This window comes from Chionomys nivalis, chromosome 1 (genome assembly GCF_950005125.1).
Source record: "Chionomys nivalis chromosome 1, mChiNiv1.1, whole genome shotgun sequence".
NCBI lineage: Eukaryota > Metazoa > Chordata > Mammalia > Rodentia > Cricetidae > Chionomys > Chionomys nivalis.
The window spans coordinates 120,645,761-121,222,476 of NC_080086.1; the positions used below are offsets into that span (position 1 = coordinate 120,645,761).

General features: G+C 42.1%; 4 protein-coding genes across 13 annotated transcripts; 1 reads left to right on the plus strand and 3 right to left on the minus strand.

Annotated features, from left to right (window-relative positions):
- Positions 1–8,904: 8,904 nt before the first annotated feature.
- Positions 8,905–408,666, minus strand: Camkmt (calmodulin-lysine N-methyltransferase). The gene is made up of 11 exons (XM_057791968.1): positions 408,419–408,666; positions 399,045–399,217; positions 384,947–385,011; positions 73,723–73,783; positions 71,847–71,901; positions 70,717–70,780; positions 62,181–62,247; positions 33,333–33,407; positions 26,109–26,172; positions 15,069–15,200; positions 8,905–9,425 (listed from the first exon to the last, which is right to left on the minus strand). Exons 1-11 carry the CDS (start codon positions 408,554–408,556, stop codon positions 9,348–9,350), a joined length of 972 nt encoding a protein of 323 aa, XP_057647951.1. The 5' UTR covers positions 408,557–408,666; the 3' UTR covers positions 8,905–9,347.
- A 381-nt stretch (positions 408,667–409,047) lies between these two features.
- Positions 409,048–440,673, plus strand: Prepl (prolyl endopeptidase like). Of its 5 annotated transcripts, none has more exons than XM_057766842.1 (15): positions 409,048–409,205; positions 410,380–410,884; positions 419,031–419,153; positions 420,478–420,544; positions 421,153–421,359; positions 423,376–423,511; positions 425,224–425,440; positions 425,951–426,136; positions 429,829–430,026; positions 431,197–431,372; positions 432,624–432,840; positions 435,506–435,655; positions 436,056–436,179; positions 437,817–437,890; positions 438,218–440,673. In XM_057766842.1, the coding sequence occupies exons 2-15, from the start codon at positions 410,684–410,686 to the stop codon at positions 438,305–438,307; spliced, it is 2,166 nt and encodes a 721-aa protein (XP_057622825.1). In that variant the 5' UTR covers positions 409,048–409,205; positions 410,380–410,683; the 3' UTR covers positions 438,308–440,673. The 5 variants fall into 5 exon arrangements, with proteins under 5 accessions (XP_057622825.1, XP_057622833.1, XP_057622837.1 ...); XM_057766850.1 differs by having other exon boundaries at positions 421,156–421,359; XM_057766854.1 differs by lacking the exon at positions 410,380–410,884.
- On the minus strand, positions 438,898–474,199 carry Slc3a1 (solute carrier family 3 member 1). Its single transcript, XM_057766877.1, has 10 exons — positions 473,773–474,199; positions 470,600–470,779; positions 470,018–470,172; positions 466,041–466,166; positions 456,397–456,516; positions 452,887–453,011; positions 449,108–449,303; positions 443,240–443,407; positions 442,000–442,116; positions 438,898–439,363 (listed from the first exon to the last, which is right to left on the minus strand). The coding sequence occupies exons 1-10, from the start codon at positions 474,197–474,199 to the stop codon at positions 438,920–438,922; spliced, it is 2,058 nt and encodes a 685-aa protein (XP_057622860.1). The 3' UTR covers positions 438,898–438,919.
- Positions 474,200–480,383: 6,184 nt separating this feature from the next.
- On the minus strand, positions 480,384–535,150 carry Ppm1b (protein phosphatase, Mg2+/Mn2+ dependent 1B). 6 transcript variants are annotated; one of them, XM_057786886.1, is made up of 6 exons: positions 534,780–535,149; positions 511,514–512,373; positions 503,733–503,850; positions 500,553–500,664; positions 499,935–499,992; positions 480,384–480,659 (listed from the first exon to the last, which is right to left on the minus strand). In XM_057786886.1, exons 2-6 carry the CDS (start codon positions 512,357–512,359, stop codon positions 480,621–480,623), a joined length of 1,173 nt encoding a protein of 390 aa, XP_057642869.1. In that variant the 5' UTR covers positions 512,360–512,373; positions 534,780–535,149; the 3' UTR covers positions 480,384–480,620. The 6 variants fall into 6 exon arrangements, with proteins under 6 accessions (XP_057642869.1, XP_057642862.1, XP_057642870.1 ...); XM_057786879.1 differs by lacking the exon at positions 480,384–480,659 and adding an exon at positions 481,260–481,322; XM_057786887.1 differs by lacking the exon at positions 480,384–480,659 and adding an exon at positions 487,125–488,842 and having other exon boundaries at positions 534,780–535,148.
- Positions 535,151–576,716: the final 41,566 nt, after the last annotated feature.

Sequence of the window (576,716 nt, forward strand, 5' to 3'; positions counted from 1 at the left end):
GGCAAGCTAACGCCTGGCAGCATCTTGACGGCACCAGAGACTAATTCCCCAAGGAGCCCCAAATCTCTGGCACTAGCAGGAGGTTTTATTATTTTTTTTTATCTTGACTATTTCAGAAGTCAGCCTGAAATGAGACTTCAAAGTATTTCATTCATTGCCCTTCCGTTCCAGAAGAGAAAACAGATGCTCCAGAAAGCTTGCCTAGAATGAACAGTTTGCTACCGACCTTAGTGTGTCCCTTTCTTTTTCTCATCTTCTCTTGAGTCTTTTTCTTCCAACAGCTTCAGAGCCATTTGCTTCTTTAATTTAGGCTTGTTTCTAAAGGTGAGGACTGTGGTATCTACTTCCTTTTGGGGGGTTTTCTGAATGCAATTCAACCCATTTAGGCTAAGCGTAGCAAAATCTACAGTTACAGCTGCTGGAACATCTCTTGGAGAGACTAGAGTAACTGATTGTGATAGTTATCTATGGCTGTGTAACAAACTAGCCCTCCCAGCCGAGTTGCTGGAAAATACCACTCTAAGTTCCAGATGTTGTGAGGAGGCAGATTTGATTGATCCCAGTTGCTCTGCTTGCTCCCTTTGCTCTCCCACTCATCTTGTCAACAGCTAGGTCCTGCCAGGCCTGTGTGCTCATGGACATCATTGCTTGTTGGCGGATAGTGTGTCAACTGGGCCACAAATCTTCAGAGAGTGACAAGACACTGTAAGCATTCTCACATGGTAATATAACAGGTCCCCAGATCTTAGCACAAGTGACGCCATTTTGGAAGTACCATTCAGGTCATAAAACTCAGCACGTAGAGAGTGCCACCTGCCAAAATGGAAAAACAAAAAAAGACCTAATCCATCAAATTCTACGGTTCTTGGAAAGTCTCTAAATGTATGAACCTTGCTTTTTTGGCTTCTGTAGTTTCACTGTTGGCTAACTGAAGTATGGTCAACCCAGGGTATGGTTTTTGTGCTTAAAAGCTCGCCCTGAGAAAGGCTCAGGGCTACACTGAGATCCCAACCACCTAGAGTAGTCACCAGCTGGCTAATAATGACTTTCTATTGGCTTACACGCATAGTCTTCTCTGGTAGACGGCCCACAACAGTAGCTGGGTTCCAGAAGCATGAAGAGATGGCAAACCCATGTGCAAGCGATTTTCAAGCCCTGATTGTTCTAATATTCACTAATGCCTCCTTGGCCCAAGCAAGCAAGATTCTGAATGGAGGGACAAAATGAACATCATTTTCTTGGTTGGATGAGTTAGACATTATTGGTGCCTTTTCCCTGCCAGGCTACCACAAATCCAGGGCTGGACAGATCCCTTCAGAGCCCTACTTCTGTATGCTGTGAAGAACACTGCAACTGTCCTTTGATACAGCTCATCTACTGGGGTGCTAAGCAGGCCAGAGAAGCGAGTACCTTGCCGTGAGATGGGGTCCAAGAAGCTGCAAGCTAGAGACCCTGAAATTCCTCACCCCATCAGTCCCAGTACTGGTTTGAAGGGGAAATCGGCTGGACAGAGAAGCAAGACCTGCAAAGAGCCGGAAGTGCAAGCTGCTTCATTTCTCTCCCTCTGCATCAGGGTGTGCTGCTGGAGAGAGAGCGAGGAGAGATGGGTCAAAGCAGGACTGGTCAGGGCTGCAGCCTCTGCTCCTAAAAATAAAGCCTGTGGAGGAAGTGAAGGCTAATGCACCTGGAGGTGGAGCCACAGGTCAGGTGGGCAAAGCTTTTAAGTGCACTCTTCTGTGGTCCTCAGTGGGGGATGGCCTGGTGACATTCCCCAAAGCTCAAGGAGAGCGCCACCTCGAGCAGGCCGGTTGCAATCAAGACAGCGGTGGCCCGAACAGCCTTTTCTCAGGTCAAGCCTCTAAATTCTCATTTTGAGAGATTTGGAGCAACAAAACAGAGGCTTGAACGAAGCAGAGTCCTTGTTCTGGAAGGCAGAGGTGACTTTGCACACAGTGACCCAGTATTTTTCAGACTCCCTCAGCCCAGTTATCACCATAAACCCGGCCTAGGTTCGCGAGGTGACGGTGCCCACAGAGAAGGCAAAGGGGCTCTGAGCCCTACACGGAGGCGTTGCCAAGAGGCTTGGGGGTGGGGGACGCAGCCCGAAGGGCTTTTCCTTGTGGCTCCAGACAAATTAAAAACCTCCTTACCAGCCATTCACTCGGAGGAGGCCTCTTCCTTGCTCCGCAGGGGGCCACTGTGTTGCAGGGGATCTGGTGGTGGTGGGGGCGGCTGGGCCTCCCGGGGTTGGCGAGGAGGGGGAGCCTCAAGAATGGAAAGGGGCCCTACCAAAGGAGATTGGCAGGCAGGGAGTGGGGGCAAAGTGCAGCCAGGTCACTGGGGAAAAAAATCGCCAAGTAAGGGAGTGAGGGAAAGTTCCACTTCCAGCCTCTTTATGGAAGAGGCCTGAGCAGAGAGAGGCGGGAGAACCCCAAGGAAACAGAAAAGGAAGTGGTACGATGCAGAGCTCAGAACGAGGATTTTTAGGGTGCGTAGACAGGCCAAGGCGGCGCCTCCTCCATCGGGATCCCCATTCCAAGACCTGGAAGCACATCTGCCCAGCGACTCCCGAAGAGGGGGAGCAAAATGCCCTATTAAGGGTGGGACGAATTGATTTTCCAAAGAAGCACGGCACCATTTCCTCCCAATGCCCTCTCTAGGCCTCCTTAATCTGCCCCGGAGGCAGCAGGTGACCTCTGCGCAGGCCCCCGAGGAGCCTTTGTTCCCAGCCTTCTGCGCCCGCCCGCCGCCGCCTGCACCTGCGCAGCCGGGACTCGGGTCCACCGTCGGCCGCAGGCTCGTGGGGTGCACCGGGCATACCTTCATACCCCGAAAGCCACTGCTTCTCCGCCTTTTTGCTCAGGGCTCGACAGTCACTAATGGTTCCACTCTGACAGCGGTGGAAACCTACTCCCAAGAGGGATGTGGATAGTGTACCCCGCAAACTTCATCTGGAAAGACCATTTTGGGAGGGAGACTAGAGGCTCTGTCCTTTTGGGCCCTTGGTCCCCAGATGCGCCCTGCTGACTTTTAATCCAATCCCTCTGAGGTTTGCTAATTTAATTGTGTAATGGGCACACCTGAGACATTCCCTTCCCTCTCATTAGGACATTTCTTAGCTAAAACGGAAGACAAATGAGAATGTTAACACTGGGGATTCACTGAAAGCCTTTTGCCATCGTTAGAACATCTGAGCAGGCAGAAAAAAACAGAACGGAGGGGGTGGCGGGCCCTCTAAGTTGGGAGACAGGCAAGGAGATCTCAAGTTCTTGCTAAGTGAGCCCGAGGTAGGCATTTAGCCTTCGTACATTAAATACCTCGTTTTTTAAGGAGTGGGTCTCCAAACATTTATTATTCATTGTAGCAGGACAGCCGGTAAGCCACGGTGTGGAAACTAAAAGACTTCCCGTGCTAAGGGTTAATGAAAGTGTAATTTGAATCATGAAATCTTTATGTGTCCGCTCAATTTACACCGAAGGCTTATTAAAGATGCGGTTGGTACCAGGCGCTGCTGGTGACGTCACAACGGACATTTAAATGGGCGGGGCCAGGCCTCTCTGCATGTAATCCTTTAAAAATATAAAAGCCTTCCTCTTCCCTGCTCTGTCCCTCCAGCTGTAACAACTTCACCAACTGTCTAGGTTCCACCCCGAGGATTTCACAGAGAGAACCCGTTAGAGGGAATCAGGAAGCAGAGAAAAGGTCACAAATAAGCCTCAGGAACAATGAAAGCTTTTCTCTATGCAGCAGTAGGAGAGTTGCTAGAAAAACGGGAAAGGTATTAATCAGAAGTGGCTATAAATCCTCTGGAGTTTTGCTCTTATAAAACTCCTCAGAAAAAGTCTTGAAGGAAATGCAGGTCAAAGCCCAAAAAAGCTCTTGATCAGAGAGATTGCTGGAGGAAAATCTTCCCAGACGGCGTTTAATAGGCAGCAATCACCCCAGGAGTGGGGAAGCCAAGTACGCTTGAAACATGGTTGCAATTCCTAATAGGTCTTGTCACACTTAAGGCGCTGCAAGCTCCATCCAACGACCAGCTGAAGCTAGCTGGCGATTCATAAAGCCAACAGTTTAAAGTTTATTATGATGAAAGCCCTTAATGACAGCCATCGCTAGGGGCCCATCATTTATGAAGCTGGGTTGAGTATTAGACATGTAGCATGACCACCAATTTTATGTCACAATTGCTACCATAAAATGACCTTTGGTGATTTTTGCTGCATGTGGTGGACAGCTCTTCCTTCACATTAGTGCTCTGTGGCTTTCTTTGCAGACTATTATGCTGTCTAAAGCTTATTTGGCACTGTCGTGAGCCTCAACCCTGGTTATTACCCCGAAGGCCTGTCTTAAAAAAAAAAAAAAAAAAAAAAAAAGCACGCAACTCATGCTCTATTACGCCACTCCAATAATTTGCAGTTCTTACCAGTCTTGGGTCGTGTAATATTTTAATGCAAATATGCTTTACCATTACATTTTATTTATCTTCCAAGTTTCCCATGTGTGCTGCTGGCTAGTGAAACATTCTCTTGTAGTTCCCTGAAATCAGTCTCATTCCCTGGTCAAGTCTGCTACTGACTGGGTCCTGTTTATTCTGACCGATTAAAACAGTGCCAGAAGGAAAACAAAAGGTTAATTAAACTCGAAGGGTTTTTTTTTTTAATCCCACGTGTGACGAGCCCACCCCAAGCAAAACCACCAGTTCTTATTTCCCTGCATCCAAGCCCAATGCAAATTTACATCTGAGTAACATTATTTAATTAGGCTTCCATTTGTCACCCTGCTTTGTATAGTTAGAGAGTGTTTGAATACATGGCCACTTTACCGCTCCTATGTAAACTGCTGTGGAGAAAGTGGCCTGTCCATGCTACCTTTAAATTGTGTATATAATTTTATAAATGATATAAAATCTGCTTCTAGTCTCTGGGGGTAAAAAAAAAAGAGCTACAAGCATGGCACACTGCAATTTTGGAAGGATTTAAAATATGTGATTTCTGCTGGTACCTACTGTATTGGGTTTTATATAAAGCTTTTTCAATAAGGTAAATTGTTACATGACAAACTCATCTTCCACCATTATCATCCGCTGTTTGTGTTTAACAACAGGAGTCCCGCTCTAACAAAACTGTTGTAATGGCTGCACAAATTACTCAGCTGAAAGCTTTCCGCCAAACAAAACAGTATTAATCAGCAGTTCTTAGGAAGGTGCTAATTAAAAACAATTTTCTTTCTCAGTTTGCAACACTAAAACCATCTTCACTTGCACACTTTCCACTCTGCAGCTACTGTATTTGCTCACACTTCAGGCCCTCCATTAACTATTGAATCTCCTATTAGCCGTTTTATTACATTTCTGTTTACAAGCTTGTTGACATTTGGAAAGTCACATTATAATCTGTTTTATCTATTAAAAAATGTATTAATTGAAAAGTCAGGGAGACAAAAAAAATATAGACAAATACAGGTTCCAAATGCACAGACTTCCTCAGCAGGATACACAGCCTTCAGCCACAGCCAGGGCAGCAGGCAGTCTGGATAAAACGGAATCTGAGAATTCAAAGTGGCCTCTCAGGCCTGATGCTTGGTCAGATATCTGTGGGCTGGGCTCCTTACTAATTTGGAAATAGTCCTCTCAGGAAAACAGGTTTGTTCTGACTAAAGTCAGTCTGCCTTTCAAACCACGCTTTTTCTGCAAGACATAGTCAATGTGATTATGATATTTCTGCAGTCCAAAGACAGGACAATTAGGTCCATGGAGGAGAATGTTAGATCCAGGACCTGGCCCAGCCGGCCTGGTCATCCCAGCAAGTGTGTGGTACCTATGCATGTGTTCTGTGGGACTCTATTGACCATGTGGGCATCTTGCCCCTCCCCCAAAGTCCAATGAAAGGCATTGCCAGACAGTGTTTCCCAATTGTCTGGCATTGATCAGAACCAAATCAAGTGCTGACTAAGCACAAAGCCAAAATTCTATAAAAGCTGAGTTGAAGGAAGGAGACAACCCATTCTTATCAAAACAAAAACAACAGTATACATTCCTGAGGAAAAGGTGCCATTTACTTTGGTAGTGGGGAGAAGGAAAAAAAAAAAAAACAGCTCCCACATCTCACCAATTGCATTAACCAAGTTTTTCAACTGGCAGGGCACTTAACTAGTTAGGACAGACACCTGGCTGCTGGAACCAGCCTCCAGAAAGGTCACTAATCCCTCCTTTCGCTCAGTTAACTGCTGGAGCCCCCAAACTGATTCAACAGGTATGCAGTGGTAAATTCAGCCTAGACGAAAGCCAAAGGGAAAATCAGCAAGGGGCGGGCAGCTCTTCTCTGAAAACACCCGAGGAACCAGCCAGAAAAGCTTTTATGGCCCCGACAAGTTTTCTGCTGAATACTGAGCACCTAAATTACTCTTCCCTAATGGAAGTTACATTTTCATGCTCAGTCAAAAAGCCAACAAAATACACAATTTATACAAAATAGCAGCAACCTCGAAGGTAGTCTTTCTGAGCACTTTTATCCCAATTCACTGCATATGTCTTGCTGTAAAATAAAATATATTTCTCATAACCAACTTGGACGTGGCTGTTCATAGCACTGTGTCACAGCTGCCCGTGGACAGCATTAGGTGCGTTCTTACACCCGTATCTACAAAAGAAAGTCAGGAGTTTTATCAGAAAAAAAATTTAAAAATCTATAAAAAAAAGAATATAAAAGTCTTAACATTGGTTTTCAACATCTTTTATTGTAGTACGTGTGTGTTGTCACAATGTGCATGTGTATGTCAGAGGACAGCTTTTAGAAGACTTTTTTTTCTTCCATCTGGGTCTTGGAGATTGGATTTAGGTAGTCTGGCTTGGCTGTAAGCACCTGCTAAGCCATGTCACTGGCCCAGAATATCCTAATTCTTATGATATCCCAGGAAGGTGGCTTCTTTTGGAAACAAACACATACATAAATTATGAAGACAGTTGTAGAATGGGCCACTTCTGTTGCAACTACATAATCTAATGCTCATGCATAGAAATAATCATACATTCACGAGGAAATAGAAATGGATAAACTTTTTAGAGTTGTCTTATTTCCCTTCTCAATATCTGCATTCTATTAAAATGGGAAGTTGATTAAAAACACTTTTCATGTAGTCAGTTACAGAACATCAGTTTCTTATAAACTTCGAGAGAGCCCAGCGCAAGGCTACTGTCAGGTAAGGATTCCATAAAGAATGTATCTATGAAATCTCGAGCATGTGGAGGAAGACCTAGAGGTTATAAGCACACTGTGATTATACATTCTTCTCTGAGTATCTCTTAGTAGGAATAGCTCAGTTTTTATACACTGTTCTCAGATATTTCTAGAAAACACACCACTAGTTTGATTTAAACAAGTAGAAAAAAGTACAGCTTCTCCCAAGGAACTGAGTACTGCATTTGTATATCTGCCACACACAAATGCAAATTGAATTTCTGCCAGTTTTTGTAGTTTTCTGATTGAAAAGAAAAGAAATATTTTCATGATCCTGCTGTTCTATACTTAAAAAAAAAACGGGGGGGGGGGTGTTAGATCGTCATAGGTGCCACTGGAGAGAGGCCCTTTGTCTGGCAGATTTAGTACGGGCTTTACCTAAGAAATAATGCTCCCTGAATTTTCATCAGTATGAGTGGAATGACTCATGTTGCTTTTTAAAACCATCCCAAATTCTAATTTTTTAAACAAGAAAATATGAAGCCAGTGTGCAACCCATACAGTCAGCAAAGGAGAGCTGCCGCCAGCTGAACTACTCAGCTAAATGGTTGGTTTGCATTGCCCTGGTCTTTATCTAGCATTGAGAATAGACTGCTGTTTTATCCAAAGAGGAATAAATTGCTGTTATTGTGATGTTAGCCCATCACTTGGCATTGCAATTCAAGTTTTTGTGAGAAAGAAATGTATGATCTAACTGCAACTTGACCTGTGCCTTCCGAGATCCGTCTAGGTGCTCTAATGGAGCAGAAAGAAAGGCGAATCCAGGGACATGCAAACTGACAGTAAGATTTTTGTTTGATGATAGAAATGGGTAGAGAAGACATTTGAGAGTCGCTATTTTTATAACATCTAAATTTGCTTAACATGCAAAAAGATGAGCCTCCCAAGAACCCCCTACCCCACCTATCACTGTAATTGTATCACACCGAATATACACTTTCCTTCTGCTAAAGATACGAGGACACACAGCTAACCCACCTAATGACATTCCTGCCAAAGTGGGCACAGATGACTCCTTGCAGATAAATATCTGAATTTCCACAAAAGGCATTACAGCACCTCCATGTGAGCACCAAGCAGGCCAGGCTGGGGTCCCTTCAGAAAGACATCATCCTGGGTAGCGTCCACTAAATGTTTACTACACTCTCCAGGCTCAGAAACTAACAATATATACTTATTTTAAATAAGATAATTATGTGATTGAGTTTTGCTTTTTTTCCCCCTTCAAACCACCCCCTCCCCCGGTTGCAATCTAGTTTATCCACCATTAATTCAAAATTTCTCTGAAAGAGACCTATTTTGAAAGAGGCCCGGAGAACAGCAGCAGTTAAGATTTAAGCCAGGATAAAGGCTCACTTTTCATTCATAGTCAAAGCCTAAATGTGCTCTTCTTGTACCTAAACAGATAATAAGCACTCCGCACACTCCCCCTCCTTGACACGGCACACTGAGACTAATCACACATAATTGGGGAGGAGGAGCAGAGGGCTGGCCACGCTATTGTGTCCAGAGGACAAACGGTCAGTTTATGAGGCTTTGGGCTGATGTAGTCATTTCTTATACATCTATAGGGGAAAAAACCCATCTTGTTTGAAAAGAAAAAATAATGAGAGACAGAGAGAGAGAGAGCAAAAGATGACAGATTGAAACGATTAACTGGGACATCAGAAAGAGATGGAGTTTATTTATTTATTTAACCAGAAAAGAAAGGTGATGTTTTCTGTATTTACAGATAGACTACCATTACCAAACAGAACAAAGACAATAAAAAAATAATGGGGGTGGGGAGAGGGAGATGGGAATCATCAAAAGAAATTCTGCTTTAGAGAGAAAAATATTTAGACTGCTCACAAGATCTCAGACAGGCTGCTGACATAGAAAAACACTCAAAGGTTGGGGGTGAAAAGCAACAAGCTGACCGCAGGCAGGGAAGGTGAGAGAGCTGGGGAGGGCCACCTAAGAGTGATGTGTGCCAGGATGTGTGGAGTAACAGAACCAAGATGTGGAATGTGGAAAGGTGGGTGCGGTCCTGAGTCTCGGGGGACCCGTGGTAGACTTCTCTTCTTGTGAAAATCATTTCCCCGTGCATCTGATTTTTTTTTCCTCTGTCTTCTATGCCATTTTGGTTAAAATAAGCAGAAGGGGGTAATGGAGGTTTTCTTCATATAAGTCCGAGTTTTCTTTTTTCAACTGAAAGTAATAGAAACACAAAGTAAAAAGAGTCAAGCGTGAAATTTTTATGAATTGATATCAATATTAATTTTAACCTAAATACATAATTCTGGAAAAATTAATCATATAAGAGCAACTCAACATAGATGTCGGTAGTACCGACACGGTGATGATATTAAAACAGGGATCTGAGGGTTTGTTTTGTTTTAGGCAAGGATTAAGTGGTGTTTTTATAAGTACCAAACTGCACCATGCCTGAGGGAAAGCTGAGCTACCTTCATCTTTCCCAGAACAGCATTGAGCATGTCTCTCAGTCAGCCTGGTTCTTGCTGCCCTAATCAGTGCTGCACCAACCACTCAAGGCAGGCAGGAATGTTGGATGAGTTGAGACCATGACAACATCCGGGCATTTCAAAGGCTGTCTAGGTCCTCCTTGCGGGTGATAGCTGCAATGAGGAACTCCGGACACCACCCCCACTTCCAGGAACATATTCCAACAGAACACCAGTGCTTGGTGGTGCTAAGATGACTTTCTGAAGACTTGTGATATGATTTTAAATTCCAACCAGTCTTCATAGCTAAGCTCACATTCTGGAAGATGTCGGGGAGGAGACTTTATCCCCCTCATTTGGCCACAATGAATTTGGTCACATTTATATTTGTTCTAGCAAATAGTAGTTTTTTTTTTCTTTCTTTCTTTCTTTCTTTCTTTCTTTCTTTCTTATCATTTGTTTGTTTGTTTGTTTTTGTTTTTTGAGACAGGGTTTCTCTGTGTAGCCCTGGCTGTCCTGGAACTTGCTCTGTAGATCAGGCTGGCCTTGACTCAGAGATCCACCTGCCTCTGTCTCCCGAGTCCCAGGATCAAAGGTGTGTGTTGTGTCACACATCTGGCTAGTCTGTTACACAATAGATTATGAATTGGTATTTCTTTAATTTCTGAAGATCAGTCTTTCTTTTCACTCTACTGGACAGCAATTCTTTCACTGCCTCAATGAGTCAGCACTACCTACCTACTCTAGAACGTCTCATGAATGGTTCCACTATTGTATCTGCTGGATTGGCCTGTTAGGGATGTGCTCACCTGCATCTCTCTTCTAAATCCTATTCCAAAATGGTGACAAGTCTTCACCATTAAGAACAAGAGCCTCCCTTCTCCGCGGGGACCTAAAGCCAGTTTCACCCCCTCCCTAAGCTGCTTTGCTAAGAACAGGTGGGGCGTGGCTACTGATGGCTCACAAACGACTAGCTGTCTACTTGGAATGGAACTTGAAGAATCCGTTATTCCCCAAGTATCAACAGGGTTCATCACTCTCTGGACTGGTCATCACTATCATTATCAGAGTGCATGAAACTGGCTTCACTGACTCCCCTGTCCATGTCCGCTCACTGTACACACCTCAGCCATGCATCGCCCTAGCAACAGAAACAGCGCATTGAAACATTTCATGGAGTGGAGAGGGGGCCATGATAGCTAAGTCTTTCCTCAGGGACCGGGGATAAGGGAAAGCTGAGTACTCTGAGCAAGTTAGCTGACCTACTCACTGACAAGGTTCTAATACACACAGCCTCAAACGATCTCTTTACAAAATCCCTGAGGTAACATATGGGATAAATAATTCTTCTGTAAATATGGTCTAAGAATCACTTTTAACTTGAATTCTGTGCTGACCTCTGGAGGCCAAAGCAGAGGTTTGGCTGCAGGAAGGGGCCAGCCTGGTCCTTCTTCTGAGCCTTTCTGAAAATTGAGGGTGGCGGGGGGGGGGGGGGACTCTCCACTTCACAAACAGTACTGTGACACCCACCTAGTTATCTCGGGACCAAGCAAATCTGTGACAGGAGAGTCCTTGAACACACACAAAGCTGTTGGGAAATACTGGCTTGGATGGGGGCAGTATTGCAAGGCTTAAGAATAATTCCATTTACCTAAGCTGCACTTCTTTGCTCAATTAATAATTATAATTTTAAAGAGTAAGAAAGCACCTTGAAAAAGAAAAGAACAAAAAACAAATTGTAATGAAAACAATTTTTCAATTTCATAGGTTAAAGCAGGGTCTTTGAGGACTGCACTGAATTATAGAGCTGGTATTAGCAGCATTGTGCTATACTTCATAATTGGATGTAACACACTCAGCTTTACTACAGCGGGAACAGCAGCGGGAGTGGAGTTCAAACTGTTTACCCTTTACCGTATCCACAATTATCAACAGCACACCACACAGATTACAAGCACCAGCCACTTGTGAATAGATAAACAGAAGTGCAATATGGCCGTGCATTTCACACAATGTACTGACTTCCCGGCTCAAGCCCATTCTCTCCTCTCTCTCTCTCTCTCTCTCTCTCTCTCTCTCTCTCTCTCTCTCTCTCTCTCTCTCTCTCTCTCTCTCTCTCTCTCTCCTCCCCCAGCCCCACCCGGGCTAAGTACAAAAATGTAGAGAAGAAAATCTCCAGTGGATTTTGCCAAAGTCCAAAAACAAAACCCAAACTCGTGGTTTATAATATTCTATGTGGAAAGAATATTCAAGCGGTTTCTTCAGTTAATTTCAGGCGAGCGCTCAGTCTAACCCGAGGCTCTCCCTGGCTAAGCCGCTGGCTACCTTAACAAGCTTGTATCTTAGAGGTTTGCACCACACCATGAGGTAGTATGTTAGAGTCTCAGACTGGAGGGACCAGGAAGGGACTGGGGAAGAGAGGGAAGGGTTTTATTTTATTTTATTTTCTCCTTCCTGTTGCCCGGACAAACAGAAAGGCACTATTGTAAAGCCTTACGCCACCTTTGGCTGCCTGGGTCCTGAGCGTGCCGGCTGCACGGTGTGGGCACGGTTTAACAAAAGCACGGGCAGAAAGTGCAGAATGGCACCGTTTTGATTACAGGCTTGCTTTTTAACGGAAATAAAATTTCACAGTTAACAATGAGAGGTGAAAAGTTTAAGAGGCAAAAGCTGTTCCTCCTGATCGCTGACTGTTAATCAGCTTCATGGGTGGTTGCCTAAATCTGTAGATTTTTTTTTTTTACCTTGCACTACTGCCAAGATTGTAACTAATTTTTTCCCCTGTTGAAATAGGAGGGGTGAAAAACTCGGCATAGAAGGCAGCTGTGTATGAGTGACGTGAGGCACTAATGCAGAGGGCAAAATTAAAATTCATGAATCTCTTCACAACCATTTGTGTAACAAGATTAAGACGGGACAGCGGAAAAGAGCGGCATTATCAGGCGTCTTACAGTCGTCCAGCTGCTTACGCTCTATTCCAACACAGTAGGGCTAAGAGGATAACAGGCAGCCCGAAGGGAAACGCTGCTCCTCCGATGGGGAGCAGGCGCGGCCCAGGGACGGTGGACTTTGGCCAGAGATGCAGAGGAAGAAAGCTGATTGTCGCTCAAGATGGAAAACTTTTAAGCCTTGGCTATTAGCGGGGCGGCCAACAAAAGCGGTCAGGGAGGAGGTTCCCGCAGCCGAGCCGGTCCTCAGCTTCCTGGAGCTGCGTGGAGGTGGCAGGGACAGGGTACTGCCATTGGCCTCAAGCCTGGGGCTGAAACTCCTGGGCTCGGTGAGCAGGACAGGGGCATCCCCCTACTCACTCCACCTGGCTCCTGGTGTGTGTGTGTGTGTGTGTGTGTGTGTGTGTGTGTGTGTGTGTGTTAGGGGTGTGTGAATCTGCTGAAAAGGGGGACACGGGATGTCAAACTGATAGAAACAGTTCTCATTAAACATACCCATACCCACACATACACACTTTGACGTAGGACTACATAGTATGTCCCCTGAGTTCCTCCTGAGTTCTATTTCCTGCGAACATCATTCATGCAGGTTCACCCACAGCCACAAGGAAGGCAGCACTATTTCTGAGCCCACTGTCAGCAAGGGGAGGGATTTGACTTGTAAGCAAACCTAAGGTCATTTAATTATTTAAAGAGATGTATTTATGTTTGGAACTGTTAGTCAGTCCGTGGTGACCTACCGAGTACTTCCTGGGTAGAGTACACAATACAGATGCCAGAAATGTGTTCTCAGGCTTTCTGAAGGAGCTGCGCTTAGCAGGGTAGGGTACAGTGCTGGAAATCAAAGGAAGAGGCTGCCAGCCCCTGGAGCCTGACACTCAAGTTCTAGACAAAGGAGAGGTGGCACTGAGGACCCAGTGCCTTGCTTGTCCCACCCTACTTCAGATGTTTCAGAGAGCAGACGAGGGGTCTCAGGGGACAATGGCAAACATCTCTGCTGGTGCAAAGACCCACACCTTCGATCTCCTGAACTGTCACTGAGAAACTAAAAGCGTCTGTTGTTCTAGGGAGCAAGCAGACATGACACCAGAGCAGCGTCAGCTGATCCCTGTCGTCCCAGCCTGACCCTGGAGAGAAGGCCATCTCAGTCCTTTGGTTGAAGGCACTCAAGAGGCTAGGAGAGACACTTTCCCCATCAGGTAACCCCTGAGAGCCATTCCTTTTGTTCTGGGGACAGGATGGGAGGGGCTCAGGAAGGCATCACTCTGGAGAAGCAGGTAAGGCATGAATAACTTGCCACTGGGTTCCAGTTTCCTGATTCTAAGCTGTGGGTCCCACTCCACCAGTGAGAGGAGATACCATTTAACTTTCAGTTCTCAAAGCACCATGCACTCCCACACCCCCGCCCATAGGCTAAATGGAGCCCTAGAGACACAAAGACTGGTAACCTATTTCAAGGAAGTGAGAATGAGGGTCCTTTCGCTTGTTGGGAAGATCCAATCTGTTTTGCACGTAAGTTTTCAGGAGCCAACACATTTTGACATTGTATCACTAGTCCTGGAGCAATAAAGAATGCTGTGCGCATTGTCCCTGGAGAAGATGAAGGTCAAGTTTCACTTTTCTGCAGTAGAGGCTTGTGAAAGCCTGGTGGGCCAGAGTCTTCCTCCCACCATGGGCAGATGAGCTCAGCAAAAAGACATGCCTGTAAAGCCCAGAATCACAGGAGAGACCCACCTCAGACTAGTCCCTGTGACAGGCACCAGCAAACGTGAGACTCCCAAAAACTTTTCCATGAAATACTTATCTCTTGGTGTCCTATATTGCCCTATGCCCATAAATAATAAAAAGGCTGATAACATTGCTTTATGTAAGCAGGCTTAGAAATCACTCTCAGATAAGTGCTTTTGACCTAAATCTTGTAGCGCCTCGTTCTGACATATAACCTTGCAACTGTGAAATTCTGTATGAGATTTAACAGTCTCAAACTGTCAACTGACCCAGCCACAAAGCAAGCCGAGATAAAGATTTACAGTCCAACATGATACAATTAGACATTCACCTTCTATTTATTTCAGTGCGGCTAAGCATTTAACCTACTTAAAAGCCGAAGGGTTTTTCATTAGAACACAAATGCATGTTTGTCATTCATGCGAAGCTGCTGCCTCCTCTTGCATCTTGCAAATTAGTCCATTATGAATGAAAAAGATTAGTTTGTTTCAGAGAAAGGGGTAAACAGGAATGGTTTCTGTAAAATCCTCCTAGACACGCAAAGATAAAAGACGGCTTTACCACACGAAATAATCAGATACAAGTAGCTGGTCGGAAGCGACACACCTAAGGAGTACTTTAATCAAATATTTGGGTTACCTGCCAAAAAGACCATGATCTCTTCAAAACGCAATGCGGATTAAAGTGTTATCTAGCACAAGCAGAAAACTAACCTTGGAGTGGAAGTTTGAAATGTGTTCATCATAATTTTCATGTCTTTGGAGCGAGAAACCAGCTTTTTCAGCTAGGCTGCAAAACTGGTTGAGTGTATTCCCTCGCCGTGGGGCGAATACCATTGCTTTTCCCTAGAACATCAAGAAAAGAAATTCACACAGTTTAAAACTGGAAGGCAACCAAACACAACAGACGTGAAGTCGAAGCAGTCCTCTCCTCTCAGGTACGGAAGCTTGACTGTTCTGGAGACATTTAAGAGGGATGGACACACAGGGAGAAGCATTTCAAGGGCAGATAAAGAAAAGAATATTCCACACTCAAATAGCCACGTTATATTGTATTATTTCCAAATAATATATATGTAACAAATGACATGTGACCAGGAGCTGCTGTTCTGGACAGTGTACCCTGTACAAGGTCTAAGGGTTTAAGTCATGGATATTAGAGTCGGGGTGGCTGCCATCATCTGTGCCCCCTTCATGCCTACCAACACAGCTCCACGCACATGGTAACAATGCCTATACACAGATCAGAGGTCATATAGATCAGTGGCCACCAAATGTTCTCACATTTCGGTCTTGTCCCTGGTCTTCTCTGTGACTTTCCTGGTCTGGAACAAGGTTCCAAAATGTAGGTTTCCATCTTGAGTGAAACCCCTAGAAGAGACCCTACTGGAACAGGACGACTCTACAGCCATCAGATGACAGTGGTGCCATGCGGGTAGGTGGCCATTTCCAAATGGTCGCATAATCTGAAGAAGACTATGGCCCTGGGGAGAACCCAAATAAAATGTCCACTGGACTTCAGAAGGCCAAGGTGACAAGACACTTCACAATGACCCTGTACTAATAACTGGATGCCCTGCGGGCTCTCCCTTCCCCTGAGCTGTACACACAATGACCAGGTTTCCAACTCTTATTTTCTCCCCATTAAACAAAAACAGATACCTACATGCTTCTATTAATCCCATGCTTAGAGCTCTCCTCCAAACGCCATGGCAGGCTCTGAGGGAATTATGAGATAGAGTCCAGTTCTGTTTTTTGGGCTGTTGTTTGTTTGTTTGAGGCAGAGTCATAGCAGTCCAGGCAAGCCCTGCTTTTGCGTTCCTCCTGCCTACACTTGCTGAGGGCTGTAGTTGCAGGCACAAGTGACCATGCCTGACTTATTCCAGGTTCTTATGACAGAAAGCCATCATCCATACCCACTGACATCTGTTGGTATGGGAGTGTGTGAGACAATGGGCTCGGCATTAACACACACGTCATCCCCTCTAGTCTCCAACCTATGAAAGGATCCTCAAGCACGTTTCACAGGGATGCTCAGAAAGTTGGAGAGTTGGCCAAGGGGACACCACCCAAATTTGACTAGAAGTTCACCATCCTGACTCCAACACGAACACCCTTTCTCTCTATTTCTTTGTCTCTTCATTAGCCACAGTGATGACAATGACAACGGCAGCTACCACTGTGTTAGCTGCTTCTCAATTCCCCCTAATCCCTTCGGCACTCTTTCCCACCACCCTGTAGATTAGACATTGCACCTTACAGATGAGTAAACCAGCAGTGGAGGGGTTGAAAACCAGGAGGAACCATGGGACGGAAAGAATCCTGGACTCAAACATGGATCCCCACTATCCAACAGCTGCGGCCTCATAGGACAGTCAGAACCACAGCATCCAGCTGAGAGCTGGAAGGCTGCTGGAGACAGTGTGGTCTGATCCCTGGATCCTGCACACAAGAACCTGTGGTCCACCCCCCACCCGCGGTCGACCTGCTGAGTTTGCTCATCCATCTAATACAACCGAGCTGCATGGCCTTTTTTTTTTTTTTTGTTGTTGTTGTTGTTGTTTTTCCTTCCAGCAAGCTGTGAGTCTCAAATGAAGAGAATGTAAAAATAATTTGAAAAGCAAGGCGATTCAGACATAAGATGGGGGGAAAAATCCATATTATTCAACCGTGCTATAAGAATCCTTACCCCACCCCGTCTACCTGCAAGAGAATGAATACATTGATACACTGCTCTGGACAGCAAGTGTGTGCTCACATTGTGTTTACACCGACATTTACACACAGGCACGTAATTACAGCGGCACCAGTCATGCCACTATACTCGGGGTTCTGTCAGCTTTTCCAATATTAATTGCTATTTTTAGGCAGTTTTCAAACTTAGCAGCAAAAATTCATTTTTATGTGAAACTAGATATAATACACGGTCTCAGCAGGAGAGCACGAGTCAGTCTATTTTTTAAGGAGAAAAAAAGGAGGGATTATGAGTCGGTCATTTCAGTCATTGCAAAGGGCTGGTTGCCAGTCTAGCGTTTTGGATAGTGGAAGTTGTTTGCCCTGCAAAGACTGTCATACAGTTAAAATCGAGGAGTTGATTTTTACAGCTATGATCTAAGCTACATATCATAGCGTTTCAGGGTGACAGGATTCTTGGCTGGGTTGATGCTTGCACTCACAAGGTGCGTGCTTCCCACATCACACTCACTAGTGGGTTGGGAGTGGGTGGGTAGGCTAAGGAGTGTTTTCTGACTAAACATCCTCCCTGGGCTTATGGCTCAGCTCACCATCCACTGCTAACAAACACATCCAGAACAGAAGCAAGCAGCCCCCCTTCCCCTTGCCAGCCTCTCCTCCATGCTGCAGCTGGAGTTCTCTTCTTAGCACTTATCATCACAGACACACGCTGCATCCTTGTTTGCCATTGCCTGTCTCCTCTGGATGGACCGTGTGCTCCATGACAACAGGGTCTTCTAAAGCTCTATGCACCGCACTTCCTCGGTGCCTAGTAGACAGTAGGAACTCGGTCAATATTTGTTGAGAGAATAAACTAAATCTAGATGCTAAATAATCTGCCCCCCCCAAAAGAAAACACTGGTCATGGAGAATTTGAAGGCCTCATTCTATTGCTTATTCTTTTGAAAAGATTTTCTCCAAGGTGTTTTTACGCAAACCAGCTCTTGGAAGTGATTGCAGAGGACACGCATCTGCCCAATCCAGCACCCGCAGAAAGAGCAAGAGGGAAAGTCATGTTGGTACAGAATTAGTTATGAGTTTTAAAGTGTCTTTAATTTTATTGAATATCAATACTTTGAGATGTGAATTAATGTTTTGGAGGGTGATAATATGCCACCCGTACATTCAAAGACATCTACAGAGCCCTATCAGGTTGGTCTCTGCACCTTGCCTCAGTGTCCCCAGGAGAGCAGGGCATGTTTGTACAACCAGACAGATATACCTTATAATTTAGCCTGCAAGGAAATCAAAACAAGAAACAATATAGATTTTTAAATTAGCAAATTACCTTAGAAAAATTATTTTCAATTTACCAAAGTGCAACTTTCTAAGCAATCAGTCTCAGAATCATTTTTAGAACTCAGAATGAACACTCAATTGAATGTAAAATTTGACTGATGGACAGAAATTCACAGGACTTCAGTTATGCCTGGAGAGATGAGTGAGACGTTCCAGTCCCCAACAAAGACACTGTTTACAGCATGAACTCCACTGCTGTTGCTTTGTGAGGCTGCTCCATGCTCAGGTGTTAAAGGGCACACATTTGCGGGAAAATAAGCGTGCTTCGGAGTAATTTAAGAAAGGAATGTGCCATACCATTGAAATGCCTTCACCTCCTCCCTCTTCCAGGTAACCAATTATTAAACACCAATGACATATTTAAGCTTGTGCTTATTTTTGGTTTGTTTACCTGGTTTCTGAGGTGTAGCCTTCGTCCACTTCTCCTGCCTCTCTCTGTCTCTGTCTCTGTCTCTGTCTCTCTCACTCACTCTCTCCTCCTCCTTTCCTGGCTTCTCTTCTCCTACTAGTTCTTTGTCAGTGGCTCCCTGGCTTCTGTCTACATATTCTTCATGTTCTGTATAATCCCAGGCATTTGTACTGAAGTCCTCAGCTTCAACTGTCATTTACCTGTCAATAATTTCCAAGTATATAATGGTCACATTCACCTTTGCGAAGGGGCCACACCCATCTTTCCAGGTGCCTCCTCATGTCTGCATGTGAGTATTCTGAAAATATCTTTAACCCGTGAAGTGGGGGGGGGGGGTAGCCCTTGGCTCCAAACCTTACCACACTCAGAGCACTAACCATCAAAGCCACTGCTCCGCCCCTCTCACATCTGTGCCCAGGGATGCAGAGTTGAGGACCTGTGTGTTGTACATTGCCACAACCATTCCCCGCTGGACACCTGCAATCAGAGCATCGTCCTTGTGTTCTTTACTTTTTTCCTTTCCTTACATGTTCCCTCTCCTCTCTTCTCCCCTTTCTTCGCAGAGTCTCACATAGCTGAAGTTCCCTTGTATTCACGTTCCAAAGTTCTGGGGTTACAGACATGTGCCAGTACACCTGGTAAGGTACTATCTTTCAAAGCCTCAACACCATGTCCCCCCCCACCACTTTCAAGTGTGTTCTGAACTGCCTGTGGGGGACCTGAAAGGTTAAGGGGAGACCAGGGCTGGGAGCACAGGGTTTTCATATCCTATTTAATGCTTTGTGGTTTCATTTCAGTGCTGGCTCTTGAACCCAGGGCTTTGTGAGTGGCGCGTGCTCCAGCAGTGAGGTACATACACCTTGACACCCTGACTTACGTTCATCGCTTTAACTGGGATGCCAGCCAGACACTTTGACCAAAGAGTCTTTCCAATTCAACAGGGTTTGGAGACTCCTAAGATGGGTCCTGACTTCTTGGGATGGCAGACAAAGCGCCATGTGACCCGACTCACACCCATATCTACAACTGTCTCTGGCCCTCTCGCGCTTGCCCACCTCGCCCTCTCGCCAAACTGAACTAATTACAGCTGATGTGTTCTTTCAAGCATCCCCTGCCAACAACTTTGCAAACAATCCTCTGGGCTACAGTGTTTCCCCTCCCTCACCTTTTCTGTCTGCCTGGTAAACCCTTTCTCATCCCTCAGCACCCAGGTCAGACACCCCACTTTTTTGATGCCTTTTCTGACTTCCTCTGGCCTCCACACGATGCCCCTCCCCAGGCAGTCACTTCCACTCCCTGCCTCCACGGGTCGCCACAGCTCTCCTCTCCCTTCACATACCATTGCGGCTGCTGGTTTCCTTGGGGTGGGGTTATATTGTTTCTTACTCTCCTTTCAGTACCCAGCTCTGTCTTGAGCATCCAAGAGGCACGGAGAAAGGGAAGTCCATGCCATACTTTCTTCTTTGGTGTCAGTAGCTCTTAAATACATGTAGAACTTGGTCCATGCTGGGACCCTGAGGAACTCGGCTTTTCTCAAACACTCCTTTCCTGCAACCGTTCCCTCTGCAGATTCTGGGTGGCCCACGTACTGTGCAGAAACACTCTGTGGCTCTCTAGCACCTGATCCAGCCCTATTTCCTCCATCACAGTATAGTCACCTTCACAAAATGGTACCCCAAAGCAACTTTTTAGCTTCCTTTTTCGGCCTCTGCTCGAGCCTCGAAGTAGACACACCCACGACAGAGCACAATGCAGGCAAATGGCGTGCTCTTCCATACTCCCCATGTGAGCATTCTTACCCCCTCCACTAGACGTTACTTTTCTCCCCTTCCTTTGAGGTACAGCACGTCCTTCTGATGCCTCTTAGGCAAACTTTCCGAGGGCTCCAGTCACCTGTGCTTTCTCCTGGCCATGCTGTGTTATAACGGCCAGTGGCTCGTGTGTGATTCTGCTCACTTATGGTGCCTTAGAGTGCTCCTCATTCTCCATTCACATCTCCATGCTCTGGAGCTCAGGGCCAGGCCAACTATGGTTATGTAGCAAGGATCTGATGAAACAAAACTATCCTCCTGTCCAACCTATGGTTCATGGTCCACATATGGCAGCTTGAGGCCCAGGACAGCTTTGAATGCAGCCCAACATAAAACCTCATTAACTTAAATAAAATATTATGAGTGTTTTTTGAGGAGAAGGACTTGATGGTGCAGCTCATGAGTGTAAATTTTGTAGAAGACAGCTTCACGTTGCAATGTCAAAAGAGCCCAAGCAAGCATTTGGAGGAAGAACAACAAAAAAGCCAACAGCATTATGGAGTACTTCCTGTATACTGAGTACTGCCTGTATACTGTTGTATAGTCTAGGTAGGCCTTGAACTTGCCAACTGTCTGGGCTACCTGGACAAACCTATATCTTAGAGCAGCTCACATTCTATTGAAGACAAGAATTCAAAAGCTTCACGTAACTGATATGAAAGGCACCAGGTTGTATTTTGCACTGACCTCTATGTGTATAACCCATTTCTACAAACAGGTCTTCAATTCTTGGGTACCCAGAGTCTATCTGCCTTGTATCTTGGGTACCCAGAGTCTATCTGCCTTGTATCTTGGGTACCCAGAGTCCATCTGCCTTGTATCTTGGTTCTCCAAGAGGAACGCACAGTACACCATATGTACTTGCACTGAAACAGTACCCAAGGCCCTTAGGAAAGAACTCCCCAGGACTGGGCCTGTGTTCTGAGGGCCTTAAAACCTTCTAGAATCTCTCTATTGTTATCCCCATTTCTACCAGCAGGTCAGCAAGGGATGGCTGAACAGCTTTGCACCAAGAGCTGCTGGGTCTTGGACCTGGCCAGCAGGCCAGAACCCAAGTGGCTTTCAGCACAGTTTCTGTCACCACATGAAGCCACACACATGGCAATTTCCCTGAGATTAAAAAAAAAAAAAAAAGATGTTTGCACTGATGTAAACAGTGGTGTTAGATTTAACAAAAAGATGAGGAAGTCAGTCAGTAAGAAGAGACTGCTTTCCTAACATGGGGGCTGACGGCTCTAACTGCAGGGCTCCCTGGATATAGGCAGGGCTCCCATGATCGTGTGACTGCTAGGGCCTGGCTTTAAAGAAGGTTACATTAATTCCACAGTGACACATAAAGGATTATCTATTAATTATTGTTATATTATTATTATTGTGTGTGCACACTCCAGCACATGTACGCTGGTGCCCATGTTGGGGTCAGAGACAGAAGACAACTTTCTGGTTTTCTCTTTCCGTGGTGGTTTTAGGGGATTGAACTCAGGTCAGCAGGCTTGCGTGACAGGCCCTTTTACCTGCCGAACCATCTCTGTGGCCACAGTGACATTTCTGAGCTGTGGACAGATGGAAGAAGGTGACAACTGGCTGGGGCACTGTCTGCACTGCAGTCCTGCCTGCATCCTTGGCTCCCCTCTGGGACACACAGTCACTTTAGAGGACTATTAGCAGATGTCATTTGCTGGTTGTCATTGCTGTTCAACTTGTAGGCTGCTATGGCCAGATTTTAAATTGCTTTCGGGTCTTCTGATATAGGACATTGCTGTTGTCACCGACTTTGGGAAACATAGCCATGAGCGGTCACCCTATCAATCATTAGCAACAAGAAACCACTTATCAGCAGGGGAAAGAGAAGTGGGGGGTGCTGCTTCTTGGGATGAGTAAAATTTACTGATTTCAGGGTTTTTTGGGGGGGGGGTTCAAGATAAGGTTTTTTTTTTTAATATCTCTTTTTTTCTAGAGAGTTCCTCATAGTGCTCTGACAGAAGCCAGCTGTGTACACTAGCAGTTTTCCTAGAGTTGAAGAAAATGTCCCTTTCAGAATGGTGGCCTTTTTTTTTAATTTATTGGTGGAATCTGGGACCTGGTGTGGTGACTCTCCAGGCTCTTAAGTCAGCCTTAGGATCCCACATGAGAGACCAGGCTCTCTCTTCCTGCTTCCCATCATTTATAACTCCCCCATTATAAAAAGAGAAAAGCAGGGAAAGGATGTGGCCCTCGCTATCTTCCTGCTCAGCTTGACTGTACAAAAAGTGTCCTATTCACTCAGTAGGTGCTCCCCCTGGGACCCATCAGCATTGGTGCAGACAGAAATCCCTGAAGTCCATATCAGGAAAACAGTCTTCCTTCCTGCCAGCATTTTTCAATGGGTTTGAAAGGTGCCTTCTGTACCTAGTCCCTGCTGTAGTCAGAAAGTCTTCTGCAAGGAGACCGGCACGCGCATGCGCCACACAGCACCGCACCGAAACAGTTTCTCTCATTTTGTAGAGAAGAGACTGGGGAGAAATTTAGGTTTCTGGAGAATGAAACCACCAATGACAGAGGCCAGATGTGAGCCTCTGCTGTCCCTTTCCAAAGCCTAACTGTGCCTACCCTGGGATATAGGTCCCGGAGCTGCTATATGAGTGTGGGTGAACTGGAACCTACTCCTCCACACACACACACACACACACACACACACACCCGTTGGAGGCAAGGGGGCCATGACAGGAGGCTTCAGAGCCGTTAGTGAGGAACTGACCCCGCAACTTGGCCTACCATCAGCCAGCCTGCCATTTCTTCTTAGGACCACGGTCTCCTATAGCAACCTCAACGAGTTAATAGAGCAATAGCGAAAGCCAGCTGTCATTACAGAGACGTACTGTCTTGTTGTGTAGTCTAGGCAGGCTTTGAACTTGCCATAGAGTCCAGGCTGCCCTCAAACTCATAATCCTGTGACCTCCCGAATGCTGGGATTACAGGCATGTGCCACCACATCCCATAGCTGCCTTTTAGAGGTGAAGATCATCAGTCGTGTGGCTAGTGAGCTCCAACTTGTTTGTTTGTTTGTTTTTAATGCCTTCTCTTCTAGATCTTTTTGGGAACTTGAAACATATGATGACCCTTGCTCAGACCCTGAGAACTTCCAGTATCCTACAAAAGCCACCAAACACTAAGGATCCACCAGTGCAGCACCTATGTTACTTCCTTCTAAACACTTGTGGTATCTTCATTTTCAGACCCTGGGCCACAGAACCATGGAAGAATTGTCTCGGCTTAAAAGAAGTCAATGCCTAGTTTTAATTGTAATGTAGTCATTGCATGTGATCTTAGCCTTGAACTCCAACTGTCCACTCAGTGGAGGAAGTCCTTTTGAAGTATAATAACCAACCAGAGGGTTCCCACTACTGTATGGGAACGAACCCTCAAGTCTGCCAACACAAGTTCTGACCGGGATTCTTGATTGCCTAGTCCACGTGACCCTGCTAGGATCTAAGGGAGAGAAGTCCAGGGTGCTCCCCTACCCACACAGATCTGAGATTCTGAGTGGCAGTTTCAATAAGTCCATATGCTATTCATTAGTCAGACTTCCTCTCTGATAGTTCTAGAACACTCAGTGGCCTTGAGTGTCAGCAATCCTATGAGGAGCCTAGGTATGCGCCCTACACCCACTTCTAATGCTGCAGACCGGGTTTGGCCTCCGCCTCAGCATGTAGCCTATGGAAGTGTCACCTGCTCCAGGGCTTGGCCCCGTCCTTCTCTGCTGTAAAGTTAAGGACTGGCTGTCAGTCAGTGGGCTGCTGTCCTGGCTCAGAGGGGGCTGCTGTGCAGAGCCCCACTTCAGACAGGGATGAGCATGGTTCAGGGTTTAACAGCCGGTACAGAGAGCCTGAGAAATTCCAGTCCAATCTGCATTTAGGTCTATTCATAGCTTGTACAGTTTCCTATTGTAAATCATGCAAATCTGCTGCGAAATGGAGTATTTACCACCAATAGGCTTTGAAGGGGTGTTGGTGAGGAGTGAAGTACTGTTTGTGCAGTGTGAGATCCAGGAGTCCTTGAAAGTATTGTGTTTATGTATGAGACATTTTCATAGAGCCTTTGCAGCCGAGCATCTCCGTGCCCTCCCTGAGAATCCTGGTCTTGCAAATGCTGGCAGGCATCCTCCAAGGCTATCAGGGGAGATGAAGAGGCCCAGGAGAGGCTCGGTTTTCCTTCTGCTGCCCTCAACTTGGGCGGCCTCTTCCATGTGGCAGCAGCCAGCAGCAGCTTGGCACATGCCCTTCCTTGCCTCCAGACCTACTCCCCACTTCACGAGCAGAATCGAGAAGGCCAATTTAATAGAATTGATTGTCACTTACAACGCTGCCGTTACTCCTCCGAGAGGCCTATTTAAAGTTTCAGAACTACAGAGAGATAACAAAATAAAAAGCAATAGTGTAAGGCAATGGACGATTATCAAATTGCTCCGGGAACCTTCAGTGTAAGAAAGATATAAAAGGAAGATTGAAAGGTGTTAGTCTCTGAGTCTCACCGAGGTCACAAGCTGAGACCTTTCACAAAAGACTTAAGAAACAAAACTTTAGAAAACACACACGCACACACACACACACACATGTGCACGCACGTGCGCGCACACATACACATACACACACACGCACACACACACAGAGCAGTCATATCAGATTACTGCGAGTTCTTATCGTCAATTACACTAAGGCCATTAGCCTATTTTAAATTCCTGTGGCACAGCAAAGAGTCTTACATACTTACAAGATTTTTTTTTTTAAATGCATGAGCTTTAAACTCGTTTTCTTACTTTAAATAGATGTCTATTAACTCTCCGTTTAGTCTCCAGGACCTCCTAGCCTAGTATAACAGCTCTAGCAAAATAAGAGTGGATACAAACTCTGTAATTTACTCACAGGCATAAATGGGTATATAAATGTAAAAATGTGCACAATATTTTATGCCATGCTTGGCTTCATTGTGACCTAATATTTATAATATGTAAATAATGGCTTCCTTTTAAAGCAAAGAACTTTTAATATACAGATTCATCTGGAAGTCCTTTTTTCCTTTGATATAAACAGAAATAAAAAGAAAAAAGTATTCTTACGCAGCAAATAAATACTCAATGACAAAGGTTACCACTGAAGGGATTTAAAATGACAGAAGTCAACAGAAAAATTTCAATATCATAATTCTACTTTATTATGAAGATATTGTTATCAAAGGGAAAGACTCCAGAAATTCTTTGATGAAAAATAATCTCACACTATCTTTGAAGCGGTTTCATTTATTTTCCTACCCACAGTGTTCCTTATCAGAAGGCCAAGGGTAAGAAGTTTCCTACTTATGATTAGGAAAGAACCTGATAGATCAGAAGACCCAATTGAAGTTGGACATAATAAGTATTAAAGTATTACATGACATTAATCCTGCCATTCCATTACTCTCCCCATCTTTGTGTGCAGACTAATTATTCTGTAGCCAGTATTCAGGAGAAAATAGAAACATACTTACTGTGGGCTGGAGTAATCTCTTTATTGCATCAACAAGGCTGACTCTGTACTGGTCCAGAAACAGGCTGACATTGAGAAAAGAACAGAATCCAGATTAAACTGGGCCCCCAAGCCTGATGATCCCAATGGTGATAAACACAAGGCCAATTACACATTTATACAACACTAGAGAAAGATTGCTCCCTTCCATTCAAGGATCTTGCTGGGGGGAGTTTTAAAAAGAGATACTGGGAATAGAGTTATCCAGTGACTACCAGGTAGTCAACGTCAAGGTTCATACCCGACTCTGCTGTGTTAATGTCGCAGGGACAGGTCCAAAGATGCATTTTTCATGAGTGTCATCTGGTGGCGATGGAACACTTGGTTCTTTCTCTTGTTAGAGCCCCATCTCTACTGGACCTGGACCTTCTGCTCACAGGACCACTGTGAGGCTGCGAGTAAACTGTGTACCCAAACCATTGCAGCAATGTCGGGGAGAAGCAGGGTGGACCTTAATGATTTCCAACAGTTTGAAGGTAAGGACCCAAAAAACGCCCCAGGAGCCAACAACCTCCAAAACAAAAGTTCAGGCAATGTGAGAGGTCATGGGAACTCAAGGACTTTCTTCCCTTGGCCTCCATGTTGATTCTTTTCCAATCACTGGGTTTTCTCATTTTGCTCCTTGGGTTTTTAGAGTATTTCTATGTGGGTTCTTTGTTTTATTTTGTTTGCCACCTGTATGGTTATTATTCTGACCCTATTTGCACCACATCTTCTCAGCAAATTTGTAACATAGCTTCTTCAACTAAACAGATGTATCCAAGACTCAAGTTTGGGTCACCTAGAAGTTGGTGGCAAGTTAACTTACACCATTCGATGTTTGACTGCAACCCTCTACATTCATAGATTGAAGATCTGAGCTATGATGCCACTAGGTGGGCGCTACTTTGTTCTTCTGCCATAGAAGATGCAGGGTCCCTCCCTGCTAGAAGACTCAATGTTCAAGGCACTAGAAGAAAAGATTAGACTCTTATCTGACCCCAAATTTACCAGCACTTTAATCCTGGATTTCCTAGAGTCTAAAGTTATGAGCCATATTTCTGTTCTTTATAAATTGTTCGGTCTGTGCATTCCCTTGTAACAGCATAGACTGCACTGAGATACCCGAGTCTTACGGAAAGCAAACAAAGGTTTCCCTTGGGTTGTGGGATGGAGGTGTGGAAACACCCCGTGCTAGAGGCCTGGAGTAGAGTTCCCTGGCACACACTGTGTGACCCTCGTAGCACAACTAAAGTACTCCACCCAGACAAAGCCTCTGGGCTGTGTCACCACTACCCACGGGTATGGGCCACTTCTTTCTGGACTCCATATGAGGATCTCAGAAATGTGTAGGTACCAATGAGTACTGCCTGCTGGGAGGAGGGCTGCTGTCCTCCCTCAGATAACAGGAAGTGAGTGTGTGGTTCCGGGTTGATAAAATTCTGCTCTGACCTTTCTATGTGACCTTGGGTAACTCACTTCACATAAAACCTCAGTTTTCTTGTCAAAAAAGTCCACCTATGTGGCTGTGTTGGGCATCAAATTAACATGTTAATTCACAATTATATATTTAAGACCTATGAGGGGTGAGAGGCAATTGGGGCTAAGCTTTAAATAGACCAAGGTCCATTCTTCATTGCCGGAGGTAGCTCATCATGGTTCTCGGAATGGAGGAAGTTTGCATCCTGTTTGCATCTCAGTGACTCTAAACAGCTCCCTCACAGTCTTGCTGGGCTGTATTGACACTGAGGTAGGATGTTTGCCCACACAGGCACTCTCCAACTTGATTTATGAGTCTTATTTTGAGAAAGGGGAGCATGAGTTGGACACAGTGGTACATTCCTACCATCTTCTTAGCACTTGGGAGGCTGAGGTCAAAGGCTGGTTTGATTCTGAAGTAGTCAACGCTGAGGATTGGACCCAGGGCCTCACACATGCTAAGCAAGCGCTAAGCAAGCTTTAAGCCGTATCTCCTCGTCGAGAAAGGTGAATAATGGAAACAGGTTCTCTTCTGGGGAGCTACTATGTATACCCCTCCTTTCCACCTCTAAACCAGGATAACCTAGGAAAGCATTGTCTTTCACAAAGTTGCATCCTTAAACCCTAGCGCAAAGAATATGTTTAATTTAAATGCTACAAAGATGTCCCAGTAAGTCAAGTTAAGAATCAAAATCATTAAGGACTGATGAGGCAGACTTCAGGTTGGAGCTACGTCTTTTACAAATCGTGCTTTTTAGGACACTCCATCTTATTCCTTAGGGAGGCTGGGTAGTGGCTGCAGTTTGATATTGCTGATGTATTGACTGTGGTGCTCATGTGTCTACAAGAGACCTCTGGCTGGTTGGCTATGCAGCAGCTAAGTCAAGGACTCTTCTTGGTTTATTTCTGCATTTTCTGAGAGCTGGTGGGACTCTTAGCAAAAGATGAACAGCACGTTGCCGGCTGCGCCTCCCTCATGCCCTTTCAAAGCGCTCTTTCCACTGTGCCTTGGCAATGGTGACAAAGAGGTTAAGATCACAGCCACTGCAAAGTGCAGCTTAACACCCGGAACACATTCCAAACACAGTCATTTCAAAGGTAATAGCATCTACCCCATCGTTCTAAATCAAATTTCCCAAAAGTAATTCTTGTAGTCCTCTAAAAAGATCTTTATTCCAAGCAAGCTCACTTTTCTACTTAGCTCCGATGCAGAATTCATAACGCTTTGTAGGGTACGTCATATGAGCAATTTCAATGTGCTTTAGTGGGAGTGATATGTAATCTCCTGAAAATTCACCCCTTAAATAAGTCCTAATGGCTCAGAGAACAGCAGTAGCTTAAGTGGATCTATTTAAAAAGGCAGAGTGGGTCAGTGATGGGGATGGAGATACCTTTCAACTCTCCCTCTGCTTACAGATCAAAATACCTTGACAGTCCAGTTTGGCCATTAAACATACACTCTCCAACACGCGTACCCCTCTAGGCCATTGCCTGTGGCAGCAACAATTGCTTTGTTCCGTAGATCTGAGTCAGATTTTCCGACAAAGGAAAGGTGTTGAATCCTCATGACCTCCTTAAGAACCCACTGTCCACAGAGCTGGGAGCATCTATCATTCTTGTCCTAGAGAAATTCATTCATTCATACAGCGTATTCGGAGATGTTTCTGTCTTGTCAGTACGCACAGAGAGGAAGACCCCTATGCAGTCTTCATGGTGACTCGCTGTTTTAGACTTCACTTTCAACAGGGGGACAGTCTCTGCTGTCCTAGTCACGAGCCTATTTTGGAGGCAGTGCCCAGTGATGCCCCATTGTAACCTCACTTGGCTTTTGCCCCTCCAGTTGTGAAATTCTGGGCTCTTCAGGGATTTCACCAAGTCTGAGTCTTCCCAGGTGAAGTTGAAAGGGCTGATCACACTGGAGCTAAAGACCTTTTCAGCTCAGGGGTCAGGGACTGTAGGCTGTGCCTGAGCTGGCCATCATCACCGTAGATGGGAGACAAGGACCTTTCAGAGCCCATGGTATTTCTATTTTGAGGGAGGAGAAAACTTTTTCACAAAATCAACTTAAAAGCCAAACATTTCTTTCATCATTTAGAAGAAAGTAAAAAAAAGAATTGGGTAAAGGGAATGGCCAATCGTATGCAGTCAGTGGAAAGACGCTAGGAAACAAGCCAGGTGGCCTGGAAGGTGGGGTGACAGGCCTGTGTACTCGCTACTGTTTCTCCCCATGCCCTCAGCTTTGGACTCCTAGATGCGCTGATTGTCCTATGCATCCAGGTTCATGGGCCAGGCAGTGGGTGTCTTTCAGACATGTTTTCTAAGCCTGTGAGAATTCAAGTGCCCGAATTCATTTCTATGTTCCAGAACTGCAGTAAACTGGAGAGCCACGGCATGGTGCTCATTGCGTCGGAAAAAGAAAGTCTTACTTCCAGACTCTCGGATTACGAGTGGGATTGAACCAGAGTCGGGAAAGGTGGGCTAAGCATCAGCAAAGCTTGCTCTTCAGGACGCAGTGAGGACGGGCTGTACTGCATTCCAGCAGAAAGGAACGCTTTTATTACACTCAACACTGAATAAGTCCACGGAGGAACTTAATAGGCAGGTTTTTTCCTATCCCTGTGGTAAATATTCTAATATTTTGATGTTTGTCAACAGCCCTTTCCTTTTTTTATAGGTGTGACTGTACCTCCATGCTCCTTTCTGTTTATTTCAAAGTTGACATTTTACAAGTTATTTAGGAACTGTTGAACCATGAAACTATTTTTCATTGTCAATAACGCTGAGCGGTAAAATGATGAGCTTTCACAGTTCGCCTCTTTAGTTTATAATCTAGTTGAGCGAATAAATTTGGATCTGGGGTAAGGGACTGTCTCTTCTGGGGAAACGAGTTACTTCCCACCACTACCCACAGGTTTATGAACATTTGAATGTAAATATAGGAATATAAGAATGGCTTAAGGACATAAACATATCACCACTCGCCACAATCGTGCGCATTTCACTTGAACCACAATGTGGGTTTGGGAGAGGTGAGTGAGCAGAGCTTGTTTCCATGTAAATGGGATCAAGGAGGACGATGGGTTAGCTATTCAGTGCATCAGACAATGCCACCCTTGCTGGAAATGCTGCAGTAAGAATTTAATCCATGCACCTCGCATTCAAACTTCCACCCATGCGTCCTCCGGCGCACTCCAGATCTCATTGACTGGCAGTGATAAAGGTGGCGTGAGACCTAACGTGACCTAGTTAAGTGTGGTGTTTCTGGCATAGGAGATTTTGGGTTTCATCATGGAAGCAGCATCTCCAGGCAGCTCTCGTTCGCTCCTCTGTGACATTCTAAATAATTCAGCGTGGCCTGCCGCCCCGGGAGCAACGTTCATGCAGTAACTCCGTGGAGTAACAGCAAACCAGCTGGAAGTGAGGGATATGTGGAATCCCGGGCTTCACTGCCAGATGTACAGCGTGGCTATGACCCATCCCTGTGCTCTGCAAGTTTCTAAGCAGCTTAGCCATCTCCATGCCTGCGAAGGGAGACCATTACCAAAGCATTTCTTTTGGAAATAATATCAGCATCACCATAAAGAGTAGCTTAATGTTTTACATTTACAAATGGGAAATTACAGACAGGCTGACATTCGGGCACTTATAACACCAGGGGGAAAAAAACCTTAACCATCGATTCATGCATAGAAAAGCCATTTATAAAATGAAGTCTCGGGTATTTAGTTCATTTGAATCCATAAATAATTCTTACATAGCCACCAGATGCGTGTGTATAAGATTGCATTGTGTTATAGATCTGTAATGAAAGCCTTAAACTGAATATGCACCGTGTTTGTCAATTCTATAAGACCCTATTGTCGGTCACGGAGAAGAAAAAAAAGCCTATTTTTTAAACATGTTGTGCAGCTATTTTTAACCTAACTGAGAACATTAATCAGAAACAGCTTAACTCTTATTTCCTCTGCTAGTTCCTCTGGTACAGATAGGATGACATGGTATGAGTGGCCATGACATAGACATGACAAAGCTGGCCGTTCTGATATTTGTGTGAAGGACAATTTAAGTGCAAATCCCTTGGCCATTCCTGCCTTTCCCACATCATCAGAGCGCACTGGGTGTGACCCTCATCTGAACCTTCAAGGAGACACAGCCCGGCCCCATCTTGCTGCTGCTCTCTGATCTGACTCTTACACTTAATCTCATCTAATCCCGCCCGCATTATCTTCATCTGTACCACGAAACCTGGAGGGTCCTTTTTCATACTCTGTGAGGAAAGGCATTTACTAAATTACGTGGTAAACCACCTGGGTTGGTTTGAGCTCCTTTTGGATTAGATGGGGAAGCATAGGACGGAGGCACATTGCCACTGATCAGCCAGAAAGCTAGGCTTCGCCTGTGAGACCAAAATGGTCCTGGAAAACCGGGAATTCTTAGCTAAAGGTAGAGCAGATATTTACTGTTTACTGCAAAGACAAAGAAATGAATAGGAGCAGGGAGAATTAAAAAAATTAAATTAAATTAAATTAAATAGCCAGGCGGTGGTGGTGCATGCCTTTAATTCCAGCACTTGGGAGGCAGAAGTAGGCAGAACTCTGTGAGTTTGAGGACAGCCTGGTCTACACAGAGAAACTCTTTCCCCAAAATAAGGAAGGAAGAAAGGAAAAAAGAGAGACAGAAAGAAAAAGAAAACCAAACCTAATCCAGTTGACTTGGTGTGAAAGTAGGAAAGTGGAATTTGCATTTGAATAGTGGTAAGTCACTTCCTGAAAAATGTATCTGCTTTCCTCTGACTGAAATCTACCGTGGGTTCTGGGTCTTAGGACCAGGCTCATCAGTGTAACAGAAGGTGGGACTCTGAACTTGCCGTTTTCAAATCTAATGTGATTGTTGGGGAGCTCCAAGTAAGGTGTTACCCTGAACAGAGAGAACGCCTGTCTATGGCCCATGTTTTCCATACACTGAAATAACGACTCAGACTGAATGAGGAAAGACACAAAATTAGTTGAAATAATCACAAAGATCTATGCATATGTATCCTGCAACTTGGGCTCAGGCTCCCATTAACAAATAAGTAGATTAGGCTAAGGTAGAAGACAGAATGTCTAGGGTAAATTTATTTAAAAGGATCAGACACCTAACAGATTTGGGTGTTATTTGCATAAGAATAAAATGTGATTGTGTAATCTTGGTGTTCTGTATAACTACATATCAGATCTGAGCTGAAAACATTAGATATCAAAATCAGGTTTTAAAAAAAGGCTATTTCCCACACGATATCTCACAGATATATTTATTTGCCAAGGAGTATACACATGTGTACACATGCGTATCCCTTGTATCAGATCTCTCCCAAGAAGTAAGCTAATTGAGCTGTTTGTGTTGATAAACTCCTTTTTCTCCAGACTTCTCCTCTCTGAGCCATAATTATTTGCAATTTGCCTAAGTCGTCCATTTACTGATACGTCAAGCATGAAACAGAGGCAATTCCAGAGAATGGAAATGCTCCTGCAAATCAATCTTTGGGAAATAATGCGGTAGAAGTTCCTGTGTGACAGAGGCTGCCTCCTAACTGTCACGTGGAGAGGAATATTAATTCGCTGAGGTTAAGGTGGCTTTGTGCTTCATTTGTTGACTTTGCTTAGCCGTCAGCAAAGCAGCGCGGCCCAATTACTCCAGCAAAGCTTTTTTCCCCCTAACAGGAGTTTTATGATTTTTATGTACTTACCAGTCAGCGCACATAACAATGTCAAAATGTCCTTCCAGTTGAGAGACATCTGTCTCATTATCCCATCGTAAAACGCTAGAAGAGAAAAAGATTTCAAAAATTATACTTAGGGTATTTTTTTTTTAAACTTTTGATTTTGTACTATTAACATTTTTGTGGCACATGGAATTATTTTTAAAAGTATATACAAATTGTTTCAAAAGATATAATAAAAGAAGCCTAGGATGCAACTGTCTTCTGTATTTTATTTTGTCTTTAAATGTAGAGAGGACGAATTCTTTAGGAAAATGCGAGAGTGGAGTTTGTGCTAAGTTTTACAGGATTTTGTAGAAGTAGACCTTACCTCAGTCCTTAGGATGATTCCTGACCCTTCCCAACAATGAGGGAAAAACTGAAATCGAAACATTCTCCGTCCAACCGGAACACGGATTTATATAAACAAGCCATGTGAAGTTTACGGTGTATCCCTCTTGCCTGCCATGTCAGCCATATTTCTGACTGACACAGTGAATGGTGTGGCAAGATGGAAGGGAAGAAGGGCCCACTTCTGAGAGGACGTTCTCGGGGCTCTAAGCACGCTTTAGAATTCGTCCCCATGGAGTTCTAGATGCCACTCCCACAGAAAGAGGCTTAGTGTTAAAGTGCACATTAGTAACAAAGGTTAATAGCACACATTGGAAACCTGTAGCAACACTGAGGAAGTCAACCAGCGACTCTACGCTCCCCTCACATGATAGCAGTGATGATTAACGTTTTATTATAAGAAATAATTTTAAGGACATTTCTCCCCCCTCCCACACCCCCAAAACTGTGGTTTGCAGTACTATTTCTTAGAAGTAAAATTCTGTGGCAATTTTTTTGCTTGGATTCTTTGGAGAGGAACCGAGTGCTCAGACCTTACGTGGCCAAATGTATTTGATTATTTGGGTGGGGTTTCCATTTCTTCTGTCTTCTCAGAGGCAAAGTCAAGTTTGAGTACAAAAATGAGACTTAACCCTGACCAGTCCAAAAATCCTTTTCATCCTTTTTTTTTTTTTTTCGAGACAGGGTTTCTCTGTAGCTTTGGAGCCTGTCCTGGCACTAGCTCTTGTAGACCAGGCTGGCCTCGAACTCACAGAGATCCGCCTGCCTCTGCCTCCCGAGTGCTGGGATTAAAGGCGTGCGCCACCACCGCCCGGCTTCATACATTTTGATAGACATAAATGGTTGTGACATTCTTAAGGCAGAGAAGATTACACACATCCCCTCATCATCAAGGAGGCCGAGGGCCAGTAGGTCACTCTTCGTTTTTTTTTTTACTCACACTTACTGAGCACCTACTGTATACTGTGTGTCAGACTCTATGTTGAGTTCCAGTCTTACTATCACAGAGGCAGCCTGGCGAGCCATCCACACACACCAGAGAAGGCTTTCGAGGAAAAGGTTACCTCGTGTGACACAGGGAAAAGCTTTACAAATTAGCTCTTGTGTTCTTTACTTCTTAGGTCCATGGGAGAGCCAAGTGACAAAGGAGACCAGCAAGTCCCTAAAGATAAAGGCTTACTTTGTTTTTGGTACCTGGCAATGCCAGCTTTTCCTGGACTTGGACTTGGAGGAGGGTGCCCTTCCTCAGCCTGCATCAGAAACTTGAGATTTCCCAAGAGTTTATGAGTTTATATACAAACAAGATAGTTTAAAACCCAGTAGCTGGAGATAGTGACATGGGCCTGTAATCCCAGCATTTAGTAGGCAGAGGAAGGAGGATTGTGAGCTTGAGGCTAACCTGAGTGAGCTACATAGCAAGACCTTGCAAAAAAAAAAAAAGAAAAAGAAAAAAAAAAAAAGAAAGAAAACAAAACAAAAAACCAGCAAATGAAAAGCGTAGCTCTCTAACAGACCTTTGCAGATCATAAATGTAATACAGTCATCGTATATGTTTTGACAGAAAGTACTAAAATCACATGTGAGTCACCCTTTTGCCAATAATTATTAGATGCTTCTAATTCATATGTGACTGCTAAGGCAAAAGAAGACAAATGGCAGGGAACCCTGTGGTGATATTGGATATTGGCTTCCTGAGGCGCTCCAGTCTCCTGGTTCAACAAAGGCTAACTGGACTGATGAAGTCTGAGCAGCAATTGGCTATGGATCAACACAGAAGCTGTAATGAATCACGGCTCTAAAGGAAACCAAAACACCCTACGTGGCCACTTAGCTCACAAAGATTTCCAAGAGGCACTTTCCTTGGTTTTCAAGAAATTTAGCCGAGGCTGTCCCTCCTGATGGAGGAAGGTCACTGGCTAATAAAGAAACTGCCTTGGCTCATTTGATAGGTCAGCCTTTAGGTGGGTGGAGTAAACAGGACAGGATGCTGGGTAGAAGGAAGTGAGGTTAGACGCGATAGCTCTGCTCTCTGAGGCAGACGCAATGAAGCAAGCCGCCAGGTCAGACATGCTGAATCTTTCCAGGTAAGACTGGTGCTACACAGATTATTAGAGATGAGTTAATCAAAATATGAGAATTAGTCAGTTAGAGGCTAGAGCTAGTGGGGCAAGCAGTGTGTAAATGAATACAGTTTGTGTGTTGTTATTTCGGGGCATAAGCTAGTCAGGCAGCCGGGAGCTGGGTGGCAGGAACGCAGCCCGCAGCTCATTCAACACCCTCCAACTGTAACCACGAGGTAGAGAGTGTAGCGGTGTTGTTAGAATTTCACTTTGGTGCAAGAGCCATGTGTAGGTTCAAACCTTGGTTCTGACCTTTGGTGGCTGTGTGAGTCTGCACAACTACTCCCCCACTCTGAGTCTGTTCTCTGTAAAATGGGGATGAGAATGACCACTTCCCTGAACTCTCAGATGCCCACACCCCTGAACACTTGGAGAGCACATGAAGTTGTAAAGCTTGCACGGCACGTCTTGAGATGGCGTCCCTACATCTGCCTAGTCAGCTTTCTCTCTTGGAAAAACAGATAACTTTGTTATTTAAAGATCTGGTCCTTCCAATTCTTTGCTAACACCCCTTTTCTCCATGTAGAGACTACTGCACACAACCACACACACACACACACACCCACATGCACGCGTACATACATAAACATACACACTACATGCAGGGATACACACACACATACACACACAACCACACACACACACCACATGCATGCGTACACACACAAACACGTGCACGCACCCCCCACATACACACATACATACATAAACATACACACTACATGCAGGCATACACACACACACACAAACACACACACACATACACACACACACACACACAAGCTATGCTTCCACTATGGGAGAAGGATCAGATTTTTATAATGTTTGTGTTCAATTTGTTGCAGACCCATGAGATTTCAAACAAACAAAACAAAACTCAAGCAGTTCACTGTAGGAAATGTGGTGAGAACCCTTGATCTTAGCTACCTGGAGGGTGAGGCATGAAGATCACAAGTTCAGGTCAAGTCTGGGCAAATTCTTAAGTGTCTATCTATCTCAAGTTTATAGGGGTGAAGGCGAGCAGATGTTTCCTCTGTGGTTGAGTCCTTGCCATGCACCTGACCTGGGTTCAGTCCTCAGTACCAAAGGCATTCCAAGTCTGTTACATTCATGGTTCTAAATGTTTCCTTTCAAGTCCTGTCATGTCCCCCCGCCACCAACCATTCCCCTCCCTGACAGGGTTTCTCTGTGTAGTCCTGGCTGTCCTGTAAACCAGACTGGCTTCGAGCCCACAGAGATTCTCCTGCCTCTGCCTCCTATGCGCCACCATCGCTGGGTTCCTGGCTCAATTCTTAAAGCCTTTGCATATGAATTTTCAACCTAGTTCCATCCTTGCACTACTCACACAATAGCCCTGCTCTGGACCTTATCTTTATCAATAACCCCCACTCACTCTCAGACCAGCCCTTCCTATCTGTCCCAGCTTACTTCTAGAAGGTTTTCTGACCCAAGTACTCCTCAGTCTCACTGTCTACAGTGTCCCAATCTTGTCCCTTCCCTGATGTTTACCTTTCTTTCTTGTGCAGCTTACATGGCATTTCAGAAAGTCCCTTGAGTACTTTCTCAACTCCCTTGTCTCTACCTTCCTCATAGATGCTGAACCCAGTTCCCTGACTGGTCCAGTCAGTGCCCATGACCTGAAGGTGGGTGCTTCTGCTTTAAATTCATTACCGTGAAACCCGACTGAACTCAATGGTATCGGGCTCTTGTTCAATTTGCGCGTCCATTCTCTTGTGCTGTTGCTTTATACCTGTGTTCCTTCTCAGTATTCCAGAACTTCCTCCTTCATTTTTAGTCTCAGCTAATGACCTGCTTGTTACTTCACCCTCAAGATTGCGAGTCAGACAAGAATGTTCTTATCTCACACCACGTGACATAATGCTCCTAGCAGAAACTGCACCTCCCTAGTCTGTCTTCTGCCTATTAGCTCACTCCTGTCTCTCCAGCCAGAACCTTCTTATAGAGATCTAGCCCTGCTCACTGAGATCCACCCTGCTCACTGAGATCCACCCCTACTCACCGAGATCCACCCCTGCTCACCGAGATCCAGCCCTGCTCACCGAGATCCAGCCCTGCTCACCTTCTCTAGAAGGCTCCAGCAGTTTCCTCCTCTTTCCTACCAGCAGTTTATTCTCTGGCTTCTTCCCACCGGTCTTGAGCTGTGAAGTTCCTGCCTTCTTCATGAACTACTATTTTTGTAGCTCTTTGTCTACTTCCTGGTCCAGCTAATGCTGTTTACTCCTCCAAAATGTTGTAACTTGGTTCCCAATTCTTTTCCTCTCCTTCTCTACCAACTCCGCTCTAATCAGATCACTCTCCGCCATACAGTCTCATCAAACTCACCCAAGATCTCCACATTGCTAAATCCAAGCCAGTTCTGTCTTCATCCTGCCAACCAGCCTGAACTTCTTCACTCATGAGCTTCAGAGACTCACCCCCACCTCCACCGCCATTTCAATACCTGCTCTTGGGTTTCTCCTAGACAGCCAAACTTCACATGTCCAAATCTGAACTCCTGACCCTCTGTCCCCACACACTTCATTTGTGGTCTTTCTCTACTCACAAGAGTGGCAGTTCTACCTTTTAATTCAGGCCAAAAGTCTTGACCACGCCCCTGACTCTTACATCTCACACTGACTAGGTGAGAAAAGCAGTTAGTCGTGTCTTTGAAATACATCAAAATCCAACTAACTTACTCCGCTTCCATGGGTGATACCTGTTCTAAACGGTCACCATCTCTCATCTGAATTACTCCAGGTTTCTAACTTGTCTCCCTGTTTCTGCCTGCGGCCCTAACATCTCTGCCCAGGACAGCATCCAGAGTGTTCCTGCTAAAACTTATCAGGCCAGGTGTGGTGGTGTATACTTTTAATCCCAGCACTCAGGAGGCACAGGCGGGCAGACGTCTGTGTGAGTTCAAGGCCAGATTGATGATCTTCATGAGCTGTATAGCGAGTTCTAGGACAGTCAGGGCTACATAGAGAGACCTTGTCTCAACACGCACGCACACACACACACACACACCATATATTAGCTCAGAAACCTTGTGTACCCCCTAAGACAGTGGAACAGACCCTATTCCGTTGTTTGATTTCATCTCCTGTTCCTGACTCCCCTTTCTCCTCTGCTCTAGTGGTTCCCATGGTTCCCATGGAAGCAGCCACGCTCTGTTGAGACTGTCTGTGCTGGGCTTCTCTGCCCTAAGTACCTCTCTTCCAGATACCCACGTGCCTCATATCCTCCCTCCCTTCAATCTTTGTGTAACTGTCTTGTCTTTATAGGGCAGGCTTCCCTGACCATCTTCTTTAAAGCCATTGTCATATCTTTACAGCATTAGCTTTCTGTCCATCTTTATCTTACTTTGCGTTTTTTTTTTTCCTAGAAGCAACTAACTTTGTTTATTCTCCCCCACCACCACCATACAATCATCATAAGGATCTTAGCCACTGTTCTATCGCTGTGAAGAGTCACCATGACCAAGACAACTCTTACAAAAGGAAGCATGTCAATGGGGACCGACTTGCTTACAGAGGTTTGGTCCATTATCACCATGGCCGGAGAATGATGGCAGTAGGCAGGTGCCGGAGCAGCAACTGAGAGCTACATCCTGGTTCAAAGGCTGAGAGAGCATGACACTGGCTTTGGGTTTTTGAAACCTTCATCCCACCCCCGCTGACATACTTACTCCAACAAGGTCACACCTCCTAACCTTTCTAACTCTTTCGAAGGGTTCTACTCCCTGGTGAGGAAGCATTCAAATAGATGAGCCTATGGAGCCATTCTTAGTGCCGCCACCACAGATGTTGGTCCTTAGACTCTGGGGCAGTGATGTATTCCCAGTGCCTAGAACAGCGTCCGACAGCTGCTCCGTTAACAACACATCTGAATGGGTGCCATGCCTAGCCCACGAAGGCGTTCAATAACCAGAGGATCCTGGTATTAAGCCGCTCTCTGAATTGATGTGAAAGCTACTGAAAATGCTCCCTAAAGACTTCCGCTTCCAGCAAAGATGGGATGACAGGGGCCTCTTTTACATCTTAACCTAAAATGACAGACAACTAAGACAATTTCGAAAGGACACACACACACTTCCAAGATATTGGCCAGCAGCAACAGTGAGCAGTCATGATTCCTTGAAAGAGGATGAACAAATAAGCCCCATAGTTACCCCAGTGGGATGCCTTGGGTTGCAGCAGAGAGGAAAGAAATGAGAAAGGACCGAATAGTTTTGGAGCTAAACAGATGGACTCCAGAGACTGGAGAAACCAAGGTGGCCAGAACAGAGAACCATAAAGAAGAGAGTTGTACAGAGAGAACTCAGATGACTCTCATAGATCATTCAGCAAGGAACCAACCTCTCTCTCTCTGTCTCTCTGTCTCTCTCTCTCTCTCTCTCTCTGTCTGTCTCTCTCTCTCTCTCTCTCTGTCTCTCTCTCTCTCTCTGTGTGTGTGTGTGTGTGTGTACTACATGAGGTTGGGAAAGAACCGTATGAGAGTATTGGGGGGCTAGACCCAAGGTCATAGGGCAGGACTAGTGCCTGCTCTTAGCACAAAACCTCAGAATTTGTTTTGCCTCAGAAGTGGAAAATAATTAGTCCTAGAGAAAAAGCTTATCTGCTGGTATGAGGCAAATTTTAAGAGCAAGAACCTAAAGCAAGGAATGATTACAACATGACACAACTGTATCCCAGAACAAAATTCGAAAACATTATCAGATATAAAAATACTCAGATCCCAACAAGTTAAAGCTCAAAATGCTCAATATATTATCAAAGACTGCCAAAGAGACAAAGAACATTGGGATTCAATCTAAAACTGACACAGATGTCAGACTTTTAAGAAGGGAATTAATATCTGTATCATAATAGCACATAATGTATTTCAAATGTGGTATAGAGACACAGTAGATTTTTTAAACAATTCTAAAATTTTCTGAGATGAAAATACAGTATGTGAGGAAACCCAGACTAGACTCAATTAGCAGGAGATTAGGAATTTCAGAGGAAAAGATGAGAGGATTTGAAGACATAGTAATAAAAACTACCCAGAATGGAGTTGACAAGATGATCTGGCAGGAAAGGCGCTTGCTACCGAGGCTGACAATCTGAGCTCGATTCCCAGAGCCAGGTGGCAGTGGCGGAAGGCGAGGACCAGCTTCCCCAAGGTGTCATCCGGTCTCTGAGCCAGCAAGTGCACACAGAAGATCACATTAAATAAATAACTGTAAAACATTTAAAATATATCCAAAATAAAAAATAGAGAAAAAGTTATTTTTTTAAAAATGCAGTGTAAGTAAGGTGGGGGACAAATTTGAGTGATCCAATATTTGAGTTCTTAAAGGGCAGGAAAAGGCAAGAGGCTGAAAAAAATAGAAGAAATAATAACTAAGACTTTATTAATTTAGTGAAAACTTCTAACATAAAGATGAAGCCAGTTTAACAAAGCTCACACATCTGAAACATGAAGAAAAATACAAGCCACATAATAACCAAGCTGACTGAAGGAAGAGAGGATAAGGTTAGATGTCATAGCACCGGTGCCCTGGAAGGGCTGAGAGAGCCACCCATCCACCTAGAATCGTGCAACCAACGGAAATATATCTCCATATATTTTTTGACATTTAAAACACATAGATAAACAAAAGAACTGATTGCCACCAGACCTGCACTACCCCCAAAAATGTCAAAGTCCTTCAGGCAGAAGAAAAATAGTTACATGGAGATCTTTAGCTACACAAAGGAATGGTAAGAATCAAGAATAACAATTCCATAGGTAAATATATGTGTCTTAAAATTAATTAAACATAAGATAGGTATTGTGAGGTTCACAATGCGCATGCAAGTACAACGTAAAATGAGAGCATCAAGATGGAGGAGGAGAATGACGACATAGTCCTATGAGGTAAACATAGTCTGAGGGTAAACTCTGATGAGTTAAAGATGTATACTACAGGGCTGGAGAGATGGCTCAGCAGTTAAGAGCATTGCCCGCTCTTCCAAAGGTCCTGAGTTCAATTCCCAGCAACCACATGGTGGCTCACAACTATCTGTAATGAGGTCTGGTGCCCTCTTCTGGCCTGCAGGCATACACACATACAGAACATTGTATACATAATAAATAAAAAATAAAAATAAAAAAAGATGTATACTACAGGGGCTGGGAAGATGGCTCAGTGGATACAGTGATTACTGTGCAAATATGAAGACCTGAGTTCGAATCCCAGCACCTACAAGAGTTGAAAGTGGTGGCAGCATGTGCCTGTAACCTCAGCACTGTGGGTAGGGTGGAGACAGGGATCTCGGAGGCTCACCAGCTGGCCCATGGAGCCAAACGATGAGTTCCAGGTTCAGTGAGACCCTGTCTCAAAACATCAAGTGGGAGAAAAATGGGAGACAATATGTTGTTGTCAACCTCTGGCCTCCACGTACAGCTTCACGGGCAAGTACCTTCTTCCCTGAAATCTAGACTATAAAATCTAAAGCAAGAATAAGAGTAATGAAGTTATGGTTAATAAGAAAACAGCATGATAAAAATAGAACTACAAAACACACTAATCCAAAAGCAGGCAGCAAAAGATGAAAAGAGACAGAGAAAAGATGAGACAAACAGCAAAAAGCAAGACCACAAACTCAAACCTAGCCAAACCAGCAATTGTATTAAATGAAAATAGCCTGGACACTTTGGTTAAAAAGTGGAGTATCAGACTAAATATAAAATCTGGTCCTGCGTGACAGTGCATGCCTATCATCCTACTCAGGAAGCTGAGGCAGGAAGATCACAAGTTTGAGGCCAGCCTGGGCAACTGAGAAAGGCCCTATCTTAAAAACCAAAGTGAGGAAGGGCTGGTGGGGGTATAGCTCAGTTGCAGAGCCCTGGGCTATGGATCAAGCACCAGTACCACAAAAAAAAAAGATAAAAAGCAAACCAATCTAGGCCCAAGTATATGCGACTTCTATCAAAAGCATTCTATACATAAGAAAACAAAACAGTTGCAGATGAAAATATGGAAAAAGACACATGAACGCGAGTCAGAAGGCAGGAAAGGGGTTTAACCTCAGAGATCAGATTTCGCAGTGAAAATAATACTACTGTTTCGTCACACAGAGGTTAAGGAGACTAGCAGGGGCCTCTCAAGCTTATGCTCTGAGTAACAAGAAGCCCATTGGATAGCGCTGAAGGAAACCGACAAAACCCAGCTACATTCAGAGATTCTAACATCCCTCTCTTTAATGGGGGAGTGGATGGAAAATTAACAAAGGAATAAGCAGATAGCTTTAAACGCTATCAATCAGATAGCTTAATTGATATTTATAGAATACACCATTAGTATAGGGTTCTTATTCTTTTCAAATACATCTATTCTGAATCACAACATAAATTTTGATAAGTTTAGCAGAATCAAGGGCACAAAAAACATGATTCTTGCTCACAATGGAATTAAAGTGGCTACCAATAAGAAATTAGAAATTAATATGCTATAAATATACTAAGAAAATAAATGTTATATTTATAAATATCCTAGAACCTAAATAAGAAATCAAAACAGAAATTGAAAAGTATTCTGAATGGAATAAAACTGAAAACACTGCAGATAAAAATTTACAGGATGCCACAAAGTACATAGAATAGCAATAAAATACCTACATTAGAAAAAATATTCTCAAATTAGTGAACTTAGTTTCTAGCTAAATAAGTTTTTTTTTTTTAAAAAAAGAGTAAATTAAACTCAACATAATCAAAGAGAAGAATGAATAAAGATTAAAAGAGAAATGAATAAAACAAAAACACAAAAATAATAGGGAAAAAATCAATGAAACCAAACAGGTTCTTTGAGATCAATAAAACTGATAACCCTCTAGTCAGACTTGTCAGAGAAGCAAGAAGAGGAAACGCATATTACTCATGGATGATGGGAGTGGCATTGCTCCAGATTCTGGAGATAAGGGCAGCACCTATTTCTGTGTATATATTTCTATGTGTATACTGACATAGTGGGGATTATCTAGGGATGTAAGAAAGTTGTTTGGATATTTAAAAATTGATAAATACAATACACAGTGCTAACGAACTGAAAAGTAAAAACACAAGAACATCTTGAACAGTGTATTTGATGTAGTCTAACATCCACTTCTCATTAAAAAAAAAAACTCAAAAAGAATAAATGATTTCCTCACAGGCCAGCAAGATAGCTCCATGAATAAAGAAATAAATACTTTTCTCAGCCTGAAAAGCATGACCCATGGGCCATCTGAAGCCAACATCACACTTACTGGTGACCGGAGTAAGAAAGGGACCTGCCTCTCAGCTTTCCTTAGTGCACTGAATCCATTCCCGTAAGACAAGAAATTAAAACACCTCCGGAAGGAAATAGTCAAAATGTACTTCTTAGGAGACAGTACAATAATCTATATAGAATATGCTGTGGGAGAGTCAACAAAGCTTCTGGTATGGGTGTTGCAGGCTTGTGGGATACAAGATCAATACAAGAATCAATTGTATTTCTTTATACAAGCAGCAAATAACTGGAAATTGGAATTTCCAATTCTATACCATTTATAATAGCATAAAATTTCATAATAGCTTAAACATATAAAAGAGAAGTAATTCTGACAAAAGATGAGAGAAATTAAATAAGACCTAAATAAATGGAGGCAATTCAAATGGGAAAAGAATAAAATGTGTTTTGACAATTGGTTATTCATATTTTCAAAAAAATAATTTAAATCTATATCTCACACCACATGCAGAAATTAACTCAAAATAGATAATAAATCCAAATGTAAAACCTATCATTATAAAACCTGTCAATAAAAATATAGGAGAAAAATCTTTGTAACCTTGCATTAAACAAGGATTCCTTAGATACACACAAGATACATCAAGGAACAAATTGGTAAATTAGATAAAAATTAAAATTAAAAACTTCTGCTCTCTCAAACACAGCGTAAGGAGAATGAAAAGACAAGCCACAGGCTGAGAGAAAATGTTTTGAATCATATCTGATAAAGAGTTTATATCCAGAACACACTGAGGACTCTCAGAATTTGTCAATAATAAGAAAACAAGCAACCTGCTTTAAAAAAAAAGTCAGCAAAGCCCTTAGACATACACTTCAACAAAGATAAAGGCATGAAAATCTATTCAGTATTTCTAGTCATTAGGAAAATTCAAAGACCCCAGTGAATTCCGTTAGACTCTTAGGATGGTTGCAGACAGGATTCTGAGGGAATGTGAACCCTCCAGCACTGCCTATGGAAACTCAAACCAGTCCTGACTTCGGAAAACAGCTTGGCACATTCCTTAAGAAGTCAAATAGTCTAATCTACAGTAAATTGGGAGTGTGGCGATCATGGGAGGGGGCAGAAGAGGAGAGAGGAGGATGAGAGGGTGGCGAATAAAACATATAGTTCAATAAAACCAATAAAAAAGTAAAATTTTTAAAAAAAGAAGTCAAGGATGCCTCTATATGGTTTATTTGTTTCTCTGATAGGTGTGTACTCCGGAGAGAGCTCCTATCCAAGCTTGTACACAAAACCCTGTCAGAAACTTTATCTGTCTTATGCCAGCAACAAATCCGGGGGTCCGTCAAAGGATGAAGGATACATAAGTCCCACACACAATGGGGTTCAAATGAGGAGTAGAGAGGAAAGAAGAAATTGACAGAGGTGGTTACTGGGGTTCATGTAAGGGATAGCCAGATGCTTGATCATTGGTTTTCTGGTCTAAAGTAAACATGCATTTGTACAAACGGCTTGCTTGGACCAAGCCTCTGAGTTATGGCCACACTCTTCCAGTGATTCTCTTGAAACTAAATTTTTGTTGTCTCTATTTTCCTGTGTCACAATGTCAAAATCTTTCATTCGTTTGAATTTTGCTACAGTTTTACAGCTGGACACATTTGAAAATCCACCTTTATAGAACTTCCTGTGCGTTAGAAAACCCACAAAAGTCAAAGCTGTGGAAGCCTGGTTGGTCTCACCAGGATAAGAGCAGAAAGAGTGTGTGGGGTTCATCGTTAGAGAGCTCTGAGTGTAAGTGCCAGCATCCTCCTACACACCAGAGAGGCCAAGGATGCTCTGAGGTCACTGCCTTTGTCGGTGAAACTGACACAGTGGTTTCAATGCCGTAGGACTGAGCTTTGAAGGAGGAATGGGGAAGTAGCTGAACGGTAGAGAACTTGCCTAATGTTTACCAGGAGGCTCTGAGTCCAACCTCATAGTCTCGAAGCAAAAGAACCCAGCCTCTTAGCAAAAAGCACACGATGAGACAATAGATGATTAGCACACACAAAAGCAACACTTATGAAAAACTTACCATTGAAATGCTCAAAAACATTAATTTTTCTTCCCTTACTCTTGCATTGTCCCTCTTATTCTGTTTGAGTTTAAGGCTGAAACACAAAATGTAGTCAACTTCTAGAAAGAGTACTGCCTTGGGATTCAAAACTCACAGTGAAAGAATTCCACAGAAAGGCTTGCTTGCTTGCTTGCTTGCTTGCTTGCTTGCTTGCTTGCTTGCTTGCTTGCTTGCTTGCTTGCAAGAAACTTCGTGTGGACTGGGCTCACTCTGATTTACATAGCATGGCCATGGGAGAACGTTTTCTTGCTTCCATGATTAATATATTTTTTGTTGTTGTTTTTGTTTGCCTTTGTAGTGAGTGAGTTATGGCCTGATATTTTTGATGCTATAAACAAGGAAGTTCTTGTGGGATGTGGTGGGCATGTGCATTTAACCCCCTTATTAAGGAGGCAGAACCAAGAGGACAACTGCAAATCTGATGCCAGCCTGGGTTGCAGAGTGAGCTGAGGCTAGTCTGGGCTACACACAAGACCTTGTCTTAAATTGAAAAAAACAGTTCCTTGTATATTTGCAAAAGCAGTGCTCTAGCACATTCTTTTCCTAAAAACATGTAAAAAAAACTCTATAATTATGTGCATGTGGGCATATGCACATGAGTGCAGGTGCCTGTGGAGACCAGAGGCATCAGATCCTTAGGAACTAGAGTCACAGATGTTTGTGAGCTGCCTGATGTGAGGTGCTGGGAACTGAACTCAGGTCCTCTGGCAGAGCATATCACAGTTCTTGGTAGTGTCTGCTAATGCAGCATCCTCTGAGCTCCTTCCCAGCAGCGGCAAAGGCAGCAGCATTTTCTTCATGGGCATGATTGACAATCGTCTTCAGAGGACTCTGCAGACCCTTCCTACAGTTTCATCTGCCTCACCTCCCTGCATCTGTGTGGCCACAGCTCGCCCATAGAGAGGACCTGTTCAAGTCATTTGCATGTTCACCTAAACTGCTGAGTTGCCACTATTGTTCTAAGCAATGCCCTATTTACCACTTGCCCCTCCATTCCCCTCCCCTTCTTTATGGACTTTAAGCTGCCATACGGTAAAAGGTCTATAGCAACATCTTTTAGACACTCAGGGAAAACAACATGATCTGAATCTAGAACATGTAAGCAGTCCCAGAACTTTGGTAGAGGCGCTCTGATTGTCGAGAACAGGAGCAAAAATGAGGAACTGTTTTAGAACAACGACCCGACCGCACACAGGGTCTATTTGGAAGATAAGACATTTGAAAGAAGCTGGCTGCAGACAGCTAGAGGATCTGAACTGTGACAACCCCGAGTACTTGGGTGTGTAAGGGGCAGTAACCAGAGGGGAGAACTTGCAGTTAGGACTTGGACAGGGAGAGAGAAGGAGGGAGGACCCATTAGACATTCCAAGGATTGAGAAGCTATAACGGTAGCCATGCCTGGACCTCTCAGGGTGTTCCAGGTGTTATCTTCAGCAGACAGGCTTGCTGAATGCCTGACAGCCAAACCCATCTTTCCCCTCTTCTTCACCTGCCTCTCCTTCGCTACTGTCCTGTGGCCTGGACACTAATCCCTCTCCTTCCCTCTACACCAGCGGTTTCCCAATGGACCAGGTATGAGAATCTTCGCTAACATAGTTTGCCAGATTTCATACCCGGACATTCTAATTGTGTTTCTTTGGGTAGGGTCTATAACTGCGTCTATGACATGTTTCCTGGGGATGCAGATGACCTGGGGAACATGCTTGGAGAAGCTCAAGTGAGGTCATTGCCCCAATGAATGTCCCCTCTCTCTTACGTATATTCAGCCATTCCTTGGCTGAACTGGCTGGCCACACACACTCTTAGCTTCTTCCCTCGACCCAGCTTCCTTCTTCACACAATCTCTGCCTTTCCTTTCGTCACCATCATTTTTGGGAGGACAGACCCCCACTGTTTCACTGCTTGTGATGTTCACCTTACTCACAATAACCATAGAGGCTGCTTTGTGACTGACTCCCCTTATGCACCTACCATAGAAAACCCTCTCCAAAGAAGCCCTTCCTAGCTTTGCTCTCCTTGAATGGAACAACACTCACACCTGGAGCCATGCTTCCTGCTCTCCACTCCCTTTCAGGACCCCCTTACTAGACCCCTAACCACTCCAGAACAGACATTCCCCAAGACTCTGCCTTGGCCACCTTGTTTTAACATTTCAACTCTCAGGCAAGCTCCTACCTCTTGATTTTGATTTCCAAATCTCCCGTGTGACATTTTCCTGTGGTTTGAACTTCTGTCCCTAACCTCTAGCTCTCATCACAAATGAGTTTTACCACCACAGGGGAACTGTTCTCACTCTCCTTACTATCCACACACAGCCGTGTCTCTCTCTGGAAAGGCCCCAGATTTGCTTGTTCAGGCCTGGACTACCCCTTTCTCTCCCCCTGGAATCACTGCAATAGCCTCTAAAACAAAGACAAAAAGGGGAGACTTTTTATTCCGAAATAAAACAGACACACACAGGAAGTAAAGGTATGTCTTTGTTCATTCTGATGAGGCAAACACCCTGTGACCACCACCCAGACCAGCACAACTGCCTGAGGTCTGTCACCTCCCACCATGTGCTTTGTACCCACCCTTCTTTTAGTGGCTGCTCTTATATTTTTGGTTGTAAGCCTAGACTTTAACAATTGAGCCATCTTCCCAGTCCTCTAGTGTCTTCTCTTCCTTCCTTCGTTCCTTCCATCCTGTTGTTTTAATTTTCGAGAAAAAGTCCTGATAACATAACCCAGGCTGGACTCCAACTCACTTTGTAGCCAAAATTGACCTTGAACTTATGATGCCTTATCCACCCAAATGCTTGGATTATATGTAGTCATCTCTTCTGGCTGCATAACGACATTTTACTCCTGTGTATGACTGCCTGCATTGTATGTCCGTGTACCATGTGCATACCCCATGCATGGGGAAGCCAGAAGAGGGCACCGGATTCCCTGAAACTGGTTGTGAGCTGCCCTGTGGGTGTAGGGAATGAAACCTGGTTCTTCTGCAAGAGCGTCAAGTACTCCTAACTGCTGGGTCATCTCTCTGCCCCATATAATGAATTTTCAGCTGATTTGTCTGGTTTTGTTGTTAGCTTTTCTAATTCACCACACTTTTTCTTTTCTATTCCTACCTCTTCAATTATTTTCTTATTGATTTTATACCTTTTATTCAGATTTCAACTGCTTTTCTTCCCTTGCCTTTTACCTGCAAAAGCATAGCTCAGTGGCTGCCTCCTCCATAAAGCACCCCTCCCCCCACACAATGTGATCTCTTTATACTCAGACTTCCATCTTGAGAGCTGGTCTGTTATAGGTCCAAGTATCTCGAGTTTTACAAAGATAGAAACTTAGCCTTACTCATCTTCATATCCCATAGGAGGCCAAAGGGACGATGGAAGGCACTCACTTGTATTTCTTTGCATTGAACTGAATAAACAAGTCGGTCTGAAAATGTTATTCTTTATCAAAATTGCTTCCATATTGTGGTAGTTTGAATGAGAATGGTCCCCAAGACCTCTCTCGCTCTGCTTGCTGCCTGCAGATCAGAAGTTCTCAACTACTACTCCAATGCCAAACCTGTCTGCTTCCAGCCATGATGACCACGGACCAACCCTCTAAAACTGTAAGAAATTGCCCAAGTAAATGCTTTCTTTTGTAAGAGTTGCCTTGCTCATGATGTCTCTTCACAACAATAGAACAATAACTAAGACATATACCAATATTTAAAGAATGTTTGTGAAACAGCACTCTTTCTCCCTCCTCCTCTTTATACACACACACACACACACACACACACATACACACACACAGCAAGCCAATGCTATAAAAGAAAGATAAGCAATATTTTTGGATTTCCATTTTCTCTCTTAGTATATTCCATTAGTATTTCTTTACCACAATAGTGTTAGCAGTTGAGACAATAAGGCAGGAGACAGTAATTCGCTCTTGTAGACTGTCATTTGTAACAAGGGATGTTTGTCATCCCCATTCCCTCAGTACTAATAATATAACCTTTAGTCACTATGACAACAAAACAAAAATGTCTCATAAACAGGGTACAGAGGTAGACATCTGGTAGACCTACCAGATGTTTGGGAACATCTGCTGGGTTATTCGATGTCCTTTTATGCCTCTGATGTGTACTTTTTATTAAATTATACCAACTTAGGTGTTTTCCTGTGTTCACTGTGGGGAGCATGAGCCTCAAGCCAAACGTCCTAGGGACAAGCAGAGGACAGCCACAGATTTGCCTTTGTGTTTTCAGTTTACTAATCTGAGCAATAATTAGGGATAAAAATGGGCTTGTCCAAGTATGACCTGTGCTCCAGATACATGAGCATCAACTGAGCACCTTGTTTAGATGTCAGATTCATGAGTCTGGACTCTATGGAATTGTTCAGAGAAGTTTATATGAGGCCTGGGAATCTGCACTTTAAAAAATAAATGCCCTGAAGAAATTCCAAGAGCATGGGTCATGGACCACTTTGGAAAGCACTGTCCCAGAAGGCCTCTAGCTGTACAACTTTAGATTTAGAGTGCTCTTTAGCTATAAGTCTTGGCTTTAGTTCCAAGCATCGGCTTTATTTCCAAAGGGGAATTTTAAAGAACATATCACTTCATGGAAGTAAAAGCGGAGCAAAAGACAGAGCTGACTTTTGAGTTCTAGGGATCAAACCCAGGACCACACATACACTACTCACTCCGCGATCAAGGGGCACCGCCCAGCTTCCAGACTTTATTGAGAAACAATTCCCTTAGCCAAAGAGAAGAAGCAGTATCATAGAATATTAAAGCAGGGTGTCATGTAAACAAATTCCTTGAGAGATAACCAGTTTGTTATTTTTTCTCATGATATGAAATTAACGTTTATTTGTAGACAAGGAATAAGGCTTGGGGAAAGGGGAAAGGAAAGTAAATTAGGTCTTGATGAGATTTCTACTATCTAAAGAGACAAAATCACAGACAACAGAGACCTGCCTGTAAATCAGGTCTCAATTCTAAAGATATATTCACAAAGTATCTGACATCTATGACTTTCAGGAGAATCCAGCAGATGGTGTGCACGCATGTATGTGTATATGTGATTGATGAGTAGCGCATGCTCATGTGTGTAGAAGCCAGAGGACAACTTCAGGGTTGTTTGTTTGTCTGTTTGGTTGGTTGGTTTGATTTGGTTTTTGAGACAGGGTCTTTCACTATCCTGGAACGAGGTAGCCTAGGCTGGCTAGCCAGTGAGTCCCAGAGATCTGCCTGTCTCTGCCTCTAAAGTGTTGGGATTATGAGTGTTTATGTGAGTTCTGGAGACCAAATCCATGTCCTGGTGTTCAGAAGGTCAACGGTTTTGAAATGAGCCACTCCCCCTGCCTGAAACTAGCTTTAATAAAGGAAAGCCTTCAAAGCAGCGGAGCCCTGCAGAATGTAACAAGCTCAGAGAGAACCTTCGAAGACTCCTCAGTTCCCAGGAGAGTTTCCAGAGCAGCAGCAGGGCTGTCTGTAGCTCAGGGTGTGTAGCCCAGGAACTGCTATGGATGACCCTGGTTCCAAAGTTTGGGATCTTGTTCCATCTCAATGTTTTAGTAACTCTAGACTGATTTCAGACCCCATCCCAGCTGTGTTTGCCTGGAATTTAACTGAAAAAAAAACCCACCTCATTTCAGTACAAAAGAGAGACCGCCTCGACTTTTCTACCTTTCAAACCCCAGTGTTGGTGACCAGTACATTCTACGGTAACTAAAGAAGCCAGATCGTGGGATAGAAGGTATTAATGAGTTAGTTATATTTTCTATCTCAAACATCTACAATTCCATGCATATGACAACTAGTAAGCAAGTGACAACAAAATGCTCCAAGTAATGAATTGGAAATTACAAGCATTGCCATTTGCTAGAGCAAATGATTGGAATTTGATGTTTTAATTTTTTTCATATTTATAATGTTCATTGACATAGTTTTATTGTTATAGGAATTTTGTTATTTCCTGACACCGTAACTCACACTATCAACTACAAAGTGATAGATTAAAGGGTGTTCTGATCTAGAACTGTGGAAACGCAGTGGGTAAATAATACCCCAATTCAAAGGTTGGAGCATGCTCAGTGGTGAACTGTTGGAGACTTTCCATTACACTCAGTGGTCATCACGGAGGCTGTCTTCACCAAATTAAATTATACAAGAGAAAAAGAGCCAGAAAACTGAACGGGTCCATTACTAGACGATGATGCCTGTGCCAATCTGGAAGACGACAAAAGAGGTGCTGAAAACTGATTAGAAGTAACAAGAACTCCTCAACACTGAACAGGCACCACACGGAACCCTATAACTACTATGTCTATATATGAAAATGAGTATAACTAGTTAGGAAATACAATGCTGAGTGAAACAAAGCTCTACATAAGCTGGGTGTAGTGACGCACACTTAGCCTCCCAGCACCTGGGAGATGCAGGCAAAGCATTGGAAGTTAAAGGGCATCACTGGCTATGTAGTGAATTCAAGAGCTATACGAGGATCTGTCTTAAATGAATAAATAAAAAAGAAGGAAGAAAGGAAGGAAGGAAGGAAGGGAGGGAGGGAGGGAGGGAGAAAAGAAATGAGGAAGGAAAATACAATACCATACAATGAAGCAGAGATTCTATTTAAAAACCCAACAAAAGTTTCCAGAAATAAATGAGCATGCAAAATGAACATGCCAGTAAAACATCTTAGAAGAAAGCACCTCATTCTTGAACAGGAAGACTCAGAGTTTTATAAAATGTCAAGGCTTAGGGAATTGGTTTATAAATTTTTCCAATCACAATAAAAATGCCAATATCATAAAATTGCCCACAAAATTTCTGAAAATTCTGAAAAGGAAGAATAAAATCAAGGGACTTGTCTTACTAGATAAGGAAATACACGACTAGATTACAGTAAGTCAGGCAGAATTCACTCCTGAAAATGTGGCTCACAGATACACACGTAGTGGTTGCAGCTGTGCCCCACAGATACACATGTGGGGGATGCAGCTGTGCCCCACAGATACACACATGGTAAATGCAGCTGTGTCCCACAGATACACATGTGGGGGATGCAGCTGTGCCCCACAGATACCACGTGGTGAATGCAGCTGTGTCCCACAGATACACATGTGGGGGATGCAGCTGTGTCCCACAGATACACATCTGGGGATGCAGCTGTGCCCCACTCCAGCATCATTTGTAAGGAGCAAAACTCTGTGCACTGATGTCCATTGTTTTTTTTTTTTTTAAAGATTTATTTATTTATTATGTATACAACATTCTGCCTTGATGTATGCCCGCACACCAGAAGGGGGCGCCAGATCTCATTACAGATGGTTGTGAGCCACCATGTGGTTGCTGGGAATTGAACTCAGGACCTCTGGAAGAGCAGCCAGTGCTCTTAACCTCTGAGCCATCTCTCCAGCCCCCTGATGTCCATTGTTAATGGTGAGATTTAGGTTCATGTTTCACAACAGACTAATAAAGTCATTTTCAAGTGTCTTGAAGGTGGTTTATTATTTATTTTTATTTTATCTGCACTGGTGTTTTGTCATGATTGTAGGATCCCATGGAACTGGAATTACAAACAGTTATGAGCTGCCATGTAGGTGCTGGGAATTGAACCCAGGTCCTCTGGAAGAGCAGTCTTAACCACTGAGCCATCTCTCCAGTCCCGGTTTCTTTCCTTTTAAAGTGAACTCCTTTGAAAATGAAGACATTCAGTCGGGTGATGGTGGCACACGCCTTTAATCCCAGCACTCGGGAGGCAGAGGCAGGCGGATCTCTGTGAGGTCGAGACCAGCCTGGTCTACAGAGCTAGTTCCAGGACAGGCTCCAAAGTCACAGAGAAACCCTGTCTCGAAAAACCAAAAAAAAAAAAAAAAAAAAAAAAAAGAAAGAAAAAGAAAATGAAGACATTTTCACTGACATGTGTTTATCCCGTGTGACTAGAAAGGTGTGTGTACATGAGGAAGCCACAGGACAACCTGGTTGTCATTCCTCAAGTGCTCTTTGCCTTGTGTCGTGAGACAAAGTCACTCACATGGAGCGCACAGATGTGATTAGGGCTGGTTGGCTGGTGAGTCTCAGAGACCTTCCTGCCTCTGCTTCCCCGGTGCTGGGATTATAAGAACACATCTTCATGCCCAGCCCTTTCCACATGGGTTCCGGGGATCAAATTCAGCCCCCCATGCTTATTAGCCAAATACTTTATCAATTGAACTATGGTCACAGGGCTTGACATATTATTTCTATAATACTGAATTTTGGAAATGAAGAAAGGTTGTCTCTTCAAACCAGAAGACACTTCCTCAGGGAACGGAAGAGTTCTTGGTATGAGACTTTGACCTTAGTGAAAGGCAGTGCACAGAAAGCTCAAAGAATCACGGCAATATTATCCCGGAAGAAAAGGCCCGGCCTTCTAATTTTCTGCAGTTTAGGAGTGCCCCTAAAAAACACTGTCTCCAAATGTTAAAGTCTGGCTCCTTTTCATTAAAAAAAAGTACTGCATTAAAATACACTGGCTAACATTCTTGGGGGATGCTTTTGCCAAGGTAAAACTGAAGAGGAAGGACCAGGGCTCTTTTGCAAACTTGGCAAACCGATCAACGTGCTAACTGAGCAGAAGCAACTGCACACAGTAATTTCCTTTTCTTGTATGCCGGGCCGCAAAGGAAGGGACAGGAGCATAACATTTCTAGAATTCTCTGCACCTCTCAAGATTCTGTCGCCCTAGTTTTAGCCAAACCCCATAACAGGTATATTTTATCAGAAAATTTCCTAAAGAGCCCTCAGCTGTTTTATCTCAGTTACCTTCTCCTAACCTTCCTCTTCAACCTGACAGAGAGCAGATAAATGCCTACTCACGTTGTCAGTTTGTCTACAGACACAGTGGACGCCCGCCTGAGAAGCCATCCTGAAATGGAAGTCACTATCTGATGTAGAAGCTGCCATCTGGCTCTCTGGAGCTTGACTTTTCTTCCGCTAAAAACTGTTCGGATCCACGTCTTTCAAATACAAACTCTACACACTCGCACACTCTGGGGACCACAGACACTAATTGCTTCATGGAATGAAAAGAAAACCACACTAAACAGAGTCCTTGTCTTCAAGAAAAATCAGCTGCCTCCCTCCCTAGAATGTCAACTCCAAGAAGGCACGGGCTTCCTGGGTTCTGTTCCCCACTGTGTCGCTAGCACTTAGACCATCATTTGAAAAACAGAAAGTGATCAAAATCCCTGTCAGCAAAGGAACAGACCGATAAGCATGGAACTAGCTAGCCAGCACACCAGCGCTAACAGTCTGGGCTTCATTCCACTGAGGTATGAGTTTGAGACCAACAGCAGCTAAAAGAAGGAATAAGTGGGATGAAGCAGAAGGAACTGAGCCACTAAGGAAACTTGATTTTGAAGGACAAGTAGGGGATGAGATTGACAAAGACCTGAGATTAGAACGACAAAGCCAGCTAAGAACGAAAAAATGCTATGGCCAGGGTGGTGTCCTCTCAAGTCTGTGTGCTAAGGTTTGGTCCCCACCATGGTAAAGATGGTGGGGACTGTAGAAGTAGGTCCAGCGGGAGGCCTTAGGTCATTGGGGGCACACCTTTGAAGCAGAGTGTGGAATCCTAGATCTCCCTCTTTTTCTTCTTCCTGACCACGAGGTGAGCAGCATGTGCCACCATATGCTTCCCGCCATTGTCATCTGTCTCAGTTCTCAAGGACCCAAAGCAAAGTAATAGCTTAGTATTGGACGGACCCGCCAGAAAGGTAAACCGAGGAAAAACCCTTTTCTCTGTCTAAGTTAAATATCTTAGGTCTTCTGACAGAATGCAAACCCAGGCGGGGTCAGTGAGTGAAGGAGAAGGCAGAGGCTGGGAAGAGTGTGGGGGATGAGGAGAGTCAAGGGCAGAGGCTTGGAAAAGCTAACAACTGGATCCTAATTTAACCTCTAACAGAAACAGACTAAAAGGTAGCCACGCATCTTGGACAGTAACAGCAATGGGACCACTGATTGGCCCTGGTGTCCCCCACCCCTGCACAGGTTAAAACAAACAAACAAACAAACAAACAAACAAACAAAAAGAGAACTTCCAAAACTCCTAAAAACAAGTTGGAGAGTTTACAAGTACATGTGGTTTCACGAAGAATAACAAAAGCCACCACTTAAATTCAGTGACAACTTCCAAACAAGTACAAATGGCTGCTTTCCTTAAGTGAAATTTACACCATGGCAGGGCTAGGTTAATATTTTGAAAGCATCGCTGTTACCTGATGCTGACCGGAGAATGGTGCTATTCACCGGTTCTGGAAGACCCAGAAGCACACAGACGTCAAAAGCTCCAAGTGGTTCTTTGTTCGAGTCACGGTTTTGAAGACAGCTCCAGATAAACCCAACAATTGAGCTGCTGTAAATAGCCTTGCTCTTTCATAAATTCCTCACTATACTTAGACGGCAGTTCCTTTGTTCACACACTACTCCCCGACTGCTCCGTATTTAGATCCCCAAAGGCACGCCTTGGACTCACTGGATAAATGAATGAACGCCGCATGGATGGATGAAGAGGAGAGCTATCAGATGGTTGTGGATCCTGGAGATGAGACGGAGAGAATGTTTCGTGTCTGTGGATCCCTGATGGCCAGCATTAATGGTTCGCACCTTCGCAAGCATGCCTTTCGTATTGAACACAGTGTGGCTGGATTGAAATGTATCAGAGGAAGCGAGATGGTTCTCCACTCCCACCCCCTCCCAGACAGGGTCTCACTATGGAGCCCTGGCTGTCCTGACATTCACTCTGTAGACCAGGCTGACTTCACACTCAGAGATCCGCCTGCCTCTGTCTTCCGAGTGTTGGGATTAAAGGTGTGCACCACCATCGCCAGATTTAACAGTGTTCTTAAAAAAAAGGGGGGGGGGTGACGGGCATGGTGGTGTACACCTTTGATCCCAGCACTTGGGAGGTAGAGGTAGGCAGATCTTTATGAGTTTAAGCCCAGCCTGGTCTACAACGTGAGTTCCAGGATAGCCAGGACTACATAGTGAGACCCTGTTTCAAAAACAAACAAAAGTTCCAGTAGGCAAGAAAGGAGGTGTCATGACAGCAGGCCCGATTCACTAGGAGCTTAGATGAAACACTTGTCCCAGCCCTCATTTGCAAAAGGTCCCTGCCAATAGACACCAATAATGTGTTTATATGATCATTATGAGTCTGTTAAGCAGTGGTTCTCAACCTGTGGGTCGCGACCCCTTTGTGAGAATGGAATGACCTTTTTCACAAGGGTCGCTTATCAGATATCCTGCATATCAGATATTTACATTACAACTCATTTTTATTTTGCTTCATTTTTTTTTGGAGACAGGCTTTCTCTGTGTTCTGCAGGCTGGTCTTGATTTCAGAGAGATCCAACTGCCTCTGCCTCCCAAGTGCTGGGATCAAAGGCATGCACCACCACCACCAGGCTATATTACAATTCATAACAGTTGCAAAATTACAGCTATGAAGATGTAACAAAATAATTTTCTGGTTGGGGGTCAGCACAACATGAGGAACTGTATTAAAGGGTTGCAGCATTAGGAAGGTTGAGAACCACTGCGCTAGAGTAAGATATAATGAATTCATCCCCCTAAGGAGGGGCCTCAGAATCCATATGGCCCCCGTCTGCCCTGTGTAAGAGGCAAGAGGAGGTCAGGGGCAGGAGGATGACTGACAGTCACTGTGCTGGTCATCTCTCTGAGACTACTGTAAAGAAGAAGGAAGGTTGATAGTTTGGTCGGCTTCAGTCCATGGTCTGTTGGCCACTGCTTTTTGAAGCTACGGTGAGGCGTTCATTCTATAGATGCTGGAGTGAGGGGCAGAGGAAGGAACTCATCAGGAAGTGAGAGGGGTAGGGCAGATCGGAATCCTAATATCCCCTCTAAGAGCATAGCTCCAAAGACTGAATTTCTTGGCACACCTCTTGAAGGTTCCAACGGCCTCCAAGTCGCACCCCAGACTGGAGCCCAAGCCTTTATCAGACATGCTGCTGAGGGACACTTATTCAAACGACAGCCTTTGCTAAGGACACTGAGTGGGGGAATCGAAGCATGGGGCTCCAGTCATATTTCTGGGCAGCATCTCATTCCTTTCGAAAAGCCCCGTAGGCTCACAGCTCTCAGCTCACGACTTCCCTTTCTGCTTTTACATCTTCTGTGCAAATGAAGTCACAGGAGACGTTCGGCTGTTACAAACTTCACGTCAAGCTTTGAAGTGCTCTTTAATAGCAGAAATATTTGGCTCACGTGTGAGCTTTGCAGCTACGGTAAATACCTCTTAGCTATCTGTCGCTACTGTTATTCCACACCTCCAATTTGAAGGAGAAATCCTGCATATGCATCGAGGCACTAGAAAAGAATACTGAACTGTATCTGAGCTCTTTTGTGAATGGCTCCCTTTAATTTCTTCTCTCATGGAACTAATACTGTCACCGCATTGTACTGGTTATGGGTGGGGAAGCAGTGGGCAGAGAGAGGAATGCTCATAGCTGTGTTACTAGCTGGTGACTTGGCTTCCTTAGCTGCCGGAGGGCAAGTGACCGGTCAAGCAGCTCCTTACTATAAGATCACATTTATTGAGTCGTTCACCTGACCTCCCTAAACCTCCCCCCACCCCGTGTGTGTGTGTGTGTGTGTGTTGGGATGTGTATATGAATTATGTGTGTTGGGGGTGTGTATGAGGTGTGTGTGTTGGGTGCATTTGTATGAGTGTGTATTAGCTGTGTGTGTATATGAGTGTATGTGTTGGGGGAGTGTGTATGAGTGTGTGTGTGCTGGGGGTGTATAAGTATGTGTGTGTTGGGGTGTGTGTATGACTGTGTGTGTGTGTTGGGGGATGTATAAGTGTGTGTGTATTGGGGGTGTGTACGAGTGTTTGTGTGTGTTGAGGGTATAAGTATGAGTGTATGTGTATTGGGGGTGTGTTTGAATGTGTCTGTGTGTTGGGGTGTGTATGAGTGTGTGTGTGGGTGTGTGTTTGTGGATGTGTATGAGCGTATGCACCTAAAGGCTACAGGTCAATGTTGGGTATCTTTCTCAATCAATTATCGATCTTATTTTATGAGCTAGAATCACCTACTGAATCCGGAGCTCACCTGATTGGCTAGACTGGCTAGCCATCAAGACCCAAGGGCATTCCTGTCTTCACTTCCCCAGTGCTAGGATTACAGGCACACACCACAGAACCATTTTTGATTGTTTTAACATGGGTGCTGGGGATTTGAACTCAGGTCCTAAAGCTTGGACGACAAGCCGTTGACCAACTAACTGAGCCATCTCCCAGCCCTGCCCTGCTTCTAAAGTATCTTTACTTTAGAAGACTTCGGATAAAAATGCTGGAGTGAGACGGAGAACAAGGAAAGATATATTCTGATTGAGGGAGCCGTTATGGGGCTATTAAGAAATCTGTCACTAGAGAAATTCCCAGGAATCCATGAGGCTGACCCCAGCTAAGACCCTAAGCAATAGAGGAGAGGGTGCCTGAACTGGCCTTGCCCTGTGGTCAGATTGATGACTATCTTAAATATTATCATAGACCCTCCATCCAGCAACTGATGCAAGCAGAGGCAGAGAACCACAGCAGAGTATTGGGCTGAGCTCCCAGAGTCCAGTGGTAGAGAGGAAGGAATGAAAATACAAGCAAAGAGGTCAAGACCATGATGGGGACACCCACTGAAACAGCTTGCCTGAGCTAATGGGAGCCTTCCAACTCTGGTCTGACAGCGAGGGAACCAGCGTAGGACCGAACTAGGCCCCCTGAATGTGGGTGACAGTTGTATGGCTGGGGCAGACTGTAGGGCCACTGGCAGTGAGACCAGGATTTATCCCTACTGTTTATTCTGGCTTTTTGGAACCCCTTCCCTCTGGAGGGACACCTTGTTCAGCCTAGATATAGAGAGGGAGGGCCTTGGTCCTGCCTCAAAGCAATGTGCTAGACTTTGTTGACTCCCCATGGGAAGCCTTACCCTCTTTGAGGAGAGGATAGGGATGGGGTGGGGGTTGGAGGGAAGGTAGAGGGAGCAGGAGGAGGGGAGGGGGTGTGAAATGGATTTGGCAATTAAAATGAGAAAAGATAGGTTTCTTTAAAAATAAATTTTAAAAAATTCTCTAAGTTTTTACAGAAGGGGAAACTAACCACAATTAGTCCATGATAAAAGCAGAAGAGGAAAACAAAACACAACAAACACCTCTCCCCTCCTCCCCAAAAACCAAAGAGCAAACACGCTTCTCATTAGGGAATCCTGTTTGATTATTGAAAAGCAATCTCTATGTCTTCGTGTCCTGCCATGTATCAGAAGATTACATTTAGAAATGGCATTTTTTTTGAGGGCAGGCACATTTGACTAAAGGCCAGGCACTAAGCATTTGGGAGCTGCCCTGTGCCAAACAGCAACATTTTACTTCTGTACGTAACTTAATAATTTTATGAAGAGAAAACAGAAAATTCTATTGCACGTCCCAAGTTAAACACTTGACATTTCATTCTTTAAAATGAAACATTTTAGAAGTCTAGATATGTTTATTAATTAGTGATTATTAACACTCAGTAAACAACATTATGTCTTGTAAAAACACAATCTCACAGCACAGCGTGAAGCTGAAGTCTATTATTCCCTGATTCCATATGCTGAAATACACTCAAATGGTCACAAATGACCTTAAGCATTAAATAAATGTAAATGAGAACAACATAGAAAATGCACTTTTGATTGATAACTAAAAGACCAGGTTGAGAAGCATGTCCCCAAATGAAGTCTTTTCCAGAAGGAGATGGCTGTGTGAACCATAGAAGCAGGGCTTGGCTAAGTCTCCCTCCCGAGTGCTCAGATCACATACATATGCCATCGTGCCCAGAGGCACTTTGGTTTTTATCCATTGTGTCTGTTCATTCAACTGTTTTTCTCAAACTACACAGTCAGGGTATGCAAGTGTCCTCGATATAGAGAAAACCTAAAACACTAAGGGATGCCAAAGTAATAGTGAAAGATGAAATAATTCCAGACGGAACTGTTACTGTAACGAGATCTGTAGTTAAATACACAAAGGGATACAGATACAGCCATTTCATGCATACTAATGGATGGCATTCTCCTTCTAGGTCAGCTGGCCACAGGGTGGGGCATCACACAACATGCAGTGGTTCTGCCTGGGGAAGCAGTTCTCCTACTCTGGAGAAGAATGGACAGAATCAAAGGGACAGGACCCCTGGACTGGTAAAACCATCAATAGATCAAGGTGTCTTAGGTGCCGCACTATTGATGGCCTAGGCCAGAAGCTTCTGTGCTTTGAAAGCTGACTATGAGTGATCTCCACCATGAAACATCAGGACCAGCAGAAACCAGTAGCAACATTGTCCACTCTGACCCCAAGTCATGACAAAAATAATTATTTAAAACAAAAATTCCCAGGGACTGCCAGAATCCTCTAGGGGTGCAAGACTGTCCATACAGAGGGTCACTGGAATAAAGGCACTGAAGAAGGCCTCAAGCTGGGCTTTTCTCAACCTCACTCTGCATAATCTTAGCCAGAAAGTGGGCCGGAGAGGTGGCTCAGTGGTTAGGAGCACTGGCTGCTCTTCCAGAGGACCCAGGTTCTGTTCCCAGTACCCACATGGCAGCTCACTCCTGTTTGAAACTCCAGTTCCAGGGGATCTGATACCCTCACACAGACATTCATTCAGGTAAAACACCAATGCACATAAAAAATAAGATGAAAACAAAACAGAACAAACCTCTCCCGAGCCACAAAGTGACCCTAACTCAGCGAATAATACATTATTTGAGTGTTCTCTACTATATGTAGTTTTGGTATTCAGCTACTGAATGGAGTGTCTGCCTGCCTGAGGGGAGTGTCACAGGACACACGTGCAGTGCTCAGAACGGTGCCTGACACACAGTAAGTGCTCAGCTAACATTATCTGTTATTACTGTATTAATCCATAGCATCAAGAAAGCAGTTTCAGCTGAGATGTTTCAAATCAGACAGGAGGCAGAAGGATATCTTACCGGCTTGACACTTTCTGAGCCTTAAACACGCCCGTCTTCCGATTGCTTGTGATGATGCTGTCCACATCTACAGGGCACAGTTAAGGAAACTTTTGCAGTGGCTATCAACTGACTGAGAAAGAACCTGAAATACACTGGCTTCTTACCACAATGGGATCAACGCAGAAAAAAGAAGGGAGCGGTCGACGCTGTAGCGTGAAATGCCAACTTACCACTGGCAAGATCTTTTCATACACCAGCTTGCAATTTTACTGCCCATGGAAGGAGCATCTAGGTAGCATCATGGCAGGACCCAGAGGGTATAAGCTGGAGGGCACAGCTGTGGAACGTGAGCTGCTACATCACTTCCCCAGGGCAATCAGGCATCCAAAGACAGATGTCCTTCAGTCAGTGAGGAGAGCAATGGCTTTCCGAATTGAAGTGGTTCCAATCTCCTAACCACCTGTAGGGGAGGGGAGATGAGCAGCAGGGGCAGTGTTGGAAGGAGGAAAAGAGAGGTGGAGAAAACCTTGGAGCATCTTTGGGAGAAGATGCAGCACCGGTGAAGAAAGGGATCCTAGTGAAGCGTCCCTTGAAGAACTACTTTGGCCTCTGGCCATGTGCTGGCGAAGAAGACTCATGCAGAAGAGCCACGTTTATATTAGAGAAACTTTGCATGACATCCAAAGACCCTTGGGAAAATCACATCTGGTTCAACATCAGGAAAAGCTGGACTTCAGATCTACAATGGGCACATGTGTATTTGTGAGCACTGCTATTTCTCTCTTTGCTCTGGCCTGACAAAGCCTTCTGAATATACTAACTCTGACACCCAGACACTCCCGCGGACTTATTTTCTGTGCTGACCTCTGTCCCTGGCTTCCCCTGGTTTCCTAACTTCTGAATACCCCCACCTTCTCATGTATTTGACCTGACACATTTCCTCTAAGACGCCTCGCAATCCCTCTTCTGGAGGAAGGCAAGTTTAAATAAACAAGAACTCAAAGAATTCTAGTGAAGGCTGCAAGCTGAACAAAATTGGGCCCATGGGGAGGACACCAGGCAGACAGCGATGTTCCCCTATTGCTCGGAAAAACAGATTTCCTGAATGTTCAAAGCAAACGCTGGCCAAGATCTCCCTGCCAGAACAGAACCGCAGGATTCTTAAACCCAAAGCTCTGCTTGAACCACCAGGCACACCCATTCTTCTCAGAGTGAATAAGCAGGTACTGTGTGATAGGGAGGAAAAATCAATTAGGTCCCCTAATGACGGGCTTTGTGGAGATTTACAAAAGTGCCATAATGCAGACTTTTTTTTCCCCTGGGTGAACTTTCCTGTATGCAAATTAAATACCGTTAAATTACATTCATTAAAAAATAAAGGAGACTAATTTGCCTACTTGTTTTGATGAACTAAAATGACACATCGGCCTACAGCTTCTGTCTATTTCAGGAGCGTTCTAGATGGAATAGCTTGCAGGAAAGGATGCCTGACATCTTCCTTCTGAGGAGCACAAAATTAGTAGAGTCAACTGACAACTGTTTTTTATTAAGTCTCCTCCCCTAGCCACACCCTATTCTGCGTTTCCATGGCACCCAACTGCCTGCCATTCTGTGCAGGCACACCTGTAGTGTCCCATGAGTGCATGACTAATCTGTCAAGCAAAACATATTATTTTGTTAGTGGAGGTAATACTTTTTTATAAAATAGTCTCAGGGAAGCTAAATTATATAACTCGGAAAACCTATTAATAATTTTTAGTAAACATCTTAACACTATATACTTTATACAATTGAGAAACCTGTGACCCTGGGTGGTCAGGCTGGAGCGAGCGTGGTTATTTAAGTTCCAAGAAGTTATTTTACTTAAAGGAAAATTTCACAGTGGTATTTAGGCTGCTTTATTTTTAGAACAGGGCAGAAAATATATTTTGAGGTTTAGAAGGGCTTTTAAAAATATATCAAGAGAATCACAAGAGAAAAGACGGCAGTGCTGTGTTAAAACATTACCTTAAGAGATAAACTCTGATATTCTCCCTTCCTCCCCCCATAGGTCAGATTTTGATGGTCTTTCTGGATGGCACTGTGTCCAATAATAGATTTTATCAACTCCCTGTGTCACCTCGGGGTAATAAAGGAAATCCAATCAAACTGAGTCAATATGACCAGGATAATGTTCAACACAACAGACCCGGTCGTGCTCTGTGATCTGCATCCACTTTCCAGAAGGTCTCAGTGGAAGGGGCTGGCTGCCAGGGAAGCCTTCCTGTGGTTTCTGGATGAGATGGGACAGGGGGAGCTGTCTCAGTCCCCTTGTCAAGGCAACTTGCTTGTGGCTCAACAGGAGCCAGATTTCTACATCTAGTTTCCTTCTTGAATGCTCCTGAAATGCCAGGAGTGATGCTTCATTTCAATTATCAGTTTATTTTTATTCTTAAAATATATACTCATATAAAATACCAACAAAAGCCTTTTAAGTCAATTGTATATATTATAGGTATATAAAATACGAGTGTCACTGTGTAACCGGTAATTGTATGTATCAATTGTATATACATTGGGAATCAGCTTATTATTTTTTAAATTATTTATTTTATGTGTATGGGTGTTTTGTTTACATGTATGTATATGTACCATGTGTGTGCCTAATGTCTTTGGAGACCAAAAGAGGGCATCAGGTCTCCTGAGATGGGAGTTACAGACAGCGGGGAGCCATCATGTGGGTGCCGGGAATTGATTTCAGATCCTCTGAAGATCACCCATGAGCTATGTGTCCAGCCCCAGTATTGTTCTGTAGAAAAAGATTTCATTTTAAATTATGTATCATGTGTGTCTCTGTGTGGGCATGTGGATGTGTATGTGTGTCCTGCAGAGACCAGAGGTGTCGAATCACCCAGGAGCTAGGAACCAATCTGGAGTCCCCTGGAAAAGCAGTAGACACCCCTAACTACTGAGACATCTCTGTGGCCCAGTATTGTTCTTTGAACCAAAAAATATTTAAAAAGTAACACTGTGATTCACGAGGCTTTGTCTTTTGGTTTATATTATCTTTGATTTCATTGGGGAATTAAAAGGGAGGGAAGAACACTAAGATTATAACATAAATCCTATTTTTTAGCTATTTTTCTTTCTTTAAGATTTTATTTTTATGTGCATTGGTATACACATTGTCAGTGAGAAGGTGCCAGATTCACTGGAACTGAAGTTACAGACAGTTGCGAGCTGCCATGTGGGTGCTGGGAACTGCTCGTCCTCTGGAAGAGCAGCCAGTGCTCTTAGCCTCTCCGCCATCTCTCCAGCCTGACGAAAATTCCATTCATTTTGATCTAAATGACTTTTTGAATGTTCAAAAGCAGCAATTTTTTTTTTCTGATTTACAGCTACATACTACTCTTTTTTTGTTCTGTTTTGTTTTTTGAGACAGGGTTATTCTCTGTAGCCCTAGCTGTCCTAGAACTTGCTCCATAGACTAGGCTGATCAAACTCAAAGATCTGCCTGCCTCTGTCTTCTGAGTGCTGGGATTAAAGGCGTGCGCCACCACAGCCTGGCTCTGCACTACTCTTTTCTTTTTTTTTTTTTTTTTTTTTTTGGTTTTTTTTCGAGACAGGGTTTCTCTGTGGTTTTTTGGAGCCTGTCCTGGAACTAGCTCTTGTAGACCAGGCTGGTCTCGAACTCACAGAGATCCGCCTGCCTCTGCCTCCCAAGTGCTGGGATTTAAATCTGTTCCTTACTCCAACAAATCGAAAGCAGACACCAAGTCTGCTAGCAATGACACCTTGCCGCTTATTACATTTATGCATGACAGACCTCCCCCCTCCCACATCATCAGGTGCTGAGAAAATACAAGACAACACTCATCCAAGTATTCTTACCTGTGGTGAACCAGAGTCATTTAGAGGGCTGGCAACAGGTCGTGCAATAAGAACAAAGCTGGTTTCTTCTTGAAACTTACTGCTGTGTGACTATGGGTCTAATGTCTCTGAGCTCCAAAACTAAATAGGAACAGTGCTATCTATTTTATAGATATCATAAATGGTATCTAGATATATAAAATATATCTCTATATAAATGGTATATACAGATATATATCTATATAAACTATATATAAATGATACATAGATAGAAGATATATCTATTTTATAGATAAATTTTAGTAAGTCTATCTTATAGGCTTATGGGGTCTCCCATAGGATAGGTTCAAGACATAGTGGGTGTATAACTCATGCCAAGTTTATCATTTTTTGAATAATCCAACCCAAAACATTTGGTGGAATAAAAAGGCTAGTGGTTGCACCCATTTTAGCTTCACATTGAGTCTCTCCTCCGGAGGCTCAGAGTTAATTATGTGACTATTTACCTTAGATCTGAAAGAAGTGGAGGCATCAACCAACTTTTGCCCTGCACCCTTTCTATGTGGCACCATGTTCTCAACATGGCAAAAGCTGTGTCCCTAGTGTGTGGGGACTTACTGTCTTACTCACCATTCGAAAGGCTAGGCTGTGGCTTAAGGCTGGAGTGATTGCCTCCTGTGCTGGAGGCCCCAGCAGGCAGCCTGGGGAGGAGAAGGGAGATGCCATCTGACCACAGCACAGTGAGGCTCACAGGGCTCACGTGTGCCACACAGAAGATGGAAGGTTGGCGTCACAGGACGATGGCCTGGGATTTGCAAGTTCTCTGCCAGCCCCAGCACAGGCTGCACCACACCCACGATGCTCTCTACTCATTCATTAAACAAGTCAGGGATTCTATTTTAAAAATGACAAACCTAGGCATTAAAGAGTCATGGGACTTACCTGGCTTTGGAGATTCCTAAGCCCTAAGTTGAGTTTATGCACACAAACCACTGGGCTAAGAACACAGAACACTGCTCCAAGCACAGGAAGATTCTGAAGATAACACTATAGATGTTGACAAGAGATGGGCCAAGGTTGGGTGTTTGAGGCAGGTCAGTTAGTGATCGTGGTCAACCAGGTTGTTTTAGTTTTCTTTTCCTCTTATCTTCCTTCCATTCTCTTTTGCTTTGAGTCAGGGCTGCACATAACCCAGGCTGGCCTTGAACTTCTCATCCTCTTGCCTCCAGCTCCCAAGGGCTAAGATTATAGACAAGTACTCTATACCCCAGTTCTACTTCTACTCGACATGGCTTGCAGAGGGCTTTGCAGCAGCCAGAATTTAGCCTGCCATCTTCCTTCCCTTTTCTTCTCCCATTGTCTTCACCAGCTATACACAGAGTAGTTACTATATATGAATATTTAGGGGTTTCTTCCCTTACTGCACTAAAAGGGCAATGCCAAAGGGCATTTTTGTATACATTTTAAAATAAATTTGAGGGCTTGGAGACATGGCTCAGTGGTTAAGAGCACTGGCTGCTTACCTTGATCGCCAGCACCCCAGAGTGGCTTATAACCATCTGGGACTCCAGTTCCAGGGGATCTGGTGCCCTCTTCTGGCCTCTGTGGGCACCAGCTATTCACACGGGGCACAGACATGCATGCAGGTCAAACACCCATTTACAAAATTAAAATAGTAACAATAATAATTAAAACAAAATTGAGAACTGGGTAGACCAGATGATCCCATTTTCTTCTTATCCTTAATATTCTTGTGGGGCACAGAAGAAATGGTATCTTTAGGGAAAGATGGTTTTCAGGATGGGGATTCCTGGATTAAAGTCAGTACCTTAAGGACTAAGAAAAACTTCGAGGAAACCTACTCATGAGTCTGAGAAAATATTCAAGATATAAAGTTCATTTTAGTTCAAGTCTTATTTTCTTTTTAGATAAACCTCTTTGCAGTGAATCTCAGATCCACGGCTGGCTTCCCAGGGTCACGGCAGAAAGATAAACGCCCACACAATTGGCTAACATGCTTTTGTGATCTATAGGTCCAGGCCTAATCTCTCTGTTGCCTTACATATTAAAAATAAAACAAGCTGAAATAAAATAACAAGACATTCTATTTTTCCTAAAAAATAAAAATCAGAATGGCAGAAGCTTAAAGAGACTAGGTTGGATTCATTCCGTTCAGAAGCTAAGAACAACAGAACAATTTTAAAATGATGAGACTAATACACAGACGAATACCCAGGCGACGAGTGACTGCCAGGTCGATTTTTATCATTTCTCTGGTGTGTTCATTTGTTTCTTAATGTGCTCATCTTGCCCATTAAGAATAATTAGCAGCTTTGCTTAGAGATTTGTTGGCTTCTGGCAATGTTTCCCCACACACACTTTTTTTGTTGTTGTTGTTGCTACTGGCATCCACCTTTCCTTTTTAGAAAGTAATTTTTGGGTAACTGCTGTATAATTTGGGCTTCCTAAAAATTTAAGGGAAAGACATAAACAGTGATTTCTAAATGAGTTGTTTGATCTATACGCATCGGCAGTATGCGATTTGGTGAATGAGTTGTTCTTACAGAGGGGGCACACGAACGGGGAGGGGATTCACTCATATTAACCTCACTCAGCAAAACAGATTCAAGGCATGCCAATTGTGAGCTGTTTGCAAATCAAGAACAACATTAGTATTAAAAGCAGGAAGCCACATTGCCAATTTTAAGGCTTTTGCATGCTTTTTTCTCTTAATTAAAATAAATTAGATCTACTTACAACAGAAAAAGGCACACAAACATGGAACAAGCCATCATAAAAACCCAACCCTATCAGGAAGGTCCTAAGAGATGAAATAAAATGCAGGGCCAGTTTGGGCTGCATCCTGAAAGGACCTACTTCATCTGCATTGTAAGGTTCTCCCTCCTGCCCTTTGGCACCCCGCTATATTAAACCCATTGTAAAACCCAGCACAATAAAGCACTCACGGGCGAGCCTCTGAGGACCAAATGTTAAAAATCCATTTTCTTGGGAGGGGGCTGTACCAATCATTTCTTTGAAAGGCCGGCAGAGTGAATGGCAGAATCTGAGATTTCCTCTCTGATTTCAAGAGCTGGCATGACATCTCTGCTGCTTAAAGCAAAGGTGCGATAATAATTAATGACATTAGCCTCGCTTCCCTTCTCTGGACACTCTGTAGTATGTAGCTCAATCATAATTTTAGTACAATTAAATTTACATACTGATTCTGGATGCTCCCCACAGTTGGATGATAAAAAGTTCTAATTGATTTCTGGTGCCTTTAAATAAAGTCACTTGGTGACTTCAGGGGGGAAAGATCCGAGGGTACTGGGCCCAGTCTGAAAGTTTCTGTAGCCAAAACATCTCTCTCTTGTTCAATATCCTTGTCTTTCTAAACTCAGAAAAACACCGTGTGGGCTGAGCTGGTATACCTGAGAGCTCCCCTCGCCCTGTGTTCCCTGACAAGGAGGAGCACAGAGAAATGATACGGGCACAGAAGAAACCAGAAGAAAGAAGCGTGACTGGAGCGGCAGTCGCCTTCAGGAATATTTAGAAAAACTTGCCAGTCTCAAGATCATGATTAGAACCCTACGTTTAAAAAAAGGAAGCGCCTTTTGTGATCTCTTTCCCTGGTGTGAAAGGCAAAGATTGTGATTGGCTGTTTTCCCTTCCTGAATTTTTTTTTTTTTTAAAGAGCTGTCAGGCAATTAGCTGGGTGGGGCTCTGCAGAGCTGCAGAACAATATTAGCGAGCAAGCTTCTCAGTCCTCCTTCCTCCATGTGAGCAGCTGATGGAGCTGCTGGGAATTTTATTTTCGAAAAAAAAAAATTACAGAGCAGAGGAAGGAGGAAAGGAAATCAAAAATAGGCTTTATGTAAAATGCCACAAAATTCAAAGCTACTTCAAGTCTTTGAAGGGCCTGAAAATTCAAATAAGGGTCCTGTCTTCCTCACCATGTCAAAAAAAAAAAAATCCAAAGCAAACAGATCTTCCACCACTTTTCCTCTCAATTTCTAACGGCTGTTAACGACGCTGAGCACATCAGTGAGGCGGCTAGAGTAGCCATAAATTGTGCTCGCTTCCTTAGTTAAAGTACAGTTCAATTTCCTGAACTCTGTGTACATATTAGGAAAGCATAATCTAATATAATGGGGTTTGAACTGTAATAGCATAGCAGGAAAAAAAAGAGATAGCATTTTAATCCTAAATAAAAGGAGATCATGAAGGAACGATAGCTGTTTCCAGGGGGGGAACACAGGCAACTCCTTAGCAATTAGCATAGGTGCAGTACGGCTGGCGTGTGCAATATTACAGGCTTGGAAGCTAGACATGAATATTTCCGGGCAACACCAAATAAAGTAAATAGCAATTTTAATCTGTATTGGGCTGGAAGACCTTTCTGAAAAATAAAGATCGAGAATGCTTCAAAATTATGAAATAAGATTTTGAATTGCCTCGAGAGGCGCACAAAACATCGGCTCCTTCAGTGAGAAGTGTCTGTAAGCCCTAAAAAAAAAGGAACATATGCAGTCAACCGCAGTGAGTCCATATATTTCTGGTTTTTCTTAATTACTGATCATGTGTATGGGGAGCTCTCTTTTAATGCCCCGTGCTGTCTTTCTTTCTATCAATTGTTACTCAGCCTGGGGGGGTGGGGGGTTGGGAATGAGCACAACAAACCGGCTTTCTATCTGAATAAGGATACTTCTGATGGCCTTTTCATTCCCATCAGTTAACAGAACTTCTTTGACATCTGCAGAAATAGCAACCTGGAAAAAAAAAAAAAAAGAAGGAGTAGAGCAAACAATGAGCAAATACGCTTGTCTATGCGGAAGTGAAGACAGGAGTGACAAGCCTTCAGTATCATGCTACCTCACCTATTCCTCTGTAACAATCTTCAATCTTTTTTCATTTTATGTCTGCATTATTTTAATCATTCAATCAAATCAGTCAATACTTTTATCATTCCATTTGCGGGAGCCTCTATCTTGCTATCATTCTGTTGGGTAATTGCATTGTGACAGCGGATGATGGCATTCTGAGAGGCTTTCATTTGTGGGCTCCTGTTTATCTAGTAGAGCCATCATACAAGGCTGTCACTCTGCCTTTCAGCCTGCTGCTGTCTGGCTGCCTGATGCCCTTCATATAACTTTGCATTGCAGGCAGATGGCTTTGTGAGGCTAATTTTTTTGTGAGCTTTGACATGCTCGCACATTGGGCTGTAACCTCGACACATTGTATAAGAGCGACAGGTTTGTCAAATGCCAATCAGGGTAACAATATGCTTTTATTTGTAGAGACATAAAAACTTGTCTAATGCACTGTGCTGCTACATAATATCTCCCGAATACATGACTCAGAACCCAGAGAATGGGGAACGACGTTCCTGAATGGCCAATCTAATTCAAAAGAATCTAATTACGGAGCGCTCTGGATCATGTTTGTTGGTGTAATAACGCAGGCAAAACATTAGCAGCTATCTCATGTGCTCCAACTGTGATTCGCCAGGCTATTCCTGTATCTTAGCAAATGGGACTATAATCTGAAAAAAAAAAAAAAAATGCTTTCGCTATGGCAAAGAAAGACTGTGTGCGAGGCCTGGAATGTCACAACAAGCGATATTGGCTACACTGAGATAAAATGTCTCTGCTCATCGAGGCAACCATAAAATCAATATGATCCGAAAGTAAGTCAATCTAGAAGGTCTCTCAAGACCCGGCAGCTTGACCGCAGCTGATGCTGTTGACGGTTCTCTGACCCAGCAGTTGGAGGCCCTGGAACATTTTTTCTTTTGTTCCTCCCTCTGAATGGGATTGGAATTGAGAAAAGACCTACCATGAGCCCAGCCAAGCATGTCATGCCACCCCCGAGCTCACACACAGCAAGGTCCCTGAAAGAGAGAAAGAAACGGTAGAACCCATACAAATGAGATGAAATGGTCAGAGCCACATATATGTTACAGGAACAAATCGCCATCTGCGGTAAGGACGACACTACCGGGGAGTTGTGGAGACGCGACTGGGCTACCTCATGTCGTTTTGCGTTTTAAAAATAATTATGAAATAGAGAAGTCACAAAGCAGGCAAACCAGTGGGGGTCCCTTCATTAGTGTTCACGGCAACGTTGCCACCGCTGAGCTGAAAAATCCGAGAAGGTTCCCTTTCTCCCCTTGTCAATGGTGCTGTCTTTTAGAACTAAACTAGCTAGAGTAGCGAAAGATAATTGTCAGGAAAGGATAACATTGTTAATCCACATTCATGCCTTCAAAACCAGTTAGACAAGTAAACGAAGAATATATTTGAATGTGTGTGAACGTACGTTAGAGTCACACACAACACACAAATAAATGCAATCCTGGTTTGCTTTTTTGTTTTTTGGTTTTTTTTTTTTTAATTCTTTAAAGAAAGCTGAAACAGTTTGGAAGCTGAGCCACCCCCATAAAGCACAATTACACAAAGAGCATTTAGCAATTAACCCTTAGATCACAACTGACCCCGCACAACTGCAACAAATAAGCAAGGCAGGGAAGGCACAGGTTAAGCCTGGCTGGGCTCAGAGGGAAGGCTGGGTGCGCCATTCTACACCTACCTTCCCCCTTTGGGCCGAAATATCAGCCCTCAACGTGTGACATTCTTGCCCTGGCCCACTGCTTGCTGGCTGGAGTTTAAGCATAGCGAGATTAGGAAATGCCAGCCTTCAGGGCAGCCATGTAGCCCTGATCCAAAGCTGCCCTCTTTAGATGTTATATGCTTAGGGTCTTAACACTGTTTCTTCCTCCCAGTTTGAGAAGTTGATTATCCCGAGAGGGGGGGAAAAAGCAAAATGAAAGGGGGTGGTGGTGAAAGAGGACATTCATATTAGGAAATATTTGAATGTATATTTAGTTTTTCAAAGCAACCACAGACTGCTTGGTAAGTATGGACCCACAGAGCTTCAAAAATTACATGGTATCAACCCAAGCCGTGTAAGGACATATGGTTAAAACACACCATGACCACCAATGGTGTGTTATGAAATATGATGGACTATTAGAGAAGTGTATATAGGATGCTCATAAGAGGACAATTAAAATGGAAAAAAAACTTGTACTTTCTGGTTGTACCAAAGAAATTACCAGAATTGTACCAGAATTTTTAAGTAAAGAATCTTTTCCCCTCTTTCCTAAGTCCCAGGAAATCATGGTTTGATACATAACACATATTAACAGCTGAGATTATTGATTTCTTTAGTATAGTAATTTATATTATACATATTGTCGAGAACACAAGAAATACCTTTAAAACTAGAACATCTTCAAGTTATAGCCATGAGGCATTTGTCAAATGCACCAGTGACTTCCCCAGCAGAAGTTAAAGAATGTGTTTGTCGTGGGGACCCTTTTTTTTTTTTGACCTTCACAATCAGCAAGGATTGATTGCACCTTCCCTTTGTTTCCCCCAAATCAAAGCGAAATAAAATGCCTCGAGTGAAAATCAAAAGCCTTTGACACACAGCAAAAGCTTGCTGTGCAGTGCTGTGCAGAGCTCACACCCCACGGCAATGCAGATCGGCCTCAGAAGCAACACGTGTTCACAGCAACTTTCCCTTTTCTCTTCCTTCCTTTCAATAATTTACAGCTTGAAGGCTGTAGAGTGAACCCCCCCTTTTTTTTAATTCACAGATTCAATAACCATGATGGGCTAAACAAATATCTTTTAAGTGTGGCTCTTACCTGAATATATTTCTGTGCTTGAGGCAGTAGTAAGCCAAAACCTCCTCAGCTGGCCAGATGCCTGGAAACACAAGAGCGAAGATATTAGGATAACACAGTCTTTTTCTTCCAGACTAGCTTTTAAAAATGAAGACTCAGGACAGGCCATTGCAACTCAAACCAAGCTTAATATGGTGGCTCTGTGCCTTGCACCAGATCATAAATTTCCTTGGCTGTTATTTTCGTAACAGCCAATGTTTATGACCTCTCCCCAGAGTGACAGCAAAATGGCCTCCAGAAACTTTGCTAAACTTCAGTCACAATAAAACAGAAAAACTATGAACAACCAACATTACAGATATCAAAAGTTAAATGTTGATGGTAGTTCAAGTGGATCTTAATCTTATTTATGCAAAATTAAGACACATAAGTTGAAGACTTGCTATATATGTAGTTCCTGTAGTGGGAGAAGAATGGGAAAAAACTCACTTTAAGGGGCAAATAAAATTGCTGAGGTCATTCTATATTGGGGGGTATTTGAGACAGGGTTTCTCTTTGTAACCCTGGCTCTCCTAGAACTTGCTCTGTAGACCAGGTTGGCCTCGAACTCAGAGATCTATCTGCCTGTCTCTGCCTCTCGAGTGCCAAGATTAAAGCCTTGTACTACCATCACCCAGCTTTCTACACCTTTTCATATTAATGCCTTAAAAATATCCATAATTCCTTCATTTCTTTAATTAAAACATCAAACTGCAGTATAAAATTGAGACATTAATTTCACCAATTTTGGCATACCTTTAAATCCAACAGTAATTTTATACACTAAACTGCATGGAAGGCATTTCCAGAGATCATCACTTATACATTTATTGAGGAGACAAAGTTCAAGAATGAATATGAATTGCTTCCCAGGTAAATTTGTTGGAAGTCATAGTTACTGGTGGTTGTCATAGGATGGTCAGATTATGTGGGCTCTTAATATTTTCTCTATACTTTTTTGTGTTTCCAAAATTTTTACAATGAGCTTACATTACCTTAGACATGATTAGAATAAATTATAGCCTCATAAAAGTTATGGCTTCCTCTAAGGAATCAGCCTTACCCATCAACTGGGGACTCCCCCACTGGGTTTCCTTCCTGGGAGGTTAAGGATGCCCCATGGCCCTGGGAAAGAGTGGCCATATCTCAGCACTCAGCACAAAGTTAAAGACATTGAAAACAATTGATTTTTCTCCTGAGATGAGCCTCAACATAAGAAATGTAAACATTTCAGAGAAGAGGATGTGAAGAAATGAAAGCAACCAAAGACAGTGGATGGATGAGTTAATGACAAGGAAGAAGAGGTTGCTCCAGCAGGCACCTTACAGGAAAGCCCCACAGGGTGAATGTCACTACTCCAGTCCCCCAGCATTTTCAGTAGAGAGGAAACCATGGGAAAGAACAAAGAAAAGCAGCAAAAGGTGTTTGGAAACACATTTGGAGGAAAGGCACACAAGTGGAAGAGTATAGCAGTTAAGACTACAGGTACCTGAAACCAGACCATTTGGGCTCCGGTCCCAGCTCCATGGTGCTTGATAGGTTGGATAGGTTACCTAATCTCTGTGCCTTGGGCTTTTCATCCGGAAAGCATGCAATTGCAACAGCAACTTCACAAAATGGCTCTGAGATCAAATGAGTGAAACATGCAGTGTGCTTAGAACAGTTTCTAGCTCATAATAAGCACAAAGGAAAAGCAGGTTGTCGCTGTTGGCCTCTTGCAAAGGAGGGTGTAACAGTAGATAAAAGAGAGAATGTGTGTAGACACAGAGAGAACAGTAGATATAAGAGAGAATGTGTGCAGACACAGAGGGTGGAACAGTAGATAGAAGGGAGAATGTGTGTGGACACAGAGAGAACAGTAGATAGAAGGGAGAATGTGTGTAGACACAGAGAGAACAGTAGATAGAAGGGAGAATGTGTGTGGACACAGAGAGAACAGTAGAAGGGAGAATGTGTGTAGACACAGAGAGAACAGTAGATAGAAGGGAGAATGTGTGTGGACACAGAGAGAACAGTAGATAGAAGGGAGAATGTGTGTGGACACAGAGAGAACAGTAGATAGAAGGGAGAATGTGTGTGGACACAGAGAGAACAGTAGATAGAAGGGAGAATGTGTGTGGACACAGAGAGAACAGTAGATAGAAGAGAGAATGTGTGTGGAACACAGCAATTATCCTAGGAGTTGGCAAAGATGGAGAACCATTTTTACCACTACTTTGTCTGGATCCCAAAGTCATAAGACCTTGTACACCTCCACACAAAAAGACCTTCATTAAAAAAAACAACAACAAAGTACAGCCAGGTGGTGGTGGTACATGACTTTAATCCCAGCACTCGTGAGGCAGAGGCAGGAGAATCTCTGTGACTTTAACGCCAGCCTGGTCTACAAGAGCTAGTTCCAGGACAGACTCCAAAGCTACATGGTGCAGGAGAATTGTCTGTATTCTGTCAATCATGTTCTAAATAAATGCTGATTGGCCAGGCAGGAAGTATAGGTGGGAAAACCAGACAGGAAGTAGAGGTGGAGCAAAGAGAACAGGAGTATTCTGGGAAGCAGGAAGCTCCCTCTGCACTCCTGCCCAGATGACCAAAGAAGCAGGATGTGACCTGCCCTGCTGAGAAATGTACCAAGCCATGCGGCTAACATAGATAAGAATAATGGGTTAATATAACTTATAAGAGTTAGCAAGAAGCCTGAGCTAATGGGCCAATCAGTTTATAATCTTATGGAGACCTCTGTGTGATTTTCTTTGGGACTTGCCAGCTGTGGGAACCGGGCAGGATAGAAAACCCCAATGAGCAAGCCCTCATATTACAGCTACAGAGAAATCCTGTCTTGAAAAACCAAAAACAAAACCAAAAACAAAAAGCCTAAAGTACATCATAAAATTCTCTGAAGGTAGAGTCAAGACAGTGTTCTCACTAAGTGGGTGTAATCACTCTGAGTACATGACTGTGAGGGTTTTTTTTTTTAAAGTAATGATAGGGGAAAGGTATTTAACTAAAACTTAAGCCCCAGTGAAGAATGAACATAACTTCTAAAATGCATAGCCTTTTCAACTCATTTATATTTTTTCAAGAAATTACAGAGTGATTTTTTTTAAACCAAGTTAAATACAAAGATCAAAAGGCTAAATTTCTACCATTAGCAATACAATCACTGTTAATGTTTTAGACATCACTCCAAAAACCTTTCTAATCATAAAGGTATCTCACCCAGTTGGGATCTTCTCATGCAGGGATTCAGTAACTTGATTTTACCCACATTCAATAAGGCGTAGGAGGAGTCCATAACACTGAGCTCACACTCCAGTTGTGTCATTTGTATCAACAGCTTCTCATGTACATCAACGTTCAATTAACCCATTTTCTCTTATTAGATAACTAAGTGGGGTTCAAAGTTGTGATAGTATAAATAGCAAGAGAAGGATATACCTTCTCCTAACATATTTTCCCCATACTTAGAGATGGGATATCTGGTCAAAAACCAAGTACAGGTTCTGGATAGATGGCTCAGTAGTCAAGAGCACTTGCTGCTCTTGCAGAGTATTGGGGTTCAACTCTTAGAACCCACATAATGGCTTACAAATCATCACTAACTCCAGTTCCAGTGTATGCAACATCTTCTGGCCTCCAAGAATACCAGGCACATATACTGCACATACATACATGTAGATAAAATACTCATACATGGAAAATAAAAATAAGCAAATCCTTAAAAACTTGAGTATGGTCCATATTCTGATTAAACAGTTAATAAGAAAGCCTGTGCTAATAGATCAACCAGTTTATAATTAATGTAGAACTCTGTGTGTTTCTTTGGGACTGAATGGCTGTGGGACTGGGCAGGACAGAAATTTCTATCAACAAATGGTGCCAACATGGACAACTAAACCCACTTAAAACCTGAGAAAGTTTGGGAAGGAATTCTAGGCACAAAAAGAACAGAGTTAAGCATGGCTTCTTGGTGGCAGCATTTTCTCAGGTGGGCTCTGTTTGCTAGAAGCAAGCACATCTTATTCAAGAGAGGCTTCCTGATTCAGTTTTATTTGCAAAATCCTTGTAACTCTTTTAAGAGGACCCACCACCAAATGCTTAAATGGTATTTATGGATAGCTGACAACATGCTTCTTGGTAGAGGCAGGGACTTTGAAACTCTATAGAGTTGTAGCAATAAACATGGCTCCCGCCAGTACCTCTGTCATGATGCTAGACTCTTAGAAAGCTAAAGAATGGGGTGGATCCAGTCGTCAAAGCCACAGCTTTAATCCTAGCCATATGGCTTAGCAAATTAAAGACTCATAAGGTAAAAAAGAGAGAAATGTACAGTAAAGATAAATTCAGATTTTTAAAAAAAGCCTCTAAATGATTTACACTGTGTTTAAAATATATGTTGGCTTGAGAGAGAAAAGAAAAAGTTTATACTTACAAAAAGAAAGAAAAAGAAAGAGAGTAGTTGGGTGTAGTTGCATACATTTTTAATCCCAGCACTTGGGAGGTAGAGGCAAGCAGATCTCTTTGAGTTCAAGCACAGCCTGGTCTACAGAGTGAGTCTAGGACAGCCAAAGATACACAGAGAAACCCTGTCTCAAAAAAAAAATACAGAAATTCAAAATAAAAATAAAATAAATAGAATTTAAAACAAAGCCACATAAAGATGGAAAATACACAGAGAATCTGGATACTACATGCTATTATGTTGTCTTTGAATTGTTTGACAGCTGAGGAAGGAGCAACAGCTGCTAAAAGACATTTGATTATAAATGCTGCTGGATTAATCAAACATATATTTTGAAAATGTCTTGACTTCAAAATTTAAGTCAAATGATATGTTACTTTGGAGAAGAGGTTTTGCTTTTGTTACCCAGGAAATGAGAGGTTGTGGATTCACTCTGGGTTAAAAAATCATGTTTGATCAAGGAAGACCCCCTGAAGAATCTCCAATAGGGGCAGATGGCCCAGAAGATCGAATATTTCGGAGGACCTCTGTTGGAGTTTCCTCTGAGTTCTACATCCAGAACAGCCTCAAAATTGCTGGCTGAGATTATCAAGCCTCACAGAATATTCCAGTCAGGACTTGACCATAATCCTAAATTTTCTTTAGGTCCCCATAAGATTATCAGGGCCCCCAATAAGCAGGAAGTGGCCTGAAAAACTACGCTCACATTCCCCAAAAATGGATTTTGGATGTTTGTCTTTGTTTAGAGTGTTAGTTACAAGTTGTTATGGATAATGGTCAGGAGAAAAGCTAAACAAAGGAGATTCGATTCAAAGCTCTTGTTTTGGAAAAAAAGAGAGGAGAAGTGCTGTGGGACAATGGACTTGTATGCTGTAAGGATTTGTCACTTGTACTGGTTTAATAAAATGCTGATTGCCCAGTAGTCAGGCAGGAAGTATAGGTGGGGCGACCAGAACAGGAGAATTCTGGGAAGAAGAAAGAGTCAATCTGCAGTCATTGCTCAGACACAGAGGAAGCAAGATGAGAATGCCTCACTGACAAAAGGTACCAAGCTACATGGCTAACACAGACAAGAATTATGGGTTAATGTAAGATGTAAGATTTAATTAATAAGAAAGCCCGAGCTAATAGGCCAACCAGTTTATAATTTAACAACAACAACAAAAAAGTAAGTTCCAGGCTGGTTCTCATGACCTAAGTCCTGAATCATATGTAAAAGTGGGGATTGGAAATAAACAACTTTTAAAGAATATTTGTTTCTTCAAAGCCTTACCAAGTCAAGGTTTTAACAATCTATTTTAAATCACAAATAGCTTAGCACTTGTTGATTATATACATAATGGGTTTCATGAGAGCATTTTCATATATACATACAAGTTTTTATTTTTCATAACAACCCTCTATTCCTTTCTAATCCCTTTCCTACTCTCATTTGGTTTCAGCACTTGGTGACTCAGTGAGTTCCAATAGAGGTCTCTTACAGGATCTTAGGTGAGGGATTGTTCCTAGGAATATGGGCTCCCCACCAGTGGTTACAGCACTGAAGAAAACACTCCTCTCTCCCTCAGCACTGTAAGTCCCCAGAGACACTCAGGGGTCAGGGTAAACACCTCCCCACTACTGCTATTACCCTCCTATAGGTTCTTGCAGGCCTCTTTGGTCCTTCTTCTCCATACAGAGGGATGCCCATGGGCCCAGCCTTGCATGGCCCTGCCACTAATCACACCTGCTGTGAGATCAAGGGTGTAATATCAAGTCCTGAAGAGAAGACACCTCACCACACCTTCCTCCATCCCTTATACTCTTCCTGCCCCGGCTTCTGCAGTGCCCTGATCTCACAGTCATAGCTTCCCCAGTAGGATCTATGACCTCCACAGCCATGAGCTTTTGACCAGTGTAGTATAGGATGTGGATTCCCTCCTGAGCAGTAAAGCTCAGATCTCCCTCTTGTCGCCAATTTGCTTCCGTTGCCCCAGTGGGCACTTGTTGCTCTGTTGGTCAGTAGTGGAGCTGCAGAATCCACAGCCGAGTAAGATGTTGATGATACCAATGACACTGAGATCCGCCCCCACTCCAGCCTGCGCAACACCAGCTGGCACTATAAGAGCTAGTTAGCAGGGCCTGGATTCCATCCTGCTTCTAGCTTGATTTCTGTATATCCTGCAATCAAGGTGTGTGGAAGATGTGTTTAGCAATTAGGTTCTTTTCTTGTTTGTTTGTTTTGTTTTCGAGACAGGGTTTTTCTGTGTAACAGCCCTAACTGTCCTGGAACTAGTTCGTGTAGACCAGGCTGGCCTGGAATTCTCCCAAGTGTGTGCCACCACCACCCGGCAGCAATTAGGTTCTTATCTATTTCTGGTAGGCAAGCAACAATAGGGCAAATTCCTGTTATTTTATTGTAAACAACATTAAAATTTTTAAAGCATCATTATAAATCAAGACTAAGAGAAGACATTTCAACCCCACTAGGGTGGCTATCATAAAAATGTCAGACAATAATAGTGTGGGTGAGGTTATGGCAGGAATATAAAATGATGTGATTTTGCAAAACTGTTTTTGCAGTTGCTCAAAACATTAAGCAGTTAAATTTAGATGACGGTATGATCCCAAAATTCTACTTCTTTTTGGGGGGTTGGCGGGGGAGTTTAGACAGGGTTTCTCTGTGTAACAGCCCTGGCTGTTCTGGAACTCTCTTTGTAGATCAGGATGGCTTCATACTCACAGAGATCCTCCTGCTTCTGCCTCCCAAATGCTGGGATTAAACGTGTGTGCCATCATGCCCAGCCAACATTGCACTTCTAAGAAAAAACATATGTAAAGCATTTATGGCAGCATTACCAATGGGTGTGCACTGTCACATGCTACAAGATATACGAACTCAAAAGCACATTAAGGGAAGGAAGCCATTTACAAAGGACCACATGCTGGATGTTTGCATTTTTTCCTTTTTTAAAAAAAATTTTTTAAAGAAAGAAAACAAACTATCCTTTTTCATTTTACATACCAATCCCCGCTCCCACTCCCTCCCCTCCTCTTATTCCCTCCAGCTCCCACCCCCCAATGCTCCCCACATCCACTCTTTTAGAGAGGGTAAGGCACATTGCTTTGGGGAAGAGCCAAGGTCCTCCCTACTATATCTAGGCTGAGCAAGGTATCCCTCCAAAGAGAATAGGTTCCCAAAAAGTCTGTACAAGCAGTAGGGTAAATCCTGGTGCCACTGCCCGTGGCCCCACAGTCTGCCCCAGCCATCCAAGTGACACCCACATTCAGAGGGTCTAGTTTGGTCCTATGCTGGTTCCTTCCCTGTCTGGCTGGAGTTGGTGAGCTCCCATTAGCTCAGGTAGACTGTTTCCGTATGTGTCCCCATCATGGCCTTGACCTCTTTGCTCATATTCTCACTCCTCCCACTCTTCAACTGAACTACTTTGGAGCTCAATTTGCATGAAAATGGATGGAACTAGAGAAAAGCCATCCTGAGTGATGTAACACAGACCCAGAAAGACGAACGTGGTATGTACTCACTCATAAGTGGATACTAGTTGTAAAGCAAAGAATAAAGAGCCTACAGTCCATGACCCTAGAGAAGCAAAGTAACAAGGTGAACCCTAAGAGAAACATATATAAATCTACTTAGAAAGGGAAATAGACAAGGTCACCTGACAAAATTGGGAGCATGGGGGTGGGGGGAGAAGGAAGGGCAGAGGGGGAAGAGGAGGGGAGAAGGAGAGGGGGGAAGAGAACTTGAGAGAACTGGATAGTCAAGAAGGAGGAAGGACAGAGGTGAGAGCAAGGAAAGAGATATGTTGATTGAGGGAGCCATTATGGGGTTAGCAAGAAACCTGGCTCAAGAGAAATTCCCAGGAATCCACAAGAGTGACACCAAGGTAAGACCCTAAGCAATAGAGGAGAGAATGCCCGAACTGGCCTTGTCCGGTAGTCAGATTGATAAATACCTTAAATCACACCATAGAAACTTCATCCAGCAACTGATGGAAACAGAGGCAGAGACCTGCAGTGGATGCTCACATTTTAAACAAGGTATTTACCAAAGATAGGATGGAGAGATGAAGAGAATTTATACAGATGGAATGCTGAGCCCTTCCCCCACCAGCTCACCCCCACACTCGGCTTCCTTCGCCTTCAATCAGCATTTTCTATTCCTACATTACATTTAATTAGAAACGAATTACCAGACACCTGAGGAAATGTGACAGTTATCAAAACCTTTTCCATTTGTTAACATAATGACTTCTCAACCATTTACCTTCCAGTTTCAAACCAGTACTGTTGCTATGCGCTCCCAAATTCTATTGCCTTGTGAATTTGTGCCTAAAAATAGAACGTTATAGTGTTCTTAAGTGGTTTTTTTCAAGACTTTTTGAAGACTTATCTTCACTCTTTGTTCATATGTATGGGCATGTGTCTATGTGCAATCATACCATGTGTATGCAGATGAGGGGAGTGATCCTCAGGGCCTGAAGCAGCAAGTGGGTGTGAGCTGCCTCACTTGGGTGCTGAGAATGGAACCCGGGTCCTCTGGAAGAGGAGGGAGTGCTCTCAACTGCCCTGCCATCTCTCAGAGGAATTCATTCGAATAAATGCGTAGCTGAACTGCTGAAAGCCCCTCCTTTGCATATAGCTGTAGGACTGGGCTACAGTCCGAGACACAGCAGCTGCTCTTCTCCCCTCTGTATAGACTTTAGCAGGGATACTTTCGGTGGGCATTTCGGAAGAGCAGTGAATAGCAAGGTTTCACGGAACATAGTCAAGCTCCTCAGGGCAGCGGTGAAGCACTTTAGAGTACACGCAAGCCAAGCACAGCAAAATGATAATGTCCCACGATTTTAGCATTTCATTGATATTGCAGGGATTTATGAACCGATGATAGACATTTCTGCTATACTCTTGACATCTGCTCCCAAGGGAGAGCAGACCCATAGCGATATTTAAGTAGCTAAATTATTGATCTAAAAAATGCATCACAAAGTTCTAATTTACAGTTTATTCTAGAAAGACATGTGTCTTCTCCAAAACCCATCTCACAGGAGAAGACAGATCCTTAAACCATCAATTCTCAACCCGTGGGTCATGACCCCTTCGAGAGTAGCATATCAAATATCCTGCATATTAGATATTTACATCATGATACATTATTCATAATAGTAGAAAAATTACAGTTATGAAGTAGCAATGAAATAATTCTAAGGTTGGGGGTCACCACAACATGAGGAATTGAATTAAAGGTCGCCGTGTTATTCCGGCTGAGAACCAGTACCATAAATATTACTCAGGAACAAGAAGTATCTTATTTCTCATAGTCTCAGCTTAAGCCAGATGAGTCTTCTTTACAAAAGAAGAGGCCTCCTTTATCTCCTTTACCCGCTGGGGTTCTAAAAGCACTGGCTAAACAAGAGTGACATTTTAAAAATATTCGTTCATTTATTTGAGACCAGGATCTCACTCTGTAGCCCAAGCCCATGTGGAAGTCACTACATAGTCCAGGCTGACCTCAGATCCAAAGCAACCCTCTGGCTTCAGCATTCCACTGGGATTACAAGCAGGAGTCACTGCTGCCCAGCTGCAAGGACACTGTCTGGAGAGGAAGTCTCAGAATCCCATACTGTCTGTGCTTAGATGTCTATGGTCATTTGGGTTCATCCCACCTCACTTTCCTTCTCGTAAAGGCTTGGCTTCCTATAGATGTGTCTATCAGAATTGGACCTAGTGAACTTGACAGACTGCAGACAGCCTACAGCCAGATAACACCACACACACACACAGGCACGTACGTACACACACAGGCATGCACGCACTCAAGCACACATGCACAGATGTCTCGGTAGTAACAATGATAGGGAAGGTTGACAATAAGATGGATTTAAAGTACGCAACTACTTTTGTTGTTACTGTTAGTGAAGCTAGTTTAGAAGTGTTTTAAATGCCAACTGTTGTGGTTAACCTAGAGTCAAACATCCATCATTGAGTTGATGGTTGAACATATCCTAAAGTTATGTTTCATAGGCCATTTTCAGTGTTTTTACTGTTTCTTCTTTTCCTTTAATTACACTCACATTTTTCTTCTGTCATTGATAGGTCAGCCTACAATAGCAATCAAGAAGAGGACTACAAAAATGCTTGCAAAATATTTATTAGCTAAGCACTGTATTTCCGATCTTGGGGATAAGTGGGGGAAGAGACAGGATGGTACTGAGGCCTCCTACTGGTCAGAGAAGGAGCCCCAATGTGCCAGTTATAGCTGTGACACATGCCGTGCAGAAAAAGCAGAGATGTCGCAGGGGACCCAGCTGAGTTGGGAAGAGGTTGGTCAGAAAGAGCCCCTCCAAAAAAGGATGCTTCTCCATGCAATTAACCATGGAAGCTGAGATTGCAGAGGACACGGAGCAAAACAAAGAAGGAAGAAGAGGGGAACAAGGATGGACGGAAAGGTCCTTCAAAGGAGAGTATCATGAAAGGAAGCTTTGAAGAGGGGAGGTCTTGATATTCCAGGAGTAGGGCTCTGTCAAGGACAGAAAGGCAGAAAGGGGGATAAGATGAGGCTGGAGGGGTGGGTGGTTAGGGGCCAGATCACAGAGACTCCAATGGCAGTGCCAACATACTAAAGCATCCTTAAAATCCATACAATGGTCTAGGCAACAGAGTGTTGGATCTGACTTACATTTTAGAAGATAATCCTGGGTACTCCATTTCTGGGTACTCCAATTCTGGGTAATTCATTTCTGATGAAAATGGATTGACAAGGGGCAAGGGGAGGCAGCAGGAAGCAAGGCAGAAAGCTACCACACGTATCCAGGTAAGAACTGACAGCTGGGTCATGGGGACTGGTGATGCCTTGAGACATATTTTAAAAGCCTGCTCACAAGACCTACTGGATGGCTAGATGTAAGGAGCATTATGGGAAGCATACACTGGGAATCTGATGTGGATTGTGAACAGGAGGGTAGATGATGGAAGACGCCTATAGGATTTTCTTCTCATTTTTCATGAACTGAGGTGGCTGATTTCATGATGGGAGGCCTGGGCCGGGACATCAACAAACTGGGAGATACTGGGACTTAGAGTGTCACCTTTTTGAGATTCTGAATTTTCATCTGCAAATGATAGGCTTCAGTCAAATTATATTCAGGGGGGCTTCACCCTATAAAATCTACAATAGAAAAAGAGACCTCTTGCTCTGGAGTTACACGGAGTTCTGCTTGAATACACGCTCTTATGGATCTGTGACCTTGGCAAGGTGCTTAACCTTTTTAAGCCTCTTCATTCATTCATGGAACATACAGTTATTAACAGCCATGTCTGCTCTAGAAGCCAGGCTATCGTGGTAATTAAAACGCAGCCCTTCCATAAATAGCTTTAATAGAGGCAGTAGACAATAAATATAATTCCAGGTATTGACTGAGGCTGCAAGGAAAAGAAAACACAGCAATGAAACAGAAAACAACTATCGGGTAGGGGTGCCGCTTCCTCAGCTGGCATTGTTGGGCAAAGCCTCAGATTTCTCATGTGTAAAATAAATGCAAGCAATAAATGCCACTTCCAGGACGCCGAGAAGACTGAGTATGTACATAAGGCACTCAGAATAAGGTCAGACACACACCAGATTCATTACAGATGGTAGAAGCCCTGGCCACTGGCTGTGTGCTATTACTAATATGAAATGTTTCTATACAATCTTGAGGGCATCTATATGGAACTTTCATGGAGAGTCTCATCCTTAATTAGTAATGCATGAAGTCAAGCCGGAACTGAATTTGGAAAAAAAATTGTCTTGATTCTGGGACTCCGAAACTTGTCTGGAATAGGAATTCCAAATGTGCATGTATCTACAGATATGTGTGTATAATGTTACATACAAGCACATATATACATATCTATGCACATATGTACCCATGTGTGTATGTATATATGTATATGATGTGTTTCTATATATCTATGCATCTCTGTGTGTATGCACATGATGTGTGTGTATATTACTCTACAGTTATTATCCTGCTCTGTGACATTGACAGGCTCACTCTGTACCATAAAGGGTTAAACAGAAGCCATCCTAAATTTGTGCATACTGATCGCAGAGAACACAGTAGATCTAAGTGGGAGGGTGTGTATGTGTGGTCCAGAACAACAGGCAGGGGGAAGCATGCCTGGTGACATGTAGCATTTATTTAATGCCAGTACTATACAGAACTATCATGTCTGGGGAACATCAAGGTCACAGAGTTGGAATGTGGCCTCATGTAACTCTAGAAACATTATTCTTAGCATCTAGACCCTACCACCTTCCACTGGGCGATGAGCCAAGGGCTGGCGATGCATACTGGGCTGCGATTTTGCTGCTTGTGCTCCTGGAGGAGCCATCAGGACGCTATTGGTCTTATGGAAGGGCTCATAGTGAGCACATGGAAGGAGACATCAAGAGGATTTCTATTGCGCTTCTCAGATGGCCGGTATCTACAGGCATGGTCTAAGTTTAAGAAGCAGGAAGACTTGAACCATACATTTTGATTAGATTCCCAATGAGGTGCAGATTACGAGGGAAAGAAGCCCGAAGGAAGAGGGCATGAAGGCAGAGAGGAAAGACGGTCTTCTGAGAACATCCTCAGGGGCTCTGACCTTTGGGTCTGATGATCAAGCTGGGGACAGGTGCCAGGAACTGATGATGAGACCCACTTCTAAGAGACAGGAACACAGGGCAGCCACAGTTGCGCTGCTCAGTCTGTAAGGATGTGAACTTGAAAGACGTTCCTGATATGTTACCTTTGTGACCTCAGCAGGCGACTTACATCTCATTGCCTTGATTCCTCATCTGAAAATAAGAATACTGCCCTCTGCATAATCCAGATTGGGGATGAAATACGTACGGTGAGTATGCAGTAGGCACTCACTCACTCACGCTTTCTATATTGTCAGCCGATGAGTACTCAGTAGGCATTCACTCACGCTTCCTATGCTGCCAGCTGTGATACTTAGCAGGCACTCACTCCATTTGTGCCTTCTATGTTGCTAGTTGCTCGAATGTTTACCACTAGAGAGCAGAGGCAGCGTTCACTGAGCACTTGCTATTTGCCCAAGTCACGTGACATCATTGTGACAAGTGAAAGAGCCCAGTGAAGCTTGTCCATGAACAGGGAGCCCATGCAGTCTGGCTGGGATTTGGGACCACACTCCCCAGCTCTGAGAGCAAATACTAGCTGGTCCAGAAAGGAAAGGATCAGTCTCTAATTCTCATAGATGCCAATGACTAATTTTAGGACTTTGGATAATCATAGTTGGGTTCTAGTTTCAGGAATAAAATGGATGGGTTGAACTCATTTCTAAGGCTCTTCCAAGTCTGGGCCCCAGGATGAAGTTACTATATTTGTGCATATTCTCAGATGAAAGTTTCAAACGTTGTCAATAGGCTCTAGCTTGTAACATCATAGAAAAATAAGATTGGTTAAAATATTTTACTTCTACCAGCACTCAAATGCAAACCTCTATTGGGAAATCTTTTAGGTGGATTTAAATGGTCCTGTAAGTCAATCTTGAATACATGTCCATTTTAACTGAGCCAGAAGTGGTTTGGTTAATTAAAGTCCCCAGTTTCAGAGAACTCATCTACAGCCATATACACTTGTTGTGAAAGTTTTTGTTTTTTTTTTTTTGTCAATTTTTAATTGACAAATGACGACAGTGGTATCTTTATGGGCTACAAAAAGTGATATTTTAGTTTAGAGAATGAAACATGTTAAAAAATAGAACCCTTCTTAAAGCAAAAAGTCCTTTCTCCCAAACTGAACCAAGTCCTCTGACGGATATTTGTCTCAAGATTTCCTCTTTGGTGGTGTAATAAGAATCCCCTTTGGGTAGGAAAGACAAGCAGAGGAGAGATCTCCCTCCAATGTGAGCTGTCTGGGCCCCCAGGAGAACAGCTCCCTTGCTCTTGGTCAGAGGGTATCAGAGGAATCCTTTCTAGGAGAAAATGGACCCTAGAAAATGAGACCCACGAGCTCCCAGCAGGAGGGAAGACGGGAGGCCGGCCTGGACTCCCTCAGAAGCAGTGCATCCCTCCTGCTGGAAATAACATCATCCTCCAAGGCCCTGCTGGGCCGAGTGTCCTGAGGACAGAACGTGCAGGGGCTCTTTTGGGTAGCATCACCCTGTTCCCCTTGAAAAGCCGTGAGAGCAACTAGTCAAGCAGAGAGAAACAAAGAAAAAAGTGTTGGCCATAATTATTGTTGTTTTTTATTTGGGCTTCCTGGTCACTTAGCCACACAGACACACCACGGCAAACCAAAATACCAGGAGTGGGCTTCCTTTCTGGGGTCACCAGTGGTCTATGTCTGGCTAGTAAAGCAGATTCCTATTGTGGTGTTTAGCTTCATCTTACTTCCAGGCAAACACCATGACTCCATTCCAAACACAGAAGAAGCTGCATGTTTCAGTGAGGAAGGGGCGCTCTACACTTAAGCCTTCCTGGAAAGGAAACATGGTATGGGTGGAAACTCCTGGACACTTAATTGAGCAGCCCTGAGGTCAGACCTGCTATGCCCCAGAACTTTCTCTTTAGCATGTTGTGCAGAAGTTGAGTATCTTAGCATATTAACATTACCTTACTCCCAAGTTCCCCCTCTTAATGGCCTTGGGAAAGAATAATTTCTTCGTGGGAAAGGGGGAAGAGGGATGAATGTATTCTCACTCTCTCTTTTTGCCATAGGGTCTCAGGTAGCCCAGGCTGGCCTTGAACGTGTGTAGCCAGGGATGATCTTGAATTTCTGATTCTCCCGCCTCTACATGCCAAGTGCATCTACCTATTTACATGATGCTGGGCACTGGACCCAGGATTGGACCCATGCATGCTAAGCAAGCCCTCTGTCAACCGACCTATATCCCTGACCCGTGTCCCCAATACTCAATGAAGAAATTGTCCTTAGCGACTTCTGAAAACCTGACACCACTTGGCAAACTGATTTGGTAAATAAGTCCACATCTTACTGAGGTTCAGGATAACCCCACTTTAAACAAAGCCTAAAATGCTATTTCATTTGAAAAAGTACATTTGTAATGTTCAGATTGAAAAAGGAGGGCAGGAAGGAAGAAGGGAGGGAGGGAGGAAGAGAGGGAGGAAGGGAGGAAGAGAGGGAGGGAGGGAGGGAAGGAAGGAGAAAGGGAGGAAGAGAGGGAGGGAGGGAGAGAGGGGGAAGAGCAGAGGCAGAGGGGGAGAGGAAAGAGTGGTAAACAGTATATGTATGTAAGAGCTAGCTGAGACTATCAGCTGTGCAAAATGGCCAGGGCTCTGTCGCTCCTCCGTCTGCATTTGTCATTATTCATTGATATGAAGGAAACAGGATGATCTGCTCCCTGGAAATCTCTGCTGCTGACCAAACTTGGGCTTCTCACCACAAACTAATGTGGCAATGTTTTGCTGAGCACGTCCTGGCTGTAAACACAGCAGTGCCGCTCAGTCAGGGACTTCACAAACGTCTCCAACCAACTTGAGTGATTGTCTTCAACAATTTTTTTTTAAAAAAATGAATTTGATTTCATTTTCCTTCCCTAGTTTTCAAATAGTCATTAAAAATTAAACAACACCAAGAAAACCCTTTTGTGATTATAGCCTTCGTCCTCCCGCAACAAACTAGATCTATAAATTTACGTACCATTGTAGATGTAAATTACAAAATTTATATTCAACTATATTAAAACATCTATTCCAAAAATGATTACCAGTTGTGAAAAGCAGACAGGCTTATCACTTGCTGTCAGTTGTTCATGTCTAGTTAAGCAATAATGTGCTAAAACTGCTCTTTTGTTTTGTGTAAGAATTTTGGCAATAGAAGAAATGAACACTCGGTTAATAAAAACTCAGGCTGCCTTTTTGCTTTGATGGAGGAAGCAGCTGCCTGTTTTCATTTGCGGCAGAGCAGCAAAACCCATCAATATAATAAGCAGCTTAGATGCATCCATCCACAGCGCCTGTAAGGATATAGGGCTATTCGCTCAAAACCAATCCCTGGTTTAATTTTAACAAAGATGTGTCTGACATATTTGAAAATGCATTATAATAGGTTTTGAAACACAAACAATTTCTCTTTCTTTTAAATACTTTTCACAGATTTGAAAGGTGTGTGTAGCTGGATGATAGCAATGATAAGAACCAGAGCAAACTGGGAGGACGTCCTAAAACAAGGGTCATGAAGAGAGCAGGCCAAGAGGCAGTTATTTGGTTATTTCTTGTCAAAGTGGAAGTAATTCATTCAAATGTGAGTTCATTCACTTATTTCAGCAAATGAATACTTACTTCATGTGTATATAGGTACACACATATACACATACAACACACACACACACACACTATCATTGGGCTAGATAGGTACTGGGTACACAGCTCCCTCTCAAGACAGACACAAAACCTCTAGGGAAAACAAGGTCGCAAGCACAGTTCCACAGATGCCTGTTTTATCATTCGCCTTTCATTTGAGAAAATTCAAATGGGCACGCAACGCAGTGGAAGCTATTTAACATAAAAATTAAAAATCAAACGCTGTCTCCGCTATTATACAGTCGCACACTTCATTAGACATTCCTTTAAGAAAAGATGAATCTGATTGAAAAAAATTGAATCATGTTGAAACACATGTCAAATTGTTTACCAGGCTAGCCAAGAATTACCACACTTTGGAGAGAAAGTTTTAGGATTTTAACTTTTGTTTGGACAGCCTCTAATTTTACAATAACCATTAGATACTCTTGTGGAACAAGAACACACCATGTAGCAAGTATAACTAACACAAAATACAAACTTTGAAGCAACTTGTGCCGTAGTACAGTGAGTCTTGGCAAGAAAACCCACTAGGGGATGATTTTATTTTTAGTATTGGGTGGCATTCCAAGAAGTTAGCTCATTCTCAATCCTCCCTTTTCTGATCCAGTACTGGATAAGAGAGCTGTCTGATGATAACATCACCGTTAGGTTAGCAAGCAGCGTCTCGGGATATTAACTTAGACAAGTGTGCATCTGCACAAGCGTTCATAAAATCCGCCCATAAGTGGGGACCAGAAAGCTGATTCCCGTGTTAGTTGTGACACAGATCCACGTGCTGGGTTTTCCCCTTATATGTTTGTTTTATTTTTTAATATGTTTTAGCTTTACAGAAATGCTGCAAGACAGTAGAGAGCACCTCGGTTTCTCTTTGTTTCTGCCACTGCTAACATCTTACTTCTCAAATCCCCAGAACAGTCTAAACTCAAGTGTTTGCTTTGAAGAGGGCTTACGATGCTGCTGAGAATTGAAGGTTACCAGCCAGAAAGTCACCAGATTCAAACTAAAGGACAATAATACCACCAACCAACCTGCATGTTCCTTAATTGTTTTTAAGTTAGCTGAAGAAATCACATCAGATTTAAGAGCTAAAACAGGATCCAAAACTAGGGCTAAATTCTAATCTCATAAAGGACAATTTGGAGCCAGGTGAAGCCTTCGTGTCCCCTTCTATTGTTGAACCGGGACTTATTACTTAAGGCATTATTCAGGTAGAAATTTGAGTTGCTCTATTCAATTAATACTTTCATATCACAGTGGGATATGGACCCTATTACCAATCTTATGGCAGCATGATAAGATTCACAAAGAAGTCAGAGGTCGGTGTTTCTCACCCGTTTAGAGTGTTTGTAAAGCATTCACCCTGAACCTTCTCTTCCAGCTCCTGTTTCTGTCCCTCCTCTGCCCACTGCTTAATGGTTGAACACATTGCTTCCAGAATCCCGCAGAGATTCATAGGCTAGCTACAGCTGCATGTGTTGCCTCCAACAGGAAAAAAAAAAAAGACGTTGCAGAGAGAGATTCTTATTGGCTATGCTAGTGGCCAAGCTTGGTGCCTGATATTTGGGCACACACTTCATCTCTTTACCTAAAACACAGGCAAGACCCCGGGAGCAGAGAGCACAACCCCAGGACCGATGGAACCCCCACTTTCTCTACCCCTTCCCCCTTTCTTTCCCACTCTCCCCTCTTTGTGGCATCGTCCCTCCTTCTCACTATAATCATCATCCCAACTCTAAAGTAACCTTGCCTTCAAAAAGGCAAAAGCTGCTCATATTTTGCTGAAGTAATGTTGTCATGTCACCGCCGTGTTTTACAAACTAAGTAACTTGGACCTATGTCTGTGGTCTGCATTGCATGTGAAGGCAAACAAACGTCTTGCCGGGAGAGAGTCCAGTGCTTCCTTCTCAGAGCCAGTTTACACGATCAGCGGAAAGACATGTATTTATGTAGAACGACAGCAAACAGCTCTGACCCCTGTAACTCACAACAATGAAAACCGAATTCCTCTCCTACTGCAAGAACAAGCTGCTGAGTTTTATATGCTGTATTTACTCAGGAGCCGATGCTCCCTGTGAATGCAGTCACAGGTCAGGTCCTGTATAGCTCTGCCTCATCGCGCTCGAACCTTGTTTACTGGCGTTTGAACCCAGACACACAACTGTGGACCTGGAAGGACAATTATGACAAGATGACAGGAGAGATGCTCTGGGGAGCAAGGACGCCCTGGGCAGAAAGGTACATGCTAGTACATCCCCAAGTCAGCAACAGATTCTGCATTCAATAGACCATCTTTCTAAGCCCATCCCTTTCCTTTGTTCCACAGAGCCTATGCCATAGGCTCTCAGATCTGGGCATATCTGTATTATCTATAAGCAAGCAGGATTCTAATCACAGGAGCCTGGAATGAGTCTCAGAGGGAGCCCTGTGAGTGTCTTGAGAGAGTGTATGACTCTCTGACTATTTTTCTCGTCCTCTTCTCTTTGCTGTGACAAAAACCTGTAACTTTAGCCCATACAGCTATCTTTGAGAATCATAACTCTTTGAGAAGCGCCTTCAAAATACACTATTTAAACCAAAAGCTTGTTTTGAACTGATACCACATTATCTTTCTGTTGGGAAAAAATACAAAACTTCTAGAGTTTTTTTTATATTGTCACTGGTCTTTTCACACCAGGACACACGAGTGTTTGTAAGTGGAGGTCAGAGTGCGTGGGCTGAGTTGTTGAGAGCAGAGAAGCCATCAGGGTTCCCACGGGCTCACATCAGACATCTCAGGACACAAAACAAATTTCCTTCTCCCTCCAGCCGCCAAGTTCATGTTATCGTGAACTCCATCACTTCTCGCCCTTGCCGGATGATTGAAACAATGGTGCCTGTGAGCCCAGAGCTTGCATGGCAGCTAGAATGCGTTTCTCATCGACTTCTGCTACCCAGTAGCACCAAGGTGATTTTTGCTGAGCAAATATACCATGGTAGTAATCTAAATGTTTACCATTACCAACAAGAAAAAACTACCTTGTGGAAGAATATAAGATGTTGTTTGCATGCCATACCTGCTTCCTACTTCTCATGGGCACTTCAGAGAAAGCCCCAGTTACGAAGGCAAGCCTTGAAAAATTAAGGGTTTTGCTCACACACAGTACAGATGATTAGTAGTTGAGTTGGTGCTGGGACCTCAGTACCCAAATAGTTCACCTTAATTTTCTTTCAGGAGTAAGAGACTTGAGCAACTGGATTCGGTGGAAGAATTATGCTGTGATTTGAGCTTGCATCCTGAAGAGAGAATTATTTTTTTAACCTTGGAGGTGAAGATCAGAGTTTAAAGGAAAGGATACGGCATTCCTCTTTCTAGTTTCTGCACGGTCACAGATACTTAGCTATTCACCGAGGTGATTTTTTGGCTTCTGCTTCTATTTCCATGCCTGGGTACGCAGTTGGAGGAAGTGGCTATAGATAAACTCAGCTGCCGCTCACGCAATACCAGGATCTCTGAATTGAGGCCAGGAAACAACATACAATCTTCAAAAATAGAGACACGCACTCCCATCGCACACATCCCGGCTCTGGAATTACCATGATTGTGTGCCTCGCTTTCTGTAATTGAGCCTCTGTTTGTTTTCAGGAAATATATCTCCTAAACGGTCATTAGTCTTATTTATTCAAATATCTCCATATCATTTGTCTTGCAATTAAGAGTTCCTAACAGCTCCCAACAATTCTTTTGATTACCGGCATTCCGAACATAATAAAAAGAGTAATTCTCTTTTACATTGTTGTGTCTGGGGAGGGAGAATCATGTAATATATACAATTTTCACCCACACCACAGTGTTGAGAAATGTAATTTTCTGTGTATTCTCTTCTAAGAATATTTTCAATATTTCTGGATTGTCTCTGCTCTCAGGAACAGGATTGAAATCTCCACTTTGGTATTTATCTGGGACTGTGATAGCTCAGTCGTCTGCCGCCAAATGCCAAGATAGGGGAATCTCATCATCCCGAGACCAGCGGCGTGATGGGCAGTTAATAGATATATCAAACCTTGGGATATATGCTAAGCTGAAGGGATGATTGGCTGGTGATACACTGATTGATTAGCATGGGGAGAATGGGTTTCTTCTTGACAACCTAAGATTATGCTCAGCTAAGCTCAAATTGCTTACACCTCTTCTATTGGGTTTAAAATTACAGTCCTGTCATCTAAAATCTCTCTTCAATGAAATTTTTACCATATATAAAAATTAAAGGGAAAAAGAAAGTAGGTGCAATGGATAAGAGTAAATGGAGTAGATACATTTCATGCTTCTGTTGTTGATTCCACTGCGAAGAGTTGATATGTAAATCCCCCCGAGAAATGTTACACATTCCGCAAATGACTCCTGAATATTACACAATACTGCCAGAGAAAAAAAAGTTCTATATGTTTATATGTTTAAGTCAGCGAACACTGTATTTTCGAATACATTAAGGTTCTGCCTCACCTAGGGAAGACTGAGAATTCGAGGGCGCCCTCTGTTAATAAGCTTTACTTTCTAAGACACGTAGGCCCTTCCCCCATCTCTGGACTTTAGTATTTTTTTAACTGCTGGCTTTCTTTGCAGGGGCGGGGCCATAAAGGTCAGATTTATGGAGACTGTGGATTATTAGCTTTGTATCTGACGCAGCTCAACCAGAGTAGTGGTTCCTTTAATTAGCAGGAACAATGCTAAAGGCAGTCACATGTGCACACTGAAATATTGTAATGTTGTACCTGCTTCCCATGCACGTGGGACTCTCTTATGCTTTAAAACACAACAGAAGCAGAGGAACAGAGGGACGCTCATCTTGTTCTATCAAACAGACACACACACATACCATCAAGATTTGCACAAAAGGGTGACAGGCACAGCTTTACCAAAACCTTAGTTTCCAATAAATTCATTAAGCATAAGCTTAATTTACATTTATAAACATATTTCCCATTTAAATATTCCATCTGATTGTACTCTGAATTATCAGACTGCCTAAAACGAAGAAAAAAAGGACCTTGTTCTTGACCCTTCCTTCCCAACCCCCTTATCCCCCCCCCCACACACACACACAAAAAAAAAAAAAAAAAAAGAGGAGGAAGAGGAGGAAGAAACTGGTAAGCTCTAACTCGCATGTCGAGGTGCACCCCCTCCTCTGTCTGGGCAAATAAGGATTCGGTTGCTGAATCACACCGGATAAGTGGGTTCATTGAGAATGTTAAAATCTGCATTAATAAATAGGACTGGGCTTCTCAGATTTTCCCCCTTCCTATCAGCCATCAGCGGTAGGGGATCAGCTGTGACAAAAATCCCCAGCTGAACAACCCACATACAACTCAGTGAGCAGACTTAAAACAAGACCATTTATTGGCGACTGTTATGCAAACAAAGCGTCCACATCTTAGAAACAGATGTCAACTGAAGCAGACGCTCACTGTAAACTGGAATTTGATTCTCTTTATAAAAATAGACATAAATGGGCCTTCGGAAAGTAGACTGCCTCTTGTTGTCTACCACTGCCTAACTTGATTCAGCCTAAAGCTTTGAAAGAGATGAATTGACTGATGTGCCAGGGCAAAAGAATAAAAGTTAAAAAAATTAAATTGGAAATAAATGATAACATGTTGGAGCAGTTCCCAGAAGCAATTTTACGGATTTTTCTCTAAAAACACAAGACAGGAAGTTAAAAGCTTACTGCAGGTCACCCGTGGCATGTCGAGTTATCATTTCCTACCACTTAGGGTGGAAAGAAACTGCGCATTCCGGTGGTAAGTTTGGGAGCGCCTGCTTTCCCCTCTTCTCCCCGCCTCTCCCTCTCCCTTGCCTCTTCTCACATCTTGATGTCTTTTAAATGTCACTTATTTTACATGAGGCAGTTGGTAGAGACATGAGTCAACAGCAATCAGACCCATTATCCCCCGCAGCGAGTCCTGGTCTTAATGCATTGTGACACCTTTGCTGGCTGGCCACCGATTTACCTTTCTGCTTCTTAGGGAATGAAGTGGCGTCACGTGAAAATGGCTATGATGGGAACAGCGTGCGCATAACTGCTATTAAATTTACCTCTCAGCCTAAGTGAATTTTCCTCACATGTGACTAATCAAAACGAAAGCTCATGGACCCAGGCTGAGCTGGCCAGCTCTTCCCCACCCCTGGGACCAGGGCTATTTGGTTTTATCTCTTTGTACAAGCTGGCAGAACTTTAAAGTGAAGGGGATGATCCAGGACTGGTGTCTTTATGAAATAACATCCTTACATGAAGAGGCTTTTAACTGTCTGTCGCTGTCCTCAGGAAAGGAAAAAAAAAAAAAACTGTGACAATCTCATTTTGTTGAGCACCCTCCCATGAAAAGGGAAAATAATAGCCGTGGCTGCCATGGCTACTAGTGACCTTACACAATCCATTATCCACTAAACACTATAAAAGTCAGTTTTACATACACCGTGGGGGGAAATGAAGGCACTATCACAATCTTTTTCACTTTAGTGAATTTGCCATCCATTTGAAGTCAGTCACTTGATATCCCAACACATCCAGCCAGTGTCGCGGTGCATGCAAAAGAAAAGGCGAATGATGAAAAGATGTCCGGGACAGATCCAATGGCACCCTACGATTTCAGACATTATCTAGGGCTAAGGTCAGTGGTGCGGTGGCTTTGTGGGAACTTTCCCCAACTTGAACATGAGAAAAAGAACAATCGAAAACTGAGTCCTTCAAATTTTTAGAAGGGCTTGACATGCCTTCAAAAGTATGTTTTCCTAAGCACTTAGCGGAGATCAGTAGGTGCTAAAGGAGGTGCAGGCAGAGCAATTATCGTCCTGCACAGTCAGCCTGATGCGTATTCACAGACAAGAGAGGCCTGCATTCTGCATGAACCAACTGTGCATGGTGCTGATAATAGCGCAGGCACATTGCTAAATAGGTCCTGAAATAGCACACCCGTTTACTCCCAGCAACTTATTTGTGGAAGGCAATGAAGGCTGGAATATTTTCTCATCACTACAAGAAGAGCCAACTCATTGTTAACATTAAAATTAGTTTTCTGACATGGTACATGCTATGCATTTACTTTTCCTTAAATAGGAACTTTCGTGCCTGGAGAAGAACACTAATGGTGTTTCTTTCCCCTTAAGCATCATGCATCCCCCCCACACACACTAATAAACCATCTAACAGTAACTGAGAATCAAAAAGTTCATCACTTTATGGTTCTTCTTTCAAAGCTGCAAAGACCACTGCCCTTGGTTTGGGCAGTGCGTTATTTGTGAACTGTCTGCTCTGGGCCAAACACTAGAAGTGAGATCCAGGCAGAGGTGGCTGAGAATGTGGCAGTGGGTCACACTGTCACTGTCTTGTGATGAATGCCAAAACCTTGAGTCACCTTAATAAAACTTAACCTTCCTAAGTCCAGTTTTGGGGGCTGAGCAAGAAGAGGGTTATAATATTCTTTTTAAAAGAAAGATTTATTTATTTATTTTAAAAATTATGTTTCTGCTTGCGCCTGCGTGAGTATATATGTGCCCCCTGTCACCTCAGGTATCCACAGGGGTCTGAGGGTATCTGATCCCCTGGATCTGGAATTACAGGTGACTATGAGCCACCTAATGTGGTTGCTGGGAACCAAACCCAGGTGCTCTGCATGGCAGTACATGCTTTAACTGTTGGGCCATCTCTCCAGCGCCAGGTACAACAGTCTTTGAGAATTTATTTACCCACGTTCCCCCAAACCCCTGAGTTCAACTTTCAGAGTCCATGCGTTCATCTTGAGCTCCTGGCTCCCCCTCCAATAGTCAGTCAAACTAGCTTGGGGCATCAGAATCCTACAGGAATGGGGGGGGGTCTGTTAAGGTTCTGGAGCCAACTCATCCACAGCTCTGCCTCTGCATTTGTGGGGACTTTCTACCAAATACAGAGACCAGAGATCCAAGACTACCAAGTAGAGGGACACAGTGAAGAGGTAGGTGGTGGCGTTGAGGCCAAGACAGCTAATTAGAGGGAAAGCAAAGTGAACAGAAGGATCCACCATCTTTAAAACCTTTTGCAAGAACACCAGAGACTGCCACTTTCAGGGTCAGTGAGAGACCAAGAAGGGATGGGAAGGAAGAAAACACCCGGAGGACATTACGAATGCAACCAAACAGGCACAAAACATCAGCTAAGTTAGCTATTGAGTGGTATCATCCACTTTTACTAAGTGAGCCCTGGCCTGCTGTGGGAAAGAAAGTTAGGTTGAAACAGCAGGTCTTCAGGTGATTAATCCAGCTCAAGGATGAGTCAAGATAACGAATCTGACTCAAGTGTTTGGGCAGACTGGCCACTCGGTAGCCATGCCTGAACTGGCTTGAAATTGGTGTGTAGTGACAAGGGTGGTCTTGCGAGCCACCGCTGAGAGAGCAGTCACATCATCTCAGGCAGGCTGTGCAGCCAGCGCAGGGAAAGCCCAGTAATGATGAAGGCATCGTGTGCACAGCTGTGCCTGGATGTCTACTATAAAATGAGCATCCAATGCTGTTCCAATTTTCCAAACGTTACAGGTAAGAAGACACGGGAAAAGCATCGCCACAAGGCAACCTCATATCTGGTTGTCATGGAGGTCCTTCTCCAAGCCACTTAAATACTGTTTGGGTTTTGTGGTTGCCGATGGGTTTTCTGAGTCCCAGAAAACCAGCTAGGTAAGAAAAACAGCTAGCTCAGAATCTGTACAGGGCATTTCTAGCTTTTATGCCACTGGAAGTGGCCTGGCTACTCTGGACAGCTCCCTAGCATGCAGGCTGCTGCAGAGACCCTGCCCTCATCACAAGAACTGAAGACAATTCCTACCAGCTGTCTGTCTCTGCGGCTGAAATCACACAGCTTTGCCTGCCTTCCATCCATTTTTCCTTCCTTCCTTCCTTCCTTCCTTCCTTCCTTCCTTCCTTCCTTCCTTCCTTCCTTCCTTCCTTCCTTCCTTCTCCTTCACAGAACAGTAGTTTGGAAAGAGGTGAAGTAGTGGTACTCCCCTCCCGGATCATTTTGGGAACTCTAAGTCAAATCAGATCCCAAATTCAAATATGAAGTGTCAACAATTGGTCTCCTTTGATTAGCATCCTACAATCAAGAACATTGTAAAATAAAATAACTTTCAAATACAGTAGTTTGTTTCATAAAGATGAAAAATCTCTGGGAGCATATGAATCCTTATAAGGGGAAAAGATTGATGGACTAGAAGCAGGAAGACAGAAATTACGGAGAGAAAAGAGTTACCAGTGACTTAGTGTCTTCTAAAAGGATCAGAGTACCCTGTAAATTAGGCTCTCTACTACAGATGAGGAAGCTAAGCCCAGTGAGATTGGAAAACTAGCCCAACACCTTCCTTCCTTCCTTCCTTCCTTCCTTCCTTCCTTCCTTCCTTCCTTCCTTCCTTCCCAGGCCAGTGAGTGGGCAGGAAGGACTTTGAACTCTAAGATCTTTGATCTACCTAACCTCAGGGTCACTTACACTGGAACATCGAAGATGGGGGATCTAAGAGACAAAGCAGTGAGCCACAACTGACAGGCCTCAGGACTTGTTGAATTTGGGGTGTATGGAGAAGGAATGGAGCACATCTCAGAGAGAAGGGTCCAAGTGATGTGTCAGAGTAATGAGCCTGTTTTCATGCTCAAAGCTATTTTAGGTGGATGCTCTGATTAGTTCTGCTGGAAATATGAAACTCTGGTTAGTTCTAAGGTTCTGCATAGGATATAAATTTAAGAAACACCTATATGAATAATACTTAAAAATATGAAAGCAGCTAAGCATGGATATGGGAGGATATAGTAAAACTAAAAACATAATTTAAAAAACTCTTTTCCCACAGGAAAAAGCTGTGTAATTTCAGAGAATTCCTTCATTACTTGGATCCACAATGAGCATATTTGATAGATAAATGGGTATATAAGATAGTGTATATATGCAATTGCTGTGAGATAATGTGCTTGTACACTGTAAAGATTTGTCACTCGTATTAGTTTAATAAAACACTAATTGGCCAGTAGCCAGGCAGGAAGTATAGGCAGAGAAACCAGACTAGGAGAATTCTGGGAAAAGGAAAGACAGAGACACAGTCATCAGTCAGATGCAGAGGAAGCAAGATGAGAATGCCTTACTGAGAAAAGGTACCAAGCCATGTGACTAAACACAGACAAGAAATATGGGTTAATTTAAATTGTAAGAGTTATTTAATAATAAGCCTGAGCTGAACAGTTTATAATTAATATAAGCATCTGTGTGTTTCTTTGGGACTGAATGGCTATGATACTGGATAGAACAGAAACTTCTATCGATATGCAATACCATATTATTCAGTGTTAAAAGATGCAAAGTATTTTGATGCACATATAACATGGATGAACCTTGAGGACATTATGCTAAGTGAAATAAGCTAGTCACAGAAAGATATCCTATAGGATTCAACTTGTATGGCATACCTAGATAGTCAAATCCATACAGACAGAAAGAATGATGGCTGCCAAGGGCTGGGGTGAGATTAATAAAGGATTGCTGCTTAATGGGTATAAACTTTCAGGCTATGGAGGAGAATGGTGCTGAAGGTTGTACAATGATATGAATATACTTAAGACATTAATATGTGTAGATGGAAATTTTTGCTTAATGTTATACCACAATTAAAATAAATGCAATTTTAAATGGCAGCAATGATATTTATATCCTAGGATTAATAAGAGATGAAAATATGCCAATGTTTGAAAACTCAGTATAATACCCGAATAAGAATGGCCCCCATATACTCATATATTTAATTGCTTGGTAACCATGGAGTGGAACAAATTGAAAGAATTATAAGGGTTAGGAGGTGTGGAGAAGTTGGAGAAGTTATGACCTTGATGAAGGAAGTATGTCACTGGGAGTGGGCTTTGAGGTTTTAAAAGTTCATGCCAGGCCCAGTCTCTCTCTGCTTACTGTCTACAGATTAGGATATAGAACACTCAGCTACATTTACAGCACCATGTCTGCCTGTGTGTTATCATACTCTTCCCATGGTGCTATGAATTAACCTCTGAAACTTCAAGCAAACTCCCAACTAAAGTCTAAGAGCTTCCTTGGTCATGGGGTCTCTTCATAGCAATAGAACAGTGAGTGATTAACACACCTGGTATACTTAGTCAAGAAAATGTCAATAAAATTGATTTCCTCCTCTTATTGAAAAGAAAGAAAAGAAGGGCAATGGGGGGGAGTAATAAGAGAAGAAAACCAGAAATATAAAATACTGTTGAAGTCATGAAAGACATGTTTCTAGCAAAAGGCAAATCAGGAGTGTGAAATACTGACAAGGTTGTGGGAAATGAGGCTTATGAATCTTATCATTAAGGGTATGTGCATACTCAGAAGACAACAGGATATACATATACACAGTGGAGAAAAGGATATATATATATACACAGAGGACAAAAGGATATATGTATGCACAGAAGAGAAAAGGATATATGTATACACAGAAGAGAAAAGAATAGGATATATGTATACACAGAGGAGAAAAGGATATATGTATTCACAGAGGAGAAAAGGATATATGTATGCACAGAAGAGAAAAGGATATATGTATTCACAGAGGAGAAAAGGATATATGTATTCAGAGAAGACAAAAGGATATATGTATACACAGTGGAGAAAAGACAGTATCTTTAGGGGATGATGTCAGAAAAGTGGGTCTCTTCAGTAGATTATGAAACTTGATTCTTCTGTCTCACATTGCATACAAATCACTTCCAAGTGAATCAAAAATATCAAGGTTAGACTTGAACCTCTGAAGCTCCCAGAAGAATGAGTAGGGAATGTACATGAGGCTATGGTCTCAGGCAACAAGTGGGACTTCATGAAGCTGAAAAACTTCTCTATTACAAAGGAAACCGTTAGTCAACTGAAGAGGCAGCCCACTGAATTGGGGGGAGAAGTCTTTGCTAGCTAGCTATCTGAGAGGGATTTACAAGTAGTGCCTAGAATACATACAAACACACACACCACACACACACACACCACACATACACTATAAACATACATACACCACACACACACCACACATACACTATAAACATACATACACCACACACACACCACACATACACTACAAACATACACCACACACATACAAATACAATACACACATACACACACCACACATACACTATAAACATACATACATCACACACACAAGCACACATCACACACACAAACATAATACACAGATGTACACCACACCATACACATACCACACACACACAAATGCATACCACCCACACACCACACATACACTACACACATACACAAACACACCACACACACCAACCAATTAAACACCAAGAAAACAAACAACCCAAATAAAAAGTGGGCTCTGGAACTGCACAGAGAATTCTCAAAGGAGGCAGTACAAACGACTAAGCAGTATTGTTAGAGATGTCCACCATTCTTATCTATGGGGAGATGCAAATTTCAACTGCTTTGGTATGTCACTGTATCTCTGTCAGAGTGGATAGTATTAAGAAAACCAAAGACAGCAAGTGTTGGCGAGAATGTAGGGGATGGAGAACCCTCCTGCACTGATGGAGGGAGTGCAAACTGTCTCAGCCATTATGGAAATCAGTATGGCCGTTCCTCGGAACACTAGAACTTCCGTATGACCCAGCTACACTGCTCCTAGGCACATACATACCCCCCCCCCCGATCTCTGGTCTCTGCGTCAGAGACACAGGCTCTTCCACATCTATGGCTGCTCCAGTCACAGTATCTTGGACACAGACAGCCTGGGTGTCTGACAACTGACAAAGGAATAATAAAGTGTGGTGCCTACACACAGTGGGATTTTATCCACCTGTAAAGAACACTGAAATTCGCAGGTGAATGAGTGGAGTCAAGTGAAGTAACCCAGACCCAGAAAGACAAATGTCAAATGTTCTCACTCATCACAGATCTTAGTTTTGATATTTATATTTGCAGATTTAACTTGGATTACCAGTAGAATCCAGGAAGCTGGAAAGAGATCATATTACCTCATACTGCCAATACAAAACATCACGACCAAAGGCAACTTGGGGAGGACAGGGTTTATCACAACTCACAGCTTAGCCTCCCATGCAGGGAAGACAGGACTGGATTCAAGGCACAGACTGAAATACAGAAGTCTTAAGAACAAGCTCACTGGCTTGCTCTCTGGGCTCATGTTCTCCTTCCTTCCTTCCTTCCTTCCTTCCTTCCTTCCTTCCTTCCTTCCTTCCTTCCTTCCATCCTTTCTCCCTCCCTTTTCCCTCCCTCCCTTTTTTCCTTTCTTCCTTCCTTCTTCCCCTTTTCCTCCCTTCTTCTTTCCCTCCCTCCTACTTTCCCTCCCTCCCTCCCTCCCTCCCTCCCTCCCTCCCTCCCTTCTTCCCCCATCTAGCTTTTTATAACAGGCCTCTTTATGTAGCCTTGCTGTCTTGGACCTTCCTATGTAGACAGGCTGGCCTTGAACTCAAAGAGATCCTCCGGCCTCTGCTTTCAGAGTGTTGGGGCTAAAGGTATGTGACACTACATCCCACTCAGCTATGTTTTTTATATCTCCCATGAACACCTTTCCAGGGGTGGCACTGTCCACAGCGGGCTGAACTGCACCAACAGACTACAGACATATTTGACGGAGGCAGTTTTCTCAATGAACTTTCCTCTTCCTACATGACCCTAGTTTGTATCCCAATTAACAAAAAACTAACTGGTAGAGGCCACCAGTGGGAGAAGGAATAAAACACTCGAGGCAGTGAGTGACAGTGGAACATGGGTGGTTTGAAAGGGAGAGTAGGAGAAAGGTGAGGAAGGGTTAAATAGAAAGAGGGATGAGGAAGTCCGGTGAAACGGAGGGTGGGAGAGGATAACTAACACTGAGGATTTGAAAAGACCATATGGAAACCTGCTGCTTTATAACACACACACACACATACACACACATACACACACATACACACACACATACACACACATACACACATACACACACATACACACATACACACACATACACACACATACACACACATACACACATACACACACATACACACATACACACACATATACACACATACACACATATACACACATACACATACACACATACATACATACACACACATACACACACATACACACACACAGGTGATTCACTCCCAGAAGCCCTATGATGTCAAATAAAAAGCCTGGTACTGACTTGAACGCATTGGCACAGGGAACCACTTCCTAAGTATAACCCCAGCAGCACAGACACTGAGAGAAACAATTAATAAATGGGACCTCCTGAAACTGAAAAGCTTCTGTAAAGCAAAGGACATGGTCAACAAGTCAAAATGACAGCCTACAGAATGGGAAAAGATCTTCATCAACCCCATATCAGACAGAGGTCTGATCTCCAAATTATACAAAGAACTCAAGAAATTGATCATCAAAAGAACAAATAATTCAATTAAAAAAATGGAGTAAGTCTATAAACAGAGAACTCTCCACAGAGGAATCTAAAATGGCTGAAAGACAACACTTAAGGAAATGCTCAGCATCCTTAGTCATCAGAGAAATGCAAATCAAAACAACTCTGAGATTCCATCTTACACCTGTAAGAATGGCAAAGATCAAAAACACTGATGACAACTTATGCTGGAGAGGTTGTGGAGTAAAGGGAACACTCTTGTATTGTTGGTGGGAGTACAAGCTGGTATAGCCCCTTTGGATATTAGTATGGTGATTTCTCAGAAAATTAGGAAACAACCTTCCCCAAGACCCAGCAATACCACTTTTGGGTATATACCCAAAGGATGTTCAATCATACCACAAGGACATGTGCTCAACTATGTTCATAGCAGCATTGTTTGTCATAGCCAGAACCTAGAAACAATCTAAATGCCACTCAATCAAAGAATGGATAAGGAAAATGTGATACATTTACACAATGGAGTACTATACAGCAGGAAAAAATAAAGACATCTTGAAATTTGCATACATATGGATGGATCTAGAAAACATAATATTGAGTGAGTAACTCAGACCCAGAAAGACAAATATCATATGTATTCACTCATAAGTAGTTTTTAGACATAAAGCAAAGAAAACCAGCCTATATTTCAAGACAACAATGAGGACCCTAAGAGAGACATACATGGATCTAAGCTACATGGGAAGTAGAAAAAGACAAGATCTTCTGAGTAAATTGGGAGCATAGGGACCATGGCAGAGGGTTGAAGGGGAAGGGAGAGGAAGGGAAGGGAGCAGAGAAAAATGTATAGCTCAATAAAATCAATTGAAAAAAAAGTTCAGTACCAGATGAGGGATATTTCCATTTGAGTTTTTGGCCAGAAGTGTCCTGGAGCTCAACCCCGCCCCCAACAATATAGGCTTTTGACCTTGCTCTTGGATACACATCAAAACTTGGTGGTAAGACACTACGGCAGAAGACACACACTTTGGGCACAGGGCATGAAGAATCAAGTTGGTGCTGACTGGAAAGTTTTGCCTGTGCTGGCTAGCTCTCGTAGTATTGGAAGGAATTCTATAGGTTGCTGGGGGAAAGGTCATCAATGCTCTTAACCAGTTGTGTGCCTTGAGAACTACAATAATGGCCAGCATGGCAACATATGCCCATGGGTATGATAGCGGCAATGTTACGGGAGATCACCAGCCTCTTTCTGATTGGATTTAAGGCTTGCTCCATGGGGGATCAAATACCCAATACTATAAATCTGGTCTTGACCCATGGTCGGGAAGTTCACAGGTTCTGAAGCTGAGCTACTACTGTCATGTTGTGAGCTGGACAGAATCAACTGCTGTCTAAATTAGTATCTCTAGCCTAGAGACAATGCAACTTTTAGGTTTCTTCATTTCATGGCCAGAGGTTAATGCAGAAACTCACATCTGGCCAAAAATGAGGAACTATCTGTGGTGTGCTCTGCACAGATGGGACATGCATATCACACTCCTTCCCTCCAATGCTCAGGGACCACTGAAGACAAGGGGAAGTATGATAAGAGCCAGAGGTCAGAGAGCACAGAACTGAAATAGTGTCTTCTGGACCTTGCAGGACTATGGCAATCACGGACTCACAACTATGGCTGTCTGCAGAGATCTGCTCATGATCAAACCAGACAAGTCAAGCTATTGGCAGTTCATGGCTTCTGAGAGAAGGAGAGCTGGTTTTCCTTAAAGGTATGACCCCCCCTAGTAAGTGGGCCATGCCTGTAAGTATATGAACAGTGTAAACTGGATTGTATATGTATATATATGAATAAGTATATTAGATGTTATATATTATACACACACATGCATCAAAGACATAAAGTTGGGGAAGAAGGGAGTTAGAGGGAAGACTGGGAGTGAATATGAAAAAACACATTGTATGACTCTCAAGGTGTAACTAGAGGCTGCTCGTTCATTCCTGGCCGCTCACACCGGAAATAATCACACAGAAACTATATTATTTGCAATACTGTTTGGTCGATAGCTTAAGCGTATTTCTAGCTAGTTCTTATATCCTAAACTAACCCATCTCCATTAATCTGTGCATCACCACGAGGTCGTGGTCTACCAGCAAAATTCCTGCAAGCTCTGGTGGGGGCATCTGTCTCCTGCAACTGCGGCTACATGACTTCTCATTGACTCTGCCTTTTTTCTCACAGCATTCAGTTTAGTTTTCCCACCTAGCTCTATTCTGCTAAGCTACTGGCCAAAACAGTTTTATTCATTAACCAATAAAAGCAACACATATACAGAAGGACTTTCCACACCATCAAAGAATTAAGAAAATATCATATTTACTAAGAATGTATGTATAGGATTTGGAGAGGTAGTTCAGCAGTTAAGACCATCTGCTGCTCTTAGAGAACCTAAGTTCAGTTCTTAATACTCACAGCAGGTGGCTCACAACCATCTATTAGTCCAGCTCCAGAGGACTCTGATACCCTCCTCTGGCCTCTGAGGACACTGTGCACACATGACATACAGTTAGATACACACACACACACACACACACACACACTTAGATAAAGATAAAATTAAATCTTTTAAAGGAGACTATATGTATGTGTGTTGTATAATGCACATATATTCGATAATTTTTAAATGACCAGAATCATGCATTTATCTACATCTATCTATCTATCATCTGTCTGTCTATCATCTGTCTGTCTATCATGTATCTATCTATCATCTGTCTATCATCTGTCTGTCTATCATGTATCTATCTATCATCTTTCTGTCTATCACCTGTCTGTCTGTCATCTGTCTGTCTATCATCTGTCATCTATGTAATTACTAGAAACACGACAGAGTTTGGTTAGAGTGATGAACCCAATGAGTTCAAGGCAATGGTTCTCAACCTGTGGGTCAAGACCCCTTTGACAAACTGCTACCTCCAAAAGTATTTACATTATGATTCGTAACACTAGCAAAATTACAGTTATGGAGTAGCAATGAAATAATTTTAATGGTTGGAGTCACCACAACATGAGGAACTGTATTAAAGGGTCACAGTTGAGGTTGAGACCATCGGTTTAAGGGACTAAGTGAGCTAACAAGCAGAAAAGGCAAGACAGCTGATACATTTTTTAAGAGTTTAGGAAACACAGAAGAGGAAGAGTGGGGATTAAGGATATGGAGGGTGGGAGGGCCTCACACTAGCATGTGCTGGCTTTTCTGAAGAGAGAGATTGGTGGAGTGGGAGTCTAAGAGGTCCCACAGACAGAGCAGAGTGGATTTAATGTCGGGAGAGGGTAGGGACGAAGAAAGAGCTCACTCCCAGTCTTCCCTCCGACTCCCTGCTTCCACACCTGAGCATGGGAGAGCAGCGAAGAAGCCTGACATTGAGTTTTTCTTCTTCCTCCCCTCCCCCAGTCCCCTCATGGGGAAGAAATCATTACATGCCAAGAATGAGAGGCTATTAGCAGGGCAGAGAAACAACAAAGCTCCACAATCAACTCTTAATTATCAGCAGTTTGGTTTATCAGCTTCACATCTTGCTTTCAAGCAAGTTAGCCCTCACTCAGCTTAATTACTTGCTTTGTTAGCATCTCAAACTCTACGTAGTGACCTGCAGTCCAGCGGGGTGGCATCCTGACACCTGAACACTTGACCGCTTCTATGGTTAGGGAAAGACTTACAGTAAGTCTCCGTTTGAGCGCGGGGGCTGCACAGCAGCTTGAGACACAAGCAGTTGAACCCTCCACGTGTTGCTGAGTGACTTTCTTATTGGATGGCACAGGTACTGTGGTCACAGTGAGTCCTCACATCAGGTATATATGTTCTTTAGTCTCGCATTTATTATTTAACTAGCAGTTATTGAACCCCAGCTACATGCCGGAGACTGCATCAGTATCTGAATGCTAAGATGGTCCTAGAAGTCAAGACAGTATATTGGAGGAGACAGGAAGGAGATTTTGGTCCTAAAAGAAGGCAGATTGCAATGTTCAAATACAGTTCAAATACAGTAATCAACTTTTCCTTCTTCGATAGCAGAAGCGATAATTCCTTGTAATCTGGCTAATTTACATACAGTAGAACGGAGCGAGGAGATAAGTATCTCTCCAGACCCCAGGGAGCCCTCCAGACAAGGCAGGTTCTGCACATGTCTCCATTTCTGAGATGAGGCCATGCTTTCTTTTACATATCAGGATTGCTGGAAGCCTTGGTGCATGAGAAACTGCACACAAGACTCAAACTTTTTGCCCGACATGGTGGTACAGGCATTCAATCCAAGCACTTGGGAGGTAGAGGTATGAGCATCTTTGCATTCAAGGCCAGCCTGGGCTACAGTGCAAGCTCCAGGACAGCCAGCGCTACATAGAGAAGCCTGTCTCGAAAAACAGTATTATAAGGGACTTGGTGTGGAGGGCAGTTGTACTCCTGACCTGGTATAATGGGAAGAGCCTGGAGCCAAGCAGGCCCTGACTGGAGTCTTAGCACCTCCGGGGCCGTGGGTCCTAAAAAGCTGCTCAGTGAGACAAGGCCCTGGAAGGCAGCTTCACCATCTTCTCTTCCAGTGTAACCCACAATAGCAGTTCAGTTTGGGCTGTTTTTCTAATAACTTTCCTCCTTCATCTTCTGGGCTCTGTAGTTTTGCTTCTTCCTCGTTTCTTCTCCCCTCATTTTGTCTCCTTCATTTATCTGTTCTTCTAGAGATAGTGTTTCTAGGTTTTGCAGCCAATGTCTTGCTTTACATGGTTCAATTACCAAATCAGGACACATCTTTCTCCTATTGAGCAGCAAAGCGGCCAGTCACATTGACCGGGGCTGGACTGGGGATTTTACATATATAACTGAACTATATACATTTTATTTATTTTTTTTGAATATGCATGTAGTGGTATGTGTGTGGACATGTAGGGGAAGGGGGCACACATGCATACACACACATACCCAGCATATGTGTATGTGTGTGTGTTTGTATGGGGCCAAAGGTTGATATCTGAGGTTTCCTCAATTCCTCTACGCTCTGGTTTTTGAGACAGGGTCTCTGAGCTTACTGATCTGCTAGACTGGAGGGGGAATCCCTGTCTCTGCTCCTCAGTGCTGGGGTTACAGCTGTGAGCAACCACACCTGGCTTGAAAAATCAGCATAAAAAGTATGGTGTGTGTGTACATCTGTCCTCTGAAACCTGTCAAGTATGTGGTTGATTGAGATCATTACTTTTTGCTTCAGAACTATTCTAAGGTCTAAAGTTGCTCTAGGAGAAAATTACAGATAACCAAAGCATTGATTTATTTTGATTAGTGGTTATAAAATATCTATTTACAAGAACTGTTACTAAAAGAAGGCGAGGGGAGGCCACAAATAGAACTCACCTTGCTCTCAAACTATACAAGAACACCAGTGCTGTTGAGTTGTGCTAGCCCTTGCCATGTTCCTGGCTTGCTCTTCTTACCTCAGTCCGACAAACCTGCAAATGCACAGACGTGTCTGCTGCTAGAACCTGGCTCAGAGTGGAGCTCTGCTGTCTAGAGTGGGGTGACAGACACACCCCTTCTCCAGCCCGAAGCCTACTTTCCCACCGTGTCATGGTGGTCCCTTTGAATGATGGATGCTCTGCTCATACTGAAAGACACTAAATTTAAGAAAGTCTGCAAAAAAAGACACAAGAGGAGCCTGGTGAATGTTGAACCAAGGGCAAATAAGAGGAGGAAAAAATCTTAACTCTATAAAAATTGACCGTGTTAGCCATAGAAACTGCAAACGTGGCATTTCAAAGCCAAAATGGTGAAACGCTCTCCCCACTCCACTCGGGAGTGGCACTGGGGCAGGCGGGCTGTTCCGAGAGTGGACTGTGTCTTCCCAGCGAGTCTGTATTTGCTGCCAGTCAGCAGACCTCCTTGCTAGCCTGCAAGCAGCTATCTCGCCATTATACATCCAAAGAGTAATCAGGGTGAAAAGGACAGTCAGTGCGAGAGGAAATAATTGCAGCTCAAACTGTTCCTACTCATTAAGAAGCAAGACTGTGTGAGGAGCGTGGGGGTGGGGAGGGTCAGGGAGAACGGTATTGAGTTTTCATCATCCTGTCAAGGCGGGTCAAGTTTTAGCTCTAGCAATTTTGGCATGATTTTCTATAATCACATTATGGTATATTAATCACAGTGACCACCACCATCCTATGGTGAGGGCAACACTTGCAGCAGGGCAGGGACAGAAGCTGAAGTCTGTCCCCAGTGGCTCTGCCTCTGTGAGTTTGCTGGCAACTGACTTTTTTCATGGTAAAAGTGATTGAGATCCCTTCCTTTAGTGGAAAACAAAAGCAACTCTGACAGGGAAGAAAGCGGGAAGATTAAAATGGTTGGGCCTTCAGATGTACAAAGGTCAAACCAGCTGGCAGTGTTTGACACAACTCAGACGTATCAGTCAAGCATGAGGGGAAGTCACTGCTTCTTAAAGTTTTGCCTTTAGGGGACACTGGGCATTGTCTCGGGACGTCCTGGTTGACCACACTGGGCAGGGAGCAGAGTGCTGCTGGCAAGGTGAGCAGAAGCCACCTAAAGGTCACAGTGTCATCACTGGGAAGCTTAGTTTTCAATAACTGAGGGGTGTGGTTTAAATATGTTAATTTAATTTTCCACTGTATCCCTATTGCTCTCCTAAGTCTTTATTATTAAGATGTCTGATTATTATTTTTATTGCTATGCACGTACCAGAAGAACACATGATTATGCACAAACAGGGCCAGAGATGTAGGGAGCTCATTGATGTCAGAAAATGGTCCTAATTTTAAGGGAAAATTTGAAAGGATTAAAAATGGTAGGAATTTTCTTGTGTGTGTACTGGAGGAGAATAAGATGATGAATTTGGTTTGTGATTTAAAATTGTGTCAAAATAAATTCATCACACAATATACTATAAAGGAGACTACAAAGTCAGTTGATCAATACCACTGGGCGTTTGAAGAGCTCAGTGGTAACCATGAACAGAAAGCAGTATTTATTAATACTGCAAGCGTTTTCTAGACAGGTGACTGCAACTGGCCTGCGGAGGGTGGTGAAGACTGGGTTCAGGTGACCCAGACCTGGCAGAGATGAGCTGGGGAGCCAGGCTATGTTTTAGGCATTGGCATATAATCCCTGAAATGCCATACAGAGAGGCTGGTGCCAAGAAACTGAAGAGCTGGGGTAACTTCCTGAGGACCTACTGGAATTCTGACTGACAAGGATCGACCCCAGACCCAGGAAACCTGAAGTTCTGGAGTGAAACAATAGCAATCAGCGTTTTAATGAACATTCTAGATGTATACGGGGCTAATTTTTGTAAGTCAAAACCTCAGCTTAGTAGCTAAACATGAGATGCATCACAACCCTGCATTAAGTCATGGGAATGTTGGTAAAGCAAAGCTGAGAGGTCGGTCAGCTGTGGCACACCACTGACCAAGGATTAGTGTCCCAAACAGTGAGGGATGCAGAAGTCAGTAAGAGAAGGACAATTAAGCCATGAAAGAAACGGGCCAAAAATATGAGTATGCAGGCATTTCACAGAAGAGACAATGAAAGTCTATAATTATTGAAAAGTGGCTGATTAGCAAATGGAGAAATACAGATTAAAACCACAAGATGCCATTACCTAAGTACAATACTAGCAAAAAAAATTAAAAGTCAGAGTCAAGTTTCGGCAGACATGGTGGAATAGAAACCTTCACCAGGTGTCTGTATCAGTGTAATTTCATAGCATTCTAGAAAACTGTATCTAGGAAAATTAACCCAATAATTCCACACTGCCTATATAACCGACAGGAAGACTTGCACACGCACATAAGGCGTCAGGTATAAAAATATCCATAAGCACTCCATTAGAAGTAGCAGAATGTTCAGAAGTAACCTGTGGCCATCAACAGTAAAATGGGAAAAAGAAATCATGGTGCAATTACATATCACAGCACTACAGCATAGCGAAAGTGGGTGGGTCACACACAACATGGGGTTTTTATTCATCTGAAGATGGGCGACAAAAGCAGTCGTACAGAAGTAGATAATAACCTTCCAGGGCCAGAGGAGATAGCTTAGTGGGTAAGAGTGCTTGCTGGGCAAGCAAAAGGATATGAGTTCAAATCCTCAGAAGCCATGTAAAAGCCTGGTATGGCCATGTGCACGTTAGCCCAGCATTGGATGAAGCAGGCATGTCTCAAATTGACGTTCAGATCCTTGATTAATTCATTCGCTCATCTAACAAACCCGTGTGTGTGTGTGAATGTGTGTGTATGTGTGTGTGTGAGAGAGAGAGAAGGGGGGAAGGGAGAGAGGTATGTGTGTGTGTGTGTGTGTGAGGGGGTGGTGAGGGAGAGGGAGAGAGAGAGAGGGAGAGAGAGAGAGAGAGGGAGAAGGGGGAAGGGAGAGAGAGGTGGGGGGGTGAGGGAGAGAGAGAGTGTGTGTGTGAGAGAGAAGGAGAGAGAGAGAGAGGGAGAAGGGGAGAAGGGAGAGAGAGGTGGGGGGGGTGAGGGAGAGAGAGAGGGAGAGAGAGAGAGAGTGAGAGAGAGAGAGAGAGAGAGAGAGGGAGGGAGTGAGAGAGAGAGAGTGTGTGTGTGAGGGGGGGGATATATTGGATACTAAGAAGGTCAAAAGGACGCTGTATCTTTCACCTTCAAGGTGATTTATGGTGCATATAAGAAATGGAACTAAATCACAAGGATCCAATGAAGACAGAGGCAGTAAAGGACATTTGCCTCAAAAGGTCTAAGCCAGCAAGAAGGCCCAGAAGTAAGCAGTCTATCATTGTCTGTCGATAACTTGCTAAATTAAAAGTGAACTCCTTAATTGGAAATGTAGGCTCCACAGTACAGCCTTAACACACTGTTGTTCCTTGGCCTTAAAACTCCCTCCTGGATTCACTCTGGTTTAGCAGCTCTCAGCCATGACTGCACATTAAAACCATCATCAGTGGTTAGGTCCCATGCTAGAACCATTAATCCGGAATCCCTGGAAATCAATCTGGAGGTCAGTATTTCCTAGACGGTACCTGGTAATTCTACTCTATAGATGTGGCTTGGAATCTCTCTCTTAAATTCCAAGGGCCATTCTTTATCAAAGTTTCTGCATATTTGCTGCTTCTCCCCTTGACATGTCCACTAGTAATTAAGGGCACATCCCCACATTGTGAGCTTCCCTTCCTCTGAGAGGACAGTCTTGTTTGAATGACAATAACACTCTATGTTCCTTTTCTTTGTCTAGTTTAGTTGATAGATATATCTTTATCTCTTTGGGGTGAATTATCAATATCAATAGAGTCATAATGATATTCACAGTACTTTATGTACAATATGTATTTAGTAAATACTTATGAATAAATTAAAGAAATGAAAAATAAGTCAATAAAAACAGCGATTAATCCACATGTTTATTACATATTCATTCTATGCCTGGCACCGAGTTAACATCCGCAGGTTGAGACCAAAGTGCTGTCCATTCGGGAGGATCACTGCATTTGTGACTCACCGATATGCACAGCAGAGTAAGGTCTTCTCGTTCATTATTTCACTGAATCCTTTCAATGCTGAAGTATTATGAGCCTCATGGTGCACAACAGAGAATTTTAGTCTTAAAGAACTTACATAATCTATCCAAATTAACTATGCAACTAAACCTATATTCAAACTTCCATGCAATTTCCAAAAGACTTCTCATTTTAATGATCAGATTATCATGAAATAAGTAAAATTTAGTTTTTAATCAAACCATATGTGCTGAAGGGGCTTGAAAAAGTAGAATACAAAAGCTGTGATGTAATAACGATCCACCATGGGGTTTGCTTGTCAGTCTCCTTAAACGGTACCTCCCTCATCACTCCCTATCTCTCTTGTTTATTTTCTCCCTTGGAGTTGTCACCATATAACTCTCTCTAAATTTTGTCTTCTTTATTGACTGTCTTCTTTTACTGGAATGTAAGTTTGTCTGTCTGCTCAGTACCTGTAGCACCTAAAAACAATGTTTGTCACATAGGTGATCAATAGGCATTTCTTATACCAGTATACAGAAAAAACATGAACAAGATGCCATCTTGAAGAATTGACTCTAGATGGCTGAGATGTTGGAATGGCCAATCATCAACTGGATTTAGAATCACCGGTGCGTCTGTGCTGGTGTTTCTAAAGAGGCTTAACCAAGGAGAGAAGTCTCCAGAATGTGCCAGTCCCTGGACTGGGTCCTTGTACTGAATAAAACAGAAACCTTGAAAGTGAGCTGAGCATGAGTGTTATCATTTACAAAGACGTGCGAGTGACCCAAGGCCGGTCCCACGAGGGGTGGTGGCAGGTCACTGGAGGCCTCAGTGGATCCCTTGGTGGGTGGCCTGAGGCCTTGGTGGGAGACAGACAGATACGCCATGCAGAGAGAGACCGCACTGATCTCAGCACAGCCGAGTAGAACACTAAGCTCCAAGGCTCTCATCCCAGCACTGTTGTTATTACCTAAAGAAAAGCAGAGAAAAATAAAATGTGTTCTTTCTGCGTGTTAACTCCTTCTCAACCTAACACCACTCTGTAGAAGACACAGGCATTACCTGCCCCTCACTGCAGAAAAGACCGAGAGGAATTTGCTCTCCTTCCACTGTTGAATGGCAGATGACACAACAAGCAACAATACAGATAAAAATAATGGCTCAATAAAATCAGCTTTTCCATTATAGATTGGGAGACTTTATAAAAGCTGTATGACACGTAAAATGATCATCGTTTTTAAACACACAAACACATGCCAAAAACATAGCAGTGATTCTATACATTCCCAGTAGCTTTAAAAATGCATTGGCCAAGTCATAAAAAAAAAAAATCTAAACATTCCTGCTTACCGTGATTTGATTTTAACTGGCAGAAAAATTGGGAAGAATAATTTTAGAAAACAGTAGCGCATTGAAGCATTGAAGTCACTAAACATTGTTTGGTTGGAAGCTTCACCCCACCCACTGACATCCTTATATCCAGAGTCTGGAATGTTAGGGTGGGGCTTCACCCCAGCCCCTGGCATCCATTTTGGAATGTTGGGTGGAAAGTTCCATTTCAAGCTCCCCCTCCCCTGGGAGTTGCCTCAGTCCAGACTCCACCTCTGAGAAAGCCCGATGAATAGTGACCCCTCCCCAGGGAGGGTCAAGCCCACTCTCACAGACTGTTTAAACTGCCCCCAGAGAATGAACTCGGTCTTCCCAGTTCTCCTTTCCCCTCTCACGTTTTCCCGGAGGGCTACCTGGGGACGCCAGCATCCATTAAACCTGGGCTTTTTCTAATTTGGTTTGATTTGGTCTGATTTGGGTTAATGCATCGGAAAAGTTTATTGGGCCATAAAAATTTTACAAACATTTCAATGTGGGTAAAATAGTGTTTCTGTTCCTTATGTTGCTATTTTCATTGACAGTAATTTTCAAAATAAGGTCCCTGAACAACCCTAGGGCCCTTTTGTGAGGTCCGTGGAAGCTGACACAATTTAATAAATAACAATAATGATAATGATATACACATCTCAGTGTCATTGTCTCCTAAGACTACACTTTTGATGATATAGTGACAGACTGGATGCAGGAACAGGTATGAGACTAGTTATCTTCCTTTAATGACATTAAGTTACCTTACAAAAAAACAGCACCATCTCTTCTCACTGAAGTGTGTTATTGCCACTGTTTGGGAATCAGTGCATACTCAAGGAACTACCACAGGAATCCTCGCACTTCCATGTTGACTGCTACAATCAATCATTAAAATGTGGAACTAGCCTCAGTGCCTATCATTATCAACGAATGATAAGGAAAATGTGGTACTCCGTTGGACAAAGCGCAGTGAGAAATTTTGGAACACTCAGTCTTAAATGGGACATCTTCATCAAACCCCTCCTCTCAGGACCCAGAGAGAAAGAGCCAGAGGGGATGACTGACACCAAGGACACAGTGTCTTCCAGACACAGCTGGACCTAGGAACCTAGAGATGGTGGTAGCACACACAGGGCCTGCACAGGTTTAAATCACACTGAGTCCCAATTGAAAAGGGAAAGTGGCCATAAGCTCTAACCCCTAACCAAGAAGCAATTTACAATGGACAATATCTTGCAAAAGAAAAAATAATTTTCTCCAATGGAGTCTCTGGGCAGATGAATCCCACTTAAGGCCTCATGCCCAGAAGTAGATGGACAACACAAAATGAACTCAATGGTATTTTTTGTAGACTTTTTGTCTCATATTGCTTTGTTTGGACTTTTTTTTTTGTCTTACTGTTCTTTATCTTGTATATTATGTATTCCAGTTTTGTGTGAGGGAGGGAGAAGAAGGGGGGAGGGAAAGAGGAAAGAAGGAAGAAAGGAAGGAAAACAAAGAAAATGTAGCATAAATACAAACAGTTGATTTTCTATAGCCACAGAGAGAAGAGAGAGAATGACATGTACAGAAAATCACCTAAGTGAGGCACACTCAGGAAGACAAACATGGCATGTCTTCTTTCACAGATGTGTGTGTGAGCGAGAGTGTGTGTGTGTATGAGTGTGTGTACGTAAATGTCTGTGTGCATGTGTGCATGCGTTGATATGTGCAAAAGTGGTATGTGTATGTATGTGTGAGTTAGTGTGTGTATGAGTGAGTGTGTGAGTGTGTGTGTATGAGTGAGTATTAGTGTGTGTATGAGTGTGTGTGTATGTATGTGTTAGTGTATGAGTGAGTATGTGAGTGTGTGTGTATAACTGTGTGTGTGTATGAGTGTGTGTATGTATGTGTTAGTGTGTGTATGAGTGAGTATGTGTGTGTATATGAGTGAGTGTTAGTGTGTGTGTGTGTGAGTGTGTGTGCGTGTGTTAGTGCATGCATGGGTGAATGTTGGTGTGTGCATGAGTGTGTATGAGTGAGCGTTAGTGTGTGTATGAGTGTGAGTGTGTGTGTGTGAGTGTGCACCAAAAAAACTAGAAAGGAAATCACGACAAGGACATAACAGGGAAGAAGGGCTCTTGTGAGGTGGAAGGGACAGGAAGGAATGAAACACACGTGACATGGGGACAGAAAGGGAGTTTCTGGGAGAGGGTGAAGGGGCCCAGTGGGAGGGGACATGTCATAATGAAATCCATCACGGTATGTGTTAAAAAAATTCAGGTTCGTTTCTAATCAATCATTTATTTATTTATTTATTTATTGGATTTTTGAGACAAGGTTTCTCTGTATAGCACTGACTGTCCTGGCTGGCCTCGAACTCACAGAGATCCTCCTGCCTCAGCCTCCCGGGTGCTAGGATTAAAGGCGTGTGCTACCACACCCAGTCATATATGCTTAGTTTTAAAGTGAATTTAAATAAAAAACCTAATACTACTCTTCTCACTGAAATATTTGATTCTTAATGTCTAGAAGGTATTATTTTTAATAAATATTTGTTATTTATATTAATATGTAAGTGTTTAATAATATTTTAAACAGTTTTTAAGTAAATATTTAAAACTTTTTTACTGATTTTTAAAAAAATGATATTGAGGCAATTATAACTCATAAAACAAAAGCTTGATCTTTAATAATAAAAGTACAGAGGTATCCTGAAACAATCTCAAGAATCTCTATTTAATAATAATAATTATAATGTAATAATATCTCCAGATTTTTTTTTTTTGCTAGAAAATAGAACTCATTTATATTGCACTAACATTCTAAGTGGGTAGTTTGGGCAAAATGTCATCTTGTTATGTTCCCATTTTCCCAAGAAAGAGGTGACACAGGAAAGATCCAATAGTTCTGTGACTACTGAGAAGCTGAGGAGGAGACAGGAGCGTTGACACACAGAAATGAATACTCAGAAGGACATTAAGGAAGTCTCACTGTTTCCTTCTTCTCTAGTTCCCACCAAGGCTCACAATGATTTGAAACAACGTAGCATCAAGCCAAGGGAACAGAGAGGCCTATACCTACACCACAGGATAAACGCCCAAAACTTAGCAGCTGGGAAAGTGGGCAGGGGAGTGGGCGTGAAGCCCCATCTGAGGCAAGCCACAGTGGTGAAGCACCAGGACTTAGCTCCACTTCGCTAGCAGTCAGACTGAAGAAGAAAGCGGCCTGAGTCAACTGGCTCCCATGGTCTGGAAGGAAGCGGACTCGCGTGGTCCTTCTGGGGAATGAGCCCTGACAATGATCAGCCATGGGACTCCTCAGTGAGAGGGATGAGGAGAAGAAAAGCCCACGGTAACCTTGTGGAAGGAGTTTCCCAAGTTATTTTCTTTCATAATTGAGAAAAGAGTCTCACGGAGGGCAAATGGATCGCTCAAGGTCAAACGGTTAGCTCTGAGTATCAAAGCCATGATGGGAATTAAAGTCTGTCTGATTCAGAAGCGTGTGTCTCAACCACTTTGCTAATACTGTCAAGGTCTTCACGTGAAATGACATTAAAAAAAAAGTCTCTGGAAGGTCAGCAAGCAACTGTGCAGGGGGCAGCTCTGCTAACAAGGCAGCCATACCGCTGAAGGTCACAGTTATGTGTTCTGTCATACCCAATGCCCTCTCTTTAATGAGGCTTTAAAATAGGAGAAGAGTTCATAATAAATAATATGTACAATATGAATGTGTAAAAATCCAAAGGTGACAATCTCAAAAGACATGAAAACAACCAGACAGAATCACCCAGGAAATAGTGGTGATGACTACAGGATGATGTCATAGTGGTGATGACTACAAGATGTTATTGTTTTCATTCTAAAGGCTCAAATGGCATTACCGTCAATGAATACAGTTTTCTGAAATAGCAAAGTTCAAGACAAAATACAGTCTTCCTTTGATTTAAAAGCAGTTATGTTGCAGAGCTGAAGTGACGGCTCAGAAGTTAGGAGCACTGTCTGCTCTTCCAGGACCAGGGTTCAATTCCCAGCACCCACACTGGGACTTAGAACTATTTGTTAACACCAGTTTCAAGGACCTAGTGCCCTCTTCTGGCATCCGTGGGCACTGCAAATGAAGTTAAAATATTCAGACACAAAATAAAAATAAATCTTTAAAAGCATTTTTAATGTAGCTATGTTTCTGGAAAAGTCTGGAGAGTAAACCTCTGAAAACTAATCAGAGAAGAGAGATAGTGAAACAGTCTGGAGGAAGGATGCAAGGTTTATATGAGTAAAACTAGAGCCTGAGATCTTACAAAGGTACAGAGTATGTTGTGCTATTTGGGGCTCGGGGTTTTAAGGAGTCCGGTTCATTTTCTATCGTCAATTATTCTATGCTATCGATATGTCTGTAGAAAACTACAAAGCAGAAAGCATATTTTATAATGGAACTGCCTTGCTTCCCTCTTTTCAGAAGTCATCTCTTGGCACCTGGAGTCAAGTACATGATTTGCTCAAAGAAAAGTTCCATGAGTGTCTATCTATTCATGAATTTAGGGTCAGTTTAGGTTCCAAATGCATGTACCCAAACCACAAGAGGCATGACCTTGGCTAGAAATATCTTCATGATACATGTAGACAAAATTCTGATCTACCACATCCTTTTATAGAAGAATCATTTCGCCCTCAGCATCAAGATTATGATATTCTTGAGTGGTCTCAATTTTTTTTTAATGTATACAACATTCTGCCTCCATATATGCCTGCACACCAGAAGAGGGCACTAGATCTCATTATAGATGGCTGTGAGCCATCACGTGGTTGCTGGGAATTGGACTAAGGACTTCTGGAAGAGCAACCAGTGCACTTAATCTCTGACCCATCTCTCTAAATGACTCAGGTTAGACCTAATGGCCATTGTATTTGGTGTGCGTAAATGGCAATCATCCATTTGTCATATAATAAATATATATGTAAATATATAAAGCAAATCATATATAACTCTGTTCTTAGTTCCTTCACTGCCAGAAACCTCAAAACATATCTTTTTGAATTTTTTCTGAACTTTCATTTTCGGGATTTAACATGCCCCTCACAAGCTGGATGGAGGGGAGGTGTTTGTACTCTGGTCAGAACACTAGAACACATATCAGAAACATACCTCCAAGTGTTAACGAGTTAGGCATATGATGGGACCCATCCGTTGTGTCGTATGTCCCCATCAGAAATCATTTTAACGTCACAATTCTTTGTGAAAACAGCCAGGCAAAGGGCCTCATGTGTTTCTCAAGAAGGCACAGGTCTGGTGCATAAGAGGATGCTCGTCATCTTGCTGGCTGGGACAGAAAAGAATTTATTCACTGTCCATGCAACCCAGCCAGTCATATGAATGCAAGTGTGCTAGATCAATTAAAATAGGTGTTTCTGTCAGAAGTTCATCTCTACCTACTTTAACTTTTAATGCATTTTTTCTTAAAATGGAGTAAAATGAGTGACTTATTTTACTTTAAATGTGAGTGTTTCGCCTGCAGGTATGTATGCATGCGTACCACGTCTGTGCTGGGTGCCCACAGAGGTCAGAAGAGGGCATCAGAGCCCCTGGAACTGGAGCTATGGATGACCATGAACCACCAATGTGAGCGCTGGAAATTGAACCCAGGTCCTTTGCACAAGCAGCAAGTACTCTTAACCAATGAGCCATCTCTCTGGTCCCTATTTTTTTCTTCTTATTTTGAGTGTAAGAGTGGTAAGGGGTATATTATACACATGCATACACACACAAACACATACCATACACACATACACCAAATAACAACAAAAAGAGGACTTACTAGACTTGTTCTTCCATACAATAACTAGAGAGCATCCCGGCATCCCTAGGTGTCAAGGTTCTCAGTGGCACTCAGGAGACCGCCACAGCAGAAAGGAGGTGGAGAGATTTGCAAACATCTGACAGTGATTGTGTCCCTGTCATTTGCTTCGGTCCTGCAGCCATGGTCTTAGCCTGGTCTGGGCTAACTTTAACACAACACTAGAGGCAGGGACCTCACAAATGAAAGAGGTTTGTTTAAATACAATCCTGGAAGTCTAAGAGCAAGGCGGCACTGACATCTACTTGGCTCCAGGGAGGTGGTTGGGTTAAATGGGGAGATAGAAATCAAGATAAAGGGAAGTTTTCTTTTTAGTTCATGCTGATAAGACCAGCCTTAGGTTCTTTCTGAGGGCAGGACCCCTTCACCTCACCAGCTTCTGCTAGGAAGCTTTCGGCCATTTTGAGGCCTGTACTGAAACCGCCTCCAAACCACAGCAGGTGGGCAACAATGTCCCAAGGTCCCCATTACTGACCATTCCTGTAGCCAAGCACAAGCCTTGAAGAGAAGCTGTTGTTTCTGTTTAGCTACCCGACCGCAGAAAATAAATTCTTTTTTTCTTTTTTGAGAAAAGTTCCAACTTCTCCAGCTATCCATTCTTATCCACTCTAACCCGTCAGCTCGGGCCTTCCAAACATAAAGTTTGGAAGAATACCATTCACTTTTGTTCATCTGTTTTGTTTTTTAAAGAAAAAATTCATTAAAGAACAAATTCTCCCAGGTCTTAAATTGTTGTCTTAGGAATGGCAATACACACTCATCTTTTCTACAATGGCTTAATATAAAGACATAAAAAGTATCTAAATAAACAGCATTCTCCTATTCCAAGAAAAACCCACTTGTACATAACTTGAAATAATTTGGCTAATTTAATTCTCCTCTGATGCTTTAGAAGGCACTCGAGGGGGACTCAGTCTCCTTGTGGCTTTCGAGTCTGTCTCTCTCTGTTGTTCACTGACCAAGTCTCCAAATACCACAGAGGAACTGTTTTGCCTGTCCTCCATCCCAGCAGGAGCGGGAGGGGATGGAAAGCTTTCCGATCTGTTTCTATTTTGTCTCTTTCAGTTAGTGTAAACATTGTATCGTATCAGAAGAAACCGGGGTTTGCTATCAGAAGAGACCCGGGTTTGCTACCAAACAAATGAGCTTATGTTTGTCTCATGAGTTCAATACAAAAGATAAAGGTTGCTGGAGACTTTACTGCGAGAACCATGATGTCATCGTGGTGGGCCAGCAGGCTTCTCTCCCTTTCCCAGCCTCCCTTTTTCTCAGCTGGACAGAACTTCTCTTACTCTTATGTCCTGTCACAAGCAAGACTTGAGGGGACTCTGGACTCCTTGCTTTAAATATTCTTCTAGAAAGTCCTCGCAGGAATAACCCTGTTCTCACTTGGGTACAGATAGTGTGAGAGCTATTTGGGAGATGAGTTCAGAGGATGGGAAAGTACCTGTAATGAGTCCCTCCCATTTAATTGAAGAGACAATACCTTATTGTTTTTATAATCAGCCTAGAAATGGACAAACCAGGGGTTGGGGGAAGATTAGTACAAGGTCCAGTGACCTTTTGCCTCCACACGTATAAAGCAGCCTTGCTTAAAGAGTAGGAGGGACACTGGTCAGCATAATTCACTATTATCATCATTGGATAACACCATCATTGAACAGATTTAAATAGCCGAAGACCATCTAAAACAATGCATTTTGGAGTTTATCAATTGTCAAATGTAACTGTATTAGTAGAAAATACGAAAGTGTTTATTTCTGCCACAAAGAACCCAAAGCAAGTACCAGGTCTCTTACAGCTAGCTAGCAGCACAAACTCCCCAAGAAAGTAATATCTGTGCCTGAAATGTTCACGTGCCAGAGCCCTGCATTATCTGTATTTTTAGTGCAGTGCTGGCACACTTCAGAAATCATTTTAAGAATACCCCTAGATAATGTCTATTATAAAGACAGTGTGGGAAAAAAATTCCAGACAGGGGGTAAGGGGAGTTATGATACATCTGCATACACTACTGCCATCGCTGAAAAGGGTTTCCAGAAACGTCTGTGACATATGTAGAAAGCTGTGCTAAGGAGTGTGCCATAGGAACAGTGAGTTCTGCACAAACAAGGTCGCGTCAGAGACACAACTAAATGCTCACAGCTTTGCCTCCCAGGACTCGGCCGTTTTGTTCTTCTTAATGATTGTCTTTTTTCCCCCAATTTTCCTGTAATGAGCATGCATTATTTGGGTAGTCTAAAAAAAAGTTTAAAGAAAGCAATATAATAAAAATTTTGTTTTCATGCAAGGTCTGTAAATAAGAGAATTTTAAACTGAAATTCTACGTAAAGCTACATAAGCAACCCCACCCCCTATATGGACATTTGGTCAATGGACATTTTACTTGTAACAGAGTGCTAACTTTCTTCTTCGTAACTTCCAACACTCCCAAACAGGAAATTAATGCATTCATTATTTGTCTAGAGCCAATTAAAAGCCACAGAGCAAGTTGTTTTAAAAGTGGGTTTAACTGGCCGGTGGTGGCGCCCGCCTTTAATAACCTTAATACACGCATGCAGGGGCAGGCGGATCTCTGAGTTCAAGGCCAGCCTGGTCTATAGAGTGAGTTCCAGGCCAGCCAAGGCTGCACAGAAAGACCCTGTCTTGAAAACAAAACAAAAAGTGGATTTGATAGCACCAGGACTAGAGAGTCCTCCCAGCCCCTAGAAAGGAGAAAAGACCCGCATTCACTCCTTCATCCAATGAGCATTGACTGGCAGTTGTGTTCTAGACACTGGGTGAAATATTTTCAGTTCTTGTTTTAGATCAATCTTTAAAACAAATAAAGATAGTTCTAAATCATTGCTATGAAATCTATAACCCTAAAATGTAACAGAAATGGCTGGAGAGATGTGAATTCTAGGCCTGATTTAGCAACATATCCCAGGGTAGCCAAAGACAAGAAACTTTTCAGTGAACAGATGAAATTTTTCTATCTCATCTTCTTTATCAATACCATAAAATTTTATTCCAACCTTCCTTCTAACTCTAAAAGTCTGGCATTCGCTTTCTTTTTTTTTTTAATAGCAAGTGCCATTTCAGCTTGTTGCTCCTTACGGCTAGGACTTCATCATAAAATATGTACCTGAAATAAGGATGAATGGTACTTAGCCTACGATACTTGTCCCACCCTGGGCTTATGAAGAAGAGCTCTCTGGGCCAGCTGAAGAGGGTATCAAAGGCAGAGGAGATGCCCATTGCCTTCAAGAAGCTCGCTAGCTAGTTGAAGAGATAGATAATAAACACAAGAGATAGAAAAGGACTCTCACCAAGCTAAGTTCAACAAGCAGAGGCATGTGTATTCTAGACTCACCTATGTGTCCCGTAAGAGATCCGCAGAGGCCAAGTGACCCGGCTTGGCCAGAAGGTGCACCGGGGAAGCTTAAAAGGGAAGAGAAGAAGGTAACAGAAATGGCTAGGCAGACATGAACTGGGGTCTGAGGAGTTTTTCCCTGTTAGCAGGAGAAGAAGCAGGCAGCCAGGCAGATGGCGAAGGAAGAGAAGCATATGGCCTGGATAATGTACACCCTGGATGATCCAGTCTCCGAGTAACGAAGGGCGGGCTGCGTTTCACTAGGGAGTCAGGGGAAGTCAATTGTCCACTGCTGCTTTGCCTGGATCCCCAGTGTCTAGTCTTTATTGTGGAGACCTGGATTAACTTTCCGCCATCAACCCCCACGTCCACCCCATCAGACCCCTCTTTTCTCTTAAAAGGCATATGCTGCTTTAGCCACAGTAAGCCTGTGTGAGGAGTCTTGAGCGTACGTGTGCCTAAGTGCATGACTTTGGGAGCTGGAGGGCGGTGAGACGCAGGGCTGCCCAGGTTTGCTCTTCAGGTAGGCGATCCAGACTAGCGAACTGAATGCCGAGGTGACTGCAGCGGCATAATCTAATCAAGCCTTGGAGCCTAGAGGGACTGTCATTCCTGGTTACCTCACACACCCGAAAAGCACCTGTGTTCCCTCAGGGACGGTGAGCTGCCCAGCCATCCCAGGGAGCCCTTGCCAGGAATAAGCAGCAGGGCAGGGTGGAGGGACGTGGTTCTGAGTTCCTACACTCTGACTGAGAAGGTGGGGGTCAGGGGGTCGCAAGTCTTCTTCATAACAATGCAAATGAAGCGACTGCTATGATACTCAGCGACACCGATTGTCTGGCGTCAATGTCAGAAGAGATCGTTGGCCATGGCGCAAGATAGCCCCTTTCTCTCTAGCCTATGGATAAGTTATTTTCTTTAAAAAACAGCTTTTGGGTCCAAGCCGCAAACCCAAACTGAAGCGAATGATAAGACAGGATTAAAATAATTACTCTGCCGGTCAAAGACATCACCATCAATTATATAATGCACATATACGCTTTCATCAAACATCACTTTTTCAGATCAGGATAATCCAACCACTTGGTACAAAGACTTATTTATGAAAGGAAGAGCCTGGTGGGATTTAACTGGAAACAAAGAGTTTTTTCCTAAAAGTTCACGGGACCGCCCGGGAAGTGTCGCTAATGTGTGAGGAGCGCAGGAGAATTTTAAGGCCATAGAAAGCTGAGTATGTTGAGATTTTTTAAATTATGAGAAACTTTCAAAAGTGATGGGAATATGATTCATAATCATATCACCTTAAAACAATTTCATGTACCCGACGACTTTCACCTGCTCCACCTCTCTGCTGCTGAGACTTTCCATAGGGCTCTTTAGAAGCCTACGCAACGGCAAACATACTCACAACCTCTCAAGTCATTCCGCCTTACGGCTGAGATGACTCCACCAGGAAAATGCTCATCACGCAAGGATGAGCCCCGAGTTTGGAGCCTTGGCATGCACGTGAAAACCCAGGCATGGCTATAGTGCATGGAATCCTAGTGTTGGGGAGAAGGAGACGGGCAGAACCCTGGTCAGCCAGCCGAGCCAAATAGGAGACCAGTTCAATGAGAGATTCAGGGAAAAAAAAGTAAGAGGAGAGCAATTGAGGACACCCAGTGATGACCTCTGGCCTCCGTACAGACACTCACACATGCCCATGTGCACCCACAGACACTTGTGAGCATTTACACCCACATACATGACAGACATGTGTGCACACACTAACCACGCAAGCTCAGAGAGTATTTCTTCATGTTATCACAGGTCTTCATAATTACACCTTTTGATGGCCGCATAGCCTAACAAAAGCATGAGGCATAATCCTGCCAACTATTCCTTGAACCATTAGCCTAGACTACTCACAAGTTCTCATTACTACAAACCATTCTGCGATTTGCAGTTTCAGGGACCACTTCTAGTCTTCTTAGCCTTTCTTTTCTTCAGGACAAAAATTTCTAGATATAATAATTGCACTTTTTTCTTTATTTTTTTTAATTCTTGAAATTATAGCATAATTATAATTTCACACACACCCCCTTCCTAACCTTCCTTCAAATCCTCCCACATATCCCTCCTTTTTCTCCTTCAAATTCACGGCCTCTTTTTATTGTTGTACACACATATATGTATATGTGCACACGCACGTATTCCTATATGCGTACTGTTACTTGTGTATATCCATTTTCAAGGAGAACCATCAGGTATTAGGCGAGCAATCTGGAGGCTCTTCCCTGGGGAAGACTATTTCTCTCATTCTAAGCTTTTCTAAGTGGCCTGTAGTTTTGTGTAGGGTTGAGGCCTTGTGGGTTTTCCCCTGTCCGCTTTGGCATGTCTATTGCTGTTCTTGTTCAGTGCCTGTTTACGCCGCCATGGTGGTGAGACTTCAAGGGTGTAGCTTCTGACATTCCTGGGAGACATGACCTCACAGCAAATTCCCTGTTCCTCTGGCTCTTTCAACCTCTCAGTCTTATGACTCCAGATAGATTTGTCAAGTGCTTTTCCAGAGCACTGATCAATTTATATCACCATAAACGAGGTCATAATCTGTCATTTACTTCACAACTTGTGTTTTTAATGATTGCTGGGTGTTTTCCCCATAAGCCCACTGAACAGAGCGCTCTGGCTGGCTACTGGAGGGTCTAATGACTGCCTGAATTGTTTGTGTTTCTTTTATAAGCTTTATGATTTGTAATTACTCAAAACACACTCACAAGAGCAGGTTCTTTCCAGAAGTTCTATGAAATCTTCAGCCTTTCAGAGTTATACTTTTTTCTTTTGAATTTTCTTTTTTTATTTGTTTTTTTAAACTTTTTTATTTTTATTGTTTTTATTGAGCTATATATTTTTCTCCACTCCCCTCCCTTCCTCCCTCTCTCCCCGCACTCCCAATTTACTTAAGAGATCTTGTCTTTTTCTACTTCCCATGTAGGTTAGATCCATGTATGTCTCTCTTAGGGTCCTCATTGTTGTCTTGGTTCTCTGGGGTTGTGAACTGTAGGCTGTTTTTTCTATGCTTCATGTCTAAAAGGCACTTATGAGTGAGCATATATTATATTTGTCTTTCTGGGTCTGGGTTACTTTACTCAATACGATGTTTTCTAGATTCATCCGTTTGCCTGAAAATTTCAAGATATTTTTTCCACTGTGTAATACTCCACTGTGCAAATGTAACCACATTTTCTTTATCCATTCTTCAGTCAAGGGGCATTTAGGTTATTTTCAGGTTCTGGCTATGACAAACAAAGCTGCTATGAACATAGTTGAGCACATGTCCTTGTGATATGATTGAGCATCCTTTGGGTATATACCCAAAAGTGGTATTGCTGGGTCTTGAGGTAGGTTGTTTCCTAATTTTTTTGAGAAATCACCATATTGATATCCAAAGCAGTTGTACCAGTTTGCACTCCCACCAGCAATGTAGGAGTGTTCCCTTTACCCCACATCCTCTCCAGCATAAGTTATCATAAGTGTTTTTGATCTTGGCCATTCTGACAGGTATAAAGTGGAATCTCAGAGTTGTTTTGATTTGCATTTCTCTGATGGCTAAGGATGTTGAGCACTTCCTTAAGTGTCTTTCAGTATTCAAAACCTAACAGAGAAAGGCATGGTAGGAGCAGGCCACTCCTGATTTAAACACTAAGTGTGAAGAAGAGACGCTATGGACTAGATGCTAGCTGTTCCCTTCCCCAACAACTGAGTGCTGGAGATATAATTAGGACACAATGAGGTTACACTGGGTCAGGCCCCAAACCAGAAGGACTTGCCAGCATGTGAAGGCAGACACAGGGGAAGGCACGGTGCGGACAGGAGAGGGCCTGTATCCTACAGGAGCAATAGAAGAGCACGCAGCATGCAGAACACTTACTCTCTGAGCTTGCGTGGTTAGTGTGTGCACACGTTTGTCATGTATGTGGGTGTAAATGCTCACAAGTGTCTATGGGTGCACATTGGCATGTGTGAGTGTCTGTATGGAGGCCAGAGGTCATCACTGGGTGTCCTCAATTGCTCTCCACTTTTTTTTTTTTCTGAAGCAGTGTCTCTCACTGCATTGGTCTCCAATTTGGCTGGGCTGGCTGACAGTGAGCTCCAGGGTTCTGCCTGTCTCCTTCTCCCCAACACTAGGATTCCATGTGGTATAGCTATGCCTGGGTTTTCACGTGTGTGCCAAGGCTCCAAACGCAGGGCTCATCCTTGTGTGATGAGCATTTTCCTAATGGAGCCATCCCAGCCATAAAGGTAAATGACTTTAAAAATAGTATATATTTCTATCATTTTTAAATCCCTCAGTTTGTGGTACTTTATTACAACAACTCCAAGAAACGAATCCGAATGGTTACAAAGCAGAATAAGTATGGTTCCCACAACGGCAGTTGCTAGAGCTTGCATGAATGCCATCCACAGCCATCTGGTCTTTACCTTCTCCGCAGGGAATGTCTCACCTCCCTCACCATTCAGGAGGACGGTATGACAGCATTCTGTCTGATAAGATGTGTTCTATTTTGAGGAAGGGTTACTCCTTCCTGATAAAATCACAAAAGCTTACCAGAGGAGGCCTTGGCTGAAGGCGAGGTGGTTCATTTGATCCTGAGAAAGAAAGTCCGGCAGAGGTGAAGGGGGCGGGCACACAGTACGCCACCGCCATGTCATGTACCTCTAACTTGGAGCATCGCTTTTTTTATTTTCTGTCACTATAGGCAAATGTGGTGGACCGAAAATTAAGAAAGAACCCAAATGTATTACCCTCTAAGTCTGGTAAAGAGTCCTGGGAAATTTCATACCAAATAAGAAAACAGCATCACCTGCTTATGTCCCGTGACGGGATTTCTACGTAGCAGGGTCCGACTGAGATATTTCATCCGTCACAAAGCTTCCGCTGGCTCTGTCTCCCTCCCAGACTTCCGTACAATTTTCCGCTTGCTCTATTTGTATCATTTAGACACTATTGTTTTTAACCCGAATCACATCATATAGCAATTACCTGAACCCCTTTATCTTCCTGATTTGAAAGACCTGAGCGCAGAGCCCTTGTCCTGACCCCACCCTGAGTACACCCAGCACCTTAGCACTCAACCCGGAACTCAGTAGGGGTTCCATAGATGATTGTGGAATGAACAATGTGATGAGAAAAGCCATTGAACCTGAAACCTGAAAGGAAATAGAGTCCAGGAACACAAGGGTGTGGGATGCGTTTATTTTACCACGCCATTCTATACGTACACCCTCACTGAATGGAAAGCTTGACTAATATTAGCACTTTAAATAAAATTATGATTCCTGGCCTTAAGTGCACGTACAGTTTTTATTTACTAAGTGCTAGGCATTGTGGTATAAGTCCTTCAGTGATTGTTTCATTTAATCTCAATGACATTCTGCCATCAAACTCACCGTGGAGCCTGGGCTAGCCTGAACTCAACCTCCAAGGGCTGCCTTCCAGGCGTGTGCCACACCCCTGGCTCTGCCTGATGATTCCAAAGGAAGGATTTGCAGTAGTAACTTGGTCAGAAGCAGACAACTGAAATGCTTCTCTGAAACTGCTGGTCTAGCTGGTCCGACATGTTCAAACCTAGATTTCTGTGTCTGTTTGGGGTGCCTAGAAGAACAGCGTTATGGAAGCTACGTAGGGAGATGATGTGAGGCCAGTCACGCAGTCCCCAAGGTGCCACTGTTCTCTATTTATTAGACTGATTACTCCATTTTATAGATACAGAAGCTGAGGGCTAGGAAGTATTTGCCAGTATATTTTACATACTAGTCAGGTAGGGTATAGGCGAGACTGACTCAGAATCTTGCTTTTAAATCCTAGACAGACAGGAAGCAGAGGACTCCCAACTCTTACAAGTGAGGTTAAACCATCCATTCTCCATAGAGGGGTGGAGTCATTGGCATCCATATCATATTATATCAATCATATCATATCACATCATATCACACCATATCATATCCTTCCTCTCTCTCTCTCTCTCTCTTACTCACTCACACACACACACAGTTAAGAATCTTTCGAACTAAGTGTCCCCTAAAGTGACCCCAAGCCTGCTGCATCTAATCTTTATAACAATTTTAAGCTTTTTCAATCTCATCATTATACCCATTCCTATTCCTGCAGTCCAATGCCTTTCGGGACAAATGTAACTACCTTTCCCACGGCAGTCCTGCAAATGCTGAAGGCAGTGCACGCTACTGCTCATTGCACATCTGTTAGTTTGTGCATAGACAGCAAAGTATAATTGTGCTGTCTCTGTCTCTGTTAAAACCCACGCAACACTTGACAACAATTAAATATAACAAAGAAACAAAAAGCCATAATAGTAGAAGCGAAATTGAAATTGAATGCCCAGGGGGTTATCAAGAAGCATCTGATGGTGGGAACATGAGCAATTGCTGCCATAAGAGAAGCCCTGAGTGGGAATGTGGCTAGGAGAATCTGGTACAGGCATATTGACGTAAATGAGGAAGGGGGTATCAGAAAGAATGAAGATGCCCCAGAGGAAGTAACGTCTGCCAAAAACTTCACATTAGAAGAATTTTCGAAGATATTTTACAACATTGAAAGTGCAAAGAACAAAATGTTGGAAGCTTATCCAAACTTAGAAATGAATATGACAATTTGTCAGGTGTAAGGAAGGTGCTCACTTCAGCTGGGAAGTTACCTGATGAGACTATGAAAGTTCGGATCAAATTACTCTTGATAAGCTATTTGCAAAGAAATAAAACTTAATTTTGAATGTTTCTCATGTTTCAAGTTACAGTGAACATTAATTTTACAGCTCTCACCTCCTTCTTATATATTTGAAGCCAGTAGAAAAAGTTTTAAACGTTTTGACAATTTTTTTGAAGATCAAGAGATAATCATATTTTCCCATTGATTAGTAACATTATTTTATAGTATAGTTTTTACTGGCACACTCCACTGTGGAAAATTAAGTATGGATATCCATTCATCCATAACTTGAATAGTTCAGTTGTACAGATTCATAAAGGGGGAAGGTTGGGTCAAAGAGCTCATACATTATTATCATTTTGATAAACACGGGGAGATTTAAAAAGTCATAATCTTATCCAAATAACCACATCATTAAGAACTAAAGCTGGACACTTCTGTAAACCCTGCAAGGGGAGGCTGAGGCAGGAAGATTCTAAGGCTAGGGTCAATAAGAGCCGTGTTGCAAGATTCTGTGTCTTAAAACAAACAAAAACACCCTAAAAACTATAGCTCAAAAACTACAGGTAGCTAGGAAAATGTGTTGTGGTGTTGTTACATAGAACAGTTGGCTCTGAAGTGACGTATTTGCTCTAACAGATGGGGGCTCATGACACTCAGGAAACAAAACTCTTCACAAGTCTGGGATAGGTGAAATTTACTGGGTTCAAAAGGCCCCTCTCCAAGGTTACAGTAAAAAACGCTGAGGGAGGAGACAATGACTCATCCCACTTGCTGACAAGCAACAATGACTCGCCCACTTGCTCTTCTCCATTCTTCTGCCTTGGAGCTCCAAGGTGCAAGGTTGATTTTCTTGACTGAGTGTTGACTGGGCTTTTTGGTGATGTGCTCTGCTTTGGAGTCTTCCCCGCTCCTATAAGTGACCCTGTACCCACACTCTTGTTGTTCGTAACTCCAATAAAAACTCGTTCATCATCAAGCTGGACTCTGATGCAATCTCTATTTTGGATTGTTAGGTTCCCTTCTGTGGTGAGTAGCCATGTGGGCCGTGTCTTTCCAGGAAAACTCTGTGTCTTTCCAAAAACAACTGTGACTAGAGCCAAAAACACCTGCATGGCTCAAAACACATTTGAATGTTTCCAAAACAAACATGATAAATGTTTGGTGTGATGAATACACCATTAATCTCATCATACTTCATGTCTCAAACACGCAATATACCACAATTAGTATGTGTTGACTGAAAATAAATCTAAATGACAAATACTGCCAACAAAATAATTGTTTTTGTTTTGTTTTCTGTTGTTGCTGTTGTTTTGTTTTTACCAAACAAAATCTGCATGGAATTGAGTCAATTTCCTGCCATGGTCAAGCAATTTTGAAAGTAGTCCTCTATCTCCCTTATGGCACGGTCCTTCGAGGGAAGGAAGACTATGCCCAGCTGGCCAGGACAAGCAGCAAAGGAGAACCTCTTTTCCTTTTCCTCTTTCCTTCCCCTTCTCTACTTTTTCCCTCTTCTTGTTTCAATGCTGAGGTTTCAATGCAGGTCCTCACAGGTCAGATGAATTTCTTCCTCGGAGCCACAATATCAGCAGCAAAGGAGGGCCTTGATAGACTTCTATTCTGACAGGAAGAACAGTATTGTTTTCTGTCTTGCTAGGCCCAGCCTCTCATTTTTTCCCATAAGAATGCATGTAGTATGCATGCATATATATATATATATATATATATATATATACACACACACACACACACACACATTCTCACACTGGTGTGCCACACATGTGGAGGCGTGACATCGACACTCACTGTCTTCCTAATTCCAGCATTTTTTTTTCTATGCAACCATCCTAAGACCTCCCCTAAGCTGCCTAGAATCTAAGGGAAATAGCTTTTCCCTTTCACAGTGCCCCCTTATCAAACCCTTGTCCTTGTGGCCTGAATTCCTGCAGGCTGAGCTTTGACACAGGAAGGGTCAAGAAAACCACAACTTAGAGCTTTTTTTTGTGGTGCCTGAGGCCATGAAGACAGGACAGGGAGGCAGCTCAGGTCTCCACTTTTCCTGCTTCTTCTGCTTTTAGTCCTGGTTTCCTGCTCGCCACCACCTACCATCCTGCACTCCCAGCCTTCGAGCCTCTCCCCAGCTCTATCTAAATGGGCTTTGGCTCTCTGCTTAGACTCCTACTAAGACAGTTCACAAGCCGCAAACATACCATTAACAGTCAGACTCGATCCACTCCTGTCGATGGGGCAGAAATGCAGGGAAAGGCAAGCTTTTCGTATCTTTCAATACAAGTGTTTGCAAGAACGACAGAACTCTTGCTTCTCCACCTCAAGTTTGAGTTGGTAATTATATATTTCAGAAGAATACTGCATACAGTCTAAAATATAATTTAAAAAACCCCACCAGCATAAAAATATGACATGGCATGAAGCGCCATATAAAGTTGTTGAATGCACATACAGTAATTGCACCAATTACATTTAAAATATTTATTTGCTTATCCCAAACCCCAAGATATAAAAGGCTAATTATCAAAAATGACACCAGCGAACAGTTTTTACCCAAGCTAACCGAAAACAGAACAATATTAATAATGCAAAGACATGAAAAGAAACTTCAGTTTACTACTCGAATTAAAATGTCAACTAAATAAAATGGCAAATTCATCAGCCTTGTTGTTCGCGTACATGGCTGTATCATTTAAAGAAAACACAAAAAGCCCTTTCAGCCTTTTTGAGTCTTTGGAGCTGACTGAGAGATGAACTATATAAAAAAAAGTTGTATGTGTTGAGCCCCATTCAACTAAACGCATAATTTGAAAATCCGATGCTTTTCTTTCGAAGAGTCCACAGGCCTAGTTAACGGTTACTAACCCACCCAAATATGTTGATAAAATCGCCTTCCAGGTGGACGTGCTGTGGGCTCTGTTTTTATTTCTCTGCATGACAGAAAACGTACCGAAACAGGGCAGTTCTTTGGGGGACATTGCACACAGTATTTCTTACGTTGGTTTCCTGGCCTAAAATTAAAGAACTGTACAAGATGACACTACAGGAGGCAATTTGGTAAGATGACTGACATTCTGCGCTGACAGCTCCATCAGATCCGGATTCCTCTGCTCTGGTACAGTTTGATCTCTGCGAACAATTAAATCAAAGCAGAGACTATCATAGTCATGTTAGCTAAAAACATCTCTGCCTATTTTTATGCTTTGACTTAAAATGAAAAAAAAAAATGAAGACAGCGTCTTCTGTCACAAAAGGGTAATCGGAACATGAGAGGACTGCCGTGCCTCTCCTGCAGGGGGCAGAGATAACAGCGCATGGATACCTCCCTCTCAACACTCCATCGCTATCTCCCGGTAGTCTATTTTATCGTAATGCATTACCATCAATCATGTCTGTACGTTATGGAAGTGCTGAGGGATCTCAGTGATGGCCCTGGCATCTCATCTTCCCAGGCTCATGGGGGTGGGGAGGTGTAGGGTACTCCAGAGACACCGTGATAGCCCTAGTGATGCTCAGTACAGAAGCATGTCCGAATAACCCTGTGATGCTCCATACAGAAGCATGTCCGAATAACCCTGGGGATGCTGAATACAGAAGCATGTCTGAATAACCTGGGGATGCTCCATACAGAAGCATGTCTGAATAACCCTGTGATGCTCCATACAGAAGCATGTCTGAATAACCCTGGGGATGCTGAATACAGAAGCATATCTGAATAACCTGGAAATGCTGAATACAGAAGCATGTCCGAATAACCTGGGGATGCTCGGTATAGAAGCATGTCTGAATCATAAGGAAGAGTAAAAGGTTAATTTCAGTTCTTTTCATCTTCCTTTCTCAGTCCTGGGGACTGAACTTACAGAGAGCCTCACACATGAGAAGCAAGTGACCTAGCATTCAGCTAGAACTTGCTTTTTAGACCAGGTTGGCCTCAAGCTCACAGAGATCTGTTTGCCTCTGCCTCCTAAGAGCTAGGATTCAAGGTGTGCACCACCACACCCGACTCCAATGGCTACTTTTAATAAATGAATTTCTTTTTTTTTTTTTTTTTTGGTTTTTCGAGACAGGGTTTCTCTGTGGCTTTGGAGCCTGTCCTGGAACTAGCTCTTGTAGACCAGGCTGGTCTCGAACTCACAGAGATCCGCCTGCCTCTGCCTCCCGAGTGCTGGGATTAAAGGCGTGCGCCACCACCGCCCGGCCAATAAATGGATTTCTTTTCTGAAAAAAATATAGAACATTTCTGTGATTTAAAAATTGGTAAATTCTTTTGGAAATATTTTCCCCCTTCCCACCAGGCAAAATTAAGAGAATGCTTCTTATTTATATTTTAAAGATTTATTTATTTATTTTGAACATATGACTGGTTTTGCCTGCTTATATGTACCACATACGTGCCTGGTGTCTGAGGAAGTCAGGAGAGGGTGCTGGAACTAAAGTTATAGACAGTTATGAGCCAGCATGTGGTGCAGAAATCAGTGCTCTTCAAAAGCGGCAAGTGCACTTAACCAGTATTCATTTCTCCAGCCTCGGTTTGGGTTTTGTTTTTAAGCCTTCCCACAAGCCTCTCTCTGCCCCCCCCCCCCCGTGTGTGTGTGTGTCCACGCGCGTGTGCACGCTTGGGTCTACTAAAGCTCATATGGAGGTTGCAGGACAACCACTGGAACTTGTTTTTCTCCCTCCAGTAAGTGTGTTCTAAAATCAAACTCGGGTTGATGGGCTCGCTGTAAGAGCTTTTACCCACTGAGTTATATTCCTAACCCACAATCTCTCTCTCTCTCTCTCTCTCTCTCTCTCTCTCTCTCTCTCTCTCTCTCTCTCTCTGTTCTTTGGTTTATTTTTGAGACAGGGTTTCTTTGTATAGTCCTTGCAGTCCTGGAACTAGCTCTGTAGACCAGGCTGATCTTGAACTCACAGATCCGCCTGCCTCTGCGTCCTGAGCACTGGGATTAAAGGCATGCGCCACCATCACCACCACTGACAACACCTCCCTATGTATGGCTTGCTTTGTTTTGTTGTTTTTATATCTCAATCAAAGTTCCCCCTCCCTCCTCTCTACCCAGTCCCTCCTGCCCCACCCCACCCCAATCCACTCCTGTTTCTCTTCAGATACCTCCCATGGACATCGGTCAGCTATGGTATATCAAGTTGCCGTGAGGCCAGGCATCTCTTCTTAAGGCGAATGAAGCAATCCCATAGGAGGAATGGGTTCCAACAGGAGGCAACAAAGTCAGAGGCAGCCTCCACTTTCGTAACAACTATTGTTCTTAACCACTAACTTTTCAATAATTTTGCAACTTAGTCATTGTTTCCTTCAGTCAGGCAATCTCCAGTCTCTCTTTTTTTAAATCTCTTGATTTTCTAAAAAAGATTTATTTATTTATTTATTTATTTATTTATTTATTTATTATGTGTACAGTGTTCTGTCTGCATGTATGCATGCAGGCCAGAAGAGGGCACAAGATCTCATTACAAATGAGATGTAGTTGCTGGGAATTGAACTTGGGTTCTCTAGAAGAGCAGACAGTGATCTCAACCACTGAACCATCTCTCCTTTCATTATCTGCCTTTCAAGACTTAGCTCACCCTTCCCTTCATCCTGCCTTTCTTCATCTCCCCAAGCCATGATCATACTCCTCTCCTTCAAATAACTCCAGCATGGTCCATTCATACTGATAACTGTATATCTCCTCACACTCCCTAGCTGAGCTACAGTGTGCCAGACAACTGTATACCTTCCCACACTCCCTAGCTGAGCTACAGTGTGCCAGACAACTGTATACCTTCTCACACTCCCTAGCTGAGCTACAATGCGCAAGACAACTGTATACCTTCTCACACTCCCTAGATGATCTACACTGTGCCAGACAACTGTATACCTTCCCACACTCCCTAGCTGATCTATACTGTGCCAGAAAACTGTATACCTTCCCACACTCCCTAGATGATCTACACTGTGCCAGACAACTGTATACCTTCCCACATTTCCTAGCTGATCTGTAATGTGCCATTGTCATTATGGTGCCAAGTCTACTTGTCTGATCGAAATATCTTATATTCACTAGTAATCTTTAAGGAATATAAAATAGCATCAGTTTTGCAAATGAAATTGAATATACTCGAGGGAAATAAATGAATTGGAAGTCTTTTGGAAAGTATTCTGGGTACTGAACAAAGGAAGTAAGACATGTTACTGACATGAATACTCCTTTATAGGGTTTGCTGTGTGTGTTTTCTGCCTGTCCATCTCCCCACCCATTTTACCATGATTGCCCCTAGAGTAAAGATCAGGCAGCCTGTCTTAGGACCCATTATACCTACAACCATGCCACAGCAGACATTCAACTTGAGTCTTTTGCTGGAGAGCCATCTACGGGTAATTGTGTGCACTCTGTTTACTCTGACAGACAAAGATGAACTGTTGCATGCAGTGGGCAAAGTCCCTCAAGAAGCCTCCCAGAGCCAAATACAGCTGGGTCCCTCTGCATGTCATTTCCTTTTGTGCTTTGGAAAGACGGGGCCCAAGGGCACCCCCCACCCCCACAGTTCCCCCCAGAAGTCCTGCAGACACGTTCGTCAGGCTTGCCAACACCCTAGCTAGGTGGCAATTTAGCCGATGCAGTAAAGGTCACCTGAGAAAAGGTCAGAGACTGTCACCTCACAAAGTCACACGTAGTCACCTACACAGTGCAGGGGAGTGGGAGGAATATTTCAGACCCTGTCCTCAGACACAGCATTCCCCAAGTCAGAATAAGTGAGCATGAAGGGCCGGCAGCAACCCTTTCAGCTTCAGGAAGCAGCGGAGCTCAGGAGATGCTCGCAGAGCCCCACACAGCTGCCTGATGGCACCAGTGCAATGAGGAGGCACTTGAGACACTTTCTCCGGGCACTTTAATCCCTTCCACCAGATGCGCCTCCATTTCCTTTACCCTCTTATTTTCTCTTTGCCCATTCTTCGCTCATCCTTCAGGCTTGTTCGGTCTCATCCCGAGGCCCTCCCACACCAACTGCGGCTTTATTCAGATGGCAATGAAAGGGAGTTTTAGCCAGTCAAGGTAAAAGTATCTTCCCCACCAACATTTTCCATTAATATTGTTGAAGGCAGGCAGCAAAGGCACAAGAGCACGTCATGACTGTGACATGGGTCTTTGTGAGAGAACACAAAGTATTCCAGTCAGCAGTGTAGAAGGAACACAGCCTTCCAGAGAATAATGTCAGGGGAAACTTCTCATCGTGTTTCAGGAGTCCAGGCTGCAAGAAAGGTGAGGAGAAGCTCAGAGGATTCTGGGAAAGGCGACTGTCAACATTAGTGCAAGGATAGTGTGCCTCTTCTGAATTTCTGGCTCATGTTTGAAATCAGAAACAAACACACTGGTCCAGCGACTCCCAGCAATAGGGCCTGACCCTCTGCCTGCAGCAAGAAATGATCAGCTGGCACGTGAGTCTGCTGGCTTAGGTCTGGGGTTGTTTGGCTACTCCCTCATCTCAGCTAGGAAATCGCTACCCCTCAGACAGAGAAAGGTGCGTTTGCCCAAGTCAGGGACCAGACTGGATGAGCGCCTAGGATCGTCCTCTGTGACTGTCTGGAAGGAGCTGGGAAGAGAAACATTAGGCAAAGAACGGGCACCAGGAGTTGCCTGCAAAGTTGGAGATGATCACAAGAACTCCCCCCCTCACCCCCCCCCCCCCGCACTCTCGAACGCGGCTCACCAGGAGCAACGCTGGCATTTCATTGGGGGGGGGGGCTCGAGACAGGGTTTCTCTGTAGCTACGGAGCCTGCCCTGGAACTAGCTCTGTAGACCAGGCTGGCCTCGAACTCACAGAGATCCACCTGCCTCTGCCTCCCGAGTGCTGGGATTAAAGGCGTGCGCCACCACCACCAGGCGACATTTCATTTTTATACAACAACATAGCATGTGAGATAAGTGGTTACGATTCATTTCCTAAAAAAGAAAACTGTGTGAGGTCAACAGTGATGTATTTACAAATCTATAACATAAAAAAAAAAGAGCAGGAGGAGGTCCCTCTCGGGAATTAGAACAGGAGGCCCCAGTCACTCGGGTTCACATAGAACAGGATGACTATATGGAATGCATTGTCTGTCACGTGACACTGGCTGGACATGCTCAGAGGTTCAAAGAGGCTTTGGGGAAATTCATAGCTGGCGATGAACAAAAGGATTTTAAGGAAAATTTGGGAACACCTCAAGCTTTCCAGTATTAGCATATCTCAGGACCAGCGACTCTGTGAGAAACCAAACCTCGGGTTGAGAAAGGCATTAGCAATAGTGATACCAGGAGTACTGGTGGCCGTAGCAGCAGCAGCAACAGCCAACTTCTGCTCAGACGAAGACAGTGTGTGGTGCGCTGTATTTATGATATTGGCTTTCTCCCCCATGACATCTGTATGAGGTAAACGTCCTTGTTTTATGTATAAGGAAGCCAAGGCCTACAGGGGTTAGATGGCTCACCCAAATCATAGAGCTTGTGATGGGTAAAAGCCAGGATATGAAGCCAGTAGCATAATGCTATTTGTCTGTTTAAGTATCCAGTGGTCTGCCTGAATGCATACCTGCAGCCAGAAGAGGGCACTAGACCTCATTACAGATGGTTGTGAGCCACCATGTGGTTGCAGGGAATTAAACGCAGGACCTTTGGAAGAGCAGGGAGTGCTCTTAACTGCAGAGCCATCTCTCCAGCCCCAAGTGGCACAATTCTAGAGCCTCCACACTCACGTGTGCACAGGCGCTGACATGCACTCACGTGTGCACAGGCACTGACATGCACTCACGTGTGCACAGTTGCTGCGCACTCACGTGGGCACAGGCGCTGACATACACTCACGTGTGCACAGGCACTGACATGCACTCACGTGTGCACAGGCGCTGACATGCACTCACGTGTGCACAGGCATTCCACACTCAAGTGTGCACAGGCGCTGACATGTACTCACGTATGCACAGGCACTGACATGCACTCACATGTGCACAGGCGCTGCTGACATGCACTCACATGTGCACAGGTACTGCACACTCACATGTGCATAGGTGCTGACATGCACTCACGTGTGCACAGGCACTGACATCCCTGGGCTTGGCAGCTGAAAGCAAATGTGTGGAGGTCCAAAAAATGTGAGCCTATTTCACCTTGTCTGAAGGTCAGAGAGTCTGAGGTTGCGCAGACTTGTTACAAGGGTGGCTACACACCCTGACCTAGAGTGTGGTTACTTGGTGCCTTGAATATTAAGATGCCCATACAGGTAGATCCACTCCACCCTGACCAAAGGTCAGAGAATGTAAGCAAACTTGTGCTCTTTCTCTTGAATGAGGAGGTTTGACCTTGGGAGTGGCTGTCCTCAGGATATTTGGTCTAGGATGCGATGCGTTCACTGCCTAAACAGCAGAATGCTTTTCTCAAGAAATAATGACTTGATGTCAACTGTTCTAGCTGTTGTTGGTATCATATTAAAGCAGTCTTTTGCCTTCTTCCCCCTTTTGTGTTGGGGTATAAAAGTGAATGGAAAAGTAAACATGGGTGAACTCGGAACTGCATAGGCAGGAGGCACTGAGTAGTCCTCCCAATGTCTCTAAATCTCTGTGATTCTTTCTTTGCTCTGTTCCTCCTACCTAACATTTCTAACCCTCATGCCCTTACCCTGGAATGTGCAAACCTGCTGTGGCTAGGATCGCAGCAGAAGTCACCCCAAAAAGGTGGCTCCCGACAAACAGGCTGAAAACTTCAAGCTTCCAGACTAGCAAATGTTATCCTGACAAAGGTCCCCACAGAAGGGAAACAAAAATCATGGGTAATGTTCCTTTTACTGTGCTGTTAAAACTGGTGTTTTTAAACTATTAAGGACCACTGTTCACTTAAGATGTTTCTACTTAAAATACTCTATTCCGTTTTTCCCAAAAGGCATAGTATTGTTGGTCATGTTCCTGCTTGAAGACACATCTGTAGTAAGATGACTTAAACGGTCTGTTGTTCAGTGTGAATACTCAGGACTCAAGCACTAAGCAGAGGGTGCCCACTGCACAAGGAGAGCTTGGTTTTCAGACAGGAGGGAAAGGGATGAGTAGGGGATTGCTTATAAGATGCCTGCGACAGGGCAAAAGAAGGAAGGGAGGACAATAAACTCCCTTTCACCTCCCGAGTCAACACACTGAGAAGGCTATCCAGACAACCTGAAATACGAGTCAATCCTAGATATTACAAATGGAGCATGTCATATTCAAGGTATCCTGGCAGCCTTCCATAATTCATAAAATTATCCTTTATTTTCTAAGCATAGAAGCAACTTATATCGAATGAGGTACACTGGGAAACAGACTAAACAGAACAAAATATCCCATGATTGGCATGCCTTCAAAATGTGCTCAAAATGTGTATTAGCAAACATCCAACCGCAGGAGCAGGGGCTGCTGCTGAACGCTGACCTGCTGCTGTGCACACAGAGCACACACGATTCCACCACTCCAGGTGCCTATGTGTGGGACTTAGCAGGGACTATCCTACCACTTTCACATCTGTCGAGTCATTTATGGAAGCAGTATCACCACACAAAGTGAGTACCATGATTGCCTGCATTTACAAACAAGGAAGCTGGAACATGGATTAAGTAATTTCTCAAGTTTATTAGAAAAAGGCAAAATTGCCATTTACCTTATGCAACATGTCTCTAGCATCACTTCTTCTAACCACTGCACTAACCTGTCCAAGAGCAGCATACAACCTGAAAAGTTTGAAACGGGAGACTTGGCACTGGCGCAGCAGACAAACCATGCTGGAACTGTATCCATTACCTTGCCACGAGCCGGCTAATGTTCAGAGAGACAGTACGCTAATAGCTTTTGCACCAATTCATTATTCCAACGTCATATCCCCTTCGTGAATTACAAGTGGCCTTTCTTAATATACCTAGGCTATCTTGATTTGAATATTTCTTTTTTTTATTTTTTATTCTTTTTTAATTAAAATTTCCACCTGCTTCCCGTTTCCCATTTCCCTCCCCTCCTCCCAAATATTGCCCCCTCCCCCCAGTCCTCTCCCCCTATCCCCACTCTCTTCTCCTCCCCCCACACCATTCCCCCTCCCTCTCGATACTGGAGACCAGTCCAAATTCTCTGCCCTGCGGGAAGACGAAGGTCTTCTATCTATGTCCAGGAAGGTGAGCGTCTAAACAGGCTAAGCACCCACAAAGCCAGTTCATGTATTAGGATCGAAACCTAGTGCCATTGTCCTTGGCTTCTCATCAGCCTTCATTGTCCGCCATGCTCAGAGAGTCCAGTTTCAACCCATGCTTATTCAGTCCCAGACCAGCTGGCCTTGGTGGGCTGGAGTACATCTTCATTTTCTTATGCACAGACGCCCGCCAACTTACAAAGTTTGGACTTCTGATCTCTCGATTACATGCTGGTGTGAAGTGAACTACAATCATCAGAAACTGTACTTCAAAGTTTGAGTGTTAACATATACATTAATATATATTATATATACACACATATATATGTACATGTCATATGTGACATACACTGATACATATTTTTCCCTCGGGCTTTTGAAACACAGTTCAGGACCCTCTTAAGATTCTGGGTGGTGGCAGCAAGCAGCGACTTCCCGTCAGCCACACAATCATGACAAGAAACCACAGACAACTCTTGTCCTTAGTACACCGCGCTGCTGAGTTAAGATGTTTGGAAGTATTACTTATCTTTTCAGAAGGAGGACTGGAGATAAGTAATACTTAACTCAGAAGTTAAGAGCACTTGCTGCTCTTGCAGAGGACCCGGGTTCGGTTCCCAGCTCCCACACATACATGTATACAGACAAACACTCATAACCATAAAATAAAAATTAAAATCTTTAGGGCTGGAGAGATGACTCGGCATTTAACAGCACTGGCTGCTCTTCTAGAGAACCTGAGTTCAAATTCCCAGCACCCACATAACAGTTCCTAAGCTTATAAAACTGTAGTCCTATAGGATCTGATTCCCTCTTCTAGTGGACAGATGTACGTATATGTAGACAGAACACCCACATACATAAACAAAATAAAATGAAAATTACTTAAAAAAATTTGAAACTGGAAATGTACTCCCACAAGGCTTTATAAATATCTTTTTTAAATGCCCCCAATCCCATTGGACTAGTGATCCAACCCAGGGTCTTGCACACGCTAGGCTGGTACTCTGGGAATAAGCTACATCCTCAGCCCTTTAAATAAATTTTTGTGTTACACAATTTTCTACTTAACACTGGGTTAGCAAGGCACAACTCCGTAGCAAGTCAAGGGGCATCTGTGTTGTTTTCCCCATGTCAAAGAGTCAAAGGAGAGCAACGTGATGTGGAATGCACTCGAGATCAACGCTGCCGAGAAGAAAACATGGGCGCTAAGCTGCTAATTCAGACAACCCAGGGAGAATTCTCCCAGTCCGTGAGGGCTTGCTCTCGCCAGTGGCTATGAATATGTCTGTCTGACCTCTGAAAATCAGAGCTAGCAGTCCATGGCCTCTGTCACTCACCACGTGCGCCCGGACAGGCAAAGGTCAGACACTGTTCGAGGCAATCCGTCAGATGAAATCTTACCTATTTGTCTGTTTTCTGTATGGACCAAAGAACAGCCCGCATGGAGGGAACTGCACGCTTGGTGGACAGGCAGACTAGGGGCTGTGTGATTTCTTCGTAAGAGAACACAGATCGCAAATCTGATTGTGCCCTATGATTTTTCCTCAGAGGGTACTTCCTTCTCTCTGAAAAGACTTGGTTCCATGTGACAGGTGACATGGGTTTGCGAGGTTTGGGGAGAGACACCCAGTTTGGGTGCCCCTGGGATATTTTCTGAGGATCCCAGTTCTCAGTCCTTTCTCTGAATCAGAAGTAACTTCCATTTCTTCTGTTTTTAACCTGCCTTGGGGCTGCCACTAGGAAAAGATGGCTTTCAGATTTTGTGTGTGTGTGGGGGGGGGTTACTCTGCACCTTTCCCTCAGACCTTGGGGTAAACACCCCTAATTCCAATAAAACAGAGTATCATTGAGTTTCGCGACACCATGTTCTAGACTTAAAAGCAACAAAAGAGAGACAGCCAGGTGTCACTGACATGGTTTCTCTCTTGTTAGGGATAAAATCGTAGTTGGAAAGAAAGTATTGATAGCATCGTGAGCAAAGTATAGACATGGAACTCACTGGAAGAATACATTGGACTGGCATCTTTTCAAACGCAGGAGATGCCACGAGTGCAGAGGAGACATTATTTTAGATAACCATAGTCACCTTGGGTGTTCCAGTTTGTTTTCTGTTACACCATGACCGAAAGCACATGAGGGGAGGATGGGCTTTATTTGGCTTACAGTGGCAGTCTATTTTAACGACAGGCTATCATAAAGGGGAGCGAGGGCAAGAGCTTATAGCAGGAGCTGCAGGAGCTTGTGGAGGGGTGCTTGCTGCTACTGGCTGGTTTGGCTACCTCTCATAGGCAGCCCAGGCACATTTGTCCACGGGCAGCACCCCCACACACACAGTGTGCTGGTCTCTCTTACATCAATTAACAGTCAAGAAAATGTCCTGACAGACATGCCTACAGGCCAGTCTCGTAGAGGCAGCTCTTCAGTTAAGATTCCCTCTTCCAAGACGTGTCTAGGTTCCCGTCATGTTGACAAAGAACTATGACACTGCATTTAGTATTACTAAGGCTTCTTAATACTACACTCAAATTGAAAAGGGATTTGCCTTTTCTAACGCAGGCATTTGGATCGCTCAGGAGGAAAAATGAAAGCAATACATATTTTTAAAAATTAAAAGGAAAATTTGCTATTTTGGGTTGAGGTAATGGGATGTGAACAATTTCTCAAAACTAAAGTAACACTGGGAAACGTTCTGATCTTTTTCGTTTTCTTTAAAAATAAGAATAACAAAGTAAAAAGCATTCAGTACCAAAAAAAAAGTGCACAACATTCTTCTGACAGACTAATAAGGACTTTAAATTAATATGATAATCTGGTGTTTATCTGAGCTTTGCGTGAGCAGTTCTGGCTTTCTCGGCTATTATTCAAGAGCCGCAAAATGAAGACTACCTAATTGCCTCCTGGGAAAAAGTAGACCTACCCAAACGACTTAAGCAAACATATTCTGAACTGACAAAGTATTTTACAATAATTCGAACTTTAGAATGAGTGACAGCGAAATGACTGCCATTAGCTGCTCTCCAGGTGCCCCTGGCCATGGCCCATTCTGATCTTCCAGAACACCTACCAACCTCCGGACAGCTTCCAGCAGCCCCATGTCAGATGCCTCGGGAACAACTTCATCCAATTGCCACAATACCTGTCAGCTTAGAGTATGCTCCAGCTACTGCTTGGTGAACTCAGAGTGGAGAATATTCTAGGCCTTCCATGGGATGCTATCTCAGCTGTTTCAGATTGGTTAAGTACGAAGTAGCTAGAAGGGGTGTGTTCTTTAAAAATAACTGTTTAGGCAGAGGACAAAAAGCTGGAAAAAATCAGCTGATCCCTATCCCATCTGAGAGAAACCCCATTGGCAAGCTACACATAAAGATACAATTACTACATCCTCATATACTTTGGGAAGGAATCGCCAATTTACTCATTTGGAAAAATATTTTAAAAACTGTAAGTAGACCTGGTGAGATTTGAGAAATATGTGATAGCGGTGTTTCCCCCAGAGGCTAAATTGTGAGCATACTGACTACTTGTAAACCATCTTTCTCTCAGCCTTTTTCTACCCCATTTCAGTCAGGTTCTTGGCTGCACCCAAGTTGCCCTGGTAAGTTCTCCGCTGCACCTAAGTTACCCTGGTAACAGCTTCAGTGTTTGCAGAGACTGCCGAGCTGAAGCAAGCCGCCTCTTCAATCTCCGAGTTTTTCCTCCGAGATACTTCTTTAGATCCACTCCCCAGGCATCTGCACATTTGGATCCTAACTCTTCTCATTGCTAGCCTTCCACACAACTGGCTTTGTATCTGTCTGGGATCGTCAGCTGGCCCACCGTGGCTTGTCTGCTCATTGGTACCACTAATTCCTGGGGCTTTCAACACTGTGACATTCTACTTCCTTAGTCCATTTCCGTGTACAGCAAGCTCAGTCTTTACTTTTCCACCTCTGGACATAACACATGCAATGAAATAAATGCAATCAGTCCAGGTTTACTCAGGAAAAGACAGTACCAGGTTCTACTCACCACTTCTATTTGGGAAGTGCTGACATCATCTCTCGGTGTCTGTGTGTCTGTCTGTGCGTCTCGATCTTTCTGTCTCTACACCACCCCAGTGCCCAGTTATGAAAACAGAAATATCCCGCCCAAATACCTGCATAACTTCAGTTAGTTTGCTGTGTGTGCTGTACCTCTTGCCTAGGAATGACGGTTTGCACGTAACAAAGCCAGTTTCAGTGCAGGGGATGCTGAGTTGGCACTGGCTGACCACTTCTTTAAGCCACATGGCCAGTCTAATGTATTGTATTCTGCGACAGTCACGATGCTAGGTTAGATTTCGAAGCACTTCTGAGGAGCAGCCCCTGCTATTTAGCCTGGAGCTGGAGGGAAGCTTGTCAGTGTAGCTCACCCTCTACTTTTAAATGCGTTAGTCAGCCAGATTAGGATGAAAGTCATGTTCGGAATCTGAAACAGAATCCTCATCAGTTGCATTTCCTATGCACAACCCTTTCGACTGAGATGCATCAGAGAAAGTGTGGAATGCAAGAAGAAACTTATTAGAATTAGATTTCCCAATTTGGCGGAAAAGACATTTTAGAGTATATATCACCCTAGCAGTCTAAATACATACTTTAATAATAAAATGTATGTACATCAGAAGTATGGAATAAAAGTCCAGGTAGGATCGCAGTCAGATTAGTTTGTAAACCAGTGGCTTTTGACATAATCAATAACCCCTTAAACACATAGTGTGTAAGGCGACTCATCCCTGCCACCTTGCTCACAACTCAGCCTTGTCCAGGCATCCTATTTTCCATTCATACCACAGCGAACCACTAGACCATATGCTGTCTAGAAGCAGGAAACCTTGACTCTTAACCTTTGCACATAGAATATTCAGTGTATTGCATAGCATGCAGCAGATACTAAATACGTATTATTAAATAAATGGCTACTAATGAAGCTAGTTTTATAAAGATGCTACTTCATATCTCTGTAGAAGTTCACTTACTAATCTCTCTGAGTGGAATTCCCTTTATGCCACGCCCAAGCTCAGAGATACCTGTTGATCTAGGTTAATGTCTTCCTCTATACCTTCATGATACACCATGGAGTTATCCATATATTCCCCTAGGTTCTATTTTTTTAATTAATTAATTTATTTATTTATTATTTTATATATGAATGTTTTACCTGCTTGTATTTATGTGCCCCATGTTCATGTTTGGTACCCACAGAGGTCAGAAGAGGGTATCAGATCTCCTGAAATTATGGATGGTTGTGAACTACCATGTATGTGCTGGGAATTGAACCCAGGTCTTTTGCAAAAATAACACGGTCTCATAACCACTGAGTCAGCTCTCTAGCCCCTCTCCTGGGTTATCTCACATCCAGTATTTTATATTACATGCTTGTCTTCTTCAATAGACTGGATTGCTTAAAGACAGGAAGCATGACGCCACAATGAGACCGTACGCAAGCGAGCTTGTAGATAATGAATTATTAATCCGAAGACATTAGAATGCTTCTGATTCTACCAACAATACCAACCCTAAACCACAAACTAGAAAAGTGCACAAAATAATATGAGGTCATTGACTTCTGTTCCTGGACAACAGGCGGCACAAGGTTGAGCTCTATGAGCAAAGGAACCACAGGAAGTGAGCTGTAAGCACCCCAAGCAGAGATGGATGAAGACATGGGGAAGGACTCAGGGGAAGTTGGCGTGTTGGAGACTGTGGGCAGACTATCAGAGAGGAGGTAATTTAGACTAAATATTGAAGCAGAGCCTCAGAACTTTGAATAATATTTCCCCCAAGCCTTCGTGTGCATACTACGTTCTACGTCCGTGTGCTTAGTCGCTAGCAGGCTTGAGGCTAGCCAGAGTCACACGGGGAGACCCTTCCCATCTCAAAAGGAAACAGAGCTCTTTCTTAGAGCTCTTGCCTATTAAAGAGGAGGACTCAAATCCATAGCCTTCCCCACAAACAACAACACAAGGCCAGACTATAAATAATCCCAGATCAATGATAATTAAAACACAGCATATCAAAATCTGTTGAGTCTGTACTGCCATGGAAGGAAACTGTTGCCTTTGAATGAGCATATTAGAAAAGCAAAAGGGTTGACTTCAACTTTGAAAAAAGAAGAGCATGCTAAATCAAACAAAGTAGAAAAAAGGTAGAGAAGGCATTGAAATATAAAACAAGCACTGGGAAAAAACAATGAAATCAAAAGTCAGTTCTTCAAAAAGATCAATGAAATCAGTAAAACGAGTTCACTGCTTAAGAAAAACAAGGAGTTGAAATCATTATCACCAGGGTTCTGAGTGGAACAGAGGATAGTACTCTAAATCTTACAGATGCGGAAGGCTGATGAGAACTGTTAGAAATAAATGCACGCTATGAGTCTGGGAAAGTACAAGAAATAGGTTCTTTGAAAGCCATGACTTTCTAAATGGACACAGCATAAATAAAAGTTTGAAACACCTTATTTGTATTTTATTAAACCGATAAATAGAGATTTTTTTTTCCACAAGAAAACTGCAGGTTCGGATGACCTTAGTGGTCACCTGAAAAGACACTTGCCAACTTACTCTATAAATCCAACAATACCCAAACCAGACAAAGACCCTATCACAAGACTTCAAGAAAAACACACATGGTTATGATTAAATATTAACATAAATAATAATAATCATAGTAAATCACACATAGCAACAACCAAATTTAGAAGTCATATTTGATTCTTACTTGAACTGTTCTGTTTTTAATCTGTTACTATTGATAGTGAACTCTCCAAAAGGGACTTAAGCACTGTGGGTCACCCAAGAGCTGGTCACAAAATGTTGAGTACAGGTCAGCAAAATAAACTCTCTAAAGTATATTCTTTCTGGGTGGATTATTTTACTTTTGTAAAAAATTGGCTTTGAGGTGTTGGAAATTGTCAAGTAATAGCACCAGATAGTAGCTATAAAAACATAGAACTTGGTGACCAAACATGTCGATTTATCTCTCCACTCCCTAGACATATACATCAATGTATGTTTACATATGCCTATCTCTGCACCTGCACACGTCATTCTCACTTACAAAAGCTGAAAGGAGTTCAGAGAAGCAAATTACAAGTCATATTAAATGAGTTACATGCCAGGTAGTCTGCTAAAGATTGGAAACTAGAGTTGGGGATGTAGTTCAGGGGTGGAGCTCTCGCCTGGCACGAGAAACCCGGGGGTTCAATTCCGTGCACTATAAAAAAGTGAATGATTATGAAAAAACTTTAAATTGAACCGTTAAAAAAAAACTGTATTATTTCCAGGTGTGGTAATAGTCCAAGCACTCAGAGACAGAGGCAGGAGAATCTCTGTGAGTTGGAGACCAGCCTGTTCTACAGAGAAAGTTCCCTCCCAGCCAGCCAGGGCTACAAAGTGAGATGCAAATACAACATACACACACACACAAATTAACAATAACACATCTTCTATTATTCATATAAAGTAAAGTACACTTGTAGTAATTTTCTGAGGCTATTGGATATGAAGAGTTTTAAGTATGAAGATAGACTTAGCAATATTTTTCAGTGTATTTTATATTTACTCATGCACATGTGTTAGTGAGAGCACATGTGTAGGTGGCTATGTGTGCAGATGCCCAAGGAGTCCAGAAGCAGATCTCAGATTCCCTAGCTAGAGTTATAGGCAGTTGTCAGCTGCCTGGTGTGGGTGCTGGGAACTGAGCGCTGGTCCTCTGAAGGGGTAGCCAGCACACTTAGCCGCTGAGCTGTCTCTCCAGGCCCAGCAATAATATTTCCAGCACCTTGAATAAGTATCCTATATAAGTTTTCTAAAGTAAAAAATAAAATTTCTTAAAGACACCCTTTTTTGCATTATTTAATCTTAATGATATTAATATACCATCCATGTTTCTACCTCTTCCCTTAAACGTGGCCTCGGTGCTTTAGGATCGCAGGATGTAAACAGAACCCTCCCTTCTCAAGCCCCAATGGGTCCCAAATTATTATGAGAAAAAGACCTGGCATTACAGTAGCCAGGAAGGGGAAGCATGATGTCAAAAGATCCCAACTTTATCACAAATGTAGCTACCAAGAATTATGTGAAACATTGTCATCAATTAAACATGAAATAGAATAAAAGGTAGTTGTACAAAATAACTGCTCGGAGAAGCAAAAAAAAAAAAATGAAAGAAAGAAAAAGAAATAGAAAGCAGGTAGAAACACCGGGAACCTTACTGCTGAACTCTGCAGAAGGCGCCTTCAAATAAATATTTCAAACCTCCATATGAATATTTTAAGCATGACAACTACACATAAACACACAGCCAAAGTGCTCAAATCCACTCAAGAAAGACTATTAAGTCATCAGCTTGCTCCTGACAGGATCCACTGAATATGGCAACAGTGAGAAGTCAGGAGACGGTTGGAATCATTTCAAGACTGCTAATTTAACTTGTCTTAAAACCAACCAATGCTCAACGTGTCATCGTCAATGTCATCTCATCGCAGTCTGAAAAGCCTTCGACCTAAAGCAAAAAGGTCCCCAAGTGCCACCCTTCTTGTCTACTGGTTGAAAATCTAATTGGTTCTGCTGACAGGCTTGGGAATTGGTAGGAAGGCTGTTCAGTTAATCTCCGAGGGCCAGCAAAGAGCTCAGTATCCATCTCTGAGCTTTGCTCCCTGGCTGTCGTAAAATGACGCTGACGGCAGTGCGGGCGCTCATGCTTCAGCTGTCTCTTGACTTCTGTTAAGTCAGATTCAATAAAGTTTGTCACTCAATAATCTGAGAGCTACCCAACAAAACATCTTTGATCAATAACAGCTTGCTGCTTGCACGGGGGGAAGGTGACCTAGTAAAGATTAAAAACACACCTGCTGCTCGATCAGGCAACACCGTTTCTTCATTTTTAAATGAAAATTTATCCATTAAAAATCAGGCTCGCTATGAGAAATGTACGCAGAACATTGCATAGGGGAGGTGGGGACGAGACCAGAGCATCGCCTCAGATGAGCTGCTCTCTTGATGCCTCAGTAGAGTTTGGCGGCTGTGTGCTTCCACTGGGTCTAGCTCTTACGTACGCCATATTTACTCCATGCCTGCATTTCCGTATCGCACACTTGTGCACTTGTTGCCTGTGTGTACAGTCAAAGCCTTGGTATTGCCACAGTAATTCAACTCTCAATCAAAACAAAGCAATCTGCTGTCTTCTGTCATTTACCTTCCTGCGGAAAATTGGTAGTGCTTATCAGCAGAGAAAGGCTGTCTTGTTTAAAGCCGCTGACTCTTTATGTAAGTGGTTTTCCTGACCTAACTGCTTACATCAGGTAAGGTGACAAACAGGTGGGACACCAGCTAACTTCAAACTCACTAACCAAAGCTCAGCAAACCCAGGGAATGCTGGAAACACTTAGGCAAAATTAGAGAATCCATTCTTGAATACTATAATCCTATAGTAATGAAGAATTCAAAAATAATTTCAGATTGAATCAATATAATGAGAGTCCTGGAATTTTTTTTTTCTTTAAGAAAAAAAAAAGTTGGATTGAGCAGAAGTCCCTTTACCTTTTGCCCAGGGCAGAGGTTAACATATCTTTAGGGTCCTTCCCTCGCCTATCAAGGATGTGTGCAGGGAAGAATTTTGTTGAAATTAAACTTACAAAGTGTACTATCATGTGACAAAGGACATTTCATAAGTAGAATGAGAGAGAACCTTCTAGAGGGCAACATTTATGGATTGGCGTTAGAGCAATGCTGACGGTGCTTCGTGTGATGGCCTTCCTGACCGCTCTCCCCGCCATGACGACAAACATGTTCACCTCAGAATGCACGTGTCTCTGCCCCATGTGGGGGCCTCCTCCATACATGTTTAAGCATGTTTCTTTTCTAAGGCACTATTTTCCTCCCATGATATCCCCGGCACTATCACACAGGACACACGTGACAAGGAGATATGGACTACAGGGCAACAGCCCCTAATAATTTCATCATTGTCTCTTTGAACTCTGGTGCTTTTCCTGATCTGAATTAATTGCGTCTCCCCTTCGTTGGCTATTATCTCCTTAGTTTCGTGGCTTCTGGTTTCTGTTGGAGCTGCTTTCATCAAAGCAGCTGCATACGGAAGCATAAGCTCACGTCTGCTTCCATTCATCTTCTCTTGATTGGTGTGATACACACAGATCAAGGTTTTTAACTCCTGGATGTAGCAACACATGAAGTTCAGAAAGGCCAACCTAATGTAATTAAGGTTTTCTGACAAAAAAAATATAATAATAATTCTTCATGTTGGCTGAGCGCTGGGACGAGGTGACTCATTGCAGAGGCTATCCGAGTGTGCTCAAATGTGCAGTTATAATGGGGCTGAGCTGAGGATAAGAGACACGGCTGCTGTGACCATGAAATGATCACCTTTTCTGTGAATTAAAAAAATACATTCTTGAAAGTTGTTCAATTAGTATATATATATGACTTATAATAAACAAGTTTTTAAATCATCTAAAGCAAACACTGGTTAAAAAAAATGTGTCATGAAATATCAGAATTAGAATCAACCAAGAGAGCAGAGATGTCACTAGAGCCCATCTTCCACGAGGGACAATTAGCTAGCAGATAAATGCAAAAACCCTAAAGGTCTAAAATAGGTTGGTATGTAACAAAGTATCTTAGAGCATCTTTATAAAAATACACTGGGTGGGGGACTTGCATTTTTCCAAGGTCACTTAGTTGGATACAGAGATTGGCTTGGAAGGATACAAAGATGCAAGCACCGGGCCAGGGGCTTGCTACTGCATGCTTCATGGCCAACAAGGCAAGATGGCAGTGCAGTGGTAGCTACACTGCCCTGACATCCTCAGGACTGGAGACGGAAGGTCAGAGGACAAAGGGTGTGCTGACCCAAAGTTATAGTGGCATTTCATTTGTATTTTAATAAATAAAGCTTACCTGGAGATCAGAGAGTAAAAGAGCCCCACAGGTCAGACCAGGCAGTGGTAACACACACCTTTAATCCCAGTAGCCACACTCATTGCTATAAAAACTAGGTAGTGCCTGCCTTTAATTCCAGCATTGGAGAGGAATAAAAAACGGGAGGAGACAGCTCTCAACTCAGTTTTACTCTAAGATTCTTGGAGGCAGGATCACCATTTTCCGACTGAGGTCAAGGTAAGAGCCAGTGGCTGGCGGCTTTGCTTTTCGGATCTTTCAGGGCAAACCCCAATTTTTGTCTCTGAGGTTTTATTAATCGTGCTACACAAAGTGGCTAGGAGATGGCTCCTTCGTTGGTCTCGTGTCCTTTAGGGAGTGTCAGGGCAGAGCCAGCTTTAAACTCAGACGTGAGCAATGGACTCTTTGGAGCTAAGCGTGAGTGAGTGGTCTCCTATCTGCAGTCCCCGGCCTGAAGTCTTTTCTAACCGCACAGTGGGGGCCTCTCCTCCTCAGCAGCGGCTGTTTTTAAGACTTTCTGCTAAGTTTATCAATGTCAGGGTTTCTTGCTCCCTCAGCTAAAACCCATGTTCAGATGCAAATCCTCTCCTTCCTTGATAGCTGCTCTTCCACCATTCCAAACTGTCTGTCCAACTGTGGGCCACCATTTTTCCAGCAGCCGCTTTATCTGGTGCCAGATCTATTAAGTTTTTCACTGGTTCCCCAGTGCTCTCAAGATGACAGGTAAGGTCCTTAGAATGGTTTACACGATCCTTAGAGACCTGGTCTCCATATCCTCAGAGAGCTGCTTCAGAATGCCTCTCAGAGCATCAGTTGCTCCCCTTCCCTTCACACCCCAGTCTGCACCAGTGACCCAACTCACTCTACCTGCCCTCTGTCTCCTTCCTCTTATTATAATATGCCAGGTAACTTTCAGAAATTTGCACTCAGTGCTCTTTCTGCTCTGAACATTAGGGTTGGATCTCTGTGTGGTTTTCCACACTTCTTGTCTCTTCATTGAGGCCTTTCTTCACTACACACGGAAAACTGCAGCCCTCCCCTCCCAGCTCTCACATCTCACCCCCGTGCTCGCAGCTCTCACATCTCATCCCTGCCCTTCCAGCTCCATCACACCTCATCCCTACCCTCCCAGCTCTCACATTTCACCCCCATCCTCCCAGCTCTCACATCTCACCCCCATCCTCCCAGCTCTCACATCTCATCCCTGCCCTCCCAGCTCCATCACACCTCATCCCTGCCCTCCCAGCTCTCACCCCTCATCCCTACCCTCCCAGCTCCATCACATCTCATCCCTGCCCTCCCAACTCCATCACATCTCATCCCTGCCCTCCCGGCTCTCACATCTCATCCCTGCCCTCCCGGCTCTCACCCCTCATCCCTGCCCTCCCAGCTCTCACCCCTCATCCCTGCCCTCATTTCTTTGTCTCCAATGCACGCATTGCCATCTGTCATTTTCCATAATTTATTTATTTATTTTCCACTTCTCTTACTCATAGGACTACAGCCTTTGTGAAGGCACAGAGACAGGCATCTCTAGCCTCTCCCATGTGCTGGCAAATAGGCAGGCTCAGTAACTATGTGCCTCCCTAGATACGGAGGCTGCAACGGCCCTTCCCCCAGACACAATGTCGCTACTGATAACTGATTTTTCTGTTTTCCTCTTTAGACAGGACGTGAATTTCGGCAGCTTTACTTCCCTTAGCACTAACATACCCCGGACACAGAGGAGACGCACAAATCCCATGACCCACCTCACCTTTTCATGACACACTCCCTGATTCATTTGGTCCCTTGACTCCATGAGAGTACTTTTCTCCATTTTTACACCTTCAAATGCCACCTTTGAGAAGAAGATGCGGCATTCCTTCTCTTTGGGAATTGTTTTGGTTGAACAGGAGGTGTGGGAGAAAGAAGAGCATAGCAGGTTTTCTGAAATAAACTGCGTATAACCCCTACTGTCCTTATATTTACCGGTTTTACAAGGTTTTCAATAGTCTACCTTGAACTGTGATTATTATGTTTGTCTTAATCCTTCTATGGAACCGCAGATTTTCCAGACCATTCAACAGCTGTAACCTATTCTCTTGTTCCACAGATGATGGGCCTAAAAGTGCCAGGCATTGTCCACAGGTGCCCAGTTAGAGTACGGCATGCTCCTGCAACACCCTTCACTGAGTCTGTTTGCTTAGTACATGTCGTGGCCATTCCAGTCATTCTATAAATGACCTTAGAGACAGGACTGAATCTCCACACCTCAGCTTCATCATCTATGAAAGAGAAAAGGCAACTGCTCAGGCTCTCCTGGGAGTTAGCGAAATGACGCAGGACAAGAACTGAGAACAAACCTTTAATACCAGCACTCAGGAGCCAGAGGCAGGTGGACCTGAGTTTGAGGCTAGCCTGGTCTACAGAGTGAGTTCCAGGACAGCCAAGGCTACAAAGAGAAATCCTCTCTAGAAAAATCAAAAAAGAGCTGACAATGGGGGCTGACTGAGAAGCCATTGATAATGGCCCTGGGATTTGACTTTACTGCATGTACTGGCTTTTTGGGATCCTAGTCTGTTTGGATGCACACCTTCCTAGGCCTGGATAGGGGGGGGGGCTTAGACTTCCCACAGGGCAGGGAACCCTGCCCTCTCTTAGGACTGGAGGGGGAGGGAGAAGGGTGAGTGGGGGAGCAGGAGGGAAATGAGAGAAGGGGAGAAAGTGGAAATTTTGAATGGTATTATTTTAAAGCAATAAAAAATGAAAAATCAAAAAAAGAAAACTAATAAACAAACAAAAAAACAAAAGGAGCTGAGAATAATGTCAACTTCTAGTAGGTGCCTAACGACGTTGGCTACTACTGATTCATCTGTGAGCTCCTTAAGAGGAAGAACTTGATTTAGAATTTCTGAATCCCCGTTGAAGTAAGCAGCACTTTGCACACGGCCAAAGGCAATGCAAAAATTAGATAATTTAAGCAAGGAGTACAGTATAGAGTCATTGACGAATGAGCAGATGCCACCATGGTGCTAGGTTAGGGCCCGGAAACCTCTCTGCTGTGCTGCCCATTTCCCTCACATTTGCTAGATCACAGGGAGACCCAGCGATCTGGAGAAGGATCTGGACCCAGAGGAGGACAGCTAGAGCAGAGCAGACAGGAGATGGCATCTGGAGGAGCGCTCCTGCCCAGACACTAAAGTCCATTTCACAATTTAAAGCCCAGCTATGCTGGTTGTGTTTTCTGTTATGAGCCAGCTGGCAATATTAACAGTAGACACTTGGAGGTCAACTGATAATAAAAACCAATTGCAAGAGTTAAAATTTCATGTTACTCATACCTCCCCATTACCAAAATAATGTCAAAGATAGAAATCATACATGGTTCCCCAAAAGAAGTCATCAAGAGCCGGAGAGACAGTTAAGAACACTGGCTGCTCTTACGGGGCACCTGGGACCAAGTCCCCAAACCCACATGGCAGCTTATGACCAGCTGTTAAATCCAATTCAAGGGATCCAGTACCATCTTCTGGTCTCCAAGGCACCTGGCATGCAAGTGGTGCACAGACATACTTGTAGGCAAAACATTCATACACATAAAAATATAAAGAGATTACAAAAGAGAAATTTTGAAGTGCTATGTAAATATAAAAGGAGAAGCATGGGTTTTAAAATATTCATATATCCACCCGTCCTTCCCTTTTCACCATTATTGTATCTGCCATACATGTGTCTGGGAGAACTTTATACGCAGATGTCAGACATAAGCAGCTTGGCAAAGACCTAAACATACAGAAAGTCTTGATTTGGGTTTTAAAATTCAGTGACATGAATGGGGGATAGGGGATGAAAAGCGAGTTAAACAGTAAGCATTCTTGCTCGTTATCAGTTAACTGGACTTGCGCATCACTGTTGAATCTAGGTAAGATTTTGGTAAGCAAGTTCTAGTAATTCTTTTGAACTGTAATGTGCCCTTCATTGGCACTTGGCCTGTGTTGTTCTTGATGCTGTGCGTGTCTGGCTGCAAGCTCCTTCTGAGGAGCCTTACTCTAACAAGAACTAGGAAAGTATCATGCTACTCTTCCAAAGCTGAGGACAGACAGACACGTTTAGCTGAGAGTGGGAATGTGTTCACAGCCAGAATGCTACTCGGTGAAAAGAAAAATGCTACAAATAAAATTTCGTAATCAATACTTTCTCAAAGGTAGCACGCCTTTTTACTTTTCGAAGTACAGAACTTAGTGCCTGGAAATGTGGTTCAGTGGATAAAGCACTGATCACTCCTCATGAGGCCAGAATTCAAATCCCCAGAATCCACATCAAAGTTTGGGTGGACATAGAGACATCTGTAATCCCAGTTTTCAGCAGGAAGGAACAGCATCTGTGGGACAAGCTAGCTGGCTAGACTGTCTGGAATCATTGAATTGTGAGTTCAGCAAAAGAACCTGTCTCAACAGAAGAACTGAGAAAGAACACACACCTACACACAGGTGAACATACATACATGTACTTTACCCTACACACACCACAGCATACAAGTAAAAAAAAAAAAGCCCACGTACTAAATTTCACCAATAATATACCATTTTTAATAACTAAAGCTACAGTGATGGATATGATGCTATTTTTATTACTTAGCAAAGGTACACCAGAAATTCATTAGATAATGCTATGGGTAACGCACACCTCTTTATGGCCATTCCCCTTCAAGACAACATGATGGTTACACACGATGGTTATTCTGTTTCCTGAATACATTTCTATGAAAATCTACCCCCCTTTTTTGTAATAATAGCATGGAGTTTTGATCATTTTAATGACAACAGCCTCTTTTGGTTTAAAGCATAACTCCAGGTCACAAAAGTTGAGTCCAGGGCTTTAAAAATGATGTATGATGTTATTAAAACACCACATCACAATCTATTTGAATGTCACCCAGGCACTGTGGACCGAAGAAGAGAATTGCTTAAAACTTTCTTTCTGTGAGTTCTTCAGGGCACAGTATGCTGGGACACAGCTGCTAGGACCACCGTTCCATACTTTGCAGTCCCTTATTAAAGCAGAAACATGCCATGATCTCCCTAAAGTACCCGAATATATTCTCTTTATGTGTCTAACCCAACACAGACGTGCCTTCAAAAACTTTTCCTTAACTTGTTATTTTGTCTTCTGTGTGTGGGACTTGGCCTGCCTGTATGCCTGTGAACCACATGCAAGCCTGCTGCCCACTGAGAGGCCAGAAGAGGGCATCAGATCCCCTGGAATTGGAGTTATAGGCAGTTGTGAGCTGCCATGTGGGTGCTGGGAATCAACATGGCTCCTCTGGAAGAGCAGCCTGCGCTCTTGACCATGGAGCCATCTCTCCAGATGCCTCAAGAACTTCTGAACTCTCCCTCCCTTTTGCTCTGCTAAACTTGTCCACGCCTAACTTACTGTTGTCTTCCCACTGGCACAGTTTTTTTGGACTCAGTGTACAGTGGTGAGCCTAATCCTACCATTACTCGCAACCTTGGTTCTGTTTTGTTCTTTTATCCAAAAAGATTCAAAAACACTCTCAGTGTTCCTTATGGAAATAACAGCATTTTTCTAGGGTGGTGCTCGATGGCACTCATCAGTCCTCCCGACACAAAAACGTTCAGAATATTAAGTGCCTCTTCCACCCTCACGCAGGTAGCAGAACACAATTGAAGCTAACAAGGCACACCCCATTTTTACTTTGAGATATTTCATTTTCACTTATTTTTAGCAAATACATTGCAAATGTAGTTTGTCAGTTTAATTGAAAGAGTTACATTATTTTGGTTGTACTGACAGTTTTTGTTCATTGGAACTGTAGATTTTAGTAATTTGGGTAATTTTCTAGCGTGAATCACAAATATGGAGGAAACTTAGAAGCTGGGAATTATCAGTCTCACTTCATGTGATAAAGTTACCATTTCCCAATAACAAAGACCCTGAATCATCTCAGAGATCTTCTGGCTCTCACTTCCACCCTAACCGTTACCGTCCCAAGTACTAATGCTTAATCATCTATTGTCTTTCATTTTAGGTTCATTGTTCTATTTTTATGCCTTTCTTTCCTACGGAACTATAAGCCTCTGGGGATCGAGTATTTCTTTCCTTTGATTCTCAGATACATGCACAATTTCCTAGCAAGTAGATGCTCAATAAACCCCCACTTATGGAAATAACACGCTTCTCTAGGCAGGAATGTCTCGATACTTCTAATGTACAAGCATAAAATAAGTTTGTTTTATTGCGGGGAGGGGCATTTCTGTTTTCCTGATAACTAAAGTCTCAGTATAGGATGCTCTGCAGAGTATCCCAGCTCATCTGCAGCTCTACTGGGTTGTTTTCCCGGAAGACGGAAACAAGCCCACTGCTGACTGCTGACAGTGGTTTTCACGGCTTCCACCTCCCCAGCACATGAGAAGGATGTGAATACTCTATCACTGGCTATGGGTCCTACATCAGTACCTCTCAGTTCAACAGAGAGCATCAGGGTGGGATATAGTGACGACTGAGGAGGCATTTTCAGGCCTGTAGATGATTGGACAGGACAATTCAGCTTTAGCATCTTTCACTTGCCCCTTGCTTCTCCTTCCCACACCTAGCAGCACCACAACTTATATTTACTGCCATCCCAGGGACAAAATCATATCCTAAATTAATAAAGCTCAGATGCTACCTTACCCAAAGGAAATGGAAAAACTTCCCCATTTCTCTTTAAAAACCATTCCTCTATCTCTGTGGTTCTCAAGACTCTATTTGCTTTTGTTTTCTTAATCAAATATCTGCCTCATCTGTTCATTCTGTAAAATGTAAATTCACCAAAAGAATTAAATCTATTTGCTTTTGCTTTCTATGAAGCTTATCATGTTTTTTTTTTCCATAGTAAATACTCAGCAATTTTTTTCTTAGATACTAAATTATATCCTTGTTTAGATTCCTCATTGGGTCTATATTAGTACAAAAGTTTTCAGATTTAAAATAGGTTTAATAAAATATAGAATATATGCAAAATTTGTTTAACTTCTATGTTGTGGAATTTGCTTTCTTGACATGTCTATGTATAATTTCATGAGATTAATTAATGTGGGAGTGTCATCTATCTATCTGTTGCTTTCATTGGTTAATTAATAAAGAAAACTGCTTGGCCTGATAGGGCAGAATTTAGATAGGCGGAGTAGACAGAACAGAATGCTGGGAGAAAGAAGCCGAGTCAGGCAGTCGCCATGATTCTCCCACTCCAGACAGACGTAGGTTAAGATCTTTCCTGGTAAGCCAGCTCGTGGTGCTACACAGATATTAGAAATGGGTTAGATCAATATGTAAGAGCTAGCCAATAAGAGGTTATAACTAATGGGCCAAGCAGTGTTTAAAATAATACAGTTTCCATGTAGTTATTTCGGATAAAGCTAGCCATGCAGGTGGGCCGGGTACCAGGAACGCAGCCCACCGCCACTCCTACTACAATTAATGATGGAGGGGGGAGGACCTTGGACTTCCAACAGGGCAGGGAACCTTAACTGCTCTTCGGGCTGGAGAGGGAGGGGGAGGGGAGCAGGGGAGGGGGAGGGAAATCGAGGCAGAGGCGAGGAGGAGGCAGAAATTTTTAATAAAAAATTAAAAAATTAAAAAATAAAAAAAGAATACCAACACACACATACGTGTCCAACTTACTGGATCAATGTAATGTTGCTCATAAACATGTGTGTAAGGATAATATGATCATAGAGTCTATAGGAGACTCTACTATTTCCATTTTCTGAAATTAATGTAATTTCTATTTATTTTAAATGATTATCAGTATACTGACAGTTGGATGTCCCTCTCACCCCTCCTCAAAGACACTTCTTTTTGCAGCAGATGGAGGTTATCACTGACATCCACAGTGAGACAAAATGCAGAGATTTCATGATGTAGGGTTCTGAGCTCAAGTTGGTACATCTGTAACACAATCCCTACATCTAAAGCTTAGGTAATACCAAGGAAGAGAAGATGAGAAAATCATAAATGCCAGAGTGCCAGGAAGCATGCTTCTAGATAATGTCTTCTATCTATGGCAGGGAAGCTGTACCCATGAAATCTCAAAAATATGGTTTCCCAAACAAGGACCGCCTGATGACAAAGCCAATTAACATGCCAATGTAGTTAGGAGAAATTTCCCAGGGTACTTATATATCAGCATATATATATCATATTTCAGGAAGTATCAGCATTAACTCTCATGAAATTATACATAGATTTGCCTCTACTCTTATAAGAGAAGTTAACTAACCCATCAGGACAGATTTATAGCTTCAGAAACTGAACCCTACAGAAAAAACAATGGCCACCCAACAATCGTAGCTGTAGGAATTTGCCACCTCATTTGGAAGACACTCACCCAATGATTTAAAATGGCTCATGTGTGTGTGTATGTATGTATGTATGTAGGTATGTATGTATGTATGCTTGTGCTTTTCATTGACTAATCTCATTTTGAGGTTAGGGCCAAGTGGGAAAATATTTTTTTTACATATGATTTTCTCTTCTAAATATGTGCATATGTGACGGCTACAGATTCAAACAAATTGTAAAACTCATCATCATCATCATCATCATCTATGCCCCGGCAATGCTTAAGCATGCATGGGCAGCCCATCCATGGCGGTTCTCCAGTTGTCCCTGTCCTAAGAAGTCCTAGATGCTCGTGTCATTGTCACACCCAAGGTCCCACAGTCTTCCTCTATGCTGTCTATCCAGCGTTTTCTGGGCCTTCCTCTTCACCTTATCCCGTGCACTCCTCCAAGCAGTGCTGTCTTCGGGTATCTGCTGTTGTTGATTCTCATAACATGGCCGAAGTTTCTCAAGCACCCTTGCCATATCACAAAGTTTACTTCTTTCTGTAGATGGAGATGTTTCCTTTTTTAAAAAATATTTATTTATTTATTATGTATACAACATTCCTTCCATGTATGCTTGCAGGCCAGAAGAGGGCACCAGATGTCATTATAGATGGCTGTGAGCCACCATGTGGTTGCTGGGAATTGAACTCAGGACCTCTGGAAGAGCCGTCAGTGCTCTTAACCTCTGAGCCTTCTCTCCAGCCCGAGATGTTTCTTAATGTCATCGATGTGCAGCCTATCTCTTCATGTGACACCTAGAATCCTCCCGAGACATGCCATCTTGAGCACATTCAGCTGCTGTCCTGAGGGGCATTTCCTTGTCCAGGTTTCGGAGTTGAAAAGACAAGAGTCTAATATATTTGCAATCTTGTTGTTGTTGTCGTTTTGTCTCTTGCTGACCAAACCTCTCCTAGTGCCCAGAATGTAGCCCTCGCTATCCCTATCTGCCTGACGTCTGAAACAGTTCCCTCCTTTGAACTGAGGTTTCCTCCCAGATGGACAAAGCTGACTGTTTGCTTGAGGTTCTGATTCTTTATTACAATGTTAAAATCCTTGTGCGCCTTCCCATGTGTTGCATCTCAGTCTTCTCGACGTTTACTTTCATACCAAGGTTTTCACTGACTTCCACCATTCTATTTACTATGGCCTGCAGCTCATTTGGACGTTCAGCAAGTAGTGCTGCATCGCCGGTGAAACACAAGCTATTGATTCGCTCACCACCTAATGCACGCCTACCTCCTCATCCTGCAGGGCTGCTGCTATTAGTAATTCCAGGAACATATTAAAGAGCAGTGGTGAGAGGACGCATCCCTGCAACACTCCTAGGATTGTCTTAAACTGACCACTTAGTTCTCCACAGACTTTGACTGAAGCAAAGGTCTCTTTATAGGCATTTTCTAGTGTTCTTATGATTTTCTTTGAGTATTTATAGAACCTCATTGTTTCCCAAAGTCCTTTCCTCTAAATGCTATCGAATGCCTGCCTTCCTGAAGTTGATGTAACAGACATGTAAAATTGATATTGTGAGATAATCAAAAGACAGAGAAACTTGAATTTTGTGTATTTGATGTAAGAAAATACATATACAATTTATGAATGTAGGTGTTCAAGACTGAACTATCTGGCATTTGACTTTTAAAAAAAATAAACTAATGATGGAATAAGGGGGACTATACGGAAATATAAAATAAGAATAACTATGCTTTGATTTATTGAGGGGGTTAATGAATATCTTGTTTTCATTACTTTATTGACTTTGAAATTTTATGATAAAAAGTTTAAAATCTCATTTCTATAATTCATTTGGAAAATGAATTTGGAAAAATGATTAAAAAACAGAATATTTTCAAAATATAATTATATACGCACAAATAGGGATCCTTTAAAATGCCAGTGAGATACATACGTGCATTGTCATCCATCTCCTCACATAGTCGTGACGGCCAAGAGTTTGCCCGTGTTGATTCTCTTTTTTCTTTTTAATATTTATTTATTATGTATACAATATTTTGTCTGTGTGTATGCCTGAAGACCAGAAGAGGGCGCCAGACCTCTCTACAGATGGTTGTGAGCTACCATGTGGTTGCTGGGAATTGAACTCAGGACCTTTGGAAAAGCAGGCAATGCTCTTAACCATTCAGCCATCTCTCCAGCCCCCATTGATTCTCATAAAATGCTAGCTTTCAGTAAAAGTACATCAATAATTTATAACATTTTTCTATTCTTTTAACTCATTATTGGTCAGATTTAAAAGAAATCCAACCCTTGTTTGTCTGCCATGTAAATCACGGGTGGCTTCGAATGCTCGCTCATACATAGGGCCTACAGTGTATGCAAATATGTACATGCAAGTGCAGCTGAGTGTTCAGTTAAGAGGTAAACATAGACACCGCTAATTGTAAAAGAAAATTAAAAGATTCATATATAAGCCTTCATTCCCCAAATTAGCTTCCCAGTGAGAAAAGGAAGAGAACCCTCTGCCATTTCCACTGCGAGTTAAGCCTTTATATGTTATTGGAAATGATGGAAACACCAGCAAAAATATTTTTAAAACTTAGAATGATCTCATCAGCATTACTGGGACATTCTGAATATAATCAAAGAGGTAAATGAGAATCAAAACGTTCTTTCACAGATGAGCCTGCCCTGCCATGGGAATTTACAGGCTGTGTATGCAGAATGAATTTCCTACCCAGGCAAAATGTTGTGATCATAAAGGAGCTACCGGCAGAATGCTGCTTGAGCCCACAGAACTATACTCCAAGAGCACTGCACGACACAGCAATTCAGTACGAGCCAGTAATGCTGCCAGACAATCGAGTCTCCAGAAGCAGCCCGAGTTCGAAAGGGCTCAGGATACTCACAGAAGAAATGGAAAGAGGGGAAAGCACTGCTTGGAGACAGCTGCTGGTAAACTGTTAAAGATAAACTTTAGAAGACCAGGCTCTCAGAGTCATCCTGGGAGCTCATAACGAAACAACTTCAAAAGTTTATCCCACTTCAGTAGACCCGTTTAAATGCTCCAGTGAGTTCTTTGTATCCAAAAAGGATAGAGCGTTGAACTGGGTGGCTTTTCAAGTCTGGGAACCAAACTTTGCTACGTAAGAAACTTTCAAAACAACAGTGAAGATCTACTATCACTACTTTAAGGACAGCACTTCCTATGGGTGAAGAGATGGCTCTATGGTGAACAGAACACACTGCTCTCGAGGGGACACAGTTTGGTTTCCAGCACCCATGTCAGGCAGCTCACAACCACCTTTAACTTTGAGTCCAGGAAGCCTGACATCCCTGGCCTCCAAGGGCACCTGCATTTACACACACACACACACACACAAAATTCAAAACAAAATAAAACGGCACTTCAGTAACAAAGGCTGGATATCCTGAGCTTTATAATACACTCAGTTCACCACCTCTGTTCTCTCAGTTAAAATATGGCAATCGGCTGCCTGTCCCGGACTGGTATAGTGTGGGGACTGCATTTGGGTACCATTACTCCATCATCCCAACACTGAATAAAAACCAATTGTAGACATTTTACTCTGTTGGATCTTCGAGGTTATTTAAATGGAAAAAGACATTTGCAATTTTGAGAGCCTCCCCGCCACCCCATTCAGTCTGGCTCTCCAAATGATTATTATTTAATTTCCTCACCTGTGGTTTTTCTTTCCCACATATTTTATAGGTATGGCATTTATGATAGCAAATGGGTTCGCTTATTTATCACGCTTTAGTAACGTCTTTGAAGTTCAGATTTGGAGATGTAGTGGACAGGTGATTTTGCAAAAGGAATGTGCTAGAAAGATCGATACAAGCAGGAAGGATGAGCCCACTTGCCTGGTGCTCCCGTGGTCCCTCATTCTGGACAGTATTCTCATGACTATTAAGAATAGCCACAGTTGTCCAAATGGCTCCAAAGGTATGTCAACTTTTTACTTCTTAATGTACTTCTGATTAGAAGAAAAATTAACCTACAGATATAATTCACCAATAGAATTTGGAGCTAATCAAAGATTTAAGAAGCGCTATGTATGAAAAGTCTTTCTCTATGACTGTCATAATAATTTCTTAAGAACCCATCCATACAAGGCTGTGACCTCTACCATCAGAGTTCACTCATGTGGATTAGGACAAGGAAGCATGATCACAGAGAAAGAGAAGCGCTTCTCAGGACCTCCTGACTCGCTCTCAACCACTGATTCTGGATGCTCAGATGAGTTATTTCATCTTCCTGTGTTTTAACTTCGCCGGGGAATTGAAATACATAACTTCCAAGCTTTTGCCATAAAAGGTCCAAGGCTTTCTTTTCAGCTTCTTCAGTTTCTTCCAACAAAGTAAAATATTGCTCCTCCAGACACTTAAGGAATATACATTTGTTCAGTGTGTGCGTGTGTGTGTGTGTGTGTGTGTGTGTGTAACAAGGGATTGGACTCAGGGTTACTCACATTCTAGGCAAGTGCTCTACCACTGAATTTCATGTCCATTCCCCAAACAAAATTATTGTCAATATATATGTGCGAACTCACACCCATGACTGGGTGAGCATGCATATTAAGGTACGTTGACTGGCATCATTTTATTCACAGAAATCATCAAAATCAGTTGCAAAGAACCTAAATCTTTTCCCAAAATAAAACCTACAACTAAGAAAGGTGCACTGCCATCCAGTGAAATCAGGACAAAGTACCACTACAGTCTGAAAAGACCACAGCAAAAACTGCCGTGGCTGTAACAACAGCGCGGTGCTGATATTAATAGTGAGGACAGCACAGGAGTCAGTTGTGAGGATAAGTGTTCTTAGAGAATATGACAGCCATGCTCTAACCTGGAGCACGGCAGAGGCAGAATGGTCGCCACGGGGCAGAGGCAGAATGGTCGCCGCGGGTTTTCTTGGGAGCGGGACACAGAGGTGAGAAAAGGTCTGAGGGCCCTGGAATTGCATTTCCTCAACACTCAGCTGAGTCTGTTAGTGGCTGAAGAACTCACACTGGGACTCGAGCAATATAACACTCAGACTGAACTGAGAGGAAAGAAATACTTGTCCAGGTTGCTTAAATAGGATAAGCTACAAATACACTCTTTGTTCGGCTTTCTCAAAGACCGTGATGGATCAGATCATGAAAGTTAATAACTCTATCATGAAACCTACTGGAGAACTAACATTATACTTAGGAGAAGGATAAAAACCCAACAGTACAAGTACAAGGAAAAACCCTCAGCCACACAGCACATTCAATTTATAAGACTATGTGGAAATCAAGTGTGTGGTAATCAAAAGATACCAAATGAATAGTAATTCCTCTGACTGTCTTTATCAATATTATAATACATACCAAATTAATTGTATTATTTACTACTCAAACGTAAATTTGGGATACGACAGAATCCCAATAACAGAAAAGAGAATATTACAGAAGGATTGTACTAAGAACTCTAATCTGCATCAGCTAACTCGTTAGCAGAAACTTCTAGAAAAAAAATTGAGAATAACTTTGATGTCTCCTACCCAAAGAAGAAATCCCATTTCCATCCAACCAGTTTGCACACACTGACTGCTTCTCTCCACCCTCCGTGTATGTGCATATGTCTGTGTGCGTGCCCGTCTGTCTGTCTGTCTGTCTGTCTGTCTGTCTGTCTCTCTCTCTCTCTCTCTCTCTCTCTCTCTCTCTCTCTCTCTCTGTGTGTGGTATGTTATTGAGCAGCAAGGAGGAAAACATGCTCAAGTTGAAATTTCTGAACACAAAAGGTCACTCATTTAGGGGAAGAACGCTTCTGTGGAAACCTTGGTCTCACGATGGTGGTTGCGGAAGCTGGGGACCGGCGAAGAGTTTTAAACTGTGAGTTTAAAAGGATCAATACTCTTTGACATTTTAATCTGACAATAAGTGTAGATTTCACAGTACGGAAACAACATCAGGCTCCCTTACAACATTCCTCAACCTCAGTGGGCTTATCGCGAAGGAACAGAGGTTAGAATGAGAACATGACTACTTCAGAACTGCAAAGTGAAACATTTAAGGCCCCTAGTTCATAAATTACCAATTTCTTAAAAAGAAAATTAACAAAACTCCCACTTCAGGACAAATCCCATCCTTGCTTCTCAAATCAAAAACCAAGGGCAACCCTGAGATGTTCTCGTGGGCCTTGTTGAAGTACCAACAGTAGAATCAGCATGAATCCTTCCTCGGGGCTGTGGCAGCCCAGCCAGGCTTGGACATGCACCATTTCAGAACCCGGACTGGAAAAGATTTCCTAAAAGATATGTGAAACTTAAGTACCAAATTCCCACTTTTGAGATTCTTAATGAGTATTCTTGAAATTATATTTTTAAAAAAGGTATGGTTACTTTTACTTAAAAAAAAATTTACATGGGTTCAACTTGAGATTTTAAGCAATGATTCTGACAAATTACCTTCCATCCCCACAGAAGATAATTCCCTAGTAAATGAAACAATAACAGGCCATGGATTAGACGGGCTCTAAAAGAACACGATAATGATGTATCGCCGTTTCCTGCTCACCCACTGAAAGAATTAGCTGTAACCAGCAGTAGCTATAAAACTTGTAGAGACTGGCAGCTAGGAACCGACAGGTGGTCAGGAGAGAGCGCCTTATTACCACAGCGCCATAAAGCTCTCCAGACAAGGACAGATATAATCTACTCTTGAAATCTGCCAGGCAATATGAAGTGTTGCTTTCCATGTATAAACAAGCTGTGGGTCACTGTCACAATCTCCTAATCAAGTCCCAAAGCCCCATCCCCACGCTTCCGCAAGGTCTTTCGCTAGGACCTCGGAAGTATTCCCCGCTCTACTCCAAGGACTAAGGTGGACTTTCGATAAACAATGACGGAGAAACCACATGTGTCAGGATCCCCAGGAAATACAGCGTTTCATGCTCCAAGATGCTAATAGATTTATAATTGATCAAAATTTAAAAGACATACTAAATGGAGGAGCCCTACACAGCTAAAATGCATACATTTTTTCTTGGGTAATTATGGCTTTTTACCGACATGTGCAATTACTCAATCTAATCATGCATTCCCGTTAGCAACTCCCAGATATGAGGTTTGGCATACGTTCTGAGCACCTGGGATGGGTATAGCTCTTTTAAGCCCTGTGTTTTAAGAACCTAACTTTATTCCTTATTCTCATTTTCTTATATCTTTCCATCACCCACAGCCTTTGACAAGTTTTTAAGATAACTCAAAGGCGAACTTGCCGCCGACTAGCTCCTTCTGAACCGGGATCTCATCATGGTGTAGAACTTTCTCCTTACGTTGCTGTGTTTCTGCCATGGTTGCTGTTGCTAGCATTGGAAATGGGTTTCATGAGTTCAGAGTCGTGTGATCAAACCATGCTCGTCTTCTTTATTAATGACTCCTTGAAGGGGACAGCAAGAGCTCAGCAGAGAGGAATACAGCATAAAGGACGGGTACTATAATGCTTAGCAAAGCCTCTCACCTGGTGCCGGGAGGAAACAGGACCTTCATTTTTTCCTCTCAGATTCCTCTAAGTTTTATTTTTGCCTAGATTATTCTTTTGTGATTTGGAACTAAGCTCTCACTGAAAGTCACAAAGTTGGAAATGTTCTTAAAAGTCATGGAGACCCTAAGCTTTATTTTTTATTATTATTAAAACTTTACTATAAAGGTCAAAATTAATTTAGTGGCTTATTCAAGATAAAAAATATAATAGTTATCAGAGCTTATTAGACCTTCTTGGTTTATCAAATTAATAAGGAAGCATCTATATTATGATATCACAACTGGATTTTAAGCATATGTATTTTGACATGCATATATTCCTAGGTATATGAGTGCATTTTTATGTGTGGCTGCATGTGAGTCCATGTGCATGTGTGTGCCTGTGTGTATGTCCTGTGTGTTTACGTGTGTGTGCAAGTGTAGGCCAGAGGCTGATGTTGGGTGTCTTCCTGGATACCTCTCTATTTTTTATTATCTGTCTATTTTATGTGCATTGCTGTTTTTCCTGAATATATGTCTGTGTGAGGGTGTCGGGTCCCCTGGAAATGGAGTTACAGAGGTTGTGAGCTGCCATGTAAGTGCTGGGAATTGAACTCAGGACTCTGGAAGAGCAGTTAGAGCTCTTAACCCCTAAGCAATCTCTCCAGCCCCTCTATTTTATTTTTTGAGGCAGGGTCTTTGACAGAAAGTTCACAACTCACAGAGGCTGGCCGGCCAAGGAGCAGTAGGGGCCTCATGCCCTACCTTCCAGCACTGGGGGGTTACAGGCACATGCTAGTGTGCCCAACCTTTAGATCAGCTCTGGGACTCTACCTCAGGCCCTCAGGTCTATTAGGCAAGCACTTCGCTTACTGAACCATCTCCTCGGCCCATTTTTAACAATTTTTTATGAGTATATTTCAACGCAATTTTTGGTACTATTGCCAAAGTGAAACATTATTCTGAGAAAAAGAAATTCCATAAGCAGTAGCATCAAATACAGAAAGGGTTCATGGCCCCTTAACAACAAGGGGATGTGAACATCAGAACCACGTGGATTCTTTCTCTGTCCTCTTTGTCTCTCGCTTTCTCTCTCACACACACAGACACACACACTCGCACCTCAGCACTTACCACCTAAGATGTATTACATTCTCATTTTTATTAGAAGGTAAATTCTGACCCACGAAAAACCCAGAAAGTGTCATTCTTTCTAGGTAAGGTGGTGTTCTCACTAGTCAGTGAGCTATTGATAATAGAAACATTGCAAATAATTATTAGATAACAGATTTAAAATTATTTCATCTTAGCTAACCAAAATAGATGTATGCGGTCGCTAAGGGAAACCGACTTCTCGCAGTTTAGTACCGCCTTTCTAAGAGCAGAACTTAGCTACACGCTTCATCAGTCCGCGGGAACTTGAACCCCTGTGAACAGTCACACCACAGCTCATCAGAGCAGCGTAGATAAATTATCCAGTCAATGTGCCCTCGGGGGACTGCCACACTGACAGCCCCAAACAGAGACGTCTGCATAATAAACTCTCAGAAGTCATTTTCTGAGGAGATATGTGGGATTTGAAAGAGCTGTGTCGCCCGTAGTTTTGAGTATTTGAACACTTGGTCCCTGATTGATGGGGAGTTCATGGAGCTTTAAGTGGTGAGGAAGTAAAACACTGGGGGCAGGCTCTGAGATCAAGGAGCTTTGCCTACTTCCGGTTTGCTCTCTCCGTTTCATGCTTGCAGTCAAAGATGTAAGCTTTCATTTCCTCCTCTGACTCACAAACCTGCCTGCTGCCACGCCTCCTGTCTGTGAGGGCAATAGATTCCTATCCCTCTGGAACCATAATCTCTTCTTTTAATAAGTTCCCTTGGTTATTAGTGTTTCACTACGGCAACAGAGACTAAACTAATATAGGGTATTGCGTAACTATGGGAAAGAATTTTAATTACTCTAAACTTTACCAGGTAAGATCTGATGAATAAGAGACTCATGTTCTTCATAAAAATCACTCATAACTGGTTTCTAGCCATAAATAAAGGACATTGAGCCTAGAATTCGTGACCCTAGAGAAGCTAAATAAGAAGGTAAACCCAAAGAAAAACATATAGTCATCCTCCTGGATATTAACCTTCATCAGGCGATGAAAGGAGACAGAGACAGAGACCCACATTGGAGCACCTGACTGAAATGCCAAGGTCCAAATCAGAAGCAGAAGGAGAGAGAGCATGAGCAAGGAACTCAGGACCGCGAGGGGTGCACCCACACACTGAGACAATGGGGATGTTCTATCGGGAACTCACCAAGGCCAGGTGGCCTGGGTCTGAAAAAGCATGGGATAAAACCGGACTCTCTGAACATAGTGGACAATGAGGGCTGCTGAGAAGTCAAGAACAATGGCACGGGGTTTTGATTCCACTGCACGTACTGGCTTTGTGGGAGCCTAGGCAGTTTGGATGCTCACCTTTCTAGACCTGGAAGGAGGTGGGAGGTCCTCGGGGGAACCCTGACTGCTCTTCGGGCTGATGAGGGAGAGGGACTTGATTGGGGGAGGGGGAGGGAAATGGAAGGCAGTGGCGGGGAGGAGGCAGAAATCTTTAATAAATAAATTTTAAAAAATTGATGTTTTTGGATAAAGATTTGTTTTGTGGCCGGTTAAAGAAAATGTTCAATTTTCTAGTGGTTATAAAAACTAGAATGGGCTCAATATGCATGACTTGAATTACAATGTCGACATTAGGATTTCAGAAACATGGCTCAGCTGGTAAAGTGCTTACCATGCAAGCATGAAGACCTGAGTTCAGGACCCCAGCACCCTTGTGAAAGCTGGGTGTAAGAACACTTGTCTGTAACCTCAGCACTGGGAGGGGACAGAGACGGGAGGATCCTTGCGGATTATTGCAGGCTTTTTTTTAAAAAAGAAAAACACAAAAAAACAAAAAACTCTAGCACTTGTGAGTTAGAGTCCAATCTAGTCTACATAATAGGTTTCAGACCAGTCAGAGCTACATAGTTGGGGGGGAGGGAGGAAAACAGAGACAGAGCAACTGAAGAAGACATTTGAAAGCACTTCTGGCCACAACCCTCATGAGCAGGCACACACGTGTGTACCTTCATGCTCATGTGTAGACACACACAGGCTTCCTGCCAGTGTGCCTGGCACGAGATGTCCTGGAGAGGGCGTCATGTGACAATGAGAGCAAAGCTAAAACAGAGCCTCCCAAGCTGATAATGACTTCCCTGGCTCTTGAGAAACGTTGTGGCCCTGGCTTCTCAATGACCAGGCTGAACTGTAAGAGATCGTATTTTGCAAAGGTAGTCCTAAAGACTGGATGGACTACAGAATCAGACGGGGAGCGCATTGAAACAGATTTCTGTTGAATTTTATGAAGAGCAGACACAGAACCAAGAACTATTTGTTTCTGCTGGCTGTGTAGATAGATCTTCACAGTTCAGTGATTGTGGCCTATACACAAGGCTTTGTCAGGAGTTTGAAAAACTTAGCTTTGTACAAACACTTCCCTGATCCCACCGAACAAATCTAAAAGCACTGTCTAAGTAACACATCTACTGCTGAAACTAAAAAGCAATATCCATCATCAATTCGTTAGGGATTTTGACTTATAATTGATGTAAGAAGTAGATGGAAACCAGTAAGGGCATTTTATTTATCAATTTGATGCTACTATATCAAATACTAGGCTGAGTACTTGTAAACACCAACAAAAAAGTTTTTTTTATCTCAGGAGTCTGGAAGATTTATGAGCTCAGAGCTGCTGAGGACCCCAAGCCAGATAGCACTGCAATGGCAGGAGAGCAGGTGGGAGAGAAAGACCATGTCACAAGCCAGGATACAAGGCGGAGGCCTGCTTAGCTGGAATCCCTTGAGGATTAAGTCAGTCTTTGCGGTAGGGAAACCCCCAGTGACTTAAGCATCTCTCACCTCACTAATCCCTTTAAGAGCCAGCACCTGTTACTATCATTACTCTAGGGACCAGTCTTCTAATAAGGAACACACTAGACATAGCCAAACTAATGCAAATACACGGGCTGAACAACCCTGCCATACAATTTTAACTGATATTTATCAAAGATAACACGTCACCAGAGATAAATTATATACAGTCTTTTGAAATGACAATAGAAGCCTTACCATCCTGGACCATATTCTGGAATAGAAAGCAAATCTCGTCACTATTAAAAATATCCAAGTCACACAAAGTATTTTCTCTGACCACAAAGGAATTAAGTTGAAAATCAATACCAGAAAAGATATATATAAAGCCCAACAAATATTTAAGAGACTAGATCATACTTTTCAAAATATCCCATGGGTCAAAGAAGAAACAAAAATAAAATTCAAATATGAAACATAAATATATTAAAATACAACATATAAAATATGTATATATAAAATTTATGGCATTAAGTTCTAATAACAACAATAAAAGTCAAGTGAGGTAGTGGACATTTAGTAATCTGAGCACTTGGAAGACTGAAGCTGGATGTGGGTTTGTATCCTAAACAATATAATAAGACCCTGCCCACTTTCTTTCCCAGAAGGAGATGGGTCTTGGCTTCATTAAAAAAAAAAAAAAAAAAAAAAACAAAAAACAAAAAGAACAAAGAAAACTCAAAGAGAGGGGAAAAAATAAAGATTACAGCAGAAATAAAGTTCTTAATGGAGGAATTTTATTTTATTTTATTTATTTATTTATTTATTTATTTATTGGTTTTTTCGAGGCAGGGTTTCTCTGTGGTTTTGGAGCCTGTCCTGGAACTAGCTCTTGTAGATCAGGCTGGTCTCGAACTCATAGAGATCCGCCTGCCTCTGCCTCTCAAGTGCTGGGATTAAAGGCATGTGCCACCACCGCCTGACGATTAATGGAGGAATTTAAAAAAAAATGAAACTAAAAGCTGATTGTTTGAGAAAATAAATAAGAGTAATAATATCTAGCCAGGTTAATCGTGGAGAAAAAAAAGAGAAAATCAAAATGACCAATTGTAAGAATAAGAAAGGAGACATCACTACAGACTCTACATATATATATATACATACATATATATATCCTAATTAAGAGAAATTACATGTAGCTTAAAGTTAGTAAATTTACAACTTAGATGACTTAGATACATCCCTTAACAGACACAAATACCAAAAGTTGCTTAAAAAAAGAAATAGATTAACTAAGTCTCCCAATATCTGTTAAAGAAAGAACCTATGTGACTAAAGACTTCTGTACAGAGAAAATTCTGGATTGAGCCAGCATACTGGTAACTTCTACCAGAGAAGGAGAATAATCCAATTCTTCTCGGACTTTTATAGAAAACTAAACAGGAAGAATTTTACCCAACTTCATAAGGATGATATTAGATTGATTAAAAACTCCATGGAAAAATATAAGAAAAGTATAGATCACTGTCTGTCAAGGTCAGATTCAGTTGTCACCTCTAACAGACATTCTACTAGAGGTGTTAGCCATACTGCAGTACAGGAAGAAAAAGAAATAAATGGCATCTAGATGGGAAATAAAATTGTCATAGAAGCTAAACAAACAAAGAGTAAAAACACTACTAGAAAAGAACTAAGCAAAATTAGTTAAGGTTTCAGAATAAAAAAAAAACTCAGTCATATTTCTAAATACTAGAAATAAACCAATGGAAAATAAAATATATAGCAGCATAACCTTTTTGGTCACTAAATTGACAAGAGGTAGGTACAATGTTGTAAAACTATTATTGCGAAATATTGGCCAGACAAATTTAGAAGTAAAACTAATGGAGAAGTAAGTTCTTTCCAGTCCTAGGGAAATGCAAATTAAACCCGCTTTGAGATTTCATTTCACCCCTGCCAATCCCAGGAACTGAACTTGGGCTGTCAGGCGTGGAGGCAGCCCGATTTACTTGATGAGTTACCTCTCTGGTCCCTCACTGGGGTTTTGACCGAACTCTCACACACTACTAGTAAGAATGTAAAACGGAGCCAGTGCTTTGGAAAACCACTCAGCAACTCTTAAAAAAAAAAAAAAAAGTTAAGCATATATTCACTGTATTACTCAGGCATTCTACACCTAAACATTTACTCTAGAGAAATGAGAGCACATTTGACTATATATACATATTACTACAGCTTTGTGATGAATGGGACCTGGAAAAACAGTGAAGATTTAAATGGAGAAACACACATACACACCTCCAAACAATAGAACACTACTTGACAAAAAAGAGCAAGCAAGACAGACAGACAGACAGACACAGAGGGGGGAGGGAGAGAGAGAAGGAGAGACAAAGTGAAGAGAAAATAAACAAACCACTGAAACACACAACATGAAGTCAGGCGAAGTATGATAGGTCACTGAGTGGTCTACTTAGAGAAAGTTCTAGAAATACATATAAATGTATACTGATAAAAAGCAGAGAATATTTGCCTAGAGAATGATGAAAGGAAGATGATAAAGGCATGAAATATTTGGGGGGGGTGACAAAGATACTTCATTGTGCTGATAATCTCACGGGTGTACACACAGGAAGACAGCACTCTGTCCTTTGAAGTGTGTCATTACAGTTTAACCGAGTCAGATTTAGGATCCTCCAGACTAAGTCAAAAGCTTCAGCATGTACGGCACTTTGGGCAGAAGGTGCCATTCCGTTTTCAAACAGCTTCTGAGAAGATGTTCCAGAAACCCTTGATGACAGGTTTCATGTTTCATGACTTTAGGAGTAAGAGTTCTGCCTTTATTTGACTAAATGTTTCTTATTCCTTTAATATTCTTCAGAATTTAAACAAAACAGTTGCTCTCTAAGCTTTTTATGGTGCAGTGACACACGAGCTTTCCATGGTGAGGTGACACATGAGCTTTCCACGGTGAGGTGACACATGAGCTTTCCATGGTGAGGTGACACACGAGCTCTCTATGCTGAGGTGACACACAAACTTTCCATGATGAGGTGACACACGAGCTTTCCATGGTGAAGTGACACACGAGCTTTCCATGCTGAGGTGACACATGAGCTTTCCATGGTGAGGTGGTATTCTCCTGTCTGGCCAATAAATTACTATAAAATCCAACGTCCCCATTTAAAGAGTGAGATTCTTCTCAAGGCTCAACGTTAAAGATCTCTTCCCTGTCTCATGCACTTAGGCCATTTCCTGAGGACCCTCTAACTCCCCCGAAGTGGGAAAACTGAAGAGTCTGTTGTGATTGACTAAATATTGCTTCCTGTGCTCATGAATCCGATTCCTCTTCACACGTCCTGCGACTGTGTGTTGCTCTTCACTAACAACAGGTTTGCTTTGTGACAGTGGCTCTCAGACTCCCTCTGTCAAACGGATAGCCCAGTTTCTCCCATTTTGCATCCCTCCTTGCTATTGCTTATAACTGCAGCATGTGGACTGTGGGCCTCTTGCCCTTCAAAAAGTACACAATGGTTTATTTTCACAGTTTAAAGCTCACTCGATCTAACGACTGAACAGTCTCCCAACATCAGGAGTCCTCAATTGCTCTCCAGCTTATCTCTCGAGACAGGTGTCTCAGTACATCTAGAGAGCAGCCCTTCCGCTGCAATGGCTGACCGACGAGGTTCCATCCCTCTGCACTATCGTGCCTGGCCTTTACATGGGTGCTGAGGCTAGAACTCAAGTGCTCATGCCTGCATGCACAGTCAGCACTTTACTGAAGTCTGCCCAGGTCCACATGAGTTTATTTTCAATTATTTATCTGTGACACACATAGAGACTGCAGAGTCGGGACATAAGCTGACAAAACAAGGGCCATTGTAGACACTGCTAACACGTTAAAAATGGGCCTGGCTGGTGAAGAGGGTCTCTCGGTGCAGGATGACCTAGACAACAGCACACCACTTGAGCACCTGGTAAAATGTCATGCGTCGCTGAGGCAAAAATCTTTTCTGAAGTTCAGATAAATTACATATCCTGCTTCCTAAATGTCTGTATAAACTGTCAATCTCTTGAAGAGGAAATTAAATCGATCTGGTACAATTTGCTCTTTGCAAAGCCAAGATAGCGAGTACTCAATGCTGCGTGCTGTCCTATGTGGTGGCTAACTGACTGCTCAATGATTTCATCTTTAAAAGTATCCAGATTAACCCGACTAGCTTATAGGAGGGAAAATTTGTTTGCTTTAGAAGGCTGGACACTAACACTGCTCTGGCTTAGTCACCAGGCCTTTTTACGGTTTTTCATCCTTTCATGCAGAGGCGGGATTTCCTAAACCACAGCATCTCCAAGGAAGGGATTCTGCCTTGCTTACCTTTAGTGAACAGAACAGAAGACTGTGCTCCATGTGTAACAAAGGTATTTTTCCTTGACTTCGAATCTGACACACTGTTGCTATAGTTCCTAACGAGCCCACAACATAGGGTCACAATAACAATCCTAGCATTGGTATTTTTTATGGATAACTTAAAGAGCATTTAATGCTCTCCATAAACTATCAATAAAGCAGTTTCTCTAGGGGAGGCATGTCTTTCTAACAGACATCGATTTGAGGAAAAGAATGATTTTAATGTGAGCCAACACTATTCATATATGGTCAATGTAAGGCGATGTCCCTGATACTTGGTGCATTTGCACAGTCTAAAGAAAGACGCAGTGCTCCGTCCATCTTACCTCATCAACAAAAGGCTGAGGAAATGAATAAAAAGCTCGTGCTCTATCCATAAAAGAGGATGTGAATCAGTAGCCATAAGGAAAACAGTGCCAACACACACACACACACACACACACACACACACAGTGCAGAGGAACCTCAAAAATAGCAGGCTGGGCTGAAGGAGGAGACACAAAGAGTGAATGTCACGCAACTTCATCGGGAACTCGAGGTGAGGCAAGTCTAGGAGCCTGGAAAAGCTCAGAGTTGCACTCCGGGAAAGGGCACAAAGGAGTCTTTGTCTTTACTGAGGTGATGATGACCATGTACACAGTATCTACGTAGATGCACATATATTCATAAACTCTTAGCTACACTAATATGTGGATGATGTATTTTATATACTTGTCTGAACTCCCTGAAACCTGTACTTAGGTAACGTGTGCATTTTTTTTCGGAGGTGATAAATTCAGTCCTACAAACTAATTTTCAAAGATTTTTGTCTTGAAGAAGCATTAAGAAGTTTCTTATCAGCCGGGCGGTGGTGGCGCACGCCTTTAATCCCAGCACTCGGGAGGCAGAGGCAGGCGGATCTCTGTGAGTTCGAGGCCAGCCTGGTCTACAAGAGCTAGTTTCAGGACAGGAACCAAAAAGCTACGGAGAAACCCTGCCTCGAAAAATAAAAAAAAAAATAAAATAAAATAAAAAATAAAAATAAAAAGTTTCTTATCATCCTAGGTGTATGTGTGCAAGTGTGTGTGCATATTGGTGTGTGTGCTGGTAATAAAACCTGGGGACTAATGCAAGCAAGCATCCATATCCCTTGATCTGATTTTTTTTAATTGGAAAAACTTTGAATGTCCTTTAAGAATACAACATTATAATAAAAACTGCATTAAAATTAATTGTGCAATTAATCACTTAATGTCTGTCTGATTCTTTTCCCATTGTAAGAACTTGAGAGCAGGGGCTTACTAACTGGTTTCACATATAGCAGGCACCCAAAACTTATTAAATGAATGCCCAGCCCACTGTAATTAATATTCAAGTTCCTTCTGTACACAAAGAATAATATTAAGCAAAGCCGAAAATGCTAAAATAGGTCCGACACAAAAAGCTAACAGTACACTAGGAGTAGCCCACAAATAATTGACTATATAACTGTTGATTTAGAGAGAAGACACCAGAATAGTTAGAACTCCTGAAGCAGATAACCATTCTCTTTAAAACAAACAAACAAAAAAACCCACTGAGGCTGGAGAGATGGCTCAGCAGTTAAGAGCACTGGCTGCTCTCCCAGAGGATCCAGGTTCAAATCCCAGCGCCCATGTGGCAGCTCACAACTGTCTGTAACTCCAGTTCCAGAGGATCCAATGTCCTCGCACAGACATATATGCAGAAAAAACACCAAAGTAAATAAATTTTTTTAAACTACTGATAATATCTCACCAGTATTAAGATAAAGGGAATGAATGCGCACATATATTTCGGATTCGTTTAGAAGCCTCTGACAAAAATAATCTTATGATTTAGGTAAAATTCAATTTTTTTAAAGATGTGATCACTGTGTCGCAGAAATTTCCACACTGCAGAAGAGAATGAGAGCTCTCTCACTAGGCAATAGCAGAACAGTGGATTTTTAAAATTTAATTTATTTTTATTTTATGCACATAAGTATTTTGCCTGAAAGCATATCTGAGCACCATGTGTGTGTCTGGTGCCAGCAGAGGCTGGAAGAGGGCATCAGATACCCTAGAACTGGAGTTACAGACAGTTATGAGCTGCCACGTGGGTGCCGGGAACTGAACCCGGGTCCTGTGGAAGAGCAGCCAGTGCTCGTAACCACTGAGCCATCTCCCCAGCCCAAGTCAGTAGAATTTTAAAGGTGAAAACAAGAGAGCAGAGAAAAGGGGAGGAGGAAGAGAAGAAAAGAAAGAGGGAGGAAGGAGGGAGGGAAAAAGGGAAGGAAGGAGGGATGAGGGAGGAGGGAGGAGGGAGAAAGGGAAGGAAGGAGGGAGAAGGGAGAAAGAGAAGGAAGAAAGGAAGGGAGGGAGGGAGGGAGGAGAAAGGAGGAAAGAGAGAGAAAAACACCAAAGCTCTGACTGAAACATTTGTTTTTTCTGGTTATTAATGTTTTTAAGTTAAAACATTATTTTATTGGTTCAGATATCTAGAATCTCCCATCTATAAAGAAAAACTATCCTAATCCAGATAGATTATCTGCTTTCCTAAAGTCTCTGTTTGATTAGGTAACACTCAGCATAAGAGACCGACTCCATTTTGGTTTGGTCTAGTCAGCCAGAGCCTGCTGCAAGAGCTCACTTCAAAACAATGGCAAGAAATCAGGAAGTTTCTAGCTTTTTTTTTTAAATTTATTTATCTGTCAGGTATATGTATGCAGTATGTCGAAGAAGAACTCAAACACCATTTTCTCTGGTGCACACAGAGATGAAGCATTAAATACGCCAGCGCCCAGTCAGCGTGGCATGCCCCTTCCGCCTTCTTCGTCCATCTTTTCTGCACTATTTGGGATCAGAATTTGGGTATTTGCTTTTAAAACACAAGAATATAAAATGCTTTTCAAGGAATAAAAAATAAATCATTGCCCAATCACAATTCAATGGCTGCAAATTTGAAGCTCAGAGAGGAATGCAGTGCCTCTGGCCTTGCTTGTAAGACCCTCACTGTGCGTGCCTTTAAAATACAATGAGCAGGTAGCCACTGACCTTTATGAAACAATGGGCAAGGGGTAGGCAGGAAGAATGAGGCCGTTTCCCAGGCACAACCAAGTGCGCGTAGAAACACGGGACTCTGTGTAAATGTCCCTTCATCTTTATTGCTATGTAGAAAGCCAAATGATCATTTTCAAAACACTGAGTTCCATGGCATGGCACCATTGGTGAGGTATGCCCTTTTCTTTTCACAAGGTAAGGGTGACGAGCTATTGCAAACAATGTCAGGTTTAAAAATCGTATTGGTGGAGTGATTTGAATATCAAAAATAGGCTACCGATTTCATGTCTCTGCGTGATGTCTGAAGAGTGAGCCCTCAGAAACCTCTGGATAGAATGACCCTATGTGTGAGAAAAGATAACACCAGGAAGATAGAACACGGCTAAGGGGAGAAAATCCACACTGGCCTTTATATAAAATGTAATCCAAGCTGTAAATGAAATTTGCATTGCTTGCCAAGGTGGTGGACGCGCACGCCTTTAATCCTAGCACTAGGGAGGCAGAGGCAGGTGGATCTCTGTGAGTTCAAGGATAATCTGGTCTACAGATCAAGTTCCAGGACAGGCTCCAAAGATACACAGAGAAACCCTGTCTTGAAAAAAAATTGCCTTGTTCTCTCTATAAAACTATTTGGTTTATACATATATAGTCCAATGCTAGACCTTGGCCTTTGGAATATTACATTTAATAACTCAAATAGTCTCAAAATTATCCTAAATAGTTATTTAAATAACATTGGGGTCTTTTTTGAATCAAATAATAAAATCTTAGATCTTTTGGACATTCATATTTAATGGTTTGGCTAGATAACCCAGTAAGGCAAAACAATAGAGAATAAAGAAAACTCATAGACTCCACAGACTTGAAATAATTCCTAGCCCGAGCGCTAAATCACCATAACCTTAGTCCACTTCCCTCCTTAATCTACATCTTGGTGGTATTTTTATTGGTAAAACAAAACTCTCAGTTGCTATCTTGTCAGGACCCTTCCTTAGCACACAACACGGCGTTATATCCAGGAGACCTCCTTGTTGTCAGGGAGAGACAAAAACAGAAGTTTTCTCACTAAATTAATATGCAGGACAAATCTGGGAAAGGGGAAGTGATTAGAAGCACTGCTTTCGGATCTCTGCAGAGACATATTTGCAGTCTGAGTTTTCAGGCCAGCCGTCTTCTGACATTTGTGTGGACAGCCACAAGCAGGATGGCATTTATAATAATACGAAGTGTTCTGTCATAAAGTCGGGTCACTGAAATGAGTGATAATCCCAGCAGCCTCCAAGGTATAACCAGCAGGGTCCAGGTCAACAGGCAAGCAGCCAATAATTTGCCCAACAACACTGAATTTCATCTGCCCACAGCCTCTATCTACTGATTATACAATCAATACACCTCAGATGAGAAGAGCTAACAACTGACCGGGGCAGATCAATGCCGGCAAATAAGCGCTTCATGACAAAAAGTTTGATAATTACCATTCTGAAGCCGTGTAAATGTTGTCTCCATTGTAACAACATTCATGATGATACTGCTATGATTGCGCTGTTATTATAGGTTTAATGTTAGGCAATCAAGCTACAGTGGTCTAGATATCAACAAACAGCATCAAAAGAAAACATCAAATTGTCCCTATTCTTTTGACACTGCAGCTGAGAAATTTCTCTATGTTAGTGGCCCTAAATGAACAATAATAAGTGACAATTTACTGAAAAACACTATTTTCACATCTTACAAAAGTCATGCAATATAGATTGATACAAGTATGATTATTTCTAGGGCCACTTGAACCAGGGGATTAAAATAAATTCAGTCCTGTGGCCATGGTTCCCCCCCCCCCACATACATCATTTAAAGAGGATTTATGTAAATTTTCTACATACTCATAATTTTTCGGCATTAGTGCAGCCGTAAGCACAGAGCACCTTGGCTTGATTTAATTATCACCGCGTCTAACACAGCGCACTTGGTTTCGTTTTGTTTTATTTTTGAGCTTTGATTGCTAGTTCATTCTCAATCATCAGCATTTAGAAGAACTAGTCATTACTGGTTTTCAATAGCTGCTTGGGTTCCTATAAGCACTTTGAGTCTTGAAACACAAAAATGGAAAACAGACATTTTCAAAGGTAGAACAAATCACGACTCTAAGAGGTAGGAACAAGAACTCAGATGCGTGGGCACTGAAGCACATAAATTCTCAACTTTCCTGCTTGCTCTTTAGAAACCACAAGGAATTGGTCAAACAAAAAGAAGAGAAAAAAAAAGACAGCTCATTTCTATAAGATGCTGGCTCATATAGAAGAGTGGAAAGCTATTCCAAATGAAAGGCTCTCCCAAAGAATGGCAGTCACTTTGGGGCCGGCCATGGCAATCATTCCCAGAAGAGCATGTCTGACTTTTGTGTGGCACCCACTTTTAATAGTCACCTCCATAAACAATGTCCCTCAGCTGCACCCTGACAGGAACAAAGTTTCCTGTCAAAAACTCGGTCTTCACATGCCCAAGTGGACAAATCTCTCACTGTCTGGGACAAACCATCACCTTCACATAGAGATAAGAGATACAGACGGAGCAAGGCAGCAATGCTCAAGTTTGTCAATAGCTCGGGGGAGAAAGAGCAAACCAAAAACCTTTTGTGGGCATCAGTGCGAGCAAGATTTTGAGCACGCTCAGGGGCTGCTGTTAAATGTCTTTTTCAGCAGCATTCTCTTTCCTTCCGTGCTGCTTCTCCCCGCAATAGAGTCAAAGATTGTGATGTATATTAAAATGCTCTGCCTCTCAGACGGGGTTCATTCTTATTCAGGGACAATTCTGCTGACTGACAGGTAAGCGTCCAGTGCTGAAATTGGACCTGTACAAGAGCTTTGCGTTTCATTTGCCCCATTACACCGGCGCATGAATTACTGAGCTTCCACACTGCCACCGTTCCATTACTTTCAAATATCTGACATGAGCAAAATGACTCATCTGACATGACATGTAACAAATTTGTTCCAAAAAGAACAGAACATTATTATACTATTTTACAGACGTAGGTACCACAACCTTCCGCCCTAATCTGACCAGAAACTGTGAGTGTATCAATAGTCCTGGGTATCAGTTGAGGAAAACACACTGCGGGTGACGGCTGGAAAATATTGTGGCAAGATATACGTCTGCTTTTCCGTCTTAGCCACTATCACTTCTACTCACTTCTGAAATGTTAGCAAACGCCAGTCAAAGATGAATCTTTACATCTGGCTTCATTTCTATCCATTAGGAAACTTTGAGCCATTATTTATTCCAATATACAGTAAATCAACTCATGTTTCCCCCTCCTTTTTCAGAACTGTGGATTGAACCCAGGGCAGCCCAGGAGCTAGGGAAGTGCTTTGCCCCAGCCCTAACCTTTTTACTTTTAATCAGTTCCTTTAATGTGAGATCATGTTTCGCTTATGGAAACGTAGTTCTTAAAGCAGTACAGGAAACTAATAGAACCAAGAAGCTAAGAGGTGTGTGTGCCAACGGGTCCCACAGCCCCAACACCAACTACTGTTTGCTGAGTAGAACAGAAGTCAATCTTCTCTTCCTTTGAACACTTAGTTGTTCAAGTGACAACTACAAAGCTCACGCCTCTCAGTCACCTTCTCCTTCCAGGTCCAATGCCCCGACCTAAGGACTCTTCTCAGTAGGGAAACTCGGGTGTCTTCTCCTTCTCTGCAAGGCCAGTGTGAGCCTAGAGAGCCTTGCCCCGGCAGATCAAAAAGAAAGAATTCTCAGCTCATGACTCAGCCAGGAGTGTCTCCCACCTCTTCACTTAAAAATACCTCAGGAGCGCGTTACAACCTGCCACCGAAGCTAAAGATCACGGATCTTCACTCAAAGAAGGGTTTTTGTAGGTGACAGTGTAACATTTCACCAAGTAGCAGCGTAATTATGTGACAGCCAAATTTTAAATATCATGTTCACTGTTAGTATGAATACATCAAATTAATACAGTATTATTTCCATAAGAAATTATGAGCCTCATTATTACATAATGGTATTTTCTTTAATAAATGGTCTCTTGCATTATAAATGTTAAATTACTTTATATTATGGTATATCCTTTCTTTGCGATGTTAATTTACCTTCAAGCATTATTCATATGCTGAATTATATCAAACTATAACAAAAATGAGGCATTCCAAAAGTGTCATTACTTTGTCACTATAGCTCATCTGTATTTAAAAAGCATTTGAGAGTCCACGGCATTTCCCTGGGACGACCAGAGTCAAGATGATCCCACCACCACCACCACCACCACCACCACCACACACACACACACACACACATCCAGAATCACATGATTAGGACACTCATGGAAATACTGCAAGCTTGAATAGCATACGTTGAGGGAGAAACGACCTAGGAAAGCGCGTGTTTGTGGAACAGACTCCTTGAAATCAGGCTTATCATTGAACGTGGGTGTACTTCCACAGAAACTGAGTTGCGGGGCCTTCTTTGCAGGAGTTTTGATTGGAGTTGCAGCTGGGGGGCCATTTCAGCATTGGCGACACTCTTGAGCCACATCACTGCAGAGCACTCTCTAGCCACAGTAGTGCACTTCAGACTGTTTTTGAGCCCCCTCTCTCATGAATTCTACTCTTGAGGTTTGGGTAATGCCATCAGCCACATTCTCTTTACTGCAGTTGCTAAGTGCTGTCAGAGGAAGCCACAGAAGCAACACTGACTGACTGACTGCTGATCAAACTCATGCTGGACTCTCAGGTGATCCAATAAGCTTCCTATTTTTTTAAACACTATTTTTTAAAATATTTATTTATTTATTATGTATACAATATTCTGTCTGTGTGTATGCCTGAAGGCCAGAAGAGGGCACCAGACCTCATTACAGATGGTTGTAAGCCACCATGTGGTTGCTGGGAATTGAACTCAGGACCTTTGGAAGAGCAGGCAATGCTCTTAACCTCTGAGCCATCTCTCCAGCCCCCTAAACACTATTTTTTAAAGATTTGCTATTATTGTGTGTGTGTGCGGGGGGGATGTGAATGCATGGGCATATGTGTGATAATGTCAGCAGAGACCAGCAGAGGGTACAAATCCCTGAAGCTGGACTTACAAGTGGTTGCCTGTGGGTGCTGGAAATTAAATTCCGATTCTCTGTAAGAATAACAAGCACTGACTGCTGAGCCGTCTCTCCAGCCTGGAGCTTTCTATTTGGATTTTAATGAATGTTCCTTCTCCATCATTCATTCAAACACGCTAACCCCTACCCCTTACTTTTAAGCAGACGGCTGCATATCAAACTACTGAAATATACTGAAGTCAGCCTCAAAACTTCTGTCTTCTTCGGACCATGAATTCCTCTGCTGTTACTGTCCTTTCTCCTATCTCTGTTCCCCTTTTTATACTGTACTTTACCTTAAGGAGTCTTAAAGGGATTTACATTTAATGGATACAAGAAAGTATAAGGCTACACATATTAATGGGGTACCATGTGATATTCTGGTATACATATACATCGCATAATCTTTAAATCATATTACACATCTACGCTTTCAAACATTTATTTCTTTATTCTGTGGTGGGATGTTTGCACACTGTGAAGGTGTATTGCTGTGATTGGTGTAATAAAAAGCTGGACGGCCAATAGCTAGGCAGGAGGTAGAGGTGGAATTTCTGGGGAGAGGAAGGAAGAGGAAGAGGAATCTAGCTGCTCTGGAGACATCAAAAGAATCGGGGAAGGAACAGGAGCTACACAATGGAAGAGAGGTAACACCACATGATAGATAAATAGAAATGGGTTAATTTAAGCTCTAAGACATAGTTAGGAATAAGCCTAAGCTATAGGCTGAGGTTTTATAATTAATAAGTCTCCATGCTGTTATTTGTGAGCTGGTGGCCCAAAGAAAAATCCATGTACAACATTCAATTTTTTGAAGCAGAGAGCACATAGTTGTTACTACCAATCACCCTACTGTATAACAGCCACCAGAAATTCTTCTCTAGATTCAACTTTCATGCCCATTGACCGGCTTTTCCCATTCTCCCTGCCCCTAACTCCTGGCCTCTGGTAACTACCATCCTACTCTCCGCTTCCATTAGACCAACTTTTTATATTCCACGTGTCACTGACATCAGGTAGTGCCTATTTCTTCTATGCCTGGGCCACTTTATTTGACATACTCATCTCTAGTTCCATCCTTGTTGTCATGACTGATGGGAATTGGTTCCTTTTCATGTGTGAACAGCTTAAGTTACTGACACATCTTGGCAATCATGAACACTTCCACAATGAACATGGCAGTGTACACTCCATACTGATTTCATTCTCTTTTGGATATATACTATATGGCCAAAAATACTGAGGCTATAATGATTTAAAAATAGTAAAGATGAACTATTTAATGCATTTTATTTGTGTAAATGAATAACAGTACAGAAAAATAATTTGGGATTAATTAACTTGGAATTAGTTAATTAATTAATAAAATAACAGGATTAATCACTCCATATGCCATGTGCATATGAGCACACATGCGTGTGGAGGTCAGAGGTCAACTCTGAATGTCATTCCTCAGCAGCCATCCGTCTTAATTTTTGACGTAGGGACTTTTACTGGCCTATGTGGTGGTCTGAAAGAAAATGGACCCCAGAGAGCGTGGCACTACTGGGAGGTGTGGCCTTGTCGGAGGAAGTGTGCCACTGTGGGGGTGGCTTTGAGGTCTCTTTGCTCAAGCTTCACGCAGTGTGACAGTTTGTTGATGTCCTGTTGCCTGAGTCAAGATGGAGGACTCCCAGCTGCAGCACCACATCTGCCTGCACAGTGCCGTGCTCACCTTCATGATCATAACAGACTGAACCTCTGAAACTGTAGGCAAGCCATCCTCAATTAAATGTTTTCTTTGAAAGAGTTGCTGTGGTCATCATGGTTTCTCTTCACAGCAATAAAACAGCCTGGAACTCAGTAATGAGGCTTGGCAGCAAGCCCCAGCGATCCTCCCATCTTCCTCTCACCATTGGAATAACAAATATAGCCACTGCACACTTCTCTGAGGATTAAAACAGGGCCTCACACCTGTACTGCAAGGACTTCCCTAGCTAAGCCATCTCCCAGTCATCACAAATATATATATATATATATATATTTATATTTATATATAATTTTTATTTTATACATATGTGTATTGCTTGCATATGTATCTATGCACCACATGTGTGCCTGCTGCCTGCAGAAGTCAGAGGGAGAGAGCCATCAGATCTGGAACTGGAGATGTAAACCATCACAAGGATGCTGGGAACTGAACCTGGGTCCTCTGCCAGAGAAAGAAGTTCTCTTAACTGTTAAGCAATCTCTCTGGCCCCCAGAAAAAAAAAGTTTTTAAATGGCCCAGTGATATGTTAGAATAATGTCCTAATCAATTACTTCATCTATTACTCAAAATGATAAGCTCTAGAGTTTATAACTTTTCTTTCTTTTGGTTTATGCTCCAAACTCCACATGAAAGAAGTACCCAGAACAATGCTGGACATATGAATATATAAGGTACTCATCTCTTATTTGGTCTTAGAAGCAAGACAGTATATAATCACACACACACACACACACATCAGCTTGACACCCAGCTAATCAGAGTGAAAAGAACAGATAAGACTTAAGCTAAAATAAATTTTAGGTTTTACATTTATTTGCATAGTTCATACTGGAACATATTAAAACTTGAATTCAAATTATTTTTTTCAAAGTGTGTGTGTATGTTTGATGGAGGAGAGTCATCTGTCTATGTGTTACTTTTATTAGTTAATAAAGAAACTGCCTTGGCCCTTTAATAGGACAGAAAATTAGGTAGGCGGAGTAAACAGAACAGAATGCTGGGCGGAAGCAGGCAGTGGAAGCAGTTGCTATAGCTCTCCTCTCTAAGATGGATGCAGGTTAAGATTCTTTCCAGTAAGCCACCACCTTGTGGTACTACACAGATTATTAGAAATGGGTTAATCAAGATGTGAGAATTAGCCAGTAAGAGGCTAGAGCTAATGGTCCAAGCAGTGTTTAAAAGAATACAATTTGTGTGTTGTTATTTCAGGGCATAAGCTAGCCAGCTGTGCGGGAGCTGGGTGGGAACGCAGCCTGCCGCTCCTACTACATCTGTTTAAGGAGACTCCTAGTTATCCTTATGTAGTACTATAAATTATTTCTTGTAGTATCTGGAAAAGAACAAACCAAATAAAATCCTCTACTGAAGATCACATTTTTCTAATCACTATGTGCATTGACCTTTTTATTCTGATCTTAATTTTTAAGTCCCTTAACATTGGTTTAAAAGAGAAAGGGTCTGGCTTTAAAATATCAGCTCTAGTTCCCTCAAAATGAAAGAAAAAGATGCATCAGCCATGGCTTTGTCGTTTGATCTGAAGTCCCTGGTAGCCCCACCGTGTCTTGATCTAAGCATTCATAACCTTCAGATGATCCAACTCTCAGCTCAAAACATGTGGAATTTAAGGGAGGGATATTTTCAAATCAGTAAATACATACCTGCCTGGATGTACAACATGAAACGCAAGCAAGCTATCTTCTGAGACTACAGCAAAAGCTGCAGAAGTGTGGGTGCTGCTAGTCCTCAATGTCACTAAGGCATGGCCCCAGTGCATGTGGGTGCATGTTCAAAACCGAAGTGGGGGCCACGTTGTATAGCAGTTCAAACTGTCTTCAAAGCAGTACTGAGTGCATCTTCGTGGTTTGCTTTCCATCTTTCTTAAAAAGTGGAATTATTCTACAACGGTCTAAGAAAAATAGGCAGCGTGGACGGAATGCAAAGGGACGGATGCAGGTCTAAACGCTATCCAAACCACTCAGGCTGTGGTCCACATCAGTAACAATAAACATTTAGGTCTGACTGCACAGAAGTGAATGAATAGATAGATATCTCTCTGTGTTGTGATGAGATTCAGATAATGGTATTTTTGTTAAGTTCCTAGAGCGCAATCATTTGAAAGATGATAAATCTATTCTAACAGATTTAATATTCACAGGGATTCCATCATAATTCAGTCATAGATTAATTGTGTAGTAGATTTGTTCATCTATCATTCGGCCATAACAAGTCTGATCATGATTGCTTTGGATGCCTCCATTTGGCACACCAGGCTTTATTCATATAACAGGATTATTTATTAATCAGGCATTTATTAAATAGGGTTTAAAGGAACTCAATGGGTCCGATACAAAGTGCATTAGAACTGTCATGGGGATTATTTTTATTTCATGTATTCATTTAAATGGACCTCATTATAATTTGAAGAAACTATTACTTATAAGATGGATATTTTCTCTTAAATACATTTATCCTGGCTTTATGAAATACCTGATATGGGGATAATCAAGTTAAAAAGGAAAAAAATTAACCATGTAGCATCTCCATGACTTTGATATGCAGAGGAAAAATACTTTCAAATTAATATCCGATTAAGAAATAATTCTAGTTAAAAAATAAAATCCCTCTTGATCCAAATGGGAACAAAAAAAAAAAAAAAGGAACCAACCACTGGAAAAATTCCCCCACACAAATAAATCTGCCAATGCCATAAAATCCACACCAGTCCGAAATGCTGTTTTGCTTTATCCTAGAGAAAGAAATGTCACTGTAACAAAGAGCATTTTATTCGAGGACTAAATGAGTAATGGCTGCACCTGAAGCGAACACATGAAGAAGCTGTGAAATGAGGATGGCCGTGCCAGAAACCCGGCTCCCCTTGACAGCTACGCCCCTAAACATGCTCATTCCCATCCATCAAGGCAGCCTCCACGGAAAGAGAGGAAGCTGGAACCCCAAAGAAGACATGGGATTACAGGTGGGAAGGGGAGTGTCAAATAAAGGGAAGTAGTGGAATTTTGAAAGGGCAAGAAGTGGCACACACTCCCTCAGAAGCTTGACCTGCCGAGGCAGGGAGCGAAGGCTAACGGTACACAGACGGGAGCGCCAGGTCTTTAAACAAAACTCATTACTCAAGGAGGAAAAGGAGTGAAAATCACTCTCGGAGTCATTTGAAATGAATATATTCTAGTGGATTACATATGCAAATGTATCAAAATAATTCCAAGAAAATAACCATTCCTATAATCAGCCATAAGAAGCCTAAGATATTTGCATCTTGATTTTCTAGGCCTTTACCGTGTAAGCAGAAATATTGCAAGTAACTGCGCTTAGAACTTTTGAAAATGAAAAGCGTTTATTTTGAAGCAGTGAGATGATATTATCACCAGTTATTAATAGTTTTCCTATTGAGTTGTCTCTAGGTACAATTGTTCCATGAATAAAAAATCACAGAAGAGTGATTTTTATTCATGAAGCGGATTCTCTCTGAGTGCACCCTTAGTTTGGGGCTCCATCTGTCTAGCATTAACTCAGATAAACCAGAAATGGAGACAAGGTGGTCAAGGTGAAATGCCGAACAGGCTTAGAAATAGGCATTTCAACCACCACCCAACCACCACCGCTGCGGCTGCACCAGGCTGACCATGGAACCTTCTCAACAAGCCTTGCAGGCCTCGCTCTTTCCAGCTCTCTCTTCAGTCCAGACCTCTGGCCTGACCTCGTCCGAGGAATTTTCACCTGGCCCATCTGAATCCACACCTCACCCTGGTCTGTTGTGATTTTGTTTCTTTTGCTATCATAAAATACCTTGACAAGACAAACAAACAAACAAAATCTCTGGGTTTATTTGGCTTACAATTCCTAGCTACAGTCCATCACTTTGGGGACATTTGGGCAAGAGCTCAAGCAGTTAGTCACAGCACAGTCACAATCAAGAGCTGAGAGGACCAAAGCACCCGTGCTATCTGGCTGTTTCTGCTCAGCTAGCTTGCTTCATTCACGTACAGCACAGGGTCCAACCCATGAAACGGTGCACACATTCTTATGATGGTCATTCCCATCAGTGAGAGTAGTCAAGACAATCCCCTACAGACATGCCTACATTGACCCAATCTGTACAATTCTTCATGAAGAACTGTCTTTCTCGATGATGCTAGGCTGTGTCAAATTGACACCTAAACACGGCTCCACTCTTACTGCATGATCTGTAGTGACTGGATTCTTCAAAACTATTATCAGGCTACATGTATCATTTCCCTAGCTTTGCCTCTTCAGTGGTTTTTCGTGTTTTTAGGATAGAGGCCCAAACCTCAGCCACGGCCCATGAGGCCCTGCAGTTTGGCTTCTTCTCTTTCTCTACTGTTCTGCTGACCACCCTCCCCCCACCAGGCAGAGCAGCCTCTTAAACAGTTCCTTGACGGCCAGCCTCCTTGTTGTCTTAAACACATTCGCACATGCTCGTTCGTGGTCTTGGGTACCTTCGTCCACCCCTTTGCCCCTCTCTCCACTGAATCCTTTAATGTTTAACTCCTTGGGGATGCACGCTGATCACCCCAGCCCCAGCCCAGCAAAGTGAGATCTCTTCATTATAAGATCCACATGCACCTTTATCAAACTGCAGAAACTGACAGCATCCTGCTGGAAACTATACAGTTCTCTGCCTCAACAGTGTCCCTAGTGCTGAGTAAACACGATAAATCCCAGCAGAAGAGAGGAGCCTACAGCTGCTGAGAGGGGGAAGTGTCAGCTGTGAAGTCAGCCTCTGCGGCCACGTCACCCCCCACCGCCATTATGCTGCCCGTCTGTTAAGATGGCAGGCGGTATTAACTGCTTTTTCATGGCTCGGACCAAACACCATGACTAAGGCAACTTACAAAAGAAAGCATTTAATTATTTAAAATAAGTATTAATTATTAAATTAAGCATTTAATTAACTTAATAAGAAAGCTTATGATTTCAGAAGGCCAGACAGAGTCCATGATAGCCGAGCAAAGATAAGGTGACAGGAACAGCTGAGAGCTCACATCTTGATCCCTAAGCAGGAGGGATCAAGAGAATGTGTATAGGGGATGTCGGAGGCTTTTGAAATCATAAGCTCACGTCCAGTAACACACCTTCTCCAACAAGGGCACCCCTCCCAGTCTCTCCCAAACAGCCACCAACTGGGACCAAGTATCCAAATGCCCAAGACTTATGGGGAACACCTATTTCAAACCACCACACAGAAATAACTGAAGAAAAAGGCTATTGTTTAAGAAAAATCCTCTTTTTCTTTTCTTCCCGTGTCTGTCTTGGACAGCAACTGTTTGCTTCCAGAACAACAAACTGTATTCTAAATTCGGCTTTCTCTGACACGTGGAAATTGCCACTCAAAAATGTAGGTGGGCTCCCATCATCACCCTGGTTTATACAGGCCAGGAGGAAGAGGGGCAACACTCTCCCCGATGAACACAGTGTCTCCATCTTGTGGGTGGCAGCATCTGCTGTAGACACATGGCAGAAGTGAGTACCCCAACTTGGCAAACATCACTGTCTGTGTAGCGGTCACCCAATGCTCTATGGTCCTCTGGAGAGAATTTTAATATGCCACTGTGTGACAGTCCAAAGGTACACACCACATAAGCTCACAGAGGACGGAGTTGCTGTTAACGAGGACAATCTGAGGGCTCTATGGGAACAGCACTACTAAAATAGCAGGAAAATGTCTGCTCTTGCGTGTCATTTTGGGGATTCCTCGTAGAGAACTAGGCTTGACACTTTACTAACTTGAGCGGGTCCCTGTAGGTCAACCAATCAATCTCTTAAACACAACCTGCCCTGGAATACGGGTTCCTAAGGATGGTGCCTTTCTTCAGGCATGTGGCTCTGCTTCTTCCTTGGGTGGTTGGCACACTGGTCCATGAGGGTAGAAACAGAAATGGGAATAGGGTTCAGATGCTGTGTGCACTATGGAGAAAGCCCCCCAGGAGATGAATCAGCTCCGTTGTATCCCAGGTACAGTAAATACATAGGATGGGGAGCCCGAGGACAAACCCTAATTTGCATTAAGGGACATTCTCCTACCTAAGGCTTCGTTTGTGGCAGCAGGGTCCTAGAGCAGAGCGTCTAGCACAAGTCTTAGCTGCCGTATGTGCAGCAGGGGAAAGGCTTCCATCAGGAAAACGTGCCAAGGGTCACCCTGGAGATAAATCAGGCATCTAGGCTTAGAGACAGCTTTTACATAAGGTCAGCCCTCCAGGCCAGGGCCATTCTCCAGATAAGGACAGGTAGAAAGCAGAAAGTCTTGTCGGGGGGGGGGTCCCCATATCGTCGGACTTTGTAAAAAGCTGCTAGGCCATGATAGACAGCAACCTCTGACCAGCAAGGCTTTTCAACACGGGCAGACACGGAACAGTGAATCCCCAGTTCTGCTTTCTGAAGCCATGAGGTATTTTGCCCTCGAATCTTGTTTCTCTGAGCAATACTCGCAGACCAGAGTCCAAGTCCTAAAGCACATTTGCATTAATCCTTGTTGCAGGCATAAGACAATGTCAACTGTGATGTTTCACATGTATATTTTCAGTTTATCTTTTTAAAAGCATCCTGAATGAATTATCTAACGCCGTTTTTCAAACCACACCGGCTCATAAATGTCACGTGGAGTTCTCAGATCATGAGTTCAAAGGCCTTGATTGTCTCAAGCTTACCACAACTTCTAGGCCGCCCGTTCCATGGCTGCCTTTATCTGCTTGTTTGTTTGCTTGTCTTAGTGATGTTAAATGGCACGCCTTGCTGAAATACCGAAGAAGGTTTTTGATGCCCCTAGCATCAGCTAGAAGCCCCTATGGTGGTCTTGTGGCTCACTGGCCTTTACAGCTATCCCTACCTATGGCAAACACTAGCTCACATTGGACCCAATGACAAGACAGAAAAGAAATTCCAAATTCTGCCCAAAGGACTAACTGAATGTAACATTTTGTTCTCTTTAATAAAAATAAAAATACTTGGAGTACCTTTTGTCACAACAATAAGCTGCTGTGTGGATTTCTGCAGAACTCTGGAACACAGCCCAAGCAGCAATAGCTCCTTTTCTTTAAGAATAAGACCCACATGTCAAAATGTATCTAGAAGCTCAGTTTGGCTTGCTGCTTCATCGAGCTAGGAGAATAACGACAAAATTATATGACTGTTCATTATGTCCACAGGGATCCCAATTCACCGTGGTTCATGCCATGGTAGTCCAGCAGGCCGAGCGATGGCCACTGCCTTTTGGGCATGTGCCAGTTTTTTAACAGTTATGAGTGCATCAGAATACTATACTTGGCTTTTACAAATGCGTACTCAATACAAAATATTCAACAGCCAGGCGAGACAATTTTTAATCTTCAGCTGTCCTATAGCACCATTTAATCTTTGCAACAGGTTTAACGGCCACACCTACACACACCCACAAGCACACACAAGAAAAACACGGCTTGTGGATGTTTGAGTGTAATTGGCCCCCATAATCTCATAGGGAGTGTGACTATTAGGAGTTGTGGTTTTGTTGGTGTGGGTATGGCCTTGCTGGAGGAAGTGTGTCACTGTGGGGGTGGGCTCTGAGGTTTCCCATGCTCAGGATACTGCTGAATGTGTCAGTCTTCTTCCTGTTGCCCGCAAGATGTAGCACTCTAAGCTGTTCCTCCAGCACCACATCTGCCTGCACGCCACCATGCTCCCTGCCATGATGAGAAGGTACTGAACCTCTGAAATTTTCAGGGAGACCCCCTCAGTTAAATGTTTTACCTACAAAAGTCAAGTGGTCATGATGTCTGTTCACAGCAACATAAACCCTAACTAAGACACAGATTGGTCACTTGACACAGCACGTATGTACAACAGCCAGAACCAAAATGGCGTCACCAACTTCAGAGAACTCAGTCTTCTCAGTTATTTTTAGGGCCAGAATGATATCTCCTGGACAATACCAGGAATAGATCACTTACAAGTCAGTAAGAAACACCTGTAAACAGTGTTTTGGGCTGTACTCAGAGTAATTGGGGGGTTAAAATATAAACTTCCAGGCATGGGTCACATGCTAGCTCACTTAGCTCAAATCCCTTGGTGTGAGACCTTAACATCCGTTTTGTTTATTGTCAAAGCTTTCCAGAGGAGTTCCTAGTGTGGTCAGATTCTGGAAGACCTGCTTTAGAATGGGGTCTTAAAAAGAGACAGAAGACAAGTTCAAGCCATATAAAACTAGAGAGTTCCCACAGGGCCCTTTACGGAGGGATCTAGGAGTCATCTTATGGGAACTTCTGTGTGTTAGGAGAGATGAAAACCAGTCAAATGCCTGGTCTCTTTAGGTTGGTCCTAAAGCTATGCAGACACACCCTCGTAGCCAGCTCGCTTCTTTCCAAGATAACACACAGACTCAACACTGCCCTAGTCTCCTTTCCTGACACAGAGGTAAAACACTCTGACAAACGCCGTGTAGGAGAGAAAGGGCTCGTTCTGGGTCACGGGTCGAGAATACAGTCCATCATGGAGGAAAGGGAGAGGGCTGAGAGCGTGAGACCGCTGGTCACACAGCTTCCACAATCAACAGGCACAAAGGACTGATGCAGGCCACTTTACACAGCCTAGGACCCCAGCCAGGGACTGGTGCCACACAGAGCAGGCTGGTCTTTATGCTTCAATTAATGCAGTCAAGGTAATTTCTTCCAGGCATGCCCAGAAGCCCATTTCCCAAGCGACTCCGGAATCTTTCAGGCTGACAATGAACACTAACTGCCACAAATATCTTCATGTTTCTTGTGTTTGTGCACATTCGCGCGGGCATGTGCACACGCGGGTGCGTGTGCATGTGTGTGTGGAGGCCAGAGGCAGATGCTGGTGTCATCTACAATTGCTCTCCACATTACTTATGTAGATAGGGTTTCTCACTGAACCTGCAGCTGGCCAATTCGGCTAGGCAGGCTGGCCAGTGAGTCGCAGGAATCCTCCTGTCTCCTCTGCTCCAGTGCTGGGATTACAAGTGCGCTGGGAGGAGTGGATGAGTGATGGAGGTGGGTCTTGTATTAATCTGTTGCTTTCATTGGTTAATTAATAAACTGCTTAGGCCCATTTGATAGGCCAACCCTTAGGTGGGTGGAGTAAACAGAACAAAATGCTGGGAGAAAGAAGCCATGTCAGGAGTCGCCATGATTCTCGCACTCCAGACAGACGCAGGTTAAGATCTTTCCTGGTAAGTCAGCTCGTGGTGCTACACAGAATATTAGAAATGGGTTAGATCAATATGTAAGAGCTAGCCAATAAGAGGCTGGAACTAATGGGCCAGGCAGTGCTTAAAAGAATACAGTTTCTGTGTAATTATTTTGGGGCATAAGCCATGCGGGCGGCCGGGTGCTGGGGACGCAGCCCCGCCGCTCATATTACAACAGATGAGGGCTGGGCTAGAGGGGAGGTGAGGGGGATAGTGGGGGTAGGGGTGGAAGGGAGAACTGTGGTTGGAATTTAAGTGGGGAAAGGGAGCTACAGTATGAGGCTGGAAGGATGGCTTAATGGTTAAGAGTACTTCTTACTCTTCCAGAGAACCTGTGTCTGGTTCCCAGAACCTACATGGGGCAGTTCACAACCACCTGTAACTCCAGTTCCAGGGATCTGATGCCTTCTCATACATGTGCTGTGGGCACATACACACACACACACACGAATAAAAAGAGCTAAATCTTCAACAAATACGTTACATTATAGAATTAATAAACTTATACATTTCTTCAGGGTAGAATTATAGAAATCATCTCATATAATACCTTCATAGCCTGAAATAGTTTATACAATGTACTATTTATTTTAAATACATATTTTATACATATCTATGGGAAGTATGTCCCCAAGTGTAGGAATGGATACCTCTTAAGAGCAGGATTATAGGATTATTTTTATTGACACATAATGACTATACATATTTATAGAGTACAGGTGGATTTTTCATACATGCATACATTGTGCAATAATCAAATAAGGGTAATTAGCATATCCATCACCTCGTGCAGTTAACGTTTCTTTGTATTGAGATAAAAAAAAAAAACCTCTCTTCTGGTGATTTAGAACTATATAATACATTATTGTTAATTATAGTCACACTGCTGGGCAGTAAGACACCAAAGGGTTATTTTTATAAGAAAAAATGTAATTCAATAGCAGTGGGGTTTAATTTAATTTTCCAGTTCTATTTTTTCTTCTGTAAAATAGGAATAACACTAGTTGCGAAGCTTGTATTTAGATCAAATGATGCTCAAAAAAAAAAAAACTGTATATTTTACAATGTATTCATCTTGTTCCTATTGCCAACATAACATCTTACCATCACTACTGGCCCAACCAGTACAGTATCGCTTGGTTCAGATTCTCGTACATGGAGTTGGCGTGATGGCAATTACAGTATTTATAGCATAGGTTTGGATACAGATGAAATACCTGGCTTACTAGCTATGTGCCCTTGAGCAAATTACTCAGTCTTTCTATGCCTCAGTTTCCTCATCTGTCAAATAGAGAAAACAATACTTAGCTGACAGCCACTGTGAGGTTCAATGAGCTAATATATTTGGCAGCTGCAGAGATACACGGTACCTGCTGAATATCAAATGTGTGATGGCGGTTTCTAAGATGCTGGTTACTGTTACTGTCGACAGTTGTGCTACCATGGCAATATAAATTTGCATCACTAAGCAACAAGGTTAGAGAAGAAAGCAAACTGAATACTGCAGAGCAGCAAACAAACAGAATTGGTCCATTGTAAAAACTATCTGACTCGGGGCTGGAGAGATGGCTCCATGGTTAAGAGGACTGGCTGTTCTTCCAGAGGACCGGGGTTCAATTCCCAGCACCCACATGGCTGCTCACAACTGTCTGAAGATCCAGTTGCAGGGGATCTGACACCTTCACACCAATGCACATAAAATAAAGTTAAATAAACCATGAAAGATATTTTTAAAAAATTATCTGACTCTAAAACTATGAATTAGCACGAAGCAGAAAGGGAGCGAAGGGGACTTACCCTGTCACTATATCAGCTCAGCATGTTGGGGATATCTACCCAGGGGTAAAGTAAGTGACAAGCTAGAAAGCCCTTGACAAAACACCCCCAAGAAGCCTCCTACCCAGGCTCCAAGCATCAGAGTGACCTAGCATATAGCAAACAATTTCTAACATGACCACCATGAGTCTCCAACCCTGGCCAGGGTTCACTCCCCTGCTTGTCCACTATCTCTTGATTTACCAGATTTTCTTCACCAATTCATGCTCTCAGCCCCTCTCACAGATATGTCTACTTCCTTATTTGTTTAACGGCATCAACTTTAGTTTCTCTGCCACAAATGTACAAAGAAACCCAAAGTTATAGTACACCATCAGGGTCTTAGTTGTCACTCAGCATGGCTTTCTGCATGTAACTTAAGTTTGCAGATCATGAGAACTCCTGATGAGTCATCTCACAGACCTCCTTCTGGGAGAACCATGTTTAATAAAAAAACGGCTCAAGCATGGTGGTACACACCTTTAATCCCAGCACTTGGGAGGCAGAGGCAGGTGGATCTCTGTGAGTTCGAGGTCAGCCTGATCTATAGAGTGAGTTCCAGAACAGGCTCCAAAGCTACAGAGAAACCCTGTCTCAAAAATCCAAAAAACAAACAAACAAAAAAAGGCTAAAAAAATGGCTCAAATGAGATTACTGATAAATAGGAATGTTAGTGGAAATGATATAAATATGAATAATTTGCATTGGTGTGGATTTTAAGGTCAATTTTGTTATATGTATAAGTGTTTCTGCTCTTGATTGAGGTATTGTGATTGTGTACTTCATTTTAAAATGTAATGTTTAATTAGGAAATATAGGTTGCTAATGGATAATCATCGATAATAGTAAAGCTTGTAGTCATGTTAGTTAGATTTTCTAGATATGTAGAGATATATTTCAGTTAGATAGGCGTTCTTCATATCTTTCAAAGACTGCAGAATATGGCATTTAAAATATTTTAATAACTTAGGACTTTGCATGACAATGAGACAATCTGCTCCTGACAGCACCAATCTACTTCAGGAAGAAGATGGGCATCGAAGAGGATCCTTATGGAGTTGGTTAGCCATTTGGGCAAGAAACTGTTCTTGCCTGGACTGTTGCATAAACTGGACACAAAGAACCCACAGAAAGAGGACTGCTGAACTTGCCTAAAGGTGAGATGATCTTTCGGGGTTCCTGATTCATGAAAGAGTCTGCGAGACATTCTGCAGGACATAGCAGATAGTGACTGAACTGCCTTTGAAATTTCCTGCTTCATAAAAATGTCTCTGGATACTATGGGCCTGAAGGCTGAAGATGGATGCCCCAATGGTACAGAGGAACTTTGGGTGACCGTCCAGGCAGCGAGATGTCTCTGTCATTTCTAGAGTTTTGGATTTCTTGTTTGCTTAGGTAATATTATATCCTTCTGGAGTCTTTGATGGAGTTGAAGAATGGATACACAGTTGTAGTTTTCCTTAGTTATGATAAAAGATAAAATAGATATAAATATTGTAAATGTAATTCTTGCTTGATAACTGTTTTGCTATATGTAATTTTACTATGTTAAAATGAAAACCTTTTTTGTTTAAACAGAAAAAGGGAAAATGATGTGGGAGTGATTTCTTTCTAATCTGTTGCTTTCATTGGTTAATTAATAAAGAAACTGCCTAGGCCCATTTGATAGGCCAACCCTTAGGTGGGTGGAGTAAACAGAACAGAATACTGGGAGAAAGAAGCCGTGTCAGGCAGTCGCCATGATTCTCCTGTTGGACAAAGACGCAGGTTAAGATCCTCCCTGGTAAGCCACCAGCTCGTGGAGCTACACAGAATAGTAGAAATGGGTTAGATCAATATGTAAGAGCTAGCCCATAAGAGGTTAAAACTAATGGGCCAAGCAGTGTTTAAAAGAATACAGTTTCTGCGTAATTATTTTGGGTAAAGCTAGCCTGGTGGCGGGAAGCAGCCCTGTCGCTCCTACAACTACATGGAAAGATCTATATAGCCAACTTAGAAGAATTCTGTTGGGCAAGGTAACCAGCTCATCCCAGAAGGGATCAAGCAAAAGTAAGTCAAACTCTTATATTCCACTTGACAGGGAGGAATAAGCAAGTTTTTGTTTAAAATGTACACATCCACACGAGTTTAATGCAAAGGAGGAAGTGGGGGTTAAGAAGGAAAAACAGGGCTGGAGCAATGGCTCAGTGGTTAAAGCATTTACCACACAACCCAAAGGACCAGAGCGTGGACCCACGTCCATAATGGAAGGCTGTGTAGCAGCCCATCTGTAATTTCAGTCTTGAACAGGGAAGATGTTCACCGCCCCCAGAAGGCTGACTAGTGACTAGTTCTGCTGTGTTCTGGATTGATTCAGAGACCCTGCCTCAATGAGGAAGGTAGGCAGTAATTGAGGGTAATTCTTGACATTAAACTCCAGTCTCCATGGGGACGCCGGCGTGTGCACATGTGTGCAGGTGGGCGGGCACACACACACACACACACACACGAAAATGGACGGAGAATAGAAAGTGCTAGCGGTCTCAGGAAGTGTGTGCTCTATGGCCTACTGGAGAATCGAGATATCTATTTTTCTTTCTTTCTCTTATACAGATCAGGGTGGCTTAGAAATTGCTATGTAACTGAGAATGATACCTTGAACTTCTTTTTCAAAAAATATTTTTCACATTTATTTTGTGTATTGAGGTGTGTGTGTGTGTGTGTTTGCGTATGCGCATGGACCTGTAGAAGTCAAAGGACAACTTTGCAGGAACTGGTCCTCTGCCTTTACAACAGGGGTTAGAGTCAGCTTAGATCCTTAGGCTTGGTGGCAAGTGACTTTACCCACCGAGCCATCTCATTGGACCTGACATTGAACTTCTGTTTCTTCTGCCTCTACCTTCTGAGTGCTGGGGATTTCGGGCACGTGTTACCACACCCAGTGGTACTGGGGCTTAACTCAAAGTTCTGTCCGTGTTAAGCAGGCACTCCACCCAAATGAGCTATATGCTCAGTCCCAGAATGTTCCCTTTCTAAATCTATACACAAAATTGACATTCTGGTGAGATGGAAGAGGCTGGGGCTGCAAAGCTGGAAGGAGCACACAGAAGGATGTCAGGAAGGACAGATTCCAGAACGCTGAGCACTGCATAGAAGAAATAAAGCAATGCCTATCATAAGTAGGCTGTTTGGACAAGCAGATAACGGTGCCGCAGAGTCTGTGGTGTAATAGCGGAGAGTGGCAGGAAGAAGGTCGCTCTCATCAAGTCCTTTTTCTGCTCTGATTTAATTCTCTCTCAGGAAAGGGTAGAACAAGAATCAGAGAGGGCTCAAAGACCCATCCACGATATAAGATGATAAGAAAACAGCAAGAAGTCTCTTCAAGTGAATTCAAGTTTGCAAGCTTAGACAAATTACATCCGAGGATGCTGAAAGAACTTGAGAGCGATGGCAGAATCAATATCCATAACCTTGAGACATCCAGAAGAGCGGGGCACTTGCCAGGAGAATGGAGGTGAGCATAGGCTTTGCTCAGACTTTTTTTTTAAAAGGTAAAGCAGCCAGGTGTGTGGCATACACCTGTAGTCCCAGCTACCAGCGATGCATAGGCAGGAGGATGACTTGAGACTGGGAACTGGAACTTAGGCTAAGACAGTCAGCTAAACTCCAACTCAAGCAAAACTCTCACTAAAAGTGAATTAGATGTAACTTCGTCCCCCAAAGCTTCATTGTCCCCCGCATCCAAGCTACAGCTACTAATGCACAAAGATATATCAACTTGCTACATTTTTACACTAATTTATGTGTGTAAGCATACACTTGCGTGTCATAGTGTGTGCAGGGAGGCCAGAGGGCAGTCTGTGTAAGCCAGCTGTTGTCTTCTAGTATGTGAGTTGCAGGGCTAGAACTCGGGTTGGTGGCGAGCACCTTTACCCACTTATCAACATTCAAATGCACTGCCGTTTTCTATGAAGACAGATCAAATAGGGTATCACTAGAAAAATATTTCCGATTATCTACTCATTTCAAAAAGGTATTTTGCTAAAGCTCAGGAAAACCATTAAGGACAAGATCAGAAACAGCAGCCAGGATAGCAGGTAGTTGTCTCCTTGTCTTAGAAAATTTCCGCACATTTAAATTTCACCCAACAGCCGGGTGGTGGTGGCGCACGCCTTTAATCCCAGCACCCGGGAGGCAGGGGCAGGCAGATCTCTGTGAGTTCTACAAGAGCTAGTTCCAGGACAGCCAGGACTGTTATACAGAGAAACCCTGTCCCAAAAAACAAACAAACAAATTTTTAAAAAATTATCCAAAACTTGGAAAGGGACTTTAAAGGCAAATATCACATTTTCCCATGGTCAAAGCAAACAGGCTATTTAATAATCTGGATGCAACTTACAGGGTTTTGGCTAGCACAAAAATGAGTTTAAAACTAGGATTATTCAAACTCTAATGGAATTTAGCAGGCAAAATATAGAGCTTATTTCCTGTTGCTATGACAAAAGCAACTTAGAGGGGCAAGGATTCATTTTAGGTCACAATTCCAAGGAGTTGCTGTCCCTGACAGCAAGGAAATCAAGACAGCAGAAACTTGAAGTATCAAGTCATATCCACGGTCAAAAGCAGAGAAAGAATGGGTTCATGTACGATGCTCATACTCGGCTTGCTTGATCCCAGTGTAGGGAATGCGCTGCCCACAGTGGGTGGGTCTTCAGATCTCAATTACTATAATCAACATAATCCCCCTACAGAATGCCCACAGAGCAGCCTAAGGTAGACAGGCTTCACTGAGAGTCTTCCCGGGTGACTCAAGATCACGTCAAATTGACAATTAAAATGGACCATCACAATTAAATCCCTCATCAAACTGACACAAAATTGTTGATTTTAAATCATAACCTCCTACCCCATGTCAACCAAATTTCATGTTTATCTCATAATATAAAATACAGTCTAACTTTTTAAAAGTCTTCAAAGTTCTTAAAAATTCCAACAATTGATGAGTTCACTTTATGAGCTCTCTTAACTCCTACAAATTCAAAAACATGTTACATACTTCCAATATGTAACACAAGTCAACATCCTTTTTCCAAAGCAGAAGAACAGGGACATAGCAGATGAATGACCACAAATCCTGCAGCCATGTCCAGCATGTGGAACTTTAATGTAATCAGCTGGGCCCCAAAGGGCTTGGCCGGTACCCACTCCAGCTCTAGCTGCTGCGGCACTTAGAGCTTCTCACTTAGGCTTAGAGTGCCCCTCTTCTTGGCAGGTGTCCCACATCCTGGCATCTCCGATATTCTAGGGTTTCCATTGCAACTGAACTGTCTCTGTCAGTCTCAGCAGTGACCTACCATAGCCTCTTTGCAGGGACTCCACCGCGACCACACAGCATCTGGCCTCAGTTTCTCTCCATGACTCCCTTGATCTTGCAACTTCATCTTCAAAACTAATACCATTTGAACAACACTACCAAATTCCAGTGCCAGCTTGTGATGTAGCCCGGCCTCCTTGTACCACAGCTGCATCAGTTTCTCTGTGCTTCAGAAGATACTTTCCTGGGCATCCGCACTGGAGGAGCCAGGAACCCCTTTAGCGTAAGCTGTTTTCCTTTAAGTCAATTTGGATCCTCACAAGATGGAGTCACCTCCAAGAGTAGAGTTTTGCCATCAGGATACCTCTTCACAGTGCAGTGCCAGAGCTTTCTCTATAATGGAACTGATTTCTTTATTAGTTACAGTTGCTTCTTTGCACAAATACCATCCTGTCATGAAATTTGCTTCACCAAACGAATCAGTCCACCCCTTTCAAACCAAACCCACCCAAACTCTCAGGACACAGGTAGAATGCATGGGTAGTCTTAGCCAAAATGTCACACAATGCCCATCTTCTAGCTCCCAATAGAGTCCTTGTAACCCTCTGACACCTCATGAGTGTCAAAAGTTAAATTAAATAATAAAAAAAATTCTAGTCTGAAGAAATGGAGATTTTAGAAAGTCACAGTATTATCACCAAATTCTCAAAGAACTCTCAAGAAAATAGGGAACGCACTCTATACCTCAGAACAAAGGGCAGCTTTTACTCACACCTTAACATTTAACTGAATTATCTCAAAAATAATGCACTTCCTGTGGGTGAAGATGCTCACAGTGCTACCAGAGAAGTGACCAGAGAGGTCCAGCCACTGCAAGGGGGCTAGGTTAAATGAGTGTACATTCCAACATTACAGTTTCTGCTTCTGGGAACACATATGCCAATTAAAACAATGTCACCGTTAGGCCACGCCTCTAAACCAACAGCGCTCAAGTTGATGGCTTTAGTGCCTCTAAATCTTTGAAGACTCATCTGTGGTAGATACGGAGAATTAATTAATGAATCTCTCTGAACCCTGTCTATTGAAGTGGGACATCTGCTTTAGCAAGCATCCTTTGAGGCTAGCAGAAGATAAAAGCGCTCGCTGTATCCTCCCATATATGTAAATTGGCCCATCCCAAGATCTAAACTTAGCAAGCACCAAGGAAGCAGTGATCGTGCAACGGAGCTCTTTAAAGAACTGACAGAAGTACTGCGGTTGATCACCCCAAGGGAAATGCATTACCTAAGTTTTCCTTTAATGCTCGCCGACATTTCTAATTGACTGACATGTGGGGTGGCAAGGGGGAGCAACCTAAATTAATAGAGAGCTTCCGTCTCTATATCATTTTTCTCCAGCAACGGCTAATCTAATTCTTAAAGTTCTTCCTCTGTCTATCTCTTATATCCTAAAAATAGCACCATGAAGTGGAAGAATCTAGAAAACTGTTTGAAAAATGATCCCAGGTTGGTAACAAGCAAACAGATGATGACCCCGATCTATGGTACTGCAGGATACTAGCCCTTGGTTGATATGCAGGGGACTCCTAGTGTTGGGCCCGGCATTCCTCCCCCGCCCCAAAGGAAGACAGTAATATCACCACTAATTTTTAGAAGCCTTTCCTGTCATTTTTCTCCTAAAAGAGATCACCACTGTTGTTATTAATTCTCTGTAACATATGGAAAGAAGAGGAGGGAGGGAAGAGAGAGAAGGAAGGAGAGAAAGAGGAGGAAAGATAAAAAAGTAGTTGATTTCCACATATATTCTTACAGTTCAGGAAGGAGAAAGGGAGAGAGGGAGGGATAGAGGGAAGGAGGGAGGGAGAGAGAAAGGGAGGGAGGCAGGAAGGAAGGAAAGAAGAGAAGAGGAAGGAAAAGAAAAGAGAGAGCTATAAATCGCAGGCAATGCTCCCAGTGCCTACCTTTCAATGCTAGCCTCCCACAGACCCGAGGACAAGATTAAAATTGTGTCAGAAAGAGAACAAATTATAAATTACAACTCTCATTTATTCTAGGCCTTTCTGTGGCAGATAATGCTTGCAAAACAGACTCTTGTTATTTCTGAGTGAATCTTCATCTACATATACGGGTAAACAGTCAGTGGAAAGAGCTGATGGTAAACACAGAAGGAAGAGTCAAAACTTCAAGCCGTTACACTCGCTGTGAAAAGGGACATTTGCTGCAGGATTCCTCACTGAAAACCTCAGCCCCTGCCAATTCGCATGTGTTTTCTGGGGACCTTTCCCAACAAAGATGCCACCAAGGACACAGGCAGGTACCACCCCCGCAGCCCCATTCCGCAGAGAAGCCACACTTGGCCCCTCCCACTCACTCCCTTCAGCTTCCACCAAACTGCCGCCACTCATTCGGCTGGAAGCCTCTCTGACCAAAATCAATGAATGACCTCATTGTTGCTAAATTCAATGGACACTTTTCTGTCCTCATCACACCCGGCGGCTCTGCAGGATTTGACATGGTTGACCACTCTTCTGCTCTTGAAAGTTTTTCCTCCCTCAGTTTCTATGACAACACCTTCTGGTTTTCCTCCTCCCTGGGCACTGCTTTTCAGTCTATTGGTGATAGCTGTCCCCGCCCAGCCCCTGCCACCACTACTATGCACCTTACAATTTCCTGATCACTAGGAATCCACCCTAATGTCTATTTCTTTCGCTATTCCTTCCTCTTAGGGTCTTATCTACTTTCTCAGCTTTCCTTTGCATTCAGCAGGAGAGAATCAAATGCGGCCAAGAACTCTGTCCTCATGACTGAGGGCTTCCCAGAGCCTAGAAGGGCAGCTGGATTACCTCACACTCAAAATATCCAAAGCCAACCTCCCCCTTTGCCACCTCCGTCCTAATTTTTTGTTTGTTTGTTTTTGTTTTGTTTTGTTTTTCAAGACAGGGTTTCTCAGTAGCGTTGGAGTCTGTCCTGGAACTCGCTTTTATGGACCAGGCTGGCCTCGAACACACAGAGATCCTCTGCCTCTGCCTCCTGAGAGCTGGGATGAAAGGCGAGCGTAACCACCACCCAGCGGGTCCTAATTTTTTAAGCTTCCTTTCCTCATGGTCTGTGAAAGAACCAGAGATCCACAAATCACACCCGATTTCTGTTAGTCCCTTAGCCTGTACCAAACCCTAGCAACTCTACTCAGGAACAGCCTCCTAATTCAGTGGTTCTCAACCTGTGGGTCGCTACCTAGTTGGCTCAACTGATTCTTCAGCAAGGGTTGCCAAAGACCATCTGCATATCAAATGTTTACAGTATGATTCATAACAGTAGCACAATTACAGTTATGAAGTAACAATAAAAATTATTTTATAGTTGGGGTCACCACAACGTGAGGAACTGTATTAAAGGGTTGCAGTGTTAGGAGGGTTGAGAACCACTGCTCTAATAAATTTCCTTCTTCTTTAGTCCTACTGTGCATACCTCCATCTTTTTTTTTATCTGAACGGCACCAACAGCCTCTCACTTACCTTCCTCCCCATCTCCTCAATATCAATGCCAAAATAAGAGTCTTTCCCATTCTTTTCTGTATCTCCAAGGTCCTTCTGTATCTGCCTCCTTTCTTTGGGACAGTCCTACCTTCCTTCCTCCCACCTCTAACTGCTGCTGTTTGTTCATCTGGCTGACACCCACCCCTCCACTCTGTTTAATGGCCATATTTAATAGACCTCAAGGCAGCATTTACTTGTGTCTACTTATTACTATTCTAAGGGCTCTATAAATATTTACTCATTGATTCACATAACAACTACCAGGTAGGTATTATTTCCTTTACTTTGTAGGTTGAAAAAAAACAGTGAACCAAAAAAAAAAACAAAACAAAAACAAAAACAAAAAAACCATATGACTTGTCCAAGGCCATACAGCAGAGAAGCAAGGCACAAAGACTAGACAGGAACTTAGGTGATGTGGTCCAGAGGAATCAGACATTTTCATGTATCCAATGCACACTTCTAGCCTAACCCTGAATTTTTCCTCCCATCTTCCCCATGAAACTCTCAGCTTCTTGAAGGCAGAAAATATATTTTATTAAATGCCCAATACTTACTCCAGTCACGGCTCCTGAGAAAATGAACATTACAGAAGGAATTAATGAGGCAACAAAAAAGGTCAAGAGGAACAACAGTTCTAAAATTGTGCTATTGGAAGAAATAAACAAGCATTCAATCCCTGAGAGTCTCTATAATTACTCGCAAACAACTTAATATTAACGGTGGGTGCTTTAAAAAGAATGGGTTTTTAGAACCAGAATACTCAATCAAACGCCAAAGGTAACCTATATGCACCTAAATCAAGAAGCTTCATGAAAGTGGCATGCTAAATTTTAATCTCATTAATACACACGTTTGGCAAATTATTCTTCATATTTTAGTACAAAACACAGCTAGAAATTCTGCATTAGCCATGATAAAACTGTAACGTTTAGTAGGACAATGAAGGGGTCTGACTGCTGGGTAGCAGCATGGGCACTGGGAGGTCACAGAGAGCAACCTTCGTGCTCAAAGCGCATGTCTAACTTTAAAGGGGGGGCGCATCATATCTCCTCTGAACAAAGGGACGTGAGTTCTTTTCAGTGGAAAGAACCACACATCACAGAGGCTAAAACTTCCCTTTCCTTAGCTCTCTTTATGGGTAGTGTGGAGGTCAGAATGAGAATGGTCCCCACAGGCTCCTACATGTGAAAGTCTGTGTCGTGGCTGGAGAACTGCTGGGGAAGGATTAGGAAGTTGCCACTGGGGGCGGGCTTTGAGGTCCCAAAGCCCACACTATTTCGTTAGCTCTCTCTCTGCCTCACGACTGTCTCACATGTAAACTTAGCCACTGCTCCAGGGCCACGCCCACCTGTCTACTGCCATGCTCCCTGCCATGACGATAATGACTAGCCCTCTAAAACTGCAGGCATGCCCCCAATTAAATGCTTTCTTTCATGAGTTGCCTTGTTTACAGTGTCTCTTCACAGCAATAGGAAAGTAACGAAGACAGGGGTTGTCCCCAAGCCACAGCATAGGAAATGAAAATTATCTCCATCCTATCTGCACACGTGGTCTTCTGGATACATTGTCAACAGACTGCCTGCTGTATATATAATATCATACCCGACGACAGCAGGTATTTCAGCAGTGTGCACTACTTGCTAGAGACATCACAGATTTGTCCCCAAAAGTCTTGGATGTGCTATGAAACTTAGTTGGTAGCATCTGTCTGGTATTCCATTTCTAGGTCAAGGGAACACTCATACTTTGAACTTGTTGGTGAAGCTATCACTTCCCCTTGTGCACATGAATGCACTGACTAACAAATGTGTGTCAAAATGACTCAATGAACTTTAATGATTCCCTAAGAGAGCTTTAATGTTTAGGCTCTAGAAATTTCTGCCCTATCAGCTACAGTAAAGATTAAAACCTACTCATAAAAGTTCAGGGCCAGCTGTACCTGGAAAAGCCATGCTCTAAGGCTGTTGTACTAGCACAGTTATTAATCGGTCCCTCTTATTTTCTTTACAATTCTCCTATTCCTTTCCTTCAAAACGTTTGTCACTTTATTCTAAAATCATTGCTAATTCATCTGATGACTGTCAGGAAAAATATTCTCCCTAATAACATACACACACACACACACACACACACACACACACACACGTCCCTATACAGCTAAATAATAAAAGACGAAAGTTTAGGGGTTAAAGATTTGCATTGTAGCCACGCAAACCATTTTCATATGTCAGTTCTAATATCACCTACCGGGTAAACTAAGACAAGTTACTTAACCTTCTGTGCCTCAGTTTCCTCTCTGTAAAACTTGGATAATGTTAGGAGGACCTGTTGTAAAAATTAAATGTGGCGGTGTATATAAATCATTTGGCATGGTTCCTGAAACATGAAAGGTTGTCACTACTTAGAAAAACTGAGACTGAGGAGTTGTTTCAGACGCCAGATTCTGAGCACTGCTAGAGCGCACCCCGTGGGTTCTACAGGGACTCAACTAGACCCAGATCAAAACTATTCATGGAAAAAAAACCTGCGCCTATACTCAACACATGCACATTTTCCCTTGTCATTGTCCCCTAAACAACACAGTCAACAGCTATTCACAGAGCACTTAGACACACTGTGTTAGGTCTCGTGAGCAACGCACAGATAATTTAAAGTATCCAGGAAGAGCCAGGCGTGATGGCACATACCTCAAATCTCAGCACTTGGGAGGCAGAGGCAAGAGGATGGAGACCATCCATGGAGAACTGGGGGTGTGGCTCAGCTGACAAAGTGCTTGCCTAGCACAGCATGCACACAGTCCTCCACTCCATCCTCAGCACCACATAAAACTGAGAGTGATGGTGCACACCTGACACCAGTCATCCCAGAGTCTGGTAAAGATAGGAAAGAGAATCAGGAGTTCAAGATCATCCATGGCTACATAGAAAGTTGGAGGCCAGCCTGGGCTACATGAGCGCCTGCCTCAAAGAAACAACAACAAAAAGCATATAGAAAGATGTGCATAAGTTATAAACAAACATCATGCAACTGTGCATAAGAGACTGGAACACCTATAGATTTTGATGTGTCTATAGATCCTAGAACCAATTCTGCACAATTAACAAAAAATCTGTTTGTGTGAAAGGAAAAAGTCCTGAATTTTGGAGTTGTTATGAACAGTAAATGCTTTCAAGTAGAAATTTCTAGAGGGGGAAGAAAATCAAACCCTAAATAGGAAAATGATTTGGATCAATTTACATGGTTTATTTACAAAGCAGTCAGAGTAAAAGGGGATTTTCCCTTCTCTTGTGAATTTTATTGACAAGATCCAGAAGTAGCAATGACTCTAAACAAAATATCATCACTTCTCATTATGAATCTATCTCCAAACACTGTGTTGGGAGCCCACAATCACACTTAGCCCTGAGGAAACAAAGCTGGTTCTTAGACATTAGGGAAAGTTCTTCCTGGATACATTGTGCAGAGGTGGGTCATCTTAGGCCTCAGTTTTTTCTAGTGTAAAATGAAATACAATGTGATTCCCAGGGCTGGTGTAAAGATTCAATGAAGGAATGTGCATAAAAACCCTCAGCCAGAGCCTCACTGGGATGCCCCAAAGCTACTGGACTGATAATGATCTCTATTCTTCCATGTAAATTCGTGTATAGTGACATGCATTTTCCACTAATCTTTCCATTGCTCTCCTTTAAAGAGCATTCTTTGGTTTTGAGCCCAGCCAGGATATTCTGAAGAAAGCATGGTCTCGATGCTAATGGACTGGCTGGGTTCCAGAACCTTTTTGTTGGAAACTCTTTCTCGCAACTGAATGCTAAATACAGATCTCAGGTGACCCTGATAAAACTACCCAAGAAGGCAAATTTGACATCTGTCTTTCTTATGCATGAAGCTCCAGAGAGCTTCAAGGCCCACTGGTAATGCCCAACAGAAAACAAAGGGCAACACCCACAATTCCCTTCAGGACTCCCAACCTTCCCAATACTATGCACAAGCCGTCTGCTGAGAATCATCTGGACAATGAAAATTTAAGTTCTTCAGGTTCAGGTTTCTGGAGTAAATTTGTGAATTTGGTGAATGTGATCTACAAGGCATGCCCACCCATTGCGTGGAAACTGGCTAAGCCCTGCTTCCAGGCCTTCGTCTCAGCCATGCAAGAGAGAGAATAAAGCTCTAAAAATGTGGGTTTCGGCCGCAATTTAAAAAGATTACATAATCTTGTGGTTAGATTATTGCCACCTGGAATTGTGTAAGTAAATAAAATGGGTGTGGAATTTCTTAACTAAACTATAAAAAAAATGTTTTATAAGTTGTTGGTTCTCAGGTCTTTGAGGTTGTCAGACATAATGCATAAGAATCTAAGTAGACAGACGTCTGAGGATGCAGAGGTTAAAATTTTCACCTCCAGCCACGCCCTTGGCTGCCTCTGTTAGCGTGCAGAGATGATACACAGAAGACCTGCATTTCCTCTGATAACTTCTAACAGTCCTCATTTTAATCGAGGCTGGGTGTCCCTCAATCAAGGCAAAACATCATTTGCTTAATCAAAAATTACACAAAAACTGGAAAAGAGGGAACAATAAAATTTGATTCACCCAGATAATCACATGCCCTCAAGAATTCCTTAGGTTCAAAAGCATTGGGTGGATTAGCGACAGACATTTGGTATAAGATATATAGGCTTATATCTAACAGAGTAAACAATGAGTCTATAAATTCCCAAGGTCAGTGTCTCCCCAAGAACTTAGTATTAGCTTTATAGGAGGCATCCCATAATGAAGTCCTCACCTCACATAGGCACTTTACATGTAAACTTTACATGTATAACTTTATAAGGTTCTTGGTGCTGGTACTGGAGCCGGGTGTTTCTGTGACTATAACCCCTGACCTTCCCACCCACCCCCATACTCCTTTTCTTTCTTCCCCTACCAGTTTTCGTCCTCTTTCCTGCCCACTGTCTAAAGTCACTTCTAATTCCTATCACAATGAATCACTTGTATTTTATAAGTTCTAAAGATAATGAGAGCATTGTGCTAAGTGGCAGAGAATAGAATAAACTTGTTTTTCATAAATATCATGACTTTTAACATGATGGAACAGGCCTGAGATTAAAAATATAAGCCAGAGTTCAAGCATTGTCTGTATTAATCACCATCTAGAGCAAAAAGAAGGTTCTCTAGTGAGGGAAATGTCAGGTCTGAAGAGGACTCCAATTCCTAACCTGGAGGATTCTTGAAGTTTGTTCTCCTCTACCAAATGTTTCTCTTGTCACTGGTTGGCAGAAGGGACAAATAGCTACCTGTGGTGCCTATCAGCATACCAAAGATCATCCTGGTCCCCAGGCTCCTTCAGTATCACCTGTACTTATTACACACTTCAGAATCAATGCTAGCATCCCAGCTCTTCTCACTCCTTTCCTACCTTAAACTCCAACCAACTTCCAGGCTTCCCTCCCCTAGCCGCTCACTCTCCTTATAACCCTGCTGTTTTCTAGCATGTTTGTGCTCTCTCTCTGTTCCACCCCTCTGCTCTGCTTCTCTCATGGCCATGTCCAGTCTACTTTTTCTCTCTTTGTTCTGGACTCTTCCGTATGCCTCTGGCTGTTCTCTCTTTCATATCTATGATAAAAACCCTTCCCCTTACTCATACTAAGGAGTGGTTATGTCAGTTTATAAATCAGTTTATAAAGAATGAAACATGCACTAATCTAGGGGTATGAAGATAGGAATTTAAGGACCAGTTTAATATGATGTCTATTTAGCAGAATAATGGTATTATGTTCTCCCCCTCAGGCCTATAACATAGCTAGTCTCAGGATTTTGGATCAGGTAACAGTACCAGGCATGAGTTCTGCCATGTAAACTAGTTTAAAATCCAATTTTTAAAGAAATCTGTTGGTTATTCCCTTAACATCTGCACCACTATTGCGATTATATCTTGCTAGTCCAGTCATTGTTGTAGTTTTCAGAGTTCACAGCTAGATAAGATTACTGAATACTTTTCTGACCCAGTAGCATGTATAGTGTATCCTAGCCTAGTGAAAGCTAGCCAGTAGAGATAAAACTTCTAGGCCAGCAACACTTAGATTTCTCCATGTCCTGTGATTCAAATATATAGCACCCGTAGTTAATAGTGTCTTATCATCAAGTTCTGGAGAGAAATCAAGAGTAATGGCAATAGCCTGTAATGTTTGTGGAGGGTCTGTAGAATTCTACTTATCAACATCTCAAAAAAAGGTAACCCATAGCCAGCACTGGGCTTTTAATTTAATAGCATTGTGCACACACACACACACACACACACACACACACAGAGAGAGAGAGAGAGAGAGAGAGAGAGAGAGAGAGAGAGAGAGAGAGAGAGAGAGGATAATTCCAACTGGTCAATGTGCAGAGAATAAAACACTTGGGAGTACTCAGCACTAAACATGACATCTATAGCACACCTCCTCTCTTCAAGGTTCAAGGATCATCATGGGAAAAGTGGCAGAAAGATTATAAGAGACAGAGGCAGTGGATGCCAGCAGTGACACAGTATTTGCTGGACATGACAGAGATGTAGCTCACATCAGCTCACAGTGGTTGAGTACACGTGAAAGTCCTGTGTAAGATCAAGCCATACAAATCCCAACATGAATGAGGAGGGGGCTCCTGAATCCCACTCCTAGTTGAGAAGCTTCTGGCAATTGATGGCTTTTGTGGAGAGCAGATTTTTGTTCAGGGATGTGGCCCCTGGTGGAGGAAACACTTTCAAATCACACTCAGTACAATAGAAAAAGGGAGGAAGAGAGCATGGGAGCCTAGGCAGTTTGGATGCTCACCTTACTAGACCTGGAAGGAGGTGGGAGGTCCTTGGACTTCCCAAAGGGCAGGGAACCCTGATTGCTCTTCGGGCCTATGAGGGAGGGGGACTTGATTGGGGGAGGGGGAGGGAAATGGGAGGCGGTGGCGGGAAGGAGGCAGAAATCTTTAATAAATAAATAAAATTTAAAAAAAGTTAGGAGGCGAAAGAGACGGGGATGATCTATATGTCCTTCAGAGGTTGGAGAAGGTGGCAGGACAGGAAAAATTGGGCCTTCCTGCTGTGAGAGAAAGGCTTTTCTCTTTCCCTGGGGTAAATTATATGCACCACTCAATGTACATTATCAGACAGTTAGAGTTAATAAGCCATAATCATAGCACCTTGGGAAAGAATCCCCCCAGGACGGGGGACTTGGATGCTTGAGTAATTAGTTACCAAAGAGAACCCAAAAAAGTAAGCAGATCTGTTTAAGTAGAGAAAAAGCCACTTCCATCTGAAGATGGCAATCATGTCTCACACAAATGAACTGAAAATAATTTCCTATAATAGGAAGAAAACCCTAGAGGATCCAGAGGAGGACATAAAAGTGAAAACAGAAAGAGACCACAGTGGGTTTTTGTTTGCTTGCTTGCTTTCTCTAATAAGGTAAGGAACAGGTATGATCCAAATGGAAGATATGAACTGTGTCTGTTGACAGATAACAGATTACCACAATCTCAGCAGCATAAACTAGTGCCCACTTACAAGTTCACAGTTCAGGAAGACCAAAGTCCGGCCTGGCGAGGGCTCCATTCATGGAGTCATAAGGCCGGTACTGAGATGGTAACCAATCTGAGTTTCATCTGGAGACTGCAGAGACAAACCTACAACCTACTCCCACAAGCACTCTTGCTGGCTGAATCCAGCTCCTTGCAGTTGTGGGATAGGCCTGCATTGCCGTGCAGTCATTCAGGAGTCACCTCCTTTGCTTACCATGACGCTCCCTCTGTCTTTAAAACAGCAAGCCCTTCACCTGTTTCTAAACTCTGATACCTTCCATATCTGATCCCTTACCAGGTTTAAGGAGTTCACAGTGTTAGGTCAGGTCCACCAAGGGTCATTTCTATCTCAAGCCAACTGATGTGGACCCTTAGCTGTATCTGAAAAATCCTTCCACAGAACATAGGTAGCATTTGGCTGAATACCAGGGAGAAATATGTATTCAGAAGTCTGGGCTGCCATCTTGGATTTCTATCTACCATGTGGAGAACCTGTAACCAGGGTTTGTGGTCTCATGCACAGCCATTGTAATGGCATAAACGAATGCAGACAGATTGTAAAAATATATACAGCTTTAATGGGGAAATAGACTTACAGAACCACCGTTCCCGTGGAGACCAGGAAAGCAGAAGCAAGCTCTGCTAGCACGCTCGCCAGATTTATAGGTAAACATTAGCCCGAGGCGAACATGCCCCTTAAGGGGCGGGACTTATCCCTACATCTCCCCCTTTTTTCTAAATAAGACAGAACTAAACCAAATACAACTATATACAATAATAACAAATAATAAATATAACAAACAATATTGAGAACAAAAGTTTTGCTAAACATTCTATCTCAAGGAGTCTAAATAATGTAGAGAGTAACTACAATTATATAATCTTCAGCTCCGTCAAAGATCTGAGAAGGGAATAAATATTACTTAACAAACGAGATATATCCAAAATGTGCAACAATTGACAGAGACAACTGACTACCTGGGCAATCACCCAAAGTCTCATTTGCAATGTTGAGTCAACCAACTTTGGCTAAGACCTAACATAACTGACATACCATTATTAAAGGCAAGGAACTTTTCAAAACTATCTTACCCTGTCTTGGCAGGATATGACAGTCCTGTTTTATCCATTGATGCACGCTCTGTATCTCTGTCAGTGGTTGAGGTATGCGCATTTCTTTGCCCAAAGGCTAGTTCTGCCAAAAAGAAAGGCTCCAGGTGGTGTGTCTTTGGTGCTCAACATTCTCTCGGGAATAGAGCGGTGTTGCCAGGAGCAATTGTGTCTCACGAAACTCTGAGTTAGATTAAAGGCCATTTTCTACAGCTCTTTGAAGAGGTTGAAGATTATCTATCTATACTGAGTATAATCTCTATATATCTAAAGAACCTGATTAGTCTAATTATAAATGACAAACTGAGATGACTATTAATCTATATAATTCTCAATATCTAACTTAATGACTAAGACAATAAACAACTGTGTAACAAATGATGATAATGACCTCCAAATATAAACACTGTACAAATATACATTGCAATATGGTAAATATATATTAATACACAAACATTATATAAGTATCTTAATCAGAGGTAGAAATGTACACTGCAATATGGTAAATATATACAATATATATATATCAATACAATATATGTCAATACATAAAAAATGTTTTAAACAGAGGTAGAAACATGCATGCATACAATAGTCAATATAATTTAACTTTGTATCAATATACAAGAATCGATACCAATATATTTGTCTAAAAACAGTAACTCACAATTATAAATCTATTATCCCATCATTCCCTCTTCTTATTTTTTTTTCCAAATGATCCCTGAGCTTATAAAATTCCTCCCCAATCTCCCAACCCCTAAATGATGTCCCTAAACCCAGGGGCAAACTTTACTGGGAGAGGGAACGTCATCCTCTAGAATTACTTCCAGCTGTCATGGGGGCGACGTTCTTTCTGGGGGATCCTGTGAAAGTAAAATGATGGTTAAATTTCAAGATCAATGTCTTTTAAAATTGCAAATAGTCTCTGAGTATTTTGTGGAGGTCTGGCCAGAATGTTGTACAAGATGTGCACCATTTTGGCTAACCAAGTTGGGATCGTCTTGTGCAGCTGGTACCCAAAACAGGTCTTGTAGTAGCGCTATCAGTATCATGACGTCATATCAACCAGGTAGAGTTGTTGTTGTGGGGCCCCATCTTCTTCCTGGAAACTTCAAATGTCACTTCAGAAAAACTCATTGTTCATTGTGAAAAACTTAAACATTAATCATATAGACATATATAGACATGCATATATATATTCAATGAAAGGCATGATAGATATATTCAATGAAAAGTATGATAGATATGAAGAAAAGCAAAGATGTTTTCTAAACTCATATTTCTTTCTGTCCCATATCATGGCTCTTGACATGAGACAGAAACTCCAGAAACTCTGGGTTTTTCTCTTACTAACAGGCTTGGAATTGGGGAGGGACTGAGCCAAAGTCCAACTTCAAAACCAGCTCTACATATTTATAAAGAAATGTTTAATAAGACATATATATAAAAAATTAATACTTACAAAATGTGTCCATGCATCAGTAATTAAATATTCAGGGTCCCTTAATTTCTTTGAAGATGAGTATTTTCCTGTGGAGATAAGAAAAGAACCCTGCCCCCAACCTATCTGTATTTCTTACCATCAGTATGCTCGCCATCCTTGTGAATGAATTGTTATTTATAATTTCCAAGTGGCTTCTCTTCTTCAAACCGAACCTTTATTAATTTTGACGGTATCCACAATTTTTCCTCACCTTTGGAGATAAGAGCAAAACCCCTTCCCCAACACAGCACATCTCCTGGTTCCATTGTGAGGTCAGCATATCCTTGAAATAAACTGGTTGATTTAGTTCAGTAGACTTTTCCATTATCCAATGTCTTTCTGCAGCCGTTGTTCCCTTCTCATTAGCGTTGAGAAAATTCAAGGTTAACAAAGCATTATGTAACCTATTTCTGGGGGTGTTTTCCACCCCTTTCTATTTGTTCAACATACCCTTTATAGTTCGATTTGATCTTTCTATGACTGCTTGATCTGTAGGATTGTATGGTAAACCTGTAACATGCTTGATATTGTAATAATCAAAAAACCGTTTCATTTTCCTAGAGACATAAGCAGGACCATTATCCATCTTTATTTGTGTAGGTATACCCATGATAGCCATGACTTCTAATAAATGAGTGATTACTGAATCAGCTTTTTCTGAACTTAAAGCAGCTGCCCACTGAAAGCCTGAATAAGTGTCAATGGTGTGATGAATATATTTTAATTTGCCAAATTCTGCAAAGTGGAACACATCCATCTGCCAGATTTCATTCCTTTCAGTGCCCTTTGGATTAGCACCTGCAGGCAGTGGCGTTTGGTTATAGAAAGAGCAAGTAGGGCATTTCTTTACAATCTCCTTAGCTTGTTGCCATATAATAGAAAACTCTTTCTTCAAACCTTTGCTATTAACATGATGTTTTTTATGAAATTCAGAGGCTTGTAGCACACTAACAATCAATAATTGATCAATTTCTGCATTCCCTTGTGCTAGAGGACCTGGCAGACCCGTATGGGATCAGATGTGTGTTATGTATATAGGGCAAAGCCTGTTTCTGATCAAATCTTGAACCTGGAGAAACAATGAGGTTAGTTCTGTATCATCAGGTATAAATTCAGCAGTTTCAATATGTAAAATAACTCTTTCTGCGTATTGTGAATCAGTAAGTATATTAATAGGTTCTTTAAAATCCCTAGGCAGCATAAGAATGGCATATAATTCCGCCTTCTGGACAGAATCATAAGGACTTTGTTCCACCTTACCCAAGTCTTCTGATTTGTAACCTGCCTTCCCTGATTTATTGGCATCAGTATAGAATGTATGGGCTCCAGTTATTGGAGCATCATGGATGATTCGAGGAAGAATCCAAGAAGTTCTCTTTATGAAGTTAAGCCTCTTGCTTTTTGGATAGTTGTTATTAATGTCTCCAAAAAAATTAGCACAAGCTCTTTGCCATGGTTCATTATCTTCCCATAATTTCTTCAGTTCATCAGCAGTGAAAGGCACTATAATTTCTGCTGGGTCTATGCCTGCTAGTTGACGAAGTCTCAGCTTGCCTTTTATAATTAATTCAGAGACTTTTTCCACATAAGTTTTCAGTTTCTTACTTGGTTTATGTGGTAAAAAGATCCATTCCAAGATAATATCATCTCTCTGCATTAAAATTCCTGTAGGAGAAATTTTTGATGGTAGTATGATGAGAATACAATCGAGCTCTGGATTCACCCTGTCCACATGTGCCTGTTGCAATTTTTCCTCAATCATTGTCAGTTCCTTTTCTGCTTCAGCTGTTAATTCTCTGGGACTGTTTAAATCTTTATCACCATCCAAGGTTTTGTTCAAATGAATTATTAGATCAGGTGTTATCCCAATAGCTGGTCGTAGACTGGAAATGTCTCCTAACAGTCTTTGAAAGTCATTGAGAGTCCATAGGCGATCTCTCCTAATTTGTGCCTTTTGTGTTTTAATTTTTTGCAAACCTATTTTATAACCTAAATAATTAACAGAATCTCCCTTCTGAATCTTTTCAGGAGCAATTTGCAATCCCCATTTAGGTAAAAGTATCTTTATTTCTTCAAACAATCTGTTCAAGGTATCCATGTTTGAATCGGATAACAAAATGTCATCCACGTAATGGTATACTATAGATTTGGGAAATTTCGTACGTATTATTTGCAGTGGTTGGTTCACAAAATATTGGCACAGGGAGGGGCTATTTAACATACCCTGGGGGAGGACGGCCCAGTGGTACCTCCTCAAAGGTTGAGAATTGTTATAAGTAGGCACTGTGAAGGCAAATTTTTCTCTATCTTCTTTTTGTAAAGGTATAGTGAAAAAACAGTCCTTTAAATCAATAACTATGAGAGGCCATCCTTTTGGTAATAAAGAGGACAAAGGAATTCCAGATTGCAGAGGGCCCATAGGTTGAATAACCTTGTTGATGGCCCTGAGATCTGTCACCATTCTCCATTTACCTGATTTTTTCTTAACTACAAATACAGGAGAATTCCAAGGGCTGGTAGATTCTTCTATATGTCCAGCATCTAATTGTTCTTGTACCAGCTGTTCTAAAGCCTGTAACTTTTCCTCAGCTAAAGGCCATTGCTTTGTCCATATTGGTTTCTCAATCAACCATTTTAGAGGCAAGGCTGTTGGTATCTCTGAAGGGACATCAATTACTTGTTCTTGTACAGCCCGAATGGCCGGTTTTCTCCGTTTGTAATATCTTTTAATATTATTCTCAGAAATATAGGCTCTAGAAGTAGCAGGAATGTTAATTTGGGTATTCCATTGTTGTAATAGGTCACGACCCCATAAATTCATTGCAATATTGGCTACATAAGGCCTTAATTTTCCTATTTGTCCCCCTGGCCCTATACATTCAACCCATCTCGTGCACTGCCTTACTCGAGATAGGGTTCCAATTCCCAGGAGCTGAACATTTACATTCTGAAGAGGCCAATACGGATGCCAAGATTCTGGGGTAATGATATTTACATCAGCACCTGTGTCCAGCAGGCCAGTAATAAAAATGCCATTTACACACACTCTCAGTTTAGGTCTTTGATCATTTATAGAAGTTTGCCAAAACACACGTAACTTATCTTTCTGATCATTATTGCTTGTAACAGTAGGCATGGGGTTTCCTAATTGTCCTGACAAGGCACGTTCTCTGCAGAAACTGGAAATGACTGAACCATGTTTGCCATGGGGGCCTGTGAGGGACCCCCCTCTCACATTTCCCATCTGTATCAGGTTGCCTTGTCTATCTCTTGTAGACCTGCATTCATTCGTCCAATGTCTGCCTTTTCCACATATTCTACATCAACCTGAAGGCTGAGTCCTCCTATTTCTGTTATTTCTGGAAGATTCATTATTATTATTTCTGAAAATCCGTTGTCTACAATTCCTTTTCATATGACCCATTTTGCCACAATTAAAACATTTGGTATTCTGGTGTCTCCTTTTACCATTGGAAATTGCTTCTTCTACCCATGCTTCAGTGCCATAATCAAATGTATCAACATTCAGTGTATGCAAGACCCATTCTTCCAATGGTGCTGATCTGAGCTTTAAAGGTCCCAAAATCCTTTTGCATTCCACATTTGCATTTTCATAAGCCAAAGACTCAATCATTATACGTCTTGCTTCTGGGTCAGATATCCTTATTTGTACAGCCTTAGTTAGTCTTTGTAAAAAGTCACTACAGGGTTCTCTCTGACCCTGTTTAACTCTGACAAATGATTCCATTCTCTGTCCTGGGTCTTGTACCCTGTCCCAAGCCCTTAAGGCTGCTGTAGTACACATGGAGAGTGTGTTTTCATCCAAATTAGCTTGTTCCTGGGGGTCGGAAAAGAAAGGGACTGAAGCTTATGATCCAAATCAGCTGTTTCCTCTTCCATAGTAATGAATTTCTCCTTAACGTCAGCCTGTACCTTTTATAAGTTTTGCTCGGTTGATCGAGTCATGTTAAACAAAGATCTGTTCTCTTCCTGGAGAACTTCAAACTGATTCTTGAGAAGATTGTTGTCATTCTCAATTGTTTTTAAGCGTTCAATCTCTGCCTTAAGAATCCTGGATTCATCTCGTAAAGACTTTATCATATTTCTGTTATCAAACCATTTAGTGCCAATGAAAACTACGAATCCCAGAAGGATCCATAGATGTGGGGTGATAGAGACCTCTTGTAAAATCTTCCACATGGTACAATTAAAAAAACTGTTAAATTCTTGAATGGTAACGTGTTCAGACATTTTATTTATAAAAGAAAATCTTTTACCTGCAATGACCAGTTCCTGCCAGTGGTGGTCTCTGTGGTTTTGGAGCCTGTCCTGGAACTAGCTCTTGAAGATCAGGCTGGTCTCAAACTCACAGAGATCCGCCTGTCTCTGCCTCCCGAGTGCTGGGATTAAAGGTGTGCGCCACCATCGCCTGGCCAGCCTCGAACTCACAGAGATCTGCCTGCCTCTGCCTCTCAAGTGCTGGGATTAAAGGCGTGCGCCACCACCGCCTGGCTGGCCTCGAACTCACAGAGATCCACCTGCCTCTGCCTCCCAAGTGCTGGGATTAAAGGCGTGCACCACCACCGCCTGGCCAAGTCACTTTGTATCAGACCAAATCTGCCGCTGTGGCGGCTTTTGTTGCAAAACCGCAGGTACTTGAGCTTCCGCTAATTCAGGCAGCGGGGTTCCGCTGCAAATGTAGCCAAGGCAGGCAGGGAGGGGTTAATTGCTCTGGCGAGCAGGCGGGGCAGATGGGCCTGTGTGGTTGAGTGTATCATGTATCTCGGACTTGGCACTGGGGCCCGAGTCACAAACTAAAAAACTGCACCCGGGAGCTTGCTGTGTTAGCTAGCGGGCTACGCACTTGAGTCGGGGGCAAAATAGCCTGACGTTGGACGCCAAAATGTAATGGCATAAATGAATGCAGACAGATTGTAAAAATATATACAGCTTTAATGGGGAAATAGACTTACAGAACCACCTTTCTGCGGAGACCAGGAACGCTTTAAGCGTTTTGGCCAGATTTATAGGTAAACATTAGCCCGAGGTGAACACGCCCCCTAAGGGGCGGGACTTATCCCTACAAGCCATGGTTTGTTACCTCAGAAGCACAGGTGTAAAGGACCAAAGCACTTAGTGAAAAACGGGTCTTGGGCAAAGGTGGAATTCTGACGCTCTAGATTCATAGGGAAAGGAAAGAGGGGAAATATCTTGTCTTCCACTCTACCATACTCAAGAAACCAAGGGGGAGTTAATTGTCCCTATAAACTATGCCAATTTACAGAAAGCATATAGTAAAGATGCCCCCCTCAGTCTCAGGAATTTGAATACTTGGTCCCCAGTTCATGGCCCTCTTTGGGGAGGCTAAGGAGGTCTGGCCTTGTTGGAGGAGGTATATCGCTGGAGGCAGGCTTTGGGAATGAGAGGACTCACACAGTTTGAGTTCATTCTCTCTGTTCTGTGTTTCTGGTTAAAGACATGAGTCTTTCACTTCCGGTTCCTGTTACCAAACCTCCATCCTCCGGGCTCTAATGATCTGGAACTAGTAAGTTCAAATAAACTCTTTCTTCCTTAAATTTCTTTGGTCATGGTGTTTTATCACAGCAATAGAAAAGTACCCAATACAGACGTTAAGTAGGTAACTGTTGAATAAAAGGCTTTGTTAAGTAAATACTAGTTAAGTAAAAGAACTAAGGTCATTTCAAGGCAAACATTAATAAGTGTTAGAATCGCAAATCTCTAATCAGCATATCCTATGTGACTGTCTTTCTTCTGCTTTCCTAAACATTCAGGAAAATGTTATCCTCGAAGGCTTCTTTGAAAGAGGCTGTTTCCCATCACGGCACACAGTTCCCATCAGCGTTTCAGGGATCAGCTTGCAGCCTGTAGCAGGGATGGCAACACGGAATATAAAGGGCGGCTGCTGGAATGATCACCTTCTGCCTGAACTTCAGTTCAGGATCTCCTTCCCTCCTGCATTATAATCAACCGTGATGAGGCTCTCGAAGATAAGGAGAGAGACATCATACCATGTGAGCATCACCCACGCGCCAGATCTGACATCAAAGCTCTTATTTAATTCTCATAATAAGCCTAGGAAATGAGGATTGTGTCAAAGGAGATCACTTGAGAACAAGGATGGGATTTGACCCTGAATATTTCTGATTGTGAACCCTAGACTTTAAATGAATCACTTTCCATCTATTGCTAATTGTTAACCTGTAATGATTCCACTCACAGCCTTTAATCTTTCATGTGCTGTTTCTTAACGGGCTCTGTCTGAATCCCGAGTTTACAGCTTCACGGGTCCCTGCTCCGACACTGTGACTCCAGCCACAGCCCAGAGCAGTTCTAGTCTCACTGCTGTCCACTGAATTTCCATGCGTAGAATAAAGACCCAGTGAGACTATGGACGGTGTTCTTGGGAGGCTTTTGTACCCGCATGATGCCAGCTGGATTCCAAGGTATTCTCTTTGAGATAGCCTGGGCTCGGGCCTCTCCTCTACAGTTAGAGCCTTCTCTACCCCAGACTCATCAGAGCCAGGTAGGCCAAACCGGGAATTCATCCTCACTTATCCTCGGGTGTTTACAACCCACTGTCTAAAGGCGGAAAATCCATAAAGAAGACAACTTTGCTGAGGGAGAAATAACACCAACATAAGTCATGTGTCACTTTGTCGTACGGTCTGTCTTCAACGCGCACTACACTATGCGGACATTAGGGAAAATTAAGTGCGAAAAACATTACAACAGCCCAGGGACACTTCTACCTAAATTTTGTGATTACATTTTAAGTGCTCTCTGTCACAGATATCATAAACTGATTAAATCATTTCGTGCCTGACCCCTACTGACTATGCTAAGTGAAGAGAGAGGGCTATTACTAACTCCCCGTTTCTGACAGCTGCCCAGGGGCAATGCAGCCTTTTGCAGCGGTGGAAGGACTCCCTAGCTCACTTACTGAATGCTGAATATTGATTCCTATTATGAGTGTTGTCAAACATAGAGAGCAGTGCTGTAGATCCGGAGTGGCGGGTCGTCCGGAATAGCATTAGCGAATGTCAGGTCAGGAATCAGAGGCCTGCTGGACTCTTTAGGGATGAGATTTATCGATTCTATAAAATGCGAAAGGGATCAAGTACGAGCGAAGATGGAAATGGTCGTGGCAGAATGAGGCTGAGCCTGCCCTGGTGTGGACCTCTGGAGAGATGCCTCACACGGGTGACCACTGAAGAAAATGCTAAACAAGGGGAAGCCTAGGACAAGGACAGCGGCAGCGTTGGGCCGGGATGGAGTTTAGCACTGAATGTCAGATCTTAGCTGTGAAGGTGGTCAGCCAGGTGAGAGGATGCACGTGTGGGCTGGTGGCCTACAGCTTCTCACAAAACCTAGTGCAAAGGGCGTGGCCAGTGCTGACGACTGTCACAGACGAAGATGACCTCAGAAAAGATGCAGTTGGTCATCTTACTGACACCTTCCACCGGAAGGATATCTTGCTTCTGGATTTTCGTTATTTGAATTAATTTTAGAATCAAATACAATCACTCCATTCTTATTACCTGAAAGGTGTCCGTTAAAAGTGTGCCTTCATAAGCTCCTCTGCCTCTGCCACCTTCACCTTGATCCAGTTAACAAAAGATGGCGCTAGTCTAGGAGTGGGGCTCTGGTTCCTTCTAGACTCTGTGATCCTTAGACAAGTCACAGTCTCCCTAGACTATGTTTTTACACTAGCCCAGCAGACAGGCTTCACACAGAGGATCAGTAAGAGGAGACAAGTTCCAAGGGGTGTATTTATCATGACTCATTTTGATGGCTGTAATATTTAATAAAGCTCGGTCTAGCCACTGACTTTTTAATTTGACTGAAGAAGAGATGAAATACACTTCGAGGGTGTAAAATGATTACAAACTGGACACCGCTTTGTAGAAATCGGTGGTGTTTGCAAAGCTCCCCAGTACCTGGTTCCGCACTGCTGGGCATGTTTTGGGACAATGCCCACCCACCCCCCCTTGCGCGCGCGCATGCGCGCGCGCTCATGGAAGCAGCAGCGGCAGTTCCTCCCCTCTTCCTGTCTTCAGAGCTGGCCACGATGCCTTCTTTAATTCTGCCATACTGTGATGGAACCTTGCCTACTCCGCAAGGGAAAGCCAGTAGCCACCAAGACCTAATTCTGTTTGCTGTGTGCCTGGGTAACTGTAAGCTGTTTGTTATTGAACCCTTGAGGTTTCACTCTATAGAAAATTCGCTCTTTGCCCCCTGCAGCCTGTCCCCCTTGATTTGCCTTCCCTTCACAAAGCGACTCGCAGAAAATGAAACAAAACTATCCTTTAAAACAAAAACTAAACCACAGGTCGTATTACATAGTTCAGGCAGGTTTAGAACTTCCTATATAGACAGGCCGATCTGGTACTCACAGAGATCTCCCTGCCTCTGCCTCTCAAGACGTGAACCACCGCACCCAGCACACAACTATCCTTTAAAAAGTCATGCATAGCCTGGTCAATCTTGAATCGCTTCAGATCCTCTTACCCTTTACATAAAATGTTAAAGGAAATACACTTTTCCCCCCTTTCTTCAATCTTCCTCACGTCTCCCTTTGTGGAGCAGGGAACAGGTACTAGGGTCTTGCAGCACGCCCATCAAAGGGTCTCTGCAGCCTTGCTCTAAGTGGGCTGATGAGAGAAAATAAACAGGTGCCACAGGTTACTCAGCTGTTCTAAAATTAAAGATTGATATTTTTCCTCTGGTTCTATTAGCAGACCTTTAGGGACACGTTAGCACTGGATAATGGTTGCGGCAGTAGAAGCTTCATGCTGGGATTTTTAACAGCAAGCCTGGCTGCGGCAGCAAACAATGGCATCTGCCCGTAGCCGGTAACCTAATAAGGAAGCAGCGGCAGCCTGAGGCAGTTTGACTAAACAGCAAGAGAAATCTGACTTCCAATGTACTGACTCCACTTTACTGACAATGGCCTGCCTTAATTAACACTGTATTCATTTGTAACTCAATCAATTTAGAATTTCGGCCTTTAAGCTTTGGCTCTAACCAGTTTAAAAAGAAAAGGAGAAAGGAGGCTTGAGCAGCTGGAGATCCCCTTTGGTTTGTATAAACAGGCACCTGGGAGCCAGCAACGGAACAAATAACCCTTGACATTAATGGCCGAGTTGCCCAAACATTCAGGTAACCGTTAAAACCAGCCGATGAGATCATTTCTTCAACCATTTTTAAGCATGGGATGTATTTCACATAAAATCAAAATTAATTTTTTTCTCCTATCCCTCATTTTTGGAGAGAGCATTAAACTAAAAACATTAGCATTGTCACAAGCTTGTCTATTCCAAACAATTACTTTGTCTCAGAAACTCATGGGATACCATAAACTTCATTTGCTGCTCTTGTTCCCCCTCAATCTTTGCTCGACATATATCATCTTCTGAACAGAAATGACAATATTGTAAATTCTAACTCAATTCCATGTGGATTTTCATTTTTAAATATCAGTCAACAAGTAATAAAAATTAAGCTGGGTGGTGATGGCACATGCTTTAATCCCAGCACTCGGGAGGCAGAGGCAGGCAGATCTCTGTGGGTTCGAGCCCAGCCTGATCTACAGAGTGAGTTCCAGGACAGTCAGGGCTACATAGAGAAACCTTGTCTCAAAACAACAAACAAAAACAAATAATGAAAATGAATGTGATAAGCCACCACACAAGAGCAGGACCCTGAGTTCTCAACTATGTTGTTTTTAATCATATGAAACAGCTAACTTCAAAGTCTGCCCTGAAATTGTTCTGTATTCTGAAATTTGATGCACCAAAAATAACAGGTCTTATAAGAAAAGTAAGATTGGGTCAGACCATCCAAAAGTTTTTCACCACTGAGACTAGAGAGGACACTTGTTAGTCTTGCAGAGGCCCCAGGTTCTAGGCCAGCACCCACATGGGGCCTCACAACCATCTGTAAATCCAATTCATCCTTTTCTGGACTCCGCAGGCACTGTACACGCATGCCGCACAGATATTCATGCAGGCAAAATCACCCATACACATAAAACAATAATAATAAATAAATAAAAATAAAGATTTTTAAAAAAAAGTTTTTCAACAGAACACAATGAAAACAATTCTATTGAAAATACTAACATAAGCATCTCTGCTTGGTACCTACCCTGGGCCTCGCATCTCTACTAGTACCTACACCAGGCCTCGCATCTCTGCTGGTACCTACCCTGGGCCTCGCATCTCTACTGGTACCTATGCTAAGCCTCGCATCTCTGCTGGTACCTACCCTGGGCCTCGCATCTCTGCTGGTACCTACCCTGGGCCTCGCATCTCTGCTGGTGCTGGTACCTAAACTGAGCATCACATCTCCACTAGCACTTACACCTCAGCCTCAGTTCTGCCAGCCTTGGACCCTGAGCTCATCCTTCCTCCTAGATGTGTGCAGGTCCTGAAAGGCCTCTGGTTGTTTACTAAAGCTAAAAGCCTAACTCATTAGAGCACGGCCTTCATTAATTCATTGCTTTCATTCTGAAGAATGTCTCTGCAGCCCCTCCACCTGCACTCTCACTTACACAAGAGAGCTTATTATACTAGAAGGAACAGAGACTCTCAAAGCCATTAAATAAGCCACTGCTTCCAGTAAAAGGATATACTTGAACAAACGTTCACCTTTTCTCTTAGAGTCTTCATAAATTTTAAGGTTTAACTGGGAAACATTTGCCCCAGTTGGTTCTGAGTGTTCCTCACAAAATCACCTGGAAGCAAACAGAATTTATACATGTTAAGACAGACACAGTAGCGTGCACCTATAGTCCCAGTTACCCAGAGGCCAAGCAGGAGGATTACTTGAGCCCGAGAGTTCTAGAACATCCTGGACAACAGTGAGATATCCATCTTACATACATACATATATACATCCATGAATATATACATGGATATATACATTCGTCACGTATATACATGTATGTATATGTATGTATATGAAAATATGTATAAGCCATACATGCCATTCTTATTTACTCCCCAATAATTTACCAACTAAAAATAACAAGGTTTCTCTGTTGCAGATAGAAACCTTGGTTTTGAAGTACCAAATGAGGTTGGGGAGTACAGGAGGCAGGTCCCTAGTCTCAGCAACTAATGGTTTTCTGACTCATACCTGCTCACCAGATGCAGTGATGCTGGGATTCCTTCTGCTTGGTCCTTACCTGATGTCTCTGTTAATGGTTCCCTAGAGACTACAGTCTCTCTGATCTATCTGAAGACCAACCCCATGTGCAGGTCTCAGGACTGGCCCTCTCTCTTTCGGAGACTTCTTCCTGCTTTCTTGCTCTCTCCTCTGACCTTGACATATAACAAATATATTTAGTTTTTATGAAAAGTTTTCATTGCTAGTCTAGATTTTGAGTGCTTGTGTCCAAGTGTGTGGGGGTAGAGGTGGTCTCTGTAGTCATTTTATTTTCTTATTTTACTCTATAGCCTACAAATACCTGGTAGTATTTATGCATTGCAATAATACAATAAGTATCAGTTTAAGATTTTTGTAGTTGCTTTTTGAAACTAAATGTAGTTTCTTAACTACTACCTAAAACGTAAAGTTGTACATAATCATAAGGCATCATATGATGCTTTGATACACATATAATATTTTTCTTTTTTAAGATTAAAGGTCTACGTACATGTCTGTCTTTAATTATGTACACGGGCATGTCTGTCTGTGGTATAACGTGTGAGTGCTGGTGTCTGTAGATCAGATGTGTCAATCTCCCTGGACCTGGAGTTACAGGTGGTTATGAGTTGCCTGACTCAGACCCTAGCAGAGCAGTATATGCTCCTAACCACTGAGCCATCCCTCCAGCTCTGCCTCCTGTCTGCCTCCCTTCCTTCTTTCTTTCTTTGTTCACTTTTGGTTTTGGTGATATTAGGGATTGAACCTGGGGCCTTGTGCCTGGTAGGCAAGCACTCTACCACTGAGCTAAATCCTTGGCCTTTGTATAATATTTAAATCAGGTTGAATGTACCTGTTTCCTCATCACATCTTTATGGTGAAAACATTTAAACTCTATTCTTATAGCTTTTGAATGGCATAATACATTACCAAAATGTATAATTATTCTATTATCCAACAGAACTTTTTATTCTGTTCAAGCTATAACTTAGCTATAATATAGCATTGGTTAACCTCTCCTCACTCTTCCCTAGCCACAAATATTTTAGATTAGATTTTCTAGTTGATTTTAAGAGACTTAATATGAAAAACTAACATTCATAATGATCACACTTGATGGGAGAGTGACTACAAAGATCTCTACGCTCAGAAGTGACCGCTCTGAACTGGTTTTATGTATATGCCTGCTTTGTGTAGCTTTTTTAAAGCAATAGTCGTGGTTTAAAAATACAGATTTGAAATCTACTGTACATTATCATTAGAGCACATTATGGTTAAACAGTAGAAATTTAGTTGTGCAGCAAGATATTAAATTACATGCAGAGGTCGGCAGTGTTCAAATGGCCAGTTCAAGTATATAATGATAGAGAAAAACCTTTTTATAGTAACAAAGGAGAAAGAATATAGATAAACTTTACAACAAATGTGCAAAACCTAGCAACCTCCATAGTGGAGCAGGACAAATGGAAAGACCTTCCTATCTGCGGTAAAATGGCTCCCTGTCATAGTGAAGTCTATTCTTCCCAACTAATTTACAAATCCAGTACAATCACTATAAGTATAATAACAGCTTCATTTAAAAAATACAGCTTTTTGAGATTGTAATGACATCATTTGCCCCTTCTCTTTCCTTGATCCAACTCTCCCATGTGCATCCCTGCCCCTTGTTCTCTTTCAAATTCGTGGTTATCATGCTATGTTGGTCATTGTTGTGGTTCATATGCGCCTTAGCTGGGTAGGACTACTGGTTGCCCCCTTCCTTTGGAAACTTGCATGGTGCCTCTGGTACCATGAAAGCTAGTCCTCAGCAAAGATGCAGCTTGGGTTCTCTGAGCCCCATGCGTAAAGTGCCATCATCAAGTTGACCATAGTCACCGTCACCAATAACAAAGCAAACTAGTATTATAAATCTCCTGATATAATGTACTGATGAAGACATCACTTCTGCTAAATATAAGACAAAACCAGACTAAAGGTCATTCAAAAAATATCAAGGTCAAGTTCAACATAAGGCTAGAGAGATGCCCAGATGGTAATGTGCTTACTATGCGAACACGAGGACCTGAGCTTGGAGTACCAACACCATAGAAATAAAAAGTTGGGCACTGCAGTGTGCATCTCCAACCCCAGTGCTGGGAAGGTGGAGACAAGAGGACCGCTGCTGGGTTTGCTGGCCGCCTGTCCTGTCATTTGGTGAAAGATCTATGTCAATGATGATGATGATCAGGAGGAGGAGGAGGGAGGAGGAGGAAGGTGAAGAGCAATAGATGAGGACACCCAATGTCAGTTGATCTGATCTTATTCATATTCATCTAATTGCACACACACATATTTTAAGAAATTTCAACAGAGCCAGGGGCTGGGCAAAATGGCTAAAAGGCTGAAGAACTATTCTAGAGGAATGTAGTCTAAACAAAAGTGGTTAATGAAATTCACATCTGTGAGGTGTGTGTGTGTGTGTGTGCGCGCATGTATGTAAAAATGGCTGGCTATTACTTCCCAGAAGGATGATACCACAGAAAATGTTCATCTTTCAATGAAAAGATGCAGGATTAACTGGCAGGTAACTCCAACTCTGGACCAATCTAACCCCATGGAAAGAAAAGCTACCAGAATATACTGAGGATATTGGTGATGGTCATGTTAGTGCAGAAACAAGAAGCAAAGAAGGGAGGGAGGGGGAAAAGGAGGGAGGAAAGGAAAAGGGGGGAGAGGAGGGAAGGGAATGGAAAGGAAGGAGAGGGGAGAGGAAAGGAGGGAAGGAGGGAGAGAGAGAGGGAGGGAGAAAGGGAGGGAGGAAGGAAGGAAGGAAGGAAAGGAGGGAGGGAGGGAGGGAGGGAGGAAGGAAGACTCAAGAGACCAAATGACTGGACAGAGAATCAACTGTCCAGTGTAGAATAAACAGGGTCATCAGTAAGACATTAAACAAATCCCAAGCACCCGACAGCAATATAATGAGCCACTTGGGTTCACTTTCCCCAGGAACTTCTGACTCTCACTGTAATCTTAGCTTGTTAGCAGATGAATTAGACTGTGTCCAGTTTGGGCCGCTAATGTGGTCCTGCCTTATCTGACGTCGAGAGAGATGGGCTAGTATTCATTTTTGTACTGGTTTGGATTTTATTTCTTCTGATTTTTCCGTCTCATGCTTCATTTCTTTCACCGGAATCATCACAACTTCCGTGATTTTTAATTTTTTTAAAATTAACTGATTCCACTTTAAATTATTTATTATTTGTTTATTTATTTATTAATTATTTATTGTGCTGCCGAGAATGCAGCTCAGCATCCCTCCAAGCCAGACGAAGCTCTGTGGGGTCTTTAGCATCCGCTGTATGCACAAGAGGGTGTTGGATCCCCTGGAACTAGAGTTGTAAGCCATTTGATGTATGCTGGGAACTAAATCCAGGTCCTCTGCAAGAGCAGCAAGTGGCCTTCACTGCTGAGCCATTTCTCTAACCATCTCTACATTATTTTCAATTAATATTTTATTAAGTGTACAAAATAATGGTTTTAATGACTTCCATATAGGCACATCATTGTATCTTGTACATCTATCACCTACCCTGCCACCTCTTTCCCCAATAGTTACCCTATGATTGCATGCTTTGCACACACACACACACACACACCTAGATTTAATTATTCTCATTTGTTTTCCACCCCTTCTTTAGGCCCCTTCTCACATTAGCCTATTACTTTCATATTACATATATGTACATAAATATAAATCTGTTTTAAATCTAGGTTTCACATAAGCTGAGAAGCTGAGAAATCATTCATCACCAACAACAAAACCAACAAATATTACGCAGATGTTCATTATTCTGCATTTGGCTTCTTTCACTTAACACAGTAATCTCCAGTCCTATTGAGTTTCCTGCAAACGACATGACCGTATTTTTACAGTGGAATAAAACTCCATCATGTGTATCCACCAAACTTTCATTGCCCATTCACCTGTTAATGAACATCTAAGTTTGCTCCAGTCCTTGGCTTTCACGAAAAAACAATATTCAATATTGTTTATATTTCAATAAACAGAGATGTCCAAACATTTCTGAGGTATGCTAGCGTAGATTCTTTGGGGCATATACTTGGAGTGTGTTTGGTTCTATTTTGCTTGTCTGAGGGATATCTATCCTGATTTTTATAGTGACTAAACAGGTTTACATTCCCATCTGCACTGCGTATGTAAACAGCTTTGCCAACAGTTCATCAAAACATCCTATTATCCCAGGATGTTGACACTTAAAAATCAAATAGTCTTGTCTCCACACTCCAAGTAGTATTTTGAAATGATAATTAATCAAAATGTTGTTAAAATGACTTTAGATCAGCAGAGCGCTGTCGTCAGAAGATGGGTGAACATAGACCCTGTCCACAGGCCTGTGAGACAGCTGTTTAAGGAATATAAATATTTCTGATCTACATACAGGACATTAAACTTGGTTGGATAGTTCCTAAAAATGCCTTTTTCTCCTGTTTTGGTTTCCTTTCCGGTTGCTTGGCAAAATCCCTTGACAAAAGCCACCTTGGGGAGAAAGGGTTTCTTTGGCTGACAGTTCCCGATCATAGTCCATCATGGCAGGGAAGTCACAGCTGGTCACATGACACACACAATGAGGAGCAGCGGGCACAGAGTGCATGCATGCCAGCTCAGCTCAGTTCACTTTCTCCTCTGCATTCAGGCCAGGGCCGAACCCGTGAAATGATGCCACCGCGTCCAGGATGGGTCTTCCCAGCTCACGAGCAGCCCGCAGCCAACCTAATCTAGTCAATGCCTCGTTGAACCCCTTCCCAGGTGAGTCCAAACTGTTCCAGGTATTTCAAATGTTTAAATTCCTCTAGAAGACAACTTAGAACTATTCCATGGCATTATACACAGTGACAAGGCAAATCAACGCAGGTGTTATGGTTTTTGCATGTACTCGTTTTCCTAAAAAGAACCTACATGTAACGTAGGAATATAAGGGCAGATAGCACCATGAAACTCAAAGGTTTCTCAAAACTGCTACAACATAAAATACCTGAAATAAGAGATTTGGGCTTTTGCTAAAGGGTTTCGCAATGTTACTATTTTATTTTCCATAGATTCATGATAAGGAAAGAGGAACGGAGCACTAGAATCAACATATCGGCTCCTGTGGGCAGCAAGGCTGTAGGCCGAGAAAGCTCAAACACAGCGTCAGCTGTCCTTCCCAAGTCAACATCAGAGAAGCAGTGGTAGCCATGGGCTGCCAGCCAGGACATTTAAAGAGCCAGAGAACAGCTGGATTTTTACAAAGAACCCCTTTATAGCTGAGTGTGAAGTCTCAAATTAGTCCATGGCACATTAAGTGGAGCAATTTAAAAAAAGGAAAACCACATAGAACATTGTGTAAGTAAAGCTATCCCTCTCTATGTCTATGGTTCATTTCTGTTCAAATCTCTCCATGACCCGATTGTTCTGACCAAACATCTAAAGGAGGTGTTAAGAACTGGACTTAATTCTAACTGTCTTGACAGAGTGAGATAAAAATTGTTAAAACTCCTTGAAATAATTTTCAGAAGAACAGGTCTGTTCTAAGAGTATCCTCCAGAGAAAAAATAATTCTCATCTGAAATTCTTGTGATGAGAAAATGAGATTTTCATAGGATGTATACTTTTTTAAAAAATCAGTCTCTCTTCTTCATACTAACACAGAAAGATGCCCTTGGTTCCCAGCAAGTTCATATGTATGGGGAAGAGCCTTTGTCATCATTCCCTGTTCTGATGCTGCCACACTAATAATTTACATTCTATTCAATTATCATACGTGTGTGTCAAATGCACACACGTGTGTATGGCCACAACTACTGAGTCAGGTCTTTCATTCCACCAAATGGAGCAAGGCACCAAACTCCAGTTCTCAGCCTTGCCAGCAAGTGCCCTCCACATCCAATCCTTCTCACCAACCTAAAGGTAATTATTAAAAAGAACTATGGGGCCAGGCAGTGATGGTAGAGGCAGGCGGATCTCTGTGAGTTCAAAGCCAGCCTGGTCTACAGAGTGCACTCTAGGACAGTCAAGGCTACACTGAGAAACCATGTTTCAAAAACACACACACACACAAACCATCTTGGAGACATGGAACATTATAGGTTATTAATTAATGGACGTATCCAAGGCTTTCTGTAATATTAAGTTAGGGGCCTCATCCTAGCCTCCGAACTCATTAAAATTGAAAACTAATTTAAAAAACAGAATTTAAGACATTTCTTAAAATGTACCAGGTAACTTTTTTCCTTCCCTTTGTCCTAATATCTAAGACAGGAGCCTGGAAGAGACATGCCCACCATGCCCATAAAAAACATTAAACCTTTTGTCAAGTGCTCTACTTTAGCAATAGTGGAACTGTATGTGCTTGGTCCCTTTAAGACCCTTAGAATCTGTACGGAGCTGAAGAAACCGTGTGACTGAAGGCTGACAAGGTACAGTGCAGTAGGAATCGCTCACATCACCACATCATCTGTGGTTTTTCAGATAAGATGCCAACAATGTAGCGGTTAATCTTTGCGGTTAAACAATGCTTTTAGATGTGCTTCAGGAGCTAAAAGGAGTATCTAAACATTATTTCAAATGCTGAGGCCATTAGTAGACTAACACATTTGTCAACAATATTATTAAATATTTCTAAGTCATCTCAAAGTCACATAGTGGTAGATTTGTCTTGTTTTGCTTTGTTTCCAAAGCATCACGCTTGCTACTGATATGCTATCTAACAGATAATACATTCTGGAGTTTTCTTTGTTTATTAACAAGCCCTTGTAATTAACTTGCTTTTAAATCATAAGTATGATACTATTTTAATTTCCCTCACACTCTCTACCCTATCATTTGAAATCACATTAAGCTGACTCGGAGAAGGCCACCTGGTGTAATACTGTGACATTGAAGAGAGCCGTTCTGGTGTGCAGCAAATACTGACAGTCCTCTATGCTAAAATCCATTTCTCCAACTGATGACAGAACTAAGGGAAATTAATTTTTGCTATTCATAAATAGCTGACAGGTTTAATGTAAATGTTTTGAAAAAGGCCTCAGCCTATGCGGCACATACATTACGCATGCCGTAGTGCACCGGGATCTCGGGTGGGAAGCCCACTCGCCTTTCTAGATCGCTGCAGCTCAAACTGTTGAAGTTTCTCCAATTTCTCACAGATTGCGATTTCCATACACATGTAAATAACATCAGGCATTTCCATAAAAGCTTTCAGTCACTGGGGGGAGAATCAGCAATTTGACACTTAGGTAAATTTCCTGGATAAGAATACAATGAGAATTCTGGCGAGCCTGACAAGTCACTTGCCGGTTGCCTCCCATGGACAGAGCTGGAGAGTTTATCCCAAGGAGGCCGTGCTGTATGTAACAGCCAGGAGGCTGCCGCAGAATGGCCGCCACCTTGGTCCCGTACAAAGAACTGGGGTTCTTTTCGAAGGTGAGCATAGATTCATCCTCGGCGTCCTAGCAACACGCACTGCCTTGGAACTGCATGTGAGCGCATTCACTCAGGTGAATATGGATAAATAAACCCCTGCCAGGTTCAACCCACTTTATGCAATAGATACATTAATAAAACACAGGAAAGTTTCCATTTAAATCAATTCTATAAGCAAACCATTTGTTAGAGTCACCATAAACTGATTCAACTTTTAAATTTGTATTCATTTTTCAAGTATAAGCGTTAACAAGATAATTAGTATAATGGATTGAAACACTGAATATAGATTGAAAATTCTTTAAGTTTGTAATAATACTAAAATATACAAATCAAGTGAAACCTGGGTCATCTCTGAAGCGTTGATCATATTACTCTATTTTTTTTAAAAAAAAGTGTTTATATATTTGCTACACACACACACACACACACACAGAGTGTTCTGCCTGCACACCAGAAGGAGGTACCAGATCTCATTATAGATGGTTGTGAATCAACATATGAGTGCTAGGAATTGAACTCAGGACCTCTGGAAGAGCAGCCAGTGCTCTTCACCTCTGAACCATCTGTCAAAAGACACCTTTTTGGGGTGACTTCTGTCACCATCCTGGCTGCAATGGGTTCATATGTTCCAGGGTAGGAGCTTGAGGATTAGAAAATGTTAAGTAGGAGGAACAGAGAAAATTACAGAGACACAGGATAGTAACGGGAGGGCAACTCAGCAATACTGAATGCTGAATTCACCCATGTTTATTTTCCATAGACTTTTATACCCAACACAAAAGGGGGAAAGAAGGCAGAGGACTGTTCTAACATGGTACAAAGGACAACCAGAGCAATTATTGGCCCCAATACATGAGACATCAAGCCATTAATTATTGAGAAAAGTATTTGATGCTTGAGGCAGTGAAAACACCCTAGACCAAGTATCCCTAGGTCAAACGTCGTCATGTTTCAAAAGAAAGAGCAGAAGTCTGCTTGAACTCTCTGACCTTTGGTCAGGGTGGAGCAGATCTACCTCTACGGGCCACCCTGACGCCCAAAACACCGAGTAACCACAACCCTAGACAAGCCACACTTGTCAACAGCCTCAAGAAAGCAAAATAAGCTCAAATTCTCTGACTTCAGACAAGGTGGGAAAGGCTCACATTTTTGGGCTCCACAGCCATCTCCCCAGTCCCTATCTAATTATACTTTATCAATAAAAACTCAGGAGTCAGTTACTGGGGTAGGCTGAGCAAACTTCCTACTTAGCTCATTAGCTAAGGTGCATTAGAAGTGGGAGTCAATTCCCTATTCCACAGTCAGAAGTGATGACTCCCACTTGAAATTTCAGCTCTGGGGAGGGAGGTAGAGGCACGTAGATCCCTGAGGCTCTTTGGTCAGCCAGTCTAGCCTAACCAGGGTGCCCCAGGGCCCAGGGAGAGACTTCGTCTCAAACAATAAAGTGAACAGCTCCTGGGGAACAACCCCCGAGGCTGACGTCTGGGGAACAACCCCCGAGACTGACGTCTGGGGAACAACCCCCGAGGCTGACGTCTGGGGAACAACCCCCGAGGCTGACGTCTGGGGAACAACCCCCAGACTGACGTCTGGGGAACAACCCCCGAGACTGACGTCTGGGGAACAACCCCCGAGGCTGACGTCTGGGGAACAACCCCCGAGGCTGACGTCTGGGGAACAACCCCCAGACTGACGTCTGGGGAACAACCCCCGAGACTGACGTCTGGGGAACAACCCCCGAGGCTGACGTCTGGGGAACAACCCCCGAGGCTGACGTCTGGGGAACAACCCCCGAGGCTGACGTCTGGGGAACAACCCCCGAGACTGACGTCTGGGGAACAACCCCCGAGGCTGACGTCTGGGGAACAACCCCCGAGGCTGACGTCTGGGGAACAACCCCCGAGGCTGACGTCTGGGGAACAACCCCCGAGGCTGACGTCTGGGGAACAACCCCCGAGACTGACGTCTGGGGAACAACCCCCGAGGCTGACGTCTGGCCTCCACAAACATGTATCTACATATATGTAAATGCACCCTCATGTAAACATAAACACACAAAGGTTAAAAAGAGAAGTAGAAAACAAGACAGAGACGCCATTGGTTTAAAAGAAAGGCAACTAGACACTGGAGAGACAGCTCAGAGGAAAAAGCACTTGCAAGGGTGCAGATCCCCAGATCCCACATAAAAGGATGAGTAGGTGGGACAGCTGCCTGTAATCCCAGCAGTGGGAGGCAGAGAAAGGATCCTGATACAAGCCTGCTAGCTTGTTCAGCAAAAGACCCTTTCATTATAAACAAAGTGGAGACCAACTGAGAAAACACCCAATTATATCAATATGCATGCATGGACACCCACATGCACATACATGCACCCCTACACGTGTGAACACACATACATGCACAAACAACACTCACATACACATCAAACACCCTCACAAAACATGGAAGTGCACAGTACATTTTCTTGTATCTCTCTTCGTAAACTGCAAGTTTTACTGCAACATAAATTCCTTCTTTATGATCTGTCTTCCTAAAAAGGGTACATATGTACAAGAAAAAGATATGTGGACATGGATCAGACATGATCCAAACAAACTGACAATTCTTTTTTAAAAAAGAAAAGAACTAGAAGACACTGGAGAATTTGAATAGGGAGTAGATACTTAATAGTATTAAGGAATTATTGGCAACTTTTTAGGCATGATAACGGTGTTATTTTAATAAGGCTTTGTCTTTTAAGGCATGTCTTTCAAAATACTGATATTGCTAACAGATGAAAAGATAGGTTGGCTACAACTCATTTTAAAATAATTCAGTCAGTGAGAGACTAGGAACGGAGTGGGGTGATGGAGTTTGGTTAACTGTTAATAAATGCGGAAGGAGCTCAATTTCATATACATTACATTCTCTATTATGTGTATGTTTTTCAAATCTTTGTAAAATACAAACAGCTAACCATAAAATAAAGACTGCAGAAATACTACTTTCTTGTTAAATTAGAAAATCATTACTTAGCTCATGACAAATTGGGAAACAACCATTTGTGGTGAGAGAGGAAAAACACTAGGTGCTTACATGTAGAACATTCAACAAGAAGGTAGGGGTTGAGGTTGGTGGAGAGACCACTAGTTAGCAGCAGACCTTCCCAGGTAGCTATTAGCTCAAGCCGCCTGCAAATCACTTTCATAATTCTACAGATTTGGAAGGAATCAGAAAGAAAGAACAAACAATACACAATTTTCAGGACAGGATGACATAGTAACGATGTACACACATCCTTTATACATATGCTAAAGCTCACGGAATGGACAGCACCAAAGGCGATCCTGAGGTAAGCTACAGACTTGGGATGATAATGTGCCAACATGGGTTTATGAATTTAATAAATGAAACAAGCACTTAAGCATGGGGGTGATGGGAGGAGGGTGAGCACCAATGGGATGGCCAACTTTGCTGGGAACCTAAACCAGTCTAAAAAATGTCACTAAGAAAACCTCTGGGCATTCTGCTGACTTCTGACTCTAAGATGCCCCAAATTTCTGCTTCTTAACACTCTGGTCATCTCTGAGTATAATCTTTAAATATTTTAGGACACCAAGATTTGGAGCTGATGGCCCTGGGACTGAGGCCTGGAGGGAAAGGGGCCAGGTATAACACATATGGTGCTGTTCCTGAGCAGTAAAATGTTCCAAAATTGCTTCTAAAATTGTTCTGAAATGGGTTGTGCCACCCTATAAACATATTCAGATGGACTGAGTTATATGCTCTAAAGAGATGAATTGTATGACTTATGAATTATACCTTAACAGCATTTTATTTTTCAAAAGATGTGGAAGCTTTCACAATGATCAATTTTTGGCATCAGTGTCATTGGGTTAAGGGATACCCAGACAGCTTGTAAGATTTTATTTCTGGGTATGTCTGTGATGTTGAGCTGGGGGATTGAGGAAGAAGGCCATCCTCACATGTGTGGGTGGGCACCATCCCATCCCACTGAACAAGAAAAAAAAAGATGGAGAAAGGGAACAGTTGTTCATACTTTGAGCTGGGACAGCCATCTTCTCTTTATCCCCTCCCTCTATCAGAGCTCCTAGTTTTCAGACCTTCATACTCACCCGGGACTTCAAGATTTCACCCCAGATCTGGGGCCTGAGAGGTGAGGCTGAAACTAAACTACTTACTGGATTTCCTGAGCCTCGGCTCCTAGACAGCTGATCCGAACTGCATTAACCAATCCTTCATAACAAACGTTTCCATCCATACATCTACATCCATATTATATACCATATAGAGATAGATAGATAGATAGATAGATAGATAGATAGATAGATAGATAGATATGAAGGTAGATGGAAGGAAGGAAGGAAGGAAGGAAGGAAGGAAGGAAGGAAGGAAGGAAGGAAAAAGGCAGATAGACAGATGATAGATAGATAGATAGATAGATAGATAGATAGATAGATAGATAGACACATACATACATACATACATACATACATACATACACAGATATCCCATTAATTCTGGTTCTCTGGAGAACCCTAATTAATATCTTTTCTATCTATACATATTAAAAAATAGAACACTACCTGTGAGTGGACTTGGCATTATACATTATACATTTTCAAAATCAGTAGTTATTAAAATGATAAGACCATTTGCATTTATATTTAATATACTGAGACAAAATTTCCCAGTATATTTGAAATGTTAGCATAAGCCAACTCCTTTCCAACAATAGACATGGAGGTCTGAAACAGCCGGGCTTGAACTTAAACTTTGCTCACCTCAGAGAAGTGAATTATCCTTTCTCTACGTTAGTTTCTCTTCTACAAAAATAAATAAAATTATTCTCACCTGATAAGATGACAATGATTGCATGACACAGGATGGACAAAAGCACCCTGTTCTCAAAAAAAAAAAAAAATGGGAACATTTAGAATTTCTTCCATGAAAGCATGTAGCAATCTTTCCAGAAGTAGAGAATTATTCTTTTTATTTGGGAGACTTATCTAATGGCTGCAATTGGATTTCCATCATCAGCAAGCTGAATATGGACATCTTTTAAAATAACCTTTTTGGGTCATCTAACCTGAACATTTATATAAATGTCTGAAATTACTCCCAACATTGCTAGTATGTCTATATTAAAGTATGCTAAATATCTTAATCTCACTTATACTCACATAAAGTAAAAGGGTTTAAATGAATATTTAATGGAAATAATACAAAGGGATTCTTAATAAGCTAAATTGGTTATTTTATTATGATACTTTGTACTCATGCAGAGGCTCCTGAACTTCTTAAATTAAAAATATCTCGGGAGACATAATGTCTATTGTTTAAAAGACAGGTGTGAAAAAAATCATTCACTAACTGAATCATTTCAGATAGTCTGGATTCCAAGCATTGTGCTGACCCGAGGAACTGATGATGCCTAGGGCACGGTCTCTGCCCATCAGGAGGCCCAGTTTGCTGCCCCACCCAGGTAAGGGGCAAACAATGCCAGTAAGACAAGAAAAGACCTAATGGGGATAGGCATGGCATTCTTGGAGTATAAAGTAAAACAGGACTAACTACAAAATAAGAATCCTTTGGAAAGTCAATGACAGAGGAGCAGAATTCTCAAGCCCTGGTGTCTAGCTCATTTCTTTTACCACACACACACACATACACACGTATATGTGTATGCGCTTTCTATGTAGTGGTAAATAAGGTAGGAGAAGTCCTTTTGAGTTTCCAGTATAACAAGGCACATAGTAGAAGTTCATGAGAGTACATACCAGTAAAACCCAAGACATCAAGCTTGCATTAATATTTTAAACTACTGTATACATCTGAGTATAAATTTGAAACCAGCTATTGAGTAGATAAGAAGTTCCATCCTAAAGTTCCTGTTACATTTTATTAAGGCAATCTGCTTTGTGTAGTGCACTTCCCCAGTCCTCTGACTTTTTTGCCAAAGTGCTGCCCCATCTCATGGATGAACAGTTTCAGGCTTCCAGTATAAGCACAGAACACATTACTTTCCTGGTATATAAGACCCTAGTTCATGCCATGCGCTGCATACCACTATAGGCTCCAACAACCCAGAACGGGAAGAGCTACACTTTTACTTTATTCGTTGCAAAGCTGTCGGGTAGCCCCCAGCAACCACCTGATGACCTTTATAAGTTTCCTAGCAATCCTTTGAAGGTTGTGATGCACACTCTCCCAAGATCCTGTCTATAACTATTAAGTCTCAAATCCTGGTTTGTCCTGAGCCATGGTCCCTGTCTTAGCTTTCTATTGTTGTGACAAAACACCATGATCATGGCAACTTATAAAAGAAAACATTTAATTCTGGGCTCACAGTTGCAGACCCTCATGGTAGGGGGCCTGGCAGCAGGCGGGATAATGCTAGAACAGTAGTTCAGAGCTCACATCTTGATCCACAAGCATGAGGCAGAGAGAGAGAGAGAGAGAGAGAGAGACTGGGAATGGTGTAGGCTTTTAAAATCTCAAAGTCGATCCCCCAGTGTCACACTTCCTACAACAAAGCCATACTTCCTAGTGGTTCCCAAACCAATTCACCAACTGGGAACCAAGTATTCAAACACCTAAGCCCATGGGGGCCAGTCTCATTCAAAACACGTGTCTAAAAATCTAGACTGAGCTTTCAGATTACTGAGAGTGCCAGTGAGAGATCTGTGCCTCCTTCCTCTGCCCCTAAAAACACTGTCAAGTCCACATACAGACACTCTACTCTGTAGTCCCAAGTAAGCTTCCTTTAAGCCATCTCAGCTTCGGCATTGGAGATGTGAACAAGAAATCCACCCTGGACCTAGGTCTGCCAGCCTCGGTTATTTGTTTTTTATTACCAGGGGTCCCAGTAATCGATCATTTGGCAATGAAGAGTCATCTATGCAGGGCTTGTCTCAAATTCTATAGAATCGATGAGCCAAACTGAGTCCATCTTAGTGTTTTTACACTTTTCTACCTTGATATGGTTTGTTTTCACTACAGCAGACTTAACAAGAACAGATTTCATTACCAAAAGCGTGGTGCCATTCTAACCAAACCTAAAGCACTGGCATTGGCATAAGAAAGGGACATTGAGAGCTTACATCAAGGTAGGACTGTGGATACAGCTGCTACTGACATGCCAGCATGCATGAGGCCCTGAGTTCAATCCCACTACTGAAAGGTGACATGCAGATGCTACTGGGACTGAGAAAGAAGGTTCTCCTGTGGTGGCTGAAAATGCGACAGTACAGAGAACAAGAAATGCGCTTATCAGATTTTTGATCGACCTAAGGAAATCCCCAGGCAGAACACGGCAAGTGTTCATTAGCATCTTGATGCACACATATGCTGAAGGGTAAAGTGAGGGCTGGGAAGAGAGTTCCATCACTAAAGTGTTTGCCAATGCAACCATGAGACCTGAGTTTGATCCCTAGAACCCATGTGAAAAGGCTAGCATTGCAGAACAAGCTTGTAATGCCAGCACCGGGGAGGCAGAGACAGGGGAATCTGTGTAGCTCTGACCAGTTAGGCTAAGTACTGGGCAAGCTCCACACCTTTTCTCAAAATACAATGCAGATGGGCCCTAACAAACCATACCCGAGGTTGACCTCTGGCCTACACAGACTTATGCACACAGCATACGGTTTCCTGCAGACACACACACACAAAGGTAAGAGAGAGAAAACTGAAGAGCAAACTGTTAGGTTTCCAGGTAAAATGCCGAGGAATTATAAAGACTCTAGAACTTGTTGGGTTGAAAAGCTCCTTCTTATTCTCGGAACCTCTTGACAGGAAATACTTTTCAAATTAAGACATGCCTTCACAGTAAAGATTAAATCTAAGGTTGTCAAGAAGGCATCTCATAACAAAGTCATCTCCTCTGAATGTGAATGAAAACCCTTTAAGAATTCAGAATGACTTAATGATCATAAACCCTCTCAGGCAGACAAAAACTTCTAAAGGTTTAAGACCATGCCTAGAATACCTTCTCCACTAAACAGCTTCCAGTTACTTGAAACATCTCGTCCTGCTGTAGCATCACAAGGAGCCAGATGGATTAACCCTCCAAGGTTTCCCTTTCTCTTTTTAGGAATTGCATCAGTTCAGTGTAAAAGAGACCAAGAATATAAGATGAGAGAGGTTTTCAACAAGGTGGACCCTGACTACTGCAGAACAGGAGAGTAGTTAAGAAGACTTGTTTTGGTGCTGTATTTTACCACACATATTCTTTTAAAATGAAAACATTTTTGGACCCCTAAATTTTTCGGAGTCAAAGGCAGGAAAACAAAGTTACTCAGCTGTGAACACAAGCCCTCCTTAGAGGAAAGTAAGAAATACCTTTGAGAGTCCAAGTACCGAACAGCCACAAGAGGCAGCTCCAACTGAGTAGAACCAAGCACTTGCATGTAATGGTAAAAATGGTGCTGTTCCCTGAGTAGCAGCAGTGGGCAGTGAGTCCCAGAAGGAACCACTGGGGGTGAGAGACCCAAGATGATGCCACAACCAAGCAGGAAGCAATCTTGAGAACCTGCAGTTTTAATTCCTTTAACCTGTTGTGCCTAACCTCCCACCTTTTAGTACAATAAAAAAGAGATGGAAATGTAATGGTCTATCTGTCCTTTTAAAGAGACAAGCCCCACCCACTCCCTCTCCTCCCCCACCCCATCTCCCCACTCCAGTCTGCCAAGGCAAGTGGATCTTCCTTCGCTTCCAGCCTGAACTCCCCTCTCTCTCTCTCTCTCTCTCTCTCTCTCTCTCTCTCTCTCTCTCTCTCTCTCTCTCTCAGAGGTAGCTTCTCCTCCTCTTCTCTCCCCCCTCTGTTTCTCTTTCTCTCTCTCTGCCTCTCTCTCCTCATCTCCCTTCTCCTTCCCTTCCCCCTTCCCTTCAATAACCCACTAAATAAATATCCAACTTCACTTTGCATGGTGTCCCTATCTGTCTCTGTCTCTCACCTGTCATGCCTCCTCCTGGGAATGGCTGACCTGCCGAGGTCTTTCACCTGTCATGCGGCTCCCTCCCTCTGCTCACTGCTGCCACTTGGGGAACCACTCTGCTTTAGTTTTATCTTTACACTCCAAAGGTACCGAACAGCCACAAGAGGCAGTTCCAAGTGAGAGGAATCCGGTCTTTATCTTGAATCCATCAATACCAGGTGGACTACCTACACGGATCCAGGACCAATCATACAGCTTCTCGCTGATGTCATGGTGTGAATAGGACCATCATTAGAGATTATCCAGTGCTTATCCCACCATTACATGTGTGTGCGTGCGTGTGCAAGTTCCATCAATGGTTTGCAAGTTTTCACATTGGGAGAACCCACACTCAAGGAACCTATGCTTAAGGAGTCACATCTGCATTTGGAGCTGACATGGATGATGAGCTCCTGGACTTGGCAGTATTACAGTAGAGTTTCTGCTAAGCCCAGAAGAGCAGCATGAAAGCCCTTTGCTTGAGGGGAGCTTTATACCTCTCTTCAGCTGGGGTCCCTGCAGAGATTCATATCAAGGCTCTTCAGAATGTGGGAAAAACTAGGAATTCAAACACATCTTTAGGCCCTTCTAGTTCTCCTACTCCACCTCCAGACTCACTAAGGGCCATTGGTCTCTCCCACCTAGGGAGAATCCTACCGCAGAATCATTGAGCTGGCTTTTCCTCACTTTCCCTTTCCCCCTGATGCTCGCTCCTTTCATCAGGAGACGCAGTCCTACATTCCTTCATAAATTCCCATAAACACGAGCAATCTTCTTAGACAACGCGTCTTTGCAGAAAGGTGATAGTATCAGTTCTGGAAGCAGATCTACTGCATTCGAATTAAGTAGCTCAGCCATTTATTATGTAATCCTAGGCAAGTTGTCCAACTGCCCTATGCCTTAGTATTCCCATCTACAAGGTTGGAATAACAACAGTACCTACGACATAACGACACTGTGGAAAACACAAGAGATAAAGTCTAAAATGCTTTGTATAGTATTTGCCTTGGAGAAACATTGAACAAATGCAGGGTCATATGGTTTACCACAATGCATAGCCACTGCATTGTTTCTCAAACAACTCCACGAAGTTAGACAGTATTTCTATCTGGAGGCACACACTGTGGAAACAAGTCCAGATGTACCAGATGCATAACTTGGACTCGTGTAACTAAGAGAGTCAGTCTTTAAACTCACATTCAGAATCTAATTCCAGTGCTTTTCCCATTGTATCACACTGTATATGAAATATGAGGAGCAGTTATGATGGCCACCGCTGGATGGATGGATGGAGAAAGGACTTCTGCAAACCTCCAAGTAGAACACAGTGTGTCCGTGTGTGAACAGCTCCAGCTACTTGGGAAGCTGAGGGAGGAAGATCACTTGAGGATTTGGGAGCCAACTTGCGCAACACAGTGAGAACCCTATCTCCACACCCACATGACCCACGTGTGACCCTTTCATGATGGCATCACTAGCTAATAGTAATGAGGGACTAAGAATGCTTTGGTTTCCTCACATGCAACATGAAGATCAGTCATCATCCCTGTGCTGTTTGGGGCTCGTATTGGATTCTTTTTTTTTTTAATTTATTTATTTATTTATTATGTATACAATATTCTGTCTGTGTGTATGCTTGCAGACCAGAAGAGGGCACCAGACCCCATTACAGATGGTTGTGAGCCACCATGTGGTTGCCGGGAATTGAACTCGGGACCTTTGGAAGAGCAGGAAATGCTCTTAACCACTGAACCATCTCTCCAGCCCCTCGTATTGGATTCTACAGGCACAATGTCAGTACCATCAAAAAAAAAAAAATTAAGTAAACATGACTCTCCTGAGCCCGACGGCAAGTTTTGGTTGGTTTGTTGTTTTTATTTTTATTTTTAACACCTATTTCATTTCTGAAACATTTGTGATAAAAGGCAATCACTCAAGGCTTACATTTAATTATTTTCATGAAAGTATATTTAATCCTTTGCTATGCATGAGTTAAGGCATCTTCAGGCAGAGAGAGATGGGGCACTTAATAAAAATAGATATATGCCTGGGGATGAGTTCAGAGGCAGGGGAAGGTCAAAAGTCATTATGAAAACTGTACAGGTTCAAAACTACTAACTGGAAAACAGTTTTAGAAAAGCAAGCTTTTACATGATACACATCAAACACTCCACAAACACACATCTTCACTACAAAATGTGTGCCAAAGTGATGGCTTATGTCCCCACTTATTTACAGACACACATCCAGGAGAAAACGTTCCATTTCCATCAGAGGAAGAAGGCAGTCCCTTTCAGCATGGGTCCAGGACAGTTTTAGCCAGTGTGAGACACTTGCGTTGCTCTGTGACAACAGCATTTTTAAAAATGGATCCCCTCTAGGGGCTTACTAGTGAAATTCAGCTTCATTCACGTCCATCAATATTTCTTCCTAAAATGGCACAGTAGATTGGTGATGCCCGCTTTATATCTTAGATGTCATTAGAAAATAAGATCAGACAATAAAGGCAGTGGTGTCATCTGGGAGACTTGCAGGGGTCTGTCCTTCTTAGAGCCATAGCCTGTCCCTCCCTTTTAAAAGCAGGCGTGGACACATGGAGCTGCCTCTTCAGCATGGCATCTTCTGAGACATTTCCCTCTCACATCTGCCATAAACGTGCATTGGCCGATTTCACCTGAGAATGTCCACCTAGCTATGCCCCAACGAGAACCACATCTCCTTGTCAGACAGTAAAGGACCGAATTCTGGAATACACAGGGTATCGTCTATCCTCATGCCTCACAGGTTTACGCCTTCCCATGTGTCTCTGGTTATATTTAACAATTTCTTTGCAAAGGGGAGTGGTTTTAGGTTGGGGACTAGGGGCTTGGTATAGAGCAATGAAGAGGAAATAATTGAATTTAATTGTCGGAATTTAAGAACCTATTTCTGTTTGTGGAAATACGGGGTAGACTCACGCCTTCTATGGTCGTGAGGGATTATTCCTCATACCTCACAGCAGCTGTTCAGAAGTAACCTTTAGCAATCATTATGTGTTTTATTTTCAAAACTAGCACTGCCCACCTCACATTAATGCAAAATACCTCTTGAAGGTGGAGAGAAACCACTAAAATGGTGATGCATAAAAATCGTGCAACAGTTACATTCCACAGCAGGCACGAGTACACACAACAGCCCTTGAGATCCCCCAGAACTTGGGTGACCAGGCACACGGTGCTTGTCCTTTGGTTTGATAACAACAACAAAAAGCATGGCGCTTCTAAAACAAAGGAAAAACTGTATCTCTTTTCCTCCTCCATATTCCTTCATTGGCTCTCTTCAAAGATCCAAGATGGGAGAACGTGACCTGCTAAGTAAAAAGGAAGATGAAATAGCAACCCCCAAGAAAAGCCAAAGAAAAACAGCTCAAGTAGATAGAAACGGCGTACTGAAAATCCACAGTGTAAGACATCATTCATTTTTGGAAACAAATTAATTAAACTGTTAAATGTCAAACAAGACCCCTTATTATTCATGTCAGGGAAATTTCAACTCGGTAATAGGTGTGATAGAGGTGTCATCTAATTGTTGATGATCTTTCTAACTGAATTGTTCTTACACAGTAGCATCGGGGCCTTTGAGCGGAAATATTTACGGCTGTCAAACTCTTTCTCTCAGAGGTTATCCATTTGGCCTGCAACTTTGGATGCCACGGTGCTCTGCTTTGTTCCCATCACACTTCCCATACTGTCTGATTACCTGGGGATTGCAAAAAGGCTGGGCAAGCCTCATGGTGGATCTCTAGTTAAAATGAGGAGCATTGCTCCCATTGAGATAGCAACAGCGTGAACAGAGAGTTCTGGACAAAGAGAAAATCATCTTTCCTTTTTCTTTCCCCTCCTCCAGAACAAACTTCCAAGCGTTCACGAAGCACAGTACTGGAAAAATCACAAGACCCTGCTGAACAATTTGGTAATGCAAAAATCTTGCTCTCATTTACCTAGCTTTGTAATTTGTTAATTCTTTTTTTTTTTTGGTTTTTTCGAGACAGGGTTTCTCTGTGGCTTTGGAGCCTGTCCTGGAACTAGCTCTGCAGACCAGGCTGGTCTCGAACTCACAGAGATCTGCCTGCCTCTGCCTCCCGAGTGCTGGGATTAAAGGCGTGCGCCACCACCGCCCGGCTAATTTGTTAATTCTTAAGCTGTTAAGAGAGTGAGTTCACCAAAATATGAAATTTCCCCCAGATAGACAGTTCACGGTCACAATGCACCTTCTCTGCATTTCTGCATTGCCCTCGCTCAAAAATAGCTTTTTTTTTTTTTAAGAATTTAGTTTTGGTGTTTGTTGCAACTGCTTTTGGTTATTCACAGGCCAAGGTTATTATTCTGTTTTGTTTTTTAAAGAAAAACTATTAATAATTGGAATCTCAGTTAACAACTACCCACGCATGTTTGTGATTCAATCATTTAACTTTCTAGGTTACCCAAAGTCCTCCAAGATTGCAAGTTACTCTCTTAACTGTAAAGATTAAATTATGTTCAATTTTAAAATAGTTTAAGATGATATCCTTGAAAGGCAAGATAATTAAAATAAACATATAGTATTTTTGCAAACATTCAGGGTTTAGAGTTAACCCTACATCTCCGTTCTCCCGGACATAGCTCCTCTGCTGTAGAGAGACAATTCCTGACTAAACTTTAGAACCTTTGGAGGAAAGGGATTCCCTTAATTACACACACTAGATGACAAAACCAAGTCTCTTCTGTCCCCTGAACCACACTATCAGGCTAAACCTCCAGCATGGGTCAAAAAGAAACCAACAACAATTAAACTGGAAACGCATGCTAAAAATAATCCAACAGCACAGCTCCCCTCTGGCCTAACACTGTGGCGTTTACTTCATTAAGTGTTTCTAAAAAAACTCACAGTGGGAAAGGTGCTTAATTTATTTACTGCATGAGTCTAACGAGTACTGTGGAAGAAACTTTAGGTAAATTGGCTTGGTTTGGAGCAGGATTGCTGGAACATTGGGTGTTTTGCATGAGACCCTCTTGCCTGACATACGCAGTGAAACATCTTTGTTTGGGTTTGAGCATATATATTTCTGATAGAACCTTAGTAACAAAAAGAAGTTTTCAAGGGAGAAAAAAAGGCCAAGGAAATTGCTTGCTTGCGACTCTTGCTCTTCCTAATAAATAGAAGCCACCACTTTGTGCTGTCACCCTGTCATTTGTCACAGCGACACTCTAGCACTCTGCAGCTACAGACGGCTGAGACCCAAGTGGCTACAGGCTGCAGTATTATTTTCCTAGAAGAGGGGACAGTGAAAGAAACCCAGGGCAAACCCTACCCCCAACCTGTATTCTCGCCTAAGCTCCTCTCTGCCCATCTTTGGTATCTGCTACACACTCCGAGACATGCTATCCTCTTCTCCTCCCCGTTGCTGCTTTCAAATCACGGACTCGCTCAGAGGCGCTATGATTACACTGACTTTTCGAAGGGGTAGCTCTGATTTACATAATACTGTAAGTCCATTTCATTTCAGGTTCCCCCTGAGGATGGGTAGGTAGATCTGTGGGTGACAGGTGAATTCATTTCCTATTTCCTTGACAACTTACTTCCGATTGTCTTTCCAGGACATTCTGTTGAAGCTGCAGACTTCTCAGCAGAGACCTCCAGCCTCCCCATAATATTCTGAACAAGCATTACAGGTACTGTCTTAGCCTAAACTGAAAGCTGATCCCTAAAAAGCCTAACTAGGTACCAGACCTACTCCCCTTTTTGGACAAGAAGGTCAGGCCCAAAGAATTGCCATAGCAGATGCTCAAACCTCCCTTACGGAAAAGCAAACACAAGTGAGGTCTCTACTTACTTCTCCACATAACCCTTGTGGATGATATTGTGATGTTAACCCTGCAGCTTCTGTTCCCCCACCTCATGTTCAGCCACGCCTCCTCCAGCACCTTAGAGATGCACAGAGAATAAGCTACCAAGCTGGTATCATTTGACACTAACCTGGTACAAACGCATGCTCTACATGGGACCACCCAACTTCCTACAGGCTGTGTAGTTTATAGGCAACAGTTCCTTCCCAGGTAAAGAGTCTGCTGTCCCTTCCCACCCCATGAATCATAACAACTATAACGTTTATCTATGAATAGCCAATGTATTCCTTCAATATCTCCTTACTTGAAAATATTCTAAAATGATCTGGGGGATATGCTGTCATTGCTCCAACGATAACCTCCTGCATATATTGACCTTATACTCCACCAGAGGTTTCTCCCACTGATGTAGTCATTCAAACCCACTTTCCGAGTATCTACCCTCTGTCAGGTCCTGGGGAGGCGCTGGACCAGAGCAGTGCACAGACAGGAAAAGCTACTTGTGCTTTGTGCATCTATGTTCTCAGGTCTTCCTTGCCTTTCTCATCGCCCCAACATCCTTTGTTTAGGAGCTAATCATTCATGCTTACTCTGCATTTTTTCCTCTTTCCTACCTAGTACATACTAATCAACCATAAAAAAAAAAAAATGCTCCCTGGTATCAGAGTGGTACAGCGCCAGGCTTGGTTGATCCTTAGAAGAGACACTTTGGATTGGGTACAACTGGACATCTGGGTCATCCATGGCATGCTAACCTAGAAAGTCCTCATTGCACTCCAGCTCACCTCTCTACTAACCTATCAGCCAAGTCTGGAGGAAGGTGTCTTTGGTAGGTTATCTGGCACTAACATTAGGTGAAAATTGTCCTCCTCCTAAACATGTGTTCCCTTCCTGGATATAGACCTTAGCCTGTGCAGTTGTCTTAGTTCAGGTGTCTATTGCTGTGATAAAACACCATGAACAAAACCAGTTCAGGAAAGGTTCCTCTCGGCTTGCAACTCTCAGGCCACACTCCAGCACTGAGGAAAGGCAGGGCAGGAGCGAGAAGGTAACTGGAGCAGAGGCTGTGGAAGAGTGCTGCTTACTGGCTTCCTCAGCCTGCTTTCTTAGGCAACCCAGGACCGCCTGTGCAGAGAAGGGACCATCCACAGTGCGCTGGCCTCTTTCACATCAATCATCAGTCAAGCAAATGCTCCACAGCCTTGCCTATAGCCATCTTAATTGAGCGCTCTCTTCCCAACGGATTCCAGCTTGTGCTGAGCTGACAAAAGACTAACCAGGAGAGAAGCCAACTCGGTCTCTTTTCTACACGTGTTTTTCCTCTTCCTCTACAGACCCACTCACCACGATTCTACCAATGGCTAAGGGACTGTTATCAGCCCTGTGTGTTGGATTGAAGGTGGCGTCTGTACTAGCTTTGATGGTGTCTGCTCTACAATGTAGGAGAAAGTCAAGATGCTCAGGAGTCCGTTCACGCTCCCACCCTTGAAGGAAAGGGGATGAAATGCCTTGGGCGCTGACCAAAGGAAGACACATTTGCATTGGCCTGTAGTCCCAGAACTCTACTTAAATGAGTACCGCACACTTGAAACCAATACTTCTGAAGTCTCATATTCTAAATGTCTGAGGGTGTTCCTCATCTAACTCTGTGTGAAAAAAAACAAAGGGTTTATAGGGTATGGGTATAGGCTCGGAAGCAGCGTGGGCTGACATTCTACCGTGGGCTATTCAAAAGGGCTGCTTGCCCAAGCTCATCTCTTCCACTGTTACAGTAAATGGACAGCATGGATCTTGAGTTTAAATAAATACAGCAAGCTACCAAAGCTCCCATTTAAACTCCACTCCCCAAAAAAGCATGACTTCTCGTGAAGAACCAATAGAGTTTGGTGGAAAACTCCAACACTGCCCTAAACAAGTTGTTCTCCCAATACAGAAGGACTGGTAGCTTTGTTTTTATTGTAGCTTAAGTTTAGCAGCATCTTGTCCCAGGAACTGAGATAGTGCAAAAAGGGAAGGGATTTTTGAAAGGCGAGCAGTAATGAAAGGGGAGGGAAAATGCTCTTGAAATTTAGGTACATGTAGGTCAGAAGATGAGGTCTACTGTCAAAATGAGACAAATGAAAGTACAATTTTGGACCATGTTTACAATACATCCATAAAAGCTAGATAACAATAATAACAGCTGCCACTCACTGCACGGTTACAGCACGCTGGTGCCTTGCTAAGTGCTTTGTGTGTGTTTTCTTATTTTATCCCTATAGCAAACCTATGATTTATTAGTCTCAGTTTATAAAGAAAATGAGTTGCAGAAAGGTGGCGCTATTAGTCCAAAGTCAAAATGTTGACTATGAGGAGGTAGGAACTGTATGTTGAGACGCTGCACTGTAACTCCCCAAAGGGAAAAGGGGGGGGGGGACTCAAAAAAGATGATGGGAAAAGAACTGCGCAACGTACAAAATCACATAAAAACCAATATTAGACGATTCGTTCTGACTAACTTGGTCAGCGGCAGAAGTCACAGGCACCACAGCTAGCTCAAGGAAGATGGAGTGAGAACACCTCGTCAGGCTCCTTGCTGAACACACAAGCAGAGGAAGTTCTCAGAGTGTTTCTGTCCATAATGCTATCCCTCTAATGTCAAAACCACAGGAGCTGAAGAGGACATGGGGGGGGGGCAGACTGTGTAATAATAATGTGAGAAGGCTATGATAAGAAGAGGGAAAGAACAAGGCAAGAAGACCACTGGGAAAGGGGGCGGAGGGAGCAAGGACGCGGAGGGTGGTTTGTGGTAGTGTTAAATAGGGTGGTCAAAACGGCCTCATTGGAAAAAGTCAAACTGGGCAAAGATGAGATGAGGGACCCAAGCAAGAGAGAGCCACAGTCTAGAGCGCAGTCCAAGAGAAGAAAAGAAACATCTGGAGAAGGAGTCCTCAGCTAAAGTCTCCTCTTAAGTTCAGACAATTTACAGAAATACAGCATAGTGAATAAGAATATAGACACCAGAATCAGTGGATAATTGAATTGTAGAGTGAAGACAGATGAGAAGCAGAATTTTTGCATAATCTCAGTTTATCTCCCAACAAGATGTCTCTTCAATGAAAAGGAAAATAAGGGCTGGAGAGATGGCTCAGTGGTTAAGGGCACTGATTGCTCTTCTAGAAGACCCAGGTTCAATTCCCAGTACCCACAGGGCAGCTCACAACTGTCTGTGCCTTCAGTTACAGGGGATCTGGCATCCTCACACAGACATATATGATGGCAAAACATCACATAAAAGAAAAAAACAAAATAAAATATAAACTTCTAAAACAAATCATTAGAAAAGGAAAAATGAAAGCACTACAGTAGAAGACCCTAGAAGTCGCCTTCTTCATGGGGTGAAGTAGAGATCATCAGGGAAACATCAGGTGATCCATGGACTCCCTGATGTTGTTTAATGGAAAGAGCACATCTCTGTTGTGATATTATAGCCAACCTTCAAAACCTCCACGTATCAGAGACAGTATCAGACAAACCCCAATTGAGAGCTATGCTACAGAGTCATTGACCAGTCCTTTTTAAGAGTGTGGTGGAGATAAGAGACAGTGAGCAATTAAGAAATTATCACAGACTTAAGGAGATTTAGAAAACACAATCCATGGTCCTGGGTGTAAGCGAGAAAGAGAAGCCCTGACAAGACTTGCACAAGGTCTTCACAGCTGGGGATAACTGCATATCATGTTGATGTCCTGGCTACAAGAAGCCATTCTGTGGTGAAGGAAGGCGATAGTGTTAAGGGAAGTTGGAGGAAGGGCACGTGAGACATGTGAATTCCTCTTGTTATTTAAAATAATCCAAAATTACTTTAAAATGAAGAAAGAAGGAAGAAGAAGAAATACTATGGTGTACATTTAACCATGAGCCACACAACATTTGCTACGTTTAACAAGATAGACATGACCAGGATTGCCTACTATGTGATTATTTGACCTAAAGAAAAACATTTCCTACATAAAATTGTTCGACCCATTCACATTAAACCTTCCTATTACTACATACACCCCACCCACACACCCTTCAGAGGCATAGAACCCTATGCTCTACCCTATGGGGGTCCCTACAGTGGACATTCTCCCATCCTGTGGATGAGATCCTGTATGGGTCTTCCTCAGAGCAAAGCTTTGAACCCAGCCTGACACTACCATGAGTGCGAGGAGAGCAGAGAAACATCTTTTCTAAAGCAGGAATAAGTCCAGTATACAGAAAGTGCACGCTGTCTCTGTGGTGGGAATTCCATTTTTCTAAAGCAGGAACAAGTAAGTCCAGTATACAGAAAGTGCACGCTGTCTGTGGTGGGAATTCCATTTTTCTAAAGCAGGAACAAGTAAGTCCAGTATACAGAAGCTGTGTGCTGTCTCTGTGGTGGGAATTCCCTCCTGGTGACTCAGCTCCCTAGTTGTGACTAGCCATACACAAACTGTGATGTTAAAAGTGCTGATCCTAGACAAAATGAATGCTTGCTCTGCTATGCCCACCAATGTGGCAAAGGCAAACCACGCAACACTCACATTGATGCTGGAACTGACAATTTACTCCTCACTGTGATCTAGAATCACAACCAATAACTCACTGCATGCTTGCTTATAAATTAACTGCTACTTGATCAAGACAAGGTCAGTACATAAACTACAAAAAAAAATGTCTGTATGTGCAGGTATACAACTCAATGTGTGTATATTCATGCATATGAGAATGTACGTCCACATGTATGTGGAGGCCAGTGATCAACACTGCACATCTTCCTCAGTCAGTCTGCATCGTGTTTTCAGAGGTAGGGTCACTCCGTGAACCTGAAGAAGCCTTGTTGGAGTAGGTGTGACCTTGTTGAAGGAGGTGTGTCACTGGGGGCAGGCTTTGAGGTTTCAGATGTTCAAGCCAGGCCCAGTGTCACTCTCTCTTCCTGCTGCCTGAGGATCCGGATGTAGAATTTTCAGCTGCATCTCCAGCACCATGTCTGCCTGCACACTACCATGCTTCCTGCCATGGACGATAATGGACTCAACCTCTGAACTATAAACCAGCCCCAATTAAGTGCTTTCCTTTATAAGAGTTGCCATGGCCATGGGGTCTCTTCGCAGTAATAGAAACCCTGATTAAGACACACACACAAAGGTCCTTCCCTTTGGCTAGCTTGCACAGCATGCTACTCAAAGTCTGATCCAGACTGGCAACTGTCTGTGACTAGTTAAGTTCTTTACATCAGAACACCCAACAGAGGTGTCATTAAACACGATGCTTGGGTCACCTGGTCATTTTCTTCATAGCAGAGCTTCCTAGATGAAGAAAGCAGTAATGTTGGTTTAATTCTGGAACAAGGTCCCACACTTACTGCACATAGTCTTGGACTTCATAACTCTGCTTAACATTTCATCAGTAAAATGGGGTAATGAGAGAATTTATTTCCCTGGGATATTAACCTTTCAATGCGGTGTAATATGTAGAAAAGATGAAAAGGACTAAACACATGTTAGAGATTATTATCTGTGATATTAGAGTAGTATTTCTAAAATTTTGGAGGAAAGCAAAACAAAGAAAAATAAGAAAAAAATAAGATTAAATCAGACCTGGTACAGAAAAACATACAATATCCTACTCCAAAAGAGAGCAGACCAAAAATTTTGCTCTGTGATATATTTTTCCTTCAATCAATAAAAAAAAAAAAAAAATGTGTTGTTGTGTGCTCCACAGCCGTGCAAACAACTGAGGACAGAACACGCTCCAGAGGAGTGGAACCAGTTCTGAGTGGGAGTGTGAAGGTCACTAAGAATCTCTTGTCTGGGTTTCAAAATTGAAATTAAAACCGCCTTGCTTTTAGCCTTCAATCCATAATGACAAGAAGGATTCCAAAGCAAGCTGGGAGTGTCAACAGACATGGTGTAGAAGAACATTAGCATTAACCTGCCATTGCCATCAGAGCTCAGCTCACTAGAAACTTCTATTCAGCTCCAAACCGCCTTCAACTTCCCTATTCCTTTCTGACGATAAGGACACATATTCAAATTTCCCCAAAAAGGAGAAGTTGTACAAATTGGAAAATAAGCAGGTAAATAATTCTGATGAGAGCGCTGCTCTCAGAAGCATCGCCTTCCTCGAGCCTGCGCGTTCAGAATCACAACCTTCAAGAGCGTGTTTGCCGCTCTCTCACACACTTATCTTTATAAACATTTCACAGTTGAAGGTTTTTTGATCAGCATAAATTTGCAAGATAAAAATGATACCTTGATTATTGAAAGCAGTATTAGCTAACACATTTTGAAATATGACAAAAAGCAGAATTAACAGTGTTAATTCTGGGAGAAAAGCAGTCAGTCTGCACTCTCAAAACCAAACCTCCATTTGGTTTGCACATTTAAGCTATGAAAAATACCTAGTTGTTAGCGCTGAGATTCTGGACTTGCAGGTGTTTCTATTTAGAGTCCACTGCAATGAGAATTACAATTTACTTATCATAAGCAAGTTTTTTAAAGACTTTTTATTGATTCTTTGCAAATTTCCAATCATGTACCCCAATCCTACTCATCTCCCTATCCTTCTGTATCTGCCCTCCTCCCATGCAACCTCCCCCCAAAAGAAAACAACAAAATAAATGTAATAAATAAATTAATTAAATGCAAATAAAATAATATTTTTAAAAACTAAGAACACAAAAACATCTCGCAGTGGAAGCCACGTTGCATCAGTGTGTCTCCCAGTCTCCCCTTTTGCACAAGCAGCATAAACAAGATTTTAACCTAATAGTCATTCCAAGAGAAGAAGGAAGAACACATTGCGCAGACGCTAACAAAGCCACACATTACCATCTCTGAGGTCTATAAACAAAGACAAAAAAAATTCAGAAACATCATTTACTATGATTGAGTGAAAATCACAATCTTTATATACAAGGAATTTGCTGCTCTATATTATAAAATGGTGGGGGGGGGGGGAACTGGGATAGAGTTGAGAATCAATCTCGGGACCTTGTAATGGAAAGTGTAGGCTCTACCCTGACCCACAGTCCAGCAGGAAACACTCTGGACCAGAAAGGCTGAGGGATACACATCTTCAACTCTTTCCCTTCGCTTCTGAACCTTCCCACTCCAGCCTCTTCTACAGCCCTACCTCTCAGGGATTGGTCAATTTATGCTTTCTCTTGGCTTGTAAGGGCACGGGGAGAAAGAAACTCTTTGCTTCTACAAACTGAACAGAGAGACAAGCTGATGTCATAAAGAGGAACTCTATTTAAAGCTTTTATGCAAGAACATGTGTGCCGGGCAGAGGCAGCGCACGCCTTTAACTCCATCACTTGGGAGGCAGAGGCAGGTGGATCTCTGAGTTTGAGGCCAGCCTGGTCTACAGAGTGAGTTCCAGGACAGGATCCAAAGCTACAGAGAAACCCTGTCTCGAAACAGCCCCCCCCTCAAAGAAAGACCACACGGTGGGGAGGCGAATGTCTGACTATCAAGAAGATAAGAAACTACAAGTGTGCGCATAGACATTGTTCAAGATTATGATCCACAGACTTCACATTTTAGTTTGGAGTTATCAAAATTAAAACCTTCAGCTTAGCAAAACAAAAGACCCCACAAAGAAGAATAAAGATAAGCTGTGGCCTAGGAGAATGTATCCTCAAACTACATATCAAACACTGGACTAGAAGGTAGAATATATGTAAAAATTGAAAACAATTGTAAAAAACACAAATAATCTAATTAGAATGGCAAAAGACATGAAAGCAGATTCCAAAAAGAAATACAGTTGATAAAAGAAAATGTGAAATATATTTTCATTATTAGTCATCAAGAAAAAACAGATTTAAAGCATAATACAATCTCATGGCACACCTGTCCAAAGGCTATAACAAAAAACAGTGGCAACAGCAAACACCACAAGGGTGCCTGGAAACCGGACATCTCAGACAGTGGCCGAGCACCACAAGGGTGCCTGGAAACCGGACATCTCAGACAGTGGCCGAGCACCACAAGGGTGCCTGGAAACCGGACATCTCAGACAGTGGCAATACAGTGGCGGAGTCCTGGAACAGCTCAGCACTCTCTCACAAGGCACACCTGTCGAACAATTCCAGCACAGCACACTTATCTCTGAGAATCAAAAGCTCATATTAAGGGGGAAATTATAACTTAATATTCACCGTAGTCTTATTCATAAAAGCCCCAAACTAGAAAACCATTGATGTGTTTCAATAGGGAACAGACTAAACAAACTGTACTCCATCCATAATACAGCACAATAACCAGCAATACAAAGAAACAAAGTGTTGAAATACACTATAGTATGAATGAACCTGAAAGAAACTATAGAATGGAAAAAGCCAGTACTAAAAAGCTATGATGTTACATAATTTTTCTTTTCGGTTCCTTTCCGTTCTTTCTTTCTCTCTCTCCCTTCCTTCCTTCCTTCCTTTCGAGACAGTTTCTGTATAACCCTGGCTGTCTTGGAACTCTGGCGACTAGGCTGGGTTCTTCCTCATAGACAAGGCTGCCTCTGCCTCCCGAGTGCTGGGATTAAAGGTGACCACCGCCACTGTCCAGCTTGCATAATTTCCATAACATCCTTGAGATATTATAAGAGTATATATATGTACATGGAAAACTGGTTAGTTTGGGCCTGGGAGGAGTCGGTTTGGGTTGTAACAGGACCCCGGGAGGCACCCTCGCAGCAGGACAACTTTCCGTATCCTAGCACACACCTCCGAGGAAAGTTTGCATGAGCCCAGCTCTCCCTCCTTTCTCACAAGCAGTTCTCAAGAATAACAGCCATTATGAGGGGGAATCTACCTTTGTGTGATGACAAGACTGACCACAGCAGCCTGGGCTCTGCTCCACAGCGACAAGATGTCGTTCAGCACTTTAGCTCAGTTGGTCATGTGACCCTGAGGTATCAAACCTGGGCAGTTATGTTTTAGGCTCTGTCAGCATTCGTCAATGCAGAGCACACACAGCGGAGACTCCATCTGCCCAAGGTGGTGTTCTGGTGTGGTAGATTGGCTAGAAATGCATCCTAGGCTTCTGCTGTCCCTTGCTACCTAGCTGGGTGTGACGAATCTGCTTTATTTAACTTGCATGAGTGTGGTGTTCCAGCTCACTGGACTCACACACTGAAGAGAGGAGTATGGAGAACCTGACTGACAGTAACACACGTGAAGGGGCCGTAAGGAACTGAACGCGATATGCACAGTCTGAGTAAGATTGGGGCTTCCGATCTGCAGGCTGTGAGGCTGTGTTATTTCTATTTCCCAAAAGTTACTGCTGAGAGAACTCCAGCACAAGACCTCTCGGTGTTATTTCTTATGCTGAGGTCGAATCTATAATTATCTCAAAAGTTGAATGATAACAGGTGAAAAGAACTAAAATTGTTTTAAAGTTAAATTAATTGAATAAGGTATTTTTACCTTAGATAGACGAGAATCATTTGGGAAGATAAAAAACTTCAGAGTTGCCTTCCAAATAAAAAGGAAGCCACAGTTTCCCGTTTGCAGACATTGGTGGTGCCCTGACGGACATTCCCGAATGTGGCCTCTATAAATGTGCCTCTTTGTGGTAGTGATTCAGCCAGACTGCCCAGTGCTTGCCATCACTTTCAGGTGGGACAAGGATTCCTGCATTCTGCCACATCCCAGCTTCCCTAGTGTTCAAACTGCACCATGTACTGGTAATGTTTCAGGCAGTACAGGTCAAGACGGCAAAGAGCCGGCTGTCCCTTATTCATCTTAATCTTCTCCACCAGTGTTGCCATGGCAAACCTGAAGCCCCTAGGTCCAGATGTATGGAGAACAGACACGAGTAGCCAGGCCTTTTCTCTCCCCCCACTGAAATCTCGGAGCTTCGGACTTGTGATTTCTGTTATTCCGTCACCTTAGCCCTGACCAACATTCTTAGCTGCCATGAGAATCGCTACTCATTTTCTGCCCTTTCTCATTCCTCTTTGGGCTTGCCCTCCCCTCCCCCTCTCCGGAACATGGCGATGTATACTGGTTTATTGTCTAAGACTAGTGTAATATTACAATGGGAGATTGTGTAGGTTCGCCAGAAAGCCTATGGCCTACAAAGCCTAAAATATTTACCGTCTGCTCTTGGGAGAAAGCTTGTAAACCCCCAACCTTGCACAATACTTTGCGTATAATATCTGCACAATAAAAAAATTGGAAAGGATAAAAAGTATAGAAAATCCTTTGAAAACATCCATCAGTCATAATTGTAACTATTCCACTGTTAAGTGTTTTCATGTCCCACTTCAATCCTGCCCTTGTAAGAAGTACAGGGACAGGAAACAACAAATACCTGGGCCAAAAGCAGAAAGAAGCACATAATAGACATCCATTAAGTAGTTGTTAAATAAGTAAACTACATTTATCTAAAGCCAAATATTCACTATTACAGAGTCATAAGGTGAGCCAGTTTCAAAAAAGCTAATTTAGAGGAAGCAGTCAAAATAAATCCAAAACGTTTCTAAATCCCTGCAATCGGAACAAACGCAGCTCTATGGCACTCAAGGAAGGGCACAAGACTGAGTCCACACCGAGTCCTATGGGCATCTAAGCAATGTCCCTCATCCCCAGACGTTCCATGCGAGAGCAGGACAGACCCGAACACGTGAGCTCTGTCTCCCAAGTCTCCTGTGTTTAAATCCTAACCCTTGGTGTGATGGCATCACCTAACCCTGCTAGTAACCCTCAGGATCCTTACATGGGGTCCTGAAGATGAGGCTTCATGATGGGAGCAAGGAAGGCCCCTAAGAAGAGGAAGACACCTAAGATGTCTTTCTTTCCAGGTACCTGCATCAAAACATAAGAAGACAGAATCCGGAAGGTGAGCCCCTGCCAGAAACTAAGCCTGCTAACACTTTAACCTTAGATGGCCAACTTTCTAGAACTGTGAGGAATAACTGGTGTTGAAGACACGAGGGCTAAGAACAGGGTATCTTAAAAATGGGAGGAGTTTCCACTGATTCCAACTGAGTGTAGACAGGTTTCCAATGAAGAAAATAGGAGTTACTTCTCTCTCCTCCCCTTTTCCTTCTCCCCCCCCACCCCCTTCCTGTATGAGATGTGATTGGGGCCTTACTGTGTTGCCAAACTGGCCCCAAATTCCTAAGTCTAAGCAATCCTCCTGCCTCAGAACTCCCACCAAAGAGCTAGGACTATGGACACACACAGGGTGCTGCAGATCTGAGAATTCTGATGGGAGCTTTGTTAATATTTCCATCTGAAGGTCTCTTACCTTTCATCTGTCCATCAAAGTTTAGCCTGAAGCTTCTTTGACATGCCGTAATTTCTTGTCTTCCCTAGAGCCCTTGACTGTTTGCTTTTTCCCATATCTTAGAACTTAAAATTATCCTTGCATGTGAATAGGTTGCATAGATGTAGTTATTTTGCCAGTAGGCCATAAAGACCCTAGCAAAAGGTACTCTGGCTTGCTTTCTTTTCCTCGCTCTTGCTTCCCTACGCTCTCCCCTAAGAGTTGGTTTTGAGATGCAGAATTCTAACGAGAATAAGCTAAAAGTAATTCCGCTGTTCGCTCTTGTAGCAAATGGGAAGAGCACGTGCAGAGGAGGGATAACTGTTCAAATGGAGGTCATCATAGCGACAAAAGAAATGCAGGATATGAGGAAGATACTTTTAAATAATTATATCATAGTATTGAATAGACTTTTGTTCTTTCTTTGCTGCGCCATTTTGTAAGAAAAATAATGTGAAGTGAATAAAAAAGTTGCTCTGAAATGTAACAAATCAAAGTTTACCTGTAACACACGCTTTAAAAGCCTGACAGAATTATGGCATGCAACAGTCAACTCAAGACTACTAAAAGTAATTACTGAAGTAGAAATAGAAGCTCTCACTATCTCTCAAAACTTTTTATTAATACATATTATTTCCACTGAGGTATTATTACATTGAAGTAGCAATGTGGAGGTTGAGTGTATCTTACTGGCTGAAATGATGTATCTAAACAGTGAATCTTAGAAGCGGGTGGGTATTCCAGCCCTTCAGTATTCATTTTCCTTTCTCTATAAACACCTTTTTGGGAGGTGGTGCACATCTGTACTCTAATCGCTCAAGGTGCTAAGACAGGAAGATTACCAAAGTTTGAGGCCAGCCTGTGTGATGTGATGACAGCCTATCTGAAAAGAAACAAGAAAAAAAATGATAAACTGCTTTAATGGACATGCATTGAGGTAGTATAAAACGTTCTGTGCCACGAAGCTGAATAAGTCAACGTTCTCACTGAAACAGCAAACCGGCAAACCGGTAACACACTATCAGTTGAATGTGATTAATGTATCAGATTTATTTCTAGAATGGACTACAAAGGAATTGGAATAAGGGACTGCCATTATTTATTGTGTGTATATATGTGGAGGGGGGTGTGCAAGGGAGAGGACCGAGGTTCTGGGAATCAAACTCGGGTTGTCAAGCTTACCCAGCAAGCACTGTTTTCTACTGAGTCATCTTCCCAACCCGGGACTGACAAGTTTTAAAGTGGAAAGGGTGCAATAGAGTGGGAGGTGAGTGGCTTGTAGAACAGCAAGGGATGGGAAACGATGACAGAGCTGGACGGTGCACAGGACAGGGTTTATGAGGGAAACGAGCGCAAATGACGGTTCTGCCTGATAAATTAGGAAACACCACAGATCAAGGCTGCTATTAACTGTTTGAAATTTTTTTGCCTAAGGAAAGACCTAGATAGCCTCTACATTTTCTCTCAGATGACTCAATGCAGACATCCAAACTGAACAACAGAACAATAGAGTCCCCCAATATATTCAGTGATTCAACCTGGCACAGCCTTTGATAGAGTTAAAGAAAAATGGAGGTGGCTCTGCCAGTTGGAGAAAATATGAAGAAAATGGAGTAAGATGAGTCATTCAGAACAGGGGACAGAAAGTTTACACTCTACAAGTCTCTTTCCTTACTTTTACTTCACAATTCTAGATTCTGCCAGAATTGGGTAGCATTTTAAGTAGACTCTTTCAACCTTGTGAAGAAACGTTAGCTTGGGTTCCTTTACACTCTCTGACACAGGCACACACCAACCCGCAGTCCTCTCTGTTCCTCTACATCCTCTGACGCAGGCATACACCAACCCACAGTCCTGTCTGTTCCTTTACAGGCTCTAATGCGGGCACCACACCTCAGTCCTCTCTCACCCAATCAAAGTGTCTAACAGAGGAATGTCAACGCTTTCTGAAAAGACAGCAAAACAGATTAAATGCTGACCAAAAAAAAATCTCCATAACAGAAAGAAGAAAAATAGAAGTATACATAAGGATAAGGCTTGAGGCAAGGTCTACTTTAAAAGTCACTGGATACAGAGTGGGCACTGGGTACATAGAAATTTGTTGAGAAAATTGAAATTTAGAACTAAGTACAAATTCTCAGGGAAAAGCAGACACACACACACACACACACAATGGCTGGGTGGTAAAACTCAGCAGGATCTGAGTTCAAATCTCCAGCACCTATGTAAGTTCTCAAAGAGTGTAGAAGCGCACCGATAACCCCAGCGTTCAGAAAGTAGAGACAGAGGGTTGCCAGAGCAACCTGGCCAGCTATACTAGGCAACCTGGCAAGGTCTAGTTAGGTGAGAGATCTTGTCTCAATGCATAAAGTGAAAAGTGACAGAAGAAAGCACCTGGTTTCAGTTTACGGCCTCCATATGCACATGCGCAAACATGTACCTGCTCACGTGCCCACACACATGAACACACATGTACACTAGTATGCAAACCACACACATACACACAAATTTAAGAATGACAAACAGTAAACATAGTTAAAAATAAATAAAAACACCGGCCCAAAAAAATTAGCTAGGTTTAAACTAGAAAAAATATCTTCATCACAGAGAGAAAGAGTATTGTAAATAAGTGTGTACAAAGATAAGATTTGTTATGTGTATGTTTAAAAATCCACTAAGTATATAATAGTTCTTGAGATGCATTATAAAAATTGAAAATTAGCACCAAATACAGATCTTCAGAAAAAATAATTATATATGCAATTTTTTAAACAAAGTTAAAAATGCTAAGACCAGTGTCTTCTCTACATCTTTGATTTTTCAGTGAGTCTGAGAAAATGATGACTTGTACTTTTGTTTCAAAATGTCCATGTGACAGAGCAAACATAGCTTTATATGCACAGAACTTAGCATATCCTAAATTGGTTAAATTTTATTAACTAAACAACATGGAAATGAATTCTGATTGTAGGTTTTCTTTTTCAGTACTGGAAATGGAACTCATGGCTGTATGCGTGCCGGGTGAGTTTGACCGCTGAGCTACCTTCCTAACACTACACACCATAGAGTCTTCTAAAAACTCAGCTTCACTCCAACAGTCCAGGAAGAAGGACTCTCATATACTGGACTGCTGAAACAAAAGTCTCTGGAATATTTCTAGGTACAAAATTGCAAAAGAACACGAAAGCTTTCTCCACGGAACAATGATAGATCTGCCCTCATCGCATTTGAAATAAGACCTAAGGTCAGCAGAGCTGTTTAAAAAGAGATGAACTTAAAATGTATCGCACTCCTGACTTCAAGTTTATAATGTGGTCTGAGCTAGAGGAACTTCAGCAGAACTGAAAACCATGCTCTCTAAAGAAGAAAGAAGAAACAAAAACGAGCAGGACGAGGCCAGCTTGAGCTCTACTCTGACGTCCCCTTCTGCTTTAGTCAGCAGTGTTGCAGGTTATGGTCTTCATTCGTGTATTTTAATATTTTCATCAAGTGAATCTTATCTGTATTTACTTCTTCAAGCTATTTAAAACGAAAAGTGAAATTCTGCCAGTCTAAAATAGATAACAAATATGTACACGAATCAAACTCAAGTGTTCCGATACATAATACAAAACCCTGAATATCCAGTTCAACCCGACGTGTAAAGCCAATGACGTCCCCATGAGTGAGACGTGGAAAGACTAATCCCGAGGAAGTGTGCTAATGCTCAGTGGTAGCAGAGAACAGACTGCACAGAGTGATGGCCACACAGCCTCCCAGGTGAAACCCCTGGACATCACATGCCTCCCCAGCAGACATCAGAGTGTCACATGCCGGGACCTGTGTTCACCCCTGAACATCACATGCCTCCACAGCAGACATCAGAGTGTCACATGCCGGGACCTGTGTTCACCCCTGGAAGATGTGGGATATCCTAGGTAACACTAGAGGAATTTCATCATCTTCTATCCTGTCAGAAGACAAGGACCCAAGAATAAAAGTCCCCAGCTTGCTGTAAGGCCAGGGGACAATGGGTGCTCGCTATGACCTACAGTAAGTATTTCACTGTTAAAATGAAATTATGAAGACAAACTCCTGTTTTCTCAGAATTGTTCTGGTTTCTTAGTACGCCCTTCCCACTACAAGAGAGTGATATGAAGTATCGGGTGCGGTGTGGATACACCAGAACTTGAGCTCGGCCACAGTCAAGCTTCAATTAATTTTAAATGATCAAACAACTGCACTGCCAAGAGACAAGAAACCACGGGTCTTATACATGATCCTACAAAGTAAGGCAGAAAGAGGTCACTCCCCAGAGGTCAGCATATGCACCAGGAAAAACAGTTAAGAAAAGAATTTTCCACAAATGGCTGCAGACAGCTCTGAAGACGTTCCTTGTTAGCATAATTACTCAAATGGTACTTACAAACGCGTAATATCAGCCTATTCCTGAGGATAAAAGAGCGATTAGACACATTATATTTTCTTACAGACATCAAAGAATTCAATTTAAAACAACAACAAAAAAAGATTGAGCATAGGTCATTAATCTTAGCACCACAACCGATCTTAAGTAGTGGGGTCTCTTACAGTGAAGGAGATTTGCAAATGCCATGTGGTTACCTATATTTTTGCTACCACAAGCAACGCTGCCTTCACTATGCCAGCACAAACAAAAGGAAACTGATTACATATTTGAAATAAATTCTCCTCACATTCCCCACCATCACACTGAATTCAAGACTTGAAAATGTTCAGGATAATTTGGTTATTTCCAACTATCAAAGGAGACCAATCTCATATGGGAATATTGGCCAATAATTAAGGAGATATCAGTTGCCTTAGCAACAGATTCCTTCCCAAATAAGCACTGTTTTCATTCAGCTGCCTTTAGCCAAAAGGGGAATTAAATCACTGAAATCAACAATTCTTTTGTTTAGCAAACAGAGCAGCTTTCCAGGTCTCAAGAAAACAGACCCCTTGCAGTTGGTCCAGCGCTGCCCAAGGTAGCAGTTTGGTTGAATAAGCCAACCTCTTGAATTACGGGATTTCATCATCAAAACCAGCGCAAACAGAATGGCTAGCTTTTGCCAAGAAATCTAACAAAAGAGGAGCATCTCCTGAGTGATGCTTATAGCTAAATTTAGCTGTATAGATCTTAACTCTACACAGAAAATGTATGGATATGTGTATACCACTTTGTTCTGGATGCTTAACTCGGCAAAGGACAATTAACCTACTCGGATAATTATTGGGTAGCTTCCTTTCCTCGCTTTTTGGTATAAGAGACTAACCTTACGTGACACTATTTTAAAAATTATCTTACATGGACCATTACCAAAACTGAGGAGTAAATAACTGTTTCTAACTGTTAGTGCAAGGTCGCCCCTCTACACGCTGAAGTCCTGTCACGGCACTGAAGCTATCTACAGGGACCAAATTCTGTTCCTTTCCCATAAGAAATTATATATAATAGAAGCTCACTGTGATGTGTCTCTCAAGAGACACATACCTGAATTGCAACAGGCTCCTCAGAGCCAGAATTTTCTGTAAAAAGTCAAGCATGAAACTCTTGGCACAAGAAACTCGATACCTAATTCTCCTCCATGATCACTGCCATCTTGACTTCATCATGGCAAAGACTGACCCAGCTTTTCAACCACTCTGTAATCCTACACCTTTCGCGGCCAGAGTCCCACGTCACAGCTAGGCTGGGCTCTAGATTCCTCTGCTGGCGTGAGATTCCCAGGCATCCTCTGCAGACAGGCATCTGAATGGACGGTCGAGCTCCTCAGATCCAAACTCAGTGACCACACCCTACCTTCTCATCCTCTCTGGCAGCCTTTCATATCTGCCCTCCCTGCTTTCTTAACTTTTTTCTTATATAGGAATAATACATGATCCTCAAAATAAATGCAATACTTGCAGGGAAAATGGAGGGATACAAATAAAATCAGAGCATGCCATAAACTGATACACACTGTGTTCATGTGTATCTTCTTTGTATCTACAAGGGCTTACAAGGGCTTTTTCCCTGAATGGAACTTTTAAAAAAGTTCTGTCTGTCTTCTGTCTTTGTCATATCTATAAGAAGAAAAATTATTTTTAAAAAGTAAAGGTGGATGGGATATGGTGGTATAGACTTGTAACATCAGCACATCAGGGAGGAAAAGCAAAAGGAACTCAAGGTCACACTCAGCTACACAATAAGTTTAAGGCCAGCTTGAGATAGGTGAGCCTCGGTCTCCAAACAAAATAACCTCAAATAAATCAATAAATGAATGAGTAGTAAAACTTAAAAAAAAAAAAAACAAAATCCATCCCACCTGTGCTAGTTTGCTTTTTATTGCTGTGATAAGACTTATCACAGCCCATTTGGCGGGAAGAAAGGGCATGTTTGTCAGCCCAGGATCTTAAGAAGATGCTACAGATGTGCGCTGCTTACCAGCTCCTTCTCCACAGCCTCTCAGATTCTTTTCTTATACAGCCCAGAGCCACCTGCCCCGGGGTAGCACTACCCACAGCAGGCAGGGCCATCCCACATCCATCAGTCACTAATCTAAGACCACAGTCATGCTCACAGGCCAACGAATGCAGTTCAACTGAGGCTCCCTCTTCTCAGCTGACCCTAGCTTGTGTCAAGTTGACAAAAACTAGCTATCTGCATCCACTTCGGTTTCTTATTCTAAGTAAGTACTTTGTCCCACTTTTGCTAATTCTTGTATTATTTCCTTTTGTCATCCGTGAAAAATAAGCACTGTCTCGTATGATATTATTTATTTTTCTGATATGGGAAACCAAGGTATTTTCAATGAGACTAAGATGTGCTGTTACCTGCCAGCATTCTCGGCGCCAGCTGGAGAGAAATAATCTGCTAGCAAAGTTTAAAATCGTAATAATGAGAGATGTAAAAAATCAATATCACAATTTCTGCTGGAGTCCTTAGAGCTATATTTGGCTTTAATTTATATTGCATCTCATTCTCAGCAAAGTAATTGATGATAACAAATATGCTCCAGATATGAATACGAAATGAAGATATTCCCTCTTTCCTACCCCGGAAACAGGCTCACCCCTCTGACTGCAGATAATTTCAGCCAAAGGCTAACACTTCGGAGTCCACTACTGAACTAATAATGTAACAATTGGTGCTAACAAATAACACCGCCAGGCCTGTCCACTGGAGTTAAACGGGCAGCAGAGCAAAGCATTTTCCATTAGCCCGGGTTACTATCACTTATGCAAATATCATTTCCCAAGCACCCAACTGAAACTCTATTCCAATGTATCTGTGATGAAGAGAGATAATTCAAAGTCATAGTCCCTTAGGGATTTAGTTCTTCCCAGAGAGCGTGGTTATCTCAGCACGGAACTGAGAGGCGTGGCAGGAGCAGCTCATCTTTATTGCGAGCCCACAGGGCCTGTGGTGTCGACGGCTATTCCGGTTCAAACTGGAAGGCTGCTGTTGCTCTGTAAAATGTATATGAAGCTCAGCCATATTTTGTACCGAGCCATCCCTACTCCTCCATGAAGCAAGTAGGGTACCCGTGCTTCTCTGCGTCGGCGGGGAGGGCTCACCTTTCACCTCACTCACGAGACAGCAGCTGCTCTTCTCTGCACGCATTGGCGATGCTGCCCTATGGTATCTGAAAACTATGGCTGTTGAATATGTTGTATTGTTATAGGCCAGTACGGGATCAATCCACTCTAAAAAGCCTTGATCTAGTCTACAGGAAACGGTAATAATGCTGGTTAAATTAATAGTTAAATCTTTAGCTCAGTCGATACAAGGGACAGTGCAAAATTTTACTGAGGACTCTTGCAACAGAAAAACCTTGAATTCTGGAAAACCTCAAATGTTTTGCTATTAGACACAATTGGAGCTCAATGACGGTTCAGTGTGCTCACAGCTTCCCCTGAGCACAGGAGGAGAACGCGTGGCTGAATTTAAGGGAATCGGTACTTACCGCTCTTTACTTTGAGTTACTAGATGCCAGATTTCACAAGAAAAAGAGATCTGCCTAAGACAGGCTATGATGCATAGAAGGAAGGAAACTAACTTCATTATTGACGAAAATGAAACTAGACCCATTCAAGAGCAGCCCAATAGAAAGAGAGTAAAACGTTAGGCAGGTGCTATCCAGTGGACGCTTTCTTAGTGGCGTCACCAATAGTGGGAGACAATCATGTACACACTCCTGCTTGAAGAACACTGTGATCGCTGCAAAAGAAAAGAGACTGGACAGATATTTCAGCCTAACTCCAAATCCCTTATATTCACGTAACTGGCCAATAATTAACGGCAAGTGTATAGTGTGTGTGTGTGTGTGTGTGTGTGTGTATGCACACCGGTTAAGGACAATTGAGATTAACACAAAACTTTCAAAAACATAAAGAAAACTCAAGTTACATGAATTAAGTGACAATATATAAATATATCTTGCAATTTTTTAGATATTCTAAAACTAATTATTTTCATTTTAAAACTTTACATTATACATGCTTTCCTCATCAGTCTTCCAAAACAACAAACATCGATTCTTTAATGAGTGTGTCTGTGTATGTGTGTGTTTACATGCATGCTACGGCATGTGTATGAAAGTCAGAGAATAACCCAAAAGAATTGGTTCTCTCCTTCTACCAAGTGGGTTTCTGGGATTGAATGCTGGTCTATCAGGCTTGGCGACAGTGACGTAGCCCTAAGTCATCTCCCCAGTCACATATCACCTCTTACAGAGGAATACAGAGGCATCACATGAATAAGGAGACAGTGGTGACATTTTCAAGGCTACACTGTACTGTTCGCTTTGATTCTTCATGGTGTGGCCATAATCAGGATCTATCCGCCATGATTCTACACCTGCCATTCCTCCATCCGGTTCTTTCTTGGGCATCAACTCCAGGATGACGAATGAAAAAACATAATGAAATAAGACAGAGCCCTCCCTCACCCAGTTTCAAAGACCCAAAGGCTAGCGATGCAGTGCTAAATACCACAGGCCTTAGAGCTCTGATTGCAAGAGCCTCAGAGTTGAAAGAGCCCAGACAAGCTGAGGAAACATTTCCTGGGGAAGCTTTTCAATTTTCCACTACAGTAATCATAATTCGATTTAAATCTTCCTTGCACGACAAAGCGTCTTTCTCTTTCAGCAATTAGCACTATGTGTTGAGTAACCCTAAACTCTCTTCTTTCAAATGACACATTCTCTTGTACAACTAAATTACTACAGGACACAGACTTCTCAAAATACTTCTCTTTTTCAAGAAGTGATCCAGTTTATTGGGATACACTGTTACCTAAGAGCATAAAGATGCTCCAGGAGAGTTCTCTGTTACACTCCTGTGCTATCCTGTGACTCGGGCACCTTAATAAACGAGAGGGGCAGGCAGTGTGGACCATGAACCCACTAACTACTACTCAGAGAACAGAGCATCTTCCTCTTGCCAAAACAGGAGTCTGTTCTACAGGCTCTAGAAAAAAGGTTCTAATTATTCCTAAACAAAACTTCCAAAGTATAGAAAAGGAAACTACCATAAAAAATATAGAGGTATATCCCCTAGTAAAACAGCTGTCTGTTGTTGGGGAGAATTATTAACCAACCTTTTATTGATGGTTATGAAATTTCCCTTATTGTTCAGTGTAAAGGAAAGATGAAGCAGCCAGGCAGTGGTGGCGCTCACCTTCAATCCTAGCACTCGGGAAGCAGAGGCAGGCGGATCTCTGTAAGTTCGAGGCTAACCTGATCCAGGACAGCAAAACAGCAAAACCCTGTCTTGAAAAACAAAGGGGAAGAAGAAAAAGAAGAAAGATGAAGCATCCACATCATTAACTATGTTTAATAACCTGAGTTTGTGCCTCCACATGCCACCCCCCAGCATCCTGAGCTTACACACGCCACCCAGGAATGATGTCACTAGCTTCACTGTCACCTAAATTGAAACTTTGTGGTTGTAGAAAAGCTAGACTCAGATAATAAGTCACTTCTTCAAGGTCACGTTCTTTTTTTTTTTTTTTTTTTTTTGTTTGTTTGTTTGTTTTTTGAGACAGGGTTTCTCTGTGGTTTTGGAGCCTGTCCTGGAACTAGCTCTTGTAGACCAGGCTGGCCTCGAACTCCCAGAGATCCGCCTGCCTCTGCCTCCCGAGTGCTGGGATTAAAGGCGTGCGCCACCACCGCCCGGCCAAGGTCACGTTCTTAATTAGAGACAAAGCAGATATAGTGCTCATGTCTGCTGAGTCCTCAGAATGGTCAACAAAAAGAACTGTCCTGTGCCCCAAAGAACAAAAACACAACCCATTCTACTGCCCTGAAATTCTCTAACGTGTTTATTAATTCAAAAGAATCCATCATTTTGAATTGTATCTTAACATTGAAAAGCTTCTATTTTTCTGTGCTGGTCTTTAAATGTTACCAACATTTCACATTCTACACAGCCACTACCCTTTAGTAATACATAATTTCAAAGTTTGAAGGGGGGTTGCTGGAGAAATGGCTCAACAATTAAGAACCCCAGAGGGCTGGGGTTCGAGTCCCAGCACCCATATGACGGCTTAGAACTATCTGTAACTCCAGTCCCATCGATGCGACAATGTCTTCTGTTCTCTTTGGGAACTTCACATTCATGGGGCACATACATACAAACAAAACACTCAAACACACAGAAAAAAAATTTAGAAAAAAAATTGATTCATGGACAGGTAAAATGGCTCAGCAGATAAATTTGGAAAACTGAGTTTTATTCCTAGAACCTACTTAAAGGTGAAAAAAAAAGAAATAACCCACAAAGTTATCCTGTGATTACCGCACACTTATCTGTACATATCACGCGTGCATGTGCAGGAGCGCGCACACACACACACCACACACACACACACACATACACCAATAATATATTTTTAATTTGGACCAAATCCTAGAAACTGGGTATGTTTAAAATTTTATATAAAAGAAAAAAGAAAAAGTGAAATGTTCTCTCTCTCCCTCTCTCCCCTCCTTCCCTCGCTGCCAGCTATGCATGAAAGAAATATATTAAAATACTCCTTGTAGAATTTGAGGCAGACACAATTCAAAGGACAATGCTAAATGCAAGTCACCAAGACTTGGCATTTCCATGACCTAAGCTTGTGGTATATTGTACCTCCCCTTCGCGCCTACTGCCATCCAGGAGTAAACCCTAAGGGAGTTGTTTTGAGTGAGGGTTTCTGTATGTCTCTTTGAATAGGAATACAAAGTGACAGAAAAATAACTCAAAATTGCTATAAAATGAATGGCGTTTCCAAATGCGCCAGCAAACAACATGCACTTTAATGTAACACATTTCTTCTTATTTGGCAGTAAGTTAAAACATATGTTGTTTGAAGTTTATATAAAATGGATGAAAAGGTGTTATTTGTGTTAAAAATGAAACCAAATTACTAAGTGGTTTAAAATCCATGGCTTTTATTATCCAAATGTAGCCAGTTAAAAGTAATGTCACTTGAAGAGTAAAAATAAATTAGGGTTAAAAGTTACTGGTTTGCTTGATTTTTTTCTGTTGTTGTTGTTAGGTTTTTTGTTTTGTTTTTTATGAAGGAAATAAACAAAGTAAAAACCTTCAAAAATATGCACTTAGTCATTACAATTTCACAATTTTCTTTAATCCAAGTCCAAAAAATAAACAACAAAGAAATTTAGTTGCCTCTTAACATCAAGTACATTTTTTTTTCTCCCTGAAGCCTTGTTCTTCTGTGAATTAGCAAAAGAAGAGTTGTCAAAAGCTTAGTCATACTTCAAAAGCACAAAATCTATGGGAACAGGTAAATCAAGTGGTCAAAACATCCTCATCAACTTCCCGTCAACTCAGGAGGGGTCACCTGGGGAAGAACAGAAGGTTGCTGCAGCGACCAACCCGCTTCCTCCATTGACTAGCACATCCCAGAACAAAGAGAACAACACTGCCAAGTTATTTCAACTCCAGAGACGGAGCTGTTCCAATGGGTTGGAGGAGGAGATGCTGAGAACTAAAACTTCAGAACAGAAGTTTTGAACAGTATGTCCAAGGTATATAGTCATGGAGAGCCTGGCATAGAAGGCTTTCTACTAAGAGAACTCTGAATTATTAGGACCTAAGTCTCTTTTCTTTCCCCTCCCCTCCCCCTTACAAGGACAAAACTGCAAAGCTGTCCTCTGATCTCCACACGGCCATGCATACACAGCTAGCCATACATTCATATAATGATTTTTTTTTTCAGTTCGGAACAAATCCTGAAGAATATGAAAGAGGAAAGAGATGAAAAAGGTATAAAAGCAGAGTTTCAGCACCCTTTTAAGATTTGGAAAGTTTTAATTGTTTTGTTTGTATTTTCTGAGAACTACATTATCCTCGGTAGCCCAGGCTGCCTTAGACTTTTCATCTCTCTAATCTAGTCAATCACCTAACTAAAAGAAATAAAATCAACAAAATATGCTCTGACACAATAAATCTATGAAGGGATTACTAAAGCCTTGAAGCAAAGCTTCTGTCCTGATGTACTCTTTAGAAGACTATGCCCTACTCCCGTTACTGAGTATTAAATATAGTTTCATCAACTGCATCCTTATCACTGGTACAGAGGAGGGACCAACCCATGAGGAAAATCATCTGTGCAGGAAGTCCAGGAGAGATTGAGCAAGGGAAGTCACCACAGTAGTGCTCAGGAAGGTTGGCCAAACACACTCTAGGAAGCACAACACCTTAGTTACATCGTTATAATTGCTAAAAGAATTTTAGAACATACTCATTTTCTAGAAGTGAGAACAATTTAAAAATTTGGGTTCTTTAGAAGTTCTGAAGTCTAACAGTGTCCAGGCTGAAACAATTATTAGCCATCAAGAAACAGAAAAACCAATGTAATTTATGTTTACGGAAGTTGGTAACAACTTTCACAGTAGATAAAGTACTAATCATGGGCTGAATTTCATTTTCAAATATGGTTTGCTTCTGTGCACTTCATATTTCTTACATGTCTGCACCTACATTGAAATGAAACGTAAATGCTCCGTAAGCAACACACTTTCACCCTCACACAGTTGCTCTGAATTCATCTTCATCCTTCTCTCTCTTTCCCTCTGTCCTTTAAAATTAAATGAACAAGAAATCGTATTTAGGATCCAGATGGAGCAGCCACCAAATCCAAACTAATGTAGTACATTTCAAAAATTTAGTCAACTTGAATCTGGATTTAAGGTAGATCAGTAATGTTACTAGAACTCTAACCACTTAATTTAAAACACACAGAGAGAGAGAGAGACAGAGACAGAGACAGAGAGAGAGAGAAAGAGAGAGAGAGAGACAGACAGAGAGAGAGAGAGAGAGAGAGAGAGAGGAGAGAAAGAAAGAATGTCTAAATGTCACACTGTAAAAGTTCAAGCTTTTGTTGTAAACTTAGTGATGATGCCAAGAACTGCTCTCTTCTCACAAACTCTAAGGCACTTAGCTAGCAATGCAACAGGGTAAGACACCAATGGGGAAGCAGTGAGTGTGAGGAGATAACATCACAGGGGGAAGGGGAGTGGCTGGACCAAACCTTCCAGTCACAGAGGACATCACAAAGAGGGTGCAGTCACAAGAGACACACAGACAAGGTTGCAATCCTTGTCACCTATCACAGAGCTCTGTGAATTAATAATTTTATAAACTGCAATTATGCTATTAATAGCTCAATCAAATTGCTTTTTGGATTAAAATAAATTATTTATTAAACTTTTAATTCAGTGCTGAGTGTAGTAACACAAGACTGTAATCCCCCTTAGCATGCACAAGGAAGTGGGGCAATGGTGAGTCTGAAGCTACCCTGTGCTACAGAAAGTAACTGAGTTCTCAAAAGTACAAAATAATTAAAGCATTAAAAATATTTAAAAGCTTTTATAGCTTTTTTTTTTTACATCTTTCTCATTTAAAAAATATGCTAGAAACTAAATGGAATACCACAGCTCAAGGCATGGCGGGAGTGTCCTGCTGTTCTACCCAAGAAGGACTGAGTATTTTACCATTCACATTTAAGTTTCTAGTACATGATGATAATTAGAAAACACATCAATTTTCAACTGTACTGGTTTCACTTGCTTTGGATTTTCCCTGATTCTCTAACATACCTTATATGACCTAGACTGGTCCACCCCTGATATCTCCATCAGCTGTCCACATATTCCTGGCCTTGTCCCAGCTGCTGGCATACCCCCTATTTACTTACCTTTCTTAGCATCATCACCACTGTTTTCTTCTATTCATTTACTCTTTCGGACTGTTTTCTTCTAAATATTTTATAAAGACAGGGTTGTGTTTGTGTAGCTCAGCCAGTAGCGTGCTTGCTTGGCATGCATGAAGCAATGTGTTCAGTGCCCAGCACCGTACAAACCTGCTGTGGCAGCGCATGCCTGCAACCCCAGCACATCAGAGGAGGAAGCAGAGGAATCAGAAGTTCAAAGTCATCCTTAGCTACAGAACAAATTCAAGGACAGTCTTGAATATATGAAACCCTGTCTCAAAAGGAGGGGGAAGAGGAAGTGGAAAAAAAGGGGAAAGGAGGAAGACAAGAAGAGGGAGGAAAAAGAGGAGGGAGGAAGAGGAAAAGGGAGTGGATATAGAAGGAAAAGAGAAGAGTGAAGAAGAGATGGAGGAGGAGGAGGAGGAGGAGGAGGAGGAGGAGGAGGAGGAGGAGGAGGAGGAGGAGGAGGAGGAGGAGGAGGAGGAGGAGAAAAGAAGGAAAAGGAGTCCAGTGACAATGACTACAGTAAAGCCGAATTTGGATTTCACTGAAACTTAGGTTCGAGTGAGGAGAAATTAAACTAAAAATACTGCTCAGCTAGGAAAACAATACACTCAGAACGCAGGCTGCAATGCTCATGTGCTCAGAATTAGAAGTGCTTCTACGGGAAGATGAATTTTCAGAGCTTTTAGTTTCTAGAAAAATCAGTAAACTATTAATGTCAAAAATTAAAAGAATGGTTTTGGAACAGTCTGATCATGAGTACTAGCCTGAAGATTTTGCCTTTTCAGCCAACATTATTTGTATGAAATAGTAATCCCCATATTTCTCTGCACTGAGAGCAAACTATAATGCTACAACTAGATGTTGTAACCAGTATGAGGAGCTAGCTATGAAATATTGACCCAGTCTACGTGGACATGCAACGAGACAGAGAGCTACTGCCTTGAAAGGCTTTTGAAATTTTATTTTCAATTGGATTTTTCTTATTCTTTTCACAGTAATCCGATTTGTCTAATATTTCACCTTTTTATTCTATTCTGTTATTCAGTTTTCAAAGCATAGACGCCACAATTGCAGCTTCTCATAGCGAGTAGTTTTTAAAGTTTTCTTTCCCTGTCAGTTTTAATCAGAGTATTATAACCCACTATTGCATCTCATGAATTCATTTTGGAGGTCTGCCACAACGTCATAAAGTGAAAAGTATTCCATGGATTAATAAATCTGAAAACCCTAAGACTAGAGCAAGAATAAAAACCTTCCTGATCCTGTGAAAACAACTCAGTCAGGTAAGTGCTTGGCACGTGATGACCTGAGTTCACTGCCCAGAACCCCGCATCAAAAAAAAAAAAAAAACCTGATGTGGGGGTGCTCAGTGCAATCCCAGCCCTAGGGAGACATAGACAGGTGGATCCCAGGGGCCCATTGGACAACTAATCTTGCCTCTTTGAGGGCTCTATGTCAGTGAGAGACTCATCTCAAAAATCAGGGTGAATGGCTCATACGTAATGATACTCACAGTTGTCTTCCAGCCTCCACAAATGCATGTACACCTGCTCACAAACACAGACACATATGCATGAGTACACACATACACACTCACACAAAACCTTACAAAACTAAATAGTACAGACAAAAAGCATGCCTGTTGACACTTGTTTAAATTTAGAAAAATAAGCCCATGTTATGTGACTTTAAAAATATTTAAAATTTGCTTAATAATACTAATAGCTTTCTAATTTATAGCTTGAGTTGAAGAAATGAGTCTAGATTTCATAGCAACACAAACATTACAATAAGTTATTAATAACATACTCAACTATTACTGAATCACATACTTGCAATTTAAACACTTTATAGTCCTTAAAGCAGACATTAACACATGACTTATGTCCTGGGGAGACCTGTTACCGATAGGACTGGTCTGGGGACTAGGTCTTGCGCCATCCTTCCGTGTGTCTAAAATGCTTCTCACACGGTTCCATAGGAAAAGGTTCAATCTTCAGACTCTCTCACGTGCTAAGGACACTTACAGACCTGGGGGACTATGAAGCAGAACTAAAACCAAGAGCATAACGGACACACAGAAGAGCATGTGCGCAGATATGAAAATACTCCTGTGGAAAGAGAGTCCCTTCATTGAGGAAGACATGGCACCTGAGCCTTTAGCCAAAGGGACAGCTGAAGCCAGAGGAACACTGCTGTCCTGGGAACATTGAGGGTCCCAGATTGAGAAGCCCCATGGTCCTTGCCCACCCAGTAAAAAGAGAGGATGATGAAATTCGAGGACCTCTATCCATTTCACGTGTTTCATTCCAGGACACAGATGGTGTCTGTGATTGCCTTCATATAATAGCCAAGACAACAAAAAGAACTACATTTGTAACTGGGCGGTGGTGGTGCATGCCTTTATTTTCAGCACTCCGGAGGCAGAGACAGGTGAATCTCTGTGAGTTCAAGGCTAGTCTGGTCTACAGAGTGAGTTCCAGGACAGGCTACAAGTTCCAAAGCTATAGAGAAATTGTGTCTCAACAAAACAAAAAACAAAACAACAAAAACAAAAATAACCTGCACTTGCCTCCACTCTGGTCATTTGGGTTGGGCGCTGGCATTAAACAGCTTATATCTGCAGTAGGATAGAGACATCGGCTCATACAAATCCAATGTCAAACCTTCATTTTTGAAAACAGTTAATTTGACAGAAGACATACCAATGTAAAAATACGACAATCAAGCCTGGCTTCTCTATTTGATTATAATTATTGCTATTGTCCAGGTTCATCTTTGTATGATAAGGAACTATCAAAACCTCAAAACATTTGATAACTATTATCTATAATGCCTTCGCTCTAAAGCTCTCTCCTAGCTGTCATGACTCAGGAACGATTTCAAATTCCTGCTGTGTCCCATGCTGTCAGGAATGAGGACTGAGTTCACATCTCCATACAGCAACCTCAAGACAAGCCCACCCTTACCTTGGGAAAAGTGAGTAATTCTGCTCCTGGGATGTCGGGTCTTTCCCATTTCTACTGTAAACTGAACTGCAGCACTGGAAGGCAAGTGCCTTCATGAGGGCTGCGCATCCCTCACCCCCAGGACAAACGAGAATTCTGTATCTTAAAATGAATAACTAAACCCAAGTACCCCATGTGTTTCGAACATCTGATTTAGGAACATTTCTCTGTATCCTTATTTCAGTAAGTACCAGACATTATTCTTGACAATGGAGTTTGAATTATAAATAAGACAATGGGTCCCTGTGAAGAGCTTATAGTGACCGGGAATACATCAAGAGTCACCAAGAAAAGCACCTGCTCCAAACTGATGCTTCAGGAAAGACTTTCTAGGAGAAGAAGCATTTGTCATCAGCACAACTAGGTCAGAGTTCACCAGCTGTCAGCTCCCTGACTGACACCCCGCCCTTTAACCATGATCAGGTTCATCCGTTCTAGCCCGCATTAATGCAGAGCCATAGTCCATAGGCCATGAAGAACGAAGGCTTCCTAACGTCAGAAACTATGATGTGTTCGTAGCTAAGTTAGCAAACATCAGTCTCATCGAAAAGCCACCTTTTCCAAATCAGAAGAAGCCCCCCTACAGCCCATTCCCACATTCTGACCTGATTTCCCCTGGTCTTTATGAGAAAGGCTTGGGAGTTAGGAGGGATCCTCATAACCTTTCTTTTTTAAAACATCTTTTTACATTTCTTTCTTTATTATGTTTCATACATATGGGTGTTTTGCCTACATTTTGCATATGTGCCACATGTATTCAGGGCCTACAGAAGCCAGAAGACAGAGGGTATCAGATCCCCTTGGAACTGGGGCTAGACAGTTGTAGCTGTTCTGTAGGTGATGAGGATCTAACCTGGATCTTCTGAAAGAGCAATCAGTGCTCTTAACCACTGAGTCATCTCTTAACGCCACCTTTTTTCTCTATTGTTGTTGTTGTTGTTGTGGTGGTGGTGGTGGTGGTGGTGGTGGTGGTGGTGGTGGTGGTGGTGGTGATGGTGGTGATGGTAGTGGTAGTGGTGGTGGTGGTGATGGTAGTGGTGGTGGTGGTGATGGTAGTGGTGATGGTGGTGATGGTGGTGGTGGTGGTGGTGGTGGTGGTGGTGGTGGTGGTGGTGGTGGTGGTGATGGTGGTGGTGGTGATGGTGGTGGTGGTGGTGATGGTAGTGGTGGTAGTGGTGGTGGTGGTGTGTGTACATGTATGTCCACACATGGCACAATATATAGAGATCAGAGGATAACTTGTAGAAGTTGATTTTCTCCATCTATCATGTAAGTCCTGTTGTGGAATAATATTTTAACCAGGCAAAGATATGTTACATTTGTTTATGCTGAGGAATATTACATTAATTATGTGAAAGTCTGTTCCATTTGTTTCTGCCGCCTTTGTTAATGATTAAAGATGTGTTAGATTTTTTTTTATGCTACATGTGTTTAATTATGTAAAGATGTGTTGCTGTTTCACCTTGCCTACCTAAGACACATGATTGGTCTAATAAAAAGTCAATAACGGGCTGGAGAGATGGCTCAGCAGTTAAGAGCATTGCCTGCTCTTCCAAAGGTCCGGAGTTCAATTCCCAGCAACCACATGGTGGCTCACAACCATCTGAAATGAGATCTGATGCCCTCTTCTGCCCTGCAGGCAGACACACAGACAGAATATTGTACACATAATAAAGAAATAAAAACAGGCACCGGAAGGAAATGCATTTAAAAAACACAAAAATATAAATAAATACATAGCCAATAGCCAGGAGAAGAATAAGCAGGGCTTGGGTGGGAGGGGGGAAGAGAATAAGCAGGAGGAGAAATCAAGGCTCTAGAGAGAAGGAAGGGACGAGAACAAAGAAGAAAGAGAGGAACATGCCTGAGACCAGAATCCAGGTAACCGACAGCCAAACATGGAGACCGCAGGAAAATAAGATGGAAGGAAGGAAAGAAGGAAGGAAGGAAGGAAGGAAGGAAGGAAGGAAGGAAGGAAGGAAGGAAGGAAGGAAGGAAGGAAGGAACCCTGAGGCAAAACATAAAGAGAAACCAATTAAAATAAGAAATAAATTACAGCCAAGCATTCAAAACTAATAACAAGTCTCTGTGTCATGATTTGGGAGCTGGCTGGTGGCCTAAAAGAAAGCCAGCTACAGCGTCCCAGGAATGAAACTCAGGTAGTCATTCCTAGTGGCAAACACCTTTGCCTGCTGGAGCTGTCTTATGAGCCCAACATCTTTCTTCTCCTCCTCCTTCTTCTCTTCCTCTCCTCCTTTTGTTTTTTGTTTTGTTTTGACTAAACTTTTTGCTGAAGTACAACACACATAGAACAGTGAAGAAATAAAGTCATGGCTGAGTGTACCATCACACAGTAAGTCCACACACAGTCCAGCTTAAGAAATGACACGTGGCCAGTATGTCTGAAGCCTTCTTTAAGTACTTTCTCTTGTACCCAGATTTTACACCACAGGTTAGTTTTTCCAACCTTGGCACTCGATAAGAATGAACTCATAAACAATGAATTTGAGGGGGAGGGCTGTTCTCTACTATTCAACAACACAGCTGTAAGATTTATCTAGGATGTAGTATACAGTTAGTTCCTCTCTCTTTCTGTCTCTCTCTCTGTCTCTCTCTCTCTGTCTCTCTCTCTGTCTCTCTCTCTCTGTCTCTCTCTCTGTCTCTCTCTCTCTAGTATTGTACTGTGTTATACAAATAAACCATAATGTGTCTATTCTAGTGTTGCTGGTCATTTGAGTTATTTCTGCTAGCCAGATCTTATGAATATTATGAATACTCTTGCATATGTCTTTTGTTGCACAAGCGCGCGTGCACACAAACACATACACACACTTCTATAGGGACTCCTATACCCGATAATGAATTGCTAGAGTACATACATATGTAGCTTTAGCAGATCTCTTTAATCAGTTTTCAAAGCAAATTTTACTACTTACAAAATAATTCATATGATATCTTAGTTACTGGACGTCTTTTTCAATAATTGGCCCTACCGATCTGTTTACTTTTAGCTCTCTGTTAGGAATGTACTGGCATTTCATCGTGGTTTTAGTGTGCATTTCCCTGGCGCCTTTTAGTTTACACTCATTCGGAGATCTCTAATCTTACTGGACCTGTGTAAGGCACACACAGTACTCTAACCTAAGTACTCAGGAGGGAACTGGGTGGTGGGGGCACACACCTATAATCCCAGGTCTCTGGAGGCAGAGGCAGGCAGATCTCTGTTAATTAAAGGCCAGCCTGATCTACAAATTGATTCCAGGACAGCCAGAGCTGTTTCACAGGGAAACCCTGTCTCACAAAAACAACAACCAAAATCCAAAAAGAAAAAAGAAAATAAAGAGTAAATAGTATGCAAGAGGATAAGGCAAGAGGACCAAAACTCGGGCTACATAGTGAGACATTGTTTCAAAAAGAACATAAAAACAAAACAAAAACAAAAACAGTGTCTTGTTACAAATCCCCCTCAACTCCATAGCTCTACAGTGAAAGCTGTGTTATGAAATAAGCTTGCAAATATACTCAGGTCTGTTTGGGGGACTCCATACTATGCTTCTAGAGCCTCAATGAACTGTGTTCATTACTGTAGTTCTCTAATAAACCTTGATATCTGATAGTGTAAATCCTCTAAGTTTCTTCTAGATTATCTTGACTAGTTTTGGTTCTTAGCATTTTCATGTAATTTTTAGGATTAATAATTAGTTTCCAGACATTAAAAAAGAACCCTTCAGTGCTATCCATCTCTGCTTTGCGGATGGCACTTCGTCGCCTCCTTCCCAGTGCCCATGGACCACGGACCAGGGTTCCTGTTAGTTGTCTGAGTTTCATAGCGCTGCTGTGCAGCAACTTCCGATTCTTAGAAACTTGCCTCAAATCCCTAGAGAGCTTGAAAGGAAACTTCTGGGAGTGTGTGTGTGCGCTAGGGATCGTAGCCAAGGCCTCAAACACGCTAAGCAGGACGCTACCACAAAGAGATAAACCCTGGCCCTCGGAAATAGACTTCTTTTTTTCTTTTTTCAAGGCAAAGTGTCTCTGTGTAGCCCTAGCTGTCCTGGAACTCACTCTGTAGAGCAGGCTGACCTCAAACTCAGACATCTACCTGCCTCTGCCTCCTAAGTGCTGAGATTAAAGACGAAAATATACTTTTTTAAACAGCAAGTACCCAGACTTATGGAGAAAAAAATGTTGTAATTATGAATATCATATACTCCCTAAATATCAGGAGACACTAACAAGTTCTGTTTATATTATCCTTCAAAATCAATGGGACAGCAGGTGAGAGGGCCCAGTGGGCAGGAGGTGGGGGAAGACGGGATGGGTAATACTTGCCATCAAATCCAATAACCTGAATTTGAGCCCTGGGACCTACATGGAAGGAGAGAAAAGACTCCCACAAGTTATGCTCTGATAACTTATAACATGATACGCATAGACTTACACACTAAATCCATCACTCAATCATCAATTTAATTAAAATCAATGGGAATCACGCTGTAGCTGAAACTTTATAATGCGAAGTTTCGAAGGGTTTCTCCTGTTTTGATTAAGCCCAGTATCTATAGAGCGGAGAGATTTCTAATGACATTGACTTGGCCCATGGTTCTGGAGGCTGAAGAGCCCAGAATCAAGAGGCTGTGTCTAGTGAAGAACTTTCTTGTTGGTTAATAACACAGCAGAGGGACCACATGGAAGAGAGCAAGTGATCAACCTGAGAGTCTTCAGCCCCTGTAGAGTAGACATTAATCCATTTGGGTTGGCGCCCTCAGAACTAAGCCCCTCCCATTGGGCCCCACCTCCTGCTGTTACGCTGAAAATGAAGTTCATAACACGGGAGGCTGGGGGAAGCGCATGCAAACCATAGCACCCAGCTTTATGTAAACATCATTTTAAATAAATCATTTGCCATATGACTTCTGTTGTTAGAGTATGACCCTTTCCCTTCGAATCCAATAGCTTTCATGTATGTTCTTATATATGGCGTCTCCAGCTTACAACCATGTTTCAGAATTACAGTAATAAATCAGGAGTCACGAATTAGGGGTTCCAGATGAACCACACTGTGAAGAATGTACAGCTACTCGTAAACAAACTTTCTAAATATAAACAGTGATGCTGCCTATGTTTAATATAGAACATCAATTAGACAGTGAAAGGCTAACACAACTCATTCAAAATAGAAGCTGCTGAACCCCTAGTACCTTCAAAATAATAATGCTGGGCATTCAAGATGGCAAGCCTGGCCACCTGGGTCCAAGCCCCCGACCCCGCCCTGCCCTCTAACCTCCCCCTGTGCACTGTAGCACAAGCACACCCACATTCACAGGCGTGCGCACACACACATGCAAATGTGCATGTGCACATCACAATAGTGGCAAAATTTAAACATAACTAAAGAAATGATAATGCTTAGGACTGGGGAGATGGCTCAGCCAGCAGAGTGCCCGCTGTGCGAGCATGAGGACCTGAGTTTGGATACCCAGCACCCACATAAAAGTCAGGCATGGTGACACACGCCTATAACCCCAGCACTGGGATCCTTGGAGCTCACTGGCCAGCCAGTGTAGCCAGTGGGTGAGTTCCAGATTCAGTGAGAGACCCTGTCACATACACAAAAAAAAAAAGATAGAAAAAAAGACACCCGAGGAGGGCTCCAACATTGGTGTTCAGAGATGTACATACACACACTCACACATACACATGGATATATACACACTCACACGTACACATGATATACACACAAACACACATACACATGTACATACACACATTCACACATACACATGGATATGCATACACTCACACGTACACATGGATATACACACAAACACACGTACACATGGATATACACACACTCACACGTACACATGGATATACACACACTCACATGTACACATGGATATACACACAAACACATGTATGCACTATACAACATGAACACATAGAAAAGTAAGGCTCAGAAGTAACTGGTGGGATTTACGAGTCATCAATACATTTTGATTTTGGTTTTCTTTCTTCTGAAAGGAGTGAGGCATGATGGGACATGCCTATAATGCCAACTACAGGGAAATGAAGACAGAACCCACGTGAGCCCAGGAATCTGAGACTACTGTAGATGACATAACAAGACTTCAAGAGAAAGAAACTGGAAAGGAAAGGGGAGAAATCTATTGTTTCTCTGAAAGGCCATAACAGAGACAAACACACACACACGCACATGAGTAGACTGGGAAACTGGCCTTAAGTGCTAACCAAAAAACCCACCAATCTCAGCTCAGCTTTCTTCTCTCCACACGAATTGAGGGTTACGTATCAATGTATGAGAGCGGGCACAGGGCTGGTCAGGAACCTCTGCCATGTCCTCACGCTGCCCTGGCACGTGGCTTGCCAGCACTACCCGTCCACCTGGCTAGAGGACACGAAGCTAGAGCACTGGCAACCACGGTTCTTTCTGACACCATACGCCACTTTGTTGGAAAGGCTAAACAGACCTGAATTTTATGTACCCAGGGCTCACAAGGCCACTTTGAGGGGTCATGTGACCTGATGAACACAAAGGGGGAAAATGATCCCGTGCGGGGGACACACCTACCATGCGGATGATATGAATTTACCTTTGCAGTCTTCACTCCCTCTCTAAAGAAAGACGCATGCTCACTAGTAACCCCCATGCAAACTCTACAGAGTTTGCGGCTGGTGCAAAGAGGGCTCTCGTAGGAGGAACTTCTAGCGCTCAAACATTTGTAGAAAGCTATGCAGAGCAGAACACAGGCAAGGCAGTGGTGTCTTACACTGCACCACTCAGAATGAAAATATGATTATGAAATAACATTTAGCTGAATGTCTGTAAATATGTTTACTTAAATATACACAACACTAAATATACAGACTTTTAAAAAATTATTTATTCATGCATTTTATGTATATGAGTGTTCTATTTGCATGTATACCGGCATGACAGAAGAGGGCATGTAGTGTGGAGCGGCAGGCCGCTTCCCGGCCATGTGGAGCGGCGGGCCACTTCCCACAGCGCCCGGCTCCTGCATGGCTGCTTATGCCCCAAAATAATTACACACAAATTGTATTCTTTTAAACACTGCTTAGCCCATTAGTTTTAACCTCTTATTGGCTAGCTCTCACATATTGATCTAACCCATTTCTAATATTCTGTGTAGCACCACGAGCTGGCTTACCAGGAAAGATCTTAACCTGTGTCTGTCTGGAGTGGGAGAATCATGGCGACTGACTGACTCGGCTTCTTTCTCCCAGCATTCTGTCTGTCTACTCCACCTACCTAATTTTCTGTCCTATCAGGGCCAAGGCAGTCTCTTTATTTAACCAATGAAATTAACACAAAACAGAAGACTCTCCCCCATCAAGGGCATCAGACAGAAGAGGGATAGGTCCCATGATAAATGGCTGTGAACCACCACGTGGTTTCTGGGAATTGAACCTGGGTCCTCTGGAAGAGCAGCCAGTGCTCTTAGCTGCTAGGCCATCTTTCCAGCCCCAGGATTAATATTAACAAACTCTCACTTATCTGGAATTCAAATAATCTGAAAGCCCAATCATTACTGAGTCCATTATCATAAGTAGGCCTCTAAAACAGCAATAGAAGCTTTTCGTGGTGACCGTTTGCATTCCAGACTCAACAAGCCAACTGGGTAACGTCCTGAAGCAATTATTTTTAGTGTCCTGTCAGCTGTATCTTTGCACTCCACATGTTGAAAACATTCAGAGGAAAACACACAAACTGTGTTGAACACGCAGGTTATTTTTCTTGTCATTATCACCTAAACAATATTATCTAACAAATACATTAGGTAAGACTGAGCTCATTCAGGATAGTAAAGTCACGGGCTACTCATGTTAAGTATCAAAAGCAATCCAGAAGTGACTTGAAGTATATGATGGATATTTGGGGACAAATACAGTGCTATCTATCGAAGTGGAACTTGAGTGTGCACGGTTTGGCGTGGAGTTGGGGTGGGATGCAGAATCAATGCCACGCTAACACCCAGGGAATCGCTGTACACTGAAAATACCTCACTTACTGTACTCTAAGGCTCAAAAGGCTGTTTGCATGCACAATATCCATCTACACAGATGAATGACGTCAAACAGAAAAATTCAGTTAGAGAGGAAATGTCACTCAGCACCCATTCCTTAGAATCACAGGTTTATTACGTCTGCTGCTTCCTCGGGTTCGGGATCTGATACAGAACTTCTCCTTCACTCTCTTCCTAATCAGTCCACTGCATTCTCTCCTCTTCCTGGTTCTGATCAGAACAGCCCATCCTAAACTGGCTTCGGAAACACCAGCAACCTCCGTGAGCAACGTTTACATAATACTTTACTAAGGCTAAATTTGGGGATGTTGAATTTGAGGCAATTAAATGAAAACTCATTTTTCAATAGATCAGCAGAAATTTTAATTGCAAAGAACCACAGTTTCTAAAAATGGGTTTAAATAAGGCTAAATTAGTCAAATATCTCCATTTCTTTTCCTATCTTTATATGTTGTACTTTGATTTTTAGCTGCCCGTACAGGGTTAAGATGAATCCAGGCTTTCAGACGTTATGAGACTTAATGAACGCCCTTTCATTCATCAAAATGATTTTACTTTCCAAATAAACATCAGGGAATAGCTGTTAAAAAAAAAAAGGCATGTAAGTTCACCGAAGGATATTTAGCATTTTGCTAAAATAATTTTTAAAATTTACATACTAAAACAAGATGATCACATCTAGATCACATCTGAATGTGTTCACAATTTAACATACACTAAAATGACTCCACCACAGTGTTCTAAAAGAGCACGTGGGGTGTCCGCCGTGGCCTGCTGCCGTTCGGCGGACTGAGATAATTGCAAGCGGAGATGCTTGGTGGCAGACAACCTGAAGGCCCCGCTTTAGAGGGTGAGCTCAGTGTTTACTATTCAAATATGCCAAAAAAATCCAGCAAGGACTAAAAATTGCATATTATTAAATTGTCACTATTCCCTCAAAAACATTGTTTGAATATTTAACATAAAAAGTATTCAAAAAATTGACTTTTTGCTCAGTAGTTACTGTAAAAACACTATTTCTTAAGTAGCATACAGCACTACCGAATAGCTGTCTAGATATAACTGCTTGGAGCATATAAAATTCTTAGAGACCATCTCTGTTTTTATTGCCCTGCTTTCTTTCATATACACCAGACAGAGGACATATACAGGATTAAGCCATTGCTAATTAAATACAAGCCATTCTGACCAGTTGAATAATTGCTATGGTCTATAGATGATAGGCAGGTTTAGGGACGCACCCTGTTCTTAAGAGACACAAATGTTTACAACTTGAAAACCTGTGTTTCCTTTATCTACAGGAACTACACGTATGCATCTCTGTGTGTTGTGTATATAGTACACGTGAATATGTGTGCTTTCATTTGAAATAGTTTGATGCCCTATTTACTTAATAGAAATAGACTAGTTCTAAAACCTAAAATTCAGGAAAGTTCAAAAATGCATGTGACTGATAAAAATAGATGAGCTCCAAAGAATAACAATTCGAGATAGTCCCTTCAAAATATAAAAGAATGTGCATGTATTTCAGCCGCGCTGTTCTTCTGCTATCCCAACGTGATAAATAAACAAACAGAGCCTAGTCTTTTCTAAATTTAAAAAATTAGGATTCTCAGATTTTCATATTAATTTGAATAAATTATCGTGTTAAGGTTTCTGGATGATTAATTTGAATAATAAGACAGTGGTTGCTACTGAATTTCTGGGGGAAAAAAAAACACAGCATTTTGAAGGTAAGCTATTTTGACTTGAATAAAAAAAAAGGTTCACTTAAGAATGCAACTCTCTGAATTAAAACAATTAACAGGGAATACATTTTAGGCAGTCACTTTTACCGTTAAAATGAACCACCACCCCACACTCCCTACACCTACATTTGAATAGGGGAAGGGTTTGTGTGTACGCACATGGAAGAGCCCAAAAGGTGTGCTGCTCCAAGGCCGCCGCTGCCTCAGTTCTGAGTCGTCGATCAGAAGCCACGGCATTATTCAAAACCCCTTCTTATTAAAGACAGTTGCAAAACCACTCTTTCATAGGTGCTACAATTTGGTTCAATCCTCCCAGAAGGTGAATGGCGCTGTTAAACCATTAACCACTCAGCTACGAAGCTTGAGGGAAATTAGGCTCACACAGAAGGCAGCAGCAGTCAAAATTAACAATGGATTATTCTTGTAATTAGGGCACCGGGAGGGGGAAAGAAAAGGGGAGAAAGAAGTTAGCACAGCTTTCCCTCAGATAACCCAAAGACTCCGACTTTCTAATACAGCGCCGCAAAATTGATGGCTGTTAACGGTTGTTTGGGGGGCACCATTTCAAACACAAAATGGAACTTACAAAAAAAAAAAAAAAGATAAGCTACTTAAATCTTAAAAAGGAAAGTAAAAACTAATGGTAATTTTCTCATGTATCACATTTCAAAGAAGAGCCCTTACTGTATAAAGATCCCATGAGTTCATGACAGCTTTATTCTCGGAGCCACAGACCCAGCTATTGTTTAGGCTCTGAAACTGTGGGAGCTGCTGCCACCTATTGGACAAGAGCTGCAATGGCAGTGTTTTACTCAGCAATCTCTAGTGGGGACAGAAATGTCCTGAATGTGTAAGCACTTTTCTTAACAGCAGGTGGCCTCACTTTGGCTACAGATTTACCTAAAAGACGTTGGTTTAAAAGCTTTTTCGTGTTTTGTAAAATAAACTCCAACTTCTGCTTGAATCTAGTTGCTAGGTGATTTGTGATAGAAAAGAAGAAAAAGAAAAAAGACTTGAACTCTGCAAAATTCATGACCATACACAGTTTCACAAAGTCTATCCCAAGTTGCTAATCTGATCCCACTCAGATTCATTCTGTACCAACCCGACCAGAAAAGACAGCTGTATTCTGCTGAGACTCTACACGGAGGTGGGGGCAGGGCAGGACTTGGGGAACGGTGTTTATTGGGTGTAAAATGTCTGGTATCACAATTACTCCCTTTTTCTATAATTCATTTTTTTGTGGTAGTGAAGGCAGAGTTGACCTCTTCATGAGGCCTCCTTAAGTAACAAAAGGCAAGTTTATACATCCTAAGGACAGAAGGCATAGGGAGGAGCCACAAACGCAAGCCTTTGTCGATAGTGACACGTGTTGAAGAGGCCGGCATAATTTTTTTTAAAAAGAAAAGCAGTTCGCTTCTTTATCTTCTCATTGTAGCCACCAAATGACAGAAATGACCCTTTCCCTTTGGCTGCCTCTTGTAGCTATTAAAATAGCGAACAGTTTCGTAGTTTCACAGATTTAAACACTTTAAATGCTAGCTATACGGTGCTGCAAAGGACAAAAATGAAGGGTTTACCATCTCCGAAGGACAACACAATAACGCCTAGAAACAAAGCAGAAGCCCTCGTAACAGGCAGCCATTCAGTCCGAGTCGGAAATGAATATTGTCCATGGCGCAGCTATGAACACACCGTCCACGCTGAATCCTGAGCCACTGCCTTACTACAGCCAATGACAAAAGCCAGTAACAAGCAAATAACACATACATGTCAACACACACACATCATCCACGCTGAATCCTGAGCCGCTGCCTTACAAAAGCCAGTAACAAGCAAATAACACACACACCACACAAAACAAAAACACAACCTATAGGTTTAGGACAGATCAAGGAAAGACAAAATAATACCCCATCCTAATTATGAAAAGGCAAATACAATTATTCTCAAAAGTTCACTATCCCTGAAATACCAGGTGAAGACTGAAAAATTTACTGGACACGGTGGCTTACATCTATAATGTCAGCACTCAGAGGTCAAGGCAGGATAGCCAAGGGCTTGAGGCCAGCAGGGCTACAGTCAGTGGCAAGCTGGCCAGGGCTAATGTATGAGGCACTGTTTTGGTGGCAGCAGTGGTGAGAGATGTTGCCAACATTCCAAATGTTTATCATCTTTCTATAGAAGAAATTTGGGGTATGTTTTTTCAAGTAGTGTTCAGATCTTTGAGAAATCGCAGCTTCCTAGAAAATATTTAACCACAGTTTAATCTTACATGTCAAATCTATTGGGTTTAGATGCATACTTTTAAGGCCATTGTCACCGAAGTAAGTTGTCACTGCAGCCTTATATAGGTTGTTTGCTGTCAAGGACGGTGTATGGAGAAAATACCATTGGTCTCCAGCTGTGACATAACTGTTATCACCAGGCTTAGCCCATTCCTCATGTCAAGATGATAATAATTTTTAGATCTATCATCTTAAGACAAATCATGACGTGTCTGGCCCAGCACTGTCTTCAAGAGACTATTCTGTATTCTAGTGGACTTTACACACCTCTTATCACTTAATTAATTAAAGGCAGCTAGACAAGGTAGAAGACAAAGGTGCTCAAGCACAAATCCAGGACCCGGAACACCCGGCCTTCCACTCGCATCTCTGCTGTGCAGTTTTATACTTCCCCCAGTTCCCTATACGAGCTGCTTCTAGATGGTTCAGTGGATCATTGAAGTTCAGGGGCTTCAGCTTTAAATTATTTGCATCAACTTCCAAAACAAGGCAAAGAAATACGAAGCTAAAATTTTTATCATCAGGGCTGAGCATAGTTCTTTGATGTGTCTGTGTAAGCTGAGGCACTGTCTTGACACTAACGCACCAGCACACAACTACACGGCAATGCTAGGTGGTACCAAACTTCACAGTGGCTTCATAGCATTGCCTGTGCTCTGTTAGAGCAAATCTTCAGGCTGCTATTAATAATCCCATTACGATCGGGCGGTGGTGATGCACGCCTTTAATCCCAAAACTCGGGAGGCAGAGGCAGGGGAATGTGAGTTTGAGGCCAGCCAGCCTGGTCTACAGAGCAAGTTCCAGGACAGGCTCCAAAGCTACACAAAGAAACCCTGTCCCAAAAAACAAAACAAAAATAAAATTAAATTAAAATTAAAAATAATCACATTACAGTAGACTGCAACTTTCCTTGCGTGTTTTAATAGGATTGTGATTTGACGGACAATGAACAATATACTACCACGTTTTCTCATGTTTTGCTTCTCCTAGCTTCTCCATATACTCACTACAACGATTTCTCAGAGTCTCTGACTTAGACTACCTTCAATATAACTGCATTAAAGCATGCCTTCATTACTTGAGGTAGTAGGTCTCTTGGACCATAATCACAATACGATTGTTAGTATCTATTCTATGCCACATGGTAGGTGCTTTCTAATTGCAAGCATCGATCCTTTATACACTGTGTGAAACATTACCTCCATTTTAAGATGAAGGAAAGGTCAGGGAAATTACATGCCTTTCCCAAAGCCACCAGTTCTGTGGATTACAAATTCATACCTCTAGTAAGCAAGCATGGAAGTAATTTAATTTAAAAGAAAGCATTGGATCGGTGAGACGGCTCAGTGGGAAAAGGTGCCTGCTGCCGAACCAGAGGACCTCAATTCAGTCCCTGGGACCCACACAGTAGGAAAGAGAACCAATTCCCTCAAGTAATCCTCAAACTTCCACATACCTTCCGTGGCACACACGCACAGAGACACATACACACACATGCATAAAACAAATAAATAAAATGTTTTTAAAAACCAAAGAAGTCATTGATGAACTGCTACATGCTTTCGGGACATCTTTTTAAAGAAATTTTATTTTTAAAATTAAGTTACTCTGAGTCTTTAAAATGAACCGAGTGCCTTTAAAACCCGAATGAAACACGATTTAACATTTCATTTATACTCTTTGTATGCATTCATATTATCACAATAAAACGAACATACTTCACAGCAAGAAAGGGATTCAGTAGCTAGGAAATATAAATAGTTGATCTACAAAGTCATTATGTATCCCGCTTTAAGAACATATTATAATATGCAAACCTGTAGAGGGACCCCATGTTGATAATGAGTGGGATCATTTGAATTTGCAATATTCTTGATCTTTAAGGAATTAATAATCTTCTACTTCATTTTTTCAACAGCACACTTTTACGACTTTTGTAGTGTCTTCATTTTGAAAGCACTTAGAATAAACAGTTGAAAAACTATAATTTTCCTTGTAGGTGCAGTATTGAATTGCAATTTCGACTCAAGCACCAAGGAACTGCAGTGCTGCCCTGAGGACAAAAGGCATCTTAGATGTCTTAAACATATGATGAAGAAGTCTTTTCTTTAAATCATCAAACAAGGTAACCCCGTTCTTTTCTTTTAAATAGTGGCTCAGTCTTGTTTCACATCAAAATCAAAAGCACTAACATTGCAGGTACTGCATGCTGTACAATAAGAAACAAAAGAAAGGTTTCAAAGGACATGCTAGCTTTGATTTGAAGGGACACACAGGAAAATAAGTAGGCAGATCTCTAGTGACAGTCATATACTCTGCTTTCTCTAGGACACTCCTAAGAGATGAGTCAATGAGATCAGACGTCAATGGTACCTGGCTGCTCTCTTCCTATAACATACACCGCCACTAGCTTTGCTGTGGGTATACCAGTTGTTCTTTTCAAATTTCTACCTACTCTTACCTGTGTGTAAAAACTACTAGGTTTTCAATAAGGCCCACTTTGTACTTTTTTGCTCGGAATAATACATTTGAATATTTACTAAGATTTACCTTTTAAACCTTTATTTACTTTAAAATTTAAATAGTGCCTTGATAAGATTTACTAACTATTCAAGTGAATACAACGTAAGAGTTGTTAAGCTAATTGCCTTATGCTATAAAACAGTTACATTTTTGCTCAATAATATTTTGGTAAATTCTAAAACAAAGTTTGCTAAAACTTACAGTTATATATTCCTGAAGTGCATCCATCATCCTACCTCAAGTCTTTTTTAAAATTTTTAAATTTTGAAACTAGCATCCACAGTATTAGGTTTCATTATGCATTTCCAAAAGAAATATCTTCTAGTTGGTTCTCCTCCCTTCTCTTCTCCTCCACCCCCCAGCCCCTTGCACCACCATCTTCCGCCATCACCACACTCCTCCTGGGCCCCCAACCCTCCCTTCTGTTTTCGTGCTATATGCATCTTGTGGCCCTTCTCCACTTCCTCAGTGCCTCCAAGTTCTCTATGTTGGCCTCCCTTCTAATTTCGTGCTCAGGGCTTTTCCTATCATTCTTGTGCCTAGCCAGTCTTTTCATGACTTATTACTAAATGTGTGAAGTCACTTGAATGTAAGAAGGCAGTGAATAAGGAAGAGTTACTGGTGTGAGGCCCTTACACTTTAGTGGAATAGGGTGTAAACAGAAAAGCCCAGCACTTTAACATAGAGCCTTTCACCACTTTCAATAGTGTGGGCACAATTAAGAGATACTGACCAATGTTGTTTAGACTTAGATGTTAAGAATTTGATCCCACATGGGGTGGGGGATGTGGTGGTTTGAATGAAAACTGGCCCCCATAGGCTCATAAGGAGTGGCATTATTATCACCATCCCAGAGAACCTAGACGACAATGAGGACCCTAAGAGAGACATACATGGATCTAATCTACATGGGAAGTAGAAAAAGACAAGTAAATTGGGAGCATGGGGGACCTTGGGAGAGGGTTTAAGGAGAGGAAAAAGGCAGGGAGGGGAACAGAGAAGAATGTAGAGCTCAATAAAAATCAATAATAAAAAAGGTGTGGCCTTGTTGGAGCAAATGTGGCTTTTTTGGAGGAAGTACCTCACTAGGAGGCAGGCTTTTGAGGTCTCAAATGTTCAAGTCAGGTCTAGTGTGACATTCACTTCCTGCTGCCTGCTGATTGCTATGTAGAACTCTCAGCTTCTTCTCCAGCATCATTGTCTGCCTCCACACCACATGCTTCCCACCGTGATGACAATGAACTAAACCTCTGAACTGTAAGCCAGCCCCAATTAAATGTTTTCCTTTATAAGAGTTGCTGGGGCCAAGGTGTCTCTTCACAGCAATAGAAATCCTGAGACAGGACATGTCAGGAAAGTCACCAGAACAGTAGTTGGCAGAATCTGAATGAGAAAGAAAGCAGTCAGTGCTTCAGAGGACTGAGGCCTAGTTAGGTTGACACATGGGAACTAAACAGCAACAATGATTTCCCCTTTGACCTGGTTGTATTTTCTTTGAAGAAACTCCTCTAACATGTAACTAGTTATACGCCCCTGCCCTTCCTTCCCTCCCTAAGTTTGTTCTTAAAGTCAAGGGCTAATTACAACTCTAAAGCTCTGTGATAGCTACTTGCACATATATACCACGTGTGAGGCGGGTTCCCCATCGGACCCTTACCCTTTTCTGAAGCTTGTGCTGGAACTCACAGAGCTGCTGCGTGGCACTGCTGCCCAGACGAGCGACAGGCAATCTCTAAGGACTCCAAGAACAGAAGACTGTTCCGTACCTTTTATAAGCTTTAGATACCTACTTTTAAAACTTCCAAAAAAAGAGCAGACAAAACAGTTAATGTTCCTATAACTCATATAGGGGTCTATATAATTTTTGCTAAATCTATACTTTAAAATCTTAAACAGTTTAAAGGGATTAAAATATACTACATACAATGAAGGATCTCTCCTAAGATATGCTGGGCCAGCCGGGTGCAGCGCCTACACACACTGTAGTCTAGCTGCTTGGGTTAGTGGGGAAGAGGGCTGGTCACTTGAGCCCAGGTGTCTGGTGTCAACCAGTGTGAAACAAAAGCCATAACAAAAGCATTAGAAGTTATGCTGCTAAATCTACCACTAAGATCCTTCATCAACAATAGAATTTTTAAAAACATTTTTAGGGATCATGCCATGTCGCACATGTGGAGGTCAGAGGGCAACTTGAGTGGAATCAATTCTCTTCTTCTGCCATGTGTTTCCTGGGAACCGATCTCAAGCTGTCTCGCTTGGCAGCAGACACTTGCTAAACCATCCTGCTGGCCTAGTGATAGAATTATTTACACATAATTTGTCAGTGTTTCACTGTTTCAAATTTTAAAATATGATTACTCACATTTTTACAAACAAAATAGTAATAAGGTTCTAATTATTATTACTATTTCTTTTCTTAGTACAATGTCTATGATTTTCATAAAACATATAAAAATGAAAGGCCCACCTCAAACATGATTGGCCAATACAAACCATGTCTCTGTTTGTATTGGCAGTGGGGTGCAGCGCTTGGCAGTCACAGCAACATTCCTTCTGCCCCCTCCCCAAATGCAGGAGTAAACGAGGAAGATGCAGCGTATCTCCCACTCGCCCACTGTACTGGGAGAGAACTCTAAAGGCTGTGTTCCCTTTTCTCCACTGCTAGTGGGAAGCTCAGCAGATTTAACTATAGCTAAGGGAAAAATAGAACTTGGCAATTGCCTCTATTGTTAGAATTCATATAAATACATTTATAATTTGACTCTAACATCTAGTTTCATCAATACAGATCCTCTGTTATGCTATCTGAATGATCAAAGTCTGTTTAAGGGGGAAAAAAGGCTTCAGAATGCCATTTCGCCCAGTGTAACTTCAACAATGCAATGTCTTCTTTCTTGAACTGCCTCCCCTTTCTCCGAACTGTGCCCCTACAAGACAGGAATGAAGACGTTTTGGTATCCTTGGAGGCTGGCTTACACTGTGTGGCCTCTCATTATCGGTCCCAATGAAGGAGGAGATAGCGTAGCCTCTGACTCAGATACTCCTCCAGCAACTTCTCTTTCCTCTAATTTTAAACAATGTATTTTTGTATAAACAATTTTGTGCAATAGATCAAACTGTACAAGAGACACAGCAAGTCAACTTGGAGAAACGATTCGGAGTCCTATATGAATATGTATTCATAGCACTTTGTCCACAACACCTGAAGTATAAGAAAGAAAATGGCATCTATTATTATGAGACCAATAAGCAATAATAAATCAAAACAATGCGATGTCAAGCCAATGCGATGACAATTACAATGATGCTCATAGATTTTTTTCATTACAATAAAAAAGAAAAAAAAACCCTCCAAGTCAAATTGCTGAATGAAAACTGCAGGGCATATGATAATGCATACCATAATCTCGTATGTTACATAAACATGCATATACTTAGAGAGAACTGTCTGGAAGATTTTATCAAGTATTAATTTAAAATATATACTTCTAAGTACAGAGGACATCACTTACTTGGAGTGATAAAAGTTGGTTTATTTTTTTATTTTTTTTTATTTATTTTTTTTTTTTTTTGTGGTTTTTCGAGACAGGGTTTCTCTGCAGCTTTGGAGCCTGTCCTGGAACTAGCTCTGTAGACCAGGCTGGTCTCGAACTCACAGAGATCCGCCTGCCTCTGCCTCCTGAGTGCTGGGATTAAAGGCGTGCGCCACCACCGCCCGGCAAAAGTTGGTTTATTTTTATCATCCTTATTTGATTGCTCAAATTTCCCAAATGAGTTTGTATATGCATTTATTTACAAAATCGGTTTAAAATTGTTTGACTACATTTTCCCCAGAAAGAGTGTAGCCATTCTACCAAGTGCAAATGGAGGTCAACGAACAGCTTGTAGGAGCCTGTTTTCCCTCCAGCATGCAGGGCCTAGGGGTGGAACTCAGGTCATCAGTCTTGGCGCAAGCGTCTTTAACAAATGAGCCATCTCGCCAGCCAAAAAAAAATTTCATTTATAAATTTTTATCTTATAAGAGTAAACAACAGAATATGAGAAATTTTCTCCTCCACCCATTTAATCATTTAATATCGAGTTGATACTTATCAAACATTGGTGTAATCTTACCCAAAGATACAGACAAAATGTTAGAAGTAAAACCATAAAAGTCCTTGCTACTCCAACCAGCCTTTCTTCAACCTTACCACTCATAACCCCTTTAATAAAGAATCAATCTCTCCCTCCCTCCTTCCCTCCCCCTTTTCTCTCTCTCTCCTTCCCTCCCTCTCTCCCTCCCCCTCCCTTCCCTTCCTTTCTCTCTCTCTCCTCTCTCCTCTTCCTCTCTCTCCCTCCCTCCCCCTCCTCCTTCTCTCTCTCTCCTCCTCCTCTCTCTCTCCCTCCCTCCCCCTTCCTCCCCTTCCTTTCTTTCTCTCTTCCCTCCCCCTCCTCTCTCTCTCTTCTTCCCCCTCCTCCCTCACCCTCCTCCCTCCCCTTCTTCCTCTATCTCGCCTCCTCTTTCTCCCTCCCCCTCATCTCTCTCTCTCTCTCTTTCTCTCTTTCTCTCTCTCTCTCCCCTCCTCCTCCTCCTCCCTTCCCCCCTCCCCCATGTGTAAGTTTTCCATGCGAATGCATGGGTACCCACGTCAGAGCCCTGTGCGTGCCTGAGTAGGATACCAGATTAGGAGGCTATCAGGGGAGGCTATCAGATGTCTTCCTCTCCACTTTCCACCTAATTACGTTAAAGCACAGCCTCTCACTGACCAGTAGCTTGCCATTTAAGCTATGTTAACTGGCACTCCCAGGATCCTCTTGTCTCTGTCTCCTGGTGCTGCAGTGGCAGGCTCCTACAGCCAAGCCTACTTTTTTTTTTTTTATGTATGTGCTGGAGTCCTCAGGCTTGTACAGCAAATGCCCTCAGCACAGGAGCCATCTTCCCAGCCCTGCCAAACAGACTAAGACGACCTGCTCCCGCCCCTTCCTGACTGACCACATGGCCATTCTACCACACAGCAGGCATATGCTGGTTAGGCCACCATGCAAAGCAGAAGTAGAGAACGCTTTATGGTGCGCCACTCTAAACTGCACATATACTGGCTTACACTTACTCAGCAAACATTGACGAGACTCCCTCTGTAGTCTTGGTGTGGTGTGTAACCCTGAGACAGATGTGAACAAGACAGTTGTGTTTCCTGACCTCTCAGGATTTGCACCTTCAAGTAGCAACACATCTTTCAACTGTCCAAGTTTCCTTGTGTTATCAGAAAGTCAGAGATGAACGACCTTGACCCTGGAGCCAAATGTCAGCTTTCAGTCCCACCTCACTCGGTCACTATGTAACTCTGAATATCACTTGCCACACTTTTCTTACCTACTTTAGAGAATTTTATAAAGGACCCCCTAAGTGAAGAAAGCCTGAGAGGAGAGCTGGCATTCAATATATATACAAAAACCTTTGTACACAGAAATTTTGTTAGATTTTTTTCATAGAGACATCAGTATGGATTCCAACAAGATACACAAAAGCACTTAACACTTAATTTTTCTTCAACAGAGAGAGAGAGAGAGAGAGAGAGAGAGAGAGAGAGAGAGAGAGCTAGGTAAATGGCTCAGTGGGTAAGAGTGCTGACTTTACAACTGTGAAGAGCTGGTCCAAATCCACACCTATGTAAACATGTAGGCTTGACCACCCTTGCCTGTAAGTCCACTATTGTTGAGTAGAGATGGTGTTTCAGGTAGTCAAAGGCAAGTTTGGGATCAGCGAGACCCTGTCCCAAGGCAATAAGGTAGAAAGCAATACAGGAAGACATCCAGGGTGCTGCCCTGACCGCAGCTCAGGGGTGAGTCTAGCATGGTTACAGGAAGACATCCAGGATGCTGTCCTGGCCCCAGCACAGGGTGAGTCTAGCACAGTTACAGGAAGACATCTAGGGTACTATCCTGGCCCCAGCACAGGGGTGAATCTAGCGTGGTTACAGGAAGATATCCAGGGTATTATCCTGGCCCCAGCACAGGGGGGAGTCTAGCGAGGTTACAGGAATATATCTAGGGTGCTGTCCTGGCCCCAGCACAGGGGGGAGTCTAGCACAGTTACATGAATGCACCACATACACAACACGTTCACATACACAAAAGAGAATTTTCATTACAATCAGACTTTATACAAAACTCTTGTTATGTAGCCCAGGCTGACCACAAGCCTGTTACCGCTCACCTGCCTGGGACTGCAAATGTGAATGACCATGCCTAGCTGCCCGTAAGACCTATCAATCACTCCAGGAACTCCTTTATATGAGGAAGAAGTACCAACATCATCAGTCATGCTCAAGACCATGCTGAAAATAGAGCACTCAAGAGAGGTCTCTGTAAGTGTTGATAAAAAGAGTTCACACGGCCAGGCAGTGGTGGCGATACCACTTGCCTTTAATCCCAGCAGAAGCAGGAGGATCTCTGTAAGTTCGAGTCTAGCCTGGTCTACAGGGTGAGTTCCAGCACAGCTAGGGCTATTACACAGAGAAACCCTGTCTCCAAAAACAAACAAAATACAAAAACAACAACAAACAACAAAAGTTCACATATCACAAAAGTATGAATTAAATACAGTAGTTTGATAAGCTTGGGGAAGCCAAGTAAAAAGTCTGAAACTTTGAAAACTACCTAAGCGAATACTTGGTCCAGCAGGGCCACCCACGATAGCCGTAGTGTGTTTAAATCAAAGGGGAGGCTGCCATGCTGAAGGCTGACACAAGGTGAGGGCATATGTCACTCTGTGAAGCCAGAGGCCGCTAGGTGCTGGCGCTCTGTAAGGTAAGTCTTCTTCCTAGATTGCTTCCTTTCTCAAGTTGTTAATTTTAATTTTGCTATGAACTAAATTATTTCAATTTCTCTGCTTTGAGAGAAAATTAATAAGCGGGTTCTCTGTCATTTTGGCCACGTTACTAACTGACATCTTTTCTTCAAAATCCATACATGGAAAGCAGTCTGGCTTAACCCAGCAAAGTTTTGCATGTGAGTCAAATCACTAAAAACATTCAGACTTCAAAAAAAGAAAAACTTAGTTCATTTCATATCCCTCATGATCTCTATTACCTGACCCCAATAACTGTATCTACAATTTAATTCCAAAGAAACAACTCAGAAAAAAAAACAACTTTCAATTATACTCTTCCTTTTGAAACAAGTTATTTACATTTTTATGAAAATTATTTGCTGCGATTCAAGATTAACAACATAATACAAGTGGTCGTTGTGGCTCCCCCTCTTCTGTTATCTATAGGTGGAGAAATGAGAAGCTTTGATTATGCAAATTAAAGCAGAATCTATTATCGTCTTTCTGATCTATGTCCCGATCATGGAGACTTTCTGAGTGGCGTTATTCTTGTACATTAGGAATCACAGTCGGTTAACTACCGCTGCTAAATGATGAGCTGTATTTGCCGACTCTATCAGTTTGACCCAGCTTCCAGGGCTTAATGGTCCTCCAGGCTAAAAGAGAAAGCTGATCCATCAGGCCTGCATTAACATAGAATCACACCCGGCTTATTGATGTGCGCTCAGCGGAACTACCTTCCCCAGCACCCAGCTCAGCTCATTATTTTCATTTTATCTCAAGTCTGGTTGTCTGCCCCAGTTAAAGCTGCAGCAAGGCTGGTACTTAAATGAATTCATGAGAAAGGAAACAAATGCTCCCTGAACTTTCAGCCCTTTGCAGGGAGGCTTGCTAACATAGACTATACGAGGACACTCAGACCCACTTAGTGGGCATATCAAGAAAAGCCTACCGCAAGAAAAGCGTCACTCGCTGCCCTGTTAGCCAACAAGAAGTGTGATGATTAAATGACTCTTTCGGCTGTAATTTTAAAGCACTGTTCTGATTTTTGCCGAAAGCTATTTATAAAAATAAATTTCATAACAGCTACGTCTTTGCTGCTTAAATACCTTTTTCTTTTAAAATACAGAATGCACACTCAAATAAATGTTCCCAATAATAACACATTTCATCACCTAGGAAAATGTTACATTTCATGGTAACAAGAAAAACAACAATCTACAACAACCAGGCATTTAATGTGCACAAAACCCCATAATAAGAAAGGATTTAATGTGTGCATAAACCCTGTAGTGGGTTTGTATATAATCAAGCATTTGAGGTATACCTAAATCACTTTAATTGTAAATCTTTAAAATGAAAATAGAGTGCTTCCGTGGCTGTTTTGAATATACAATAAATACTAAAATTCTAAAGCTAGGCTCAAAACTATTTTTCTGAATTTACATAGTGCTTAAAGCTATGATGCCGAGGGAATCTGAAGAGCGCACCGTTCACAAGCCTGGTATGGGTTCTTATTTCTTCTCCCTCCGTAGACATGCATGCAAAGCACAGCAACCAGCCAGACACCACCGTGTAACCAAACCCTGGAAAGTTAATGATGAACCTTTGATTGTGTATCTGTCACTCAACATTCGGGATGCGACCTATTTGCCCGTCTTATTTTTGTACTGAGTAAATTAAAATCCAACCTAAGCGGCTGCCTGCTGAAGTCCTCCCCTCCGTTCCACTTTAGAAACCTCAGATTATTATTCCATCTTCAGCTGGGGAGAAGAAAGGCAACTTTGGGGGGTCAGGACTAGAAATTGAGCCCAGTACTTCACAGAGCTGCACACACACACACACACACAGAACAGGCGCTCCATCGCTGAGCCATACCCCTAGCCTTAGAGACACTTTTAACTAATTTCATCTACCAATATTGTTTCATAAGTATTCATCTCTAATTGCCTCTCATCCATTCTCTCATCTCCCTCGCAGAGAGAATGGAAAGTTAACTTTTGCAGACTGCGAGGGCGCCGCACAAAAGCTGGTTGTTAGGCGAGAGAAACGACTCTGGCACGGGCGTCCTCGCCAGAGCACTGGGCACATGAAAACTCTCCAAATGCTGCTTCCTATCTGAACAGCACGTCGGGACCTACAACACCACACCCCCTGAACCCTGGACAGGTCAAGGAGGAAGTAAACGTTTACCGAGGTCCTGCTTTGTGCCAGACATTAGTCAAGTAAGTGAATCCATTTCATCCCCTGAGTAGGCCATAAGGCCTGGTTTGGTGGTTTCCACTTGATAGACCCTCATGAGGCAACTCAGACAGTGGCTAAAGGTCACAAGGCTGGTCTCTAAACCAAGATCAATCTGATCCCAAATAGAGCTGGCTTTCTTTGCATCGCTGTGACAAGCTGTGCAAGCTTCCGTGATCCTGGGACTCATAGACAGCTTCCAGGAAGATGTGGGAGGCTTCAGCCCGCGTCAGAGGAATCAGTATCTCAGCGTTGTCAGATCTGTAATATGCCTAAGAAGAGGATTTTCAACACAGGAAGAGGGTTGTTAAGACTTTCTGATGTTTCTTTGTTTTCTCTCCTTATTTCTATTTTCAAAAGTCTTTATACAGCAGGAACTTTGGTACCCTCAAGAGCTTATCACCCATATCCTTCTAGAAAGTGATACAAGAGGCAAGTTATCTCCATTTCCCAAGCATACAGAAATGCATCTAAGCATATGTTTTTTGCTTGTGCATACAAACGACTCGGGAAGAACATGAAAGAAATGTATCACTGTGTCTACCTACAGAGAAGGGGACTATATTCATGAAAAACAAAGGATTCGTATTCTCAAGTCATGCTGAACTTCGCACCATGTGAGTAAACCATCGATCTGAAATACACAGACATACAAATAGACAGGAGTCATAACGCCTTCGTGATGCATGCCGATCAATGGCATTGCCGCCACAACCTGCGCGAGTGCTGCCTTATGAATTCTATGTCACTGTTTTAGATAAAATCGATGCTACCGATAGAGCCGCGAAGGCTGCTTGGATGCACTCGAGTTAGTATCCCAGATGCGAGCTTTGTGGAAAATAGACATCTTTAAAAGAGTAAGGCAGGCTAACCGATTGCAGATCGCAGAGAAGGTAAGAAGAAAACTTTCCGTGTGAGACTCCTGCCGTGAGTGCGCCGTCATCATAAACGCATGCTGAGGTAGGCAGCCTTGGCCAGCCGACTCTCTTCTGTGCACCATCTCCCCAGGCATATTTACCACTTAAGCACAGAAGAGCGAGCACCGGTGGCATTGGTGGTGGTATTTCATTTTCCCTACTTGCTCCTCCCTCCTCAGAGACAGTGCAATGAAAGGTCAACTAGGCTCTAGGCTGGTTTTCATTCTGTCATCTTTTTTGTTTCTTCTTTCACCAGAATGTATATATTGTGTGATACATTTGAGTGCTAGAGGTAAGAATGCTGGAAAAGGGAAGAAAGATCTCAATTTACAGCAAATAAAAACAGGGAAATATCAGCTGATAGCCCATTCTTTACAATTTATAGATTCTGGTTTGTTTGTTTGTTTGTTTGTTTGTTTGGGTGTGTGTCTGTGTGTCTGTGTGTTTCTTACTAAAGTTTCTGGCACTCCAGTCAGGATACTCCTAGTAAGAACTCGGGAGCATGTTTGCAGAGAAAGAGAGAATAATATCCGTCCACGTAAGTGACAGCTATTGACCAAGTGTGCTGGCCCAGAGACTGAACCTGGAGGATCACTGCAAGTTCTGAGCCAGCCCAAACTACATGGTGAGTTCAAGACCAGTCTTGGCTCTGTTTCCAAATAAAACAGGAATGATTATTAACAACAACCACAGAAAAATGGAGGACATGAAGTTGGAAGGGAGAGAGGGTGGAACACTAGGGGAGCTGGAAGAAGGTGGTAGTGCATGAATATGATCACAGTACATTATTATACATGGCATGCACATTTTTTTCAGAGAATAAATAGAAGTATTATTTAAAAACAACCCAGCAGCTGGGGAGAGGGCACAGTTGGTTAAATACCTGCTAGACATGCATGAAGACCTAAACTCAGCATCCAGCATCTATGTAAAATGCTGGATGTGGTGGTGCAGAAGTGGGGTTGCAGCAGTGAGACAGTCCCTGCGGTTTGCTGACCGCCCAGCCCAGCCCAATCATTAGGGAGCCCAGCTCCACTGAGACTCCCTGTCTCAGAACAAGGTAGACAGCTCCTGAGTCATGACCCCCGAGGTTGACCTCTGACCTCCACCCATACACACATGTGCACCTATACACACACATACAATGCATACAAACACAAGCAACAACAAAACCCCACAAGGCTGCGCGGCTCATGTGTCTACTATGTACCAGCAATATTTTAAGATTCCTACTGATCCTACTGTCCACTGAGAAAATGTTTTAATTACCGTCAGGTTATAAAGTTAGGAGCATATAGTGCATTTTCTATTCTCAAAGGATTTACTAAAAGACAGATGCTTTGATTTCAATATTTTATAAGTATCATCTCATGCAGCTTGTTTAATTGATAAGCATTCATCAAATTGAACTGTCCTCACTTTGACTTTTTTTCCCCCAAGGTCAAGATTTTGGGTAACTTTAATTTTCAATTAAGGATGAAGGATTTTTTTTTAATAAACACACATAAAGTATATTTTTGCTTAGCATGTATGCATGAACATGGGGATAATTTATATATTTATATATTGTTTTAGAATTTCATATAATGCATAAAATGTGTTTCTTGGTCAATCCTATGCCCCTTCCCTCCCTTTCAAGTCCTGCCCATCCCACCACCACTTTTCCCTTGCAACTTAGGTATTGTTTTGAAATCCAGAGTCCACGTAATGTTTCCTGGATGTGATGAGCGTAGGGCCACGTCCTGGCCCACGGGCCGTCTCGCAGGTGCTGCACGTCTGATGAGAACTGGCTCTCCCTCCATAGCAGCCATCAGCTGCCAACAGTTCCTCAGCTCGGCTGGGACTGCGAGAGCCCCTCCTCCATCCGTGCTGGGACCTTGACTGGTCTGATCATATATAGGTCTTGACCATGCATTCACACACTGAGACTTCATGTATGCAATGGCTGTGTCATGTCTAGCAACTAATACTTTGCAGCAATCACCCACTAGCTCTGGCTCTTACAATCCTTTCAGTCACCCCCTCCCATGACGATCCCTGAAGGGTGAAAAAAAAAAAGGCCTTTAACACAAAGTGTTACAGATTTGGTGAGTTCTGAAAGTAATTTTTATTAAAAAAAAATTGTAAGTTTCAGTAAAAAATTTAGAAACAATATTAATAGATTGTTTTACTTAGTTCTTTTTGCATGCCAGGCTTTATTCTAATAATATAAAATGTTTCTATTTATATTTGATCCTGTATTAATTCTGACAAATTAAATGTAATTGGGAGGTCCTTTTATAAATAAGGAAATTAAAAACAAAATATTTAAATAATTTGATCAAATGACACAGTTAATAAATCATAAGGATCAAGCAATCAGGCTTAGGTACTACAGGTCTTAACCATCATATAACACAAGCTCAAGCTGGACTAAGGACTTTCAATGTGTGTGTCCTGGATCATATCCCTTTGAATTACCCCACCAGTCACGGATGATACCTGGCTTGGAACCTCCTGAGTATCCTGCCATCCATGTCCACATCACATTTTCTTCAAGTTCATTATAGCATATCATGGAAAGACCATTTTCTCTCCTATTCCTGAATTACTCAAACCTTAAAATACAGTTTGCAACAAACATGAAGAGAGAGAAAAAACGGAGCCAGGGCATTTAGAGAGCCCCCATCATAGCCACCAGTGACATAGAGAGAGCCCCCATCATAACCACCAGCGACTTCCCCTAGCTTGTGCATCTTCAGAACTAAGCCCTAAAACACATCCCTCGCCTTGCCTTGGCACTATAGGTCCTGCCCACTTTGCCAGTGGTTTATCTCTCCATGAGAAATGGCACCTAATACTGTCGTACTAAAGAAATTCCTTGAGACCTGGGATTCCTTCTCAGACTTTCCGGAGTTTAAAAGAGTGAAGCTGCCCTTGAGAGATTTGCCTTGACACTCCATCATTGTAGAATATTATTTTAAGAGTTGTTACATTTGTCTATGCTGTGGAATATTTAGTTAATGATGCAAAGATGTGTTGCATTCTTTTATGTTGTATTTGTTTGGTGCTGTGAAGAAGCTGTGTTACTTTGTCTGTCTAAAACAAAACACCTGATTGGTCTAATGAAGAGCTGAACAGCCAATAGCTGGGCAGGAGAAAGGATAGGTGGGGCTGGCAGGCATAGAGGATAAATAGGAGAAATCTGGGAAAGGGAAGATCAAGGAGTGAGAAAAGGACAGGAGAATGTCAGGGGTCAGCCAACCGGATACATAGCCGGCCAGGAATAAGAAGTAAAGGAAGATATATAGAACACAGAGAGAGAAAAGCCCAAAGGCAAAAGATAGATGGGATAATTTAAGTTAAGAAAAGCTGGCAAGAAATAAGTCAAGCTAAGATCGGGCATTCATAAGAAAGAATAAGTCTCTGGGTGATTTATTTAGAAGCTGGGTGTTGGGCTTCCCAAAGAGTAAAGAGTAAAAAATAACCAACACCACTCCATGGTGTACAGAGAAGCAGTCAGACATGATAACGCCATTCGCCTCATACGAGGTCTTCTCTCAGTGACCAAGATTCAAGAGGGTCACAACACAACAAAGCTGTGAGCTCAGAGGTTAGGTGACAAACTCACAGCACTGTCACAAGAAATATCTTAGACTCTGTTGGGTGAACAATAGCCTCTCTAGGCTTAAATAAAATCCTTATAGAGGCACAATTCTTTCATGTCAAGAAATTCCTTTGATGCAGTGATAAAATACAAATCTAAAGAGTACAGGGTTGACCCAACATGACAGCCTCTCCAAAAACCCTTGACTTGTATACAGGTTCACCGCTACCTTATGCTCGGGGCCATCATGTCTTCCAAAATACAAGTAAAATACAGAAAGAGATCAGGAGTGAAACCATCTACTGTCTAGTAAACATGGCTTGCTCTGCTACCCTATATTAGAGTATCACTTTTATGCAAAGTTATTGCTCAACTGGCCATCCCATAGGGAGCTCAGAGAAGGCACCCTGGAAGGAAGGAAGGAAGGAAGGAAGGAAGGAAGGAAGGAAGGAAGGAAGGAAGGAAGGAAGGAAGGAAGGAAGGAAGGTGCTGATGACCCCAAGCTGGAGGGGTCTGGTGAGGCATTTGGAATGGTGACTCTGATGACATTTATGTTTCTAGAACTGCAGTTGGATAGGAGGGTGACTTCAAATGTTCCACAGCATAGTAGGACAATATGATTGACAAAAGTAACTGGATAATGTGAAATAACTGATAGGATTTGGAAAGCTCCCAACACACACAGACGGCAAGTGTCTAATAGGCCTGACAACGGGCAACGAGGCTACACATTGTATGTAGGCATCAAAATATCACATGATAATCACATACATGTACACCATTACTGTGTGTTGACTAAAAAGTACATACTAGGCAGGTATGGTGGTGCACACCTTTGATCCCAGCAAGTGGGATGCAGAGACAGGCAGTTCCTGTGAGTTTCAGGCCAGCCTGGTCTATGTAATGAGTTATGAGTTCCAGGCCAGCTGGAAATACTCAGTGAGACCCAATCTTAAAACAAAAACAAAACTAATGAACTTCCTGCCACCAGGTGTCTTCTTAGTTTTAGTGACTGAATCAGAAGTTGACTGGGTATCGAGTACAACACTCAAAGCATTCAAGGATTCGTCTGTGTGACTCGGTCACTTATCATTTAGTGCTTTTTCAAACCACGTTAAGGAAAACCCTCAGTGATGAACTTAAAATCTCCTTTACAGCCTTTGAAACTAACCTAGCCTAGAAAAACAAAGTGCTTACACAATATATAATATAAACAAATAATTATCTCTGACTTACTCTATTATCTTTGTTATGGTTTAATAAATATTAGGAATACAAAAGCAGATGCCGTCATCTCCTCGTTCCTGAAGGACTCCTAATGGAGCCAGGCAGAGGCTTTCCTTTCTCCCTGCATACAGTTCTGATCCATACTTTCATTAAGACGACATGCCTCAAACTTTATGTCCAATCCAATGATTTCCTAAAACCTCCTTAAGACTGAAAAGCATTGTGGGATACCACGTCTAGTAGTTAAGTTTCTCTAATAGCCATTTTCTTAGATTATCTCACCTATAGAAGAAATAAAAAACAAGCAATTCCATTTTAAACCTGGGTTTTAGAGAATTTTCAGTAATGCGTTAAAAAATGATTCCGTTCTTTGCCAGTAACACCTGCCCCTCAAAATGGACAACAAAATTTTCTTTCAATAAAAATGCTTTCTATATAAACTACAGGATATAAATTTCCTTAAACTAAACCGAATCCGTTCTTGATCCTAAAGATGACAAAGATTATCCCACGAGCTGAATTTCCCTGCCAGGCTGTCAACTTGAATGTCTTCTGTTTAAAAAGAGCTGCCCAGTACATTTAGTAACGGGCTGTCAAAGCATGCCAGCAATGCGCCTGTATCACACACAGACACCATTGGGCAATGTGCATTATTATGTTTAGATTACTGGCATTTTTTTACGAGACCCTGGGCTAATTTTAAATGAGATGGTTAACTTGAAATAAATCAGAGCCCATTTTGTTTTACCCTAAAACTAATAGCTATTTTCCATTTCTGTCTCATTGCTGCAAGCATTAATAATAAAGAAAACAAAACTCATTGAATATATACATGGGAGGAAGTAAAGGAAGCATGTATGTATGTCTATGAGTATGTGTGTGCACTCCCTATAGTCCTGGCTATCGTTAACGGCTGATGTAGATAATATTGTCACTATGCGAGCAAGGACTGCTGTAGTTATGAAGTATACGACAGACTGCTCACTGAAAACATCACCCCAGAAGCAAATATCCCTTGATGGTTGAGCACAATGTGTCATTAGGTATCTTTTACCTACTACTGCATAATTCCCCAAATACTTCAGCATGGGATACTGTGAGCAACGATTTAAAAAAAATTAAAAAAAGAAAAAAAAAAGGTGCATGGGATCCGTAGCTGAGCCTCTCTGCCCCAGCATGGTATCATAACCGCAAAGGCATGAGATGAGAGAGACGGTGGCTCCCGGTCACAGATGACTTGCAAATACATCTAGTGAGTGCAAAGACCAAGCTGAAGCTTTTGTTTTATTGGTCATTATTTTCTTTGACACTGACTAGTGGTGGAGTGACATAAGAGGGTGTAACACAAAGGTTAAAAATAAATTCAGCTTAATAAAAAAGAAATAAATAAGTTCTACTTCAAAAACTCCTACCTGAGACCATCAATTGTAAAATGACTAGTAAACTCATGGACTCTGATGATGCTAACATGTCAAATACGTATCAGTCATAGAGCCAGGCTGCAACTCTTGCCAAATATGCCAAGAAATGTTTCAGGGTAATACACTAGCTATATTGAATTTGTGTCTGTTTAAAGTACATCTCAAAAATGAGAGGTGAGCATACATGCATTACTTATCAATATCCTATCTGAGTCAACAACACATTAGGTTCACATGTGGCAAAGCCCTGCCTGGAAAAACAAAACAAAACAACAACAACAAAATTCATGTAGTTGCCTCAACTGGATTTTTAAAAATGCCTAAACTAGCTTTTGGAATCACCATCAACAAATGGCATATGGTAAACAGTATCAAATTTACAATTTAACATTAGTTTTGTCTTTTACTAGCTGCTTAAGTATGTGATATTATTAATATACAAATTCTATTATATGTACGTATTATGCTTACATAATTAAAATATCTCTTTTGCTTTTTCAAAAGTCAAATAGGTTCTTCTGCTGAAATACATAGACGTTCTGAAGGATCTAATGGAGAAGATCCTTGCCTTCCCAGCACCTCACGTCTATCGCTAACATTCTACCATGCTTGTTTTATCTCATATCTATTCCTCAAAAATAGAAAGTTTTAATAAAAGATAAACACATTTCATAAGAACAAATGAAATAAAGAGCAGTGCAAAGATGATAATGCTTCCCCTAATAATGAACCTACAATGCTAATAGTTAAGCTTTTGATTGCAGGCAGAGCCTCATAAATGATCGTTTCCATCTTTAAAAACTATGATACCTCTTTGTCTTAATAGAGACAATTGAATCTAAATTAACTCTATATTAGATTCTGAGTGATTATTATATTTTAATTTGAAAGGCAAGATTATGACAGTAACAGTAGAACATATTTTATCTGCCACGTGGAAAAAACAGACTTGCGAGACACAAAAACACTCGGTTTTGTGTTAGAGTCATACGGCGGGATTTTTCCAATCATTGATGTATCAGACAGTACAGCTATTCTAAGTCAACACTGGATCTACTATTATACATATCCATTATAGAAAACAACTGTTCTGTTTCAAATCTGTACTTCAACAAAAGGATGCCATCCACATTACCCTCTCTAGAGACTGAAATGCATTGGCTTTGGTAAAGTGTAAAAAAAAATAAACAAAAACTTTAATGAACATAATTATTATTCTCAAAGATTTAAGGAATATACACCATTTCTGCTTTTTATCTTATCTAGAAATGAGTTTTGAAACCTGTGTCATAAGCAAGAACACTGGCTTCACGTCCTTAACTTCCATCTCAAATGAATGCTTGGTGCTTCCTCCCACCCTGGGCACTTCCTGAATAACTTCCAGCAGGCCAGGGAGCACAGGGGCTACAGACAAAAGGCAAAGCACATTTTAAATACTCGAGGATCCTTCGGTAAGTTAAAGGCCTAAGTGAGAGAAATCTTCAAATTTCAAAGCCCACTATAATACTTAAATAATTTCTGAAGTACTTCTAAGAGCTATCTATTGCAGTTTTGTTTTGTTGAGATGTTTTTCATATCACTCTGGATTCCACAAAGAAATAATGAATTGCGCTTTTTATTCTTCTTAATTCAACTGATAAGAAAGCACACATTAATTAAAAGTAAGCTTTTTAATACTCCAAAATAGAAATGAGCTTTTAATGTGAATTTCCCATTTTGAAACAATGCATGAAAATGCATGGGTGACAATGTACCTCAAAAATGTTAGTGTATACAAGACATTCTTAATTACCACAAAATATGTTTAAGCAGGTCTGGAATGTCTGGTACCCCTTTTTAACATTTTTATTTGCTGATGAACCAACAATGTTTGGCATAATTAACACTAAGATCTTCAAAACTCAATGACTGAAAATAATTGCCCCTCTCTTTTCTTTCCTGAGTACTCAGAAGCCCAACTTAAAGATTTAGAGCTGACTGGACAAACATAAAGAGTGTCAGAGGCAGTGACCACTGACATGCCATTCAAGGCCCAGGGAAGGGAATTCAGGCTTGAATGCCTTTAAACCGCTCATTGGTAAGATCAGCTATCAGCGAGATGCAGGGTAAGTCAGCATTATTCACTGAGCCTGCTATGACCTTAAAATCACTGCTCCTGGGGCATGTTCAACCACCAATTAGTTTCTAGGCTTACTGGACATCCACTGCTCAGTAAAGGCACTGGTCCTTCATTCCACGGTGGTGATGAAGTGTGTATGATGGCTTTCTATGCACAGCTTCCCTCCTGAATCTGCCCCATCGTGAGCTAATGCATTCGGTCACCTGAACCCCCCTCAGTTATCACGGAATGTGATACTTTACTTTAAAACTACCATAATTTAATTTGATCACCATGAATGCTATTGTGACCATAAAAGCACATATGTACACCAAGGTAAAAGAAAATAACCCAAATTCAATTTTCTAGTATATTAACTATAGTCTAAGATAGTTAAATATAGAAGATCAGAGTCCCTTTTACTCAAAATGGATATTTTATCAGCTGTTACCGTTCTTGAGAGAGGAAATTTCTTTGTTGTTTTTAAGCAATCATTAATTCGCAAAAATATACTGTTTTCACTATTTCTAAAAAGTTTTAAAAATATTTTTTCTTTTGACAGAAAAGAGTATTACATATTTCAAGGGTGCATACTTGAAAAATAACTTTAAGATAATATCGCACCATGATAAAAGAATAAAAAGGCTGTCCACGGTTTCTACTCGGTAAGATATAAAAAGCCAAGGGCAGAGCCAAAATTAGATATTTGGGAGGGAAATTGCTGATGGTTATATAAGTAAGGCTACCCTGAAGATAACTGTAAAGAGAGGATTTGGAGACAAGATAGAGGTATGTCAGCCAAGACTATTAGCTGAGATGCCCTGCACAGCTTCTCTCCCAATAACCAGAGGATAGCACTTGAGATTGGTGCTCTGAGTCTTGCCCCTCCAGTGATTATGAAGATAGAAAACCCTCCCCCTCAGCTGAGGGGTCAGTCTTTAATTCATGCCCAGCCTCCTTGCAAAATGATCTGATGAAGGTTTGGTTCGGCCTTTTTAAAAGAGCTTTCTTAAGATATAATTAGCATGTGTTAAACTTCACCCATGGAAAGAGAACAGCGAGCTGACAGTTCCTCACGTATTTAGAGTTCTGCAGCAACTGTTTCAATCAAGCTTTGAGCAATCATATGGGGGGAGCAGGGGAGACAGACCTCATTCTCTTCATTCTCTATGATTCCCTTCCTAAAGTAACTGCTGTCTACTTTCTGTCTCTATAGATTTCTCTGCTCTGGACACTTCATACAGATGGTATTTTTAAATGTTGTTCTTTGTGACTGATTCCTTATATTTAATATGATGTTTTATGAGGTACATCAACATTTTAGTGTGTATCAATAACTCATTCCTTCTTATTGGTAAAGTGTCACTGAATGAATTAATGTTGTTTACCCATCCCCTGACTTTTACAACAACACAAAATAATGCCTGGGAACAATAGTTCATAGCCTATGCTTAGATGCACTGGTGAAAATCTCCTTCCAGATATGAATTATATGTCACATTAGTTACAGATGTGTTCTGTAAATGGGATGAATATGGTAGTTTTAATAAGAATATGTCTGGATGCTTGGTCCCCAGATAGTGACCTGTTTGGAAAGGATTAGGAGATGTGGCCTTGTTGGAGGAGGTGTGTCAATGTAGCTGGGCTTTTAGGTTTCAAAAACCCACACCAGGTCTCTTTTTCTGCCTCAGGATGTAAGGTCTCAGCTACTGCTTCAGTACCATGCCTGCCTGCTACCATTATGCTTCCTCATGGACCAACCCTCTGAAACTATAAGCAAGTCCCAATTAAATGCTTCCTTTTATAAATTGTTTCGGTCACAGTGTCTCTTCACAGCAATAGAATAATAACTAAAACAGTGAACTTAACTGATTTGCAGAGTTTATAACTTATGTTTATAAGATATACATAATTACTAAATTTGAATAATATTAAGAATCAATATTTCTGTAGTAATAACAAAATTCATAGACAAGTATTTGAATAATATCCTCATAATCTCACACTTAAATGTACAACTCCCAAATTCTGATACAGCATCATTCACTGTGATACAGAACTGACAGTAAGTCAGAGAAATTAATAAAGTATAGTGAATGTTTATTATGAGACATCATGTGTTGAGCAGATACAACAAACAGAAGTATGCAACAAAATGGATAATCTTGCAATAAAACATCGAGTGGCAAGAAAAGAATCTGGAAACAACATAATATCTATCATAGTAGTATAATATAAATGTAAAATATATACCGGAAGTAATAGCACACATTTAAGATGAGCACATTCAAACAAATGAATTTTAAACGTAGGATTAACTTTATCTGGAGTCACAGATTTGAAAATGGGGACATTATTTTTTTTCAGAAATATTTGTTTCTGGAGAGAGAGATTATATTTTGCCATCCTAGTGGCAACCCTCTGGGACATGTATACTGCTCTGGCCAATAAGAAACTACGCCATTGCACTAATGTTATATAGTTTTGGGGGTAGGGTGTGATAAAATATACATTTCCTACCTTTAAGAATACCAGCAGAGAATTACACAAAATGAAGGAGCATGAAGAGAATCAATTGCTCCAGTAGAATGCCCATGCCGCAGTGAGCAGCAAAATGTGAGCTTTAGTCCTGTTCTCTTATTTCTTAGCTCAAAGCCCTCAAGTCTCTTAATCACTATGTATCTCCATTTCTGCATCTGAAAATGAGAGAAGGGGATGGATGGTTCTCTCAGCTCTAAATCTTTTTTTTTTTTTTTTTTTTTTTTTTTGGTTTTTCGAGACAGGGTTTCTCTGTGGTTTTGGAGCCTGTCCTGGAACTAGCTCTTGTAGACCAGGCTGGTCTCGAACTCACAGAGATCCGCCTGCCTCTGCCTCCCGAGTGCTGGGATTAAAGGCGTGCGCCACCACTGCCCGGCTAGCTCTAAATCTTTCTAATCCTTTACTTTCGTGTTTCTATAACAAAGTAGCATGTTGATGCATCATATTTATACAAAGTAGCATGTTATGTGTCACATATGTACAAAACAGCATGTTGATGTTTCACATATATACAAAGTAGTATGTTGATGTATCACATATATACAAAGTAGCATGTTGATCCGCCATATTATACAAAGTAGCATGTTGGTGTGTCATATACAAAGTAGCATGTTATGTGTCATATATACAAAGTAGCATGGTATGTGTCATGTATACAAAGTAGCATTTTGATGTATCTTATCTATATATGAATTGTGTTTTCTATTTTATATATATTTAAACAAAGATAAAATGTACTCCTCTTAAATGATTAACTACACCAAATTTTTATGGACATAAGAATGTCATGAATGTGTTTTATTAAATAAAGAACATATGGATAATCGAGTATAGAATGTCTTCTTCAACACTAAAGTGGAAGAGGAATTAGCAGAATGTTTGTTATGTATGACGATGAAGGCAAATGATATGCCCATGACTGTGGCTAGAAAGAAGACTGATAGAAAACAGATTTTAAATAGATTGTTGATGGAAATCCTTGGCACTGGACAGAAATATGTGATTTGACACTGTATAACCTGGCTTATATGGTGCTGAAAGACAGACAGGAGGCAAGAGGCTGCTGAACTCATTGAATTACTGAAGTGAATGAGAATAAAAGATGGGCTAACAAGATGGCTCAGAAGGTAAAGGAACTTCTTGCCAAGCCTGAAAACCCGAGTTGGATCCTTGGGATGCACACGATGGAAGGAGAGAAATGACTCCCATGAACTGTCCTCTCACCTCTAAGTGTGCACCACGGTGTAAGTGTATACATACACATATGTACAAATACACAAATGAAAAATAACAAGAGAACAGAAGAGGAAAACCATATCCATAAAGCCCTAATTAATTTCTGATAGCACAAAAGCTGGAACTTACTGACTTTAACAAATACCTCCTACGCTAAATTTAGATCCTATTTTAACATTTTACTTTCCCCAAATATTCACAAGCCAATCATGGAGATCAACTTTTCAGTGAACCGTTTGGCCAGAACTGTTCCTTCAGGGAAACAGCTCACATGGGATGAAGACCTCCAGGGCTCTTTTGTTGGGGGCTTTTCCACCAGTTGGAATAAGTCGCATGACAGCTGGGACTTCACAGGCCTCTGTGCCCTCTTGCTGGGGGCACACACCATCTTCAAGTACAGTTCACTGCTGTGGCCAGAGGAGCAGCAGGTAGCACCTGACTTCAGGAGATCCATCCACCGGAAGCAAGGAAGGCACTGATGGGGGAATCTCAGATAGGCAAGGCTCCCGAGGGCATTGGCTCCAGAATGTCTCTTGTTATTGCGGTGCATTTACATGTTTGCTGCTGCCATTTTTCTCCAGTATCTGGCATGGTGTAAATGGGTGTGGGTGGGGAAGGACCCCACTGCCTTTAATGTAGTGTGATTATCTCATGGAAATATCCTGTTCTATTGGGTATTTCTATGATTATTATGAAGATGACTTCCTCTTAAACTAGACTGTTCAATTGAAGCAATGATTTTGCACAATAATAGTGTTAGTTTAAATAGAATTTTGATGGCTAAGTCTTTTTAATAAATATAGTAAGGGATTATGATAGAGATTAGTTTAGTAAGAAAATTAACAAGGTAAAGGCAAGATATAATGTTGTCCTTGCCCCTAATAAAGCAGGGGTTGCAGAGGATATAAAATAAGAACAAAGAAGTGTCACGAAGCTAGGGCTTTCTCTTGAGAAGCCATATAGACTGTGGCTTAGTTTAATGATCAAGGAAAACAATTGTGTCCCAGAAGTTAGACTACCTCAGGTTCTTTTCATCTTAATGTTAGGAGATTAACATTAATGTGTTCACAGGTTTCAGTGTGCATCATAGCTGAAACAAACCTTTAAATATGACTTAAGGTTAGGCTGAAATGTTTTTGTTAATGGCTTTGGGGTAGAAAATCTTGGGGAACAATTTAAAGTTTAGAACGGCACACTTTGAATAGCTGAGTGAGGGACTCATTGGGGTCAGGGAACAAAACAACAGCAGCCTGGCTATTGCTGGCTCATGTACCTTTCTTGCTAGGATGGGTTGGTGAGCAAAGATGATCTCCAACTTATACCCATTTCTGCCCTCAGCTTCCTGATATAAAAAAACTGTTGATGGATGGGTATGTGTTCTGAGGATTTAAAGTAGAGTTACTGATTGTGTTCCATATATAAAAGTTTAGACTTGTGATTTTTTTTTTTTTTTTGATTTTTCGAGACAGGGTTTCTCCGTAGCTTTTTGGTTCCTGTCCTGGAACTAGCTCTTGTAGACCAGGCTGGTCTCGAACTCACAGAGATCCGCCTGCCTCTGCCTCCCGAGTGCTGGGATTAAAGGCGTGCACCACCACCACCTGGCTAGACTTGTGATGTTTTAAGATATTTTTTATAAAATTATCTTTTGAGATAAATAATAAAGTGGTTGATCCTTTCTTTGTAACAGCAAAATGCAGCCTGCCTGCAGAAGAACCGGCTGAGAAAAATACCTTGCTTGTTTACACTCTGTTAATCTATAACAAGTTGCGTGGACATGAATGTATATGGGTTTTTGGGGATAATTTGTTTTTCACCTGTAACATATAAAATGTTTAAATCATGTAAGGAATATGGAAAATATGCTATTTTTACTTGTATTTGTTGCGATCATTCACTTAAAAAATAGAATGTAACCACATTATAATTTTTATTTTGTTTGAAAGATTCTAATGGGGTATATAAGCAGTAACGAAAAAAAAAAGACAAAGAATGAATACATCTGGATAGAAGTAAGAAAAGAAAGAGATGTGAGGGAGAGATGATTTAAAAAAGACCTCAAATATGAGAGAGAGAGAGAGAGAGAGAGAGAGAGAGAGATATTCCCCCCTTTTTCAATGACCCAAGAAGAGTTAAGTATTGCCCCCCTTGCCGGCCCCAGAAAAGTAAGTTTTACTCCCTCAGACAGAAAAGTCAACTGAGTGATGAGTTCGCCAATTCTGTGACTCCCTCAGTTCCTGAGCTGCTGATGGCTGGTCCTCACAACGGAAGTCCACAATCATATGTCATGGTTAGTATCCTCTTAGTAGCTTTGTTTGTTTAGATATCTGTGTGTAAGGGGAAATACTGTTTGAATGAGAAGGAATTTATGATATTAAGGACTTATTTATAATTCAGCAACATGAATTCTTCTCTACACGCTACATGCTAGTACATGTTGTAATATGAGTGGCAGGGCTGCGTCCCCGGCACCCAGCCGCCCACATGGCTAGCTTATGCCCCGAAATAATTACACGGAAACTGTATTCTTTTAATCACTGCCTGGCCCATTAGCTCCAGCCTCTTATTGACTAGCTCTTACATATTGATCTAACCCATTTCTAATATTCTGTGTAGCACCACGAGCTGGCTTACCAGGAAAGATTTTAACCTACGTCTGTCTGGAGTGAGACAATCATGGCGACTCCCTGACTTGGCTCCTTTCTCCCAGCATTCTGTTCTGTTTACTCCACCCACCTAAGGGCTGGCCTATAAATGGGCCAAGGCAGTTTCTTTATTAAATGAAAGTAACTCCTCCATCAAGTACACATTCTGGTACCTTCAATTCTTTACGATCCAATGGGTGCCTCTTGCTTGGAGATTAGCCATGTTTTCTGGATCATGGCTAATCATTTTTTTTTTAATTTCTTTTAAATAATGTGCTCCTCCCCACCTCTAGAATTGTCTTCTCCCATTCCTGTCCTATGCAGCCTTTGTGTATACAGGAAGACAGTAATGTGGAGCTTTATTTTGTATTTCTAAGACTTTTTATGCATATGCAATGCCTGTGGAAGGCAAAAATGGACATGAGATCCTCTGGAACTGTAGTTACAGGCAGTTGTTAGCCACCATGTTGGTGATGAGCCATCCCTCCAGTACCTACCATGCACTATCCATTGTCTGTTTTAGGTCAAATTTGGGTGAGTATAAAATGGTTGTTTGCTCAGAGACTAGAATGTTTTCTTAGGCAGATTACACACACATGCATGCACACACACACATTTACACACCCAAAATGTTTTTATTCATTCTTTGTGAATTTCATATATGTACACAGTGTGTTTGAATAATATTAAACCCCGACTTCTGGTATAGCTTCTCCCAGATTCCCCTACCATGCTTCCATCTAAATTCCAGGTCCTCTTTGCATAACCCTGAGTCCAGAGCTGTCTAAATATGCATAGGTGTACGGCCATCCATGGGAGCCTAGAAAACCTATCAGGGGACACACCAGGGACGAAAACTAACTCTTCCAACCCCAGAAGCTTTTAAGCTCCTCAGCCAAGGGTGCAGCTTCATTGAGTCCTCCCCATCGGCTGTGAGTTCATGGGTGCAGCCACTCTTCCTTCATGGCAGTCACCCCCATCTGTCTCTTACACCCTTTCCATCCCTTCTTCAGCAATAATATTTCCCTAGTCGTGGGGTACGGGGGTAATTGCAAATGTTTCACAAAAGAAAGCGAGTTATAAGAGTGATGGGAATTCAAAGGATCCCAACATTCTTTTCGGTGGAGAAACAAACGAATGGCACTATGCATGTGGACAAATTCTAGTCTGCATTTTGAAGTTCGCAGTAGCAGCAGCCCCGTCATAGAGCTCTGCACACAGCAGCTGCACCTGCCCAGGAGCCTAGCACCACTGCTGCCATGATGCTCACTAGAGGGTGACAATATCAGTCAATGCTTAAAAGATTCTCCTTGTGACTCTTCAGATAACTAACAATGCTCTTCGCGGTGACCCCATGAGAAAGCCAGAGCCCTGAACCACACACTTCAGTTTATTTGTGCTGCTAACCCAAAATTGTGCAAAGTGATGCTTATTGTTTTGTTTCGGTTTGTTTTTGTTTGTTTTTTCAAGTCAGGGTTTCTCTGTGAAACAATCTTGGATGTCCTGGGACTCACTTTGTAGACCAGGCTGGCCTCGAACTCACAGAGATCCGCCTGCCTCTGCCAATTGCTGGGATTAAAGGCGTGCGCCACCACTGCCCAGCTCAATGTCTATTGTTTTAAGACACTAGGCTTTGTGATATCTTCTTTCCTATCACCAGATAACTAGTAGACTCTACCCAGAAACTTGCCCTGATACCCCATTGGCCAAATGAGTCACGAGGTCACCACAGTTACAAGAGAACCTAGAGAATGTTTTCACTGGGTGTGTTCTGTAAATAAAACCTGAGTTCTGGTTCTTCCACTGAAGAAGAGCCTTGAGGAAATGGCTGGCAGGTGTGTAACTGCTCCGCTGTCGCTTCAATTCGGATTTTCTCCAGAAAGAAAAGAGGTCCCCAGACAAGATGAGAAAGATAAGCAATATAAAGAGCCCGCAGCCCACAGAAAATCAGGGAACAACCCGGGATCCAATAGTTGCTCTGAGAGCGTCTCACTCCATAGACAAGGTAGTTTGCAGTGCACCATGCCAGTTAAATCTAGCTTGCATCTACGGTCTCCATCAGCAATCACAGTGAGAAATCGTGACGAACAGAGAGGAAAGACAGGAACACGGAAGCGCTCATGTGGTGTTTTAGAAAAATGAAACAGGGAAATGAAAAGGTTTGAATGCTAACATCCATGATAAACCAGGTCATGGGTGGTTAATCCACATCTAGAAAGCAGGGACTGTTCAAGAACAGACAAAAGGCCTGTGTTAGGAGCGGTACGGGAAGCGCCAGGAGGCTCCTTCTTGCCTTCCGCCTTGGCCTTGCCTTGCCAGTGTTTTTAGCAGTGACTTAAAGACGGAAAGGGTATGCCTATCAAATGCTCGTGTGACACATCTGGGAATGATACATATAATAACAGAATCAGGCTTTAAATGAGCTTGACAGCTTACACTACTGCCATTCACACAGCTAACAGTTCTAAGGAATCATTTCATGGATTTCATTTCTGTCTCCACCAGAATGCTAAGTTCCTCAGGCGGTTGCTCAAAGCCCCTCCTCTAGCTCCCTTAAAATCTTCGACAGTGTCCAGCAGAGTGCTGGGGACACAGTCAGCACTTCACTAGAGTCAGAGAACTGAACTAAACCAAAGTAAGTGTAGAGGAGTTTCAAAAGAGTCACTCAGCTATGCATCATAATATCTTTTAACTTCCCCATTAGGGCCATATCACTTGTTTCCTTCCAAGACTCTACAAATGAAATTCTCTAGCATCTCACACTTCCTGAGCTACCACAGGCCCTTTGAAGACAGATTACAATCAGTACGATCTCAGAGGGTGCTTGAAAGCCTTTGCACTTTTTATTTACATATCTCATTTCAGTATTATGCCCAGTTCTGTGACTTCAGACTGAGCCCACTAGGCAGCTTACAGCGAAGTTAGTGCTCCTGCCACCCACACAGAGGGAGAACAGACGCGCACCCCCGGCTGCAGGGCTGCACAACCTAACGTTTTCATGTTACAATTCAATATCATTGCAGGAAGATAAGCACGCCCCGCAGTCGAACCTAATACACACGAAGAAGTCAAGCTCTATTGTTCAATGTCACAGGCAGCCACCCGCATGATCAACCTTTATTCTTTCTGGGCTTCATTATGAAGATGATGCCTTCAACTGTGGTGACTGAAGCAGCTAACCTGCAAAGCGGGAAATGTATAGAACCTTTTTATAAGAGCAACACTGAGCAGCTTAAATGGAAAACCTACAATTAAATCCCAAAACTACACACTTCACCCTCAAGAAAATGCTAAATAGTTCCCCGGCAGCATCCCTGATTTACATTCCCCAATGGTGATAGGCCTGTCTACTCGTGTGCTGCGGTCATACTAACAGGAATGTCTCAAGTACTGTCCAAGAGAGCGTGCTCGTGGTCAGATTAACCCATGCATTTCAAAACTAGCAAATTTCACCTCGGCATGCCAGGGACAGGAGCTATGCTCAGCATGCCAGGGGAAGGAGCTTTTTCATTTTCAAAAAGCTGTCTTTTGTCAGATGAAAAGCCCCGAGAGTAAAATATTTCAGTGTAGTTCAGTGTTAACAATGGATATGCCATTAGATTACCATACAAGTGAATAAAGCGCCAAATGATACGAACCTTTTTCCACACTGTAGATTTTGATGTGAAATGAGTCTAATTATTTATTCATAGACTTTTCCTCTAAGGAGTTCAAAGCACTGTATTTTAAATCTTCAAACGCAGATTTCCTGAGCTTTAACATCTACTAGGGAGGACAGAAGACCCTGGGACAAGAAAGAAGATAAAACAGCACAAAGGAAAAGGTTGCCGGGAAGAACCCAGGCACATTTCAAACGGAGGTTCGGGATTTCATCCATTCGTTTATTCTTTCAGTCATCCGAGCATTTATTAAGCATCTATTAGAAGGTGAGATCCATGCCAGATGTTAGTGATGTAAAAACAACCCCAGTCCCAGCAGCTCTTCAGACAGAGGGATGACAGACTCGGAGAATGATAATTACATGTGCCAAGTGCTATAACACAAGGAACCACTGGATTTGGGAAGACTTAAGCAGGAAGGGAAGATGTCAGTTATATTTAGAAACGCTAGCAGAAGTTTGCCGGAGAATCCTAAGACAACTTGGAGAGAGACGTTAACCTTATACTGCGATGCAAGGAACCGTCTGAAGCTTTGACCTGTTCAAGGAGCCTGAGAAAGTCAACAAGGCTTCAAAGCAAGAGATGATAACTCACATCCGGAAATCGTAGGGTTTCAAGACTGTTTGGTGAAAAGACTTCAAAGTTGTCAAAATCATGAAAACCTTGGACTAATTAACACTCAATAAGAAAATATAAAAATAACACATTGAGTTTTGTTTTAATATGTAGGTGGTCTTGTTTTTATGTATGTAGTTTTGCTTTACCCCCCACACACACACAGAGGTTCATGGGAAGTCACAACTGATGTCACTGAGCTGATTAGGCCTCAGCCACACACAATTTTCTCCCTCTCTCTTCACCTGTTCAGTTAATTCTCTCAGGTGGAGTCTCACTTAGGTAAATCTTGGGCCAGACTTGATGCTATTTATCCCCAAGCTACTACACCCATACATACTCAACAAGGGAGCAGGTGTTTCTCTTACGGACTACATATGGGACATCCTCTTTGGCATCAACCCTGTATGTAGCTGCATACAACAGACGCTGAAAGAAAGAAAATATGTAGCTTAAATCTCAGAAGAGTGGATGAAAGAGAATATTTTTTTTGCTTTTATAGCATTTCAAATATAAAAGCTCCTATGTCAAAATACTCAGAAAATTGTGGCTCAAAATAGGAAAGACAAAATCTGATCATAAGACCGATTTGTAGTTCCAAGTCTTCAAATTGTCTTCTACAGAAGCCCTAATTAGTATTGACAGAATGATGTGGTTAAAAACCAAAACCTTTCTCAAGTTGAGATATATATGATAGATAGATAGATAGATAGATAGATAGATAGATAGATAGATAGATAGATAGATAGATAGATAATGGATGGATGAACAGACAGATAGATAATGTGTGGATGGATGGATGGATGGATGGATGGATGGATGGATGGATGGACAGACAGATGATGTGTGGATGGATGGATGAAAGGACGGACAGATAGATGATGTGTGGATGGATATATAGACGGACAGATAGAGAGATGATAGATGGATATGTGGATGGATGGATGGATAGATAGATAATAGATAGCTAGATAGATAGAGGATAGATAGAGGATGGATGGATGGATGGATGGATGGATGGATGGATGGATGTTTGGATGGATGGATAGAAAGACAGACAGACAGATAGATGGGAAGGAAGAGAGCAATTCACCAAATTAAACGGTATTGCCTATTCTATGTTGGGTTGAAGAAATTACAGCTGCTTCTTATGTATAGCCAACCGTGTATTTACCAATGACATAAAGTGCCATGTTTGATTCTCTGTCCTAGTACATGCTGGAACACAGCATAGTACTGAGTGCATTAAGATTCACAGTCCTTGATGATAATGGTGAGGATTCAGAGCGGAGAATCAGCATTCTGATCCCATAGCTCACTTGCAATTTAGCCTGGATCTGATCACCTACCGGCACTGATTTCAGCACATTATGTGTCATAATTTAAAGGTCAGAGAGTTTTTATAACCCTGAAAACTCATGATGTGGGGAAAGGATAAGTATTTTCTAGCAAGTCAAATCAAAAGACACGAAGAGTACGAAGATGCCTCACACAGACAAAGACTTGAATATAAATATGTACTGAGTCACAGGAAAAGTGTTCTGACATTTAAACAGAGAGCAAGGGAGGAGGAAAAAGTCACCGAGGAAGTAGAATCTAGGGACAAATGACAGGCTAGGATGTAACCTGGGTGGCGATTTAGCACAGCATTAAACACTAACATCCCTCTCAGGGTATGGAATTCGTGAAGCAAAGCTGATGCAACACTAGCCATCTTGAGAAAAGGCAGGAATACAGATAGAGAGATAAAAGGAGAAGTTTCACTAGCCCAACTTAAAAAATAAAGAGCTCATTGGAAAAATAATGCCAAATGCTTTTTTGAAATGGTTAATGAGAAAAGATGAGACAAAGTTCTATGATTAGGCTCAGACCCACAGCACAGAACTGTGAGAGTTCAGGGTAGTCTGTGGAAAATGAATGTGTTGCCTGAGCTTGGCAAGTAGAGGCAAGAGGCTCAAGAACTCTAGGATAATGTCTGCTACATAGCAAGTTCAAAGCCAGCCTGGGTTATAACACATCCTGCCAAAAAAAAAAAAAAAAAAACAAAAAAACAAAAAAAAAAAAAAAAACAATGAAGAAAGAAGGGACAAGGGAGGAAGAGGGGCAGAGGAGTGGGGAATGGAGGGGAGAAGAGAAAAGGGGAATGAATGCACTGATTCAGGGTAGTGGCACAACTATAGTCTTAGATATTCAGGAGGCTGAGGCTGAGGCAGAGGGAGCTCTTGCATGAGCTTGAGACCAGTTCAGACAAACATGCTGAGATTATACCTCCAGGGAAAAAAAAGGAAACAGCAAATATGCACTGTTTCAATGTCCCTTTCTGATAGAGATGCCCCTGTGCCCTATAACACAGGGAACTAACATAACAAGAAAGACCCAGAAGTCGGGAAAAGTAGAAAGGAGAAGTGTTGTGGAGTATTTTAACTAGGCAAAGGTGTGTAGAATTTGTTTCTACTGTGGAATACTCCTTTAACAGTGGATGTGAAGGTGTGCTACATTTGTTTCTGCTGCCTCGTTAACCATGTAATGATGGGCTACATTTGTTTGTGATACATTTGTTTAACTATGTAAAGACGTGTTTGTTTCACCTTGCCTGCCTAAGGCACCTGATTGGTCTAATAAAAGTTGAATGGCCAATAGCTAGGCAGGAGAGGGATAGGAGGCATGCAGAGAGAATAAGTAAGGAGAGAGAGAGAAGAAAGATGAGAGAACAATGGAGAGAGAACGTGCCCAGGCCAGAAGCCAGGCAGCTGCCAGACAGACAGACACTAGAAGCAGTGAAGGTAAGATATACAGAAGAAAATAAAGGTAAAAAGCCCGAGGCAAGACATAGATGAAGAAAAAGGTTAAATTATAAGAGCTCGTGGGACAAGCATAAGATAAGGCCGAGCATTCATAACTAATAAGCCTGTGTCATGATTGGGAAGCTGGTTGATGGCCCAAAAGAAGAAGCCTGGTACAGAGAAGGTATAATTCTCTGAGTCCTACTTAATCACACCTCATTCATAACTGCATCACCTGGCCATGGGATAACGGGGAAATCCTAGAGATAATTTAAGAAGGCCATTTTTTTGAGTTGTAGGTCATGTACTGAGCTACATACACACTGCCATCATTTGTACATTTCCAAACAGCATGTCATTTTCTAGAAAAATAAGATGCAAAAACAATGAATGAGCTTTAAATTTTCAAATCAGAGTCTCTTCTTGGAATTTTTAAAATTACTGGTACATAAAAGCTATAAAATAAATGTTAAAATGTTCTAAAAGATTAACAAAACAGTTTCTAAAAAATCAACACGGTAAAAATTAAATGGGTTCCACAGAACACTGGAAACAACATGCAATGAGTAGATTCTGCCAACAATCCTGTTACAGCAAGCACAGACCTTGTGACAGCCTATATTGAATAAAGCTACTACTAATTAATTGATCTGTCAATCTATCATCTACCATCTACCCATCTACCAACCTATCTTCCCTTTTGCGGTGTTGGCTATTGAGCCCATGGCCTTACCCGTGTTGGACAAGCACATTACTGCTGAGCTACGGCCCCAGCCCCTAGACAACTAAAGTCTATACAGGAATCTTTTTCGGTTCCCCCTGTGGTTCCGCCTCTATGTCCCAGGCTGCCAGCTGCCAGGATGACAACTGCATTCCACTCTCACCCTGCAGCAAGAGCGAAAACATCTCTAAAGACAGACTTGATCATATTTCATCAGCTCCTACTGCTTTGGGGAGTGGGTACAAAAGGCCTTCCACAGCCTGGGCCTTCTGACCCTGCAGCCTCGCCCCATTTTCTGCCCCAGAGCCTCACAAACAGCAGATTTAGGGCCAGCCTGGAGATTTAACTCAGTGATAGAACATGAACAGAGACTTGGATTCGTCCCCAGCACCACCAAAAGTCTGGAGACAGAACAGTAGGTTCTCAAACATCAAAAAGGGAAGAATTTTAAAAGCAGTGCTAACCAGGCTCTCTTCTTCCTAGACTTTGGCGGTGTTGCCTCCAACTGAACCACACCTTCCCATCCTTGGGGAATTTCTGCCTTAAAAGATTTAGACTGCTTTTCTTTACAATACCCTCTCTGGGTCCTGTGAAGAGACTCAACAGTGGAGAGAAGGGTGGTAGGAGGCACTTGAGAGCAGGCCAGAGGAGCTGTGATCCCATAAGGTAGCAAGAGAGAACAGATTCTAGTCCTTTCCTGACCACCACACACATACTTGCTATGGTATATACACATGCAAACATACACACACACACACGATAGACAGATAGATGGGTGGATAGGTAGATAGATAGATAGATAGATAGATAGATAGATAGATAGATAGATAGATGGATGGATGGGGTGGGGGTGGATTTAAGAGAAAACTTAAGCTTCCCACAGGACATACTCAATAAGCCTTATGGATATTTTCAATATAATTAACCCAACTCTACCATTATATTTGCCACTAGGTTCTCAGACCTTACGCAATTCCTTCACATAACAGACACCCAAACAGTTATGGCTAAACTAATTTACTCTGTGCTTGGCTAACGCTCTCTAAAATACAATTTTCATATGAACAAAAAGTATCACATGTAAATTAAAGGAACCCAGTCATATCAAATATAATTAATGTAGGTCACAGAATCTGTTGCTTTAACATCAGAAACCTTGCAGAGGCAGCACTATAAGCACCAGTACTAAGCTTGTGCATGCTTAGGTCACTATCTCCCACCGATCGACATCCTCAGCTTCCAAACCTAGAGACTTCCATTCAATTTTAGTTTGTTATTATTGAAATGGTCCACAGGATTCCCCCTGGATCCAGGTTTATAGACTCTTTGTGTAGCTCCTCTTTACAGCTCTGTTCTACTGAAACGCTTTACAAAAGAATAAAACATTTTATTTATTTTTAAAGATTTCTTTTTATTTTTTATGCGTATGGGTGTTTTGCCTGCATACATCTCTGTACACCCTCAGCGCCAGGTGTCCATGGAGGCCAGAAGAGGGCATTAGATTCCCTGAGCTTGGAGTCACGGACAATGGTGAGCTGCCATGTGGGTGCTGGGAATTAAACCCGGATCCTCTGGAAGAGCAGACAGTGCTTTTAGCCACTGAGTCAACTTTCCAACCCCAGGAAAAATTTTAAAACCCATAAAACATTTTTCAATAAGAGAATGGGTTTGGTGTCAAACTGCCTAGGTTTTGGCTCTAGCTTTTTCTAATTTCGTCATTATGCGCAGTTAACCAATCAGTCAAAGGCTCGGCTTTTTCTTGAGGCAGCTGTCAAGACTAAGGAAAACGGTTAAGGTGTTTTAGATGGAACACAGCACATAATCACCTAAAAAGTGCCTCTTCATTAGACTTTGGCAGTTTGCGACTGAACTAGAGGACTTAGTTTTCCCATGCTTACAGGACCGTTCGGTTGCTGCTGGATATGACATCAACGTACAGAGAAGCCGGTATGAACAAGAGGCATCACTCCCTAATAATGACCCTAATTTCCCATCACAAACGTTAGATTTACCTTATTTTATTTATTTATGTGGTTTCACAAAGTCATTTTGAGGCTGAATGGGACTTGAGCATCCACCTGAGGGCTGAAAGAAGGACTTGGGGAAGGGTATTCTCCAAGAAAGGACTAGCAGCCCTCCGTTGTGCACTTGCCCCAAAACATGCCACTCACATGTGACCAGAGAAACAGACACTTCATGACCAAAATTACAATGATTATTGCAAATGTGATATTATTAATGACTCAAAGACAATAGAGATGTACAGATAGGCAAGAGCTAGAAATTTTTAACTATTAGTTTAACAGCAAGGTCCCTATTGAAAATTTTTAATCTGCCGGTAGTAATGCTGCTGCCGATGTAATAAGTCCGATCAGGCTGAATCAGTAAATCCAGGTTGAATCTGAACAGAGCAAAGAAACTCCTGGGTGACCCTTGGGAAGGCAAGGGAGGAATCACATGGCAAATATGGCTACCAGGTCTTATATAACCTGGAGGCATATAGTCTTGAGCAGCCCCAGGGATGGGATGATTTTTGTCAAGTTTTCTCAGGGACAAACTTTGGAATGGGAGGAGTGAGACCAGAGCATAGAATGGGACCCCTAACAAGAGCTCCAATATCCCAACCTTTTTGGGTATATATGGACGACAGTAGGGCTTCTACCTAAACACCTACCATGTCTGTTCCCCATCAGGAGACAAACCACCCCCAATTCTTAGAAATGAGAATGCTAAGGATAGAACTGGAATAGCCATCTGATTCTCTTTAGCCTGCTAACAAAAGTGATGGGTTGAGAAGTTGGAGAGGAAACATTTACCTGAGTAAATATTAACCTATCAACAGAAACACACACGCATGCACACACACACACACACACACACACACACACAGAGCTGCTCGACCATCTCTTAACTCCAGTTCCAGGGGATCTGCTGCCCTCTCCTGGCCTCCTTCAGCACCAGTATGAACACAGTACACATTCATGCAGACGGAACACCCCTACAGATAAAAAGAATAATTTTTTAAATTAGGGCCAGCCTGGAGATTTGTTTCAGAGGTTGAGATGTGCAGGGTCTTGAGTTCAGTCCTCAGCACTATCACCAGACAAGAGACAGAACAGTAAGCACTAAAATACCAGAAAGGTAAGAACTTTTAAAACAATAATAGCATCGAACAGATATAAAAATAAAATGGCTTATAAATTTGTGACTGTCCAAAACCACTTGTAAAATGACCTTTCATTTTATCTATTATGGAATTAAGTGTTTCAAAAATTGAACTTTTTTGTCTTATTGTTTCTGTTTTTTGAGACAAGGTGCCTCTGTGGCTTTGGAGCCTGTCCTGGTACTCACTCTGTGGACCAGGCTGTCCTCAAATTCACAGAGATCCACCTGTCTCTGCCTCCCAAGTCCTAAAATTAAAGGCATGCACCACCACCGCCTGGCTCCAAAAAATGAATCTTACAGGTGTCTGAAAACAAAACATCACTATAAATATCAAAGCTTCAAGTTGTTTTATTTATTTAAAAAAACCTAAGACCATGATATTTTTATGCCTTCTAAGCATAACTGTTTGGTAAAAAGCATCACCTCAGCTCCCTAACACCCCTTTATACAAAAAGTCTGGATTGTTTGCCTGAGGCCTTCACCCCAGCTCCTGGCATAAACTCCCTACCCTGGGAGCTGCCTCAGTCCAAACTCCACCTCTGAGAAAGCCGGCCAAATGGTGACCCCTCCCCAGGAAGGGTCAAGAAAGCCCGCCAAACAGTAACCCCTCCCCAGGGAAGGTCAAGACCACTCCCACAGGCTATTTAAACTGCCCCCCAGAGAATGAACATGTGGTCTCTGGGTTTCACGTGGTCTTCCCCTCTCCATGTTTTCCCAGGGAAAAGGTCATCCATTAAACATGGGTGTCTTTTAATTCGATTTAATTCAGTTTGATTGGATTTATTTGCATGGGCAGAGAGGCTCGTCTAAGAGAAAATACTTGGAGAAAAAATCTGGAGGTCCCACGTGGTGGGAGGGGGGCTGCTTTTCCTATGGGCCAAGGGCCACATGTTGGAAAATTGGAAAATGCCCTTCTCATGTGTGCTCTCTGCCAGGCTAAGATCGGCTTTGTCTAGGTGAGGTCCCCTTTTCAGTACATGCTGCTACGTTTATTTTTTGTCGATTTTTTGGGCTTTCCTGTAGGAGTCACAATCGTCCCAGATGCCCAATTCAAGCAGAGAGTCAAGTCTCACTGAGGTGGGGCTGAGTGGACAGAGACGCCTGCCCGTTTTTGACTCAAGAGTCCTGGCCTGGTGGACACATTGAGTCCCACGGTTCGGCATAGACTTCTAAATGGGCTCTTGCGATTCAAAGTCAGATCCTCTAACGCCCTTGGGCTGCCTTTTACAAAAACCCTTTTAAATCGGGGCTAACATCTGATGTAAAAACAAACAAGGCTCCAAAGCCCGTGGTTTCTGGATGCACTCCTGCCCCCAACTCCTGTCCCTCTCTCCCCTCCCCGCTTCTCTAGCTGCTCCTCTCTCACTGTTCTCTACAATGGATCCAGATTTGTTTTCCCGGTCCTTGTGTTCTTGTTCCCTCTTGCAGCGTCTGCTAATCCGGTCCTTAATGGGACCACCTCTGGCTTCTGCCCCCTGTCTACACCAGGATTTTTAAGTTAGCTGACACAGGTTCCTAAAAAAGTTTATTTGTCTGTCCGTTAAAATAATGTGGCCACAGTATGTTTGTTTCTTGTCTGTGTGATTATGTGAGTGTGTTTCCACAGTATGCTTGTTTTATGATGTCTCTGTATGTGTGTTTGATTTCACAGTATGCTTTTCTTATTTCTCTGTGTGTTGTGTGTGCATGTTTTAAGATCTGTAAAACTTATAACTCCAGATTACAACAGCTCTGGAAAAATGCAAACACGTGGGTAACCTCCATTTTGACCCCACTGCCATCTTGGGTAAGAGTACCCACATTTGCTAGTATTTTTTGACTTATTAAAATACTGCTTTTAATCTTCTTACATTTATGAGCATTAATAAGCTGTAACTAATTGGGTAAAACAGATGTCTAAATTTAGCTTATATGTCTAGTGTAAATACAACAAGTAGTGGTACCCAATTCTCAAGTGCCTTTACAGATCTGAGGGTATGGCATTTAACAAAGGAGCCTCTAAAACAAAGACATGCCAGCTCCCACAGCACCCTAGAGCTCCTCCAAAAAGATGCATGGTTGAAAAAGACCTTCTGCCTCAGGCCTTGCCTTTGGGTATGGCAAAGTCACCCACACAGTAAAAAACAGCCTTTCACCTCTTCAGCTCCCTGGATGCAGAGGAATCAATCTTCTCATCCTGACAAGACAGGTAGACTAAATCTTCCCCCCATGGGAAAATTTTTGGACCTCTTGTACTCAGCAGCTAATGGCAAGCACTGCTTCTAGGCTGATGTTCTCCAAGAACTAGGAGAAATTTGGGATTGCCTGTGTAGCTAAAAAAGCTGTCTCATTTCTACTCATTTATCCTCTTAGATCTGTCCAATGGCATTTGATGACTAAAGGGACTGGTGGCTCATTACGTCATTTGTTAAGTTTCCTGCTAAAGTACAGACAGGTGTGCCTCTTTAACAGGCGGCAAGTCCAGGACTAACAGGTTTCAGGTGTACATTCAGAGGTTCAGAGTTTCCATTTCCCTTTAACTGTCTTCTAAAATGTTCACACCTTTTAACCTAATGCAATAGCCTTTTGCTGTGACATCAGGATGTAAATCTGTCCCAGCTGTCTTACAGCTACCTGTAGGTTCCTGGGAAAAGTTCTGCTGCTGTATCAAGAGTCAGGTCTGGTAAAAAACAGTCTCTAGAGCACATTTTAACACCACCCATTTTCAAGAATATTTTACAGGTCACTCCTGCTGTCTGGGCTAAGACGAACTTACAAAGCACACTCCAGCCAATGCTAGCCAACACCTACACCAGCTCCTGGGACTTCACCATTGGTACCAACTCTCCTGGCTCAAGGGCACCTACCAACTAAAATCTGGTTTTATCTGCTATTGTGTCCCATTTATACACCCGAACCTCACCTGTCCCATTCTGTCTGGCAGTGGTGCGGAAGAATTGTCTGTATTCTGTCAATCGTGTTTTAAATAAATGCTGATTGGCCAGGCAGGAATTATAGGCAGGAAAAACAGACAGGAAGTAGAAATGATGCAATGAGAACAGAAGAATTCTGGGAAGGAGGAAGTTGATTCCTCCTGGTACTGCCCAGATCACAGAGGAAGCAGGATGTGACCTGCCAGCTGAAAAAGGTACTGAGCCATATGGTGAAAATAGATCAGAATAATGGGTTAATATAAGCTACAAGAGCTAATAAGTAGCCTGACCTAATGGGCTGATCAGCTTTATAACCTATAGAGATCTCTGTGTGATTTTCTTTGGAGCTTGCTGACTGTGGGGTACCAGGTGGGACAGAAAACCCCAACAAGCCAGCCCCATTCATGTTACATGGCAGTTAATGACTTCCCATGGCTAGTCCAATTCATAGGATCAATAATAATATATTTTTTTCTCCTAGCTACCTGCCTTCTCATCTCCCTCAAGAAACAGCTGCCTGACATCTCCAGGATGACAGTAAACCGGATGCCTCTCCAGCCACACCTCTTGCTGAGAGTGAGCCCACCAACTCCCAGCTCTCCCTTCTCCCATGTCACCCCATGCCCACAGGAATTAGCCAGACTTGAGCCATGCCCCTTTAACCAAGGAGTCTAAAATTGTTTGGTTAAGGGGCTTCACCTCAACTTGCTAGCACTCCTTTATTCAAAAAGTCTGGGATGCTTGGTCAGAAGCATCACCTCAGCTCCCTAATACCCCTTTATACAAAAAGTCTGGATTGTTTGCCCGGGGCTTTTGTAGAGAGCCATGTGGAGTCACACCTGATGGCTATGTGTAGAGAGCTGCGTGGAGCCGCACCTGATGGTGCTGGCTTTGGCTCCGCGATCTTGAAAGCGAGTGCTCTCTGTGATAATCAACTCCTAATATCAACTAGGCCTGATTCATGCTATTATCATGCAATGATTGTCAGCTGCTTGCGTATGCGTGGACCTATGGGCAGTGCCCATCTGGCAATCTGGGGTTGGCGGCCTGTGCCTTTTTAAGGGCTGGGAGAGGTTTGCCCGGGGAGAGAGAGAGAAAGAGAGAGAGAGAGAGAGAGAGAGAGAGAGAGAGAGAGAGAGGAAGGAAGGAAAGAGAAAGAAGTTGTGAATAAAGGTCCTGAATAAACTGCAGCAGGAAGAGCTCCGGTGTTGCGTCCTTCTTGCTGGACGAGGTGGTACGCAATAGGTGGTGGCCCGTACGGGGAACCTCCAAACCTCTCTCCGTGGAGCCCAGAACTTGCTGCAGTCAGGGGGTGCACCGGTAAATCCTCAAGGTAAGAGGAACCGTGATGAAAAGCGGGTTTTCTGCTCTCACCGGTTGAAAAGGGGAGAGCAGGATAAAAGTAGAGCCCCGACAAGAGTGGACGGGTTAAAAGTGAAATGGTACGAATCTAATATTTGTTCAAATGGGCGCTTCATCTTCGCACCAAATTTTTTTCTGGCTCTCAATGAGCTGCTTCGTTCTAAAAATTTATGTGTTAATCCTGACTTCCTTCACGAGAAAGCAGGATAGACAAACAAGGTTGTCCCTGGCTGGAGAGGACGTATGTATTGGGAAAGGAGGCTCTGTTTTTGTTTCCACAGACGATGAGAGCCTAAGGATTTATTCAATATTCACGTGGTTTGAATCCCCGAGACCTCCTGACGTAGCAGTGGAGTGTGAGCAGCTGCGGCTCCAAGGCCAAGGCCAGCACTGAGGAACTGCAAAGCGTGCATACCCGTAGGACTTGCCTCAGGGCGCAGAAGCGCAGCACGACTGCGACAAGGCTCGTTGGCCTGGACCTCTGTCCCAGCCCAGGGCAACAGGCCAGGGTGGGATCCACCCCACCCGGAAGGGGTCGGGGGCCCTGGTCCACCGTGCTGTGCCTCCACCTTCCAGCTTGGTGGGGAGGTGGAGCCTCTGCCTCTTCCCCCTCCATCGCAACTCGTGTCCAAGCGCGGCTGTAAATTGCAGTAAATACCCCTAAGAATGCAGCGTCCCGCTCGGCAGGAAGTAGCCAGACAGATTGACAATGCCCAAATTCCCTAAAACATGGTGTGAGGCCCCTTCAATGGTTGCAGAGCAGCAAGCCTGCTTTCCTGAGTTCTGCTCCACCCTTCAGTGGTTGCAGAGCAGCAAGCCTGCTTTCCTGAGTTCTGCTCCACTCCATGCACCAGTTTGGACCCAGAACAACTACAGCTGGGACTAGAAGGCAGCTGGAGCAGAGCTTTGCTAGGTGGCTGTGGTGGAAGGCACATTGCCTCAGCCCAGTCAGTGCCTAGCCTGGTGGAGGCCACAGCAGCGCCAAGAGTATCAGCAAACGCAACAACAAGTGCTGGAGCTGAGACAAGCTGGGGCACAGACCCCACAGGGCGGCCCGAGAACACAGCCACGGGGCAAGAAAAAGGCAGTGGCAGTTTCAGGCTCTGCGCGCCACTGAAGAGTCTGCGGCAGAGCGAATTTAAATCAAGAGACTGCCCTATTGTAGGAGCAGGTGGACCTATGGCTGGTAAGTTGGGTCCAGTGGTGATTGGGGACCCTACTGCTGGCAATCTTAACGCCTGTTGCCATGGGCATTCATCTTTGAATCCTGTGTAAGATCAGACAACCCATGAGAATGCAGCATATGGTCACTTAGCAGAAGCAGGATCAGCTGGGCTGCTAGGGAAGCCAAAGAGGTGCACGAGGGAGAAGGTGTCTTCCATGCACTCAGCTGACAAAAATGAATGTGCCACGGGGGTATGGCAGCTGGGATATGTTAAGAGAGGCAAGTCCATACCCTAGTCTGTCAGACATTTCTATCCATCCGGGGCTGTGTGTGACCAGCATTCAATATGACTCACGCAGCTAATCTGTCTAAAGAATTGTCTAGATATCTTTTAGGTAATTGGTCTGGTGAATTCGAACAACAACTGGAAAAGCTGCGAGTGGCGACTGCAGATTCCACACACATGGATACCAGCCTGGCAGAAGGACTATCCTCCTGGATCACTCCATGGATCATCTGAAGAAGTGGGCGGGAGTGGGAGCCCTAACAGGCTTAATGGTGCTTGCCTCCCTGGTATGCCTGTGGTGCATTTGTCCCATAAGGGTTTCACAGCATCGCAATGCAGTTATGATCATTCAGGCCTTCACAGTCATTGAAGCAGGACAATCCCCTCAAACTTGGTTATCTATATTTGAGCACAGGATGCGAGGCTTGCACACTGCACTTGAGGTCAGAGAAGTCAACCTCAAGAAGAGCAAGTCTGATTGCATGTGGGTTGGTGTCTAACTCCCACCTCTGTAAAAAGACACCAGACATGTCTAGTGTTCTCTGGGTGGATGATACCTGGACAGACACTAGTACACGTTCCATTTTTAACAGAGATCAGACCTCTACTCTTGCCTGTTGCTTTACAAAACAAAAAGGGGGAACTGTAGAGAGTCGCGTGGAGTCACACCTGATGGCTATGTGTAGAGAGCTGCGTGGAGCCGCACCTGATGGTGCTGGCTTTGGCTCCGCGATCCCGAAAGCAAGTGCTCTCTGTGATAATCAACTCCTAATATCAACTAGGCCTGATTCATGCTATTATCACACAATGATTGTCAGCTGCTTGCGTATGCGTGGATCTATGGGCAGTGCCCACCTGGCAATCTGGGGTTGGCAGCCTGTGCCTTTTTAAGGGCTGGGAGAGGTTTGCCCAGGGAGAGAGAGAGAGAGGAGAGAGAGAGAGAGAGAGAGAGAGAGAGAGAGAGAGAGAGAGAGAGAGAGAGGAAAGAGAAGTTGTGAATAAAGGTCCTGAATAAACTGCAGCAGGAAGAGCTCTGGTGTTGTGTCCTTCTTGCTGGCTGAGGAGGACCGTGACAGGCTTTCACCACAGCTCCTGGCATAAGCCCCCTCCCCTGGAAGTTGCCTCAGTTCAAACTCCACCTCCGAGAAAGTCTGCCAAACGGTGACCCCCTCTCCCCACGGAAGGTCAAGATCACTCCCACAGGCTATTTAAACTGCCCCCCAGAGAATGAACACATGGCCTCCAGATATTGTGTGGTCTTCCCCTCTCCATCTTTTCCCCGGGCCACCTGGGAGTCATCTATTAAACATGGGTGTCTTTTAATTCTGTTTAATTTGGTCTGTTGGGACTATTTGCAATGACAGGTTCGTCTAAGAGAAAATACTTAACAATTAACATCATTATTTTTTGTGGAAGCTGAAAAGTCATTATGGGTGCTGGGCATGGCGGTGCACGCCTTTAATCCCAGCACTCAGGAAACAGAGGCAGATAGGTCTCTGTGAGTTGGAGGCCAACCTGGTCTACAGAGTGAGTTCCAGTACAACCAGGGCTGTTACACAGACACCCTTTCTCAAGACACAAAATAAACAAAAGATCATTATTATGGGTGTAAATTATTTTCCTTGTTTATTACAACAACATGGTCCAGCGACTTACTGGCACTGTTTACCCTCCGCCTGTTCTTATAATGATCTCAAGCTCAGAAGGGTTTTTAATTAGATTGTGTGCTAGCACATGCCTATACCCCAGCATCTGAGAGACAGGGAGAGGAAAATAACCTCAAGTTCAAGGCCAACCTGGTCTGTGTTGTGACATCCAGGCCAGCCAGGGCTTCATAATGACACTAATATCTCAAAAACTTTATTTTTAATTAGAAGCAAGACTATGAAATATAAACTTTATGCAGTCCTTGGAGCCTTTACTATTTACTCTCTGAACTTTTATAGTAAACATGCCAGTTCCTCTCCAAAATGATCCTGAGCTGGCAGGTCCCATTCTATCTCTCCCCTGTCTAAGGAAGTGGAGACTTTGGGGTGAGAATTCAGTTTGGTTCCTAAACTGGACAGCTACCTAACCTCTCTGACTCTCTGTTCACTTACCTATCAAGTGGGAATAAACAATCTACCTTCACAGGACAGGTGAGTGACTGGGGTGCCATGGTAGGCATGCAGTCACGAAAAGCATTCTGGGACCCTGCTTCACTGACAAAACCTACCTCTGCCAACTGTGAACTATGCAGGCAGAATTCAGATAATTTTGTTTCCAATTTTTCTTTAAAATATCCATCTGCTCTATGAATAAAACATTTCTTTAACCTTAATAGCTAATATTTGTTTTTAGTTCTTAAGTAGTAAATCTGTCTAAAAGCTAAAGACATACCAGGTAATAACCGTGACAATAAGGCAGCTTGGGGATGGTGATGTCACCACCAAGTCGCACTGGCAAAGCTGGAGGGAGTCTCTTCCGGCTTCCCTGAGCCACCTGTATTCCATTATACATCTACAGGAGCAAACACAACGTGGCCTAAGTTCAGGCGCTGTGCCATCATCAGACTGAGTTGCAATTAAGGATGAGGGTATCATTAAGTTTGGGGTGATTGAAAGTAAGCAGGGCCTTTCCGCTCCTCTGGAAAACATCATTTAGGAGGTTTTGACTATTCTCCTAAACCTAGACTCCAGGGCCATGCTTGAATTTTTTCTTTTTTTTTTTTTGGATGCATGCCCAACAATAAATGATCCACAATGATCTGAGGACAGCACTCTCATCCAAGAACTTAATCAGATTAATGATGTATTTGTTTTATAAAAATGAAGTACATTAAGCCTGAGAATGCCTAATTTACATACTAAATGGTTGCTAGGGACCAAAAATACTAGTGGTTTTTACAAAACAGAGGTTACAAAATTGACTATTGTCTTGAAATCTGGTAGTAAATAGCAGTGAAATGCAAAATAATAAACAAATGTTAATTAGAAGTATTTATGTATGTAAATTCATTAGATGGTGTACAGTTGTTCAAAAGAATAAAACGATGCTCACATTCCAAACATGTGAGCCCTGGGGACAACATGGTGTCATGATTGAAGCTGGAAATGATAGTAAACTTATTTATCATGTTTTCTAGTTGATTTGGCTTCAGATCATGGCTCACATTCCACTGTTCTCTTTCCACTGGGGTTCCTAGCTTAATATATGCAAATATAAACAGGAAATTAGCAGTTTAGCTATCTGCCATTTTCGTTGGAAACAGCTTCAAATAAAAAGAAGAAGGGGAGTTTTCACAGCAGCCGAATCTTACCAACTCCTGCTACGAGAACCGACAGCATTTCTGGGTCTCTTCTTGAATTTTCATTCACACACAAGACTGTCATCAGTGAACACGCAAAGTTGCTGCTCTGTCTGCTAAGGACACTGCAAGCAGGTAATTACAACTCAAAGGAACTCAAGTGTTAACTCTGGAAACAAAGAAAGCCAGCCACCAACTTAGCTGGGGGTTAGCCTTAACCCGCACAGAGGAAGCAGCGACATCAGTCCCCATCACCTGATGGAAGGACACCTGCAAGGGGCCATATGAGAACAGAGAGGACTGGGAGCACCAAGGTGGGGGTTTGTCTGTAGATACCTATGTATTCCTCTGGTTTGAAAAGATGGGGTCAAATTTCATTTACATCAGACAAAACTTAAGGGAGTCTTGAATTAGCTAAGGACTTTCTTTCTGCAGTTCAAGTTTATTAAATTTCACTTGTATTCAGTGGCTGAAGAAGGCTGAGAGTCTTTAAAAATTGAATAAAAATAACTAAATGAAACCTTTCTTTCATTAAAAGTGAAATTTTACATTTTTAAAATAATTGAGTTCAGTTTTGGATCCAAACTTATATGCAGGCCTTGGAAATGTGTATGGAAAAGCAGAATTCTGGATATATTTAGACAAACATGAATGAATCCAGAAAGTTCAAATAAAGAACTGAAGCATGATGTTTCTGGCTTTAAATTTTTGAGAACTGTCCATACATGAATTAAATAATTACACTCTATGTCATGAATGTATGCTAATCAAAAATGATTTAGAATTTTTAATTAAAAATGAGACAAATTTGGTGGGAGAAATAAGGACTAAAAGGAATTAAACTACACATTTAAAGGTTTGTTCACCAAGCACAGAAACAATGATGGCATTACCATCAAAAGGCAGAGTTCTCTGACCATCAAGCTAGATGTGGGGGTGCAGAAAGGACTCACACCTTGTCACAGTGTTTGAAATGCTGGCCAGCCATGTCGCGACATCATACTTACCAGAGAGCAAGAGGCCCAGCATTGTGGGGGAAAAATGTTCCCATTCCTGGGCTTGAAACCAGTCATTTCAAGAAAAGTTTTCTGTTTCTGATCCAGCGGGACACATTACCCTCAGGCAGCCAGAGATGTTCTTCCTTCCTATTGCCTAGAATAAGCTTCTTCCACCCAGGGAAGTAGACTCAGACATAGTATTCTGGTATCTTTCTCTTCTTATGCATATTTTAAATTCTATCTTGTATGTATTCCTACAATAGTCATGGGGCACTCTTGGGGAGAGTCAGCTTCCAAACCCTTAACCCATAAGGACTGTGACTCACCATACTGGTTAACAATGTGAAATATGGCTGTCCCTTGTTCCTTAGTATCACAAGAGAAAATCCCAGCAGGTGCAGGATAATACCACAAGTCTCCAGGGACAAACTGGATGCTGATCTGTATATTACATGGGGTAATCCCCGTAAAGTAACTAACAAACCCAAAACCATTCAAGAATCAAAAGCAAAAATAAAAAACACTTTTCTTTCCTTTATCAGTAGACAGGCCACCTGAATTCCCCACAATCCAATGCTGTCTCATTTCCTAACCCCTTTTTTTCTCTCCCGCTAATGCTTTAATTCTGTAATCGCTGTGGCAGGCTCTTATACACCCATCTTAAATAGAAACAATGTAGTTAAATAGCTTAACAGTAAGAAATGGGACAAGCAAGGCACCAGCCCTAGGGTCCTCACTTAACAAGAACAGAATCAATGGAAAGAACCCATAAGAACTATGGAAAGCTTAAGGACACTGGTGTAAGCCAACTCATGTACACAATAACAAAGCACAATAATATCTCTCTCTCTCTCTCTCTCTTTTTCTCTCTCTCATTTTTACTTGGATTTTTTGTTGTTGTTCCTGGTGGCTTGGTTTGGTTTTTAGATATGGTCTCATTAAGAAACCCTGACTGACTGCAAGCTCACAGAGATCCACTTGCCTCTGTTTCATGAGTGCTGGGATTAAAGGTATGTCCCACTGCGCCCAGCAAATAACTTCATTTTATAAGTAGTCCATGTAATCACTAAAATGGAAAGTAAACAAATACAGCCAACCTTCAGATTTGACAAAGTTTTCGGCGTTTACTGTTTTCTAAGTCTGGGAAAGACTGGGGCCGGGCAGATGGTTCCTGAGGAAAGCGCTTTCCATGCAAGCTCGAGGACTTGGCTTGAATCCCCAGAACCTCCAGGTAGGAATGGAGACAGGTAGATACCAGGGGTTTGCTGACCAGTCAGTACAGCTCAAACAGCAAGCCCCAGATCCAGAGACCCTGTCTCAAAAGGTATGGGTGTCAGGGAGACACCGATCACCAGCCTTTGGCTTCAACACACATATAGATGAGCATACCCACACATAAAAATAAGCACACCCACACATACATGTATACACACACATGAATATACACCCACACATACATGTATAACACATGAGTACACCACACACACACAAAGATAAGCACACCCACACATACATGTATACACACATGAATACACACCCACACACATAGATAAGCACACCCACACATACATGTACATATATACACATGAATACACCTATACACACATAGATAAGCACACCCACACATACATGTATAACACATGAGTACACCGCACACACACAAAGATAAGCACACCCACACATACAGGTATACACACACATGATTACACACACACATAGATAAGCACACACACAAGTATAACACACGAGTACACCACCCCCACACAAAAAGATCTTGAAAATATGAAACATATCAAACTGGAGTTAGAGAAATAGAGGAGGGACTCAAGGGAACAGAGAAGGGTTAGTAGGCTACTGAGAGATTTGTAGGCCAGATTGCCAACGAGGGCATTAGTTCAGAAGGCAATTAAAGCTCATTCAAGGTGTCTTAAAAATGTGTAACTATTGAAAGACAAAGATTAGTTAATTTTAGAAGCAACGAATTCCTACAGAAGGGTAAATGTATTGCTAAGCCATCTGCTGTTTGCAACACACATAATACATTCAACAGCTGAGTGCAGTGCTCCTATAAATAGATGGGGTTGTTGTAAGTCTAAAATATCCCATCAGTGGAAACCTCAACCAACACCAGAAAAAGAGGGGGAGGGAGAAAAAACAATCCCTCCCATCAGGCAACCCCAGGCTGAGTACTTGGTCTTTGTTCATTCAGCATCCACATGATGAACACAGCACCACAAAACTAGTCAACCATCCTCCTGTTACCATGAGAGCAATAGCTTTTCTTTGTAAAACACGTATAGAGACAGCAGACCATTCAGAACCGGTTAAACATCTTTTGTATCCTGAATGTTGATGATATATCTAGTTGGCAGGCAGAGCCGCACCACAGATAAATAGCTTGCCTACTTCATTTATTTACAAACTGCACACACCCACAACCCACCAGCACACAAATGAATGCCTTCCTTAGGCAGAAGGGTAGGACACATGCCTTCTTAGGTGAGATATTTCATTCTACGGAAGCTCCCTTAAACTTAAGAAAAACTAAAACTTTTGAATTAGACACACTTAAAGCTTTTAAAATAAAAGTCCTCCTCAAAGCAGCTGGAGTTATAAACATATTTTTAAAACTGAGCCAATATTAGCATCATGCCATCCTAAGTTCTTTATAGAACATTCTCATGAATAACAGAATGGTTTTTTGTTTCTGTGGCCCTACAGATCCTAGAAATTTTTTTAAGTGAATCCTCTGGAGGAAACAAATGAAAATTATTTTATAAGCAAATTATTTCATAAAAATTTTGAAAATTATTTTATAAACAAAAAGAAACCCTAAAATCTTTTTTTTTTATTCTAGTTAGGTTAAAAACAATACCTTCTGCCGGGCGGTGGTGGCGCACGCCTTTAATCCCAGCACTCGGGAGGCAGAGACAGGCGGATCTCTGTGAGTTCGAGACCAGCCTGGTCTACAAGAGCTAGTTCCAGGACAGGCTCCAAAACCACAGAGAAACCCTGTCTCAAAAAACCAAAAAAAAAAAAAAAAAAAAAAAACCAATACCTTCTTGTTTTTCTCAAGAAATTCTCTTGAGTTTTTCTTAAAGAAACATTGTGTCTACAAAACATCTTTTAGTATAAAATTCAATGAAAACCCCAAGATTACCAAACACTTTCATGCATTGACCATTTTGATATGAAAAAAAAATAAATTTAAGATTTACTAACTCAGTAAAACAATAAAGGCTCCACTGTGTTTATTACTATGTCAATTAATCTTCCTACAACCTAGATGCCCTTCAATGGAAGAATGGATGAAGAAAGTATGGAATATATACATATTAGAGTACTACTCAGCAGTAAAAAACAATGACTTCTTGAATTTTGCATGCAAATGGACGGAAATAGAAAACACTATCCTGAGTGAGGTAAGCCAGACCCAAAAAGAGGAACATGGGATGTACTCACTCATATTTGGTTTCTAGCCATAAATAAAGGACATTGAGCCTAGAATTCGTGATCCTAGAGAAGCTAAATAAGAAGGTGAACCCAAAGAAAAACATATAGGCATCCTCCTGAATATTAAACTTCATCAGGCGATGAAAGGAGACAGAGACAGAGACCCACATTGGAACACCGGACTGAAATCTCAAGGTCCAAATCAGGAGCAGAAGGAGAGAGAGCACGAACAAGGAACTCAGGACCGCGAGGGGTGCACCCACACACTGAGATAATGAGGATGATCTATCGGGAACTCACCAAGGCCAGCTGGCCTGGGTCTGAAAAAGCATGGGATAAAACCGGACTCGCTGAACATAGCGGACAATGAGGGCTGCTGAGAACTCAAGAACAATGGCACTGGGTTTTGATCTCACTGCACGTACTGGCTTTGTGGGAGCCTAGGCAGTTTGGATGCTCACCTTACTAGACCGGGATGGAGGTGGGTGGTCCTTGGACTTCCCACAGGGCAGGGAACCTTGATTGCTCTTGGGCTGACGAGGGAGGGGAACTTGATTGGGGGAGGGGGAAGGAAATGGGAGGTGGTGGTGGGGAGGAGGCAGAAATCTTTAATAAATAAATAAATTAATTGAAAAAATAATAATAATCTTCCTTAGCCTCTATTTAACCAGTAATGAAAGTCTAGATCTTGGCTTACCTAAATAAATAATTTGTTTAGAATCAATGAATATAGACACATATATAAGCTATGTCCCAGAAAACAATACATAACTAGAAATGTATTTCAAATGCATTATATTTAAATATTCCTACCATTTTAAATTAAACTAAATTAATCAAAAGATACATAAGCCAACCGTTGGCCAGTTTGAGTGAAACACAAATGCTGGAGCAAGCAAGCAGGGTGTGAGATTCCTACATGCCAACTGGACCACAGCATCAGTGAGACTGCATAAAGGAAATAAACACCCTTCCCAAGTTTAATGACTACTGTTAGGCTCTAATATAGCTGGCATTCATCATTTGCCAAGTGTTAGCACTTTTCATGATTTTACTCATTGAATTCTCACAACAGCAGTGGAAATTAACAGAAACATCTTAGAACGAGATATTTTTGGAAAGTACCTGATTTTTTTCCCTTTGGCTTTACTTGGCTGCCCAGACACGGTCTCTTTTACCACCAGAACACTCGTGTCGGAAACCATCAGTCACAAGGGAGAAACGCGGTTAAAATTCAAGGCAAATTTGCTCGGCTCATCTAAATAAAAACTTAGTCTGACCTCTAGCTAAAGTATCAAAGTTTCTGAGAGCCATAAAATAATACACATCAATTAATCATCATCATCCGCTGAGCCAAACATTGGAAAATAATGTCAAGAAGTTACCCTGTAATTACTTTGTGGCTCCTTGAAAACCCATTTGACATAATCACTCTTTGACAGCTGGGCAAGAGGGAAAATGTTCTATTTCTTCTCCCACCAGTCCCCTCTTCTGAGAGCCAGGGGCATCGCTTTTCAGCACTTCCTGATCTGCCAAATGTTTATGAGGAAGTGTGTGGGGTGCCCTCCTAATCAGCGCTCCGGAGACCTGTCAGGGCTTGAGAGTTTCCAATCAAAGCCGTGGATTCAGGAGGGTCGCAGTCAGGGGACGGGCAATGGGCTTATTATTACCAGTGCGCTGGGTGGAAAATTGCTCGAGTACAAGAGAAGAGTACCTGGTTTTATCTAAAAGACCGCTGGAACATTTCCCTCCCTTTGCCTGACATTACATTTCCATTTCCAAGAGAAGCCCTCGGTGTTCGCTGCGGTATTATCATAGGTTCAGCGTTCTCATTTGCCTGCATGTGAGGCAGGGCTTATTTTCAACTGACTCCTTCAAGTAAACCAGGCACGGTATTAAAATCCTACCGAACCCTACCGACAAACAAAGCATCACAAATCCACGCAAGGTTCTCCCCCGCCCAGGACCTCAGCTGGACGGTCTGCCTACACCTGGGCTGCTTGAAGCTGTCCGTGAAGTGAAGCCTTGGAACAGCTCATTTCCAAGATGAGCATTTGGTTCTCAGATTCCTCCCGCACACTTACCACGGACCTCACATCCTAGAGCAGCTCTCTGCTTCTCAAGAGCAGAGTGTTCTAGTTCTGGAACTGCTCTCTTAGCTTTTCTCAGGGGCACCCGCCAGAAGAAAGGCCTAACCCGACAGCCCAATCCCAGGGCCTCCGCAACAGAGCGTGGGGAATGCCTAGCCAAAATTTCTGTAAAATAATCCTATAGTGTAGAAGTGAGGCTTTCTGTGGCACAGTGAATAGCTGTGTCCTTATCATGGATTTTTCATTTTTCCCATCAGAAAAGATCTGAACGGGGCCTGTGATTCAGCATGATTTAGGAAGTCTATGGCATTAATGAAAATGTCATTGATGCAGCATCTTATACCGTACAGGGAAAAAAATAAAACCAGAGAGACAATATTGTAATAAATAAGACACTGGGAGGCTATTCTGTCCCTCTAATTCAAAAAGAGGAAAGAGCCAGTTATGTGCATACTTTGGTACCTAGAACTGAATCAAAGTGCAAATGGTATTTAATTTTCTGGGTTTCTGAGATTTTCCTTAATAATTAATACAAAGTAATGTATCCTTCTTCTCAAATTGAGATGGAAACTTAAAGGAGAGGAAGACTCACTCAACCCAAAGATGATTTTTAAAGTGTGGGTGTGTGGGGGGGTGTGCATGCACGTACACGCGTCTATGTGTGCACAGAGGGGTGTGTACATGCATGTGCGCACTACAGGACAGAGATCAACTTCAGGTGCCATTTCCTAGGAGCTACCTACCTTGTGTTTTGAGGCAGGGTCTCTCACTGGCCAGAAGTGAGACTTTGCCAAGAAAAGCTAGACAAGTTGGCCAGCAATCCTCAGAAAACAGGCTCTCTCTACCCCCTCAGGACTAGCATTACCACTGGGTAGCACCACACCTAGCCTTTTTATGTGTCTTCTGGGGATTGGACTCAGGTCCTCAAATGATTTTTATGAGCACTTCAATTAGAAATCATATATATATATATATATATATATATATATATATAACTTATTATATATAATATATATATAATGCCCAAGTGGGGGGAAGGTATACTTTTATTAAAAAGGAATAAGCAACTATGCTGACTTAATTTAAGTCAATATCATTCTCATTCTCGTACCCAACAACATCACTACATTATTGAAAAATAAATTTGCAGAGTATTTCTAATCTGGTATCTTAAGTAACATTTCAATAATAATTGTACACGAAGGCTGCTCATTCATCTCCTGGCTGCCCAGACCCGAAATAATCACATAGAAACTGTATTAACTACAATACTGCTTGGCCAATTAGCTCATGCATATTTCTAGCTAACTCTTACATCTTGAATTAACCCATTTCTATTAATCCATGTATCACCATGAGGCTCCTGGTTTACTGGTAAGATTCTGTCTCTTTCAGCACCTATATAGCATCTCTCTGACTCCACCTTCTTTCTCCCAGCATTCAGTTTAGTTTTTCCCACCTGGCTTTATTTTGCCTTGCCACAGGCCAAAGCAGATTCTTTATTAACCAATGATAATAAACATATTCACAGCATACAGGGGGGAATCTTACATCAAATAATGTGCTACAACATTAAAGATATTATTAAAACTACTCTTTTACAATGATGATAGCCCTTAACACCACTTTTGCAAATATTTACTGTTTGCTTACAACTTCCTATCTTCTCTTGATCTCGTATAATTTACCCTATTTAATGCCTTGCTTCTGGATATGCTACATTTGCCACCCAATGAGTTTATTTCACTGGCTCTTTGCTTTTTAATAGCAGAGCCAACATATTTGAAGAAAATAATCTCCCAGCAGATCCAGCACAGGGGGGAAAAAAGACTTATTTATACAGCATTTTGTACCATGAATTGAAGCTTTATGGCAAAGAGTAAGCAATAAACAAAAACACCTCAGGGGCCTGGGAGGAGCAATGTAACCAATTACGTTTAATTAAATCAAAGGATGGGAGCCCCAGGGCTGAATGAGCTGAAGAACAAATTTGCATTAACACCTAGCAGCCAAACAAGTAGCTCTGGGGCTAGTCTGCAAGTCCAATTGTTACCATCTATTCTCTGCACTGAAGGGGGGCCATTAGCTAAATTCTTAGGCATTGTTTGTCCACTGATGAGAGGCTGCCTTCTCAACATTTCACTCCATCACACACGAAAATTGCCCACTAAAACAGACAGCTTCTCTGAAAGCTCCAGACGTTATTACCTGACTCCAGTTTGCAGTTGGGGGAAAACTTCAGGACCTCCAAAGGAGACAAAAAGGAAATGAATGGTGTGATTCCAGGACCAATCGGCATTTGATGGGGATCCTCTGTTTGCACGGACTCTCCGGGAGCATCCGAGAGTATGTGAAGGCTACTCCCAAGGTGCCACTGAGTTCCTGTTCTGGATGGAATTCTTTGATTTGCTCCTCATGAAGATACACGGTAGAATGACTTCTCTTGCCAGTGTCCTCAAAGCCTAGAGCTTTCCCCTGGTAACTAGCTAATTTAATTATTTAGAGGGTCTGCCTTAATATGTCTATACATAAACGTATTTCATATAGGGTACCTATTGTAAAACCCATTTAACAAAATCTTAATATAACGAAAGGCTACCTAATTACAGCAAACTAATACTTATTCTGATATTGGCCATTGAGAGACCTAATTCTTTGGTCTTGGGCACTCATTTTTTACTCCTCTTAAGTCATCACAGTCAAAACATCACAGAAGCCTTTGGAAGAGAGATTCAATAAAACATCACCAGCTCTACAATCATAAATAATGGGGAGCTAACTCCATGTTATAAAGCATAGGCCACGAAAGGGCGGGATACTAGGTTATCTAAAACTACTTCTGGCAGAAAATCTCAAACTACTGCTAGACTATAACATGTATCTAGAATTTTTTTTTTACTTATTTATTTATTTTTATTCTTTTTTAATTAAAATTTCCACCTGCTCCCCATTTCCCATTTCCCTCCCCTCCTCCCAAATATTGCCCTCCCCCCACTTCCCTCCCCCTATCCCCACTCCTCTTCTCCTCCCCCCACTCCATTCCCCCTCCCTCTCGTTACTGAAGAGCAGTCCAAATTCCCTGCCCTGCGGGAAGACCAAGGTCCTTCTATCTACGTCCAGAAAGGTGAGCGTCCAAACAGGCTAAGTTCCCACAAAGCCAGTTCATGTATTAGGATCGAAACCTAGTGCCATTGTCCTTGGCTTCTCATCAGTCTTCATTGACCGCTGAATTAACACTCTGTGATTATAAGACATTGAAGAGTTTTAAGTCTTGTTCTTGTAAATAAATCTTCTGATTGAGCCAGACATCACAAAATAGCCTTCTACTCTCAGCATCTGGTGGCTAAGCCAAGAGGGCCTTGAGTTTGAGTCCGACCTGGGCTACTCAATGTCAACACAAAAGCCACAGCTCTCATCTTAAAGAGAGAGTTTCTTCTGGAGCCATTTTAAGTGACCCCAGCCCTGGAATACAGATTGAGGTTACCCGAAAGTCCATGTTCCAACAAGGAAGTGGTTTCACAAAGTTCTTAGAGTTCTGCATAACAAAGAAAGCCATTGGAGCAATATTAAAATACGTTGGTGGTACATCAGAGAGGCAGGGACAAGAAGATGGGGAAAGCTTTTCTACAGGCCTAAGATGCTATGTAATGGCGTTCTTGGCTTTGGGATTGGTAGAAGCTTGTTGCTTGCTCAGTCCATAGATTATACATGTTAGTTCTGACACAGGTGGGCAAGGAATGTCTGTTCTGGGGCCAGAAGTTATCCTAAGATCAGGTGGTTAGCCTCTGGACTTGCAACATTCCATTCTCCATAGTTAGCCAGTCAAACTCTGCAGACAGATTCAAGGGTTTTCATTCGTAGCCAGATACAGCTTCTTCTCAGAAACTGTCATTCACACCAGCCAGTTTCAGGCCAGCCTGTACTACACAGCCATACCCTACCTCAATACACACACCCTAGAGCCACCAAACTAAGACATCTCATAACGCTTTAAAGTCAGTTGCACAACGTTTTATAAGCTAGGGATATCCATTTGTATCTCAGCAAGATCAAACATGTCTGGGCTGGACAGACAAAGACTATTTTGGTGTCAGAGCACAGCTTTCAGAAGAGTTCTAACTTGACTTTCTCAATGGAAGAGAATAAGAGACGACCTAAAATGCCTAGAGTAAGAATGGCACTCAAGGCATACACTGGTGGGAACTTGGTCACATGACCACATCTAGCTACAAAGGAAATTAAATTGGTGGTCTCAGAAAAAGAAAACAAGCATTTCTGTATACACTTCTGCCACACCATACATGGAAAACATTAGGATGGTTTTTTTAAAAACAACAACAACTGTCATAGGATGACTTAGAGAAACTAGGGCATCTGGGACCACATATAAAACGTGAAACGTAACTCTTAGTGTTTTAACTTTTATCGTGTTCATTCAGGAAGTAGAGGCGGGAGGTAGGAAACAACAGAGCAGTCCAGAAGGCTCAGCACCGGTTAACAGGAGCTCCAAAAGCCAGAACCAGGGGAAGTAAAAGTGAGGACATTAGAACAACACAAACTCATACTGAAGAACACAGGCCTTCAAATTAAACAAGGCCACCGTGCCCAGCGGACTCATTTATAAAAAATGCATAACGCTACATCATTGCGAAGTCAAAAGACCACAACACAAAGAATCCTACAAGTTTCTTACAAGTACCAACTTCTCACCAGCTACACTGGATTCCAGAGGGGACACACAGGGCCTTCAAGGACAACCCATTTCTAACCAGAATTATACTCAAATAAGAAATAAAGTTTAAAGATAGATTCTTCAAATATCTGAACACTCAGAACATCTCTTTTTCTTAGCAAGTTGCTTGAAGATAGTTTTCATGAGACAAGGAATACGGCACATAGATTCAAAACCAAAGGACTCGACCCAGGAGAGGAAATGGAAGTTTTAGCCATGTTGTAAATTTTAAGAAAAAAAAAAATCCAGTCCAGACTAGAGCAGGAAGTCAATGAAGGAAAGTCATTAAGGAACAATAAAAAGAGCTAAAGAAAGGGCCCAGGGGCTAAGAGCACACACTTCTCTTGCAGAAGGCCTCAGTTCCTTCCATCCCAGCATCCGTACCTAACTGGTACGCAGCCACTTGTAACTCCAGTTCGGTGCCTCTGGGCTCTGCCAGCATCTGCATTCACATGTGAGAGGGTGTGCACGCATACATCCGCCCCTCCACACACACAATTTTAATTTTTTTAACCTTTGTGGGGGGGGGACCTATCATAATGGAGAACTTGAAGACAATTAAGAAATATGTATAGGGGGCTGGAGAGATGGCTCAGTGGTTAAGAGTATTGCTTGCTCTTCCAAAGGTCCTGAGTTCAATTCCCAGCAACCACATGGTGGCTCACAACCATCAGTAATGAGGTCTGATGCCCTCTTCTGGCCTGCAGGCATACACACAGACAGAATATTGTATGCATAATAAATACATAAATATTAAAAAAAGAACTATGTATAGGTTAGAAATGGTAAAAACAGGTTGTATAAGAAAGGAAATAAAATTATATACAGCAAGTAATGCAAAGGAATTAGAAAATAAGATAGTTAGTATAAGATAAATGAAAGTTATATGATCTAACTTGGCTTTATAGTGACTATTCTTTACATGGTCAAAGAGTTTATATGGTGATTATTTATTACAATAACAATTTATTATTTATATGTCTCAGAAATTCTGAATAGTAGTCATTATGTTAAATATGGTTAACAATGAAATGACAGATAAGAATATTTTTAAGAAATAATCATCAAAATAAATCTTTAGGAAAATCAAAAGTATTTTAACCTCTAGGAAACAAAGAATAAGAAAGAAACTATTGACCATTATAAACCCTTCAAAACATTTTATTTTAACAATGTATATATTGTTTTGATTTATTTTATTATTTTTTTTAAATATTTATTTATTATGTATACAATGGTCTATCTGTGTGTATGCCGAAGGCCAGAAGAGGGCACTAGACCCCATTACAGATGGTTGTGAGCCACCATGTGGTTGCTGGGAATTGAACTCAGGACCTTTGGAAGAGCAGGCAATGCTCTTAACCACTGAGCCATCTCTCCAGCCCCTTGATTTATTTTTAAACTAAACTAGTACTAAGTTTCAAACATGGTGTTGGGTGTAAGAACCACAAAGATGAATTAAAATGTTGCAGGCGATAACTGTTCACAGGAATTGTTTACACTTTGGTATCTGTGCAACAAAGGAAAACAGAGAAAAAGCGGCGACTTGAAACTGGCATTTAAAATGCCATTCAAATTAAGTGTCTTTGGGGCACATATATGTACATGTTCCTGTGGATATGTACATGTAGAGTAAAGGTTGGCACAGGATGTCTTTCTACATTGTTCTCTACATTAAGAGACAGGGTCTCTCACTGGACTTGGGGATTACTGATTGGTAATTAGGCTGACTAGCCAATGAGTTCCATGGATCCACTTGTCTCCACCCCCAAAGGCAAGGTTATGAACACATCATTCAGCCTGATAGTTTATATGGCTGCTGGGGATCTAAACTGAGGTCCTCATGTTTGCACGGCAGGCATTTTACCAACTGAAAGATCTCCCAGCCCCTTGAAGTCTTGATGTGTGGATGGGTATGTTCAGGCGCACGTGCGCACATGTATGTGTGTGTGTGTCTGTCTGTCTGTCTGTCTATGTATGTGTATATATGTGTGTGTGTCTGTCTGTCTGTCTATGTATGTGTATGTATGTATATATATATATGTATGTATGTGTGTGTGTGTATATATATATATGATTACTTGTCCTCATGTATAGGTTTACTTTTAGGGTAGTTCTGTGTAAACTAGCACGGGCAGTAGAACATTATTTTACTCAAAAGTATCCCTTATGCCATCTGTATTATTACTGCAGATCCAGGCTATAGAATAAAGAGGAGAATGATGCAAAGCCTAAGACTGAAGGTATAGTGGACATTTGCACTCCACTGCACACTGATTCTGAAAACAATGAGCTCACTTTACTATGGGAGGGGGAAGCAAACCATGGACTAATAACGGCCCAGGAAATGTAAGATCCTATGTATTCTCTCATCAAAAAGCAGTTGGCTGCTTACAGAGGCTGAACTGAGGACTCCAATACAGTGTCGGCTGGGAAACAATACTTTGTAAGAGTAAAATACTGACTACTAGATAAAATATATGCTTCAAAGCAGTAACAATATATAGCAATTGTTTCTCCCACGGCCAATACATATAACTCTGGTAACCAAAAGACGGATGGATTTATTTAGTGACACCACATCCCTTACCGCCAACCTAACACCAAACTGAAGGCTGGAAATGCACATCATATCTTATTACCTTCCATCAACAGATACTGGAATTGAGGACCTTGAATCTTGAGAAGTAAAGTCCGAGCAAAGACACAGTAATAAATTGTTACAGAAACGGGAGCAAGGGGAGCAGGCACATAGCGGTGATGGCAGAGAACAGAAGCTTAGCTGGACTGATTCTGCAGGAAGACCTGAGCAGAGGGTCCCGAGTCCAATCCGCTCAGTCCCTATTCAGCTCCCAGCCCCACGTCTCCTCTTCCCATAGATTCGGGAACTGTCCGACACCCAGTGCATTCCAGTTTGACTGAAGTCAGTATCCGTTTCTATCATTTTGGAATCAAAACTTGACAAGGAATAGAAACGATGAAAAGTCAGAGATAAAGGACTTTAAGTCTAGAAAACAATCTTACCCATTGCTGTATACACTGAATCAGGTGCTTTAAGTTTTATCTGGTTTTGGTAAAGGAAGAAAATAAGAATGTCTTCAAAACAAAGCCAAAAAACCAAGTATTTTACCTTTATCAAATTTAAGAATTTGATACATCTGTTATGAATAATAAACTAAAAAACTTTAATTATAAACAGCAGAGCAATTTCTCACCCATCTTTAGCACCCGCTCTGTCTCAATTGTCTCTTTTCCTTTGTACTGTTCTTTGAGTAGCAATAGCATCTTTCAGTTTTTTATACGACACGTTCCAAAAGAAACGAAGTCAGAGTTATCAAAGGATAATTACATTTACGTACTTCTAGAAAGGAATTCCTTTTTTTCTTTTCCTTTTTTTAAATGTTTTATTTTTTTTAAAACCATCTTTTCTCATTTTACATCCCAATCCCAGTTCTCGCTCCCTCCCATCTTCCCACTCCCCCCACCTTCCACCCACCCTACCCCCTACCCAATTCACTCCTCAGAGAGGGTGAGGCTTCCCATGGGAATCAACTAAGTCGGACACATCATCACTCTGAGGCAAGACTGAGGCCCTCCCCCCCATATATAGGCTAAGCAACTCCAAAGAGAACAGGCTCCAAAAAGCCAGAACAAGCAGTAGGGATAAATCCTGGTCTCACTGCCAGTGGCCCCACAGACTGACCCAGGCACACAACTGTCACCCACATTCAAAGAGCCTAGTTTGGGCCTATGCAGGTACCACCCCCTCCCCCATTCTCCCGGCATCAGTCTGGAGTCAGTGAGCTCCCACTAGCTCAGACCGGCTGTTAGAAAGGAATTCTTGGTTGAAATGGCATTACCATTTTATAACTGCAGCTTTCACTTTAAAAGGTTTTTTTGTTTATCTCCGGAAAAAAAAATCCTTGGATGTTCTTAGCAACATAAATACATAAACACAGGGCCAGGGCTGCAGCGTCGTGTGCTGTCTGAGCTAAGAGTGGTGATGTGTGTACATGTATAAAAGACTGCTTGTTCTCAGGGGCTGGAAAGATGGCTCAGCGGTTAAGAGCCCTGGCTGTTCTTCCACAGAACCCCAGGTTCAACTCCCAGCACCCACATGGCAACTCACAACTGTCTCTAACTCCAAGATCTGACACCCTCGCACTAACATACATACGGGCAAAACACCAATGTACATAAAATAAACATAAGTTATTTTTTTAAAAAACTGCTTGTTCTCCCTTGTGGCTTTAATCTTAGGATACTTCCATTCAAATCAGAGCAAGCAAGAGAGGAGAAGTCACTCCTGCTGAGGAATAAGCATAGGAACCATGCATGGTACATGAATTATTAGTGCAAGGCGGGGACAGAGAACAAAGCTGCACCTGTCTCACACTATGACACCCTGACTGTGTAACCGTTAGCACTGCAGAACTTCAAAACAACCAGCAAAAATAAATAAAATTTCCTCACACTGTCATACATTTAAAAGTTCTTAAACAAGGAACTTTGAATAACGACGTGAACAGGAGGCTGTTGTAAATCGTTGTGTGAAGCATTAGCTGTAGGTCGTAATGACTTCTGTTCTAGTCCCTCTGGGTTTCTTTCTTTCATATTCAATCTCGCAGTGACAGCAGAGCTACTCCCACACTCTTCAAGACATATTTCCTTAGGCCATTACTGCCCTGCAAGTATTCAAGGAAACATACAGCAGATTTTAAAAAAAAACAAGTCGACAGCTTCCTCTGTGAATCAAGACTTAACACTGTCTTTGTGGTCCTCGGGATCACTGTGAGAGGCAGTAGTCAAAACCTCTGGAAGTGATTAACAAAGATAATGAGGTGACAGCTAATCTCTTAGACAACTAAAAAGACAGGAAAGAATGGGAGGGGAAACTTTACACAAGAAGTAGGAGGGGGTGGAGAAAGCTTACCCCACCAGAATGCAAGCTGTACAGTAAATGAAACTCTATATTGAATGACAGGCCAAAGCATGGCCTCAACTGGCCAATGTTTTTAAATATAACCTTAAATGATTTGAGGCCCAAATTATGCATACTACCTTAAGAACCTCCAGGGAACATCCTCCATGTACCCAACAGCTCTCAGGTTTTGTATATTCTTTCTACATAATCCCTCTCTTACAATTGGGGAGAAGGATTCTAAGTCTAAAGAAAGAAAAATCATGATACCAATAATAAATATTAAGTAGAAAGCCATCTGAGGCTTTACTGTATAACTTACACAAGAATATGGAAATTATACTCAGGTCAACATGTCACCTTTTTTTCATAGAACTGGATATGGTCTTTGAAAATTTTCAAACCAGAGGCCAGAGACTTAAGCAACAGTCTATCGTTATCAAACTCATCTTAGACTTTGCATTACTGAATTTTTATACATGTGCCAGGCATGGTGGCATACACCTGTAAGCTTAGCCCTTGAGAGGCAGAGGCAAGAGGATCTCTATGAGTTCAAGGCCAGCCTGGTCTACATAACTAGTTCCAGAACAACCAGAACTACATAGAGGGAATATGTCTCAGAGATAAATATTACATTTTAAAAAAATAAATCTTTATATGTAATTCCTTAACATGACTATGTAGTTTCTTCTGAGTATTCTAAATTTGAGCAAATAGTGGCTTTAACTGTTTTCCACACAGTAAAAAATATCTAAATACTAAAATGCCATATTCTGAGGGTTGTGGAACACAAGCAGTTAATACTACAGTGGGGGGGGGAGCTTAAGCTATTTCTTGAACCTCATTGTAATGGTCTGTCCTGTCAGTTTAAGAGCCCACCCACTCCCCCCACCATAGCAGACAGATCTTCCTTCCTACTTGCAGCCCAAGTCCTCCCTTTTTCCATCTCTCTCTCAAAGAGGCAGCTTCTGTCTCTCTCCCTCCTCCCCACTTCTCCCCCATCCTGTTTTCTCTTTCTCTCTCTGCCTCTCTCTCTGTTCTCCCTTCTTCCCTTCCCTCATTTTCCTTCCCTTCCATAGCCCACTAAATAAATACCCAACCTTACTCTGCATGGCGTACCTATCTGTCTCGGTCTCTCAACCACCATGCCGATCCCTGCCTAGGACCCACTGGCTCTCAGGGCCCACCGTGGTCTTATTCCTGCTGCCCACTGCCACCACTTAGGGACCTGCAGCATTTGATTTAAACCATAACACTCATAAAACACACATAACTCAAGAGATTTGTGGATTCGAAGAAAATTAGGACACAAACTACAAGTGTGTTCATCCACATGTTTGTAATGTAAAAATGTGTCAGTACAGACAGCAGACTGACACAGTTACGTGCTAATGACACTGTTGCAGGAGATGGACAGGGTGAATCGTCACGGAGCACAACAACTCTGTAGCTCTTGCTATCTATTCAGAAAGCTGTATATTGACTTGATTCTGTAATATATGGGCATTTCACACATTGAGACATTCTTTCTTCTGTGGCACATTACATTTTAGCTTCCCAGCTATGAAAGAAGTTACAACTTGTAAACAAGCCTCAGCAGAAGCTACCCAGTTCTGTGCTCTTGTGTTAATGCACTATGTGTGTCAGTACCTCGCAGACCCATCCTAGGCTCCTCCTCCTGGGTAGGGGATCTGAGCACACATTTTACCACTGTGGACATGATATGGTCTTGGAGGAAGAAGGACTGATCTCTAGTCCTTGGTTCAACTCTGGACGAGGTATTGTTTTCATGACAAACAGCTTTAGAGTTCTTTGATGCAGTAGGTGATATACACTCCCTGTTTAGAACCAATGTATTCTGAAAATATTTGAGAACCAAATATTGTACCAACATACAAAATAGAATAGCAGACATGAAATTAACAGACGTTCAAACATATGTCCACAAAATGTGGTATGTTTATACTTTTAATGGTTATTCTTCAACTGAATTTTGTAAATAGAGCAAAACAGTCTTACATTATTAGATCTGTACTCCTCTTTGCTGCTCCTACCATTTTTTATGGGATCTGTTTTTAGCACTCCAACCTTTCTCAGATGGGCAATACTGGCCTGGTTTACTTCTGGAGGCATATGCTATCAAATGTTTATTAAAGTAAACCCACATCCCACATTGAATGCAATCAGAGCACCCTTTGCTAAGTCTGGGACATTTCACACATTGTGAATTCCTTCTTTCCAGAAAGAAATCAAGAACACACAGTCTCAGCCAATTAAATAACTGTGCGTGAGTAATTTACCAGCAAGCGAAGGTGAAGCACATGTCCATGAGCTCTGCTGTCCTACTGAGGAGGAGTGAAGGGCTTCATTCTTTTAGAGGCAGCTGTGTTGAGCATTTAGTACTGAGCGCAAACCCTGGAGTCAGTGCCAAATGGTGACAGTAACGAGCCTTCATCAGAGCAATTGTCCAGATGTTAATGGACATTGTTCCTGATCCATCTTCCCTAAGTCCAATTTTCTGGCTCAACAAAGATTCTATGAGCCTTAAAACTGCAATGTGTTTTCCTTTTGTTAAACAGACTAGAATAGGTTCAGTTTATGACACTAGTGAACCTAACAGATTCTCTTGAGGGGACTCTTCCCTGGCTATGAACAATATCTATGAACCAAACATGTATTACTACCCAACTTTCAGCACACAATTAGACCAATACTGTGCTGGAGACTGGAAGATGGAAATTCTCAGCAAGCATCCCACCTTCCTGGAAGGACGGGTGTCTTCTTGTACTCTAGAAGCGGGAAATCTATAACTACTTTCCCAGGTTGGGTTGCATTGCACCTAAAGTTCTATGGGTGAATTGGGCTGCATCACTCAGATGTGCATACATGAGACCTGAAATGGGAATAAAAGCCAATGCTGTGCGACTAGAGAACACAGTGATGGATGGGCATGCTGAGGGATTCTGGGAAAGCATACCAGTGTTCTGTCATTAACATCAGAGGTGAGGGAGGAAGACAGAATAGCAGCCTCCTGACCCTGAAGTCAACATTTTCAATGGTACCCTCCTGATGTTGCATTATGAAGATGAAAGAGGTTGCAAGGAGTCAGTGAATGAACGGAGGGAAGGGCTGGAAGCTAGATAGGGACGAAATTACCCTTCTCTGAGACTCCAAAATGGATGGCAGTCTATGCACATCTTATTCCGTACCCTTGTGATCTGTGTCAAATTTCTGACTTAGAGAATTATAATAATGACAAAATTATATCATTTAAGGACACTGTGATAATGCTTATGTCACCAATAAAAAATTAGTACAACTGCAGCAATGGTTAAAATACAAAAAGGGGAAAAAAAGTTAAAAATCTATCAAAAGGAGGTAAGAAATAGTTGTAATATTATGTAGCCATTAAAAAGATGAATGTGTCCTGAGTTCAATTCCTAGCACCCACATGGCAGCTCACAATCTGATGCACTCTTCTGGTTTGTGAGCATAATGCAGACAAAGCACCTGTACACAATAATAATAAATAATAATAATATAAACACAAAACATGTTACGTTGACATGTCAAGATCTTTTAATACGATCTTTTAATACGCTAAAAACAATGCGAACACAGACCAAAAATATATGCTCTGACCCACTACAATTTTTAATTTTATGTTTATATGTTTATATATGTATTTTAAAAGTCGACAAAGGGACTGGCAAGATGGTTCAGTGAACAAAGACACCTGCTACCAAGCCTGAAGACTGAGTTCCATCCCTGGTACCCAGTGGTGGAAAGAGGAACTGACCCTCAAAAGCTGTCCTGATTTACACATGCACACTGTGACATGCTTGCATGTCTAAACCTATATGGGCACACACACAAAATAAATAAATAAATGTGAATTTCTAACTTAAAAAACAAATTTGCAAGTCTCTAAGGAGAGCTGGGGAGATCGGTCAGCAGGGAGAGCTCTTGTCATACACGCAAGGGTCAAGATTTCTACTCCTAAACTGACATCTGAAAACAGGCCAACAACACTCACTGTGTAACCCAGTGCTCTTATAGCGAAACGTGGGTAGGGAGGAACCAGCAGTGGAGACAGGAGGATTCCCAGGAGCCCAGAGCCCAGCCTGGCAGGTGCAGCAGTGAGCAAAAGAATGCCGTCCCCCACAAAGAGGAAAGTGAGGAGCATGCCTGAGAAATTCATCCTCCACACACGACATGATATGCCACGACCCACCGTCCACACACATATACAAACGTGCACACACACGACATGATATGCCATGACCCACCGTCCACACACATATACAAACGTGCACACACACGACATGATATGCCACGACCCACCGTCCACACACATATACAAACGTGCACACACATGACATGATATGCCACGACCCACCGTCCACACACATATACAAACGTGCACACACATGACATGATATGCCACGACCCACCGTCCACACACATATACAAACGTGCACACACATGACATGATATGCCACGACCCACCGCCCATACACATATACAAACGTGCACACACATATTCACATATCACACACACAAATTGAACAAGCATTTTCCTATCAATGTTCTTCAAAATAGCACAACGCGCACTGAACACAAACGTCCACTGACCGATAACTGAATAAGCAGATGATATCACTCGGGAACTAAAGGAACAGAGCAGATGTGCACAACACAGAAGTGTCTCAAGACCACTATATAGAAGGAACCGGTGCAACTGAAAACTGTGCCCATGAAACACACGACAATTCCGACTGAACCTAGTGGCTCATGAGAAGAACTGGGGAGTGACTCGGAAAACAACGCGAAGGAACTTCGAGGGACTGTTCTGGTAAAATACACAAGGATACAAAATTATCAAAACTCTCCAAATTGGCACATTTTATTTATGCAATTGTATATCAAGTTACCAATAAACAAATAACATTTTAAAGCATATTTTAAAAGCTCTATCATATATTACTTGTGGAATTTTGCAATGATTTATAATTTGTTCTGTTAAGACAGTAAAGTCCCTCTTTCTTCAAACACATGGGCATTCAAAAGATATCCATTAGCATTTAATTATGCAGATACATGCTTATTATGTTTCAAATACTAAATGCACTAAACTCAACTATACTTCATGAATGGATATTATTTGGTAAAGCATTTAGTTAACTGAAACAATTATTCAATGACTTTAAAAGATTCTGGAATAATATTAGTTCACATTTAGACTGACAGAAGAATCAAACCTACAACCATTTACTAAACTATTATGTGCAGCTTAGCCAACATTAGTAGCAATTTCCCTTTAAAAACAATATTTGAATTTAAAACATAAAACAGTATTATGAGGCTCAGCATGATCCAGTGTGTAGGGGTTAGAAATGAAGTACTGAATATATGTAGAAGGAGATGCAAAATACTTTGAAAAGGAATACTATGGTTTCTAGCACACTTCCCACCCAGGGATTTCAATTTCTATTCTATAGCAGCCACTTGAAGAAATGTGGAATCATTGTTTTCACAAAATTGAAGACTTTAAACATATAATTCCTCCTCTAAACTGTGATTTCATTATAGATTTCATACATATGCATACACACACAATTTGTTCCCTCTGTTTACATTAGAAATTCATAAAAGTCATACAAAGTAACCAATTGAAATGGCAAAGAAAAAGACTCAAAGGAAGTACAGCTACTAATTTATTCATGTGATGCTCTAATCTGTATTAACATCATAATTTGGAGACAGGAAATTAATTAATATAGGGCTGGGAAGATTCAGTTAGTACAAATGAAATAAGAAGCATGATTTACTATTTTTTTTAAAAATACAATGTTACTCTGAGTGTCTTTCAAAACAACAGAAAATCATCTTTATACAGAATTCAATGTGAAGCTATAGAGAAGAGAAAGCAAAATAAACCTAGGGGCTGAAGAGATACTTTGGCAGTCTAAAGTATTTGCTGCCCTTGCAGAAGAGCCAGATTCAATTCCCGCCACTCACAACCAGTTCCAGGGGATCTGATACCCTCTTCTGGCCCCAGACACACACATGGTGCACATACATGCATGCAGTCATATACATAAAGTAAAAATAGATCTTTAAAAGGGGGGGGAGCTTTACACATACTTGGTCAGTTTCTTTTTTGTCTCATAAAAAATGAACTAGGGGGACTGGAGAGATGGCTCAGTGGTTAAGAGCATTGCCTGCTCTTCCAAAGGTCCTGAGTTCAATTCCCAGCAACCACATGGTGGCTCACAACCATCTGTAATGAGGTCTGGTGCCCTCTTCTGGCCTGCAGGCATACACATAGAAAGAATATTGTATACATAATAAATAAATAAATATTTTAAAAAAATGAACTAGGCATAAAATGTATATTTCCTTAAATTCTAAGTTTTCAGAAACTTTCAAAATAAGATGTAATTTTTGAAAATTGAACTATGCCCTTTCCATTTTTAATCTTTGCAGACAGAAATCACTCAACCATGTACTAATAAAGGAATAAATGCACTCCAAGCCAAAAGACTGTAAATAAATCTACCTTAACTAACATGGATGCCCAGGGCTGTTTCATAGAAAGAATATTGTCTTCAGGCCTCAAATTCTATTTTCTCAAATAAAAGAAATATTTTAGGGGGCTGGAGAGATGGCTCAGTAGTTAAGAGTATTGCTTGCTCTTCCAAAGGTCATGAGTTCAATTCCCAGCAACCACATGGTGGCTCACAACCATCTGTAATGGGGTCTGCTGCCCTCTTCTGGCCTGCAGGCAACACACAGACAGAATATTGTATACATAATAAATAAATTTTTTAAAAAAAGAAATATTTTATAAAATTAAACAATCATTTTCATGCTTTTAGAAACTCACTAGTGAGTAGAACAGTAAAGGGAATCTCTGGAATTCAATAATCAAGGTTATGTAAATTTCTTTTTTTTTTTTTTTTTTTTTTTTGGTTTTTCGAGACAGGGTTTCTCTGTGGTTTTGGAGCCTGTCCTGGAACTAGCTCTTGTAGACCAGGCTGGTCTCGAACTCACAGAGATTCACCTGCCTCTGCCTCCCGAGTGCTGGGATTAAAGGCGTGCGCCACCACCGCCCGGCTGGTTATGTAAATTTCTGTACATTGCATGACTACAACAGAAAAATCTCAACCAAATGTTTACTAATTTAGAATTATCAATTATTTTCAAATTTTTAATATCATAAGGAGCTAAAGAGACAGCTCAGTGGCTAAGAGCACATATGCGCTTGGTAAGATAAATGTCAATTTTGCAGCTTAATTGTTTTTGAAGCCTCAGTTCTCAGTGATCAAAGAATTGTTACAATCCTGTGGGGTGTCTAAACACTGATTCACAGAAGAAACACACTTTACTCCAGGCGGGAAGGGATGGCAATTCAGAATCATTCAACATTATCCGTCCCCAGCCTTTAGTTTCTACTGAATGTGTTTCTCTTCTACTTCTTAAAGGGATTTAAAATTATTTACAACCTTAAAGTAAAGCCAGCTGGCACTGAAAGCCGATCGAGTCAGGTCCCAATGTATTCAACGGTTGGGCTAAATAAGTCCTGGAGAAGCTGGATTCAGTCCAAGTCTTTAGGTACATCCAAGCGATCTGGGAGCTATTCTAGGTTATGTTGCGTGATTCCATTCCTCATCTTCTCCCTCCCTCTCTTCTTTCTTCCTTTCTATTCTTCCACGCCAGTTATTATGTTTATCTCCTTTTCTCGTTAGATACTAATCTCCACAAAACTTAGAAACTGCCTTCTGGCCAATCTCAGAGTGTCCAGATTGGTGACGTGAAGCCAAGTTAAGACACGGAGCTGTTATGGAGTCAAATATTTACTGGGCATTGGGTACTATTGTAGGTACTGTTTTAAAGCTCAGGCTGCAGCACAGAGAAGCACTTGCCCTAGGTTTCCCTTAAAGAAAGGAACCCAGATATTAAACAAGAAAGTAATCACAAGCAATAAATGTAATTAAATAGGACCACCCATCTGAAGAACTGAAAGAGAAACAGCAAGCTAAGCACCCTGAGCCAGCTTGGTAATGGAAAATGGGTTTGTTTGTTTTTAAGACTTCTACATAACTATGGTTTAATTATGAAAATTTTTAAATAAACAATGAATCAGTATTATCATATAATCCACAAGTTCCATTCAAACTTCTGATTGTCCATTATAGGTGCAGGATACATGACATCTTAATTATCAGGTCTCTTTGTCTACAACCTGGGAGAGTTCTTCATTTTTTCCCCCATCTTCCAAGATCATGACGTATTTAAAGACTGGTCAGTTACTATCCCCAGCCTGACTTTCCTTGTGATTTATGCTTTGGGGCAGGAATATCACAGAAGCAATGTTGCCCTCCCAGGATAGCATAGAGAGCAAAGATGTTGATCTGAACTACTTTAGAAGGTGCTGTCTGCTGTGTCTTCCTGTTGTAGAGATGATCATAAGCACATTACACTCTAACCAGTAGGGAGTTGTTAATTGGCATTTTGTGGCTACTTTGAAATTAATATCCTGTTTCTCTCATCCAGTTTTTACCCACTGTTTTAGTATCCACTGATAGTTCATTCCTTAATCAGCCAATAATATGATGGTTAGCAAATATGCTTTTCTCGTTCTATTTTCTTTCTAGCCCAGTGGTTCTCAAGTGGAGTACAGACAGTTGTGCACCCACTCCCATCCCAAAGGAATCTGGCAGTGTCTGAAGAGATCTTCATTTCTCACAAACGGAAGCGGAGTGGGAGACGGAGACAAGAGAGATACGCTACTCGTGTTCGGCAGGTAGCAGCCAGGGATGTCGCTACAGTGTATAGGCTAGGTCCAGGACCACACACGTACACACACCCTGATCCTAACAACTATCCTGCCCAAAATATCACTAATGCTCAGGTTCTATTACACAGAGCTTGTTCTTAACTAAATGAGCGTCTAAGATACGAAGAATTTTATGTATTCCAACATTTATATATGTATTAATATTGGTATAGAATTGCAGAATATTATTTTACCCAATAGAATAGCATTTTTTCCTATCATTTATTCTGACACTCATTTTGCCTCAAATTTAGTCAAGAGTGGGGGGGGGTGCACAGCACTTGCTTAGCCTGTGAGAAGTCTCCAGACCTTCAGGTGAGCACAAGAGAAAAGTTTGCTTTTAAAGTTCCCCATGGATAAGCCACTCAAACCTGTCCTCACCCTTCCTGCTAATAAACACTATGCCTCCAAGCAGGGGCGGAGAAAATGAGCCAGAGAGTATCTTACTCTGAACCCTATGTAAGTGTTGCCTTTCCTTATCTGTGATGGGAAACTATCAACTCTTCAATGAAAGACTTAAACTTCATCTTTGTTTAAGAAAAAACAATTTCTGTGTAATAACAATGTATTAAATATAAATATACTTAAAACTGGATTCTGCCTTTTAAGTCTACCATGAAACATGGGTAACTATCTATTGAAATGTGTTCAAAATTGTCAATTTTCTGATACCTTTTAGTTGCAGGACATAGGGAAACCAGGCTAAAACTGAGGTAGGAGATTCCTCCCTGCCGACTAACTTGGGAAGGTGCTATGTAGGCTGATGGGTGAAAAAAAAAAAAGCACCAATAGTCTAACCCAGCTGCAGGCTACAATAATGACCTGCCTGGCAAGATGTGCTCTTAAGTGGGTAATTGTGAGTGGCTAACCTTGGTGGTCAACTTGATTACATCTGGAATCAACTAAAACCTGATCTTCTAGGCAAGTCTGAGAGGGACTTTTCCTGCTCCGATTATTAAAGGTGGAAAACTCCACCCTAAATCTGGCTCACACCTTCTAGTGGAGGCCCACATAAAAAAGACATGGAAGAAGGACGCTTTTGCTTCTTGTCTGCTTGTGCCCACCCTTGCTGGCAAGTTCACCTATTCTATGACTGAAGCATCCCTTCATCTGTATTAGAACCTACTTCCTTGGAATTCTAACAGACACTAAAGATTGGCAGCTCTCCAAGAATCCTCTAGCGCTCCAGCCCCAGACTGGAATTGCTGAGACATCCAGCCTTGAGAATTGAACAGCTACTGGATTCTTGGCCTTTCTATTACGAGATCGTCTTTTTTAGTCTACCCTGACACAACACAGCCTGTACGGTGGTCTAACAAATTACACACACAGAGAGAGACAGAGACAGAGACAGAGAAAAAAACCAGAGAGACAGTTCTGTTTCTTTAAAAAAAAAAAAAAAAAAAAAAAAACCACTTCTTTTGGATTGGATTCATAGGTCCACAGGAGAGAATTCAAATCTGATACTATAAACCTGGTCAAGAACCAATGACTAGGAGATCATAGGCTGTAATGGCTTTAACCATTTATTTGTGTGTTTGTTTGTTTTATTACTAAATGGACATGCTTCAAACTACCTTCTAAATATATCCATCACATGGATTACTGCTTCTCTCAGCTGTCATCAGAAAAGACTCTTTCTGCAATGGGTGATGATTAATAGAAAGTCAAGTTATTTTTTCTAATCTCTAGCAAGTAATTTCTACTCAAAGCTTAGAAAGTGTCTAAGCATGGACTCTCAATTCATTTACTTTCCTTTCTGAAGGGAAATATGATTCAATTCATCACTTGGTTCACTATGCATATCTGCTTCTCTTGAAATTTTTAGCAAAGAGTTTTATCACAGACGAACTGACACTGCTTTTTAAATATTTTATTTTTACATTTAAAAAATACTTATTTACATTTTTCCCCAAAGCAACACATATTTGGAAATCAAACAATACAAAAATTAATAAATAAGAATGCATTTTTTTCTACCTCATCTTTTCAGGTGTCACTTTTTAAAAATAACTCATATATATATATGTATACATATATATACTTTCAGAGATTTTTTTATATTTAGTCTTTTTATAAAAATAATATTACATTACACACATCACTCAGTTCATCTAACAATAACAAGTTATGTTTCTCTCCAGAATACAACACAAATTCAACTCATGCTTTTAATTGTTCTTAATCCACTGATGTGGACAGACCATGACTTATTCCCATTGGTGATGGAATTTAAACACTCCCACTGCTCACAGCTGTTTTCCTTACTACTCCGGGTATACCATAGTTAGCTTCTGTGTGTAGTGTGTACCGCAGTTAGCTTCTGTGTGTAGTGTGTACCGCAGTTAGCTTCTGTGTGTAGTGTGTACCGCAGTTAGCTTCTGTGTGTAGTGTGTACCGCAGTTAGCTTCTGTGTGTAGTGTGTGGTGTGTACTGGAGGACAGACACCAAGAAGACGGGCTGCTGTGTTAATAGGAATAAAAATGACAGCTAGATCTTTCTAAGTCTTGTATTTGGAAAAATATTTTAGAAAATAAAAAAATAACCAGGATAAAAAATAATGAACCCTAATTTACTTATCATTCAATTTAACAGCTGCCAATCTTAATACTCCCCTTTCCCTCCTATTTAGGAAATTTAAACAACTCATTTTAGTTCTGTCTCTATCGATGTCTCTAAAAGTTCATTAAAGTCCTTTCTGGAACACTAGTTATGTAGTGACTGTCTTCATTTACATTCTTAATAGTTACGAGAAAAACTTTTGAAGTCGCCTATAATATTCACTTCCAGCTCCCACTAAGCTCTTAGCAATGGAGAAACAGAATCTACACATCCAAAACAGTAGAAAAAAAGGACCAGGAAGAAAATCATCCTAACAGCATAAAAACCTAGAGAAGGAACAATGTCGGTCAGGCACAGAGGTGTATTAAGTGACAGAGGCGACAAAGAGAAGAAAGGAGGAACATTAAGTAGATTTTTAAAAGCTGGCATTAGCAGGTAGGGAAAGTACTTAAGGGATTGCTGGTGGTCTGAGTGGGAAATTTAAGCAAAAAAAAAGCAATTCATGAGGAATAGGGCATGCCATTTGAATGTATTTCAGAGCCAGTGACTTACAATACATTGCACTGATCAAAACCTACATGAATAGCCACTTAGTGCTCTTCCAGCAAGAGATATTGGAGGGAGTCTGTCACCAATATGTAAGAAGATGACAATTATTTCTTTTTAAATAGGAGTAAACTGTCACTTGAATATAGAATTGTGTGATGTACACATACATGTATAAGTGATACAAATAAGGATGCGCTCCTAGAAAAGGAACACTACGAAATGAAACTTCAAATTCACTCGAGACAAAGGCTATTTAAAGCAAATTATAAAGTAAACTATTGTATATGAACATGTTAGAGATATGTTAATGAACCATGTTCTATCACTTCTTAGCCATTTAACTAATATCAAGAAGCATTTAATAAAAAATGCTTTTTTAATAAAAATAAATAAATTAATTAAATAATTTAATTATTTAAATTGTGGTTTTCTCTTTTGGATATTCATGTCATTAACCCACAAAATACTTATTGATCAATCTCTGTATATTAAGCAGTTATATAAATATACATACACAAAAAAACTATAAGCCCCCAGGGGTTGACAGTCTAAGTAATTTACACATGATTACAATATATTTTGATGAATTTTAATTTATTTACATTTTGTACTTATTTTGTATGTATGTCTGGTGTACGCGCACATACATGCATGCGCTGGTGCATGTGGGGGTCACAGGACAACTTGATAAGGTCGGTTCATTGCTTCTATCATGTGGGTTCTGGAGACTGAAATTAGGTCATTAGTGCCTTAGTTCCTCAACTGTCTGACCAACCCCTACCACAAGGAATTTTAAATTTTGGAAGGTCTGCAGGTGGACACAGACTGGTGGACTTCAACTCAGTGGAGTCAGAAAAGGTTTTAGAGAGGAGGTGAATGACATTTAAATTGAATCTTGAGAGCCACAGAATTTAGAAATAAGAAACAATTTCTAAAGCCTATACAAAGCTTTGTTAATATGTTAAAATGGGAAATATTTTTTCTAATATAGATTTGACAAGAATGCTATGTAGTCTACTTAAAAGTAAATTTAAGGTGTCCACTAGATGGCCAATAAAGTGTTTGAAAATAGAACCATGCCAGGTTATATTATACAATTTAGAACACCAGGAAGGAGACTATCAGGTCCCACGGGAGAATTAACAGGTTTCATTTAAAGCAAAAAGTGGGGAAGAGAAAGATTAAAATAGCACTCAGCTTATTAATTTCTAGAAAATACAGTGTATTGTTGTACAAAGGAGATGTGATGAACTCAAAGAAGACAGGGGTTTCTAGCGATCCTGGGGACCAATGGTCAGAGGCCCCAGGAAAAACTCAAGACTGACTGTGAAATTGATGCTCTGCATGGAGCTACTTTAATGGAAAATGTAGTAACCTTAACAATATACAAATAAAATCATGCCCTGAGATAGTATACGCATGCACTGAAGTTCTTACTGTCATGAGAGTAAGCTGAACCATTTGGCCAGGACAGCAGGGTGAACTCTTCACTGACAAAGCAATGTGATTATTTTACATTGATTTTTAAAATGACACTTGCTGGTGAGATTTCATAGAAACCATCCAAGTACCTGGATGCATCAAACACTGAAACTGATCCAGATTTTAATACAGTAGTTTCTTCCACATATGTAGAAAGAACGTTTTATTCCTTTGTAGCAGTTCAGTCAAGGTTGAGAGATCTTTTGAGAACTGAAAATGCAGGACAGCACATAAGAGGTACTTAACAAACATTTGTTGAGATTGCTCTTTCTTTTCCAATCTACAAATAAGATAGAAAAGATAAATGAAGATCAAGTTAACTATGTGATGAAGTATATCTGAAATATATATATACATATTCACATATATGTAAACATGCACACACATACTCACCAATACTTAAATTTCCTTTTGTTGCTCTTCTGTAGTTCGAGATTAGAGTTCAATTTTATTTTTAAAATATATTCACAAATTTAGCTCAAACAAGCAATTTTAAAACACATGTTTTCTTAAAATACTTGGCTGTTGGAAAATATTTATAAGAGTATTGGCTTAGATTTTTGTTAAATAGACTAATATAAATATTTGCTGATAGCTCTTGCTATTTTCAGGTAATATGGGGGTAATATTTTCAAAAGGATTAGGTTTTAACCTGTGGAGTTAAAAAAGGTATCACAGAAACTGTTTGCAAATGTTTTATTTCATTGTCTTTAATAAATAAAATGACTAATGAAAGTTGACTACTCAGGTAAAAAATTAAATGATCTGAAGAATACACAAACTAAATGTGTCTTAAATGCTTCCACATCTACAGAGGAGAATGAGGTTGTAACCTCAAATGTCCACTGGCTAGGGGAAGGGTAGAATCAAAAACAGGGTCTCTCCAGATAATGAGTGTCATGTATGTGAGCTCGGACTGGGGCCACCAGACTATATGCTCTCTCTAAAAAAAACCTGAAAACCTAGAGCATATGAATTCTCCCTACTTTAACATCTCGGTTATATTTTTTAATTATTTTTTTGGGTTTTTTTTTTTTTTTTTTTTTTGGTTTTTCGATACAAGGTTTCTCTGTGGTTTTAGAGCCTGTCCTGGAACTAGCTCTTGTAGACCAGGCTGGTCTCAAACTCCCGAGTGCTGGGATTAAAGGCGTGCGCCACCACCGCCCGGCATATTTTTTAATTATTGTATTAGTTATACAAAATATATGTTCTAAATTCAGCTTCTATTCATTGGGGGTATATAGTGTATTTTCTATAAAATTTAGACCTAAACTTACCTATTGTGTAGAATAATAAATCAAATACAAAAAGAATGTACAGAAAGAATGGATTAATTTAAATGTGACTGAGGATTCAGATAAATCAATACATTCTGAATACCCCCTTTGGGCCCGGTCCTATTCAAAGTACTGTAGTAGGCTAAAGAGGTGTGCCTAGATATAAATAATAAATGGAATCTTTTAACATTTCCTCCCTTGGCTTCTAAACACACACAGAAAACTACCCATCAAAAGTGGACCCCTTTTTAGAATGAGGCACTCTTCCTATCAGGCTAAGCACAGTTACAGCGGTGCTAGATGAACACAGCTGTGTAATCAGCCTTCCTTAAAGAACCTGGTCAGCTTCCTCTGTCCACCCAGGCTCCGCAGCCTCCATGGCAGAGCTTCCCTCGGCAGGTCTGTTCCATGTTTGGTGACAGCAAATCAGAGGAAAGGAGAACGAAATGCAAGGACTGGAATTGCTTTTCTGTGTTGCATGTTATGTTTAGTAAGTCCAGACCCAATGCTAGCAAGGTGAGGGGGCAGGAGATAGGGGCGGGGCAAAAGAGAGCTGGGTGTGGCCTCTGTGTCACTTAACCAAGAAAAGTAAAATACACAAGTCATCTGACAATCTCGTCACTGAGTGCACACACACCCTCTGAGACAAAACCACAGGTTTTACAAACATTGCATAACCTCCCTGCAAACAAGGAGGTTAAATTTTATTTTTGAAGAAAAATAAGAACTATAGCTTATATATATGGTACATAATTGAGCGCTGATTTGTAATTACAAAACTGTACAATGTAAAAACAGAAAGATCAGAATGGGTCATAGGAATGAAGGCTTCCCTCTCTGTAGACACCGCTCGTCGCTCTAATTTCTCTTTTAAAGGAAGCCAGAGGAAAAGAGGGCTTGTGGTTTTCCTAACTCTTTTGCATGTCTTAGCGGAACATGGGGACAATCCACCAACCCTCTATTGTGTTGTAAATAAAATATTCAAATAAAAATAACAAAGCCCACGATTAAGCAAAATCTATCAGTCGAAGTTCTGAGTCTGAGATCCAGCACGTCTTTCAGTCAAACACCAAGTCATGACAACTGTCAGAGACACAAACGCCTGGCCTTCCCCGTTCCAGGACAAAGACTTCAAACACACCACGTATTTACCACCTACAGGGAAGGTTCCAGCTACTCCAGCATACTCAAACAAACATGAGAATGAGCATGCGGACCATCTACAATATACATAATTCATCCACATTTTCACACTCATGCACACGGACAGGATGATTTGAATCTTTTCTTCATTCCTTCCCACCTCCCCAGGACTCAACTCAAATATTCAGATTAAATGTTGGGAGTGGAGGGGAGAAAGCAAAGCACATACAACACACACAATCAATGCACTCAGCCATTAACTGCTTTCTTCACATCAAGAATTCATAGCATAGTACAGTGCGCCCAGGCCACACAAACGTCCATATGTAGAAAGGTTGCCTGTGACAAAAATAACTTAGCTGAAGACATGAGTATTCTTTTAGTCGAGCTCTCTGTTTATGTAAGCAATTTTAAAATATCACTGTGGCCATAAGCCACCTTTGAGGAAAGGCTATGTCAGGATCACAAACCATGATCACTGCTATATTATTTTCACAAAGAGCAGCACTTCTGGGGGGAGGGGAGGAGAAGAAATAAATAAAACAAAGCGGCCATTTGGTTGAAGACTATTCAAAGAAGCTGCACTCTCTTTCCCTACCAGCCTCGCTCCCCAGATCCCCATCCATTAGAATATCAACTACAGGCTGGGAAACCCCAGAGAGCCCATTTTTCCAGTGACCTTTCATGGGCTCCTTGGAGATAATCCACAGCTCACGTTCTTTTCCCTCGGCCAAAGTTACTTTCTCTCTCTCAAGTTAGTGCTGCGGTGTTCAGTTCTCACCATGAACTTTAAAGTCCACTTCTCACCACTGCGGGGAGAAGAAACTTTCAAGAAATACAGGAGAGGGGTTCTAAATTCCTGGGTGGTCACTCACTAAGCCTTTAAAGCAGCTTGCCACCTTCTGCATATCAGCTCCCCCCACCCCACGCCTCTTAAGAAGTTAAGTTTATCCACTGGGGTAACATTTACAATGGAACTGATAAACACCGTATGGAATGAGAAAACCAACGGACGCCATTTAAAGAAGAGGCAGAAAGGGCTGCTATTCAGCACGTGCTGGGCAGAGGAAGATGTGCCTGGCATACCCTGGCACAGAGCATGACGAGACACTTAAAGCAGACATGACAGTCACAGGCTACCTTTCTGTCCCGACTCACTGATGAAAGCCTAGCAAGCACCACAGCTTCATTTAAGTCCTTTCTATAACACCGCCTTCTATTTTCAAAGAGGACCCTACCAGCTCCGTGTTTCAAATAAAAAATGCAAAGACTACGTTATAAAGAGAAATCTAAATTCTTCTTCCAACTTCCTGGCATTTCAAATGAAAATGTAAAAGATGCATTTTAAAAGCGGTATCTTCTAAATGTCCCTTACCTAACATTCTGCATCACTTGGGTCACATTGACTCAACACTGAGCCAAAATGAAAGCATGCTCCCCCATCTATGGGGCCGGAAGCCAGATGGTGAAACACCCACCCACCTGCGGAACCAGCTTGCGACCAAAGGCTGTCTGTGTTATGATTCTTCCAAGGGCCCGGAGCAAGACTAGTGCTACCACTGCAGACCACCGGCTCCCCTTTGGAGCCCCTCACATTTCACGCTGCTGTCTATCCGTATGTCCTAACATAGAAAACAGAGAAACCTAAGAATTAATTTTCTGGGAGAATTTACAAAGTTTGCCCAAAACTCATCCCTGAGTGACTCTACTCCTCTGTACAACCCAACCCCAATGTAAGAATATTTGATTTTGATTATTGAGTTCTTGAAAATGCATTGGGAGACAATGACATCTGACACACTGTGAGGCCCTCGGGAAAAAAAGCACTACTGGAAAACAAAGAATTTTCTGCTTTTTGACTAGTAAAATGCATTGCTTCCTTATTCTTTAACAATTTGAGATGTCTATCACAGCTTTCAAAGAAAAATACTTCACTTGGAAGTTAGAGAATACTTTTTTAATTTATTATTATTATTTATTGTATGTGCATTGGTGTTTTGCCATGGAACTGGACTTACAGACAGTTGTGAGCTGCCATGTGGGTGCTGGGAATTGAACCTGGGTCCTCTGGAAGAGCAGCCAGTGCTCTTATGCTGAGCCATCTCTCCAGTCCCGTAAAGAATACTTTTAAAAATGAAAGCAATGTTTTTTTCATACTTCTAAAAGTAATATAAACCATAAAATTCAAACAATCCTGGGAAGCATAATGAAGACAAAGCAAATTGCTCATAATCCCAACAAAGCACTGAGCACTGAAACCTGCTCTGCACAATCATAGCTATCCACAGACCGTGTAGGTTACATACTTCACAGGAACAGTCCACACGTGGGCTAGGGGATGCCCGCCATGTGTGAGAACATGAGTTCGATCACAGAACCCACATTAAAATGGCGGGCATGGGTACACACTTGTCTTAGCACGGGAAAGGAGACAGTAGACTCGCTCCTAACCAGCCAGTCTAGCCTGTGATCTCCAAGCTAATGACAGATACTGCTTCAAAAGAGGTCGATGGTTTTCCTGAGGGTGAGGATGACATCCAAAAATGGTCCTCTGTCTTTCTCTGCTTGCTTTGTCTCTCTCCTTGCCTCTCTGTCGACACACACACACACACACACACACCCATAACTCCAGTGCATGTGTATCCAAACATACAAATTGCACACACATGTATAAGTAAATAAATAGGGCACATTTACTGTACTGAATTTTTTAAGACCTATTTATTTTTATAAGTATTTTGTCTGCCCACCTGAAGAGGGCATCAAATCCCTATACTATAGTACTATAGTTTTGTTTTGTTTTTTTTTTTGGTTTTTCGAGACAGGGTTTCTCTGTGGCTTTGGAGCCTGTCCTGGAACTAGCTCTGTAGACCAGGCTGGTCTCGAACTCACAGAGATCCGCCTGCCTCTGCCTCCCGAGTGCTGGGATTAAAGGCGTGCGCCACCATCGCCCGGCTTATAGTACTATAGTTAAAGTCAGTTGTAAGCTGCCATGTTGGTGCTGAAAATTGAACTCAGGACTTCTGGAAGAGCCGTCAGTGCTCTTGACTGCTGAGCCATCTTTCCAGCCTCTACTGTACTGATTTTTAACTCAATATGTTTCAGAGATTGTCCACAGCTATATAGTATTCCATCGCATGGGATATCCATCATTAACAAGTCACCTAAAATTAAATTTCTACATTCATTGTGCTGCAGTGCATCCCTTTACTTATAGCTTTATATAATAGTGTCATTGTTTTTCAGAAAGGAAATAAATAGTAAAACACTAGATACTTAAAATTGCTAAACAAGCCATGCAGTGGTGGCACACACCTTTAAACCAGCACTCCAGAAGCAGAGACAGGTGGATCTCTGTGAGTTCGAGGCCAGCCTGATCTACAGAGCAAGTTTCAGGACAGCCAGGACTACCCAGAGAAATTCTGTCTAGAAAAACAAAAATAAAAAAAATTGTTAAACAAACTGCCAGACTACCTCTGTAACAGTAAACTATCGCATGCCGGTCTGCACCTGACCTCCTTCTGCTGCTAATCCCAAGAGCTCTCTCTAGAGAATACACTTCTGTCAGCATAGACGTCATGCCATTATATGCCGACATAAGCTGATGCCATTCGTCACTGACACTCCAACTTCTTGATGCTGCACTCTGCCCCCAGGATAGGGTTTCTTCTCTGTACAGCCCTGGCTGTCCTGGAACTCACTCCTTAGACCAGGCTGGTCCCAACCCCAGAAGTTCGCCTGCCTCTGCATCCCGAGTGCAGGGACTAAAGGTGAGTGCAACCACCATCCAGTTTAGTGATGTTGCTTCTTTAAAGAAGTGTCTTTAAACTTTTAGTCAACCTATTTATTAATCTGTAAATCCCAGGGGTTTGGATTACATTTAGAAGGGCATCCCTGTCTCAATATAACAAATGGATTCATCTAAAATATATGGTAATGTCAGCTTCCAATTAGGTATTTTCTCCAGCTTGAATGTATTCTGATATAGAAATAAAGGAGGGAAATTGGCTTTGTTATTTTTAATACCTAGTTAAGTGTTATCAAAAGTATTGATTTAAAAAAAATCCTTGCCAGTGGTGGTGGCGCACGTCTTTAATCTCAGCACTCAGTAGGCAGAGGCAGGCAGATCTCTGGGAGTTTGAGGCCAGCCTGGTCTACAAGAGCTAGTTCCGGGATGGGCACCAAAGCTACAGAGAAACCCTGTCTCGAAAAACCAAAAAAAAAAAAAAAAAAAAAATCCTTTCCAGTCACTGATATTCCATCTTGGTCACGAGTCCCAGATGCCGACATCTGTGAGAATCCTCTACACTGCTCTAAATCAGTGATTTCCAGCGTTGATGCATGAATGCCATACTGTTTCAGTCACGATCGCTCAACATTGTGTTTGCATATCATAAGGTCATGTGAAATCTTTAGACAGGAAAAGTACCTACTACCTTGTATTACTTTTTAATAATCAAAGAACTAAAGAAGTTCAAGAATAATGATACCAACATTACTAATAAAAAATACAGTATTTATAATCACAAAGGCCTTAACATCTGATATGTTCACATGGTACATGGTAGTGAGTGCTTCTTAGGAGTAAGAAATTGTTCAAAGACTCCCTGGCAATTACACAACAAATGACTCGCACAGCAAAATCCTAATTTCACATATACTTCCCATGATGACACCTTTTAAAACAGAACAGTGAGTGATGTAATTCGAATAATAAAAACCCAGAGATAGAAACTGGGGTTCAACCTGAAGAGTCAGCCACTGGCTCTTACCTCTACTTCAGTCTGAAATGGAGATCCTGCCTCTCGGAATTTCAGGATGGGACTGTCTGTGAGCTGCCCCTCCTGTTTTATATTCCTCTCTAGGGCTGGGATTAAAGGTGTGCACCACTGGGATTAAAGGTGTGCACTGGTTCCTACTAGTGTGGCTAATGGGATCACCACTGCCTGGTATGTAAGGCTGACCTGTGTGGCTGTTTTACTCTCTGATCTTCAGGCAAGCTTTATTTATTAAAGTACAAATGAAATATCACTACAAAGTGACCTATAAAAGCCCAAAATTTCTTATTTCTTAATTAATCTACTTTACATAAATATATGTGTGTGTGCATAGACATATAAGCATGGATGGACATAGGTCACAAAGCACCTATGTGAGTAGATATAAGATGACCATGTAATTCATACAGAAATCATATATGTGTTTATATATTGTTCATAAGGAGACTGGCCCACGATAGATGTGCCTGGCTGAGATTATAAGCCAGCAGAGACAGCAGCCCTTCCCCAGGGCAGCAGCCACTATCACCCAGCAGAACTGACTGGGAAAGGCCCGGGGAAACAGTTAGCTAGAATTGCCCATTGAGCTTTTTATTTTCCCACTGATGGACTTCCCCTGCTCAACTTCCAGCTTCTGGATTCCACTATAGGCTTATATCATGGGATAAACAGCAGCCTCTGGTGGAAACAGCTCACATTCCAGCTCCTCTCAACAGCATGGTGTTTTCTCTCAGCTGTTTTGCTCTCCTGGCTCCCTCCCTGCCAGAGTTAGGAAGCTAGGCCATCCCAGGACAGGGGCTCGGTTTAAAGCAGAGGATCAATTTACAAATATAATGTACATTACACGTGGATGCTTTACAATCTGTTATAGGAGACAATGCATGTTTATGTCGCATGTGCTATATATGTCTATAAATGTCATGTATATAATATATATGTATATAAAACTATTTAAACATAACTTTGAAGAAGAAAACATTTTTACATTCAACCTGGCCTTCTGAAGCTCTGGTAATCCTGCAGAGTATATACTCTATATACCAAAATAATAATGCGACATGAAAACCAAAAATTTAGACTGTATTTCCATAATGCTCCCTTTGGTTTCTTAAACGCAGACAAAAATGAATAGATAAAAATCTTAATAAGAATATTCCCTCTGGTAAATATTTGATTACTAGTCTAGAAAAGATCAGTTTTAGGCTCCTCCTAAAACAGATCCTGCCAGACAAGTGCAAAGAATGCAGGAAAAGGCTAGAGCTGTATGCGTTAAAAGTTCAGGTGTGCTCTGGAAGGAAGAAGGTCTACAAAAATGTTCAGGAAGCCCAGGAGACACCTACCAATCACAGGATCCTCTCATAACCCAAGCAGAAGCATGGAAAAAACTGAAAGAACGGCAGAACAGGTTTTACTATATAGTCTCTAAAATGAAGCTGTAACATTTTTAGTTATTGCAAAAATTCTGACTAGCAGGAAAATATTGCAATAATATATAACAACTATTGGCTAATATACATTACATATAATATATGTGATAACATAAATATTATATAAAAGTCTACATTTATAAAATTATTTCTGAATTCTCATTATTCCTATATTCCTAGTTAGTGCAGAATTATTATTAAATTAAATTATTAAATTATACACATACTACTTATATGCATATATGTTCTGTGAACATGCAATAAGTGATATGGGAAATATTGATTCATCTATTCAGGCTGTCAAAAGAGAGTACACTTTAAGAATATGCAAGTGAGCTAGGTATTGGTGGCACACACGTCTGTAATCCCAGCACTTGGGAGGCAGGGGCAGGCAGATCTCTGTGAGTTCCAGTCCAGCCTGGTCAACAGAGTGAGTTCCAGGACAGACTAGACTATAAAGAAAGACCCTGCCTCCAAAAAAAAAAAAAACAAAAAAAACAAAAAACCAAAAAACAAAATTCATTTCAGTAGAAGAAAAGAATAAGTTTAGAAAAAAGAACATTAGAGAAAGGGAACACAGTGGGGCTTCTCTGATGAGAGGTCAGAGGGACTGGCAGGAAAGAAAGAAAATTCTGCCCACAGGGAAACAGAAGCAGGAAGCCAGCTGGGTGCTCTCCGATAGATGCTCTGTTGCCCGGGTATCTGAGCCAAACGTGGAAGCAACCCTCACTGGCCTCACTCCTCCCTAGCTCACACCTTAGGTTGGTACTGAGCACATCCTCTCTGCAGAGCAGCCTGGGTATCTCAGGAAGGATGCTCTTGAGTAGTGGGAACCAAAGAATGAAACAGATATGCCTAGCCTTAGAGAGGTGACTAACATAGTATGCTTTCCACAAAAGCCAAAAGAAATACACAAACACAGTGTTGGGGTCCTACAAAATGAGTCGGGATGTAGAAATGATGAATTCTGCGTGAAACTTTTGTCTCTTTCTGCAGTGAAAAGGCAAACCTAGGTACTTGCAAACAGTAGGCAAACACTCTACCACTACATACCATATCCACCCCACCAAATCCATCTTAATTTCCTATTACAACATTGAATAAATATCAGTTAGTGAAAATATATCTCAAGATAAAAACCATTTTAAGGTTGGATGTTTACATACAAAACATAAATAAGGAAAGCAAGTACAAAGACTATTTTCTTTTCAAATATATTAGGAAATATAAAAATTATATAATTATTTCCCAAAATTAGGGAGATTTTTTTCCCATATCTTCTTGGAAATTCGGGAACTAATATTCATGTTATCTCTAAAAGCATACGACGAGCATGAGGCGGATAACTCTACTACATGACGCGCGCACTGTCTTCACTGGGCATGCACAACATGACTCTAAACTATTTCAACTGTTTTATTATTAAGTAATATTAAGTTAAAGAACTTAAGTAATTGTGCCCATCACTTCTACCATGAGAAGCTTCTTTCCTCATTGTAACTATCCCCTGGCATTTGCACACGAGTTCTATAGGAACTGGTATTCCTGGGCATAACTTCAAGGGCCTATCAGGGTAAAAGGATCAGAACCATTCCTTTACTTAAAGCTAGAAAGACAAAACCTGACATTTCAAACAAAATACATTCAAAGATAAGGGAAAGTTTTATATTAATGATTGGCAAATGCATTATACTAGAAATAAATGAATGAACGTAAACACATCTCGAATGTTTATACAGAGAAAGCTTAGTTATTATTCATGACGTGCTGGTTGTACTGTGCTCTAAAAGAGAATTATGCTTGTAGCGCCCTCTGCTGGGCTTTCAGCTCACAAACGCAACCTAGCGACACTAATAACATCAACAAAGACTTAAGTATCAAGTGAAAAGCCACTTTTTTGTCCGTGAGCACTTTAAGATGATGATTCTATGAAAGCTGTAACTAGTATTTGCTATGCTGAAATAAGGCTTGACCTATTTGTCCGTTAAGTAAAATTTCAATAGATGTTCTCTTGAAGAGCAAATATATCATCACATAAATTATAGACCCATCTATGCCATGGAAGTAGAACTGTCCAGGGGGACAAAAGGAACTAAGAGCAGATAAGAGGGGCAGGAACAAAGACAGGAGGGGAGGATGGGAGACAATATACTCCCATGTACAAACACTAGAGAGTAAAATGTTGCAGAAGGACCGGGCAATGACTCGGTGGAGAATGTACTTGCCACACACTCACAATGACCTCAGTTCAAATCCCCAGAACCAATGGAAATTGCACCTGGGCCTAGTGGCCCATCTCTAACTCGTGCAAGCGGCAGCTGGGCCTGGTGGCCCGTCTCTAACTGTAACACTAGCACTTAGGAAGGCCCCAAGACTAGGTGGGTAGCTAGGCTGGCTGCATGGACAAGCTCTGGGTTCTGTTATGAGACCTTGCTTCAGTGAATAGGCAGGGACCAACAACAGTGGAAAGCTCCTGACCCCAGCTCCTGACCCCAACCTCAGGCCTCCACACACATGCATACACACATACAGCCACTCCCCGGAACGTACATACACACACCACACATGCCCACAGGCACTTGCATGCCAAAAAAAGTTACATAGGAAGAGAAGTCTTGATATACCTTGCTTCTGTTACTATACCTGCCACTTGGCAATATTTTCAGGCTCTTAAGTCTCTATTATGATAATGCATTTTGATAAGCAATTTAGCTTTTTATCTAATCTTTCTGGCTTTTTAGTTCAATCATTTTAAAATATCAAAATAATTCTTAGGGTCTACTTTCAACTTAAATTTATTTTAAATTAATCCTTAACAACATAAAGTGTTCATATTTATAAGCACATATGAAAAGGAGTGATACCAGAGCAATAAACAAATAAATAACTAGTTTCCACTTATTGAGTATTAGCTGTGAGAAACAGGGTGCTCTGTGGTGTCCATGCAGTCTATAAAATGTATAAAGTACAGTCCACAGAGATGATAGAAATTGCTTAAGGTAAATTTCTGAGTGAGGATTCCATTGTAGATGTGTCTCCCTCATTCTGAAGTTTCCTACCAAACAACAGACAGCAGGAAGGACATCCTCAACACACAGTCTCTCCATTTATCAGTGCAACAACGTGGAGGTGTGGTGGTGGAGAAAATGGTGAAGAAGAATAAGACATTATTCACTGTAGAGAGTCGCGTGGAGTCACACCTGATGGCTATGTGTAGAGAGCTGCGTGGAGCCGCACCTGATGGTGCTGGCTTCCGCCCTCCGCGATCCCGAAAGCGAGTGCTCTCTGTGATAATCAACTCCTAATATCAACTAGGCCTGACTTATGCTATTATCACGCAATGATTGTCAGCTGCTTGCATATGCGTGGACCTATGGGCAGTGCCCACCTGGCAATCTGGGGTTGGCGGCCCAGGCCTACTTAAGGGCTGAGAGAGGTTTGCCCAGGGAGAGAGAGAGAGAGAAAGAGAAGGAGAAAGAAGTTGTGAATAAAGGTCCTGAAATAAACTGCAGCAGGAAGAGCTCTGGTGTTGCGTCCTTCTTGCTGGTCAAGAAGACCGCGACAGGTGGGGGCCCGTACGGGGAACCTCCAAACCTCTCTCCGTGGAGCCCAGAACTTGCTGCAGTCAGGGGGTGCACCGTATAATCCTCAGGTAAAGATTGAGGATCCGCGACAAAAAGCCGGTTTTCCGCTCTTGCCGGTAAGAAGGGAGAGCGGGGAAGTGAGAGCCACGACAAGAGTGGACAGGTCAAAGAAAAACTAAAAAATAGGATTTTAGAATGGGCGTTTCAACATCACGCCTGATTTTTCTGGCTCTTAACAAGCTGTTACGGAGCACATTGGAGAAGTTTTTGGCTAAACGTGACACAAATGCACCTTGGTTTGCCGTCTCTGGCAATCTTAATGTGTCATCCTGGGACAAGCTTGGTAGAGATCTGGATTTTGCCGCCGAACAAGGTAAGCTAAGGAAGGGAGTTATATTCATGTGGTTTGAATTACTGAGACCTCCTGAGTTAGCAGTGGAGTGTGAGCAGCTGCGGCTCCAAGGCCAAGGAGCTCCAGGCGGCGCTGAGGGGCTGCAAACACCCGGGACCTGCCTCAGGGCACAGAAGTGCAACTCATTGGCCTGGACCTCTGTCCCAGCCTGGGGCAAAGGCCTGGACAGGATCCGCCCCACCCCAACAGGGTCGGGGAGAGGGAGGGCCACTCTGCACCACCACGCCTCCACCTTCCAGCTCGGTGGGGAGGTGGAGCTTCTGCCCCTCCCCCTTGCCGCGACCCACTCCGAGCCCGACTGGAAAATGGCACTAAGAATGCAGCGTCCCCCTCTCAGCAGGAAGTAGCCAGATTGACAACGTCCAAATTCCCTAAAAGATAATTTAAGTGGGACCCTTCAGTGGTTGCAGAGCAGCAAGCCTGCTTTCCTGAGTTCTGCTCCACTCCATGCACCAGTTTGGACCCAGAACAACTACAGCTGGGCTAGGAGGCAGCTGGAGCAGAGCTTTGCTAGGTGGCTGTGGTGGAAGGCACATTGCCTCAGCCCAGTCGGTGCCTAGCCTGGCAGATGCCACAGCAGCGCCAAGAGTATCAGCAAACGCAACAACAAGTGCTGGAGCTGAGACAAGCTGGAGCACAGACCCCACAGGGCGGCCCGAGAACGCAGAGCAGCCGCGGGGCAAGAAAAAGGCAGTGGCAGTTTCAGGCTCTGCACACCGCTGAAGAGTCTGCGGCAGAGCGAATTTAAATCAAGAGACTGCCCTATTGTAGGAGCAGGTGGACCTATGGCTGGTAGGTTGGGTCCAGTGGTGATTGGGGACCCTACTGCTGGCAATCTTAACGCCTGTTGCCATGGGCATTCATCTTTGAATCCTGTGTAAGATCAGACAACCCATGAGAATGCAGCATATGGTCACTTAGCAGAAGCAGGATCAGCTGGGCTGCTAGGGAAGCCAAAGAGGTGCACGAGGGAGAAGGTGTCTTCCATGCACTCAGCTGACAAGAATGAATGTGCCATGGGGGTATGGCAGTTGGGGTATGTTATTTAGGGGACTGCTGAAGGAGCAGTGGTTTCTGACTGCTCCTGGGGTCATGGCAAAGCCACTCCTAAAAGTCCCGAGTCTGATAGTCACACACCTCTGTTCACTTGAGGGGAAGAGGGTGTGTGGGAAATAGGATACGGGGAAAAAAAGGACCCAGGTAAAAGAGAGGCAAGTCTATACCCTAGTCTGTCAGACATTTCTATCCATCCAGGGCTGTGTGTGACCAGCATTCAATATGACTCATGCAGCTAATCTGTCTAAAGAATTGTCTAGATATCTTTTAGGTAATTGGTCTGGTGAATTCGAACAACAACCTGGAAAAGCTGCGAGTGGCGACTGCAGATTCCACACGCATGGATACCAGCCTGGCAGAAGGACTATCCTCCTGGATCACTCCATGGATCATCTGAAGGAGTGGGCGGGAGTAGGAGCCCTGGCAGGCTTAATGGTGCTTGCCTCCCTGGTATGCCTGTGGTGCATTTGTCCCATAAGGGTTTCACAGCATCGCAGTTATGATCATTCAGGCCTTCACGGCCATTGAAGCAGGACAGTCTCCCCAAGTTTGGCTAGAGATGTAAGCGAGCACAGGATGCGAGGCTTGCGCACTGCACTTGAGGTAAGCATACATCAACCTCAAGAAGAGCAAGTCTGATTGCATGTGGGTTGGTGTCTAACTCCCACCTCTGAAAAAAGACACCGGACAGGTCTAGTGTTCTCTGGGTGGATGACACCTGGACAGACACTAGTACATGTTTCATTTTTAACAGAGATCAGACCTCTACTCTTGCCTGTTGCTTTACAAAACAAAAAGGGGGAACTGTAGAGAGCCGCGTGGAGTCACACCTGATGGCTATGTGTAGAGAGCTGCGTGGAGCCGCACCTGATGGTGCTGGCTTCCGCCCTCCGCGATCCCGAAAGCGAGTGCTCTCTGATAATCAACTCCTAATTTCAACTAGGCCTGACTTATGCTATTATCATGCAATGATTGTCAGCTGCTTGCGTATGCGTGGACCTATGGGCAGTGCCCACCTGGCAATCTGGGGTTGGCGGCCCAGGCCTACTTAAGGGCTGAGAGAGGTTTGCCCAGGGAGAGAGAGAGAGAGAGAAAGAGGAGAAAGAAGTTGTGAATAAAGGTCCCGAAATAAACTGCAGCAGGAAGAGCTCTGGTGTTGCGTCCTTCTTGCTGGTCAAGAAGACTGCGACAATTCACATGTGAAATAATAATTTGGACCATTAGGAAACTACCTTTATCACATGTGCTGCCAGCTAGTGGCCCTAGGTGGCACTAAGTCAGGAAAACAACACTTGTTCTAGGCTACTAAACTAAAACTTCTCTACTTCTCATTCCAGGAGCACATTCTGAACCTGTGTGTGCACAAGGCTGACATAAGGATATTTAACATTACTCCAGTATACTCTACCACCATAGCATCCCTTCACCGGTCCTTGCCTAGCTACCAGCAAAACTACAAGGTACACCCAAGTCAGAATTCAGTAAAGGCCAATACATATAAACTAAAAGGTACCTATTACTGCCCATGCAGAAGAAACCTACATTTTAAATATTTTAGGGTAGTTTTAGAACACTTACAGACTCCTTAGTGACAAAATATAATTTTGTCAAGAGCTAGCCAAATTGTGGTCATAGAACAAAATTAATATCTATTATTACACATTATTCAATTCAAATCCATCCATTTGGTAAAACAATTGTAGTTGCAAATTTTATCATTTAAGTATAGATAATAATTTATTATATATTTCCTCTGAAGAAAAAAATTGAGTTCTTTTTAAATTTGAAATGGTCATATTTTACTATTGATTCATTATTTTGCTAAGTATCCTGTGCAACAAGTTAGGGGATACACAGCTCTTATCATGTTACTTAACTGTGACATGATATATTCTTGGCTGATTTCTATCATCATATGGCATTATTTTAGAATTGCTTAAGTGAAATTCTCAGCAGAGAAATAGATCACCAATTAATCAGAGGCTTAGTCAAAAATATAATATATCCCGTAATAGTATATAAACAAAACCTTGGATTTTAAGTATATCATGAAGAACATGTTCTATATCTAATCTGTTTTAAAAAGCAAAGCACCCAAAGCCAGCAGAAGCAGACCAACAACTTGATTCAAAAAAGTCCCAATGGAAACAAGAAACAGAAGGAACAGTACTGGAGAGTCCAGACTTCCTTCCGATCTATGTTCCATCACACACACAAATACACACATCGCCATAAAGTTTTTGTGAAAACTGCCACACACCCTTTAGTATGCATCGCCTATGAGGCATGTTTTACAGCTAACCGCACCAAGGGTTTTAATATGTATGTATATGTGTATATATTCATACATAAGAATATATGTATTTATGTGTGCGTGCACATACACATAGAAATATATACACAGTAAGTATAACAAACAGCAGATAAAAACTGAAAGTTGCTTTTTAAAGCACTGAATACATTTTACAGTTAGCACATAACTTACAGACATTTCCTGTATTGTCAAAGCTGGTAAGAACGTCTTCAACATTCAAGGATCCACTATTAAACCTGCAAAGGAATAGAGCATTTTATTTAACATTTCTGAAATAACAGTATGTCTAATCCTTTTTTAAATCTGAGAGCAAATTGTGATATATCCAATGTAATACCAAGCATCCACCTTTGGAAGCCCCCTCCCCCTGAAAGTTGCTTTGGTCCAGACTCCACCTCCGGGAAAGCCCGCCAAGAGGTGACCCCTTCCCCGGGGAGGGTCAAAAAAGCCTGCCAAGCGGTGGCCCACTCCCACAGGCTATTTAGGCTGCTGCCCAGAAAAGGAACACGTGGTCTTTGGGTACTGTGTGGTCCCCCTGTTCTCTCCCTCTCTCTCTTCCTCTCCAAGCTCTCGCAGGCACCCGGGAGCGGGAGCGCAGCAGCAAATGTGGGCATCTTTTATTCGGTCTAATTTGATCTGATTGGAATTATTTGCATCAGCAGAGAGGTTCATCTTAGGAATATTCCTAATATATGGAGTTTCTATCCAGGGGGTCTGTTTTTCCCATAGGCCCAGCATCGTGAGCTGGGAAAATGTCCTTCTCACACGCTCTCTGCCAGGCTAACATTGGCTTCAACTCGGTGAGTTCCCCTTTTGGAGTACATGGCCAGTCCCTGGGGGCCCTTTTGCGCACCTTTATTTTTTTGTCGTTTTTTGGGCTTTCTGATGAAATAGCCGTCATGCCAAACGCCTGACCCACACGGCTGAGATGAGACCTGGGTGTTTGGAGACATCCGCCACTCATTTCTCATGCACTCGTTTTTACTCAAGAGCATTGTCCAAAAGATACATTGCCACAGGCTTGAGTCCTAATAGGCATAGGCTTCTAATGGGTTCTTGCGATTCCAAGCCGATTACTCAAATGCCCTTGGGCAGCCTTTTACAAAAATCCTTTTAAATTGGGGCTATATAACAAGCAATGTAAAATAAGACACGTGCTTCTGCCATGCTCCCTGGCTACTCCCTTCTCCCTGCTCTCTAGCTATTTGCTGTTTTTCTCACTCTGGGATTTTATAAAACAAATCTGTTTCCTGTCCTTCCACTCCCCTGGCTTCTGCCACCTAACTACACTGGATCACTCTGGGTCCCTTCCCCTTCCCCTTCCAGCTGTTTGCTGAGCTTCCCTGTCTTCTGCCACCTACCTACACCGGGATTTTTAAGTTGGTCAGCTGACACGTTTCTAAAAGTGTTTTATTTGTCTGTCTGTTAGAATAATGTGGCCACAGTATGTCTGTGTAACTTTGTGGATATGTTCTCATAGTATGCTCAATTTATGTTTCTGTGTGCATGTGTACTCATTTTAAGATCAGTAGAATTTCTAACTCCACACTAAAACAGCTCTAGAAAAACACAAACACATGGGTAACTGCCATTTTGACCCCACTACCATCTTGGGTAAGAGTACCCACGTGTGCTAGTGTTCTTTGACTTATTAAAACACCCCTTTTATTTAATCTTCTTACAGTTACTAGCATTGGTAAGCTGCAACTAATTGGATAAAATACATGTCTAAATTTAGCTTATATGCCCAGTTTAAATATCAGGTAATGGTACCCAATTCTCAAGCGCCTTTACAGATCTGAGAGTATAGCATTTAACAAAAGAGCTTCTAACACAGAGACATGCCAGCTCCCATGGCACCCTTTAGCTCCTCCAAGAAGATATGTGGTTGCAAAGGATATTTTGCCTCCAGGCTTGCCTTTGGGTTTGGCAAAGCCATCCACACAGCAAAAAGCAGCCTTTCACCTCTTCAACTTTCTGGATGTCACCTGGGGAATCAATCTTCTTATCCCGCCAAGACGGTAGGTTCAATCTTCCCCCCACCACAGGAAAATCGTTGGGCCTCCTATACTCGGCAGCTAACAGCAAGCACTACTTCTAGGCTGGTGTTCAAAGGAGGCTGCCACCCAGAAGAGGAACACGTGGTCTTTGGGTTTTGCATGGTCCCCCCTGCTCACTCTGTCTCCTCTCTCCTCCCTCCCCCGCCTTCCCAGGTTCTCCCAGCCACCTGGGAGTACTGCTTTAAATGTAGGCATTTTTTATTCAGACTAATTTGGTCTGGTTGGAATTATTTGCATTGGTGGAGAGGCTTGTCTTAAGAATATGCCTAACACCTAATACTAATGAACCCTACCATGTTATAGTTTTAAAATAGTTTCTACCCACTAGAGAGAAAAGGGGAAAAACTCAAATCATGGATTCAGAGTATTTGATGTAATAGCATGTCATGATTATAATCAACAGCTTAAATAATATACATTTTAAATCACTGTTTAGCAGAAAATAATTTATAGTTACATACAAGCAAATTCTTAAAGACACAAGTTAAATATATATATATATATATATATATATATATATACACCCAGAGAATTTTAGAATAAAAGAAAACACACACACATGACCCCAGAACCACTCTCAGTAACACAGAAAGTTCTGCTGCAGCAGTGCACTAATCACAAAACCAGTCACAAGGAACCAGTCAGTCAGGAGTCACTTATGGGCAGCTGGAACCCTTAGCAGGCAAAAGGGACTCATGGCATTTACTCCTAATCTCAATTCTGTCTCCGTTAGCTCCACTCTCTCTTCAAATATTGCACTTGATTATCTGGATGTTAGTAAGGGATCCAACTGGCAATAGTTTCAGCTAGAGCACCATGATCTTCTAATTCACCCTCAGAATTACAGCTGTAGCTGCTTCCGGGCATTCTGATTGTTTATAGTATAATCAGCACTGGAAATGCATTGCATCAGAACTACTTTAACTTTGTCATTAAAACTCAAAAGACAGTACAGATGGGGCTAGAATATGTGTGTGTGTGTATATAAAGTTATATGTCAAGGACTGGCCTCGACAAAAATACTTCTTACCAGGGTAGAGGCATGGGAATTTTATAAATATAGTAAAGAATATGAAGATGCATAAAAAATAACAGGACAGAAACCATAGAAAGTATGGGGAGGGCATTCCAGTGACTGAAATCTGCCTGCTTATTCTTCCACAGATTTTATACCCAACATAAATGGGGGCGGGTAACAAAAGACTTTATTAACATGATACAAGGGATAACTCACACAGTCAATGGCTTTATCACTCTGAGACATCCAATCATTAGCATCCTGTTGTCTAGGTAGTGAAGGTGCTATTACACACATCTATATATCAAGAGAATACTAATATTACCAGGAAAAAAAGCTTTTATTTCTATCAGAATACCATTTCTCTGACAGAATCATTGAGACTGCATAGTCATCTGCAATCATAACTGCCAATTAAATACTGAGCTCAAACTTACCATAATCCAAAGAAATGAAGTAATCAACCATCAGTTGAAGCTTTTGAACTGTATTATAACTCTATATCTCCTCTATGAACATGGGAGTCACTAAAGTCACTGACAACTATAAAATATAAACATTTTATATGCAGGACAGGGCATGACATGGGACAGAACTCAGCATGTTCCAAAATGTGCGAGCAATATATGAGTCCTTTGAAAATAACAAAACATGAAAACCCTAACATGCAGAGATAACTAGTTAATATTTTGGAACACACTGTAGTGGTATATTTGTATTTTGATAAATAAATCTTTCCTGAAGATTAAAGGAAAAGCTGAAGCCACTAGAGGTCAGGTGTAGTGATGAGGCGAGCAGGCCTGCTTTTCGTCCAGCCTGGCTCCCGCATGGCTAGCTTTACACCTCAAATAACAACACACAAATTGTATTCATTTAAACAATGCTTGGCCCATTAGCTCTAGCCTCTTACTGGCTAACTCTCACATCTTAATTAACTCATTTTTATTAATGTGTGTAGCACCACAAGATGGTGGCTTACTGGGAAGATTCTAATCTATGTCCACCTTGGGCCAGAGCTTCATGACGACTGCCTCACTGCTTTCTTCCTCCCAGAATTCTGTTCCATCTACTCCGCCTACCTATGTTCTGACCTATCAGGCCAAGCAGTTTTCTTTATTAATTAACCAATGAAGGTAACACATAGACAGATGACCCACCTACATCAGTCAGGTAATGGTGATCCACATCTTTTATCCCAGGATGTGGGAGACAGAGGTAGGTGGATCTCTGTGAGTTCAAGGCCACCCTGGGCTACACAGAATCAGTGCAGAAACAAATCCAGGTGGTGGTGGTCTACACCTTTAATCCCAGTCGTAGGGAGTCAGTCACACCTTTAATCCCAGCACTAGAGGGAATAAAAATGGGAGGAGAGGGAGGCAAAGGCTGCTTAGTCTATGGTCACCTAGCCTTGGTAGAGGTAAGATTTCTCTAGTGGCTCAACTGCCTTGCTTTTCTGGTTTTCAGGTTGGACCTCAATTTCTGTCTCTGGGTTTTTATTAGACGTGCTACAACACACTCTTCAAATCCGTTCTCTAAACTTTGATAGATATTGATTTGCAATTTGTGGTTTTTATAATGTATTCTAAACAGATTCAACATCCAGTATCCTCTGTCACATGATCTTAACTACTGCTCAGAAGTTGAAAGAGCAATTGTGGATGACTCTGACTGTCAGCAGCACAATTCCTGAACACAAACTTCACGTTGGATTTTACGACTGCACCCAGTGAGGAGCTGTCACACACACTACTGTAGTGGGATAATTGTAGATTACCATCAAGCCTCTTTCTGATAACTTCCCTTAAAAAGTTTTTTTTTTAAAAAAAAGGCTGTAACCCAGCATTATGAGAAAGTAAGATTTAAGGGCCGTCTTGGCTACATGGAGAAGTTAAATCCCACCTGGGCTAGAGACCCTGTCCAAAAAAGAAATCCTAAAAGCAGAATTACTGAATTTCTCCTTTTCCTTTTCTCCCTCATCCCTTTAAACAACACAATCAGGACAAAGCATTTAAAATTAATTCTGAGGCAAGAGGATGTTACATGTGATATCTGAATGAGCATGGCTCCCATGGGTCCTTAGGGAATGGTACTATTAGGAAGTTTGGCCTTGTTGGAAGAGGTGTGGCCTTGTTGGAGGAAATCTGTCACTAGGGTAGACTTTGAGGTTTCAGATGCTCAAGCCAAGCCTAGTGTCACCCTTTCTTTGGGTTGCCTGCTGATCCAGATGTAGAACTCTCAGATACCTCCCTAGCACCATGTCTGCCTACAAGCCGCCATGCTTCTCACCATGCTGACACCAGACCAATAGACTGCACTGTAAACAAGCCCCAGATAAATGCTTTCCTTTTCCTTTATGAGAGTTGTCGTGGTCACAGTCTCATCACAGCAATAGACCCTAAGACATTGTGTAACACTTTCCACCCTACATTCCTTAAACAAGAACTAGGATAAGGAAGTAAAATGCTTACCTTCAACGTCCACACTATTCTGCTGAGAAGTGGTAGCACAAGCCTTTAATCCCAGCACTTGGGAAACAGAGGCAAGAGGATCTCTGTTCGAGGCTAGCCTGGTCTACAAGAGCTAATTCCAGAACAGGCACTAAAGCAACACAGAGAAACCCTGTCTTGAAACCAATGCCCCTTGCAAAAAAAGAAAGAAAAGAGTCCATACTAAGTTATTACCACAATTTTCTGAGTTAATACTGAAGCAGGGACTGTCATTGTTGAAAGTCATGTTTTAGAGTGCATGTTTTAGAGTGCATGTTTTAAATTGTTAAGGGTAGAAAAACAGGAAACCAAATCTCACAATTCTACTTATAAAAATATGAACAATTAGCCAAGCAGAAGTGGCAAACACCTTTAATCTTAGCACTCAGGAGGCAGAGGCAAGTGTATCTCTAAGTTAGAGGCCAGCCTGGTCTACAGAGCAAGTTCCAAGGCAGCTAGGACTGTTACACAGGGAAACTGTCTCAAAAAGTCAAATAAAAAAAATTCTTTCAAAAGAACTGGTAGAGAGGATACTCAATGTTTCCATCACAAAAGAATGACTGATGTGTGAGGTGCCGGCTAAGCTAAGTACTCTGGCCTGACCATTACACATTACATAAAGACATGAAAACATTACATTGTACTACATAAATATAATTATTAGTTTTGAGTTAAAAAGAAAGCCTTATAACTTAAGAACCAAAATATAAACAATCTAATTTACAATGGGTAAACATTTGAATGCAAAGATATATCATAAATACATAAAAGATGCTCAGCATCTTTCATTTTCAATGACATAGGAAATGACAATCAAAACCACAGTAAAATGTCATCTCACAACACTGAGACATAACTTTTTTATAGAAAACAAAGGGGGCTGAGAGGTGGCTGAGTGATTAAGAGCAGTGGATCCTCTACCAAGGAACTAGGTCCAATTCCCTGGTGGCTCCTGATCATTTATAGTCCTGGGGGATCCAATGCCTTCTTCTGGTCTCTGTAGACACCAAGCACATACGTAGTGCACAGACATACACGCAGGCAAACCACCCATACACAAAATAAACTAATTAGTTAATTTAAAAACAAAAACAAGTGCTGACAAACATGAAGAATTCTCATTCATTCCTAGCAAGAATGTTAAGAAGCTGCTGTGGGACAATGGTTTTACCCAGTAAAGATTTCTTTCTTGTACTTGTTTAATAAACACTGATTGGCCAGTATAGGAAGTATAGGCAGGGCGACCAGGCAGAAAGTAGAGGCAGGGCAACGAGAATCATGGAAAGAGAAAAGATGCAGTCTATAGTTGTAACCCGGCCACAGGAAGCAAGATGTGACTGCCTCGTCAAAAAAGGTACCAAGCCACGTAGCTAACATAGACAAGAATAATGGGCCAATTTAAGATATAAGAATTAGTTAATAAGAAGCCAGAGCGAACGGGCCAATCAATTTATAACTAATGTAGACCTCTGTGTATTTCTTTGGGGCTGAACGGCTGCAGGGCCCTGTGAGACAGAAACCTTGGTCAACAAGAAGCCACTATGAAAAAGAGTTTGGCCATTCTACAAAAGTTAAACGTGTAGCAACTACATACATTTTCTAGCCATTTCATCCCAAGCTACATGCTAAGAAATTAAAAGAATATGTTCACAGACACACAAAAGGTGCACATGAAAGTCCACAGTAGCATTACATATAACAGACAAAAGGTATAAACAACTCAAATTGTCCATTAGCTCATGGTAAGGATTAAAATGTATTATTAATCCTGTACTGGTATATTAATTGACCATAGAAAAATGAATAACTTTCTGAAACATGGTAGAATTTGGATAAATGATTTTTTCAAAAATTCTAAATAGTATACTAAGTGAAAAAAGAAGACATAAAATCCCACATACTGAAATGTCTAGAACAGACAAAGCCTCCCCCCACAAAAAAAAAAAAAAAAAAAGCAAATCAAAAGCTGCCAGATATTAGGGGGAGGGAAGCTGCTGGCAATGGATATGTTCTTAACTTTGGGATTAATGCTGGTTGCATAAGAGTGACAGCCACACAACACTGACTATAAAAAGAAGGGACAGAGAAATGCATCAAAATCCTTTTTATAATGGTAAATGGGCATTGAATTTTACCTTGATTAATAGGCAGAAAAAGTAACCACAGAGTGGAATGTGTCCTAAAAGACTATAAAAGAAAAAAAAAGGACTACAAAAGTACAGGTTTTTGGAAGAAAAATATTTAACAACAGACTGTACATGCAACTGACTTTGAAGTATTTATTTTTATGTAATAAAAAAATGACTTTCAAAGTCTTATCTGCATTATAAGAAAATAGATGATATCTACATGGAATGTAGATAAGTTTGAAGAACATTCTAGGCACCATTTTAATTTATGAAACAATATATTTATATATAAGCAAACTACATAAGCAATCAGGAAGGAGTTAAGATAAAGTAGAAAATTAAGTCATAATTAGTCAACATCTATGACAATATTACTTGAAAATATGACTCAATGAACTTGAGTTCTCCATACACACTGGATATTTTAAAGGTCCTATAAAGATTTTCTAAAATAAAACTAAAAGCTGTTTAAGACCTCTTACAATTCCATTCCTAAAATTAAAGCTTTGTATTTAAATAAATTCAGTTATCCTATTTGTTCAGTAGCTAGTCTTGCCTCTTTTTTCATTTTTTAAAGATTTGTTTATATACTTTATGTATATGGGCACCTTGTCTACATGTATGTCTGCACACCAGAATAGGGTATCAGAGTCCATTTAGAAGTGGGTGTTGGGAATTGAACCCAGGAACTCTAAAAGTGACAGTGCTCTTAAATGCTAAGTCATCTCTCCAGCCTTGCCAGCTTTTAAATTATTTTTTTAGTTCGTGCACAAAAATAATGGTTTCATTGACAGTACCACACACGTATATTGATATATCTTGTACACAGGCACCACCACCCCAACTTACTACCTTCTCCTGCCTCTGCTCTTAGCACTGGGTAGTAACCCTGACATCACTGGGAAATGCAAATTGTAACACACTGAGATGACACTTCACATCCACCAAAATATTACAATTTTTGACAGGAAATGTGTATTGAAATAGGTACCTATAATATGGCAGGTATGTAAGGATAATCACCACACACCCATCTGCACGAACCAATCATTCCTGTCACCAGCATTGCCTTGGCACTCAGAAGGTACATACTAATCTCAGTGTAATGGTTTCATTTGTCTTTTCCTTTCCCTAAGAGCAATACATGATTTCATGGTGGTGCATTTAGTATAATAAAAAAGCAGCACAGTCAAAGCCACATTCTTGACTTCTTGCCCATCCTACACTTCTAGGGCAAGCCAAAAGTCAAGTGCTGGCCTTCTAATTCAGCAATTACCATAGCAACAGCAGTCATATTCAAAGACAGAGGATGGGTCAGGCCTCTCGGCTTTTGCTTTTCTTAAGATACGCACACATTTATAAACTAATAACTCTGGCATGTATGGTTTCACATATAATGGAAGGATTTCAAACCTTTCAAAATATCAAAATTTGGCCACAGGAAAATTAAGTTTAAAAAATAAGGTTTAGAAACAATACCTAGTTCCTTCACATTAAGTTCTATACAATGATGAATCATAGCTTATAACACAGGGTGGAGGTGATTTTTAATAAAAAGTCCTCTTAGCAAAGGCATCTTCTGGTCTGCTGTGGTTTTCTGTATGCCTCTAACTAATAGCAACAGCATCTACAATGTTCTAAGAACCAAAGTACCAGAAAGACAAGGCTAGGAGTAACACCTCATTTCATTCCTCAGTCTCAACTGTTTCCAAATAGTGAACCATTCTCAAACACAGACATGAGAACAGATCCTGTGGTTTCACACTCTAGCCTATGGTCTAATAGGCCAAAATTTTGCTCTTCATGAAAAATTATGGCTGGGCAGTGGGGGAGCACACCTTTAATCCCAGCACTTTGGAGATATGTGGCAGGTAGGTCTCCAAGTTCGAGGCCACCATGGACTATACAGCAAGTTCCGGGACAGCCAGGGCTACACAGAGAAATGCTGTCCAAAAAAAACAAAACAAAAAAGCAAAACAAGAAAAAAAAAAGAAAGAAAAGCTACTATGAGACATTTGTTATTTCATCATTTTAAGTACCATTATGTAACGCTAAGAGAAAATAATGGTCAAAGTTCTAGTTTTAAATAATCATAATTTTATAATTTACATAACTTAGTAAAATAAATACTTTCAAATTCACAATTGTTTATTTACTTTCTTTGGTTATCTACATTGAGTCTAATAAACTTCAAAGGGCTAGAAACAAGGAGGTTTAATCAAGGTGGGGAGAATAGATACCAAGGACTATGAATGAAAGAGAATCACTCTGTGCCCTCTGCTGAGCTGTGCTGGCGACTCTGGGTGCCGGGAGTGAGACAGAGAAAGCGAGCTCACCTGTATGATCGCTCTGCATCTAGGACCCTCTCCCTGGGACCGAGACGGCCTTTTCAGTAGCCCAGATCATTCTGCCTTGGCATCTTCATCTTATCTATTTCGTGACCCTTGTTCTCATCGGGAATAATTTCTCCTTCTCCAGAACCTTCTATTACTTCTAGATCCAGTATAAACTCCCACCCATTGGTGCTTTCCAAAAAGAGCACTTCTAGGGTGACCCATGCTAAGGTTTAATTATTTGGCGGTCAATCACGTACCGTGTGGCGGGAGGCTGCCGCTCTTTCTTCATTCTCGTTATTGTCACATTTTATGTCTTTAGCTCCCAGAGGGAAGCATAGTTTATATTCCTGATTATTTATATACAAGATACTAATACACATTTGTTGGTTTGAACTGACCTAAAATTATTTATTTTTTCTCCAATTATTTCATAACATTGTATTGAACAAACTTGAAAAATATAGAATGGGAGGCAAAGTAGGTAGATCTTTGAGTTCAAGGCCAGACTGCTCTGTATAGCTAGTTCCAGGCCAGCCAGGGCTACACAGTGGGACTCTGTCTCAAAAAAATTACATATAATTATCCGTGTGTGTGTGTGTGTGTGTAGTACTTTATTCAAAATTACTTTTTAAAGATCCATTCCTTTTAGCTGTTGCACTAAAACAAACAAAAAAACTACTACAGAATACTTCAGAATATCTATCAATAATACTGAAAAGAGGTAATACTGCTAAGAAATCTTATTTAAAAACAGGTTAAAAGTAATAATATGAGATAGAAAAAAATAGGAGTGGGGTTTGTATTGAGCAGATAAAAGAAAATAAGCAAAAATAATAAAACAGGTGAAAAATCGTGAACAAAATTTGCTAAGGGAAAATATGAACTGCTGTTGGCAAAATTCTCCCATCTAGGCTCCTCTGGTAATTTCAGTAAAATTCTTTAGCATAACAGGGTTATATATAAAGCAGGCAGTTGATAATCGCAATAATCATTAAGGAAATCAACATACCTCGTCTCCAATTTTTAAGAGGCAGGATTATGTAGAAGCTAAAAGTATGGACTTTATGTCTGTTCCGGAGAGGGTATCTAGGGATAGCAAGAGGAGAGTTACCTGGAAGTCACGGTCCCACGCCTGTTTTAAAGTGTAAACTGTTCCAGCAGACCGGCTGTGTGACCTGGACCAGACCATCCCTCGTTTAGGAAGTGAGGATGCTGGTGGTGTCCTCCTAAACTGGCTGTTGTTAATAGACGCTAACACACAGGGACTGCTCACTGAGCAGACGTCAGTTGCCAGCCACTATCAGTGTCACCGTCACCATGGATGTTTGTTGAGACTGTGCTCTACTATGGAATTCAGTGTGCTTAAGGCATTGTGACTTTTGACTGCTACTGTAGAAGGACGCTAAACAGAGTGCAAAAAGAGGTAAAATTGGCAACTTCCAAGGCCAAAATCACAGTTAGGACTCTATGCCATAGTTCTAGAGACACATTCTTATTTATTCTTTCAAAAATGAATATTTACATAGAACTGTTATTGGAAAAAATTCAATCCATACAATAACCAAGACTCCAGGTGATGAGAAGGATAACGAGGCCTTATGGGTAAAAACACAAGAGGGGAAAACGTCACTCTCTGTGGCCAACAATTACTGGGCATTGAGAAGTTAGAAAATTATTCCTGCTCCAACTCTGACTTTTATTACAAGAAGAAGCAAGAAAATAGCTTTTCAAGTTTATTCCTGAGACTCTGGATCATTCTGGTTTTCTATCTCTTTCATTTGCACACACTATCAGTTGATAATCATCTTTATTCCTACTTCCTACACTTATCATAAAAAATTCCGGAAACAGCCAGGTATGTCATAAAAATTTCCAGAATCAGCCAGGTGATGGTGGCACACACCTTTAATCCCAGCACTCGGGGGGGAAGGGGGGAGTTTGAGGCCAACCTGGTTTACAGAGCAAGTTCCAGGACAGGCTCCAAGCTACACAGAGAAACCTTGTCTCAAAAAACAAAAAAACAAAAACAAACATACCAAAAAAATTCCCAGAACCAGAAAATATCAAAGCACCTAGCTTTTTATAAGGCACTTAGTAATATGTAATGTACTTTACTCTCTAGCAAGGACTAAGTAGATTACCTACACCAAAACACTAAGTTGCCGAGTGTGGTGACATATGCCTTAATATCAGCACATATAGAAGGCAAAAGGAGATGGGTCTTTGTGAGTTCAAAGACAAACATATCTGAATAGTGTGAGTTCTAGGTCAGTCAGGGGCTACATAGTGAGACCATCCCCTCCCCCCCAAAAAAAAGAAAAAAGAAAAAGAAAAGTGACTGCCATGCTTTAGATAGAATTTCACAACTAACGTAAAGACAAGTTCTCAAGTCACTGACTTCATGTCTTTTAATTTGTGCTGTCAATAAAACAAGTATTTAAAAAACCAGATCCTAGCTGGGCAGTGGTGGCACACACCTTTAATTCCAGCAGAGGCAGGCGGATCTCTGTGAGATGGAGGCCAGCCTGATCTACAGAGTGAGTTCCAGGACAGCCAGGGCTACACAGAGAAACCCTGTCTTGGGAAAAACAAACAAACAAACAAACAAACAAATAAATCCAAAAAACCGCTCGGATCCTTACACCTGTTCTTTCGCCCCCATTCGAGTCAATTACCCAAATGGTTAGCTATTTTGGCACCTTTGAAAATTTAGAAACCTCAACCTAAAGTGCTGCAAACAGATATCCTTCATGACAATGACCTCTTAACATTATTCCTGCCTCGTCTAGGCCGTGTTCAGTCACACTTCCACTCACGACACTTTTTGTTCTTCTTACAGTTGATACCAATGTGTGCCCCCTCTCCCTCGGAAATGTGCAATCCTGTTACAAAAGGCAGATTTTTATAAAAATGAAGCAACTACAGTATTGTTGCAAACATCAGGATATAAGTAGGAGGTAATTCACTCAGTTATAAGTGGGATCTTGCTACTTCAGTTTACAACCCTCTTATCTCTGAATAGATAATTTTAAAAACGACAACAGTCTGCATGCTTCTCAGAAGACCCATAGCTCCTATTTTTCTGGTTCTATTCTGAGAATGACAAAACATAAACGGGAAAAATACCAACGCTCAATTTTCAGATAACTACTACTTGAAGTATAGCTTGGAAAAATTCTCTTTTTACTTCGTCTTCTTCACCCCAAAGAACTGGGCTTTTTTGTCAAAATCCAATGCTGTGAGAACAGTTAAATGAACCCCTTGTTTGCAACCCACTTTATCCTTAAATGAATTATTTTTCTTGTCTGACAACACAGCAAGACCTAGTAAAGGTAGCAGAATTTCTTTTTAAGTTTTTTTTTTAAATGCTTCTAAAAGTACTGAGTTTATTTAAAAACACTGCATGAAGTTTGAGTCTCAGTTGAATGTGGTGGTTGGAATGAGAATGGTCCCCATAGGCTCATATGTTTAAATGCTTGGTCCTGGGCTGATGGAACTTCTTGAAAAGGATTAGGCCTTGTGGCCCAGGGTGTGTGTGTGTGTGTGTGTGTGTGTGTGTGTGTGTGTGTGTGTGGCCCTGTTGGAGGAGATCTATTACTGGAGACTGGAGGAAGGTTTTGAGGCTTCAAAAGCCCAGGCCAGGCCCTGTGTGGTCTCTCTGTCTGCTGCCTGTAGATCAGGATATAAAGCTCTCAGTACTGCTCTAGCTCCATGCCTGGCAGCTTCTCACCACGATGACCATGGACCAGCCCTCTGGAGCTGGAAGCCAGTTAAATGCTTTGTTTTTATAAGAGCTGCCTTGGTCTTGGTCTTCACAGCAATAGAACACTAAGATAGTAACAAGCATGTCTTTATTAGATGTTGATTTTTGCAAGAGTACAAACTTGCAAACAATATGATAAATGATACTTGCATACGATAAATATAAAAGGTGTTTTTAGAAATAAAGCAGCAATGAGCTAAACTACAATGAGAGTTATCTTTCAATGAAGTGATTTGAGCAAATTTACTTGTCTTTTTAGAAGGTTTCAAAAGTATTTCTTAAAGTTGTCTCTTTCATTTGATACCTGTGTTTTTTATGAAACAGAAGCATAAAATATTCTGTCTAAGGCAGCAGACTTTCCAACATCAAGTTGCAAAGCTGAGTTCTAACAAAGACTGCTGCAGATTCACAGCAGGCACACAGGGCTGCTTGGTGCACGGGTTTCCTTCTTCAAGCCTGAACTAGAAGAGCACTCACCGTAAGGAGATACTGTACTCAGGATAAAGGATGCTTGTGTACTGGACCCACACACCAGCCTCTTCCTCAGTTCTCCCTTTTTTGGCTTCTGTGACTGAGAACAGATTAAATGATTCAAATCTTCTCACAGAGACATGTTTCAGGCAGTCATCCAGCTGTTTCTGCTTCAGAACCTTTGAAATAAAATCAAATATTGGGGTTATATTACACATAGCATAAGATTAGGTCCCAATAATAGGGTACTGGATTATTCAGACTAATTCAGAGGAAGACAGACAAAACATGTCAGAGCACTGGGAACAGTGAAGACAGTAACAGTTTAACAGTCTGATATCTTAAAAAAAAAAAAAAAAATTAGAAAATCCAGAGTTAACAAGGCTTTTATATCCACTATTCTCCTGGACATTTGTTAGTTGAAGGAAGTGAGAAGACAAGGAACATATTTAAAGGCCAGAACCAGAGCAGGCATGTTATTATATGACTGTGTGTATATGTATGTGTATGCACAGCATATGTATGTGTGCATGTGTGTGTATGTACTTATGTGCCTGTGTATGCTTGGGCAGCATATGTATGTTTGTGGATGTGCCCATGTGTGAGTGTGCATGTGTGTACGTGTGTTGATTTGTTTTAAGATAAATCAAATGACTAGTTTTACAGTGTTAGTTTTCCATATATGGAGAAATGAGAGAGAACTGTAAGATTAATGAGTATTAGCAAAAACCATACAGCTCCACATCCAAGTTGAAGTATAATACAAGGACTGGAGAGATGGCTCAGAGGTTAAGAGCACTGACTGCTCTTCCGGAGGTCCTGAGTTCAATTCCCAGCAACCCACATGGTGGTTCACAACCATCTGTAATGAGATCTGGCGCCCTCTTCTGGCCTGCAGGCATACATGGAGGCTGAACACTGTGTACATTATAAATAAATCTTAAAAAAAAAAAAGAAGTATAATACAAACACTGAAGGCTTATATTTTCTGTCTTACAATTTAAAATATATATGTATGCCCAACACTGAAAAGTTCAGTGATCAAACTTGTAGCAGTTAGCATACTTAGTGCCCAAACTGTTGTCTCTAAATATTATTTTCTATGAAAACAATGTGCAGCCCCTAAGAGATGGTAGGAATTGTACAAGATGAGCCTGGAATGTGTGTGTGTGCGTATGTGTGTGGTGTGTGTGTGTGTGTGTGTGTGTGTGTGTGTGTGTGTGTGTGTATGGTGTGTGTGTGGGTGGGTGGGTGAGTGTGTGTGGGGGGGTGTAGGACCCAGCAGCCAAACTGAATATGAGACAATATATTAATAGATGTGAGAATTTCAATATAATCAAAATACAACATTCACAGTGCATATAACCGAAAGTCTAGAAGTTCAACTGACCACCACCCCTGGACCCCGAGCACAGAACCAAGAGCCTAGAAGTCCTGACCATTCTGCTACATCCCCTGCACTCCTCATCTCTGCATATCACCAAAACTCTCCAATTCTTGAGGACCCAAAAAGAAGCTACTCCAAAATCCTTTCTCCTTCTTTTGCAAATTGTACTTCCTACTTTTTCATCACACTCTTCGGCAATGTTTTCACAACTAGTCTTTGTTTATTACACTTCGTTTCGTACAGTTATCTAATGTTTCTCATTTCTGGACAATCTTTTTTCTAATTTTTATTTTAGGTGTAAGGGTATTTTGCATGCATGAATGTCTGTGCATCAGGTGTGTGTCTGTTGCCTGTGGAGGTCAGAGAAGGGCAACAGACACCACCACCACACACACACACACATACCCGGAACTAGAGTTACAGATGGTAGTGAGCAGCCGTGTAGGTGCTGGGAATCAAACCCAGTTTTCTGGAAGAGCAGCCAGTTTTCTTAACAGCTGAACCATCTCTCCAGCCCTAAACCAAATCTTTTTCTTTTTTCAGGTCTTCTGTGTTCTCTTCTTCCCAATTTTTTTTTTTTGACCCTTTAAGGGTCATATTACAGGCCCATATTTCTACATTGGATGGCAGCCAGACTTTCAGGCCACAGTTTGCACCTGGCCTTTCCAAACTGTCGCCATCCTAAACTAAGGGTCAGGATATGCTAATGTCACTCTGCTCCTTCTTTGTAATTATGGGAGATCACCTGGGAAGAGGAGTTAATTCAGTCTATGTGACAGAGCAGCCATACTTGCAGACATGACCTAAGTGCTGCTACCCCAAAAACAGAATGCTAATGAATTTCCCCCTCAGTTTACCATTTGATATAAAAGCTGTTTGGAGAATAAACACAGGTGAAGTTTCAGGATGTGAACTCAGGATTTCATGAGGGACCCCTGAAAACTCCCTCTTGATAAAGACATGTTAGTTGTCTCAATTTTTCCCACGCCTCCCCTCTGGTCCGAGAAATAATTTAGGTCCAGCCCAGACCCCAACAGACCCTCTTTGAAGGATTTTTAGTAGTAATTTGACTTTGCTTTTTATTTTCTCCAATATAGAACACTTCTCAAATTTATCTATCATTCTTATTTGAAGCCATGCTAATCATCATTCCAATTTTAATATACATGATACTGACTTCATCTAAAACCTTTGCTTTGTAGACCAGGCTGGTCTCAAACTCACCACCTGCCTCTGCCTTCCAAGTGCTGGGATTAAAGGCATACACAACCACCCAGTCTTTTTTTTTTTTTACTTAATTTTATTTCAGGTGCATTTGTGTTTTGATTGTATGTATGTCTGTATGAAGGTATTGGATTCCCTGAGCTGCCATGTGGGTGCTGGGAATTGAACCTGGGTCCTCTGAAAGGTCAGTCAGGGCTCTTATCTGTTCAGCCATCTCTATAGCCACCATCTAAAGAAATTTGAAATTGTTTATTTTTAAATTTGTATTTTTATTCCCCTTCTTAAATTTTATTTTCCAGTTTTCTGTTTATTAGGAATCTTTTTTAATCTTTTCTCTCTTCTGTAGAAGGAGGGGCCATTTGTTTGCTTGTTTGGTTCCCACCCACCCAGCTAGCTTAAGCACAAAATAATCACACAGAAACTGTATTAATTAAATCACTGTTTGGCCCATTATCTCTAGCTTCTTATTGGCTAACTCCTACATCTTAATTTAGCCAATTTCTATTAATCTGTCCATCACCACTAGGTCATGGCCTACCAGCAAAGTTTCAGCACGTCTGTCTCTGGAGGTGGTTCCATTGTATCTCTCCAACTCCACCCATCTCCTCCCATGCTATAGGCCAAGCCAGTTCTTTATTCATTAACCAATAAAAGCAACACACAGACAGAAGGAGCTCCCACACCACTCTTCTCCTGTGTAACTTACATTCTGCACACCTCTTCCTTCCTTTCTGTTTATTGAACTTGTCTTCTCTGTGTTTTCCTCTTCCCTGCCTCCTCCGTTTTCCTAGTCACCTAGAATTTCTACATTTACCCTACATGGATAACTTCACAGCCGTTTTCTTAGTCTTTGGCTTATAGTCGCTGTCACTGCACTGGTGGCCTCTTCATCAACGTTCCTGTCTTTTGCAGTTTGATTCTGCAGTTGTTATCATTTGTTTTCCCCTCCTTGGACAGAATGAGCCTCGGGAATAAGGCTGCTCAATAAGATCTCCAAACACAAATGGAAGAGACATTCAAAGCAGTGTTCTACAAATTACATCACAAAAACATCAGAAATATTAAAAGGCACGGCAACATGACTTCCCCAAAAGATCACAATCCTTCACTGAATTCAGAGCTAGATAAAATGTTGGGAGAAAATTGTAAAAGTAATCCACTAGCAAAAGTAATAGTGATATCAAAGAAGACAAAAGTAGAAAAATTCAGTCCAGGATCTGAAGAAGAAAGCAACACAAAAAGAAACAGACAATAAAAATCAGCAATATGATGAAAATTTTACCAACATAGAAGACAAATTTTTCCAGAAAAATAGATATTCCTTGTATATATGTGTTGTATGTTTATATATTGTAAACATATATTTTGGTTACATATATGATTATATATTACATTATATACATATACATATAATATATGTATACATATATACACATCACATATGTGTGTATATATAACCAGAATTTATATATTAGCTTTTCAAGACAGGGTCTCTCTCTGTAGTAGCCCTGGTTATCCTGGAATTCACTATTGTAAACCAGACTGACCTCAAACTCAGAGACCCACCTGCCTCTGCTTCCCAAGTCCTGGGATTAAAGGTGTGCGCCATCATACCTGGCTTAAAAGTAAGCATTAAAAAAAAAAAAAAAAAAGAAGTGTTGGACATTAGACATTCAATGAATCAAATCAAAACACAGTGAGAACAATTACTTATGATTTTAACAAACTTAAAGACCAAAAAATACTCTTGAATAACCAGAGGGCCATTGAAGAAGTCACAGTAGAAATTAAAATATTCCTAGAATTAAATAAAAATGAAAGTGAGCTTCTAGAATCTTGGGATAACAGATAATCAGTTATGAGTGCTTACATTCAAAAACAAACCAAAAAATAAGAAGAAGAAGAAGAAGAAGAAGAAGAAGAAGAAGAAGAAGAAGAAGAAGAAGAAGAAGAAGAAGAAGAAGGAGGAGAAGGAGGAGAAGGAGGAGAAGGAGGAGAAGGAGGAGAAGGAGGAGAAGGAGGAGAAGGAGGAGAAGGAGGAGAAGGAGGAGAAGGAGGAGAAGGAGGAGAAGGAGGAGAAGGAGGAGAAGGAGGAGAAGGAGGAGAAGGAGGAGAAGGAGGAGAAGGAGGAGAAGGAGGAGAAGGAGGAGAAGGAGGAGAAGGAGGAGAAGGAGGAGAAGGAGGAGAAGGAGGAGAAGGAGGAGAAGGAGGAGAAGGAGGAGAAGGAGGAGAAGGAGGAGAAGGAGGAGAAGGAGGAGAAGGAGGAGAAGGAGGAGAAGGAGGAGAAGGAGAAGAAGGAGAAGAAGGAGAAGAAGGAGAAGAAGGAGAAGAAGGAGAAGAAGGAGAAGAAGGAGAAGAAGGAGAAGAAGGAGAAGAAGGAGAAGAAGGAGAAGAAGGAGAAGAAGGAGAAGAAGGAGAAGAAGGAGAAGAAGGAGAAGAAGGAGAAGCAGGAGAAGCAGAAGAAGCAGAAGAAGCAGAAGAAGCAGAAGCAGAAGCAGAAGAAAGAAAGAAAGAAAGAGAAAGAAAGAAAGAAAGAAAGAAAGAAAGAAAGAAAGAAAGAAAGAAAGAAAGAAAGAAAGAGCATATTGGGAGGCTGGGGCTGGAAGATGTCTGTGAGCTTGAGGCCAGAACGGTCTACAGAGTGACCTCCAGGATAGCAGAGCTACACAGTGAAACTCTGTCTCCAAAATTAAGTTAAATAAACTAATGATGCAACTCAAGGTCTTGTGTGTGTTTCTAAATTTTTATATTTAATTAGTTTAATTATAAATGTAATTAACATGATTATAATGATTTTCCAGTTCTGTGACAATTACTGAGTTTTGAGTACGTACAGTTCAATAACAAAAAACTAATAAAACAAAAAGCATACAAGAAAAACATGGAGTCCATTTTGTGCTGGCCACCTGGTTCTGGGTGTGGGTGTGGGCTGGAATGTGGTTGATATGCCCAGTGGCATTCCAGCAGGTTTGCAACTGCAAATAGTTTCTTGGTTAGGGTGGGACTTTTTGTCCACTTACCCTTCTCCATACTGGATTTTTACAACTTGGGTCTTAAACGAGCAAAAATTATCCAAGAGCAAGACTCAGTGGTTAATAAGAACAGGACCTGTGTTCTGTTCAAAGTGTCCCTGTGAGGTGGTTCACAACAGCCTGTAACCCAAGCTCCAAGGGATCTGATGCCCTTTTCTGGCCTCCACGGGTACCTGTACTCTTGTATAAATATCCCAACCCACCTCTTACAAATAATTCAAAATTAAATATTTTGTTTTGTTTTGTTTTTCAAGACAAGGTTTCTGTATAAGATAGTCATGGCTACCCTGGAACTCACTTTGTAGACTAGGCTGGCCTCAAACTCACAGAGATCTGCTTGTTGAATACTGGGATTAAAGGCATGTGCCACCACCAACCACCTGGCTTAAAAAAATTAATTCTTGGGGGAAAAAAAGAGCCTTACTGGACAGTGGAGGCACATGCATTTAATCCTTGCACTCAGGAGGCAAAGCCAAGTGGATCTCTGTGAGTTCCAAGCCAGCCTGGTCTACAGAGCTAGTTCCTGGACAGCCAGGTTATATAAAGAAACTCTGTCTCAAACAATAACTGCAACAACAAAGCCAAATCTAAAAGTGCTAGGGAACAAGAAATAATGAAAATCAATGCAGACATTAATGAAACAAACACTAAAAAAAAAAAAAAAAATAGGAATCTGAAAGAAGCAATCAAAAAGTCACTAGAGATTGCAACGAAATCTAAAGATTCCAGTGAAACCTGGGATTAGAAGATAGGAAGATAATTTCATTTTATTTATTTATTTTTTATTTATTTATTTATTTATTTATTTATTTATTTTTTTTTTTGGTTTTTCGAGACAGGGTTTCTCTGTGGTTTTGGAGCCTGTCCTGGAACTAACTCTTATAGACCAGGCTGGTCTCGAACTCACAGAGATCCGCCTGCCTCTGCCTCCCGAGTGCTGGGATTAAAGGCGTGCACCACCATCGCCCGGCTGATAATTTCATTTTAATCAGCAGTGGAACAGTCTGAAATAAAACTAACCTCATTCCTTCACTTACAACGAAAAACTGATGTCCAATAAAGTGTTCATCAAAGTCAAAGGCAGACCTGAGCCTAAAATCCAGGGCCTCAGTTAACACTGGCGCTCTAAGCCTGCTTTAAATTGCACTAGGAGACATTCTAGCAATCAGACTCTGCAGGCATGTGTCCAGCGGGTACACGATTCCATTCAGTAGGGGTCGTGAGGCTGTGTGTGCACCCCTTGCCTTTGGCAACCCCTCTTCTTTATGTAATTCTGGTGGAATTGTAGGTATGCTGATGACTCAGAGGAGCCAAAAAGCTCCATTCTAATTAGGGGCAGCAATTGGCCAAAATGTGGCTTACCAGAGGCTTTTGGAAGAAATTATTTGTTAGGGAAAATATATCAGTTCTTCAGGATCCTTAACTGGATGGACATTGAAACCTCTAAATTGCACATGACTGTCATTGCTATCAGAGTGGACTCGATAAAAAGTAAAATCAAATATCTGTAACATTAGCTATTGATGGTAGATTATAGATGTCACCTATTTAGGGTAGGTACTAGAACCCAAAGTCAGCAATTTATCGCAACACCTAGAAAAAATAATGTACTAGTCAAATAGGTTTCCTCTCAAAAATGTGAATTCCAGAGTAAGCATTGAGCAGTTAATATAAAGGACCATAAGGCATCATCAGAATCCTGGGGAGTACCAAAAGACAAAATTGGGATGGGGTGGGTAACAAGCAAAAATAAACCCACATCACAAAAATGTGCCACAAAAGAAAGAACCCTCCCCACCCACACCCACCCTGTAGTAGAGATCGGATCCTTCAAGCTTTCCACCTCCAAATACAGATGAGACACTCATGAGTGGCTTAGCCATTTTAAACACTTCCTAAAAAGCCCATAGATGCTATAAATGCAATAAACCCTATTGTGAGAGACTGAATCACTACAGACAGAAATTCACTTCTTCCATACCACCTCAAAAGGGACACTGACTTTAGCCTTGGCGAGGCATCGTCCTTAGCTAAGAGTCTTGTGATGTGATGGCTTACAGTGATGATCAGCTTGACAAGAACTAGAGGACCTAGTCTCTGAACATGTCTAGAAGGGGCTATCTATAGTAGGTTAACCTCTCGGCATGCCTGTAAAGGCTTTTCTTTATTAACGTTCACTGAGGTGAGGAGACGCTCTGATTGTGGTATCATTATTTCATGGGCTGAGACTTAAACTAAATTAAATGGAAGGAGGGAGGGAGGGAGGGAGGGAGGGAGGGAGGGAGGGAGGGAGGGAGGGAGGGAGGGAGGAAGAAAAGAAAGAAAAGAAAAGTATTCGCCCATTGCTTTCTCCCTCCTGGGCACTAACACAGCATGGCAGGTGCTTCCAGCTCCTGCTGCCTGATTCTTCCTGCCGTGATGGACTGCGCCATCAAACTGTGCACCAGCACAAACCCTTCCTTTCTCAAACTGCTTTGTCTGGTATTTTGTCACACTAATAATACAATGAAGTAATACAGCATGTTAAGAGACATCAGGTAGGGCTGGAGAGATGACTCAGTTAAGAGCACTGACTGTTCTTCCAGAGGTCCTGAGTTCAATTCCCAGCAACCACATGCTGGTTCACAACCATCTATAATGAGATCTGGAGCCCTCTTCTGCCTGCAGATGTACATGAAGACAGAGTTTAACATAACTCGGATGTTAAAAAATAATTTAAAAAAATAATAAAGCTAAAGAGAGAGAAAGATCACCACCACCGACTTTCCTCTCTGAGATCCTACTGTCGCCCCTGTCATGGAGATCCTGCAGCCTGGGTTCCTCAGGATTAGTCCCTTCACACACTCCAGCAGATTATACATGGTGTAGATGTTGGGGTGTGCCAACTCCAAGCCCTGGATGTGTAAGCAGGGATTTTAAATGTGCCTCTTTTACACTTCCACCATAACCGTGAGAACATGTCAGCCAACTAGTCTAAGAATTCTAGGTATATAGACCAAATACACAGCATTAAACCACCCAGGTGATCACAGCCTTTATCAATAAACTACCATGTGGTTCAAGGAAGTTATGACATATGATATCGTGGTCGTTTGTTAATAGCAATAGCTAAGTAAAATAACACAGTAAGGACCCAGTGCCCCGAGCCAGTGTCTTGTTACTTCTCAATTGCTGTAACACAATGACCAAGAAAAATTAAGAACACAACAGATTCGTTGGTCCATGCTGGGCAGCGAGTATCCCCACTAATTACTTCAAGAATAGAAGACAAACGTCTGACTTTCACGTGGCGGGAAGAGAGAACGCAGTAACTTTGCTTGCTCCTTTTACTCTCGTGTGGAAACGCGTGCAGGGTCACATCAGTCAACCATGCAGATCTCCAGAAGTGGAGGACCCTAAGGTGCGCCGTGGAAGTCGGTGACCACAAGCCCAGCTAGAAAGTAGCAGGTAGAAAGAGCAGCGCGCGGTGAGGAGAGGCGGTCCCACCCATGAGGCGGGCAAGCAAAAGGAATCTGCTTGGATTTGAGTTTCCGGGACCTTAGCTAGGACTGTCCCGCTCGCAGACAACCTCGCCAGATCCTCCCTTTTTCGGTGGGACAGTGGGTGAAGCAAGGGGACGCTTCTCGATTGGCTCCCGACAAAGTGGGAAGTCGTGTCCCGGGGCTGAGCGCCGTCCGCGCGCCCGGTACCTGGGAGGGGAGTGGCCAGAGGCAACGGTGGCGAGCGGTCGCCCTTACCTGTCCCAGGAGCTTCCACCGGGCGACCCCCTTGGGCACCGAGACCGCCGATCCCTGGCTGGCACCTCCAATCACGGGACCCTCGCCCGCGACTGCTTCAGTCCCTCCAGCCCCAGCGGCCGCGACGGGCGACTCCATCCCCAGAGCTGGCTGGACGCGGAGGTGCCTCTGCCACAACTCTGCCCAGTTAGGACCTGCCAACTTCTTCCCTGTCAGGACCTGTGACGCCCGGCCTCTAGCCCACAGCCCTTGCGTGCGCCCTCCCCGAATTCCGCATTTCCGGTATTCGCGTCTCCATGGCAACCAGGACAGCGGCGTCACGTCATTGCACCAGTTTTCTGGTAGCCATCTTTAGTGAGGGCGAGCCGGAGTGGGCGGGAACTGTGAAATCGTTACAGAGAGGGGTTTCCTCACTGTTTTCGCCTTTCTCACTTTGTCTCTCGCTCGCTGTAATACCAAAAAAAACAAAAAACAGGGGTCTCTTAAGACAAGTAAATTCAAAAGAGAAACCCCCCCCCCACCACCACCACCACCACCCTCTGACCATAATAAAGATGGAGAAATGTGCTTCACTCTCTGGCTGGATTAATGTTACGTAGAACGGCGTGCTGCAAACTAGCTCTGGGCGGCGCGAGCTAGGTTGTCTCTTCTCGCTGGGTGCTGAATGCAGACATCGGGTGGACGAGGCTGAGGTGACTGCACCTCCTTCTTGAGAGCTTCGGGTTCTCATATTTGTCTTCTCTGCCTTACTCGTTTGTGTCCAGCGCCGGCCTGTCTTTCAATTTGCGTACGTATGGGAGGGTTGCTGGAGGGTCCGCTTTCCTAATTCCTCTCCCCACCACCTTCCAGCCATTCCTGAGTTCTCTAGTCCCCTTTTTGATCCCTGTCTCCTCTGTGCGTGGTAACTGGTACCATTCCCTCACTCCCTGGGATGCGCAGTTGCACAGGGAAACGAGTAGTTTCTCCTAGGAACACCCATTTGTCTTCCCCACCCGTATCCCTTTCCTTGCACACTGTCTTCATGCAGGTGGTGGATAAATGGATTGAGGATATGGGGACAAATTAAGCGATTTAGGGGCGTTTTTCTTCTAAGCTACTGCTCCACTGGTCCGTTATTTTGCTGCGACATAAAAATTTACGGGGGGAGGGGACGTCATAGCTGATGGGATCTGTGATAAAACTGACGCTGACGGTGGTGTTTCTGTGCCGCACCCAACAGTGTTCAACAGACCTAAATTATTACTATGCTAATATACTAAAAAACCTTTTGTTGAGTGCTTACCATGTGCCAGGTACTTGTACTAAATTCTTAACATAAATTTTCTGCTTTTGTTACAAAACTATAACCCCAGACAGTAAGTGGCGTGGTTATTTTTTGTTTTACAAGTGAAGAAATTGAGGCCGAGATGCAAGGCCCAAAGCCTGAACCTGGGTCTCTGGCTATGGCTGTTATAATGAACTTACCTTCCAGCAGAAACCAAAGATGACTCCACATCTCATTTGTGCATCTTGCGGGTTCTTTTTTTTTTTTTTTTTTTTATCCTTTTATGGTTAAGTTCAATAACTCATGTACAAGATGAGGCAGCAAAACAGTTGGACTTTCTGCTGGACCAGGTGACTTGAGGAAATTTCTGGAGCTTCCCAGAGCCACTGTTGGGTCACCTGTTAAACGAATGACATCATCATTTCTTCATCAAGAATACAGGAAACTTAAATTAGACGAATAGATGAAAAGTATCTGGCACCTGGACAACACTCAACAAATATTAATCCCCCTCTTTTATTAAGTAATTCAGACTTTTCTCGTTTGTCTTTCACACACAAACCAGTGATACACCCCAAATTATGTAAGGTAAAAAGCCGTTGTGCTTTGGAACACCCTCAGTTCCTGAGATTCCCATGGAGTAGTTACTTGTTTGCACATCTTTATTTTGTTTCTTGTTTTCTGTTTTTTGTTTTAGTTTGTCCATATGTGCACCCGAACCATTGCTGCTTAGCCTCAGCCTAGTAAAATTGACCTCACAAATGACATGTTTAAGTCAGACCTGCCAAGAAATGATTTGAAGGAACTGTAACTCATACAAGTTTTTCAGTTTACTTAACCTAAACTGTCAGATGTCTGCAATTGTTTGTGACCTCAGGGGCTCATGACTCCCAGAGGGGGGATAAGATGTGTTGATCTCGAGTGCTTGGGATCCCATTACTGTATAGTTTACATATGACATCGTACACGTGAAGGGGTCAGAAACCAGGGACTTTGCTACCATGCAGCAGACGACCAAATTCTTTCTCCGAGCTTTGAAGCATAGTGTTCCTCACCTTGGGAAATGCATGCAGAAACAGAATTACTGTAACTTCGCCAACCATTATTACAATAGAATAAGATTGAAAAAGTATCACCTGCAGAATAAATCCAAGATATCAGAATTAGCAAGAAACGTCCCGAGTCGGAGCTTCTCATGTAAGGTATGAACTATTTAAGTTAACCTATTTGTAGGCTGTTAATATTAATTTTAGTGCATAAATAGTGGGTAAGATATCTATTACTAATTTTCTCAGTGATTCTAATTTGATTTTAAGATTTTTCAGGCTCAAATATCTGTAACCAATATGAGTACAAAAGAACATATATAATGCAACTATAACCACGTTTTCTAAAACCCTAATAAATCTATAATGATGTACATAAAATGTAGATTCGTAAAACTGATTGATCACAGGACTTACTGTGCCTGAAAATGTGCTTTAAAATATAGCTATTTCTAAAATTACCAGAATGTTATACCTAAAATTACTACAAATTATACCTCTTAATAAAACCTAGTAATATGCTAATTCTTGTATGATTCGTAAACTTCAGTAAATGCCATGTAGTTGTATATAAAGGAATGAAAAGCTATCAAGCATTTTTGACAACCTGTGTTCCTCAAAGAAAATGCTGTTACCCTTCTGCCAGGCCGCGAGTTACAGGCTGGAATTCAGCCTTGAGGAACTGATGGCACATATGGAGAGTAGCGCCATATTCCGGTCTGCCTGAGACAGGCCCACTGTGCACCTGTTGTCCCTGTGTAGTTATTAATAGTCCTCGATCTTCTCAAAAGTGTTGCTGTCACGCTGGTTGTCATACTTAACTTGAAATTGGGCTGTTCGCTCTGTCGTTTCTTTGACAGGTATCCTCTACTTTTCGGTTGTGTTCCTGAGGTTCCTTCCACTACACTTGAGGGTGCTAACCTAACAACATGCTAGCATGATTTTACCATTTTCTTGCATAGTGATTTTCGTGTAGTCTGTCTTGGCTTCCTCTAATTGTAGTAAATTATATATTTTGAAAGTTACCATTTTAGCCAGTTCTGGTGTGGAACTCAATGGCATTAGTTACAGTCACAGGATTATAATGCAACTATAACCATGTTTTCCAGAACCCTATCATATGGCCCTCTCCAAAAACACCCCAACAGTTTCTGTTGCCCTCACCCGGGACATCTAATCTACTCCCTATATCTATGAATTTGCCTATTCTGACATTTTGGATGAGCAGAAGTACACAATAACTACTTTTTATTTATTTGGTTTGTTTAATTTTGCTAATGTTTTTAGGGCTTGTTCATGTATCCTAACTTCATCCCTCTTTACAGAGATAATATTCCATTTATATAATCTTGTTGACCATGTCCTTTGCTTTACAGAAGCTTTTCCGTTTCAGGAGGTCCCATTTATTAATTGTTTCTCTCAGTGTCTGTGCTGCTGGGGTTCTATTTAGGAAGTGGCTCCCTGTGCCAATGAGTTCAAGTATACTTCCCACTTTCTCTTCTGTAAGGTTCAATGCGGCTAGCTTTATGTTGAGGTCTTTGATCCATTTGGACTTGAGTTTTGTGCGTGGTGATAGATATGGGTCTATTTTCATTCTTCTACATGTTGATATCCAGTTATGCCAGCACCACTTGTTAAATATGCTTTCCTTTTTCCATTTGATATTTTTTGCTTCCTTGTCAAAAATCAGGTGTTCGAAGATGTGTGGATTGATATCTGGGTCTTCTATTTGGCTCCATTGGTTCTCCTGTCTGTTCTTATGCCAGTACCAGGCTGTTTTCAGTACTGTAGCTCTGTAGTAGAGTTTGAAGTCAGAGATTGTGATGCCTCCAGAAGTTCTTTTATTGTACAGGATTGTTTTGGCTATCCTGGGTTTTTTGCTTTTCCATATGAAGTTGAGTACCGTTCTTTCCATGTCTTGAATAATTTTGCTGGGATTTTGATGGGCATTGCGTTGAATCTGTTTGCCATTAGTTTCTAATGGTAGTTCTCGTCCTCCTCTTCCTGGACTTCATACATTTCAGCCTTTTAAATTGTTTCCTTAGGAACATTAGCTTGACTCTCTGATTCTTACCTTTACACACTTAGAAACTTTAAAGTTCCCTTTTTCTGTTTTGTTTGGTTTCTAATGTAGACTTACCATACTCTATGCTCATAAACTTTAAAGTTCTAGCTACTGCACTAAGCCTTTGAGTGGCTTCACTTTGCATGAGTAGAACATTTCGTCACTTGGTCTAGGTTTATAAATAGTAAGCAGGCATTGCCACCAGAGTAGCAGCTGTGAAATTAGCTCACACAGTGAGCCAGGAGGGTGTCTCTGAAGCTGTCTGTCTCTGAGACAACTTTTAATTTTGTCATGCATTCCCACTCCTAGAAACTGACCTGGCTGACAGCAGCCCCACAAATAGAAGCTCCTTTAGGAACGTCCTCCCCTGGCAGAGCAGTTCTGCTTTCCTGTGTTCTGTGTTCCACCCCTCCCTCCGTGACAAATACACGACCTAATGCTGGGCGTTTATTCGCTATGCTCCCAGAGACCTGAGGAAGCCTTCTAAAGAGAAGCCATAGGTGTGGAAATACTCCGGAGACAAAAATACACATTTCTTTCTTTTAACAGGTTCCTCTGGGTTCCAAATTAGTCCACTCTTACAGGTTCTAGTAAAGTAGAAGGCCTTTAATTGGGCCTATTTAAAGACCCCCTGCTCATATAAACTAACTGAAGAACAAGAGAAGACAGTGTGTGTTATAGAAATAATGGAAAGGGAAAGAACCAGCCAGGACTGCGGTGACTGTCGACTAGACAGCGTTCCTAATTTTCTTCACTCAGAAGCATGCAGAATCAACAAGCTCAAACCTCACTATGCTTTGTTACCCTAGCAACCAGTTATACAACTTTGGGATTCTTCGGTACCAACTGCTGCAATCTAGATGTGTGTCAGCAATGAAAAAAGCAGGTTTCTAGATCTGAAGCCGTTTCTGTTGAATTAGAATGTCAGTGGCTGAGGCTTAAGGATCTGATTTCTTCTTTATTTTTGAGGCAAGATCTGTGTTCACAAGAACTCTTGTTGATACAATCCTCTTGCCTCAGCATCTCAGGTAACTGGGATCATAGGCATCACTCCAGCCAGAAGTCTGGTCTGTTTGTTTGTTTGTTTAGGTTCCTTGGGTAACCAAAATGCAATGCCTGCCTGCCTGCTTGCCACTGACACTATATTTAGAAACCGGAGGTCCTTGGTGATGAAGCGTTGTTGCTCTAACCCTAATTCATTCACTTGTAACGTTCCTTTCTGGCCAGCACCTGAAGTTTCTATAGTGCAATGACCAGGCAGTATTTAGTCCATTCTGCTTACTTTTGCCAGTGATGCCTCGCATGCATGAAGCCCTGGGTTCAGCCAGGACAATTGGTCATGGTGCCAACCACTGTAATCTTAGCACTCAAGAGGCAGAGACAGGAGGAGAGGTGTCACGATGTCCATCCCACCAAATGAGAGTCAAGACCATTGCCCAGCCTCTGGTCAATTTAAGCAAACTCTATTTTCTGTCAGACAGGGCTATCTCCCTAAAATAGGATATGAAAATATAGCCCCAAACATAGGAAAGGTAGGGATCATATAGTTCAGAAGACTGTAAGATTGGAGGGTTTTCAAGGCTTCGGAGGTTTCCAGAGGAATTTTGGTCTCGTGGGAATGTGGCTGAAGATTTTTAAATTATTTGGCAGAACATTTTATCTATCAAGATATATTCAAGGTGTGAGTCAAACTCCATAAGATGGGGAGCATGCCAAATTCCAGAACAGGTTAAAGTACAATTGACTTGAATTTTGCAGCAAGCAGAAATGAACTTGTGACCTTTTAACAAGATGACCTCCATCCTTAAGATGGAGTCAGGCTGGCCCAGCAATGGTCATCCTCAGCTCCATAGCATAAAGGGACACTCAAGGCCTGCCTGGGATAAATGAACTTTTGTTTCTGAAACAAAAAGCAGAGTGGGTTGTAAGAGATCAGTACAGTGGAGAACAAAAAAAAGTAAGAATGTGGGCAGAGAATGGAAGAAAGCACATATTTTATACGATGGTAAGTGTTGGACTCATGGGCAGGATGGCGTGTGAGTGCAGACATCAAGACTGTAAGATTGGAAAGAGTAAGACAGAAAGAAGCCAACCACAGAGACATCTCATGCAGAGGGTTCTAGGCAGTCAGAAGAATCTTCCATTTATATTGTCATTGAATTTTAGAGTCAAGGTTATATTAGTCTAATAAACTAAGTTGAGTAATTCTGTCTTCTTTCCTGTTTTTTTTTTAAATGGTTGATTATGAGATTTTTTTTCCCTTTGATTATTGGAGGGGGCGTGAGGGAAGTGGGAATAGCTGAAACAAGCTTTTTCTATTTAGCCCAGACTTATCTGAAACCCAAAGTCCTCCTGCCTCATCCTTCTATGTGCTCTATTATAACTAATTATACCATGTTTCTCATATCTAATATTCTTTGTCTTTTTCTGGATCAGTTTTATTATACATTTGTCATTTTTAGTAGTTTTCTGGGGATGGGGAATGATTTTTTAAATTTTCTCATTTTTCTTTACTTGGGCTTTACTTTTCAGTCTCCTCTAATGGAGATGCCGCATCTGTGTGCCTGCTACTGATTTGGTTTCCTCTAATGGAGATGCCGTGTCCGTGTGTGCACTATTAGTTCAGTCTCCTCTAATGGAGATGCCGTGTCCATGTGTACACTATTAGTTCAGTCTCCTCTAATGGAGATGCCGTGTCCGTGTGTGCACTATTAATTCAGTCTCCTCTAAGGGAGATGCCGTGTCCATGTGTACACTATTAATTCAGTCTCCTCTAATGGAGATGCCATGTCCATGTGTCCCGCTAATGACTGTTTTGGCTGAAACATTAGCTGCCAGTGTCTCTGGTGCTAGAGGACATTATTCTCTCTGTAAGCAGTAGCTCTGGTGCTGTGTGGACGCTGTGCGTTGTTCTTGCCCAGTGAGTTTAACTGTCGGTGATTTCAGTCCTGTTTGTCTCACCAGAGCTCATCGAATGGTCCGCCTGCCACACTTCCCACGTTGTCTAGCTAGTTTTATTCTGTAAAGGGAGGTTTCTTTGCCAGGCAGTGGTGGCACACACCTTTAATCCCAGTGACAGAGAATCTCTGTGAGTTCAAGGCCAGCCTGGTCAACAGAGCAAGTTCCAGTACAACCAGAGCTACGCAGACAGACCCTGTTTCTTCAAGGTTCTTTTTCTCTTTTAATTTTTATTTGATCCAAATGTTTGGTTTTTTTTTTTATTTGCTTGTTTGTGGAGTTTACTTTTTCAGTGCATTTGAACTAATTAGTTGTTCTTCTTTTTGACACTCAAATTACCCCACATGTGGCTAGTGAGTGCCCCTTCATACTGTCCCTTGTGTCCTGTTGACACGCCTCTGTTGTCCTGGGAACACTGCCTTTGTGGTACAAGATTTGCCAAGCCTACCTTGTGCTCTCCCTACCCAAGGTCTGAAATTGGCCATTTATTAATGAGCTCATTTTCTTTTTTTTTTTTTTTTTTTTTTTTTTTTTGGTTTTTCGAGACAGGGTTTCTCTGTGGTTTTGGAGCCTGTCCTGGAACTAGCTCTGTAGACCAGGCTGGTCTCGAACTCACAGAGATCCGCCTGCCTCTGCCTCCCAAGTGCTGGGATTAAAGGCGTGCGCCACCACCGCCTGGCATGAGCTCATTTTCTATTCAGTGTTTTTCTACTTCACGATTTCTTGTCTTCAAAGTTTAACATTTTTGCCGTAATAAAGTTGCATATTTGATTGTTATACCTTTCATTGTTTAAGTGGGTTTTATGTTGGGCCCTTTGGAAAGTAGTAAATGGTGGGTTTCGCTTCTGATGGAGTGATAGTGTACATGAGTTGGCATGGGAATGAAGACGGGGCGGGTGATAGAGAGCTTGCTGAGCGTTTACAGGGCCCTGACTCAGACTCCCAGACCACAGCCTGGGAGTGATGGCACTCATCTGTAATCCCAGCACTCTAGAGGTAGAGGATCGGATGTCTAAGGTCACCTTCCACTACAAGCAAGTGTAAGCCCTGCCAGAGATTCATGAGATTCTAAAAAAAGAAAATCTTTTCAGTTAGGCGTTAAGTATTCTCTGGACTCAAGTAAGCAGAGGTTCAAGGCTTCTCATCTGCGAAGGTAGAGTTTCAAGACAGATTTCTAGTGATATTCTGGGTTATAATTATTGTTCTAGCAATAGTAGAGGGCTATTGATAGATCAGCCATAGACAGTATAAAAATGCAAAAACCTTAATTATTTTGACTGCAAATAATTACTCAAAAATCAACTGTATGATTGAAAGCAGAAGTTGAGGACTGAGGAGATGAGTCGGTGGGTGGGTGCTGCCAAGACGTACCGCCTGAGCTCAGTCCACAGAGTGAAGGCAAGCACTGACTCCCACAAGTCGACCTCTAACCTCCATGGCCCCCAACATTAAATAAATAAATACATAATAATTTTGCAAGAAAGATGATGCTGAAAGTTGAGATTACAGTAACAACTGTGATGACTAAAGCAAATCTAGTACAAATCATTAAAGCATCCCCCCAAATTTTAAAGAATAACTGTTCAAAGGATTATTGTCCATTTAGTCCATCTTGATAAATTTTCTGTTTTGTTGTGTTTACTTTTAGGTTGTAAACTCCTTACTATATAAACAACATATGTAGCTTACATTCTCAACATGATTGGTAAAGTACCATGAACATACTTAGGCAGTAAATATCTATCGGCTGCTTGGGGGTCCTCCCCAACAGCTCGGGTAAAGTACCATGAACATACTTGGGCAGTAGATATCTCTCGGCTGCTGGGGTCCTCCCCAACGGCTCGGTGCCCCTCTGGCACCATCGCTGTGCAGCTGCTGTCTCTAGCAGAGAGCTGAAGAATCAGGCATCTTGACTAAAATATTTTTGTTTAAGCAAGGCAAGGCAGTGGAGTTTGAATTATTGACGGTTTTTCTACTTTGACAGTTTTAGGTTTAGCCTTATCCAAGTGGTGATGATCTATCTAGTACTTACCTGCTCTCCAGAACGCGCCCAGAATGCCTAGCTTACTGCCCCAATAAGGCACAGTAGGTGATTCTGTAGTTTCTTCTTCATGTCTACTAAACGTTATTACATTTCATTGCTTTTCCTTCCTTTTTTATAATAAGCTATCCCTTAAACAGGAAGCAGGGAGCTAGGTGGTAGGGAAACTTTTAACCCCAGCACTTGGAAGCAGAGGAGGCGAATTTCTGAGTTCAAGGCCAGCCTGGTGGTACAGAGTTCCAGGGCAGCCAGGGCTACACAGATAAGCCCTGTCTCAAAACAAATAAACAAACAAGCTAACAACAAAAAAGGAAAGCTTTGTTGTTATGAGCTGTTATTTAACTTTTTTTTTTAAAGATTTATTTATTTATTATGAATACAATATTCTGCCTGTATGTATACCTGTACCTCTGAAGAGGGCACCAGATCTCATTATAGATGGTTCTGAGCCACCATGTGGTTGCTGGGAATTGAACTCAGGACCTTTGGAAGAGCAGGCAATGCTCTTAACCGCTGAGCCATCTCTCCAGCCCCTGTTATTTAACTTTTTGATCCAATAAACAGTTCTAGTTTGTAGAGTTACATATCCCAACAACATAAGAAACTGGTAATAAAATAGAATAAATTTTGTAACTGTTCTATGAATAAATTAATAGCCAACATCTATCAGCTAAGAAATGTCTTCCTTTCTTTTTTTTTTTTTTTTTTTTTGGTTTTTCGAGACAGGGTTTCTCTGTGGCTTTGGAGCCTGTCCTGGAACTAGCTCTGTAGACCAGGCTGGTCTCGAACTCACAGAGATCCGCCTGCCTCTGCCTCCCAAGTGCTGGGATTAAAGGCGTGCGCCACCACGCCCGGCCGAAATGTCTTCCTTTCTGATAGTTCCTTTCACGATGTGCTTCAGTGCTTATAAAACTCAACAGGGTCCCCCACCTCGCATCCAGATTAAATATGTAAAAGTTCAAAGCATTTCTTTCCTCTTTAGCTGTATGTAGTGTTTTTGATGTTGCCAGGGCTTCTTAGTGCTCCTAGAAGTATCTTAAGGACTCATACACTTATTAAAATGTGTCATGTCTGTTTTCTTTTGATGGCTTGAGAAAGAATAAGATCGTAAAAACACATTTCATAAATATCTTGATGTGGTATCTGTGTTAAAAATAAAAAGTACAATTAATTACAAAAAGCAAAGACATCTCCCTAAGTTTGAAAAATTTTGATCATACCACCAAAAATGTTCCTAGGATCTTTTGCCTATTAAGCCAGAAAACGAAAACTCCCATTCTGAAAGCATGGATGCATTTGAAAAAGTGAGAACAAAATTGGAAACTCAGCCCCAAGAGGAATATGAAATCATCAATGCCGAGGTAAGTTGCGCTGAGTCTTCTGTGAGAATCATATAAGCTGTCAGTCCAGAGGCAAACGAGCACCTTGTAATTCGTAGACATATCATCACAGTCTTGTTGCATGTGGCCTCTCAAGCATGCTAAGCATTTCAACTTTAAACAGTAGGCAAAATGGTCTTAAAATTAGAACTGAAGATAAAGCATGAAGCATGATAGATGAATTCTGGGTAGATGTTGGAGAATAACAGCTCCAGTGTGGATTTGTAGCAATTCCAAGGAGGTGCATATAAAGCGTCATTTATTTATTATTCCCAAAGTATCTATGTTGTAGCTACATTTTTATAAAAGGAAAGTCACTGTAGTAAAGCTAAATTGTCACTTTATCAATCATAAATTTTCAATTGAAATAAATTGAACAAAGAGATTGAAAATCTTTTCAGTAAGACTGGAAAACAGGCCAGAGATTAGAAGTGAAAATGGCATACATAGTAAAATACGCAGAGTAGTAACAATTCCAGATTCCAGATATGTCACCTGAAACCAAGGAAGCCGATCACTCACGTTTGAGATGTATTAGACAAGAAGAGCCCTGTAATGTTTATCACTCACAGTGAAGGTGTGTTAGACAAGAGCCCTGTAATGTTTATCACTCACAGTGAAGGTGTGTTAGACAAGAGCCCTGTAATGTTTATCACTCACAGTTAAGGTGTTAAACAAGAACCCTGTAATGCTCATTTCTCGACCTCAAACCCTGTCTCACTACAGCGTACCTGGTATAAAATCAACCAGGGCTGCACAGGTGATGGCAGGGATTTTGAAGCAAGGGTACCAGGAAGTTGATTGGCATTTCAAACTCGCCACAGTTTTCCCATCTTAAAGATGCCATTTGACATCATTAATTGAATTCCACTCTACAAATATTAGATGAATGAGTATAGATTTTGTTAGCTGTTGCATCTGCATATTAGAAATCGTCAACCATTCTGAATGGAGGACAGCTGTTTCTTTACCTGTGTTGTAAAAATGGTCCATTTCCTATTTCATATTCAGTAGATCTGCCTCTTATGATATGATAGGTCCCATCTCTTCATCTGAAGTAGTCAAACTATTAAATAACTAAGTAGACCGGGTGGTGGTGGTGCACGCCTTTAATCCCAGAACTTGGGAGGCAGAGACAGGAGCATCTCTGTAAGTTTGAGGTCAGTTTGTTCTACAGAGCGAGTTCTACGATGGGGCCCAGAGCTCCACAGAGAAACCCTATCTCAAATAAATAAATAAATAAATAAATAAATAAATAAATAAATAAAGCTATTGTAAGTTAAGTCATGTTTCTTTTCGTTGTCAGATTAAGCATGGCGGTTTTGTTTATTATCAAGAAGGTTGCTGTTTGGTTCGTTCCAAAGACGAAGAAGGTAATTTGAACAAGAAGCTTCATAGTAGTTGTTCAGAGCTATTAGAATAGATTTCTTAAAGATTATACCTAAATTTTTTAAATGATTGGTTTTAAATATCTTAAACTGGTGTTAAAAACCACACAAAGAAGCATTAACGGAGCGTGGGGATAGACTCTAGCATGTTTTATATATGTTCTGTGTCTCAATGCTAGGTACTTCATGTACATTATGTGAGTCATTTGTATTTTGTCATTTCTGTAGTCTGTAAATACTAGACCAGCACTCCTCAACCTGTGGGTCACAACCCCTTTGCAAACTCCAAAAAATATTTACATTATGGTTCATAACAGTAGCAAAATTACAGTTATGAAGTAGCAGTAAAATAATTTTACAGTTGGGGAGGTCACCACAACTTGAGGAACTGTGTTAAAGAGTCGCAGCGCTGGGAAGATTGAGAACCACTATACTAGACTTTTGTAATAGCTCATAGATTTATACATAGAAGAGTATTGCATAAAATATTTTTAAGTAATGATTGTAGGAGGACCTCAGTATATGGCTTCAGAATGCTAACATTTGCAAGTATATGTTATGGAGTTCTCGTATCCCTGCCTACCTTTATGCAGCAGACAGTGATAATTATGAAGTCTTGTTCAACCTGGAGGAACTCAAATTAGACCAGCCCTTCATTGATTGTATCAGAGTTGCTCCCGATGAGAAATATGTGGCTGCCAAGATAAGGACTGAGAATTCGGAAACATCCACCTGCATAGTCGTGAAGCTCAGCGATCAGCCTGTAATGGAAGCGTCTTTCCCCAACGTGTCTAGTTTTGGTAAGCCCCAAGTCAAGCCCCTTGAAAAGGCAGCCATAGTGAGCCTCTCGCACTTCTAAAAGTCTTTAGCCCGTGGTAGGGAAGAAGATGGTGATGATCAGGGCCTGGTCCATCTCTCTTGACTCCACCTCTTCCTATGGACTTCTGTTGTGAAATACTCCCTGCTTTAATTATCTAAGTGGGTCACTTTAAAATTGTGCTCGTGGGGGACTGGAGAGATGGCTCAGTGACTTGGAACACATATATTACTCTTGAAGAGGACCCATGGTCAGTTTTCAGTGCCCATGCTGGGCAGCCCACAACCACCTGTAACTATAACTCTTGGAGGATCCAACAGAGACCCACATGGAGACACATACATAAACATAAGTAGAAATTAAAAAAAAAATATTTCATAAACTGACAAAAGGGTTTGTGGGGAAAAATACTTGCCACATGCTTGGCCTGATTTTAAGCCCCAGAACTCATGGTGAAAAGAGACAGCCAGTTCCGGAGAGTTGTTCTCTGATGTTCACACCTGCACCACGACCCCCACACACACTTGTATTCACACACACTTCATACACTCACCAATAAATAAAGTAAATAAAGCATATCTTAAATAAAGCAGTGTTCATGTTTTTGAGATACTTCTAATCTAAGTTCCACATGTATATTCTGTTCTAGAATAATTCTCAGTCAGTTTATCATGACGGCTAAAGTGTTGCGGATGCTGCTTCTTGATAGTTTATTCAAGTTTAAAGTTGCTTATTTTTTATTACTTGTTATCATGGAGACCTATTATAGCACATTTCTTAGAGTCACACCTGAAAACTAGAACATGTTGAGCTGACATCAGTGAAAACTGGCATTTTCGTAGTAGATTTAACTTTAAATTTTATTATTTATCGTCTTGAACATGTTCACACTTTGTCTTCCCTTTACATTGCCATTATTTTATTTTCTGAATTGCTTAATTAGATGCTTTTGCATTGAATTGAAAATTGAAATGATATTCTACCTAATGCATTCTTTGGTATGTGTGAGTCATCCTTTCTTTCTGTTTGTCTCTATCTATCTATCTATCTATCTATCTATCTATCTATCTATCTATCTATCTATCTATCTATCTATCTATCTATCTCTGTCCCCCCTGCCATGTATCTGTGTGTCTTTGTCTGTATCTGCGTTACACGCATGTGAGTATGCAGGTGTAGGTATCCATGCTTGCTCATGCAATGGCCAGAATAAAACATTGTCGTCTTCCTCCATCAATCATCCCCTGCCTCAGTGCTTTGAGACAGAATCTGTCACTGAGCCAGGAGCTTCCCATTTTGGCTAAGCTGACTGGCTAGCAAGGAAGCCCTTGTGATCCATCTCTCAGCACCCCAACCCCCACCCCAGGAGTTACAGCCATGCACTGTGAGTGCTGGAGAGTCAGACTCAGGTACCCATGTTTCTCCCAGCCCCTGCATAGTGAAGTCTAGGAAATACATTTTTGCATCAAACCTCTAAGGTCAGAGTTCACATAATATAGTAATGACTTACAGTGACTGTCAGCCAGGTGGCAGTCATGATGTAATTGTGTGCAAATCTCCGTTGGCAGGCTCTGGAGAAAGGAAGGACCTTGCTAAAATGCATTCGGTAGCTTGAGCTGTCTACACCCTGGAAGCAGACATTGAACACAGTGGGAAAGAAAGTGATCAGTGTTTCTTCAATTTAGCAGCCATCTCCCAAAAGCAAATGTGACTTTACCAATATCTTTTTTTAACACTGAAGATTATGGATTTTTATTTAGGTGCCTGATTAGACTAAGTAATTGAAAATTTGGACCGCTGTAGTGGTGTTTTATGTATGTTCTCTGGCTTATCTATAAGCACAGGTTTGATTCAGTCAGGTTTGTGCTATATACAGGTTTCCAGGGCTATGCTATATACACATTTCTTCACTTGGCAGTCGGCAGGCAACCTTTGAGTGCTACACCTTTCTGAACAACACGCAGGGAGGTGTGTAACTCCTCTCGTTCCTCCCTTGCAGAATGGGTGAAGGATGAGGAAGATGAAGACGTCTTGTTCTACACCTTCCAGCGGAACCTTCGCTGCCATGACGTGTATCGAGCCACATTTGGTGACAACAAACGTAACGAGCGTTTCTACACAGAAAAGGACCCAAGGTGCCAGAATGCTGCAGCCACCCTCTTCTCCAGAGCAGTCCCCGTGTTCTCAGTGCTGATCTTGTTGTCTCAAAGTGTCGAGAGCTGAAGAAAATTATTATTTTATTATTCTGCCTTTTAGAACTAATCTATAGAGTTTGCCAAATTCTATCAATATGGGATACCTGATTATGAAAAGATTATAAATATGGCCATAAAGAGCCAAGGTTTTATCATTTTCATTTTCAGTACTTCAGTTGTTGGTTATTTAAAAACAATTTTTCATTTTGATGGGAGAATATCTCTTAAATTCATGTCCAGGCAAGGGCCTACTAATATATTCTTAAAGGTCATTCCTTTTTAAATATTGACTTTGTTTTCAAATATTTCTATTTCTAGAGCATAAAATCCATATATTCCAATGAACACTGCATTGTGTAGATTCTGAAGGGAAAGGTCTATGCTAAATTTAAAAATTTGATTTGTAAGTCACTGAATAGCCAGCATTTATCTCTCCCCAGCACCCTCACACACACATTTTTTTTCCTGGCAGAAATTCTATTCACCAAAAACAGAACTGAATTTTTAAAAGCAAAGAATCTCCAAACCCAATGGTCTAGTGAAATGGGCTCAGAGAAACCCTGATCATATGATGTGTGTTATATTGGTATCATACCAATCACTTGACATCTTAGACATTTCCAGAGGAATTTTAGCTGTACATCTGTAATGTTTTACAAATTAATATCTTTTATCCAGACAGCTAAAGATTTATGGGAAGTAAACAGCAAAGTGGACAGCTATGTAGCTCTTCACCCATTGCTTCTCTTTATGTTGGAACCTGACTCTTCCAATAAGAAAGAGAATTCGAGGCTGCTGTGGTAACGCATGCCCTTGACACACACCTTTAATCCTAGTATTCAGGAGTCAGAGGCAGATGAATCTCTGTGAGTTCGAGGTCAGCCTGGTCTACATAGTAAGTTCCAGGATAGCCAGAAAAAATAGTAAGACCCTGTCTCAAAAATCCAAAAGAAAACAAAAAAGAAGAAAGAAAAAAAAATTAGCTAAGAGTAACCCTATTCCACCTACAAGGGCTTAGCCGGGAGTGTCTTCTGCTCCGCCTATGAGTGGTTCTGTATTCTTCACTGGTACTCATAAGATTGCCCTTGAAGAAACCGTTTCTTTCCTTGTTAAATTTTATTTTATTGTACGGGTATTTTTCCTGTATGTGTGTCTGTGTAGCACATGCATACCTAGGACCCACAGAGGCCAAGAGAGGGCATTGGATGCCTTGACCTGGAGTTACAGACAGTTGTGAGCTACAATGTGGGTGCTGGGGATTGATCCCAGATCCTCTGGGAAAGTAGCCAGTGCTCTTAACTGCTGAGTCACCCATCTAGCCCTCCAAAAGCAGTTCTTGTTCAGTTTTTAATATATTGTAGTATTTCACCTGCGATGCTTAAGGATCAGTGACATCCACTCCAAATGATGCCACTGATTCCAGATGTTTTCTGGGGTTTCTAACTCAGCTCCAGCTCTCGTTCCTACTTCTGAGCATACCCTTTATTTAAATATGTGTAGGGAGGTTTAAGAGCGTCAGGTCATTTCAGGCTAAGCACTCACACAGCTAATAATACTCCAGAGTGGGAAAGGAGAGTTTCCTACCCAAACCCGATGTCTGCGACCAGTACAGCGATAACTTCATGCAGCCCTGTGCTTTTCTTCCCTTGCAGCTATTTCGTTTTCCTTTATCTTACAAAAGACAGCCGTTTCCTCACCCTAAATATCATGAACAAGATGACTTCGGAGGTGTGGTTGATAGACGGCCTGAGCCCTTGGGACCCGCCAGTGCTGATTCAGAAGAGAATACATGGGGTCCTTTACTATGTCGAACATCGAGATGACGAATTATACATCCTCACCAATGTTGGAGAACCTACAGAATTCAAGGTAGTTCTCCATTCTGCCTGTTCCCATTGGGATGGCTTTCCCTCATCAACCTGCCTTGCTACAAGAGAGAATGGGGGAGGGGTTTAATGTGTGATTGGCACTGCCTTCCTGTGCATTGCCAGTCCCATTTCTCTCCCCTTAGACATGACATTTCAACCTACTGTATTTCTATTTATAACATCAGTAAACGACACATTCTGCAGTGTCTGTGTTGTGACAACCAAACTGGTTGGCTTAAAGGAGCAGTCTACCTCCGGGTTGTGAGTTGGCTGTTGGAGTAGTCTCAGGCAGGCGTACCAACGCATCCATGTCCACTGGTTGACTGTTGGCTATCGTGGCTATCACTGTCTCACCAGCACGCTAACCTGGGCTAACAGGGTGACATTCACACTTTGCCCCTGATACAGACTAAAGAGTGGTTGCTAGTGTGGTCCCTTCTGTGTTCTCATCCCCGAATGCTGCGGCCTTAGTGCTGTGTCACCTGCATCTCTTCTAACCTTGTTCATACAGCTGATGCGAACAGCAGCTGATGCCCCTGCCATTATGAACTGGGATTTATTCTTCACAATGAAGAGAAATACCAAGGTTGTAGACTTGGACATGTTTAAGGACCACTGCGTTCTGTTCCTGAAGCACAGCAACCTCCTCTACGTTAACGTGATTGGTCTGGCTGATGACTCTGTCCGCTCTCTCAAGGTACATCTACTCCCAGCAACACACAGTGCAGCTTAACAGAGCATCAGAATTGGAATGCCATGTACTTTTCTTTAATTTAAGTGGATTTTAGCACACTGGCTTTTATCAGGTCTAGATTTATATTAGAATGTCTTGAGAGACCTTGTTTTAATGCAGTCTTATTAAAACAGTGAACCCCAGAAATAGAGTTGGGGTCATTATGTTTTTCTTTCCATATAACCGAGACCTCTGACAGCTGCTTGCCCAGGCCACAGCCCAGGACAGTAGCCACATCCCTGTATTTCCACCACATGCTTGTATCTGCATCTTCTCTCCTTGCCAGTTTTGTTCCCCATGCAGTATACACCTCCTCCCTTTCAGTGTATGATGTCAGTGGTCTCCATGCACAGAGGGATGATAATAGCATGTCTAACTAGCTAACACTGTCTACGGCTGCCAAGACAAGACCAAATGCCGTCAGAAATGAACCTGATGAATTAATGAATGGCAAACTTACTGTTTATGTTCAAAGTAGCATTAAGCAAATTAAAGTTACGAGCCCTAAAGAGAAGGCAGCCTTCATTCTGCCTGAGAGGGAAAGAATTACTGAGTGGATTGACCAGCAGGCAGCTTAAGTCCTTTTAAATAACACTCCAATATTGTCAGAATTCCTATTAAGATACAATCCTGCCAATTCCGTGCCTATTTATATTGAATTCCTATGTACAAAATATCATATACAACATTGTGGAATAGTAAAACAGGGGAATAAAATATCTGGCCTTAAAGAATTAAGTTTTTATGGTATTAGACAAAAAAGCATTCAGTATAAGTTAGTTTTAAATAAGTGGTTTCAAAGACAAAATGTAGAATTTAAAGGAAGGAATGAGTTTGTGGCTCAGAAAAACTTTTGTAGAATATAGAGGCAGACTACAGTGGATAGATAGGAATTTAATATGTCATATCCAAGAATGAGAAAGCCATTCAAACACAGCTCTAAGCTGAAGTCCATATATCTTCAGGGACCCAACTCTTAAATTTGTTTTGCTAAAGCAGAATACATTTCTGGAGGATGAAGTTATGACATGATGCTTTTTAACTGGTGTGAGCAGTCTGTATAAATTATAATGTCAGGAACAAGTTATTTTTAGTGGGCTGCAGAGATGGCTTAGCAGTTAAAAGCACTGACTGCTCTTCCAGAGGACCAGGGTTCAATTCCCAGCACCCATATGGCAGCTTACAACTGTCTGTAACTCCAATTTTAGGGGACCTGACACCCATTTAAAAAAAACAACTTATTTTTAGTTTGAAGTGTTGGAGCTATACTTCATGAGATTATTAGGTAACTATATTAGTAAAGACTGAAGCAAACGGATAGGAACCAGAGAGATAAATTCAAGATTGTTACAGTGGGAGCCTGTAACAATTAGAATTCTTGAGTTGCTCCCTAAAATCAAATTGCTAAGTTTAACATTGAATCTCTTAGATGTCTGTATAGGTGTCCTGAAATAAAAACAGTCATCATTTGAGGACGTTCCTCCTTATCTGTCTGCTGTGTTTGGAAAGCTGTTCGAGAGCATATTTCCTCATTGCAGTCTATAGAAGTAGGGATGGTAAATGCGGAATTTCTAGCAATGCATTTATTACAATTACATCGATCAAGAAAACTGGGAATACCATGTAGAGATTTTTCTGCTATAAATTAGATTTATTGGGGCTGGTATAGCCCAGGCTGGCCTTGAACTTCTGATCCTCTTGCCTCCACCTCCCATGTACACTTGTGGTTTTATGTGGTGCCGGGGTTTGAACCCAAGGCTTTGTGTGCTGAGCAAGCACTACCAGCCCCCAAGACTAGACTTCTAAGTAAATATGACCTTTTCTTCTTTTTAATAAGTATTCTTAGTTAAAGGTATCCCCCACATACGCACTTGCTGTCTTTAGTTTCTGCTTTATTGTTTATTCCATCACTCTCTGGCCTGTTCCAAACTGAAGGCTCCTGTTTTGCCCTGACTCTTGTTCTAGGTCCTCATCAAAGAGAATCAAATGCTTCAGTACATACCATGTGCTACTTAAAAGTAATTTTATAATTATGTGATGCTGGATAACACTGATAACTACCCATCGACCATGCTTTACATAAAAGACAAAACCTTTAGCGCCAGTGTGAGGAGTTAACAACATATGCCTAGGAGATACTTGACCGAAAGATCTTTCTTAACACGATCTCCAGCAATGGGAATGTTAAACTTTTCTTGTATTAATTTTTTATTATTGGTCATCATGTCATCAGTATTTTCTGATTTTTTTATTTGATTGTAATACCTGGAAAGTAAATTGAGGTTGTTACATTATAGCACTAGGGTGCAAAGCCAGGTCCTTGCGCATACTGGATAAACTCAGCCACCAAGCCTTATATCACCCTCACTGCCGAGCCTAGGAAATGTTTTGCTCTATGCTGTCACCAGCTTTCTTTGCCGGAGACTCTATTTCCAGGCCAAATTTCTTTCAGTACATTACAGCTTAGTAGGAAACATGGCTTACGATACCCTTGAGACAGCTAATATTTCTGCATCAGCTGGACAAATGCTTCAGAGTCCATGGTCTTGGAACAGTTCTTATGAGACTAAACATTGGTCCCTTGGTTTTAGAAAAACTCAGACTTTGATTTGTTGGTACCAGTTGTCCTAAAGCTGGAACAGTGTATTCCTAAGTCATAGTTAAGTTTTCCTGAAAGGCAAGTGGAGCTCTGCTGTAACTGTGGGTCCTTGTTAGTTTTCCGGGAAGTAGGCCCGGAAATGCGCCTGACCACTGTGCTCTCTGGCTGTGGTTTCTGCAGGTGAGACTCTGTCCTCCCAGTCCCCACAGCCCTTCCTCCCTTGTTCAGTAGTGCCCGCCAGGGATGTTGCTGTGCCAAGACCTCTGATTTTCTAAGGAATTTGTTCTTTCTGCAATTACCCAGAAAGAGAAAGGCACTTTGCTTTTCACGTTCTTACTCTTGGCCCCTTTCGACTCTGTCAGCCTGCTTACCAGGCTTGTTTAAAAGGTGTAAGTGGGATGTTAGTGGAAGGCTTGATGCTGGACCCTGCTGCTCTAAGAGAATAAATTTTGATTCCTTTCCTTTCTTCTTAAAGTTAAGAATCTTGAGCATAATAGCTCTGAGTCTCTTCGAGTCATTGTGCCTGGAAAGGTTTTGTTCTGCACAATGGTTAGCCTCGAAGCTAAAGTTAGAAACAAATTGGAAGTGCTTTAGTGCTGCTGAGCCCGTTTGTAGCCCTGGAATAATAACTCTCATCACTGGCTGTCCAGGCAGCAGGATAAGGACTGGTGGGAAAATCATTGCAAACATTCACGCGAGGTCTCTCATCTGTAAGAGCAGGACTGGAGGCTGTTGCTGGGGTAGGACGCTTATTTCATTTGCTCTTATTCTTAGCCCTTTGGTTCTTTTAGCACCCAAGTTTGTATCCCAAATAAACCTGATATGAAAAAGCAATTTCATTTAAATCTAGGATTATGATAAACTCATTTCCTACATTCTTTTCCTTTGTTGGTAATTTATATGTGAGTTTATTTGTTCCCTTAAAATCTGTTTTCATAATGAAGTAATTCATAAATGATGATTGTGTGGTGACAGAGAGGAGGTCTCCACGACGTGTCGTTTGGAGCAGACTCAGAAGCTTTCTTTTTAACTAGTGAAAATATTTTTTGTTCTTCAGCTCCCTCCGTGGGCCTGTGGATTCATAATGGAGACAAATTCTGACCCAAAGAACTGCCCCTTTCAGCTTTGCTCACCAATACGACCTCCAAAATATTACACATATAAATTTGCAGAAGGCAAATTGTTTGAGGAAACTGGACATGAAGATCCAATTACAAAGACTAGCCGTGTCTTACGCATGGAAGCCAAAAGCAAGGTAGGTGTGTGATCCCTGTTTTAAGCTCCAGATACCGCAAGTGCGCCGTGCCCGTGCCCGAGCCCTCGGCATGGGGGCCTCACCCTTCATTTCACTTGCTTATGTTTGAGTTAATAAAAAGAGTAAATAGTCAAAGTTGCTGTGCCCTGCTGGTGATAACTTTGAGAGTATAGCAAGTAGCTGGTTAGAGTAGACTCAGCTAGTACAGTCCCAGCCGTCATGAGGCTTCGCTGTAGCAGGGGCAGTACCAGAGGCCGAAGAAGTCTCCGTTATGATGCATTGACAGCTACAACAAAAGCATTGAATACACCGGAAGTGTGGTAAAGGGACTTCACCTAGTCTGGCGAGAGCCAAGTGGTCTTTTCTGAAGAAGTAACGCATATGTCTTAGTTAGGGCTTCTATTGCTGTGATAGAACACCGTGACCATGAACAAGTTAGAGAAGACAGGGTTTGTTTTTGCTAGAAAACCGATATTCTCTTCCTGGTACCCACATGTTGGCTCACAGTCATCTGTAACTCCAGTCCAAAGGAATGTGACACCTTTTGCCGGACTTCGTGAGCACTGCACACGTGATACACGCATACATGCAGACAAAACACCCACACATATAAAAATAAATAAACGTCTTTGATTAGATTAATAGTTATAGGCCTTTGAAGGATGCAGATAGCCATCAGTTGGCCTGAGCGAGAGCTGATGTACCAGTGTTGAGCATTTTGACATTTCCTGGGCTCAGTCAGCACGTTTGTAAATATTCAAAGATAAGAGTCATCAATATCTAGCCTTAGGCATAGGGAGTATGTTGTACTAAAATTTCCAACCTAAGTAGGCTGTTTGTCTTACCCACAAGACAGACGTTAATACTGGGCAATGATGAGTGCTTGTCAGAGTTATTTCCTGCTGGGAGAAGCTGTGCTGATGGCTAAGCCAACTCTGCTGCTCTCTGCTGGCTGATTATAGGCCAGTGGGTAGCTGAAGCCGGAGCTGTGTGCACAGGTGTCCCGGGCTCACAAAGCTGACGGCACACGGGGGAGGGCACATCATGACACTTCAGACTGGGGCGGGGCTCAGCGGTAGAGCCTTGTCCAGCAGGTGCATTGGTCACAAGCACGGAAAAAAGCAAGCAGCAAAGACGTTTCCTTACATGCTAGTAATTCTTCATTTCCAGGATGGAAAATTAGTGCCGATGACAATTTTCCACAAAATGGATTCTGAGGACTTGCAGAAGAAGCCTCTCTTGGTACATGTGTATGGAGCATACGGGATGGATCTGAAAATGAATTTCAGGCCTGAGAGGCGGGTCTTGGTGGATGATGGATGGATCTTAGCGTACTGCCATGTTAGGTGAGTCAGTACACTTCTCCTGGCAGATGAGCGCTAGGACACGGTGATGACAAGTACGACAATAATGTTAGGGGACCAGGCGCAGTGGCACATGCCGCTAACCCAAGCACTCGGGATGCAGAGGCAGGCGGACCTCTCTTGGAGACTATATAGGGAGACACTATCTAAAAAAGTCCAGAACACAAAAAACAAAAACCAATATATTAAGGGGCAAAAGCTTACTTTCTTGGTGTGGATTTTGGATTTTGTATCCCTAGGCCGAGTAGACCTTGATTCAGATAGCAGATTAGTTTGGTTCAAAAAACAAAGTTTTTCAGACCTTTGAGTAGATTCAGCCATGTTTGCACTTGATAGTTACATTATTATGTCCATGTATTCTCTTGAATTCAGGTTTCTGTCTCTTGGGTTTTTGAGACAGGCTCTGTCTTTGTAGCCACAAACTCAATAACCCTTCAAGCGCTGTGATTCAGGTTTGTCCGTCGATGCAGCCAATGTAGGTTGTTGTTTTGTTTTGTTTTTTTAACAGAGCCTCTTTAAGCTGAGCTTCCTTTTCTCGTCTGATTCCCGTTCCATTTTAGCTGTTCTCGGAACAGCATTATCATTTTATTTCTGCTTAAAATCTCCTCCACCGCCTATCTCCAGGACAAAGTCTGGATTTCTTAGTAAAATTCTCATGATCTGGCTTCTGTCTGTGAGGTAGCCCCTGGCTGTGTACCTTCAGGTGGCATGCTCTGCTCTGTCCTAGCAAGTCTGTGTTTTCACTGGGTCTCAGTTTCCCGTTCCTTCTCCTTCCAGGAACCCGCTTCCTTCACAGCTCAGTTCAGTATGTCATTTCCCATGCCTTTGTGCTCCTGACTCAGACGCCCCAACCTCTTTCCTCTGTTCAGGTAGAGCTTAAACACTTGTGCCACGCAGCAGCCAGCGTGCCTGGTAACCGTGGTCTGCTGTCCTCAGGCCCTCTGAGCTCCTCCGCAGGCAGTTCTGCTCGTGTGTATCTCGAAGGTCTGCCCTCAAACAGTCCATAGTCAGTAGGCAGTGGGTGCTCAAACATAGTTGTTGAGTCAGTTTTTGATTGACAGTTGCCAGCTCTTTGTTTCCTATAATGGAAACTGGTTTAGGCTTAGCAGGCCAGACAGTCGCTGTTGGATATTCCTTCATGGTGTTTTCTCCCAGCCTTTAAAAGCACAACAATCCTGAGCCTGTGATATAGTTGCTGACCTCCACTGTATCGCTTCTGTTTTTCTACTCCAGGGGTGGTGGAGAGCTGGGCCTCCAGTGGCATGCTGATGGCCGTCTAACTAAAAAACTCAATGGCCTTGCTGACCTAGAGGCTTGCATTAAGACGCTTCATAGTCAAGGCTTTTCTCAACCGAGCCTAACAACTCTGAGCGCTTTCAGTGCTGGAGGAGTGCTTGCGGGAGCACTGTGCAATGCTAAGCCAGAGCTGCTGCGAGCCGTGACTCTGGAGGTGAGTGCTCGCGGTTCTCAGCATGGGCAGCCGGGCCACTGGCTGTGAGTTCTAAGGCAGAGCAGAGCTGTTAAGTTTAAACAGAACTGTGTCTCTAGGAGAGCTTGTGACATTATCTTAACCCACTGTGTGTTCTTCCCTGACGATGATCTTTTTGGATCTTGCAGGATTTCCGTTGAGGGAGTAATGGCTCTTCCCACTGAGCCTTTTCCTTTTCTAATGGTCAGAACATTTAGAAAGCCAAAGTTATATATGGTTCCAGAAGTCTGGTGGGGTGCCCTTAATCTGGATGCAGTGTCTCCTCTGACTTGTCTGTGTGACAGTGTACTGTCCAGCCACATTTTATTCCTAGATTTCGAGACTATTTTTAGATAACCCATTATTTTGTTTCTTTCATTTCCTGGCTATGTAGCCGGTCAGTCTGGTCTCATGCTCATCGTCCTCCCCAGCCTCCTAAGCAGCAGGATTCTAAGTGTGTCCAGCACACCTGGCTTACACACCCCATTCTCGGTGCTCTTTTGGGTATAGTCCTGTACTTTGGTTGAACCATCAGTTGAGAAAATGGCCTTTAGTCTTTTCCTGTTCTCCAAACCATGAAGCATCAGGCGTCATGTTTGTCTTCTGCTTCCTCCATAGACATCTGGAGAATAATGTCTGCGCAGTTCAGAGTAATACTTTTCAGTGTGTGTGTGTGTGTGTGTGTGTGTGTGTGTGTGTGTGGTGTGTGTTTGTGTGTATGGTGTGTGTTTGTATGTATGGTGTGTGTGTTTGTGGAACAAGATGTAGTAAGTTAAATGAGTATTAAATAATTTGAACTGGAAATCTGTTTTGAAAAAGATATTCATTATAGAGGAAATAAACATAGCTACAAAGAATCATTTACAATATAAAATGCAGCTAACCTTGAATTTTAGAAATTAGAAATAACTAGAAATGCATATGTTAGGATATTTATTTCAGTTGCTTATTACAGTGAAGAATTGGGGACAGCCTAAATATTCAACACAAAGTGTTCATATGTGCATCAGTGTCATTGATTAAAAGCACCCAAGATTAGGGCTCACTGAAGCAGAAGGTTTGCTGGAGTGTTAGGTGAGAGTGGGCGTGTTCAGAGCCAGTGCTAGAGGCTGCAGACCAGGGAAAGGACTGACCCGGTGAAGCTGCCACTGCTGAGCACAAAGCACCTCACGCTGCTATTGCTGCTTCTGAAAACTGGACAGATGTCACACATTTCCTGGTAGATCCTCCATGATGGCCATTTGTGCAGTAGAGCTGGGCCCCTCCTACCGCGGCCGGCAGCTCTGTGTGCAGAAGTCATTCCGCTGGGCAGCTGGAAGGAATTACTGCTCCCCAGACTCCATGGATGGCACCAGGAGAGAAAGCTGGAAAGCATATACTCTAAAAAAAATAGAATTTTAGATGAAAAAAAGTAATTTTCCTTTAATTAAATGTGTTTGTTTATTTTTATTTTATATGTATGGGTGTTTTGCCTGCTTGTATGTCTGTGTATCACATGCACTCCTGGAACCCTCAGAGGCCAAGAAAGGGTTTTGGATCCCCAGAAACTGAGTTATGGACAGTTGTAAGCCACCATGTGGGTGCTGGGAATTGAATCCGGGTCCTCTAGAAGACCAGCCAGTGCTCTTAACTGCTGAGCCTTCTCTCTACCCCTTATAAATGTTCCAATAATAATTAAGGCCAGTAGACGTTTTTCATCTTCTCTTCCCGTGGCTATTTTCTGGATCCTATCTAAGCACGATTTAGGAGTTTTACTGTGGAGCAGAGTCTGTATGTATGCTCTTGGTGCTTTTCTCACTTTCAAACATTCTAGGCATCCTCGGAGAATAACAAAACCTGGTGTCAGAACTTTCTTAGTGTAGGGCTCAATACTCTTAACATATTTACTGTTTAATGCAGTCAGTCTCCAGATCTGAATTTTTATCTTTCAAAACAGAAACCCATTCCCTTGAATAGCTCTCCATCCCTCTCTCCTGGCCCCTGGAAACTCCCCTCTGCCCTCCGCCTGCACCGTCACCTCGATTTACTCTTTGATAACGCTTGTCTCGCTTAGCTGACCCGACATTGTGTTGCAAGAGGTTCCAGACTCTAGCCCGCATGCTTGCACCACGGTTTGCTTAAAACTGGCCTAGTTGCACTATAAGACCTTGTCTCCCTCTTTTGAGTATATATCTGGGAAGGCGTGGCCAGGTCAAAAGGTAAATGTCACTTTCATTCTTTTAGTAACTAGCATGGTTTTTGCCACAGTGACCACAACCGTTTACACTCTAACCCACAGTGTGAAGATGGCACAGTTTCTGGGCGTCATCGCCAGCTTGAAATGTTCTGATTACTCTGGGATTGTTTTTAATATAGTAGCCATCCTAATGAGTGCAGAGCTGTATGTGTTACTTTTGTGTGAGTGAAAATAGAAAAGACACCAAGCTAAAAACAAAACTTGTGAAATTGGGATGTACATTCTTTCTCGTTCTATAAATGTCTCTTACGGAGTGTGAGTGCTCTCCAGGCAGCTGGGAGTTACCAGCCCTAGTTCAGGCTGAGCTGCGTTCTTCACTCCTCCGTATGTGTCTCTGCGGTCGACTGTTGTGAGGTTCGTTTTTAGCAACCCTTGAGCCAGTATATGTTTGGCTTGTTTTTCTTTGACTAGGCACCTTTCTTGGATGTCCTCAACACCATGATGGACACCACACTTCCTCTGACACTCGAAGAGCTCGAGGAATGGGGGAATCCTTCATCCGATGAAAAGCACAAGAACTACATAAAACGTTACTGCCCCTGTCAAAACATCAAGCCTCAGGTAGGGAGCCGCAGGTGCGACCCACTGTCCTGAAGCAGTCAGTAGAGAAGACAGTTGAAAGGCACTCACTGAGCTGAGGCGAGAGTTCAGAGAGCTCACTCTGCTTCACCATGTAAACATCCTTTGGTGTCATGTCTGCCCATATTCCCAGTTTGCCTCAGCTTAACACCTCAGGGGAATGGTGTTCTCATCCCCTGACCCAGTCTAACTCAATTAGATGAAGTCACCATCTCTCTGGACAGGAATCAGGTAGCCTCACACACAGGACTGAGGCTTACCCAGAGTTTCAGATGAGGAAACCCTCCTAGCACGCGGGGCCAAGCGAGAGGTCATTCCTTTTCTGAACTACAGGTTGAAAGGACGGCGGGGTAACGTAAACTATGAATCTGTTCTCTTTCAGCATTACCCCTCAGTTCATATCACAGCTTATGAGCACGATGAGCGAGTACCTCTGAAAGGAATTGTGGACTACACTGAGAAACTCAAGGAAGCCATTGCGGAGCACGCCAAGGAAGCAGGTGAAGGTAGGAGGCCGCCTAACCAGGGAAGCTGGCTGACAGGACCACCCTCAACCAGCAGCAGCCCTCATGCACCGACCTGACTATCTGCTGACCCCTCAGCTGACGTCCATGTAGCTGTGACCACCTCAGCACTTCAGGGATAATGTTAAAATATAGCAGGCAGGACTCAAAGCTAAAAGTAAATGTCCAGTGTAACTTGGAGATCTACACACCCTGCTTTAAGATCTTTCATTTTCATTAGAAAGAATTCTTCTGGGACTGGAGAAATAGCTCAGTGGTTAAGAACACTCTGTCTACTCTTCTAGGGGACCCAGGTTCAATTCCCAGCACCCACATGGTAGCTCACAACTGTCTGTAACTCCTTTTCTGCTCCAGCAGATCCTGCACACCTATGGGCACATGAGCTCACACAACCACATACAAAGAAAAATGAAAGACAAAAGAGTCATTAAAAATAACTCTTCTTTTTGCCTTAAAACTGCATGTTAACATGTTCTGGGTTTGGAATTGGGAGGGACCCGCCTATAAGTCAGAATCTCCCTGTCCCCTTCTCCAGTTCTCACTGTGCATAGCTATAGCTGCGTCTCCCAGGTTCCACAGACCAATGACACCCCCCCAGATCACAGCCACTGACCCCCCCCCTCAGGTCACAGCCACTGACACCCCCTCCTAGGTCACAGCCACTGACACCCCCTCCTAGGTCACAGCCACTGACACCCCCTCCTAGGTCACAGCCACTGACACCCCCTCCTAGGTCACAGCCACTGACACCCCCCGCTAGGTCACAGCCACTGACACTCCCCCTAGGTCACAGCCACTGACACCCCCTCCTAGGTCACAACCACTGACACCCCCCCCAGGTCACAGGTCACAGCCACTGACACTCCCCCTAGGTCACAGCCACTGACACCCCCTCAGGTCACAGCCACTGACACCCCCTCCTAGGTCACAGCCACTGACACCCCCTCCTAGGTCACAGCCACTGACACCCCCCGCTAGGTCACAGCCACTGACACTCCCCCTAGGTCACAGCCACTGACACCCCCTCCTAGGTCACAACCACTGACACCCCCCCCAGGTCACAGGTCACAGCCACTGACACTCCCCCTAGGTCACAGCCACTGACACCCCCCCCCCAGGTCACAGGTCAGAGCCACTGCCCCACCCCAGGTCACAGGTCACAGCCACTGACACCCCCTCCTAGGTCACAGCCACTGACACCCCCCCCAGGTCACAGCTACTGACACCCCCTCCTAGGTCACAGCCACTGACACCCCCCGCTAGGTCACAGCCACTGACACCCCCTCCTAGGTTACAGTCACTGACACTCCCCCCTCGTAGGTCACAGCCACTGACCACCCCCCCCCCCAGGTCACAGGTCACAGCCACTGACCCCCCCCAGGTCACAGGTCAGAGCCTTCTCTCTGTATGCCAGTCCAGGCACCCAGCTTCCTTGCCCATGAAGTGCCCTGCTGCCCCTGGTGTAGAAATTGGCTTCTGCCCTTTGCTACCCTGTCTTTGGTGGTGGTATGGTGGCTTTGTTCTTTGTCTCTGCCATTTGAGTGAAATACTCAAAAGAAGATGGCAAGATGGGACTCAGTTTTCTGACAATATGATTGCTTTTGTGTTAATTCTTTCAGGCTATCAGCCGCCCAACATTGTTTTAGATGTTCAGCCTGGAGGGAACCATGTGATTGAAGATTCTCACAAAAAGGTATGCCTTCCATTCCTGGGCACTGACAGTCCTCAGTTGTAGGTGTATTGCATTCACGCTCAGAGGTCAAGGTGTAGTTAGTGGCAGAGCTACGGCACTAATGTCAACCCAGGAGCATGGAATAGCAGGAGGGGCCTGCTCAAGGGCTCTTTGATACCTGTAAGGAAGCTCTGCTAAGGGATGACTAACTGGGTCCTGTGGTAAGGAAGGGTTTGCTCTGTCCCAGAGCAAAGACTCCAGGCTTAGGTTAGCCTGGATAAAGACAGACTATGGAACCCTGGAATTCCAACACCCTAGCCTTGTCTAATCTTGATGCATTTCTTTTAGATTACAGCCCAAATGAAATTCCTGTACGAGGAACTTGGACTTGACAGCACCAATGCTTTCGAGGATCTTAAAAAATACCTAAAATTCTGAAATGCTGCTTTTAACTGGGAAGTGGAAACACACAGAAATAACAGTCTGATTTCCAGCTGGCTTAGCAAAAGTGAATTTTTTTTAAGTTATTGCATAATTTTTTTAAAAAGTAGTTCTTCGTGTAAATTTTGCTTAATGTACTACTCACTTGTATGTTCACACCAGCACATACATCCCAGCCTGGGAAAGTGTTCTTGGTCGTGCTCTTTAGTAGGGTGTAGAAGGAGCCAGAAGGACTGGGCAGAACGCCAGGCCTCCCTTTCAATCAGAACAGCTCAGTGCCTATTAATAGAATTTTCTTTGACCAGTTTACAAGTCGGAGTTCTTCTCTTTGCTGGTTAATATTTCTAGACACTGTCAGTGAGTCAGCTTGCAGTTCCCACAGCCCCACTTTAAACAACAGCATTCTTCATAGTTAAATGCTTTAGAATTTTGGAATAATCTTTTAAACACTTTATTGTTCTTTCAAACATTCAAGAATCTCCCTAAAACAATTGCACTCGTACTACAGAAATTTAGGAGTTGCCGGCCATTGCTGCAGCTTCATCAGCAGCATGCTGTACATAATGCTAAGACATGCTGGGCACAGAGCCGCCATCTAAGTGGAGACTCCTAACAGAGGCTGTGCAGAATGTCCAAAACACTGGAGTAGCACGCGCGATTAGAAACAAAGCATCTGTCTCTGAAAGCTTCCTGGTGGTGGAGGAGAGTCTTCATGCTGTACTCCAAGATGAGTCCTTCTCCCTTCTCCAGAGAGATGGCACGTGTGTCAACGTCACTGCCTTTGGAGGATGAATTGGTACTTAATTTTATTCTCAATTTCATAGGAAGATCTGAAATGACTTCCTGTAGATTTAACAGAGTAGATGATTCTCCAAAATTCAGAACCACAATGAAGACTTTATCTATGCCATCGAGTTCTCTTGTGTACACAACAGAGTGGCTGTCATCCTTCAAAAGGCAAAACCAGCCCCTGCTGAGAACCAGCTCTGCAGTGCGCAGTAGGCTTAAATCCTGATACATCTTCAACACTGAACTCGACTGGGTCTTTTGGACCTATTTTTTAAAAAGAATATTCATATAAATATTCATGTTTTAGTCTAAGAATTATTCCTCTCCCCCACAAAGAAAAACTTGCTTTCATTTGCCCTTTAAAATAACTGCCCAAATACGTAAAATAACCGCCAAGCTATAAAGCATTTCTAAGTAGCTACCCTAGGTCGTAGGAATTACAAAGCCGTGTTTCTGCTTGTCTGGAGCGATCTCAGTGTGCAAGCGCTCACACATCTCAGAGCTGCTGCAGAGCCGAGTGACTCCACTTTAGGACACCGGACTTGCTGCAGTGAGGTCACTGTGTCGGAGCTGCCAGATGATGCCTGGAAGCAGAACGCATCCAGTGGGCTTGGACTTAGCTGTTCTCACCTGTGGCTAATGTGGTCCAGCAGACATGGACTCCTAGACTGCTGGGGATGGGAAGAATGCTGCAGAACTCTGTGGAGCCTAAGATGCGAGAAGTCTGCGTTTGCTTTCTTGTTGCCTCATCCCACGCCGGGCCATCAAAGGCAGTTTTGTTTTTCAAAGGTTTGGATTTATTTTACAGCTACACAAAACACACCTAATTCAATGCTATGCTTTCCTATTTTTTTCCCTCATAAGCATTTTTCTGTTCCACCATCTCCACAGATGTCACTGTAACGGCAGGTACTATTCTGCTGAATGTGTTTACCATCCTTCCATTCCCTTCCCTTTTAGACAGTTGTACTTGTTGTGTGTTCTTATATTTTCAATCCCCCCTCCCATGTTTTATATTATTTAAGATAGATTATCAGACAGATAATTACTGTGGCAGAGAATATGGACATTCAATGCATAATGCCAAATTATTCAGAGCTGTTGCCAAATCAACAATAATGTTCATTCATTACAATCTTGCCAGCCACGTTTCCTGGGGCAGTGGTTGTTGTTATCGTTGTTTTCCGATAGATGCTTAATAATGTATTTAATGAATATCTGATGGATATTTGAAAATGTTCGTTCTGTTTATCAGCTGTGTTACTTGTTCTCAGTAGCTTTAGATAGTGCATGAGAAGCAGAGTTTAGTGCCACTCACGAGTGAGAGGTGCCCAGTGAGCTGTTTTTTTTTTTTTCATCTGCTTTCATTTGAACTCTTTCCTGTAATCGTGGGCTTGTCTGTTTCCCCTTATACCTCTCAAAGTACTTGTTTGATATATTTGAGGCTCCTGTTAACATGCATAAAGATTTGTAGGTTTTAGTGGACTTTTCACTGTCTGAAAACTGCATTTCTCTCATATAATGCTTTTCATATTGAATTCTATTTTGTCTGCTATTAAATATTTCCAAGCCTGCCTTTTGTAAGTCATTTTTTGTCTAGGAGATGATTTCATGTAGTATAAATTTGAGTTGCAAGAATATATATAAGGCAAAGGTTTCTTCAACCACCCCCAGTTTCCTTCCAGAGGCAGGCAGGATGTGGTGACTCCTTGCATTCCTTCCTTTTTAGGGATCATGAAATGATAAGCCTGCGCCTCCTCAAGCATATGTAGATGTGTTCACACAGATAGTGACACCGTCCTGTGCTGTATTCTAACGTGTTAAACGTGTTCTCTCTCTAGTGCAGCTAGTCTTTGTCTTAAGAGCTACATCTTAGTCCCATGATCTAATCAACTGGCTTTCTGTTGAATGGGCATGTCGTTTCTAACGCCTCTGCTCTTGCAAACAGTGCTGCAAACAAAACCCTTGCATATTTATGATTTGCACATACATGAATATTCATAGATATGGTTATCTAAGAGTAAAGCTCCTAGGTCAGAAAGTGTAAACATTCTTTTGATAGATAAATTGCAAGCTTCCTTTCCATTAGAATTGCCTGCAGTATTGTTAATTATTTGTATCATTTTAGCTGTGTCTCCTATCTGGACTTTTGTTTTACCTAATCTGAATATTTTTGGTGTTTTTTTTTTTAACATGAATTCAACCCATTCATATATGGAACTACCTTTTCAACATCCTCCTGAAACCTCATTTTATCTTTTATCATAATTACATTATTCTTTTGTTTAGGGATTTCTATTAGATCGATTGGTATGCAGTCCCCACCCCTGGTGTTTCAGCAAGCACACATTATTGTCTCACTTCTAATCCCTTCAAACCTTGTGACCGTTTAAAACTAAGTTCCAGCCGGGTGGTGGTGGTGGCGGCGGCGCACGCCTTTAATCCCAGCACTCGGGAGGCAGAGGCAGGCGGATCTCTGTGAGTTCGAGACCAGCCTGGTCTACAAGAGCTAGTTCCAGGACAGGAACCAAAAAAGCCACGGAGAAACCCTGTCTCGAAAAAATTCAAAAAAAAAAACCAAAAAACAAAAAAACTAAGTTCCAGAGAAAGGGCAGTTAGGTTTGCTGTAAACACTGTAGAATTTTCATCATGGCTGGGAACTCTTAGAGATAGGAATTTCTGTGAAGACTCTTCATAGGGGGCACTGTGTACCAAGTCATAGTTCACCAAAAAAAAAAACATAATTTCCAAACTCCTTACTAATTGAAAATTCCAAGATAGTCTGTGATTGATTTCAAGAGTGTTAGTTAAGGTTTTACACATGCCTGGGATGTTGGTAATCCATGTGGAAACGCATTCCTTATTTCTAGAACCAACACAACATCTTCATCGATACTTACTTCCACGTTCACAGCGTGGTAATCAGAGTTTGTGGGTAGCCAGGTGTGATTGCCTTCAGAAAACCCAGCATTTGAGCTATTGTCCCATTGCATCGGTGACTTTGACAGAAGGGTATTCTGTGTCAAAAATAAAGGCCAAAAAGAGAAAGCAGTGATTAGGTTATTACAAGAAATCCATCTGGACCCTTTCTGACCTCCTCCAATTACCCCTTCAGTTCCGAGCTGATGTCGGTGCTCCTGGCCTTCACAACGAGAAAGCCGTAACATACACTGTCGATTTCATGTTTTCAGTTTGAAAATAGCGAATAATCTCAGTTGGAAATATGCTTTTCCTAACTGAACTTTCACGTATCTAGAATCTGCTGCTTTTGCTATTTTTTTTTTAAGAAAATCAAAGGATTTCAGAATATTCCACTAGCAGCTCATGACACCCACCCTGCTGTAAACTGGCGGCAGTTGAGAACACCGCCAGACTCTGCTTGTCCTGACTTCTGCATGCTCCTGTGCCCACCCTGGTCGTTGCATGTGAGCGCCCGCACACAGCGAGTCGCTGGGAGGGAAAGTTTAAATTAACCAACTAGTAAGGAAACTGCCTCTCACACAGGTGAAATCCAGTTGCACACATTAAAGGGTCAGGATGCCATCTACCCAACAACCCAATCATGAGAGCCATAGCCTCAGACAAAAAAACCACACAATGGTAACAGGAAAAGACAGTTGTGGTCATGTCACTAGCAGATCAAAAACCAGACATGAATTCCTGCTTGTGGGAGCCGAATCATATGCAAAGTAAGTCACCAGTCCTCAAATGTCAGCACGCCTCAGAATCTGCAGGGTCCTTGGATCTAGCCAAGAAGCTCAGTTCTATGGCTCAGCTCCACAACTACCTTATCAGTAAGGAAACTGATAACCCTTACTATCAACAGTTTTTAAAAAAAAAAAGTGACCATGGGGCTAGAGAAATGGCTCAGCAGTTAAGAGCACTGACTGGTTTTCCAGAGGTCCTGAGTTCAATTCCCAGCACCCACATGGTGACTCACAACCATCTATAGTGGGATCTGGTGGCACCTTCTGGCCTACAGGCATACATGCAGACAGAGCATTGCATACATAATAAATTTTTTTTTTAAAGTTTGAAACTATTTTTTTAAAGTGACCATGACACTCAGTAGTGAAACAGAAGTGGTAAATTGTCTGGCAGTGTAGCCGTGGCCCATAGCTGAGAATGCCCCATACTTACCGTATCATAGCTTCCATTGAAATTTGTAATGGAAATGTCTCTCATCCCTATTTCCTCTCCATAGTAAGTTATGGGTGTTCCCGGGAGCGTGAAAAGAAGCATGTTCATAGAGTTGATGTACTCATTCCCCAAGCGAGAGGTCAGCCGGGTAGTCTCTGGTCCACCTGTCTGGAAGGCAGAGAGTTGTAAGAGCACAGCTCCACAACAGTTTCATAAAGGGTTATCCTGTTTGAAATAGTTCCCCAGGCAGAAGGTCACTCTAAAAATGCTGGTATCCACAAGCACAGAAATGGGTCCCAGGCCACTAACCTGCTGTGCACCTGACCATTTGCCACCATGGTGGCTGCGCTGGCTAGCTACAGAGAAACCCTGTCTCGAAAAACCAAAATAAATAAATAAATAGTTTCATGTGAACTTGACAAAGCTAAAGTCATCTGAGAGGAGGGAACCTCAGTTGAGAAATGCCTCCATAAGATCTGGCTGTGGGACATTGTCCTAATTAGTGATCGACAGAGGAAGGCTTAGACCATGGTAGGTAGTGCCATCCCTGGGCTGGTGGTCCTGGTTTCTATAAGAAAGATTGATTAAGCCATGGGGAACAACCAGTAAGCAGCACCCCTTCGTGGCCTCTGCATCAGCTCCTGCCACCGGATTCTGTTCTGGTTGAGTTCCTGTCCTGACTTCTTTGATGATGAACCATGATGTGGAAGCTTAAGCCAGATAAACCCTTTCCTCCCCAAGCTGCTTTGGTGGTGGTTTTTGTCACCCTGTACAGCAGTAGTGACCCTGACTGAGGCACTGCTGATCTACACAGCGTGGTGACAGTCCTCAGGGTGCTCCTTGTGAACGGGACTGCAGACCGGAGGAAGTTTAGAGGATGCGTTTTCATGTTCCCCCCGTGAATAATAAGTATCACAGGAGACAAGGGAGGTTTTTTGTTTGGGTTTTTTTTTTTTTTTTTAGGGTTTTGTTTTTTTTTTTTTTTTTTCATAAAAAGCAAGACAAGGGCTAGGCAATGGTGGCGCACGCCTTTAATTCCAGCACTCGGGAGGCAGAGGCAGGTGGGTCTCTGTGAGTTTAAGACCAGCCTGTTCTATAAGGTGAATTTCAGGACAGCCAGAGCTACACAGTAAAACCCAGTCTCAAAAAACAAAACAAAAAAGCAAGACAAGGGCCAGTGAGAAGGCTCGGTTGTAAAAGGACTGACAAGCAGCCAGCCTGGTAACCTAAATTCAATCCCCAGATTCCACCTAAAGGTAGAAGAGAAAACCAACTCCATGAATGTCCTCTGGTCTCCATGCATGCACCAAGGCACACACATGCTCACCCACACACGTCATGAACATATAATACATTTTAAAAGATGTAAAAAGATCAAGAGAAGAGAATAAGGTAGAAAACACAGATGGAGGCACATCTAATGTGCCTTTATTGTTTTGACATCCGAACTGTACAAAACCAATTTCCAGAGGTAAACTGGAGGCCTGGGAGGAGATAGCTCCGGTGGTAAAGTACTTGCTGCACACGTGAAGACGTGAAATTGATTCCCAGCACCCATGTAAAAAGGCAGGGTTGGTGGCACACCCTGGTAATCCCACAGCTGGAGGTGGAATAGAGGACAGATGTCCAGGGCAGACGACCCAGCCTAGATAGAGAACCCAGGTCCCAGTGAGAGAGACCTTCTCAACAATAAGGTGGACGGGTGGACCAACACCCAAGACTGACCTCTGATCTCCTTGTACACACATACATACACATGCACATATGAACATGCACACACAAAGACAGAAGGGAAGTTAATTCTTACAAAGACATTTACAAAACTGGGGATGGTGACCTGTGCTTGTAATCGCAGCGCATAGAAGGTGGCCCAGCTCTAAGAAATTTTCTGTGTTCTCTAATTGTGTGTGGTTTCCATGTGGCGAATGTTCTGGTTACAAATAAGAACATGTGCTGCTCACGGAAGGCTTGAAAAACACAACTGGATCCATGGGCAGACACGGATCGTGGACTCTGCTGCTTAAGGAGTAAGCACTTTCACGCCTGACTCAGATCTTATCCCTCACACAACAGTCTGCCAACAACTCTCCACTTCCCAGCTGAAGAAAAGAGCTGAGAAAGGGCAGCATCCAAGTTCCAGTATGACAGACAACCAGTCCGTGACAATACACTCGATTGCTCTAATCGGGAAAAGGAGAAGTCTTTCTTCTCTCTTCGACATGCTGAGGCTGCCCCCACCACTGTATCTGGTGAGTCAGGATAAAGTGCTTTTCGAATTTGTTGTTGGTTTGTTTTGTTTGGGTTTTTTGTTGTTGTTTTTTTCTGTATTGTTTTATTTTTCAAGACAGGGTTTCTCTGTCTAACAGTCCTGGCTGTCCTGGAACTCACTTTATAGACCAGGCTAGCCTTGAACTCAAAGAGAGATCCGCCTGCCTCTGCTTCCCGGGTGCTGGGATTAAAGGTTTGTGCCACCACCCCCTCTGCTTTTCTATTTTTATGGCCAGAAAATTCAATCACTATTGTCTGCTTTTATTCTTTTCAGTGCCGTAAGGCTATTTGGCAAACTTTCTCAGATTGTCTGGACATCCAATGGTCCTTCCTTTGCAGAGTTGAAAGTTCAAAGCACTGAGCACAGTTCGCCTCGATCCCACAGACTGAGGACAATCTCAGTCATCTATGGCTCGAGAAACTGTCAAAGTACTTTCTGTAACTGCTCAAATGACATCATAAAAACTGTAACATCAGGGCACAGTCAGTTGGAGGATATGGATCTCAAAACAGCTCTTTAAAGGCTGGGGACACGTTCAGAGGGGAGAGCTCATACCTAGCATACATAAGGCCCTGGGTTCAATCTCCAGCATCACTGACAAATCAATTTCTAAAAAATTTACCAAACAAGGAAAACATTGGCAAAAAACTAAAACCACATTTTTGAAAGCACATAAATTAACCAAAGACATCGGCAATTCTGGACTATTCAGCCAAAAAACCAGAGCACTTCATATCTATAGTGTTTTAACTTTCCCTAATTCCACTCTCTTCAAGTTCCTACCAGCCCTACCAACAGCAGCTAAAAAACAGAAGCCTAACAGCCCTGGACAGGGATGAAAGAATTTAAAGTTCAATGGACTTCACATTGTCTGAGACCTGCTACAGTGCAAACTGCCCCAACTCACTATCAGCTGAATGTTATCTGATTCAGGACTGACTACGCAAACAAGAGTCTCATTCCCAAAACATCTGTGACAACATTTTGTCTTCCTATGGCTATGGTATTACACCAATTGAGGATAACCCAAGCCCCAGAAGAAGCAAACAGCTGGGAAATGAGATGCCCAAGAGAGGCCTGCAGACATTCCTGTGTAGTCCTGGGGCTCTAGAAAGCTCTTTCAGGACAGGCCTGTGTGCATGAAGAGCTTCTCCAGCTGCCCGGGGAAACCCTGGGAAGGCTCTGTTCTGTTAGATCTGTCACCTCAGCTGACCCACGGCTCTGCTAAGGTAGAACATCAGGCAGAGTTGTAAGCTGACTGCTAGGGGTTGGACACTTCTTACACACAACCCCTCAGCAACAGCAAGGGAGACTGGTCAGTTTAAGGCATCTAAAGAATCCGTCCCCTCCCCAAAACCTGGAGAAGTGGCCCTGTGGTTAAAAGCAATACTGCTCTTGCAGAAGACCCGAATTTGGTTCCCAGGATCCCCATTGGGAAGCTCATGTCTACCTGTAACATCCACTCCTCAGGAAGCTCATGTCTACCTGTAACATCCACTCCATGGGATCCAGCACCCTCTTCTGGCCTCCACAGGTACTGTACTTACACACCCACAGCAGACATACACACATATACATAATTAAAAATTAAAAATAAAATCTTCCTTTAAAAGACTCTCCAGCGAGTAACTAAGCAGAGATGTCTCTAGTCAGAAAAACAAGAGAGCAGACATTACAGAATTCATCTAAGAAAGGGCCAAAGAACAAGACAACAAATACTACAGAAGAAGAACAGGACATCCAGAATTACCCTATCTACTACTTAAAGCAGCCAAGTCTCCACTTGAAAAAAAAAGTCAAAGACACGCAAAGAAACAAAAATACAGCCCATAACATAAATGTGGGGAAAGTTAATGGAAAGTGTTGCTGAGATTAAGAAAAACTAAACTGAGCCAGGTGGTGGTGGCACACACCTTTAATCCCAGCCAATAGCTAGACAGTAAGAGGTCAGGCAGGGATGAAAAAGGGCAGAGTAACTAGGAGATGTGGAAAGAAGCAAGATGAACACACTATGCTAAAGAAAGTTACTGCCACATGGTAGAACGTAAATAAAAGATATGGGTTAATTTAAGATTAAGAAATATGGGCTGATTTAAGAGCTAGTTAGTAACAAGTCTAAGCTATCGGCTGAGCATTTAAAATTAATAATAAGTCTCCATGTGGTTATTTAGGGCTGGTGGGACAGAGAAATTCCACCTACAATATAAGACAGTGTTTAAAACAGAAAAAGGATACAGGATAAGGATATACAGAAAAAAAATGTACAGCCAAAAAATGTTTGTGTTTGCACTGTGTTTTTACAAAAAGTTTAAAACTACTTCAGTGTATAATACAAAGAGAATGTAATAGGCTAGGATTAATTTCTGGCTAGGTGGTGACAGTGCACTCCTTCAACCCCAGCACTTGGGAGACAGAGGCAGGTGGATCTCTGAGTTCAAGGCCAGCCTGGTCTACAGAGTGACTTCCCAGACAACCAGGGCTACACAGAGAAATCCTGTCTCAAAAACAAAAGAGAACAAACACCAAACAAACAAAGATGGGTTTCTTAGTGAAGAAAGAACATAACTGAGGCAAGTGGAAGGGCTAACATTCCTACAGCCATGTGGAAAAGTACAGTAAGCCAGTCAGGACCTGGTCCTTCACACTCAGCCTTCCAGGGTATCCCACGCCCTCAGGCTCCACTCACAGAAGTGCCCTATGCCCAGTGTTTATCTTCTATATCAGATCTGTACTGTGCCCTTTCTGTGTTTAGACACATTAGCACTCGCCAGTGTGCCAGCTGCCTTCAGTGTTTACCACAGAGACATGCGCTGTCCTTCACAGCCTAAGAGAAGCAGGCTATGTGTAGAAGGGGGAGCCTTCCAGAATCTCTGTGCGTTAAATACATCTTGCATGACATTCTATGCCACAACTACTCTGAAATGTAGCCTTCCACACTGGGATCCTTCATGAACTGTGAAATGTTGGGTGGAATTACAATTTGATAGCCAACCCTAACCAAGCTTAGTGGAGTTCTAAGCATATATAAATACTCATGAAGTATTAACTTAGTTGAGTGGATAATGTTCTCTCTTTTGTAATAAGAGCTATAGTCGTCTAAGAGAAGGGAACCTCAGTTAAGAATATATCATCGTGAGATTGGGCTGCAGGCAAGCCTGAAGGGCATTTTCTTAACTAGTGATTGATGGTAGAGGTCCCAGCCCATTGTGGGTGGTGCCATTCCTGGGCTGGTGGCCCTGGGTTCTATAAGAAAGCAGGCTGAGCAAGCCACGATGAGCAAGTCAGTAAGCAGCATCCCTCCACGGCCTCTGCATCAGCTCCGGCCTCCAGGTTCCTGCCCTGTTTGAGTTCCTGTTCTGGCTTCCTTTAATGATCAACTACAATGCTGAGCAAAATTCAAATAAACCCAGCTTGCTTTTTGGTCATGGTGTTTGGTCACAGCAATAGACACCCTAACTAAGACAAGCCTGGTCAGAAGCTAGGACAGACTTGACCACTAACCCTGAGTAAGGTCACCTAGGAACAAAGATGCACCTCATTTTAGAGGTGACAGTCCAGCAAGTATAATCGATCACTGTGTACCGGGCATGATGGCTTACCATCCAGTTAGGCCATTTTCCTTCCGGCATGTTTTCCATCCAGGATGAGATAACTTCATATACAGTGTGACCAGAAAGGCTGTCTAGTGTGGTGAGGTAATTGTTGAAAGGAAAGTCAGCTTCCTGGATAAATGGTAAGCCGTAGTACATCATGGTTCTCTCGATGCTCTCTGCGGAGGCTTCGGTCCCCATGAACCTGGAAGGGTTGGCAAACTCTGGTGTCTTTGTTCAGTTGGAACCTCCAGTTTACCCCTGTGTGATCCAGAAAGCCCCCATTTCAGTCTCTCTCTCCAAACCCCACTCCCCATTCAGAGTCTCTCAAACAAAAGAAAGTCTCCAAAAAGCCCAGCTCTGCATTCTTGGAGGCTACAGCAACCTCCTCCCCTGAAGTAGCCAGCCGCCCAAATCCCCACCTAAAGTGCTCAGCTTTCGACCATACTTGCACACAAACCCAGCTTATGGTAGACACATCATCGCCCATTACCCACAACCTATAAAATCTCCCTGCTTTAGTTCAGACATTCAGCTTCTCCAGCCTCAATCTCTGGGACTAGAGAACCTGCCTGGGAGTTGCTTTACTCAAATAAACCTGTTGTTAAACTTTTTCAGTTTAGCTCCATCCAGGTTACTGTATGTCAGAGAAGCCCTTTATGAGGGAGAAGGTGGGGCAGAAAACCTATTAGTCTTCAATCTCTGATAAAAGAATGGGAACAATTCTGCATTGCTTAGAGCTTGCCATGATCTCAGGCCATTGTGGTCCCAGATCTCATCAGAGTTTAACTTCTACATACAGTGGCAGTTAGCACAGAAACAACTAGCCAGAATGCAGTGTCCATGGAGGTCCAGCCACAAAGGGGACATCTATATCACACCTGTCTGTAAGGCTCAGAGACCATCGTGGAAGAGGGGATGGAAAGACTGGAATAGCCAGAGACCTTGGAGGACTGAAGCGAGGCAGCACCTTCTAGATGTAACAGCTGCCCTTACAGACTCCTAGCAGCTATGGTGACCTACACAAGGTCAAGCCAGTCAACGTTATAGCATGGAGAGGAAGGGAGTCCTCGTGAGCCCTCCTACCACTAACTGACAGATGGGATAGTCAGAGAGGAAGAGTCCATTTTCTCTAAGAGTGTGGTCCCACTCCAGCAGATGGTCCTGCACACATGAGTATATGAGCAGCATACATGGGACTTAGTGGGTTTTTTATTAAGAGGACATAAAGCTGAGAGGGGATGGGGATAGAGGGTAGCTCTGGGGAGGGAGGCATTAAGAGGAAGAGTGGACATGAATATAAGCATGCATCATTAGATAGACTCTCCAGAGAACAGCATATGAACACAGAGCTTGGTTTGCCATCAATACTGTGCTCTGTATTCTCTACACGCAACTAAAACTCTAATGTCTTGAAGATCTTCTTTAGAGATTTTCATCTATCGGCTTAGAATTTCTAGTCTATACCTTCACATAAAGGGTCTGCCCTGTTTATTGATATGCACTCTGAAAACCACTCAGGATGAGATGGGCACCTGAAACGGCCCCATCAGTGCTGCTGTTAGCTGATTGAGGCAGCACATTAATAGGAAGTGCAGTCTTACTAAGTGTCAATACACTCCCCACCTCTGCCCCTACTCCCTGTGAATCCATTGCCTTCTCCAAGGGCAGGGAGGGGAGAATTTCTGATGGGGAAGCTCAGCCAATCACATTTTGCTTGGGTGTGGTGATCTGGTCCCCAGGGAAGAAAACCTGGAGATCCAGTGTGTTCTCCCGATCCACTTGGACATCGGAACTTTTACTCCAGTCGTGTGTGTGAGTTTCCCCATTTTTCAATCATTAAATTATATCTGTTGTTTTGAACAGGTCTGTTTATTTAAGTGTACTGGTCGAATACACCTTCAGAATTTCCTTAGTTGTTTTCGATGATTCTGTTTCATAAGCTACTTAGTAATAAAAGGTGAATATCCTTTATCCAAGATTCTTAAGACCAGATATATCTCAAATTGTGTAAGATTCTTACATTCTTAGAATATTTCTGTAGAACTTTACTCACTGAGAGTTCCTAACCCAAATCTAGAAATTCAAAATGTGTCTTGGCGGCGGGCAGTGGTAGCACATGCCTTTAATCTCAGCTTGGGGTAGGGGAGGAGTGGACGGGGATGGATCTACAAGTTTGATTAAGGCCAGGCTGGTCTACAGAGTGAACTCTAGTACATCCAGAGCTATACAGAAATACCCTGTCTCAAAGAAAGAAAGAAAGAAAGAAAGAAAGAAAGAAAGAAAGAAAGAAAGAAAGAAAGAAAGAAAGAAAGAAAGAAAGAAAAGAGAGAAAAAAGAGAAGAGAGAAAGAAAGAAAAAAAAGGAATGAAGGAAAGAAGAAAGAAAGAAAGAAAGAAAGAAAGAAAGAAAGAAAGAAAGAAAGAAAGAAAGAAAGAAGCCAAAATGCTCCATTGTCGATGGAGGCTGTGTGTTGTTTCCAGCTGCCCAGACCCAAATATCCACACCGAAGCTATGTTAATTACAACACTGTTTGGCCAATAGCTTAGGCATATTTCTAACTAGCTCTTACATCTTAAATTAACCCATTTCTATTAATCTTTGTATTGCCATGAGGCTGTGGCTTACTGCTAAGCCTCTAGCATCCTCCTTCAGCAGCTACATGGTGTCTCTCTGTCTCTACCTACTCTCTATGTCTCTGTTCGGATTTCCTGCCTGGCTTTACTCTGCTAAGTCACTGTCCAGAACAGCTTTATTCACCAACCAATAAAGCAGCACATAGATAGGACCTCCTACCCACCCCAGGGTCTTTAGAGATGCCAGACTTATGACTTACCAGTGCTGCTTACATACCAGACACTATAAAAGTGATTTACATACATGGTCTCATCGACTCTCACAATAACCTTCAAAGGTTATGACTATTACTCTTCTAACCCATTTCTGCCAACTGACAACCCAAAGGTCACCGAGCTACAGAGCAGGACCCCTCAGCCCCTTGATCTCACAGCTGTGCTAACCACTGGGATCTAAAGACAATTCAGTTGGAGTATTTGGGTTCACACTATTCAAGAAACATAGCCCCAGTCATAATGATAAAAGTAACCATTTGTAGGGCTGGAAAAGCAGTTCAGCAGTTACAAATGTGTACTCCTCTTAAAGAGGATCTGAGTTCAGTTTCCAATATCCATGCCAGGTGATACCACCAACTTTAAATCCACCGCCAAGGGAGTTGCCACCGCCCTCTGCTGGCCTGTTAAGGCACCTGCACTCACGTATACAAAGCCCACACAAAGACACACATACAAAAGCAACATACATTGTATGAAATTCCCAAAGAATTAATAAAAATATTTTATAAAGCTCACATCTAACACCCAACCAATATATTCTTTCAAATTAATTTCATCTTTAACATTCAACAAAAGAGGAAAGTGAAAATCAGCAAAAATAAGCAACGTGAGAGATTATTTTACACCCTGACAAAACCAAGTTGTGAATTATAATTATGTAGGTTAAACTTAATTTAAATTAAAGGTGGGTTGTCAGCATGACTCAGAAAGTGCCATGCAAGCCTGGTGACATGATTTCAATCTCTGATACTCACATAAGGGAGAGAAAGAGAACCACAAGTGTGCTCTGTGTCCTCCATCTGTGTTCCAAGACATACATACCATACACCACATACACACACACACACACACACACACACACACACCAATAATAATAATAACAATATACAATTAAGTTATGCAAGTTTTTTAGAATATACTTGGGCCTGTGGTTACCGGTATCTGCCAGGCTCCCTGCTGTACTGGTCCATGACCTGTCGGAAGTCCCGTACAATGTCATGCATCCCCACCTGAGTAGTGGTGAAATCGTGGTAAAGCTCCGAGTAGTGGGTGACGGTGTCCTTGGGAAAACAGGACAGCACCATTAGCACCATTTCCCCACACACAAGGGCTCCATGTAAGTTCAGACAGTCTTATCAGATAGCTTGAACTAAGGGACTACTTGCTCAGTGGTGGTCCTAGAAACTTCAGTGCACAAGAGCTGTGGGTGGTGGATACCCATGACCCTTAATATTGCCCGGGCTCTTACATCTGTGACTTTAAAAACCTAGTGAACAGTAAGCATTTCTTTATCACCCATTTTAGTAAACTAAGTCTTACCAAATACCAAAACCTTAATTACAAAACACCTCTAAATATAATTGCTTGAATGCTTCAGACATTCTTGATGAAGATAGAACTTGTAAACCTTTAGTCCCAGCACTTGGGAGGCAGAGGCAGGTGAATCTCTGTGAGTTTGAGGCCAGCCTGGTCTATAGAGTTCCAGGCCAGCCAGGGCTACACAGAGAAACCCTATCTTAAAAAAAAAAAAAAAATAGAGCTTGTTGCACATCTATACTGTATCTGCTTACAAAATAGCAATATTTAACTTTGTTTCTTTGCCGTCTCCATCCTTCATGATTACTATTAACCTTTTTGGGGTTCCAGTGATGGTTGGCCATAGTCATTCCTGTGTTTCCCTAGGAGTAGAAGAATCAAAAGACTACAGCTCACATTCACTACAGTCCTGGGTTGGACACAGACTGGCTGAGCCATCCCAACCTTTTGTGCTGCCTGTCAGTGAGCTCTCTTGAGTAGGTCACTTCACCTATAAAAGTGAAAGGGTTTGGCTTGGGTGGCGTTAATCCTGGGTGTCTTCCTAAAATTACTTGTTCTTCAGATTCTGAAGTCGCTTTGCAGACATACATTTCACATTACCATCAGCAAGGCGACACCAAGATTTCTTCAAGAAGCTAGTATTCTTTGAGAAAACCGGCTAACACTGCTTGTGGTCTTCATTTTTCTGTCTTACCAGAAGTTATGAGCAAAAAATAGTAATAGTAATGCTAACAACAACAATAATGGGTTTAATTATAACCTTTGCTTCATGATACTGTCTCACAATTAATTAATTGCTCTTTAATTAGGTATGTAGATGAGTAATTAGGTAGGTAGGTGGTAGTTAATTAGGTAGGTGAATAGTTAGGAAGGTGAGTAGTTAATTAGGTAGGTGAGTGCTGTGGGACAATGGTCTGTACCCCGTCACTTGTATTTTAAATAAACGATGATTGGCCAGTAGCCAGGCAGGAAGCAGAGGCAGGGTGACCAGGCAGGAAGTAGAGGTAGGGCACCGAGAATTCTGGGAAAAGAGAAGTTGCTGTATGCAGTCATCACCCAGATACAGAGGAAGCCAGACACAGAGGAAACAAAATGTGACTGCCTCGCCGAAAAAGGTACCAAGCCACGTGGCTAACACAGACAAGAATTATGGACTAATAAAGACTGAGCTACTAGGCCAATCCGTTTATAATTAATGTAGACCTCTGTGTGATTTCTTTGGGATTTAATTACTGTGGGAACTGGGCAGGACAGAAACCACAGTCAACAGAATGGTGCCCGAACAGGGACTAAATGGATGGAGAACCAGGTGGGACAGAAAAAACTCAGTCAAGTAGTGAGTAGTTAGGTAGGTAGATGAGTAGTTAACTAGGTAGGTGAGTAGTTAGGTAGGTAAGCAAGTAGTTAATTCGGTAGGTGAGTAGTTAGGTAGATAGGTAAGTAGTTAATTAGGTAGGTAGGTAGGTAGGTAGGTAGGTAGGTAGGTAGGAGGTAGGTAGGTAGGCAGGCAGGTAGGTGAGTAGTTAAATAAGTAGTTAATTAGGTAGGGGAGTGAGTAGCTAGTTAAGTAAGTAAGTAGTTAGGTAGGTAGGTAGGTGAGTAGTTAATTAGATAGGTAGGTGAGTAGTTAAGTAAGTAGTTAATTAGGTAGGTAGGTGAGTAGTTATTTAATGAAGTGATAAGGATACATAAATTGGCTCAGGACAAAAGGTAGAAGCTTCATAACAAAATATCCTTGTGCAATCATTTTTACATAATAGGCTTCATTAAGAGCATCATACTATACATAAAATTTTAGATTTTTTTCAACCACACAAAGTACTGCTAAGATTCATCTGGACTGCTGCAGAGTGCTGTAATTTGCTTATTTGGTTCATATAACATTCTATCCTGTAACACACAATACTCCGATATTTTGTAGTGTGTGTTGGAACTACTGTCTACTTGGTCGTAAAAACTAGGGTGTCTATAGAAGAGAGGTCAGCCAAAGGAACAAGGTACCATGTGAACTCCACATTCATGGCATGGGGTGGAGGTAAGAATCAATAGTGTAGAGCCCCAGGTTCTGCAATGATGTTGACGTTGTTTGGGATTCTATTATCAGCCTCTATAATCCTGAATCCCGAGGCTCACTAAGCAGAAATCATGAGAGATTCCAGTGTGAGATACTTGGATGAAACATTCAGCACTGATTCCCTCTGTTCTGACTATGACCTTTGATCAACAGGGAAGGAAATTGAGGCCTCTACCTTTGAGCCTAAGTAAAATGAAAGAAAAAAAAGTCTCAGTGAGCACGCTGTCCTTCATTCAGTAGAGCTCTGTTGGTCCATATTGTGGCCCCAACACCTACTGAGGAAGGATTCTCAAGCAACCCCTTGCTCTGTAAAGAACCAGTGGAAAAAGCAGCCACCCAGGTGCATGCATTAGGAAGGAAACACTTCAAAATACTTCCTGTAGGTAGGACTGGCTCATCCTTGTAACTGGCGTCTTAGACTAGAACAGAAAGCACGGGGCTGAAGAGACTGCTCACTGCTCTTGCAGTAGACATAAGTAGCTCTTAGCACCCATGCAGTTAACCCCAGGGGGACCCCACACCCTCTTCTAGCTTTTGTGGGCACCTGTACTCACGTGCACACACCTACACTTAAACACACATATATACATCATTTCCAAAATATCAAAAATTTTAAATTTTAGGCTGGACAGATGGCTCAGAGAAGTCCTGAGTTCAGTTCCCAGCACCCACATGGTGGTTCACAACCATCTAGAATGAGATCTTGGTGCCCTCTTCTGGCTTGCAGATATGCATGCCAGAAGAACACTGAATACATAATAAATAATTTTAAAAAAAAATTAAAATTTGGGCTGGAGAGATGGCTCAGAGGTTAAGAGCACTGGCTGCTCTTCTAAAGATCATGAGTTCAATTCCCAGCAACCACATGGTGGCTCACAACCATCTAAAATGAGATCTAGTGCCCTCTTCTGGTGTATAGGCACACATGCAGGCAGAACACTATGCATACTAAATAAATAAATCATTTTTTTAAAAAAATTAAAATTTAAAAACAGAAAACATTCTGATAACATTTCAGATGAAGTAAAGAGAGAAAGTTTAAAATAAGACCTTACCGGAATTTGGGATGTATTTACTTGGATTTCGTTTCTCAGGTCCTTCGCTTCCAGAAGAAATTTAACCGCATCGAAACTAAAGCCATCAACACCCTTCGATAGCCAAAACTGTATTATTTCCTGAACGTGGAGAAGCAAAGTGCTTGGTTACATCGACTCCAAACTCTCACCAGAACATTAGCAGAGGCTCTGTGTATGGGCAACCATCAAAATTGTTCCCACATACAAAACATATTATCATGCACACAACTTCACTCTTTCAATTCCGAAACTGCGTCTCTCAGTGCCACAGGCTGGGTTTGGTAAAAGAGCATTCCAGGCAGAGAACAGCTATGGAAATCCTGCTGGGTTCCCAGGGCAATTCTTTAAAAGGGGGGTGGGGTGAGGTGGATAGCTGCCAGGCAGTGGTGGCGCACACCTTTAATCCTAGCGCTCGGAAGGCCGAGGCAGGCGGGTCTCTGAATTCGAGGCCAGTCTGATCTACAGAGTGAGTTCCAGGACAGCCACGGTTACACAGAGAAACCCTATCTTGAAAGAAAAAAATCTAAATAAATAAATTAAAAGGATGACATACCCAAGAGTATATAGGCAAGAGGGAAAGTAGGAGAAAGTGAAGTATTGGTGCATGCTGGGACATACCTGAATCTTAGAAGCATTTTGCTAAATACAAGGAATAAATGTTGAATCATATCTCTTATATAAAATGTCCACAATAGGCAAATTCATAGAGAGAGAAAGGGGGACTGGTTCAAAGATGATGGGACAGGATGGACAATGATGGCCAAAGTGGACAGTGAGCAAGTGAAGACAAGGGAGCAGGTCCGTGTGTGCTCAGGCTTCACAGACTCCACAGAGGAGAAGGAGACACGGAAGAGCTGCGGGTGGGGTAGGTTAACTAGCCTGGTTAAGGAACTCAACAGAGAGACGCCACACACACCAAACCTGCTGGGCACACGAAGGCCCCTGGTTTGTGAAAGGGGCTCTCAGAAGATTCTGGACCAACTCACTAAGACGAAACCTAAATTTCGGACCGAGTTCTTGCTGCACTGCTGCCCTGGACCCTCCTCACCTCCACTTCCTCATTTTGATGAACTCGTGAAGAAGCCACCAATTTTTACAAGTGTCAGAGGCCACACTACCTACATTCTGCCCCTGCTTTGTCTGACAAATACGAACACTGGTCAGATCAAGGCACGTACATCTGTAAGCCATCCAAGCTTTGACAAGCTGTGGGGACACCTTATCCTGCCTGTTACTGTAAACACTAAACACGGGAGTGCTGATTTTCCAGGCGACAGCTACTTATTTTCTTCATGAACTCCTCATTCCCTTCAGAATCTAGCCATGGCTAATATTAACCTTCGTTAAAGAACAAGAAATGTGGGCTGGAAAGATGGCTCAGCAGTTAAGAGCGCATGCTACTCTTGCCGAGGACCTGAGTTCAGTTTCCAGCACCCATGCTGGGAGGGTCACAACTGCCTTGTAACTCCAACTCTTGGCCACCAGGGGCACCTGCACTCGAGTGTATATACCCACACAGAGACATAAGAAAAAATAAAAATAAGTCTTTTTTAAGAAACAGAATGAGAACGGATTCAACACAAATGACCATCAAAATCCCAGAAAAATTATTTGAAGACCTTGAAAGAACAAGGATGTCAGTGTGGCAATTTCTCAGAAAATTAGGAAACAACCTTCCTCAAGACCCAATAATACCACTTTTGGGTATATATCCAAAGGATGCTCAATCGTGCCACGAGGACTTGTGCTCAACTATGTTCATAGCAGCATTGTTTGTCATAGCCAGAACCTGGAAACAACCTAAATGCCCCTCGACTGAAGAATGGATAAGGAAAAAGTGGTACATTTACACAATGGAGTACTACACAGCAGAGAAAAATAACGACAGCTTGAATTTTTCAGGAAAATGGATAAAGCTAGAAAACACCATACTGAGTGAGGTAACCCAGACCCAGAAAGACAATTATATGCACTCACTCATAGGTGGTTTTTAAAAATAAAGCAAAGAAAGCCAGCCTACAAATCACAATCCCAGAGAATTTAGACAACAATGAGGACACTAAGAGAGACTTACTTAGATCTAATCTACATGGGAAATAGAAAGTAGAAAAAGACAAGATCTCCTGAGTAAATTAGGAGTATGGGGACCTTGGGGGAGGATTGAAGGGGGAAGGGGAGAGGCAGGAAGCAGAGCAGAGAAAAATGTAGAGCTCAATAAATATCAAAAGAAAGAAAGAAAGAAAGAGAGAGAGAGAGAGAGAGAGAGAGAGAGAGAGAGAGAGAGAGAGAGAGAGAGAGAGAATGAGAAATGAGTGCCCTGGAGCCCCTGTAAGTATCACCATATGTGTGTCCTTGTTTCATGAGATGTTCTTGAGAGTGTTTGCTTGAAGTGCTGGGATGAAGCCCAGGACTCAAGGATGTAGGAAAGTGCTCAGCTCTGAGCTGCACTCCCAGCCCTGATGAGACCTTGAAGAGCTGAAGTTTAACCCATGTCCCCCAGAGCTTGATCTTAAGAAGCACTTCCTACATGTCACTTATTCTCTCAGCCAGGTGAGAGAAGGTGGTTCTGGATTGTAATTCTTCACCTCTCGCTCCAGTTAAGCTCTTCGGGGTATTGGACAGAAAAATGGGCACAGTGCCTGGTTCCGCCTGGTTGGGTGACCCAGACTTGGGGACGCTGGGGACAGTACACTGTGTCCTTGACTCTTGGCGACCATGATAGCACACTGTCCTGCTTTTCCACTGGACATCATTTCTCTTCTAACACATCACCACTCTGAGCAACTGGGTCAACACTCATGATATCCAGATCTAGAGTGCTGACCGTGAGGGGGTTGCTTTCATGTTTCGTGGCTGGTTGGTTTTTGGGGACAGGATCTCACTCTGTATTCAAGGCTCACCTACAACTCACTCTGTTCCCTATCTAACCTTGAAGGGCCTTTTTCTTTTTAAGATTGCTGAAGTTACTGGAGTCATTTACCTAGATAGTCAAATGTGGGAAACACAGTTGCTCTACCCTTTTTAAAGATTTATTTATGTATTTTTTTTGTCTGTATATTTGTCTACATGCCAGAAAGAGCATCAGATCCGGTGGAACTACAGTAACAGACAATTGTGCACTGCCATGTCAGTGCTGGGAATTGAACCCGGGTCCTCTGGAAGAACAACAGCCAGTGTTCTTAACCACTGACTAATCTCTCCAGCCCCCCTACTTAGCTTTTAATACCTCACTTGGTTTGTAGTTCCTTCTACAGACCTTTAAAAGGTGTGATCATTGCAATTAATTATTTATTTCCTGACAATATCCTTTTATTGACTATCTTAAATGGTACATATAAATATATATAAAGTACCACTGTCCTAAATGCTTTACAAAGATTAATTCATTTGCCTTCAAATCCCACGAGCGAGGCACCATTACTGGTCCTATTCTGTGAATGAGGAAACAGGCTGAGGGAGATGGAGTAGCTAGATGAAGGCCATAAGCTTTGTAAGTGATGGAGCTAGAACTGGAGTCATGTGTACCCCTTACCTGTTACATTAGCTCCATTCTAGACATTTAAACTCTGTTATTATGGGGAAGGCAGGTGCATGCCACAACTTGGAAGTGGGGGCGAAAGGACAACTTTACGGAGTCAGTCTGTCTTTTCATCCTTGTATGGGGTCTTGGGGCTGGAACTCAAGTTTCCTGGCGAGCACTTTCACCTGCGGAGACATCTCACCAGTGCCCTCATTTTTTGTTTGTTTTGTTTTTGTTTGTTTGTTTGTTTTTTGAGGCAGGGTTTCTCTGTGTAGCTTTGGATCCTGTCCTGGAACTTGCTCTGTAGACCAGGCTGGTGTTGAACTCACAGAGATCCCAGGGTCTCACTTGGGTCCCTCGTTCTCAGCTGGCCTGCTTATGTCACTGTTACCTGCCTGAGTTCTGGAGACACTGTCCCTGTGTCAACAAATACATTTTTATCTCTGACACCAGTGTCCAGTAGATACTCGGGTTTCTCCCAGAGAGCTCCAATGTGCAGAGCTGACATGTCCCCCCACCCTTTTCATCTTCATTTCAGAACATGGAAGCAACACCCTCCCAACTAAGGGTAACAGTCTGCAACCTGGGTCCTACTCGACTCCTCTCAAAATCCTGGTGAGTCCTCTGACCACCTCCACCCACCTTTGCAGGTTCAAGTCTACCAGAATTCTTCTCAGGGTTACTGCACTTTGAATTCAGTCTCCAAAGTTGCCCTCCACCCAACCCTTCTCTAAAACCAGATTGTTTGAGAATGCAATCAGAACCATTTCCCTGTCTCAAATTTGGACTCAGGTTCTCGCCAGGACTTTCGGGGTTGCTCATAACTTGATCACTGGGTGACTTAGTTTCATTGAGTCACATGTCCTGCCATGTACACCACATCCTAGCCATATAGGTTAACTGCCAGCACCTCAAAATTACATGATTTTTCCTCTGCTTGAACGCCATTCCCCTTCTTCCAGCCCCACCAAAATGCCTCTTCACTCGGCTTATTCCAGTCCAATCACTGAGCCCCACTGCCTTCTTGCAACTCCCTGCCCCAACCTTTCCTGCTCCATGTCCAGTTTGGGCATCTATTTGCCCACTTCCTTCTGCCATGACAATCAGCATGTTTTGCTGTGGTTTCTATTCTGTTGCCTACCGCTCCTCTAGAATACAAATGCTTGACAGCTATAACATGTCTATCTTCCAACCATCATCTCCTAGCCCACAGCCAGCACACCACATACCATCAGATGAGAACACCATCTCCTAACTCACAGACAACACACCACACACCATCAGATGAGAACACCATGTCCTAACTCAACAGCCAACACACCACACACCATCAGATGAGAACACCATGTCCTAGCCCACAGCCAACACACCACACACCATCAGATGAGAACACCATGCCCTAGCCCACAGCCAACACACCACACACCATCAGATGAGAACACCATGTCCTAACTCAATAGCCAACACATCACACACCATCAGATGAGAACACTATGTCCTAGCCCACGGACAACACACTACAAACCATCAGATGAGAACACCATGTCCTAGCCCACAGACAACACACCATACAGCATCAGATGAGAACACCATGTCCTAACTCACAGACAACACACAACACGCCATCAGATGAGAACACCATGTCCTAGCCCACAGCCAACACACCACACACCATCAGATGAGAACACCATGCCCTAGCCCACAGCCAACACACCATACAGCATCAGATGAGAACACCATGTCCTAACTCAACAGCCAACACATCACACACCATCAGATGAGAACACCATGTCCTAGCCCACAGCCAACACATCACACACCATCAGATGAGAACACCATGTCCTAACTCACAGACAACACACAACACACCATCAGATGAGAACACCATGTCCTAGCCCACAGCCAACACACCACACACCATCAGATGAGAACACCATGCCCTAGCCCACAGCCAACACACCATACAGCATCAGATGAGAACACCATGTCCTAACTCAACAGCCAACACATCACACACCATCAGATGAGAACACCATGTCCTAGCCCACAGCCAACACACCACACACCATCAGATGAGAACACCATGCCCTAGCCCACAGCCAACACACCACACACCATCAGATGAGAACACCATGTCCTAACTCAATAGCCAACACATCACACACCATCAGATGAGAACACCATGTCCTAGCCCACAGACAACACACCACACACCATCAGATGAGAACACCATGTCCTAACTCAATAGCCAACACATCACACACCATCAGATGAGAACACCATGTCCTAGCCCACAGACAACACACTACAAACCATCAGATGAGAACACCATATCCTAGCCCACAGACAACACACCATACAGCATCAGATGAGAACACCATGTCCTAACTCACAGACAACACACAACACGCCATCAGATGAGTACACCATGTCCTAGCCCACAGCCAACACACCACACACCATCAGATGAGAACACCATGTCCTAACTCAACAGCCAACACATCACACACCATCAGATGAGAACACCATGTCCTAGCCCACAGACAACACACCACACAGCATCAAATGAGAACACCATGTCCTAGCCCACAGCCAACACACAACACGCCATCAGATGAGAACACCATGTCCTAACTCACAGCCAACACATCACACACCATCAGATGAGAACACCATGTCCTAGCCCACAGTCAACACACCACACACCATCAGATGCATGCATAAGGAGAATGAAGCAATGGCACACAGAGTGCGATATTATGCTGTTATTATTGACGAGTCATGGGGCTGGCATTTCTGTATTTTGAATTGTGGTGCTTATCTCCAGCAGTCCTGTGCTCACTAGGGGCAGGGCAGAGTCCACATGCAACTATGGGCTCTAATATGGAGCAGGGAGTGCCTCTCGGCTTTTCACCCCCAGCTAAGAGCCATTTCCTGACTCCAGGGCTCAGCCTTCCCGTATCACTGGTCCAAGATCACTCTGAGCTCAGACAGAGGCGAGATGACCAGGAGTCTCACGCTAAGGTCCCTGGCTATCCCACTGGGTCACTGTAACCTGCTCTGGTTCCTCATGAAAAAGGGGGAGGGGATTGATTTGGAAGGTGGGAAGAAACCATAGTGACTGGAAGTGTATACTAATAAAGTGTATCTAATATAAGTCACTACTATCTAAAAGAAGCGCCTCGGGGCCTTCTAACTTCTCCAGGGGAAAGCCCTCAGAGCCTGAGTTGCCGGCAGTGGGAAGGGAAGAAACCTAGTAGGAAGACCACCTCCCCTGTGTACCAGGCTGCTATGGGGGATGGCAGCTGCTGGCAGCTAGGGGAGAAGGCTCAGGCTTCAGAAGGTCAAGTCGCTACATCCAGACGCCTCCTTGCTACTAACCATCTAAGGTGCAAAGTATTAACCTGCTCAGCTCCGCAGGCAACCGTGTGTGTTGGGGGAGCAGAGGGTGTCAGGAGAGCCCTCTGAGAAAGGTCAGCGCAGGAGCCTCCCTTGTCTCAGCCTCTCGGTATTTCTTAGTTACTCCTCATAGTGAATCTTGACTTGCCTTCCAAATAATATGTAATCTCTGGATAAGGCAGTAATGGCCCAGACTGGGGCTGGGGAGGAGACATTCTAGGGGGTTAGTTAGTAAGAATTCTTTTCACCTGGATGCCTACAAGAGCGCAGTCCAGGTAGTCAAAGAATCATTAATATAGCTACCAGCACATTGTGTCAAAATATGCAACAGTCGTTTAAACATCTGCAGACAACCCATCACTGTCACTCCCAGGGCCCGGAGAGTCCACTGCCTGTTCAACTTGACATATTTATGAATTTCTAACTCAAGACTGCAAGTAAAGAGGAGCACACAGAGAGAAATGGTGCCTCAACACAGGACCGGGATGCAATCGGGATGGTGAACTCCAGTCCCCAAACCTAGGTTTGAATCCTACTCCTGTCTCCCAAGAAACAGCACTTTACCTCCGGGAGGCTCCTTCGCTATGATCCCTTAAGAGCATCAACAGAGCCTGGTAAATTACCTGTCACATAGTGACTAGGAAGCATGGGCAGGGCGAGGGATGTCTCCGTGAACTTTGATAACGGAGGAGCCTCTATAAAACCAAGATTAAAACTGGCCCTTAGCCTGCTGACTGTAACTACCTCCTCCCAAGTTCACTGGAGTGAGAGTGCCCTGACTCAAAATGCCCACTTCTAGAACAGACTCCCAAGCAATTCATTGAGACCTCACAGTGCAAACATGGTCTTAAATCTGAGGACTCCACAGGAACAAACATCTAAAACGGAAGGCAGACGGCTAGAGTGGGGTGGGGGTAGCTCAGCGGCAAAGGACTTGTCTAGAATGAGAAAAACTAGAAAGAATGAAGAAAGAAAAGAAGAAGGAAGGGAGAAAGGGAGGGAAGAGGAAGGAGGGAAAAGAAAACAGAAGGACCTTTTTTTTTTTCTGAAACTATAAAATGTTGTAGAAATAAATTGGAGGGCACTTAAACAAATGGGAAAGCATAGCAGGCCCACAGATTGGAAGGTCTAACGTGAAGATGGCAATGTGCCTCCAAATGCGCTACAGGCTTGACGTAGCTCTTATGAAAATGCCAGTAGGCTTCTTTGCACAATTGAGACACTGCTGCAAGAATTTATATGGAAATGCAAAGAACTCAAAATAGTCACTTGATATCCAAACCAAGGTTTAATTCATATTTATTTATTTGTTTGTTTATTAGGGCCTTATTTGTAGCTCTGGTTGTCCTGGAACTCACTATATAGACCAGGCTGATTTTTGAATTCTCAGAGATCCTCCTGCCTCCGTCTCAAGGCAATCACCATGCCTGGCACACTGGCACTTTTTGTTTTCAAAACTCACTACAAAGCTACAGTAGCCAGTGGTCCTGGCATAGAAAACGGTGTATACAAAGACGGAACAGATTAAGGGCCCAGAAAGAAACCTAAGCTTTCATGGACAGTTGGCTTTCTACAAGAGCTGCCTACAGCTCTCTAGTCTGTCCTGTCTCCTCTCTACCTGCATCCCCCTAGCTCTACCCAACTCCCCTACATTCCCACCCACTGCACCCACAGCAATACAGAGAGTGGGAAGAGGGTCTATTCCCTGAGGTGCAGCAGGAGCCTCCCATCCCTGAGTCACAGAGGGACCTTCAGTGACTCAGCATGCATCTTGCAGATCTGACGGCTGGCTCCCTGCCAGCTCGCAAGTGGGAGCTTCCAGTTAACTTACAGGACACCGAGTTAAATTTTAATTTCAAGTAACCAACAGATGTTTTTTGGTAGACATATTCTCCCGAATTGCATAATTCAGTATCTAAAATTTAAAATTCAACTTGAGGTTTTTGCGCGCGCACACACACACACACACACACACACACGCCCCTGGAACTCTCAGTCCCTAGACTCCATTTAAATTGCTCCATTTCTCAATTCAGCAGCATCTTTCCCAAGGGTTCCTCTTCCTGCTACAGCAATGCCCCTTCCCTGAAAGAACATTCAGCACCATTTGAAGTATCATGTGTGCAGTCATGTCATTGCCCCCTTGGCGTCCCAGAGACCAGCTGAGAGATGAACTCTTTTACCCACTGTCAAATTCTCAGTGCTCAGGACAGGACCTGGCACACAGCCAGCCATATGCCAGTATTTACTGAGCAAATGCAGAAGCATTATGCACGGGTGATCTCATCTCATCTTGTGAACAATGCAATATGGCCAGCAACTGTGTTTCACAAGCTGAGGATCTGAGACCAGAAAAAGGCAAAGAATTCACCCAGAGCCCCACTGCACACGTAGGAACCAGCCCCCAAAGCCTGCGTTCCCACGCCCTACTCTCCCCCCCCTCCCCCTCACCCCCAACACACTAGCCAATTGCCTCAGGCCAAAGATCAGCTCCAGGTTAGGTCCCCTGTTATTTACAGTATTCTGGCTTAGATGAAGAAAGGAGTCACTAATACATGTAAATATTTGCACTTGACACCTTAACCTGAGAATTTAGTACCACATCTTGATTTTGCCCACACAGAAGTTCATTCAACAGCGAGTGTTTGAAATAACCACCTAGCTTCCCACAAGTGGAAAAGTCTGTGTGGGTGTCTGCACTCACCTTTATTTCTTCTTGAACAGCATGATTTCGGAAATTTAAATCAGGTTGCTCTTTCAAAAACTGGTGATAATAACATTGCTTTCGTACGTCGTCAAAGTGCCAACTGGAGTTCCCATACACGCTCAGCTAGCAAACAGGGAAAGGAGGGCAGCATTATCTCACTCATCCCTACACTGCCCTTGTCCACAAAGATGTGACTTTGCCATCCCAGGCCCATGAGGCAGTGTATAAATCCTAGGGGTTGTCTTTCCAGGGAGAATCCCAAACTTTACCCTAATGCTCCACAAAAGTGGTTATGAAGTACTTATCAAGTAGACACCATTCCCAACAACCACAACGCCAGCTAGTGCTCTCAAGCTCAGGACAAGATCAACTTAAGGAACAGCCATTCCTAACATATTTTCTTGAATCTGCTGCTCAGGCTCAAGACTCCAGCATGTGAAGCCAATTATGGAGAAAGAAAGCCTATACTGGTCTTGGGACATGAAGTCAGGAGTTTGTATTGGACACAGTCACTTAAAACTCTCCTGGTCTTCTGCAATAAAAGTCTAGGGACTTCAAGCACCAGGACTCAGATGTGTTTGACAGCATGACTTCTTTCTAGAAGGGATCAGGAACATGATTGCATGTTGAGTTGGAGAGATGACTCAGAGGTTAACATCACTGGTTATTCTTCCAGAGGTCCTGAGTACAATTCCCAGCATCTATATGGTGGTTCACAACCATCTCTAATGAGATCTGGTGCCCTTTTCTAGTGTGCAGGAAGACATGAAGACAGGGTAGTCATACATGATGTTTTATTTACATGTATGTCTGTGCACTGCATGTGTGTCTGGGACAGGAGCTGTAAGCTGCCATGGTTGTGAGCTGTCCTGGGTTGCTGGGAATTGAACCCAGATCTTCTGGAAGAGCAGCCAGTGCTCTTGACAATGGAACAATCTCTCCAACCCCCATTCCGTTGCTGAGTAGTAATGCATCATATTCATATAAAAGCACACATCTATTTGTATGTGCTCACTTTTAAATGTGAGCTGCCATGTGGGTTCTAGGAGCAGAACCTGGGTTCTCTGGAAGAGCAGCCAGTGCTCTTACCACTGAGCCACTTCTCCAGGACAACTTTTTTTTTTTTTTTTTGATTTTTTGAGACAGGGTTTCTCCGTAGCTTTTTGGTTCCTGTCCTGGAACTAGCTCTTCTAGACCAGGCTGGCCTCGAACTCACAGAGATCCGCCTGCCTCTGCCTCCCGAGTGCTGGGATTAAAGGCATGCGCCACCACCGCCTGGCTCCAGGATAACTTTTTACATTAGAAAGTCAACCTTACCTACAAGTGAAAAACTGATGGAAGGATGGAAAAAGTGATAGAAAAAGAAGCAACTGTCAAGTGCTGTAGTCAAGAGAGAGTTTGGTCTGATGTGTGAGTGGTAAGTTTTAAAAGCAGACTGTGAGCTCACCAAGGCCAGCTGGACTGTGACTGAAAAAGCATGGGATAAAACCGGACTCTCTGAACATGGCGGACAATGAGAGCTGACGAGAGGCCAAGGACAATGGCACGGGGTTTTGATCCTACTTCAGGTTCTGGCTTTGTGGGAGCCCAGACAGTTTGGATGTTCAACTTCCTAGATCTGGATGGAGGGGGGAGGACCTTGGATTTTCCACAGGGCAGGGAACCCTGACTGCTCCTGGGACTGGAGAGGGAGGAAAAGAGGAGCGGGGGGGGGGGGGGGGGGGGAGGGGCGGGAGGAGGGGGAGGGAAATGGGAGGCGGGGAGGAGGCGGAAATTTTTTTTTCAATAAAATAAATAAATAAATAAAAATAAATAAATAAAATATTTCTAGATGACAAAAAAAGCAGACTGTGGGGTTGCATTAGATATAACCTCTGTGACCTCACTCTGTCTACGTGCAACACAGGAACTAAAATCTAATTCGTAGAATTGAATGGATAGACATAATGAATTAATGAATAGACCCTTAATAGACAGCCTGCACACAATAAGCTTAATAAATGCTTGCTAATGGCCTTTTAACAAGGGGTTAATTTGGAGATGGGTTGGTTAACACAGTAAACATGCTAGGATGTGCAGATGGTCTGCCAAGGGCTGCACAGTGGCATCATGCACTGAGCTCGGTGGATGGGTGGCTACAGAGCGGTCACATAGTTAGTCAGGAAGCCTGCAGACTTTGGGTGTGTGTAGGCTGAAAGTTGGTGCCCAAGGACCAGCAGAGAAGGCCAGGGTGAGAAGCGGAGGGGCTCTAGTGTAGCACAAAAATCAAGAATAAATGACTTGGAAGAAAGCAAGAGAGACACAGACTGGAGCGGGAGGACCAGGCCTGAGGATGGAGGCAGCTAGCCTGCTGGTCTATAGAGTGTTTAGCAAACCTGACTTTCAGGGACAGCACCTAGTGAACCAGTAGAGTCAGTCTTCAGGGTCCCTGTGAAGGCTGGTTCCAAGAGCCTGCCATACATCAAAACAGCAGGTGCTCCGTTCTCTTGTGTAAAAACAGAGAATTGACACACAACAACTCTCACGCATCGTCTCTTGTATTTCATGAGTTCTCTGTATTAATCTTACCACCTAACACAATGTAAGAGTTTAGTTGTAGCTAGACTACTGCGTTTTCAGGAAGAATGATCAGCTGTCTGTAGCCAGTTCAGTCCCTTTGCAATCTTTCATCAAATATAAATATTTTTTATTTGCAGTAGGTTGAATATGAAGATCTAAAACCTAGCCTAGCTGGGCAGTGGTGGCGCACACCTTTAATCCCAGCATTCAGGAGGCAGAGGCGGGCAGATCTCTGTGAGTTCGAGGTCAACCTGGTCTACAAGAGCTAGTGCCAGGACAAGCTCTGGAGCTACAGAGAAACGCTGTCTCAGAAAAAAAAAGAAAGAAATGAATAAAAACTGGCCCATACAATATTTTATGCTAAAAATTTATTCACTAATCATCTAAAACTCAGGTTTAGACACATGTATGGGCTCTGATTTGCTAGACCTGGCCTCCTCGACAGGACCTCATCTATTGCAGAAGGAGCAAGTGTGAAGAACGACGACTTCTAGGCTCTCTGAGTGACATTTGCTGCTAAGAACACTAGGGTGGGAAGGAGGCAGCAGGGAGTTGGAAGACAAAGAGACCAAGCTGACCACCTGGACTCAGTTACCCTCCCTTGTGGCTCAGGAGGGGTGATGACACTAAGAAGTGTCCAGACGCTCAGCACCAAGGCTCAGGAAAGGAGAAAGTGATGAATGTGTTGCTTATGATGCTGTCCAGCATGGAGGTCAAAAAGTCAAAGAGGTGCTGGGCAGGGGTGGCACATGCCTTTAATACGAGCACTTGGAGGCAGAGGCAGGCAGATCTCTGTGAGTTCAAGGCCAGCCTGGTCTATAGAGTGAGTTCCAGGATAGTCAGGGCTGTTTTACAGAGAAACCCTATCTTGAAAAATGAAAGAACAACCACCAAAAAGTCAAAGAGGCAAAGGGTCCTGGAGAATGATAAAAAACATCAGAAAAGGGGCTGGAGAGATGGTTCAGCAGTTAAGAGCATTGCGTGCTCTTCCAAAGGACTCAAGTTCGATTCCCAGCAACCACATGGTGGCTCACAACCATCTGTAATGAGGTCTGGTTCCTCTTCTGGCCTACAGGCATATATGCAAACAGAATAGTGTATCCATAATAAATAAATAAATATTTAAAAAAAAACATCAGAGAAAAAAAAGACCATTGTTTTCCTATCTCCATCCGGGAGCCCCAGAACCTGTGCTGGACCAGGAGGGATGTGCAGGCAAAAGGGAAGAAAATGCTGGTGATGAGAGGACCACTGACCAGAACACATCAGCTCAACAATGAAGTCAGAAGTCTAATGGCCATTTGGAAAATGTTTTCTATTTCTAAACTACATTCTTTGAAGATTTTCCTTAAAGGCACCATAGCTCAGTAAGTCTAGAGCTTCCCAATTTCTGTCTGCTCATCGGTCATCCTTACCCAGTTGTTGGGAGGGATGGTTACACCATTTTCATGAGTGCAGTTCTGCCAGATGTAGTAATCAGTGTACTTCCCATTCCGGTTCCTACTCAATTGAAACCAAGGATGTTGGTCACTGGTGTGGTTTGGTATGAAATCGATTATTAACTTTAAGCCTAATGAATAAAAACATTTCAAATGTTAGGAACAGATCATGTGGGAAGAAGGACAGTCAAGGGGAAGATGGGTAGGTGTGAACCAGAGCCATGATGCTCTCTACCTGTGTAGAGCATCCCCCACACTTCAAGGGGGAGGTGGGTAGGTGTGAACCAGAGGCATGATGTTCCTCCCCTGTGTAGAGCATCCCCCACACTTCAAGGGGGAGGTGGGGAGGTGTGAACCAGAGGCATGATGTTCCTCCCCTGTGTAGAGCATCCCACACACTTCAAGGGGGAGGTGGGGAGGTGTGAACCGGAGGCATGATGTTCCTCCCCTGTGTAGAGCATCCCCCACACTTCAAGGGGGAGGTGGGGGAGGTGTGAACCGGAGGCATGATGCTCTCCACCTGTGGAACATTCCCCCACACTTCTCATTGCCCTTTACCTTTGTCATGTATGGCCGCGACCAGATCCTCAAAATCTTTCATTGTTCCAAAAATAGGGTCAATCTCTTGGAAGTCCTCAATGCCATATCTGAAATCTTTCAAAGACGATTTGTAGAAGGAAGAGACCCAAATGGTTTTTATGTTTAAAGAGGCGATGTAGTCCAGCTTCTCTTGGATACCTGAGCAAAGAGCCAAGGACATGAGCATGGCGGTCAATGAAGACTGATGAGAAGCCAAGGACAATGGCACTAGGTTTCGATCCTAATACATGAACTGGCTTTGTGGGAGCTTAGCCTGTTTGGACGCTCACCTTTCTGGACGTAGATAGAAGGACCTTGGTCTTCCCGCAGGGCAGGGAATTTGGACTGCTCTTCAGTAACGAGAGGGAGGGGGAATGGAGTGGGGGGAGGAGGAGTGGGGATAGGGGGAGGGAAGTGGGGGGAGGGCAATATTTGGGAGGAGGGGAGGGAAATGGGAAATGGGGAACAGGTGGAAATTTTAATTAAAAAAGAATAAAAATAAATAAATAAGTAAAAAAAAATAAAATAAATGAGTAAATAACTGAGCAAATAGTGAGACCTGTTACATGGAGAAGAGGGATTGGCAAAAATCTAGTGCCGAGGTAGAAGACAGGTACGTGCCAGTATTTGCCAGGCTTCATGTTCTTCTCCCGGGCAGTCTTTAGAGTGGCTGTCTGAGGGCCTGTCCCCGTTCACTTAGTAGGAAGGCAGGAGTTCATACACAAGAGGGTCTAGGCTTGCAGGGGAGGCCTAGGGAAGTTAAGCTGGCATGACTAGCTACTGTGGCTTCTCGTTCATGGCCCTAAACACAGTCCCACAGGGGACTGGAGCTGGTAGTTTTCTCTGTGTTTCCCATGAGCTTTCCTAAAGTATGTCAGAGGTCACACCTAAGCAAGCAGGAGACCAAAGCACAGAGTCACCTGAGCCCTGGCAGAAAACATTCTAGAGACACACTTTGATTACTACTTCTGAAACAAGGGTCCCTAAGGAATTAGCATCTCCCCCCACCCCCCACAGGGAGGGAAAAAACCCTCTTGCTGGGAGAAGGAAAAGCTTGAAGCCTGGTGCAGCCACTGGAGGAGCTTGTCTCCTGGGGAGGACTTCTAGCTCTGAGCACTTGCTGGAGCACCAGGAAGGATGATGGGACTGTAGAATGAGGAGTCAATCACAGATGGAACCACAGCTTTGACAGTACTGCTTAGCTGCACTGGCCTCTTGCCTTCTATTCGAACCTAAGCTTTGCGTCAGGAGCCCCGAACACGGACTTCTTCCTGGTGTGGCCTACTGAATCAGTCTCCTTTTTCCCTTTCTCTATCGCTCTTTAAATGGCCTGTTGGGAGCGGGATCTGAGCTGGGTTTGTTCGGGCTGCCCAGGCCCAGGCTGACTCCAGTACCAGCGGGATCTAAGTGGTTCCAGGACAACAGGGTGTTTGCGTTGTCTTTACAGTTGGCTGTCACATGTCAGAGTATCAATAGGCAATAGAAATACTTCCATTTAAACCAGAAGCAAGCCCAGAGCTGAGTATACAGAAGCAGGAGGGGGGAGGCAGGTGTATGCTCCAGCACAAGGAAGGGAGGGAGGAAAAAGAGGACAAGAGAGGAAAACCAAGGGATGGAGAGATACTAAGGGACCGGAGGTCCCAGTCCTACACTTGGGGAGGCAGAACAAAACCCCTAAAATCAAACCCGGGTGGTTTCTTCAGAGTAACAGGATCCTTGACCTTGAGGACCAGTACCTATGGGGTAACAGGAAGCAGCTGTTCCCCCAAAGAAAAAACAAATGAACACACAAGAACTGAGTAGAAACTTCAAGCTTGTGGGAACTTGGGGACTACTAGGAGCAGCCTAGTAAGGCAGCCAGGAGGTAGGAAGTGTGTTCCTGGGTTTATGCTGTCTTGGGGGCTACGGGTGCAGCTGGTGCTCACAGGCAGTACCAAGGAGGCCACAAACGTCCACAGTGCCAGTAAAATGATGGGGGTGTAACCCAGAGACTAACGAAGGCAGTGGCTTCAAGCTGCACCTTAGAGGACAGATACACTAGTCTCCGACAGTCACGCCAGAAGAAGAGTGTTTTAGGAGTGAAGTAGGCACTGAGCATATGGGGAAAGAGGCAGAGAGGGAGAGAGAGGACAAACTGGAAGGGGTGCTATGAAGTCCAAAAAAAGAAAAAAGGCTTTCATTAGTTATTAAGAAAAGTTGGGGGTTTAGAACATGTAGCATTGTAAACAGATTAGGCCGTCCCTGCTCACACTCTATAACATCATCTTGCTGTTTTCTTTAAACAAATCATCATTGTTAAAAAAAAAACAACAACTTTCTTGTTAGTTTATTTCTTCTTACTGCACCCTGTTTTCATCCATTCTCCCTCCCTCTTTCTTTCGGTTTTGATTTTTGGGGGAGTGGAGGGAGGAGCCCAGTCCGTCCTTGAACTCACGGCAGACAATCTTCCTTCCTCCACCTCCTGAGGTCTGATATTAGAGGCCAGCAGGATAGCACCTGGCCTTTTCACTGTAATAACCTCGTTGACTTTACCAACCAATCCAGTTTATACCCACTGTCAGGCAGTTTCAATTTTAATATGGCCGGAAGGAGCATTGAATTATATACAAACTTATTTATGAAATATTATTAGTTTAATTTTAAAAATGCAAAATTTTGGTTTTATTTTTCCACTGATATGGGATTGTTCTAGAGAACCCTTTCTTTAGCAGCTAACACATTGTTGGGCCTTCTAGCCTTCTCTTATCTCAGAATTGAAACTTGAAGACAGTCTCCCTCCAGGCGACATCACATTTGTATAACGTAATGTGTTTATCAATAAACTCCCAGCCAGACGAGCTATGTCCTATACCAGAAAAGGCAGTCTCAACAGAAACTTGTAGCCACAAAGTCAGAGGTTTTAGGAGGATTAACGAGCGAATGAAGATGTGCATCAGCTTAGTGGGCAAGGGATTAAACCCTTTGGCTCCCAGGCCTTCAGCAAACAGCCTTGCATCCAGGGCAAGGCTTGCCGGCTTCTGAGTGCAGCTTGGATAACCCCAGGGACACGGGTGCCAGTCATCCCGAATGTGACTACCGCACAACCCAGCACTAAATGGTTTCAAGGAAACTAGGTGTTCGAGTAACAAACTACCCGAGCTCCTAACACGCACCTTTTAGGTCTCCATTCCCATCCTTGTCGCTGTCCTTAAAAGATCTCGGGTAGATCTGGTACATGGGACCTGCCTGCCACCAGTCAAGGCATTTTGGAGAGATGGCGATGATGGCTATGGTGGCCCCAATGAGCAGGAACACAGAAACCACGGTGAGCCAGAAGAGAATCTCCCGGGGCACTCGGTAGCGAGCCTGGCCAGAGAACTGCAATAGCACCTCTTTAGGCATCCCCGCATAGGGCCGCAAGGCCTTGGGGTGGGACTCCTCTGGAGCAGGGATATTCACGGCGTTGGGCTGTGAGGTGTCCCTGGAGCCTGGGTCTGGGTCCTGCTCTGAGATGTCTTCATTCTGAACAAACCCATTATTCGTTCGACATCCCTTCATACTCATCTGGATGGAGTCTCTGTTGCTTTTATCCTCATCCATGCCTACCGTTACCCCTCTTCCTGGTGCTTTCCAGCAGGGACTCAGGTGAAAGGTGGCTTGCTGAGTGCTGTGGCTTGTTAAATGAGCTTTGAATGGTTTATAAATAAACCTGGCTGGACTTTGCCCAGCCAAGGAAGAAAGAGCAAAGAGGGTCGGGGGTAAAAATTATCTTTATACCGGATGGCTGACTCAGCTACAGTAACAATACATGCAGGAGGAGGCTGGGGAGAAGAGGCAGGGTTCCAAGCACTGTAAGATGCTACTTATGTGAGTACCAACTGCCTACAGCAATACTGTTTACAAAACTACAAAGGTGGAAGCGACCAGAGACGGGCAAACAAAATATGAAAAGGATGTGCAGAATATTATTCAACCTGAAAGGGGGAACTAAGTTTGACATATACTACAGGATGGATGGAACGTGGGGACATTCTGCTAAGGGAAATGACCACATCAGAAGACAAGTGCTGTATGGTTCCACTCACAGAAGGAATCTATAGTCATAGAAGCAGAATGCAGAACAGCGGTTGGGAGTTTGGGGAGGAATCATGGGAAGTTGTGGAGATGGACAATGGTGGTTGCACAAGGCAAGTGTCCTTTACCTCTGAAACATATTGTAAAAACTGGGCGTAGTAGAAAATGTTATTAGACATTTACAGTGTTTGAAAAGAACTTTTTCTTTATCTAGGTATAAAAATGATCCTGAATTTTGCAAGGGGAAACTGGCTGCTCTTTTTGTATTTCCTACAGGTCCACACAGAAGAGGTCCCAGAGGCAGGCAACCCTGCCACTTCGTTGTTGAAGCTCACTTTATCTCAGCTCAGCCTGACTCCAGACAGCCCATGTGTAGGCTAAGATCCTATAGTGTGTGCTCAGCTCAGCCTTGGCTCCTTTGATCCCTATGATTTAGCCTTCTGAGCCTTGCAAGTTCAAGTGTATTACTACAGGCAAACAGACCTTAGCAGTAACACCAAACAGTTGTGTAATCATTGACAAGTATAGGACACATTCCCAAGTCCCTGGAAACCGGCGAGAGGAGGAAGTGCTCGCTCCAGGCTCCCCAAGCCTCAAGGAATGAGATTATCAGCTGCACTTTGAGGGCTCCTCTGATTAGATAGGAAACATTTTTTACCTTTATTTTTAAATTCTATTCTTACTGTGTGTACATGGTGGGGGGTGGGAGGTGTCCCCACAAGGAAACCAGAGGACAAAGCTGAGATGCCTTCTTCCGCCTTCACCAGAGTTCTGAGACTGAACTTGACAGCAGCTTTTTCCCCGTTGTCTCCACTGTCTGTTTTCTCTTAAATGAGGGAAGCTGCTTGGGTGCCTAACATTACAGGGTTTTCTGACGATGCAGAGTAACGAACTACTAAATTCTAACATTTTTGTTTTCTGAGCAGGGCTTCACTGTGTAACAGCCTTGTCTGTCCTGGAACTCACTCTGTAGACCAGGTTGGCCTCAAACTCAGAGATCCTCCTGTCTCTGCCTCCTGAGAGCTTGTATTAAAGGTATGTGCACACAGCGAGAGAGACAGAGAGAGAGAGAGAGAGAGAGAGACAGAGAGAGAGAGAGAGAGAGAGAGAGAGAGAGAGAGAGAGAGAGAGAGAGAGAGAGAGGTGGGCCCAAATAATAAACCTTTCCTCTAAGAAAACATTGTATTGAAAATGGTCATTATGTATTTGAAGAAAGCAGTATCAAAACATAAATATTAAACTCATATCATTGGCCACCTTTGTGAGTTCAAGGCCAGCCTGGCCTTCATAGTGACTTCCAAGCCAGCTACTCAAAACGGACAACAGCACAGAACAATGAGAAACACCGTTTATTAGATGTAGCTTATGTAGCAGGACATCGGGTGGCCTGCTCTATGACTCTCTGCCTATTCCTTTGAAGGTCTCACTAAACCTGGGGGTTATGCTGGTGACCAGTGTCTAAGCAACCTGCCTCTGCCTTGCTGTGGCACTCAGATCACTGGCACATTTAACTTACAAGGGTGCTGGTTTAAGAGCTAAGGCCCTCATGCTTGTTCAGCATCCTGATCCAATGAATCATCTCTCCAGGTCCTTGACCCAGTTTGAAAGGTTCCAGTCTGTGCTGACTAGTTTCAGAGCAACTTGACAAAAACTAGAGTCATTTGGAAAGAGTGAACATTAACCAAGAAAATGCCCTCATATTGGCCTGTAGTGCATTTTCTTGTGTAGGGTTAGCCCTGCCCATTTTGGGGGCGTGTTTGCCTCGGGCTAATGTTTACATATAAATCTAGCGAGAGCATGAGGCCTGCCGCTCTTTTTTGTATTTCCTGCTCATCGCTGGATCCCTGGTGTTGTAAATTTGCTGTTTCATATTAAGCTAGCCTGGTTATTACGTCGTTACATTCTTGATTGATGTGGGAGGGCCCAGCCCATTGTGGGTAGTGCCATCCCTAGGCTTGGGGTCCTAGAAGCTTTAAGAAAGTTGAGCAAGCAACGAGGAGGGAGTCAGTAAGCGGCATTTCTCCATGGCCTGTGCATCAGCTTCTGCCTCTAGGTTCCCGATCAGTTCCTCGGAGTTCCTGCTCAGACTTTCTCAGCAACAGCGTGTGCCCTGAGAGTTGTGAACTGGAACAGACCCTTTCCTCCCAGCTTGTTTGTGGGCAGTGTTTTATCACAGCAATAGAAACCCTAAGACTGGAGTTTGGAGCCACTGCATTTGGGTTCTGAGGTAGCAGCACACACATCACTGCAGGAGACCTTGGCAAAGACTGTAAATCTTAGGGCAAGACAAGAGACACAAGGACCCAAAGCCCAGTATCTTCAGAAAGCAATTCTTGAAATTCAATTACTATTGGGGGAGAGGTGGGACTGTGAAGAAATATGATTCTTATCCTCCTGCCTCTGCTTCACAAGGAGTAGGGTTGCAGGCAGGCTTCTCCACACCCAGCTTGAAATAATGTAAATGATGGGAAGTTGTTAAGGGTACCTCAGTGTAGAATCACGAACAGAAAACTTGTCAACAGCACTTGCTTCCCTGCTCACCCTCTCTGCACTGTGACTGACACAACAGCCACAGCCCTTGAATTTGCAGAATGGGTGCTTTTAACAATAAAGTCAGTCATGAACACAATGCTTGACCCAACCGAATAATGCCTTTGGATTTACTGTATGACAAGGCGTATTCACTGAGAGCAAAAGAGAGTTGAGGAATATGTTTGCAACAAACCCACCAAAGCACTGTCCCTTCACCCCAAGGTCAAATACATGCTGGAAGAGTTTATGTATATGTACATATGATGTAATTTCATACCATCACTTTAAGCATTCAATGTCAGCAGAAAATTTGCAATCATTCAAATGGACATTTCACACAAAATGGCTCATTACATCAAAGAATAAAGTAGCATTTTTCAATCACAATAATAAAGAATTATTTCAAAACATAGTTCTTCAGACAAGGGTACAGTGTAATTTGACAAATGAAGTCTTCAATAATCTGGCAATATGTGTCAAGAGCTGTGACATTTTTCAGGGTAATTGAGGTTAGTCCTACTATATTCTGAAAGAGAAACCACACAAAAATAAGGTTGAGACCAAGACAAGAGGTAAAAAATAGAAACATGATTAAATGATACACATATATGTATATATGTAAATGTATACAAAGAAGTATAAAAAGAGCTTAAAGTATAGAAAGGCAACATTTAAATCAGAAACAAAAAGATTATTTAATAAGTAATGTTGGACCATTGGTTATTTGGAAAATAGCTTACCTTATTCATTAGACTAAAATAAGTTCTATGTACATCAACTTTAAAAGTTAAAATATAAAATTTATGCACTTAAAAAATATATAAAAAATAATCTCGGAGTTGAACAGCTTTCCTAAATACAACGCAAAATGCAAATCCTGGAGCCTATAAAGGGAAAAACCCCCGTCAGTTTAGTTTCTTCAGAAGTAAGATAGAAACAGAACAGTACACACACATCTAAAGGAGAGCATCTACTTTAACACCTCTGACATGTGATGCTCCAGAGTGTAGACGTCATCTGCTTTACAAATTAACACAGCATGTTAGAAAAAGGAACAAAGGCAATAGGCAGACAGTACAGGGGGATAAATTACAAATGGCTAAAAATTTCACTCAAGACTTATAGCTGAGCCGGGCGGTGGTGGCACACGCCTTTAATCCCAGCACTCGGGAGGCAGAGGCAGGTGGATCTCTGTGAGTTCGAGGCCAGCCTGGTCTACAAGAGTTAGCTCCAGGACAGGCTCCAAACCACAGGGAAACCCTGTCTCGAAAAAAAAAAAAAAACCAAAAAAAAAAAAAACTTATAGCTGGAAACTCAAGTTAAATGGTTACATCACTGACATGCTGTAGAGAGCAGTCAGTAACATTGCACAAGAACCAGAGCCCAATTCCCAGTATTCACATTTTAATGCCCCCACTTTGTGTGTATGGATGATTTGCATGCATGTAAGTCTGCACCATGTGCATCTCTGGTACCCATGGAGGCCAGGGCATCAGATCCCCTAGGACTAGAGTTACAGATGATTGTAAATCACCATATAGGTGCTGGGAATCAAACCCTGGACTGCTGGATGAGCAAACAGCCGGTGCTCTTAACCATCTTGCTGGCCCTAAAATAATTTTACAATTACTTTTGTGTGTTGAGTATGTGTATATATATGTGTGTGTGTGTGTACCACAGAATACACTTAGAGCTCAGCGGACAACATATGAGAATCAGGTCTCTTCCTGCCACCATGTGGGTCCCAGGGACCCAATATAGGTCATTGGAATTGGTGACTTTACATGTGATCCATCTTGTTGACCCTAAAAATTCTAATTTACAAATAGCATACACATAAAAACAGGCGTTATATTACCTCTACAGCCTTAGCTTCCCTTTGTCTTTCTTGTGGCTATTTTTAAGTCTGTAACTGAAGTCAATCTTGAGTATTTGGGAAGGAATCTCTTTTTGAAAATGTTTATTTAGCCAACTTGTCGGCATTTAGGTGGTAGGTTTATGATTTTTGGTTACCCCTTCCATTCTGAAACATGAAAAGCAGCTAATTCTATCCAATTCTAATTCTTCTATTCTTAAAAAACTATATGGGCACACAAAAACCAGCTAAGGGCATCACTGCAGTGTTGTCAACGAATATAATTCAATATACACAACCAGGTGGGTTAAATATAGAGAAATAAGTTCACCACACCGAGGTCTGTTCTTCCGTTTAACGGAAGCACCCAGAGATCTGAAACTTCCAGGAAACCTTCCCAAGGTTTTTTCTAAAAGACCCATCCCCCTCACAATGGTTGCTCACAGTTCCTGGAAAAAGCGACAATAACCTTGACACAGCTTTGAGCTCAGAAACCAAATGTGCTTTTTTTTTTTAAAAAAAAAATTTTATTTATTTACTATGTATACAATATTCTGTCTGTGTGTATGCCTGCAGGCCAGAAGAGAGCACCAGACCTCATTACAGATGGTTGTGAGCCACCATGTGGTTGCTGGGAATTGAACTCAGGACCTTTGGAAGAACAGTCAGTGCTCTTAACCGCTGAGCCATCTCTCCAGCCCCCAAATGTGCTTTTCATCCTGCCAAACTTTCTTGCACTTTTGATCCTGAGTGAGAATTCCATTGCTCAGAAAGGGATGCTTATGCTGTGGGTACAATTGTTCACCATTCCATAACTATAAAACACACTGATTAATAAACAGAGTCATGACAAACAGTATAAGAGTAAATCCTGTCTCAAAAGAGAGAGAGAGAGAGAGAGAGAGAGAGAGAGAGAGAGAGAGAGAGAGATTACCCAGGTAATGACTGTGTCAATGAACCACTTCAGGTCACTTGCAGGTGTACCTACCAGAAATTTGCCAAACAAAAGCAAATTTCTATTTCTTGTATCCCTCAATACAGGTCTTGGAAGTAGCCTGTATTAAATAGAAAAGGATATGAAATAAAGATTTGTATCCATGTACAAACCTCTTGCTCTCATGTTAAATATAAACACTATCTCTTCTCAAGAGAGATCTAAGAAAGATTAAAAACTAGCCGTAAGATGTTTCCACAGCACAGAAGTCCAGTAACTCCTGGTTTGAATGGTGCATAGGGTGGAGAGGTGAGGGAAGGAAATGGTAAAATTAAAGCTTTGACCACAATAGTCCCTGGAATAAAACCACACATGCTACCAAGAAGCCACATACATTTACTGCATGAACATGGAAAAGCAAGTTTTTAAAAGGCAAGGTGGGATCTCTTCTCTGCCTTCTGATGGGCTAGACGATTAAACCTCAAAGCAGAACAGATACTGTAACGATGTACTCCTGGACTCACTTTTTCTTTCAAGGTTACGGAAACAAAACAAAACTTTTTGTTCTTCTTTGTACTTCTGGGCTCTTGGTAGGTCGATCAGCCACTGCTTTGTCACCAGAGTTCTCAGCTGGGTTTACAAATGGATGTGTCCAAGACTGCCATCTGGTGGAAATGATAGACATTGAGACCATTTGCTTCTAAGTGACTAACGGCCAAGTCCTATTTTGGGGGTAGAGGGACAGTTCATTTATACAGCACTAAGAAATATGAAATAAGGAACTAATTTAGGAGAGCAGACCATATAAAGAAAACTCAAACTGTAGTTGGGCTTTATAAAAACTTCTGTAATTAGAAAGCGTAGCATCTTCCTGAAATGGACCTAATCCCTGCTCAAAATATTACCTGCCAGCAATTTAATCTATGCATTTTTAAACACAGCCAACAGTGAGATACTGCCCACATTATCCAAAGCTCATCCTGAGGAGTAAACACATTCAACTTTTGTTGCTGTTGTTTAAAGTAGAATGAGGGGCACAGATAATCAAATATATCATAAAGCTGATATTCAAGATGACAGTACAGTGACGTGGAATGTCCATACAATACAAGCAAATGGGAAAGGCTGGCTTCTGCAACAGCTGGAACCATGGGGCAATGGGAGAGTTAGAGGAAGATGCTCTGTTAGATTTTGATCCTTAAGTTCCAGTTGTATTAAATGTTTGTACCTGTATTTACTAAAAAGAACAAAGTCATAAAGGAAAAATTGCATTTACTTACTCATAATATGAAAACATTGTCAGTGAATGCAATTGAAGGTTGGTAAAACTGTTGAAGAAAATGATAATATTCTAAAACTTTTGAATGTACACGACTCCGTACAGTTCATCAAATTTAGCATGTAAGATCTTAACAGCTTATATGAACTATCTTAAAAACTTCAAAGTGAAAGCAAAGAAACCTCACCAAATTTGAGTTAACAATGGCCCCTCAAGGACAGATATTCTGATGAGTAAGAACTCTACAGTACTGTTCACATCTGAGCCTCGCAGCCCTCTGTGGTCCATCTCCCACTATAGCTGAGAGCACTTACTCTGCCAGAGGGAAAGCTGCCCCAGTAGAGGGAAAACCACGGCAGGATCTGAGACACAGGGCGGCTGTGGTGACGCTGTGCTTACTTTAGGAGTTCAGTTATTCTTGCACCAACAAACCACAAACAGCATTAGAGCGAGGTGGAGGAAATAACTCATGACTATGTAAGACTAATAGTTAATTTGTTAAATTTAAAGAAAAATTAACAGAATATACAAGCAAACTTTAATAAAAGATATACCTAAACAAATGAGACTAAAAGTTCACATACTATATAACGAAATAATTGGGAATTAAACCAGAAAAATACATTAAGATATTTACCCACCAAACTGGCAAAGTGCAAAATGAAAAGTGGAAGAAGAGATGGGCATTGTTGTAAACTACAGGTATAAAACTGACACCATCATAAAACAATTCAGAACCATTTAATTGATTTTGTTTCTATATTTTGTTTTCATTTAAAAACTCATTTTTAAAAAATCCCAGTACATGACCAGAAAATGAACTCTAAATGAATGGGGAATCTCCACCCCACAGAAACTTGGCACCAACAATCTATAACTCCTATTGATGAGCTTCCCAAGGATTTATTGGTGCTTGACTAAAACAGACACCTGACAACATTTCAATTGAATATAAGTTTATACTTCCTTGAGAATAAAACCATGTAACAGCAACTTGAGCTTTAATAAAAGGGAAATGAGCTTGAACTGGAAAAGAATTACAGAAAGCGACACTCACTCACTTTATAACTGCTACACAAACTTCACGGGTGTTAAGGTTTTGATGTCTTTTCTGTAAGGGAAAACTTACAAGCTCACCTTCCCCAATGCCTCTCAAAGAGTCACTGGTCTAGCTGTAATTCCTAAACACTGGAGGCTGAGCCACGGGTGAAGGTACACAGCAAGCTCCGTTTCAAAAAAAGTAGCTAGTCTTCTAGAAAAGTTCATCCGCACATGACATACCCTCAGGCTGTCAACGCTAAGACCGCACACATTCTTTTGTTGTGTATCATAAGGAAAAACGATGTTCCGACTTCAGAACAAGGCTTTACTAAAATTCATTACACACTACTGTAAGTAGTACCTAAGACTTAAACCTTCACTTACATTGCTAAAGCAGCGTGATCCTCTGGAAATAATTTCAAACACCATTTGAATGTAACAAATGCAGTTCAACAGGACACAGCACTTAGTCATGAACTAAACTAGTAACAAGCCTGACAAAGTGGGCAGAGCGCCACTAATCATTATGGCTTTGCCAATGACAGCAAAATTCAGATATTATAAAATAAAGCAACTTGTAATCAATTTAAGCTTTTAAAAAAGCATTTAATAATATATTTCTCTCATGGGGCTATTCTTCCTTGGTAACATCTGCCTTAAATTAGGAAAGTCTAGAGACAGTCACTTCAAAGGAACTGGTATGTTGGGATTAGGGTGGACCTGAAAGACACTTTACCTGAAGACAATTAAGGAATTCAATATCTTAAATGGGACTGTTTTTAAAATATAAGAATAAAAGGTCAAAATCAAAATGATATTAAATATCCTAACTTTGACTAATGATTAAGACTAAATTTTCCTTTTACCCCAGGATGTAACACAGCCTGACATGGTAAAGAAGGGAGTCATGAGGTGGATGAAATTGAATGAGCAATACAGCGCTCTACTGTTCATAAGTACACAACACAGGGGCCGGCAAAACGACTCAGCGGGTAAAGAAGCCTGTCGTCAAGAATGACATGAGTTTGATCCCTGGGACCCACACGGTAAAAGGAGAGAACTCAGTCCTGCATGTTGTCCTAATTTCTATGTGTACTTTGGGGCATGCATGCCTACACACATAGACACACAAATGACATATATACAAAAGAAATATATAAAGCAATATTCATGAGAAGGCACCCAATTTTAGATTCCAAATGGATCTATTAAGAGAATATAAATTAATTCCATTTTTACTAAAAAGAACTAAATTCAAGTAAAATGAAGATATTACCACCAGGAATCAGCATTTGAGGCTATAGTAGCTAACAAAGTGGTATTTAGAGTTCAGACAAAAGGCAACAAAATATAGGTAGTAGAAATGGACCATGCATGGTTAGGTAAGCAGTATTTGATAAGAGACATGGTGTTGACACAGCAGCTACATGAAAAAGAGATTGTCAATACTATGAATCAAAAAACAAACAAAAACCCTAGAGATGTACATGGAGAAAGAAAACTTTCAAAACTTCAGGACGAGGGCATCTTCCTGTCTGCTGTCAACGCTTCCTACTCAGATCCAAGAGGCCCTGCACTTTCTCACTGTGGCATTCAAGATGGATTCAACACAGTGAGTGGGGAAACATGGAAAGACCTGGGCAGTGAGTGACCTTGTCAATATAAGTGCAGCCTGCTTACTTCAGAGCTTGAAACAAACAGATGCAAGGAATGCTCCCACTCACCGGGACTGGATCTCTAAAAGCTCATACAGCAGGCAGCTCAGCATGTGGCAACTGGGAGGCTGAGAAAGAACTGTCCTGAATTTGAGGCCAGTCTGGACTAAAAGGGAGAGTTCTAGACCCACAAAATAAAATATCCCTCAACAACAAAATCTCAACCAATTAAAAACGTAAGAAAACATTAGAGATTATATATGAGATGATTTCATAGAAACCATAGGGAAAATGTTAAATAACAAGAGGCCCCATGTGCTACTAAAGTAACAAGTGATGAAAAACAAAGATATAGAGAGTTTGAGCTCACCAAACAAAGACTAGAAACTAGAAAAGACAAATGGGAAAGAGACTGACTCAAAAGAACAATGGTGCAAAGGATTTGAGAACTGACTTCAGAGAAGGAACTCAGAAGGCCTATACACATTTTCACATGCAATGAGAAATCTGAATTGTATGAGGTACTGCACCACCTGCCTCACTGACGAAACTCAAGGTTCACAATATGGAGTATCAATGAGGATAGAATGGGACGGATTGGAAACACCAACTTGGAAATATGAACCCTTAACGACCCAGTCATGAAGTCACCTTATTTCTAGAATAAGCAGTATTAGTACCTGCCCAGAGCACATGCAGGATGCCTGGTGCACTACGATCTGGGATTTGCAAATAACCAATACTTGAACGGTACAGTCACAAAACTGAATACTATGCTTGTTAACAACTCTCTTTCTCAAAGAGGGGGATATAGAAGAAACTTAACAGGTTAAGTTTAAACCTGCGGCTAGGAAACAATTTCCTCTTCATAACACACCCAAAACAAAACATGGTGGGTGGATCTGTAGGGAAGGGGTGACGGTTTTGTGCTTGAGACAGGGTTTCTCAACTATGTAGTTCAAGCTGTCTTCAAACCTGTAATCGTTTTTGCCTCCTACTCCTGAACACTAGTGTGCGCTGCCAAGACAAGCAGGGACAGCAATGATGATCTCTTTCAAGAACACCACTTTTACACACAGTGGTGGCACACACCTGAAATCCCAGCACTCAAACGGGAGTCAGAGATAGGTGGATCTCTGTGAGTTCAAGGCCAGCCTGGTCTACATAGGGAGTTCCAGGACAGTCAGAGCTACACAGAGTAACCCTGTCTCGGGGGGAAGGGACCAAACCAAACCCAAAACAAAACAAAACAAAAAAAAAAAAAACCCGAATGAACCCCACTTTTCTTTTCCACCTTCCATGTACAATCCCATCACCACTAACAACTAAGGCAAGTGCTTTTTCCAAGTGTCCTTTCTTATAAGAGAAATTATTTCATCTGCCAAACATACTTAGGACAACTGACTTCCTAATTTCCATCTTCTCAAAGTTAGTCTGATTCACCTCTAATTCATTCACCTTTCAAGAGATGGACCTCTGAGTTTGAGGCCAGTCAGAGCTTTGTGAGACCCAAACAGGAAAAGACAGAAGCACTCTGGGGTTGAGAACAAGAAGCCATGAAACACACATCAAGGAGAGCTTAAGCTTTACTTCGAGATCACACTGACATAAATCACCAAAAAGGGACAAAAACAGACCCCTTAGGCTGCTAGGAAGCATGAGTCTTTCCTGTCTTGCTGAAGACCCTGGGTTCGATTCCCAGCAGAACAAAAGCAAATAAACAAACCAAAACCGATTACCTAGTCTTTTCTTTTGGACTCAAAGAAAGAATATTTCTAAATATTAATCTAAAGGTAAATGTGGAGGGTGGGGAGACAAGCACGGAAATAAAACGGCTTAAATTCTAGTGTGATGACCACTGCACCCGGCCACCTTTAAATACAACAGATTTCAGTACACCTAGGGATTCCTCAGCTTGTGTAAAAATTACAATGTAATTTTCACTGAATACTATTTGGCTGCCTTCAGTAAATTTAGGGGATCCTAAATTTGAGGCCACTCTAGCTATATATCTATCAAGACCACCTTGAAACAAAAGTAACTTCTCTCCCTAAGCATACATCGTCTTTAAAATCCTGTGTAAAATGAAGTGATTAGTACTGGTTCTAAGGGACTATTATTTGAGTTGTGCACTAAACTAGCCACCTTTCATGGGGGAAAAAACCCAAAACCACACTGCTAATGTCAAAGAATGACTGACAGGCTGTGATTATCCAGGAGACATTTCTCTACAATAAACGAATTGAGCGTGTCGCTCTAGGAAAACAACTGACAGTATTTGTTGCCAATGATAAAATGTCACCTTTCAAAAGAAAATTAAAATACTGAAAACTCTCTTTCCAACACCATGAGCTTGATAGCTTCTCAATACTTCCAAGATTTAAAAAAATCAATTATATTAGCAAATAAATTTAACTACTGCATAATAAAAATGTCAGCATTCAAAAAATTATGCAATTCAGTATTTTCTAAATGGCCAACATGCACAGATAGAAATCTATCCTCACATTGACAACACACTGAGAGTCTTCTCAAAGAAAGGCTTCAACCTCCACAGTCTCTTTCCTAGCTAGTATCTGTGTACTGCCATGTTTCTACAAACACCAGAATGTGACAGGCAGCACACAAAGAAAAGACATTTAAAAAGCAGAGAGAAGAATCCAGCCCAATGTTGAAAAATAAACTGGTGCCACTTGTTTTTATGTCACTTCCTTTGTTTACACTTGGAAAGTTACTGTCACAAACCAATGTTATTACTACTAACAGGGGTTTTATAGTTCCACATAAAGTGCGCTTTAAATTCCAACACAATAAATACCAGTAGAATCCACAAAGCAAAAAGTTCTTTGTGACATCTAAAATTTAAGGTTACAAATGGGTCCTGAGACAAATATCAGAAAAAACTGGACTACAAAGTTCACAAGAGTAAACATTAAACATGGATACAGTCTTTCTACCACGAAGACCACTACCCTCCCGTGGCATTAGCAGGAAGTTTGGAGCAGAGAAGTTAACTAGTACTGCCCTACCTGGTCTGGCTGATTTCATTCATCTATGTTCATATCAGGATTTCACAAGTATGCCAATGATACGGATTTAAAACAGCCAAAGTTGCACTTTTATTTTTGAAAATCACACCAAAGAGTAGTATGTCACAGTGTTTTAAAATCAATTCTTTATTTAAGTAACAAGTTGGTTACTGCATCGTAGGAAACATCACAATACCATTCTGAACAGGTACTCTCAGTACAGGGGCGGAGCAGAGTGGAAGGTTAAACATAAACCATTTTGCATTCTTCATTCCCCATTTTTTTAATACCCCCCAAGCCCCAATAAAGGGACAAGTAGCTCTTTAACGCCACCATGTAAAGCACTTTAACTTACAAGGCTGAAATCTAAAGAAGAAATAAAACATGCTGTGGCAGTAATTCCTTTCAGAGCGAAAACCAGGTGCACAGGAACTCAAGTGGTCAGGAAAGCCATCTGTATCCAAACATGTGGCTCCCAGACAGCTCAGGAAAATGATACAGAAATACCATGAATTCCATTTTGCGCAGGACCAGATGATGACTCATTTTTAACTACACACAAAGGCAACTACAACCTGCTGAAACACAATTAAACAGAGAGGAAAATGTTTACAAAGCATCTACAACATGTAAACCATGTATAAATGGATACATTCACCACTTCTCTGAACTCTGGTAACTTCTTTTTGATAAATATTTACTCTTCATGTTCAGCACTGACTGAATTTAATACATGCAAAACTGAGGGAAAAAAATTCCAAGAAGTCCAACTTATTGTAAAAATAGAACTAAATAATTTAAGTACCTTATGTGACAGCCACTCTGTACCGTGCCCAATGTTATAAAATGAAAGGTTACTGAACCCATGAAAATATCTCTGTAGATTTCCCTTAGATCTAAAATAGATGCTTTTAAATGTATTTATAGTATTTCAATGTGATATTCTGCAATTTTTAAAATAACAGTTAAAAATTATACCAAATTACATAAAACTTGTATCTTAAAAGCTGAAAAATTAAAACTATAGAAACCCACATGTAAAACAAAAGGAAAATCACAATTTACATTATAAAGGCAAATCTCATCAGAAGAATTTGAAGCATTAATATGACAAAGCAAATTATAAATAGTCATAAATTAATTCATGTGGTTTCAAAAGATCTAGAAAGAGTTAAAGGATGTAGTAGACATGCATAAAATTTGTAAGGGTTTATATTATTGCCAAAGACCGTATCTTGAAGCAAGGCAATGTTACAAAGAGAACATTATTGGAGAACCCAGTTTGGTAATACAAGGAAATTGGAAAAAATTTAAATAACAGTAATAAATACATATTCTATAGTAAATTGCTCAAATGAAATTAAAACCCACAAAACTACAAAAAGCTTCCAACTTGGTGAACTGAAAAACTGGAACTTTTCTTACAATTCTTTACTCTTATATGCTTATATGCCATGTTTTGTTTTGCTTAAAAAAAAAAAATATCTTCGGAGTATAGCTAACTATATTCCAATGCACCTCAGGCACATTTGTTATTTGTGGTAAAAATAATTCCGTTGTTTTCTAGGGCTAAAACCTCACTACAGTTGTAACCAGATGCCTGAGCTGTAAAATACTGTAGAGTGCAGGCAATGCTCTGCGTGGCGATTACCAGGAAATACAAATGGGACAAATAATGGGAAGGGCTAACGGTTTCTGCTCATATCAAAAAACAGTGGGAATCCAAAGAATATTTCCCCTTGTATTGAAGAAAATGTGATTAAAAGTTTTTCCCCCAATTTCAGAATCAAAAGCATTTTAGAAGGTTTCTAAGGCTATCATGGGTCTTCTAGATCTCCAGCGCCCTACAAGAAGAGAAAAGGAAGAATATTGTTATTATGTACCTGTACCACTCCGGGTGGACTGACTTTCAAAAGAAAACAAATTAGGTGAACAAATTACCTTCCTTTCTTTATTAGAAAAGGTCATTTTAGCAGAGAGGTGTGTGTAATGTATACTGTGTGCATACATGTGTATCAAATATAGAAAACTGTTGGGCTTTGTCCCCTCCCCTCTTCACCTAATGGCCTTCCTTTCTCAAAAACACTTTAAAAATATTCAGGCTTGGGGAAAAAAATGTATCAAAACATCAGCTACATGTGAAGATTCCAAACTTTTAAATTGTGGTACCTTAAGCAACTTTACACATAGACTATCAAATAAAAACCTAAGTTAATGTATAGCAAAAAAAAATTGTTTAAAATATTTTGCAATTTAAATTATCTATTTTAACCAAGGCAAACTCAAATCTATTTTTAAAACAGCTTAGGATTCGTACATTTGCTAATTAATGACTGATGAATACTTATAACGAAACTGGAAAATGTCGCAACCTTTGATGTGCTCATGGGAAAGCTTTCTTAAACAGCTACATGTGCCAAACTATTTGAAAATGAGTGTTCCATACCACAGAAAAAGGCAGCAGAACTGAGGTACTTTTAAGTAAGCAAGACCTATTTTTTAATTAAGATGTTTTTCTCTTTCGTTGATAACAGATAATCCAAATTGTTCGGAATTTAATAGTTATAAATTTAGTTTTCCAGTATCCCGAACCTGATTGTTAAATAAATAAAAACTAAAAAAAGTACAACATGCATAGATTATTCCACATCACATGCTTTATTTGGACTTAACACTGATAATTTCATTCTAAACACTTGGTTGACATACATTTTTATATGTATAGTAGTAAGCTATACAGAATATACAGATGAAAGCTATGAGTAGTACATAGTTCTTTTAAAAATGTTTCATAAAGAATACAGAGAAAGGAAAAATAACCACACATCCAGTATCTCAACAACTTCTAAAAATAAAACTACAGAGATGTAAAATATAAACAAATCAAACAACACATAGATTATCAACTCTGAAAGAAAGTTATAGGCCAGCACCAGCCATTTTTTCAAGAACTAAAATACTAATTAAACACAAATGTATTACAAAGCTAACTACGCATGTATGCTATATAAATTAAGCAGTGTAATTCTACATTAACAAGTTTTTCACAATGTATAGTTGTCTTTCCAATCAATAATTTCTAATCCTAGTTATTAAGAATTAACTGCTGACTTTCATAATGGCAACCTAATTTCTGGCATACAATGCAAAATGATATATAACTTCATTAAATTCAAAATACTATAAATAGTCAATTTTAAACTATCATAAAGGTGTATGCAAAGGCCTTTAAAAAAACAAGGCTATAGGAATATAAGAAAACTAGTTTTCCAACATTCAAATAACAAAATGGTTATATAAATGCACACATAATACTTCCTAAGTAAAAACTGTCAAATCAAGATCACAAAAATATTACCCAAAAAAGGTCATATTTTTTCACCACTCATCTTTGTCCCTGCATCTTCATTACAGCTGTCTAATTCACCAAGACCACTTTCTGATTCAGTGAGTCTTTCCTGCATGGCCACTGGGTTTTCAGTGTCACTGTTCGAAGCAGCAGCTGCAGCAGCCGGGTCGGCCGGGCCTTCTTCTCCCTCTACTTTAGCTAGCCTGTAACTAGTCAGCATCTCCTCCAGAAGTTGTCGGTAGTTTCCCCTATGATTAATTCTCATTTGCCTGAGAGCTTCCACCAATTTTCCCTGTGATCCACTTTCCTCTGCTTCATCGGAGGCCTTTTTTTAAGATTTAAGACCCCAGCGTCAGTAGACAAACTAGGATATCACATGTATTTTATAACATCACACAAAGCACTATTTTTCTCTACCATAAGCAACACAGTTAAGCGAACATTTTCATTAAGTATCAGTTCTTACCTGTGCAGATTAATAAAAACTTGTAATTAAGTTATTGTTATTTTTAGTCAATTACCATGAATTAGTTTGTCTTATTCTAATTACCATTTGAAGTTTAATCTGAAACTTTGCTTTTAGAATTCTTACACGAACATTTTCTAAAATAACTTACTTTTAAAAAATCGCAGGCTTAAATGACTTAGTTCAAAGGGAAACAGTGTTTGAAAGCGAGACAAAGGACAGAAGAGCAGTCATCAGAATGTTAGTGTCTTCATTTCTGCTAAATGGCGAGTAGGAGAACAGATAGAAAGCAAAACTACAAAAATTTAAACTGGATTCTTTTAGAGATTTAAAAAACTTTACTTTTTTACTTGCCTTAAAATACAGTATTTTAATAAAGCCACCTCTAGATAAAATTAATTATTTTAAACCCTAATACTGGAAATTCCACAGTTTTTTGAAATTATGACTACTCTTAAGTAGTCTTACGTATTCTTAAGCAGTCTTCTTAGCAAAGAAGGATCTCATTACCTGATGAAGTGAATACAAGGCAGCCTCACACACATGCCCCTCCTGGACACCATAATGACAGCCTCATACATGTGTCCATCATGCACACCATCACGGCAGCCTCATACATGTGTCCCTCACGTATACCATCATGAGTCTCACACACGTGCCCCTTTTATGTACACCATCATGAATGAATCGTATCATGCACTCTTTCCAAAATGTGCAATAGAAACCTAATTGCCCTGGCTTTCTATGTACCAGAAAAGAGGGATGGGAAAAGTAACACCAATGGAACCATAAGAAAACAGTAATGCAAATTCAGAAAGTAGGTTGGGCTACAGGAAAGCTGGCAAAGGCTCCTCAAAAGTGTCAAGCACAAAAAAAACCACAAGCTTGATTATGACCATGACTTGATTGTTTGAAAACAATAGCAACAGTTATTTCAGGAACAAATAAGAAAATTTAGATTTGGCATTTTATGGAACTATAAAATTTCATTTCCCTAGATATAATGGTATTATTGCCACATAAAAATCATTCAGGTTCTAAAATAGGCCATGCCCTGAAATGCTAAACAGGCAAAATACTATGATGCCTTTAACTTGTTTTCAAAGGGTTAGTTACAAAAAGACTTGATACATACTGTATATATTTCAGATATTAAGATATACAAAGAAACTAAAACAAAATGTGAACACAACTGAAATCTGTAATAGTCACTGTCATTTCAATTTTTAACCTATTAGGAAGTTATCACCACCAATGTTAGGAAAATTTTTAGAAAGGTTATTGATGGAAACTCTAAGATACAGTCTCAACTACCCTTGGAGACCTAACATTAATAAATCCACATATTAAAAATTGTAGTGTTCTCTAAAAATAGGTAGAGAAAGGACCCACGTACTTTAAAAAAAAAAAAAAAAACTGTCCTCATGGCAAAAAAACAAAAAATGAGTGTGTATTCTTATGTGTTTTGGGTTGTTCATTTTTACATATTTAAAGTGCTGGGAAAGAGGTGAGAGAGATGGCTTAGTGCTTAAGAACACTAGCGGCTCATCCAGGACACAGGTCAATTCCCAGAATCCACATGACTGCTCACAATTGTCTGTAACCCCAGTTCCAGGAAAATCGAAACCCTCTTTGGTTCCCTAGGCACCAGGAACATAAGTGATGCAGACATATATGCAGCAAAGCACCCATTTTCATGAAATAAAATAAAGTGCTTAGAAAGATAAGCATGATGATACAATCACAAGATAAAGGGTGGTGGATTATGCTTTCAATCAATTTTCCTATATTTTCTATATGCATATTATTAACTATCAAATTAACTACTTCTGCAGAATGAGTTCTCTGCTAAGACTTTCTTACATATTTTCCCTTTCCCCTTCTACTGCTAAAAGATGTATTCCCCTCAGGCTCCTCATCTGTGTTCAGGAAGAGCTATGATTGAGGTAAACGCGTTTCCAATCACTGTCAGTTTTAATCTGATCTTCAAAGAAGAAATGTTCCATTTAAAGGTGCATCAAAAGCCTGCCCTTCCGTCCGTAATAAACAAAAGGCTTCCCTATTATTTTTAAAATGAACTGTAGGACATCAATACCTACTTCGAATGGGCAATGACATACATGAAGAATAACTAGCCAGATTTCACTGTACAATCACGCCAAGGTCTTTAAATTAAATAGACACCAAAGCTCTATTTCAAGATACAGAGAAGCAGAGGCTCTAAGTATTTTATAACCTATTTTGTAACTCTGACATATAGCCATGGCTTAATAAACCTAATTCAAGTTGGACTGGAATAAGGCTGTAACGTGAGTCCATTGTGGTGAGTTATCGTACGTCCTTTACACTAAAAGCAATCCGCCAATACAGTAGTGGCGGTTTTACAAGAGTAGTTACTCCCCCGCCCCCTTTGTATTTTCAAAACAGGGTTTGTGCAGCCCTGGCTGTCCTGGAACTCACTCTGTAGACCACCCTGGCTTCAAACTCAGAGATTCACTTGCCTCTGCCTTCTGAGTGTGAGAATTAAAGGCCTACACCAACCCTGCCTTGAAAAGGAGTAATTCATCTCTTAAAAATTCACTAAACCAAACCATTAAATAAAAAAAGGGACTATTTATAATGTCTGGCATCACAAAGTCATTACACTAAAATGATGACCATATTTTAAAAATTTAACCATATTTAAAAGTCATTTTACTTTATAGGAAATTGTATTTTCCCATTGTTTGGAATAGGTGATGGGCAACTAAAAAATCTTCCCCAGCAATTATAGCTCTCAAAATACTAGTATGGAACTCTCTTGCTTGTATCACAAGAAGCTATTAACTAGGTTGTGCTTTCTTTACTTGAACTTTAAAGTTCACACAGTACAGCTATAATGTACCTATTATAGTAATTAACTCCACCTTGTAGGCACATTTTTTTTCATACTCTTTTCTATATCACTGACACCACTCAGGAGGGAAAACCAACATCTGTGCTAAGAACTTTACAAGGTCATTTCATCTTCACAGGCACTCTCTGAAATAATACTGTTTAACTGACACTCTATAAATGAAGAGATCTGCCCTTTGTATTAATGAGGTGCAGAGTTCAGACCTGTGACAAGATAACTGAATGCTCCAATGAATGCATTATTGTGAATTAACAGTTTTGCATGAGAAATGTCCCATGTATCTAGATACTTATTTAGAATGGATGTTTAAGAGGCTGAAGAGATAGCTCAGCAGTTAAAGAGAACTGGCTGCTCTTCCCCTCTTCCAAAGGACCTGGGTTAGATTCCTAACATCCATATGATAGCTCAAAACATCTGTATCTGTCTTCTTTGGCTTCCTCAGGTACCAGGCATGCATGTGGACAAAGACATGCATACAGGTAAACCAGCCATGGTTTAAATTTAAAAACAAAAAATGTATCATTTACAGGAATCTGAAGGGATGGCTCAGCAGTTAAAAGTGACTAGTGCTCCCACAGAGGGATTAAGTTCCTAGCACCTACACACAGTTCACAACCATCTGCAGCTCCAGTTTCAGAGGCTCTGACCCCCAGTTCTGTCTTCAGACACTGCATCTCATTGTGCACTTAATATACAGACAAAAACTCTTGCATGCATAACAGTAAATAAATCTTTATAAAAACTTTAATCTATGCAAAAAAATTAAGACACAGTGACTACAAGAATTAACTTCCCTTAATGGCTCTGTCATCTAGAACAACATAGTTTAACAATCAAGTAATTTATACAAAACACATCCTTGGCACTAGCTGCTCAAGCCCAAGGACCTGAATTCAGACCCCAGAATGCACAGAAGAGATGGGTGTGGCTGTGTGCATGCCTATAACCCTACTGCTGTGAGACAGGAGAATCACTGAGGCTTGCTGTCTACCAACCTGGTGCTGGATTCATTAAGAAACCCTGTTTCAAAGGAATAAAGTGGGGGAGTGACAGAGCAGGCCACCTGACAGCCTCCTCTAGAATTCCACACACATAACACATTCATACACAACCTCCCATAGCAATACCAAATAAAACGTAAGAATATAAAGTAAATCAGGTAAAGAACAAATAAGGCAATGAAACTTAGTGTTGAAAAGATTAACTAGTAGGCTGCTGAGATGGCTCAGTGTTAGGTAAAGGCACTTGCTGCAGAGCCTGTCATCCTGAATTATGATCCCCAGAACCGACATAAAAGCACAAGACTGTAATAATACCAGTGTACCTAGGGAGATAGAAGGCAAAGAGGAGAATTGCTGGAAGCTGACAGGCCACCTGGTGTAGCATACACAGAGGAGAAATAGAGTTTGTCTCAAACATGGTAGGCAAGCATGGACACCTGAGGACACATTGACTTCTGCATGCCTACATTCTCATTCATTCATATCCTCCCTCTCTTCCTAAACACACACACACACACACACACACACACACGCACGCACGCACACACACACACTCCCTGAAGTTCACTGGTCAGCTAATCTAGGCCAAATTAATAAGCTTCAGCTTCAGTGAAGGTGGAGAGCAACTGTGGAAAGTTACCTAGCCTGCAGCATGTTCACATATGCATGCATAACTGCACATACCCACATCAACAAGAACACACATCACATGCCAATATACAAAAAATATAGACTATCACATCATTAGCCATCTCCTTGACATTCTGAGGGTTAAGTCTCGCCTTTAACAGCCAAACTATCTCTCCAGCCCAGCAAGCTTTTGTGGTAGGTGTGAGCAGGACAGAGGTCAACTTCTAGTGTCATTCCTCAGATGATGTCACTTTATTTAAGAAAGTATGTTACTTGGACCGAGGATCACAGGCTATGCTAGGCTGGTAGGTCAGGGAGAAGCAGTCCTCTCATCTCCAGCTCCCCAGTGCTGGGTTACAAGCAAATACTACATGCTTGAACTTTTACATGGATTTTGGGGGTTGAACTCAGGTCTTCCTGCTTACGCGACAATCACTTTATCAACTAAGCTACCCACCTAGCAATTATTATCTCAGTATTTATGGTTTTGGATTTTGTATTTTTATATCTGTGCATGTACATGACTGAGGAAGATACTAGACTCTGCCCCCTACTTGCATGCAAGCCTTTTCATCTCTCAGTGAACACGGAGCTCACTGATTGGCTAGCAAGCTCCAGGAATGCTCTGGTCTCCACCTCCACTCCATTTTTAATGTCCATCCATCCCATGAATCAAACTTAGGTCCTCAGACTCTTGTGGTAAACCAATTAAGTCATTTATCCAGACTTACTTTTTAAGGTTATTTTAAAGAATACTAGACCAACTATTCGACATGAACAAGACTCTGTCCTAATCAAGAAGGGTTTGCTACTATTTTCTTATTATGCTGGAGACTGAGTTTAGGGGTTTGCATCTACAGCTGAGCTACATCTACCCCTCCTAACAACCCTGTACTGAATTTTCTTTACTGACTGCTATGGGTGCTGGGGTTAGAGCCAAAATAAACAAGACTAAGTCCCAGATCTCATAATCAACATTTTAGAAAAAGAGGAAGGGTGTAACCACAGGCCTGGCTACATTAAGAATAACTTATGGCAAAACAGTTTTGCTCCCAGATGTTATGGTATAAAGGCCAAAATCCTTTAGGCAATTACTCTTGGGGGGGGGGGGGGGGGGATCCTTTAAAAAACTAAAGAAAAATCACAGATAAATTTGTTAATAAAGAATACACACATGGACATTTTCAAAACTGTCTGGGTATTTGTGGACCCTTGCTCAACAGTCCCTGAAAAGAGTCTTCGACAACTTTTTGTTTTTCAGTGAGGAACTCAGTACTGTTTGTACTAGTAAGACTGAAGATGCCCTAAAACTCTGAACTAAAAGAACACTAAGAGTCATTTAAGCCCTCCTCACGCTTTCGGGGTATCTTTAAATTATTAAATCTCTAGCTGATATCCAACTGGACTTTTCAGCATATACTCACTATCACATTTTTTTACAGTTATCTCAATTTTTTATTTTAAACATAAAAAAATGTAAGAATAAGGTATGGTTGTACATGCCTATAGTCCTAGCACTTGAAGGGGGCAGGTAGAAAGACCAGGAGTTCAAGCGTGGCCTGAACTAAACATCTGAGGCCAGCCTGAGCTACAGGAGACCTTGATGTAAACAAACAAACCAAACAGCCCTAAATATAGAAAAAAAAAAAGAATGAATGCTGATTTCTAATGGTACGATTTAAAAGTATTTAGAAAAGGAACAATTCTATCTGGTAGAAAGCAATTATTTGTAAGTTAAAAAACTGTCTTAACTGTGAATAACTTTAACTCCAATTTTTTAATATCCTAAAAAAAAAAACTTCCCCTTTAAAATAATTTTGAATACTCTCTTCTTAATTTCTACCACACTCTTGCTCCTCTGTCTTCTGTAACATAGTTTCTCTGTCTGTGGAGGGCTCACAACTGTGCCAATCTGCTTACTGGAATTCATCAGTTTCAGGACTAGGAAGTAATTAAATGCTTACTTAGATTTTCATCATTCCTTTGCTTCTCTGGTTTTTCAGTACATGTCTCTCAGTGGCTACTTGCTCGACACGTGTGCACTATTCTAAAAGAGTATGATAATACTTCCCAAAACAGGATGCTAGTCTGCAAGGTCAATTTTTATGGTGAAAGAGTAGATTTCTCTAATCTAGTATCTACTAATAATGAATTTAGACTCATTATTTGATCTGTACAATTATTTCACAATTATGACTTCTAGCATCTACCATTTACTACTATAAATGTTTTTTTTTTTTTTTTGGTTTTTCGAGACGGGGTTTCTCTGGTTTTTTTGGAGCCTGTCCTGGAACTAGCTCTTGTAGACCAGGCTGGTCTCGAACTCACAGAGATCCGCCTGCCTCTGCCTCCCAAGTGCTGGGATTAAAGGCGTGCACCACCACCGCCCGGCTACTACTATAAATGTTAAAGTGACAGAACTGTCACAGATGGGCCAGGGCTCAGGGTTAGAATATGTGCCTAGCATGTATAAGGTCCTAAATTCAATCCCCAGCAGGGAATGGAGTGTTTACAGGTATGGTTTTAGTCTATCATACTTGAATCCTAATAAATAGTATGGTTCTTCACTTGACAATTCACAAGGCCACTGTCTTGATAATAGTTCTGAAACCATTTTCATTATTTCTCACCATAGCTGTTCTCTATTCTAGCAAGTCAGAGCCATACACACCACACCAACTACTGCCTCCCATCACCCAAAACCTTACACTTTGATCCTGTCTTTCTCCTCCATTAGAAATGCCACCTTCCTCATCTTGTCTCTTCAGATGGATATATATTTATATCCCCTTCTCAAATTATTTGGGTGCTGGGCACTGAACTTAGAGCCTAACATGTACTAAGCAAATGTTCTCCCCCAGGGTTACAGTCCCAGCCTATCAAATTCTGTATTGTGCCTTTTTTACAAACTACAAGACATACTTTTTATTTACTTATATGAGTGTAAGTATAAGGTAAACAGCATGAGCAGATGTATGGGATAATGTTTCTCCCTCCATCAATTCACTATGTTTGTCTGACAGGGTTTAATTTGTTAAGATCAATGGAAAGTTTATACATAATCATGTAATCCTCAATCTATGCAGCCATACAGAACCTTACTAAAGGCAAATATTTTACCCTTAATCTCAAGGTTCTGTGGCTTACTTATTCACTTTGAAGTAGCTATCATGTGTAATCATTTACTCATTAAAAAATTCAAGTCACCTCTGCTATATGTTAAAAAAATGTAGAGATCGTAAGCATTTAACTTGTGTTTGGAGTGAAAAGACTTCTTGAGAAATGAGGAAATTCAGCAGGCTGTCGTATTTTTAAAGGATTGCTCACCAAAGCGACGTCCTGAAATACCCGAGGAAATGGGAGCGCGTCCATAGCTAACAGTGACTGACTGCATTCTGAAGGCTTATTTCTGACAGTAGTGACGCTACATATCTACAACATAGCTGTCATCTTTCAGATGTACAGCAAACTTTAAGTTGTCAACATCCTTTACATATCTGTCTGAACTTTCCCTGAAGTTTTCACATCTGTATTTTTATATTAAGGCTCAAAGTTATGAATCTAATTCTTTAATACTTTGAAGTAGGAACGGGTTACAAAAGAAAGAATAGGAGTCACTACAATAGAGTAAGTGTTGTTAAAACAACATCAATTTTATTCAACTCACTGAAACTTCATTAACAGTGAAATATTTTATGACTTGTTTTGGTTTTGTTTGGATATAGAGCCTCACTACCTAATGCACCTCTGGCTGGCCTCGAACTCACAGAGATCCACCTTCCTCTGCCTCCTGAGTGCTGGGATTAAGGGTTGAATCCTAGGAAAATGATGAAATGGAAAAAAATTCTATGTACTGGCTACTCTATCTACCAAGTCAACTGAGCCTGCAAATATAGATGAGTCTATTTCTTCAAGAAATTTCTTTACCAAGTATGGCTCCCTTAAAACTTTGAAATATACATATTAAAACATATCGTTTATTTTTAGATACCCACAAACTTGAAAAGCCAATCACAAAATATATCTGATTAGCTTTAAAGCTAGGTCCAACTAAAATCAGGGGGATTGTTTCCTCCTCTGCCTGAGTGTTAAAAGCTATGTAAAGGGGCAAGCTACAGCTGTCATTTCAGGGTCAGCGGGGTAAGAGGTGAAGGAGTGGAGCTGAGCTCTTCATTCACACAGCCACAATGCATGCTACTGTGCAAAAGAGCGTCACCATCTCACCGGGACACAAAGGGGCACTGAGAGAGTAAACTTACTAACCTCTGCTGCTGGTAGCTGAAAAATATTAGTTATTTGAAAGCACATTCTTGCCTCAAAATGAAGGCATGAGAGAGGAAGATGAAGAAAGGCAGACAAAGGAAGAAAACAGAGATAGCCAAACAAAAAAGGTTTCCTAAAAAGCTAAACTGACAACAAAGCTATCTACAAAACAGTATTTATATCTCTAATACATTTTCTAAAACTTCAAGTGACTCCTTAAAAGAGCAAACAGTAGTCAGTTATTACACAAACATCACTATGTGAACTAGTCATATTTAGCATTTATATTATAAAACTACTTTAAATCATCAAGAAATAAACTACAACTTACCCCATCACTGTCTCTGTGTGGATTCAGTCTACTATAAACAGCTTCAATAACATTGCGCCTAAAAAGATATGTTTTTATTATGTATAATTTTAAGATCATGTAGCCTTGACTGTCCTGGAACTTTCTGTAGACCAGGCTGGCCTTGAACTCAGAGATCTGCCCGCCTCCGCCTCTGGGAGTAAAGTAAAGCGCTGCTGGGATTAAAGGCATGTGCCACCAACCCAGTCACTCATAATTTTTGATTTTATAAACTCTGTTCATTTTTATTAAGCAAAAAACTTGTCTTCAAAGAATATATTTCTTAAAACAAAACAAAACAAAAAAACAAAAAACTCCTGGGCTGGTGAGATGGCTCAGGCTCAGTGGGTAAAAGTGTTCTCTACCAAGCCTAGTGATGTGAGTTCAGTAGTTGGAGCTCACATGATGTCAGGAGAGAACCAATTCTGCCAAGCTTGTGCTGACACATGAAGAATGCCCAACCCCATCCCTGTATACAGTCCATCTTTTCAGATAAAGTGTTTCACCTTTATATAAGTGATCTACTTCTGATTTTTAGTCAAAATGATTTAATTACTAATTTAAAATAAATTTAAAATTAGCTCTTTTGGTTCTACTTACTTGCCAGCAAGTCCTCCTCCAGGAGGTAAATTTGGGATGTTTTCTGCAGACAAAATGCGCATAACATGGGCAAGATCAGGCATTCCTTCCTCCCCAGACTTCTCCATAATTTCTGTAAGTTTAGGAACAGGACATAAAAAGTCATTGACATACACATGTTCATGCTAAGATATTTTCATAAAATACAAACTAGAACTAAATGTTCAATAAGAGGGAAGGAAAAAAAAATGTCAGCAGCTAGGCGGTGGCGACACGTCTTCAAGGCCAGCTCTTGGGGAGGCAGGCAGATCCCTGTGAGTTCAAGGCCAGCCGGGTCTACAGATAGAGGTCCAGGACAGTCAATGATACAGTCAATGAAATGGTTTATATCCAATAAAATAATTCTCACAAACATAGTAACATAGAAGCCATGGTCTCTCAGTGGACCTACAGCTTGTCTACCTTTCTGTGTCCTCTGTCCCTCTACTGCTGGGGATGCAGCGCCACAACTGACTTTTACATGGGTGCTGGGGATCTCACATCCTTATGCCTTTGTGATAGGCACTTAACCAAATAAGCAATTTTTCCAGCTGAGAATTTTCTTGATTTTATGTGAAAATAATATAAGCTGCAAAAGGTAAGCTGAGCACTGTGGCACATGCCTGAAATCCCAGCAGTCAAGAGGCAGAGGCAAGAGAATTAGAATGGCCTGGGTTACAAAATGAGTTCAAGCTCTGCCAGAGTTAGTGAAGGCAGTTACAGTGACACTGTCTAAAGTCATTATAGGCAAACAAAAACAATGGTTGCATAACAATCCTAAGAAAAAGAAATTTTATTTTTTTTCGGTTTTTCGAGACAGGGTTTCTCTGTGGTTTTGGAGCCTGTCCTGGAACTAGCTCTTGTAGACCAGGCTGGTCTCGAACTCACAGAGATCTGCCTGCCTCTGCCTCCCAAGTGCTGGGATTAAAGGCGTGCGCCACCACCGCCCGGCAGAAAAAGAAATTTTAAAGCATTTTTATATATTTATTCTTAAATACTTATGTTCTATAGCAATTTAAAGAAAATGAATCATGGTACTTACAAAACAACTGTATGTTCTTCATTTTTATATGTAACTTACAAAAAAGAAAAATGTGTATACATACATGTGCATGTTTATATGTGTGGAGGCATGTATCTAAAATGAAGACTTTGTAGTTTTAGGAGGGAATGATGGGGGTGAGAGCAGGTGGAGAGGTTGAGCCCAGAGCCAGCAGATAGCTAGCTTGTATGTGAGGTCCCTGTCCTCTTCTGGTGGGCTGACACACCTGCCCAGCCTCAGCTGAACTCCATTCTTCATGCTTGCCGCTTGTGCAGCAAGCAAATGCTATAACTGCTGACCCCGTTCTCTCAATCCCACTCCCCCGCCCTCCCTGCCCCCCCCTCCACCCCAAGACAGTCTTGCTTATATAGCCCAATCTGTCCTCAAACTCCAGATAAATCCTCCTGCCTCTGTTCCCAGTGATGGGATCACAGTCTAAGAAAGTCTGTTTTTCATCAGAGACAATGATCTAACCAAGCTATCCATATACGAGGTAAGCACTATAGCACTGAGCCACACACCCAGCTCCAGTAAATCACTTTAAAAAGAATCTTTAAATTTCATTTTTTAAAGATTATTTTTGTAGTTGGGCAGTGTTGGCACACACCTTTAATACCAGCATTTGGGAGGCAAAAGAAGGTGGATCTCCGTGAATTTGAGGCCAGACTGGTCTACAGAGAGAGTGTCAGGATACCCAGGGCTACACAGAGGAAAACCTGTCTCAACCGTGCCCCCCCCCCCCGCCAAAAAAGATTTTTATTGTACATGTATGAGTATCTTGCCTGCATCTGCATGTATGTGTGTGCACCACATGTATGCCTACTGTCCACATGTGTGCCAGATTCCCTGGAACTGGAGCTACTGGAAGCTGTAAGTTACCACATGGGTACTGGAAGTTGAACCTAAATCCTCTGTAAGAACAGCAAATGCTCTTAACTGCACGAGCCATCTCTCCAGCCTATTTTATCTATCTTAACTATATGTGCCTGTATGTGGGTACTACCTTTAACATAAGAAACCAGTGTCCTAAGCAGCCTCTCAAGAATCAAAATACCAACCTTTACCGAGCCTCAATAAGATTCTGGCTTTGTCCTTAGAATCCACCACTTCCCCTTTAATTCCACCATGTCTCCCTTACTTCTAAGTTTCAATCAAAGAAGCTGCCTGTAACCAGGTCTTCAGGTGCCTGGAGTCTGAAATGCTTTTGCTGCCAATCCTGTTCATCTTTTAGTTGTAACATCACTGCTACTTTTAAAATCCTTCACTTAGTTACACTGCTTTACACTCCTACATGCAAGATGTTTACTGGTACAAGACTGCAGAAGGCTTAGTCCCTAGCTGGTGACACTATTAAAAGCTGACTGAATTGTAAGGATCCAATCGACTAAGAAGTAATGCCTAGCTGGAGGAAGCAGGTCACTTTAGAGCTTGCTTTTGAAGGATAAATCTTCCCCTCGGTACATCAGCATCCCTGCCCGCTTAGTCAACGATGGATGTTCCTACTTCCTTGCTTCATTCAGGTTCGATGGAGCCAGTAACCATGGGCCAAAACACTTGAAACTAAATTAAAATATATCTTTTCTTCTTTAAATTGTTCATCTCAGGCATTTTTAGTGACAGGTAAGATAGATGCCACTGCTTATGTTTTGGACCAGGCAATTTTTGTTGTGGTATGGTCTTGAGCATTAAGATGTAAAGTGGTGCCCTGATCTCAAACTCATATGCCAGTAACACTACCATCAGTATCTATAGCACTGCCACAAGTCACATGGAGATTAATCTCCCCAAATAAAAACCACTGCGGTCTGGTACATTATCAATCAATTTTCATTCCTTCTACAAGTATCATTTTGTTTCAAATCACCACTACTACCTGGCAACTGCATTAAGAAATTGTACACTGACCTCCACCCTAAAACATCTTTCAAGGAGGGAGAAACCCCTTTCTCCTCACATTGATACTGATCTAAGACAGCATATCTTAGGCAGACGGATATTTATTTTTGAAGTACATTTTAATATAAATGCTTCTACTGAGAAAAATTTAAAAGAATCATCTGATAATGGAGAATATTCTTTCTTTTCTTCTGAACTGGAGAAAAAACAAAAAAACACCTTACCTTCAACCCGTGACTCCAAGTGCTCATCCAGCTCTGAATCTCTCTTCACTGCTTCATCTGAGACCTTGGGGGCGTTTGAAAAGCAAACTAATACAATACTCATGTTATCCCGACTTCCCTGAAAGAAAAGGGAAAGTTTTCTATGTTTCAACAATTGGCTATTATTTAGTTCTAGAGTTACTTTAAGCAGTTAAGATTTATTTAGCCACCCAGAATGTATACCTTAGATAATCTTATTGCAAAGGCTTAAAATACAACCATAAGGAACAAGGTGTCTAGGTATGACTATAAATGTAGTTATTCTTGAATTTTAATTCTGTAACTATTTTTACCCACCAGCTCACATCCTGAGAAACGAAGACAACTTTACACCTATTACATCTTCTACACTGTTTTTCATTCAAAATTGCATAATTCTAGGAGTGGCTTAAGCCTAAAACACCCTTTTAAACATTTGGAAAAATTCATGCTAATCAACATAATACAACTCTATTCAACTTTGCTGAAAATCTGATTATCATAAAACTCAAGACGCTACATCGTAAAAGGAATCAACTCCCAAAAGCTGTCCTTTGACTTCCACACATTCACCGCACACTCATGCATACACACACTTACTATAAATAAATGAAAATGTAAAAAAAACTGGTGGGCATTGCATGCAAGAAAGAAATTCATTACTTTAATATTCTTAAGTCACATCAAACAATGGGATATGAACACCTGGGCAACTGGGTTTTTTGCTTTTATTCTGTTTTAGAGATAAGGTGTCAAAGCTTGCTTTAAATGTACAATCCTCCTGCCTCAGCCTAGCAAATGTTGAGACTGCAGGCATGTGCCACCTGAGTCAATAGGGGCAACTTTTAACTCCAGGGTGTTTAGAAAGCAGGAAAAAGTTTGTTTTATATAAGAATAAATTTTACTCCTTTTAATTATGGCCTTAAAAATTATATTAAAATGGAAGTACAAAATACATTCTTAAAAGTGCCATGACTGGGCAATAAATTAAAAAAAATTCTACCCTTTCTTTAGGTCTATAACTGAGTATCTCAACATATAAAACTGCAGTTAGACTTTTTCCATCGATGACAGTGTTTTTGTCTTTGTTCCTGAGATGCTGTCACTATGTTATATAGTCTGAATTGGCCATGAAGCTCAAGCTTTCCCTGCATCTACTTCTACTGAGTTAACAGAAATGTGCAACTAAGCCTAGCAAATTCTTTCTTTCAAGCTCCAATATAATGGGAACAAGTCTGAAGGGGAAAGAGGTCTTCTCCAGACGTCACAGTCTCTCTACAGACTCCTGAGCTTTGGTAGAAAAACCCATCAGAAATATATAACCAGCTGCTAAAGTGTCTGGAAAACCAGAACTCTGACACTAGCCAAATTTCATTACTTAACAGAACCCACCAACTTTTATGACTTACTATTAGATACATTTGGTTATATGACTACACATAACAAATGTATCGTATGAGTATAGTTAAAGCAAAAATTTTTTAATCTAAAAAGAATTTAAACTATACAGTAGTTAATGAAAACATCAAACATCGCTATGATTTTTTGAACAATTTTATGGACACACAGAAGGGTTGGCAGACACTTAACAATAGTATCTTTTAACCATTTCCTTTTGTAACACCAAAAACATTATTAAACAATTCTTAATCAATATGCTATCTACAAAAACTCCACATGATCCTTATAAATTATAAAATATAGACCCTATCAATATTAAAAATTAATTTACACTTAGTTCCCAGTCATGTGTGATTTCAATGTTGTTTCTATTTCCATGGAAAGAGGACTCTTCCTAAACACAAAGCACAAGTGTTTCACAGCAACTGAAAAAGAACCTTCCTGTTTTTCCTGTTTATTAGAGACAAACCATAGTCATTTGATTGCATAATCAACAGTTTTCATTAAACCCAAGGTTGAAATTTGTTTCTATAAAAATTAAGAACAAAACATTAGCTATTTATTTCAATACCCTTTCTTTTATACTTCAGTAGATAGCTATAATATACACTGAAGAATCTGAGCATTAATAACTAACAAATTATGTCAAAGAAGGCATTGCCCTACTATAAAGAAGGGTATCTGAATTTGGATAAAGAGATTTTGACATATTTGGTAGGTTCTGAAGCTGAATGTTGCATGAATACAAAGGAGAGTTCAGAAGTATGTCTCCACACAGCATATGTGATAGTTTGGGACGATGTTACAATAAAAGCAAGTCTTCATAATAGTAATAATAATAATAATAACCAATGTGATATAGAAGATAAGGCAGAGTTATGTTCAATGTTCCCAAGGTTTGAGAGGTTGTGTAGCATACAACAGGAATAGAGTCTCAGTAGCAAGTGCGTTTTCAAAAGAATGAAGTAAAAATACATTATAATAATATGTAATATCTTACTGGGACATGTAGATTCATTAAGTTTGAATGTAATCACATAATACTTGAAACTGGTAACAATCAATCTGGGCTAAGGTGGAATTGTGAAAAAATACTCAAGGCACTAGAACAAGATGATGAAGAAAGCTGAAATCTCCCCCACTAAGCTGTACTGGATTTATGTAAATTGTACTTTCATCATCAATTCTCTCTTCTTAAAACAGCCAACCAGGGCCAGTCAGACAACTCAGCAGATAAAGTTCAGTTGGAGCTCCAGAATCAAACGGTGGAAGGTGAGAACCAATTAATACAAGTTCCCCATACACTTCCACTTGCGGCGGCACATGTGCAAGCAAACACACACACACACACACACACACACACACACGACATTTTTAAAAGAAATTGCTAACCACACCCCACTCCGATATTTTATGTTTAAAATATTTTGCCTTTTTAAATGAAGATATTTTTCACAAATTACACCGGAAAAGGTTTAGAGTTAAAGTGAGTTTAGAACTAAAATATTTTGGGGATAAAGTACATTTTCCATGTTGTAGGAATAAATCAGAGTGACACTAACTTTCAAAGACACCTTCCTAAATTTTATCCCATGACTAGATCTAGTCCATGTCTTTAAGTTTCTGGCCGGGCAGTGGTGGCGCACGCCTTTAATCCCAGCACTTGGGAGGCAGAGGTAGGCGGATCTCTGTGAGTTCGAGGCCAGCCTGGTCTACAAGAGCTAGTTCCCGGACAGGCTTCAAAGCTACAGAGAAACCCTGTCTCAAAAAACCAAAACCAACCAACCAAACAAACAAATAAATAGATAGATAGATAGATAAATAGATAAAAAAGTAATTTAGTAAGTTTCTGTATATAACTTATGTAAGCTTCAGTATATAACTGAATTTAAGAAAATCAAGAATCTTAGAATATCAAGGAATATTGATTTTTATAATGCAAGTTAAAGCAAGAAGCATATCATGTTCCATTTCTATAAAATACAGTAAAAAACCTATTTTTATGCTTGTACATGTGTCTTAGTACAGAACTACATGGAAATAATACAGCCAGCTATCAGCAGCTAATTTTATAACTGGGGAAAAATCCCTCCACTACATCAGAGAACAATTTTTCAAACCTTTGGTGAATAACATTCACCAAAATGCATGTATACATAGAATAAAGTTTTTCTGATAATCACTTCTAAAAATAAAGTCAGAAAATATAAAATCATAAAATGTCACACAAATAGCAGTTATATACTTTAAGAAATCTCAGTCAGTTGGCAATAAACACCATGATGAGCAGCAAAATAGCCCTTGATTGGTTAGTGGTGGTGCATACTTTTAATCCCAGCACTGGGGAGGCAAAGAGAGGCAGGTGGATCTCTATGAGTTCGAGGCCAGCCTGGTCTACAGAACTAGTTTCAAGACAGCTAGGGTTGTTACACAGAGAAACCCTGTCTTTAAAAAAGCAAGCCCTTGTTTTTTGTTATTTTTCTAGACAGGGTTTCTCTGTAGCCTGGCCATCCTGAAACTTGTTGTATATACCAGGTTGGCCGCGAACTCACAAAGATCCACCTGCCTCTGCCTCCCGGTACCGGGATTAAAGGTGTGTGTCACCACTGCCTGACTAAAGCCTGTTTTCTTAGGGATAATTTAAGTAGTATAATATCTGACAGTCATAATCTAACACAACATTGCTACATGGCAACCTAAAAGATGATTTATCATTAACAACTCTAGTGGCTGCTGTAAAAACTAACAGGCCTAAAATACAAGTTAAGTGCAAAGACAACACAGACTCACGGAAACTAGTAACTCTGTAATACTGTAATGCTGACAGAGATTATTACCACAGTCTTTCAAGGCTTTATTAGTTACCATACACAAGCGTGTGTGCTATTAAAAGGCACACTCAACATAGAAACACTGACTTCATCTCAATCTCTACTTAAGTGGATCTTCTTTGGCTCTCCTATTAAAGCAAGCAACACTCACTAAACATCTCTGCTTTCCATGGAATTAAACATATGTATGTATATAATATTCCCTTCTAAATTTCAAGAAATCATTTTCTATTTTACAGTACAGCCAACCCTTGGTTTTATAATACAAACAAGTAAAATAACAAATTTATGGAATTAAAGAATGTAAGCATAGGCTTAATTCCATAAGTAACATTCAGTCATTAGGGAAAAAATAAGCAAACCTGTATTTCTACCCCGACCAAGTGAGTTTTCAAAATTTACTTCAATCTAAATGCAGATTCAATCAAGGGAACTATGCTGATCAATTTCCACTAAAGTGGAATAAACTACCTGCTCCAACCTCTTATCTGTACTGTTACTCCTTTCTGAGCTTCTAGGACAGCCTGTAATCTTTTAACACCACTGCCAAAGACACTAAATTACTTTAAACTGATAAGAGCTATATTGTAAAGATATACTACCAGCATCAATTCAATCTCCTTCAAAGGGTATTCCCAGTTCCTAAAAACTAGCATACTTTTGGGATAGAATATTTTGCACTAAAACAGAACATTAGTCCAAGCTACCATCCAGATAAACTTCCAGCTATTCTCATGACCACCTTCTTCAAATATTAGAATGCTATGCAGTCATGACAAAGTTCACAGCTCTATAAACAGAGATCTCTCTCTCTATACCACACTGCTGGAAAAAGCAGGCTGAATAAAAGCACATATAATGAACCTCATGTTAACAAAAAAATATACACCTTCAGTCAACAAAACTGTAAAACTGGCTATCGATTTAGCTCAGCAAGTAAAGGCACCTTCCACCAAGTCTAACTACCTGAGTTTGATTCCCAGGACCCACATGGTGGAATAAGCACCAACTCCATCAAGCTGTCCTCTGCCATTTGAGCACTGGGGGGTGGGTGGGTAAATTTGCACCCAAGTACACACATAATAAAATAAGTAGATATTCAGTAAAATTTAGAAATATATACTGTTAAAAGTGATTGTGTGCAATGACACATATCTATAATACCATCGAGGGGGCAGGAAGAACAAAGGAAGCTTCTGGAGCTGGCCTGCAAGTAAGTAAGTAAGTAAGTAAGTAAGTGTGTGTGTGTGTGTAGCTATGGTGACCCAGTTTCAAAAAGCTCATTAAAAAAAAAAAAAAAAAAAGAAAGATTCATGAATGCTAAGAACCCGATTTGGGTGAGAAGAAAAACTGAGTGTATTCTTTGAATTTTCCATTTTCTCTAGATATTTTTCCACTAACACAGACATATGTTTTTATAATTTGGGGAAAGGCTACTTTTACTTACTAGTCAAGCAAAAAACGTCTGCTTTGCTCTCAAAAGGCTCCAAATAAGCTCTCTCTAAGAGCCTAAGGAGACATTTTAAGAGTTGATGCCTATTTGGTCATTGACATTCATTGATGGCTTTTGTACTAAACTCACCCTGAGAAGTAAAAAAGACACATAAGTTAGAAAAGAAAAAGTCAGAAAAGTGGGAACTGTTACCATTTGAATCATTTAAGCTGTACGATATGGTAACTAAGGCTAGGCCTTAAAGTCTTTTTTGGAAGCTGGCTCCTTTCATTTTATGGTAATGAGATATTTCACCCATACCCGGTATTTCCAGGGCTCCTCCTCCTCTTTTAATCTTTCCCCATTTCTTGACCAAGATGCATTAAAAAAAAATATTTACTGGGGATTGGGGAGCACATTGGGACCAGAGGACAAATTGTGGGTGTTAGTTGTCTCCTGGGGACTTAACCATGCATGTAACCATCTCATGAAATGGAGTATTATTTTAAGATGTGCTGTATTTGTTTATGCTATGGAACATTTGTTCTAATGATGCAGAGACGTGTTACATTCTTTTACGTTGCACTTGTTTTAACTCTTCTTGTGAAGAAGTTTATTACTTTGTCTGTCTAAAACACCTGATTAGTCTAATAGAGAGCTGAGCAGCCAAAAACAAGTTAGGAAAAGGATAGGTAGGACTGAGAGGCAGAAAGAATAAACAGGAGGCGAAATCTGGGAAGAAAGATCAAGGAGCGAGAAAAGTGGCCAGCCACCCAACATAGCCAGACAGGGAATAAAAAGGGAAGAAAAGATACACAGACACAGAGAAAGGTAAAAGCCCAAAGGCAAAAGGTAGATGGTATAAGTTAAGAAAAGATGGCTAGAAATTAGCCGAGCTAAGAATAGGCATTTATAAGAAAGAATAAGCCTCCATGTGTATTTATTTTGGAGCTGGGGGGGGGGGTAGGTCCCCCAAACAGGAAAACAACTACTACAATCTCACTGTCTACAAGCATCCTTCTTACAGACTTGCTGACTATGCTGCACTGGTACATGTGGTAGGAAACACAGGCTCTCACCTAGCAAACACAATCAAACATCACACTCTTTAGTTAAGAGGTCAGTTTTGCCCTTAGCATCTTCAGGCACAGAGCACTCACTCACATATCTAGATACCAGTTAAATCACTTCTATAAAGATGTTGTTGAAAGATTCACATGAATGAACTGAATTTTCTTTCTTTTTTTTGAGACTATTTTAACCTGGTGGGCCTCAAACACACAGAACTACACCTGTCTCCATAGGCACCTGTGTACACCTGGCCCAATGAATGATGTAAAGGTATTTAATGGAACAGCTGAGTAACTGGAAATTTTCGTTTTTTTTTTTTTAACTATTATTTTGTGGAATTACAATTCAGACATTTTAAGAATTTCACAAGAAATTTTCCTAGGATCACATTTTCCCATAAGGCTTTAGACTTTGTAATCAGAGATAATAACATCTACATAAAAAGAATTTCAATTAACCTTCTATGTGGGTGATTACTAACCTTATACTGTTTACAGTTAGATGTAAACTCAGTCCATAGCTTACTGACAAAAAAGGAGACGCAACTCATTTGTTTCAGTTTTTGTCTTAACCACTATGAAGACCAAAACACAATTTTACCCTTGTGGCTTTTGGTAAATCTGTCAGTATTTCCTCTAGCTCTTGATATTTTAATGTAAGTAACAGAATTCTACTACATACATGTTTTAAGCTGTTTCAAATCATGAGTAAGATGGTTACTGCCAACATTAAGCATGTAGATCAGAAGTCATCGTTCTACATAGCTACTTCTGAAATATCAACAAGCTATAAAACATTCAAGCTTAATAAATTTGAGATATTTGCTTGTCACTTAATTTGCAAATTAGGTTTGGAAAGATTAAATTGGCAAAAAGGTTTAATTTTCTTGAAGTATGTATCTGAAAATACACAGTTCTCTACAGAAAATAGTAAAAGTTATAAAATTTTAAGTTTGCTTAAATTTACTTACCATGTATTTTCAAATTCAATAGAGTGTTATGTTAGTTCAAGCGAAAAAGCTTACATACCTTATGTAAACAAGTGTCCACTACCCAATTGCACACACTCTCCAGGTCATCAGAGACCTCAAGCCTAGACTTAACAAATTCACAGAGCTCCTCATTACTCATCACATCCCAGATCCCATCACAAGCCAGGACGACAAATTCATCCTCTTCTGCTCTTAGTATCTCATAAACCTCAGGCTCTGGAGAAACAAGTTGTTCTGTTGGGCCCTTGCCATCAACACACTTGTAATCAAAGTCCCCCAGAGCACGAGACACTGCTAATGAACCATTCACACGCTGTATCATTACACTGCCTCCTGCATTTTGGATTCGTTCCTTTTCCACTGGATTACAAGGCTTGTGATCCTGGGTAGAAAAGCAGACTTCTCCATTTCTACACAGAACAGCTCGAGAGTCACCACAGTTGATAAAGTAGATATGTGTAGGTGAAATCAAAACGCCCACTGCCGTTGAACCGCTCCTGTCCATCCCATTTCTGAGGTCTGAAAAATTACGCATATATTCATCAATTTTCAAAAAGCCAGTTCTGATACCAGTCTTAACGCTTTCCACTGAAGGTTCAAGAGTAGAGCCTGGTTTGCCAGCTGCCCTGAAGTCTTCATTAGTAGTGATGTGTTCCAATAAATGTGCTGAACAGTAATTTGCCACTCGGGATCCAGCATGACCATCATAAACTGCAAAAAATGACCAGTTTTCCAAGCCGTGAGGAATGCCCACAACAGCTGTGTGTGCATCTTCCATTTCCACTCTCCATCCTTGCATGCTGCTCAGGCCATACCGCAAACCATTCCCAGCACCATGAGCATTGTGTTTTTCAGTTTTGGGTTTATCCAAAAATGCACCCATGTTTAGTAATGAATCTGAAAGAAAAAAAATTATGGTGTTAAATGTTTAAATTTGACATAGTTTATCTACAGTACTCCATTTATTCTGGACCAACTCATTTCCTATGTATTTTCTACAGGCCCTGACTTACTGGGGTGACAACAGAAGTTTCCTGACACTCTTTTTAAGACACTGATTTCTTTCTTTTCCTTTTCTCTCTTCCTTCCTTCATTACATATACAGTGCTGTGTCTGCAAGCATGACTACAGGCCAAAGTGCTGGGAATTGAACTCGGGACCTCTGGAAGAGCAGACAGTGCTCTTAACCGCTGAGCCATCTCTCCAGCCCCCACTGATTTCTTCTTAATGATTTGATTTTTTTATGTGCATTGATTGGTGTTTTGTCTTCGGGTATGGCTATGTGTCAGATCCTGTGGAACTGGAGTTACAGACAGTTTAGAGCCAAAGTGCTGGGAACTGAACCCAGATTCTCTGGAAAAACAGCCAATGTTCTTAAGCTCTGAGCCATCTTTCCAGTGCCTAAGACACTGATTTTTTGTTTGTTTGTTTTGGTTTTCGAGACAGGGTTTCTCTGTGTAGCCCTGGCTGTCCTCATTACTCACAGAGATCTGCCTGCCTCTGACTCCCAAGTGCTGGGATTAAAGGTGAGTGAGTGCCACCACCACCCTGCTAAAACACTGATTTTAAAACCAGCACATAAGATAGAATCCAACCAATTAAATCAGGTATCAGTGGATTTTTGTTACTGTTTGACTGTGTCTCTGTCACCCACTATCCTAGAACTCACATATAATTCACAAAGAAAAATCCATTTGCCCCCCCCTTTCACGTGCTGGAATTAAAAGTGTGCACTACCACCCACAGCCTGTAATCCTAGCACTGGTAAAGAGAAGCAAGAGGATTAAGAGTTCAAGGCCACAAAGTTCCAGAACCACCAGAGCTAAACAATCAGAGAGTTCAAGGCCAGCTTGGGCTACACGCCTCAAGAAACTAAAGAATATGAGCATCCAAGTTCAGCATTTTCTACAGGAAACTGATGAACACCACTCAGTTAAGATTTTTTTTTTTTTTAATTCAGCTGGGCATGGTAGCACATATCTGAAATCCCAAGTACTTAGGAGACTGAGGCACGAAGATCAAGAGTTGTCTCAAAACAAGTCAAGCAGCCTCTGAGCAAGCGCCCAAATGAGTCAGTTACTGTTCCTCACTGCAGTTCCTTACTCTAAATTCAAAATAGTGAATGCGCCAACCGAGTTTAAACTACCCATGTTTGAGTGTGTTTATTCTTTCACAAATTAACCTTTCTATAAAAGCTGGGTGCTATTATAAAAGTCTGCTTTTTAAAGCATTCTAAAGTTCCACTATCACTTTCTATATAATGTGCACACATGTGGCTAAAGAAATATAAACTGTATGGTCTATGCACCCACTACAAACTTTAACCAGGCCAGGAAAGCTTCCTTTCCCACCCCCTAGGTTCTTTTATCCAAAGTGGGCAAGACTTCAAGTTTGCTATTAGTATTAGTGTCCCTTATAGTTCAACCATATTCCTGTACAACTTAGTTTTACACACTTAGCAGGTTACACTTTAGTGTTTCTGAATCCAGCTCAGCAGAATAGTGTGCTTTACCTCTAGAGAAACACTTTTATTTTTCTGGCTGTACTACTGACCAAACCAAACTTAAAAAGTTAAGATGCACTTCTGAAGTGACAATTATTAAGATACATTAAAAGTTAGGGCTGGAGAGGTGGCTCAGCTGAGTTGAGTTTCCAGCAATCATGTAACTCCAGTTCCAAGGAATCCAGTGCCCTTTTCTGGCCCCGTCAACACCAGGAACCCACACAGTGCACTTACATTACTTGCATACATGCAGGCAAGAGACTCTTACACGTAAAATTAAAAGCAAATTAATTTTTTAAAAAAATCTGGATCTGGGAGGAAGAGGCAGGTGGATTCTCAGAGTTCCATATCAACCAGGGGTAGAGAGGGGAGATTACAAGAGGGAGGGCAGAGAATATTAAATTTAAGACTCTTGCCTTGTAGACAGATTTTGGCTGATCTTATCAGTCATGCTGTAAGTGTGACACACCTTCAGTTTACAATCACACTTAATTATGGTCATATTTATAAACATTCATAAGACTGACAATGTACGAAACAAGTTATCAAAAATAGATTTTTATTTTTTTTCAAAGAGTGACTTAAAACATAAAGACAAAAAAACACAATGGTATACTATACATTTATGTATTGAGTCTCATAGACTCAAAATCAAGAATGAATATTTTTATCTACTACAATTTGGACCTCACAATGTTTTGTTGTTGGTGTTCGAGACTTTGCTACTTTTAAGTTACTATCCTAAGTGAGCTAGGAAGAGAAAATTCAAGTTCAAGGCCACACTAAAAGATCTGGCAGCTCCAAAAGTGGAGGTGAAACTTCAAAGGTGAGGCACAAGCCAAATGTGGCATAATCCCCAGCACTAAAGAAGTTGAGACACAAAAGAATTGCAACGTTTGAGAACACATGGGATATACCAGTAAATTCCAAGACACCCTGGATTACACTATAAAGCACAACCTCCTCCCCACCTCCCACTATGAGCTCTCCTCCTCCCCCAAAAAGAGGACAGACTGACTGAAAGTCTATTTAGGAAATGGTTGGGCTAAGCACAGTGGCGCATACCTTTAATCCTAGTACACTCACTCCCAGATACACACAAACTGTAAAGTTAAGGCAAGCTATGGTTAAGTCTTTCCCACCACGATGCTGGATAAAGTTAGGTTTTGGGAAAATTCTTTCCACTTCTGGTTTTGTTACTACAGTAGCCAAGATTATATAATTGCAAACTCAGATTCGAGTCTATTTCTAGGATGTATTTAATACAATTTTCTTTTTAAAATGGACAATGTGAGAAACAGCACTTGGATTATATTCCTGAGAATAAAACAAGTATCCACAAATTCATGCTTATAAAGATAAATACCTGAGTGGTGCATGGTGGGCCTTGCTTTTAATTCCAGCACTCAGGAGGCAGAGGCAGGTGGATCTCTGAGTTCTGAGACCAGTCAGGGCTGTTACATAGAGCAACCCTATCTCAAAAAATCAATAAAAAAATAAATTGGTGGGGAAAAGGAGTAACTTCATCACAAGCTAAGAGACCAGGGTCAGCGTCAACAGTCATGAATCCCGTCCATATCACCTTCATCACCTGACACAGGATAAAAGTAGCACACTGCGTCTGTGCTCTTTCTCCCCTAAATAAACCTATAGCTTCTAATCATAAGAAAAGCATTAGATAAATCACAGTATAAGAACATTTTGCAAAACCCAACCAGTACGCCTTAACTGTCAATGACATAAAAAGCAGGGAAAGTCTGAGAAACTGTCACAGGCAAAAGGGGCTTAAAAGAAACATGGCGACTAAAAATATAATGTAGTAGAACATTTATGTAATTTGGCACATTTACATAATGTGGTATATTTACATAATGTAGAACATGTAATAGGTTCAAGAAACAGTAAAGGGAGTAAGGTAAAATAACAAAATATGAATACATTACAGGTTTCAGTTAATAATGTGTCAAGGGGCTAAAGAGACCAAGAGCTCTTTCCTACACAGTATCTGGATTCAGTTCCCAGCACCCTATCAGACAGCTCATAACTACCTGTTAACTCCAATTCTAGTGGATTTGACCATCTGGCCTCCACAGGCACCTACACACATAAGATGTACATTAACTCACACAGGCACACATACACATAAAAAATTAAAAAAGAAATCTCAAAACATAACGTATCAACATTTGCTCATTAATAAATGTAGCTAAAGAGTTCTCATCCCATACTATCAGCTATTGATGAAGAGACAATCAATCATTGGAAGCCCATTTACAGGACTGGGAATAGACAAGGAATGTTAGCTAGAAATCCCCAAGGGACTGTCCCATGGAGTACCTACCTACATGTGGGCTCCCCTTTTTGAGAACCTCATCATTGCGAGAATTTTCTCAGGAGACATCTTAGGCAGAAACCTTTTCTGATCTCTTGGAGGTTACAGTGTTATTTGTACTGCATTCTGTTGGTTGCAAGCAAGCCACTAAGGTCCAAGCAGATTCGAGGGGAAGGGAGGTAAAGAGGTAAATCCTACTTATTAAAGGAGAAGATAAAAAATTTACAGGTATGTACCTTGTTGAGAAAAACCATGTGTACATGCAAGAGGCCCTGTGCTTAACTCCCAACATGATTTTTTTTCTTTATTTTGGGACAGGGTTTCTCTGTGTAGCCTGGAACTCATTCTGTAGACCAGGCTATCCTCAAACTCAAAAAGATCTGCCTGCCACTGCCTCCCAAGTACTGGAATTTTTAAAAGGCATACGTCCCCACCACCCAGCCCCAACAGGATTTTTAAATATAGATAAAAGTGTGTATGTGTATGAAAAGAGATTTGCTTTGAAAAGATGAACTACAGAGGGTCTGGATTTAGAAGGACCAGGTTTCACTATGGACCAAGGTAGAAAGCCTTTCTAAAAGGCTAGCTTACATTCAGGCATAGAGGCACACAGGGGATCAAGGTCATCCTAAGCTTTAAAGTAAGTTTAAGACCAGCCTGGGGGCCAGAAAGATGGCTCAGAGGTTAAAAGCATTGACGGCTCTTCCAGAATTCCTGACTTCAATTCCCAGCAACCACATGGTGGCTCATAGCCACCTATAATGAGATCTGGTACCCTCTTCTGGCATGCAAGCACACATGGAAGGAATGTTGTATACATAATAAATAAATCTTTAAAAAAAAAAAAAAAAAGACCAGCCTGAACAACATGAGACACTGTCTTAAAAAAAAAAAAAGGCTGTAAATTTGAATAAGTAACATCACAACGCTTTTGATAACTCAGCTTCCAGAAATCTTGAAAACCTGAGGGTATCCAGGTTTCAGATGATTTAGAGACTGACTGATTAAATGCAAAAACACTCCATGAAAAGCTTAGAGCTTGCACAATCACTCTACACAGTGAAGTCTGCTCTACTAAATGACATCCTGACTCATCCTATTATCAGTGTGAGTTTCCTTCATGAATGACAGAAATGTGAACAGAATATGGACACATGGATGTGAACACATGGAATACCATACAATCTTAAAAAACTTGTTAATATAAGAACATGGATAGACCTTATATCAAGTGAAATATGCTAGGCACAAATAACTTACAGTAATTAATGTAACTTAATACTATATAGTTATTATGCTGCACTGTGCAGACAATTCCAAGAAAAGAAATCTGGATACATTCAGCACAAATATAACCATTATCGGCCAAATTGTGCAGTTCACAAGCAACAAAGCAAATGCTGCTCGAACTTATAGTGCTGGAAGCTGAGGAGTCTACGTCTACTGGAGGGAGGCTCCAGCAGCATGCCTACACACCATTGCTCTAACACCAGCTAAATAAAAAGCTCAGCAAGCAGTAAATCTAAGTTCTGATCTGGGAACTTTCTGGCATTTTTCCCCTCCAAATATTTCCAGTCCAGAGCTGCTTGAATCCATGGAGAACCTGCAGATACAGAGGGCCAACTGTGTAATGAACCTAAAACAACCAAACTTGGAAGCAGAGAAGAATGGTGGATAGGGAGTGGGAGAGACAGGGAGGTGCTGGTGAAGGGATAGAAATACTCACGTCAGACAGGTGTAAACCACTATACATTTAAACTGGCTATGGGGGTGCGAGCCTATGATCTCATCACTTGGGAGGCCAAAGAACAACACAAATTTGAGGCTGTCCTGAGCTACACACAAGACCCCACCTCACAAAACAAAAACAGGAGCTAGAGAGATGACTCACAAGATGAAGAACACATACTACTCTTAGTGCCCAAGTTCAGTTCACAGTACCCAGGGTGACTAGTTCACAGCTGCCTGTTGAGTCCAGCTGAAGAGAAGTAAAAACTTCTGATCTTCTCAACACCCACAAACAGACACGACCGTAATAAAATAAAATACATCTCTTAAAAATAAAAATGTTCCTAGAAGTATTTTAGGTTAAGAGATATTAGCTTAATATAACCATTCCATATTATATATGTGGGAATAAAGGAGACAGCACACAGCACAAACAATCACAAACATACCTTATTTTTTGTTTTTGTTTTTAGACAGGGTTTTAGACAGGCTCTAGCTGTCTTAGAATTCTGTAGACCAGGCTAGTCTTCAACTCACAGATTGGCCTGTCTCTGCCTCCAAAATGCTGGGGATTAAAGGCATGTGCTACCACCACCAGGCAACAAATACAATTTTATACATGTAAATTCGGGAGTTAAAGTGATAGAAACTGTCTTAGAGTAAGAAAGAAAGAGGGAGGGAGGGAGGGAGGGAGGGAAGACAGGCTGAGAAAACCATCCCCAAAGTGTAATTCCCCATATTCTCTCAGACAAAGAGACTCAGAAAAACAGAGTTTAGAAACAATTTCTGAACAATTAGTTCAAAAAGCAGTCAATCAAATGAGGATACAATATCTAATTACTTCAAAAGAACACAGAAAAGAAAGAAATTTATCAAAGAAACAGTTGAGAAGTTTCCCAAAGCTAACCAGCACTACACAGAAAGACTGAAAGTAGAACCAGAACCAAAATAGTACTGAAGTTTCAAAACACTAGTGGTAAAGATGTAATCCTAAAAATTCTCAGAGAAGGGGAAAAACTAGGTCACACTATTAAACCAGAAACCAAAACAGCATCAGCAATCTCTAGAATATTATCTGGTAAACATGCAAGTGACTTCCTGAAGAACTATTGGTAGAATATTCTCTCACACACAAGATAATGTATTCCTTACACATAAGGTAACACTATAGAATTAAAAGGATGGTGGATATTCACATGCATCACTATGAATAAACCTTACAAAAACAGAGTGTGGTGCTATTTATTTTTTAAAATTTAGAAAACTTACAATCAGTTTAAAACATGAATATGTAGCAAAAATATGCAAAACACATTGGATGGTGTAAAATTTGATAGTAGTTATTTCTAGGGAAGAAAAGTGACAGAAGAATTTAGATGCAAACAGCAAAATGTTACTATCTATCATTTTGGTGATAGGATCATAGATCATTAATCAACTTAAAGCTACGCTGTAGAGGTGGGTGGTGGTGGCACACGCCTTTAATCCTAGCACTTGAGAGACAAAGACAGGTTGATCCCTGTGAATCTGAGGCCAGCCTGGTCTACAGAGCAAGTTCCAGGGCAGGCTCCAAAGCTACAGAGAAACCTTGTCTCAAAAAACAAAACAAACAAACAAACAAAAAAGCAACCACGCTGTAGAACTATTCAAATTGCCTGCATACACCAACATAAAGACTCTTCTCTCAATAAAGCATCACCTTAGCACACAATTTTATGGTCACTAATACCCATATCTTTGACAAATATTACAGTAATACACCCCCACAACTATATTTGTTCTGTTCAGTTGTGGAGTATGAAAACGCTACTACGTAAACATATGTGGAACAGAAGCTGCTTAGCCAAAACAAATGTCACTTCTGTTTTAACAGACGTCTGGTCTAACACACACACACACACACACACACAAAATCAACTCATTTAAACTTATCTGCTTAGTCAATTTTTTTGAACGCTCTTTAAAGCTACATTCAAGATGAATGAGAAGAGGCAGTCTGATGGTATCAAGCAAGCAGGAGGCCAAAGCAAAAGTATGGGTATATACTGAAACTCTCTTAAGAGGGAGTGAAGGTTAATAAAAAAAAAGGGGGGAGGGTGAAGGAAATTTTATGGGTAACTTTAGCATTTTCTCAAAATTCAAATATACACAAATTTATAACTGGCATATCATCCCATACAAAAAACATATTGTAGCCTCTGAGTGTTAGGATTAAAGGCATGTACCAGCACACCCAGCCTAGTTCTGTTTTGTTTCTAAACATAATTTAAATTTTCCAAAAATGCTTTTGGGGATAAAAATGGGATTATAATGTCCTCTGCACAAAAAAAGCAGAATCCATATTGCATAGGAAGAGTTCTCACAGCAAAAGTAAGGAAAATTCCTTTGATGTTTCACAGAAGAAAACCAAGTGATGTTTAACTGAAAAATTATTCAACAGTTACACAAACATTTTACTTGGAATACTGGACAGTGAGGCTGGGTGGCACGGTTCAGTGGTAGAACAGGAGCTGACCATAATATATGAGTCTGAGAATTGATCTCCAACTCTCACTCCAGAAGAAGAGCATCAGTTCTAACAGTAAAAACATAGAACATTTAGAAAAAAAAAAAAACTAATGCAAAATAAATATGAAGGGCGAGTATTTACTAATAAATACTAACTGCAGAATTAATAAATGACAGCACTGAAGCTATAATCAAACTACTTAAAATATTAAAGCTGCATAGGTCAACAGAAACAACATAATTTTTTTCTTTTATGTCCTTGTATAGGCACAAAGGCCTGAGGATGCACACACCACCGAGAGCCAGAGAATTTTAAGAAGTCTTACAAATAAACTGTTTAGAATAGTGCCTTTCTAATTTCAAATTTTAAGCGAGGACACAGTGTATAAAGGATTATCAAGATAGAATTCCTATGATCTAGCCCAGTGCTCTTGACTTCAGCCTGTCGCTAGACAAATTAATGGCTATTACTATTAGTCTTCAGCCTCAGTGTCCACAAATGGCTACACTATTCTAGTTCTGTCATCTTAAAAGAGCAGAGAAAAAGCTACAAACACCCTCCCCTTCTCTTCCATGTGGTTCTCTCACTTAAGGGATGATAGCATTAACAGCTCTACTGTCAAAGGGTAAGTTCACTAGAAAATGTCATAAGTCAGAGAGGAACCCAATCTGTGCAGCTCCACTCTGCTATCCAGTTTACCCCTGCTGAAGATCTTGTGCTTTGACAAAGTCTGACATATACGATGTGTCCATGTTATGCGGTTTGATGAGTTCTTACAAATGTGCCTGTGTTGCTCCCACCCAACAGATACAGAGCATCCCCATGGCTCAAATGCACCTGCATTCCCCTGTCAAGTCCACCCCCACTCAGATTGAGGGCAGCCAATGATCTGCTGTCAGCAGAGTTTCGTGTAATTCTAGAATTACATGTAAATGAAATTACATATCAATCAAGATGTACATGTAAAATTCTAGAATTTCATGTAAATGAAATTACATATCAATTAAGATGTACATGTAAAATTCTAGAATTTCATGTAAATGAAATTCTGAGACATACTCCTTTGTGTCTGGTTTCTTTCACGTCACAATATATCTGAGATCTGTGTATGCTGTGTTTATCATTTGCTTGTTTCTTTCCTCTTTAATTACCTTCATGGCTTTGGGTTTTAAAGGGACTGGAGCAGTGTCCAGGATGTAGTTCAAGGATACAGAGCCTACCAGCAACTTCCATGTCCACATGAAAAGTTTAGTACTTTCAAGGAAAAGGATTCCTTTCCTTGCCAAGAATTGCATTGGCTGTTTTAGAAGGTAGTGCTGAACTAAAGTCATGTTTGCACTGTTCTCAACTACCTGGATGATAAAAACGGGAGTTAGTACTACTTTGGACTTTGCCACAGTTTCATACTTGACTTCAAATAGTGACAGAGATCACCTTTTTAATTTCTCCACACCCGGGAATAAATAACTCTTCCTCCTTGCCTTAACAGTTTTCAATTAGGAATGACAGTGAAACAAGTTTGGAGTACACTGGTTTGACTTCTAGCTTCTGTCATTGTCATCCTCCCAGATAAACAGACCCCAATTATAAAACAAGTTCGGGGTACACTGGTTTGACTTCTAGCTTGTCATCATCTTCCTCCCAGATAAACAGACCCCAATTATAAAAGGCAAATTGGGGGGGGGGGGACAAGCAAAGGTTTCATGAGTCTTTTAGAAAAAATGTTACTTACAGATCCGACTGTTCACTTTAGTGTTGTTTAAATCAGTTCGTGAAGAGGACTAGAAAAGACTCTATCTATGCACAGTCACAGTCCTAATACACAAAGGAATTGCCCTGAAACACAGCTGTACAAGGTCCAACATGTCTGAAGCATGTGGTACAGAGACGGTTCCTCATGAGAAAAAACAAAAACCAAAAAGTAAAAACACTAACAACCATAAAACTAAACAGTCATTTCAGCCCCCAAATCACCAATTTATCCAGGAGGGTAACGCAGACATCTGATGTCCTGCTTTTCTGAATTAGCCTGTTTATCAGTGTGGGTCCCAGAGGAAAGCTTGAAGTCAGGTATTACACAGCACAGCACTCCCGCTTACTCTTCCTTCTGGAAACTAACACTTCTTGTACCTCAAAGCAGAAATCAGCATTTTTCAGATACAAATCCAACCACCATTCCTGAAGTCACCATGTTCCATTAGTGTTGTCTGTTAAGTATTTGTTCCAATCTCACAGCATCCTCACCCAATGTACTTGTCTCCTCACTAGACTAACCTGACTGCATCAGCTGCCCTTTCTCTAACTTCTAATCCATTCATTCACCAGCTTGTTTTTTTCTTAAAACACACTCTAAATGTCCCAAGAAAGATATGATAGTTTCTCATTTCTAAAACAAAACAAAAACCCACTAAATACTAAATACCCAATCTATCAGAACTTTAGCCTCTAAACTGCCATGCCTCAGTCCTACACAGCTCAGATATACTGTACACAGCCCCACCTCACAGTCTACTTGTCCTATTAAATTCTATTTAGTGATGGGGGAAGCTCTGTTAGCCAATCACCTTTAAGAAGTGGAACCTAGTTAAGGCAAGGCTACCTGGAGCCCAGGAAGAAAAACTGGGACGGACCAGGTGCTCAATGCTCTCTCTGGGTGATTCCCGCAGGACATAGCAGAACTCGGACTTCTCATTCTTTTTTTTTTTTTTTTTTTTTTAAGATTTATTTATTATGTACACAGTGTTCAGACTCCATGTATGACTGCAGGCCAGAAGAGGGCACCAGATCTCACTACAGATGGTTGTGAGCCACCATGTGGTTGCTGGGAATTGAACTCAGGACCTCCTGAAGAGCAGCCAGTGCTCTTAACCTCTGAGCCATCTCTCCAGCCCCTCGGACTTCTCATTCTTGTGGCGTAAGTTCCCCTTATAACAATTAAAAATATAATTGTTTATCTTTAAGCTGGCCTGGTTATTTCCGAAATCGAGCGAACAGTTACAATTTAGCTAACCAATCCTTCAAGGTACCTCAAAATTAGTATCATCCCAAATTCTCTATCCTACCCTCTCACCACTTCCCTTTAGTGATTCCTCCTAGTCCCTACTGGTCTAGACTGGCAGCTGCTTTTGAGATCTTAATCAATCTCAATCCAATCTTCTTAGGGAAACTTGGGGTTTTAGGGACAAGGAAAGACAAAGCAAAATGAAGAACAAATTATGAAATTTCCTTAATGAGAAGAAATATAATTGCTTAGTTATAATGGTATCTTGCCCTCCCCACCCTACACATATTACCTAACATTCAAGTACTGGCATTCTAAGCACTCAGTTCAGTATTTTAAACTATGTGGGGGATTTTAAAGTATCTTTAGGTTAAAGTCTTTAATTTGCATCAGAGACACACAATCCCTAGAAACCGGAATCCCTAAATATGACAGTAACTGATACCTGTACTTACATGTTCATATACCTGCAATCACTTTTCACCATTAAAAGAGCCAGGAGTGTAGAAAGTTAGACAGATGATCATGGCAAACATACAAAAGGGAAATTATGGCCAATAAACATGAGAATGCTGACTACTTGTAAGAGGAAAAAAATGCAAATTTCCTACCAGGAAAACACAAAATTAAAGAAACAATGGAATAATCATTTAACATTTCGGGAGGGACAAGATATAACTCAAATTACCAAATATAGACAAGAATACAGAGCTGAGCTGGGCGGTGGTGGCGCACGCCTTTAATCCCAGCACTCAGGAGGCAGAGGCAGGCGGATCTCTGTGAGTTTGAGGCCAGCCTGGTCTACAAGAGCTAGTTCCAGGACAGGCTTCAAAGCTATAGAGAAACCCTGTCTCAAAAAAAAAAAAGAATACAGAGCTGTGCTGTCCAGTACAGTAGCCACCAGTGATATGTACCTAGTAAGAATCTGAAGTGGGGTTAATTAAAATTGAGATTTACTATAAAATCCTTCCAGTCATTTTTAACATGCAAGGTTAATATGCTTCCAGTAAGCTTTTCATAACTAGCCAACTCCAATACTTTATATTCAAAATATATAATACTTGACTCCTATAATTTGTATATACGCTATAATTCTGGAAGATACACATTTCTTTCTATAGGTTGATCATGTCTGAAAACAGATTTAAAAAAAAAATCCTGTAATAAATCATGAATAAACTATTGTACAGACATCTGTGTATCCAAATTTGGTGCTCATCCTGTATTTAAAAAAATCAAGCAGGTTTAATCCCAGCACTCGGGAGGCAGAGGCAGGCGGATCTCTGTGAGTTCGAGGCCAGCCTGGTCTACAAGAGCTAGTTCCAGGACAGGAACCAAAAATTACAGAGAAACCCTGTCTCGAAAAATCCAAAAAAAAAAAAAAAAAAAAAAAAAAATCAGGCAGGGCAGGAGAGGCAGCTCAGTGGTTAAGAATACTGGCTACTCTCATAGAGGACCAGAGTTCTAATCACAGCACCCACAGAGAGGGTAACAATCATTCATAACTTCAGTTCTTGATGATCCAACACCCTCTTCTGGCCTCCACAGGCACTGCATTCACGTGATACACAGACATACATGTAGGCAAAACACCCATACACATAAAAAATTATATAAATAAAAGACTTCATCGGCAAAAACCACACACACATACACACTCACAAAACCTGCACTACAGCTTAAGTGCAGATGAGCAAATAGCCTCAACTACACACAAACCTATTATCTTGGAAAGGAGTCAAGATACAGATAAAGAGCAATAACGTAATCTAAGTCATTATTGACCCATATAAACTTATACTACTGTAACAAACTTGATTTTATAAAGAAAAATTGAAAACTATTATATATTAAGCTAAAATTTGTTCTTACACAACAATTTGATTCAAGACACTCCTGACTTACGGAAAGTCAGTTTCCAAGTTTAGCCTCATCAACCATTAAAACTTTAACCAAGCAAATGCTAAGAGTTGGGTTTGCAGTTCAGCACTAGAGTAAAAGCTCAAGACCCTGAGTACGAGTCCATGACCCCTCCCCAGAAAAGGGAATGTGTAGGCTGACGGACGAAATTAACATGGTCTCTTAGGTCATAAGTGGAACTAATGTTCATTTTTATATTATAAATAAATACAGCCAAGCAGTGGTGGCACAAGCCTTTAAACCCAGCACTCGAGATGCAAAGACAAGCACATCTCTGTGAGTTCAAGGCCAACTTGGTCTAGAAATCAAGTTCCAGGACAGCCAGAGTTACACAGAGAAACCCTGTGTCGAAAAACTAAAAAATAAGTAAATAAATATAAGGTAAGTTCCCATTAAAGTAAAAACCTAATCTTGATTCACTGCAATGAGAATCACAAATCTCATTGACTCATAAAAATCATTAAAGATTATCATGAATTTTTTTTTTTTTTTTTTTTTTTTTTTTTTTTTTTTTTTTGGTTTTTCGAGATAGGGTTTCTTTGTGGTTTTGGAGCCTGTCCTGGAACTAGTTCTTGTAGACCAGGCTGGTCTCGAACTCAGAGAGATCCGCCTGCCTCTGCCTCCCAAGTGCCATGAATTAAAATTTAAAAAGACTCAGCTCTGTCAAGTTTAATGTGGCATGTTTGTGCAACTTCAAGATAAACATCTTTCCCAAACAGTATCATTACATAGAAAGCTACAGGGCTTTTGTGGCTACTCAGTTGACTACAAAAGGCAGAAAGCAAGCACCTGCTTTACAGACAGGAGTAGGACAACCTCATGCAGTAATTAACAGTGCAAAAGCACCTCAAGTAATATGCCAGTGCCACATAACAACACTAACAACAAATTGACTCTATCAATCTTCCTTTAGCTAAACTGTCAAACCACCAGAGAACAAAAGGAGAAGCCAAAAGTCAGTGACAGGATTACCAGATCTACTGGTCAGCCATTAATCATTCAGCTATGTTCAACTAAGAACAGAAACAGAATAAGGTCCTTTCCCAACACAAATAACAAGCCACTGGTTTTCTTGTTGCGGTGCTGAAGATCAATCAAGGGCCTACTGCCTAGCTATTCCACTCTCCCCATCTCTTAACAGCCCCGCTGAAAGTGCTGTTCTTCCTACTATCCTATCCCTTCTCCCACTCTCCCTCCTAGAAATTTACTTCTATGAAATTTGACAGTAAGTGGAAACACTCACATCTCCAATTCAAGGACTGCTCTTCTTTCTGGGTTCCATTCTAAACTGAAATCCACGTCTCTTATAAGTAAAATTTACTCTTTCTTAACACACTCCACTTTTCATCCAATTATACAAAAACTCTTCCTTTCCTTTTTTAAAACTAGTGAAGCTCTGCAAGACATGGGAGTACAAACCTGTAGTCCCAGCTACTTGAAAGTCTGAGGCGGGGGTCACTGAGCCCTAGAGTTCCACAGCAGCCTAGGCAACAGAGAGAGAACAAACAAACAACCGCTTAAGTTCTAATCAGTTTTTAAATACTTCTAGAAAACAGACATCCTGAAGGTGTCTGAAGCCGGCATGAGAGGAAGTTCAGCTGTACAGTGAACCCAAGAGGCACTGGCTATCCTGAATAGAAGATCTGCCAGGGGAGGGGAGATTTGTCTTTTTGTTCATTCCAGCCTGAAAGACACCTTGCAGGCACAAAGCACTCAGCAAACCTAAGAATAACAACAGAAAGCCACATATTAAATACTTTACTGCTGTGAACCTAGCACTTCTCTGTAGACTGTAGCCTAGAGTAGATGAAAGCAGAAAGCATCCCAAATAGTAAGCATATCACTATAAGGTAAATTATTTCTCATTTGTAGGAATCTATAAGGGACTACATGTTCAGTAGAAGTACCAGGCCCTTACCAGATGTGACTGTTTTATTTGGGGTAGAGACCTATGCTGCCCAGAGGGTCAGATACCTCAAGTGACAGATTAGCTCCTATGGTCTCCAAATCATAAGAACATCTAGTAACTATCCCTTCCCAACATCAGGAACACATCACACCTAATCAAGAAAATAAAATGTAATTCCATTTAAGTCAGTGATAAAGTAGCTTAAAACTACTTTGAAATCTTTTTTTTTTTTTTTTTTAAAGACAGAGATAGGGTTTCTTGTATAGCCCTGGCTGGACTCAGAGATCTGCCTCCTCTGCTTCCCTGAACATAGAATTAAAGGTGTATGCCACCACCACCCGCCCAAGGCCCTTCAAATTTTTAAATTCACCTATACATTTGCTATTTCTGCTTTTCAGGTACTCGGCACCTATCAAATACAAACTACCCACTTGCTTTACTTTCTTTTATATTACAAACCTTACTCTATAAACCTGAGAATTTAACACCTTTTTAGTTTTTCATTTAAAAAAAAAAGATTTTCCTGTTTCTATGATACAATGTGTTTTTCAGTAACAATCTATTTTGCAGTGAAGGTCATTCTAGATAAACAAAAATCCTAACACTTCCAGAGATAATAATGATTCTCCCTTTCTCTCTCAGTAATTGGCTCTACTCCTATAAGAAGCCCCATTAACAGTAGACAGCTTACAAGAACCGGAACTCTGTGCCTGGGTCCTGTTCTGCACACAGACACAAAGTAAGCCTGCTAAGCAAGCAGTAATGTTTCTAAAGTCAAGATTTTAATTTTCAAGAAGTTAATGTAAAGCCAAACATGAACACCACAACATTGATGATACTTCCTTTTGTTCATTTGGTGTTTATTTTGTTTTTGAAACAGAGTCTCACTATATAACCAAACTAGCCTGGAAACCTGATTCAAAATTCTCCAAAAGAAAACACTGAATCTATTTCAGTCTTAACAAGTTAATACTAAAGTATTTAATATTTTTGGGTCGGGAATGAGGCTTCCCGTTAGTATACACTCATGCAAGGATAGTGTCCAACCCTTGTACAACACACATACAATCTATTTGGCAAGTCATAAAAGCTTCAAACTGGCAAACTGCTTTAACTATCACAAGCCTTAGTATTTAGTTAAATCTAGTATGTGAACCTCAAGTGTGAACAAGCTATTTATTGAGGTCTTGAAGTTAAATTATTCAAAAATGCATTTAAAAATAGCTATTGTTGCAGGGTTTGATGGTTCACAGGAGGTGGATGCAGAGGCAGGAAGTTCTATGTGAGTCTGAGGCCAGCCTAGTCTACATATAGTTCTAGAGACAGCCAGGGGGGCAGCTACATACTCCTCAAAAGAGGCTCTACAAACAAACAAAAAAGGTAACTTATGACAACACACAGTAGATATGGTCATATATTACCTAATAAAAGTTTATTTACTTCAAAAGAGTTTTGTGTCATGACCATATTTCAGAAGCAATGTGTTTTTTTTTTTCTTTTTTCTTTTTTTTTGGGGGGGGGATGGGGGTGTTTCAAGACATGGTTTCTCTGTAGTTTTGGAGCCTGTCCTGGAACTAACTCTTGTAGAACAGGCTGGCCTTGAACTCACAAAAATCTGCCTGCCTCTGCCTCCCAAGTGCTGAGATTTAGGTGTGTGCCACCACCATCTGGCTGCAAAATGTTTCTATTAAAATTAAATAGAGCACTCTGAAATAGAAAGGAAAAAAAAAAGGTATCGGCTGGGCATGTAGCTCAGTAATAGATGGCTAGTCTAGCATGTATGAGACCACGGGTCGAATCCCACCTCAACCAAAACAACAAAAGTGAGCTATCATGATATTCATATGTTCTAGGACACTGGGTGTTACTAAAAACTAACTAAATCTCCAACATAATACTACATACAAATTTGTAACTGTTATAAATCAAGAAGTTAGTAAAGGATCTTTCTTATCCTCACCGACCTAATGGCCTGATCATACCGAGAGGGAATCCAAAGGGTTTTCTTTCTGGGGTGGGCTAGGGAGGGCTACTGGAAAGATGGCCTTTCTCAACTCAAGCTACGTAAAGACACTGACTCAAATAAGAAACGCTTTACCAAAGGACACGGTCAACAAGACAAAACAGCAGCCTACAGAATGGGAAAAGATCTTCACCAACCCCACATGAGGTGTGATCTCTAAAATATACAAAGAACTCAAGAAATTGGACACCAAAAGATCACATAATTCAATAAAAAAAATGGAGTACAGACCAAAACAGAGAACTCTCAACAGAGGAATCTAAAATGGCTGAAAGACACTGAAGGAAATGTTTAACATCCTTAGTCATCAGAGAAAAGCAAATCAAAACAACTCCAATATTCCATCTTACACCTGTAAGAATGGCCAAGATCAAAAACACTGATGACAACTTATGCTGGAGAGGTTGTGGGGAAAAGGAACATTCCTGCATTGCTGGTGGGAATGCAAGCTGGTACAGCCCCTTTGGATGTCAGTGTAGAGATTTTTCAGAAAATTAGGAAACAACCTTCCTCAAGATCCAGCAATAGCACTTTTGGGTATATATCCAAAGGGTGCTCAACCATGTTCATAGTAGCTTTGTCTGTCATAGCCAGAACCTGGAAAACAACCTAAATGCCCCTCGACTGGAGAATGGATAAGGATAATGTGGTATATTTACACAATGGAGTACTACACAGCAGAAAAAAAATAAGGACATCTTAAAATTTGCAGGCAAATGGATAGAGCTAGAAAACATCATTTTGAGTGAGGTAACCAAGACACAGAAAGACAATGATCACATGTACTCACTCATAAGCAGTTTTTAAACATGAAGCAAAGAAAACCAGCCTACAAATCTCAATCCCAGAGAACCTAGACAACAATGAGGACTCCAATTAAGAGAGACATACATGGATCTAATCTACATGGAAAGTAGAAAAAGACAAGATCTCCTGAGTAAATTGGGAGCATGGGGACCTTGGGAGAAGATTGAAGGGGAGGGGAGAAACAGGGAGGAGAGCAGAGAAAAATGTAGAGCTCAATAAAATCAATTAAAAAAAAGAGAGAAAGAAATGCTTTACTTATAAAAAAGAGCTGAAAACAAGCTGAGGATGCAGCTCAGTGATAGAGTATTTCTAGGTCCTAGGAATACCATGGGCACAGGGAACGGGGGCTTATCAGTGGGCATGAACATGGTGATTTCAAAACAACTACCTAAAGAAAAAGTAAGTGAGTAAGATCACCAAGAGCAAGCAACAACCACAACACCACAGACAAGGAGCTGGAAAGATCACTCACCTGCCCAGCATTCCCAAAGTCCTTGTCCCGTCTCCAGCACTACACACAAACCAGACTGGCCGATGCACTCCAGCAATCCTAACTCTCTGGAGGTGGAGCAGAGGGTCAGTTCAAGGCTAGCCTGAGATTTGAGGCCAGCCTGGAATAAAGGAGACCCTGTCTAAAAGGGGGGGGGGGGGGGGGCGGGCAGCAAAGTGCAGATTATGGAGCTTTTGGAACTTTAACTTTCTCAAGTGTACTCCTTAAACTAACTTCTAGGAACTGGTAAGTTTCTGTCAATTTAAGATGTTTTGTACTCAACACAGAAACTCTAAAATCCAAATAGTTCCCAATTTTATTCTATCTTATCTTCACTGAGTTTACAGAGCAGCGAGATGGGAAGTAGTCTAGATCACATAACGGGTCTGCCCAAATTTCTAAGAACCTTAGGCTATCCTCAGCTAAGGAATGCAATTCTGCTAACAGGTTATCATGGCCATATTCTACGACAAACTTTAAACAGAAGTATTCAAGGTCATTCTAACTTTTGTTTTGTTCTGTTTTTGTTGTTGTTTTTTGAAGATAGGGTTTCACTGTTGAACAGTTTTGGCTGTCCTGGAACTCACTATATAGACCAGGGTGGCCTCAAACTCACAGAGATCCACCTGCCTCTGCCTCCTGGGCAGAGGCTAGGATTAAAGGCAAGCACCACCGCTGCCCCCCCCACCACCACCAATGTTCACCTGGGTCATTATACTTCTAAAATTAGTTCACTAAAAATAAAGAGCTGAAGAGAGGCCTGGGGGAGTAAGAGTGCCCTGGCACCAAGTCTGATTCTCATAACCCACATGATAGAAAAAACTAGGTCTGACCTCCTGGCCACACACCGGAGCATGTGTGCTAGCGCACTCTCTCATAAAATGAAAAAAGAAAAACAGGAACAAGGAAGGATCACTTTTTTCTAACTGTCTAAGCATACCTGAAACTACTGTATGAATAAATTCTAAAGTTGAAAAAAAAACCCACAACCAAAAAGCCTTGTATTAGTCTTAGACCACTGTTTTTTCTAATTTCTCTTTAAAAAAAAATCAAGCTGTATTTTGCAGAAAACATAGAATGTTTCCTAAGAAGTTAATTTTATCCACTGTACTAATATTTTCAAGGCAGCCTTGCTCTGTAGCCACTAAAACTTGCCCGTCATATTGCCTCAATTTCCTGAGTGCCAGGAGAATAAAAACCACTAGTGGGATTAGTTTACTACCTTCTCTGCAAGGTACAGTTACAATATATCTTTAAATGATTACACATAACACATAAATATTCATGAAACATAGATTCATATGTTACAACATCAATGGTAGGAGGGGAAAACATTCACTCCCAATATCATATACTATAAAAGAAATATTTATCAACTCATGTACAAGGACATGGACTCCAATAGTTTTTTAAGAAATCTCCATATCAGGTGATACTATGGCAGCCTGCCAAGAGACAGCCCAACAGAGTTACTGTTGAATTCATAGGTTTCCACTGAACACTATACATCAGAGGAAACACTGTAACTTTCAAGAGCTACTTTTTCTTACCATATCAACTTATGAATCAACTGTTCTTAGAAGCACAGCTATTTAGACACCATCCCATCCCTTTTGATGATATAATCTTAGGGATTTGGTAATTATGTGGCTTACTACCATAAAACAGTGTGCTCTGGCATGCCGGCCACAGAAACTAAGCAGCACTCTCACTTTAGTAACCTGCAGTCTTCAGAGAAACAAGACACCCAACGGTAAAGCACAAGTGGTGAGAGCTCTGCCTATTGCTCCAAATCATCACAGCAACCGCTCAAGAGCTATGGCGAAGAATGGAGAAATACTAATAAAAATACAAATGCTCATGTGAGAAAACACAATGAACACAAGGCACTAGGTAGAAACTGTTAAGACTTTGAGAGAAAAACAAAACAAAAACCCACTAAACGAAGAGAAAACACAACCATTAAAAACAAGTAAAAGCCGACAAGATTTAAAGTTTTATATATATATATATATATATATATATATATATATATATATATATATATATATATATAGAGAGAGAGAGAGAGAGAGAGAGAGAGAGAGAGAGAGAGAGAGCGAGCGCGCGCTCAGGGGCTAGAGAGCAATTACAGCTGCTCTGGCACAGGACCTGGGTTCCGTAGGAGCCTGTAACTCTGGCTCCAAGAGACCTCATGCCCTCTCACTCCCTCTTGGCTTCCACAAGGCACCAGGCATACACGTGGTGGTGCGCATGGAACATTTTACACACATGCAGCAAACACTTACAATACAAGCAATATAAAAATGAAGAGAGACAAGAATGGTGAAACACTGTGATTCCAAGAATCTGAGGCAGGAGGATCACTTTGAGACCAGCAGAGGTTACACAGTGAGCCCAAGGCCAACCCCTTGCTACATTTTGAGATCCGGTCTCAAAGAAAAACAAAAACAAAAAAACCCTTTAGGGGAGGGGAGGTGTTGATGCACTAACTAAATACCAAACAGCCAAAGGAAACAAATAGCAGCACACTCACTGCCCATTCGGAAGGTCTACAAAAGCATTTCTTTAAAGAAAGAAAGAAAAAAAAAATCACCATTTAACTGGGTGTGCGGGTCCAGGCCCTCTAGCTCAGCACCCAGGACACAGAGGCAGGTGATCTCGGGGAGTTCAAGGCCAGTCTGGTCTACCAAGTGAGTTACACACCTGCCAGCCGGGGTTTCATAATGAGCCCCCCACGCTCCGGTCTCCAAATGCATAAAAATTATCATCTAAGTGTTGCAAGAATGTGTTTTTATGTCTATACTCTTGGAAAATTCTGTAATAATCAGAATAACTTCCACACTTGTTTAGAGGTGGTGCAGGCCTACAAAAGGAACTCTGATTGCACAACAGAGAAAGTAAATGAAATAATATCTATTAACATTCAGAGGCCATGGCATGTTTCTGCCAGAACATACTGTGACTCACTCCCTTCTCTGCGCAACTCACCACTTCTCCATCCATGGAGTCGCTCAGATAGAGTTCCTGTGCTAATCCCACAGTAAGCCTCAGTAATTCTCACATCAGAGTAGCTGCAAACCTTTGTTAACAGAAAAAGAATGGTTTTCCCAAAATAGCCACAAAACACGAAGACAACTCCAATTCCCTAATAATCCCTTTACGAGACTCCTGCCAGCTTTATTTTGATACATTAAACATGTGGGGCCTATTTTAAAAGTTCTCTGTGACTTAACAAGACAGCTTCGTAGTTGTTTTTAAATTCCCAAGCTGGTTTCAGAAGCGCTTGAATACTGATCAACCTGGGCTGCTAGCGAATGCTTAAAGAGACATTTTTTTTGCCAAATAAGATCGGCAAACTTAAGACCGGCAAACTTTCTACGGGTGCTAAAACTGGTATTAGAGGTCATGCAACTTTTTAAAACTGAAGAAATTGTTCCAACATCCATCGAGCCCTTCATCTGGAAATTTATTTCACGGTTATTTTCACTCTATCCTTAATGATACTCTTAAAGTTAGAAGTATATAAAAGTGATCTGGCCACATAATACTGGTCAGTCTATTCTTAATGGACCTCCAATAGATTTGGGATAAAGATCGTAGCAATTTCATTTAATAAAATTTCTGACAGTGTGCCGGGCGGTTGGAGAGAGGGTATAACCACACACAGAGACACGAGCAGACTCTTAGGAGGAGCGAAAGAAACGGTTTAAAGCACTTGAGGAAGGAGGCACACACAGAAAAGCAAGACTTCACAAGGAAGTGAAGCGGAGCGCAGGGGAGGGCAGAAAGGGACCCGGAGAGCAAAGCGGAAAGGTGTTTTCAAAGGCGGCGTGCCGGACCCGGGGAGCCGCGGCCTGGAGTGGCCCGCGCGCCCATCGGCGCTGCCTACACGGCGCAGCTCAAGGGGAAGCAGCCGACTTCCACGCGAACCGGCAAACTACTCGCTCGCCGCACCCCTCCGGAGCCTCGAGTGCGAGCGGAGGCGGCGGTCCGGGCTGGGGCCTAGCCCGGCACTCGGGGCGCAAGTTGGCCGGCCGGCCGTTCCCCACTCCGCGGGGCGCCCGCCAAGCGGCCTTACCTGAATCGAAGGAGGAGGCGAGGTCTCGCAGGCTCCCCCGCCGCACAGCCGCCAGCGGCCCCCGGCTTCTTCCCGAGACGCGTCCTGCCTCCGCCGCCGCCGCTTCGCCCTAGGGGGCTCGGCCACCGCCGCCGCCCGGGCTGTTTACACCGTTCGGCCCCTCACGCCGCCGCCGCCGCCTTCTCTCCACCCCAGCGCCGCTACCGACTCGGCCGCCGCCACCTCCTCCGCCGCAGCCTGGTCTCTCTGGAGCATCTTCCAGCCACCGGACACGGAGAAACAGAGACTCCAGCCGCGCCGGCAGGAAACTCCCCCGCAACTGCCGGCGGTCAGAGCACCAGCGGCTTTTCCGCCATTGAGCAGCGGCCGCACCGCTCCTTCTGCAACCCCCTCCCAGCACCTCCGTCTTTCTCCGCCCCTCCCCAGGCTCCGCCCCCCGCGACCGCCCATTGGGACGCCGCGCGTATCGCCACGTATCACGGTTTGCTGAAAGGCACATCAATCTCCGTTCTCCCGCCCAGTCCGGCCCCCAGTACCCACTCTGCGTCGTTTTCCCCGCCCCTGCGGCCCCGCCTCTGTGTCTTTAATATCCAATTGGGCGTCATTCCCCACCTTTAATTGGCAAGGTCACCTATCCATCAAGCACCGCCCACCAGTGAGGCTCAACCCTTTATTACCATTTACTTTATTCAGCCCCGCCTCCGCTTTGCTCTACTTCCCGACGTCACCGGCCTGCCCTCCCTAGGAGCCATAGGTAGAGTCCTCCGTCCGTCAAATTACGCCCACTTAGAGGCTGGTTCCGTTGTCTGATTGGTCCGAATGGAGGCCTGACCCTCGGGTCATTGGCTTTCTCTACTTGTCCGTCACTTAATCAATTTCCAAATCCGTCTCTCCGGCTTTTTAAACAAACGCGCAAAGGTATCCTAAAAGCGATTGGTTAATCTCAGGAAGCGGCCAAGCCCCGAGTCTGCGGACCCTGCACTTCTGTGACCTCTAAACCTCGCGGAAAACGAACACGTAAAGGAACCAACGGGCAGTCCTGTTATAGGTGGAAGTTGGTCCCACCGGAGTGGAGAGCCTGCTCCTGATTGGCTAGAAAAGTGTCCCTAGGTCCTCATTGGAGGAGACAGACGCCTCTCTTCGGTGTAGAGACGTGAAGGGAGAGCACCGTGAGGACCGAGAAGGTGCCTGGAGAGAGAGAGGCGTTGTTGTTTAAACTACGGGTGGGGCGCGCGCGGGAGTGGAAAACTGGGTGCGTTAGGGGCTCTGGGGAGGTGTTGCAGGGAGGGTGAAGGGCCCGGATGTTCCTAACAATGAAATCATCTCTGGCCAATCAGTGCCTCATTGTTGGGATACCTGCATGACCTGTCTCCAGCAGGGGAGAGTGGGCGGGAAGTTGAGGAGGCTGAAAAGCCACTTGAGAAAATGGGACAAGTAATCCCTTCAGGAGGGTTGTGTGCTGGTTCAGATTGTTCTTCTGTCTTCTTTACCAGGACCGCCTGCCGTTCAGCCCTTGGGAGCTGTGTGTTTTCTCAGGGCTGATTTTTAAAACTCCTGTCTAAGCTCTTGACATTCACTAGGTCATTCCCCTCTTTAAAGAGCACCTGCTGTTTGCTAGGCTTGGCGGGTAGAACTGGAGGTACTAAAGTAAACTGGTCCCAGACCGGGATGGTAGGTGTGTGTAGGAAAACGTGTATTTAGGGTTTGACGGCATAAAGGATTCTCCCTGTGGGGGGATGATTACAAGGAAAGCTTCTCAAAGACCGGGGTGAATCCAGAATAAATTACAGCAGTTCTATAAGGCAGATGAAGGAAATGGTCATCTAGCAATCAGATTTGGCTAGAGAGTGAACCAGGTTAATTCCTCCAAATGAAAGTGCAATAGGGCATTTAAACATTTACCTTGAGAGGTTTTTAATCACGCAAGCATTGATATATACACAAGTCTTTGAAATACGTTTTAAGCCTCATTCACCCTTACGTATAAGTTAGTTGGGAAAGGCTCCTCGGCCTTGAAAAGAAGGGCATATTTCTGGAGCAGCTGCCACGTGAAAGTGGCAGAAATAAACACTTGATTGCGATTCAGATTTTTCTGGAACCTCAAGTATAAGAATGGTGTTCTGTTGCTTCAGTGAAACACCGTGACCAAAAAGAAAGTTGGAGAGGAAAGTGTTTATTGGGATTACACATGCACATTGAAGACAGGCACTCACACAGGGCAGGAACTAGGAGGCAGGAGCTGATGCCAAGTCGTGGAGGGCCCTGCTTACTTAGGCTTGCTCAGCCTGCTTTCTTATAGAACCCATGATCACCTGCCCTGGGGTAGCCCTACTCACCATGGGCTAGGCCCTCCCCTATCTATCTCTAATTAAGAAAATGCCCTACAGGCTGGCCCACAGCCTGATCGTAGGGAGTCATTTCCTCTCTGGAGGTTTCCTCCTCTCAGACCACTGTAGGTTGTGTCAAGTAGACGGGAATCTAGCCTACACAGATGGTGATTTTACAGCACAGTGGGCAAACAGCCAGTTAGCATCAGAATCACCTGAGATTCCCAGGCTCATTCATGCCACAAAATCCGGAACTCTGGGGATAAAGCTCAGAAGGTCATTTTTTTATTTTATCTGTTTTGTTTGATTCTGGGATTGAACTTCGAGATTGAACTAAGAGATATTTTAAAATATCTCTTCAGCTGCTGGGTCTTTTGTTTGCTTGTTTTTGTTTTGTTTTGTTTTTTGGTTTTTTCGAGACTAAGTTTCTCTGTATCTTTAGAGCCTGTCCTGGAACTCCCTTTGTAGACCAGGCTGGCCTCGAACTCACAGAGATCCGCCTGCCTCTGCCTCCCGAGTGCTGGGATTAAAGGCGTGCGCCACCACCGCCCGGCTTTGGTTTTTTTGTTTGTGTTTTGTTTGCTTGTTTTGCACATCGACTCTTAGACCCTGTGGCGCTGAGAATTGGAGACAGCCATAAAAATTTCTTTTCCCCATTTTTTCTTTGCTGATACTGTAGTGTGAGTATCAGCAAAGAAAAGGGAACCCCAATTTCGTTCTCACTGTCCCTTCCAAGATCTGCACTATGAGAGCAAAAAGATTTTATTTTAGTTCAGGGTGTGTGTGTGTGTGTGTGTGTGTGTCCATGCATGCCCTCGAGAGCATGTCTGTGTGGGGGTGGAGGTCCAAGGACTATGGGGTCAGGTCTCACCATCAGCAGGCATGATGGCAGCTCCTTGACCCACACAGCTGTCTTCGCCAACCAAAGAAGTGTTATATAAACCACTTGTAGACTGTATTTCCTGAAATCACACCTTTCTTGGGATACCTTTTGTAAAAAGATTGTTGTCTGGAACCTCACCTTACAAATTAGAGACCATGTTAAGGATCAAAAAATAAGGTCCGTTGGAGACCCCTGTCTTAAGGACCCAGACCACCACAGGTAGGCAGCAGAACACTTTCTTGCCCTGCTTGATTTCTTCTCACTTCCCTTTGGCAGACCCTGAAAAGTGATGGAAAGTTCAGTCCTGTAATTGGGCTGGAGTTTGCATATCACTCACTCTTTAATCCCTGAAAATAAAACATTCTGGATTGTTTGTTTGTTTGTTCAGGTCTAAGAATACAGTGAGATCACAGACAAAAACAATTAGGCTAACTTTCTTGTATAAGTTACTCAAGTTTAACAACACTAATTCTTTAAGAAGACCCAACAAGAAGCAGGGCGGTGATGGGCAACCCCTTTAATCCCAGCACTTGGGAGGCAGAGGCAGGTGGATTTCTATGAGTTCAAGGCCAGCCTGGTCTACAAGAGCTAGTTCCAGGACAGGCTCCAAAGCTACAAAGAAACCCTGTCCCGGAAAAAGAAGAAAAATACCCAACAAGATTCATAAAATTCAAACAGCAGTGTGTGTCATGGTAGACACCCAGTCAGTACTGTCATAATTGGTTCTGTACTGTGATTATGAAGTAAGTACACTCTGCACCTTGGTTCTTCCAGTCATTATACCTCTCTCTAGAGCCAGACGATGAGCTGCTGACACTCCTAGCAATATGTCCTTCAAAATTGAAATAATTACTAAGTGTAAGTAGAAAATCATCCAGATTTAGAGGCTTTTTTAATTTTTTTATGTTTTGGAGGGTTTCACTTTTGTTTGTTTTGAAATGCTCTCTTTATGTAGCCCTGGCTTTCCTGAAACTCACTGTGTAGACCAGACTGGCCCCAAATAACAAAGATCCCCTTGTCTCAGCCTCCTGGGTACCAGGATTACAGGTGTGCACCGCTGCTCCAGCTCTGGAGTTCTTTATAAAATAAGACATCATGACCGGGAAGATGGCTTCAGTTGTAAAGAGCTTGCCTTGCACACACTAGAGTCCGACTTCCAGCCCCAGAATTTATATAATAATAATAATAATAATAATAATAAGCTTGAGTTTGGTGGCACAAGACTGTAATCCAAGCACTAGGGAGGCAGAGACAGGCCGGAGTCCTACCAGCCTCATCTAATGGAGGCACTTTGGGAGACAATACCCTGTCCTGTTGGGAGATCCTTGATTTTGATTACATTGTGTAAAGATATGTCACTGTGATTGGTATAATAAAAAGTGATGGAGGTGGGTCTTGTTGCTTTCATTGGTTAATTAAAGAAAACTGCTTGGCCCTGATAGGACAGAAAATTAGGTAGGCGGAGTAGACAGAACAGAATGCTGGGAGAAAGAAGCCGAGTCAGTCAGTCGCCATGATTCTCCCACTCCAGACAGACACAGGTTAAGATCTTTCCTGGTAAACCAGCTCATGGTGCTACACAGAATATTAGAAATGGGTTAGATCAATATGTAAGAGCTAGCCAATAAGAGGCTGGAACTAATGGGCCAGGCAGTGATTAAAAGAATACAGTTTCCGTGTAATTATTTCGGGTAAAGCTAGCCGGGTGGCGGGACACAGCCAGGCAGTGATTAAAAGAATACAGTTTCCGTGTAATTATTTCGGGTAAAACTAGCCGGGTGGCGGGACACAGCCCCACCGCTACTACCACAAAAAGGCTAAGCAGACAATCACTAGGTGGGAGGTATAGCTGGGACTTCTGGACAGAGAGCACTCGGGAAGAAGAAAGGTGGAATTGCCAGCCAAAAGCAGAGAAAGCAGGATGGGCAAAATGACGATGAGATGACAAGTGCGCAGAAAAACGTAGATTAAAATATATGGGTTAATTTAAGTTATGAGAGCTAGTTAAAAATAAGTCTAAGCAAAGCCCAAAGTTTTGTAATTAATAATAAATCTCTATGTCATTTTTTTGTGAGCTGGCAGCCCAAAGGAAAGTCCCACTACACACACACATACTCTTCACACACAGATAAAATATCAGATAACACTTATTTCCAGTAAATCTGGGTGGTCCCTAAGTCCATCCTGTACACAGTGCTTCCAAAACCACACAGTAATTTCAGGGTTTACCTGAGAGCGGTTCATCGCAGCACCTAATGACGGTCTACTTTGCATCAAGAATCTTCATATGATTCCCATTAAGAAAGGCTTACCTGTTGGTGTCCCTGTTTCATACAAATCACTAGCTTTCTTGAGGCACTCTGCTGTCAACTCCCAAGCACCCTGATTTGAGTGCATTGATATACTGGGATTGAACCTAAATCCTCCCAGATGGGAGACCAGCCCTCTATCATGGAGGTCCATACCTAGAACCTCAGCACCCAGGAGGATCTGTAGTTGAAGGCTATCCTTGGCTATAATGGAGGAAGGTCATTGGTTAATTAATAAAGAAACTGCTTGGCCTTGGTAGGTTAGAACATATAGTAGGTGGAGTAAACAGAACAGAATGCTGGGAAGAAGGGAAGTGAGCAGAGATGCCATAGCTCTGCTCCCCAGGGCAGACGCCATGAAGCTCCGACCCAGGATGGATGTAGGCTAGAATCTTCCCGGTAAGCGCACCTCAAGGTGCTACACAGATTATTAGAAATGGGCTAAATTAATACGTGAGAATTAGCCTAGAAGAGGCTAGATGTAATGGGCCAAGCAGTGTTTCAATTAATACAATTTGTGTGTTGTTATTTTGGGGCATAAGCTAGCCAGGTGGCCGCTAGCCGGGCAGCAAGAACACAGCCCGCAGCTCCCACAACATGGCTACACATCAAGTTTGAGGCCAGCCTGGGCTGCATGAGACTACCTCAAAATTAAAAAAATAACATAGAATCAATCTCTTACTGCACTTACTAAGATTCCACAGAGTCAGGTAGTATAACAGACACTGCTGGCCTTCAGTCAGGGTCTCATTGTGTGGCTTAGGTTGGACCTTATTACATAGCCAAGGCTTTATCTTCTCAAGTCCTAGGCTTCCATACATGGTCACCCATAACTGGTGGACCATTCTATTTTGTTAGAAATGTTTAACCTTCATTTTCCTAAAACTACATTTTCCCCCTTAAACATATTATCAGAGTAGAACAACTCAAGAGTGGGGGATGTATGCCTAGATACATGGACGTTGAGCAAGAAGTAAACTCTATATGTCAAAAAAAAAAAAAAAAAAACAACAACTACCCTAGAAATCTCTAAAGAGGCTGGAGAAATGTCTCTTCCAGTAGGCCAGGGTTGGATTTCCAGCACCCACAGGACAGCTCACATCTCCCAGATATCCAAGACAGTCTTCTGTCCTTTGGGGACATGTAGGCAAAACACCTATACACATAAACTAAACTTGAAAACTTTGAAACCATAAGAAACTGGCTCTAGCCGGGCGATGGTGGTGCACGCCTCTAATCCCAGCACTCGGGAGGCAGAGGCAGGTGGATCTCTGTGAGTTCAAGACCAGCCTGGTCTACAGAGCTAGTTCCAGGACAGGCTCCAAAGCCACAGAGAAACCCTGTCTCGAAAAACCAAAAAAAAAAAAAAAAAAAAAAAAAAAAAGAAACTGGCTCTATGTTCCACATATGTCAGGATTTATTACAATATTAAAATCATATTTAAATTCTTGCCATCATAAGGAGAAATGTCTTCTTAAACTTTTTAACCAAGATATATTAGTCAGAAATACTTTAAATATTCATCAAAATAGTCACCATATTTGACTGCGAATAACAGAAAACCTTCTCCGTGGCTAAAAGCTCTAGCATATAGGAATAATGCAAGTGGCCAGTAATGTCCCCAGCAGTAAAGGCATGGCAGGATGCTTACTGCAGACTCAGTTAAAGTGCCAGTTTCTGAGCAGTATGGTGAGAAAGTCACATGACCATCCCTAACTGCAAGGTAGATAAGGAAGTCTGCTTACAACAGAGATTCTCAGGGATGCCTGAGCTTCAGAGTCATCTGAAGGAGGTCCCATTGCCTAGACTGCTAAAGTCCACCTCTGGAATTCCTAGTTTTATAACTCGCAGTTGGGGTCCAAGGATTCAGGTTTCCAGGTGATACTGGGCTCTGATCTAGAATTAACTAAAACCCAAGTGGCTAGGTTTATCTGTGAGGGATTTTTTCTTAATTAAATCATTTGAAGTGAGAAGACTCACTTTTAATTCCTACCATATGAGTTGGGAAGATCCACCTTTCATCCAGATCTTTTGAGGTGAGACCTGGCCCACACCTTCTGCTGGCAGCCTATATAAGTCTGCTTGTTCTCTCTCTCTTCCCCTTCCTTCCTCTTCCCTCTCTCTTCCTCTTCCTCTCCCTCTCCTGATGTGGGAGTCCCCTCTGTATGCTGTGAATACCATTGGTGAATAAAGAAACTGTCTTGGCCTGTTGATAGGGCAGAATGTAGATAGGATTGGGAATACTAAACTGAATGCTGGTAGAAAGGAGGTGGAGTCAGAGAGAAACGCTGTAGCCTGCCAGAGACAGATGCCGTACTTTACTGGGTAAGCCACAGCCATGTGGTGATACACAGATGAATAGAGACTGTTTAGTTTAGGATATGAGTTAGCCAGAAATACGCTTAAGCTATTGACCAAACAGTATTGCAAATAATATGGTTTCTGTATGGTTATTTCAGGGCTAAGCGACCAGGAACCAATAAGCAGCCTCCTTCAACACTCCCCCCACCCCTCTCTTTCCATGGCAAGTCCATTTCTTTATTAGCGTTAGAGCCTACTACTTCCTCAGGATTCTGGTGTATACTGACGACCAGCTGAGACATCCAGCCTCATGGACTGACAATACTGGATTTTTGGACCTTCTATTGGTAGATGGCCATTGTTAGACTAGCTGGGCCACAGCCTGTAAATCATTCTAGTAAATCCCATATATATGTATACATACATACACATGGATATATACATATATGTATATATGTGTGTGTGTGTGTGTGCGTGTGTATATATATAGATGTATATGTACTTTTTTCATCCAATAAGTTCTGTTCCTCTAGAGAACCCTGATGCCATCATCTGGGGCCACATTTTAGGCTTTTGGCTTAGGCTAAAGATGTAGTTCAGTGGTAGAAAATGTGTCTAGTATGCATGAGGCCACGAGTTCATGTCCATCACCACCCTGGCTTGCTCAGAATCCATGGCCTACTACCAATATGTCAGTACCAGGAACGTGGCCCCATTGGCTTTTATAGGCATCTTTACAGCTGTTTTCTGTATTATCTATGCATAAATGAAAACAAACCTAAATGGAGGTAAAATCAATATGACTGACTGTATGAACATCAGTAGGTCTTCAGTATATCCAGCCCTTTCTTTCCAGAGCCATTAACAACGTTAGGCTCCGAAATACCAAGGCTTCATGCCCTCTAGCTTCCATTACAATCAGGAGGACCCAATGCTGCAGATAATGCTTTCACTAAAAGGCATGTAACTCATTGTCCCACCAAATGCATTCGAGCCCAGCAGAAAATGAGCAGTACAGTCAGATTTGAAATTTAAGGCAGATTTTAACGATGGACTATTTCCAAGCTAGGTAGAGGTCAGAGCTCCCTGTTAGGATTTGTATGTCCAAAGGGATGAGAGGGAAAAGAGACAACAGAAACACACCGACAGCAGGGACTTGTGTAGCCAGTGACAGTGGCTCATGTCTCCCGGCATTTATTTGGAAGGCCAAGACAGGAGGATTCATCATAAGTTCAAAGAGTAAACACAGGAGAGGGGGTATGGGTACAGAACTCTGATTTGTGCAGAGACAAAACAAACCCTCTTTAGCTGGGAAGTAAGTTTCCCGGTCTCATGTCTTCCTCCTCTATTGTCTCCTGCTAGAATTACCCACTGGAAACCAGAGGGCCAGTACCATGCTTTCTGTGGAGTATCAGCTTGCCTGGATCAGGAGATCTCTGCACATGTCTGTGAGAGAGTATCTAGACCAAGCCAAGGGAGGTGAGAAAACCCATGTGAAATGTGGGCAGCGCCATTCTTTGGGCTGAGGTCCTCAATCGCATAGAGAGGAGAAAGCTGAGTGAGCACCAATATCCACAGCTCTCTGGTTCCTGGCTGGGGACTCAATATGATAGTTGCCTCCTCCTCCAGTCACCACGCTGTCCCTGCCACAAGGGAACTGCGAGCCAAAATGGACACTTCCTGTGTCACTTCTGTCAGGTGGTCACAGCAATGTGGTCACTAGCACAACCAGGAAGCCTCTTGCTAGTACTCTTACAGATCCCAGAGCAGGATGGGAGGGCCGCAGGCACCTGGAAGGGACAAGAAATGGCCAGCACATATTAAACAATTTATTCCTAGCTGTCACACTGGTCCTTTTCCCCAGTGGAAAGTTGTTCCCCATGCAAGTTGTAACAGCAACAAGTATTTGGGGAAAACTTCTAAATCAAAAATCATAGAAAATGGTCTGATAGCCAGGGGCCACAAGGTTTTCAAACCCCCTGTCACACAAGTTTGCTCTACAAAAGTCTAGTACCCGCGGGCTTCCATGGGCACTGTAACATAATAATGCAAAAGCATTTTTTCTACTAAGTGTTTTCTATTAAGCCAGCTGTCAAAGAGATTTTCGAGATTTGAAATGTCTCTTTCCTCACTGCTGTTTTTTTCCCCTCTTATATAAAATATAGTTCAGAGCCAGGGGGAATTTAATTCTCCACGACACCAAATTCTAATCAGTTGACCCACCTTCTAGAGTCTTTAACAAAGGTGCTCCCTCGCCTCAAACTTCAGTTTAAACTACTTTGAAATTGTAGGATCGGTCAAATCCATTACCAGATCTTTTTATTTACTGTGTTAATAGAGAAGGGTGGGCTAGGAATGTGGCTCAGTGGTAGGCCATTTGCCTAGTATGTCCAAGGCTATGGGTTGCATCCCCAGCCCTGGAGAAAAGTACCACCACCACCACAGAGGGGCAAGCCTATGTATCGTTATATCACAAATGTGTTTGTTTCATGCACGGTCATGAGTTCCCTTGGTCATTTCACAGCAGTTCTGAGAAGGAATCCGCTGAGACTCTGGAGCAAAGCCAAACCAAAAGGACCTGGGCAAGGTAAGACTCCTGCGCTCCTGGTGTGCACAGGAAGGTCCGGGTCAATCCCCACACAGCTGCTTCTGTTGTGCAGGGCACACAGTAGGCGCACAGTAACTGCGGGCTGAGTTGCACTGGGAGGATTTCAAGGAGCTCGCTTGGACGTTTTCCCTTTCCTCCCCCCACACCATCCCACTTCCTCCTAAGACAGGAAGTTGATCAAGCTATCTCCATCCTGTATGCAATCCACAGAGCCTGAGAGGCCAAAACTGGTTACCACAGAGCCAGCCCCTCCTTGTATTTTCAAGTTCATGTCGCGCGTATGAGATGATTGAGATCATGATTACAACACTGTAGGCGGGTATCAGAAAGATGTCCCACATGGTGCCCAACTATAAATGCTGCAAAGTGTTTAAGTGTGCGTGGCAGTGGGAAATTCCAACAGCCATTTGAGTAAACAGTTTAACATTTATGCCCTAGTTCTTTTACCTAACCCTTCTTTCCCTTCTTCTTGTTTATCTGCAACCCCCTTTCCTCTTCACTTGTCTTTGTTTCCTAAGATCGAAGCTGGACTTGAGTCTTGATTTTAAGAATCTAAGCAGACTGAGGACCAGGCAGATACAAGATGATGAACATGGACACCAGGTCCCAGGAGATCCTTCTACAAACAAACATGAAGGAAAAGGGTTGTAAGGAAACTCACCAATAAAAAATTCATGCCGAAAGAGAAATGCAGGGCTGGAATGCTGTTAGTCTAAAAGATGTTCTTAATAATAAGGGACTCTCTGGTCCTCTAGATAAGAGCCTCATGTTTCTAGCAGGTAGCAGATAGGTAATGGGTCGAAAGGCAATGTCTCAGCAGGACCTGGTCACAGGAAAAATAGACATCAAGGTGATAAATTAAGGCTCTGAGCTGAAGTCGATCTGCTGGAAGATTCCCAGATCAACAGCCAGAGAAGATAGGTGCGAGGCATATTAGAAAATGAAGCCATGGCAGCTAAGAATTCTCACATCCTCCTTACCACAGACCAATTTATGAGCCATATTGGAGGGTGAGGGGTGAGTTCATGTGGGTTTGGTTTGGTTTTGTTTTGCTTTTGATTTTCAAGACAGGGTTTCTCTGTGTAACCCTGACTGTCCTAGAACTTATTATGTAGACCAGGGTGACCTCAAACTCACAGAGATCTGCCTGCCTCTGCCTCTGCCTCCTGAGGGCATGTCTGAGATGTTCAGTATAGTCTTGGTTACATTAATTGATGGGGAGATCTGACTGAAAATGGGCAGCAACATTCTCTAGATTTGGGTCCTGACGGATATATATATATTCCCTTTTGCCCCCTTTGCCCCTTTTGCCCTTTTTGCCCATTTTGCCCCTGCATTGCTTTGTCAGGGTTATTTTATCACAGTAATAGAAATAAGTAAGAAAGTGATCAAAGACGTTTCTTGGTAAGATTTTTCCAAAGACTTTTTGGGGTTGTTGTCTGTCTGTTTGAAACTCCCTTTTGATTTCAAGGTGAACAGGTGCTATGTTGCCTAACAGGTTCTAGACTCCTGCATGCCATTGTCCAGCTTCAGTCACTGTGCAGCTGAAATGGTTAAGATCCCACCACTGGGCTGGCCTCAAACTTCTTTATTAGGAAACTTTTATATTTATTTATTTGGTTTTTCGAGACAGGGTTTCACTGTAGTTTTAGATCCTGTTCTGGAACTAGCTCTTGTAGACCAGGCTGGCCTCGAACTCACATAGATACACATGCCTCTGCCTCCCAAGTGCTAGAATTAAAGGCGTGCACCACCACCTTCCCAGCTTTATTAGGAAACTTTTTTTTTTAAATATTTATTTGTTTATTATGTATACAATGTTCTGTCTGTGTATATGCCTGCAGGCCAGAAGAGGGCACCAGATCCCCTTACAGATGGTTGTGAGCCACCATGTGGTTGCTGGGAATTGAACTCAGGACCTTTGGAAGAGCAGGCAATGCTCTTAACTGCTGAGCCATCTCTCCAGCCCTATTAGGAAACTTTTAAATGCACAAAAAAAAAAAAAAAGACACAGTAATAGTGTATAATAGACCCCAGGCTTCTGTCACAGGGGATGCGTACTCCTCAACATGTCTGCTATATCACCCCAATCCTCTCTCCAAACCAGGGTTTCCAAGGCTCCATCTCTAGTCCTCTCTTTCTCAGATATGTGCTCTGTATTAGCCTGGGCTACATAATGAGTGCCAGGCCTGCTGGGGCTACAGAATAAAACCCTATGTCAGATAGATAGATAGATAGATAGATAGATAGATAGATAGATAGATAGATAGATAGACAGACAGACAGACAGATATATAAATAGATGATAGATATTGATAGATAAATATATATAGATGATAGATAGATAGATGGCAGATATTGATAGATAAATATATATAGATGATAGATAGATAGATAGATAGATAGATAGATAGATAGATAGATAGATAGGCAGACAGACAAATAAGAATATAAACTTTGAACAAACTTTACTATTTGGTGCTTCCATTAACTAATAAGAGGTCTTTGGTATATTTTAATTCTAAAAAAGAAATTGAAGAGATGTATAATATTTAACATTCTAATTTCTGAAAAAGTAATTAAAAGCTAATTGATTATCTTTGCAGTGAAAAGATCAAAGACACTAAAAATTAAAAGGAAATGATCCTTTTTGGAGCGCCGTGTTAAAAGGCATGTAAAATTGATAAGATACGTTTGACAATCCTCCAGTTGGGCTTCTTTTATTCTTCACTGCACGTTAAGCCTGATTTTGGCACAGAAAGTAGCTGAATCAGGGAAAGGGATAAACATCCTGGAAAACCTCATTTTCACTGTATTTTTTCTAACACACTATTGATGACCTAACTCTATTACAGTAATCATGCATCCACAAAAAACAACCACTTCATGGTTTCTAACACAAGTTTGTAGGGCCATGGTCTGACGACACCAAATAAAGTCCCTTGCTAATAATTATACAGATCAATTCTACAGTTACAGTAATTACAGAACAATAAGCTGTAAAAGAATGCTATTTGTGCCCCCAGTGGCAGTGGTAGTGCACACCTTTAACCCCAACACTCAGGAAGCAGAGGCGGGTGGATCTCTGAGTTGGAGGCCAGCCTGGTCTACAAAGTGAGTTCTAGGGCAGCCATGGCTACACACAAAAAATACCATCTTGAAAAACAAACAAAGGCATATTTTTGTTTCCTTCTCTTGGCTGTATTTGGTTGTGTGTGTGTGTGTGTGTGTGTGTGTTAGAGGATTAGATAGAGACTTAGATAACTTTCTTTTACAACTTTAGATTGCCTCTGTTTGCATCATAAAGTTAAAAGGCAAGCACACCTGTAAACTTCATTTGTTTACTAATTTGCACCTTTGTGCAAATTGTCCTAGTGATTGTGTTGCTCTTGCTATCAATCAGGACACTGCAGGAAAGCCTAGAATGTCAGCATGAGATACTAGATATCATGATGGTTAATGTCTGCTTCAAAGTACTTCGTTGAGTTGGACAAAGAGCTGATTGGACCCGGGATACTCTATTCTCCCAGCATCCAGCTGCTACCATGGAAGCAGACTTCGTTGAAAACCCGTAAGATTACAGAGAGGAACACTTTTAATTAAAACATTTCTCATTTCTCTCCCTTACAATAGGACCCAAAACTAACTAGAGAAGTAATCACAGCCTAAAAAAAAAAAACAAAAAAAACCAAAAAACAAAAAAAAACCAACCTTTTAAGGAAATTCCTATCAACTAGCTTTTAGTTGCCTGCATTTCTCTTCCTCTTTGTTCAGTCTCTTTGACCATTGCAACCTGGGAGATCTAATGCTCTTCCTGATTCTGTGCTGTGCAGTTAATAAGGTGTGCTTCAGCTTTGTTGCAGATTGCATGTGTGGTAATTGTGCATGTGTGTTCACATGTGTGTGCATGTACGTGTAGAGGCCGCGCTGAGGTTGACATCAGGTGTCTCCCTCCATAAGTCTCCATCTTATCAATTAAGGCAAGAGCTCTCCTTGGCCCAGGAACTTGCTGTTTTGGATAATCTGTCAAGTCAATTGTTTCAAGGACTCCCTCGCTGTTTCAAGGACTCCCTGGCTCTGCCCGCCTTTGTCTGGGAGTACAGGCTGGTGCTACCTGGCTCTTGTGTGAGTTCTAGGATTTGAACCACATTTCAGCAAGTGGCGTTAGCCATTTAGCCATCACCCAGCCCCTTGTTCTGTGCAGTTTTAATGCATTGCTATAAACTGTTTCATACTGTTCTTTAATCGTTTAGGTATGTTATATATTTTCTTCTCGATAGGACTACAGTTCCAAAGGCTAAACCCATGTGCAATATATCTGGTGTTATTTTTATGTTAACATCAAGTCAGTGTCATATCTTCTTGATTATTTATAGGAAAATCCAAAAAGAACAACAGTGGTTTTTGGTTTTGTTTTGTTTTGTTTTTTACAACAGTGGCCACAACAGTGGTCAGAATTCAAGGTCAATGGCTTTGTGTAGTGGGAGGAGGGTGAGGGATTCTCACCTTGTTTTTTAATTCACTCTGATCCTCTGGCTACAGTGAGCATAAATCCACTTAAGTCGGGTTAGCTAGATGGGCATCCTTAATCAGCAGATGGGAGACATTCCTGGCACCCAAATGCAGCTTTGCAGTTCAAACCACATGAGACATGAGACAAAAACTGGGAACTGGAAGACTAGAAACCAGCCAGCGTTCCTTCAGAAGGTGGCATGGTCTTTTTTTTTTTTTTTTAACCTCTGTTCTGCTCTTCATCTCCACTGTGTTGATGGAGGTGAGTTTCTCGTAGCTGTTCACCCCTTTTCATGGCTATTTCAGCAACAACCTTCCATGGCTTAAGATACACTGCCAAGGGAAACTGATCCAGCCTTCACCTCCTGTTGTGATGTTGTGAGTGAACGGGGGAGGAGGGCTGGGGGGGCTGTGTCCCGCCACCCAGCTAACTTTATACCTGAAATAATTACACAGAAACTGTATTCTTTTAAACACTGCATGGCCCATTAGTTCCAGCCTCTTATTGGCTAGCTCTTACATATTGATCTAACCCATTTCTAATATTCTGTGTAGCACCACGAGCTGGCTTACCAGGAAAGATCTTAACCTGCATCTGTGTCAGGTGGGAGAATCATGGTGACTCACTGACTCGGCTTCTTTCTCCCAGCATTCTGTTCTGTCTACTCCGCCTATCTAATTTTCTGTCCTATCAGGGCCAAGCAGTTTTCTTTATTAATTAACCAATGAAAGCAACAGATAAATACAAGACCCACCTCCATCAGCCTCCCACTTCCAAACTTCTGGAGGAAACATTGTTGGTCTATAATGGGTTACCAATCAATCCCTGGCCCAGTTGGCTGTCACCTGGATAGCAAGAATGATGAAGCATGGTACCTACCGTTCTGCACAGGGTTGTGGACACAGAAGGCAAGCTCCTCGACTGATACAAGTTCTGTTGGAATCCTAGCACGGGGGAAGCAAAAGCAGGAAAGTCACTACAAGCCCAAGGACACCTTGATTTACCTAGTGAGTTCCAGGCCAGCCAGGGTTACAGAGTAAGACTAGCTCATCATTACCTCTTATCCCCCAACTCCCACCCCCACAAAAAAATCTATACGGAGAGTCGTGCTAGAATTCATGCTGGTAATACCAGCTACATGGGAAGTTGAGACAGAAATATCACTTGAGCTCAAGAGTTCTAGGCTAGCCTGGGCTACATGGAGAAACTGTCTCAAAGAGAAGGGGAAGGATATGTGGTTGTAGCTCAGTTGATAATGTGCTTGGCTAACATGTGTGAAGCCCTGGGTTTGCTCCCAAGCCCCTCATCAATTTGATGCAGTGGTGCATGGCATGCCTGTTCTCCCAACATGCAAGGAGCAGAGATAGGAGGATCAAGAATGTGAGATCATCCTAAACTACAAATCCATCTCAAGACCAGCCTGGGACACATATCATAAGATCCTATCAAAAAAATAAAAATAAATTTAAAAAATAATAATAAAAAAGATGAGGAAGGAGGGAAGAGGAGAATTCAAGAATAATTTAAAGTTAGGATATATGTGTGTATGTGTGTAAAGTTGAAATGAAGCCTTTATGAATGTTCTCCTAGTTCATAACCCATTTATTTATTTGTTTGTCTATTTATTTATTTATTTATTTTTCTTGTGCCAGAGACTGACTTAGCCATCATAACCCACTTTCTTGTTCTGTGCCTTTGACCAGGCCAACGTGGCTGGCATTCTCCCCAAGTCAGGCCAAATAGTTTTGTTCCTTGAATATTTGACTCAAGGCAGAGAAAATGCCCATCAGACTGGACCAGTCTTTTCAGAGGAACAGCTGCAAGTCGAATCTGTTTCCAGAACCACGGGGTCCCATACTGTGGCCAGGGAAAGACAGGGAGCCAACCCATGGGACTTGCAGGGAGGAACAGAAGAAAAGGAAAATGTTCTGGATTCTTCAGGGCTGAGCTGGTTCTGATTCCAAGTGCCTGGCCACTTTATTGCCTTGAATCCTATGAGCCATCCCCACATTCTTTCTTGCTGAAATTAGTTTGTGTTGGTTTCTATTTGTAACGAAAATAGTTGTGACTGAGACATCCAGATTAAAAGTAAGAAAAGAACCTTCCTATAATTGTCCATTGAGCCACAGCGGTTGTTCTGAGATGCCAATATTTCATTGCCATGAAAGGTTTCTAAATTTATCTTGTAGACTCACACATATCTGTGTGGCTATAGAGTACATCTGTTGGTGACTCATGAGGATTAAGTAGAATGAGAGGCCTCTGTTTCCTGACGATCACTTGGAAGTTGGGTCTCTCTCTCTCTTCTTTTCTTTCTTTTCTTTTCTTTTTTTTCTTTTCTTTTCTTTCCTTCCTTCCTTCCTTCCTTCCTTTCTTCTTTCTTCTTCTTCTTTTTTTTTTTTTTTTGAGACAGTGTTTCTCTGTGGCTTTGGCGCCTGTCTTGGGAACTAGCTCTTGTAGACCAGGCTGGCCTCAAACTCACAGAGATCCATTTGCCTCTGCCCCCCAAGGGCTGGAATTAAAGGCGTGTGCCACCACTGCCCGGGTCTCTCTCTTCTTTTAGTTCTTTCTACTATAGTAGGGATTGAATCCAGGGCCTCTACCACTGAGTTATATCCTCATCTATTGATTTCCTGAATTGTTGATTTCCTGAAAAACAACAATTTATGCAATGAAATCGGCCTTAGCTTTATTGTTTGTCATCTAGTATGCTTGCTGCTGCACCGTATGTTGTCAAAGCATTTATACATGGTCTTTCATTCAACGCTGCTAGGCAGTATTCCAGCATGTTTGTTTAATAACTTAAACTTCTACCCCATGGAGACAGAAAATTCTAGCCTCTTCATAACCTTATCAGTTTTAGCCAGTCTGCTGTGTGTGCAATGATTGTCTCACGTAATCAGCCAGTGTGCTGTGTGTAATGGGTATCTCACGGCTGTCTTAATGTGCTTTTCCCTGATAAAACATGAATGTAAACTCATTTTCCTTTTCATTGATCATTTGAACATCTTCTTTTATGAAGGCCCTGTCTAACACTCCCCCACATTTTTTTTGATTTTTATAAATTCCTTATAGATCCTTTGTGCTGTTCATTTCAAGTTTCTTCTCTCCCTATCCACAAGTTTAGTGTTTTCATCCTCAAAATTTTCATGCAGGAGAAATTGTAACGTATAATTTTCACCTCCATGCTTCTCTCAAAAAAACAATGATTTCAGTGATTTGGGATAAAATCCAATGAAACAAGACGCAAAGACATTCCAAATGGTGCTATTCTGTGTCTGTTTTAGTGGGACCCCAAAGTGAAACTGACACATTGGATGGCCAGTCCCCCTGGATCCACGAAGTGTGCTTGGATCAAAGATGAACCCCAGACTGACTTCGGAATAAAGGGAGCCTGTGGGAGGGAGAAAAGGAGTGGGGATTCCTGGGAAAATGCATTCCCTCAGGTTCACGGTTAAGAGGCTGGAGAGGGCTCCCCTCATCATCTCAAGCCAAATGAAAGTTCCATGAGACGTAGCTCAGGTGGCTGAGTCTTCGCCTAGCACATGGTGCTGAGTTGGATTCCTGGGAATCAGGGGGAGAGATCCTAGAAAATGTCCCCGGGAGTTTGAGGAGTTTGAGTCCTAGCCTCACTGAATCTGAAGTGTGGGCGTGCGCTAAAGCATCCCCTGCATGCCCAGGAGCAGTGAGCAGAAACAGGACTTAGACAAAAGGTAAAGGTGACCATTTCCCAAGGGATAATGTGGAGTCCATACAAAATACTGCCCTGGGGTCATTTAGAACAGAATCTTGTGGATAAAAGAACCACCAACAATCCAGGGTGGCAGACCGGTCAAGAGCAGAGGTCCAGAGAAGCTCAATCTGTGAGACAGCTGTCATCAGAGCAGGTGAAGTGAGAAAGACAACATCTGTGAAAACGTCTTTGAAAAAGGTCAGCTTTGGACATTCTCCACGCCCAGGACACACTTATGCCTGATGATCCAGAAGCAGGCATGCATGGCTGTTTCCCGTTCCCTCTGGTCCTCTTTTGCTACAGAGCGGGGAGCAGTGCGGATCAGGGGTCCCGGAGCAGAGAGGAGGTGGGAGGAGAGGAGAAGCTGACCCCTCCACTTAGGGCTCCTAGATCAAAGCAGGCCTGCTGTAGGGAGAGAAGGCTGGGCTCCAAGCATGCTTGGAATTTAAAAACTGTCTTACTAAAACTGTAGCGATGCGCTTAGAAGAGCTGGGACCTTTCTACTAAGTCTTTTTATTTTGTTTTGGTCGTTGGTTTTTTGAGAGTAGCTTTGGAGCCTGTCCTAGAACTCTCTCAGCAGACCAAGCTGGCCTCGAATTCACAGAGATTCACCTGTCTTTGCCTCCCAACTGCTGGGATTAAAGACATTCCATGCACCACTACCACCCAGCTAACTACTAAGGCTTTAACTATAGTGTTTAACATTTTTTTTTCTTGTTTTTATTGAGCTATATATTTTTCTCTGCTCCCCTCTCTTCCTACCCTCTCCCGTTCTACCCCCTCCAATAGTCCCCACGCTCCCAATTTACTCAAGAGATCCTGTCTTTTTGTACTTCCCATGTAGACTAGACATTTTTATCTCTAGAAATCTATTTGGCTCTTCATACTTGGTTGGTAAGTGTGTGTTGATGTGTGCAAATAGACGAGCATGCTTGTGTGTGGAGGCCTGAGGTCAACCTTGGGTATCTTCCTCAGTTACTTTTCTACTTTAGTTTTTGAGACGGGGCCTCTCACTGATCCTGGAACTCAGCCTGTTTGGCTAGACCGATTGGCCAGTAAGCCCCCAGAATCCTCAGGTCTCTTCCAAGCACTTCCCTGTCCCAACTGGCTTTTACATGGGTGCTAGTAACCCAAACTGAAGACAGCCAGTGAGCTGTCTCCCAACCCTCTTATCATATTGTAACACACTTTTATAGCCTTTCTGCTCTCTGGGCCTATTTTAAAGCCTGTTTTCTTTCTCTTTCAGTATGTCAGACATAGCAAGTTTTTTTCTTTCTTCCTCCCTCCTCCCATTCTTCATTGGTTTGGACACAGGACAGGCAAGCTTTCTGCCTTGAGCTCTTCCTCTAGCCCTAAACCTAGACAATTCTGACAACTGACAAGGTCTGCAATCTTTGTGATCTGATTATGCTGTTTTTGTTTTTGCTAGACCTTGTCTTGAGTGCCTTGTTTGTTTTGTGTTGTTAGTTTTTTTGTTCTTTCTTTCTGTGTGTGTGTGTGTGTATGTGACAGAGACAGAGACAGACTGACAGACAGACAGACAGACAGACAGACAGACAGACAGACAGACAGACAGACAGAACTGAATGGCCAGCCTTGGTATTTGATCCACGGGATTTCCTTGAGGTCCAGGCTGATGCTGTGAGGCTTTGTCTGTTGCCTAAAGGAGTTGCTAATCTGAGACTTAGCAACTTCAAGTTCTCTGATCAGCTGAGGTTTCAGACCTACAGGGAGCATGCTTTCCAGGGCCAGCTTGTGTAACAAGCCTTCAGGGGGCTTTTTTTTTTTTTTTTTTTTTTTTTTTAAATCTTATTCTTGTTACTCCGGGTCAGGTTCAAGACACGCAAGTTTTCGTTGCTGCTGTTTTGTTTGTTTTTCTGTCTATTCCCAGTGATGAGTTTATTCCTCTCTGGGGACTTTGGCAGTCTCACGCAGTGGGAGTCCCGGGGAGTCCCGGGGAGTCCCGGGGAGTCTACTTGGGTGGGCCTTACGTTTTGTGTTTTGTTTCATCTCCCTTCTGTCTGTCATCCAAGTGGAAGCTTGAGGTGCCCTAGGTTCTTGAGTGCCCTCAGCCTCAGACTATCTTTAGAATACCTCTTAGGATTCTGCTTTCACTTCATCTGAGCTCTTGTTGGTCTCTTTGAAACATGCCAGTCAACAGGACAGCCACAGATGTTTTTGCCATGACTCCCCAATAGAAGGTTGCCAAAACTCTTACTGCCTTTTGGCTACTCCTCAGAACTCTGTCTCTTTTCTCCCAGGCACGTACGCCTCAGAAAATATGGACTCCATTCCTGGAAAGGAATAGAGGCTAGAGTCTTTGGGTTTTTTGTTTTGTTTTGTTTTTATTTGTTTGTTTGCTTGTTTTGGCTTTTTGAGACAGGGCTTCTCTGTATAACAGTCCCGACTATGCTGGAACTCACTTTGTAGACCAGGTTGGCCTCAAACTCAGAGATCCACCTGCCTCTCCCTCCCAAGTGCTGGGATTAAAGGCGTGTGCCACCATCGCCTGGCGAGTCTTTTATTTGTTTATTTATTTTTGACAGGGTTTTACTATATAACCCTAATTGACCTCCAACTCACAGGATCTGCCTGCTTCTGTCTTTCCTGTGCTGGGTTTAAAAGCATGCATCACCACATCCTGCAAAACACACATACACACACACACACACGAAATTTTATGTGTATGTGTGTACACCTGAGAGTATGTATGTGCACCACATACATGCAAGAACCCATGATAGTCAGAAAAATACATTAGATCCCTGGGTATTGAAGTCACAGGCAGTTGTGAGCAGCCATATGGATGCTGGGAACCATATGTCCTCTGCACGTTGAGGTATCTCTCCAGCATCTATAATGGTTGATTTTCACATGACAAGAACATTGAATTGAATCCAGTGTGAATATGATTACTTTGTCCTTGCGCATCCCTGAGCTCACCTTTTTCAAAGGCTCCTCACACATCCTCCATAATCAGGGAACTGGCTACAGATGCCACAACATTTCTAAAGAGTCATTCACCAATGTAGTAGCAATGTTCCATTCTTTGTTTTGATTTTTTAATACTAGTGTAGTAAGGAGGCCACTAGTTTGTCCTGGCCACCCAGAACCAAAATAATCACACAGAAACTGTATTAATTAAGTCACTGCTTGGCCCATTAGCTCTAGCTTCTTTTTTTTTCTTTTTTAGAAATAAAATACTGAAATTTTATTTTTTTTTAATTTTTTATTGAAAAAAAAATTTCCGCCTCCTCCCAGGCTCCCATTTCCCTCCCCCCCCACTCCCCCTCTCCCCACTCCTTTCCCCCTCCCTCTCTAGTCCGAAGAGCAGTCAGGGTTCCCTACCCTGTGGAAAGTCCAAGGTCCTCCCCCCTCCATCTAGGTCTAGGAAGGTGAGCATCCAAACTGGCTAGGCTCCCACATAACCAGAACATGAAGTAGGATCAAAACCCAGTGCCATTGTCCTTGGCTTCTCATCAGCCCTCATTGTCCGCCGTGTTCAGAGAGTCTGGTTTTATCCCATGCTTTTTCAGTTCCAGTCCAGCTGGCCTTGGTGAGCTCTCAATAGATCAGTCCCTCTGTCTCAGTGGGTGGGTGCACCCCTCGCAGTCCTGACATCCTTGCTCATGTTCTCCCTCCTTCTGCTCCTCATTGGGACCTTGGGAGCTCATTCCGGTGCTCCAATGTGGGTCTCTGTCTCTATCTCCATCCATCGCCAGATGAAGGTTCTATGGTGATATGCAAGATATTCATCAGTATGGCTATAGGATAGGGCCTTTCAGGTTCCCTATCTTCAGCTGCCCAAGGAACTAACTGGGGACATCTCCCTGGGCACCTGGGAGCCCCTCTACGTTCAAGTCTCTTGCCAACCCTAAGATGGCTCCCTTAATTAAGATATATGCTTCCCTGCTCCCATATCCATCCTTTCTTTATCCCTACCATCCCAATTCCCCAAGTTCCCCCCATCCTCCCCTTCTCACTTTTCTCTGCCCATCTCCTCTTATCCCTATCCCACCCCACCCCCAAGATCCCAATTTTTTGCCCGGCAATCTTGTCTACTTCCCATATCCAGGAGGATAACTATATGTTTTTCTTTGGGTTCACCTTCTTATTTAGCTTCTTTAGGATCACAAATTATAGACTCAATGTCCTTTATTTATGGCTAGAAACCAATTATGAATGAGTACATCCCATGTTCATCTTTTTTGGTCTGGGACACCTCACTCAGGATAGTATTTTCTATTTCCATCCATTTGCACGCAAAATTCAAGAAGTCATTGTTTTTTACTGCTGAGTAGTACTCTAATGTGTATATATTCCACACTTTCTTCATCCATTCTTCCACTGAAGGACATCTAGGTTGTTTCCAGGTTCTGGCTATTACAAATAATGTTGCTATGAACATAGTTGAACAAATGCTTTTGTAATATGATAGGGCATCTCTTGGGTATATTCCCAAGAGTGGTATTGCTGGGTCCTGGGGTAGGTTGATCCCGAATTTCCTGAGAAACCGCCACATTGATTTCCAAAGTGGTTGGACAAGTTTGCATTCCCACCAGCAATGGATGAGGGTACCCCTTCCTCCACAGCCTCTCCAGCAAAGGCTATCATTGATGGTTTTGATTTTAGCCATTCTGACAGATGTAAGATGATATCTCAAAGTTGTTTTGATTTGCATTTCCCTGATTGCTAAGGAGGTTGAGCATGACTTTAAGTGTCTTTTGGCCATTTGAACTTCTTCTGTTGAGAATTCTCTGTTCAGTTCTGTGCCCCATTTTTTAATTGAGTTAATTAGAATTTTAAAGTCTAGTTTCTTGAGTTCTTTATATATTTTGGAGATCAGACCTTTGTCTGTTGCGGGGTTGGTGAAGATCTTCTCCCAGTCAGTGGGTTGCCTTTTTGTCTTAGTGACAGTGTTCTTTGCTTTACAGAAGCTTCTCAGTTTCAGTAGGTCCCATTTATTCAATATTGCCCTTAATGTCTGTGCTGCTGGGGTTATACATAGGAAGCAATCTCCTGTGCCCATATGTTGTAGGGTACTTCCCACTTTCTCTTCTATCAGGTTCAGTGTGTTCAGATTGATATTGAGGTCTTTGATCCATTTGGACTTGAGTTTTGTGCATGGTGATAGATATGGGTCTATTTTCATTCTTCTACAGGTTGACATCCAGTTGTGCCAGCACCATTTGTTGAAGATGCTTTCTTTCTTCCATTGTATACTTTTAGCTCCTTTATCGAAAATGAGGTGTTCATATGTTTGTGGGTTAAAATCCGGGTCTTCTATACGATTCCATTGGTCGACTTCTCTGTTTTTATGCCAATACCACGCTGTTTTCATTACTGTAGCTCTGTAATAGAGTTTGAAGTCAGGGATGGTAATGCCTCCAGAAGTTCCTTTATTGTATAAGATTGTTTTGGCTATCCTGGGTTTTTTGTTTTTCCATATAAAGTTCATTATTGTCCTCTCAAGATCTGTGAAGAATTTTGATGGGACCTTGATGGGAATTGCATTGAATCTATAAATTGCCTTTGGTAGAATTGCCATTTTTACTATGTTGATCCTCCCAATCCAAGAGCAAGGGAGATCCTTCCATTTTCTGGTATCCTCTTCAATTTCTTTCTTCAAAGACTTAAAGTTCTTGTCAAATAGATCTTTCACTTCCTTGGTTAGAGTTACCCCAAGATATTTTATGCTGTTTGTGGCTATCGTGAAAGGTGATGCTTCTCTGATTTCCCTCTCTGCTTCCATATCCTTTGTGTATAGGAGGGCAACTGATTTTTTGGAGTTGATCTTGTATCCTGCCACATTATTAAAGGTGTTTATCAGCTGTAGGAGTTCTTTGGTGGAGTTTTTGGGGTCGCTTATGTACACAATCATATCATCTGCAAATAACAAAAGTTTAACTTCTTCCTTTCCAATTCAAATCTCCTTGATCCCCTTATGTTGTCTTATTACTATTGCTAGAACTTCAAGCACTGTATTGAAGAGGTATGGAGAGAGTGGACAGCCTTGGCATGTTCCTGATTTTAGTGGGATGGCTTTGAGTTTCTCTCCGTTTAATTTGATGTTAGCTGTCGGTTTGCTGTAAATAGCTTTTATTATATTTAGGTATGACCCTTGTATCCCTAATCTCTCCAAGACTTTTATCATAAAGGGATGTTGAATTTTGTCAAATGCTTTTTCAGCATCTAATGAAACGATCATATGGTTTTTTTATTTCAGTTTATTTATATGATGAATTACATTGATAGATTTTCGTATGTTGAACCAGCCCTGCATCTCTGGGATGAAGCCTACTTGATCATAATGGATAATTTTTCTAATGTGTTCTGGGATTCGGTTTGCCAGTATTTTATTGAGGATTTTTGCGTCGATGTTCATGAGTGAGATTGGCCTGTAATTCTCTTTCTTAGTTGAGTCTTTGTGTGGTTTTGGTATCAGAGTAACTGTAGTTTCATAAAAGGAATTTGGCAATGACTCTTCTGTTTCCATATTGTGAAATACATTAAGGAGTATAGGTATTAGCTCTTCTTGGAAGTTCTGGTAGAATTCCGCGTTGAAACCATCTGGTCCTGGGCTTTTTTTGGTAGGGAGGTTTTTGATAACAGCTTGTAATTCTTCGCGACTAACAGGTCTATTTAGATCGTTCACCTGGTCCTGGTTTAACTTTGGTATATGGTATTTATTTAAAAAAGTGTCCATTTCTTTTACATTTTCCAGTTTTGTGGCATACAGGCTTTTGTAGTAAGATCTAATGATTCTCTGAATTTCCTCTGTGTCTGTGGTTATGTCCCCCTTTTCATTTCTGATCTTATTAATTTGCATATTCTCTCTCTGCCATTTGAGTAGTTTGGATAGGGGTTTATCAATCTTGTTGATTTTCTCCAGGAACCAGCTTTTTGTTTCATTGATTCTTTCAATTGTTTTCTGTGTTTCTATTTTGTTGATTTCAGCCCTCAGTTTGATTATTTCCAGTCTTCTACTCCTCCTAGATGAGTCTGCTTCTTTTTTTTTCTAGAGCTTTCAGGTGGACTGTTAAGTCTCCAATGTGTGCTTTCTCTGTTTCTTTAAGTGGGCACTCAGTGCTATGAACTTTCCTCTTAGGACTGCTTTCATAGTGTCCCATAAGTTTAAGTATGTTGTTTCTTTATTTTCATTGAATTCAAGGAAGACTTTAATTTCTTTCTTTATTTCTTCCTTGATCCAGGTGTGGTTCAGTAGTTGACTGTTCAGTTTCCATGAGTTTGTAGGCTTTCTAGGGTAGCAATGTTGTTGAATTCTAACTTTAATCCATGGTGATCTGATAAGACACAGGTGGTTACTAATATTGTTTTGTAACTGTGGAAGTTTGCTTTGTTACCGAGTATGTGGTCAATTTTCGAGAAGGTTCCATGAGCTGCAGAGAAGAAGGTATATTCTTTCCTATTTGGGTGGAATGTTCTATAGATGTCTGTTAAGTCCATTTGATTTATTACCTCCATTAATTCTCTTATTTCTCTGTTAGGTTTCTGTCTGATTGACCTGTCCATTGGTGAGAGAGGATAGCTCTAGCTTCTTATTGGCTAACACATATTAATTTAACCCATTTCAAGTAATCTGTGTATCACCATGTGGCTGTGGCTTACCAGCTAAAATTCTGGCATTTGTCTACAGCCGAGGCTACATGGCTTCTCTCTGACTCTGCCCTTCTTTTTCCCAGCATTCAGTTTAGTTTTCCCCGCCTAGCTCTGTAGCTATATGCCCAAAGCAGTTCCTTTATTAACCAGTAGTAATCACAGCACACAGAGGAAAATCCCACATCATGCTAGGGATGGATCCAAGGTCTTGCTCACACTAGATGAGGCTCTACCACTTAACTGTTCCCCCAACCCCAAGAACACACATGAATGAAGAAACCCAGCAGAGGTGTTTGTGGGGCCACAGCAAATTGTCATACTCAGCAACATATAGTCGAAAATAAGTGCGAGTTGGCTGCAGGGATGCCACAGACAACGTCTCAGTGAAGGCAGGAGCTATGAGAGACTTTGGAAGCTAACAGGTCTGCAGTCACTCACAACACAGTGCCCAGAGTAGGGCTTTGTCAATCTTCTCCCAGCCCCATGAGAATCACTGGCTGTGGCTCTTCATTGGCCGTTGGTATTCCCTAGCCTCTTTTACAGCTAGATAGTGTGATTTCAGCAAATGGAATGGGAAGCAAAGTAGTAGTAAGTTTGGTGTATGCCACCCTTTTGGGGAGATTTCTGCTGGGCTCTTAGCCATGGCAGGTTCAAATGTTCCAGGGTAGGAGCATGAGAATTCGAGTTATTAGGCAAAAGGAACACAGATATCGGAGAAATAAGAGACAGAAACATAGGATAGTATCGGGAGGGACATCCAGAGAACACTGAAAGCCTCCCACATTTAATTTCCATTTGCTTAAATACCCTGACCCCAAAAGGAATAAGACCACATGATTCAAGGAATGAACAGACCAGTTGATGGATTACGGACTACATTCTTAGTTAAACATTCTGTTGCCAGACAAGACAAGTAATGCTCACACCCTAGACCACAACATTCTGTAGGCAAACCCCTGGGTGGAATCCATTGTTATCTCCCTAAAGGAGTAGGAACCTAGTTGGATCCTTAGACTTTTGTTTGAGGTAGAAACAGATCTACTTCTTAATACTTGAAATACCAGGTCTGGCTATTAGCCACACCTGTTGATAATAACCTTGAGAGAGCAGAACTCTCTGATCTGTTATTTGAACTGTTGACAATAACCTTGAAGGAACAGAAGTAAGTTCCAACTCTCTGACCTTTAGTTAAGATAGAATAGACCCAACCGACCTTGTTGTATGTTTAGCCTGGATCATTAAAAACTTCCTGCAGGATGTATATGTGTGTGTGTGTGTGTGTGTGTGTGTGTGTGTGTGTGTGTGTGTGTGTATGTGTTTGCTGGGCTTGAAACCAGGACTCTCCATACACTTCACCTGTATAGCACATTGACAATGTTGTTTGTTTGTTGGGACAGGGTTTCAGGTAACCATGGATGGCCCCTAACTCCTCATCCTCCAGCCTCCACCTCCTGAGTGCTGGGATTACAGGCAATTCCACCACGTCAAGGTTTATGGGGTTTTTGTTTTGTTTTGTTAAGTCTGGAGTGTTTCCCCAGCCCCCAGCATCCATCCCAGCCCCCCTGGCCTGGGAGTTGCATTGGTCTGAACTCCAAATTCCAGCATGTCAGGTCTTGACCCCTCCCCGGGGGAGGGTCAGGACCACTTCCACAGGGTATTTAAGTGGGCTCCCAGAGGAGAAACATGCGGTTCCGGATCTGCATGGGCTCCCTGTTTTCCTGTCTCCCCACCATGTGCTCAGACACCCGAGAGCATATTTAATAAAAACAATGGGCATTTTAATTTGGTTTGATCTGACCTAATTGGATTTCTTTGCACTGGCAGAGCTGCTCGTCTTAGGATTTTTTCCTAACAGTTTTATGTGTAAGGGTGCTTGGCTTGCATTTATGTATGAGTGCCATGTGCAAGCATGCAGTTCTGGTGGGGACCAGAAGAGGGCACTAGATCCTCTGGGGAGACTGTTGTGAGTCACAGTCTGGGTGCTTGCAATCAAATCTATGTCCCCTGGAAGAGGATTTAGAGTTCTTAACTGCCAAGTCATCTCCAGTGCCTGCTTAGGCCTTGAGCTTCTCAAGATCTGTCGCTGCTTTCTGAGTTGCAGACGTGAGCCACCACATCAAGCCTTCTTGTAATTTAAACAAACTGACTCTAGATTCTGGGTCATTCTACAACTGACTTGCTTAGAAGCTTTAAAAATATTGGTTTCCTATGAAAATACCACAATGAAACCTGTTATTCTGTATGATAACATAAAAAAAAGAAAAACAATAAAACACAAAGGAGGTAAAACAAATGACTTTTATAAATTAAATAAGTTTAGACAGACATAAATTCAATTAATTCTAAGTTAGAGGGAAAATAGCTTTAAAGATCATCAGAGGAATAATTTTTAAAGTTTGGGTATGTGTTAGAAAATTCAAAAAGTCATTCTAACTTTAGATTTCCTCTGTAGGAGATCAATTTTTGTTTTTTTAACAGCATATTCTTGGTCTTGGAGATGCATATTAAGTGTTGAAGGATAAAGTTATACAAGTTGCTCTTTAGGTGGTTTAGTTAAAAAAATAAGATAAAGCGAGATGGTGGTGGTGCATGTCTTTAATCCCAACACTTTGGAGGCAGAGGCAGGCAGATCTCTGTGAGTTCGAGACCAGCCTGATTTACAGTGTGAGTTCCAGGATAGGCTCTAACGCTACACAGAGAAACCCTGTCTCAGATAAACAAACAAACAAACAAACAAATAAATAAATGATAGAAGCAGACAAGAAGAGGAAGCAAAGTTGTAGAAGTTAAAGATAGGAAATTAGGTTAAAGCTGTGTTGTACTTCTTGTTCAAAGTATTGTAGATTCGGTTTCCACTCTCAACCCCCTCTTTGAGGCAAGGTTTCACTTAGCCCAAGCTGGCCTCAGAACTCACAAGGCAAGAACGACCTTGAACTTTTGATCCCCTGCCTCTGCCTCCCAAGTGTAGGGACTGCAGATGTGCCACACCCTGCCCACTGAAGTTGGAAAATTCATGGTAAAAGACTTAGAAAAAGTTGGGACAAGGAAAATTGTAGCTTGGCATGAAAAGGCCCTGAGCTCAATCCCCAACATCACACACACACACACACACACACACTCACAGACGAAGAAGTTTCAGAAATCTGTAATAGTTCTACAGTTCTGGGAATTCACACCAAGCTACACAGGCAATAACGACAGGACTGGAGAGATGGCTCAGCAGTTAGAGCACGTGTTGCCCCTTCGGATATCCTGATTTCCACTCCAAGGGCTCATATGGTGGCTCCCAAACATCTGTAACTCCAGTTCCAGAGAACCAACACCCTTTGCTGACCTCCCCAGGTCACACACACATACATAGATACAGGCAAAATACTCATACATATAAAATACAATACCTAAATGTAAAAAAAATTATAGCACAGTGGGTCAATCACTAATGCTAAATGTTCATGTTAGTTTCTGACAAAATTCAGGCAGTCATTTTCTAGGTGTTGTATAATTATTCTAAGGGAGCATTTTACCCTTGAGCTCCACCCCAGCCCAAACTAAAAAATAAGTAAGTTATTTATTTATAATTATATATAAGTAATATATTATGTGTTTATATATTTATTTGCCTTATATTATATATTAAATATATATATTTTATATAAATATAAATGAGAGAAGGTCTTGCTGCTTACTGGGTAGTGATGGAGCAGAGACAAAAACTCTCAGGCACACTCTCCTTGCTCCTGTGGAGAGAAACACAGCCGCAGGCTTGCTGTGCTCTGGAATCCAATAACCTACTTCCTGATTTCACAGAGGGCAGACCTTGGCAATAATTTCAAAATCATTCCGAGGTGCTGGAGGTTGTCTCAGGAAGAAAAGAATAGAACACTGTTCTCTGGAGTCAAGTTTGAGAATGTGTTTGGGATTTATAGGATTTAAGGATTTGATGAAGCAGCAATTTAAAAACAAGCGAATAAGAGCATCTTTGAGATGGGTTTATCGAGCGTTTAAGCAGCTGGGGGAGACTTTGCAGTGCTCCGGTTAATAGGATGGTTCTGGGGGAAAATCAATTTCTAAAATGCAGGGATACTATAAAAATCATATGATTTTACAAAAGTCAATGTCTTAGAGAGGTGGGCCTGCGGTCTCTCCCAGCCTATGAAAAATTCTCACAGTCCCCAGCTGCTCTTCTCCAGCACCCTCATGCTTGTCCCATCCTTAGCCTGTCACTCAGTGCTAAGGTTCCCATCCTTAGGATGTCACTCAGTGCTAAGGTTCCCATCCTTAGCCTGTCACTCAGTGCTAAGGTTCCCATCCTTAGCCTGTCACTCACTACTAAGGTTCCCATCCTTAGGATGTCACTCAGTGCACAGGTTCCCATCCTTAGTCTGTGCTACTGCGTCTGACCATCTTGTCCTGCTTGCGCTCTTTTCTTGTTACCTCAAACCCAAGGTTGCTCCATCAGGCCACGCTGCCATTTGAAATGAGATAATTCTCCGTGATGGGGCTGTCCTTCCTGTACATTGTAAGATATTTGCTTAGGGTCTTTGACCTCTACCTACTATTTAGTTGTACCCCAATTTCTTTACCTATTTTTGCCTTGTGGCCAAATATCATACAGAAGCAACGTAAGGGGAAAAGGGCATATTTTTTTCTTCTCAGAATTTGAGAGATGACAATTCTTCATGGTGGGGAAGGCATGCTAGAGTCTCCTGGTGGTTGGATTGTATGTCTGATACACATCACATCTGGGCAGGCCAGGAAGCAAAGAAACTGGGACTAGATCAAGGCTCACTCTCCACTTCTTCAGGCTAGTCCCTGTGTCCCAGAACAGCAACACAAGATAGGGATCAGATATTCAAACGCAAGAGTCTGGGAGGGGGGACATTTATTTATAACTAAGCCATAAGTCAGTCCCTCAGTTGTGAAAGTCAAGTGTGTCCAGACATTACCAGTTGTTGCCAGGGGACAAACTCAGATACCTGGACTGGAGAGCTCTAGTCTCTCACTCTCTCTTCTACTAGAGAACCCATGCATGCCAAGGGAGAGTAGCATTGAGCCTCTCCCTGCCCCACAGTTTTTGGTTAGAAAGAGTTTTCATATACAGGTGACTCAATGCTGTAATAAGGACAGGATCATCGTAAATATGAGACCCAGTACAGTGCCATTCTCTAGAAAATGGTGAAGAAAATCGAATCAGTCAGCATTCCAAGTACACTTGCTCCCTCTGTGGCAAAGCCAAGCTGAAGAGACGGGCTACTGGCATCTGACACTGTGAGTCCTTCGTGGAAACAGTGGCTAGTGGGACCTGGACCTTCAACATCACATCTGTTGTCACAGGCCAGCGTGCCATCAGAAGAAGGAATACAAAGACCAATAGAAGCAATTGGAGACACCCAGACCCTACAACGGATGGGTTAATCTCCATGACAACAAGAGCTTTCCATTTCTTGGTGGTCCACCCAGTGTTCTGTCGACCTTTTCCCACTCTACTCCTCTCCATCCCTTGACTGTCCAGGTCACTTTCTGGTGTCCTGATGGCTTTCTCTTTCCTTCACCTAAAGACTGTTCCTGACACTTTCTCTCAGATGAGGTTTATAACTCATTTTCTCCCAGATAGGTCATTAAACACCACCTTCTCACTGAAGCCTTCACTGACCACCCTACCTAAAAGACCTCCACCCTCTCTCTCTGTCCTCTCCCTGACCACCCTACCTAAAAGACCACCAACCCTCTCTGTCCTCTCTACTCAACGTTTCCTGTCAACTCTTTTCTTAACCGAAAGTATGTGTTATCTGTTGGTGAGAGCTGTCTTCCACCTCCATTAGAGTGTAATCTCCCTCAGACTTTGGCTATGTTATGTCAGAAGCCATTTCCCCCCTCCAAAATTATTATAGGGATCATTGCCCTGAGTAGTTTGCAGAGGGCTCCACTTCCCAATTGTATTGAGAATTGTTTTATTGACAAAGCCTATCCCACTCCCAAATTAACTGTCAATAGAGAGCTAGCTGTTAGTGGAACCTGCCTCACACTCTAATTATCCAGAGAACTAGGTGTGTCAACTTGTGAACTCCTGGCAGAGGAACCGTCACCTGACCGATCATAACCTCTTGGCCTACGTGACCGACATGGACCACGTGTCAAGATCCCGTGCCCCAGCCCCCCAAGCTCCTCATCCAGGGGCTATATAAGCTGCAACCATGACTCTAATAAACGGAGGCTTTGACAAGAACCCTGCTTGGCCTTCTTCCTCTCTCTTGCCCATGTTTTTCAGGTAGCGCCTCTCCGTAACCCTGGAATTACTGGACCTGCCAGGCGGGTTACAGACCCTAGACAGAGTGACTCGCCAAGGCGGTCGACAATGTTAGTCACTGAGTATGGCTCCACCGTTTATCACAGCTTCTACAAGAGACTTACCAATGCCCTGAATCTCAGCTAAGATGGCTCATTCATGGGACCCTCAGCTCCCTGATCTCAGGTCCCCCGTTACCATTGAACTAAGATGGACTCTCACTTAGAAGCTGAGAAATGGGCTCTGAACTTCTCAGCATCATTTCTTTTTCTTTTTTCTTTTTTCTTTTTTTTTTTTTTTTGGTTTTTTGAGACAGGGTTTCTCTGTAGCTTTGGTGCCTGTCCCGGAACTAGCTCTTGTAGACCAGGCTGGCCTCGAACTCCCAGAGATCTGCCTGCTTCTGCCTCCCGAGTGCTGGGATTAAAGGCGTGCGCTACCATCGCCCGGCCCTCAGCATCATTTCTGAGTTGATTTTCAACAGATATTGTTGGATTAGTAAATAAACGGCTTTCTACATCCGCTAGACTTTTCTTAGCATCTCTCCATCGCAGTATTTTTCAGAACTAAGATTCATATTTGCATAGGGGATGAAAGTATAGCTCACTGGTTGAGAGCTCTTGCCTAGAAAAAAAACAAACCAGGGGAGCAGAATGCAGAAATCTATAAGGAGCATCCCAAATAGGCTAAGAGATGAAGGTCAGGGAACAAGACAGGGTTATAAAGGTATGAAGAGAACACTGGGGAAACAGAAGTCTCCATGAGTAGAGCTGAAGTGTAGTGAAAATATGAATGATGTAGTGAAAATATGAACGCTATAAATGATCGAAAATGCATAAATAAGCCAGGTATTGTGGCACAAATCCTCAATACTAGTACTCTGGAGACAGAAGATCATGAGCTGAAAGCCAGCCTCGGCTACAAGGAGAGTCCTAAGCTAACTCTGGAGACTGTAGTGTCTCCAAAAAGGAAAAGAAGGAGGAGGAAAAGGAAGATGGACAGAAAAAGAGGGATGGGGAGAAAAAGGGGAACTAGGACAGTAAATGAAAAGGTGCAAATAGGTAAGTACCAAGATAAGTACCAATGCTCACAAAATATGAAAAGATCCCAAGTCATGAAGAAAGATAAATGCAAATTAAAAAAAACCAGTAACTTATTGGCCTTTCCAATTGGCAGCAATTCCATTAAGTGACACTGAGTATTGGTGATGTTATAAGCTGCTGCCTGTTCATCCGCTCTTTGCGGGTGTGTGAATTGGCAGCCATTCTCCAGCGCTCCTCCTTGGAAACTACAACAAGAGAAGGCTTCTCCAAGGGCACGCAGCAGCTGGTGTGAAGGAGGCCAAGTTTGAAAGTAATCCAACTGTCAGTGGAAAGAGGTTAAGTAAATCGGGGGAGCGTTTTTGTTCCTAGATACCATATAACCATTAAAAAATAAAATGAAATCATATTGTCTGACAAGACGTGTCTTGGTAGCTCAGATGCAGCAACAGGGAAACCTGTGTAGGATGAGATCCTAATGGGAGAGGAGCTAAGCTTACCTGTTCAGGAGGAGACAGCAGTGCTGAGTTAACAAAAGGATCTCTCTCTCTCCCTCCTTTAGTAATAAGGTAGAAGGAGCCCCCCTCCCGCGCGTGCTCTTCAGTAATAAAATAGAAAGGAAGGAAAATGAAAATTTTGTTTCTATTTCTAATTATATTTTTGTTTAGATAAAATAGATAAAATGGTGACACTTCTTCCTGTTTTCTGAGGCAGGATCTCATGTACCCCAGGCTAGTCTCAAATTTTGTATATACCTGGGGATGATCTCAAACTCCTGATCCTCCTGCCTCCACCTCCCAAGTGCTAGCCTTACAGATGCATACCACCAAGCCCTCTGTGATTGATTATACCTTTTAAGAAACTCAGTATTATGAACTACAATATTTCCCAGTGATGAAAGTTTAAATTTCAAAGGAATAAATTGAAATTTAAATACTTTCTTAGGAATAAAAATAATGTTCTTTCAGAATAATCTTGTTGGTTAATAAGAGTTCCTTTATCGCATTTAAAATACAACTTCTTGGGCTGGAAAGATGGCTCAGAGGTTAAGAGCATTGCCTGCTCTTCCAAAGGTTCTGAGTTCAATTCCCAGCAACCACGTGGTGGCTCACAACCATCTATAATGGGGTCTGGTGCCCTCTTCTAGCCTGCAGGCATACACAGACAAAATATTGTATACATAATAAATAAATAAATATTTAAAAAAAATAAAATACAGCTTCTTAGGAAAAGTTTTCCTTTAAGGTAAGGTCTCACTATGTAACTTAGGCTGGTGCTGGAGAGATGGCTCAGCAATAAAGAGCAATAGACTATTCTTGCAGAGGCTCCTAACTCAGTTCCCAGCATGCACTTCAGTTGGCTCCTGACACTCTCTCTTCTGACCTCTTTTGAATACCTTACTCAAGTGCACAAACCATTCACGTATACACATACACACATAATTTTAAAAATTAAAACTGAAGGCCCAGCATGCTGGTGTACACCTTTAATCCCAGCACTTGGGAGGCAGAGGCAGGCAGATCTCTGAGTTCGAGGCCAGCCTGGTCTACAGAGTGAGTTCCAGGACAACCAGGGCTGCACAGTGAAACCCTGTTTTGAAAAAACAAAACTAATTAAAATTGGAAGAATAACCCAGGCTGGTCTTGAATTCAAGACCCCGTTGCCTCAACTTCCTGATACATAATATTTAAAAGAACTTACTGAGTACTAGATAAGTATGAACATCATTAGATTTTTACAACTCTACAGTGACTACTACCCATAACCCCATGTGGTGCCAAACTATTGTTGTACAAAAGAGTTCCCCAGTAGCCCGGAATGGAGTATAACAAAGGTTTATTAGGGGTAAACTGCAGTCGCTCTCCGTCCTCCCTTCACCTCCCCTCCCACCACGCATGCTTTACATCTGCATTTAGAGTACATGAGACCACGCCCAAAGTGGGTTAGTGTCTTAAAGGCTATTGGCTGAAGGAACTCCCACAGCAACCCACCATTTTAGAGTTGAAGACAAGAAAAGCTGGTGAGGACATTTTGGCTGAAGAAAGTTCAGTGTCATTTTCTATCGGTTAACTCAAGGTCACTCTGCTGAGCCGCTGTCCAGATTTCAAGGCGGAGGTTTAAACTGTGAGCCCACAGGCTTGAAGAAGAGTGGACCCCATAGGCTCATCTATCTGAATGCGTGCCATCTAGGCATGGCCTTGTTGGAGGAAGTGTGTCCCTGAGGGTGGGCTTTGAGGTTTCAAAAGCCCAAGCTGGGCCCAGTGTCCCTTTCTTCCTGCTGCTGTGGATCTGGAGGTAAAACACTGAGCTCCTTCTCCAGCACCTTGTCTGCCTGTCCGCTGCCATGCTCCCCATCATGGCGACAATGGATTAAATCTCTGGTCCCAATTAAAGGCTTTTTTTTAGAAGAGTTGTGGTCATAGTGTCTCTTCAGAGTGCTAGAACACTGGCGCAGACACCCCCACACCACACACATTCTCTGTTATTTCTTGAAGCGAAGAGGATTAGCGGTTTTGTTGAAAACTGTTTAGCACAATTGTGTCAGCTGTAAAGAAGGTCAGCCCATAGCAGTGTTGGAAAAACACAATTAAAAACAAAATCTTCCAACCCACGAATATCTCACTCCAAAGAGGAAGCGAAAGAAAAGTATCCAATTAGTAAATGAGCAATTAAACCAGAAGAATGTGAGACACAAGCTGGCAACTCTCTGAGAGGTTTGCAAAGGCAGAAAGCAATCTGATGCTTTTTATGGCTAAATGGATCCAATCCAAGGCCAGAGTTAGGTAGGTTCTGCAGTTCAGAGTCAGATGGCAAAGCAGGCAGCCCCAAGCATCCTCCAGGACCTGGTAGGCTGGATGAAGAGTCATCATTGGTGATTGCGGTTCAGAGAGAACTCTCAGGTCCTCAGAAAACAATCCTGAGTAGGGACACTGGCCAGAGGCTTGGGGAGTCATTAAAGGATTTACAGCCCTTTGAAAAGGACAGAGCATAAATCACGCAGGAAGAGAGAGAACTGAAGGGTTTCTGTGCTTTTACCCTAGTTGTGACCTTAAGATCATCCAGCAGTCTCAGACTTACATCATCTGTTTCCCTCTTCATTTACTTATTTTGAGCACTGGGGTGTAACCTCCTAGCGTGCCTGGAGTGTGGAGAGCTGGGTTTTATTGCCTCACCCCATATGTTTATGTTTACATAGACGGATTTAACTCTATGCTTTTTTTCTACTGGTCATGATGGTGTACTCGCAAGGCAGAAACAGGCAGTTCTCTGACTTCTAAGCAAGCCTAGTCTACCTAGAGTTCCAGACCAGCCAGGAATCTATAGTGAGACCGTGTTTCATAAGATGAAGCCAAACAAAATAAACCAAAACCCAATATATTTTTTATGTTTAATGTTACAGATATGGGACTTTTTTTTTACATTTTATGTATTTATTTATTTGTGTGTGTATGTTCATGCACGTGCTTGCTTTCATACATGCACTTATGTTTGTATGTGTTTGTGTGTAAGCATATGCACTATATAGGCATGTACATATCTATATGAGTGTGTGTCCATGTGTGTCCGTGTGTGTGTTCTCATGTAAAGGACAACTTGCAGGAGTCACTACTCTACTTCCACCATAGGAAGCCCAGCAGGAACCAAACACAAGCTTGGCAGCAAAAAGCTCAACCCACTGAGCCATCTTTCCAGGCCTGGTACCACGATTTTAAATTGTGTCTCGAAATTATGTGTCAAAAGCTTATTCTTAATGCCACAAGGCTGAGAGGGGGAACATTTGTTTTGTTTTATGGGTTGGCTGATTGGTTGGTTTTATTTTGAGACAGGGTCTCACGATGTAGCTCTGGCTGGCTTTGGATTTCCTATTCTCCTGCCTCTAGATTCTCAAATGCTGGGTTTGACAGGTGTCACCAGCCCCGAGGTGGAACCTTAAGAGATTTTTAGGTCAAAATCAAAGCAAAATTCCAGTCAGTGCTCAGCCTGCTGCCTCCTATTGGCTTGCTCCTCATGACACTTGCTCATCCTGCTTTCTTCTACACCCCAGGATCACCTCCACAAAGGTGGCACCACCCACAGTGAGCTGGGGCCTCACACTGGCAGGGTTGTTTCAGGAGACTTGGGTTGTATGTCACTCTCCTCTCCTTGGTGTAAGAGTGGGGCACTTTTACAAGTGGAAAGTTATGTCCCAAGTGCTCCAATGAGCTTTGCAGCGTAGCAGAGAAAGTCACGTAGGGAAAACAGCGCAGGCTTTGCTCTAGAAATCAGAGCTCGGTTCTCTTTGTAACCCGATTCCTCTGCTCACATTTGACTTAAGCGTAATGCCATTGTCAATGTGCTAAAAGAAGCAAATCATTATTTTGAATATTAATTGCACTTCTACCAGAATTTGACACAGAATGTACACCCTCGGAGAAGGGGACTCAGCTAGGTATATGGAATGCGTGTTCAGCTAGGTATATGGAATGTGTGTTCAGCTAGGTATATGGAATGCGTGTTCAGCTAGGTATATGGAACGCGTGTTTATGTAGAACTGACCCCCAATAGTCTCCCTGTCCCCGCGTCTCACAGAATGCCCTAGATATACTATGTTCTTGTTTCTAGTAACCAAATGAGCTAATCCCCACAAAGCCACACTCCTCTGATGTAGCACAAGGGAGAATTAGGATGTTATTCGTGGGCAATGGCAGCAAGCTACCTGCTGAGTCACTAAGCTGGTCTATTTTTAATCAGTGAGCCAAACTTCTATTTGGTGTGACCTTATCTGAATGATTTCTTCTGAGAGCTTCTAAAAACTGCACCACTTCCCCAAATGGAGAAGCCCATTCATTTTTATTACTCTGACAAAAATAATTGTGCTGCTTATCCAGTTAGACACGAACTTTTTATTTTACCAAAGATCAAATAAATACAACCTTAGCAAAGACATACAGGTAACTAAGACATACAGGTAACTAAGAAACGAAGTCGACCTCGGACAAACTTTTTCATATATATATATATATATATATATATATATTTTTTTTTTTTTTAAAGAAACCAAACTATCTTTTTTCATTATACATACCAGCTGGGCGATGGTGGCGTACGCCTTAATCCCAGCACTTGGGAGGCAGAGGCAGGCGGATCTCTGTGAGTTCGAGACCAGCCTGGTCTACAGAGCTAGTTCCAGGACAGACTCCAAAGCCACAGAGAAACCCTGTCTCGAAAAACAAAAACAAAAAACAAAACAAAAAATCATTATACATACCAATCCCAGTTCCCACTCTCTTCCCTCCTCCCATCCCCTCCACATACCCCCCCCCACTCCACCCCTTATCCTATCCTCAGAGAGGATAAAGCACATTGCTTTATGGAAGGTCCAAGGCCCTCCCTACTATATCTAGGCTGAACAAGGTATTCCTCCAAAGAGAATAGATTTCCAAAAAGCCAGTACCTGCAGTACGGATAAATCTTGGTGCCATTGCCAGTGGCCCCACAGTCTGCCCCAGCTACACAACTGTCACCCACATTCAGAGGGATTAGTTTGAACCTATGCTTGTTCCTTCCCAGTCCGGCTGGTGTTGGTGAGCTCCCATTAGCTCAGGTAGACTGTTAGTGGGTGAACCCATCATGGTCTTGGCCTCTTTGCTCATATTCTCATTCCTTCCACTCTTCAACTGAACTTTGGGAGCTCAGTCCAGTGTTCTGATGTGGGTCTCTGCCTCTGTTTTCATCAGTTGCTGGATGAAGCTTTTATGGTGATATTTAAGATATTCATCAGTCTGAATACAGGGCAAGTCAAGATGGGGGTCCCCTCTTCTTTATTGCTTAGGGTCTTAGTTGGGGTCATCCTTGTGGATTCCTGAGAATTTCTCTAGAGCCAGGTTTTTACTAACCCTATAATGGCATATCTCTTTCCTTGCTCTCATCTCTGTCCTTCCTCCATCACAACTATCCCATTCCCTCAAGTTCTCCTCACCCCTCCCCTTCTCCTCTCATCTTCCCCTTTCACCCTCCCTTCCACCCCCAACCCCGTGCTCCCAATTTGACAGGCGATCTTATCTGTTTCCAGTTTCTAGGTGGATCTATATATGTTTTTTTTCTGGAGGAGGGAGGTTCAACTTATTACTTAGCTACTCTAGGATCATGAACTATAGGCTCAATATCCTTTGTTTATAGCTAGTATCCACTTATGATATTCATCTTTTTGGGTGTGGGTTACTGATGTAGGAGGGACTTCTGTCTATGTGTTACTTTCATTGGTTAAATAAAGAGACTGCCTTGGCCTTTGATAGGCCAGCAGCTTAGATAGGTGGAGTAGACAGAACAGAATGCTGGGAGGAAGAAGCAGAGTCAGGCAGATGCCATGAAGCTCCAGCCGAGATGGACATAGTTTAGAATCTTCCCGGTAAGCCACCATGTCGTGGTGCTACACAGATTATTAGAAATGGGCCAATCAAGATGTGAGAATTAGCCAATAAGAGGGTGGAACTAATGGGCCAGGCAGTGTTGTAAATAAATACCATTTCTGTGTAATTATTTCGGGTAAAGCTAGCTGGGCGGCAGGACATGGCCCGCTCGCCTTATCACTACAGGTTACTTCACTCAGGATAGTGTTTTCTAATTCCCTAGACAAACTTCTTAAAATTTATTTTAAATTAAGTTAGGTTTCCCCTAGAGTTCTTACATTTAGGTAAAATATTTATCTAAGTTTGATAAACCACATGATACTTTCTCTCTTAGAAAATGCAATTCAGCTATAACTTGGAATGACCATTGTTCTTGAATTAGTTCTTGAAACAATGACACCAAACAGAATTCAGATGTTCGACAAAAAGTTTAAAACAATAACCCTAACATCAGGAAACTATATACACAGTGAAGCCGAAGAAGTAGGTCAGTTGGTATAGGGCTTTTTCAGGATGCATAAGGCCCTGGGGTTTGATCCCTAGTACCACGTAAACCCCTAATGTGATGCAATCCTGTAATCCCAGCACTGGAGAGATGGAAGGTAAGAGAATCAGAAGTTCTAGTCATTCTCAGCTATGTAGGACATTGGAGGCCAGACTGGGAAACATAAGTCCCTGTCTGAGGAAGGAAAGATGGGAAGGACAGAGGGGGACATGGAGGGAGAGAGAAGAAAAATAAGTATATTAGTAAAGTTAAAAGGAAGACTTTTTCATGGACTAGCTGATGTATTTCTAGAAGTATTTAGGATCTTTTAACCATATTTAGACCAAATGACTCCAATTTTTGTTTTGTTTTGGTTTTTGAGACAGGGTCTCTCAATGTAGCCATTGCTGCCCTAGGACTCGCTCTGTAGACCAGGCTGGCCTCCTGGGTACAGAGATCCGCCCGCCTCTGCCTCCTGAGTGCTGGAGTCAAAGGCCTGTGCTACCATGCCCAGCTAAATGACACAAATTTTTGGAGGCAAATTGAAATTGAATTTTAGCTACTGTGCTTACCATTAAGCGCAGGAAAGTTTGAAGATTGAAGATGTAGAAATGGTTTCTGTCCCAGAGTTACAGTCTTTGCAAGGATATAAAAGTGTCAAACTTCAAAGGTGAAATGCAGAAGACAAATGTAGAAAGATGAATTATAAGACCAGGTACAGCACTGGGAAGGCTGGGGCAGGAGAATCACTGGGAGTTTGAGACCAGAAAGACCCTATCTTAGAAAAATAAAAAGACACAGTTAAAATAGAATATAAACAAATATCAAAATCTAGGATACACAGAAAGGGCGATTAGGACAGAAGTTACAGGAGAAGGTGACAGGTGACATGGATGAGGAGGGGACCTTGCGACAAAGCCTGAGATCTATGTGGTTGACGTCTGCTCATCTACGCAACACCTCTGATTTAGGGTCAGGACTCTGCCAAGTCTAAGGAACTCCTGCCACTCTTAACCAACGCTACAGGAATGACATCATCTCCATGTGAATGATGTAGCCTGGAGTTGTGTAAGGGTCAGACCTGTCAATCATTCCCTTACATAAGGCTTGGATGGCTAGTGTCTTAATAGCCTAAAAACAGTTTATGAAAGAGTGGTAAAATATAAAGCAGTGATAAATCTGCTCTCTCCCTGAATATCCCAGCTATATACCGTGCCCCTTTGCTTCCCAGTTTTAAACAGTTTCCGAATTTTCGTGCACCTTCTACGGGTCTACATTCCTTCTGTTGCTATTTACAGCACACTGCTTGTATAAAATGAGTCTCCTCATTCATAAAATGAGGATGGCAATGATACTTTGTCCTACTTACCTAAAAATAGTTTCCTATCTGCAGAATGGGGCTAATAATATCGGCCCTATTGGTTTCACAGGGCTGTTTTGAGAATCC

What these genes read in the sequence shown, in the direction of transcription:
- Camkmt (XM_057791968.1), bottom strand. Translation starts at nt 408,556, where the DNA reads ATGGAGTCGCCCGTCGCGGCCGCTGGGGCTGGAGGGACTGAAGCAGTC. An exon ending in GGTGGAAGCTCCTGGGACAG is followed by an intron (nt 399,218 to 408,418) that starts GTAAGGGCGACC and finishes TTTATTTCAAAG; the next exon opens with GTTCTGAAGCAGAAACAGCT. An exon ending in GAGTACAGTATCTCCTTACG is followed by an intron (nt 385,012 to 399,044) that starts GTGAGTGCTCTT and finishes ATTCCTTTGCAG; the next exon opens with GTTTAATAGTGGATCCTTGA.
- Prepl (XM_057766842.1), top strand. Translation starts at nt 410,684, where the DNA reads ATGCAGCAGACGACCAAATTCTTTCTCCGAGCTTTGAAGCATAGTGTT. An exon ending in ACTCTGTCCGCTCTCTCAAG is followed by an intron (nt 426,137 to 429,828) that starts GTACATCTACTC and finishes TTTGTTCTTCAG; the next exon opens with CTCCCTCCGTGGGCCTGTGG. An exon ending in GCATGGAAGCCAAAAGCAAG is followed by an intron (nt 430,027 to 431,196) that starts GTAGGTGTGTGA and finishes CTTCATTTCCAG; the next exon opens with GATGGAAAATTAGTGCCGAT.
- Slc3a1 (XM_057766877.1), bottom strand. Translation starts at nt 474,199, where the DNA reads ATGGATGAGGATAAAAGCAACAGAGACTCCATCCAGATGAGTATGAAG. An exon ending in TGGGAATGGAGACCTAAAAG is followed by an intron (nt 470,780 to 473,772) that starts GTGCGTGTTAGG and finishes CTCTTTGCTCAG; the next exon opens with GTATCCAAGAGAAGCTGGAC. An exon ending in ACCACGCTGTGAACGTGGAA is followed by an intron (nt 439,364 to 441,999) that starts GTAAGTATCGAT and finishes TTTAAAAAATAG; the next exon opens with GTCCAAAAGACCCAGTCGAG.
- Ppm1b (XM_057786872.1), bottom strand. Translation starts at nt 512,359, where the DNA reads ATGGGTGCATTTTTGGATAAACCCAAAACTGAAAAACACAATGCTCAT. An exon ending in TGGACACTTGTTTACATAAG is followed by an intron (nt 503,851 to 511,513) that starts GTATGTAAGCTT and finishes CTTTTCTTTCAG; the next exon opens with GGAAGTCGGGATAACATGAG. An exon ending in CACACAGAGACAGTGATGGG is followed by an intron (nt 490,673 to 499,934) that starts GTAAGTTGTAGT and finishes TCTTAAAAAAAG; the next exon opens with GCCTCCGATGAAGCAGAGGA.